Raw genomic sequence first — 576,716 nt, 5'->3', positions numbered from 1 at the left:
TACTCTCAGAGCAACTTGGACAACGGACAGTCATTTGCAATTACAAGTCAAATTTACTGCTAGAGACAAGCCAGCAGAAAATACCTTCTAAAGGAAAAACAAAATTGTGAAAAACATGTTTTTGTTCAGAAGACAGGGTGTCTAGATAAGAGTGCTCGGACAGGCAAGACTTCCATATGGTCCCCCCCCACCCCCTTGGGTCATTGGGGATGAGAGGAGGCGATGAGGCCCCTCATCTTACAGGGCAGAAGAATTGGAAGAGGAAGGGCCAGGGGCTGCAGAACAGCCCTAAAGGGAAGGGCTTGCTCTCCCTGCCATTGCTGAAGTGGAAGGTGATGGCAACTGCTACAGGGACGAGCTGCTCTTGCTGCAGTAAAACTGCTCCCCACCTTGCCACTCCTTCCATCCCTTCCCCATGCAGGCAGGAAGGGCTGCACAAGCCAAAAGAGCCGATCGTCATCTCCTCATCCCCAGCCAGACCTGGCAGGCAGCTGCAGGCTGATGAAGTAGGCAGCGGCCTGTTATTCCAAGGCCTGGAGCTGGCTCTGCTGTTTGCCTCTTGGAAAACAAGTGCAGACGCCTGGGTGTTAGCAATTAAAATGATGCAATACATGACGACTATCAGTCAGAAATAACCTAGCAATTGGACGCTTGCACGCTGTACTGCAGATAAGCCAGTGCTGATAATACTTGAACTTCTAAGTATCTCACCGAGATATTTGCCACAATGCCTATTTTGTTCTCTGCTCTTAAATCTGTATGTTGAGTTAGTCTTATCAGTGATCGCGGGAATCCTGTGTGGACAGAGGGGATTTGCCAAATCCAGGAATAATGCAACTTGTGTTTGAAGATGCATTTTGCTGGGGTTTTTTCATTAGTCTTGGAAGTTACACAATAATATTACAAACTGAGCCATCCCAAACAGCATGCTAAGGTAGACTAGAGGAACAGACACAACCTGGATAATCCCCTTCACAAGCTGTTTTAAGAACTTGTCTCTGCCACAAAGAATATTAGCACAACATTTAAACACCATTCAGGGTTCTGACAGAAGGCAAGAAGTTCAGTGGAACGCTCACCACAAGCTGGTTATGATAAACTGCAATGTGAGGCACTGATGGAGACGAGAGGTCGAGCAAGTACAGCACCTGGTTGAACAAGAGAGCCAGGTGCTCTCGCAGGTAGAGCCGCACTGCGTGACATGGGGTAGGCAGCTCTTCCTTGCAATACCAGGCATGTCTGCACAGCACAAGGTGGAGCCAAGCAGAGAAACATGACTCAATCTCTGCACAACTCATTCACAGCTATATCTTAGATCCTAAAAACAACAGTCATGTTAGCATGATGCTCCTGCCTGGGCATGGCTAATCAGCCTTCCAGAATATTGTGCAATGTAGCTGTTCCACTGCCTGTTCCACAAGAACTAGTCATACGAACAGATCTTTTCATTCCCTTATTCTGCCTTGTTGGTTTAGGTCTGAAACACCTTCAGAGAAGGTCCACTGGAGTGTTTAAGCATGCCAGCTCCAAATCTCAGGACTCTCAGCTGGATAAACCAAACTAAAAAGCAACAAGGACCCCCACAGCACTTGGAGCAGAAGAGGCTGAATGAAGGTTTCTCAGTCTGAATAAGGTTAAAATTACATAACCCAGAATTTACGAAAAAGTTGAAAATGATGCAATTGTAAAAAAGCATGAAAAACCTCAGATCTGCACACGAAAGGACAATTACGCATCAGAGAAGCGGGTGGCTGAAGAGCTTTCTATGTGTTATATAACAAGTGCTTGATTTCTGCTAGAGTAAACCACATGAAAATAGATATAAGTTCCCTCAGGTCATATTTACTAGTGTTCCCACTTCAAATAAAACACCCACAACAGGTATTTTTGGAAACAAGTTATCTGTACGTATTTGGTGTCCTACTACTACTCCACTCCACAAATCTTGGCAATACCTCCCAGTCAAACACAGTTACAGGTCTTACCCAGAAAAATTTTCCTCATGCACATAACTCATGCTTAGTAGTCACATGGATTTGAATGACATATTTATGTTAAGGTTTGCAAGAAAGGATCTTAAATGTCGTGATGAAGCAGTAAGTATTTTCATACCTAATTAAATTAATTTGGAAAGGTATGCTTATGGATAGGATTAGACTATTAATACAGCAGATTGGCAATGGAAGTATATCTTTTAATTATCAAGGAGCTTTTGGATAGGATTTAGTCACCGTAGAAATTCTGTACTTTGATATATCGCATGCTGTCAGGGTGGTTTTTGCTTTTTCTTTGCCTAGGTCAACTAACTACATACCATGCCTCTAGCAAAAAGTAGCCATTGAACTGATCACTCCTTAAATTTCAATTCCTAGTCACACTTAATAACTGTCTATCCCCAAATCCCTGTGAGGGACAGGAGAGTATCACAGTGATACAGAGCTCACATCAATTTCTATGACACTGACTTGGGTAGTGCTGGCATTAGAAGTGCTCCACTTTCAGATGGTGAGCCTACAAGCCCAGAGTAAAATTTAGGGAATATAAGATTAATTAAGAGAAATCTAGGGAACTGGGGCTCTGCTTCTTATTCAGTCACTTTTTCTTCTTTTTTTTTTTTTTTTTGCCTTTTCAATCTGACTTCAAACACAAGTATCTGATATTTTTAAAGATGCAGATAACAAAGAAACCAAGAAAGGGGCATTATTGCTAAATGCACTCAACACTTACGCTTCAGGTGTTTCCTCGAATTCTACAAAACAGATTTTGATTAATCTAGTCACATGCATGCACAACTTAAGTTCAGCTCTTTCCAAAAGGAAGTAAATGTAACACTACACAGCTTGCAGGAGGTCTTTAATGCATCTTATCAAGCCTGCTTATTAGGAAAAGTGAGTGATCCTTCCGTAGTCCTGAGCAGCGGACAACGCACTTTGGTAAGGAGAAAGTGGTGGCTTTGAACTGAATTTTGTCTCTATTGGTGTATAAGAAATCATATTTTAATTATTTAAAAATAACTATCAATTAAAGTAGAAACTACCAAATATCTTCTTCTAACATTGTAACAGTGATTTTGCTACAAAAAGGAACAGTGAGTCAAGTGTGTCCAGGGAGCACTGGACTGTCTTCAAACAAGTTTGTTGGCAGCTTAAAGGCTCCTGAACATTATGATGTTAATACAGCTGTATTAGCTTGTTCACATTAATAAACACGTGTGTGGGAAGGTTTAACTCTCTGCATGGCAAAGTGGTTCTGCCTCTTTGGTTTCCAATGGAACATTGTTTTAGGCTCAGTCCTGAAAGGAGATCAAAGTTGGTGAAAGCCTCAGAGTAGGCGTTCAGTGCCTGCTGGTGGGCTGTGCTTCCAGCTGCTACTGCAGAGAAGAGGCATCTTGCAAAGAATTGACACTGTATTTCATCGATGTCATTCATAATCCTTTTTAACAGATTGAAATTATGGGCTGTCTGGTTTTCAAACACAGCATCATCCAATTTGCATGGTCCAGGTCCTCTTCCGCAATGAATGATGGGCTCAGTAAGTGATATTTGCCAGTCCGTCATGCCATGCAGTGCAGCTAATATGCACTGAACCTTCAGAAAGGCAGTGTGGAATTAATTCTCAGAAGCAATCAACATTCATTTGACTCTTTTCCTATTTTACCTCTGCATCTCTGACTCCAGTGATTTCACATCAGGAGAAATAGGCCAACCCTTGAGCACTCTCAGCAAACATCAAAATGTGAACTGCTAGAAATCTATAGGGAGGCTGCCAAAAGCACCAAATGGCAGCCAGGAATTTAACTTTCACTGATGATCCATGATCCAGAAGTCAGCAAGCATGGGATAAATTTGCTGGCATTTTTATTTTTTAAAATCTCCCCCTGTGGCCACTTACATGTGTCTACAATTTTGCATTGTAAAACCAAATGCCATTCTAAAGTGTACGCCCATATAAAGGCACGCACTTGCACATGTTACACAGACTCACAACATAGATCAAATGACTGGTTTTGCCCTCTAGGACTCTCAAGCGCCTTCAGCTACTGAAATTAACCCTTGTCCTTCAGTGCACTCAAGCCTGTAGTTTTACAGTGCTCCACAGCATCTAAGACAACACGACTATTTGGGTTCCTTAAAATACTAAAGAAAGATACTTCAGAAAGTCCACTTCAGAATCCACATCATAACCATTCCTCATGACAATGTGAGTGTATCAGGAACACATGCAATACATAACAAAGACACCATCACAACTCGTCTGATGTTGACATCTGCCTGAAGGATCTGTGGATCCTATATTGTGCTGAAAGTGACATTTATATAGATAAATGTATGTCTTTAAAGTTTTGCTTGTTTGTACACACACAGGTAATACATGCACTGTACTCCCACATAAAGACTTCCCTGTGGAACCAAAATATTATGAATATAACTGCCATTTCAACGTCAGTGGAGTCAGTTGCTTCCCTGCGATATGGAATACACTGAGTCTAGTCCAAGGCATTGCCTGCAGCTGCCCTGAGCAGCAGGCTATTGCCCTGAGTACCTGCAGTACAGCCCCGATGCAGCCTGAGGTCTGGGAGTCACAAGGTGGTTGCCAGCCCATCCACAGGTAATTCCCCAAGCAGGTGGCAGGGGAGACAGGCAGTGTGCTCCTCTGTGCAATACAGATACTGACATTTCCCACAGAAGGTAGCTTTTTAAGTAATGTCTTAGAAATAATCAGTGCTTCATTTATATCATTTCAGAACACAGTTGAGCCTGAAAGCACCAGCTCCCCAGCTCCAAGGCTTCTGGCTCAGCAATGACTCCAAGTGCTGCTGGGTTCCCCCTGCCCCATCAGCCCCAGTGAACCGACAAGGAGGAAATCGAAGCCCTGGGAGCCATAAGACAGCAAGAAACCACAAAGCTTGGGAATCGTGGCTTCCACGCTTCCAGTTGTGTGGCACGCTGCCCAGAAGCCCTCAAAGCACCCATGGCATATGCCAGGTCTTCAGGGATCTCCGGAGGCATCCAGCATGTCAAGGCTATCCTAGAGCCACAGACCTCACAGCTCGCCAGGAGCCATGAAATCAGGCATGAAGCCTGTCAGAACCCATCCAATGTCTGCAGAAAGTCACTAAAGCTGATGCTTTTGCAAAATATTTTGGTATCAATGAATCTGCCTTTTCTGATGGAAAACTGTTTTGTCAGACAGTTCCCAGCTAGCTCCAGTCTGTAGATCCCTTAGGCATGTTAAAAATCAGTAGAGCTGCTACACTAATGTCCAAAGTTCTTGTATAAAATTATTTAGAGAATTATTTTAAACTTGTGCAAAAAAATCAGACTTCTATTGAAACATTCAGAAGACACAACTGCCCTGTAAATGAGGTGTTAGACTGGACCTGCATTTCATTCTCTACTTGGTGATCACATTCATGTGTTATCTGCAGCCCCACTTTGCTCTAACATTTTTCTTTTCTTTGTCCTGACTAGAAGTTCTTTGAGGCAGGGACCTTTTCCTGCTTTGTTCCTGACAAGCAGCTTGTGCAATCATGTAAGCAACAAGTTCATACCAGTAGCCACCCTGGCATTTTCTGTTTCAGAGGGTGGCCTCAGCAATATGTTTCCAGAGTGACTTTGTCCTTCAATACCAAGCAGCTGCAAGAAAATGACACTGCTTATAAACTTAAGAGTATTTAAGGTTCACACAGAAAATTCTCTCATGTAAAGTTCTGGGCTCTTTTAAGGTACATTTAGAACAGGAGTCAAGAGAGGGTGGTTTTATAAAATGAATTCCACCAATACAATATTTTACCCTGAAGTAAAATGTTGCTTATTAAACAGGAAATGGATGGTTTCCGGTTGTCACCATGCACTGTCATTGACTACATTTTGCATTTTTTCTACAAATGACACAGGCATTCAAGCAACATCAGGTAGGAAAACTCTCTCCTAAAATGTTTAAGTATGAGTGGGGAAGGTCATTATCCTTTTGTTCCAATGAAAGCCTTATAAAAGGTCTAAGCAATATTTTCTAAGCCCTGATTTTTCTATACAAAAAACATGTAATGCTTTAAGTAACAGGGTATTATTGCAAAGCTTACCTAGCAGGCCCAAGCTACATAAACTAGCTGTAAAGCTTTCAGTTTGTCTAAAGAGATAATTAAGCTGGATCAAGCATACTCAGGTGTTACAACTCAACAAAGGTGTTCAGCAATTATTCCTTTGAGAAAATAGGAACTCCACTAACACTTTTATCTCAAGTGATCCAACATGCAGTACCTATTGCAGCAATAATTAATTTGGCCCATGTTTTTAGAATTCTTAGAATTTTAGAATAGAATAATTACTTTTTTAGAATTTATTATTCTATTTTTAGAGTTTTAGAATAATTTGTCCTGCTTTATCTAAATTGCACACAACAAATGTTTGCCATGAACTCAAATCCATGTACATAATTACTGATCTTTTTTTTGTACGCAACTTATTCATGCATAGTACCTGAAATTTGACTTCTGTTTCCAACTTCCTGCTGAACTAAACTGGAATAGCATCATTTGTTATGCTAAAATATTCATAGTTCAAAAAGTGAGATTAGTATTTTATAGCCTCATTCACCTCCTTCAGACAATTACTTTATGGGCAGGAAGACTGAGCTAATAAAAGCAGACAGAGTTTGAAACATACTGCAGAGTCTGAGCTAAAACCCATTGAAATGAGTTGCAGAAAATTCATTTGACTCCCAGAATTTCAGGTGTGGACTCAGTAAATGACCTGGTAAAGATACTGATATATAACCATAGCTTCCTATTCTTTTTAAATTTCACGTTAGCAGCTGGATACAGTTTCCCGAGGTTTATTTCAATAAAAATCTTTTTCAATCCATTGGGACACAAAAGAGAACAGGGAATCTAATTGGCTCTGGCAGAACAGGATCCCAACAGTTTCAGGTACTCTGTGGCCTGAATTTAGCTGAAGTCTCCAGCAAGACCTGAATAGCCACATTCTTGCTGGCATCTGACAGAAACTTCTAGCTTGGCATACACCTACAAGTGTTGTTCCTTATTTTACAGTTCAGAATAGGCTCTATATTATTTACTGTAAAGAACTGACAACATACTAACCAGAACCTTTAAATTACATGCACGATGTGCTTTATCACAGGCAGCAAAAGCTGCTTCAGAGTTCATCCTAAATGACTGGCAATCGACATCTGCAGAAAGCTACCGTATTTATATTTTTTCCTCTTCCAACTTGATAATGAATTTTGTTTCTACTTTGCATTTCAACCCCTGATTTAAATATTTTTGAAAGATAAGCAGAACCCATATATTACACACAATGGTATTACACTACCTATATATTTAAGCACCAACCAGCTCCTGTCATTATAGCCTTAATATCAAAAGATTCATGACTTTAACCATGGTTAAACAGCTGACAAGCTGCCATCACTGCATATTGTACAGCTGACACAGTTTTCCTGAGTCCTTCCATTCCCCCACCTGTACTTTGTGGCTGCCTCTTGTCACACCCTCACTTGAGCTTGTACACCACCTGACACTGGGGGTTATGGTCAAGAACCACGGCTCTTTGTTACTTACTGCTAGACTACAAAAAAATTAAACGCATGATATCAGGTTGATGTACAAGCTTCTTTATATATTAAAGGATTTCTAGTTTGTTGCTATTTTCATTTTATGTTGGTTGGTAAAATTTTTGTCAACTGCGAAATCTTCTTAGGAAGCAACAGCTCAATGAAATGCTGAGTTGATTACTTGTTAGAAACCACAGAATCCCATTTGGTATGAAAAGAATACTTTTATGGATACAAATAAGAGGATCCTTCAAATCTTTGCCATAAAAAGAAACCTGGCCATATCCCGAGCTGTATCAAAACAATATTTGTAAAGTTGTAATAGTAATAGTGTAAGTAAACACTCCACTGATTCAAAATCATACTTTTCAAATACTTAAACTGACCAAGTATTCCAAAGAGTAAAACAAAACATGCAGCTACAACGCTATTTGAAAAACAAATAAAACTCCAATCATTGTAGGTAAAGCCAGTAAAAAATGCTGCTACCTGTGGTACCACATAATGAAAGGAAAAGATTATACTGTGTTAGGAGAATTAGGCTTCTTAATGATTCTAAAATCTATACAGCAGCATAGGTCACACAGAGCATTCTACTGAATTTAGTGACTGGAAAATTTGATCCCCCATTTAATTTGATTTAAAGCTCTGGAACTAAAGCATTTTTGTGTACAACTATTTCCAACCTTTTATTTTGATCAGTTTTCAGCACTTGTTTCAACAGTACCTACTCCACAATTTCAATTCAGTCACTGACTTGTAAAAAGAAGACATTTAATTAAAAATGCCAATATTAGAAGAGTACAAGAACAGTCCATTGAAAGTTACATTATTCGGGTCATTGGTGCCATTACAGATACTTTCCTGTTGTTATACAGGTTGCATGGAGCAACTTCATGCCTATACATGGAAAACACCAATCAGCCACTTCTACTCATCAATGAAATAGGAGCAGATGTTTTCAAAGCAGCAGAAAATACAAAGGTGCACATACAAATTGAGTTATCCTAGCCCTCTGAGATCTATTCCTGCACTGTACGGGTTTGTTTTCTGAGAATTTGACAGCTGTTATACTGGCCAATACACATTCACTGCTGCAGTGTCCTGGATCTGTTTTCCTGAGTGAGAATTTGACAGCTGTACAATTATTTCTAGTGCAGAACAAGGAAACGCACTGATTATTGCCTTCACCTTGCTTTATGAAATTCATTTGCAATACAATGCAACATAGCTGCTATCCTTCCACGGCAGCTACTTGCTGGAACTGAAATTTGGCAATGAACACACAGAAGAAGGTAGGCCTCAGGTTAACACAAAAAAAAAAAAAAAGAAAAGAAAAGAAAAGAAAAGAAAATCTTGTTAATTATCTGAAAGACTTGTTTTTTCCATCCAGGCAGAATGAGCTCAAGATGAGCTGCTTTTCTGGAAATGAGGCAGATGTGACCTCAGTCCAGTGGATTTCTCAGTGGTCTTAACGTCCAATTAATTTTCAGATTCCCAGCTCTTTACTGATAATGCCCCTCAGAGACTGTTTGACCAAGAAATGCCTCTTTCCTATTCCCCATAAATTGCTTTGCACCAATTCTTGGAACAACTACCAAAGTGTATCTCTCCTCCTTCCATCCATTCTCCTCCATTTTCTTAATTATTTAAAAAACAAAAAAAGGGGGGGGGGGGAGGAAGAGAGAAGATTTGTGTATTGTTTTGTTATTAGTTTTCTGTCCTTCGCAGTGACTACTCTATTCCTCCCTGCCAGCTCCTAAGAGCCTTCCTCTCACTCCAACTCAAGAGGAGCTGCATGTTGCAACTGGTGAAACTCTGGTGTGGTTACTGGCTGTGCCAAGGACTCTGGAGAGAAGAATAGAAGCTGAGACTGGCAGGAAGAAGGAAGTTGGATGATTTTCAAGAAGCTGACTACCATTTTATTCATAACAGAGAAGAATTGATTACAGAGTAATCACCAACTATGTGGCTTTTCCCAGGTCCAAAACGCCACACAAAAAATAGTACTGCATATTTGCATAGTGTTTCTAATCCATTGGTCTCATAACAAATACCATCACCCCTTCACTTACGAGGAAAAATCAAGTCACAGAAAGGTTAGATGACTTTCCCATGCAATAACAGAACGGCAGAGCCCTCACTAAGATCTTCTGGTCCCCAGTGTCACAGTGACTCCACAAGGTCCCTACAAGGCTCCTCTGCTCATGACAGCTCAGAACAAAAACCTCTGTAGCATAATCACAGTAGCACAAATCTCCAGCACAAGTTGAGTGTCTTAGCCATCACCCCACTTCTTGGTGGGACTGGCAGCCTTTCCTGATGGGCAGCCTGTAACATAGCACTGAAATGCACAAGCCAGCTCAGACACCGGCAACACAAATCGACAGTGAAGAAGGCAAAGCTGGCCAGGCTCCTCACTGCACCGGCTCCAGCACTCCAGCTGGGCTGCACCTCTTTAGTCTGAGATCTCCAGGGAACACACACCTAAGCAGTACACTGCTGGGGTGACACTGCTGCCCACATGTCAACCAACCAGTTTCAGGCCCATTCTGGTGAACACACTGGCTGTAATATGGAGGTTTCCTAGATATCCTGTCGGGAAAAGATAAGAAACTGCAAAAACCAAACAGATTTCCCAGCTCACCAGGGTGACTCTTTTCTAAAGGATTATTCAGGATCTGTCATCAATTTACTGCCTGCCTCTATCTGTCTTAAATTGTGCATGATTACTTTGTTTAGTTTTGCTGACATTTGTGTTTTGTTTAAGGGTCTCTTTGTGCAATCTTTTGTGTCTGCTTTAAATAAACACTCTTCCTGTGCTTGTAGCAGCATGCTCAGGTTCAGCAAGATGTCTATCACTTAATAACCAAATGAAAAGTTTAATCACCCAAAAGCTAGCTTTCAACCTGCAGTTAACAAAACAGAAAAGCTAAGGGTGTTCTATATGCATTTTTCTCTCTATTTCTTCTGTTATCACATTTGCTAGTCCAAGCAAGTTTGGTGTTGTGTATTTAGTCCTGTAAATATCAGCTTAGCATGTGGAAACAGGCAGCATTTATTCTTACTTTGCAGTCAGAATCAGTCCAATAAAGAAAAACAATTATTCATTGCAGTCCTTCAAAAAATAGTTGTTTTTTGTTACTAATCGCTGAGAATGCATGAAACAGAAAGAATATACACTAATGGCTCGTTGAGCACATCAACTGCAGAAAATTGGGCAAGCATATCTGAGCAAAACATGACATGGAAACCAAACAGGAAAAATACAAGTCATGCCAAGGTGTCATTTTTACAAAGTGACTTTTTTAAAAAACCAGAGAGACAAGTTAATGTCCCAATATGGGACAATAAAGCTATGTTAAAAACACTTGCCATTAACAGCCATCTGCTCTCTGCAATTTGGGGGTAATTTTTATGTACAGTTGACAGCTTTGCATCATCTTTCCTCCTTCATGAAGGATTGTCTCTGCCTCTAGTGTACAAAGCCTCTGAGAAGCAGGATCTGTCCATTACGTTGTGGCTTTCAATAAGCTTGTGCTTTTAATAAACATGTATCATTCTGCACTGCATTTCCAAACAGAAATCAAACGTAAGATTTGGAAAAAAAAAATATATATGCTAATAATATTCCAGTTCTCTCTAATAATATTCTGCTCATGTCAGCATTGCCTGTAAAAATCAAGAGGCAAAGTGTGCTCACTGCCCTTGACATATTGTGATGGTAAGAAAAATCAAGACTGCTTTCTCACTGTTCTCGGAGTACAAGGATAGATCTCTGCTTAAGCCTATCTTTCTTTATCAGAACGTCTCTGGTGTCCTTACACCTTTTCCTCCTGTTTGAACTTGTCTCTTCAGAATATTTAGTAAATACAATTCATGTTCACACATAAAGTAAAGCTACCTTCTTTTGTTTTGTTACGTGTTAGATGTCTTAAAATATACACTCACAACAAATGGCAGGGCCACACTTCCCTCATTTGCAATCCTTGCAAAGAACACTTATGCAAGAAAAGTGCAGAGAAAACTAAAATTCTATTAACATTCAAATCATACTCTGACTACCATTTCCATCTCTCAGATCTGATAGAATTTTAATATACATTAAGAATATGACCAGAAAAAAAGAAACTGGAGCATCTAATAGTGATTTGTCTATTGCCTTATAGTGCTTCCTTCAATACACGAGAGATGGTGGTCAGATTCTTCCACCAAATCCAGATCAACCCCATAACTGTACCCCACCAACCAACCACCCTTTAATACTAGGAACATTTATAGAGTATCTAACACTGGATTACACAAATCAGTCAAAACCTCTTTGCTACAGTTATGAGCTGTTGATGGAGCTACACTCAACTTGATCCTATTCTATGTTTCAAATATCCCAAAGTTAGGGGGTTGGTTTTCATGCACTGAACAAAAAAAAGGATAATTTTCACATTATCATTCAGGGTCAGGTTACAAACATCTTCAGCTACCAAAGACAAGCCTTGAGTATTGGTTCATCTGGACCTAGTGCCTTTTCTCTCAAAGAAAACACATCCGCTTAAATAAGTCCCTTGACTAGGAATTTAGACTTGTATGTACACACTCTAGGTCTACTTTTGAACTGAATTTTCTTTAGCTTGTAACGATCTACAAAATGGGATCCACATCATCATGCTGGTTTTGTTTCATGCCCTCGACTTCCTTACCCTTGGGTCTGATCCAAACCCAGAAGTATAACAATGGAAAGATGTGCAATTTTAATTTGAACTGGCTCCAGATCAGTACCAGGATCTAGTATTTTTCTTCTGTGTCATACCTGAACCGTGCTGCAGATGACTTAAGAGGAGGTTTCAGGAGATAATTCTCCATGCAGACTGGGACCCTGATGTTCAACAACTGTGAAGCAGACACAGTATTACTTGCTGTCATATATATAGCTTAACTACAGCACACACCTTAAAGCTGAACCTTTCTTCAGGTAGGTTTTTTGTTTCACTAAAAAAACAGTCATTCCTGTCGTACAATCCATCATACACTTTACCTCTGAATGGCATTGCAGAAGTACTGCAAATGCTTCTGAATTGTGACACCACCACTCCATAAGGTCCTCTTTATGAATATTTTACACTCCTAACTCCTTATTCTGCGTGCAAGAATCAGCCTTACCAAAATTCAGTCATTTCAGGTAAGCCCTTTTTCCCTTACCCCTTTGCTAATGGTTCTGCAGTAGCCGGTTTCATAGGGTGAGATTATCACCACGTCGCTGCCTCTCAGCATGACATTCTGCAGCTCCTAAACCACATCCATCATTTAGTCTCCATGCTGGATTTCCTTAGCTCCTGCACTGTACATGATCATAGGATTCCCAGCACCCCTGCACTCGCTCTGAAGACTGTCAATGTTTTCCTTGTGTGGCTGAGCCCCACATGAATTCCAGTTAACGGGACTGAGCACCATTACTGTAACTGCTCCATGCTCTCACATGGCAGGTATTGACTTATGCCATTTTCTGTTTAAGAATTGCAGGTGGTTTCAGCCCTGGTGCTTTCCCCCACCTGATCACTAGTATAACACTGGCCTCTGTCGGGCTGATCCCATAGCCGGCGCTCACCTCCTTACCAATGGGCTGAATGCTAGTTACCTTTGGCTCATCTGAATCTCATCTCTGTATTGTTGTGCTTGGGGTATCTACCACAGGTACTAAAGCATAAATAGCATAATTGATATTTCATTTTTTCCTGTTTCCTCCCCAACTCTGATTTTTTCAAATAGCTACTAAACTTACCTTAAGACCACCTTTCTCCATCTCGTTTCCCTGCCTATATTCTTTCCTAAATGTTATAGCTCACTTCTTATAGTTTTGTTTCCTTTGAAACATTTTCATTCAGAACAAAAGGAAATTGTGCTTTGCATGTCTCTAAGCACAGAATAAATAAGAATCATGTATGTGTTTCACATTAGACTGCTATGAATATTTATTTTGTCATCCATTCTAGCAATCCATGTATCTTACTTCCTTAGGTGTCTTATTAACTATCCACTAGCACTGAAGGACTCACTACTTTTCACTGATTAAAATTACGTATTGTGTTTTAGCGTACCATTCAGTTCCTGTCTCCCACTCAAATCAGAAACATCAGAAACTATTTTTTACCAGATTTGCAGCACCCGGAAAGTTTCAAATGTCTTTGCAAAGCCCAAGATGAGGAGTACAGCTGGTACAGGCAAACCATTTAGATTTTGCAAAAAGCTTATCAGCTAAGCTGTGATTCTACAGACTGAAACAGATCTGAAGTCCATTGAACCTAGACAGAATACCCTCTGCAGTTTCAGATAACTGGCTCCTATATGGCCCTTTTCTAAATATAATTATAAGTGTATGAATGACTGAATCATGTTAAAAACCTAACCTCAACCCACGTCTTCTCCCAGAATTAATCTCAGAGTTTACATGTCTATTTTTCCTGAGATTTTCTTACTGTTCTCATCAGCTTCTTCCTGTGGGGCCTGCAAACACGCTGCAGGAAAAAAGCTTGCCAGGATATAAGAGAAATCTCACGAGAAATTCTGTTGTTGGTTCATTTCCAGGAAAATTCTGCAGATTCAAGACATACAAGTAAATTTCTCCAAATTAGGGATACAAAACCTGTGATATCTCCAACAGCAACAGTGATCACTTCCTGAAAGTTGCTCTTAATAGTCTCATTTGTCAGACCCTGCTTGGATGTGAAAATGTCATTTCCAGTCTAAGCAGCACAGCTATAACCAAAACTTAATCTAAAATAATGAATTTGTTTTGAGTTCTACAGAGGGCTGCAGATAGCTCACTTGGAATTTAAAGAAAATTAGAGGAAGAAAAGCCTTTACTGTTCCTCCTTCCCTTATTTTCTTGGGCATAAGACTCAGGTGTTTGTGGGTGGAGCAGAAACTGGTTGTTCTGCTTGGGCCCAAGTCTGTGGTTCCATGAACTTTTCTTTAGCAACACCATTAACCTAATTAGCTGCTGTGCTAGGAAGAAGGCATGTCTCTTGACACTGTGTATGGGGATAAACAAGGGTCTCAGAAGAGCCACCACACTAAACAGGGAGCACTTCAGCATACTCAACCAGAAACTCCGTAGTACTGGCAAAAAGGAAATGGAGAGGACAGGAAGGCTGCTGAAATCCAGGAAACCTTTCCTCAGGACTGAAACTGAAGTTAAATATCTCTCTCTGTTTGTGATCCACAGATCAGAATGCCCTTGCAACACCAGAATGCCATCTTCCATCTCAACAAGACCTACCCAAAAAAAAGACCACCAACATTAAAACGGGTCACCACATAAAATCCTCAAGTAGGAACCACAACTCAAGTTTCCCTAATCCTAATACCAAGACACCATCTGTCCCCTCATGCTCTGTTACTTTGCCTGACAAATTACACCATTCACAGACATCCTTTTCTGGATCCAGCTGCATCAGGGGTGATGTTACTGCTCACAGCTGCCGTTACTGCCCTCCCCACTATCACCGCCTTGGTTCAGCTAATATTGCAGATTATACCTGAGACCAATCAGAAAAATACTCCCACGAACAGCTCTCTTACCCTGATCAAGAACTCTGCTAACTTCCTGAGTTCACAGACAGCACGCTCAGCAGAAAGCCCAGCACTCTCACTGCACACTACACGTGCTACAAACATCGGCCAAAGGAGGCTGCTCAGGGGAGGAATGGAGGAGATGGAGGAATTCTACCGTCTGCTCCTGATCACATTTGGATAAGTCTTGGGCAGTGGACTGCTCTGATTTGGAGCTTTCTAGATGTTTACAGTGCTCTTCAAGCAGCTCAGGAATGTCAGTACTAAAAACATATTCATGGAACTGAGGCAGCTCTAGGGCCAGATGGCAACTGCGCTGGATCAGGGTTTTTCTCTTTTTATTTAAATCCAACTTCAGGCACTGACACCTGTTATAAAATCTAGTTCCAAATCACACACCTTATCTGCTATACTTGGGTAAGGTGAGAGAAATGCTTCCTTGTTCAGTATTCTTAATCTATTTGCATAAAATACACGTTAAATAATTCAGGAGACTGATTTGTAAAAGATGAAGTCTTTACAAATAAGAAAGGCTAGACATAGAACTCATGGAAAACACTCCAGAGCCCCCTAGTTCTTCTGCTGTTGAGCCTCAAGTACTCTTTTTTAATTATTACTATGCAAGGAAGAAAGCGATTTTCTTTTCTGAGACAGGTACTAATCTTTCAGAACACATCCCTTGGACACATACACACCTCAGTACACCATTAGGCAAACAAACTCAAATTTTTCTGTCTATGAAATATTTTCCTTGCCTTTAGTTGGTGATTTTTGCCCAATTGCTAGCCCTAAGTGTAATCCATCATTTTACTTTCAGTGGTCATAACACAGCATTCCCACTCATAGTAAAATTAACATCGGACCTAATGTCCAGTGAAGCCACAAGAAAGAGATCCTCCAATTTCGGTGGGGTGGGGAACCAAGCAGATAGCAAAGTGCCATGCAACTATTTGCTGACTAAATCCTAGCAGTTTGAAATACACACAGTTTACTTCAGGGGTTAATTTTATACTGAATTATAGAAGGTTAAACCCTTGACACAATCAAAGAAAGGCAGCATATCCAGATCAACCAAATCACACAAAAGTTCTGATTTATGAACTATAAACTAGTGTGGCCAAAGAGTTTGCTGAATAAAGACAAAAATGCCAGCCTTTTACACTCTCTTTTAACTTCTTTAAAAAGAATTTTTGTTGTTTTATAGTGGGATAACTATTGAGTTCACCAGATCAGAGCACCATGTGAAGTTGCCGATCTAACCCTAACTACTGTAGCCCATGGTCACAAATAGTTTCAGCAACTGAAAGCAGTTTGTGTGTGATTGCCGGTGAGAAATTCATCACAGCGTCGCAGCCCTCCTGCTCTTGGGTGTCTGTTTGTAACCTGGATCTTTGCAAAGTGTAGTAATCACATTTCAACAATAAAACTTGTAGAGGTAATTTGATTTTACACTGCCAGCCAGCACTTCATTGCTAATACTTATGATGCATTATGTATTTGCCTGAGAACATTAGCACTCAGATAATTAACTCTTCTGCTGGGTGTCCGGTTTACGCTCTTCAGTGAAAACACACTGCTCCCACAGAGATATGCCTCGCATATAAGCAAATCTAATCCCTAAATCTCTTATGTGGTCAGTAAATTAAAATCTAGGTTGTAGCAGTTAAATTAATTCCCTTTTCCCTCTTTTTTTCTTCTTTTTTGGCACTTTCTAGTAAAACAGTTCATATACAATCATTCAATAGCTGGAAAGTAGGCTTGGCAGAAGGAGCCGAGGCTCAGCATGGCTCCAGTCAAGACAAATGGCTGAATTATTGTGACGTTAGTAAACAGGTAATTAGTTTTGCATGTCATTGTTCACTACCTCAAGCTCATTACCAAAGTCTTACAACACTCTCTTTAAAAATTCAGACCTGTTTGACCTGCTACCAGCTATAGTGCATTTCAAGCACTCATGGAGAAAGTGCAATCTTGTCAAACTGAAGACACCTGCTCCCAGCAGGAACACTACTTATGAACTGCCAAGTCTTTTGTTACAGTACCTTGAGATGCAATGATCTTTCCATCTGGAATAACCAGCATCATCTTGGCTGCAACCACTGTAAAGCAATCTTTGAATATTTATTATCATATGAAGTACATACAGGTATAAAAGCAGGATGTACACAAATGCAAAAGGAGAACACTACTCATGATAACTTTTGCTGTTTGCCACGCAAGCTTTTGAAATTAATTTTCTTCAGAAACTGGCTCCTGGCAACAACCTTATGTTCTTTTTTTCCTCTACCACCAGATCCATCAGAGTGAAGCTCACCCCTATGTATAACTTATTTCACAGGTGACAAAATTAACTTAACATATCTGCCCTTTCTGTTACTCTTGTGTTCAAATTTTGTCAACTCTTGCTGATCTAGGGGTGCATAATTCATGCTATGGATTAATCAAGCTCTGTCCTTGTCTCCCCCCCAAAGACCCTGCTGCAGCCCAGTGCCATACCCAGCGTGGCACACTGCTTTAGGCTCTACTTCGCCACTGCTGTTTAAAGCTGCCCCTACTCCTTTTTCACAAGCTTTGCAGAGGAGTGTATACTGAAATATTTCTCTTTGCTTAGATTTTTGCTTGATCTCATTTCTTCAGCTGTTCATTCTCCTGGGTAGTGGATTGTGTTCCTCAGTTTACCTCTAGATTAACAGCTGTGTTTAATCCATTTTGTTGCAAGAAAAGCACTAGCACTGGATAATTCTTCCCTTCTCATCTTTATTTTGTGAGGGTACAAGTGGTAATGTAAGCTAAATGCGTTTTAGTACTGTGGTCATTAAAAATCCAGTAAAAGCACAGTCTAGGGCTTGGGTGAAGGTATCATAGAATTTAGGTTTATTTCCAGCATTTTCTTTGCTTCAGCGCCTTCCACAAGGGCAATGAAAAGCCTGATCAGGAGCTTGGTGCTCCTCAGACTTCCAAAGGCAGCTTAATTCAACAACACATTCCTTGCTATCTTCTCTGCCCTTAAGAGACCTCAATGAGCAAAGTCCATTTTGCGGCACTTAATCATATATATGCAAATGTTGCATTTAGAATTTGGAGCCCACTGTAGGCCTATTTTTCTTGAGCTGTTATTTTAAAATGCGCTTTAAATCAATTTTGCAGTAAACATGGGGTATGTTTCAGTAACAACCATTTTTCTCCTGATTAGTAAATTACTGTTGTTTCCAATGTTTCATTCTAACTACTACTTGCTCAGAGTCACAGGAAAACAGAGCACTTAGTCAAGACAAACTTCCCTTTATTTCCATCTCAGCAAAGCACGGTCTAGATTACTTTTGGAAAAACAGTTTTCAGCTGACAAAGTGAAAAATGTTGCATAACGGCAAACTTATAACATGGTAAAAAACTTTTAATAGAAGGATTACCACTTTCTGTTGTAACTAGTTTAAAAATCCTTTAAGACTTTCTGCTAAGAACAGACAATTATATTTGCAGTATTTATGTAATTTCTATTGGCTGGCTGTGTAATAATTTATGAAAGTTGTGACAGCGCAGTGCTTTAATACAGATTAAACTATATTGAGAGAGGAAAATACAGCAAAATGCCAGTGTGCGACACAGAATACCAATCCCAGGATCATCTAGAATTTTAAAACAATTGTGTTTTCCCAGCCGTTGGACAATCTCTCTCAAGCACATATTTTTCTGTGTGGGTATGTATTACATCTATCTCTTTACATGATGTTATCTGTATTTCAGACCCCCATCATACAGGCTTAGGAAGACGCAAGCAAGTCATTCATATCATCCGCATCCAGAGACGACACATATCCTTAATGTTATAACATTGTGCATTCAGCATGGGCTATGTGTCTTAAAACTGTTTTCAGTGCTATTTGCATGCATTTCTATTTGTAAAGCTGGGCAATCATAATGCAAGTCTTAGAGAAAAATGAAGGTTTTAACTTTCTAGTTCATGGCAGAACTGTCCAAAACAACTTCAAACAGTCCATACAGAATGACTGTGATTGTATCAGGGTATTGCAGTGTGAAAGAAAGTGAGGTCTGATCTATTGGATAGCTAGATCACATCTCTTTTCAATGACACTGCTCTCTTCTACAAGCCTGATAGATACTGGAAATAGTTTTCTCATGGAGGATTTGTATTTAGGCCACTAATTGGAGGATAAGTTAGGTTTTACTTTGGTTTGAGGCTGTTTGGGGCTGGTCAAGAATTTTGGTGTCCAGATCAGTAAGCAGATCAGTGAATTGATCAGAAGCAAAACATAAATGCAGCTGATGACAAAGATTTTATATTTGTATACCTATGGGTGCACACAAAAATGTACACGCGAGCACATAAAACCTGTAGATTTGCCTTTTGCATTTGCAAAGTCCCCATTTTAATTAACATCAACTATAATCGTATGGTAAACTAGGCATAATAACAGTAATTAAGACCTTGGCCTCTTAAAACACATCAGACACACACACACAAAGGCAAAATCCAATTTGGAGAAATATACAGAGCATTCAAAGGTCGGTATTGAGATTCTATCTAGGATACCTAAATAAACAGGCGAATCAACCCTATTTAACAATGAAAGTGTTTCTCTTGAGATCTCAAGAGGATTTCCAATTATTCACAAATGGCTAACCGTGCACTCCATTCCCAGAATTATAAACGAGTCGCCAGAAAATAGCAAGTTTGACAAAATTGTCCAACAGCCCATTAACTGTACAACTGTGCTAAATAGCCAGAGACAAGTCTAAATCTGCCAGAACCAGTGTCTCTTGAGTCTGCCAAAGGGATAGATTTTTCAGCTGCAGAAATATCCATTTGCAGCTTGCTACCATCTGGACCTTGCAAACTAAGCATTGAAGTGACGGGCTGGCACGATCCAGCTCAGGAGTAGCCCTCTAGTTCTTAGGAAAATCTTTAGAGTTAAGGATAGTCACACTGAAAGGTAGTCAGGCTTGCTTGAGTGAGATAGATATTTGTATTCACAAAAAATTATTTTATTACCTGTAATCCTTCAAAGTCTATTTGGTACGTAATTCTGAAGATTAAATATACTGACAGTTTTAGCTGTTTTCTGTTAAACCTTCTAAGGCCCAACAACTGGGATTTTTCGTATGTACAGGCTTACAAATAAATTCACCTCACCTCATCAGATTTTAAGTTCATTCACCCAAATTACACAACACACAGATCCAAACAGATATCTGGAAAGAGGCCTGTGAAGTTAGACTGGGCACATGGGGAAGACCTGAACACAATGAACAAGGACAGGCCACAGCAGCAAACTTTTACTCAGGTTTCAAAAAACCCAGCACACCCATTGATGTTGTAACTCATGTAAAACTGATCAGGGTAGGTCTAGTCTGTAACATGTTTAGCTAGTAAACAAACTGAGAACATTTTTAAAAATAAAAATTTCAAAACCCCACTGAAGCTTTTCAAAAAAGCGTAACAAATTGGTCAAGTAGTCTCTACTTCTAAAAGTATTTTTTTTTCTACAAGTGAGGAAGGGAAAAAAACCCACCCCACAACCTTGATTTTTTCAAAGAAAATTTAATACTGCATGCTTTGAGTTAAAGCAGTATATGGGAGTGAAAAAAAGGGGACACAACGACTACAGCCTATATTAAGAAATATTACTATAAAGGAATTTTTACAAAAAAAAAAACATGTTATTGGATAATTTTAGCAATGCACTTGTTTGCTTACTACTATGAAGACAGGATTATGAGGCCATGCTTATCTCCTTTTCGTACTGGCTGAATACAAATACTTCTTTAGATCAGTGTTGCACCCTTCAAGCACAGAGTTCTCTGAAGCTTTTTTTTTTTTGTAATACCCCTAGAGAAAACTAACATACAGAATATTGTTTTGAGGTTATGTTGCAGCAACAGGACGCACTCCGACTTTTGAGTCTGCAAATTGTTTTTTGTTCATCTAATGTAAGATGATTCATAATCGATTATGGTTCTCATATCAAAGGCTGCTGGTTGTCTTCAAACCATCAGAGAAGGAGGCATTACCATCAGCAGCAGGCATGCTTAGGGTTCTTCTTTTAAGTCTTATGAAATAAACCTATTTCTACTTGCTATCTCCTGAAAAGGCAGAGTGTTCAGCCTCCTTTGAGGCTCATGTTTGACCCTGACACCAATGAAACAAGAAGAAAGTCTTCAGTTACACATGAAGTTTCTTCTCAAGCCATCAGAAAAGTCTTACATAGTCTCTCCAGAGTTGAATACTATCAAACAACTTTTATCTCTGCTCTGGAGGAGACATACATAAAAATGTAGGTCAGGCTTGCAAATTTAGGTTATTAGCTATAGGAATATCATCCCAGGTTTACTTCCTTGAGCACTACAGGTCTTAAGAATTGCCTTTAGAGTTCTGGAGATGTTTCTGCATTTGCACTCACTTATTTAAAAACTTGGACTATTGAGCATTCTTTAATCACCTAAGTTCATTAACCACTTCTCTGATGACGCCTTTCTAGCTCACTAACAAAATCTTAGATTCATAAAGTTTTCAGGAACCAAGTTCCAGATAAATCCACAGGACTTCAAACTTTTGGAAGTGGGCCAGGGCCTTAAGAAGGGCTAAGCACATCTACGCCAGATGATAGGCACTCACACAATGGCTAGTACATGTAGATTAATCCTTTTCCTGATTTTAAGAAGCACCTCTTTATTTATTGGCAAATGCTAAGCAGTGATTGAAAGGAACAGATACTGCCCTTTAGGGCCCTTTGGCCTTCCTCTACAGACATATTATCAATTTCTTTAATTATCACAGTGACAGAAAAACTTGGTGAAATATTTAAAAGGGGGAGGGAGAAAAACATGTGTTTATGTTCATTTAGGACCACTTGAAAACAGATTATTCTGAAGATGGAAAGAGAATCACTGGACATTTAAATTATTAATTTCAGTAAATCCATTAAATGGGAACCAGTGTAACATTTTGACTGATTCAGCACAACCAGCTTTCACTGATCAGCTTCTAAATTGCTATTTCTAAATTGCCACTTGCAGGAATTTTAGCATAGCACAGTATAGATCACTAGTCAGTCATGTGCTCCGTGTACCAGGCAGAGAACTAAGATACAAACAGTCTGGTGACAGCCTGGCTATGATAATTAGATAAAAATCATGCAAACGAACACAGAACTTCTATCATTTCCACCTCTGCAAGCAGCTCTGCTGTTTATAAAATATTAAACCCTGGACATTTATTTTAGATAGTTAAAACTTACAGCAAATCTTCTGACATACTGTTGAGCACTAATAGGTTTCTGTAGTTGAAAAACAGAAAGCATAATTTCTCAAGCTTCATTGTTTTGCTAGAAGATGAGAAAATTAGAAGCAATAGTCTGGTTAAAACTGCTCTTACCAGTGTCTTTATCAGAGCAACAAGGCAGGATAAAAAGCAGCTTTTGCTGGTTCAGATGAGCTGCATCAATTCTCTGCTGCAGAAAGCATAAAGAGTCAAAACCAAGCAGTTGCACAAGGTCAAAAGTAAAAGAAGCAACTTCTTAAAAACTAGTTAACATTTCTCCATGCTTGATTTTTTTTTTTTTTTGAGATGAAATATATTTGTAAAACATCTATTTTTATTTTTTTAAATGTAAGTGATATCAGACGTGTACTGCAATCTCAGTTCCGTCAAGCTGAGTAAGGTTAAAGAAGGGAGCACCTTCCAAAGACATTGCTGCTGTAAGTGTTCCACACAATCTGGTAAGCAGCACTTTTTTGTCAACGATGTAACAGTTTAAAATGCATGGGTTTTGTGATGTTATGCTGACAAACAGGCAGTTGTGATTCTTCTATATGAAAGATTATTTAACCTGCATCCCAGCAAATTGCTTGTCCCTGGAGTTGCAATTTTTCACACAAGCCATAAAGGCATTTCTGAGCCTTTAGGTTCAGACTCCAATTCACATGGTACATTGTGTGGGAAAAGAAGCTACACTTCCCAATTTCCTGCCAGGTCCCAGCTGACAATTACTTTCTGACTACATTCTCCCAGTATTTTGAGTTTAACATTGTGCTTTTCCATTTTGATTTCTATCACATGTTGTTTTGTTTCACTGTGTTCTGCCAAACAGTGCCCTAACTTGACATGTATATATGCTATATATGCTGCTATAATCTATATATAGTTTGTATATTGATTCCTGTAGTACTTTGAGATCCTTCAGATAGAAGGTTATCACAATATAAGGTTCCTTCATCTGTTTTAAGGTAACCTTTAAAAGAGACAGAGTTCAGTTCAGTCCAGATGTTTATCCAAACTGTTCTAAATCTCTGATGTCTGGAAATCCAGAAGAAACAGGTTTTTTGAGAGACTTTCAGTACCACTTAATACCAATTCAGACAAACTACCATATCATCCTGTCACTGTAATCACATGGGATGCTAATAACACCTACCATTTCTGTAGAACTTTATAAAGATGAATCACCACAACACAGTCCTTTGCAGTATTATCCCCATTTTATTATTGAGGAAACACGGTGTCTGATATTACGTTATGCCATTAAGTGACCTGCTCTTTCAATCTAAAAAGAATAGCAATGAAAGATGCAGAAACTATTACTGTAACTTTCCCAGCTTTTGTTTGGTGAAATGCTGTTTAAATATTTAGATCCCACAAATTCTTTTACCATCATAGCACATTGTTAAAAAAGCAGGCCACTGAATAATCCAAGTGACACTCCGATTTGACTCTGCTGTGACTTAGCAGCAATATTTCAGTTTATTGCAATTTTGATCATGGTAGAAAAATCAGCTGAATGCAAAATAAAGACACATGTCACTGTTCACTATTTTCTCATGCAACCTTGATTCTGCGATCCTATCAGTTAGATAAGATATCAACTTCTTGAAATCAGAACAATTCCCCAAAGAAAAATAACAATGTATGTATTCACTATGTATGTATCACAGACTGTAATATAGTCCATTATTTAATCTATGGAAATACTTCCTAGTTCCTGGTTTCCATGAAAGGTCAGTGATGTTGGAAAATTTTGGGGGTTGTTTTTGTTCTGGTAGGTTGTTTTGGGGGTTTTGTGTTCTTTGAAAAATCGCTGCCTTCATGACTAACACTAAAGAATCTTGGGGAAAGCATTGTTTGAAACATATTTTTGTATCTATCTCTATCAGAGAGAGAGTTTTGACCTAAACTCAAAAGATGCTGTGTTAACTTCACTAATCACAGAAGCCAGAAAGAAAAAACCAAAAAAGTGTTCAGCACCATCTTGGACTCACTTCCAACTGAACATTTATGTGTCATATAAACCTAAGTGTATACAACCCAAAAAAAAATTTCTACAGTAAAATAGGCTCTGCAGAATTAATTGAGTGCCAGTTTGGCCCTGCTTCATATTCAGCAGAGTCACCTAAGGAAAAACTGCTGAAGAAGAATCTGCCACAATTCCACTTCTGACTCCCAGGAGTCACAACCTGGGACTTATCCCAAAATATTTCAGTATTGGTTTCATGTTAACTACACTCTAAACTGTGAAAGACGCAAATGTTTCCCTATCAACAAAGCATGACTTCCTGTCAAGCACTGATGGAACCATCATGGTTCCATGATTATCATTGCTGAGTTGGGATTTTCTGGTGAAAAACTCTTCAGTCAAGACCATTATAACATTTTACCTCCTGCAAGAAAACAATTCACAAGAAATGGGTCTCCACACCTGCTCTGCCCTCTGCAGCAAATTGGGGAGGCACCAAAAGGGGCTTTCACTGTACCAGTTCTGTAGCCGAACAGAGAAAATAGTGTCATGTGTTATACACCTAAATGTAAGTGAAAAGGAATTGCACGTTCATCTGGATTTTATCAAGAAATCAATTCAGAATTCATTCACATGACAGTTGATCAATAACAATAACTAAATTACTGAACAGAGTATTGTATCACACTGTGTTCAAAACAAGCATTAAGTATAATTAGTAAAGAAACAAATAATATGAGATTTTCTACAAGATGCTTCTATTTCAAATATATCCACCACTTTTGTAGTAGCAACTCTGAGACCGAAACACAGCAAAAGCAGGGTAGCCTCAGCTTCATCAAAGGGTCTGGCCTATCCTCACATCTCAATAGTCATAGCAAGAATAGCTTTTTTCCCCTTTAATTTGAATTTGTGGAAGACGGGCCTTATCAAAATAGGGCTCTCCCACACTAAAAACTGTGATTTGTGTATTCTCTTTGTTTGTATGTGCAGATATATTGCTATGCATAATTAGCAAAGGAAGCCTAGGTGAATTCTAAACATCAAAAGAGAAGCAGAAGAGTCAAAGCTGGCAAGATGGGCAAGACACAACTTGATAGCTTCATTGGCAGGATTACATGGTACAGTGGTCTATGGCAGAAGAGAACTAGATTCCATCAAGGAGTCTGATCTAGTTGTTCCTACTTTACATCCCTGTGATAAAACACTGATGCTGAGAGTACAACAAATTACGGAAAGGGACTGAAAAGGGCTGCAAGCAGAAGAGTACAGGACACTTAAGTATTGTTCTCCCCAAACCCTTATTCTTTTCATCACCAAACAGTTGCATCTTTTGCTCTCTACTCAGCGTGTGTGATACAAAGGAACTAGACATGAACAGCAATGTTCAAATAACCACAGCTAATAACTATATTCATCCTTCAAGACTTATCTGCGTGCACACAGACTGCTGTTCCAGGAGGGTACTGGGAGCTTTGAAGAATCAAGATAGAGACATTGAAGATAAGCCTTGCAGATTCTGCAATTCTAGTAGACAAATAATGAAGGATTTTCCCTGTTAAAGATAACTAGGAATTAATCCATAGTAATGTTTGTTCCTGCTTTCTAGCCACAATCAGATCATGACAAACTGTAGCTAACCCTATGGAGTCCCACTGTTGGCGTCTTCACACAGTTACACAGTGAACAGATGCATCATTGCAATATTACTATAAGACCAAGAAGGAGACCAGGCTCTCCAGCTCCATTTTCGTTAGGGTGTCATTAAGGTGCCTAGAGGGGTTAGCTTTTGACAGCTGTACTAACATGACAGGAGGGAGTTTCATCTTGTCAAGCACTTCTACACTCACCTCACCACCAAACAGGAAAATGAGTACCTCTCAGTTTCTTTTCTGTACTGGAAAAGATACCAACAATCAGTCTATGTATGAGAAAAAAAATGCCTTGCAAACACAGAGCAAAGCAAATCCTCAAATGCTGCATATGGTATTGTGTTAACTTTGATGTCAATTCTTTGTGGCAGGACACATCCTCATGTGTAATGTACTTTCTAGGCACAACACTAAACCTGGCCAGGTGTATTATTTCAATTTCTAGAGAGGGCAGTTGGTACAGATGAGTCGGTGCTGTTAGCAGAGGAGACAGCAGCACTGACCCACACATTTCAATGGGGATGCGTGCACGTGTAGGATAATTCTGGTAATTCACATCAAAGTTACATGCACAAGAGGTGTGGAACTGGGCAGATGATGGTTATTGAACATGAAGACTACAGCAGAACATTTTCATAGTGTGTTTGAAGACATTAGAATAAGAGGCTTTAAATACATGAATGGTGAGAGAGCTCCTATTTTAATCACCCTCCCAAGGATTCTACAGTCTGTATCTGAAGCCAAATTTCAAATCTGTTACAGCCTAGGTGGAGTTGCATTAGATAAAAATGACTTCTATCCACAACTAGTGTTTTGTTGCATACTATTCAGCTTCCTAGCAGGCATAGTGCTTGAATTTTACGGGTTGAACCTGTGTCATTGTCACAAATGTACTGCCATTTCCTGATAGCATGAACAATGTATTTTGAATTTTGATCTTTCACACTATTATGAAGGAAGATGAGTTAGACATCCAAAATTGTGGCATTTCTTAGTTTCATCCAAGAGAAGATAAGCTGTAGAGGAGTATTATGGATCCTTTGCACAAGAAAAGGGTAGTGCTTTTGAGAAAAGATTTAGTATGTATGATACAATCCCTGATACAGGTATAGAGAACACACATGGGCCTCATTTTCCAATGCAACAGGCAAATCTAAAGATGCAGTCTGATACCATTGCTGAGATAAGCAGCAGTTACTGGACAGCAGCCAGGCAGATAAAGCTACAGTATTATCCGAAGCAATATTGGTAGTGTCCTTCTGGAACAGTGGCTTTACCTACCACCAGTAGAGAAACACAGTAGATTGAATACCTCTCTAGCTGCTTCATGCACTGGAAGGCTGCTTTAATTTTGTAGCTGTAAATCCTCCATGAAAAGGGAATCCCTGGGCAGAGAAAACCAATACAAGAGACATCAGACACCTGCTTCCATCTCTTCCTTGGCTGATTGGGCTTATTGTGAGTGGTTGTGTGAGCATCTTTCCATCCCCTCTGTCTCTGGCCATTGCCTACACTCGGTCCTCTTGCAGACTCTGATTTAAACACCCAGCGATGAGGCACAGCAGCAGTTGCACTGTGTCTTTGCTGGAAGATGATCCTTATGAGAGTGTGCCCCGATGGTACAAGTGTTATGGACTCTCCCCTGAGACAAGCTAGAGATCTGATTTGATGTTTTAATGAAAAAGCAGCCTAAGTTTAATAGTAGTTAATGTAGTTAGATTTAAAAAAAAAAAAAAGAGAAAGAAATCCTTGTTCCTCTCTCAGTATTTTCTAGAACTAATTATCTTACTATTCTGATTTCTCCCATTGTTTTGCTATTGCTCTGTTGGCTTTTTATCTTGCTGGAACAAATTTAAGACTCTTTTTATTTAATTGCTCTTATTAATACTCACATATTAATGCAACACATTAATTATTCAAGTTGATAACAATGTCTCTCTTCTAACAGTCTTAATTCAGAGAACGAAGATCCTAAGGAAATCAGAATTACATTCTTAAAAGTCGAAACATTACTTGATTTGTTTCCAGCTATTTTGGACCTTTTCAGGGTCCAACAACATTATATGTATTTGAAGAGGAGTAGAAATGATGCATAGTTTTCTCAATACCCATTAACTGCTCTTCCTTACCAAGTTGCCAGTATGGCATTTCAGGGACCCCTTCTCCAAGTCCCTGCTTCTATCTTCAAACAGACCTTAGACTTTGGAAGTCTGAGAACAGAGTGCATTAAAATACAAGGAGAAAAATTGACCCAGAACCAAAGGGAGAAGCCATGTCTAAAGCAAATGAAGAAAGAACAAGCCAGTCTGACAGAGGTGTCAAACAAGCCGTGCTTCACATTTACGTCGTAGAAAAGGAGAATGTTTGCCTTAAAAAGGGAGTGGGAGGATCTTGCTTTTAATTTTCAGTTTCCCAATCACACTGGAAACCCGGGAACGGGCCACCACATCCCATAGAACAGGAAGATGCTGCCACCTGCAGGTGTGAGTGCCAGGAAGGCACTAAATGACAACCGCTGGGTCCCCACTACGGGTAGAAAATAACGCCGCCGTCGGAAAGGCCAGAAACCCAAAGTTACATGGTACTTGCCACAGTGACACTTCATCCTATTTCTCAACCTTCTTTCATTATTGCTATTGTTCAGAGAGTAATACAGGCACATAAACCAGCACCTTCTACACAGAAAAAAATAAGAGGTCTTGCTCTGTAGCCTTTAGAGTGCAAGGATCCACTGCAGGAACTACAAGGCCTCTTTGAATACCCACAGCATGACACTTCCACTCCCATGATGCAAAGATTAAAGTAAGTTCTCCTTGTAAGTAAGCCCACGAATCCTGATCTAAGACCATCATGTCAATACTCAGAGAGGTCAAAATACCTCATATGGCTGCGCTTTTGGCTTGCAAGTTATGGAAATTTGCATTTTTAGCTTTATGATGCTTATTCTTAGTTCCATGGTGGGTTTATAAGTGTAGTTCTTTATAACAAGAGTTTAAGAAAGGGTAAACTGAGAAAATATTTTAGAAGAGGCTTGAAACAATACAAAAAAGCTTGGCAAGGTTGAGGAGGAAAGTAGTCCATTACCATGGTTTACACAGAATCAGGGGTTTGGCACATAGCTACCGTACTCAGGAAACACATTTGGAAGGACTCCATTTTACAGAGCTCTCAGTGAAATATGGAAAGTCTCACCTCTTGGGTCCAGATACTTTACAAGTTTATATTTCCATGGCCATGCAATACTAGTAGTAAATACAAAACCAAACAAAACAGGAAGTCTGAGGGGAAAAAAACAGCTCCTTTTATCAGAGCCTTTTTCTCTGAACTGTGTGTTTGACTTTTTTTTTTCAAATCAGAGTGCAAATACTATATTATGTTTATTCAATAATACTCCCATCAGCATGCCAACCAGCACAACTTTTTGACTAGGGACACAGCAAACCTACAATCTCTGCCAAACTTTACTCCCTTAAGGCATTAGGGGGTCTCTTGAAAGTAGCTGTGCTTTGAAATTTCCTGACTCCTGTGGGTTCTGTCTGATTAATTGATATTTTACATAACACTAGTGACCATCACCATAGTGAAAGAAAATAAAATAAGTAATCTACAAATGCAGAGGGCACCTTCTTCTTATATTGGCTGTTTCAAACAAACACAGACAAATTACTCCATTCTGTGTAAATAGTGATTGAACTAGGACAGCCACTGGAGCTTGGTCTGCTACAACAGCCGCATCTTGTGCTCCAAGCCTTCATTTTAAGGAGCAAACAAATCCAGACCTAGTCCTAGTTTCTATGGAGGCGGAGAGACTCCTAAGGTTGAATGAGACCTACCTGCAAAGGCAACCTAGCGCTCCAGAGACTAATGGCATTATCAGCACTCCTGCAGGGAGATGGACATGTGGAACAGCTTGTCTGCCTGCATGCTGAGCTGGGCAAGCAGAAGCCAGGTCTACTCCGAATCCTGCAGATGCTTAGAGCATCCTATAGATGCTCCCCATGGGTGCATCCCCAGGGCGGTCTGCACAAATGCCAGGACATCAGTTGTGCATCAGTTTGCAACATGCTCACCTTGTGTTTACTGGTTTCAGCTCACTACTGCAAAAGCTGAAGTAACATGCAATAAAACACATTTCTTGTCCCACACTTCAGGGTACTCCTCTGTACACTGCTTATAAAAATATCTGACACCAATAGACAACTGCCACCCACGTGCAGCACGCTAGGGATCACCATAGCTAAAAGCATGTCATGCACCAGCTTGAATAAAGCACTAAGGCTTGTTTCTAGTGGCTATAATAATTCATACCTTCTGTATCAGACACAGAAGACTACCTAAAATACATTCATGTAGCCAATGGGCTACACGTGCAAATTACACCTTGCTGGGCAAAGAGATTAAGCCTACAGGAGTTGCGGGTTTTTTATACTCATACACAACCTTTATCTCACTGCATTTATCACGATCCAGACAAATTCATCAGTGTTAATAATACACTAGCAAGGTGAGTATATACATTGTAGTAGAGGAAAAACAGACACTTTGCTGATTCTCATCAAATTAATTACTGATGGGTGAACCCTGGATTGAGTGAAGCTGCCAGTTATATTGGCATGAAGTCAAAGAAGAATCAGGCTTGATGCCTAGAAATGTAACACGTTAAATTTAAGATAACAAATTCTGCCTTTAAAAATTTAGTTCTCTTAATTTAAACTCACCTATACCGTGTTGGAACAAAACAGCAGCTTGCACATCAGCAATGCTAAAAACAGCTTACAGATTTGGGTAAGAAAATTCCTACTTGGATGCCATTTTCTTCATCTTGTCCAGCTGAGCAGAGCTGGAAAGCAGCTCTTCAAATGAAACGCAAGAAAGGGAATCAATTCATCTCAGCAAATATAAAAATACAACACTATTACATTGGTCAGATTTTCCCCCATATGCAACAAGCAATACATTCTATTTTCAATCTAGAGGATTTATTTCCAATTATGCAAGACAAAATGAAAAAACACAGGTCCTGATATTGCAAGCAGTTCTATGCAGACAGACCATTGTGTCTGCATGAGTCTCCTGCCAGAATTACAGTCAAAAAATCTGACAGAAAGAGTAAAACCAGCTTCGACTTATTCTCAGTCTGAGCTGGGATGCCTGGGAGAAGACCATCTCAAAATACATCCCTATAAATTCACCTAGGTTTAGATCTGCAGCATACAAAACAACCCCCCACAAAAACACAGCCCGTCCCCACTCCCCCAGAGAAAGAGATTTTCTTTTGCTCCCATTTCTACACACACCACATATTCAGACAGACATAAGAATTCATTGCTGGTCCAATTCATTGCTGTACATCACTGAGTGCTTTCATCATTTAAAACGAATTGTAGAAAGAAAACGTCCTTGTTTGTTTCTTATGGCACCTATTGTAGCCAGAAATCAATTCCTCTTGATCCCAGCAGCCAGTCAGTGTGTGATCTAAAGCTCCAAAGAGCTTAACCATTCTTGCTTTGTAAGTTCAGTGAGAGACACTAAAATATCAAAACTTCTTTATTCTGTCTATGATTTAGTACCATTTAACTCCATGGGACCATCTAAATGTTGTTATTGTACTAAAAGCTGGCATCAGCATTTTTCCATGTAGTGATGTCCCATCACCAAGAGCTTACCATTCATCCCCAACTGAGCAGCAAACTGGATGCTTGATCATGACTGTCCAAGATTCAGTCTCCCCCTTACAGTTTGGCAGCTTCTGAAGTACAAGGGAGACTGACGCTTAAAACAAAAACAGAAAACCTCCATTCATCCAAAATTTAGAAGTGCAGTTAGGAAATCTCAGCAGATAGTGAAGTTATTTTGAGAAGCAAAACCCAATCCAACCCTAAGCTTTATGGAAGTAAAAGGCCGCTGGAGTTGGGCGAGATCTACATGTAGAGACAGCCCTGGACTTCACAAGCACTGCAACAGCCCACAACACACACCAACGCACAGCATTAACCTCGCATCTGTGGGGAGATGCACAGATGCACACATGCCAAACTGGCCAAGCAGGAGCTAGCTCAGCTCTGAAAATTATCAAGATGCGTTCAGGGAGGCTGCACCAAAGCTGAACAGCAGCAGCTTAGAGCTACTGGTGGTTTCCTTGGACAATCTGCACAGATGCCAAAGAATCTGCTGCTGCTGCTGAAGAGTCAGGTCTTTAGTAACTAGAAAGCACGGGAAGCAATCTTGATTTAGATTGCTTCAATATTTAATCAGTACCAATTGGCCTTAAAAATCTCATAGACAAATAGCCAGAATCTGAAAGCTTTGGACTTTAAGCTCTGGATGCAACTTTGGGGGTGGAAGAAGTATTCCTACGTTATTTTTCTTCGTACTATCAGGTACTAAATTTGAGCATTCTTTGCCACTCACACGCAACACGTTTCTACTCATCCCTCTCCACTGTACCACTAGATCAAAGATGACTTATCGGAATTATCTGACAACTGTAATGAGGAATCTCTCTGTTCTGTATGTGCATTTTGCAATGTGGCTCCAAGTTGCAATAGATTTGGCCAAAATGCCCATGTCAGCTGATAAATGATTGAGTGGTTGGGGGAGAGGGAGTGGCATGAAGGAGGACACTACTGCTTTAATACTGGGGTGGTGTCTTGAGGCTTATATTATCCAAAAGAGCTTTCATTTTGGCAATATTAACAAAGTTAAAACACTACCTTGCCACATTTTTCAGTGGCCAGAACTAACAGAGCAATACAAAGCAGCTCTGCAGCAGTAAAAATGAAACTGTATTATTCACTTCATAGCTGTATCAGTAAAATGGGGTAAACCAGCCCCTAATCTGCCCTTGGGTAAAAGGCAGGGAAGTGATACTGAGAAATCTCCAGTTGGATCTAATAGGTCCCCAGGGGAAGTCATCTGAGTCTTATCTTTAACTCAGTTGAACCATAAAATGGGATGAAAGCAGACCTGAACAGAAGAGAGATGCTGTATCTAAGCTGCTTGTTACGAAATTCTGTTACAAAATTTCAATATCAATTTGCGTGTCAATATTTTACAAAATAAAAGGAGCTAGAATGAGGCAAAAAATGCAACTCAATTGGGATCAGAGAAAAACAGCTGCTAGAAATGAGGTATTCTTCTCTCATTCATTTTCACAGCCTAAACTTTGTTAAAGATTTTTTAAAAGTTTAAGACTTCAAAAATCAAGTTCAGGTATATCATTATCAATAGCTTTACACTGATTAAAATCCCACTAGTGCTAGGAAAGAAAAATAATTTTACACAACTTTCATAATCTCCTTGCATAAATCTGCTCAAGCGCTGGAGTTCAGAGTCTTGCTTATACGTGTGTCTCCTCAGGTACAATTTTCCTGTTGGGGATCCAGTGGCAGGTCGCATGGTCTAGTACTGTCCCAGGTGCTCTCCCATGCAGGTTAGATCTTGGATAGATCTTGCAGGTTAGATCTTGGCAGGTTAGATCAAGGATATGCTATGTTTTTTTTGATGAAAGCTCAACAGTGGCTGCCCGGCCCGCTGCCCTTACACCATCCACTAAGTGATCTTATTTTCAAATATGCTTAAATGATGCCAACTTTGCATAAAGAACTTAAATTAAGCAAGTTGTCTAGCCCGGAATTTTTAATAACATTACTTTAGAGCTCCAAAATAAGGACTTAAGTCTAGAAATGTATTTTAAAACACCCCCAACGGCATAGCATTTCAGAAGAACAAAACCTGAAAGTAGTACTCGAGACACTTACAGGAGAATACTCTTTCCCCAATTAACCCTTTGAGGCAATACCTGGTGATGCTTTAACGAAGACTACTACTTTGTTGACAAATTACCTATATATTGTACAAGCCACATTAAGTTTTTCACTTTTTGTTCACACTGTTGAAAAGAAAATCTCTTCTGATGCACACAAATGTGAAGCAGAAGAATAAGCTAGTACAAGCTCTGTCAATAAATACACACTTTGAGAAATGACTTCCTAGCTTATAGCAGATTTATAGTTCTTATCTCAAGTTTCCAAAGTTCATCTGAATCTCCAATACAGGGAATTTCAATGTATCAGTAAATCTTTTAAGCCATGAAGAAAACTCACTCAAAGAAGCAATGTCCCTTATCAGTGGAAGGAGTGATAAATCTGAAATAATATATAATTCATGATGACACATATCAAGACATTACACCAAACACTGACACAAGACCTATTTATGGCATTGCTTTGCTAAGTGTATTCTCTACAGAACCATCTTCTCTCTTATTCTGAACCAAACACCTGCTTTGAAAACGCACATCTCTTCAGAGCTGGGAAAAAAAGCAAATCTAATTCAGCAACCATTTCTCATGATAGAAAACTAGTGGCCCTCAGCCAGCAACATATAAAAGTAAATGAAAATTTAAGTGCAGATCAAAAAGAAATGTGACACAGTATGGCTACTTTAAAAAATTTATGACCTCAGACATGATGTTATCCATTGTCTAAAACATGCTAATAAGAACGTTAAACTGTCCTTGGCTGGGGAACAAAGTTTTAGTTTGGTTCCTTCACAACAGCTTCCTCAGTCTTCACGGCTTAATACATACGGGCTCTGAAGAAATTAAGAGTCTTCTCAAATCTTTCCAGTTTGGTCCAGGGAGTTAAGGGTCACAGATACCCTGTTCAGGAGGCATTTACATTGCCACCCTGAAATTCAGAACCTGGAAATACTCTGCAATTATTAACTAGAACTTGCAACACCCTTGGGAGCAAGGCAGACAAATTTGAGAAGTGACTAATTAAATTAAATTTAGTGACTACAGGTGACATGACTGGCATAACATATCACGTGAGTCAGTATCACAATCCTTGAATAGTAAAAATAGCTTTTGAATAGTTAAAATATCACTCAACAAAACTACCAGGGATAATGTAGAGTTTGAAAAAAACCATAGGTATATATTTGGAATAAAAAGAGAAACTATCTCCCTGCCAAAGCCATTACTGCAGTTCACCTTTGAATTAAAAATAAAGTAATAAAAAAACAAAATCTTTGCTCGCACAAATGTTTCCTGAAGAACCCTGCAGGATAGACACCATCTTCTCAAGACACAGAACAGGGAAGCATATATTCCCCTAATCCTCCCTGCACCATTAAACCTTGCCTCAGACATTAGCCAAACAACATACCTACAATGGCTGGCACATCAGAGTTAAACTAAAAAGAAACCAAAAGCTGGCACAGATATTGCACAGGAGTTCCACGCTATGTCACCAATGGTGGTTTTTCCTCTCATCTTTTTAGGCAAGTCATAAAAACAATATCATTTCAAATGTTAATATATTTGGTCTGAATAAAAAAATTATTCCAAGCCTGGCTGTGGTGCAGTCGAAGCAACACTGTGCTCTGAACCCACTAAATAGCAGCAGATGTGCTGCTTACAAAGCCTGATGAGACCAACCTGCGTAATACCAGGACATCAGAAGAACAGACAGGGCATTTACAGACTGGACAGGGCTACATTTTAATGAAATGGTTTCCAATATATTTTTTTAAAGGATGAAGAAAGTACCAGGATGGGTATAGGCTGATGGAACAAAGAAACAGACATGAAGACTAGAAAGTTTACAGAGAAGTCACACAAGGAGAAGAATAAAACCAATAATATATGTACTTGGGTAAACACCACAGTAGTTATATCGAAGTGGTGCAGCAGGAAGCGCTATAATGTCTACAAACAGGAGTGGAACAATAATTTTATCCATTCATACATTTTATATATACATACACACACACACATATATATACTTGTCCAGTTTAGTTAGGTTAATGGCTGATTGAATCTGACAATTATTTTCATCCCACCACAAAAAAAAAAAAAAAAAAAAAAGGATGATTCCCCAAAGACACGCTGCAAACACAGCAAGCAGTCCAGGAATTCAGCATGCCTTGTTCTACGTCAGAATGCCATTGTGAAGGTGAATTTTCACCATCTTCTTCCTGAAGGCATATGTAAAACAGTTTAATTCAGAAATCTGCATTCACTGGGCTGCTCTGATTGCCTTTTGCAGTGAGGAACCAAAAGCTCTGTGACATCCACTGTAGTCCAGCCCAGTTTCCCCTTAAGCTTAGTGAAAGCCTGGTCATTTCTGGCAGGCTCTTGTGAAACATCTCCTCTGACTAGCATGGGCCACATTGATTTTTTCCTATAATAAAAAAATAAATTAATAAAATTGACAATTCTTTGTCATCCTAATAGATCAACCTGCAGTTTTGGGGACACCCAGAGAAAAAACTCAGCACAAAGTTTTGGTCATGATATGAAACCCAAAATGTAATATATGCATGTCACTAACAGTAAGAAACACTGCACCTTGTTAGAGCACTGTAACCAAACAACCCCTTCCTCCTGTTTGATATTATAAAATGAAGCTAGACATGAAGGTGGATGTTCTGACATTCACAGACGTGTACTCAGGTTCAAGCCTCTGCTCCATCCAGAGATCAGGTGGCTGAGACTGAGGTGGAGGCACTGCTCAGACCATGCACTGAAGGCTTCTCACTCAAGTGTCACTACAGAAAGCTTTGAGAAGTCAAAGCAACCTTCCACCTGGGACCACCAGACCTTGGATCCCCAGTTTGTTACTCGCCTGCAGACAGTCTAGGTCTGGCAGTTTCAATCACCAGCTGCTTTCCTGCATTTAAATTCAGTATTAATTGGCATACCTAAACTAGAAACAGCTCTTAGGTGATCCAAACTTGGCCCTTAACCAGTGAAGTGATCCTGTTTTCCATCTTTATAATGGCCTTGCAAACAAATAGTAAAAACAGTCCATTAGTAAGTGTGCATCATTTAGATTCTGTGATAATGGAGGTTGTATAATAAAGCTAAGATAAGAAGAGGCTAAGACATATGGCAGCAATGAAACTGTCTACCTCATTCAGAAACAGAAAAATCTCTCAGCTAAGTATATTAGGTAAATCTCACTAAAACAAAAACATTTTCCAGTGCAATTTTAACAGCAGATTACAACTCACCCCATCTCATTCCATTCCCAGGTGTTCACAGTTTTAAACTGGCACAAAATGACCTGTATCTGTATAACCCATTCTACTTCTGTCCATGGACCATGAATAAAGGGAAACCTTAAACTGTAAAAACAAAAATCAGACCAGTAAAACTTGTGTAAACCAGCTTATAACCAACCTTGGAGGGGAAGGGAAGGAACCTGCCTGCATCTCCAGCTAATCTTAACGTGTCCCTGGAGAAATTCACCTTACCATCTTCTTCCTTAGTCAGATGAATAATAAAGGAAAATAACATTGCTCCTGAATAAAATGTATTCTGTATTCAAGCTGCTTTATAACATATTAGGAATTTAAAATATGAAACTATGCATCAGCATATTACAGAATAAAAGGAGCTAGAAAATGAGGAAGAAATATTCATCTGGCATCTATAGGAACAGAGGACCAAGTGACAGATGGAAAGAGGAATCAACTCCAAACACTGGATAACCTTGTCTGTCACTAGCCTCAGAATCACAACCTGCAATTAGAGGGTTCCGAACAGCAAAAAAAAAAAAATTGCACTAACAAATACAGCTTCATTGGCAGCAATAATTTCAAGACAAGGACAACATCTAATTTTAGTGATTCGGTTCTTCAGATGCATTATTCTATTCCTTCCCCCTTTTTTCTTACAGAATAAACAGAGTCCAGAGAATCACCCCATAAATTACTCTTGTTCTTGAGAGAAAAAATAGCAACTATTCTCTTGACTTCCAGCAACAGAGGACTGACTTCTTACATATGGGTGTGTGTAGTTTATTCAGTATGCATTCATGGATTGAAACTTTGGAGATCTTTATTTTATAAACCAGTTAAATAGCATAAAGAATGATTATTTAATGTCTTGCTTTTTAACACCACTTTCCTTTTTAGGTTATGATAACAAATTACCTTTCCAGAATGTCCAAAGAACACTGGGAAGTGCTGGGAAAGAAATTTCTGAGAGCTCTCATCACTATGTTTATGACTGAAAGATATGCTTTCATGCAAAGTGTCAGATAGGAACAGCTTGACGATAGGACACGTGAAGTGGTGTCCACCAGTGTTTTTAAAAAGCCAGGTAGGTTTCGTAAGACAATGACATTACCGAGTTTCAGACCAGATGTTTTAAGGACTTTGTCAAAAGATAGCATTCCCCGTCTCTTCTCTCACAAAAACAAAAAAACCCACATAAAAACCTCAGAATAATTTAGTTAAAATGAAAGAACATCACCACTGAAATCACTATGACAGATTTGAAATAAAATGCTCTAAACTAGCTTAATTTTCAGCAAACATTGTGCAGATGCTACATAGATGACACATTTCTTACACCATCATAAAAATGATAAAAGGCCCACAATGGAGATATTCAAACAAGCAATAACAAGAGATCACCTTCACTAAAGAGTAGGGGAGACTTTTCTTTTTTGGACAGTTATTTACATGCAAGAGAATGAACTAAGAACTAAACTGATATTAAATAGTTTTAAGTTTTGAGATAAGTACCACACTAAACAGTGCAAAGACATTCAAGCCATTTTCCTATAGCTTCACTAATGTGGGATGCTTCTCTTTTTCTTATTGACTTGCTTGTCCTTCTGATATAATAGAACCGCACTAATTCACGCTAACGACTGGGAGGCTGATCGGAAATTACCAGACCTTGCAAATTAGCAAGTAAGCAAACAAACGCTATTAAAAAGCCCAGTCAAGGGTATCACAGCACATCATTTACTTTGTTCATTTATTTTTCAAAAGTGTAATTTAGTCTTCTAACACTCCATGGCATACCAGTGAGAGCGGCGGGCAGAACAAGCACAAAAGCCCCCACCATCAATGTCTGTTTATTGGTTTTTGCAATCTTTTCTACTCAGCCTGTTTGAAGAGCTAAGGTTGAGGTCCTGGAGACATTCAGGAGAATAAAATCACGATGGCACTACTGCTGTGTGCTGGAATCTGCACATTAGTGGTGCAGCCACACTGAACGTCTGCAGACGAGTAAGGTGCCTTCCAGTCCACAAGCAGACATCATGTGCCCTGTTCAACCAACAGCAATCAGTATTTGCCACAAGCAATTAATTATCTGTCAAGAAGAAGTCACCACAAAGAGTTTAGACTAAACCATGTCAGTATAACTTATCTGTTGATTAATTCTGATGGTGACTAAGACTATAAAAAGATTAAAAGGCCATTTGCAGGTAGTCTGCCGCAGGATGAATGGGGTAGATTCACAGTATCAATGGCTAGCTGCATCTCTCTTTCTGATGGCAGCGTAACTGTAAAGGTAACTATGAATGCTCTTCTGCATGCAGTTATTAAAACTGCAGTGAATTGGAGCAATACAAACAAAGGGGGTTGTGAGACCTATCAAGTTTGCAGTTTGGCAATGCTGGAGACATTTTCACAGTATGCATTTTGCGTCAAGGATTTAATCTGTACATTTAATTCAGGTAGTTTTGTTCTTATTTCTCCTCCCAGCTCTCTGCTGGATTTTTTTATAGTAAGAAGCTATGACACATGGTACAATTTCCGGGTTGGTGTGTTTGTCAGCAAGATGGCTTGTACTGCTCAGCTCTGACTGCAGGCACATATATACTGGCAGTGGGCTAAAAATTTTAGCTGTGTTAAGGCACTGCCATACCACCTCAGGATAACAGGAAATCTTTTCGCCAGCTCTCCTGCAGATGGGATGAAGGAAGAAAGAGTGAGTTTTCCTCTCTTTTGGTAAACTTAATGGCTACAGTAGCCCTTTTAGACATCTATTCTACACCTGGACCCTGGAAACCAGGCTGGTATAGATCAGCCCAGCAAGCAGCAAAAAGATGCTTTGTGTTGAGAACCCCCGAATTGCAAGTTGACACCTGGCTCTTTAGAGGCACTTCCCTCAACTTCTGTTACAGAGCAAGGCTCAGCCTCTCCCCTGTCCTGCCTTTTGCAGCTAATCTGTTCCACAGCAAATTACTATTCTGTACACATCTTCTTTATGAAAGGGCCACATTAACCTTTCTGTTTTTCTCCACTTCCAGCACAGAGCACCTCACTTGAGGAATCCTACAGTGCACACCTTTCCTTTATATCTTTCTGTTCAGGGGCCCAGACCAAGACCCTGTCTGGTTTACAATTTCTTAGCCCCTCCTAGGCAGGTGAAGAGCTTTCTCATCTGTGTTCCAGCTTCAGGAAAGGGAGCAAAAATAACTGAAGCCAAACTTTACTTCATTCTTTGCTGTCTCCCTCATTTGTTTTTTGGGGTTTTTTTGCCTCATTGTATTCTCAACATGCATTTTTTCCTCTTTTGACCATTCCTCTCTTTTGACCTTCTCAGTGTAAAACAGGAGTTACTCTGCCATCTTAGAGCTTTCACAACACCCATGCAACTCAGCCTTGCCTGCCCTCTATAGTCCCTATCAGAACAGGCAACTCTCTCCTTTCAGTCAACTTCCTACAGTTTGACTCAATTTTTTAAGCTCAAGGGAGCTGCCAGGATGACTTGTGAGCCTCAGATCTCCTGGTCCTTCCTGACTCATGCTGCAATCCTCTACTAGTCTACTGCATAGATGCTAAATGTGCTTTAACATCTATTTTCAGAAAACAAATTTCTATGATAAGTGTTTCCTTTGTGTCTTCCTTTTCCTCGTCCTTAGTTACTCCACTGCCTTTGGAGCATGTAGCATTAAGGTTCAAATTAAAGCATTTTTAACGCTGATTTTCACCACCTCCAGAAAAAAAATAGCACCACAAAGCAAGTCAGTCTGGAATGTCCACAAAGCAAGTCAGTCTGGAATTTGTAGGACCTGGACTGAGATCCACAAAACAGTATTAGGCATTGCCACAGATGAATTAAATGGGGGGTAGAGGTTAATCCCTCCACCAACTCAATCCAGTAAACTACTCTAAAACTCCCTCTTTTCCAAACGGATAGCATGGCTAGAATGCAAATGGCCGATATGACACTAGAACTCCCAAGCAAAATTGCAACCCAGAAAGATTTTATTTATTTTCTCCTCTGGGTCCTAGTCTAAAGTAACTTTTCTGCTGGATCAGAGTGGGCTGTTTGTAGCTAGAAAAGCTCTTCTCTAATCTCATTATCCATGAAGTTTGATCACTTTTCCCCTACTCTGAAGTAACTTACACCAAAGCAGAATTGGACACATGCCAAGAAGTATAAAATATTAGTGTTACTTTGGATGAAAAGCTCTCCTGGTTCTGTCAAAGCCAGAACTTCAGCATCCTTCCTGAGAGATTCTGCAGCAGATCCTCACTGTTTATGTGCTTACAGATTTTTTTATTATTGTTTAAGATTAAAATAAAATTGTCCTGAATATGCTTTAAAATTCAGTTGTCTTTCTCCTCAAGACTCACAAAATAGCTGTTAAAAAGAAAAAAACAAAAAACAAAGGGCAAATCCTGTACCTTCTGTGCCCAAAGTCATCTGCCTTCAAAGCCATTGCAGTGTGAAGTCCCCCTCCCTCAGTATCTGGTGGTATATACTTAAAACAAGCTGCCACATGTTTCCTATGACATCTCTTTTACAAACACATTCCTATACAGTTGTCACTAAAGCCCTGCACACTTTCAAAATGAAACAGCCCTACACGATTCTGTCAGATAAAGTCTCTTGCTACGATCTTCCAACAGTTGTTTCCTGTAGGTTGAAAACATTCTGTCTCCCCTCTCCCAATTTTTTTGGCTTGCAATTCACTGTATTTTTACATCACCAGCAATACCACAAGGTACCAAAGCTGAACCCAACTCTCAGGGTGAAAACATTCTCTTGCTTATTTCTCTTGCTTATATTATAAAAGAAAAGCCAAGAGACATCCGCTTTTCCTGCACCTCTTCTACGACATCCAGTCACACTGCAGGGGCCCACGTGGGGAGCCGGCAGGAGGGGATCCCTAGCCCACATGACACTTCATTCTCTGCAACTTCAGGTGGATGTGAAACCTGGTTTTGGCGTTCCTTGAATTTTTAAACCTGCAAGCTTCTAGGCTTTCTTACTCCTCAGAAGCCCACCACATGTCAACAGATGAACAGTGTTTTCTTCTTAAAACACACCCAGGGACTCTACCTGGCAGCAAGGACTTTAGTAAAGAAATAGTATTGAGCTATACTTCCTATCTCCCCACAGCCCTCTGAACTACATTGTGGTTTTGTGCAGCTGTAAGGGGAAACGAGAACCTCCGGGAACTATGATAATATAAATTAATATCATCATCTATCTACTGTTCACAACATTTACAACTTCTTTTTTTTTTTTTTAAGTAAAATCCAAATAGGGATTCCACTTTATAAAGGGGAATTTAAATTATAACCAGCAGCTTATGAATTTTGTGATCAGTAGGTAATATGGCAGAGACACGCATTTCTGGAGAAAGTCCTAAAATTAGCATGGTTTGTCATTCTAATTTAATTGGGCCAGATCCTTGGCTGGTGTAACCTAATACAGCTATACTGACCTAAATTAGTCTGTGGAAATGGGCACAGCTTCAGTTATTCCAATGCCAGAAGGGGTCTATTATACATGTCTAAGTCAGTTCTTTTTTATGACACACGCCTGAGGAGGATACCTATTAATACCTTCATCAAGCCCAATAAAACATTCTTCTTATACTATCCTAGAGCCTGGCTTGCACATAAGGTGTACTAAAGTCTGGTAAAACAAAAGACTGATGCACTTTCCCAGTTTATACAGTGCACTGCTCGTGGTGTCAAGCACTCATATCATGGAAGGCAAAAGAGGCAGTGAAGGCTCCCAGCCCAATCCTCCCTTTTCTCTCATAACACTCCCTGTGCTATTCACACACCTTCTGCCAGCCAATTCTGAAGAGAGAAAACAGTAGTCCGCCACAAAAGGAGCCCCGAGTGAACGAACCGTGACTTCTTTTCACCCCGCGAGCTGCCCAGCAGCAGTGTAGCTGTTGTGCTATTGTCTAGATTGCTTCTTAGGGAACGCCTGTAATAGATATTCTTGTTTAGCCGTTTCTGCAAAGATCCCAGGCTTTGTTACACAGTTGGACTTGCTTTGAGGGCTGGCTGTTGATAGCCCCTTGGAAGAAGCTGTGCTGCAAAAGGAAGCTCAGGATGCACAGCATCTTCTAGCCCCTCAGCACTACAGCCAAGGCAGGACAATTGGGGTGCGGAGGGCACAATTTCGTTCAGCTCATACAGTAAATTGAGTCAGGTTTAAGGAGTAGGGTGGTTATTTTTGGAGCAGATGCTAGGATGATAGTGCAGGTCCCGCCTGTATGTTAAAGTCTGACCTATGGGTCTATCTTTGCAGCAGTATATTCATCCGACATGATAACAATACTGAAGTCAACCAGGGAAAGTTTTTTAAATATATATTGGATTCCTGGTATCCTTGAGGAAATTATTTTGACCTTATATTGCTGAAAGTTCTCCCACAGTTATACTGCCAGAGCTCCTTTGTGGCATACAAGTTTATTAAAAAAAATGCCTGTTGCAGATTTTCTGATCAGAACCTAGCAATGCAAGTCAGAGGCTTCTGTTCAGCTGATTCAGTGATAGCTCTCTTCAGTAGGGAGAAATTACTTTTGTGTAAGAAGCAATACCCAGCTTGTTTCAAACCTCAGCCTCTGGCAAATCTGTCATAGCAGGAGACATTCCCTGTTTCTTTGACAGATTGGCCTGCGGCTGAAAGTTAATCTAACATGTCAGAAAAAGTATACAGTAGGTAAAGAAAAAAGCCAAAGCTAACCCTCTCAGCATTTTACATCAGGGCATATTTGAAAGAAACACTCATTTATAGACAGTAAAAATATTGCTCTAAGTCTTCAAATTAAAAGAAAAAGAAGGCAAAAAGATATGCTAGCAATAAAAAATAAGCTTAAAGAATGAATGGACAGGAATCTGTAACCTATACCAGGGATAAAAAAAAAATACTACCACCAGCTAAGATCCAAGACTGCTCATTTTTGCTATTACAGATCAATTTTCTTTCTCCTTATCACTCAGAGTGCCAAATTAATAATTGGTTTCAACTATCATGATGCATAAAATTGTGAATTTTGGCTACTACAACAATCCAATGAAAAATTAAAAAAAAAAAAAATCACACTTGCCAATGCTATCAATATGTAATTTTGTTGTTGTCATTGTTCTGTATATCACTCCACTCAGCAGCACAAATTTGTTTCAGTTTCTCTATTCTTTCTTGCTGATAAGGTCCCTGAAGTTATATAAAGCATCATTCTTAGAAATGCACAAACACATAAACACACCGAAGCTTTTGCTTTAAACTGTACCCCAGATCTTAGGTAAAGTCAATAGGATTGCTGCTGACTAGCACTAGTCTTAGAAAGCCAAAGTGAGTCAGAACTACATTCTCTGTGGGAAATGTAATTTTATCGAAAGTCTAAACATTTTGCAAGAATAGTTCAATGGCTGAACTCCCTTGACAAGTATTGAAGCAAGAATTTTTTACGTTATTTTGTTCCAGTGATCTGATTTTCAGTTGTACCAAAACTGTAAGATCACATTTATGATTTTACATTAGCAAAATTAAAATACTGAATGTCCCAAAAATTACTTTCCGTTCAATGAAAAGCCTTAGAACTGGGGGGAGAGGGCCGGAGAGAGGAAGGGTCTGATACAGAATGAAAACACATTTAGCAGTGTGAGATTTTCCCAGGGGGTTGTATTTCCAGGCAGCCACATCCAGACCATTAAAACAGGATGAAATACTGCATGCTTATTGCTATTCTAAACATGTAAGGAAAATTTCATGAAAACTTCTTATGTTGCCAACTTGCTTAGGCAAAACAACACTCCTGATTCATCTGCAAAGCGTTTATATGAAATGGCTAAAACTGTGAGAAAGGAGTGTGATAATATTTAATGTCTGTATCATTTTATAACCTGAAAATAATACAAAGAATGAAGCAACTCACCAACCAATCTAAAAGTTGTGTAAGGCTCTGAATGCCCTTCCTCATTGTCACCTGAAGCATCATTTTCCGCTTTTCAGGTCTTTAAGTTCCTGTTCCAGTACCCTGACAGTTTTTCTCCTAATCCATTAATGCCAAAACAAGGGCAATTGTTAAAGCAAAGTGTGTTTTGTACCAGATGTCCCTTGACGTAGTTCGGTTATTTTTCATTCCCCTGTACGGTGCAATGGAAGGTCAGCCCATCCCTACAGCTCTGCTCCCTGCTGGACACTGCTGCATTTGCACAGCTGTGGACAAAGCACCGTTCACATGCGATTTTTTGTTCTCAGCACAAATCATTATGCTGAAACAACAGGAGCAGGAGACCTGGGCTGTATCTGGAAGGAGGCAGCAGAGCCAAGCCAGGAGATGAAGTAGCTGAGAAGGCAAAAGGCAGCAGGAATGCAGGGAACATCTAGAGGGGAAGGCACCACCTCAAGTCCCTCTACTGTTTTTTCCAACCATGCACCTCCTGGCTTGGTGGCACTTCAAGTCCCTCCTGACCAGCAGAGTGGCTGCCTGCCCCGCCACCTCTCCCTGCTCCTTAGTCCTAGGTGAAAGATAAAGTGGAAAATTATGAAAGTGAGTGAGACTAAAGCAAGAGCCACAGCAGAGTACTTTTGGCTCAGGCAAGCCTGGGAGGACACTCCAGACCCCCCAGAGACGGGGAATCAGACTAAGCTGGATGAGGAGCAACACTCAGGACAAGCGTGTAACATCCCTCTTCTGCAGGGCACCTTCTCTCGCAGGCAGTCCTATCAACCGCAGCACCCTCTGCCCTGCCACCTTCTCCTAGTGGCTCTGCAACAGTGGATCAACTGGGCACCTCCCACTGTGTTTACAAGTCTCAAATAAGGATTACAGTGGGGGCAAGGAGAAAAGAAAGTTAAAAATGTTTGAGAACCAGAGTCTTACTGGCTTCTACAATGACTAAATAAATCCTGAATTAAATGCTTTCCAAATACTGCTTAAGCACATCTTTTGTATCTCTGAGGATGACTTCATGAATGGCTGAAAGCACCCTGAAAACATAAAACACTAAGCATTTTTCTTTTTACAATGTATGTTTTGAAAAGTTGACCAGGCTCATATTAATCTAATAAATGGCAGCTTTCCAGCCTGTAGCTTCATAATGGGTATCTTGGCCTTTCGAGAGCCTTTTTTTTAATCCCGCAGAGAGTATGTATGTGCAATTGCATGTGAACTATCAGCCTCGGGAAGGAGGAGGTTCCACATCATGTTTTCTGCTAGCAAGCTGCTTCTCCTAATGAATGCACCAATCTTTATCCTTCCCATTACAATTTTTCAGGGGAGTATTTGTGACAGCAGGCATGAAGAATCACATCTGGTTTTGTGTGTATTTTCTTCCCCCAAAGTTTTGGGAGAAGCTACAACATGTAGAAAAAAAGGTGAGATTTCTTCTTCAGACAAAGAGAGAGAAATACAAGTATTAACAGTTACCCCTAACAGTCATGGAACAAGTTCCACTTGCATACCGTGTGAAACAACTTTCACAAGCTAAGTCCAACCTTCAAGAGACAAAATTTCACAGACTTTAGTAGTACAGAAAGTCGACTTCAGTTCCCCTTTTAGATGAGTTATCCTGTAGTGCACTTGTAGCACTGCACTGACATGATTTGAATGAGCCTATATCATAGAGATTAGGGATTTCTCAAACTTCATTTCATATGATTGCTCAAAATAATCACTAAATACTTCATTCATACTCCAAGCATGACAGTCAATAATTTTGACAGAGTCATCAGCAAGCAACAGGATCATATTATCAGCTAATTGTCACTGCCAAACTTCAGCATCACACAAGTGAAAATACAGGTGTTCATATGGAGAGGACCAGACACTTCACACTAGGCTGAAGTCTTTGCTGATCTGCACATGTATTCCTCACTGCAGTGTACTGTAATAATCTAGGTGGAAGCCACTGCAGGGACAAGCATGAAAGCTGTGTGAAGAACAGAGGTTTGGTTTCATGAAGAGTTTTGAGCTTTCAAACCTTCTGCTTTCTGCCAAATCCGAACCGAAAGTTATGAAACAGTTTCCCATAAAATTATTACAACTCAACCTAAATGTCTGTTTTTCACTTCAGTTATACGCTGTACATGCACAAAAAAGCTTTAAAATGAAAAGCTGCTTCCAATTTAGAAGGGGGAAAAAAAAGAGAGAGAGGAAAAAGAAACAGAGAAAATAATTTTCAATTCCCAAAAAGTGAATGGAAATGACATCACCAGCTTTTTTTCTAATTTTCTTCCAAATCAATGTCCCTAATCAACCTAATTTGGCAAGACATTTTGGTTCATGTGAAGCACTTACCCCAGGAAAACATGCTTCTGTCAGAGTTTTGGACTAGCTTTGGCAAGCCTACTACTCCCGAGAAAGAAGGGCTGATACGCTACTGCAATGAACACTGTGGCTGTTGGTTACTGGAGAGAAGAAACCACGTGAGCTACATAAACCCAAATGAGCAAAAAGAAATTAAAACAAAACCCTTCATCTAGGAGTTCAGTCCAGACATGATCGTTGGCGGTGCAGTCCTCCTGCTCCACAGGGAGCTTCCAACCACCGAATCAAAGGAAAAGAGAAGTTGTTGGCCAGGGAGCTACACAGTATTCATAAATGCTGTAACACGAGGGTGTCTCTTAAAGGAATAACCACTGAATGCACCCTCAAAACCCAGTATTTTTAAGCCCTAATGTTCTACTTAGGAATGGACTACAGCCCCTGGCACTTCACGAACAAGATGTCATCATTTTACACATCAGATATACAACAGGCAGAATCTAGTTACTATGTCCCACTTTCCCATGTGAGGCAAGGGGTCTAAAACAAACTTCACAAAGGTCCTTGTCCTTTCACTCAGAAATACCAGCTTTATAGAAACCGCTGCCAGCTACAAAAGCAAGTCAGATTGGCATCAACAGAAGAAAAAAATATTTCCCCTTAGGATACTGTTCCCAAACACTCCCAGCAAAAACCTTTTTCTTCTAAAGGCTTCCTCCCAGGATGAAGCAAGTCCAGAGCTTTGTCCCCTGTGGGCTGGCATTTACAGCAAGAGCAGAGGAGCTCATATGAGGAGTCCTTTGATTCCAGAAGAACAGTTGTAGTGCTGTCAGCACAGCACATGTGACTTTGCATGTGTCTGAGTAAGAAGGGAGCAACAGATGTGAAGAGGAGGTCACTGCAATAGGGAAAGGATCCTGTTTCTAGTCCGAATGCACAGAAGGTGTCACAGTGCAGCTTGCCCTCTGTCTCAACACTCCATGATTTTGGTTTCTAACATCACAGGCTAAATCAATTTCCCCCTTCTGGACCAGAGCTGGAAGAAAACCTTAAGTAAAATGTCTTTGTCATAAAGGATATTACTCCCCTGCAGTGCCAGATGGGTCCACAGACATGCAATTTATCCAATATCAGGAGGTGAATATGGGGTTAGCAAAACCGTTTTCTCACTACTCTCTTAAGCCTTTTTTGCTTTTACTATCCCAGGCTAAGGTTCATGATTTCAGGCTTTTCCTATATTGCAAGAATTAAAATCCTGAGCAAGTATATAGGACAGGAAGAGAGGAACAACACATGCTGAAGAATATTAACCTGAATCAGCTTTCAAAATTGAATCATTAAACAGAGCCCCACTGCAAACACTCTCAATCAAAAGTAAAGTATTAACGTACTTGTGAAGGGAACTCTATCAAATTATAACCACTTTAATTCTGAATAAGTAATTAACTAGATTTGCATGAGCTGAACAGTCCATAACTAACAGCAGGCAAGCTGGTGAGAGGGCATCCAGAGGAAGTGGGGGAGGCTTCTCTACACACAGGGAGGAAGACTTTGTTTAGGACACAGTATGGATCCACATGCAAGAGATCTGCACCACTCACACCCTGCCCAGAGGGACCTGTCGGCTTTAGGATCACAGCCATGCCTCTAGAGAGAGCAGAGCAGATGCCGACTGCAAAATGTCCCCTAAGACTCTGGTAGCCAGTGGCTTGGGCTGAAACAGGGAGTAGGCATCATTTCATCCAGGGATGGGGTTGGGGCAGAAATTAGGTGGGTTAAGCCAGCCAACATTACAGATTTGTGACCCAATCTTCAAGGCACACAAGCTGGCTGTAGTCTCCACTTCAGGCAATTTAGAAACAGAGAGGGAGTTTGCAGAACTTCGTGACAGTTAGGAACAAGCAATTTAAGACCAGATCTCTAATTAAGCGTGACCTCTTCCTTAGCTTCCTTCCTCTCTATTGATACAGTAGACAAATTCCTTTGCTGGAGTCTGTTTTGTCCAACTCAAGGGTTTATTATTTTCCAGAATTTGCAGAAGACAGAACACCCATACATAGGGAAGCGTGAAGTCTCAGCAGTATCAAAGAACCTGCGCTTTCATCTGCACACAGGAAGAAACTGCACTGAATACTTTGACGATATCAAGAACTGGAAAGAAAAAGAGGGAAGAGACTTTCCTTGGACTCCCACTACTGCAACAGGAATACGTCATCCATACTGCCCCTACCCTAGCTCACCTTTCTGGGTCCTGACAACAGAGTAGCTTAATACCTTTCCCAAGCAGGAAGGTAACAGTCTTTGTTGTCTAGATAGTCTAGAAAGTTAGGGGATAAAGTAAAACTATTCTTTGGTTTGAAAACTGCTATACCTAGGGAAATACCAGCAGAGATACTGTGGGAAGACACCACTGGATCAGGCTTAGATTCTGCCTACACCTGGAAGGTGTTTCTGCATGTCTAAGGAGCAGATGTGTTGCTGTTAGAGAAAACACACATCCTCTGCAGGTAAATAGCACTCATTTGAATAAGTTTCCTGCTCCTCATTGGCAGACAAAGTGCATTTACCACAGTTATATTTTCACTGTTTTCCTGCAATTTTGGAAGAGCAGTGAAGATTTAGTGCACATCCTGTTTAAGTCCCGTTGCTTGCAAGTAGTCAGAAGAACATCAGAAGTCTCCTAACTAACCCAGTCCAGCCATTACATGACACTAATTAAATGCAGGGCCACATGCTTCAGCCTTCCCTCCCCCATCACAAACAAATATACTGTTCACACACAATAATATGATAAAAGGGAAGGACAACAGAAAGGACATAGCTAGGAGCAAGCTACCCCAACTAAAGAATGACTTCTTTTGCCTACAGACCTCTTCCAAATTATCCTGGAAAGCTGGACAGATTAATTACCCTGGTAGACCACACACAGCCCATGGGTAAGCAGCCTTTGCCATGAAAAACTGACTTGAATTATGAAACTCCCTCTCTTGAAAGCATTGTCAAAGGTGCCAGGCTTGAAAAATAACGCTGCACAACCCTACCTTCATTCAGCTGCTATGTGTTGAGTTGTACTAGTTTAGGATGCAGCCTATTACACCACCTTCGCAGACTGCTGTTGGAGGGCGAGTGCAGAGCTGTAGGAGGGGAATTACAAAACTCACCAGATCCTAGCCTGCTGGCTGGATGAATTCCAGAATACGGAGTCTGTTTTAATCAGACACACATGTATGCATACTTCAAATCTTCCTGCCAGGTCCACTTTTCATGAATGAGTAAGGTATTTAAACCAGCAGGAATAATGCTTTCACAAGGTCCAGAAATGGGGGAATTCTTGTGAATCTCAAATCCTGCCAGGTAAGAGAAGCCAAGGGACCACACAATGCACACTGGATGGGGGCTGAGATTACTGAGATAACCCAACAAGCTCCTGGAGAGCCAGGATTTTGTCAGTCATGCACGTCAGTGTTCATTTCTGGAAGCATCCTTTGAATATCATACAGAAAGGACTATAATTTGACTGCAATGCAAAGTTGTGCTTTCTTTGGGTACCCAAAGTGCTAAATGACCTTGCAAGTATCCAAAGCAGCACAGCTGTCCTACCAGTGTCTCCCAGGTGCCTTACTGTGGTAGTGATCCTGTTTCTCTACAACCACACAGCCTATGGGCACCATCTGATTTGGTATGGGTTGGAGCTGCTTTAAGGTGGACCTCACTGTTCCAACCCTTTGTCCTTACACTATAGTTCACAGAACACCACATACACCCCTGTGTGAAAGACGTGGATGTGGATTAGTTTGATCTAAAAGTGAATTGTTCTAAGGTGCTGGACTGTGAGACGGAGTGGCTGCGTTCCCTTACAGCAGCTCTGCTGCAGGAAGGCAACTCTAGCAGAGGGACAGCAGCAAATCACTGTGGGGCAATGACATCTGAATTGCTGCAGCTGTTTGTTCAGCACACAGAAGCCACAGCAGTCAGCCTTGCGTCAGCAAACAGCAACGGGTTTGATGACTCAGCAGTGGGCACTTCAGGCCACAGAGGGAGGCTGAATCCAGCCACCCCAAGAAAGAGACGTATTAAAATCAGGGAAATTTAGGGTCCAAGAAGCAGCTTGGATGAGAGGAGGAGGTTTAGTCCAAGGCAATAACCTGCAAGTCTGCCATTAGTAAAAGGACTTAAACATCTTGGGAGGTTGCCTTCTTAGACATGGAAGAGGATTGCTGCAGGGGACATATGGACCACTTCCCATCATTATTTCATACCTTTCAGGAATGTTTTCCCCTCATGCATCTGAATTCATTTTCACAAAATACTTGACAGCTTAGCATAAGCTTGATATACTTAGTTTAGTTCTTGCTAATTACATAGCACCTCATCTATTGATTGTACACTAGTCAAATAAATCCAGAAAGAAGTTATCTTAGTAAGAAATTGTTTGCAACAAACCAATGAGTAAAATTTTAAATCAATGTTTGTAATACTTTTCTCACTGCTGGTGAAATTGCAGGCAGAAAGAAGGCTTGAAGGTGAGTGGAAGAAGGAACATCATAGACGAGAAAGGTAGTACTGGTCTTCTGGCTACCTACCATGACAATGTAGCAGGTGGTTCAGTGGAACAAATACAAACTTCCTAGGAAAAGGAAGTTTTGTTTTCTAAAGACAAAAACTTTTTCCCATGCTAGAAACATCCTGCAAGGAAGTCTTGCTTAATAAAACTGCAAATGCAGTGAAAGCCCGTACTGTCTTCCTGACAGGGCAATAAAAGTCTTAAGTCATCAAGGAGAGTCACCAGAAAATGGTCACCGCAGTGACTCTCAACTGTCAGGACTTGAGTTAAAATAGCCCCCTTCCATCTCAAAACTTGAGTCAAGGTTGACAAAACCTGAGCAAAAGAAATAAGAAAGGCAGATGCACATGCATAGAAAATGCACCTTAATATGACTGAGAAATACACAAAATACGGACCTGGCTGTGCAACATACAGCTTTAGAGTTCCTCACAAAGCTCTGAAGAGCTCAACCACCAACTTCTCTGCATCATATTGCAGGATTAAGGCCTATTTTAAAAATTTCTAAACCAAACAGCCTGTAGTATAATCTCAACCAGAACCAAGATGAAACCAAATTTAGGTTTGAATAGTACAAGTACTTTTTTAGGCAGAAAAAAAGGCAAGGCTTAGTTACTCATTCAGACATGAGATACATCACTACACATTAATGGGGGAATGAAGTGAAACATGATATATATCACCCCTGAGCTCTAGGATTGTAATCTCACAGTTAATACCTGAATCCACATTTGTTGTTTGAAACCACATCTAATTCCACACTGTCTGGAGGGGTTAAAGCCATCTGAGTTGGTTTCAGAAGTGGCCACCAGCAGTGAGAACAACCAGTTCCCTAAACTGCTTAGCCACTGATAGCTAATCTCACTTCCTGCCTTTTTCCCCCCTTCATTCTCTCAAATCTGGGCTTCAGAGGATGCAAATGAATCATTCAACAGGCTTCAGTACTGTTTTCTCCACATCACATTAAAATAGTGGTGTGTCAACAACTTAAAAGAAATGCTGTGCAACAGAAAAAGGATGTTTATGCTCTATTGCTACAAGACTTTCTGTCCAGCTCAGAATTAATTTCCAAATGTTAAAATATTTGATACAGCATTAGAGATTATTTGAGAAAAAGACAAAGACATTTACGAAACATTGCAGTTTCAGCTGGTGTTTTGAAACAAAATACAGTAAGTGCTTCTAAGTAAATTACCATGTGTTTATAGCACTTAGTATGTAGCATTTCAGAGGGACAATTTGAAACATGCAAGAAAAAACAGACCACCGTTTACATTGCTAGTTATTAAGCTCAATACCAAGTATGCATGGGTTTTCCATTTTTTAAAAAAAAAAAAAAAAACACCACACACCAAAACCACCACACACAACACAAAAGCTTTAGAGCTATTTTCTCCTGCTTGGATACTCAAATCTCCCTGACCACAGAGCAGTTCAGGATTTTTCAAACGCAGGTAAGACCTTGTAACAGAGTGAGACTGTTTCCTCAAACATACACAACTCCTATGCAGGTAATTAAGTGCACTGGTACCACTTTGGCCTTTTGTTCAACTTTACAAAAGAAGGAAACTTGTCCATATGTCTACTGTAAATATTACATAAGACACACATTCTGCAGGCAACAAAACCCAAACAAGATAATTCTGTAATATGCAACTCACCAAGGCTGCACACACTTTCAAAACAAGATTCTGAGAATACAATGTTTTTGATACCTTTAAATCTATCAACAGCTATTCAACTCTTACAGTTTATATTACAAGGGAAAAGAAATTTAAATAAAGCAAAAGAATTACTTACCAATACTACTGACTGCCTCTGCCTTAAAAATGAATTACATTTAGGACCCAGAAAGGGTATTAGGCAAGTTCAGGCACGTATCTGCTGCACTGGCCAACTGGGAATTAGCAACACATAGTCATCCACATCAAAAGCAGAATGTTTTTTTCTTTCCCAAAGGTAAAGCCCACCATTTAAACAAATTACAGTCACATTTTAGGTAACAGTACTGCTGCTGCTATTTCTGCCATGATTTTTAATCATTTCTCAGCCACTCACATCTATAAGGAATCCATAAGGTGATAGCAAGCAATGCTCTCCTGGACATGTAATTAACAAAGCCCTGGTCCATCTAAGTTACAAATTCAGATTGTACAGATAGAGTGTGTGAGAGAGAGGGAGGGAGGGTGAGAGAGAATGAATTATAAATGCATCTAATTTGGCTATAATACAAGCTGCACATGTGGACTGAGAAGAGTCCACGGCCCACAGTGTGTAAGCTGTCACCAAATTGCATTTTGCTAATAATTCATATCTGTAGCCAGCAAATTAAGCCAGCCAACGTGCCACCTACACAGGTAGCTGTGCTGACTGTGTTTAGCTATCAGTTAAACAGCTACAGCTTGTTTTGCTTAATATGGTTTCTCTTAAAATTTTGATAGCTGGCTGAATGCTCTAGTAGTTTGTAGCCAAATTATTGCAAGTTTCAATTTTCATCTTAAACCTTGCAGATAGGTATGTAATCATATTATGCTAATAAATAACCAGTGCTTTCAAAGTCAATAGAGGAAAGGGGTCACAAAATTGTACAAATCAAAGGTATAAAGAAAAGTCTTGAGCAGACACAAGTTCTGATTTATTTCACATCGATGCTCAACACTGTCGGTCAAGAAAATGCTGTTTTGCTTTCATTTCTGCCATTCATTTTGATATCCTGAGGTACTATTGTCACCAGCAGGAGGAGAACCATAGTTACTTTCTGAGAGCTCTTAAATTCCCCAAATGTCCTCACTGCTTATCTGGGTATGCAATGGCAGAGATATACCTGGAGCAAACAGAAGCCTCAGAAAACATCATCTGTTTTACGTGCACAACCTTACTGTCTGTTCAAACAAGCTAGTTACCTGAGAACAAAATATTTAAGAGTATCTGGCTGTGATTGTTTCTCTTTCAAACAGAATATTATGGTAGTAACTGTCATTTACACACATAGATAAATTGCTAGATCCACAATGACCTAGAAACTTAAGTATTTTATTAACAGAGTAGATTATGTCCCTTCAGAACTTGACACATCAGAGCATAGTTCTTTTTGCTGCAAATGCACAGGACCTATCACTTAGGTTAAAGGTGGATGTTCTCATAATGTCTGATATACGCATGTAGTATAAGATTCCATGCAACAGAGGATAGCAGTATTCCCACACTGGTCAGCTTATAAATCATATTATTGTCCAAACTCAAAAAAAAATGCTTTGCTATCTCTATTAATCCAATGTGGTTAAAAAGTCTGATTTTTTTACTACTTAGGTAAAAAAAAAGGAATAACTACAAATGTTCATAAGCACAGCTGCTGATTAATAACCACTCTGCTCGCACCTGAGATTTGTCTGCAGTTGGATATGGCTCCTAAACATCTGGATCTCTGTTGGCAGCTTTGAGATTAGGAACTAAAGGTCACTAGGATTTGGTTTGTAAAATTTTCTCTCATTAAATATTTTAGCTATATAGTATATCAAATTCAGTGCAGGAGAAGAAAACCGAAGTAAGGTACTTGAATGCACAAATCTGATAATCTTTTTTATTCACTATGTACATTTTATCTCTATAAAAATATAAATGTATAAGTGTGTGTATCTATATAGGTGTATCTATCATCAGCATTGGTATGGAACTGAGAACTTAATTTTTCCCTTAAAACTGTTAGCAGTAATTAAATATCATCTGCACGTTGCACTTGTATGCACTCCAGTAAAGAACGCAGAATGAGGCAGCATGCGAGAGCAGCAAGCTCTAGGGAGACAGGGTTACTCCACTAATAAATCCACCTGGACTTCAACAGATGCCATCTCCTGTCGAAGCTGTTAGAAAACACTTGATCATTGGCTCCTGTTTTGTTTGCCCTGTACAGCATAATCAAGAAAATGACTTCTCAAGTAACACTTAACTTTAGACGTTACAATTTTTTACCCCTACACAGAACATTGACACTGTCCTCATTTTAAAGGCCACGGATATGGGAGGGAATTGCTAAATTCATCCAGCTGGGCATTAGCAGAGCCAACTAACTATGCTCCTGGGTCCCATTCAGCAATGGTGCATTTGTTTATCACGTGGCTCTCTGTGCTTTGCATGGTCGCTGTCTCCAGATAGCTGTGAAGTATCCACCTGCACACACGTACAGACTCACACAGCATCTATCTGTGTAGCGGTTGTGTAACAAAACACACAAGGAAACAGTGGGGCGAGGTGCCGAAAGGCAAGGAGGAAACAGATCTGCTCAGGAATAAAAAAGATAATACACATGTCCCTGGAACAAACACCAAACAGCTACTACACAGTGCCACTTCAGAGACCCACTTCCCACCATTTATCTCACAAGTGAAGGCTGTGAATAGCATGAACCCTAGAAATCACAGTGGATGTAGAAAAGTCACAAAGAATAATATTAATTAGTTTTCGCCCCCCTCCAAGTCATCACAAATCTCCAATATAGAAAACTCCTCCCATCTTATGAAAGTCAAAGTACACTAATTATGGTTACAGAAACACTCACCATACACTGTTGTTTTACCTGTCATAAATCTCTGCTCCCACCACTGGATTCTAAAGACATGCTCGGCATGACTGCCCAACAAGATCTGGCTGAAGATCTTACCACGCTCATTCTGCATGAGTACCAGCTGAACAGAAATTGCAGCCACAGCACTCAGCCAAGCATGAGTCGTGCCATCACACTTGAGAGCTTGCTGCGTTGAAAAAGACAAGACTGAAATAACCTTGGGCCTTTAAGACCACAAATACTAATCACCAGCTGACACCAGCGAGTCCTGCTTTCTAGCAAAGTGCTTTCATTTTTGTACATGTCATCTCAATAATCATCACATTTTTAATTGCTTCATACATTGCAATGATGGTGCCCAGGACCCTTAACTTGAACTTGTAAATCACTGGTCTTGCTATGCAATAACATCATGAGGACACATTGGCTAAACACTACCCACAGTACACTTGTCAGACAGAAAAATCAGTTAAATTTTTTATATGAAGCAGGAACAAATTTATTGAGAAAAAAGGAAATTGTAGAACTTTATTGCTTCCGTAGTCATTTTCCGTTATCTGATTCTTTCCTGTTTGACTGCACACACAACTGCCTATAAACATCAATGGAAGTACATGACAACGACTTGGGGAAAGGGGGAAACAACCTTCACTAATCTTTCCAACAGCTCTTAATATATCGCTTTCTTCCCTTAGTTGTGAATAATCTGTGTGGGCATAAGTTATCTGAAACTAGCTGTAGCCTTTAAACTCTCAAAATATAAGCTGGTATGTATTTCCTTCTAGCAAAGGATACTACCTCATTTAATGAGTTTTCAGACCAACATACATTGATGCTAGCAAATATTACAAGGAGGGCAGATGACGCAGTCAGTGACATTAATGGGCATTAGGGAATTGTACAACATAAGGAAAGCACAAGTGCTCTATGATCAACAGTTTGCACCTAATCACAAACACCTGGATAACAGATTCTCTCAACCCTGGGAAAAAAGATCACCAAAAAAAAAAAAACCACCATCCAAACAAACCCAGCAAAGAACAGGGCAGCTGTTCTACATATGTACTAGGCTCAGCTTGATTTATCACAAGACACCAGAGGAAGGTGGCATCAAAAATCTGTAAAAACATAGCCAGAAATGGAAAAGGGTGGTTGGCCTGTGTTACACAGATGCACACGGTGTCATGCACTAGTTGTGCAAGATAAAAACATGCACAGGGCACTCTGAAAAAGCATGCAGGTCACAGATGATACACTAAGGGCATCCACATCACTGGGAAAATTATTCCCCAGTAGGTACCATTTCAGATTGATAACACAGCCAACTATAAATCTCTCTCAGAATTAGATCTATCTTTTACTTCTCAATTCCAATACAAATAAAAATTACACTGTTTTCTACCCCTATGACAGATATGGGTTTCACATGGGTCCAACGCTCTACAAGATGTGACAAAGTGGAAAATATCTGTATCACTTTACGAATATTTTACATAGCTCTGCTTGACCGTTTGAGACAGATAGCTTGCTGTAGGTAAGGGGTGTAGGAGGACTCTGGCAGGAAAGAAAAACTGTGACCTAGATAAGGAGCATCCCAACAAACATTCAAAGTACAACAGACAGGCTATTAGCTGTGAAGAAACAACCTGCCTGCAGCCAGCAGTTACATGGCTGCTTTTCAAAGCTAAAGGAAGAGATACAAGATAAATAAACAAACAAACATAACAAAACACTGGTCCGTTAAAGGAAGGGCTGAGCAAGGCCAACACACTGACACTTTCAGAGCATCCAGCAGCCAATCCAACCTGCAAGGGCTGGAGTCAGCTGGCATGCAAACACCACAAAGAAAGGTCAAAGATGCTGTACATGGAGAGAGGCCCTTCCTTTGGTTACTTTTTACTATTGGGTGAAGAAATAAATTGATGTTTTAGGCTTTGCATGGATAAATCACTTTGCTTACCCTACTGGGAACAACTGCTCTAGCAACAGATGGCAACGCACCTAGGCAGATGAGAAAGGTAGTCTTTGGTACAATGCGAGAGCATATTAGCATTACAGACAGCATCATAACAGAACATTAGCAACCAGGCTTGACACCCAGAAGCCGTCCAGCCATGCAGAGCAGAGCTCAGCCACAGCCAGCTAGTGTGAAATACTGCCCTCACGCGCACCAAGGCTGGACTGTGCAAGCCAGTCCAACCCACAGCATGTCCCATGAGCCGGTCAGGAACCAGACCATGGTTGTAGGCACCCAGTTGAGTCCTTGTAACTCTCTCTCCATACAAGCTGTCATAGAAAGGGGAGAACAACATTAATCTCATTTCTTACCCATTTCCAAGGAGGTACAAGAAGTGTACAGGTATCAACTGCTCTCTTCCCTACCTGCACCGTTCTACAATGAAAAACACTTTATGCAATGACCACTTGGCACAGAAGCAACATGATGACTGGATCAGTCAAACACATCCTAGAAACCTCTACAGTACTTCTCAATGCAGTGCAGATTGATGCTGCCCAGGACAGTCAAATGTTTAACCAGTTTTGTTTGTATGCAAGCTTGCATAACACAAATTTTATACAACGAAGTGTTCTTTTTCCAAAAAAAAAAATATATATGAAGTTCTATTGGAACGTGCTTCCTTGCCACGTACATCCCTTACCATGCTCTTTGCTGCTGGGCCCAGGGCCAGAATGGTTCTGTTTTCCAGATTCCAATCTTGTTTTTCTCTGGATAAATATCGGAGTGAGCAGATTGACAAAGGACAATGAAGTGAAACCCTCTTTAGGAGGAATGAAGGTCAAAGCGTTGCATGGCAGCAAGTTTTCTGCTCTGCCAGCAGTAGTAGAAACACTATGACATGTTCTGCATAGAAAATTATTGCAGTTTATATTCACATACTCACATTTGCAAACACTGTCCTAGTAATATGATGAACAACACATGCGGTTCCTCTCAATGAACTATGCTTTGAAAGTTCTCTTCTCTGAACAGCTGGAGGAATGCTGGTCTCCCAGTCCTCAGGCAGGCCATAAAACATAAGACTTACTGACAGCCTAAAAAAAGCTCTGTTGCAGTACTACACAACAGAGCCAGCTTCTTACAAGCCATTGCCAGCCCCATGTTGCAGGGAGATTTTTATGCTGTCAACTTAATAATGCAATAAAAGGCAGAGAAGAGCTTTAGTTATAAGTATCAAAATATAAAATTCTACCACAGATAGTGCTGGGAAGATAAAGTCTCTTCTCACAGACTAGAAGTGACAGCTTTGCATTAGAAAGAGGCAGTAGATATTCAAAAGCTCCAGGAAAACCTGTAGTAAAGGCACCAAGAATCAAAGTGCAGCTGCTCTTTTTACTGTTTAAATCATTATATATTAGCAACAAATCTTGTTGTTGGCCAACACTCAGAAATGGCATATGGCCAATAAAAGGTTCAGTGGAGTTTTCCATCTGTCACTGAAATCAGCTATGGCTCCAGCTCATACATAGTAAGTTTAGTGTCATAATTATTTGTGTACTAGACGTCAACCATTCAGTCTAACATAATCATTTGACTACGCAATTTACTAAATATACTGCCCAAGCAAAGCACTACATAACCACATAACTGAAATGCATGAAATGCATTTATAGTATATAACGCTAGCACTAACAAGAGGTAGGCATGCGAACAGAGGGTGCTGTCTTGCCACAATAGGTTATGCAAATAGAAACACACTTATATATTCTCTTGATATGTAACAAAGACAGTAAGAGGCAACCATGCTCTTATTAAAATCGAAGTCAAATACATGCAAGATAACACGTCAGTGAGTGGTCACCTCACCTTTTTTTTGTACCCCTGCTTGTTCATTACAAATACTAAGCATATGGATTTACTTTGCTGTCTTCACTGTCCTGCCAGCACAAGAAGGCTGACAGTCTAAGCTTTAAACTATTCTGTTTCACTATAGATTCAGGAAATACCTTAGTAAGAGCATTGTCTGAGGTTTTTAAAAATTCTTTCTACAGCGTTTTCCATTAGTTTTTAGCAACTATGGAAACTACAATGATCTTTTTCCTCCCTCACCCCACAGAACTGTGGTGCTATGAATCCTGCACTGATAGCTCTTTAGGGCTGTATTTAGATCTGGATTTTCCAGGCACCGGGATTTATATTTCAATCAGCCAGAGTCACAGTCTGCTTGGCCCCAGATTTGGGTGCAGGCACAAGCATATTTCTATTTTCTAGTTCAGTCACAAAAATGTGTAACATTCCCAAATACAGAACTTTAAGAAAGGGAGGGGGGGAAAGTGTTCTAAACTGTGCTGGAAGTCAAAAGCAAGAACATTTTTGTTTGTGCAAGTTTGCAACAGTACTCTTTCTCTTCCCTAAGCCTCACTGCTCCATAGCTGCTCCAAGAGAACTGCCAAAGTAGTTTAGAGCTACTGGATCCGACCTGTGGCTGGCTTTTAACGTTTAGAACCTGGGCAGCTGGGAGCGCGGTAAAGAGGGATGCAGGAATTCACTGAAACTTTTTATAATATTTAGTAATCCCTTTGTGGTTTGGTCAGAACTGGCACAACTTCACAGCAATAAGCTGATTTGCACAGAAATGGGCTCATGGCTCCAACAGATGATAGCAGTTCACAAGAACAATTTTTTGCTGCAAACAAAGTCCTATCTGTAGTGCTGTTTTGCTCATCAGAACAGGGAGGAGAGTAAAAACAGATTTTCTTTAAAGAAACAACGAAAAAACACCTCAAGTAATGACAGTAAGTTAAGTGCTCAACTCAGATCTTGATTAGCAGTGGATCCTTAGAGTACCCAACGCACTCACGGGAGGCTAGCAGACATAGCAGGACCTATTTCAGGGCAGCAGATGGAAAGCAGGTAGGATACCCTCAAGTATCCAAAGGTCAAACACCCACAGTTATGGAACTGGACTGGAGTCTATAACACATTCAAATTCTTGGACAGCAGATATCCCATTAAGCAGATCCAGTATTCAATATCTCAAGGACAACTAAATTGAGCATTTTTAAAGCCTGTTTAAATTTGCATAATTTTCTTTATTGCTTCTGTAAAATTTAACGAAATATTTAAACCAGAAATCATATGAAAAAATAATTTCCAAGCAGGGTTTTAAAAGCCTTGAGTCTTACATTGCCAACTGTTTGTCCTGTCTTGAAGGTTAGAGATTGTGCAAGATACCTTACCAAGAGCATCAACTCATTAGGCAGGAGATTAAATTACAAAAAAAGTTCAAGGAAGTCCTTCAGGAGGAGATAGCTTTAAACAATGCCAGAAAGCAACCAAAGAATACACAGTTCATGCTGTGATGACAGTGTCCCTCACCTTCAATTAGAGGGGTCTTCAAAACTAGGAACTGTTAAACTGAGTAGAAGAATCAGAGTGGGCATGCTCAATGGTCACTTCAAGAGAAAAGGGGGGAAAAAAAAGACCAGACACTTTATTTACATAAAACACACATAAACACACCACTCCCCCACAGAATCAAAATAAGCATAGTAGGGAATTAAAAAAAAAAAGTAGTAGTTTCCACTACCTAGAAAATGACCAGTTCTGGGTCAGCTGAATATTGCCAAATACTCTTCTACACTTCATTCATTAGCAGAATTCAGGTCAGTGTCTCCCTAAATTCCAAGGGAGCACAGACATACACATTCAACTCTTCTCTAGGAGACGCTGCTTACTCCTTCATGTTGACCAAAGGATTGTATTTGATCTCCCAAAGTTTTCACAGGAAAACACAAGAACCCACCTAAAGCCACCCCTTGATTCCAAGTGATTTTGCCTTGCCTTCAGTGGGCGTAAACACAGGAAAAGCACAATGAGAGGCTCCACACAGTCTTAGCCCAGCCCAGCCCAAGCTCTTCAAACACTAACAAATAAATCTTATTTCCAGCCAATGGACATTATGTAGTTGAGGAAAGCGTGGAGACAGTTCGCAAAGCTGAAGCTGTCACCACTGCTTCTCCTCAAATAGATGGGAAAATATGGTGAAAAAACCCTGTCCATTTAACTACAAATTTCTCAGTGTGGCAGATGAAATTCAGCAGCAACAGACTTGGGAAAGGAAAATACTAGCTTTACATTTATAATGACCTCTGAACCAGCTATTCCCGTTCAAGTTGAGAGTGCAGAGAGTCAGGGGTGGACATAACAGATTAGAGCCAAAGCATCTGAAAGCAGACCCACTGGATTCACCAGTTGTCATCAAGAGAGTGCCTATTCCATTTCTAGCTGACCTGCTTCCTTAGTTCCCCACCATTTTTTAATCCCTGCTGGTGGCTTCCAGCCTGTTAGCTGAGTCAGCTATTCATTCAGTCAAGGTCTAGCTGAGAAATCTTTGGCAATGGATGGGAATGTCTAAAAATTATCCAGGAAAAGGTAAGCCAGGAATAGTTTGTAAAAAGTGTTTATCAGTAAACCAGTCAGTACTGAAACAGCTTTCTTGGAAAGCAGGAACAGGACAGCAGCTGGAGACCTGGCTGCCATTTCGATCACCTGCTTACAAGAAGAATGGTCCATGGAAGAAGTTGTATAAACTTGCATATACTATGCATATCGTCTCCATGGTTGCTGATCATGTTTATTAGTGACAGCTGATAAGTTGATTAGTGACAACCACAACGAAATGATGCTTCTATTGGCCAGGGAACAGATGCATAAGCTAGAAGCTTTTAAAATGGATGAGAAAACTCTAAATCATAGTGAGTTCATGATATGTGAGAATATAAGAAATGAGTTTTAGTGACATAAGAATATAATAATTGTTCTATCCTGAGGGGAAGAAGTTTCAGCTCTACCACATCAGTTCCTCTGTCAGCACAACATGCTTCTTGAGAAAGATACAGTAATATCTATATATTCTGTGCTAGCAATTAAGACATCGATATGTTCATTTTTTAGGGTCTGATAAAAACTTAAATGTTGCCTTAGAACATTAACAATATTATGTGCCAGCATATACAGCAATGACAGAATTACTATTAAATGTGTGAGGTTTTAAATATTCTTCATTTCACAGTGGAGCTTTTTAAAGTTAGCATTGTGAAGGAATAATCAGTAGTAACTCACCAGCAGTTTATGCCAGCTCGGGAGAAGCTAAGTCCTCTGACAATACATAAACTGCATTTCTGGTGATGAGATATCTCATGAGGAAGCAGTGGGGGACTGCACCAAAGCTCTCTAAAGAGACACATTCTCAGAGTTTGCAGGAATTTTATGCTTCAGTCGTCTGCACTGCTCAGTTTGAGCAGTAATAGTTCTGTCATCTCCTCAACACAGAAACACAGAATTGATTTTGTTCCTTCATCCTCATGTAAAGCTTGCAGTGTTTCCAGAGGAAAGGCAGGCATCTGCACACATGTATAACTTGCACATTAGTCTGGATATAATTTACATGAACTATACCCAATGTATAAACTAGGAGAGCCAATTTCTCAAGAAGTTCCAGCTGAATTTCAGCCAGTTTTCATAAACTCCAGGTTCACAGAGCTGTCTATCGAGACCATCTTTTTGGCTTGCAGCTGCTCAGCTATGTTTTACCAGAAGTTTCTGCTCTTCAATTTGTTGCCTGCCCCCTCTTCATTGCAGAAGACACAACAGGCTTATGCTTCACTGCCTAGCCAGGCTGCCACAAAAGCCCCTGCTCCGGCTCCTGAGAAAACTGTTCTCCACTCCCCCCTTTTTCCCTCCTCAGCAAAAGCACAGCCAAAAAGCAACCAAGCTGGGTTTTTTTTCCCTACTGGCCTCGCCCCTTAGGCTGCACAGGGGTGAGGGGAGGAAGAGAGAATTTACAGGAGCGTATCACAACATGTACGAAGTAACAAAAGGTTAGCATCACAGATACTGCACCAAAACCTGAAGGTACTTTAAAACGCAAGGAGTCTCCTCTAGACTGATGCACAGTAACATAACTCAACATACTCGAGTAGTATTTTGCAACACACTGTCTTTCAGCAATCAATTTCTGAAACAGAGAAACATCCCCAAATCAACAACGCCTATTACATTGTAAATAACGTTAGTACATGCTGATGTTATCTGGTGAAACAACTTGGTAGCCTATAAGATAGAATTAAATGTGTCTCTTCTCTAGTATGTCAATAATAATTGTTTTTCTAATGCTTGTTCAGTTATAGGAATACATGAAAAGAAGCAATCGCATTGGAGAAAACATGATTTGATGTTGCTTATATACAGACACTTATGTACTGAGAGTTTGTTTTATCTCCTGAGATGTCACTGAGGTTACAGAACTTGCAGGCAATAATCATAAGAATAATATTATAATCATAAGAATAATAATTTCCATTTTATTTATGTAGAATGTAAATTCCTAAGTACTTGCAAACTCAAGGTCAGCTTAAAGTTGCCAGAGCAGCTAGACTGTTTCATTAGCAACACAATGAAAAACAACAGCAAAACTTTAACAAACCCAGCAGACTTGGTGAAACCTCAGAGGTTGTGACACACAGCCTTCAACACACATCTTGATCTCCAAAATGGTTCAAGAGAAGTACACCGAAAGGATGGCAGGCAGTGCATGAAGCCAAGCCTCAAGACAGCCAGAGTGAGAGCTAAAGTAAAAAAGTCATAGAAAACACAGACTTGAAAGGGTGGGAAAAACAAGCGTATACTCCAGTGTAAGTACAAGCACAAGTGTTTGTTGAAGTGTCTGTGTCAACAGGAAGAGGAAAGAAAACAAGTGGAAGCAAAAGTCACTGAGAGGGACCAGAACTCCTTGGTGCATGAAACTGGCAGGAAAAGACAAACTTAGAAATTGCAGGCAAGGAAGCAGTTTTCTGCTCTTTGGTTCTCCTTTGACCACAGAAACAAGACCGGGGGGGGGGGGGGGGGGGGCGCAACAAAAAAAACACACCCGCAAGCTTTTATCAAAGAAATGTGTGACTCACTCATTGCCCGTATCTATTCTCCCATATGTTTTGTGGTGTATTTACCTGCCCCACTGACATAACAAGTGTATTAGAAATAGGAGAGGTGGATGTGCATTTGGTCTATACACAAACTGCTGGAGGGATGGAACAGAGCAACCCCAAGTGATCGTGGTGCAATGTTACTATTATCCATAGGACTCCCCTCACAAACCTCAACATTTTGCTCCATTCTTTGGCCATCCTGAAAACACCTGGCTTACATGCTTGAAGCATGCTGGCTCTATTAGCAGACCATCCACAATTTTCTATCCTTTTTAGACTATGTGCAGCCTTCTGAGTTTCACAACCTTAAGGTGTTCTAAAGGCACTGGGTATATTGAGATACCAAATAAGAACTATACAAAGAAGCTTCGCTACAGCATTATTACTGACTAGCAACAGCCTTGCTCTCCTGGTATATATAGATGTATTTATACGTATGTGATATATATAGGTAATTCTAGCCTTTGCGGCAAGATTTTCTGATGTGATCAGTCTAGATAGCCAACCACCATCAGACGTTCAGTTTCGTGATACCACAAGCACTGACATTTATGATACATTCTAATTGTCTTAATAGGGACTTTTAACCAAAGGAAAGCAGTTAACATGGAGGAGCATTCAAATACTACTGGAGAAGTTCTTACTGACTTAAATCTTAAAAACATTTAGTCTGGGATATGTTTCATTTTCAGTTTGAGAGATTCCTTCGATGTCCTGAACAGATGATCAAACCACCCAGTGAGCAAGCTAAGACCATGACAACTACTGCAGAGCTTCACCAGAGGGACGGCCAATGAAGTGAGAGAGGTCTTTGGGCTTAAAGATGGGAGGCACAATTTTGTATGGTTGAATTACTGGGAAAATAGAAATCCCCAGGCACCAAAATGAACAGATTCAATCTTCTCCAACTAACAATAGTACACTCTCCTTTCAGCAGACATTCACTTGAGAACAAGCAAGCAAAAAATCCTGCCAAGGAGTTTCTAGCTTTTTTGACATTGTGGGTAGCCCTAAGTCAAGCTATGCCTTTGTCAGGCCACCATCCACACTATCACAGGGAGGGACTTTACTCCACAGCTTCCATGAAAAATGTTTCACAACTGCAATCACCACAGAAGAGAGCAGGCTCAAACAACTCCCCACCCTCACCTACCTCCCCTTGATGACGTAATCTGAATGCTTCCATGGTCTGCTTGCCAAAAATAACCTTGTCGCTCGCTCTTAGTGACTGAAATACAGCTGGAGGCAGCCAGAAGCACAACTGAAAAGCTGGAAGCTTCCTGCATTTAGCTCACAGATGCATTAACACTGAAGCCTAATTACAGACCACCTAAAAACATACACTGTTCACAGCTTCACAGCTTAGAGTCAACAAAATACATTCACCACACGTGCAAGGTCAGAACATGAAGGCCGAGAGTCCTAGGATAAATTTGATTCACACAGGCTTGGGCTGGCTACCACACGCCATTCCTTCACAGCTCAGCAGCTTTCCTGGTTGTCACCAGGGTTTGCAGTTGAGTTGTATCTTCCAGTGATCTTCAGAGGTATTCACAGCAAGAGCGTTTGGCTCTTGTGTACTTCAGGGAGCTAAGGGTCAGAAATCAAATCCTTCCCTTTGACATTGTTCTAAAGCCATGAATTAACCTATCACCCCGTTCTCAAGTCATGAGATTAGCTTGAAAATAATATTGTCATGTGTTTATTTGCCTCCAGCATTAGATGTTCAGATTCCCATTTTCAAGCTTTCTCTACAACTATTTATTTGAAAGAAAGAGAAAGCAAACTAGGATTCTTGTGTGGCTAATGTACATCAAGCTGATGCTTTAAGAAAAACAGCAGCCATCATGAGAGTTGGCAACTCTCAAATCGCTGGTTATGGAGGAAAGAATATTAAACAGCTATCATCAATCTATCTAGATCCAGGAAGTGAGCCATGAAACGCTGACAAAGGGGAATATCTGGTCTGACAATGATGGTATATTTATCTTTTAAATGAAGAATAATGGAGTTACACTGAAGAGACTCGTTTTAACTTTGCAACAGTAAAGTATCTATCTCATCACCGTAGGGTGATATCTGAGCACCTCAGGGTAAGAGAATTTATTCTACCAGCTCTTTTAGGGACCACCATTATACACAGATAGTTACTCTAGCCTCCAAAGAAGCCACGCAAGCAGCACAAACAGAAGAAAGGGAGTGTGGAAACCGACCTTCTTAACAGCACTAGCACAGCCTCCCGTCGCAGCAGTAGGCCAGGTAGTCAGCTCCCTTTTCATCCTCAGCTTCTTTTCTGCCAAATAGGGATGACACCAGATTATCACAAGAATGTTGGCGTTTGGTTGGTTTTTTTTTTTTTTTTTGGAGGATGAAAACATCTTCACTTATTTTGTTTCCCAGCACATTAGGCCTTGTGACTGGGAGCATAAAATGGTGTATAGATGCACAGACCATCACATGAGAAAAGCACAGCTGTGCACAGGGTCACGTACTGGGACAGGAGCCATGACACTAGGGTACATCTAACACCAAGCTGCACTCCTACCAGCCCTGGGGCTGTCCGAGCGCACTCATCCAACCCCCAACAGGGCTAATTTTCTGCAGACTTCTACCAAAAAAAAACCCACAAACAAACAAGCAAAAAAAACCACAAAAACAAAAACTACAGGGAAAGGATGACACAGGCACTGAACTGTGATTGAAACAGTAGGTCACAGCTTGAGTTAGAACAAAAATTGCAAGTACATTTATAATTAAGGAAGCCAGGGAAACTCAGCATTCCTGTATGGGTACATACCTATACCTAAGCTAGCTGCAGATCCCTTGCTAGGATCTCTACCTCCTTTTTCTTCCCCCAGCAAGACCGAAGCCCAGCCCCCACAAAGATATTCTTTTTGGTTGTTTTAAGCTAGTCATGGATTCATCATGCCATCTCCCTATCTTTTCTATTTGAGGACTGGATCCTACCAACAAGGACTCCCGCTCCCCCTAAGTTCCAATAAACTCACCTGCTTTTTTCCTCACTATCCGTGTCCTGTCTGCTGACATCATGAAGAAAGTACGAGAGCAAAACCACAAACAATACTAAGCAAATTCACTGCTTATAGAAAAACTCCTTGGACTTGTACAGAAGTACTGAAGTTTTACCCCACTCACAAGAAAATGAGTACCTGCTCTGTGGAGACACGAGAGCTGGTCCCAACGCACGTTTTCTCCCACCTGCCCCCTAAATCGCACACAGCTGGAGTCAGACCTCTAGACAGCCCAACCTCCTTTTGCTTTAAGGGGCAGCAAAACAACTCCCTGTCCTCAATTGAATGGGGCATTCAGATGTATAGTAGCCAATTCACACCAGAATATGATTACTGGGAAAGGAGCTACAGGTGCTGTAGTTTGATGCTACCTCACCCTTTAAGAGGTTTGTGCTTGAGCGGCCATAGGAGCCTTCTAGCACATCCCCGTGGGTGGCAGAGCATTAGTGTTAGCAACCTGACTAGCAAACAGCCACCCTTCTCTGTCCTTCAGAAGGTCTGAATATTTATTTATCTATTATTTTTACTACTAAGGAGAGTAGGGCTTTATCTTAACAGCAGCCAAAAAATGCAGCAGCACACGTTAAATCTGCACTATTAGTTGACCCACCTCAGCTTTGCAGAATGCTGTTTTAGACTGAAATAGGCCAGACCAGGCAGCCAGCCACGCTGAGGCCAAAATTCACTCTGGCTGTCAGTATTTTTGTGCTGGGTCAAGCATGCAGATACGTAGCGCGTGGTTCCTCATGCTGGGAGACTATGGGGTTTTTTTCTGTTTGTTGCTCTCTCCAGGGGTGTGCTTGGTAAGGAGGCCATGAGTGCAGCAACCTCACTCACAACTTCTCAGCAAACTAAGTGGGCTTCAGTAAAATCAAAGCTCTGGGCTTTGCTTCAGCTATGCATGGAGAGGGGGTGCCTGTGGAAAGGAATTAGAGCTTGAACACAGAACAAAACCAGAGTGTAGCGAAACCTCCAAATCCTGAAATCACATGACTGCGCTTTCCTAACTACACAGCAAGTATGTTGCTGTACCAGAGAATTCATTCCCATCAGAACGGCAGGCTCGTAAGTAATTTAAAGCAATAAAAAAGAGCATGCCATCAAAAAAATCTGAATTGAAACGAAGCAGCTGATATTAGAAAACCATGCTGAGGTTTTAAGAGTAGGCAAATGATAAGCTGTAAGGAAGAGAGGCAGTGGCAAGGAAGCTGCTTACCTTGATAACAAAACCCTTCTGTTGACCTATGTGAGGAAAGAGGCACCCGTAATTTAGACAGAAAAATTCATACTGTTTTACTCTGGTGGAAAGTGAGATACAGAAGAAAATCCTTAAATCTTTCAAGACCAGAATGATTTATTTTCTCCTGTAAAGCAGGAGAAGCAGCAGCTGCCATAAGTCTGCTGCAGTCTGCTTTTCAGAGAGCATGGAGAACTCATTTCTGAAAGTTGGTTGTAACCCCTAAAAATCTTGACCATTAAAATAATTCTTGCTCTGGCAAAAAGCATTCTGGGCCACAGAGGGGTCAGAAATAGGCAACAGCAATTGCTGCAGAATTTGTGGTTCCATAAAATTTTTCTCTGAGAGCCAGTGTTCATATTCTAATGGTGTCTGTATGATTCTGTTTGATTCAATCCAGAAGAAAAATACCCACATTTTCACCTTATCTCATCTCCTGTATCCTAGAGATCACGTCTTAGCCAAACACCATGGATGCAGGGAACAAGAAGAGTTTAGAGGGATTAGATGCAATGAGGCAAAAAAATATTTTCCAGTTTGCACTTCTATCTCACAAATGTAAGCATCAGCCCTGCACCTAACAAACGATTAGTAATAACACGGGCACCTCGAAGTCATTTGGCATAATGGGGTTTAAAATGGTTATGGAGACATGTCTGTAAGTGATTTGATGGAAACACAACTCTCTGAGAAACCAGTGACTGAGGAGGAGCGGGGGGAACGCCTTTATGAAGCCGTCTTGCTAAAAGACTCTATTTTACTATTTAATCCTCAATTATACACATGACTTCATTGTGGAAAGGTCACCAGACAAAGAAGTTCAGTGAACTGGGTCTGAGGGGAGGGATCGTGTGGTAGGTCTCAGCCTTGCTCTCGCCGAATCGTTCACCTAAATAGCACGAACATCTCCTGCCCCAGCGAAGGACGAGCCCGGTGCTCGCACAGCCCAGCGCGGGAATTTTGGTAGATCAGTGGGAATAAAGAGAAATTGTCACAGCAGAACGCAGATACAGGGGAGCAAGCTTACATTCACCTTCTACCTCTCCAAGCCCTCCCTCAGCATCTGGGTAACGCGGTCAGCAGCTTGCACCAAAAGCGCACTCGTGATGGCCAAAACCTTGTGTTCTCCCCACAAACACAACGCGGGAGACGGCGACAGCCGCGGCCGGCCCCTCGGACACGGTCCAGCCACGGGAGGAGGACACGGTCTCAGCCCCCGGGAGCCTGAGGTGAAAACTCCCCCCACGCTGCCGGCGGAGCTCAGCGCGGCGCTGGGCTGGCGGGCCCCCCGGGCGGGGGCGCGGAGCTGGCTCCCGCGGATCCCCCTGAGGGGAGCAGCAGGGCCCGCCGCGGGAGGGCGGCCGGTGCCCACGAGGCGGGGGCCCTCACGTGACCCTGCCGGCCCTAGCGCCGGCCGCCTCCCGCCCGCGCTCAGAGCCGCGCTGGGGCCGGCGAGATGCGGGCGGGCGCGGGCGCGCGGCGGCGGGCGGCGCGGACGGTGCTGCTGCTGCTGGCGCTGGCGGCCTGGCAGCCGCCGCCGCGGGGAGCGCGGGCCCAGCGCCTCGCCGCGGACGCAGGTAGGGAGCTGTCCCGCCGGGCGGCGGGGCCGGGGGGCCGGGGGGCCGCTCGCACGCCGTACAGCCCGTCCCGCGGGCGGCTCTGCCCCCGCACCCGCGGTCGGTCAGCTCCTCCGCGAGCTGTCTTACCCCCCCTCCCCAGGTGTGCAACGTTTTGGTGACATTGCCGCAGCTTTGTGGCTGTTGCTGCAGCTGTCCTTGTCCCTAAATGAAAAATAGATCTATTCGGAAGACAGAAATGCACTGAAGCCATCCTCCGTTTATAGTTCTAACCCACAGAACTCCTGCAACCTGAAAAATGGAAAGGTATTAGGATGTGTAACACCTTTGTACTCAATTTGCAGAAAACAGGACGGGTTGCGTCCTTTCTTCTTCATCGGAGTTTCCTGAAGGATTTTTTACACCGCAAGAGAGAAAGGATGGAGGAATCGTTATTTATTTCATAATTATACTTTACATGTTTTTGGCCGTGTCCATTGTGTGCGATGATTACTTCCTACCTTCTCTAGAGATCATCAGTGAATGTAAGTGAACATCCTGATCTTTTTCCTGTAAAACTAAGCAGCTTGGTGCAGAACTTTCTCTTTTTAAAAGCTTCAAAGTTGGAGTGCTCTGGAGACAAAACTAAAGAAAGTTCAGAGTCTCCGTGCCTAGTTAGACTTATCAATACAATATTTGATTTGATACAATGTATCAATATTATATTGAAAACATACTCTGATTACACTCTGCACAGGCATTCATTTAAAATTTGCTTTCCTTGTGCCTGGAGGAAAATCTTTGGGGTGAGCAGTAATATGCCCAGGTTACTAGTAAAAGAAAAAAAAATGAGGGGGAAGAACCAAACCAAGAAACCGAAACTCTCCCTATGTTAAAACATGGCAATTAAGTACCTTGTTCAAGTTTCTGTATTTCTCTCAAAGTAGTGAACAAGTATCAGAATGAGCTACTGTTTACATACTGAAGGTATGACACAGGAGGGAAAGGAATACCAGGGTTACAACTGTTCTATGAAATCTAATCAACCTGTAATAATTCCCCTGGCTTCAGCAGACCACTGAATTAAAGAGATGGTCTTGGCTGAGAGTTCAGCTTTTCATTGCCAAGAATTAAAAAAATGCCCTAGGGAAACTCATCCCTGAACACTGTAAAACATTCTCCAGACCAGAACGCTTACAGAAAATGTAAGCTTAAACATTGCTGCAGAGCTGGTATTTTTTTTATTGATGATAAATAAGCATTTGTCAGACTTCTTCCATAGTTAGCCATGTTCTTTAGTTAGAACATGTCCCTGTTCTTTGTGTGCAGGACTTGATCCACAGAGTGAGCTACATTTCATAAACAGTCAACTTGCCAGAACAAAAATCTCATTTCATTCAAGCAAGACCCACACTCTTACACTGTCCATAGAAAGTGAGAATTTGATTTTAAGATCGCAGGACTCGTTTGAATTTAACTAGTATTTCTGGTATGTGAAGACACAGTAGCATGGATTTCCCTGGAAGATAGACAGACTTGATGTGGGTCATGTAGCAATATCACACTAGAGTCCAAGGAATTTCCCCACAATTATTATCCATATGAAACAGAGTTAAAGCCACATACATATGCCTATTTTACATTTTAAGATCATGCTCAAATCTCTTTATTATCAGTACTTTTTTCTGGTATTTAAACTAATTTCTGTAATAAAGTTAGAAATAAATTAGCCCAATAAAGGAGGCTATGTTTTCAATACATTATTTTACCAATTTCAAATAAATGCATTAACTGTATGAAAGTAAGCAAAGTTCATTCTGTTAAACTGTAGTAGCTTCTAACATTATATACTAATGCAAGTAATGGGTACACACTACTGAAGTGTTTATTTTTTTAATAAATAATAGAGCAATTCTTTTGCTCTGTCCTCAGGCCTTGGCCTCTCTCAGGATGTTGCGGGAGCAACTTTTATGGCTGCTGGAAGCTCTGCTCCAGAGCTTGTCACTGCTTTTCTAGGTAAGAGACATATGTTTTGACTCTCAGAATCTAGAATTCTTTTCCTTGCATGACAAACTGAAACATACCAGAGAGTCATTTTCCTTATAGGAGTCTTCGTGACAAAGGGAGATATCGGCATCAGCACCATCCTTGGATCAGCAATTTATAATCTTCTCGGTATTTCTGCAGCTTGTGGGCTGTTTTCCAGCGTGGTATGTATCAACTTTGATAGTTCTGCTCCTAAAAGCCAAAGGTTATCCCTTCTGATTTGCCAACAAAAGCCAAGAGAGACTTACTATGACAACTGTCAAGTTTATTATTTAGTAGCAAAACCAGCATGTAATCAGTTTTAAGATACCTTGCTATGAAAGTTTTTAAAAACACTAACTTGTTAAATATCATACTTAAGTCGTTCCTAAGAATCTTAAATTTTTACATAATATAGAAACAACATATTGATGCAGCATTTACAGCACTTAGTGAAAGTATTACAGACAAGTTTAAGAAAAGTAAATGAATCTGTGATCTGCAGGTTTCAAGGCTATCCTGTTGGCCGCTGTTTAGAGACTGTCTGGCGTATACAATTAGTGTAGCAGCGGTCCTTGCGACGATATCCGACAACAGAGTTTACTGGTAAGAGCACAAGTAGTGTTGAATTCATGTTGACTGGAGATTAGTGAGACAGTGTTTTGACAAAAAAACACAAACAAAAAAACCCAAACCCTAAACTTCAAGTAGCCTGCACTGCCATCCACTAACAGAAATAAACATCCTGTTGGCTTTAAAAAATGTAGAAAGTCACAATGCTTGTAAAGATTACCTAAACATTCAAACCCTGCATATTTATAAAGTTTGATCTGCATAGGTTTGTCTGCACAGACTTCACAATTTCTATCATAACTGTTTTGGCATAGCAATTAGTCTTCAGAGTTTACTCCTTTTAAGCCTTTCTTTTGATAGCATCACTGTTGAAGACATTTGTCTGCCAGAAGCACATCACGAGCTTCCGATGTTTTAACTCTCTTCTGTCAACACTGAAACTCCTGTTGCCTCAACAAGTCAGTCGGGTCCAGCGCTAAGTCTCTGAAGTTTCTAACTCAAAACAGCACATACTATCCCACTCTTTAACCATCACATGAAGACTCAATTTTGCAAACATCAGTAAGATGTTCAATCAGTAAGATCCCCTGAAAAACATGCAGGTATACAATACACAAACAAGATTCTGCAGGGGAGGGGAATTAATCAAACTGCTGAAAGACATGGAGACACTCATGAACTTCCATGACACCGGCCATACAACTCCAAATACATGCTTTTGTGTGTTTTCCTTTTGCTACTCATGCAAATTTGGTTTTTTACACCAACCATTTTAAAGCGTTAAAAAGTTGGGGGGTTCTAGACTACATGTTATGTAAAATCTATTTTTCATTCTAGGTATGAAAGCGCATCCTTATTATTGATATACGGGTGTTATATTCTGGTACTATCTTTTGACATTAAAATCAACCAGTACTTCATGAAAAAATTCAGTCCCTGCTGTACGTGTTGTACAAAAGCTATGGAAGAGAATGCTGAGCAGCAGCCACTGGTTGGAGAGACGGAAGAGAGTGGACCTCTAATTCGTCAACAGTCAAGAACAGATAGCGGAATTTTTCAAGACGAGCTGGACTACTCTCAACTTTCAACAAGCTTGCATGGGCTTGATGAAATCTCTGAAGGTATAAGTATTACTACAGTTGTCTCTAGCACTCTGCATGCCTGTTTGCATCAGTTCTAATAAAGAGTAGATTGTGAGATATTATTAAGAATTTGTTCACAAAAGAACTCCAGCATAGTATTTAAGTAAATCATTATTCTTCCCTGGAATATAACATTAAGCAAAATCAAAGTGGTGGTATTTATATGAAGTTAGTTGCTAGAGGAATGCTAGGATAATTGCTCATTTGTGTTGTATTAGAACAGAAACTTCCACCAGTCTTTGCTGTGCACGTTTGAAACTTCCCAGCAACGCTGCTTGTAAAACGCAGTATCAGCTGAAAGACACACTGGTACTGTACTAATATATACTGTTTTCTTATGACAATGGCAGGTTCATAGCCCAAAATATGCATTATATCAGAAGCAAAGGAATAGCTATGATGTGGCCACAGATCATCAGTTTCCTCTTCAGTTGGGCAAAAAACAGCAGTTGGTACTTACTCTTGGTAAAGGTTTTGTGTAAACCTTTATAGAAAGGTTCATTTTTCATCCACCTTAGTTCTCTCCTAGTGACACAGTAATAAAGAACATTTGATTTCAGAGTTTTGTCCAGTATGATATAGGTACTGGGTAAGACTACAGCTAGAACTTGAGGAAGCGGGTTTTACCTTTTTTCAGTATTCTTACAAGTGGAGGCCAGCAATATGACTGTATACTATAGATTCAAACTTAATGCTACAATTTAAAATAGTTACTTTTTCTTCAACAGATCATCCAAGTGTCTTCACCATGCCTGAAGCAGATATGAAGAGAATTTTGTGGGTGTTATCCCTTCCTATTACTACACTACTCTATTTGACTATACCAGATTGCAGAAGACAGTTTTGGAGGAACTGGTTCATGGTGACATTTTTCATTTCAGCAGCATGGATTTCTGCAATAACTTACGTTCTTGTATGGATGATAACAATAGCAGGTAGGTACCTAAAGTGCCGCTATACAGAATCAACCAATCGAGAATCACTGAAAAAACAGTTTTCTCCCTGTGAAGACTTTACTCTTCCACAATTAGCAGTCAGTTTAGCAACACATACTTTGCTGTAAAAAAAAAACCAAACCCAAACAAAACCAACAAAAAACTTGTTAGACTGCTTAGTTTGCCACCTTCTTCCATCTAAATGAAAACCACTTAAGAGTTTAGCTGCTTCAGACTGCTTACCATCACATGAATGAGAATTTGTTTACATAGCTACAAAACCCAGCCTATATTTAAAAAGAGACAGTTTCATTAAACTGCTTCATGAAGTGAAACAATTAGATACACAGCAATAAACTTGTCAAGCTGAAGTATGACAAACATGGAATCCACCAAGACTGAAATTAAAGATTCAGGGTTCTGTAAAAGAGCCATTATTTCTATACCTATATTTTTCTTGAGCACTATAGTAAGAGATTTGGCATTAAATTAACTCCCAAATTTCTGTACTATTTTCTTTCAACTATAGCATCATGTGTTTATTAAACATTCTTGGGGTGTGTGTATGTATACCTTTTACAAATCTGCATCATAAAGTGAAGCAGTAAAAGAACTGCATTTAAGTGAAAGAAGAGGTATGAACTTGCGTGTAAAAATATTCTCTCAAAAATATCTTAAGGTATTAAAGGTCTCCTCATTTCACTGTTTCTCCAGTCAGCTTGAGAAAAATCCAGGTTTTAATTTTAAGAACAAGCAGAAAACAAATCTCTAAACAAGAAAGGTTACAAAGCTTACCATTTCCACATTATAGCTCACTAATCCTACTCAAATATTCTGCTAGTTCAGCATCCTAAACTTGTTTTCAAATTAAGTTTAATGAATAACTCCTTGTTCAGTGCAGAAAAAAACCTACACATTTGATAAACCTTTGAGAAATTACTAGTAGATCGCTAGATGTAACACCAGGTTCACTCCTTGGTCAAATAATTTTCCACTTGTATCTAAAGAGCAAGGGTTTACTGTCTGAACGCTAGAAGCCTTTGAAACAGGATTCAAATGAAAGTTATTGCTGTTCTACTAGACAAAGCACTAATTCATACGAAAGCAGGTACTGGAGATTCAAATAGTGTATTAGTGTTAGTCCACTTTGAAGAGTCATCACAAGCAGTATTGGGTTCTTTGGCCCGCTACTTCTAGGTCAAATATGTTCTATTTACACATTAAAATACTAAAAATTACACACACATTATATTCAAGTCTAGGTTCTTTCATGAAGGGTGACTCAAGGATTCTATCATTCCATAAACAGCCTATCAGAATGTCACAAAGGTATCATAGCTGGGGACTGAAGTTTGATGGTCAAGAAGAAACCTAACTTAGTACACCTTTGTGTTGCTAGCAAAGAAAATTTGAATACTTATAGCAAGATATTGCTACTGATACATAAAATTAACTAAAGGCTAGAAAAATAAGAACATTCTCTCTTTATGGTCAGTTGCCAGGAAAAAAAAACCCTACATATTAAATAGAAGATAAATCTATCTAATAAAAAGAAAAATTAGATTCACCTGAGTTTAGATTCTATCTTACAACCTTCAGAGGGCTAGAAACTACTGTTGGGTACATAAGGCTGGTTCATTCATATTTCACCTTGGTTTGCTTGGCATGAAGCATTATTTTCCAGCCTGGATGGTTTATAAAAGCTAATCTTGTTGGTCCCTCATCCCACAAATCTCTTACATTAGGAGTGATGGAAGAATAAATACCAGTACAAATTCTGCAACAGGTTCATGCTAGTTCCTCTGAACCAACAAATAGTTTCGAATATAAATTTACTGGGCTGATCTAGACTAAGCTGGTATGTACTACTAGGCAAGCATTGCTGACCTAGCTTAGCGTACTGCCTCTTATTTTAAGAAAACTGTTCTTCTTAGTGTCCAAATATTGCAAACAAGAATTCAGATTTCAACAAAAAAAATTAAGATACTTTTTAGTGAACAAAAAAGTTTAAGAAAAACTAATTACTTAATAGTTTGAATAGAGGTATCAAATACTTCAGCATATTGATGCCTGTGAATGGTACAACTGCTAAAACAGTTTTGACGATCTAAATCCCTGTATTTTAAGTGAGAAATTAATATACTTACAGGACATGTGGGGCTAAAAAAAAGCGTGAGGAAAAATAAGCTGATGTTTTAACAAAAATTTAAAACTTTTCTTAATTTAAACCGTATTTACCCAAAGAAACTCACACTTCTAAAGGATTACTTGCACTTAGAAGTCATATAAAAATTCCACATTTTGATTCTTCCAAATCCAACAAAAGAACTTTCTAATTGGAGTGAAATAGTAAAGCCATATAGTTGAGACAGTATTGTAGTAATGATCTTAATGACCCTCCTCCCCAAGAAAATTCATGTGCTTTTTTTCCTCCCCCTTTAAAGAGTGGGTGATTTTAAGAGTTATTGCTTCATGAGACTTTTGAGCACTAACGATGACATGCCCCAAACCATAGAAGACTATTATCTATTATATTTTCCAGAAACTGGGGGGAGGGGGAGGGGAAAGGGAGAGGAAGGAGAGTAAATTGTTCGATATTTAAACTTCTACTGTATCTGAAAGAAAAAATTCATAATTGGTATTAACTTGACCACTGGAGACATTCCACTCAGGTCTTTGAGAAACTTGTTAAGATGGTTACTATACTACAATTCCTTTTTTATTTGATTGAATAACAAGGACAGGATGATATTTCTTTGTTGTTGTTCTTGTTTTTAACTACGTCATGGTTCAGTCATTTCGTATTTAGTCAAGTTAGCTGACAGATTCCTTTAGAAATTACTGTATGATTACTAATCCTTTCTCCAGCAAACAAAGCCCAAAGCAATTTCTTTGGATGAAACTTAAACTAAAAACATACTTGCATTTTCTACCATTATTTATCAACTGCAGGTGAAACACTGGGAATTCCAGAGTCAGTAATGGGTCTCACATTACTAGCAGCAGGAACAAGTGTACCAGATACAGTTGCAAGTGTGCTGGTGGCTCAAAAAGGTAAAGATTTTAGTATTCAGGCTCATTCCAATGGATGTGTTTAAAAGGTACTATGAAAAAAAGAATTCTAGTCTACATTTCCAGAAATTCAAAGAGTAACTTCAAAATTTTCGCTCCAGATTCTAGAGCTTAAGTTTACTAATAATAAATAAATAGCTTACCTGAAGAAGCTGTGGCTCAGACATTTAAAAACTTCTGAGAGTATCTCAGAGAAGCGTTCTAGATTGGTTTGATTTGTTGTTGATCAAGTGTTACAGTTTTACTGCAAAACACAACTGTAGGTCTTGGTATTTTAAACATGACTGGATTTTATAATGGCCTGTTTAGCTTATTGTAAGTGCAACTGTGCAGATGCTGGTGATTTAGGGAGACTTTTTTTTATGTTTGTGGTACCCAAAACCATGTTCTGTAGAATCATGACTATGGTTCTTTCAATGAAAAGTCTTAAAAGGGTGCTCTGTGAGAAATGAGGGCTGACAGTCTGTTCCTCCAAAACAGTTTGGCAATTTCATACAATATAATTAAGCAGACTTATTTGTATTTCTTCTTTTACAGGAAATGGAGATATGGCTATGTCTAACATTGTAGGATCCAACGTATTTGATATGCTTTGTTTGGGAATACCCTGGTTTATAAAAACTGCCTTCATAAATACATCAGGACCCATAGAAGTGAACAGCAGTGGTTTGACATACACAGCCATTTCTCTTATCTGTTCTGTTGTTTTTATTCTTCTGGCAATTCACCTGAATGGCTGGAAAATAGATAAAAAATTGGGAGCAATTTCTCTTGTACTGTACTTAGTATTTACTACATTATCAATTTTATATGAACTTGGCATCATAGGGAACAATCCTACAAGGGTCTGTGGTGACTAGTTTTAATCAGCGATTATACTGATGAAAAAAATAAAAGCAGGAGAGAAAGATCAGTTTCTTCATTTAGTCAAAATAAAAAAAAAATTCAAAACTCCCATTGGGCTCTAAATCTTATTTACAGAACTAAGTCATGTCATTAAAGTAATATTAAGTAGAACGAAAACATCACAGCCTAATTGGAGCCCTTTCTTTTAGAGTCAAGAATTACAGTATGACTACAACGCACATATAAAACCAAAATTCTGAAAAAAAGACATCTAGTTTTTACATTACAATGTTGATACACACTGGGAGGGGGGGGAGAAATCAGAAAACACTAAACAAATCCCACTATGCAGTCTTGAGATTAACAGAGAAAATGGCTTATTTTATTAAAAACAGTATAACCATTCATTTAAACTGAATGACTAGAGACACTTGGCCTAATTTTCCAAAGGCGCTGAGCATCCAAAGCTTCCACGGTCTACAGGGACCTGCAGGTGCTCAGTGCCTCTAAAAAAACCAACAAAAATCAGGCAAATTGTCTTTAAAAACCAAACATAGTAAGATTCAGTTAACAAGTATCACAGTATATTAAACACTATACTGTTAAAGGCTGGTGGGATTTAAAAGTTCCTTTTTACAGCTTTTGTAAGCATACAATGTTACTAAAAATGACTTACTAGGATAAAGAAGCTAAACAGACATAGGAATGTTCCTGAACACACAGTTTTAAATTATGCATTGCGATCCAAGCGTACATCAATTTCTCTGCCACTGATTTTTATGCCGTTCATTATCCTACAGGCCTTTTCAGCAGATTCTGGTGAGTCAAATCTGACTGTTCCACAGCCCTTTGATTTTCCATTCTCCATTTTTATTTCTGCAAACATTACATGACCTGAATAAATAAGTTAAACAGCAGTTATTTCAAGTCTTCAGTGCACTAACAACTTAAGGAACTCATCAGAAGTGATGAAAATGCATTTTAAAATATAATTTAGGGGGACATATAAAATTAGCACTTCCAGACTGACAATACATTCACTCATTCAGGGAAGGTGACGCAGGTCAAAACAGCAGTGAAGAATCCAAATTAAGATCCATTGTTTCAAATCTTTCTTTCACACCAGCGTAAGATGAAGTATGCCTGTATTTGACCTCAAATTTGAAACAAAGTGCCCTATAAGCTAAGCGAAAGTTTTGTGTTTAATTTACTGACACTGCCAAAAGTGTGACTACTGACAGGCGTTAACTGAATTAATAGTCCAATCCAGTCTACCATGTTTATCACAGCAACATATCAAGCAACCACAACAATCAAGCAATTTTGTAAAGAAGCTGCAGGGCAAAATTAGAGCCTTTAAAACAGTAAAGTTACCAGGTTAGGAGTGGTGGAAAAGTAGCATGTACTATTCAATTCCTGCAGTGTTTTCTTGAGGTTGGACACCCAACTCATGAGGCAACATTTTTATGTAGATGTCTTGGTACCTCAGAGGATGTTCAATGCCTGGAGCTAATGAGTTTTTGCTTATAGTATGTTCTAGCACACCACTCCTGAGCCCCCAAATGCCACTAGGAACAAGAAACTTTTCCCTAACATATATAGCTTTTTATTTTTAAATATCACGTAATAGAAGACTGGCCTTTCACTGAAAGAAATTGAACATATGGAGACATGGTCTTTATATTTCCTTACGATACTGGCGTGAATACAATCTGTTGCTTATATTTGTGCTTACAATTCTTAAAAACAATTCAACATAATTACTACATCTGTTAGTTGCCAAAGAGATAAGGAGGAAAAAAAAAAAAAATCTGAACTATCTAAAAGTTGACCAGGCAGTTAAGACTTAAAAAAAAAGAGAGAACCTGTTTCACTCTATCCTCCAGCTACAAAAAAAAATGTGAACACCTGAAAATTTTTCATAGTTGAACTGTGAGTTCTAATCTATATCAAATCTGCAAATAGCTGTATGAAGACTGTCTTAGGTATCAGTAACATGTTTTAAATTATTTGTCTCTTCTGTCTCTCCAAAATAACAAAGGCCATCTGTAATTCAGTTAAAGCTTTCCATTCTGAACGTGCGTTTTCAAAACAAAACAATCATATATTTCTACACCCAAGCTGCATTTTTCATTCACTTCTGTGAAAAGACAACTTTTCTGAATTAGATAAAAAGAATTATTGGATACTTGTAGCAATCCTTTATCTTACATAAAAAGGGCCTTTATTTCTTAACATAAAGGGGAAGCATTACAGCCTGCAGATATGCTAATCAGGTTCATCTATTTGCATAAAAAACAATCTGCCACTTTGGCAAAATTGCTAATTCTGATTTGATGCAGCACCATTTCTGGAAGTAATGCATAACCTGGACAGGCCCAGGCCCCTGCATGCATTTGTCTCAAAATAAACGCTACATTATATACTCTGTGTTGACCAGAGGATACATAATACCTGCTTCAAAAAAGAAAAAGCTCAAAGAGTAATTTTATTAATGGAATGGGTTAAAGTTTATAGCAGATGAGCACTCAGAGCCAACATAGACCATACTGTACCTTGGTCTCATGTGTTATGTCATGCCTAAAAATTATTTATATAACTCAGGAAAAGTAGGGGAAGTAAGAAAGATTAGGCTAGCCAGACCCTTCTTCAGGATAAGGCAACAACCTTGTCTTCCTGTCCCTATCTAATGAACACCATATAAAACACGAAGTCGATGGAGCTGAGCAGGGATAAGATTCAAATACGTACCACATTGACTGAATTTTTCCTTTAGCTTCTGCCAGGTCAAGTCAAAAGGAAGCTAGAATAAAAAAGCATTATTAATAACAAAATATTATAAAGAGAAAAAGAGCATGTAATCAAACATGCACACAAAATAAACTCATGGCTTCTATGTATTCAAATGCTTACATTTCTCACAAATATCTGGTTGCCTTTAGAGCCTAATCTCTCTCTCATGCCACTTCCCATTGGGCCAGGCACAAATCCTCGATCGATATCGATGTTCCTGTCCAGGCCTCCACCCATCGCTGGTCCCATTCGATCAAAACCAGAACTCATCCGATCCATCCCCATACCCATTCCTGCAGCCATACTGTTCATACCACCCATTCCACCACCTACACAGAGAAAGAAAAGGATAAAATAAAAATCTCTTTTTAGTAACAAATGCACAAGTATTTTGTAAAAAAAAAAAAAAAACAAACTTCTGTGTCAGGAGAAAAATAACTTTAATAAAACTGCTGTAATACAAAACATAACTTCATATATGCACAGTGATTTATCTAGTAGCATGGCTCATATTTTAAGTCAAAGTATTAGAAGATACAAAGTGCCAGTTCTAAAATAAAAGTAAAAAACAAACTGCATCAAGCTAATAGTCACACCATCTAATGTAGTAAAATGTTGAACACAAGTAAAGAATTAAGATTTAAAGGCTGTCCAGCTTTTAATTAATAAAAATCTGATACCCTGTACCAAAGAGATCAAGTAAATAACTGTGACAATGTTAAGATACAGATAATTTGACCATACACTATTGTCTATTTTGCTTCCTGCATTCACATTCAGCTTTACTTAATGCAGCCACACTTAATGACACAATCTTCTAGAGAAAGCATATTTTGCAGAGAACAGATGTTACTGTAAGTATGGTGAAGAGCACGGACTTTCCTATGATACATGCAATGAAATATATTAATGTATATTATATAAAGAACTAAGGTCAATGGCATTCAAATATCCTATTATAGTCTTTCTGGATTCATAATTAAAAATTAATGTAAAGCAAAACTATCAAGATCATTCATGAGGGACCTTCTCTTTAAGCCTTATGCCTCTCAAGATTGCCACTAGCAAGATTTTAGTTTCTCATCTGCTCTAGCCTGAGGAACTCAGACATTTGCTCTAATACAAACTCAGTATTGGAGCTTTGCACAAAATTTAACTGAGTGACAAGGCTGATTCAAGGCTGATTTTTTATTTCAATGCTGAGAGATTACTGAAATTCAGCTTCATGAAGTTCACACAAATAACTCTGCCCATTTGTCTTTTTTCTGGAACACAGATTTACTTGAATCACTTCTCCCTCCAAACCAGAAGTTAAAACCATTTCAAAACTAAGATTAAGGAAAAGACTGTATTAGTAAGTTTTCCTCTGAACTTTTACCTCAACAAAACAGCTTTAAAGACTATTAGACTTGCAGACACATGCAACAGAATTCTACTTCTTCCAACACTGGCAAGACACTACACTACAACCAAATCCTCTGATACAATTACATGTACACCATATCATTACATTGCCCATGCATTTACATTCTATTGAAACAAGTTAACCTACTCATTCCAGATCTCACTGGGCCCATGCTAGGTGCTCCCATTCCTCCTGCAAAAACACCAATCATTGCACCACCTAAACAGAGAAAAATAATAAAGTGACATATACTGAAACCACCAGTTAGTGACAACAACAAAGCACACACTGATGAAGTGCACTGATCTCAATGTTACCTGGCAATTCTTTTCTACAGAACATTTTAATCTGTGCCTTTATTATTCAAAATAAATAGGAAACATCTAGTAAGTAACATTAGTTCCTCCTTCTCTATTACAGGATTTAAGCTACTCTGATCTCTTTCCAGTTTTTCTCCCCTCTGACAGTCTGCCAGCAGCACAAACATCTTAAAACTAAATGAGGCTTTTCCCACATTGGGAAGAACAGCCTCAAAACTGAAGGGTTCATCTTATTTGAACTTCATAGTACAGAAATGCCCTAGTTTCTCCCATTTTTAAGAAACCTATGCAAAAGCTAGGAGCAGCTCTCCCAATGTCTGTCTTTACTGCATATGAAGAGTGAATTGATGGAATTTGGTGGGGAAAAAGGGAGAAAGAAAGGGAATCAATACTTAATAAAAGCTATTTGGCAGAACCATGGAATCTCCAGAACGGTATCAGAGATTGATTCTAGAGTGGGGTAAAAATAATTCTTTTCATTGAAGTGCTAATATTCAGGAAAGTAATCCCAATGGAGCTTCTAGAATTGCAGAAACTCAGAAGAACTACATTCCTGTCACTGCAGAACAGAGTGGAATTGTCAGCTGCATTTTTCTTGCTTGATTTTCATACCTAAAACAAACAGCTCAGTTTTTACTTATGGCAAAATGGATCAATAACTGATGTCTTCAGGCTAGACACTATTGTTTTAATATCTAAAAAAGGTCACTGCCGAGTCTTCCATTAGATTCGTTTTCTCCACACAGTTCAAAAGAGCAACAATTGTGGGAAATATTTGTCTCCTCTCAGACAACATGCTGTCATAGCCATACCAAGACCTCAAAAAATATGGACTAGCCTGTTTAAAAAAAAAAAAAAACAACCACAACGATTTTCAACACCAGCAGAATTACTCCCAGTACTTCAGCCAACAGTTTGCATATGAGGAAGATCTTAATACTTATTCATTAGGCCGGAGAGGGTCTTGCAATGAAACACCAAGTCAAATTTTGAGATTGCTGTCAACATGATTGGTTTTTGTCCTTAAAAAGAATTGTGAAGAAAAAAAAAAATCCCCATTTTTCCAGAGCTAGAAAACTTTAGTTGTTTGTGAGTGCATCCCAGTTACACCCACTCTCTTTTAAAAGGGGAAAAAAAAAGTCTCCCCAACAGTCTAAGATGCACTTAAAAAAAAACAAAACAAAACAAACAAAAGCAACACACACAACCTGAAAGCTCAAATAATCCTAATAAGCAAGATTTCAGCTGTTTCTGACCTTAGAAACATCCTTTACCTGTACTTTTTCCCCCACTGGCTTTTCACCAATAAAAAATTATATGCTCGGAGATGCTCTGTGACACAACTTTTGATTTTTTGGATACTTCAAAATTTTGGCAATTTAAATGGCAACTCCAACAATTCTGCTGCAAATCAAATGTCCTCATTTTCACTAATTGATGCCATAGCCCAATCAAAGACTGTCTTAAGCTGCCCTCCTTGAAACCGGCAGGATACTAAAGCCAAATGCACTCACAGCATTTCCTTTTAAGATACCATTAACCTAAATATTGTAACAGGAGTACACTAGGGTTTTCCCTGACTAAACTAAATCTATTAACTATTATATTTGTAAATATTACTTAAGGATTAAGTTGGGAAACTCTTATCTTGGTTCTCAGAACAGTATTTAAATGGTAAGATTGCTGAGAGGTTGTAAGTTGAAGCTTGCTGGATCTACTGAATAAACGACTCCCACATCAGTTTCTCACAGTGGCATGTTCATGCATTTCAAAACCAATGTGTGTTACCAGAAGACTCGAAGTCTTGCATGAACATTTATAACTGAAGTGGCTTTGGATTTTCACTCAGGAAACAGATGTTTATCCTATGTTGCAAGTAGACAGAGTGAAAGCATACACTTGATTTCATTAATTCCAAGACATTAAGACTAACTCAACTGACAAGCTTATTATATTCTTATCACTTCTACAGAATTACCAGTGCTCAAAGACAAGCAAACAAAAGTTACCCTTTGTTATGACTTGCCCAAATTAAAAAAAAAAAGAAAGAAAAAAAAAATTCAACTTTAGGACCAGATGAACCTTATGCTCTTAGCAGCTCTTCTCTTTCACAGTGTGGAATTAAGGGAGGGGGAAAAGGAAGAAAAACAGGAAGGAGGGGAGAAGAAAACCTGTCTCCTATAATGCATTCATCCAGGTAACAGTATAGTAACAAAGTGCAAGAAGTCTCTACTGTTAAGCACTTCCAAGCCTCTTAACATAGAAAAGTATCTCATTTGAGGGAACCCAAAAGTAACAAAATGAACTCTGTCAATGAGACATCATCTATAAACAAAACAAAGCTGGCTCAGTTAGAGAAGAGGCCAATAAATCTCATTCTGAGCTGCTTGAGCCAAAAGGCAGGAAGAAAACAGAGGGCACCAAAATTCACCATTCCTATCCAATGCTACCTGATTTACAGTAAAAATAATTTTCCAGCATGCATTTGCAAAAGCAGGCTCCTGGAATTTACAAAGGCGGTACGTGGGCAGCTTATTCAGTATTCCCAGAAGCATATACTTTAATACCCAAAAGACTTAATACCTCACAAAGTTAATATTATGAAGCTAAATGCTTTCCTCAAATCACTGTTTTGTTTATATTTTACAGATGGGACAAAACCCCCACACTTTAACCTCTGTTCTAAAGTGATGGCTATCATGAACACTCAGGTTACATCCTTATAGTAATGACTGGGGGAGAAGGGACAGAGAAAGATGACCAAATGAAACCAGGTCTCTTCTTGATTTTTCTTCTAGTAAAACTCTTCCAACACTATGTTGCAATTTGCCACATGAAATTTAACAGTTACCATACCCATCCTTCCAAAAGAATCTCCAAAACCACGGTTCAATGCCATGTCACTACGACCAAAATCTCTGTCCATGTTTCCTCCCATTCCACCACGGAACATTTCTGTAGAGAACAAAGCAAAAAATCAGAAATATTCTGTTATATACGTCTAAGCTGATGTTCATACAACACTTGTTTCACAGCTGCTTGTTTAAATAGAAGTGTGTTCAATGCACAAGTCAGTGGCACCTATTAAATCTTTAACTCCCACACCAGTTCCCATGCCTCCGCTCATGCCACTGACTGTATTTCCTTTGAAATCATCTACATTACCCATCCCTAAAGGAAGGGCTTTTAATAAATAAATATTAGCAAACTAGTAAGTGTACAGGAACAGTGTTCACCTACCTCCCATTCGGTTGACTCCAAATCCTCCCATATTAGGCATTCCTTCCATTCCACGAAATCCAGCAAGTCCTGTAAAATAAGAAAGAGTGTTTTCTATATAATATTAAAAAAATACTTAATGTAAAGAACTTCACTGCACGTACCGCCTCCCATTCTATTCATTCCGCCAAATCCTGGACCATCTATTCCCATACCTTTAAACCAAAAAGACAAACACCACTTAGAAGACAGGTAAGATCCTAATGGATTTAAAAAACGCAAAGACAGTTAACATCTCAAAAGCACACTACACAAGGCTTGCTTTGTCAAGAGTATGTCACTCTTCCAAACACAGAAATGACAATTTTAAACTTAAAGCTCCGTAAAACTTAAAAATGAACACAGATTTACCTCCTGGACCCATGCTCCCCATTCCACCACCCATGCTCAATTGCGTTGCACTGATGGGCTGTCCACCTGGTCCAAGTCCCATACCAATGCCACCAAGACCACCTTGAAAACAAAAATAAGTATCACCAGAAGAAAGATCTTGTTCTGTATCATAAAGAGACCACAGTAAGCAAGACTGTGCTTGAGAGACCACTACTAAACTGTTCCAAAAGTCTGTATCAACATGTATTAAGTTCAAGGAGTAGAAAACAGTGTGTGCACTCACGAGGTAATTGTGAAGTTTTGCTGTCTGCAACACGGAAATCTTCATGAGGAACTGATTTGTCATCCTGATAAAAAACAAGGACGTTACGCTATGATCCTTTTGATGTTTTGGCAGAGACATATAAGGTAGAAAGAAATGTAAGCAACTTACCATTTTTACATGCATGGGTCTATCGAACAGGAATTGTCCATTGAACATAGCTGAAGAAATGCAAGTCAAGGAATCTAACTACAGAAGACAATTTAACTATTTCAGAAGAATCACTGTAAAAACTTATTTTATTTCTGCACCATTTTTAGGAGTCTTCTCTTTCCTTACATAATCTTTAGAATGACAATTCAAAGGCCAGAAAAGACTATACAAGCTGTTAGGTATATAAAAGTTAGTGGCACGCATGTCACATTCCCACATATTTTAAGCTTGTTCAACGTTATCAGGAACACCTTTTTAGACTCTAGCAGTAAACTCAGTTATCCGCATAGTATTACACTTTAGTCCCTATATACTAGCTACAAGGCAAATAAGCACCATTTGCAAACCTACACTATCAGAAGCCATTAAAGACTAATCCATATTTAATCAACTATTTTTCAAAACCAAGGATACATATTGCTTGAACAGCTTCAATTGCTTGTTCAAAGGTAACTGTTCCCATTCCTCGACTCTTGCCATCTTTATCTTCTTTGATGTCTGCACGCTTTACAGTTCCAGCAATGCTGAATACCTCCTTCAGTTTCTTCCAGCCAACTTTAAAGTCAAGCTTACACACAGAAATACATTAGTGATTTCAGTGCACATTTCTGTTCTACCGTTACATTTGGAAGAGATTTTCTGCACTGTTGTAACTCTCCAGCTTCACAAAATGCTTGATATATGTAAATAGCCAGGATTTTGTAATATACACACACTGCAACCAAGTCCCAAAACGTCAGCTAAAAGCAACAATTTATACTACGTATACGTATTTTACTTTAATTAACATACTAACATTGAGAAATGGATGGGATCTTGTCAAGAGCAGCTGTACTCCCACAAGTCCCCTTGCAGACAAAGTAGTCTTTTGTGCAAATAAAGAACTTAGGAAGTAAGCACCTCCAACAAATGTAACAGTTTAAGTTAGTCTAAAGTAACTAGCAAGATAAACTGAAGTGTATATTTAATTTAAAAGAAGAAATGCAATTGTAAATAGATAGCTAAAAGATGTATAAAATATTTTTTCAAATCAACAGATGACTGTGCAATAATTAAAAGTGCATGCCATCCTCAAGAGTTTAACATATCTTTCGTGTCCAAAATGTGAATACATATCCAGCATTTTTAGTTGAATATACTAATTGTGAACTAACATTTCCAATTTCCTCTTTATATTAAAACTGAATTATGCAGGAATATAAGATGTTTTACAAAGATCAAATATTACAGTTATAAAATACAGTTTTAAACTTACATTAGCAACAAAAATAGTGGATCCAAGCCTGCCTGCCTGCAAGTTACTGATAACCTCAGGAGGAATGTTTGGATTATTGAGAATAGAAGGTGGTAAATTCATTATTCCAGGTGCCACATCAGGTCCATGTCCTCCTGGAAACTGTCCTCCTACACGCTGTAATGCCCTACGAGCATGTTCACCTTCAGGATCCTGAAACATGGACAAAAATAAAGCCAACTTAATCATCAACAAGAGGACTGGCAACAAACAAAAAGGTACTATTTGAAATTCTACATAAACCCATCAAAATTATCAACTAATATCCTTGTCCATGTCAGAGGGATCAAGAACTGAATTAGCATGGAGACCTAATTCCCTCACCTCTAGAGGTGGGTCCTTTCAGATGAGGGTTGAGGCATATTGGCAAAGCACTTGTTGAGGAAGCGTGCACTGCCACTTCACATGTTGTACCTAGCCTATGGACAAGTAGAAAAGATTTCAATCTAAAGGACTGTCAGTCTAGTACCTTCTTCCAAGAACTGAATTAATTTAATTAGGTTTTTTTGTTATTTGTCAATACCATTAGTAAAGTTGTAACAGGACAAAGAGAACTGCATCAGACACCGTCATATACTACAACACTACAATAGAAACGTTGACATCAATTTCACTTTCCAGTCAGCACAAGTTCTCTACTTCCAGCTCCACTTCTGCACATAGGTAGTAGTCTGACACTCAACTCATTCTGTGTCATATTTTGAAGCAGGTAAGCAATGAAAACATAGAATCATTTAGGTTGGAAAAGACCTGATGACACTAAGGTAAGAATATGAAGTTAAAGATAAAGTTGTTTTAAAGAAAAACAGTATTAGATTGACTTTAGGACACACTTTTTGTCAGTTCACTTGGCATAGTATCAAGACCTTCTGCAAACGAACAGGCACTTTAGCCCATTAAGAAAATGTCATTAAACTGGAAATTACACAGCTAAGATGCTCAAAACACTGCATTGTCATCTCAGTAGTTATAGTATCTTCACTATTTCAAATTAAAAACAGCAGCAATAACCATACCTCTTTAATATTCAGGGGTCTTCCACTAAGATCATATTTGTTCATAGTTTCTAACGCTTTCTTAACAAATTCTTCATCTTTGAATTCAACCACACTTAGAGGAAACAAAACAAATAAAGTTTAAAATGTTAAAGTTAGCAGAATGTTTTGATAGTAGTGTGTTTCTACAGACATAGAAAAAGAAACTTACCCACAACCCTACATCCATGATGATTTGTCATATGTAAAGAGAAAAAAAAAAAAAAACACTCAGTCAGCACATATGATAGAGCATTTAAGATTCCAGTTAAAGATCCCAGCTCACTGTTAAATGACTATTCAAGTTATTTTCAGCTTCAAAATCCGTAATACATGCTCTTTACTGGTAGCCAAGCTGAATTTCTCCTGCTTTCTCAACATACATACCTTTCAAATGCAAGAGAATACATTATCTTTTATTCTCTTTGAGCCAAACCAGAATTGGAAAAATGCCACACAGATCCATGTAAGGATAATTGGGGAGAGGAGGGGGGGGAAAGGGTGGAAAGAAAAAAAACCCAAAAACATAACCAAAAACCAATCAAGACACTCATCGTGTCATTAAAAGCTGCCCACTGACTACAAAATTCAAATCTACCTACATCAAGAATACCAGTACGATGAACAAGGAGTCTGCATACCTCTTCAGTATACTAACATAATTGAGAAATTACTTTGTAGGAAAATAACCTTATTGACTGCACCAGGATCCTTCTAATAAAGCAAAGAGTTGAGGATTGCTTTAAGTAAAGCAAAGCTGACAGCATGTTTTAGTTTTTACAAGCATTAAAGAAAGTCATTTACAACAATTGATACAACCTCACTTAAGACTCAAACCTGCATTTCTCATGTTCTCACTGCAGGTTCGGAGCTACTATTGGCCAAACTTTTGACTATTTTTAAGAAGACAAAGGAGCTTTAACAATCTTCACTCTTAGTGCCTCATTGCTGGCACTCTGTTGGCTACCAACCATCTCCATCCATTTAGTTTTAAGAAAGCAAATACATTAATCCAGTGTTTAGAGTACCAACCCTGCAAAGCTGTCAAATCAGGCACTTCAAACAGTATATTCTTAGCTATCGTTTTATACTCATTGGCCTCAAGAAGAGAATACTACGCTAACATAATTTAAATAAAATCAGTGGTTTATTGAACGTCCTTTATATGAAACAGATTTGTACCAAAACAAAGATGTTGGCTAAAAAGAAGAATTAAGTAAATGCCATTTGTTAACAGTTACAGAAGTATTTTGTCCTTTACAGCCAGCTAGTCTGAGTTGCATGAGAGTGTCAGACTACTTCTAATACAAAATCCTCAAGGCTATCTTAATGAAAATCAGTGTAAAAATGAAACTTACTTTCCAATAACTGGTACAGGTATTATACAAAAATAAAACTGCTGAGGAACTTTTAAACCTCTAGCAGATTGTTGCCCACGGCACTTACCCTTGATTTTCCTTCAGCATCCTTAAACAGCTCCACGTATGTAACCTCACCAACTACATAAGACATACAAAGGGAAAATACCAAGAGACAATGCATTTAAACACCAGTATCTTTCTTTACTGTGCCCCTGTGCACAACTCTACAGAGAAGCACCTATTATTCACCAACAATCAAAACCAGACCAACGTACCTCCTGTCAATGGCTATATAATTTAGCTAATTTTCAGAAATATGCAGCAGCCACATTCTCAGAAGCTAAAAACAAACAACTATATTTAACCTAATTCATACCACAGATCATATTTTGGCCAGTATGATATAGTTGGTGAACAAATTCAGATATACACAATCCCTTAACCTAACAAATGAAACGTCAACGTTCACTGGGAAGTGTTACATTTATCATCCTACTCACAACACCTGTTTTAAGGTGACTTTCTACCTGAATGTCTTCAATCATAAGTTTGCCTTCAAAAATAACCAAATTTACACATCAAATATTTCACAGCAAGCCACTCACTTTCTAAAGTAGGAAGTTTCAGTAAATAAACCAATCAAATAGTCACGTCACCTTACAACAGATAAACCAGCAGTTACAGAAGGGGGGTTTGGGCATTTTTCACAGCCTAAAAGCCAAGTGTGCTTTGCATTACTTTTGAAGAATCAATTTTTTCAAGGAAAACACAGAACTAACTTTTTACAGAATTCATATATTAGCATTATTTTACCCCAAACTTAAAATAAAACGTTTGGGGTAGTAAGATTACTCTATCAGAACTGCAACAATAGTAACAAGCTTTTAATACAAATCTCCAGACAAACAGTCATGGCAGTAGTGACAATGCAGACAAAGTTAATTCCACAGCCAGATTCCACCAAAGAAATACAAAACAACTTTTGAAAGACGTCCTTTATTATTCATGTTAACACACTGAATGTGTTGCTTAAATACAATAGCCCTTAAAAAAAAAAATCTACAAAGACTACAACTAGACAAAACACAATCTCTTTAAGAAGTCATGAGGTCATGCATATACTCTCTACTGTCACACTAGAATGGCAGAAGATTGTAAGCACTTCATTTACCCATCCTACCCTGCAATGCAATTGTCTCAGATGAAAGAGGGGGAAGGGAGATAGATGTACCAAGTAAAGGCCAAAAAAAAAAAAAAAGTCGTCAAATCAAATCTGTGTGGCTCAAAGGACATATACATTGCATTTAAGTTCTACCCCTTTCTATGTGAAGTGTATTATAAGGAATAAGTTACCTTTCTCTCTCATCAGATCTTTAATAGCTTGCCATTTCATGTCATATGGGATGTTGCTAATAAAAACTCTATTACGATTAATAGTCTTCTTCTCTCCAGCACCTGCATTCTTGTCCTTTGAATAGGGGTGGAATCTATTCTTGTTTCCAAGAGAAGGGATTGCCTTTGGTTTTGCAACGTACTTCTCTTTCACAGGTGCCTTCTCTTCTTTTGCTGTCTCATCATTATCCCTACATCAAAAAAAAAACAAAAAACAACAAAGCCAAAAAAATTATTAGTCTTGTGCTGGATCATTAGACTATTATACCTCCTATATATATAGCTGTAAACCTCCTATGCTATTAGAAATCCCAGGATGTCAAACGCTGTTTTTCAAATTAGGAAAAATAAATTTGTGTTACCAGTCTAATTCCAAAACACATTGCTTTATCTAGAACAAAAAATAATGTTATAATAGATTTATTCACTACTGTAAGTAACGAAAGCACTTCTTGCTACTTTAGTTATGTTCCATTTCCATTATGTCTGTCAAGATTCAGCAAGACAGTACTATGAAACTACTACAAATATCAAAATACGACGACTTAGCTGAAAAATAAGCAACAGCATCCATGCTTTGGTACTTCAATAATTTTCACATCAGACTTGGCTAAGTTACACAATATTCACCACAGAAGTGAGAGTTGAAATGATCTAACTTATGGAACAGCTTGGTATACTTCATTCAATGTAACAGTAACATATAAAAATGAACTCTAATAGATTGTAAATCAAATTACATTTTATTTACCACATAAGTTATTTTTATTCACAACTTCTGCCAGGCTGCTTTTAGACAGAAATTAAAATTCAATTAACAACAACAAACGCTCTTTCACTTTCATTGCTCAACACTACTAGAATTTGAAAACTTGCTAAATGCATCAAAAAAACCGTGACCAGCAGGTCGAGGGAGGTGATTCTCCCCCTCTAATCCGTGCTTGTGAGACCACACCTGGAGTACTGCGTTCAGCTCTGGGGCCTGCAACCTAAGAAGGACATGGACCTGTTGGAGCAAGTCCAGAGGACGGCCATGAAGATGATCAGAGGGCTGGAGCACCTCTCCTATGAAGACAGGCTGAGAGAGTTGGGGTTGTTCAGCCTGGAGAAGAGAAGGCTCCGGGGAGACCTTATCGCAGCCTTCCAGTACCTGAAGGGAGCCTACAAGAAAGCTGGAAAGGGACTTTTTACAATGGCATGCAGTGATAGGACAAGGGGTAATGGCTTTAAACTGAAAGAGGTTACATTTAGATTAGATATAAGGAAGAAATTCTTTACTATGAGGGTGGTGAGGCCCTGGAACAGGTTGCCCAGAGAAGTTGTGGATGCCCCATCCCTGGATGGCCAGGCTGGATGGGGCTTTGAGCAACCTGGTCTAGTGGAAGGCGTCCCTGCCCATGGCAGGGGGGTTGGAACTAGGTGATCTTTAAGGTCCTTTCTAACACAAACCATTCTATGATTCTATGAAATAGGTACATTAAGACATGCTCTGCATCTAAGACTAATTAAGTCACCAGGTATTATCCACTAGAAACAACAAAATGGACCCTCGGTCTTTCAAAAATTTGGCAACAGCAGCTGCTCTCCTTTTAAAATATTTTACTTTTTAGATGAAAATGCAGGAAAATTTGCTTCCTCTCTTTTAAAGCAGCCCAAATCTCAACTTTGATAAAACTATACACTTTGAACAGAATTAGATAAAATATCCAAAACTCTTTAGCACTCTTGATAGTGTTACTATCACAAGGTGATTTAGCATGCTAACAGAGGCTCAAGGTGCCTGAAGTGTTACTTTAAAAAAGGTGAACCGCTGAACTGAAAGAATCCAGTGATAATGCCACACAAATGTGATCCACTAAACGGATGCTATTGCCAGGCTCAAATCCCACTGCAGTTAATGAGAAATTTAAAAAGTACTTTTACACTAACTCTTATTTTAAAAAGCCAGCATTAGACACTCGAGTTAGAACAATTACAAGGAAATGTCCTACAGGACTGTCAAAAGTGATTGATTGTGAACCCTCCTTCTTAAATTACATCACTATCTTTACAGTTTTTCCCACATTTCAGAAGGCTTAGTTTTTATATCATTTTGACACTTTGGAAGGTTTCTAGTGTAAAATTAGCCAAGACAGGCATTTCAGTTTTACAACTGCAACGTATGGCAAGATCACTGATTTTGATTAATTGAAATGAGTATTTTCAGCTCTCTGTATAGTTATTAACAAAACAGTGAGTAAGTGGCAGTCTTGCACTCAAGAGCACATGCAAGTCGCCTTTCATGAAGCTAAACCTATTATCTACTCCAGTTTGGGCACTTTTCAGGAAGGAATAAATTCAAATACATCCATATTTCTCCCATGACTTTTTCCCAAATTTTGAAGTACTCGTATGATATGAACTTCACAGTCCTCTTGTTTACAAGTGGATTAAAAGAGGATTAGCAACTGAGAAATGCGTGGACACTCCTCTGGGCTAAGTATTTGTACAATTTAAAACATTCAAAGTCAACAACACATTATCTGGTTCAAGCATCCTCCAGCTTCCCTCTGCATCATCGCTCCTCCACACCGTCCTGTCTGTTGTGGCAATATAATACTTGTGTGGCTGTGTAATGAACTGAAATGGGGGGAACAATACAGGGAACTGGAGGGAGCCAGAGGGAGAGGGGAGGGAAAGAGCAGAGTATCAGGTTTTCCAGTCAGATCAGTTCCTTCCAATGCAGTCCCATTTGCAAACGCAAAACTCCTGCCCAATGAGACCTCTAGTAAAATCTGAATTCGTCCTTAAGTTTGAGGATTAAAGCAATGGATTCTCTTTAGCCTTTTAAGCTCTTTCCTGCTTAAAGGATTATGAAACAGGCCCTGAGTGCTCAGGAAGAGCCAGGTCTCCAAATATGGAATCCACAGGCTCTACAAGACCTGGCTGTGCAAACCAGCAGAGAGCACAGAGGATATGAGTCTGGCATAAACTCTGAAATCTGGGAAACAAGAAGACGCTTCACTTAGTCTGGGGATCACAGTCAGTCTCCTGAAAATAGAGGATTAATTAAAAAGCAATCCTTCTTGCAGAACTCATCTGCCAAAACCAACGGGCCAGCGAACAAGATGGAGGCAGAGATCCTTCTGTTGATGTAGCTCTTACCCTCCTCCTTCTTCAATATTAAAAATAATTTCAGTCAAATAATACATTCAAAGCAATGTCGTGTTAGTCACTAGTAGATCTCAGAAAAGACAGTCTCAGAAACTATGAATTGACATTTTCTTGGGGGAAAAACAATAGTAATTTCTACTCTTTACCTTTTGTGTGAACTAATCATTTTATACATTTAATTACTATTTGTCTGCGAAATCACTAGCAGATTTCTAGGATTGAAAAAGAGATGTCTACATTAATTTCTTTTAAAGAAGCACATCCTCATTGATTAAAAAGACCAATTTTTCCTTTTGAAAAAATAATGCCTTTGAACTTCCATACAGTTTTGGAAACAAAAGATAAGGTTGCCATATATAAATACAGAACTAGAAGCGTAAAAAATAATAAGCACAAGATAAATAAACATGAAAGTCTTAAAAGCTGATTTTTTTTTTTTAAACAAACTTCTACTTCTCTGCTCACAAGTGTCTATACAAATAATAAGATCAGCAGAGACAGAAATTCAAGAAGTCCACAGCATGTGATTCTAAAGCTTATAGATCAGTTTAGCTTTGTTGCGCTGAACAGTTCCACGGCTCAATATAATAGACTTAGGGAAGTGTGCAAGTTGAGACCAGGATTCCTCTCCAATTTAATCTGAGTGCTAAGCAAACCTGGTTACTGAAATAATTTTTTTTTAAGTAGTACATTTCACCTGCACACTGACAGCTTAGTCCTTTGTACACAGGTTTTGGGGAAGACTGGAAATTGTATGCAAAAGAATAAGATTTGAAACTCTGTTTCCAAGAACTTTGCATTATTTTCAAATGTAAAGTTGCAATTTCTACCACACAGAATGACTGGGATTTTTCATTTGCTTGTGATTAGTTTTGGAGGGAAAAGAAGAAAATTGCTGACAGTAGGAGGGATACAGAGAAATTAAGTCATTATTTTAACAGTAGCAACCCCAAAAGGCAATAAAACGTTATATGCCTCAAAGTGCAAAAGGGTCACAATCCTCCTGTGAAAATTCAATCATAATTTGCGTAGTTTGGAAGCTGAGGGCCAGGCTCAGGAAAAAAAAATAAACTGCTGTTTTATGGTAATGTGAAATTTATAACTTGCCAACTATTTGAATTTCACCGGGAGTCAAGTAAAGGCACGAAGTATGCCTTTATTCCTCCAGCTTTATATTGAACTTGATCCCATGTGCATTTTTTAAACACAACAGTATCAGACCTGGGCTGCTTAGAACATGTCAAAACTTCACAGATCTCAACAGCTTTGATGTACTGCAACATACTCCTACGGTAGGTCTACTATAAATGTATTTTCCCTCCAAGATGTGAATGAGATTAAAAAAGATATTGAAATTCCAATGGTATGAGGCCAAAATCTAGTTCATGTAAAAAATGACGACCCTTGAAGCCTGGTATCAAGAACAACCAAACCCATAAAAGGTTATTCACGGTATCGTTCTAGACAGCTGGTACTTCTGGCTCCCTTACACTATGTTCCTTTTAGACCTGCTATATAAGGCACAGTTTACATATTCCATATACGATAATATCACTATTTACAAGAAAAGTTTGTGCATGTATGTGGGGTTTTTTGTTTGTTTTTTCAAAATCACTATAGGACTGTCTTACTATTCTCACATAAACAACGATTATTTCAAAGGCTTTACAAAACATACCACTACGGTAAGAAGTGGAAACGTAAACAAAACCAGAAGCGATCCAGAACACTTCTAGAAACGGATCCTGTGAGAACTGGCCTGACCAGGGCCCGTTACAGCAGCCCGGAGGCTGGCACCAGCCAGGCGGTTAGAGCTCAGCCCGCCGGTGCGGTTTCACACCGCCAACACCTGCGGCTCCCCGAGCAGACGCCCAGCCCCCAGCGACTGCGAGTTCACCAAGGAACTTCACCTCCCCCATACCCAGGCCACGGTCTCCTCCGTGCACCCTGCAGGAGCTTACCGGGGCGGGAGATGCCTCCCTCGCTACCCCACCGCCTCAGCCCCGGCCACCCCTCACCGCCCCCCGCCGGCGCACCCCGGGGGCTCCGCGTTCGGGCCGTGAAGCGCCGGAACGACTCCGTCCCCCAGCGGGGGAGGAGCCCGGCGGGGCGTGGGGGAGGAGGGGGCCGGCCGGCCGCCTTCCCCCCGCCGCGGCCTAGGCGGGCCCGCCGCACCCCCGCGCTTCCCTGGCCGCGCTGCCCCCCCTCCGCCCGCCCCGGCCCGGCCCCGCACACACATTTTGACGCCATTAGCGCTGCCCCCGCCGCTCTCGGTTGCTGCCGCTGTTGCTGCCGCTGTCACTGCCGCCGCGTCCTCATCCCGCGGCGGCTGTTGTGCCGGCTGTTGTTGCGGCGGCGGCGGCTGCTGCTGCTGCGGAGGCGGCTGGCTGGCGGCGGCGTCCTCGGCTGCGCGCTGCGGAGCGGCGGCCGCAGCCTCCGGCTTGTCGTTCTCCGCCATTTCGTGGCCGGGCCGCGGCCCCGCTACCACTGGGTTTGAAAAGGGCCCGGAGCGCCTCGGCCTCGCCGCGCCGGGCCGGCCAAGTCTCGCGAGAACGGGGCTTGCGGCCGGGGGGAGGGGACGCGCCAGGAGGCTTTACGGGTTGCCATGGCGACGCCGGTGGGCTGCCGGGCCCGCGGTTGCCATGGCCGCCCCGCAGCCGCGGCGGGCGCTTGCCGCGCAGGAGCGGCACAGCGCGGCCGCGTCCCGAGGGGTCCGCCGCTCTGGTGTGTGACCCAGCGGCCCCAGCTCCGGGTGGGCAGCCCCCGCCCGAGCGGTGACTAAACCTCAAGTGCTGCTGCCCACCTCTCACCGCCGGGCAGCTCTTCCCGAAGCTCGGGCCTACTCCCGAGTGTTTCGGAATTCCCACCCCAGACAGGCGATCTCCCTAAACGGCGCTACCTGCCATGTGCAAATTCCCTAATTTGAAACCAACCACCTCCTGCGGTGGCCAGTGAGCCCCGCCCAGAACAACTGCAGGCCAACTGAGCCCCAAGACAAGCCGCTGGCGGGGGCACTGGCACCTCACAAAAGCCAGTGGGCCTAGCATTGAAGGTATAACGCCATTTTCATAAGCTTAGGAATATCTGCAAAGCTGTAGGGTGTTAACAATAAATAAGCTATTGCACATTTCCAGCTTTTCACCTTTACATTTCTAATAATACTGTCCACCCCAGCAAATGGCTGCTTGACCCTTAATTTAATTGAGGAGCATCACACCTGTTGTTTGGGGACCACCTGCATTCCAAAGCAAGTCACCCCGGTCACTGCTTTCTCTCTACTTCAGGAAATAGACTGTAACTTATTCAGATTTTATGCTAAGAATACTCAATAAATTGAAGTCATGATCTTTTAAAACAAAATTTGCCTTGAATTTTTCCTACATTTATAGTCTCCTTGTTCCTTCAAAAATCAGTGTAGTCACAAGTAAAGTACTCCTCCTGCCTATAAGATGTTGTATGGTCTTCTTCCAAACATTTCAGTACTTCCAGCATTAAGAAGATCCTCACATTCATGAGGAAATGAAAGCTATATCCTGTGAACCTAAATCACCCCTTAACCTGTGCGGAGACAGCTCGCAGACCAAATATAGGGACAACTCTTATACCTAGCCTGCTTAGGGGTGTTGGGACACTCTTCCAGTATTGGCTAAAAAGCTATCAGCTTGCACCTAAATTCTCCTCCAACTGCAGATGTCTGATTATTTATAAACATATAAAGCTACTGGGCAGGTTAAGCTGCAAGTTCAATTAGAGTTAGAGCATTGGAAGTTTCTAGACGGACATTTGTTTTATTCTTAAATATAAATAACAATTAAATATGAATGGTTCTAATTCTGCTATAAAATTTCAAAATTACATAGGTCCATGCCACACACACACTACTAAACATTTTGCATTCTCTATCACTCATCCTGGAAGATGTTCATTTACTTAAAAGGTAGAATCCCTGACATACTCCTCTCAGCTTCCCTTGGCTTCCTCAATCCCAATTTCTCTCTCTCACTTGGGGGAAAAAACAGGTTTTAAGCAATATTTTTAAAAGAAAAAAAGAATTTCTATCATTTGGACAAAGTTTAATCGTTTCACTAACATGTACCAAAGTATTTTTAAAGGGGTCACCAAATGATACATCAACATCTATTATATAAGGAAAACCATGCCGTCCTCTGCAGTGAATTTAGATCAGTGGCTTCTGGTTGCTGACCCACAGGAATCCATGCACTTTTAAGAAAACCATAAATGAAGGTTAAGAAAAGCTGAGCAGTACAGAGGCTCCACTTCTCTATTGGAGTGTGTTTCTTGCAAGAGACAGTTAAGAATCACTGACCTGGACAAATGTGGGTTTTGGATAAGACTGTAATTCTGTTCACACATTAACTATAATTAGATAAATAACTTGGTATTTGCGATAATCATCATCACTGAAATAGTTAATGTTTACTTGAAATTGCTGTCATTACATTCTACAGCTCTCACTTCTACAGGATGAAAGGAAGTAATTCGCATGGTCAGGTTACTAAACCCTGTTACCAGACCTCTGTTCGGTTGGGCTTTGCACAGAGCATCTCAAGTGTTGGAATCCTATACTCCCTAACCCAGTATTATGGCACCAAGCAGCTGACGCTGAATTCCTATGGGCCCGTGGATGCTAGTAACAGGAAGGATTATTGACTTTCTTGAACACAGTTTGCCTACTTGTTTGGAATAATCTACTGGCTATTTCAACTGCTACCTTCTCAAGTTTGTATGTCTTTTTGGCCCATCAAGTTTTGTACCAGTAAAATTAGTTGTTGTTCAATGTGTTTTGTAATAAATACTGATAACTGTACAAACCATACAGTGATACACATCTATAAATGTAGAGGTGTTTTGTACTAGAGCTGCATAGGGGCATAGCTTAGCTTGAAGCCTGGAGGAGTGCTACTAGCTTTGCCCTGTCCCCCTTGCACCACAACTCCTATTTATAGCATTCTGTTTACCTCAGTTGCCTGTTTCAGGATTTTTATGGGAGTCTTGCCTCCTTTTCTAGAAGTCTCATACACAATCACTCAGTATTCCTGTCTTCAAAGAACAATAATAAAAATGGGAGAACAATGCCACAAAGAGCTGTTAGGGAGCTGAGAGGGGTGAATTGGGATTAAGAAGTGGGATTTCTTCGGTCTACAAAACTCTGTTGAAAAAAGTTTAAGTTTTTCCCAGCAAGATTTCTGCGTATAAAATGATTGAAATAAAAATTAAAAAATCTGCTTGGCATAGTAAGTGAAAAAAGGAAAAATACTATCTTTCCATGCTTGTATTTGTGCTGAGAAAGTCTCCTTTGCTACACACTACCAATCCCTCCTGAGAATATTTTAAAATTATCTTTTGATACACGGGCTTCCAACATCTCTTGGTTCATGTCCTTACAGGAGACAGATGTGGTCTCTGAGGAATGTTCCTGTTACAAGGGGATTCCTCATTTAGTACAAAACTGTTAAAAGTGTTCTTGATCTGCTGTCCTAACAAATTCTTCTCATTATCCCCTAATGTAAATAGTGTTTCTTAGTTATGGGTAGGGCGTATGGCATTATGGCTGTATATTCTTGGCAAGCAGAGAGTTGACAGCACTAATTTACACTGGGAGTTGAGGATAATGGAATATTATTAGTATTCTTGCATATATATGTAAATATAAGGAACTACTCTTGGAAGTCTCTTGTACAAGTAGTAGTTATGGAGTTAATTACAAGTGTTCTAAGTATCAGTATTCTTCCCAATACAGTAACTTTCTGGTAAATTCAAGTCTCAAGTCCTCACTGACAAAGAAGTCATTGATCTCAACTTGCTAATGACCAAATATATATCACCATCCCTTCAGAAAGGATCATTTTAATTGGCCTTTGGTTTATTTCAATACTGTTTTTAATTTTGTTTCCAGTTAAGTCATAATCAAAAGCAGTCCATCAACACTTTCATCAGGTGGCACTTGTGAAAAAGTTCTATCTTCCTGAAAGTCAGTTTGTATGGAACTTGAGAGAATGGGACTTCTGACCCTCATATATTTTAAATCCATTGACTTTTTTTTGTAAATTACTGTTTTCAGTCAGACATTGTTCTCACTGTATGATGCCTGCATGGTGAGTGTGTTGCACGTATTTTTTCTTGTTTTGTTTGCTATAGTACCTAAACGTGCGTGGCATTTTCTAGAGACTTTCCCTTCTCCGGAAAGCCCCGAGTACAGCTGGAGAAGGGTTGCTTTAACAACAAATTTGCTTTGTAAATCATTTGACTTTTGCAGCTCATTTAAAGATTCCTTTTTGCACAGCCACAGGTATTTCCAAACCAGTCTGCCTTGCCTTAGGCTGTACCCAACCTACACTTCTTTACTTTGTGCTAAAAAACATTAACCCTACTCTGCAACTGCCACTCTCTTTTACATAGCTATAATGGACCTAAAGTAAAGCAAATATTATCTTCCCAAATGCTTTCTTTGCAATTAAACATTATCTTTCCAGTCTGAGAAAAGTGTGGTTGGTTTTTTAACTTCGGAAAACAAAACATTTTACACCTCAAAAGGGCAAACTATCAAATGCAACAGCCTGTCTGCCGGCAGGCATCTTCCAGGCTCACTGCAGCAGAGCACAGCCATTTCGCAACTGGAGCCCACCTAGTGCACAGACCTTCACACCTGCAGCTGCGGTGCTGATTGCTTCTTCCATCGCTCCCATGTCCTTTCGACATCTTTCCAGTTTGTCTTCGCTGTCTTTCTTGTTCTCCCTCCCCCACCCCGATTAAGTCTTGAACAGCACTAACTGGTTCAGGCCCCCCTGCCCCCAGATAAAAGATTGTACAGATGCCTGCTACAGCAATGAAACTGCGTGTTGAGGCTTTTGTTCTGCATGTTGTATATTTATAATCAGAAAAACTGTGCAGCATCCTGTGCCCACAATGTGGGATCAGTCACACAGGAGACCTGCTCTACTTGATCTGCAGGGATCTAACCTCTTTTTCCCCCACTGAAGCCTTACATCTCCCTAATTCTCATCAAAATCTTTTTTTTCCCCAGTGTTATGCAACCCCTTGGCCACAGCTTAAGAGCCTAAAACTTAATCACATATTTTTTACCCCTAAAAGGCTGCATAACACCAGACTTGTGGTAGCACTTTTACTGGTCCTATATTGAAACAAATCACATTACCCGCTCCTCCCCCAAATCATTACTCTAGCTGCTGAAGTTACAGAAGGAAAAAACTGAGCAACCTGCTTGCATTTTGGTCCTTCCTTCCACAACACATATCCTTAATGACAGCCTGAGTGCCCCTAGCATACCCACCACCTCCCCTTTTCACAGTGAGGCAGTAAGCACCTACCTCCTGCAGGTCTAAAGAGAACCCATCCCGCCTAAGGCCTTAGAAGCCCTTTGCCCTCTCCCTGTTGGCCCAGGGCTTGCCCCAACCCTGAGGTGGAGGAGCTGGGGACACACCTGGGGACATTTGCCCTCCTCATAGACCAACTCTCCTGTCCCACTCACACCAGGTGGCACTGTTGGTTTTCACACTTCCACCGTGAAGTGGCGTGCACTCTTCCACCTTCCCCACCACTAACACTCGTGTGCTGGACTTAAAAGCTGTGATTTTCAACCTTCTTCGGTTCTGAATCCCTAAACTTCTCCTATCTGAAGACTGGGCCTATTCAGATATTTAACATGGAGAGACTGCTTTGTAGAACTTGGTTTTCTGCCTCATTCCTGGCAGTCACCAGAGGAGTACCCTGTGGACCCCCAGGACTGTAGACCACACGTTTAAGCCGCTAACCACTAACTGGTGAAGTTAGTATCTAGTAAAAGCATGGCCTTTGCACAAAAAGAGATTCAGATCTTTTAAGACTACAGAAAAAAAACATGGGAGAAGAGAGGTGTTTATCCTTTTTAAAATGTTAAATACCCTGAATTAAATTACATAAAATAATTCCCACTTGCAACTCTGATCAATACATAACTTAATATATAATCCTCCATCTTTCACTGTGCTCCTCTATTACTGCTTTTATCTCCCCCATATACTATTGCCTTCTGATGATGCATGTTCTCATAAACTTGCTTAGACTTGCTTAAATTTGCTTAGGAGGGGAGTTTCAACTTGATCTGTTTCTTCTGTGCACAATATTCTTCACTGGCTCTACCCTCATCAGCCCATTTTAAATTTCTAGCAACTAAAGGGAGAGTTAGTTTGTGAAGGAACACTCAAAGAGCTGTTTAAAGCTAAACTGAAAAGCAAGTTACAATGGAGTTAGTTATCCCTCAAAATAGTTACATTTTCTTGATACTTACACCACTCAAATGATCCTTAAACATCAGAAAGTATTAACCAGCTAATAGCTCTAAGAGTTCCCTATTGCCTTTTGGTCGTTGGCACCCACTTGGCTTTAAGTGTCTTACCCAACCTTAAATTGGGCCAGTTGAATTTGCAAGGTCAACGTACCAAATTACTAGATGATTATAAAATCTCTATTTCTGTTCAAGGGCTCTCCTTTGAGGACACACTTAACAATCCCTAAAATAAGGATCGAATCAATGGCAAATATGATTGGAGTCAGATGGAAGTAATAGTTATTGTTCCGTTGAATACAAAGAAGATGAAGCTTGATAAAGAAATGGAAAGTGAAGAGTAGTGAACACTCTATTTGTCCATGTATCCAAAATGGCCACACATACACTGCTATTCCATTTGCCTTGCCTTACAAAGAAATCACTGTTCCTGCGCAAGAGCAAAACTAGTGACTTTCAAGTGAAAAGGCAATGAAATACAGGAAAAGATTAAGTCATTCCATCACTTTCCCGTTTTAAAAATTTAACATCTTTAACAGAAACAGTGTTATTTGTCTGCTGACAACCAGTAGCTGAAGAAGGAGACTCATTCCCTGTTGCTGGCTGCCAGTTTCTTTTCCAGTTTCATTTCTATGAAAAGTGGATCTCCAACACATAAAACCAAAAGTAAAGTCTTTAAAATAGAACATGAGTCAGATTCCTAGAAATAATCACATGATTTCAGCAACCTCTGCCACGCCATAGTACAAGAGGGGCAATTATTTCACAGTTAAAAAAAAATAAATTCTTAATATTCACTCCTTCAAGAATAACGAGAGGAAAGGATAATATCCTATCTATAGGGAGGAAGACCCCACAGGCAAACCTTTTCCAGGAAAAATCGTAGTGAAAGAACCAGCACTGAGGCCCAAAATCTGACTGAAGAGGCAGGACGCACCCACTCAGAGGTTATATATTTCTAGTGTCAATATTGCCCCTCATTCCCAGCCAGAGCAGACATAGTGGCTGCTCCTAGGCTGCTCCTAAGGCCTACTTACAGTAAGGTTCTCCAAGTACAGCAATGCTCAACAACTATTGGAAAAGCCTGGATTTATGTCACTCTCCCAAAACACTTGTGCTAGGTTGGGGGGCACCATGAAATTCTGAGCCCTTGTGTGTTTGCTAATCCCAAACCATAGCTGTTTCCCTCTAGTGAAAGACCTTCATGGCGCCCCAAGTAAATCAGGGACAGGGCTAAAAAAGAAAACTAGAGCTCCTTAGGAACAGAAGAGGCTCCTTATATATATGTTCTGAAAGTACAATCTTATACTATTTAAAACAACCTATTTATAAAGCGTTCATGGATCTTTAAATATGAGAGGCACTTCAAATATTCCAATTTCAGCAACAGACATTGTTTACCACATGACTGACACTACAACATTAGAAGATCAAAGTAATAACCATTAGTGAGTGCATAGTTAACCATTTGTTTAACCATTAGTTCTACTAGCAGGAGAAAGCATTTTTTTGGGACTACCCACTGGTTAGAAGCCCACTGTAGACACAGCAGAAGAATCTGGTATTAAAATGGCAGGCAATGCAAAACCCTTTTCCCAGCTTGTATTAGGAAGAAAAAGGTTTAACCTATCCTAGTGTTATTGCATGTAGCAAGAAACGTGGAGTTTTAAAATTATTTTATACAGAACAAATTCTGCTAGTAGCTTTACAGTAGCCTTCAAAAATCTCATGATGCATGGCACTATGATACAGTCCTGTTCCACTGACCCACGTGCATCTCTGCAGGGGTGTATTCACCAGGATGGCACACAAATATGGAATCACTATCATTTAAAACAGATTTGCTCTTTATTAGTGCAATATATAGATCCAGCTTTGGGAAAAGAAATTCTCTTTCCTTATCCACCTTAAACACCTGCTGTTGGGGCAAACAGAAGCCTCTCTAATATACAACCAGCATCAGCTAAACATAGCTAACGGAAGGATATAAAGCGAGGTCTAGGCTTCCGCACCAAAAGTGGCTCCCAGCCGTGTGTGGCCACATGTTCTATGCTTTAATCGTTATCACCATGAAAGCTACTGGGAAGACCTGAGGCCGCACTGCAGGTGCAGCCCAAGAGGCTTTTAGCTCACCACGCAAAGCACCTCAGCATCAGTGTGTAAGACCCTGCTCGCTGATGGCACGGTGGCTGTTTCACGGCGAGCACAATGTCCCCGCTGCACCCAGCGCGGCTCTACAGGTCCTGCCCTGCGCCGCCGGCGGGGCTGCGCTGCTCGGCCACGGCGGCCCGCCGCCGGCCGGTACCGGGGCTCACGGGTCCCGCGGGAACCGCAGCCCGGTCCTCCGCCACTGCAGGGACCACCCAGCCTGTGAGGCCCCGTTAGCCGGCCCGAGCGGCGGGCGAGCGGAGAGGAGGGCCGCTCCCGCACGGCTCCACAGCGGCCCGGGGCCGGGCCCTTACCGATGCGCCGCACGTAGCGCTTTGCGGGAAGTTTCCACGCTCCTCAGTTTAATCCGTGCAAAGGGGGGTCAGAGAGGAGCGCGGCTGACTAGCGATGGAAGGGGGCGGGCGGGGAGGAGGAGGAGGCGGTAGCAGCAGTGGCCGTGTTTAATTTTTTAATTAGGGCGGTTTGAGCATCTCCCGGCGGGGCCGCATCGCTGGGCGGCGAGGGGAGCCCGGGCGAGCCGTCCCCGCCGCCCGGGACCTGTCCCCCGGGACTCGAGCCGTGCGAGCCGTCGGGGCTCCAGCCTGGGCTTCGGACAGCTGGCGAACCGGGCCCGGAAAGCTCCGCGCTCCGCCACCATGGGCAGCGCGGGTGCGGCGGCGAAGGGTTCGTAGCGCGGGCGGCGCGGCGGCCGGGGCGGGCGGGGGGGCGCGGCGGGCTGACACTGCGGCACCGCCCGGCCCGGCCCGGCCCGGCCCGGCCCACACCTCCCTGCGGGCGAGAGGCACCTCTGGGCGGAGGGGGGGGGGGGTCGGCAGGCCGAGGGGCAGAGGGAGGGTCAACGCGTAAATCTGCCCTCCCAGGGAAGCGGGGCCGGTGAAAGTGAAGGCTGTGCATGCAAGCGTACAGCAACAATTGCTTTGCAGGTGCTCGGTCTCTCGCAGCCTCCATCCCCGGGGAAGCAGGCAACACTCTTCCACGTTCACAAGTTAAGGATGATGCTAGTGAACGTTTTATTTTCGTGCCTCTCTATATTATCCAAATCTAGACCACATATGCATTCACAGCACAGGGGCTCTTGTCCAATGGAGCCTCCAGCCTTGTGTATTTACCAAGGATAAAATCTCATTTCTGCAATTCATAGCTTGTCTGAAGGCTGGAAATGTCACTGCCCGGCTGCTGCTTCTTTGCAGGGGAATGCCATTTACATGAAAAAGTGTTGCCTGCACCCTGAGTTACCGTGCTGCAAAAACACTGACGGTTTTTGTGGGGCTTCGCTATCCTTGCAGAACAGCTAGCCATGCCTTCATTTGCTGGGCATACGTGCCCTGGCCTTCCTACCTTACACCTCCCTGTATGTTGTCTTAGAAACCTTACCCTGAAGAGACAGTCTTCTCCCCAGCAATTTAGAGAATACAGGCATGCAATGTTCGCATGAGCATGACAGGTTGTCTGTGTGGTCACAGAGCTGTTTTTGCAGCATTTCTGGCCATGCGTTGTTACCTCAGATAGCTCAGACTCTTTGGAGAATTCCAAATTCATGCCGATTTCTATTTCATTAGGTCTTCTCCATTGCTAATCCTTTCACCCTACCACCTCCTATGACCAATTCCTGTAATAGCATTCCAGGAATACAGTTCAGTTTCCTTGACCAGATAGTTAAGTGCAAATGAGGTGCTTCTGAAACTCCCAGAGGATGCCTGTTTATGTCCTCAACCACACCAACACCTTTTCAAGTCAGGTTTGCTGTCACTTGCTAACACAAGCCTGGGACTGAAGCTATTTGAAGTACCTTCAGAATGACCAGATCCATGAACCAGCAGCTGGGTTGCAGGCATCCAAGGGGAGAACAGATGGCAACTGATTTAGTCCATTTTGTTACATGCTATCATTTACGCAGTGAGTTTTCAGGCACCTGAGGCTTAATCATGCCAAAAGAATGAATGCTCCCAGTGTGAGCAGACATTAAAGGTACTCATTTCCAGTACTGAACCATTAAAAAAAAAACCTCTAGGGGGTTCTGTGAGGGAAGGACTGAAACCCAAAATACAAGGAAGATTATTGAGGAAGTCTTTATTTAACACTGGCTACTTTCTTAATCTTCTCAGTATCTCTGAAAACATGAGGCTGAAGGCTAGGTCTGAAAAAAGTGACACCCAAACCACTAAAGAGCTGGGCCTGGGATCTTCAGTCCACACTAAACATTGGCAGAGTGGGGCGGGTGATACTGCTAGAACAAGAATTTAAACATCTTCCTTCCAACTGCCTCACAATACTTAGTGCCCATGGTGTTCCCCTTCACCTTCCATAGGTGCAGCCAGCACCCCTAGTTCATACCTCTGTTCTCCTTACCTGAGTGGTCTATGTGCTGAGCTATTGTCCTCATTCCGATTTTCTCTAGGACTCTGTTTCTTCTGGCCTCACAAGGGCCTCCAATGGCCTTTTATTTCACAGCAGGATGTTAAGGAGCCTTTCTTTATGCCAGTGTTTTCATACGGGCAATGAATCAAAGGATGAGTAGAGTCCTGACCTATAAAAAAAGTCAAGAGAGATCAGTCTGAGGCCAGCCCCTACAAAATGACTCTGCAGATTCAAACTGATATAATGCCTGCCCCCATCATACTGCCCTAAAGGTTATCTTCAAGGATTTTTGGATCCAGGCCATGTTAGTTACTATTCACAGTCTTCTGACTCACGACTTGACACATACACTGCAGCAAATGAGAGGATATCTGACTAACTGGGAGAGGACATCTAACCTGTATGCAGCACTAAAACGTGAAAACAATAAAAAGGCAGTCAAGGTCAGTCTTGGTACCACAGTTTTGGGGATACGTAATTAGAGCAAAATGTTCTGTGAACTTTAAGCCTTCAATTACAATTTCTGAAATTCAGGACAAGGAAGAGAAGAACACAAAGGTGCATATTAGAGTTTCCCAGGATCAATTCCCCCTCAAGCAAAATGCCACTGTTTTCTCATGCAGCTGTTTCAGCCAAACTCTTGCCAAATAAGACTAAGATATCCATTTCTTACCACTCCATGTTTCAGCGTCAGTCAAGCTTTGCACAGAGATCTGTCCCATAACATCTCCTGACAAGCACATAATGTACAAAAAAATCCCACTAATTCCAGTGTGTAACCTGCAAAATTAGTAAGACTGGAAGTCATATTCTTGGAATATGACTCTCTATGGTGAAGAAATGTTACCTCAAACACACTCATATTTCTCTGGGCTCAGTTCAAATGCAGGGTTCTCCATGGCCAGCCTATCCCTAAGATTTTTCTCCATGTCTTCCAAGATAGCAGTAAGGTTTTTTGGATCTGTCTTTCCCAGGTAGTGTCTACATTATCATTTTCCCATATAAGCCTTTAATTTAATTTTTATAACCCGGTGTCCTAGGACTTCTGGAAGGTAATTTTTTTTCTTGACTGGCTCTTGTTCAAATCAACTGATTTGTGACATAAATTTGTGATATTGAACTTTCTGTGATTTATTTTTTTCCTACATAAGGTCAAACTTAATGGAAAAATTGGAAGTATGCCCAATGAAAATCCGTACAGCAGGTGGGCTTTATCTGTGATATATTTTCAGAAAATAAATATTGATTGTTGTTGACATTACTTCTAATTCACATAGGCTATATCTGGATCTTTTCTCCAACTTAACAGGAATTAAAACAGCATGACCCAAAGAACAGAATATCATTCAAAGCAAGGAAGGATCTCACACAGCTCTATGGAATAAACAGACCGTTGGTTGTTATGCTCTGGCAAATGTGTAAAGACTGTAATAGAAAACCACATTATTTAATACCTACTATATTAAGGGTTATCGCAAAAAGACAGACTTGTGCCTTGCCCTTTTAATACTTGTTTTAAAATCTTCATTCTTTAGGATAATATTCAAAAATCCCACAGATTTTGATGTGAGAAAGGAGACACCAAACAAGATGAAAGTTCTGTCCATTTCTGTCTTCTCAGGAATACCAAATCTTATTTTTACTTTTTCTGTTGTTATTAATTGTAGGCTGACTCAGGATATGGCTAGTTTCAGCCATGACTGCAGTACAGAGTAGAGATACTGGAGCTCCCTTTAAACTGGCTAGCAGCACAGGTACCTGAAGCAGTGTAGCCATGGCAGCCCAGAGCTCCGAGTGGCCTAATTACTCTGCCAAGAAATAAATGGATACTGGGAATTCCCTGGGGGGAAAGACGGTTGAATTGTTAACAAAAAGAGTTTTCCCCTGAGGCATATTAGTTAAATAGGTGTTAACAATAGCCAAAAAACCTCAAGCTCCAACCTTAGAATAAAAATGCCTTTGTCCTTTGGCACTTCTGATGTCCCAGTCCTTCCAATTCTCCTGCTGTCTATAGAGAAAAAACGAAAGATGTGATTTCAATATCTGATGGAAAACCCAAAACAAAGCAAAACAATTCCCACCCCCAACTAAAATCTATACATAAGATCTCCTTAAAAAGAGAAAGATAAAAGTCTCTCCTGGCTGGAAACACACAGAGCTCTCCTGGTGGCAATGGTGAGATGGAGATGCTCAAGCATCCTGCCTCCATAGGACACACATCAGGGTCAGTCCCCTGAGCTCCATGAGGAGCATGTTCATACCTGGCGTTTACTATACCTGTAAAAATGGCAGAATATGTATGTATTTAATGGGGAAGACTTAACGAGAAGAAACAAAAGAGAGCAAGATTTAGGGGAAGGCAATTTAATTCTATTATCTCTTCTCCCACCAATCTCTCCTCATATACAAGAGTGGACATGTATAGAGGAAGGCGAAGGGGCAATTTTACCAATATGCTTACTTTCTTACAAGCTCAAAATGCACACAGCATTTTTCTGAAAATAGAGCCCAAGACTTCACTAAAATTGCACACACAATGCTATATTTTACAAGTTGGATCTATTTATTTAGATTTATAAGCTAAATTACATGAGCAAAATCCATGTTATTTGGCTGGAACTGCCTTTGAGGTCAATGCGAGTTTAACTAGTTTAAGGACTGCGATGTAAAGCCATTTCAGAAAACATACTGGTTTTTCCAGGTGGAGACCTTGGTGACTATTGCCTAATCAGAATCTGTAGGCTTGTGCCCAGTCTGACAAAACACGCTTTGCAGCAGCCATGTGCTGAAATTGCTCTGTTTTGAGGAAGTAGAAAGCCAGAAAACTGTGAGTTTGCTGTCTCATAACAGAGGCCAGTAAGTGGATAGTGTGTAGAGGCTAAAAGTTGCAATTTAATCACATTAATTTAAATGTGAAAAAACAACAGGACACTACTAAAATCCAAGCTGATTTTCATTTCCAAATGTTCATATGCTACAGCTCAGATATACACACCCCATTTAGACCTAACCAAGATTCTACTTTTCCATGCAGGCAAAGAAGCAATAGAGGTGAAAATCCCACAGAGTCACCAGAATGTGATGCCCAATGATGAACAGTAATTACTGCAGCAACAATTCAGCCAGCATGAGTGTCAACGAAATGTCTGCCTTCCCTCTGACTTTAGAGCAAAAAACTGGCTTTGCCTTTGTGGGGATTTTGTGTGTTTTCTTGGGACTTCTAATTATCAGATGCTTTAAAATCTTGCTAGACCCCTACAGTAGTATGCCTTCTTCTACGTGGGAAGATGAAGTTGAGGGGTTGGATAAAGGAACATTTGAATATGCTCTTGCATGAAAACTCACAGAATATCCTGCCTTAAATTTGATGTTGATTTCATTTTGGAAACCAACTGTTGTTACATTTGTTATACATACCTGCATTTTGGAGATATGTTGGTGGCATCCATTTTGTTAAATAAATATTTGTTGCAAACTCAAAAGGCACTTCATGTTGCTTTTATTTGAGGAACAGTGGAATGGCAGATAAGAAATGGTTAACAACAAAGAAATGCTACAATAAACAATTCACTACAAAGTTATCGTGGCCAAAAAGTATTTTAAGAATCAGATGATATCTGCCTTTTCAGAGAAGGATCTCATTTCTACTGTGTCTCATGATAGGCTGGAGAGAAAGGTGAAGGACAAAAGACAAGCTCTTGAATGGTGAATGCTTAAGTGGTAACTCCCTCCCCTCCTCATCTGCACAATTTTCTGAAGCTCAGAGACTGTGCTTGTATACTGAGAATACAAAAGTGGAGGAAAACAAATGGTTGTGGCTCAGAGGAGGTGCCTGCAAGAGGTGTGTGTCCATGTTGCTGAGATGAGAGTAACAAGGGTTGGTCCACGCACTACCAATAATAAGGAACTAACAGGAAAGCTAAAGATCACATCACTTGCTAACTCACCTCTCACCTTCCAAGAAGAGCAGGTGCTGTACAACTGACTGCGTTTATAAGGAAAGTGTATGTTGCTTCTCCTGTGTGAAACTTTATGTGGTCCTCTGCAAACTGTGCGCCGTTCTATTTGTTCCTGCTCACATCAGAGTATTTTTTTGAGAGGCCTCCCTTTTCCTACTCTACAGCAACAGAAAGTCAGAATTAGTGGAAGGGAAACAAACATCATTACAAACATTCAGCAATACAAAATATATTACCTGCTCAGAACCCCAGTCTGAACCAACACCACCACAGTTCCAGTCCACCAGTGCCTCCCATATCGTTAAATATTTTAGGTGAAAGAGAAAAGTAAATATTAGGTAACCAATCTTGCAGTCTAGCTGAGTTGGTCAGGCATGCCAATTTTTTACTCCACTTGGTTACAGAACATGATTCAGTTTAAACTGGAACTTAAACTGTCTGGTTAAAAGCTCCCAGCAGTAATTACACCAGCTGGGCAAAGCCAAAGCAGAGACAGTCATGCTGCATACCCATTTGTACCCAGCCCCCGAAAGGGACAGGGGTCCACAGCTGACTGGAGATCTCTATACTCTCCAGCCCTTCTCCACAGTTGGTTATTCTGTTTGTGCTCCTACAACTGTGCACAGTGTATGATCTGGACTGTCAAACTGAAGAATTGGTCTTAGGAGATCCTATCAGTGCAGAAGAACTAACAGCGAAAGCAGAGACTCAAATCTGGGTATTCAAGGTCACCCTCATATACACAGCTGGTTAGCAAGTGTGACAGTACTTGACAGAAATTCAATTCCATTTTTAAGAAGGTTGGCATCAGAATGTTAAGCACTGTCACTTTTGCTAAACAGCTCTGTTTGCAATGAGAAGCAAAGACAAGGAGATCAGTTACAGCAGTTGGTTTCTTTTGCATGTATTCTGAAAAATACATAATGTCCCTTTTGCCCTATATACTAGGCAGAGGCAGCCAGTGCAATAGCAGATCTCAAGTGGATTTGGAACATGAAATACGTTATTGTACAGGGAAGGACATGATTCTCCTCTCTGAAGAATATGAGAGGAACAGCCAACACTAATCTACACTGGTCACTTGAATTATAAAACATAAACAATTCTGTGAATGTAAGAGTTTTTAAACTGCTTCAGATTCTGCAAAAGAAAAAATGCCAGACCCTCAGAGATTCAGTATATTGCATTATCCTCATTAATTTAACCACAAAATCAAAGGCAGATATCAATACACTGATTCATGTGATCTGTTATTGCTGGATAGGATCATCCACTGCAGAGACCTGACACTGTCATTCTTTTTACGTACACCTAATCAGCACAGCTGAGCTCTGTGCCGTCAGGTTAGAGTGCTGAAGGTACTTAAGTTATCTGGGTTAAATATAGTTCAGTTATCTCTAAACTACACAGCAAACACAGCAAACATACCCAAAGAACCCAAATACTGTCTTACTACCTTTGTTCTTGACCCAATCTATTGCTGGAAACAATTACCAAATTCCCTTATGATTACAAATCTTCAACATTTCCTGCCCTTCTCTACACCCCTAAAAGACAAGGGAGTCGGCCTTCCCAGAAAGAAACACAGAACATAATTTTTCAAAGGTTTTCCTTAAATATACAGAGTAAAACTTTGAATGGCGTTAGGAGCAAATGGTTCAAAAATGCATGTAGGACAAGGGGACCCCCCAATGACTGATCCTGCTGACTTCATTGGAATCTCTTCTGCATAAAATGCGCTGAGCAGAAGCCTGAACTCTTGTTATCTCCGTCACTATAGATGCAGAACTGAAAAATAGAGAGATCATGATCCGTGCACAGAATCAGGCATAGCTGGGAGGGAAACGGAGATAACAAAAGTATTTTCAGGCCTCCTTAGAAATTTTGCAATACCATAAACCCAGTAATTGTAATGGATAGGTACATTTGCTGGTTAATAGTTAAAAAGCTAGAATGCTTCTCTAAATCACCATCTAGAAATGTTTTGAAGGAGAGGGATTGGATGGTCTATTCAGTATATTAAGCAGGAGAAAAATCTGGCCAATAAGGCAGCGTCTGTAATCCCTCAAAGAGAGGGGACACGCTACATGCATGAATAAAAGAGGCAGATTGTCCTTCCCTAAAAACACAGGATTGAATGGTAAGTTAAATTATCCTGAATAAGGTAAACTTGATTATTTATGTGTAATGCTAGAATACTAAACACAAAATTAATGGCAAATAACAGTTGAGAAACCTCTGGAAATACACCGTGAAAATCAAAGTATTATTTTCAAGAACAGCAGAAAGGTAAGAGACTTTTCTTTTCCTAGCAAAATAGTAATATTATGGAAATAAGACAGTGAAATTACAGAATCATTTTACTTGGTAGCAGAAGTCTCATTGTCATCAAAGAGTCAGGGTTTCATTCAGTCATGGAGATGGAAACAAACCTAGTTTCACTGACCTTAATGATAAAAGATTTGTTTTTGCTCCTTCATGCCTGAAGATGAAACACTTCCTTACAACTTTAAAAGGCTGAAGGAAGCAGAATACTGTCTATGATCAGAAATGTGTAGTAGTAATAATAATAATAATAATAATATTGATCATCCAAACCCCGTAGAAGTAAACTAAACTAAATAAATGTAACAAGTTGCTGTGAGGCTTACAAAACATTAAGCAGGAAAACCAACATAAATATGAGGGGGTTATAAAGGGGTATCATAGCAGAGAGGTGACAGCAGAATATTATCTATAGCTGATGGAAGCAGTGAGAAAATATGCTTTAGCTATATCTCATACTGAAGATGGAGGACATTTGATTATCAGCTCTTCAAATTCTAAATCTGATATGTGATTTTAGAGAAAATTTACATTGTCAAGGTATAAATATTGATGCGGTATTTTATCTTTCAGTGCCAAAGGGCCAAATGCATTTCACAAAATCACTGAGAAATTTAAACTGGAAAAAATCTCTGGAGGTCATCTAGTCCCATCTCTTGTGAAAGCACAAAACTTTAAAAAATGCATCTTATGGGCTTATTTACCCAGATTTTCAGTTCATATATTCCTTTATATAGGTATATTTTGTTTCTAAAACTTTCTGCTTTTATGTAGACTTGCAGAGTTTCAATGTCTAAACGCGGTCTGTTTTAGTCAGTTTGAACAGACCTGGACTCCTACTGAATTATACAGGTCTATACAATCATACTGCCTTATCTCTTTATGTTTCAAGACATATGGATTGCCATTGTTTCAATAGCTCATTTCAGGGCCATCTAGGCCATCCTGTAAGTTGCTGCAAACGTACTTAACCCACTAAAGGCCTTAAATATAAGTACCCCTTTTGCTCTTGGGGTTTTTGTTAGCTTGCTTTGTTTTTTTGAGGGGGTCTGTGTGGGAAAGTGGAGGTGGGAAGCAGATTTTACAGCTATCATATGTTCAACTCTCTATGGGCTGCCACTCGGAGGGACCTAGACAGGCTAGAGGAATGGGCCAACAGGAATCTCATGACATTCAACAATGACAAATGCAAATCCCGCACCTCGGACAGACTAAACCCCTGCACCGTACAGGCTGGGGCCTCACTGGCCGGGAGCAACCCTCCTGGAAGGGACCTGGTGAGCAGCAGGGTACAGAGGAGTCAGCACCATGCCCCGGGAGCAATGAAGGTGAACAGTGTCCTGGGCTGTGTTAACAGGACCATAGTCAGTAGATCAAGCAAAGTGATCATTCCCCTCTATTCAGCACTCATCAGACTGCACCTGGAACCCAGTTTCTAAGTTTGTCTACCTGTCCCCCCCACCTGCCTATGTTAGAAAGACGTTGATAAGCTTGTGTGTGTCTGATGGGGGGCCACCAAGACGGTCAGGGGCAGGAGCATTTGCCCTATAAGGAAACGGGACTTGTTTAACCAAAGAAGACAAGGCATTAAGGGAACCTAAGCAGCCCCCCAATACTTACGAGGAGGTTACTGACAAGGCAGAGCCATGCTCTTTACTGAGGTGCACAGCAGGAGAGTGAGAGATGATGGTCATAGAGTGACACATGGAAGGTTCCAACCGGATATACAGGAAAAAAAACACTATGAGAACAATTAAGTATTAGAATACACTGACAAGGTTGTGGAATCTGTCCTTGGAGGATGTCAAGACCTGACTGGTGAAAGCCCTAAGTAACCTGATTTACATTCAATGTTCCCTCTGCTTTGAGTGGGAGGTTGGACTAGATAAGCTCCGAAGGTCCCTTCCAAACTGCATGATTCCATGATTTGCTACAATTTCTTTCAAACCACCTTAAAGGGTGTTTTGAGTGTACAAATATAAAATTGAGTGTAAAATCCTATGAACTTTCCAATGCCTAGGATTATTGTTAATATTTCTCAATAATTACTACTTCACCATAGTCATTTATTTCCTCCATTATAATTTAGGAAACACAATGCTATTTTTGGATCTATTTCAGTTGTCCTTCATATTACATTAATGTTATTTACATAAAAAAATAACAATTTGCTATATCTTAATTGCCTGCTTATAAATTGTCTCCATCCTGGAACTACTGAAAACTTAAAGCCTAGCTTTTGTAGTTAATTTAAAAACATGTATTTGATTCAAGCTTTTCATGCAAATTTAATTCTAGACTATGAGAGAAATATACATGGTATCATAATACTTAAGCGGAACATAAACAGTAAATGGACTTCATGGAATCTTGTGTCATACATCCCTTGTACTGCCTACACTTTCACTGGCTTCAATTAAACGTTGCGTTATTAAAAGAATTACTATATTTGAAAATCAATTTTAGGTACTTAGGATCTGATCCAAAGCCCATTTTATATAGATGGTGTTGCGAATCCTCATTTAGAATCCTGCCGACTACACCAATTTGTGGCGAATGGGTGATTTAGATCGCTTAAAGAATCACTGTCAAAGGTATTAGCCAAAGTGGTTTTAATATGATGTTGTAAAAATGCAACTTAACAAAGTTCAGTGGGAAGGTTCACTCTGTTACTGTATGCCCAATCATTTGAACAATGATTCAAAACTACCAAGGCACAAATCAAAGTTACCATACTAGAAGGTTATGCACGGTATCGGTCGCTTACCAAAGATCTGCTGTTGGCAAAAGGTCTCTCTGCCTCGAGGAGCAACCTTGAGAGGCATCCCAGCTCAAGGGAAGATCACCGCCATGCAGCCAGGCTGCTTAGCTGGGAGAGCTCAAAGAAGGCTCACTTAGGCTGTCATATTTATGGGATAAAGTGGTTGGCTTGTAGTCAAATTACATGCAATGGAAAAGGCATGCATGAGACTCCTTGCACCCACAACTTACTTTGTTCCTTGATAAATGAGTCTTGGAAAAGCCACTCGCTATTCATGTGTAAATCGCATGATCGGTGTTCCAAGCTCATATGCATCGATGCTCACTGTGTCACTCTGCTCCTCCGTGGGTTTTCAGAGAACAGATTGAAACTAGAGGAGTTCTTGGCCTCTTTATGGCTTAGGCCTTTACTTCCTTGGGAGTCTGTACCAAGCTACCGCTAGTTTGGTCAAGGGGTTGAGCGCATCCGTCACAGATGGAAACATCCCCACAAACTCAGTCTTTGACTCAACTGTTTTTTGACTCAACAAGTCAGTCAGGATGACCGTCTCATGGATATTTGGTGAGGCAGGGGGAGAGGTATGGTGGAAAATTTATCTAACTGTGCAAGTTAATAGAAATGTTTTATTTATTTTTTTTATGGCAGAAACGCAGCGGACAACATTAGGAAGACTGCTTAGAGATTTCAAGAAAGATTTCTCAGAACTTTGTTACTCTAAGAGCAAAGATTTCATATGCAGCAGCACTAGGCCCTTTGCTGTAGCTGCAAGTAACTAGCTGCAGCCACAGAAGAGTAAACGGATCGGTGACCTACGTCGATAGCCTCCCTGAAGATGTCAATGAATAATTCGCCAAACGTATTCTTGGATCCAAATGCAAATCGGTTTCAAGTGAACATAATTAATGAAAGCCATGACAACAATGAAACGTCCCAAGAGGATGTGGGCTCTGACCCACCACATTATGAAGAAACATCTTTTACTGACGAAGCACATAACAGACTGAGAATCAGTTACAGACCAGGAAAAAGAGAATTATATGACAATTTCCTTCAAAATGGGGAGAAAACAGAAGCTAGTTTACATCCCTACGATACTCACACTAAAATGTATTATCTACAAACTTTTGGTCATAACACAGTGGACCCAGTTCCCAAAATTGATTATTATAGAAACACTGGCAGCGTCAGTGGGAATAAGCTCAGCAGACCAAGCTTATTAGAAATTCATGAACAACTGGCAAAGGTAAGTGGAAAGGAAAGATACAAATTTTCTCTATTCCATTTCCAGGCTGTTAATTCTGTTTATTAATATGAGGAAGTCCTTAAATTCATGGACCTCACCCAAGAGAAAAAGTACAAGTAATCACCTATCATATTTCCTTTGGTAGCTGCAGTATGTTTTCTGCCCGGCGCCCAACTCAAAGCAAAGATTTTTGTTAAAAGGTGATAGTAATGTACTTGATTAGCAAAAAAACATGCTTAATCTTGTCTAAAAGTATAAAACTACTGAATCTCTTCTGTTTCACTTAACAGTTAGAACGGCAGATGATGAATGTCAATTCACAATTTGACCAAGCTACACAATTCACACTTATTCTAAACTTGAATTTAACATCAATGCATAACTAAGTTCCACAGATTCCTCTGTTGTATTCATGCATATATATCAGTATTATAAAAAACGTTATATGCAATAAATGCAATTTCAACTAATCAGAAATCCAAAGCACTACCTGTTTATTGCTGTAACAAACCATTCAAACAGAACAAGGGTGCTGAGGTTGAAAGCGTTTGCTCAGAAGAGGGATACCAGACAACACTTTTCAGGTACTAATTCAGGTACTGATTCAGTGAACGAATTTAGGCCTTCATGCTCATTATACCAGTGAATTTGGAGAGAATTGGAAGAGCCTCTTGAATTACTACATAGAAAGCAGTTATGGAGGAATAATTTGGCTAAATTCCTCCTAATCTATCACATAGAAGATGTTTAGACTTTGCTCATGTAATAGCTGGGACTATATCCATGTAAAATACACTTAGGGGGAGAACTACTGAACAGGATACAACTGGCTAACCTGTTTCTCCTCTCCCCTTCCGAGTGGACCTACTTTTGGTTAACACAGTGTAGGAGTTTACTACTGATACATATGACCAGTGGCTTTCATGGAAATAACTTCCCCTTAGCAGACTCTTCCTGTTTGCTCTATTTTTTTTCCATACAGGCACTACAGTAAATGAATAATGAAATACCAAAACACGCCCTTTATCATGATAATCCTCACTTTTGTCACTGTCTATGGCTACTTGCCAGAAGAATATACATTAGTCAGGTATAATCTTTTGGAGTTTGCACATTCAAAACTTCCACAGGAAAGAATTTGAGAAGTTGGTAATATTAAGTCTCAAATACCAGATTTTCACTAACTTCTGTGTTACTGCCTCAGATAAGTAGATAGGTGAATTTTGCTGTCACCTATCTAGATATTTTAAGGCTTGATTTCCCTATATCGAAGAATCACTTCCATGTAAAATAAATAGCGTGGAAAGCTGTAATGAGAACTTCTGGGGACAGGAACAACTAGATTAAGCACTTTGAAACAGTTAAACTATTAAAAAACCTACTGCAAAACAGTAGAATAATATGATACTCTACTGCCTTTGGTAAAATTAGACTCTTCCCCCTTAAGCCACAATACCAAGTTCTCTGTAAAAAGCAGAGGAGAGACACAGGATACACCTACTTACAGAATTAAAATCAAACCTTTTTTGAGGTTCTTAATTGTGCACTTGTCAGGGCAGGGCTGGAAAGAAAGATATCACCTCTACAGTCAAACTCAGATTAAATGTGTCAATATGCAGCAAAAACCCCTATTCTTTTTCTATGTTGGGCAATAGTGATGTAAGAAATCTCCAGAGAAAACATGCTCTCATCACCATTCCACTCAGTTTTACATACTTCTGAGGTCTGAATAATTTGGACAAGCATCTGATTTTTGGATGCTGGTCCAGATCTTGTTCAAACTCCAGTTCTCTGGAGATTCACCTGTCCTAAGGAGGATTAATATAAAGTAGTGAAATCAAGCAAAAAAATAGCCATTAGGAAATTAGGACCTGATTCTTTAGGATTTTATTAGGACAGCTTCCTAGTTTTGGCCTGACTTATTTAAATTAAGGTCTCCACAGACCTGCATAGAATGGCTTACATAGAAAGGAGAAACAGGTTACCTGGGTCATCATTTATTTCCAAAAATGAATGCAAAGTGGATATGAAAAGGGAAGAATATGAATTTGGTATCCCTACTCATTTGCAAATGTGTAAGCTGCTACTCAAGGGACTAAACACATTTCCATGCCCAGAAGAAACTTCCTCTTAAAGAAATAATCTACTTTGATAGGGGCCAGAGAGGCGAAAAACAGTGTATTGGCTTTGAATGTAATGCTGAATGAACATGTACTCAACATTAGCATATTAAGGGATTTTCAGGTTTGACCATTACCAGAAAATTCAGGAGGTTTGCTGTTGCATCTCTCAACGGTTTGTTTATTTTAAACAAAATTAGATAAATTTGTTTAGGGTTTTTTAAGGCTTTAAAGAAGATTAAAAAGAAGGCAGATTCCATGCCAGAATAAAATGAAGGGAAAATTGCTTCACAGGTTGGGACTGTTAGGGAACAGAAAAGAGCATCACCTAGCTTGGTTGTTCCCAGAGTTTTTCTAGTATCCAGCTTACAGAAGGATAATCTTATGCCTCTCAAAATAGGAAGGTGAATATCAGAGGTAATGGGATTTTTGTTACACTGGCAACCCGCTGTGCCCTTATGTGATTTGTGGCCCTGGTCTGGGAGCCACTAACCACAGCACTGGAACAAATGACCCGCCATTAGCATGGCTGGAATCTATTCCTGGCTGTCCCATGGACTCACTTTGTGACCTTGGACAAATCACTTCGGTCTACAGAGCTTATTCTGAAGAATAAACAAACATGAGGTCACCAAATAGTAGATTAGTAGGGAAAGGAATTAAGACGGTATGAAAAGGCTGAGCTCCCATCAGGAGGCAAAAGCAGTATGTGCAGCTGGACGGGGTGCCTATCAACTGGCCCCAGCATGCAGCAGGCTCTCTAGCCACCGCTAAGGAAGGGATGAAATGCCACATTGAGTGTGTACGGGGGTTAGAGTAATAGCCCAAGATGCAGTTCTGAGAAGATGCTTTATTCCTTTTTACTTTAACACTAAAATCTAGGCTAACCACACCATACCCCAAGGCAATCCCACCCCCCTCGACCCCAGGTTTTTTGAAACTCAAATTGTTGAAGACAACTGTCCTGTCAAAAGCCTATTGCCAGATTCTGATAAGAACTGACATATGTTTGATTTCAGATTTCTAAACATCACATAAGCATTCCCAACGTGCTTTGATGCTGGCCTTAACATCAGAAGATAAATATTAATATTTAATACACTTTTTTAATATGTAATTTTTCAAATGTCAGAATGTAAGGCAGGCTGAAAGGAACTTCAAATATCTAGTTCCCACACTGCTGGAGTCAAATGTGTGTCATCTTTCAGCAAGACGTGTCAGTTTTTGCACACATTAAGCCACAAAACACCAATTAAATCCCTAAAAAATTGTCTAAATGCTATTTCACAGCTGATGGCTGGTGATAATTACTTGGGCTTAATATTTACCCTACATAAGAAATCATCTAACCTTTCTTCATCTTGGCTATTCTCCACACTTGTTACGGAGACTTGATGAGCTCATCATCTTTAGCCCCAGGAGAGATGAAGACTACACTGTTCTGAAACAAGGAAAGGAAAATGTTTTTTGTTGTTTTTGTTTTTGCTTTTAAAAGCAGTTAACTTTTTATTTTGGTAGCTTTTCAAAATGTTCTGTCACTTTTATTCCACATCCTTAATGCATGAATAGCACAGGTACAGCTGCTTGGTAAATAACCAATCATTCACTAAAGCACACCAATTTAAAATGCATTTATGGAAGCTTTAAGGCCATAATTTATGATAATGGCATAAAGAGCACAAATTAATTCAAAAGTACATAGGAAACAACTTGTTTCAAGTACAAAGACCAAACCCTTTTTTTTTTTTTCTCTTTGAAATTCTAACCAGCGTAGCAAAAAAACCCTCATATTATTCTGCTAATCTTCCTTAACTCACTTTACTGTATTTTGAGCAAACACAGCCATTATTTTAGGGTAAGAATTGTCAAAATTATCTAAGTAACTCAGGAGCTCAAAGTCACAGGCTTTCAATAGATCTTGTATTCCCATTTCACGTAGGGCCAAAGGGCCATAGGCACCAAGTTTAATCCATGTCGAAATGTATTATCCAGTCACTTATTTCTCATTTGTGAGCACAATCCTGGATTTACTGTGTCAAAGGCATTCTACAACCTTGCATCATAGTGGCTAGAGCCCTCATCCATGAGGGGGGAGTCCAAACATTAGCGTAAGTGTCATATACAGTTGGTCTTTATGTCTGTTTTGGTTTTGTTTGTTGGGTTTTTTCAAGTCCATGGACAAAATACAGAAACAGCCTTGAAGCTTAAGCAAGATGAAAAAACCTCATATGTTTCACAGAATCACAGATATTTTCCCTCCTTGACCTGTTTAATTAATCCAGAAATATCTTCACCCCTATCCAAACCCTAAAAGCATCTTGATTCCTCTCCAGAAGTGACACACGCTCCTGACTCTCTGCCAGGCTATGGCAAGGTACATGGTCCTTCCTGAAGGTCTTTGCAGAAGACCCAGACAATACCTGACAACAGTTAACCTAATGTCAACTCCTTGCAAAACCAGTCAAAACTTTGTAAAAAAAAAAAATTAAAAGAAACAAAGCAGCAATGACAACGAATATAAACCTCAGTACCGTGACTAATTCCTATTCAAGCCACAAGAAACATATCATGATACTAAATTGTCTCAAAGATTCTGGGGCAAAAGAGCTGAAGAGAGAAAATACAGATTTATATCTGTAACTGGATGTGAACAATCTAAAATTCTGGGCTATTTATTCTGGTTACACCACAAATATGGCAATTCCTAATCCTATCTACTATGGTTATACCAGAGGTGGCTAAACCACAGAAAGGATTATTCATTTACTGCATTATTTATTACATTTCACTAGCATTTCTTTGACTGTTTTCAAGAATATGTTACCTATTTGCTGCTGCACTTATGTTTGTACTTTATCCAACAGAAAACACCAGAGCTCATCACATAACTTTGCCATGCAGCACTCCGCTAGGTCTCTTTTCACTAGTGAGCAATTATCCCTGTTTCTACACCTAGCATTATTCATAAATTGTTGCAGCAGCATGTAGAGGCCAACCACGAGACCCTCATATTAGATGCTCTACTAACATATCAACACAACGTATATGTTGAATACAGTTTGCAATAAAAACAATTTAGTATCAGATAATAATTTACTCTGCTCAAACAATTCTTCCATTTTTCTCGCTGTTAGCAAGCCCACCTGCTGATGCCTGGTGTGAGCAGAATATTGCACACTACTCCAGAGACAGTAAAACCTGATCTTCTTTGGAATTCCTTTATTCCATGTCTCTCTTATGGAGCCAGGTGTCCTCTGCTTGGCACAAAAATGTATTTGTTTTCTCTGTGATCCTTCAGAACATAGCCGTGAGCACTGGCTCAGTCGAGAGAGTGGCTAATGGAGAAAGCACCGCTGGAGATGAGACAGCAGTCAGCAAGGAAGAAGAAAACAAAACAGGATTTGTCAAGTTTGGATGGGTGAAGGGTGTGCTGGTGAGAAACTTATCTGCATTTCTAAAAAAACTAAAAGAAAATAAATTTTAAGATTAGCTCTGCAACACTAAGGTCTTCTAAGAAGTAAGAGAGGGAGGTGGACTTGAGGGATGTTTGGGGTGCTTTTTAAAAGCCTGCAATGCACACTATCACCCCTGTGGTTGTTAACACTACTTTCAACTTTGCACTAATGCAGTATTTTTTGTTTAAAACCTAGGTAAGATGTATGCTTAATATTTGGGGTGTGATGCTTTTTATTCGACTTTCCTGGATTGTAGGTCAAGCAGGAATTGGTATGTATCTTATTTAATATCATTTTCAACAGTGAAGGGGATAAAGAGGATAAACTATACATGATCATGATTAATATATAATCTGAGATGTGCATTTGCATGTTGAACTAAATAATGTTTTCAAATGCTTGCCAGTGTAAAAGATGTTAATCCTCCAAACTATTGGAATTTTCCAGACTCGCAGCCAAATTACTGCTTAGAGGCATAGATCTGTTAACTACGCATATGATCATCACATTTGAATATTTCTAAGCTTTAGTGAAATTTGTATTTAGATCCTGTAACAGATGTAAACTTCATGACTCGGGCCAATTTCTAATATGTGCATACAAAGTTAACCTTTAAGAGTTCACACTTTGCTTATCTGTGAATCCCAAACCTTGTCATCTACATATTAAAAACAACGCTTCTTCACACTTCTCTGCAAAGATGAAAACAGAACTGGAAGGAGGTCTCATCTCATCAGGATTTTGTTATTTTTAACTATAGCACAGCACTAGATACTAGTGCACTATGAAACACTAAGTTTTAAAATCTCTGCTACAGCTTTCATATAAATTAACTACGTACACTTCACTGTGTGCTGTACCTTTGCTTCTTCATTGTGCAATTTAACTAATCCAAACCCCAGATCCCAGTCTGTGGGAGACTGGGCCCCGAGGCCTCCGTCCAGCATGTTGTTGAGTGTTCAATGAAACCAGTGAGAGAGGAAAGTGCTCACAACACTGCAAGAATCTCCAGCAACTAGAAGAGGAGCTCAGTAAGGTGCAACGTACCAGTAGTTGCTGTGTGGTACAACTTCCTTTTTAGAGCTGCGGCTCTGGGGAAGCACAGAAACGTGAACTGCGATGGCAGTGTCACTCTGTGTTACGTGATCATACAGTCCAGAATAACGGGGCCCTAATCTTTGGCTGGCACCCAGATGTCATAAAAACCAGCAATCCAAAGGGTGGATGGCAAGTATTCCAGTTTGGATTCTCACTGAATGGAAAACTTCAAGTAGTCATGAGCTGGAGTCCAAACTCTGGACTCAGGGCATCAGCTCTCCTGGTCTTGGATAAAACTCAGTGCTCAAATTTAGACTGAATATAAATACTATTCACTTCCTTGTTAATGGAAGTGAAATGAAACACTGAATCAAAACATCTCCAAAATTTTGCACGGTTGAAGTCTCGTTTCCAACAAAATACAGTAACTTCACAGAAGTTTCACTTGAGCAAAACTGAGCTTTTAAAAAAAGAGAAACAAATGAAATGCTTATTAAGAAAAAAATCCAGCCACAAACTTACAGAGACACAAACAGAAAAAAAACCCAAACAATAAAAGTTACAGAACTAAGGGGAAGAACTTTACCTACTTTTGCAGTGCTCCATGCATGGCTCTAGCACTGTGCCTGACAAAGGGGTGCTTGCTGATTTTATGATGCATACCAAATGAGAGCGTACAGCCCAGGGCACTCATAAGTATATGCCTTGCCATGAAAATTCTGCATCTTAATATTGCCAAGACTTTGCTCTGGGGTTTCATGCAAAATTAGTTTTTAAGGGCAGTTTAGTAACTTATTGAGATCATCAAGAAGTATTACTTTGTTTTGAGGTGTGAGAATAGCCATAGGCAAGAGTAATTCATTTTACAACAACTTACTTAGCCATATGCCTGGGTTTCAATCTAAACTTTAATCAGATTTAAACATTAATTTGCACCAACATCAGTTACAGCCTTTCTGCTTTCACATTTAATTTTACCATTTTAATTCATTGATAAGCAGACCCTCCTTTCTTATGGTTTATTGCCCTGCTGTTGCTTTTTAAAATTGCATGCCTTATGTAAGGAGGTTAGTTTTACTTCTGAAAATGAGACATCAAATTCCATTTGAATAATTTCTCAATGCATTTTCTGAATGTCTTATAAGCAATGAGCTTTAAGTCCCTAGCCAAGCTGCTTAAGGAGAACAGTGATGGAAGCTCATCATCACCAAGGCTCGGGGATTTCAGTGGGTACCGCTACTAACATGGAAATTAAATGAATCAGTTAAACCTCCATCTGGGCACCATTTATATCCCCATCATTAGAGGGCCAAAGAGAGAAAACCCAATTATTTCCATCTCCTGATAGGCTGTCTTGGGCAAAAGCTCTTACAGGGGAGAAAAATAATGTTCCAACAAGGTTCTCTGTTTATCATCAGCTGGGAAAAAAGGTACAGTATGGTCCTGACAAGATTCCAGGTCCAAAACTAGTCTGGTATTTCACCTAACATCTGGGGACTCTCTGAAGTCTGTATTTGTACCTATACATTGAATGGTTAGCCAAAGGCAGGGAAAAACACCAAGTTTATGTTAATTGAAAATCTGGCCCCGAATATTACAATTACATTACATTACATTCTGTTACAATGATGTTTTGGTTGAGTCACTTCATTTTATGCACTTTTCTTCTTAAATGTTCAATTTTTTTTTAAATTAACATTAAAGCCTTCCTAAGCAGATATTACTCATCAAATAAATATCTGACCCTATTTATCATATACATGTTAACAACATGAATTGTGAAATGCAATAGAAAATCCTGGAAAAATACTCCTTAGGATGCACGCACACTTACCAAATAATTTTAAAACTACTTTAAGAATAACGTGTCTAACATTCAATTTAAGAGTTAATAGCTGATTGAAAGTCATATTCAGCCACTTCTCAGGCACAAAATTTGCATGGTTTAACAATATCCTTCTATGTAATGGTAGCTGACCAAAAGGAATGACCATCTGGATTTTTTTTATACAGATCTGCATACAAAATAGGTGCATGACTAGTTATAGTAAGAGCTCAGAAATCAATAGGATAAACGTGATTTATTAGAGGCTCAAATCACTTTAAATACCCTACACAATGTTGTATATCATTTATATCTCACACATTACATTGCTTTATCTTAAAGGATTGTGATAACATGGCTATATATTTAAGCAGCAAAGAACATTCATTCAGGGATTAGATGTCTATAACCATCCAGTAGGAACTGAAGTCAGGAATCTGATCTGGAAGCCAGAAGGTAGAAATACAGCCGATAAATCAATACGTTTATAGTACTTCTAGCTGGATGTCAGTTGTAGGATCCAAGTTTCAATTTGGACGAGCCCTGGTCAATAAATATTGCTACAAGCAATGTATAATCTTCAGTTCCACACTGAAGACGTATGTACCTTACGGAAACAAGAGAGCTATTGCATAAGCGTTAGCAAGTTCAGATAAAACTAAGAACTGATTCCATGTTTGGCACCCAACTGTAATTGTTTCATTTTTTTTCCATTTTTTTCCCCTCCTCCTATAGATACAAATGGGAATAGAAGCAATAAAGTTGAGAGAAAAATGTAATATTATTTCTTCACTTGACTTGAAAGAAGAAAGTATTCTGGAACTACAGAGCCAAACTCTTCTTGGTAGTGCCAGAAAGTATAACAGAAGCAACGGCCACAATTGTAGCTTGGGAGGTCCAGTTTGTACACCAACTTTTTCACTGGGCAGGTAGTCTAGCCCTGGAACATATCCAAAGAGAGATCTTTGTCCATGGAGGTTTTCAAGACCCAGCTAGCCAAAGCCATCACTGATTTAATCCTGTGTTGGCAATAGTTCTGCTGTGACTGGGAGGCTGAGCTACAGACCTTCAGAAGTCACTTCCAACCAATGTTTCTATGATTCTAAACCATACTAGGCATCTCCTACTCATATAGTTTCTAGTTTCTAGCACAGTTTCACAAAGTTAACAGAAACCTGACCATATAGCCAAAGATTGGAAACACACTCAGACTTCAGAGTCTTACTCAAACTGAAACCCAGTTCACCTATCACTAATCACCTATCACTGATCTTCAGATGTTTGATTATTTCTGTTTAATTATACAATTTTGTGATATCAGCTAAAAAAAAAAAAAAGATTCTAAATGCTCTAAGATTACACATTACAGGTCACCTGTTAAAGTAAACAACATCTAAAAAGCAGTATTTCCATTTTCAAATGTTTGTTTTATGTTAGAGTAAAACTATTTTTTGCAGGGAAAGAGGGAGATGAGGAGAGAGTGGGGAAGCGCAGCACTTGATACCTTGGCAAGTAAGGATATAGAAGGCTCACTCTCAGGTCTTGTCTCTCTACCTGATAGACTCTTTGTCCTGGTGCACTATGAAACTATACAGTCAGTCTTCCTCTGATTCAATATTTAACTAACTGATGAAATATGGCAGCATTCTTACAAGAGCTCTGGTTAATGTATCGATCTCTTCACTGAAACAGCCAGGATGTATATTAAAGGCAGATATAAGCATCCATGCCAAGGGACAATTGTTTGCTCATTTCCTCCAGCCTTTGAACATCGTGAGAGCTTCTGGCTAGGGTACTCCTATCAGAAAGAATCACTGCTTGAAGACTGATGGGAGTAATTTACTACCATGACATGGACTCCTTGGAAATGTTCTGCAAACTGCAAGTGGTCAACAAACCATCTTTTCAGTTTATTGCTCTGATTCTGGCCTGAAAATTCAATTTAAAGAGAGAATGATTTGTAGGAATCATGGAACATGAGTAAAATATTTTATCTTCTTATTACTGACAGGTCTTGGAGTAATCATAATTCTTCTCGCCACGATGGTAACCTCAATTACTGGGTTGTCAACTTCTGCAATAGCAACTAATGGGTTTGTCCGTGGAGGTAAAAATCTTAGGGTTACTAATGCTTTCAAGCCCAAAAAGGTCTTTATGTATTATTTTCATATGAGGCAAACCAGAGGGACGATAAACCAAATGGTACATCTAAAGGAACTGGAAGGTAACAATTTTAGCCACCTCTAATCACAATTCATGGCTTGTTTGAGTTGTCACTTTTAATAAATCCCAGATTTCAGTTCAGTCTGTGAAGTACATTTCAGATGTTCCTGTCTAATGCTGAGCAACAGACGGCTTCTGGCTTTTCATGGAGTTCTTCTGTTACCTTTGAGCAGGTCTTTTTTATTCAGAGCATTCCAGATTGGACATCCTTGGACAAACTGAGCATGAGGCATCTCTTCCTCTCATTTTAAAGACTGACGCAGACCAGCGGATATCTTCAATTTAATACCTTCTTTATAAAACTCCTTACATTTCAGCCACTCCTTGGAAGATGAGTAAATTTTTTTGCTGGAAAAGTGCATGTCAGGTATTTTATGAAACATAGTTTTAGTGCATTTCAGAGCCTTAAAGTTGTAACTGGTCTGCTGTAACCTCTGTGGAAAATGGAAAAGTTCTTACTACGTCATTTAAGCAGAACAGGTATTTGAATATACTTGAATATACTTTCTTTTTCGGATCTTTCAGGTCTTGGAATCATAGTTATTGGTCTGAGTGTAGTAGTAACAACATTAACAGGTGTCTCCATGTCTGCCATTTGCACTAATGGAGTAGTAAGAGGAGGTAAGTGAATATGATCTCATGAAAAATACAAAAATCTGCAGATTTGGATCAGAAAAAAAAATATGGAATTGAGATAACTGTGTTATAAGCAAAGCAATAATAAATAAATATATTTGGAGTGATCCCTCTCAATGGATCAACAGTAAATTAAAGTGTATATAATCTTAAACGCTTCCTGACAATAAATATTAAATGCCAGTGAGATGAGATGAAATAATTAACTGACAAAGTAATATGTTCCATTTATGGTGATATGCAATAAAGATTAAAGATTCACTGTAGCACTATGCAGGGGTTTTAACAATGTACCACAGAATATGATCTTTCATGCTAACATTAGGATAGATCCTAGTAAGTTAGAGCCTGGAAGTGAGGTTCTCTCTGCTCTGTGTTACTATATTATGTATCCTGAAAAATTATTTGAAGGTCCAGTTTTGCATGCTAATATGCACTAAAAAGATTTCTGCAATAGAAAGGCATACAGAAAAGTCTGAAGGCAGAACAAGTACAAAGGACATTCCTTTTTTTATCAGTGTCCTCTATTAATATAGGGCAAATATCGATTATGTTTGTTAGGCCTAAAAGCAGAGATTCCTGCAGTATTATTTATGTGAGAAAAATGAGCAAAACCTGAGCATTTAGTTGTGCTGAAATAACAATCATTTCTGTCTGCAGGGGGAGCATACTATCTTATCTCAAGAAGTCTAGGCCCAGAGTTTGGTGGATCTATAGGACTTATCTTTGCTTTTGCGAACGCAGTGGCAGTTGCTATGTATGTAGTTGGATTTGCAGAAACAGTTGTAGAACTTCTTAAGGTAAATGTAGATGTTTCATATATATGATTAAATTGTTTTCGATTTTTTTGCTTTGTGGGGGGTGTATTTTGGTTTGGGGTTTGTTTGGTTTATATAATGCATTTGTTTAAGTGGTGATACTTCTTACCTGAGGCTTGAGGGACATCTTTAGCTGGGAAGAAGCTGGTCTGTCTAAATATGCCATAGAGTACTTCTCCATTATTTCTACCTTATGAATATATTTCATACTTTTCTCAACAAGAATCTCAAAATCAGAAAAGGAACAGACATCTAATTAGACAGCCAAATAACCCCAACTACAAAGAGCCAGCTGGAACATGAAATACAAACGCTTGGTCTCACAAATCTCTGAAACTTTGACAGCTGATCCCACCAGCTGGGCAGAGAAAGACTGGTTCTAATAACATTTCTTACTGCTTTCAGGAAAGCGATACACTGATGGTAGATGAGTCCAATGACATCAGAATAATAGGTACCATAACTGTTGTATGTCTTCTCGGCATCTCTGTTGCTGGCATGGAATGGGAAGCAAAGGTAAACCTTTAAAAGAACATAAAAGCAAGCAGTGTATTAGACTACTGTACAGCATTTGTGTGTGAGGAATGCTATACAACAGGTGGAATTTTCAAAAGCGCTCAGTTTCAGTTTACGCATGATCTTTCTAAAAGCAATAGCAGTTTAATCATTACATTCAGTGAAAGCACAATTACTCCATGCTCTTCCTTGAACATACGTTTAAAAGGGAAGAGGAAGTTTGTGTTCTGCAGACAGCTTGATTATATTGATTTTCATAATTCCTGGCATCATTTAGAGCCTTGGGTAAGTGCCCCTTTTGCCCTTATTTTTGATGCAGCTCAACAGAATAAACAGTAGTAAAAACAATATATGATTTTATCACTGTACTCTCTCAAGCCCTACTCAGCAGAAGAGCTCTATTTGCTATCCATCTAAAGATTTCTGCTATTCCCTCACCTGTAAAAAAAAGTTCAAAATGGAAATTCAAATACAAATACTTTAAAAGGTGGAATACAGCTATCGAAATCAGGTCCAGAATAGCACCCTTATTTTTACATTCTGCTGTGATGGAGACTAGAACTACTTGTAAAAGAGATCAGAAAAACAATTAGATATTATAACCACTGAAGTGACAACCCACTGCAACTAACCAAATTTTATAACAATGTAAAAATGTCCTATACTTGATATTAATGCATTCACTGTTTCATCTTGCCTTTTCTTGTAAAGAAACTAACATAAAATTAAATTATAACTATATATTTCATAACCCCCTTAGTAAAAACTATCTGCTGTTCTCATTAGCCAATTCAGCTATCTTGATTCCTGGTATTTTCAAAAACTACAGAAATTAGTAATCTGTCATAGGGAACACATACAAGTAACTTGCTATATAGCCATCTCCACAGTCAATGCAAATTAAAATCATCAGGAAAATCTTTTTGTTTCTGTTAATAGGCTCAAGTTATTCTTCTATTTGTTCTCCTTATTGCCATTGCAAACTTCTTTATTGGGACAGTCATTCCTACCAATAATGAAAAGAAGGCAAGAGGCTTTTTTAATTACCAAGGCAAGTAACCTTGCTATCTATCATAAAATAATAGTTTGCATTCTTTTTGGCTTCATACTGAGTTAAGGATTCCACTGAAAAAGGTCACAAGATCAGGATCTTCTGCCCGAGTTTAAGTAAGCTTGCAAACGAAGGGAATTTATTTCATCTTTAATTTTGAGTCTGTCTCTCTGCTGCTGAAGCTGACAGCACAGTTAGCTGCAGCTTGAGTCATTTATACATCAGCAGAGCACAGACAAACTTTTACACAGAGCTATGTGCAAGTGCTGTAGTGACACTCCTGTCACTTCAATATGGATCTATAGCTCTGAGATGCAGACAAGCACATCCTACTGGGGACCAGACTAAGGAAATCAAATTCACTTTGCTTATGATATGAGACAGATTCAAACCCAGTCGTCCAGATGTGAAAGACTAGCTTATTCACCTCCTTCATTAAGTAACTTTGGAATCAAAACCTGGTGGTATGTTTCATTTTCACCTATATTTGCAGCATCAATATTTGCAGAAAACTTTGGACCAGATTTCAGAAGTGGAGAGGGATTTTTCTCGGTGTTTGCCATTTTTTTCCCAGCTGCCACTGGCATTCTTGCAGGAGCCAATATCTCAGGAGATCTGAAAGTACGTATTTCATTAACTTCATAATACTAGCTGTAGGCTGAAAAAAGAACAAGAAAACAAATTATGAATCAACACTGTATTCAGTTTTAAATCATGACTTATTTTGGGAAGCAAAACGCTCACTTTTAAGTACCTGCTTTATTATTTGAAAACATCAGTTCACATTTTCTCTCATAATGCATTATGGCTATTTACACAAATTACTGCATTCAGATTTGGGTTGCTATATCATTTAAAAGCATGTTTCAATAACCTGTAATAATATAGCATTAATGGTCCATTAGCAGTAGATGACATACGAGAAATTACATGTGTATCTCTTGGCAGTCGTCTTTTGCAAAATCTCCTAAAACATCATCCCAAAAAGCATACCTGTAAAGCTCATGTTTGTACTCACAAGAATCAGTGGAGACCGGCTTTTTCTGTTCAGGGTCATAGCAAGGGCAGGGCAAACAGAGCATTTAATGAAAGCAAATATATCCCAATCCCATGTCACTACTGCTCCTCAAAGGAAAAGCTGCAGGTTTGCAGCTGTGACAAAAGAAAGGAGTCTGAAGAGAAAGGGAAGGGAGGTCCAAGAGTGCCCAATTGTCTTGCTGTGGCCATTCTGTCAGGTCCTCACTCTCCTCTTGCAGTATAGCAGTTGTACAAGATGATATTTCCAGTGCCTAAACATACTGGTAAATTAGAGACAGGAATTTAGTTTTAACTTTGAGTGCCCTCTAGTTTCCATGACTTTGCACAGTGTATTTAATGCAAAGAGTGTTTAAAGCTAAACATAAAGATGAAGTAATTCAAAGCTCAGCAAAGCATTTGCTAAAACATCTCTAGTAAATGTGGAGCAATGCAATACTTGTTAACCCCAGCATGTCAAATGAAGTTATTTGGCTTTATCATATAGACCCATTGTTTTGTATACCTTAAGGATTCAACCAAAGGTCTGTCCTGTATTGCCACAGTAGTCACACAAGTTCACCAAATCCTACCAACCCTGACAGGCAGTTCTGTTTCCCTTCCTCACACTGAGTTGCATGCCTCATCTCCTTTGTTTTCAGAGGACTGCTTTTAAAGCCAAGCACAGAGAGAAATATGCAGAAATTGAGCCACTAATAGCATCTATGAGATTCCATTTTTAATTAAAAAAACAAAAATCATTGTACTTCTGTCCACTGAGACTGAATCAGCCTCACACAATCTCCATCCTTTTATCAAACAAAAATAATTCTTTTGCCATATATGGTGCTCTCTATACACGGCAAGCTCCCAAAGCAGCAGCACTTCTTTCATAAGCTCTTTGAAAGAGTCTGAGCAGACCAAGGGAAGCGGTTCTCCCGTTGGCTCTCTGTGGTTGTTTCAGTCTGGCAATAAGTGGATTTCTATAACCAAGTCCTCCAGGCTGCAGATTCCCCACTGAGCATGTTTAGATGCATTAGGCAGGTCTAATTAAATTAACCAGCCTCTCCAGAAATCTAAAAGACAAGCTAAGAAGTATTTAAAAAGTGTAAAACTGATCACTCAAACTTTCTTTCAAATTTGTTGCAAACACCTATGTACATGCTTCTGTAGCTGCTACACACTCAAGTATTGCCCTAGTCAAAAGCCCACTTACAGAAACAGCTAGTCTTCCTAGTGACTTCAGTGGGTTTTGGAGCAGGCCCTAAAGTGCTAACATCATATTAAATGTGTGCTTAATTATTGATAAAATTTAAAAGTTGTAAAGCTTTAAGAAGCTTTAATGCTAAGATTTAAGGTTCCAGTGTTTAAGATTGCAGCATGAGACTCCACAAAAACAGCGACCTAAGACATGCACATCAGAACTGTATAAATTAAAGTTACCATGATTTGAGGGCAAAAGGTCTTATGCAGCTGAAGTGACTTTGCAATTCTTTTTCAGTTCAATAAATCCTTACCCCATTTAAAAATTATATTATTAACACAGTTAAGTCATTCATCCGTGTTTCACATGACACTCCAAATTTGTATTTTGGTTTTTTTTACCCATGCAATGAGCATAGTTATAAAAGTACAAAGGTCTGTGGCTTAAAAGGTATTCCACACATCTTTGACTTAAAAAACCTCGCTAAACCAACTTAGTAAGGTAATTCATAAAGAGTGCTTCCTAGTATAAACAAACACACACTACATTGTAAGATTAGCTAGTCTTAAAATCCCTTTTAAAATTACAATATATAATGCAGATCTTTGGACTCTTACAGTTGCATGATCAAAGCCAATATTGTTGTGAGCCAGTCTGTAAGCATTATAACCCAGCCTTATTAAATTATCTAAATTAAAAGTCAAAACAGTGAGAGGAAGTAGCTTGTTGTCAAGACACAACTAACAATTAATAGTTGCTAATCACAAAAGTACTATATTATGTACAGGGTGACTATTTGCATCTATCTTACCGATTAACCAAAAATGGTCCAGTCTTGTCATCCACAGGAGTTTGATGGTTAGTTTAGTAACCGTTTACCCATTATACCATTAAACATAAAAATAAAGCCCATTGCAATGTAAAGAGAGTTTGGAGCTCCCAGCAATGCAGAGCTCAGGACTCTCCTGCTGCCATAAACGTGACTTCTGCTTCTGCAGAATGTCCTTCACTATGTCCAGGATAGGAGCACTGCACCACAGGACTGCTTCACTATCTACCTGCTGAGACAGGAAATGTTGGTGCAGGTCTAAGTGATAAAAATCTACCATCTAAGGGTATTTTCATGCCACAGTGTGGCAGGACTCCCTAGCATGCAAATGCAACAGAGTGCAGCCCACAAACTCACAGTGTTTTTTCGGTCACTGCTTTGTTTTAAGGATCCACAAAGTGCGATACCCAAAGGAACAATGCTGGCCATTGTGATTACAACAATTGCTTACATTGCCGTTGCAATATGTGCAGGTAAGTACAGAACCTCTGCTTCATGTCTTAATTTATACAGTTAAAAAAGTTTGAAAGTCTGGTATGCAAATGAATTATTAACCTCACTGCTTTTTCATCCTGTAGATTTATTACGTAGAGAGATAGTTGGTTTGATTTTACTGTATGTAAAAACAGTGGGGAAAAAAAGCAGCAATCAGCAGAAACAAAAGTCCCTGTTTGGCAGCTGGATTTTCGTATAACTTGTATGGTTACTTTTGCATTTGATTCAGTGACAAAGACCATTAGCATATAGTATCCATGAGCATAGTAAAGATTAAAGGAATCTCTGATCAATCTGCTGATCATTTGTTCCTCATTCACATTAAAATTTCACATGGCTTCTACTTGCTCTCACTAGTCTTACTGAACACTCATGAGTAACAGGGTAACACACACATTTTGTGCGTTATATGTGAAAGACAGAAATCAATTGCCTGTCTTAAAGACGATGCACTACGTGACTAGGTTGCTCTACAATATCAGAATGTGAGGTAACAAAATGGACACAAGAGTAAAAAGGAGACTGTACTGAAGCCATGAACTGTGTTGGAGGAACATGCAATTAAATTCTCGTTACAAGTGTACAATAAATCCCTATACAAGAAAAAGATTTTTCTTTTTCTGTTTTAATAGTATGGTAAGAAAGAGCGTTGTAAATGACACTCTTCCTTATGAGCAAATACCTCAATACTGCACGAAAGCCCTGCAGGGTACTCCCTTTTCTGAGAGATGAATCTCAAGTCTTCTTGACTTTTGTGGTTCTTGTACTTTATGCAAAAGGCAGAATACTTGAGTCAAGCTGCTGCTCAGGTTATTGCATTATTTGGATCTAAATTTCCCCTGCAATTAAAGTTGAAATAGTCATTCTTCACTTTCTATTATAAACCTGTGTTAATGCATTGTTCTGTTCTCACAAGCAATAGCTGTATTTCAACTTCAGACCTGTCTACTTTTCAGTGCAATACTTTTTTTCTTCCTTTCTGTTTGCATATTGGTTTGCTAAATAGATAATGGTTACTTTGGGACTCTCAATAACAATGCTTTTGATATATTTGAAGATACCATATAAACTTACATTTTGGCCGTAAAGATGTTGAGATCAGCACTCTAAGTTAACTCCATATGTTTCTTCCCACTTCTGGTGGCAAACAAAAAAAGACCGCATAAATATTAATAAAAACAAAAAGAATATAGATAATTTCTCCTGTTTAAAGTTTTTCTCACCGTGTTGGTATCAGTAGGGCTATGACAATTTGAACAGCTGAGGATCTGGGTCTCTAAAGCAATATTGTGTCCTTGTTAAACAAAAAAAAAAATGTATGCCTCAACCTAAGACTGTCACTGACCTGTTTCCTTTGAATACTGGCAGTTGTGAAAGTGGTCACAGGCAGACAATGTATTTCTTAGTTAGTTAATTTATTGTTGATCTCTGTCTGGTTCTCTACTCTCAGAAATACGCTAATCCTCATTAGTCAACTAGCTGATTATTTTAAAAGTCACAGAAGTAAATATTTGCTTACAGACAACATGAGAAACGAAGCCACAATACAGGGAAGTAATCTCTGCCCAACATGAAACATTGCTCTTTGGGATGAGACTAAGGCAGCAGTTGTACAAAATGTGTGCAGACCAAGAGTCAAAGTGTGGCAAAAACATACTTCCGATGTCACAAGGAAGGAAAATAATAATATATCGTTGTTTCCACAGCCTCCTGTGTTGTACGAGATGCTACTGGGAACATGAATGATACAGTTGTACCTGGAATGAGCTGCAATGGATCTTCTGCCTGCAGCCTCGGCTACGATTTTTCCAGATGTGCAAGTCAGCCATGTGGTTATGGGCTGATGAATAATTTTCAGGTTTTAATGAGATAATATGTATAATCATAAGCAATACATCAATACATAAGTACAAACATGCAAAATATTTTTTGCTGACAACTAACTGCAACAGGACATCCACTTTTATCTAAAAAAGTAAAAAACTATAGGAATAATCAAAGGGAAAAGTCCCCTGCATTCCACATTACCTTCATACTGCCCAACACTAGCCTTCCCAGCACTCTGGTAAGGTCTTTATCTCCCCTTTCAACAAGTACCATGCAGCAGTACATGCTGTAACATCTTCAAACTCAAAATCTAGACTTAACAGAGACCTCAGGAACTCCTGTCAGATGAGCAACTGCTCTTTACACACGGATATGATTCTACCTCAGGGGTGCTGCGGTCACTGTTGAGGGTTTGTGCCATGGTACAAAAAACGGACTTCTGTCTTCTTAAAAAAAAGTATCCAAAAATAGTCGAGTGAAAAATCAAGTGAGAAGTAAGCGGCCTTTCTCCAAGGCCAGCGAGAGACTGTCTGCCATTTTTACTCTTCAAAATAAAGCTCAGGCTTTGCATCAAAGCAAAGCAGTTCTTCTGCAGCCTGACAACCACGGCTCCCGTATGGCTGTTCAGCCCCTGTGCTTCACGGCCCGCGAGAGGAGCTCACCACCCACCTGCACTTGCTTTTCAACTAGCCATTTGTAGCTTTTAAAGTCACTTGCTTTCTTCCCAGCTGGCTCCGCTAAATGACAGGGCTAGGTAACCACCTTAAAAGGGATATGCTATCCCTGTCACAGACTACTTTTCCTTCCTTTCTTGATCATTTGCCATCCTCACTCCCACCTCAGTTCAGCTGCCCAGACCCAGGGCAACCCTTAAAATCAGTGACCTCCCTACAGCCATAAAGAGAGTTTCACTTCTTGCATTTATCTTTGCCAGACTAAAGTCAGAAAGAAGTATGTCTTCATCTGACAAGTCTCCAGGATTAACTGGTTTCTTTCCTGGAGTACTTCCTACACCCCAAAAAGCATCTGGCAAGCACATCTGTCCACTTAATCTTTTAGCTTCCTTGCCTGGTGCTTCTCAACAACCCTTTTGCTTCAGCGGTCGCAGAGGCCAGTGCAGCCCCTCTGGGAGGGCTGAGGGAGGCCTGCCGGTGACCACCATTACTGTTCGCAGCACTGCTGTTATGCCAGCACAATCAGGCATTTTCTCTCTTTTTTTAGCCATATTAAATAATTAAGAAAAAAAATCCAAACCAAACCAAAGAAAGTGCCTCCAACTACATTTTGTACTTTGGTGCTTTTTCCTGCTGTTTCCGTTTTCCCTTCTTGCTACAAGCTGGCTATTTACCCATCAAGTAGAGGCTGTTACTTATAGCAACCAGTTAGTAAAGGTGAGAAGATCTCTCAGAGTACTCGTCTGCCTCAGCAGACAGCTGCATACTTGTATAAAAATCTGGCTATCCCTCCATTGCTTTCTACTAAAACAGGAAAAATAGTATTTCCCTACTTCACAGTTGGTTTGTAGTATATTGAATTTAGGACAAAGCAGACACACGTAGAAACAGAGTACTTAAATGGGTCTGTGATCAAAAAGTGTATCCAAATGCAAGCCTGACTATTCTTTTTTCCTTCTTTTTTCCTAAAGGTGATGAGCATGGTGTCTGGCTTTGGTCCTCTCATCACAGCTGGCATATTTTCTGCTACTCTGTCATCAGCTCTGGCATCTCTTGTCAGCGCACCCAAAGTTTTCCAGGTAAAATTAAACTATCCATTTCCTTATACTCTATTTTACTTCAAAGACATACAATTTAGTTGAACTCTATGTGACAAATATGATATATACTTAAACAACACTGACACATGCGGGAGGAAGAGGCAGGGAAAACAGTATGTAGAATGTTTTTCAACAGAATAGGCAGGTCTTGTCACCCTCATACAGGGGTGGGCATTTAGGATCATAGTATTCCTTTGGCCAGAGCTCAGTTTTGCTGCAGGAGCGGGGGATACACATGTGCTTGTAATAGATAGCTTCAAGGCTACTTTCAGGACCACTTCTATCTCCTTACAGAAAGCTACCCTGTAAGCACAGGAGTGCCAGGAATATGCACAGGAGCCCTCAGGACCGTAAGATTCACCTGAGCTGGCAGGTGTGCTCAAACAGGCTGTCCAGAAGCTGTCTGGGCAGCAGCAATGTGGACAGAATGGGAACAGAGAGCATGGGACAGAAAGATAAACTGTACAACTTACACCAAGCCACCAATTTGTGCTTCAGCTTCCGCCAACTTAGACTCTATTTAGCTATTCAGTTAATCGTTTTTTAAAGCACTGAATAAGTATTAAATGCCTGTGATTCTGTTTTCCCGCTATATAATATTATAGTAGGATATCGGCTTATCACCTTATTTGAATTTTTATGTGCCATAGCAGTAGCTGTATTTGAAGTACTAAGATAGATTTAATTTTTGTTTAGCAAAAGCCTAGCGAGCTGTCATTCACAGACAGTGAACCACTTCTGATGTAAGAAAGCACTGCTTAACAGAATTAAGTTCTGATTTGTCTACCAGGCTCTTTGCAAGGACAACATCTACAAAGGGCTCCACTTCTTTGCCAAAGGATATGGAAAAAACAACGAGCCTATCAGGGGATACGTTCTCACTTTCGTGATTGCTATGGCATTCATTTTGATTGGTTTGTATATCGTTACACAACTGCTATAATCTCATGCTTTGAAATTATATAAACTGATATTTTAATAGAAAAATTTCCAGTCAGGTAAGCTCTGACGTAAGCCCAAGCACACTCAAAGCCCTGGTAGCAATTCCATTGTTCTTAAAGAAGGCAAAAAGAAACCAACAGGGACTCTAGTAACATCTCAGTGCCACCATAACCTCATTTTCAAAGATGCGGAGTAGGTGCAATTCCTGTTCTCTCCACTAGAAGAGGGCAGTGCTTAAAACTATATCAAATAATGCAAAGTCACCAACTTTGAAAATGGTTTTCCAGTTTATATTGCACATAGCTCTGAGGTAGTTCTGAGATAATTAGGAAGCCTACTCTGCCAAGCCTTCCCTACAGTCAGCTCCAAAGCAAACCCCAGTTTGTCAGCATTGGTGGTAGAAAATCCCAGCTACCATATTTAGAGGTGTGGGGATTTTTAAATTAGTTTTTCCAAGATTTGAAATTCAAACTGTGTGACACTAAGTAAATGGGAAGTTTAGTAGAGACAATTCAGATTGCCATTTAAAAAGCAAAACAATAAGTTTTAACGATAAGTCTTTTCGAAACACATCTGTCCTCTCAATTATGTATTTAAAATTCTGAAATTTACACCAGATCTACATCATTAAGAGCCAGTCTGTAGAATCACAGTAACCTTGCATAGCACATAACATTATTAAAATCAGCATCAGCAGACACTACTTAATATGAATGAAGGTATATCAAGGTGGCCTTAAATTAGTACCACAGGAAAATACCCAAGCTCTCCCTAGATGACAAATTCAGACAGTGTCCAGATTTAATGCATCGTCAGGAAAAAGCTCTCCAACAGTCTAGGGAACTGGTGGCTATGTCATACTTGTGTGTGTCTTACAGCTGAACTGAATACCATTGCTCCCATCATCTCCAATTTCTTCCTGGCTTCGTACGCTTTGATTAATTTCTCCTGCTTTCATGCCTCATACGCAAAATCTCCAGGTGAGTGTGCATTCGCCAGTGATTTAAGTGTGGGCTTCATAGCCTGATCTCTGCAAGTTTTTGACTGTATGTCAGAGAAAGCTGCAGAGAAACCTGTAAAATACCTAAGCTATGTGATCTGAGGTTTTACTGCTCTCATTGAATATGATGACATTTTATTTATCTCCAAAAGATAAAAATAATGGCTCTAGTCCTTACATTCCCTACAGTTGTACAGGATGAAAAAGACTTTGGTGGATCCCACTGGAGCAGAAAAGCTCCTCCTCAGCATGTTTTTTTCCCCTCACTATCACACAAAATGGGTGGATAAAAACCTATGCCAACTCTAGCCACATAAAGTAAGCAAGGTATAGTGGGGAGCCACTATGCTCTTCTCCAAATCTACAGTGAAATTTACAGGAAAGTTCCTAAGAACAGGAATTGCGCTAGAAGTGATACTGCCTGGAAGGGAACATGTAGAACAAGAACAGGTCCACCAAACGGCATCAGCACAGCTCTGCAGTGGCTAGTAGCAGAATTGTAGGGTGAAGCGCAATGAGGTCCTGTTCAAGGGTAACTTGAGAGCCCCTCTCTCCATTTGTGCAGCAAAGGAACACACTGGCTTTCAGGCTTGTGTATTACCACAGCAGAATAATTCTCATGATTTTCATGAATGAAGGGGTGACACCTTAAGGACTAAAGTCAATCAGGCGAGCAACACTGTTTTTGGCACACAGGAAAGACAATTTCCTGCCGCTGTGAATCAATTATTCAATTATTCAAGGAGCGAGGAATACGTTTTTGATTTCCACTGTGAAGAAACTGCAGTAGTGACACAAACGCCTACATCAACTTCCTTCCTATAGATCTGCATGATGCCGTTTGTTCAGAGGGCAGAAAAGAGGAGCACTTCTGCTAATTACCTGCACAGCTGAACAAATGCAGCTCTGCTCTACACGGCCTTGGAGCTGAGTAAAAATTACCTCTATAGACTTCATATGCGTGCATCTGACTCTACTCTGCCACTAATTAACATTTCAGACAAAACTGCAGCCATTTTTCTTTTCTCATTTCCTCCAGTTAATTTCTGCCAATTCACAGTGAAAGACTATAATAATTGCAAGGCTGCAGGACAGCAAATTTCTTCACAGCAGGACCTTCCCATTCCCTCATTACAAAAATGATCCAAGATAGCATTGCTTAGCCTCTCCTTGTATCTTCCGTGTTTTTTCCTCTCTCTAAAGAGTCTGCTCTGTAGAACACCTGGCAGAGACCTGCAAACCGTGGAGGCTCACTGCTTGCCTCATCATTTTAATTGCTAGCAGGGGATGGATTTAGTACTGCAGCTGAAGAGCAGCAGGAATAATATCTTTTTAAAGTCAATTACAAATTATTTTATTTTTCTTCAGTGAGGCCAGGCAATTTCCAAGTTTAAGACAGGTGCACTTACAGTATTGGGGTAAACTCTCCTCTCAGCAAGTGTTTAGCTCCCATTAATAAGTTCTATGTATAGGCATCAAAAGGACACAGTAGCCAATTACCTGGAATTACAGGAAAATCTATTTTCAGTTCTGAACTAGGGAGCTTTAATTTAGCAAAAATGCATATAAACAGAATGGCTACTCAAAGCCAGGCTGGACAAAGCAGTAGGAAAGGGTTTGTAGTAAAAGGCTTGTAAGACCCAGTACTCTACACGTATAGAAATCTACATCAGCCAACACCTGAAAGTATCTGTTGATACTCATGATGCCTGAGAACTTGCACATATCACTCCCACCCCTTCTGACAGAGCCTGAAACAAATTGCACGTGGGTTTGTATGTGCAAAATCAGTGGATGACCATTTGATCAATATATTTTATGCTTTTCCCATTTCCTCAATTCTCTTTAAACAGGTTGGAGGCCTGCCTTCAGATACTATAACATGTGGGTGTCACTTTTTGGAGCCCTGTTGTGCTGTGGTGTCATGTTTGTCATCAACTGGTGGGCAGCTCTCATCACTTATGCCATTGAGCTCTTTCTATATATTTATGTAACATATAAGAAACCAGGTAAGGCCACAAAACACTATTATTTTGTGTATATGTTATGCAGCCAGACTGGATTTTACAGGAATTAATTCCACTTACAGAATTAGACATTACTTTTTCTCTGATACCTTTCCTTAGAGGGAAGTCTGGAGCATCCCATTAAATCCCACTTCATATAATATAGATTAAGATGACAGTCTGGTAAATTTTTGCCTGTTTAACAGTACTTGAAGTACTTCAAGTATGGTTCAGGGCTTTGTGTAAAGATTCCGGCACACCAGTTTATTCCCACCATGTCTTTACTACATTTGGGCTTTTACTTGAGTATCACTCACAAATTTTTTTCCATCCACACACAAAGCCTTACCTGAATTCTGCTGTGCTTTTAGCTGACTCATCTGGGGTCCTCACTCAAAATGTAAACATGCTGCCCATTATAGAACAAAAATGCAGGCTGAATTACTCATGAACTGATCATCCTCCAGCACCTCCCTACAATTCTTCAGTAAATCAAGAAAGATGGGCACACTTTACTGCTGGAAAAAACTGTTTAGTAGCTCAGCAAATCACAGGAGCTGTCCTCAGAAATTTGCGCGCTAATACAATACAGCACCAGTATGAGACTGCACAGTCTGGTTATTCACATCCAGGACAAAACTAAGCCAGGTCCAGATCTCATTGCTAACCACCTGAATTACTTCTGCAGTAGAAAAAAGAAATACAAATAATAGAGGCAAGTTTCCCAGCAGAAGATGTGCTTTCATTGCAGCTAGCTTGGGATAGCAACACCTGGTCTGAGCCTGTGTTATTCTTTTCTGTCTATATTGCTGCACTGTTGTGTGTCCTCCCTATCTGTGCTCTCATACCATACTGGGATGGTCTGTGGTTCTCTTCCTGTAGATATCATCAGCTGCAGGAGAACGCATCAGTCACAAGACAGTTGTCAAAAGCGTTTGAAGATTTCTACCCTTTCCTAGTATATTGCCAGTGTCCTTGCTGCAAAGTAGCAGCTTAAAGCTTAGTTCAATTCACTGAAGACACTGTACAAAAGCTATCTATCTCCTGCTCTCTAAGAGCACTTACATACCAGCAACTGAAGGGTTCAGAAAAGACTAATATTCCTTAGAAAAGACGACCTCTACAAAAATCTCCACTTAGTTGCCCTAAGTGTTAGCTTTGTATCTTGGCATAACAGGACTTGATCTGCATTCATGTAGATCTCAAAGTGTGGAAAGCTGTTTCTTATCTGTCTCCATCCACCAAATAGCTGCACAATAATGAGATAAGATGTATATGCCAAAATTGGTTTTGGAGAACAATTTTTGACCTATATAGTAGGAGAGAGATAATTGGAGCTAGCAATGTTCCTTCCTAATGGTTTAAGTTGAACTTCCTTAAATTCAAAATTCCAAATGCATGACTCAGGACTGTCCATTTTATACATGGGAAAAGGATATGAAGTTAATGGAACAGAGAAGAAAACCGTTTTTAAGCAGAGGAAGAACATTGCCTACAATTTTTATATAAAGGATGAGAAAATTTATTTGCATGTTTGTTTTTGCATCACACAAGCAAAACCTATTCTATTATGAAGCACAAAGAATGATAGCTCTGTATTGATGAAGCATGAGAGAATATACCCTGCTTTGGCTCATAGATAACATGATTGCTGACCTTTGCAATGGAACACAGGGAAAAGCCCATGGTTTAATATGCATTATTTATCTTTATTATATGCAGAAGTAAATTGGGGCTCTTCTACACAGGCTCTTTACTATGTTAATGCCTTAGACAGCGCTCTGGCATTAACTACAGTGGAGGACCATGTGAAAAACTTCAGGTAAGATTTCCAGTGAACTGTAGAACGGCTTATTCTGAATGAGTACATCACCCAATTAAATACAACCTCTTTTCTCCTCCTAACAGACCCCAATGCATAGCATTAACAGGAGCTCCTATGATCAGGCCTGCTCTGCTAGACATCACGCATACTTTCACAAAGAACAACGGGCTGTGCATCTGTTGTGAAGTGTACACGGTAAGGTCAACTCATATAAATCTGAAAATTCAGCACCAGTGGGTGCTGCAGATCTCCATTACACATTCCACTCTCACTCAGCACACAATGTTCCCATTGGTGTTGACGGGCGTCTGTGCGGACCATGACAGAGATTCGCACTGAGAATGAATTTTGTCATAAGTCTTGACAAGAAAGTTATCGGCTGATACAGAGCTTGCTGGTAAATGCCTCATTGAGATGCATTTCAGAGTTTGTAGTAGACAGACTAAAAAATGGTTTGAAAAAATAAAGAATTACAAGGAAAGATTTTTTTTTTTAAAATGGACACAGCAAGGCAAACAAACAAACCAAACCCCCAAAAAACCCCAACACCACAAAAAACTTGAAGGATTATAGTGCAAGAGTCAAATTACCTAGATTCTATTTTCAGCTTTGTCACTGATTTGCAGTGTTGGGGTTTGGCAAGTAATTCAGATCTCTTTGCAGTGGTTTCTCCAAAACTGTAACAATGCTAATTTTGAGGATAAACATGCTCTTCTGAGATCTAAAGAGAGGAGCAAAGTAAATTTCTAGTTATAAATACACAGGAAATTATGTATCTTAAAGGATGAAGATCTAGTCTCTCATTAGGACAGAGCAAAAATAGATGGGTTTGTAGCGTAGAGGAGAAAATGTATTTTAAATATTACAATGACCTTTTAATTTTGAGGGGGGGGGGGGGGGGGAACAGCTCATGGCACCAAATGGGGCTGCAGAATCTTAATTAATAGAGTCAGTCCAGGAAAAATAATGTATTCCTCTACAGGAGTGCAAGAATAATTCATTTGATGCTGCCACACTGCAGAAAGGGAGTACAGAAGATCTACATATGATTCTTCCCAAATCAAATGAATCTATAAAGAGAGAATGATCCTAATTCTTCTCTACTGCAATTATTGTTGGCTTTCCCACTGCGTTCAGTAAGCATAGAATCAATCCCAACAAGATCCTGAGACTATGCAGCTTCCTAAAGTTGAGTTTCAGCAAGTTTTCTGAATTCTTAGGCATGTTTCTCTAATATTAGTACTTTCTATGGAGAACTGACATTTCATTCCTGTCTATACAAAAAACTACGTGTATTTTGCTAGTATAAGCATTTCCATTGTTTTTAAAAATTATTTCTTCAGCAACTTAAGCTAAATTTAATTTGGTTGGTAATAGAAGTGTGACACAATGAACCTTTGTGATTTGCAAAATTGTGGTAAAAAGTGGATGATAAAATTCCTAGCGACCATGCTGAAGGGCAGCCTACAATACATATCATAACAAATACAGCAAGACTATTTAGCCATAAATGTAACACCCAGCATATTTTGCCTCAAAAGCTGACATGCTGCTGGCTATGCGTAAAGTTTTGAGACACCATGCCTGGCAGAACATCTTCCATTCCTTTTTCCCCAAAGGGCAGCATGAAACTTTCCAGGAACATGGTGATAGATAGTTCAGAGATAGGTAAAATAAATATGGCAACTGAACATAAAGATGATTTAAAAGTTATTTGTCCTTGAGGTGGCGGCTGCATGTTGGCTTGAACAGTCTGAGTTTCTAGTAAAAAGGGCTATTCTGCTTTTACTCCCTGCCTTCATGCAAAACATTTTTGTGAGGTTAGTCTTCATTCAGTCTGCAAATTCACTGGACTCCTTGTACAATTGCACAAACATTAACCCTGATACAAAGGAGGAGTAGGGAAGGACACAGATAGGCTGTCATCTGATAGAAGGGTGGGCCTGTCCCCTTGGCCAGCAGAAACATATTGTGCAAGCCAGTTGTGAAACTATCCTCAGGTACTCTCCTTAGAGAGACTGGGAGGAAGGGTAAGACTTTTTTTTCTCTCCTCTCCTTACCCACAAGGGAACTTCAACCTTATTGTTCAACTTATTATTCCCAGCTCTTCACACTACTCTTCCAACAGCCAGGATCAAGCTCTTCTTAAGTTACACCTATTAAATCCAAACTCCAGTAAATTTACTATCACCAAAGAATGTAGCATGATCGTATTAAAGGAAGATCTCATGGACTCTCCCATCCTTTCCCTTGTACTTCCCAAACAGCCATAAGGAGTTCGGAAACATACATGAGGGACAACACCTGAGCAAGCATCAACCCAGCCTACTTTTGATCAGGTCAAAGCTCATAATTCTAATGAAAAAGACACAGATAAAATCATGACATATGAAATCTGCCAGGTCATTTCACAGCTTCTTTCTCAATGCTATTTTCTGGTTTTTAGATGCAACTAGCTGTAAAGTTTATTTTGGAGGCCTTGCCTCCTTTTTTAGCAGCCAATGCCAATTCACTGAAAGTAAATGTATTGCTGTTATTTCTATGTCTATATAAATGCATAGTACATTCCATTTTCTTCCAGGAAGGCAAAAAAAAAAAGTTTCAGTAAGGCTGAAAAGTTTTGAAAGAAGGACTCTTCGGGTTTACATTCAAAATCACCTTTTGGAAATTGATTTTGAATTCAGTGATCCTTCCCATACATTTCATTCTGGAGAGAATTTCTTTCAGTTTGGGTTTTACACTGTTGAATGGGAAATAAATTTTGAGCTTACAGTATTTGCTATGGACAAAAAAAAAAATCTACCTCTCCCTCAGCTCTATTTTAACCAGTTTCCCAGCTTAGCAGAAGAAGCTACCATATACTAACTTACTTTAAATGCGGAAGATTTGAATATGAGTTTTGAAATACAATCTCCTGAGCATGAGTTTACCAACCCTTCCTAGTTTTATATTATAGGTAACTTCTACTGATTTCTCTAGTTATCTGTGCCATTGGAACCAAAATTGCAACTTGTTAGCATCCTCAAAAACATTAGAAATTTTTAAAAGCGCAAAGGCATGAGTTCTGCAAAAAATGAAACTCTGCAGCAAACTAAAGTTCAAAACTATCTGTTTATAACAAACCAAACTGGTACCACATCCTGAGTTAGGCACACAGAAATACTGACTGGATTCCAAGCGCTTCCAAGCCAGCTCCATCTTTCTGGCACATCTAATTACTGCTTCTGTCTCTGATGTTGCTGGACACACTCCCACAGTTTACAATTCTGCTCTTCTATTCTGCCTTGGAAAGCAAAGACTACCTGTCCAGCCCAAAAACATAAAACCAGTATCTGAGACTCTCGAGTGTCCCTCTCAGAGTTTCACCTTCGCTGCAGAAGTTCCGGACTACTGATTCAGCTTCCTAAAAACAACGTGAAAGGGAATAAACAAAGCCTAGCAAACCTTAAACTCAAACTTAAGAGCACAGATTTTTTAAATCAATTAAATTCCAGATACATGCTTCCCAAACTTATCTCAACCTTTCTAAAGGCCATGCTTGCAGACTTGATGCCTTCCCCGGGCCTAATCCTTTGGGGACCCACTGGCAGCCCATTCTCTGCTGCCAAGTCAGCGTATCATGTCTTTGACTTGGATAAGCACGTGGATTTTGTCTCATTAAATTACCAGCTGACCACTGGAAGAACCTGGTGACAAAGGCATTTGCACCTTTAATTGTATGGCAACAACCCCTTTCTCTTACTATTAGTAGACAGGAGCTTAACCATGTATATTTAGATCTGCTGAGACTTGTTTATGTAGTCAAGTCAGGGAGGGTCTTTATTCACTCTGAGATGCTTCATCATACCTGAGATATGTTTCTAAGATGTTACAATCCATAGTAGTCCTTCTTTCTGTCAGAATCACTATATCTAAGTAGCATTAACAGCCTCAGCCCTCTCGAGCAGAATGTGAATTATGTTAGCAGCACAGTTCTTTTCAAAGGGCTGAATCTCTGTGGACCCTTTTTGGAAATGTATTTTTCTGACTCTCTCAATTCGCTCCCACAGCAGACTAGGTAACTCCTTCAAAATCACTGTGTGATGTATAATACAAAGCCTTCTTAATAATATTTTATTGTACTATGCAGGGACCACGCAAGCTGTGTGTTAAGGAGATGAACAGTGGCATGGCAAAAAAGCAGGCCTGGCTCACAAAGAACAAAAGAAAAGCCTTTTATGCAGCAGTGGCAGCTGACAGCTTCAGAGATGGAGTCAAAAGTCTACTTCAGGTAAGCTTTTTTTTACAGAACATATAGAAGAGTGTTACATCAAAGCATCCCTTTATGTAAAGCATTACTGTTTACTTGTTAAGAATTCCTATGTATATATGGATAACATTATAAACAGAAAGGGCATTCTGGGGGTACATGTATTTATATTACAGATTACTTCATAAAGAGATCTAGTTCTGGGCTATGGAATTATGAGACAAGACAGACTGATTCTCTCATAAATGAACAAGACACTACTATAAAAAAGGAGAGGCATCTACAGGGCAACATTTGAATGTCCCTGCAGCCAACACTTGATACACTTCAAATCAATTCTATTGTTTGGTATTATGCAGCATATTAAATATCTGAGAATATTTTTGCATTCATTGAAAACTGAAAGTGTGTAATATACATTTTCTGCAAACAGAGAGAAGGTCATCTAAATAAAAGAGTCTGCAATATTTTTCTATTACTCTAAGAATACAGCAGATCATTTCCAACAGTCCATTTAAAATGGCCTTAATGAAGGCACAAAGGCATTGTTTTCATATTTCCCATCTCCCTCTCTCTCTCACATATACGAATATTTAAACGTACAGGTCCTGAGGCAGAATGTAGAGAAAATTCCTGTCCTTTGCACAAAATACGCTGCTGAAAAGACATCAGTGCAAACTGAGACAGTAAGGAATTTACTAAAATACTCTGGGTAACAGTCATCCACTGGTAGCCTACCAGTGCTCTTTGTACACTTGCTGAATGGACAGTACAATTGAGCAAGATGAAATATTATTAATAAAGATCCCTTTGCTCTATCAAAGCCTCACAAGAACACCTCATTGTCTCAGTAGCAGATACTTCTGATGTTTCTGAAAACTGTTACAGTCTGATGATCTCTTCCTTTCCATTACTACTTAAACACTATTGCCAAAGTCAACTATTGGACCACAAATAATTCCCTTCCAGCAAACAGAAGGATAACCATATCATCATTACTGTAACCTAAGGACATCTGCATTGCTTTGCCAACCAATTATTCATGTCAATGTAAGTAGTGCAGATGTATCAGTGCTACTCAAAAAACCCATCAAGGTTCCAACAGTTTTTATCTATTTCCTTTTTGCTAGTAGTAAAAATTGGCAAGTGTAACAGCTTAACGAGCTGGTGTATTTGTTGGTCTCCTCCTGAATGCTCCCAGACATTGAATATTTAGATTTCTATAAAAATTAGGTTAGCTGAATCTGACAACTGAGGTTGTCAGATTAGGTTAGCTACTGACAACCCTTACTTGTTCAGGTTTTAACATCCAGGCTCAGTTTTGCAGGCAATCTAGTATCTTGACAAACGATTTGTTCTTCCTGTCTGTAAACTGTAATTTTATCTATAAAGCATGCTCAGCTAATTTTGGATAATCTTTTGGAAAGAATGCAGCAAACAGAACAGCAACAGTTTCTAAGTTCACAGCAAAAAAAATATTCTTAAGAGGATATGCCTTCTCTGCACATCTGAAGTGTTTTAAGAGACTTCAGACCCAGTTCATCTATTGAGTATTCCAAATCTGATAAAAGCTTTATGCTATTATGTTAGAATGAGCATACAAACAGTGCTTGAACTCTCTCTTGATTCCAAGTTATTGAACCATTTTAATGAGAGCTTGTCAGAAGAAATGCAAATGAATGCTAATTTAACAAAACTACATTTCTGTAATCTAAAATCATTTATAGTTGGAATGATTTAGAGCTAATCTTTCTGCTTTCTGCATGGGTATGAGCATGAAGGACATTCACGAAATGCAATCTAGTTGTAAGTGTCTCCAGAACATTACTTCAGTTACCTTTTGCCATTACTTTTCATTTACAGTAAAAGCATATGTGTGTACTTTCTCAAGCAGTGTTTTAATATTATTAGGCCTCAGGCTTGGGTAGAATGAAACCAAATACCTTGGTGATTGGATTTAAGAAGGACTGGAGAAATGCCACTGCCACGCAAGTTGAAAACTATGTGGGCGTTATACAGTAAGTCACACTTCAGCATCTCCTTTTTTACTCCTCTTAGACTAGATTAATATAGCATTTCCATACAGAATTTGATGTGTAGAAACGATGTAAGAAAACACCTACAAATCTGGGTTCACACATGCTAGCTCTGTAACAGAAGTTTCTGCCCATTGAAAAAGGCTCCTTGGCTTCACACACCTAGCAAGATCTGCTTAGCAAACATCTGGCACTGTCAGAGCTGATGTGGCTTGACAATGCTACATAAAGAAGCTGCACTGCTGTCAGCAGTGCTTTTGCAGAACTGTATTTTCCCATTTTTAGTGGGCAGGGGCTCAGAGAAAAACAACCCTAATGTACATACTTAGGGAATAAGAGAACATCATGGAATTCTTCTTTTAAGCCTAGGAGACAGAGGAAAAGCCTTGCTTCAAATCTCATGTGTGCCTAAGGCTCAGCAGCTCTGTGGTTTGGGATTTAGCCAGGCAAGGGTAATTTAGAAACAGGCTTCTCAGATTCTTGCTCAAAATTCATTTGTAAAGCTGAAGCGAGTTAAAGAACAACAAAACCCACCTGAGCTTTGTTGTTTCCTCAGAGAAGGGAGAAAAAAATTACCCAATGGCAACCTAGTTCCTAAAAAGTGTTGTCAGAAAGACCCATTTCAGAAATAGCCTATCTGTCCCTTTTTTAAAATGAGGGAAGAAATTTTATAGTACTTCACTTAATCTTAAGCAATTCCTTCTGCAATTTTACCTAGAGCAGCCTAGTACATGGCAGTAACACCTCCCCGTGAGCACTAACACTTTTACTGATCTGGACAAAGTAGCTTTCCTCATTGACATAAATGATGTGAAAGGATATTTCTTCTTTTTTTCTTTCTTTTCAGTGATGCCTTTGATTTTGAGCTTGGCATGATTATCGTCAGAATTAGCCAAGGATTTGATATATCTCAGGTCCTCCAGGTTCAAGGTATGTGGTGACTCAATAGCTGAATATCTATGCTGGTTACATGCTCAGCACAAGAAGGAATCTGACCAATACTCTTAGAGTCACCTTTCTGCTTTCTAGAATAGTCAGTCTGCTTCCTAGACTAGTTCCTATGCCCGTAACTTCTACAGTTCCTCCTTGCTTCTGCAGTTTCAATCCTGCCCGAAATCCTTGCTGAAGCATTGGCAGCGACAGAAGGAGGCCAAGCCTCACACATTAAGGGGCTGTGCACACCAGAGAACTCAACTCCCAAAGCACTTCCAGCACAGGCACAGACCAAAGCAGTAAAATCATGCTGTGCCACAGCAACCAGTCACTCTGCGGCATGCTTCCTTCCTGCTCTTGGCACATCTTCCTCCTTCTGCCTACCTGAGATCTCTGGGACTGGCAGGATCTGGGACTTTTGCTACCACCTCTGCGGAACGCTGGGGCCCAGAAAGTTCCCACCCATGTAGAAATCTGGAACCCACAGGAAACATCAGTTCTCTTTTTCACCTTTTTGTTCTTCGGTTAGTGGTGCATATCTCAAGGGGAAAGGGAAAACCTTCCACCATACCACAACCGCTCAGGGAGACATGCCATCTGGGTGGAAAAGGTAGAGGGAGTCAGAGCGTGCAGGCAGCTGACCTAAAGGGCTTCCAAGAGCCACATACAATGGTGGCCGTTGTTTTTCCTTTTCATGTTTAGGACACAGAGGTCTCACTGGTTCCTCAGGTACCCTGGGGAGGGAATGACTCCATATAAAAACCCCATCAGAAAAATTCTCTAGGTTTTCAGTACGATAATTTTCCCAATTCTCATAAGTTTGTCCACTTGAGCAGACAGATGCAGCCTAAACCTGGACATTACTCCTAGTGTCCCTTGTCCTCCCCAAGAGAGAAGTCTTTTGTGTTATAAATGAATTAGATAAAAATCTATACACAAGGAACATAGGCAGGCATAAAAAGACTGGCGACTCTTTGCTGCCGCCTGCTGTAAACCTGCTCCAGCTTCTCCCCAGCTTCCCAGAGACACAGACTGCGCTCAGGACTGGTGGGGAGAACACCCAGAAAGGACATAAGTACCTTAGCTAATTAAAACCCAAATTAACTCCCCATTAAAGAGGACGGATTCTAGGATGAGGCAACCCTCAAAAACAAATCATGTCTCAGAATTAAAAGGTGCCAGAGACTCCCTTAAGAAACAAGGGTAGATGAATATTCACCAGCAGTTTGATGTGCATGGAGAGCTACAGGGCAAAACTACGGGGACTTAAGAAAAAATTCCAAACTAATCATGCTTTTTTCTCCCCCTTGTTGATACCTCAAAGAGATCTGCCCGTCTCTTTGCTCGCTGTAAGTCAGAAACTGACTGCTCAGAAGATAGAGTCATTAGAACACTAGTGAAATTACAGCAGATACCGACTTTGCATTCTTACAAACTAGCAAGTGTTCTCCAAGTGTTAAGACACAAGGAATCAGGAAGAATTAAGAAGACAGGGGAGGGAAAAAAGGAAAGCCCTCAAATATGCAGAAATATTCTGAAGCAGATACAAAGTCTGTGTAGCGGAGGAAAAAAAAGAGATCATTGTATTCTATTATCCTTGCTACAGCATTCTGTTTAATAGAGAAACTGACATTTTAGTTTTGAGTAACCATTGAGTCACTATCATCATGTCTAATAATCAGAAGAACATGGCTGTCATGGATTCTAAAGTAAAAGTAATTATATTCTTTTCTGTTGGCAACTGAGAGTGCCAACAGAGCTAATAATGTCTAGCTAGCGAGGGTTTGCGTTTTTTTTAAAACACAATGTCTTAATTGAATTTACCTCACTCTTAGTCCATGTATTACTCAAATAGAAGTTTTCCTTACGAAAAAAGCTTTCTGCAGGCAAATGCCTGTATCATATTAATTAGGGCCTCACCATAATATATTCCACAATAACACGTGGTACCTTTTTCTCAGCAAAAGTCTAATATTGCTAAGATTAAATTGTTCTTTTACAATACTGAATTTACAGAATTGGCTAGCTAAATCTTACATCTTTGCAGCAAATGCTGAAAAAATGAAAACATTAAAAATATTTCAGAATAGAAACCGATCGCATATTCAGGATCTTTACATATTTCTGAGAATCTCAAAGTCCAAAGCCATGTGACCTTGTTCTTAGAATAGGGACCCAAGGGCTAGAACTCAATACATCAGTTTTTCCACTTTAGGAAAACAGCTTTCCTAATGTGTTTTCAAATTCTTGGGGAAAGAAACCAACCAAACAAATCCACAAACACAACTCAATAAATAGTATCTCATGTAACTATAAAATACAGTAATAGTAATTTGATCTGGAAGAGGAAATCTGAGAGCAGCTCCGTAGCACTTCAGTACACACCACTGCTGTAGATGTGGGCACCCTAAGTTAGGGCTTCCAGAGATGAATTCAGCTTCCTCCTCCCTATTGGTTTGTAAGGAAAAAGCATTTTAAGAGTTTTTCCTCCCAGCAACTTTACATTGTGTACAAAGTACCACAACAGAAATTACTTCACCGCCATTATTTCAGGAAGTGATTTAATTTAAAATAGAAAGTGATGTGTTACCAGTTCCCTTTCTTTTCCCAATATACAGAGGAATTAGAGAAGCTGGAACAAGAAAGATTGGCACTGGAAGCTACCATTAAAGAAAATGATTTTGAAGAAGGAAAAAGTGGCATCTGTGGATTCTTCAGAAAAGCCAGCACACTCAATATCTCAAAACATGAAACAAAAAAGGGTAAGTTTGAAAATGACAACTTCTCCCCTACCCTTCAATGCATCACATTTTCACCAATATGCAGACTGGACTTTGACTCCAAGGCCAAAACTCCTGAGCCACACAGAAGCCCGTGGAACAGGACCTACCCTGTCCAAACCTGCCTTGGTGGCCACAGCCTTGTAATGCAGAACAGAGTGAGCATCCTCTGCGGGCAGGACATGCTACCTCGTACAAAGCAACCATTTCCCCCCTCTCCCCAGTTGCTAGATGAGCTTCCCAACCCAGCTTACGATGAATTCTATTTGTCAAAAATAGCACATGGTTGTTAAAGTTTGAGGAATACAGAACAAGTTGGTTTTTAGTTTGTTGGTTTTTTTAATAGGGTGTTTTCCGTTTTTAAACAGAGGCCTTTTCTTCTCCTCTTTAAAGAAAACAGGAACATACGCACAATATTCAGGGAACAAGCAATCTCGCTTTACTCAACACACACACACACACACCCAGTACCCAACTGAAAGACAGGTAAAAATAGCACTACTGCTGTATATTCTAAGCATAATTTCATAAAAATGCACAAACGAAGGTGGTAAAAGTACTGAGAGTACCTATAGAGCATGCTGTCAAATAACTAATTAGCACATAACTTAAACGTATAGGTGATGAAATTAAATTACATTTCAGATATAGTAAAATGATACAGAAATACTGACAGAATTAAAGGTCTCATTTCACAATTGCTAGGCTGTAATGATAATGACCCACCTGAAGCCATGCTTGTACGCAGTCAAGGATTTTCAGACTTTTCACCTGCAGAGACTATTACATCTGGCTGTGCATGCAACTCCCACAGGTATCAAGAAGATCTACAGACTGAAAATATAAAATGTCATTATTCTTTACTTGGCAGACTTCAGTTCATTTTGCAGGCTTCAGTAGAATATATTTTTATAACAAATACCACAAGAATGTGCACCCCTGTTTCAACTACCCTTTTCGATTTAGTTCAGAAAGGCATAAAGGAAATACATATTACTCACTTTGGCTCTATATATGAGATAGATTATGTTAATAAATATCCCTGCCTCTCCGTTTTGCTTATACATTCATCCTCCCCAGAGTTGTTGCATCTTCCAGCATAGACGCTAGAACCGTAGACGAAACCCAATAACTGCTTTAGAACTATCCTGTCCACACTCTAGAAATACAAGAAAACCAAACAAAGCATTTTCAGAACCTAGCAGATCAGAGTAAAACCTCTAAAGAAGCCTGTCTGCTCCATTTAAAATACTGCTCTGACACAGTTTCTTTGAAATCATTGAACGAGAAGCAGTAATAAAGCCACAGGCTTCAAAAGATGGGATGAGAGGAGATACTGTTAGTATAGGCAAGACTGTACCTTTTAAAGCCAGCCAAGCAAACAGCAAGATTCAAAGTTTATTTTCAATTAACAATGACCCTCTCAAGCATTGGGAAGTTGCCATATATGCTTGTTTTCTGCCTTCCAGTCTTAGCTTTACCTGTGCTCTCGCTGTACCCTGTTAGCTCTCTTTGCCCACCATTACTGTGCATTTCAGGGAGCTCTGTATTTTACAACAGGCAGCCGAGCTTGTAAATGTTGCAAAATGATGCCATTTACTTCTAAAATTTGTCAAGTATTTCCCAATTGTTTTTTAAGGCCCCAGTGAATTTTAGGTTAACTAAAGAGATCTAGAGAACAAATAATCAGATAACCCTTTTCAAGATGTTATAATCTAGTGACAAAGATTACACAAGCTTTGGTTCCTGTGCATATTGGTATATTAAAAGTCCACAGCATCTGCGCTGTAAATTTTTTTCAGATTTAAAGTACAGAAATTATGTCAGAAAGTTCATTTTCTTCAAGCTTTCTCTCCACTTGGCTCCCTAAAGCTACTCGTTGCCTCACTTGTCAGAAATCCTTCCACGTTTTTTCTTTCTCATTACAGAGAGCACCATTAACACAATACAGTCAATGCATGTGGGTGAATTCAATCAGAAGCTGCTAGAAGCCAGCACTCAATTTAAAAAGAAGCAAGGAAAAGGTACAATTGACATTTGGTGGCTGTTCGATGATGGAGGTAAGGAATTCAAGTAAGAACTGCAGGGAGAGAGATTTCTGTGTTACCAAATATAAAAACAGACTTGGGAACTTGTACAAAACTCTTTTCTTTTAAGATTACGTAGTCAATTTTCTGTCTGGCTTAAATGTTTTAAGATTAACTTAGGTCCAACACTGCCGAAGTGAAGGATGGAATTTTTACCACACAATGCACTAATTTGATCTTCTTGCAATTTTGTATGTTCTTCCAGGTCTAACAATCCTAATTCCTTACATTCTAACTATCAGGAAGAAGTGGAAAAATTGCAAATTAAGGATCTTCACTGGAGGAAAAGTCAATAGGCTTGAAGAAGAAAAACTAGTGTAAATATAACTATATTTTTCTCACTGTTTAAAGAGTTTGAATTGATGCTGAATATAATGCATATACAGCAGGAAGCTGGGAATTTCTCAGCACAACCGGCTTGTTGTACTGTGGGCAGCATGAAAAAAAATTATGTACTTGATAGAAAGGTGTTGAGCTTATGGCATAGCCCTCAAGGCTCAGTGTAAATGGTGATTACCACAGGAAACTCACATCCAGAAATTTTTCCCATTAATAGCTCATATTCCCTTCTCTAAGAAGAGCAGTCTGCACTCTGTAATGAGAATATAATTTGTTTTATGGGATTTACATGAGACTGTCCAGTTAACAGTAACTGAAATTGCACATGAAGCTTCTCATATGCAAATACCGTAGACAGATAGCTCACATAAATGTGATTACCCATAAAATGGTAAAATGTAAAGAAGTTAAAAAGCAAGTTAAGCAACTTTAAGACCAAGTTGATTTGACTTAGTTTTTTTAAAAAAAGTCTAGATTTCATAATCATAATTGACCTTCAAGCAAATGAAAGGTACTAATATAAACTTATTTTCATATCACTGTACATAGGACCTTTCCTTCTAAAGCACTTTATACACTAGAGGCACAGCCAATTCACCACCGGTGGAAGCAGACCAATTTGGGATGGAAGTCAGTAGCTGCGTCACAAAAAGCAGCAGCACCATGTAGCGAGTTAAAAACAACATATCCAACCAAAACTCCAGTGGAAAACAAGCAAGATGGATGCGAGGACAGAAGTTAGAATTTAGCCAGCATCACTAGGGTTATGACACAGTGCTACTCTGCTGCGGTTCTGTCAGTTGTAAGGATTACATACTTCTGTAGAAGAGATTCACAAGTGTTTCTACAAACTATTATCACTGGGTAAAAAAAGCCTTACAGCTGTTTAAGGACCTGCAGGGAAGCATTCTCTGCTCCCTGTCCAGAGTCTGCCCAAAGCTCCTGGATCTAGGCACTCAAGTCACCAAATTTTGTTTAGACAAGTAGGAGGTTTTGACATCAAATGGGATTTGTCAAAACATGACAGGTCCTCACAGAGGCAGTTCTGGCACCTGTATACACTGCTTGTCCTACAAAAGCTAGAGTGAACAGCATAACAATGACTTAGTTTGTCTCCAAGAAAACAATATGCGTATGTATTTCTACCTAAACACTAGCTTTCTTCAACAGCATATTCTACTCATTACACACAGAAGCCTTCAAAGAGACAAATCCGGAGGCCAGGTGGCTATTCCATTCCCTAGGTAGATCTAATATAACAACATCCAAGAACAATTGCAGCTATTGTATTTCCAATTCAGAAATTAAATTTATCTGGACTTTTGCTAACATGTAATTCCCAAAATATTAAAACCTTTCCACAGAAGTTGAGACTTTGCTCTTTTTGGTGTTCAGAAAAAGGATTGCCCTAAGGGACATCAAGATTTATATAAGCAGTAGGTTCTTATATAAAAAAAGAACAAGCAAATTCTCAGGTCATAAGCAAATATATATTTCTATCATGGTTTGCTCTTAGGAATTTTCTGACCTTTTCAAGTTCCAAAGCTTACATACAACAACAACAACAAAAAAAAAAAAAAGGGGGGGGGGCGGCGCGTGGTGGGGTGGATGGAGAGGAAAAAAAATACGATACAAGTTCCCAACCATGCTTCAGCCAAAGGCAAAACTGACCTAACTAAACCTCTCTAACCTCAGCACAAACACATACAAAGCTATAAACTATTCCTCCTGCCAACTGGGGCAGAAAAGCAAAGTATTTTCTTTTAAAATTTGTAAAGACAACACGTGAGTAGATCAATATGAATTCATAAAAGATAAAGATCCTTTAAGTATTGTAGATCAACCTTCTGGACCAAATTTTCACCAACACATACACTACCAGTGTTGTACATACTCCATGCATAGAATTCAGATAATAATAGAATAACAGAAGCCTTCTCTAAGTATTGGAGAATTCTGTCCTACTGTTTTCTGAATATTTTTCCTTTATAATTCAAGTCTTTGCAAATACTTAAAGTACCATTTTTTTCCCAAAATGTAAACACCCTTCCCTCTGTCTGCTATTCATTTCCATTTTTTGTGATTTTCATCGATCATCAGTTAAATGAATTATACTACAGCAATCACATCAATCCAGTTCTGTAATTGGAAACTGAAACACTAAAGCATTTAAAGTAATTTGTCACATAGTTAAAGATAATGAGACAACTGTGTTTGATATCTTAACTCATTTATGCGTGCTCTTTGATGCAAGGCACTCAGAAATACAGTGATAAAATGTTCTTTCTTTTATTTTCAGGATGGCTTCACTTCTAAGCAAATTCAGAATAAAATTTGCTGATATTAATATCATTTGTGATATCAATATAAAGCCCAACAAAGAGAGGTAAGAAACATTACCAAAATCCATTATTTAGCAGCAGGCCTTTATCAGGAGCTTGTTTCTTTTATGTTGAACATCAAAAAAAACCAAAACACACTACAAAGAATAACACTGTCACTTTATTGCAATCATTTTCCAAGTACCTAGGAGCAGGAAAAAGAAAAGAACCTTTCAACAATCATAGCTCAAAGGGTCAAAACTATAGGCAGCCTTTTTCTTTATGTTGTAATTATAAGACTTAATTTTAATAAAGACTAATTAGACACCATACTTATAAGCCACTAAATTTAACAGGCATTTTATGATGGCAATAGACTTCACTTCATCATATTATTCAGTCAGTCACAGTTCTCTTGTAAACTCACCATCTCTGCCAACTCAGCCTTCTGGGTCTTACCACGAATTCATAAACTTAACATTTTTCTGGCCAAACATAAGCATACTTCTCCTTTCCCATGAGGACAATATTATAATACTCCCCTATCACTCAAATACAATGAAGGTTCAATGTTTTTAAAAATCAACTTATCTACAGAATTAATGCTCTTAGGCAGAGGTTAGGAAGTTGGTAAAATAATGCTCAAGAAACTCCACCTCCAACTGTATTAGCTAAGAAAAAAAAATTCTTCAAGTCTTTGCTTTTCATCTCTCTATAGAAGTCACCTATTTCTTCTGCTTTATGTAGACAAAAGTATATAGCAGGTTGCTCAGGGAATAACTGAATCCTAACTCAATTCATAATACTGCTTTTGGTCTTAAAGACCCTCTGAAAATGTTCTCACCTTGCTATGCTCTCTTCCATCCCATCCCTTACTCCCCTCTTGATAGGTCCATAGCTATTTCATAGTCAAAGGGCTCCTCTTCTCCACCTAAAGCCTTTCCTCTGAGTTCAAGGTTAGAATCTTAATCCTTCTGTGTCCTATTTCTACACACACACATAACTTTGCAAAAACAATATTAGATTCACCAGTGTTTCTACAGTGCATTGGAGATTTTGACTTAGGAAATGCAATTAAAGAATATAAAGATTTTATTACTAGATATCTAAAGTCACTTATTAGTGCCCCCTTGATCTCTCAGTCAATTTTTTTTAATTATATAAAGAACTGTGCAGAATACTTCTCTCTTTTCCAGTACTATGCAGCAATTTTACATAAATAAAAGCTATCAAAAAGAATTTGTGTCTGGTGTTAACATAAAATTCAAACACATTTGCTGCATCAGCACTATCTGAACAGAACAAGTGAATATTGTGCCAGACACTTGCTAGACCACTGTATCTCCCTCCCAGCTGGCATCCCATTTATTTCACTAATAATAAGAGGATTATCACTATTTTACATACTGAAACAGACACTAAGGATGTTGACAAACTCTCTGGCAACTTAGCAACAGCAACATTAAATGCTGCATGTCACAGCCTTTAACCCATCTCTTGACTTCCTGGCCATATAGTAAAGTTCAGCCTGTGCCCAGCCTCCCGTTTCAGCTCACAGTGAGGCCTGTCAGCAGAAAGTGCTCACAGAAACACACTTACATTATTATAAAAGAAACTCCCTGAGGTCTCAGTGGGATGATAGAAACTTTCAACAAAGGGGCAAGCAGGGAAGTACAGAAGGATGATAAGCTTCTCCAGATGATGACAGTCAAAAGCTTCAAGAAACAAATTGAAATTTAGAGGGAAAATCTGTGGAAAAGTTGGGAAATGAACACAAATCTGAGCCCCCATATAGCAAAAAACCTACAGCATTTCCTTCAGCCCCTTGCTACAGGAGATTCGTATTACCTGTTTCTCCATTTCATTAAAACTGTAACAGTAAAACTGTTATCAGTCAGGTGATTGCTCCAGTTAATGCTAAAACAATAATAAAAGCTCAGTATTTATGAGAAGACCCATATTCATTGTTAACATTAGTAACCAATATACTGCAGTTTGGAGTTACTGTAGAACTCATTTCAGTATTTTTGCTACAACCGGGAAAACGCAGAAAATTATCTGCAACTATAAACAGGCCAAATGCAGTGTTTAATTATCCTCAAACAACTTTTTAATTATCCTCAAACAACCCCGACGTATTGAAGTGACACAGATACAACTTGGGGCACAATGTAGCAGATAATAGTTAAAGATTTTGCATGTTTTTCAGCTACAATTATAGGCAGTGGGGCCTGCCATACACAGTGTCTGTGAAATAAGTTAGGGAGTTCATATCCTGCAGCAAGGCCTCCTTTGTAATTCCTGTTTCAGCTGGAAATTCTTTGAAGAGATGATTGAGCCATATCGCCTCCATGAAAGCTGCAAAGATATAACAACTGCTGAGAAATTAAAGCGAGAGACTCCATGGAAAATTACAGATGCAGAGCTGGAAGCATTCAAGGAGAAGGTAAAGCTTTGCCTACCTTTTTACATCTGTACCTTTTCTTACACTCCATATGTTTGAAGCGATTAGTAAGAAAATGTGAAATACCAGATATGGAATTAGAAACATGACATGTACAAACCTGTATTTGATATTTACAAATTGGATTTATATTGTAAACTCTGCAGAGGTGTGTTATGATTGCATTATTCACCACTCTGTTAAGACCTTGGCATGTTTACACAGTATTTTCCAGGCTGACGAGAAGCTCTGCCCACATCAGAGCCAGCCAGATGAAAACCACCTCTGAACCAGAAGCCACACAGTACTGCACCGAGCCTGAGTTATAAGATCTGCTGAGAGGTTTATTAAATGGCTTCACTGTTTTGGAGCTTGAACCTCTTAAAGAGTGCCGTTCCAAACATTCACCACTTTGGGAAATTTAGAACTGAATCCAGACTTTACAACTGGCTCTAGGAATTTTTCCAAAGGCAAGATTTAACATGGATTCTTACCTCAATGGCAGAGTGAAGACTAAACCTGCCTACAATGCAGGAGCTCTCCCACAGTTCTGAGGCACTCTAAGGCTGACGTTGGCTGACACTGGGTGAATTAGAGCCTGGGCTGCTCTTTGATTTTGTTGGAACATAACTTTTTAGTAATGAACCACCAGGCTTCATCAGGCCACTGCCGAAAGGATACTGCAAACTCTTCCACCCTTAAGAGACAAGTTCTCCTGTAACTCATAAAGAATTAATCTAGCAATTTTATTTATGGTTCCTGTTGGATTAACCCACGTGCACTGAGAGTTTAGTTATCTCCGCTTTATGGTGCTGGTAACTTCCTCAGCAGAGCAAGGATTGTGAGTCTGAGCTCAGAGCCGCTAGAGGTCACAGCCTGACATACTAACATAAGCTGAAATCAATGGTGATTTAAGATAACACACTATACTTCCGACTGCAGCAGCTGGGAAGCAGAATGACTGCTCACTGTATTACCCTTTTCATAGATTTGATAACCAGCATAAAGTTATGGTAGTCAGCTGTGGGCAGAAAACTTTTGAAGTACTCTCAGCATAAATCATCAAAACTTGGTAGTTAGAGCCCTTAGAAGATCTCAGTATAAAAGACAATGGGAATATAAGCCCAGATATACACAATTCTGTGCAAAACCCGTGAGGATACAACACGAAAAACAATATATGATTAAGCTTGGTCTTGTCTGGGTCACTAACTAAAGAACCAGGAAAAATCCCCACAGGTTGAAAGCAGTCAGCAATATGAAAATGCCAAATCTCTCTATAAAATAAGAACAGCAACAAAAACTTTAGCTTACACACCTGGAAAGACATGCCCTTTATCTTCAGAAGTAAGGCAGTTCTGGGAATTTTATGGAGGACATTAAAACACATTTAAAATTCAAGAGAGAAAAACCTGGCAGCACAGATAAAGGGTGATGTTATAGGATGATTCTCATGAGATAACAACTGGCTAAATTATGAGGATTCTTACTTATATAACATATGTAAGAGAACAGCAAAATGTCTGTAGAGAAGGAAAATTTAATGGAGAAAAAACAGCTTTTTACCTTCTCCAGGGAAAGGGAGAATAATTTATAAGACCAGTTAAGATACATCCATCTCCCATGCTGCAATCTCCCTGTACACAAACCTGCCCTGGTCTCTTGTTCCCTATGACTTGTGTTAAATTATAAAAACTTTGAGGGCCTGAGCCTGACCATAAAGTAATCTTGGCTGAATCTCAAAGTAACAGCCATTTATATAATTTGTAAAAGTCTATACAAATACACAATATATAAAGCAGCTAAGTCTTACTCCAGACTCCTGATCTTTTGTTTAAGAGGTGAACTTCTGGCAAGGTGCTCATTTACGCACTGACGTTCAGCCCTACCAGCACGGCAGCTGGACACTTACAAAATAGATGACTTAATACCTTAACCGCCATCAAACAATAGCACAAAAAAGTCTCTGCACAGTTCCCAAACAGCTATACTCCATAGCCACAGAAATACTTAAAAGCTATGTCTGAGCCAGCTCTATAATATCAATCCTCAGGAAATTTTACACAGTGAACAACTCTGGCCCCCAGGTACCTATACTAATCAAGAAGCATGGCTTAGCCTCATATTTTGCCATCTCTATGGCTTTCAATGCTGCCAAAGCAACAGCAGAAAATATTGTGGGCAATGGGTAGTGTAGAAGTCCATAAGGCACCAGAACTGAGGATCACTGACCTAACTGATTTTTTTCTTTTCCCCGTTTTGTTTTAATCAGAGTTACCGCCAAGTTCGTCTGAATGAACTCTTACAAGAGCATTCGAGGGCAGCCAACCTCATTGTCCTGTGAGTGCAAGATTTTGGTTCTAACTTAGAGAGTAATCTAATGTGTAAAGGGATTCTGAACTAGAGCAACAGAAACACTTGTGTTAATTCATTAAGGGCAAAAATAATCTTTTAAGTAGCTTTTGAAGGACTTGCATCTGGACTGATGGTTCTCTGGGACTACACTGAATATGAATCTTTCCTAGTTGTTCTTCATAGCTTAAAACAAAGCTCTACTCATGAAAATGTGTCAAAAATGTAACCTTCACATCCAAATCTACATGTTGAGTGTTACACCTGCTTACTCACCTGCAGAAAATACACATTTTCCTTTCTTTTCCCCCAACTATTAACAATTCAAAGTTGTTAATGGTTTGCACACAATAAATGGAGTTGCTAGCCACGACCTACTTGAAACTGAATAAGGATGATGCAACTGCATGAAGAAAAAGAGGCCACCAATAAAATTAACAACAACAAAAAAAGCGCCCTTTTCAGAATCAATTTTTAGTTAGAGTAGATAAACCTCTTTAGCTCTATTAATTCAGTCTCCAAAAAAGGCTTGATCAGGTAATGTTTACCATAAATTGACCCATACTTTAAAACTCCCGTCTCACAGTAATTACAGATCAGAAAATGAGCTGCTGGACTGTAAAACTGTGCCATGTACTGTATTTTACCCTTTTTAAAAATCATATTATGTGTGGGTTTTATGATCCCAAAAATGCTTCTTTATCAGTTTAAGGTTACAATCACAAGCAGTCCATGTCAAGTACAACTAGCCATGTTAATGGCAATAACCAGGTGAGCAAGAGTTTGCAAGATTAAAGCCTAATGGTAGCTTTTGCTTTGTAAGATTAAAACAATCATATAGGCTAATTACAAACATTCAGAGTTGTATATGAAGAGCTGATGTTTTCTAGTGAGATCCATGTTATCAGGGCTACCCCCTGCCTTCATAATGTTAATTTTATTTTTCTCTCTGTCTAAACAGGAGCCTTCCAGTGGCAAGAAAAGGAGTAGTGTCCGATTATCTGTATATGGCTTGGCTAGAAATTCTCTCCAAGAACCTTCCTCCAATCTTAATGGTCAGGGGCAACCACAAAAATGTACTGACTTTCTATTCTTAGAAAAAAATCAGTGCCTAGAATATCCCTTGCTTGATTTCAACACTTACATTTTTAATGGCAGTGATTTATTAAAAACACACATCTAACACAGATGTAAAACTTAACTAGTTGACAGAAAAATCTTCAAAAATCCACAGCAACACAGTGAAGAATTAGACAAAAAAAATGTAAATTGTCCCTGCTGGTGTTACATTCCAGTACAGGCAAAAGAAGGAAAATCTACATCTCTCTCTCTCTCTCTCTCTCACACGAGACAGCAAATATTTTGAACACACAAAGAAGAATTTCCACTAATTTTATAAGGTATTAAAAATTCTTTTGATATTTATCCTAGAAAGCCAAAATTAACCACTGCAATACAAAAAGCATTAAATCTATAAATAAATATTTCTTTCAAATTGCACTGCCATAGCTGCTAGTAGACACAGAGGAGCATTACAATCAAATGCACCAACTTGGCAGAGAGAAAAAAACCTGTGTCTATCAGGTATCTATGGTATCTATCAGGTCAAAGTCATAAACTGATACAATGCAAGTAGAATACCTGTGATGCTGTTTAATTATAATATTGCCAAATTAAGACCTATACCTACAGCAGTTGCTTTTACCTAAATTGTTCTGCTAATTTATATTAATTCAAATTCTTCTAATTAACTGACAAACAAAAAAGTTACATATATAAAAATACGGACTCTATATGACAAGACTTGATAATGAATTTTCAAGTTCTGACATGGAATGGAATGTATGATTACAATAATTAAATGTGGTAAGTAAATTTCACACAGAAATTAGTGAAATACTAAATATTCTGACAATTTTTGCTATGAATGTTACGGGTTAATACAATCTGACATTATACTTTGGGATAATTGGTACAGTGATTTATGTGATTAGAACACAAAATAAACTCCATTAGCTGAGTTGAATGCCTTATTTTTTGATTTATATAAAATATTTCTCTTATTTTTAGACTTTCTAAATAATATTCATTATACACTAACTTGAAATAAAGGAAATCCATTAAGTTGTGTAATTTTTCTATTTTCTATTCTGCAACTTACAGTACTTTTTCATTTCAGCTGTCAATAAAAGCAGCTTCTCTTTTTAATGGGGAAAGCTATGTCCTATGTGTAAGCATTATTTAAATTAAAGACCATTAAGGAGCGCAGCTAATTTCATTACTGTAGTCCTGCAACTCCTTTGCAGAGATCAACTGAAATCTAAGTCCCAGGAAAGCCAGGGGACCCTGAATTTCACTAAATGTTTATTTCAAAGCAGGCCTCAGATTCCATCTTTGCTTGAATTATTAGAATTTAACTTGAGGAGGATCTAGCACTCCATCTCCAAAAATGACAAATATTTGATATTCGTATTTTTCCAAGTTCAACAGCAGCAATTCAGCAGAGCATGGTAATGCAGCCCAATAATCCATGTTTTATTTTCTCCACCTATTAAAGACAGGATATGAAATACTGATATTTTCTCATAATGTTCATCCTTCGCTCCTTCTTACACATTTACAACCAGACTGAAGGATCATTTTGCAGTTTAACTGCATGACACAGATATATGAGTTTCCTAGATATACTAGGCTTCCTGCACAGCTCTGAGCAAACCAAACCTCACATTCTGCCCCTGCAAAACAGAGAGATTACTCTCATCCTTTGCGGTGATACAGGAGCTTGTTACATGCTGTCAGGTCCTTCCACCTTTGCAGAATTGCAATGGCCACCACCATTTCCACCTCACTTCAGGCACCAAACAGGTATAATCTGCATGCGGTACCCAGACAGTCAATGGAAAGAAAAAGAGCTTTTAAGGAGGCTCCACTTAAGCCCTCTGTAAGTGTGTTACTTATCACAATCTATGGAAGGACCTGTGGGAATTACACACCTGCATTAAGCCCTTCAATTAGGTACATGAGTGAGGATTGTTTCCTAAATATTCCCAAGTACTGTAATTCTCAATCTAAAGGGAACATGATCCAAACTGATTTACGGGACCAAAGCAGATCCAAAAAGAGAAAGAGCACAATATGAACCAGCAATGGCACTTTCAATACTATTCACACCTCTCTCACAAACACATCGCTGATGGCATTGCAACAATGAATCCCAAGAGGTATGTTTCTAAATGAACAGCCATCAAAAACTAAGTACTAACACACGCGCATCACTATAAAACTCCTTGCTTAGACAACAGTGATTAATTAGAAGATGTATCCACACAACGTTATGGGATTTATAACAAGCAGCACAAACTCTAGACGCAACAGTGCTTAACTACCTGTTATTTCCACAAATTCACAAGTAATTTCAACACAGCAGTTTCCTAGGAGCTTGTATTTCTTGTTCCTCACCATGATTTCTGAAGTGTGTGTACGACCACAATTTGGAGAGCATACTAATTATGGACTCTTAAATAGCAACTTTGATTGCAAAATTTTGTTAGTCCACCTACCTCTTTTCCCACTCTGTAACAGACACTTCCTCTTTTACATACATTATGCATAAAACAACTGCTGAATTTTAATCACCATGTTAGTAACTGAATTCTAATTACAAGTTTGACATCTCTAGAAAAAACATGGCTCTAAAGCTGTCTAGCACATTTTGAGCTTATATCACACTACCAACTCTGCAGGTTTATGTCATCTAGGGTTGATTTGATCAGCCACGACAAAAGCAAGCATAGATAAGGTGACCAGGGACATTAAAGTGTGAAAATACCGTTGCTATGAAGCAAGAATAAAGAATATTTTGAGTTTTCTTCAAAAGTCTAGGCATCCTGCACAGCTAAGCTTGTGCCTAAGGGTCTGTTAAAATGATCCACTACCGCTTCTCTCATCAGTGAATTTTACCTTTCTTTCCTAATGTTAGTGGACCTCCAACAGGTATCACAGAAGGCATTTCATCACAATTCAGAGAATTCATTTTCCTTAAATCTTTTTACAACCACTGGCAAGTTGCCCATCTTGATCACACACCCCTAGGGCATAGTGCTTAGGAACGGTGATAGGTATCCCCATCTAGCGCTCCAGAACAGCATTCTCCAACATGCCTTTCACTAGATTTTCAGTCCCCAACAGAGATGAATTGGGGGGGGGCGTTATTTGTTAATTTTATTTTTAAATCAGCAACCCAATAGTGCAAGTAGAAAAGCTACCTAACCAAAAAGGCATCACATTCTGAAGAAACAGCTGCAACTGCTCAAGCCACATTGTGCAAAAAGCATGCCGCTATCATACTTCACACGCAAAGGAGGTCTCCACTTAATCATCCACATAATAAGAAAGTACGAAGCTCCAGCCACTTGCATAGTAAATTTCACCAGTCTTAAACCTCTGCAATTTTCATTACATCTTTGAAAGGTCCTACCAAAAGCCTTCCCGGCTAGGCAAAATATGACAGGCTGCCCTTCATTCTCAGAAAACCTGGACATTCCTTATCTTTTCCTTCTTTCTCTACAATTCCATGTGGTATTTCAAGATCATCCTTAAGGCAAAAGCAGTTTCAGCAACTGAATAGTAGTTTACAAGTAACAGACATGGCAACAGGTAACATGAATTACCACTGAAGTTGTAGATACAGAGCAAACAGCTACAGAGTTTTAGCTATTACTGACTCATTTAACTCCCCATACCTGTTTATCACCTCCCCTCTGGCACAGGTCCCTGACTTATCAGCAAAGCTGGGAGAACAGAATTTGAGTAACCCTCAGCCTCTTCAACTTGAAGTTCAGTGGTCTTCCTCAAGCTACTGCCTCTGGTCTTTTGACTGTCATTAGACTTCAGTGAAGTGACTGAGGATCACTCCAAGGTCCTGCTCTCTCTCCCCTGCTACCTGATTGCCACTTTTGTCAGAGTGGCAATAAACCCTTAAAGTGCTGCAGCTGTTTGCCAAATGAGTGACTCAGCCCTCAAGTTACAGATGAGGAAAATCAAGGGTTTGTAACAGTACGGTTCAGCATACATCAGATCACTGTTTAAACATTCTGGTACCTGGTTGGCATGGCCCGTTGGCAGGTATGTAGCCCATCGAAACTGCGTGGCCAGCGCTGCTGAGGTAACACCTCACACTGGCTTTGATTCTGCTAGGAAAAAATGGAAAACGTAGCTATGCCAGTGCAACAACAAACAAATATAGCAAATTTAAGCTCACATTCTCCACAAATAACAAGAGCAATAACCCACAGTCACGCCATTGCTGGAATTTCATCAGAGGAAATTCAGTTTCAAACAAAATAAAGCACTAAGGTTGTTCTGGAACAGAGTAAAAAGCAATGGCAAAATTCCACAGCCCACACTGTACAGCAAAACACACGATCAAAAATAGAGCTTAATTATGAATAAGCACCCTCACAGCAGCCTTTTAAATTACAAACCTTAATCACTGTGAGAGAGACAGCTGTTCCAAGTGAGACTGGGATGGGGAATCTCTCTTTTAAAGCCACAATTTTCTTCTTAAATAAATGCTCATTCTAACACCAAAACTTCAGTGGGGAGAATTTTACAGGTTATTATCCCTGAAAGAAGTTCTGTTTCTTTCTGTGTACAACAAAGCAGCCTCCACTCTCAATCTAGATAAAAGGCAGATAATTTCAGTTTATCTCACTGTTGTTTGGAAAATCGGGAGGAAATGCCCAATGGAAAGCAGCACTAATCAGCAATCAAGAATGCAGGAATGTTGACCAAGTGACTACCTACAGAGCAAACAGCACATTCCCAGGACCAAGGCAAACTTGCCCAGACTTTAAGCATAGGGTTTTTTTCCTTGTAAAGATCTGGGAAAAAAAATGTCACTCGGTTGACACCTTTCTCCTTGATAATATGTTTGGATGAGTCCTCCTATCTATTATTCATGGACTTTCAGGCTACCCAGACGTGGTGTAGAACCCAGCCTGCCTCACCAAGCCAGGTCATTCATAAAATTAGTCCTTTTCCACACTATGGTGCAGGATGCAGTGGTAACCTCTATAAAGCTCTGCTTGTATAAGTAACTATTTATTATTAGATATTAATTTGATACAACTTAAATTCTTACAAACTTCCATTTGTGGATGGCTTATATCAGAAGTCATTAAATATTCTAAGTAGCTTTTTCACATAGGTCTATGATACATACACATTCTCATTCAAACAGTGCATACTATTAAGACTGAAAGTGCTGAACAGCAATAAAAGAAACCCCAAATTGGGACATCCTTCAAAATATTTTTCACAATTGGACTGCAATGTGTAGCAATGGTTCCACTGCCATCTGGCTGCATGTAAAAAATGCAACATAGCAAGGAGACAATCACATACACTTTGATCTTTAAAAAAAAAAGGCACAAAGAACGGTTGTTTGACAAAATTTAGACTAGCAACTCATTTTGCACAGAGAAAAATACATCCATCAGAGTGGTCAAGCACCTGCTTTGCAACCGTGAATCCAACGGGTACTCGTCAGCCCACAGGAATCCAACGGGTACTCGTCAGCCCACAGCACAGAGAACTACGGGGGAATTTAGGGAAGTCTTTCACAGAGGAGATGGCAAAAGAGGGCAGTCAGTATCAAAATCAAAGATGGTGAAATCACAAAGCCATTCTGCTCCGACTGAGACAGAAGAACAAGGTAGGTGGAGCATTGATAGGTTCTCCTATCTACAGACAAGGAGGGGAAGCAGTTGTTTTTCTTTCATAGAGCAAATGCTTGTCATTGCCCGACAAATTCTGAAGGAGGATGCAGGATACTCGCAGCAGGACAGTGCGCCACGCGTATTAACGGCCCCTGCCCGCCGTGCGACTCGGACACACGGCGGGGGCGGCCCCCCGGAGGAGCTGTACCCCCCCGAGCTCCCCACTGCGCGGCGCCCCCGCGCTGTTGCCCCGGCTCCCCGGCGCAGCCCGGTGACAAGGCCCGCGCTCCCCTCGCTGGGCCCCGGCTCCGCCCGCCGCCGGCCGTGCAGCCGCAATCGCGTCCCCCGGCAACGCTGCGCGCCCCGCGGGGTCCGGCCGCCGCTCCGCGGCGCCGCCACCGCCGTGTCCCGCGGTGCCGGGCCGCTGGCGGAGGGGCCGCGCCGCGCCGCATGGCAGGTAGAGCCGGGTAGGGGGAGAAGGGGGCGCCGCCGCCCTCCGCCTGCGCCCTACGAGCCCGTTACCGCCGGGCGGCGGCAGGGAGCGCCGGGCGGCTTGACAGCGGCACGCTCCCCACACGGCGACGGCGTTATGCTGGCCCGGTGCCTCGGGCGGCTCCTGCACCCCCACGGGCGCAGTAAGGCGGAGGCGGGGGGGTTGGAGGGAGCGTACACTGCCCGGCCGCACTGCGGCCCTGCTCTGCCGCGGGCCCTATCCCTCGGGGGCCGCCGGGAACCAGCGCCGTGAGGGCCCGGGGAGCTGGGCGCCGAGGAGCCGTGCAAGGCCATTCTCGGTGGCGGGGGGAGGGGGGCGAGGGGTCACCGCGCAGAGAGCGATGGGGCGGTTCCCCCTCTGTTTCCGCCTTCCGGCCGTGCCGGTTTTCGCGGGCTTTTCACTCTTCCCTCACAGCAGGTCTCTCTTGCCTTCTCGTCCCCGCTCAGCGATGCCCTCCTCCGAGGCCGTTTTGCAGCCATCCCCCAGCAAGAGGCAGAAGGGCGCGGTGCGCGGGGAGCCCACCGCACGGCTCCGCTTCACTAAGCTGTCCGAGAACGCCTCCGCGCCCTCCAGGGGCTCTGCTCGGGCTGCGGGCTACGATCTATACAGGTGAGGGTACCCCACCCAGGAGAGGAGGCCACGCCACGCCCCGGCCCGTTTCCTTTCAGGGAGAGGCGCTGCCGCCCCGCTCGGCGAGGCCCTTGGCTCCGACGGCTGAGAGGGCCCTCGTGAAGCAGGTCCTCTTGCTGAGCAGAGCCCCCCGGAGAGGCTCGCCAGCCCTGCAGGAGAGGAGGCCAGAGCTGGCCTGTTCGTTAGCTCCTTTGCTGCTCCATCCCTCTGCCTTCAGTTCCAGAGATTGCGGTCCAGTCATGCTGCAGGACTGATTTCATCAGGTAGCGATGCAGCCATCGGCCAAAAGTCTGGCTTGACACATCAGCCTGAGTTGCTGTTGGCACCAGCATTGGCTAGTGCCTTCCTATTGAAACAAAAAAACGGTAGTGCACGTGGGCCCTCCTTGCCAGCGTTTATGCTTTTCTGCTTTCCTCTTGGCTGTTGGGTGCTGCCTGCGAAAGGAAGTTGTGGCAGTTTGATAATGCTTCTAGCTGGAAACCATGTGGGTTGCTGTGCAGACCTAGGTTTTGGGTTGCTTGAACTGATGATAACCATTGTTCAAAAGTTTTCACTATCAAACCTGTTCAGGAATATCTGCAGCTAGGCTTGTGGTTGTTTGCGTAGTGCTTCTGTGATCAAATACAATCACTAGTTATATCTGAACTCCACTCCAACCTCTTCTAGCTTCCCTTTTTTAGTATCACTTAGAATAATCAGCCTGTCTTTTTCTTCCTTCACCTATCTGACTTCCTTCCTGAAGCTTTGTTTCACCACACTTGACACTTTTCCTTTGTATTCCTTCTGTCTTGTTCCAGTGGTGCACTGTACACCTGGAAAAAATCCATTTCGTAAAAAAATCTTTCAGTGCTTCCCAGTGTTTAAAAATTAGTTCTTCATCAAGGCCAAGATGTGCTTGCCTTAAACAAGTAGAACAGTCTCACCGTTCTGTTGTCACCACTGCCTTTCATTAAGCCTCCAGTTGGGTAGCTTCAGAAAGTTCTTAAAATCTTTCTGGTTTGCAGTTCCCAACAGAATCATGTGAATTGTGAACTTCTGACCTGCTCAGAAAAAAACATTGTTGCCTAAAATTTAACTTAATAGGTATTATTTTTGTTTACAACTAGTTCATCTGCTGTAGAAAGCTTAATCAGAAGAGTGTATTATCCTTAAAGTTTCTGCTTTTGCACAAAAATTGCACAACCCCATTCACCTAATGGTTAAACTTGTATTTTTTGTCTGTCTTACCAGTTAAAAACATTTAAAACTAGCAATCTTAAAACTATGCTGTTCAAATGACACTACCGAAATCTTAAGCTAGCACCATCAAAATGGGAATATCGTGTGTTTTAGGATCTGCATTAGACTTTGCAAATCTGTAAATATTTCTTGTATAAATTACATGGTATAAATTCCCAGCAAGAATAATTCTGGTAATTTTGTACCTTAAGTTATAGAGAAGAAAATTTTCAAAATATTCTATATAAACCAGTGTTTCTTTCTTTAATGTAGTGCCTATGACTGTGCGATACCTCCCATGGAAAAGGCTGTAGTGAAAACAGACATTCAAATTGCACTTCCTTCTGGATGCTATGGTCGAGTAGGTAAGTAAATAGGCTATAAAAAGGCTGCAGAGTCATTGTAGAACAGGTTTGACGCCATCTTCACATTTAGATTCTGCCTAAAGCTTTCAGAATTAGTCTACACAAAAAAGAGGTGTCACGTGGCTGTGTGATTTATTAAGCCTTGTAATAGACGTTTCTTGCTAAATACATTTGAGGTTTGGTGTATGTCAAATGACAAAAAGATGATTAGCAAAAATTTTCATAATCTACATACATCTTTATAGGCTATGCAATAGTTTATTGTTTCTCTGCAGTTTCAGAATTCAAATCACAAAGACCAATAGGTAATGGACATACAGAAAATACACCCGTGGATATTTAAAAATTAACCCTGAAGTAAGAGTATTAGTGTAGTAGAATTTGACTACTTTTTGTGACAGAATACTTGAGAAAACCTGTATAAGATATTTTGTTAGGTTTTGCACATTCTTTTTCTGAATTATGTATAAATTCTTGAAGTAAAAAAAGCAATAGCCACTCTAGTGGAAGAGTGTGATCAGAGTTTGCCTTTCATCTAAAAGGAGAATGCGTGTGCATTTCTCTTATCCCAGACAAAGAAAATTTTGGAGAGAGTAACATTTTAGCACCTCATCAAAGTAGGTTAAGGTAAGTAAAAAAAAAAACTCTGCACATCATTTAATTTATGTGCATATAATATTTCTTAGTAAATTGCTTGTCAAATATTGTTTTCCATTGTAACTTGAACGGATTGACTTAATAATCTTTTGAGATTCCAAACCGGTGGTAGTTGCCAAAAATAAACCAAGATTAGATAGTTATTGTCTGCTCCAGCCGCCTTCCTTGGAGAAACCTACTCTGCAATTGGTGGTCTAAACAAAGATATGCTTATATCGCTTAAAGATTGCAATTTTATTGTAGCCCGTAGCAGCTGTTATTTTGTTTAATATATACATTAACACTTACAGTAGTTCCTGTAAAATCATGTTTATTTTAGAAAGACTGTGGAAACAGTTCTTGCTGCCACGACTCTGTGCAAACCTATAAATATTGTGTAAGAATTTTAAAAGAAATAAATTATTATACTTACGAAAAAATTCTTGTTTTCTAGCACCGCGTTCTGGTTTAGCTGCAAAGCACTTCATAGATGTTGGTGGTAAGATTTTTGTTCTTTTTACTAAGGACTTTGTAAATCTTGATTGCAGAAGTGCCTTAATTTCACATTGTAATATGTGCAAATAAATAATGCTAGCTTCATTGGTAGTCTGGCAAAGGGAGATAACTGGGTAATACCTCAGAAAGCCAGTGCATCATAATTATTTTAAAACCTGCTGAATTATAAAAATATTACTGATTTTTTAAAAAAATAACCATATTGTACTTTTGTAGTCAATGCCTGGCATAGAAGTTATTTTTTGGTTTAGGCTTTAAGATTACTTTTTGCATTCAGCTTTCTCCATTTTGACTAAACATGCATGATTCTTTTCAGCCTAGTGTAAGATCTGAATGGATTAATAACATACAGATACTCTTTTACACAGAGAATATATAGTAATGATATTCAAAAGGAATGACAGAAGGCACTGGAATACACCATTACTGTGGGTAGAATTGATTATTAGGATAAAGAGAGCTTTAGTTTACTCATACTGATGAAAACGTAACAAATTATGTAAAGCAAATTAAATTTAAAAACTCGTAACTTTGTACATTAATTGACTTAAAAATTGAAAGTCTTTTGAAACAGAAATAAAACAAATCCTGCTTTCTACAAGTCTTTAGTGTTGGGTTTTTTTGTTCAGTACTAGCAACAGTTTTCTTCTGAACAACAGGGTGGTTTTTTAAAATATTTTGAGCTTTTCTTTAATCTTGATTAGAAATTCAGATATCTCTTCAAAAACAATTATAATAATAGTCATGTCTATAATCAGAAGCCTTCATGAAAGCCTCACTGTCCTTTTGCCATATCCCTGTAAGTGCAACATGAAGTAAATGATGTTGAAAGTTCAATTCCAGTTTTGCAGCGGGGCTGAACAGAGCACAGGCAGATTCTCTAAGTGTTGTATTATAAAATGGCATCTACATTGCACAGAAGTTCTCACCGCTAAGATTGTTGTAGAGTTACTCTGAGCAGAGCTGTAACCACAGCAACTTAGCTAGCACTGAATGTGTATTACGTTGTTCTCATTGTACAAGAATACAGTTCCAAGTTAATGAAAATGTTTTCTGCCTCCTAAAACCCTAAGCAATTGTTTTTTCTGGCAATAGATTGTAGTAAAAGAACCAAAACCTACATTTCTGATGTAATGACATAAAGAAGATACATCTAATGGGTTTCTTCAAAAGTGCTGGGTGGCGAGAGAGCACTTTTTTTGCAAACACATTATAATTTGAGTCATAATGGAAGTTGACAAGAAAAGTGTGCTGAAAAGTTGAGGCCTTTTCCTCTTCACTAGGTTTTTGGGGGTTTTTTTTGTTGGTTTGTTGTTTGGTTTCCCCTTCTACCCCCCAGTGTTAAACAAGAGAGACTACTTAGAACAGTGGTACTTTACTTGCTTATAGGCTTGGCTCTTGTGGTGAGGAAGGGTGACTCTAGGCATCCTTCACTTTCTGATGCCAACCCAGCCAAAAAGCAAAGCAATTCCCAGTATAATTTAGAGCTGCTGCAGAACTACTTTATTCTTTCTGCTTTATGGCATATTAAAGTCTGGCTGTGCCTGTGATACAGTTCTAATACCAGAGGTTAAAGGGGAGCATCTGTGCCAGCTTTGTGTCATTCAGGCTTTGTCTTAAATAAGAATTGATTATTGCATGTCTGTTACACTAAGATTTTTTAAGTGTTGCTGGGTAACATACAAAAGAGCCCTAAGATGGGAATCAAAGATTCTCTACAACCCTATGACTTTCTGTAGTATACATGGTCTACTATAGTGTGGTTCTTTAAAGCAACACTTTAAAACAATGTTTTTGTTTATATGAAAAAATACGTATACTCTGTAACAGTCTTTTCAATCTGAAAGTTAAACTAGGAAATACCAGAATGCAATCAGAAGTGCTTAGCAGGATGACCTATGTTCAGATTTTAAAAAAGCTGACAGTTGACAAACCATGAGTAAGAAACTATTACTGACAATTAGTAGAGGACGTCTTATTTTTAAAAATAAAAAAAAAACTTAAAAAAAATTTTTTACATAACTAATTTGTCCTTCAGAAGTACTTTTGTCACAATGAGGGCATTATCCATTCAAGTAAAAATACATTGCCAGAAGTCCTAAGGATCAGGGAGACAAATCAGGATCATGCAGGAATATGTTCAGAATTCACATCTGCTAGGTGTGGATGCTTTCCCAACAAGTGACATGCCAAACTTCTGACAGAGTAAGACAGAATGTCAGACTGCCAATTCCAATGCATGATTTTTCCAAAAATCACTTAGATGAATTCCACCCAATACACATAATTTAGAAAAGTGCCTTAGTACTCAGCACTGTATATAATTATTGCAACTTGCTGTTCCAGAATAACAGAATGACAAGGATGTTAACGTGTTTTGCCAGTACGCCCAGTTACGTAGAGTGAGTTTGTGACCCTTTACAGAAGGAAAACTGATCAGGTCTTCCTGGATCATATTTTCCTGTATCTTCCAAGGATCATATATTCTTTGATACAAATAGTGTAGTTTGAACTCAAAATCCACACAGCGGTCAATGGAGGTATAATACGTTTAAAGAGAAAATGATTAGTAGGGAATTCATTTCACAAAATCTTTACCCAGCTGTGCCTTTAATGGAATTTGAAGTTATCCTGGCTTTGACAGTGTTTCAGTCATTCAGCACAGCATTAGACTAATTGTTTTGGCCACGCAACATTTTTAAATGTTATTTTCTTAATACATAACTTTAACTCTAATTGTAAGTTCTGTTTGTATCGGGTTTCAAGGAAGAAGCCTGCTCTTCCTCTCTGCATCCTCTGGAAAGCTTCATCCTCAAAAGCATGCAGGAAGTGCAATTCTTGCCTGCTAGAAAATACATCTGTACAATCTGTAGAACCATTACAAGGTGTTTACTTTACAGCTAAGCTTAGAAAATAAGTGTTTTAGTGAGAGGTTTTTTTCCCCTCTAGTGAGTAATAGAGTGATTAAAGTTTTCAGTGTTGCTGACTTCAGTTCAGCCACAGAAATATTCATCAGTCTTTTCCATCTTTAGTTATCAGACAGTTTTCAAATCCTAGAGAGCCAGTCTCTAGCAGTAGTTGAATAGGTGGTCAAAAAAAATTTGATATCTGTTCATTGAAGTATCTGTTTAGATGACAGCCTTTTCAACAAATAGTTGTAAAATAAATTTCAGTGTCTATATATAAAGCTGAGATTATGCTAATGCCATTGCTTAAAGGTCAGGGAAGCCATCTGACTAGATTCATTGTAAATCAGTATAGATCCATTATAACACTCCTTTTCAGCAAAAAAAAGGTTTGGGGTTTAAAAAGGGGTAGAAGTACTAATGTGCCATTAAGGTCCAGTTGCTCCAATACAAACTAAGTTATAGATTTTTTTTTTTTTAATCTCTCCCACAAAATAGCAGCAACATCTGGTAGATCAAAAAGCTTCATTAGCGGTTAAGCACTACCCAATACATCAAGTACAATTTTTGTCATTATGTAGAAATAAACTTGTTTTCTGTCAGAGATATGAAAGACGAAAAGTTAATTTAGAATGACTTTGAGTAGCCCCAGTTGTTCTGTTCTATAAACTTTCTTCAGATAATTCCAGCAAAAATGTGACATGCAAGAGTTTCTTGCATGTATAAATCTAACCATACTACTTTAATTGGTACATTTTATACATATAAAAGCATAATCTCCATTTAAATAGAATTAGTAATCTGTAATAATCAGTTTTGAGTATTGCGTTATATCAGAGCAGAATACTCTATTATAACAGAAATAAAACTAGCCCTCGTTATGTTAAATTAGCAAATTCCATTATCAATCTCCTATGCATAGCAATATCTATCCCAGCATATGGTCTAGAAAAATGTTGTCTTAGCTGTACAGAAACACTTGAGAATGGTTTGTCAAATTAAGACTTTATCCAAAGAGCTAATGATCTTTTTATATGCATTTATGTACATATGTACATAATTTTATGTGCCAAGTATGAATTCTGGCTTTCAGCTCTCCAGCTGATTGACTCATGTGAACAAATACACCAAATTAATGGGCAACTGACTGCAGAACTTGAGTGATGCTTAAAGTTATTTGTGCTGCCATTACAAGTTTGTTGAATCTTTCTTTGTGATGCATCTATGTAGCATGGACTCAGTGTGCACTATTGTAGAAAACAAAGAAATTATTTGCATAGCACTCTTTAGCTAATGCTTTGTGTCAGCCCTGGTTTAGCAATTATGTAAGGGCTCTAGATCATCTGGTATTCTAAAAAGGAGGAAGGAATAGTACTTTGCTAGAAGCAAGAAGGCAAAATTTTCATGTTACTGTTTTATAGTTCAGCCTTTTTTGCTTATACAGTTGACACGTGTGCATAGGATTTGATTTTTAATATTTTAAGTATTGAATTGCATCATTGAACTGTGGTAGAAACTGTGCAAGAAAGCTCTGTGATCACCAATAAGTGATGTACCGTGATTCTCAATTTAACTGATGCATAGTTGACTTTCTGAAAGCTGGTCTAATCTAAACCAAATAAACAGTACAGGGCCTGTGCATGTAGCTTCGGTACATCAAGCTCTCTGAATCAACTGAACTGAATGCTACATTCAAGAATTTTTTTTTAATAATTTTTTTTATTCTGGAAAACATTCATGCACAGCAACCCCTATGTTTTGTTCACTGTTACTTTTGACAGTGCTCTGTAATTAGGGTCCCTTTAAGCAATTGCATGCAGTTAAATACCAGTGAGTCAACTTGAGAACTGCATGTTTTTCTGAATTTTCAGAATTCAGGGGATACTCCCAGTGTTACTAGCACCTTAATTAGGAAGCTGTTCAGAAATGTGATTGGATTAACCCATAGCATTATAAGGGAGAGAGAGCTGTATAAATACCTTTTTCACACTAAAACTAGTGCAGAGATTGTACAGTAACTATGGGCCATACGTACTGCAATATTTTCACACAGCTGAACAAACTAAGGAAAAAACCCTCAGTTTTCTATTCTTAAGTGTGTGTGTTGTGGTTCAACATTAAAACTTCAAGATATAGTCATACTACAATTTCCTCTGGTGTTTATAATCTCTAAAGGTAGTACTTTGTATGTATGAGTCTGGAAATGTCTTGGAATTACGTGTAATTTTAGTATTTGAATTATTTCTGCAAGTAGACTTCAAAACACATACTTTGGTCCATGAGGAAGCCCAAACTCCAGTTTTCCTACTGGAAATATGCTTCGTGTATCTGAGAGAAAAAACCCAGAGAAGCAGAATATGATTATTTTAATGTGTATTGGTAGATAATCTCCTGAACTATGTATTAATGCAGTTATATAAAATATAAGAGCAAGCTTTTTTTACAGTATTTACACTTGAATGTAGCTGAATGACAATCAATTCCTTAAAGCTTTAGTTCTGTTACCCCGCCTAAGATACGGGATTTGGATCTGTGCAAATCCATAGCTCTCAAATAAAATGTTAGAGTTAAGAACAGATTTCTGCTTGACACTCAAAGAGCTGAAGTTAGCAGAACAAATGGAGCCTGAATTTGGTACAGCTGTCTTGATTTCAGATAGGGTATTACAACTAAAATTAGTAGTACAGTGGTAAAACACTTCTTGGTATGTGATGGTGTTTTTCAGTTCTTTTTGCAAGATTGATTAGCATTTTCATATATTTCAGTATTATCATATATATTGTTTAATTGTGCATGAGTAGTATAAAAGGATGTCAATATGAGATACTGCAGTCATCTACTAATCTAAACCTTATCTAATCTACTTGTCTAATATACTGACCATTTATTAACTGGATAGCCCTCTTAATTCTTTCTTATGACAGCTGGTGTTATTGATGAGGATTACAGGGGAAATGTTGGTGTGGTACTCTTCAACTTTGGCAAGGAGACTTTTGAAGGTAAGTGTTAAGCTTGGCAGAGCCTGTTTTCAGCCATCTGACTGGAAATGAGAAACTAATTTTTCGTTAGAAGTCCATGAAGAGTTAGAATTAGCTGAGAACATTTTTCTTCTTACAATTAACAAAAACATGGAAGCTTAACAATGTCCTCTCAAGGAAATACAAAAAGATTCCACTCCTAGCAAATTAGGCAGCATGAAAAAAAAAAACCAAAACACCACACCACAAAAACCCCCAAAAAACACACAACTACCACCACAAAACCAAAACAAAAACAACCCCCTGCTTAGCTAAGCTTTAGATTCATAAGCTGTACTGAAGCGCAACTTTGTATTAAGTTTCTCGCTCTGCAAAAAAAGAAAAAAAAAAAGATTTAGCTGAGCAGTATTTGAGATAAAAACTTCTCCAGGATCCTGGGAAACATGAGTAATAAAGATACGATTTTCCCTTAATCACGCTGTCTCTCTGCAAACAGCCAGTTTTAAGCCTCAGGGCCCCTTACAATAGTGCCAATACTTTTGCAGCCTTTTCTGCAACTTCACAGCACAAGCTTCTTATGGAAGTTCTGTGAACCAGACTGGGTAATCAGAAATTTTGGTTTTCTTTTATCAGTTTGGGTTTTTCCCCCCCCAAGAAATCAGTTCCTAGGTCTAGTTCACAAAAGGAGACACATTATACATACAGCTGTCTCTCCATCTCTGCAGGATTTATGCGTAATGACACTTAAGATGCCACAACATGGCAGCAGGAATGAGGGGAGATGCCTTGAGCTGGTACTGCTGCTGAAACTTCACCTTAAAAGGACTAAGCACAAGTTTACCTCAGCCTGTATTTTTCTGGGCCTATTAACATCTGCTTAACTAAGTTTCAAATAAGTGTTTACACTTCAATACATTCTGATACTTTTGAAAGGGAATTGTCTAAACTTTGTATTGATTATTCACTTTTTTTGAAGGAACTAATAATATTTTAACTTCATTGCAGTTAAAAAAGGGGATAGGATTGCCCAGCTCATCTGTGAACGCATTTGCTATCCTGAGCTAGAAGAAGTTCAAGTAAGTTGCCAAAAGAAAATATTTCTGCTATTTTCAATAATTAATAGTTTAAGATAGTTGTATATAAACTGAAATTTATGATATAGATAAATACTTTGCTTTAAAACTACTTTCAGTGTTAAAACTGCATAGTAGCATTGCTACCTGAATAAAAATCTTGATGCTTTGCATGCATTTACATGGATTTTTTTTTGGTAGTTTTCAGAATAAACAGGTACTTGAGAAACACTTCAGTCTATACTGGAAACTGTTGTCTCACAATGTGGGATTTGTTTAAACTTGTACAAAAAGTATTCTAAAATGTTCCAAAATTTTTTTGGTTTAGTTTCTCAATTATAGCTATTGTTACGAATAAATGTACCTTCGTCTATGATAGACAATATCTGTTGTATAGAAACAAAAGGCAAGTTAAGACACTAATCCAACTTACCATAATCGATGTCTTTCAGGCTCTAGATGATACAGAACGTGGAGAAGGTGGCTTTGGTTCTACCGGAAAGAACTGAAAATGATTTGAATATGCTTTCTGTATATTTTTTTTTTTATTATGCTATTTTCATTTGAATTAGAAGTGGGATTTTGGAGTACATAAAAAAAAAATTCAAGTTTTATTCAGACTTCTCTGTATCAGTCCTCCCGTCTATTTTTACAGGCAGTCTGCATTATAGGGAAGTGTGCATGACTGACTTGATTAGTTGATGGATTATTTTTTCTTCTTAGATGTTCAGTCCTCAGTAATAAGAACTCACTGTTTATGTGCTGATTATACTCTAATAAATTTAAAAATAACTTAATGATTTGATTTTGGTTTACTCACCTAAACTAAAATGGCTGATTGTTCCCTTGCCAGTTTGTGTTGATCTTCTGAAAGCTATCTTCCATTTAGCTCAGTATTTCATGCTGAGAGCCTATTTCATACAGAACCAGTGATAATACAGGTATCGGTATGACTTCCCACTCTGACCCCTGAATGAGAATAAGGCAAAGATATTTAATACTGCATTTTCTACAACCTGTCAAAATACTTGTGTTTCTGTTCAAAGCTAAAATTCTGTCTTTGATCCATAACTGATCCTCAGCTGATCCTCAAACAGCCAATTTTTCAGCTCTCTATTAAAAGAGCAGGCAATACAGTGTTTGAGCTAAATAACACAACTCATCTGAAAATAACTTTTATGTAGTAAATAAATGCTACGAAACATGCTATTGAAATATTTGTTGACGAATTCATTAATAAGTTACTGTATGGAAGAAAGATTCTGAATTATTGAAGCAGTGCACAAATTGGTTTTTTTCAGTTCTGTTTTGACCAGTTAACATGGAACTCTTTTGGAATCTGTCCCGAACCTAATTGTCCTTAAGTGTGAGAATCTCTTAAATGACTCAAAAGCTTTCAGGTGAAAGAATATACACACAAGAGAAGGGACAAAAAGGAAAGAATCTTGAGTATTTTGCTACTTTACAGAAAAGAATTAGAAAAGGCTGTGAGACTCTCAAACATGTTTTTGGTTTTTGCTGCAGCTGTCTTTTTTTAGATTTTCTTAGCTGAAAGGTCACAGGGATGAAATACTGTGTGTTAAGTAGTGTTTCAGCAGTGGAAAGGTAGGCCCTTTTGTAGACTAAGATGTTCATAGCATTCTTTTCCTTGGTAGTCTCAGATCATAACAACCCTGTTAGTATTAGTTTCATGTCCTTGTCTAGGACTAGCCGTTTCCAGTGAAGTAGGCCCAAAATATTGCACATTTTATACGTTTTACCCCCTCCCTTCCCCGGGGAGCTGGAAAATAAAGTGTAATATGACAGCATTCAGACTCCTTCAACCATAGGATAGTCATTACCTTGACTTGGCAGTGCTGAAACAGTAAGTACATTCATCTTTGACTAGGGTAGAAGTCTTTCCCTCCATGTGCATTATATGCTTATCAGTCCTTTTTTTTCCCCCCCCTATACTCTTATTACAACACTGTACTTATATCTGTATACCCAGACCTTCATAAGCAGGCTTACTGTGCCAAAGCCTATTGTAAGCAAGAAGCACATCATACCAATGAAGTTTTAAATGAATTGGAAAAGCTGATCTTGACACTGTTTCTTCTGTTCTATAACCTGCCAAAAAGGAACTTCACTTACAAAAGGCTATTTAAAGGTCTTAAAATAACTATGATCCTTTTGTGTAAAGCTGTTTCCTCTTGCTGGACTGTAAGTTGAGAGCAAGTTTTGCTGCTCCTCTTTTCTTTCCTCCCCACCCCCCAAAGCAAGAAACCAGCAACGGATACACTGATGCAAGTCCTTTTTAAAAGATACTACAAGATGATCTGGCTTGGAACAGCAATCTACAAGGAAAAAGTTTAAGTTTTATCGATACTTATAATTTGTTGTACCTGTTGGAAGCTGATCTAATTTCCATTTTTGAAAGTAATACTAATACTCCAGATCATGAGATAAGAAAGAATAGTATTTGCTAGAAAAAGCACTAATCTCAGAAGCTCTCTCAGACAGACGAGGAAGAAACATAAATCTACAGATCCATGCCTGCTCTAAGTTGTCAACATACAGACTGTTATCTAAGTGTCATTACCAAAAAGGGTTCACTTATTTTGAAAATTGGTATGATTGAGTTCCTTTTCATTGTTTCTCAATACTTATCTAGAGAAGCATGTAATGAGTTTAAGATTACTGCAAGGCTCTTCCCAGTAGGACTTTGGAAAAGCCTGTCTATCCGAAACAACGGAAGTGTTTTCAAGCTTTCAAGCTCATCTCTACACTGAACTCCTCCCTGTGCATCAAACCATTGCATTAGGGTAACAAATCCTGGTAATTCCTTTTATAGTGTTGGGGTTTTGCTTCAATATGAGTAGCAATCTATAGAAGACAAATACTTCTAACCAGGCCACAAGAGTTACATACCAACGTATTGCAAGTTCTTGAGTTGATACTTGCTACTGCAGACCAGGGCCTGTACTGAAACTTTGTTTAAAAATTTTTATATTAGCAAAAGGAAGAGAGGACTGGGAAACCTGTTGATCTTGCTCATTATCTGAGATCTGTCCTTCTGCCTAAATTAACTAGTTGTAAATTATTTTTGTAATTCAATGAAAAACTGCCTGTGTCATTGACTGAACAACATGCTTGAGCAGGTAACCTCATGAGAAGCTAGACACCAACATGCATAGCTCTTACTTCTATCTAGACAGATTCGTGTCTCCAGAACCTGTCACTGAGGTGTGATGCCCAGGGCTCACTATAGGTATGAAACTGAAGAGATGTAAAGCTCCAAAGCAAGTCCAAAGTATATTGCTATTTGCAAAAAAATGAAATAAAAACTACTAAATAAAAAAATTAAATAAAAATTATGATGTTGGGCTGCTCTCCATTATCACCGAACAGGTTAAGACAAAGCTATTTAAGTTTAAACTGTCAACTACTGTTGTAGAAGGGACATATTATCTCCAAGAGGCGTTACCTAAAGCTTGGGGAATGATCTTGTGGAATGTCCTCTGTGTAAATGGAATGTGGAGCTTTTATAATGGAAAATAATTTGTTGGGAATTCTCATCTATAGCAGAAAATGGCTTTTTCCTGCAGGGAAAGGAAAAGGCCATTACTAACTAACAATCTGCCTCCTTTCTTTCAGAAATGGATTTGACTTGTTACAAATAGAGAGAGAGAAATTCTGGCCTTCATCCCCAGGTGAACTTGGAGGAGAATGCTAACTTTTGAACTCAGATGCTTGGCTCCAGATTCACCCTGATGGTTTGGGTTCTATTTTGAGATATGAAATGGTTCTATTTTCTAACTTGGACTGACATACATATTACAACTTGTATTTCCTTACCAAGGCAGAAGCTGATAAGCTGATGAGGGTCTTGAAGGAACAGGTGATCACTAGCCAATTCCTACCATTTGAACTCTCCACTTACAGACAAAAATCTTAGAAGAAAAATTATGGTAATGATACCATTGATCTTTACTCCTTTTCTTGGTTCCCCAAAGTATTAACCTGGTCTTTAGTGGTTGTGAATTTAAGCACTGCTTCCTCAGTTCAGCTCCAGTTATATTACTCTGTGACATGATAAGAATTTTTTGGAGCTATGTAACGTTTTTCAGTAGAGCAGCCACTAGATGGCACTTAAAGTTTGCTTTCTTTTCCACTTCTTTTCCAGCGGTATTTTTCAAAGATCTGTTCATCTATAATTAAGAGTTGATGACTCCCATTGGGACTATGTTGGCGGAAAGCAAGATGCAGCAATATTTGAGTGAAAGCAGGCAAAAGTATAACCATTAAAGGGGGAACAATGACTATAATTTAAATAAGATTTGGGTGGTTGCAGTGTTTGCATAATCCCTCCTGGCATGCAAGAGCAGTAGAGAAGCCTGTGGCTTTGCTCTCCTGCTGTGTTTCAACAAAAATGGAAAATTGTAATGAACAGCAACATTTTTCCTATCTTTCATATTCACTCTCTTCTTAGTCCCCCTTCCTCCATTCCTTTAAGTGGAATGCAGTCTACTTAAGGATTGCATTGTAATGAAAGTAGTGTATAGCTTGGTAAACTGCATTGGATTCTTCAAATCAGATGCCTCTTGATGCAAGTTCAGGACATAAATTAAAAACTTACTTAATACACGTTAACCCAGTAGAGGCAGGTGACATATAGTAACCTGAATTATGCGAACTTTTATTAAGATTCCCTGGTTTCTCTGTTGGTTGCTACTCCTGCAATAACGCAGTCTGGTGCTCTTGTATTTGTCTCCCCCCCCCCCAAATTTTTTTTTTTTTTAAAATAACTATCATTGTATTTTGGCTTAAAGATGGTTAAATAAGTTTCGGTATTAAGTAAACTTCTATGACCCTGCCTATTTCCTGTCCTGTCAAACCTTTCCTTGTAAGAATAACAGTGTCCTTTTATTTGGTGGAGTGTAGCATGATGTTTTTGGCAGGCCCAACATTTTTGACTTGCATAAATTTGTGACCTCGAGTGCAAGAAAAGTGAATGCTTGCTTCAGTGCCTCATGGTTTCTGCCTAAAAAGAAAAGTGTCCACATCGCTAACCATTATAATTTCTGAAGGAAAATTATCAGCACACTTATTCCACCTGATTGCACATGACTGCACTTCCAAAGAAAAGAATCAGAAATAAAAATAAGTATTTTGCACCTAGTTATGTAAGGTAGCAGAAGTCTGAAAACACAGGGCAGACTGTACTGCCTTACTGGTTTCTAGAATTGGCACACAGGGCACTTCCCTCGCTAACAGCTCTTTGGCAATCTCCACCTCAGTAAGGATGCGATTCTGCAAAGTGTAAATTTGGGTCTGCTGCTGGGCAAAGAATGTCATTGCATGGTTAAAGGTTGCAGGATCAGGTCTGAAGTGAATTAACGTAATTATTTTCCTAAACTTTCCCTCCATTAACTGTGTGGTTATTTCGCTCTTTACCACTGAAGTGATGCTTTTCCCCGACTCTGTTAGAACACAGCAAGAAAACCTTCTACCCTGCCAAGTCTGAAAACCTGACAGATTCATTTTATAATTTGAAAGCCCTCATACAGAAAGTAACTGCTGTATTTTAATATGTAAAATATGCTTAAAGAAACATATGTGAGCTGTATATGCACACTTAGTTGTTTCCTCTCAGACTTTGATGTTTTTTTCATTATGTCACAAAAATGTAATATTAATCATTGGCTTTTTAGGAAACATTTGTATAGTAAATTCTGTAACAGAAATAAGAGGTTTGTGTCAATTAATATTGCTTGTAGCCTTAACATTTAAAGCGGATATCCTTGAACTGAAGAAAGTTATCTTTTGACTACTATTGATTACAGCAAAGGAATTTGTTAGGTTTTGTTTTGTAAAAGGAGAAAGCAAAAACAAACAGTCATGACGGTAGTATCTTTGGCCAGATTCTTTTAACATGAGTATTTTGTGGTTTATGGATTCCTAGTCCGAAAGGTTGTCTCCAAGTGTCCAAGACAAAATAACTGTGTGTCCTAGTTGGAAGAAAGCTTCCCCTTTCCATTGCAGCTGAGCTGATTGTGCCATGTCTAGCAAGCGTGGCAGCGTGTAGCATCCAGCGCTGCCCGGCTAACACACCTCCGTCCTGACCACGACCTTCCTGCCTGCCCTAGCTTGCGTGCTGGTCACTGCCAAATTACAGGTACCCTTCCTTAGGGTGCAGGACAGCATCAAGGAATCCCACTTGTCAGGTTTTCACAGAAGCAAACACAAACCACCAGTCTCACTTTCCTACTCTTCGACGTAGAAGTTACTGCTGGCAGTGAGCCAAACTGTCAGCATTACAGGTAATTCAAGCCATTTAAATTCTGCAAGGATCATTTTTTTTGCCTATCCTATCCTATGACAGTGTATCATAGCAGTACATCGGCTGGCAGCAGTCAAAGAAAAGGAGGAGGTCTTTTGTTAGGGGAGTCCAGTTCTTACCTTTCTTCTCAACTTGCATTGAGGCATAAGCAGTGTGAGAAAACTGAAAAAGGAGTTGTGTCAATGCCAGGAAATCATGGATCCAGCAACAGAGAACTCATTGCCCTCCCTGGACGTGACGAGAAGGAGACAGCTGAGTCAGAAAGGACTGAGAGCTCCCACTTCATCATCTTGGTGAGGTTTTTTGGGGGTTGGGGTGGGTTGTTTTGTTTGGTTTTGAGGGGTTTGTTGGTTGGTTGGGTTTTTTTTTTTTTATTAATCATATCAATTAAACTAATAAAAGTTTTCCAGAAAGAACTGGAAAACCTCACTGCCTGGAAGACTGCTACCAAATGAAAAGCCAAACTGCTGCTCCAGGGAGGCATTTTTGTCAGACCATCATTCCTCGCCCAAGTGCGGCGCTGTACATCTTCTTATCAGTTTCTAGCTAAGAGAGGCTTTAAGAGCGGCTTTAAAGAGGGCTTCATGTTTCTGGAAGCATGACATATGACCCATCCCAGGTCACCTGCACAGAGCCTCTGGACCGCTGTTCATAACTTTCCCAAATGCCAGCTGAGTAAGACTGACTAATAGTCAAAACAGGCAAGCTTTCATCGTTGTATCTTGAGCCGACTGGAAATCTGCTGTGTGGGAGAAGTAGCCTCTGTTTGCATTTACTTTTTATTTGAACGGCCTTCGAGATGCTTAGCATTTATGGGACAGCCTAGTCTGAGCAGAAAAACACAGCTCAGGCACTTCTGAGTAGCTTGGTTCTTACAAGAGGATTCTGGATTTTTCAGTCCTGTCTGCTCCTGGGCACTTGCTTGCCCGCAGGACCTGCTTATTTATTTTTACATCATTATTTTCTGCTAATAAAGTTGATTTTAAACCTATGAGAACCTACATTAATAACAATAATAACAAATTGGACTCCACCTCTGTCCCCCTACTCCTGAAGTTTGCTATTCAAATGTTCAGAACATGTGTTGAAGGCATGGCTATGTATATATTAAAGCATGCAAATGATCACCGATGCCAGGATTGCATACAAGCTAAACGAAAGATTATTACTCATTTGCAATTATTCCAAGAAATTTTGAGTAGCTGCCAAAATAATAGAACAGCTGGATGAGGAGAGGGACAGGGTCTGTTCAAGCTGGCACTCAGGCTAAAGAAATTCATGCACAGCCACAGCCATGGTTGTCTGGAAGAGTCAGCTTTATCCCAGCGTTGGGCTGGTGTGCAACAACATGCACTGATAACGCAGCGTGCCAGCAACATCTGCCCAGCAAATGGGTTACTCCTCCAGCTTCCATTCTAGTTGAGCTGTTGGAGAACACAGAGTGCCTCTGGAGCCACAGACCAGCAAAAGCAATGCAACATTGGAACCAGGGCTGTCTGGCTGTGGTAGGGTTGTTAATCATGACACTGCCTTGTTGGTATTAACCCAGGTTAGGAATGATACTGGGGTTTATTACAAATACTGTGACTGTGCAAACAGAGTAGATGTGGAGAAAGTGAAGGCTTAACTCCTATTTTAGGATCCCTTAGGGTCTCCCTGGATAGCACCTTTTCCTCCTCATGCCTTTGCTCATTGACCTTTACCTTCTGGTTTGCCAAACTTCCATTTTCCAGGTGTGCCATGAGCTAGCAGGCAATGGTAGGAGTGTTCAAATAGAGAGCTGAAAGATTCATGTGAAACTTGCTCACTTCTAGTGAACAGTAGAGAAATAATTTAAGCTCTTTTTAACTGGTGCAAAGGAAAAAGTGCTTACAAATTAGGAATTAGAATCAAAATTCGACCTAAGAGCAAAACTCCTGGTTTAGTACGCTAAAGCATATGCCAATCGTCCAGGGAAAACCCTTTCTGTTACAACTCCATCATAAGCCTGTTCAGTTGCCTCTTCTACTGCTGCCCTATGAGAAAGTACATGACATAGTCTCACTGGCCTGTGCATGTTCCTAAAGTCTGGTGCTGTTGCTGGCAAAGCTTTATTATATTCTTACATTACACAGAGCACTGTGCAAATGCTAAACAAAGGAAAATTACATCCAACTGCTAACAAAGACATGTTGGGTATTCAGATTTCCCCCCTTTCCCCATAGCCAAAGTGGCAGTCAGACAAAGGCTTCTTCTGAATCCTTGCTCATTTTGTGAAGCACAACTCAAACAATCACAAAATGGTACTAATCATGGCCTTCCATAGCTCTACAACTAATATTTTTAAAGTCATCTCGCATGCTAAATAGAATTTTCAGTGGCTGAGAACTGTGAAACCAATACAGTCCTCATCAGAATGCTAAGGGTACTGGCATTGCTTTAAAACTATCTCCATAGTCAGCTTCAGCAGCTTATATGCACATAGATCTTCAACAGAAGTCAGAGGATTGCATGTTTTAATAGCTATGGAAGCATCTTAGTCCCTCTGAAAAAAATAATTGGATTCATGTTTGTTAATGCCTAATACCCAAGGTCAAAAAGCACATTCATATACTTGGCCAGAAGCATTTCCTTGCAAGAGATCAAGATGTCCGAAAGTTTTGATTGATCAACAGTAGGTGCCCAAGGGACGTGAATGAAAACATTTGGAAGTCTTAAATCAATAGCTGTCACAAGTCCTCTATCTATAAATATAGTTGTTTTTAGTAAACATCTGTTGAGTGTTTTTAATTCACCTAAAGAAAATATGTTGGAATTAATTTTTATGGGTTTCTGGGACATCAGATCACTAATTGCCAAAGAACTTTGGCACTATTAAAAGGAGTGAGAGTCAGACAGAACACTTCAAACACTAGTTAGGGCAAATTCTGAACGTTTGCCGAGTGAAATGCAATTGTTCAGGGTTTGTGCACTACTTACTATTCAAAGATGACAAAATCTGTCTAAGGAGTAATTACTGAAAGAGACAGCTGTGGGGTGGGACCCACTGTTGGCCTCATATGATCTGTATACAAGAAGTGATTAATATAGAATTACATCTGAGATACGGTATAGTCATAAGACTCAGGGTCCTTCTCTCAGCGTTCCTTTTCTCCACCAAAATGAAACTTAGAATGCTTCTGTTATTTCACAGACTCAAAGTTATTCCTAAGGGCGAGAACTAGTCAGCTATGTCGTAGTCTCCCCAGGGAAGCTGTGGAAACCCCTTTGGCTTGATACAGACAAAGAAGGGAAAGAGCACACCACAGAGAACAATCCTGCATTGGCTGATGGGTTGAGTAGATGACCTAACAGGTCTTTTCCATCTATAATTTTATTCTGTGGCTTTGAGGCTGAAGGCCCTGTTGACATCCACAGTGCTGTTGCTTTCCTGGAAGCTTTAATAAAGATCTGGTTTGGAACTCAGAATAACTAACACCACTGAGCAAATAGCTCCAGTACGGGGTGACAGGCAACAAGAACGCCAATGGGAACATGCCCCATCATGCTAGTTGGGTTTATTCCGGTCCTTAACACCAGGATTCCCTGAAACACTTGCATCAATATATAGTAACTGCAATAGATGTCAGCATGCTGCTTGCTTCAATGCAGAAGAAATACAGTGCATAACCACTTATTGTGCTGTTTACCCAAGATATTGTTTGGATTTATAAGCTCCCATGTCTGGCCTGGCCTGAAGCCTTTAGTTCATTAGGAGATGCAGGAATTCATCTAGAAATCCTCGGTCAGCCACAACCATGTCAGTATTTCTTCTCTATTCTTCCCCTAGTCTGTTACTATCAGAAGCCTACTTCCTCTTCACTACAGCACATCCTTATGTCAAGATTGGTTCAAGCTCACAAGAGCCACTTTGTCACATTTATTCTTCAGTCAAAAGATCAGACTTTCTACTTTACCCTGTTGCCGCTGGAGTTACTCCTGGGGCAAACACAATTACAGTTATACCCTCGAAGTACAGCAGGGAGATTCGCAATCTCTCTTGTCACCCAAAACGTGGGCAAAGTGACAAGGCTGATCTCCATGTGAGATACACCAGTAGCCTCTAGGGCAGAACCACTCTGTGGACAGTTTCTGTTGGTCCATAGAGCAGCGCTCCTCAGCTAGCAGTCAAGTTTCCAACAGTTTGCAAAGTCTAAAGATATTTTGCCAATACAGTAACTAAATGAAACATGGTAGAATGTAACCTACGGCAACCCAGATCTGAATCTGGAAATCTAGCCTGCGGAGGCATGGTGGTACCAGAGGAATATTCCGACTCAGCTGGAGCAACTTCTCAGATCTAAAAGAAACTTTGCCCAATGGGAACTCACAGCAGGTCACGGCTCTGTTTCTCATGAGGTTGGCTACATCTGTTCCCTTTTACGCAAGAGAAACACTTCATTAGGGCCCTACGTAACCTTCTGTTGGGCAATACCGGGCACTCCTGGTTTCATCAAATGATGAATCAGTGGGTCCCATTATTGCTTCATACCTCATACAGTAAAGTTTTGGGTGGGTTCTTGGACAAGAATCTTGGCTCTGAAAGACGTATTTGATACGATAGCCTTGGACACAGCCATACAATAATTCAAACACTTCTTACAAAGTATATGTGTTTACTTACATCAATGAGCATAAAATTAAAGCCATCTCTTCTGCTATTGTATAAAATAAAAAAAACCCAACACCATTATATCTCTTGGAATTCAGGGGGACCCCCCCACACAAACGCACCCCGCTATGTGGCTTAGGAGAGTATCTTGGATTCCAGACCTTTCCATCTGCAGAACAGCCCTGCGGAGAAACCTTCCCCGGAGCTGAGAGCTGGCTGCAGGGAGTCCGCGGAGATTTAGTGGATCAAGCTGCACAGGTAGGCGAGACAGAACACAAGCTGGCACTTAGTTACAAATAAGTTGCTATTGTTAAAAGCCATGTTGGTATCTTTTTGAATGTTTCTTGTGACTTCAGCAGATTGCTTGGCTCTATCACAATCCAGTTTTCTTTTTAACTTCCAGAGTAAATTTGAAGTCTGAATGCGTTAGAAAGCATGACGAAGCTCTAGGCCGATATGTATGTACCGAAGGTAGCTGCGGTTTTCAAAAATACAGTGGGAGACTGACTGCTGAAATCAGTGGCATTCAGACTGGAATTTAACAACAAAACTATTTTTAGAGTGAATGGAGAGAAATATTTTGAGTCTTAGGCCCTCAGATGTCATCCCTCTCCTTCCTTCCATCTGGACTGAGATGGGGGTGTTGGGCTAAGGTTCTGGTAGTTACCCTTAATCCAGCGGTAGACCAAATCCAGCACAAGGACTAAGACTTGCTTCTGCCACAAGTCAGGATTAGTTTCTTTCACTGATTATCCCACAACAATGAAATAATCTTTTCCAGGGTCCTGTAAAACTTCTAAGCATGGAGTTGAAGGTACAGACGGGACATTTGCTCAGCCCAAATCCACTCTCAGACTTACCATGTCTAACCTAAAACAGTCACGGGTAAAACAGGCAGTTGAACAGGCGTCAGCTGAAAGCCTGTTTAACCAATCAGTCTCTCACTACAGAGAAAAGCTCTTGGTGGAGAGAGAGTCCTGTTTGTTCCCATTCTTACCTTAACGTAACGGTGCTGCTATATTTTGTCCTCCAGAAAGCACAGAGGCTGTGGCATTGCAGCTTTTGCTTTCCGCGAAGTGCCTCGCGCAGACGACACACCCCAGCGGCGCTGGGCCTGAGCTTGGGAACATCAGCCTGTTCCAAAACCCAGAGTTCCCACATAACTACATAATTCGCTGCTATCGAGTTACCGGGCTAGCCACAAATTGACTAATGCAATACTCACTGAGGATCAGGAGGTTGGAGCATGAGTGTTTAATTTCCAGGGGAGGGTGATTTGTCCTTTAGTATCACAAACACTTCAATTACCAACACACAAATAAGTACTAAATCCCCATCTGGCATCCACGCACGGTACAAAACGAAAAGGGAATCTGCAACCTTTAACTTGCGGCGATGTACCCAGACATTAGGGCCCCCTGAAATCTGCCGGTGAAGCTCGTGCCCCTGGTGCTCCCCCAGCTGGGGGGAACTGGCCAAGGGCAGGGAGCAGCCGGGCCGCGGCACTGCGGAGCGTTGCTTGCCTTACTGGGACTGAGGAGCATCAGTCGCAGGTTGGATATCGCTCCCGCCGCTTGATGTTTTCAGCCCATAAACCAAACAGCAGCAGCGATCAAGAGCAACTCCTCCCCCCGCCACGCCTCACTGATAAAATGAAGCTTTTCCTGAGAAATCATTTCAGTCTTGGAAAACCGGATTAGTCTTTTTCTAAGCTAGAAGGGTCTTTTGAATTGCTCCTTGAACTTAGGCTTTGCATCATTCATTGCTTATTTCTGACAGTCTTTTAGCAACCAAACTGGTTCACAACCTGCAAAGAGAGACTTTGCTCCAGCTGTAACAACAGCTGAGACTAGAAGAAAACAGGACCTACTTACACCTTCTTCGGTAGCTCAAAATCCTGAACACCCTGATGACAGTTTCTTCACCAGACCAGCTCAACAATACTACAGATCCTCGGAAAGCAGGGGAATGAGCACAGGCTGTAATTATTGGCTGCAGATGTTTACACCAGCCAGTCTCCTGCTAACTACCTTTAATTGCCAGTGTCCTCCAGCCCAGGAGAGCCACATAAACAGTTGCAGCTGTTAACAGCCATTTCTTGCTTAGGCAATTTCCCAAGGTTATATAAAGGGTTTTTTTGTACCAAGCAGGAAAGGTTTGTGCTACAAAATTTTAGAAACAACCCTTAGGTTTCACGCTGAATATACCAGGCAGATGACTGCAAAATAAAAGACAGTCTGAATTCTTTGATTGGAAACTTGCAGGGAGAGTTCATTGGAAGCCTGCCCACCCTCTGCTAGGGCTGCTAAGCTCCTCTGTAACAATCTGCTTTCCGAAAGAGGTTTCTAAATGTTAAACCATAAAATCAAAGCTAGGAAGTTATTTTTCAGTAGATGGTCCTTCTCTGGGTATTGCAATACCAGCAATCTTTCTTAGTATTTGATTTGCATAGTAATCAGTGAAGAATTCAGTCCTAGCACTGTTATATCTCTAGCTAGCTGTTGTATTCACTACATTATTTTATCTTATTCATCCGAAAATGGTTATCATACTTCCATCTAGAATGACTTTATTCAGTCTACAAGTACAACTCATCTTAGTGGCAACTGTAAAAAATGAATTAATTTTGGAAGAGGTAATCTTTTAACACCACTGGACTGCCACTCTGTGGGACAAAGAGAACTTTGTTGCTCGAGATGAGTAAATAAACACATGCAGCTTCCCAAATCAGGCAGAGATGATAGGACCACAAGGGTAGCATGTACTTCCTACAGACTTCATAGAACATGTTTCTTTCTATTTAACCCCTCAACTCTCTCCCACTTTGCAATTACCTCCAGACTTCCGAGCTACCAGCAAGGTCTGATTCACAGAGCTGCTCAAACAGAGCTCAGTTACTTGAGCTCCTCGAGCTCCAAGTGCCGTAAGCACAGCTCACCCTTTCCCGCCCGTGTATGTGGCATCCCTAGGTGTAACTGTTTTCTGGTTCATGGCCTGAAGATCAGGTGAGACTAAAAAGTCAAATCAGGTCCCAGAGCAGATTGCAGACACTGGTCCTGCCAGTTCTGCAAAGGAGAAGCAGCAGAAGTTTGGTGCTTATACTAGACCATGCGGTACTGAGAGTTAATAGATTATATTTCTATCCTTCCTGAAAAGAAATTTGTCTTTATGCCAGCTGCTTTTTCTGACCTGAAGGGACCAGGTACTATGGAAAAGGATGAAGGAGTTCACGTGCTCGGCGAGGTGGCATACTTTTGGGCACCATTTCACTCCCTAGAGCAACGATTCTGATGCCATGTAACGTCAGGAAGCAATCTGTGAAATGACTGTAAAGAGCAGAAAGAAACGGTGCATTCAAAGGAGCAAAAGGGAACATAAAAATAATGGACTGATTTTCAGAGTCCAATCTGATATGTGTTTGGCTCTAAGTAAAAACCTCTGTGGTATCACAGCACAAGGTGGTTGAAGGACTCTTTTTTTTTTTTTCTTTTTAAAGAGACATTTACAGCACTTCAGGTTAAAAAAAAAAAGTAAGAAACACTTTCCTAATTAGCTTCTATAATGAGAGGGAGAAGTGGAAAGGAACCCCTCGTACAGCGTTGACTGAAGCTGGGTCAGGTGCTGTACAGCTGAACTTTTCCATGGTGACTGCAAGCCGTGAGCTAACTTCAATACTCACAGTTGCTTTCTCTGAACCTAAATGTCTTCCAGTAAGAAGTGCAAAGCCACCGGTCAGCTTCAGCCAGGCTGAACCATGCGGTAAACCCCGAGCAGCTGCTGAGCTCCTGTGTGCCCTTCAGGGAGCAGGGGGTGGGGAGAGGCTGGGTCAGCTGCACCCAAATGGAAGGATCCGGCGTGAGCTTCGCCTGTCTTCGACTGCGGCAAACGGGAGGGAGCCGCTGCCGATGCTCTGTCCGTGCCTTGACTGAACCTTGGCTCTTCCTAGACATCAAAAAGTGCAAGCCATGCCTTTAGGGTGCCAGACTGCTCTTATTTCAGATTTGAACTCGCTCCCCGATATCAGTGTTGAAAGAGCTCTGTATCAGAAATCCCACAGCGCAGTTTAGGGATGAGCTCGCCTGCGATCGGCAGGAGGGCGACTCTGAAGTAGCTGTCAAAGAAAAACAGTTGCTTGAATCCAAGAATGGAGGAGACTTATTGGTCAGCTTAGCAAATGGTTAGGTATGGGAGAGCTGGCAAAACAAGAAGAAACGGGTGAAATAGCTGTTAAATAACGGCAATTAACTTCCTTAGCTCTGTTTTCTGGAACAAGATGCTGATCTTACTTGTTCATTTACTCAGGTAGATGGGAAAATATTGTCACCGGGGGTCATATGTGCTGGGGTGATGGGAAAGTGTATGAGCAGGAAGCAATTAAATTGTTGTAAAAGAGCTGGACAGAATATGACATAATGTGCCAGAGCCAGCTAATGAACCTGCCTGAATTTATAGGTGGATAAACCATGTTAAGTTATGGGTCATTTGAGTTCTCAAGTGACAGGTCAGATCTGTGGAGCGGCAAGCATAGCATCATTATTGAAATAAGTGCTGGCAAGTATTATGAATCTGCCCTTATGTTTAATAACATTTAATTTTATAAGCGGTTCTGGATGATATCAAGTAGCTGTTCAGTCAATTAAATGCACACAGAGAAGTGACAGTGGAGGCTGGATTACTGGCACAGGGTCAAGGCACTCCTGGGCGGGTGGGACATCTCTCCATCTGTAGAAATTTTTATTTGTTTGTTACTTATGCTGTGGCCCTCTGAATGCTCAGGGCAAAGCTCCACTGACTATGAAGTTCTGCTTCTGTGCCAGAGGTTCTCCGCCAGCCACTTCAGCTGCACGACGCCTACCTCACACCCAGGCCTGTGGCACTGCCCAGGTGACATTCGCAGCACATCTGCCCGAGCAGGACCCAGGCGCAGCGGAGGGAGCACCGGGGCCCTTCGCTCTCTGCTCCCCGTTCCACCCAGCTGGGGGTGGCTGGGCTGGGCATGGGTGAGGTCCCAGGGGCACTCTGAGGATTCGGGGTAAAATCTTGTTCCAGTGAAATCAATGGGAGATTTGCCATGGACTTTGGTGGGGCCAGACTTCATTCATAAAGCGTTGACTGTTATAATAGATTTCCCAGCCCCGCAGGCAGCCATGCAGCAGTGTAATAGATCGAGCACTCTTGCTTCTAGAAATGAGTCCCCTGGCTCAGCCGAGGTCTGCAGAGAGCAGCTTCCCTGCGCCAAGCCCTTTATGCGGGACACCCACCGCCCGGTACGCCACGGCAAGCCTGGGGCCGAGCGGGGCCGACTTCTGCCTCCGCCGCGGGAGGACAGGCTCGTGCTGGATGCTGTCCTGCACTGGGAAGAGCCGAAAGCCCCGGGGAGGTGTGGCCCGGGTGGTTCTGCATGGCAGCGAGCTGGTCCCTCGAGCAATAGCAGCAAGGGCGGACTTTCCCGGCTCGCACCACGGCCAAGCTGGCCCTCAGCAGCCTCGGCACCGAGACGGCACAAGCCACCCTCTGCGCCAGCGTCGGTGCAAGCGAAGGGATGAAGTCTGGCCCGTTACAGGGAAGGGAAGCTGCCGCAGCGGCCAGCGCTGACCCTGTGCTACAGCGGCGGAGAGGGCTGTGGTCGGAGTGCCGCCTGCCATGTGTACTGCGCTGGCGGAATGTTCACTTTATTTAAAAAGGAAAAAAGAAGGAGAGAGAGGGAATCCTGCTCCATTGTCTGACTGAAAGTGGAAAAGGGCTGAACTAATTCAAACCAAACTCAGAACAGAAACTCCTCCCAGGCAGAGACATTTTTCTGTCAAGTTTCAGCCCTGGGAGAATTTTTACAGCTGAGCAATAAACTCTTGAAACAGAGGTTAAGGGCCCCGCTAGCTCCAGGCTTCTAATACAAGGAGCAGCACCGAGCAACGGGCACTCTTTAATCTGCGGGAATGTGTCAGGCTGACGGGAAGCTGGAGGTACTGGGGGAAGGAGGGGGTTAATCACCACAGTTGCCCAACAAACATTTCCTAATATTGTCACTTTTTACCCACAAGTTACAATTTCTCTGTTACTATAGAGGCAAGATGTTGATACTGGATTCATTTTCTGGGTTTTATTCCTTTTTGTCATTTTTCCCATGAACTAATAAGCCACAGTGGATTTGAAAGTATGAGCAAATGTGAACACTATACAAAGCACTTTTATGTTCTATTGACATTTTCTTCCCACCCTAATAATTTAGAGCTGTTAACATAAAAAAAAAATTAAGATGATCATACTTCCCATCACTTTCATTTCCCAAGTTCATGAAGGAAGAATCATGAGTAATTTCCCATAGTTATTGTTTGCAGCACAACACATGGTCTCAATTACTGGGATAAGAAACAGAGAGAGGGTATTGGTGAGGATAAATGATTTATCTGTGCATTTCTTTCAAAATTCATTTTCCATGCCATAGTTTATATTACTCTGATCAACCATCATCTTTCTTATTTCACTTTATAAACATAATCCAACTATTCTGAGCAGGACCTTGGGTCACAAGAGATCAGTTTGCTGACATATTTTTGGAGCAGAGAAGCATACCCAGAGTGACCCTCCACCAAACCTACTTACCGCTAAAGGTAGCTACCCCAGAAGGGCAGGTCTGGACAAATCCAGACTAACGGGACACAAAATAACTGTTGGCTTTCACTTTTGTTCTCATTTCCAAGGAAAGAAAAAGGGGCAACAACTAGTATCAGGACCCACGCCCACATAGAACACAATTCACTGCATTAATAGGCATTTTCTTGCTGGCAGGTGGAGGAACTTCACTCGCCTTTACACTACTGTTGCCTTGAAAATGCCATTTCTGCATTAATGTAATGACTGGCTGCAGGCCCGCAGCTGAGCTCCCTGCCGTGAGCTCTGGCTCCGGAGCAGATGTACGAAAGCCTCGTGGTGCGTTGCTCCTTCTGCACGAGCAGCAGACAAGGACCATCGACGTGTGACTGTGCTGAACCAGCGTGTGCGATAAAGCAGCAGCTTTAGCATGGATCGCAGCAGCTTTAGCATGGATCGCAGCAGCTGTAGCATGGATCGCGGCAGCTCGGACTGGCAGAGTAACGAGTTATTATTTCAGGACGTTGCTGTTGCAGTAGGTTTGCAGAGCGTGCTGCTGCCTGGCGGGGCCGGGCTGGTGGCACTGCTGGGGCTTGCAGCAAAAGGAGTTTGGTCACTTGCAGACTTTGCAGCGCTGGGGGGTTCAGCTGACATCAAAGCCAGCATTTATTGCCCTTTCGCCCTGCCTTCCCATCCGGTGCTCAAAGCACAATGTTCCGCTGCTTCTCCTGTAGGACCTGCTCCTGGTTAGAGACCTTGCAGGACATGAGGTATTTAATGCGTAGGGGGCTGGTGGAGAGGTCCCACTGCATAAATCTTTTAATTCTCTACTTTTTAAATGAATTCTAGGCTGGTCTGTGGGGAACTCAAGACTGTGCTGTTTGTTAGCACAAATGAGCCCAACACAAATACGTGGTCTTTTGCACCACAGAGTTGTGCAACTGCTGCCAGACTTGGCCTCAACCTGGGCCTGGCAGTCACGCTGGGACCCACAATTTCCTCCCATGGTTTTATCTGTGCTGTCACTGTGGAGCAGAAAACACTCTTGTGTCAGCATATTTTGGGATATAGGAGCGCCTAGTAGCATATGTATGGGTGACAACATGATCTTTAATAAATTCAGTCTCCTAAATGACATAATCAGATTACGGCGCAAGCGCATAATGGGCACGTTCACATAGGGCTGGCTGAGTTGAGGAGTGAACTTTTGAAATACAGTTCTGCTTCCTGGTACGCAGCATCTTGTCTTTGCTCTGAGAACATGTGTAGCAGATAGTTTTCAGCCTTTTTTTTCCCTTTCCTTTCATTGCTGGGTCTGCTTTCAGCATGCTTTCATGCTTTCATCCTGTTACGTGATTTAAAAATAAAGACCAAGTCTCCTCGGGACCTCCGCCCGTCCCTCACCCAAGCTTTGCCATGCCGGTGAGGGATGCAGCTCTCATGGCCCAAGTCTCCACTTGGAATTCTCCAGCTCTGGCCTCGTGCTGTATCGCACCACAGTTGTACCCCAAGAGTAGAAACCATTGCTGGTCTAACACGTGGCAGCATCTCGCCTCTGTGATGCTTTGATGCAAGAGCTCTACTAACAGACAGAGGATCTCGGAGCTTTACATCCTTTGTTGCAGCTACTTCTCCCCAGTGCTGCGAGGATATTGAGATCTTGAAAAAGTACTGGGACATCTTTTACAGGAGCGGATTTGAAAACTGGAAGCAAAAAACTGATAGCGAAAGGCTTTCAGTGAAGGGGATTTATGCTTTTGGCAAGTACAATTTAAACACATGGAATGGGAAATCCGTTAAATTCTTTCTTACTTGGTTATCCCTTTTTTGAATTCAGTAAATGAGAAATTGTCTTTAAGGACTTATTAATCTACACTCAATACTTGCTAAGGTCACATAATGATCTGGTCCTGACAGTCCTTGGGGTTTTTTCTGCTTGGTTCATTTGGTAACTTCCTACCAGGCAAAGTCCCGTGGACTTACAGTCCTGCTTACGGTGCTGGTTGGCTCAGCTGGTGGGGAAGGCTTTGCACTGAGGCTGGTAGCCTTGTGGAGCTGGCTACCGCGAGGGCAGATGGCTGTTGATTCACGTCAAAAAGTCTTTCGAGCAGCCGCCCTGCAGAGCCAGCGCTGCCGAGTCGCTCATTCCCCCTCTCCTCTCTCCCAGTTTCCTGTTGTTTCAGCTTTGCGCTGACGTGAATGCAGACTGACAGTGCGGTTCCCTTCGTATTCCTCGTCTGCTCTGCGCTGGCACCTTCCTCCTCTCTTCCTGCCCGTCCCTCCTATCACGTGTTTCTCAAAGCAGCAGCGACTTGTGCTATCACCTTCTTCTCTGGACTCAGCACTTATATTCCCAGTTCAAGTGTTCATATTTTGCCTGACAGCTGAAGCCAGCTCCTGCTCAAATATTTTCCATCTACAGTTTATGTTTGGCGCAAAAAGAATCTCATGATCAAGGGATGTAATGATGATATATATTCTTTTATTTAAAAAGACAAGTTTATGTCTGGAGATCCCTTTAAAGTGCCTGAATGAATCTAAAGAAATCTGCATGAAAGTGTTTTCAGCACTTTTCCATTTTTATGGCATCTGTGCCGTGGCAGAGCTGGCAGCACTGGCAAGCCGAGACCCGTAACCTGTCGGGCACCTCGGGGCTGGAGAACTGGCACCACAGCGCTCTGAATCTCAGCAATTCAGGGAGAAAGTCCATTTCCCCCCGTGTGCTTGGATGTGAGCCAGGTTTAAATACAATACGAGGACGAGGACCATGGGCCTTGTTCCCCTGTGTCGGTTCCTTAGCTGAAGTTACCCTTCAAAATGCAAACACGCAGTATGGACTGGATCGTTGTTGCGTAAGCCAAACCTAATGCACTCCAGGCTTGGAAACTGCACATGTAACTTCAAATTAAGAGTTTGGGGAAAGCTTAATTATTTGGAGGATTTACTGGGGCAGCACAAGGCATGTCAGACTGCCGGCTGGACAGGCACGGCGTCACCTGCGGTGGGGGAACACACCCCGCTGCTGGTGCAGCATCACAGGCGTGTGCTCAGTGCAGCGCAGGCTTTGGGCTCCCACCCTGAGAACCAATTTCTGCGTGGTTTGGTCTTGGGACTCACCTCTTTGCTCTTGTTGTTTTGTTTTTACGGTCAAAATTCAAAATCAAAGTGAAACTCAGCCAAAATGCCAAGATTTACTGGTTACAGGCGGAAACCAAGCGAAGAATCCATGGTTTGTATGGTTTAAACCTAAAATCATAAATCATCTCTTATTCACCTAAAATTTGTTCCAAATTTACTCAAAACTTGGCCCAGATTTGCCTGAAACTTGGCCCAGGATTGCTTGAAACTGAGCCCAGCTTCAGAGAGAGGTTCATGAACCTCAACAAACCTGGCCTGAGCCTTGAGTTTGTAATGAAACCCAAAACCAGGGGAGTTTCACCTGGTTTGGGTTTGGTTACAGACATTTCTCACGGCTCTAGTATTTATGATGATTACAATAACAACACAATTACTCAGATCTGCGAGCATACACACAACATTGCAAAGTGAAAAAGTCCAGGCAGCTTTCCTACCTGTCCGAGCTTACCGGCTGAATAATGTGCTGCACTACAGCCACAGTCAACCTTGGTCCCACACGGGCTGCTTAAAAAAAAATAATTTCTCCTGGGTTGTCACAGACAAAAAAAAAAAAAAATCACCCTGAAGGACCTCGCATAGGAATGATAGGAATAAAGACTCAACCTCCAAAGAAAACTAAGCAGTAGCCCTGTTTTCCTGGCTGGTTCATCCAGCAGCCTCAGAGACGAGCCGGGGAAGCTGGCAGAGCCCAGGTCCTGTTCACCAGCAGCGTCACTTTTGATTACCTCCACGCAGCCTGCTGACCTGGATACCTACCCAAGATCTTTCTTCCAGCAGAAAACTACCAGGCATTGTTGCTTTTTTTTTTTTTTTTTTTTTAACTGGTGCTGCTGCAGTGGCAGCATCCTGTGTGGGGGACCTCCGGGGACGGCCACCCCCGGGGGTGCGTGCTGGAGCCATGCCCCCGGCTTCCTGAAGAGTGTGGGGAGCAGCCGGGGTTCCGCCAGGCTCTGTCTGGGGCACGTTTTAGTGCAAAGGGGCAGTTCCCACGGCTTCGTGCCTGCCGGGGCTGTCATGGCTGATGAGCCCATGTGGATCCTTGTCCTCCTCTCCAGGGACGCCTCAGTACTTCAGGGCTGCTCCTGGCAGAACGGCCATCGCCTATGGGCTCTCCCAAACCAAAACATCTGGTTCTCGGTTCCTGCCCTGTAAAACAAGGATGACAAACACATCCCAACCTCACAAGGGTGTAGGGAGGCTCAACACGCATGTCAGAGAGGCGCTTAACGTCTTACAGCCCTGGGAGCCATAGAGAAGCTCATAAACAAACAAACCCACAGATGTGAGAGCCGAGCCGGGGCGAGGGCTGGCCCTGCGCTGCCACCGCGTGCGAGGCAAGGGTCCAGCCCAAGAGAGGGAAGGAGGAAAAGCCCTTCCTGGGTACTTAGCAAAGACGTAGCACAGTGTGACTTTAGCCTGGAAGCACTGAGATATAGTTACCTGTCTAGACTCTTCAGAAAAAAACCACATACATGTTTACGTACACATATGAGCACGTGTCTAAGCAGGTTGAGGACTCAGCTGTATGCTAACAAGCAGCAACAGCACATGCTGGACTGGCCGGCACCAACACGGGGCTGCAGCCCAGCTTTGCCAGCACATTCCCGCTGCCATCGCCGCACCGTGCGGGGGCATGGTAGAAACAGAAAGGAGAGCCTGAAACACAAAAACAAATTTTGGTGACCTCTGTGGCCTCAAGGTTCCTCTGCTGAACTCAATGGGAAGCTCATAACTGAGGAGTTGGCTTGGGCGCGATATTCCTCAAAAGCATTTGTTACGAGGGTGTGAAATATTTGGCAAGTTTTAAGGACAGCAGAAGTAGATCGTTGGAATTTGTCAGAGCTGAAGTCATCAGCATCTTCAAGGTTTTTGCTGCACGGGCAGATGGTCTCATCTTCGGGCGAACCAAAGCACACAGCCCACTCCAGAGGGACCAGGCGTTGCCCTCAAAGTCCCTCCGGGGCCACCTTGGCAAAGCGCACACTGAATGCAGCGGCACCACGGAATCCTGCTGCTGGCCACCTCCACCTTCCCGGCACCAGCAGTGCCTCTGCCTGCTCTGAAAGCAGCGGTGGTGCGTCCCCCTCTGCGGAGACGGCTGCTGGCCGCTGCCACGCCTGGGTGGGGACCTGCAAGTGACAGCCCAGGGGGAGCACAAGGCACCAGGGCATCTAGTGAAGCACAAGCCAATGCTGGGACATTTTGGGCCACTGGATGACTGCAGCATTCTCCCCCTCCTCTGTTCTTTCCCTCTTGCTACTACCGCAACCTCTGCAATCATTTGCATTTTCATTAGTGTAAATGATGGCATATTTTGCCCCAAATTACAGCTGTCTGCTCACCCTGTTGTAAGTTTTCACAGCATCCAGAACCAGCGTGATCCCGCAGGTTAAGGTGATGCCCCAGGCCCGCACTGCCGATGCGCAGTTTGCACGCAGAGCCCCCCTGTAACCGCAGGAGCTCGCACCGGGGCTGCACGGGTTTCTGCAGGCATCCAACATGCTCAAGCCACAGGCAACAACTAGAAGCTCTGGGACTTTCTGAACACAAGAGATTTAGCCCAGCGTTATTGTGCCAAGATTGTGGTAATAGGAGGACTTACTCTGGGCGAGTACTCGGGTAGGACACTGTCAACCTGGATTTGCTGGATTAACCTGCTGTACATCTTGGCCTTTCGCTGCTGGCCACTCCTGCAAGCATGAAGCCAACCAAAGCAGAAAAGCTTAAAGACTTACTCCTGGGAGAGGGTGAAGTAGGCAAGATCCTGGGCCCAGACGTCCCGGCTTTGGGAAGCTGGTCTGTCCCATTAGCTCCTGTCCTACCTGGCGCGGGGCAGCTGGGGGCACTGGGAGGGATCGGCAGCTCCTGCAGCTCCACAGGCAGCCCTGGCCTCGTCAGCTGCTGAGCCCTGGCTTCCCCTCTGTAACTCAAAATACGGGACTTTTCTGTCACAGCAGTGCAGTTGGAAGAACAGAAGCTGTCTCCTCCTCGTCTGGTGCCTACTCAGAAAGTAGCAGCACTGCAGTGCAACGTAAGCTGTTAACCTTGCTCATTTTGGCAGAAGCCACCAGATCCGCAAGAGTACTGTGAGGCTTTAGTGGTTCAAGTACAGCATCAGTTTAAAGGGGGAATCCTAAAAATTCCTTCACAGCAAATGTCAATTTTTAAAAGCTGTGAGAAGGCTTTTGCAATGCCAGCGCCACCACCCCAGCTTGGCCTAGAGCAGTGGGTTTGACGCAGCTGCCCCGTACCGCGCTTACCTGTCGTGGTGCTGCCGGCAGAGACCGGCGGTGCCCGAACTCGGTCCCAGGAAGGCGTAGGCAGCGGTTAGGCAACAGCCATGGCGTCTTGCTCTCCAAACGGTTCAGGCCTGTCTGTGCTGGGAAGTCTTGACCAGATTAGCTCTTCCAAAGCACAAAGCTGAACTTGAATCACAGCGTAGAATATTTATCTTAGAGAAAACCTAAGTGTGAGCCTTTGGGACCTGCCGTAAGAAAGCAAACACTTCGGGTCCTTTGAAAGTCAGCTTAAAAGGGAGACTGTGGAAACAGTCATGTGCTGCCAAAATACACGTCAGCGGGCCAGTTTACAAGATACTGTTACAACACACAACAAGAGAATGATTCGATATGAACAGTAACAAGCCATCTTTGTTAAACTCTGTTAACCAAAACCTGTATTTATTATCCATGCATGCATCTATGCCGAGTCATGCACAATCGCAATGGAGGGAAGCCACACTGTTATTTCAAATAATTAAAGATTTCACCATTTCCTTAAATTTGAAAAATACCCTTTAATTGCAAAAGGATACACATTCAGAAAGACCTCTACTTTAGTGTGTCTAGTGCTTAGAGTCATTCTGGGATCCCGCCGTCCAATCGAATACAGGAAGTTATTTTAAATCACACTGTAGGTTACAAACCACTTTTTAATTGCAGGTCTCACGCAATGTTATTATGCAACCTTTGTGCTTCACTGAGACTCTAAGGAAACTGCAGAAATTCAAACAAATGTAAATAATTGTACACATACAGCAACTAAAACTGACAGGCAAAAATGACATACCAGTTAAAGGGCACTGCTGCAAAGAGACAGATTAATAATTGCACAAGAAAATGGATTTTAATGTGCAGATCAGTACAGCAAGACTGGGCTTTCCATTTTTAAATCACTAGAAGAGATGCTGTCAAGATTTCTTGTGTCTGCAGCACAACAAAGGTGATTTGCAGAACTGTGCAGGCAACACTGGGGGTGCTGGAAAACAATCAAGGAACCTTTGGCATGATAAGGTGTCATACAGCAGTTTCAATGCTAAACCAACTCTACTGGACAGGGTCCTGACAGCTCTTTCTGAAATTATTCTTCTCAGTTCCTCTCAGTGTTTTAAGGGCTGGAGAGAAAATACCCAAACCGTACACTTAACTATAAACCATATGATCTTGCACGCTGCCACTGGCCTTAAAAATCACTCCCAACCTGCTGAAATAAGAGTTCCATTTACAACTGTAAAGCTCTGATTATATTTCGCCATAGTTACGCAACATGTGGAAAAAATACACTGTTCAACATTTTGGCACACTAATAAATAAAATCCAGACATGGTCTATTAAAAATATCAAAGTAACCCCGTGCACAAGCTCCTTTTAATATAGTTATATTTGTTATGCAGAAGAAATCAAAGAGAGCTGAAATCTAATTACAGAAAATAATACAATTTGGAGTGAATTATTACAGTACATTTCCCTTCCAAAGCTATTATAGCTCAATATATGTTCCTCTATCAACTACAGCGCTGTCCAATCAGCAGTTTCAGCGACACCGCTTGCTTCATTTTTTCTTCCAGATTTTATAGCATCACACCTCAGTACAAAGTTCTGCTGCTGCTGCTAAAAGATACACCATGGCACTTGCGTATACAAGAACACCCACATCACCAAATAATTCATTTGATATTAAAATCCAGCCAAAACTTGTGATGGCTTTTGGTATTGGGTTATCCCTTCATTATCAGTCTTAGATTATTTGACAATAGCTGTTGAAGTGGGGGTAAAAGAATGGAATATCTTAAGTCAAGGCAGTTTTAGCAAACAGGACTTTTCAAATTAATTAAATCTGTTTTCGGTATAATGATTTAACATCCATTTCTGCATGTTTTGGCTACCAAAGTTACTTATTGACAGGATTACTCAGGTCAAGTCATTGGAAATGTTCTAACGTGCTTTCTGGAGCCACACAATAATTTGACAGAGGTCCACTGCTGTTTAGGTTTGTGAAGGTTTCTGTACTTCTTCCGTTCTTCCTTTGCATGAAGAATGAACAAATGGCAGCAGCACACCTTCAAGAAGAAATCACCTGCGCACACAGATATACAACCAACCCTATCGACAATGCCTGAAACGTAAGAATGCAGTTTATCACACTTTTAGCAAGAACACAAAGCCACAGAATAAACTAAAAAAAAAACTGTTTTATTGTGACATTTATGACATTGAACCCTTGTTGATATGAATGACTATGGGTACTCTTGACATGTTACATAATGTCATGGTGTAGGATGGCACTGATTGTCATCTGACTTTTGAGAATGTTTAATGGTCCCTACTGACCTCAGTGCATTTTGGCAAGTCACAGAAACTTTATCATCAGGTTTGTGTATACAGTTAAAGTAGTTGGTCTTATAAGCACCATTACAAACCCTCACATTAAGGGTATTATTAATCTAGTTTACAAATGCTTCATTGATAAAAATAGCATGATTACAGTATACACACACTTAATTTACATGTAATGTATTATAGGCATAACTGAGATAAACTACTGAGCTAACTTTGGTTGATTGAAGTATTTAGACTGAATAATGGCAATTTTGGCTTCTAAGTTGTGTAAATATTACAGTGCATTTATAAATCTAGGTTGAAAATTTACTAGCACCAAATGGATATCATAAATGGCTGACCTAGTAAGTTGTAGTTGGAGAAGCGAAGTTTAAGAATTACAAAAATAGAGCTGTCCATCAGTTGAAAGCACATTCTTGTACCTCTGCTGAAATGATGATGTGTCTCAGCATCAGTGGCCAACTTCCAATGATAAAAGTCCCAGTTTTCAAGATTCAACATATCAAGGTAGCTCAGCTACACTTAAAAGCCTGAGAAAGTGGTTGTTTTGAGCTAGGGTATTCATCCTGTACCTTGTTTATGTAATAATATAATAGTGCTCGTTCATACAAATGTACTCATGTAAGATTGTACCTGTGATATGGAGAATCTGATTGGGAGGAATATTCAGTCCTACCTATCTATCTTTGGTTTAATTATTTGGTCTTTGGTTGATGAATTAATGAAGCAATATCTGAATTTTCATTTTCAGGTTATCTCCCAGCTCACCACTGAGGTAGTCTTTGTCATGTTTCTCTTCAAGCTGGTTAAGTTCCTTCTTTTTATAGAGTGGAATACTACTGATTTGTAATGAATAGTTTCCAGGCACTGGCTTCTTCTTTGTGAAATGAAGGTAACTTATCCCGTCCTTCTTATTGATTCTAAAGAAACCGTCTTCATTTCCGGAGTCAATTAAATATCGGTTATGGTTTGTCAGTGTTGTGAGGGCAGGAAGCAGTTCCAGGATGCGATCTTTGTTACTGAGATCCGAGATGTTGATGGAGAAGACTGCTGCTTTCTCAATATCCCAGCTGGCGAGACTGATTGGCGGCTCCAGCGCTTGCTGATCCTGCACAAGAACAAACGATGTTAGTTGGCTTTGTCAGAGCGCGTTTCACATGCACCTATGTGTATGTATTTCTTACCCAGCTTATTCATTATTAATTAAATAATTTCTAAAAGGAGGTTCTGTAATACCAGCTGTCAAATCCACTATTATGGGCTTAGGACTTGTCAGGATGAAGTATGGTCTTTGTCACTGTCCCTGCGTGGGTAACGGGAGCCTGAGACAGGGACTGAAAGTTTTTGCATCGGGTCCCGCTGCCTGACAAACAAAGCCTCTCCGTGCTCGGAGTCCATGACCAGCCTCCTTACAAAGAGAGCGGCAAAGGCAGACTCCTGCTCTTATCAGGGGAACCACAAGCTAATGTGAACAACAATGTGAAGAAGAGAGCAGAGTCTGTGGGGGAGGCACGTCATTTGGGTGGCAGTTTTCTGCTTTGCAAAATTCGCTTTGTTTAGGTGTGGAGCCGGGATGGCCCATGGGTGCAGCGGGGTGCTGGAAAAGCAGCATCACCCCTCACCTCCAAGTGATGGTAAGTGGGCTCCCCGAGTCCCCTGTGCATGAGTTGCGCTGCAGCGGCAGAATGATAACATTTCAGACAGGACATCAGCTGTAACGTTTTCATTTGGAAAGCAAGGGAAGCTCTACGTCACCTCTGAGACAAATCCAGCACTAATCACAGAAACACACTGGAGAAACACAGTTTGTGACCCCACTCTGCCCAAAATCAAATGTCCACACTCTCCTGGGCAAAAGCACTCTCCTGTCTTCCCGTATTAGCAGAGCGCCACACACTAAGCACCTTTTACAAGACTGTTCAGTGTCTCTTGGTTATATTTAGAATGCAACACGCACATTTGCATACCCAGACACATACTTTCAGCTGAATGACAAATACCTGCACACTCTAGAGACCTGCCGTGACCTGCTGCTTCCCTGGCCAGGTCAGGGCAGATCCCTTCACCTGTAACATCACTGTCATCTTAGACTGGATGAAGTAGTGAGAAGTCAAATGACTGTGGACTTGGTGACACTTCTCCTACAAGCTGTTTACAGTTTGCTGAAGTCTGTATATAATTAATGTGAACAATAAGGTTTAAATCCAATTGACTTGTGCTGGACATTGGATTGGATGACCAGACTGGACAACTCTCGCTTTGTATTACAAGAAGTTGAAATAAGCCCATGTGGGACTCCCTAGGTAATGCAAGGAGTTTGAATTTTGCGCAAGAGGAACTACAATAACATCACAAATTACAAGAGCATGCTTCTATCAGGACTTCTGCACTGATACTGGGACCTGTGGTGCTGGAAGCCCAGCTGAAGAACAAACAATTACAACCACCTTCCATCCCCTTGTGTCTTACTGTTGAGAACAATTCAGAACAAACCCCAGCAGGGGGTATTTGGTGAAGGATTTACTTTAAAGCTTTTTTGAGAAACGTTTGCTAAGAACTAAAGGAAAATACCTCCCCCAAGGATGAGTGAAAAGAGGTGCCTATGCTCTGCAGAAAGACAAAACTTGTCGCACAGCAGACTAGTTTTCATGTAAATGTAAGTGCTGAAACCACTGATTAATATTTGGTTAATAAAAAAAAGCCAATGACAACAGCTAGGAAGGAGTGGAGTTTTGTGAGCATCGCAATAGATAAGCATTTCACTGACACAATTACCCCACTCAGAGGCAAATGGAAACCTGCCTCTGTCCCCAGCAACTTCCTAGCAATGACAAATGAAGCTCTGCCTCCTGTTCTGCTGACTGGGCCAGTGGTGAGCACTGTGAGCGGCCTCGCTGGCAGCCTCGGCTCCAGGACAGCAACCTGGGTGACTAACTGCAAAGGTCTGGACAAGCCCCAGGAAGGGCTGCAGCCCTGGACTCCCTCCAGGTGAGGTGTTCGTGTCCAGAGCTCTGTGTTTGCTTTGGAGAGGGCTCCAGCCCCAGACACACAACATGGCGCTGCCTGGCAGGGTCCACATCCATCCCAACCAATGTGTCTTGCCCTTCTGGCGGCAAGGTCACACAAACGTTTTACATACCTGCCATCCTCTGACATCAAGAGCCTGCTTTGCTGGTGAGTGGACTGCTCTCTAGGCAGCTGGATGGGCATTTATTTTAGTGTTTGATGCGACATAGGTATTAGGTATGCAGGGGCTTCAGAGGATGACCTCTGCCTAATGACAGCGAACAACTTCAGAAAGCCCCCACACAGACTGCTTGACATCCAACACCAGCTCTTTGGTCTACTTTGTTTGGGGTGTGGGATTTTTCCTGTGGGATTGTGTCTTGGCACACCTCCTTCTCAGACTGGCTTTCACAAGACAACCGCAAACCCTTTCCCCCAAAAAGAGTCAATTACCTCTGCTTCATTTGCAGTTTCATTAGTGCTTCTGCGCTTCCTTCCTCTCTTGGGATAGCCATTGATTTTACATTCATAACAAGCTTCTGGAGAGAGGGAGTTGTCATCTACTTCTCCACTGAGTGAAAGCTCTTGTCCTTGACCTTTGCCTAACCCCACTCCAGAAACACAGTGTCTGAGGAAGAAAGAAATTCAAAATTAATTCCAATGAGACATAGATCTTATCAAAAGCTGAATTTGGGGGACTGTGAATACAAATAATAAGGCAATTATGTTGCACTCATTTCCTAGGAAAAATTTCTGCTGAAGTCAACAGGCAAAATTCTCACTGAATCACAAAGCAGCTACCTCCGATTTCAAGAACGTGGCTCCATGAGGCTTTGCCTAAGAGAGACCTGCCTATATTTAACAGTTTTTAAAAACACAAGGCTTAAGCTCTGAGAAGTTGTTAGTAATTTCTGCCATCCAACCTGGAACACATAAAATAAGACCAATTTTCAGAAACTGCTGAGAAATCTGAAAAGTGAGGTCTTTCATGATGTATCCCAAAGCTTTTAGTCACTTTAAAATTTAAGCCACAATCTTGCTGCTTTTCATTTGAGTTGCTTGGTCCTACATGATGCACAGCCCTAACACTCCCACTGGGGCAAGTGAAAATTGTTTTTCCTGATAAAGCAGACATTTATTCAAAAAATGATTACTTTGGAACACAGAAGAATATGGAACATACAAGAACATTAGAGCATACAGAATTGTTATTCCAACCAGTGGGTGAAGCCACTTTTATAACATCATTTGTCTTTGGAGCTGGCAGGGGGTGTTATTATTTATTTTTTTTTTAAAGGAGACAAGTGATACACCACAAATCACAGTGAGGGGTGTAAGCTCCCAAGTGACAAGCTCAGAGAACTTGGCTAGCTGCAGGGTATGCAGGAGAGGTGCAAGCAGTAGCTTAAAAGAGATGATTGAACCTGGTAGCCCTGACCAAATTTCATTAAGCATTAAAACCACATTGCTCCCTTCCCTTGGTTACTTTTCCCCTCCCTCATCTCCAAAATCAGCAGGTGCATCCAACTCTTGAGCACCTCCACAATCCTATCCCTCTTCCACTGGTGACAATCCCCCTGGTTCTGCTGCTCCACACTACAGAGAAGGGAGCGGATTATGTCCCCTTTATGTCTGTTAGTTTAAAATGAGAATCCCTTACCCTTGTCCTATTCTGAAGTAACCAGGTGGACATCCACAGACATAGCCACCTTCAGTATTTGAACAACCATAACTGCATGGGGCTTGTGCAGAACCGCATTCATTGATATCTTGGCAACCTCCACTAAACTGTTCATACTGAAATCCGGTAGGGCACATACATTTATAGCTTCCCAAAGTATTGTGGCAAGATGCTCCTCCACAAATGTGTGCACTGAGACATTCATTTTCATCTGGAAAAGAAGCAGAACATACCACATTAACTTTTACTCTCAGGTCTAGTTCAGCCTACCCCTTCAGAAGGGTCGTGCCTGACTGTTGCTAAACATGCTGCCACATCAGACGGACAGAAACGGAGAACAGGGCTTGGCCCCACCCTTGGCTAGGGCAGCAGTCACTAGGAGATGAGTACAACCATACAACAGAGCAACATTTGGGCTACTCTACAGAAGATGTTTCATGCCATGTCAGCTCATGCTCTGGAGAGCAGAAAAGCAGAGGAGGCAACTTTTTTTTTTGTTCCAGAAACAACTGAGAAGAATAAGACTTCGTACAGCCAACAATCTGGTCCAGTAATCCCATGTTCATGATGCTATTCAACATTAAAGGAAAAATAGTAAGGAATCAAGCTCTGACACCTTTTCCAGGCACTGAAAATCCCTCCCTACACATTCACATTTAAATAGGAGGTACAGGTAAGGTACAGGAACAAGTAGTAAAGTAAAAATAAAAGCAGCTGTAGATACAAAAGACTGCCACACTCTGAGCCAGCCCTTTTCCAAACTTCCCAAGTGCAGCACTGTAGGAGTTCGAGGTCAGTTCAGGCTTGTTTACTGTAAATAGTTTTTTAACTGATTTTTAAATGTAGCTGGTCTGAATTTTTTTGTCTGATGTGGCAAATTGCTTTGAAACGTTCTGAATGCTATTGTTCCCCATTTTCTGTGATAAAGCAACTGCACATGCACATTGCGTGTGTGTGCACGTGCATAAGAAATGCCATTTGAACACTGTATAGATGAAATGTAAAGCACAGGGCAGCATCTCTGACCTAAGCATCCAGGTTACAGGAGAATAAGTACTAGTTCAGAACATTATTGTCTTTTTCCAAACAATGTGGCTGTTTGTTCTTTGTTTAAAAGCAATGCCTTTGCTTCTTGCAGTCTGATTTATGGCACGGTGCACTACAGAATTGCCTGGGCAGGGGATGCAGTCACACACAGCACAAGACAAGGGAGGAACCAAAGCATTCTTCAGTGATTATCTAAATATGCAGTAACATCAAAAGTCCTGAACACTTCATTAAATAAGCTAAAAAAGACACAAACTGTTTGCAGAGTTGGGATTGCCAAGGAATATGAAGGAATTGTCACAGAAAAACCTACTACATGAATTCTTCCCCTGTGGTACACCCAGGAGATCTAGATAAATATCTTAAGCATATACAGTTACAGACGTTACAATGTGAACAAGGTATTAAAACCTGAGGCTGACTTCTATTGTCATCAAGGCCTGTAGGAGTTTTGCCATTAACTTAGAGCAATGTTTCAATATTTGTCATACCTAACAGCAATTATATCAACATCATAAATGCACATTTGGACCACAGAAAGTTACTGCACCAAGAGGAGATACGCTCACTTCGCCTCACTCCACAGAAGCAAGGGTGTGGACACTAGTGAGGTTAGTTTCCTTATTTTAGGTGATTGTTGGAAATAAAAATATGAAGAAAAGTGAAAAAACCAGTTACGGGACCCTCGGACTCTGCGCGAGGCATGCTGTCAGGCACCAGTCTTGCTCTCCTGTGCTCTGCAACATGCAGCTCTGTCATGCCCAGCTTCAGCAGGAAGATGCCATGAGGACAGAGGAAACCAAAGCCTCCTTCCCTGCAGTTTTGGGTTGCTGCCTGGACTGCCCCATGTCCAAGAAGGTGGAAGTGCTAGCTGAGTCTTTCCCCAGTTGTGGCTCTCAGTGTAATTTTGCGTAGTGAAGTTTCTGGTGATCAGTATTTGTGGTGCCAAGGTTGAAGCCTTTCTTTCAGTAGGGGAAATACCAGTGCTTGTGCATTTTGAAACTGATATTCCCTGTATAAAATCTAAACAGTAGTCAATGGGCTCAAAAGCTGGAATAACAGTGTACATCTGGTTTGGAAATACACTTAGTTAAATGCTATCACCCAGGAAGACTTGGAAACAGCCAAGATGTTTTGCAAAACTGAGAGCTGCACTTTTTCAGATTCCACAATGTCCTCCAGCAGCCAGACATGGCAGTGCTGTTTTTTTATTTTACCCTCCTGCAGATTAAAATCTAATTTAACCCTAAGCTCTGCTAGTTTAATTAATATTCAAAACCACCAGAAGTTTGTACTCCCTCCTTGTTCTCTTGTATGTTACAGGCGTAGAGTACTGGAGCACAAGCAAACGTCACAGCAAGGACTGCATAAAATGTCAGGAGGTTTGGTAAGCATAATTAAAAGCAGAGACCACCCTAGAGCACCACAGTGATAACAACCAAAGGCATTTTTATGTTTCTGAAAGCAAAGAAAGCCAAACAAAGAGTTATGAAGCCCTTTATTCTCAAAGAGGTCATCAAACATCTCCGGGTATCCACACAAGACTAGCTTGTATGAAGCCCATTAAACGTGACTAAAAACGCACATTATTGTCACTAGAGGAAAAAAGATTCATGTTCCTCTTGTCTGAATATGCTACGTGCTACACTGCTGAAATGTACAGAGACTTTTCCCATGACTTCTGCAGAGGACCCACTTCTGTCTGCTCAAGTCCTATGCAGCACCAGTGCTCTGCACACGCAGCCCCATCTACAAGGGCTCAGGGACTTGGGGTAGAACCAAAGTTTAGATAGGGAAGAAATAAGCATTTTAATTCACCAGTGTATTTAATTCTTAACATAAATAAAGAGCACTAGCATTTGTTATTTACAACCAAAATTGTCCTGTAAGCACTTGTTATAAACTGTATCCCAAAGCTGCAAGAAAACATCTTTAGACAGATAGCAGCAGCTTTGCTCGAATATGACAAGTGGTTAACTCTGTACAGAGAAAAGGCTTAAACACAGCAGCCGCCTTGTAGGTGTTGTAAGAATGATAAAAGCACAGATCAAGCAAGATTTTAATAGAGTTTTAGATGCTTTGGGCCAGAAGTTTCATTTTACAATTTAACAATCCAAACTTGTGGTTCTAAGTCTGCCAGGTTCAACCCACCATCAGCTCTCAGACAAGGACCTGTGTCTGAGCAGAGACTGTTGCATGGCTGAGTAAGACTTCCTTTGTTCAGACCACAAAATACATGAGTAACTCAAGTTCCCTCCAAGTCAATACAACTTCTAGCACTCTGAAGGATAATTTTGTGCTTAAACACTTGTTGAACCAGGACACAGGCTGCTGGGTGCTTCTTGTCCACTTTGCCTTTCACAGGAGCGCACATTTGTAATGAAACTCCGCTGAACTTACTAAATTACAATCAGAAGAAGAAAATACGGCAAACTGCACCATTGCGCTTCACTTCTTGCTGCTAACAAAGGTAACGTGCATTTTAATGTATGAATTTAAAAAAGAGTGACTTGCCAACACATTGGTTCCATTGGTAATGCTGGAGATATCCCTGTGGACAGCTACACCTGTATCCTCCAATTATATTTTGGCAGCCATGCTGACACCGGTGGTTTCCATCACATTCATCAACATCTAAAAAAGTGAGATACACTCTGAGTTTTGGGAGAGAAGCTCAAATTATGCTATATTTGAAAAGTATGTTACAAATAATCATATATATTCATTTATCATATATAGAGAGGGATATTTCAGGATCTTCCAAAAACCTGACCAGTGCTGGGAGACCACTTTGGGGTTTTCAGGTTGGGATTTCTGACTCCACAGCAAGTAACTTGGAGCTGAAAACCACTGAAAGCTCAAATTCAGTCACAATTTTCAGGGTTTTTGCATTCTGCTATGGAGCAGAGAGCAGAAAGCCATTTGTATATGGGACCCCCAAGGCTTTCCTAAGGCTCCCAGCTCCACAGCAGACAGTACCTTGCCTTTACCCAAGCATCCAACCCAGGAATCCCAGGACATCTCGTTTCAAAGCAGACCAAACTCTACCCCAGGAGAAGGCTCTAGAGGCTCTAGGGACCCAGAGGAAAAAAGTCTGCAGCCCTTGAACTCTCTCTTTAGCAGGTCACCTTGGAGATGCAAGGCTTCCTGTCCTTGGTGAGTCCCTCAGAAATCCATGCAGGATTCAACAGAATTTTGCTGAACTTACGATGCTTAAACTAAAACATTCCAGGCTAAACTGAATTCTCCTCAGAAAATATCTGTCCAGCTCTTTAGCATCCTGCAATATATTTATTCAGGCCCATGGACAGAAATACTGCCCTTTTGCTAAACTTCTATACCCCACACCCCTTCAATCTACACATGCTTACTCCATAGGTTTTGGTACATACTCCATAGGTCCCTGCTTGGATGACAGTACGGCTGAGGGAAGATGAAGGAAAGCAAGAGGAGGCCAGGTCAAATGTGCTGTGTGTTGTACCTACCTTCACAGCTAAGCCCAGTTTGATCGAGTGAGAAGCCACGTTGACACTCACAAACAAAACTTCCTGGTGTATTCTGGCAAATGCCCTTCGCCCCACATAAATTGATTTCAGTAGCACACTCATTATTATCTGAAGGAAACCAAAACCTGAATGTTACTTTTTATTCCTTGTTGTGAAGATGATCATTTAGCAATGCCGACAATGAACAACTCGTGACGAGAGGTAAAGCAACATCAGTAATGTAGCTGTTGTACTCCCCTCTCCATTTTTTTACTTTGCACTACAGAAGGAGAGCTTACATTACCTTCTTTTCATTTGAAAAGATGACAAGAGCTATGGGGAGGGAAACACTCCTTTTCTTCACCAAGAATATGGAGTTTGATGTTCTAGTCTTCAAACACCCCCAAATTCACACCAATACCACAGGATTATCAGACTGCCACAATCAGGATCCAACTTGCAGAGCAGAAAGCGTGTTTTGCAGGAAGCAGTTTTGTTGAACATTTCCACAGACATAATGGGTATGTGTTTAAAGGACAACTGCAGAAATGTATGTTTCATGCTTATTGTTTAAAGAAGCCTTGACACGATCTCTAATGCAGGTCCTACAAGAACTGAACTACAAGAACAGAAATATAACTGGTTTTTTGCTCAAAGGGTAAGAAAGGGTAAGGCAAGAATTACAAATTGGTGTTTTTACTGCCTGATTCTTGCAAGTGCAAAATTCAAAGACGAGATTATGAAAACAAGGGAAGGTAGGAGGGAGGGCCTCTTTGCATCTTCTGCTCTGATGGGACTGGGATCAGAACCTGGCCTATGTTTCCATTTGGTTTCTCAGGAAGCCGATTTCACCTCCTTGCTACTTTGCTTCTGGAATAAGAGTCAGTAATAAATCCCAGATCTGTGTCTACATTCCCACGGCACTTACCAATGCAGGCTGTATGGTGCTGAGTGAATCCGGGAGGACATTTACAAGTGAAACCCCCAATAGTGTTGACACAAAGGAACTGGCAGTTGTGCTGCTTTGTTGCACATTCATCAAGATCTAAAAAAACCAAGAAAACATCTTTCACTTATGTTCCCTGTGGAGGATCTGACAGTTCGGCTGGACTTGGAGAGAAGTGATTGCAAATAAATAATGTATCAAATAAAGCCTTTTGAATCTATGTCTCACTTTCCATGCTGGCTTCCAGTTCCTCTCACATGAAGCCCCACATGTAATGAATGGGACTTTGGAGCTACACTAGTGTCCACACTGCAGACATCACTCTCATCTGCCGGAGAGATGCTGTTACATAATAAATGTTTGCTCTCACTGCAGTCAATAAACAGGAAGTCACCATCTTCGTGAGAAGCAGTGGCCAACTGCAAAACAGTATTTCACTGAAGCATGCTATTACTCCAAAAGAAATATTTAAATGCTAATGACGAAGTACAATGTCATTTCCCATGCCAGGTTTAGAATTGCTGCTCTAACTTGTGCGGTTTCAGTCAGATCTTTGCTACCAAAATACATAAATAAATGAAATTATAATGAACATTTCAAAATCTCTCCTGCACTGCTGTTCCTTATTCAGCATGCTGCAGAGGTGGTAGGTTAAAACTCTGTTGATGCTGGACAATGCACTGCAAACCCTGTTCATCTTGGCATCCATTAAGATACATTTATCACTGAAAAACACAACTTAAACAAAAATGCTTACCAAAATAAGACCAGTTATATATACTATTGGTTACGAAGTCTTTTAAGATCAGCTGCCATCAGCCTGCAAAAATTCCTGTGGATCTACTGTTCATCCAGATTATCAAAGAACTAACTGAAACACCAGCTCCATCCTGCACAGGCCACTTACACTGTCTTTAACAGAAATACTCACATGAATCAAGGAGACAGATTTACATCATTTAAATGTCCTTGGATTGGTATTTGCCTGTGAAACACAGTGTTTCTGCAGTAAATTCTTTTGTTGATTTTTACCTTTGCAGCTTCTCCCATCTTCTTGCAGGATGTACCCTTTCGGACACGAACACTGGAAGCTCCCCTCTGTGTTTTTGCAGATGAAATTGCAGGGTTTTGGGGACTCATTACATTCATTCAGATCTAGAAGCAGCAAAACCAGATACCTCAGTGCTGACAACCAAGATTTGTGATAATGTTTTTCAAAATGCTCAGGAGATATCAGAAGGAAATCAAAATCCCCAAAGCATTCTAACAAATGACATTTTCTTTTCCCATTTTTCAAAATGTTTGTATTTCCTTCTTCCAGTCATCGCTTAGTAAAGTAATAAATTTCATATACATACAACATAATGAAAAACCTACCTATGCAAAGAGTGCCAGTTATATCTGTAGTATAGCCAAGGTTGCAATGACAACGATAAGATCCCCTCTCATTGATGCACTCCCCATTACGGCAGACATCATGAATAACCTTGCACTCATCAATATCTGCAATTAAATAAGGGTTAGTTCACAATGCAACAAGAACTGATTTTATACAGCTTCAATAGATTCTTGTGACCTGACATGAAAAAAATCCACACTGTACATAAAATAAAAAAATTACATAAAATAATGAAATATTGTACAGATTAAAGAGAGAAACAGTAAGTGGAAAAATATGGAACGGAGCCTTAATCTAACTTTCAAATGCAACAAACAAGCATTAAGTGGAAGCAAACAACCAGAGCTGATCATACATTAGCCTCCATAAACCAAACATCACTTTGCTTTCATGTACACAAATAGCTCTTAATCTGTACCTACAACACATTCAAACGAGAGTGCAAATTCCCATTCGAGTGCATGTCAGTCAACCACCATGCAAAATAACTATCTGCCAAGTTGGGGTGGATGCCTTTGGCTATGCACCCTCCTCCCAAAGGACTATACTCTCTCAACACGAAAATTTTCAGAAAATTTCAACCGATACCCAGAATATTTAGGACCTCATAGCGTTCAAATATGCAAAAAGAAAAGAGTTTATAATTTATCACTGAATTTGACATTGTGTAAGAGGACCTTTAATAGAAGTCAGTACCTGCTCCATTAGACATGTATCCTCGGCCATGAGGGCAAAGCTTCTTGAAGGCCACGGTGCCTGGGAAGGGGCAGACCTCACAGTTTTGCCCCCAGCCTCGGCCACCATCACAGCAGCATTCAGACTTGGTGACAGAGTTCCTGTTGCTTGATCCGATTTGACACATACTTTGTAAGACTTCAGTGAAGCAGTAACCCTCCCTGTTGTCTGGAAGACAAATTATGCATCACAGAGAATCCTAATGGTGACGACCTCCAGAGGGTCATGAGATATAAGGAATTTAGTCAGAAATATAAAAGAAAGGGCATACTTCACCCTGGGACTGTGGAACTGAGAGTGAAAGACTACCAGCAGTAAGAAAGAGAGCACAACATCTAAGGGAAACAAAGATGACAGGAGATTTAGCAAAAGGTGGAAGACAAGTTAAATTATGCTTATAAAAACACACATTTCTGTTTGAACCCAGAGAAAAAAGACTGGCTGAGATCAGGACCAAAGAAAAGGCCGAGTAATTCCTGTCTGACTGAAACCACTGAACAGTCAGTTTTCATAGCAAGTCAACCCAACTGGACTGACTGAAGCAGGCATACGGTTAGCATGGGAAGAATGAACTTGCAGGAAGGCACCTACTTAAAAAGGCCCCTTCCCAAAGGCATGTAAATTCAAGAGTATGTTTACTCACTATACATTTCTAAGTTTAAGCTAAACTACAGTTTCTGCTACCAAAGTTATAGTTCATTAGGGTGTTAATGACTTACCAAGGCATTCGTTCTGGGTGTCACTGACAGTGAATCCCTCGTTGCATTCACATCTGTAACTTCCCACTGTGTTTACACAACGGCCATTCTCGCAGAGCCCAGGTTTGGTCTGACATTCATTCTCATCTGTGTTTTTGAAATGATATCACAAAAATCAAGTCCATTAAGTGCATTAATGCGGGTTAGAGAAGTTTGCATGGAGTTCTTAAGCTGTGCATTCTGCCTGGTTAAACTTGCTTTTTTTTTTAAAAAAAAAAATAAAAAGTCACTCATATTCAATTTTCAGAGGAAAGATGACCATCTAGCTCACAACATTACATATTTCGTTACTATGTTTTCTCTGCAATATATTCCTCACTGGTTTTCAAAATTTTTCATAGTTAGAGCTGCACTTCTGAATGCCATCCAAAGTTTTAAAACAATTCAGATCTACTCTCATTCATGCTAACAGAGATAAACAAGCTTACAGCAATGGGCCCAATTCTCTGCTTTCTTCACTCAGAGCAATTCATCAGCAGTAGTACAAACTGATTGTAAGGACAGGCACATCCAGATTTTCTACTTGCTGCCGACATGTGTGCACACCTGAACAGTGAAGCAAAGTGCGTATAGCACAGGTAGATCCATTACACAGGTAGTTGTGTAATTCTTCCTCTGAGTTCCTTAACACTTCGTGAAATCCAAAATTTTCAGCTCTGCTGAGGAACTGTGTGTTTCAAGAGCTTCAACACTTCAGTGTCACTTACCTATACAGCCTTCCCCATCTGGTCTGCGCTGATAACCTGGTCCACAGATACACATATAGGTGCCAATTAGGTTTTTGCACTCCATCTGTTTTGAGTCACAGTCGTGAATTCCTTCTTCACACTCATTCTGATCTAAAACACAAGGTTTAGACTTCATTATATAGAGAGACGATCCTGGAAATTTACAGTAGTAAATTCTGACTTTGGAATTTCAATTGTAATCAAACTCTACACATAATTTTATTGTGCTAAACTAACCATAAGATATACTAGCCTAGAGCAAATTGATTTCTCCCAAATGCCCATTTTCAGGGCAAGACAAAACTGTATCATCTGATATGACCTCACTTTATGCAGATGTATAAGTTTATGGGCAGGGCAGACTTAATATAATCAATTGCATAATGCAAACCATAGAATTTAATCCCAAATTCTTTCTGACTCAGTTACTTCCTGGGATTAAAACTCTGGCCCAACAAGTGCAGTGAGTCAGAGGCCTACCCCTGCAGGAACTTGAAATCATTATCTCATAACTGCAAGAGTCTGGTAGGAGCTTTACCTCTGCACATTCTCCGGTCCTCTCGCAGAACGTATCCCGTGGGGCATTTGCATTCATAGGATCCAAAAGTGTTCACGCAGCGGAAAGCGCAGAGTAGAGGGTTCTGAATGCACTCGTTGACATCTGGATTTGGAGCGACAAAGACCATGGGGGAAGTGAAACATGCTTTTGTAAAACTCAGCAGACTTGACTGTATAGGTTTTAGGTACGGGCGATACCACAGATCCCAGTTTACTGAGGGCCAAATTTTAATAGTTGGGGACCCATGGTTATACTCATTATGGATTTCTGTGTAGGAGCAGGCACCAGATGTGCCAGGATGTTTGCACAGCTACCTGAAGTTTCAATATCTTCAACGGCAAGCAGCCAATGGAAGTAATTTCCAGATCCATGCTGCCAAAATACTGTCTGAGTTAAAACTGTATCTTTTCCACATCTAGGCTCAGTTTTTATGACTGGTTATTTTTAAATTTTAGATGCACTAATTCAGTTGCTTCGTACACTGAATTCCATAAAACAATATCCTTACTAGAAACATTATTTTGAAGTGCATTTACATAGGCTCTGGGCTACTTGAGTAATTACTGCTATATAATGATGTTTATGCACTCTGCTAACTCCTCCTCTGCAATTTGAGCTTTCACCCAAATTCCACAGGGAAGTGAATGAAGCTCTAACTGTATATAAAACTAATGCAAGCTGATGCAAAAATAGAAGCATTCTTTTGTATGGGCTTGCAAACAAACAGATTGTGGCAGATAATTTAAGAACAGCTGTGTCAGGTCAGAAGAAAGTGTTAGAATGTCCTAGGACATTCTCCTCTCTCTGGTTGTAACAGGAGGAGAAGAGTATTAAAAAAACCCATACCATGTATGCAGAGATCTTTCCCCTGATACAGCCTCTCAGTTTAAGGACTTCCACAGCCAAAAGCCACAACCAAACTATCAAGCTTAATTTCCACTGATGGATTCCCACATAAATTTGTACAATCTCTTTCTGGGTCAATTTATACTTGTGGCCTCACTAATGTTCTGCAGCGAAGAGTTCCACAACTTAAGTAAGTACTATGCATATAAAAATGTTTGCTTTGGTTTGTCTAACATGTTCCCTCTATTTTTGGCACCTTTACCACTTATGACTTTATAAATTTGAATCATGTATCTCCTCAAACACATTTTCCACACTGAAAAATTCTCGTCTAATTAATTTTCTACATGTCCCCTCTATAATTCTGATCTTCCTTACTCTTCCCTTCTTTGTGCATTTTCAAATGTTTATTTTTGAAATGAGAGACCAAAACATGAGAAATATTCAACATAGGGGTACCATGGTAATTGTCTAGTACTGTATTTATATCTTCTGTTTTGTTCCCTAACAAACCCAAGCAGCCCATTTTATATTTTCATCATCCACAGTGACTCTCTTCACTCAAGGGTTGTCTAGGAGGTAAGCAAAAACCATACACACAATAAACAGCATTTCTGGGGACTGTTCTAGAGAGACTGTACCCCAACATACTCCTCTCTGGGCAGTCCCTTAGCAGATACTCCCTGAAGGCCTGTTCACCCAGTCTCCAGCTAGAAAAAGGTACCACAGTTCAAGGTGGATAGAGGAAGGAGGAACTTATTTTTCTGTTTGAGATAAAGATGCGTTGTTCTAAATGTCCATATTTGTCTTTTTAAGCTGCTTTACTCTCCTCAATTGTTTCCGAAATCAGGAAACTGTTTCAGCACACAACTACAATGACAGTGCTTAACACATGGGAGTCTCACCTTCACAGGTCATCATCGGTCCAGGCTCAAATCCCTCAACGCAGGTGCATTCAAAACCTCCCACTACATTCCTGCAAGTTCCATTTCCACACGGGTTTCCAACAGCGCATTCATCAGTATCTGCAAGCAGTTAAATCAAAGCAAGAATACACGGTTATACTCAACCAAAAAGCTATAAAATCTACATTGTTGATGTACAACCAAAAAATACAAAAATACAAAATCCAGGAACTCACTTAAGTTATTGAATTAAGAGTCACAGAGTCCTAGCATAATTTGAGTTCGCTACAGGTTATCTGGACCAAACACTCAGCCAGAGCAGGACCAGCTTGGAGCAGACTGCTCCCGCCCTGCCCTGGCAGGTTTTAAGCACCAGTGGGGATGGAGACTCCACATTAGAATAATATAACCCCACTACTCCTTAATGCCATACTTAGCAATTCAGGAATATGAATGGAATATGAAGCAGCTATACTTACCCACACATTGAGCTCCTTGCAGGATGTAACCATATGGACATTCACAGCGGAAAGATCCATCTGTGTTGATACACTGCCCAAATTTACAGTTATCTGGATCAAGGCACTCATCCACATCTTAACCAGAAATACAAATAACACAGTAAGTGCAATTGACTTCATGTGCTTTTAGACTTCTCTCAAAGAACAAGCGTTCTGGCGAGAAATATTCCTGGGATCACAAAAAAATACTAATATTTGAATTTTGATATATTAGGACAAGGGCACAGAATTTGTCTTGCAGGCCAGCTTTCAGAATGCAGAAAAGAAACTGATTCTAAATGTCAGATTAAAAACCTCTCCAACTGGGGCTACAGGGAGAGGAGGAGATATGAAAAGCAGTAGTCATCCAGCGCTCCTTAAATGAAAACTTTTGCCAATAAGGCTGAAGTGCTGTTTGTCTTGGGAGAGAACAGAATGTACTGAAGGGATCTGGGAAACTGCAGTTTGCACTTCTGGAGGATTAAAACCATTTACTGTAAACAGGCTACATATATTGTATAAGAAAAGACAGGTATGCTATGTGATCCATTCTCTAGATCCTACATAAGTTTCCTAGCAAGTCTGCTCAGCATAAATTAAAAAGCCAAATATGCTACTCTAAAAGAAGTTTAATTTCTGATATGACATATTCAAGCTTGAATTTAAAATTGGTATAAATAATTGAAAAAAAAATGTATAGAAGTTTCCACAATTCATGGCTTTTGGAAATAGTTGCAGAGGTGTTATTCTCAATTGAAAGGGAGAATGGGTTATGGGTAGAAGATGGCATACTGATGCAACAGCAGCATCGTGCAGTTCAGGCACTTACCCAGTCTCGCGTCACCAGGTCCAACAAGGATGCCAATTCCAAACGGACAAATCTGTCTGAACGCCTCTGTAAAAAAAAAAAAAACAACACCAAATAACAAAAAACCCCCCAAAACAAACCATATGTTTAATTCTATCTTGGTGATCAGCGTTACCCACGAGCTACACAAGTAACCACTGATACCAATTCATCCTCCTCATGTTCAGATCCAGAAATATAATATGAAAATGTATAAATTTATAATTTAATCTTATATTCATGTAAATACTGTATGCTCGCTTATATTTCATCTGATCTCTTGTATGTATATATGGAAAATCCTGTGAATAATTAGCATTACTTAACTTCCTTTAATGAGCAAACTAATGCAATATTTCCATTTTAAAAGTATCAATACTAGTGACTGCATTCTTTTCTGTCGTAAGAAGACACAATTTAACCTGTAGTCACCAGTTAGTAGCTCCTTAAAGCATGTCAATCTTTAGTTCTAGAGTAAGTAATAATTTTATTACAGGTAGGCTGAGAGTAAAATTTCTGGGTTCAGTTAGAGTGAAGTAATCTCTCAGTTTCCACATCCACAATGTTTTCTGTGTGGTTTTTGAAGATTTAAAGATGATGTAAGTCTTTTGAGAACAAGTTATTCTCTATTTTTTATTGCAGAAAGCGTGTACTTCCTTACCTGTGCAAATCACCTGGTATATTCTTGGCATTAGAATAAACAAGAAATCATAAATTTTCACTCTGGTGGACCAAAATGCAATGAGGATGCATGTAATCATAAAGGCCCTTCAGCTTGAGAAACTCCTCTAGCTTTGGGTCTGACACACACACAAAAAATACAAGTCTGGCAACTGAAACTAACCTTCCACCTCTCCCCTCTAAACTGTTTCTTGAGCAGATGGATGGACACAGGACTGTAATTCAAACCATCTCAAGATGCTGCTGAGCATGTTCTCTACTAACCACGCTCAGAACATCACAGAACCCTTGACAAGATTTCACCTTTTCTTTTGCAAATTCAGTAGGCTGCAAAGAGGTTTACAGTGCAGCAGTACAATACAATCATAGCCGTAACAAATATCACGCTTTCTTTAGTTGAAATACATTAGCTGATCTTTGCTGAGGTTGAACAAAATAGAACTAAATGTAGATGCACACCTGCACTGAAAGCAACAAAGTGTCTGGCACACTGCTAGGCTCTGAGTGGGAAACTCAGCCCTGGGCAGCTGGGCAGCACAAAACCTACCTGCTCAAGCCTTCAGAAGGAGACTCGGGTGGCACATGTTGCTTGAGCTTACCAGCCTGCATTCAGATAGCAGACGATGGAGAACATGCGTGAGATGACAACCGAGTATTTTTTTTTAAAAAAAGAAACAATTCCACTGCCCATGACATGCCAAGACATACATTTCCCAGACTCAGATATCTTAAAGCTATTTCTTCTTTAAAAGATGAGAAAAATGGCCTTGATATCATCCTTTGAGAACAGTTTGGACTGTGAAAAATATATGTGCTGACACTTCAAGGAAATGCTGTGATGTATACCATGCTCTTCCAACTGACTTTCGTTTGAATGCTCCGGGGCAATGGAATGAAACATGCACAGGCAATAAGCCTAGGAGGAATATTGCAACTGGCACATCTGATTCTCTTTTCTTCCCTTGGCTTTTGCGAGGATTGTCTGCAAAACATCTACATGACTTATTAATGAAATGAACTGTATTAATGTATTGCTGAAACCAGTAATGCTGTTAACCACATTTGTCAGCATGAATTAGTTTGTTCAGCAAATTGCACCATGATGGTACAAAGGCCTGTTGACTTGCTTGATGCCTAGTTACTCAGTCTTACAAAGGATACTAACAAAGGAAAGTGTTTCTTTAGCAACAGTCCAGGGAGGCTTTCCCTCATCAAGGCCTGTGTTTTGTCATTCCCTGCTAGTTTTGCAAGTCATTTATATTGATAAGATTGCAAATTTAGATTTTTTTACTAACAAAATGTAGTCACAAAATGTAACAGGGTGATTCAGATGGATCTAACTTGACTGTTGTTTTTTTTTTTTTAAATTACATTTCATATTTATGGTGCCCCTTCTTATACTTATTTACAATTAGATGAATTCCATTCGCGTCTTGCAGGTACTTCCACTCAGAGCCTATCAAGGACCTACTACTTTCTGCTTTCAGTATGTGACACCTCCAGAGCAACTACTCAGCACCTAATCATACTAACAAACCTATAAGCAAAAAAGGAATATGCTTGAGACGGGACTATGCAAGGAATATGTTTTTTGAGACTGCAATGGCATCTACTTTACAGAGAGCAATGACAGTTGTTAGGGTTAAACACTTCTGGAAAATTATTTTTCCTAATTCCTTCTTATAAGAATCCCAATCTTCTTTCAGTTCTGAGAGGTTATCGTGACCGTAAGGTAACCTACTCAATACGCACCATCTGCTTCCTCTGGGCAGAGTTCACAGGGATCTCCCCATCCCTGTCCCTTCAAGGCGCAGCAACACTCTTGTTTGGAGTGGTTTCGGGACTTCGGCACAGAACATTTTCCATCTTCAAATTTGGTAAAGCAGTAACTTACTCTCAGATCTGCATAGAGAAGAACTTGTTATGAGCAGTTAGGGTTACTTTGGCACAGTTTTCACTTAGAGGTGTTAACTGCAAAATTACAGGGGGCCCCCCAACAAAATACCCAACTTCCATCTGAGTGTATCAAGAAGGACTATTATTGTCTCTGACTAGGGAAGACCTGAAGAGGGAGGGGAGCTCCCTACCGCAGTAAAGGAAAGCTATAGGATAGAGTGTCCTACTTCAGTCATGGAAAAGGAGGGGTTTCTCTCTTTTGTCCATCAGAGATGGAAGGGCTGTACTCCCCTCTAATCCTCACTCCCCTTTGTAAATATTGGCTTAATTTATTTATATTCCATTACTACTACGAATCACTTGAGTCAAGTGATTTTAATCAACTTGCAATGATAATACTGTGTAGTGTTAAAATGAGAGGCAATTTTCAATAGCGCTTTCCTTCCTCATTCTTCCCTGAGGTACACACAAACAAAGAAAACGGGCCCAGTGGCACTACATTTTACTCCCTTAAGCTGGGTAACCAGGATGCTGGAGCAGAGCTGAGATCATAGACCACAAGCATCCAGCAGGCAGAGAGCTGGCAGCTCCCTGCGTTGGCAGGGGGACAGCAACAGGGCAGTTGTGGAAGCAGCTGCTCATCCAGTTTTCCGGCTGCAGCATCAATCCTGGGCAATGTCCAGATTTTACAAGAGTCCTAGGTAATGGGAAGTTTTAAACAAAACTTTGTTTGGCCTGAGATACTTGAAAACAAAACGGTCTTCTTCAGGGGATGGGGAGAAGCACACTTAAAGTTCATACACACAAGTGTGCATTTTCCTCTGACATTATGTGTGAAACAGTGGTCTGTTTTTATAAAGGAGAAGATTAGGTTGCAATTTTTTTAATGATTTTGTTTCTTGGGGTTTTTTGTGATTTTTTTTCCTTACCTGAAGAGAATAATACTCTCAGGCTGAAGAAATCTCATTTATATAAGCTACAAAAGCACAGCTAAAACAGCCGTGCTGCCTTCTTGAAGTTGAGTGAAGTAACTGCCAAACTGCATGGTGGTTTGGAGACTTGGATGAATGTTTACTGCAGGTTGGATTCATTTTTACCAAAACCACAGTTTCATTTAGCCCACTGTGAAGTGAAGAACTCACTATGGTGTCAACAAGCATCACCGTTCTGTGCCAAGCATAACTACAGAGGTCCTTATAAAGGTCTTACTCATCAGTGGTTCCCACTGTGCACACTGTGTATAGGACATGTAATGATGTATCTATTTAATAATTTCCAAAGTCTTTAAAATAACTCACTCCCTAATTTGCTGTGCTTGTTCTTTATCCACAAAATAAACTAACCTGTGGCTTTTCATTACTAGATGTTCAGCTTTTAGCATCTGATCTCTGTCTTAGTGCCCACATTTAGGCTCTGAACAGTGTACGCCGTAATCTAGAGGCCAAAAGACGCTTCAGACTTTTCTAAGCAAATAGGTACTTATTGTCTGTAGAACACTGTTTGCAAATTTTTTCCATCAATCTTTTTTCCACCCACACATCTGTGGAGAGGAATAGCATATAACAAGTATTATGGAGAAATTGATAAGTGCTAAGAACAGCCTTATTCCTGGAAATGCTGCCTTTAGCAGTGCATTGCAGTAGTCTCCTGCCTGTGTTCGTGTTCCATCTCCGTATCAGACATGTCACAGTCTATACAGAGTCCAGGTAGCCTCAACATTTCTTCCAGGGGTGCAAGAAAGGGCTGCAGGGCAACATAATTTCCTCACTTAACCTGGTGCATTTAACATTATCTTCGCCCCTTTTATTGCAATGTTCTCTTTAATGACAAACAGATGTTAGGGCAAGACAGAACCTGGCCCCAACTACAGAATTATCATGTTTTCCTTGTGAAAAAACACTGTTTGAGTCCAGAGTCTCCTCATTATATTAGAAACAGGCAGCTAATAAGGCTCTTATAAAGCAGCAAACAAATTTGGAAATGCCAGAAAATAGGAATGAACTTACCTTGGCATCGCCTTCCTGTGGAAGACAACACAAAGCCTTCTGGACACAGACATTTGAAACTGCCTGGAGTGTTGCTGCATGTGCCCAGGGCACAAATTTCTGGTTGTTCCACACACTCATCAATGTCTGCAAGAAAAGTAATTAAAGAGATGAGAAATAAAAATGTCTACACTGGCAGCTGTACTACAATAAAATGTAACCTTACTTCATCACTGATATCTAACAGATTTGAAAAACAAAAAGGTCAAACAAAAAGGAACAGACAGAAAAAGGACCAAGAAATCCAGGTGCAAAATCTAGGATTAGTTTTCAAATCCTCATGCAGTGGGCAAACCTCAGCAATGTACCATCAACCAAACAGCCTGGGATTAGACTTTTCTTGGGATCAGATCAGGTAGTTCTGGTTCAAACAAAAGTTGGTGAAACTTTTTCAGGGGAGTGAGCGACTTACTAGTGGCTACAGTTCAGAACTGTACACTGTCACAAAAGACATTGCTCATGTTTAGACGCAGAGGAGAGTGGTAACAACTGTGAGTAGCTAGGAAACGGGATAGAAGAAGGATTGTTTTATACACACCTTCACATTTGTCATTCTGCAGGACGTATCCAGGAGGACAGATACATCTGAACGATCCATCCAAATTCTGACATGTGCCTGGTGAGCATTTTCCAGGCTCCAGTGCACACTCATTGACATCTAAAAGAAAAGAAAGACAATTTATTTGAGATAATTGCTGTTATCTCAATAAATCTGTGGCTGATGCTGCTTTAATTTTGATTCCATCAAATTGATGGTGGTGGAACCTCCCAGGAGCAAGAGAAGAGCCCTCTTCTCATCCTCTTGTCATTGTTTTCTTCTGGTAGGTACAATGATGACAGTGTGATAGTTCTCTCTGACCTCTTCTACTGTTTTACTAAGAGTATCTCCTCAAGGTTTGCTGTGCTTTTTTCTACTCTAAAAAAAAGAAAAAAAAAAAAAAAGCACTCACCAACACAAGTCCTTCCATCCAGAGCCACCTCATAGCCATCATTGCAAAGACATTGGAAGGACCCGATCGTGTTCACACACTGACCATTCCTGCAGAGCATTCCATTTCCACTTGCACATTCGTCCACATCTAAAAAAAAAAACATTGAAAGATATATAACAAACACCTGCAGCAAGTGAAATTGGGTAGGTGAGATTTCTGTTTCCACTATATCGGCACAGTAACTGATAATACATAAATAATCCCCTGTTTCAAAAGCAAGTGAGGGGAAAATACCAATGTTGGTCTATGTCGTAAAATTGTCAAAGCAAGAGCAAAAAAAGGAATGGCATATATCACATACAAACATTTCAGTGGCTATAGAAAAGTGCGGAGTGCATAATCAAAGAGGCCTTTTCAGACTGAAGAAATCAGTTTTTGTCTTTAATCATGCAGACCATGCAAGGTGTGATCCTAACTCAATAGAGACTATGGTACAAATGACACCTCCGTTAGAAGAAGAAAGTCTTAGAAACACATAACTGGGCTCAATACTCCTTACCTATGCAGTCATTGTTGTGTGAGAGGATGAACCCCAAATTGCAGCGGCAGTTGAAAGAGCCAATGGTGTTTCTGCAGGTTCCATTGCCGCAGGCGTCTCTCTCACACTCGTTAATATCTACAAAGGAGAAAAAAAAAGCAGCAAGAATTTTAATCACTGATGGGGAAAGGAAAGCCTGTAGCTATCCCACAGGCAAAAGAAATAATCGACTGCCAACAGAGTGAATAGAAGGGAAAAAGATTGTTTTATCTCCCAAAAAGAAGATTTTACACAGGTTTATACACTTGATATTAATATCTACAAAAATAATCAAGGGTCCAGCAATCATTTATCTTACTGTGGCTCCTATCTCACCCTTCCCAAAGGAGTTCTAAGCTATCTTTAATCACAAGCGTTGTGAAATCTCCTCATCTTGTGCAGACAACAGACACTACACTAACAGCTGTGAACAGGTTAAACACAGAATTTTCTTCTTTATGAAGATGACTCTGTTTCTGAAAAGCGCACTTTTCTGGCAAGAAATCTCTTCACTTACTCTGTTAACAGGTAGACTGTACACAATTGCTGCATGGCAATATTAATCTATTCTTGCCTAAAGGAATAAATGAGACAAAATGCTTCAGAAAATTCTAAGAATAGAACATTTTCCTGAAAAATGAAAGCATTAGCAATTCATTAGATAGGATATGTATTTTTAAAGGTTCATTCCACTGTAATGAGATGTTCTTATTCATTATCAGCTTCCTAATTGCCAGCTATGGTGTTTTTGCACCTTTGCGTGGTGGTAAATGGCTCACAATCTCAGTGCTTGTAATGCAACTCCTTATGAGGAGAGGATAGACTTAATAACTATCTTAATGGAAGCCTAAGTACAGCTTAATTTGATATACTTGCCTATACACATTGTTCTGTCATCATTGGTCTTGAATCCATTGTGACAAATGCAGTAGAAACTTCCAACAGTGTCAATACACTGCCCGTGACTGCAGATATTGGGAATTTCTTGACATTCATTCCGATCTGAAAATAAAGAGGCACAGTGGAAGTTAAGGCCTCTAAACTACAGGGCTGGAAAGATGCATTAGCAGCAACCATGATAGTTGGAATCCAGTGCACGGCCCTAATTCAGAATAGTATTTTTAATTTATTAATGATAAAAGCATTACCAAGTAAATATCAGAAAACGGGCTATTTGCTTGCAAATTACCTTTTCCAACGTTTGTGGAGCTGAAAAAAATTTAAGGTAAAAATTATATCTACCAAACACAAATTCTTGCTGGAGGGAAAGCATATCGCCACAGCTTTGAAAAGCAGAATTAATGACATGAAATTGTACGGGGAGATTTCTGAGTGCTCTACATTGACTATGCAGCAGATATGAAAGCCACATATAAATCACAGTTTGTATCCTTCTCATGAAAGCAACTACTTGCTTTTAGCTACGTTTGATTAGAGCACAAATTGCTTGATTAACTCACAGAAATCATACAAAACAGAAAGGGAGATGAATCCCACACTTTTTTTCACTAAGCTTACAGAGGGAAAAAATGCACTGTAGATTTATCTACTCATTGTGCAGAGATAAAATGGGTACAGGTATACATGTGTTGTAACATCCACGTCTCATGCAATGTGATGATCCTGTAAACGGCACAAAGCTCAAACAGCAAGAAGTTACCTCTTCACCAACAAGAGCTGGTCTGATTCAATATGCTTCCTGGCATTTTGTCTGCTGCAGCTCCAAAATATGAGAGCTGAGGTGCTGCCATAAGCTTGTATTAGAATTGATTAGATTTTAGTGTTCAGTAATTTTCTTTTACATGCTTTTACAAGCAAAGCAGATGCAGTTTCTTACCAAACCATCCCCAGTTCATTGCAAAATCAAGAGTCAAGAGTCAAGCTGTTCCTAATTGCAAAGAACTTCATGTACTAAATCTTCTCTACACTCTACTCAGCACACAGACAATCCCAACAGCCAGCGTTCCCAGGATTACTGTACATCAGCTGGGGCCATTAGTAACTTTGGATGGGTGTTCACTGAGGACCAACGCTAACTAGAGTCTAAAGGAGGCAGAAAGGAAACCAATGCTGGACAACATGCTGCCTTAAGAACTCCTAATCTTCTCAGCTCAGGAGAGTAGAGACGAAAGAAAAACTGTGACTCTCTTTGGTGCTCTGTGGGCAAATGAACCATGAATTAAAGTCCCAGGGAAAGTCACTTCTTTTGGGGTAAACAGAGAACATTGTAACTTTTTAAAAAATTGGGAGGCAGAATCGTCTTAAGTGCCAAAAATGAGTTTATATGAAAAATTATTTATTATATCACAATAGATAGCATCAGAAGAATGCTATTTTGATAGTAAGATAAATGCGGTACTCCTCATAGTACTAGTGGCTGTGATACATCAGTTTTGATTCAATAGCATATAAACTACTGGATGTGATTATTTTCCATGCAGTAGCATGACTGATCCAATACTGCAAGGTGCTTCACACTCTTTGCTCTCGGCAGAGCGGTGGGGAATTTCCTTCCTTTGCTGGATCAAGTACTTTATCAACCACTTTTATTTTGATTCTAATTGTGTAACTTTATTTTCACTAAATATAAAATAAGAGCAAAATACAGGGAAGTATTACTGTTTGTGCCAAATCATGTTGTGTATTGTAACCCATATCAGAATCTTCCCTGGCTTTTCCTGTACTGGTGTAACGAACCCATAACAACAACAATTACATTAGGAACATATTCAATATTTACATGTACCACTGTATAGCTTAACAAAACAAAGTTTTGGTTCTCATAGTAGTGTTTTGGTTGCCCCTACACCCTTTTCCCTTAAGGGTCACATGAAACAATGAAAAACTGCACTACAGGGAAAAGTACACTTCCTAAAGCTCAAGAACTCAGAAGCAAATACCCAAGGAAAATGTTACCACTTTCCATTGTAACTATTATTTTATTCAGAAATGTATATAATATTTACAGCTGCTTGGCTCACAGCAGTCTCTGAAATGCCTGCAATTCTTCAAGAAATCAAGATAACATGAATGCCTCTCTGGACTACAATATTAGAAGACAGAGCAAATACATTAGAGAACTGCAGTTCCAGTCAGTGAGTATTTAAAAATAATGTTCAGGGGCCTGTTTAAATTCACAGAAAAGTTAGGAAGTTTAACAATAAGCTTTTTAAGTTAGTTATTGCATATGGCCTAGCAGATAAGCCCACCTTATCAGCAGAGATCCCAGAAAGCAGCGATTTGTTTGTAAAAATACAAGTGGCAAATAAATTGTTAAAACACATCTAGCAAATTATAATGAAAATCAAAGAATTTATGCAGAGGAAGGTCTCTGTCAGGACCGCAACTGAACTTTTAGTGTCAGAAAATAGTTAGTTAAAAGGTAGTGAATCAATTGGTCTTTCCTCCCTAGACATGACATGGGCTAAAGAAAAATGTCTGTGGTTGGTAGGATAAAGTGGAAGACAAACACCTGCTCAGGTGATTAACTTTCATTTATGCCTCTGTGGGATGGGCCCATTAGTCTTCTGGGAACTACCAGAATGTTTATGCGATGCCCTAAAAGGCTTTAAGAGGAGGGTTCTTGGAGCCCAGATCATCTCCTGGTATACCATCTTTCTGAAGAAGAGATATGCTTTTTTAGACTTCTTTTAAAATCTACTACTTTTTGCAGACTCTCACACAAACAAGCCACAAGTACTCACCAGTGCAGCGGCCAGTTGATGTGAACCTGTAGCCAGGTTTACAATCACAACGGTAGCTACCAGCTGTGTTGACACATTCTGCATTTTGCTGACACACTGGTCCATTTTGGCATTCATCAATATCTGTCAATACAAAAAAGGAATTTGATTGATATGGTAAGCTGGTACTAGAAAAACATCAAAACCACTTTGATTTTAGTATAAAGAGTATTTACCTTACCCAAATATAGGAATTTCTTTCTAATTCTGAAAAAATAAATATGTTGATGAAAGTAATTAGGTGTCTCCATGATACCTACCACATTGAGGTATCTCCCTGAAGTGATCCCAAACCCACATGCTCTATTTGTAAAAATAATTCCTATTTAGAGAATTTATATAATGGTTTTCTGAAGGTGTTGGAGGGTGCATGAAAGGCCTGTTGCAACACTTCACTTGGGTGGATTTCAGTCCTAAGACTGCGATCAGAATAAGTAAGCTGCTATGTCTGCATAGATCTCCACTGGAGACTATGAGGATCTCCCTTGATCATAACACAGCATCAAGATCCCTCTTGGATATTAGTAGCTTTCAATGTAAACACCACCACAAAATTTTAGGCAAAAAATTTTGACCAATTTTCCTTACTTTAGCTGCTGCAAAAAGAGAACTTTATTTCCCTAGAAATGTAACTGTGTTTCAGTTAGAAGCAGCATACAAAAGACGCTCTCAATGCCTTGCTTGCAGCACCCGTGTTGTCAGCAGTCATAACCCTCATCAGAGAATGACAGCAACTCACACTGCTGTCTTCAGTTTCTCCATTAAACTGACTAATACAATGTTAGGAAATGTCTAAATTGGAAAAGAATTATCATGTGTTATATTATTTACAGAAATCTTTGTTCCATTAGAAAAAAATATCTTGGAATTAAAAAAAAAATGTGCTCATGATCTGACTCAAGACTACTCTTTTCTTGGCTTTACTGTCAAATGTGAAAAACAATGTTTCTTCCCATGACTGCTGACTCATGCTCCTTCAAGGCCTTAGATGTCTGATGGAAAATCTGGTATTTTCTGTGCAAAAGAATGCAAAATGTCTTAATTAACATAGACTTATTACACTGATACCAATATTTTCCCCTCATTAAGGATGACTTGCAAGTATATCAGATTTGCCAGTGTCTGAATTGCCAGCTGGTGAAATCCCATTTCTCTGAATGAGATCAGCGCCCTACCTTCGCAGATCAGTAGCTTGTCGTTGTAGAAGAAACCCACAGGACACTCGCATCGGAAGCTGCCAACCATGTTTATACAGATCCCATTTTCACACACTCCAGGAATTTCTCTGCATTCATCAATATCTGCAAGAAGAAATTTTTTTAAATACTTGTAAACAGCACTTCATGAATTCTGCTACAGAAAGCATTTATCCTTAAGAGAATTATCAAACATCTAACGTGAGCATCAGAATGTTCCCAGCTGCAACAGACAGTGAGTCACTCCAAACTGTGGAAATGTAGATATTTCCTATTTCCTCAGGTTCTGACTCTTCACTGTAGCCAAGATATATCCTGCCACATAGGAATGCAGAGGGTAGAACACGTCCTTCCTCATGTCTCCCACCCACAGCCCTGATGAACCCTCTCATCTTTCTGAGTGTTGCAGTGGAGTTATTGGAAAGAGCCAAACAGAGAATGTAACTCTCTTTGGTTTAATACAGGAGAGCATGACCAAAGGCAAACACTTGTCTGAATTAGTTTTGCACTGTTTTATCCTTGTTAACCTGAAAAGACTTTCATGTTTTTATGTAACAGTTTGAAAGTGCCAATGCCAGGTAACATCTGGCTGCCAACATGCTATTAACTAGATTGATTAAGCCGGGCAGCCAGGGTTTGCAAATGTTCTATATACACCTGGGTTGAGTAACCGATTTTGGTAGGAAAAAACCCAGCTGCTATTACAATTATATGTGTCTAGCCTATAGGATCCTTAAGTTACACATCTTTAATATTCTGACAACATGAAAGAGTTCAGAGATTCCCCCAAAGCCACAAGGAATATGGTGGGAAATTATCATTGAAACGTTGAGTTTCCATCAGATAATGTATTTTTTTATTTTGCTGCTCGATCAAACTCTTTATATCCTATATTAGATTCTGTAATTTTGAGTCCTCTGATTATATAAGGGATGAGTAAGATAATAAATACTGTACATTTCTGTAACTTCTTTAAAAATTACATTCCCCACTTTACTAGAAATATTTCCATCTAACTAGCTGAACACTGCATCACAACAATAGCTTAATGCTAAAGCACCTGATTACTGCCTATATGCTGCCTCTGTTTGTTAGAGGGCACATTATCTGCTTCTTATTTGCATTTTTGTGTGAATAAAAACAAAAGGGAGAACCACTAGGGATTTACTCAACTCCTTGTCTTAGAATTCCTCATTCTCTCCCTCTTTTTGTTTTGCAATTTGTTACTCACGATTCAAATGTTACACACAATAACATATGTGAGAAATATTCCAGCTGAGCAGAAAAAAAGGATTTTTGTGTCAAACCAATACACAGGGGGACTGATGTGAAATGTCAGATTAAATCTCTGCTTTAGTCTGAAAGAAAGAATCCTAATTTCTTTCAGACCAAATGCTGGTTGGCCTTACTCCCAGACCTCTTATTCTCGGTATCTGTGCCCTGCTCATGTAAGCCTGATTACAGTTTCTTTGGAGCTTTATGTTGCCTTGATTACAAGCAGCAATTATCATTGCTGCCAGCTAGGAGGAGCTAGGCAGAAAGTTTGCAGGCTCAGACTTAAACGGAGGGTTGAACTCCATTACAATGTTTAGTTGTTATTCCTCTCATGAAAAAAATAATTGGGAAAACAAACCTCCCCTCTTCCCTGGGCAGAGGTAGCATGGAATTTAGTTCAAAACAGAAATTACAACTCACCAACTGGTAATCCTGTATAAATGTCAATGAAGAAGCCAGGCCTTTGACTTCCACAGAGTGTGGAGAATTCATCTGCAACAGGAAAACAAAGCAGCGATTATAGTATTTGGAGTTAATCAACAGTCAAAAATTCATTACACCCTTTGCCCAAGAAAATTCTTCTTCTACTTCTTTCAGTACCTGCAGGGCACACAGAGGTATGCAGACTCTTCCCCGAGGCTCATGATGTGGTGCGCTTAGTATGCGCTTGGGTTCTCATTCAAAGGCCGTTGCAATTAGCAAATAAAAAGATGTAGGGGGCTTGGTATCACATGCTGATTTTGCTTTGCATATGCTGTGCATTACAGTCCAGATCTGATTTTTAAAAACCTGAACTGTAAGTTGGAAGTTATTCAAATAAGCATCCAGGAAGTTTGTTCTTTAAGCAAACCACCTCGAACCAGAGTGGGATGTCCTGGGCTCAACTCTGCAGAGTCTTACCCAGTGTGGAAGAGTCCTGTATGCCCGTACAGTTAGCCCAGAAACTTCTACATCTTACATTTAGCTGCTTGACACAGATCATTCTCAGAGGAGACCAAGATACCTCTTTAAACCCACGGCTACCACAAATGCCCTTTGTGGCAATCAGCAGTCGAGGCACAGCACAGCAGACACCATATTTGTTGGAGCAATGCCAATAAAACCTTGGTCAGTGCCTCAACACTGGATCAACAAGACAGATTAACCAATATAAAGCATGAAGTCTCACAGACAGGGAAACTGTCACAAAGGAGGCATGGCCCAGCAGCGTGCACACAAAGCACTGCACGTATGCCTTCATTGTGACTAGGACTGATCACCTCCAGGACAAAAAAGTAATTAATCCCTTCATTTAGATGAATGAAGACACACAAGGGCAGACAAAGACATAGCATCTCTAACAATGTTACACCCACTAATAGTAAATATGATGTTACCAAGGCTTTCCAATAGCTTTGCAATGCAAAAACGTACCGGTGCTTGGGATAGGACACTGTTCACAAGGTTTGTTCCACGCACGTCCAATGTTGTAGGAACAGCAGCACATTTTCTTGGTCATATTAAAGAGCAGCTCACCATCACAGGTTTGATTGTCAGCATAGTAATTTCTGTAACACAGACTTCTTCTCATATCTGTGAAAATGAAGAAAAACCCAGGCCAATGCATTAGCAACTCTTATGGAAGATGATGTACCTGAAGGGTTTAGGAGATACCTCCTTCAAATAATGTACTTTTTAAACCCCTGTCAAGTAGATGCTGCAGCACTGCAGAATACAGAACAGCTTGTCCCTAGAAGATTACTCTAAAAATATGAAAAAGTGTTTGCAATACAAATATTCAAGAGCAACCAACACGGCTGTAACACTGATCAGACTCATCAAAGGATTTAATATTGGCCTTTTGCCCAACACTGAAAAAACATCAGTTTGTTTATGGTTCCCCTTAAGAACTGTACACAGCTTGTGACTTCATTCTGTGAAGTCTAGTAATTTTAGTAGTGTTTCACATGTAGAAGCTTTTAAAGCTGAAGTGAAACTTGGAAGGGATGAACATAGAAAATATCAAATTAAAGGAGATGTTCTGATGAGATACAGAAAGATCTGTATTAAAAGTGATCTGCCTTGCTTTATTTAATAAAATTAATGAAAGAAGCTTTATATTTCATTCAGTTAATTCTTGTATAATTAAATTCAGAGAAATAGTTCTGATTTGTGCCCGGTAAAGCCCTAGCCCAAAGCACTAAGATAAAGCTTTAAAAAAAAAAAAAAAACCAATCCGTACCCATGCAGTTGTTTCCTCCATTGACTTGCATGTAATCAGGAGGACAGATGCAGGTGTAGTTCCCAACAGTATTGTAGCATGTGCCAGGTCCACATATGCCAGGTGTATCACACTCATTCACATCTAGAAGAGAACAAAAAGGCAGTGAGTGGCCAAAGAAGCTTTCTCAATTGTGCTTCTGAGAATGAAAATGTCTCAGGAACACCTCAGGTAGGAAGGTACTGGTGGAGAAGAGCTGAAAGGGCTCTGAGTGAGGTCACGGTGGAGTGAAGCCCACACAGAGAAGGAAGTGGCGGCACAGGTGGCCATGGAAAGCCTGGCTGTGATGCGAAGATGGGAACTCTGATATGTCTAGGCAGCTCAGAGACAGCAATTTGTTTTTTGCACCTATTGCACAAAAATAGTATTTGAGGATCTCATCCATTCTGGATTCCCAGGTCTGGACAAGAGCCAAAGATGTTCCCTGTGGAGTGCCCAACTCAGTAAGTAATGATGCTAAAACAGACTGATTGGATGGTTCAGGTCTGTTTGACTGGGGAAAGTGAGCAACTTTCCCAACACAAGATGTCATGTTTACTTCATCAAGAGACTTTAACATTTGTTTAAAAAACCCTGTCCTGGTTTCAGCTGGGATAGAGCTAATTTTTTTCCTAGTAGTTGGTATAGCGCTGTGTTTTGGATTTAGTATGAGAAGAATGTTGATAACACACTGATGTTTTAGTTGTTGCTAAGTAGTGTTTACATAGTCAAGGACTTTTCAGCTTCCCATGCTTTGCTAGGTGCACAAGAAGCTGGGAGGGAGCACAGCCAGGACAGCTGACCCAACTGGCCAATGGGGTATTCCACACCATATGACGTCATGCTCAGCATACAAAGCTGGGGGAAGAAGAAGGAAGGGGGGAATGTTCGGAGTGATGGCGTTTGTCTTCCCAAGTAACCGTTACACGTGATGGAGCCCTGCTTTCCTGGAGATGGCTGAACACCTGCCTGCCGATGGGAAGCAGTGAATGAATTCCTTGTTCTGCTTTGCTTGCGTGCGCGGCTTTTGCTTTACCTATTAAACTGCCTTTATCTCAACCCACGAGTTTTCTCACTTTTACTCTTCTGATTCTTTCCCCCATCCCACCGGGGGGGAGTGAGCGAGCGGCTGTGTGGTGCTTAGTTGCCAGCTGGGGTTAAACCACAACAAACCCCAACCAAATCCAAACACAACATCTCCCCCAAAACATTGCAGTTTCTAAAAGTTCAAACGTATTTCACTAGCCTTACCATTTTAAACTATCTTTGACACACCACTGAGGAAAAACATAGAGGTAGATTTCCTCTTTAACATTTGTTGAGCTACATAAGCACAATATGGATGAAGCACTTTGGTTCAGCCTTAATTTAGGACCTGAATCTTTTGCATTTCTGCAGTGTTTGGCACATCATGGGCACTGTATTAACATTATTAACAGATTGGAAGGCTGAAGACAGCCTGGGCAATGGGAAATTTAAGGACTTGATGAGTTGCTTAAAGTTTCGTATCCAATACAACCTGACAGTTTATGTAATGTGATGAACATGTACTACTGACTGTTCTAGGGGAAGGAAAATGTTTTGCAGTGCAACCAATATCTTCAACTGGATATTGAGATCAGCAGGAGAGAAATAAGCAGTGGAAAAAAGGCATGGACACACTGTAAACAGCCAGCAGACTTGTGGGGCAAGTTTGCTCTTTTTCTGACTGTTTATTCATTATCCATTACCAAACAGCTATTTTTTATAGCTGGTAGTAAATTATGTTTTACATAAAGAAAAATTGTTGGGTTTTCTGGTTTTGATGAAAATCTGATCATTTTAAACAAAAATTCGCATATATTTCAACGTGGCCAAGAAGGAATTTTTCTCTCTCAATGCAAGACTTCAACTTCTTCCAATTTTCCCACCCTTAAGCTTTACACTGCTTGATCTGGTTATGTTCCTTTTCAAGGACAGATTAATTCTTCCACATATTGATCTGTCATCATTTTCTAAGAATAAAAGCAGAAGACTAGTTAAATGAAGGCTACGTACCATCACACACTCGAGTCTCTTCATTCAAATAGTACCCTGATGGACACTGACACTGGAAGCTACCAAATGTATTAATACATTTTCCTCCTTGGCAAAGTCCAGGCAGTTCTTGACATTCATCAATATCTGTTCAAACAAAACCACAAACATTTCATTCATGCTTTTCCATGAAAAACAACACTCACTGAAGAGTTTCATAATTTTAGATGTGTAAATATAGAAAAATGTAAACATTACCCTCTAATATAACTGTAATAGGATTTGGTCGGAATCCTTCCCCTCCAGGGCAAAGAACCTTATACTCAGCTGAAAACAAAATAGATTTATGAACTTACAATAGTAGAAACATTTTCAGCACAATTATTTTTGAAAATTAATCAGATTATTACAGGTAATTTAAATGTAAAGTAACAAAGTAACCATATATAAACATTAGGTTTTACTCTGTAACATCAACCGCTATTCCATTTCATAATGTAGTTTTTTGTGTAATATCAAACTTGCTCAGAAGTGATAATAATATTCTGACTAAATAATCTTTTTGAAAGACTAGTAAACTTTTTGGTTAAGACCGGTGGAAACCTGTCCCCTGCATGTACACAATAAATGTTTACACCGGTATTTGAGTTACCTGGCTGAATTAGGAAAAAAACCAACAAACACATTGTATTGTTGTGTTTAACCCAGGAAAGCTAACTTACTTGTGTTCACAAGTGGGCAATGTTCACAGGGAACTCCCCAAGCTTTGCCCAGGGAGCAGCAACAGGAGGCCTTGGAAACACCCACTCCGATCTCATTGCTGCAGAAGGTGCCACCATTATCTCCACGAGTTTTAATGTCCAGGTAACAGTTGCCAGATCGTGTATCTACACAGAATGCACATAACAACACACACGTCTTAAGAGAGAGGAAAACACAACACATCATCTCAGGATGAGGGATACCTTCAGATGGCTCTCATTTCTTGTAGGTGTGCTGATCTTCGCTGGGATAGAGTTACTTGTGTTCGTAGTAGCTAGTATGGGGCTATGTTTTGGATTTGTGCTGAAAACAGTGTTGATAATATAGAGATGTTTTTGTTATTGCTGAGAAGTGTCTACACAGAGTCAAGGCCTTTTCTGCTTCTCTTGCTCTACTGACTGAGAAGGCTGGAGATACACAAGAAGCTGGGAGGGGGCACAGCCAGGACAGCTGACCCAAACTGGCCAATGGGATATTCCATACCATATGATGTCATGCTCAGTATATAAACTAGGGGAAAGCTGGTCGGCAGGCTGCTGCTCAGAGACTGGCTGGGCATGGGTCGGTTGGTGGTGAGCAATTGTTTTTCATTTGCATCACTTGTCTTTCTTGGGTTTTATTTCTCTTTTTGTTATCTTCCTTTTCATTTATTATTTTTATTATTATTATTGTTATTATTATATTTTATTTCAATTATTAAACTTTTCTTGTCTCAACTCTTACGATTCTCTCCCCCATCCCACTGTGGGGGGAATGAGCAAGCGGCTGTGTGGTGTTTAGCTGCCTGCCAGGTTAAACCACAACAGCAGGACAGCCACCGAAAGTAACTTGTTTTGTCGAGGAGGGCCCAGCTTTTCCCACTTAGATAGGATGGTGGTGCCCCATCTCTTGGCTTTGCTGGACTTCTCACAAAGTAGGAAGTTTATTCAGCATGACCAAGGGCAGTTCAGCCAGGCCTTTTCTTATTTTGATTCACATTTTCACCCGCATTTATACGTCCTTCCAGTTCCAGAAACCCACTGTTTTCTCCTCTTCTTGAGGTTAACAAGCATGAAAGCATCTACTAAACATTAGGAATTTCAAATACATTTGAATTTGAGGAGCATCCCTACGCCCTCTTAAACAAACAAAAGCCAAAAAAAAAAATCAGAGGATTACTAAGCAGTTGGAGCCTAATAGAAGAGTATTTCCAACAGTCATGAAGCTGCACCTAGCCAAGCTGCACTCAATGCTCCAAAAGCATGGGTGGCTTTATGCTGCAATTTCATTCGCCTGCCATCTTGGGGCCAGCTGGATGTTGGTTTAAGCTTGTTGAAATTTAAAATTGTCTCATGCCTGCTGTAAATTGTGGACAGCTGTAACAAGCCCCAAGGGGTTGGTTCTGGCAGCGGGCACTGCTGGCATGCTACATCACTCTGGACATATTCCCGCTGCACTATTACAACTTCTAAGCCAGGGGCAGCGGGGTGGGAGTTGGAGAGCCTGTCCCAGCCCTTCTCCATGACCTGGGACTTTATTCCTAAGCAGTTAGCATTGCAGCCCCTCTGTGCAACTTCACTTGTAAATAACATAAGAAGTGGTCCCTTACCAACGCATCCAACTCGGGTGGGATTCAGCTCAAAATCAGGAGGGCACTCACAGGTGTAACTACCAGCAGTATTGACACACGTGCCACTAATGCAGGTTGTGGGATCTGCACATTCATTAACATCTGCAAGAAAAACCAGCATGTAGTAAGAAAATACTCAGGACAGTGTAAACCATTGATATATCAGATGTCATATGCTGACCACCACAAATCCATTAGCTATGAGATACTGATCTTTAGAAAGCTCTAAAAAATACATACACATTTTAGAAGAACAGTAGTCTGAGATGAATTCATCATTTCATGGGGGAAAACAAAAATTCACATAAAGTACTAAAAAAATACTTAAGGGAAAAAATACATGACAAGGTCATAGCTTACCATCCAGTACTGTGAATGGAAACTACAAGGCACAACACATCTCCACCTGGGAGGTGTGGACAGACAGAGGGGTTATCTCTGCTCTGTTTTTCCCCTTCTTCTCTTAAGCCAATGGGATATCAGAGGTTGATAAAGAAGGGGAAACAGAAGCGTAGAAAAGGCGAGAAGGAGAATCCTGTGTTATACAGCAGGGAAAGTCTATATTTTCCTATATCCAGTCTGATTTGTATAGCTTTTTAAAAGAATTTCCTAAGGAGCTGACCACGACAGAAAATTAAAAAGCATGTTGTTCAAAATTATCTTTACCTGTGCAGTTACCACCACTTCTGTCCAACTCGTAGCCCACTTCACACTCGCATCGGAAAAGTCCAGGGAGGTTATGACAAGTACCGTAGACACAGATGTTAGGAAGTGAACACTCATCAATATCTGATAGAGAAACAGGAGGGGAAAAATATGAGGGTTCCTTACCTTTTTTGGATACAGACAGAGAACTGCAAAAAGGTTCAGAAAACATGGATCTGGAAGTAAATTGCTTCTGCACACCGTGTAAGACCAGAAAAAATAACATGCAAAATTTATGTTTGGAGCCTAAGGAACCTAATCCATAACATTTTTTTGGGGCAAAAGGCTCTTTCCAGTGTCTCTGGAAGCCATGCCAGAAACAATCTGAGCTTATTAGTGTGCTAATCTGACAAGTAGCAAAATTAAACATGGCAGGAGATATGCTTTAAAAAATGAAGTTTATTCTAAAGCAGCAGTCATCTGCAAAAAGCTGGACATCAGCAAAGGAAAAGCTTGTGCCCAAAGGTGAACTTGATGCTCATCTTCAGGTTTCTGCATTTGACAGATCTCAAGTTTGGCAAGCAGAGCTCACTTTTGTGCCTTTTGTCCAAATCATTGCATCTGATTCAGTATGTACTGAATGCCGTATGCACTGAACAAAGAACAACTAATTTGATACAATAAAAAAGTGTGTGTTTACAAAGGACCTTAAAATACTGCATTTAGTGGACACATCTGAGACATCAAGGAACGTCTGTTTTAGCAACAGGAGCTAGGCCCTATATAAGCTATTTAAAGTTAGCTAAAAGGTTTGAAAGTAAATTGTTTCATGAAACATTATGAAACCTAATATTGTTCTAGTTTACACAAAAATTCCCTCTCATAAATTATTTCTCTTGGTAGATTACTAAAAAAAAATACACAGAATGCTTTTCAGGGGAAAAAAGTCCTATTTATAGCGATGTACTTATGAACTCCATCAAATACCAGTTACTATGAGTTATTACTATGTCAGATCATATGGCTGCTTCTTTTTGACTGACTTAACTGATCAGTGTTATATCAACTGAGGATTTAAAATGTTACAATCAAATACATGACCTTAATCATGTTGGTAACATGCTTATTATTTGATTTTTGTGAATCTTTGCATATGCAAAGCTCTTATGAATGAGTTGTAAACAGTTAACTGATAACTCACTTTCAAAACTGAACAAATACTCATGGGATGTTTTTTTTTTTTGGTGGTTGTATAAACTTTCTGCAAGCTTCAAACTCTGATTCTGCACCTCACAGAAACCCTCAAAGCATGTTCACTGTATTAGCTATCAAATCAGTGTTTTTCAGCCTCACATACACCAAGGCAAAGTAACAACTTTTTCTGTTTAACTGTTATGAACAAAATGAAGAACTTGGTACAAATGATCAAGACGAAATAGCAGCTGACAGTGCCATTTGGATCACCAAACAGACCCACAAATAACATGTCGTAAGATAGGCTCCAAAAAGCTGTTCTTTATATATACAATAGGGAGATGAACACCTAGAGGTCCACAATAAATGTATAAACTGAAAAAAAACAACTACTATTGACAATTTTCATGCAGTTCTCAATACAACCACAACTGCAACCAATTGTAAAATTTTTCAAACATAAAATATTATTAAGGCAGAATTTGTTGAGTGTTGTTTAAAGCTTACAGAGAATTACCTTCACATGCTTTCCCATCTGGACTTGGCAAAAATCCCATATCACATTCACAGCGATATCCTCCAGGCGCATTGAGGCACTGCCCATTTTCACAGAGATTCAAGTTTTCTGAGCATTCATCGAGGTCTGTAAAAGGAAGAGAAATTGCAGGGTTACAGTAAATGTGGTTTTCTCACCATTTGTTTCAGCTGAAGCATGCAGTGTTGCAAGGATTTTAACTATCCTATTAGCTCTGAACACTTGCAGAAGAAAATGCAATCTAGTTATGTGCAGAGGCTATTACATGTAACAGCTTGGTATATTTCCGACATGTTGAAAATACAACTTCTAATCAAAAGGATAATCAGAGAGAGGCACAGATTCCTAAAGTAGCTAAAGTTAATAATTGGAGGCAGTACACAGGGTCAAATTTAGACTCAGAATGAGCACGTGAATTTTATTACAGTTATTGTTTCTATTACAGCAAAGCCTAGAGGCAGCAATTGAAAAAAGAGGTTTACTGTGCAATGAGCAAACATATGGTAACAGGCGATCTATTACCAAACATACAAAACACTGACAAAAAGTGGCACTGAGGTGGAAGTAACCTGATCAAAATTAAACTGCAGGTTAACAGCTGATGAGAAAAACAGCCTTGCTCCTGGACTACGCTGCCCTTCAGATAGATTGTGGCCCTTACTCTCTAGCTGAAATTTTATACATCACAAAAACACCCTACTTGTTGCAACAAGAGTCTGGTTGGCAGTGTGAGCTTGTAAAAGTCCATGGCTGACAAATCAAAGGTAGTACCTACCAGGATGAATGCTGCATGCTTTGGCAGAGGGCTTACAGAACATTTGCATGCCCTAGTTTGAGTCCCAGCCACCTCTTGAATTCATGAACAATAAAGTATCCAAATTTAAAAAAAAAAAAAAAGTTCTACTGAATGCAGAAACTCCATAAGCACTCCGTTTGAAAGATGCAGTTTATAGACTCCTGGAAATCATCATATGGGAAATTAACAAAAAGCACTGGGTTAGGAAGGCCACTAAGGAAGCTGAATCAGATTCAAGAGAAATTATACGAAGAGAATTAAACAGAATGCCAGGGTCCATTTATAATTTGGAATGATTCAAATTCAGTCTTAAACCTGCTGAGCCAGATTCTCAGATGCCATAAAAACCTGCTGTAGTTGATAAAGTGCTGCTGATTTGCACCAGCTGAAAACCTGGCCCACTAGTTTTCTATCTTTATTCCAAACAGGGTCACCCTCCATGTAGCATCACCAGATACACTAATATACTTAGTATAATAGCAAGGCTCCTGATGACTAAGCTTACATGAGCTAATCTGTTCTTCAAAGCATAAGACTGAAGTGTGGGTGGGAAACTCTCTCTAGCAATGTTTTATAATCACATTTACAATTTATAAAAATGAGGTTTCAGAAGCAGCTACTTCCATCATTCTGTATGTCAGCACTGCATCCCGACACCATCTCTCAGGATGATGCAGTAAAGAGGGCAGACAGCACACACTCACTTGTAGAAAGAACAAATATTTTTTAGGCAATTTTATGAAGTAATTTTAATGCATGTACCCTATTATTTAAATATTCAGGTGGGTAGCCAATGGACTGGCTTACTAACTACCCAAATTATACGATTGTTTTAATAATTTTGCCACGCACTCCAACTAACAAGAAAAGCTCCATAAAAACTTGCATTTTATCAAGGGAAAAAAGTGGCTGCTTTAGACTAGGTATAATACACAGTATTTCTTTCAAGTTATGGTGACTTAGGTGAAGTAGGAGACAATGGAAGATGACATATTAGAGAATAATTTCAAATGTTTAAAAGCTATTTTTGTGTATAGGATCGTAGACTAACTTAGGTTGCAAGGGACCACTGGAGGTCATCCAATGCTTTCCTAAGAAAGCTCACCTGTACAAGTGAAGCCATCCCCAGTATAACCTTCTTTACACAGGCAGCGGTAAGAGCCCATTGTATTCTTGCAGTCAGCATGTGGGCTGCACATGTGGGTTCCATTGGAGCACTCATCCAGATCTTTAAAATAATAAAAAAGGGAAAAAAAAAAAAGAAAAGAAAAAAGCAACATTAGTTAAAAAAAACACACCATGAATACAAACTTTAAATAGCATATGGCACAGGAGCTCTACTTTAAATAATGCTCCATAATAAAACCCACACATATGTGGGGTCATCTGACTGGAAAACCAGGCACAGCTTATTTGCAGCCCAACAAAGAAATCTGACAAGGTAACTGAATGAGGAAACTGCAGGGCACTCTTAAAACTAAAACCTGTATCTTGTTTTCATGGGGAGCACCAGACCTCTCACTGCCTCCCAGCAGCTGCCCTCAAGGACACAGCGCCTCTCCCCATGGTCTAGTCTGTTTTCACCATCCCACCAGCCAAACATGAGATAATGCTGATTTCACAGTTACCATGGCGGAGAATTTGTCCTCCAGCAGATCATATCAAATCGATCTAACAAGCTTGATAACCATTTGTCTTCTCAATTTGTAGGTGTGGTATTGTTTTTTTCAGAATTGCTAGGACCCAGTTTTGGTCTAACCTTATAAATAAATACAAATGCATATGACCCTCACCTGTGCACTTGATACCATTTCCAATCCAGCCAGGGCTGCAGCTACATTTGAAACTTCCTGCTGTGTTTGTACATATGGCGTGTCTATCACAGTTATGGGCTCCAATTTCACACTCATTGATATCTGTAAAAACACAGAGATGTTTGAAGAGCTCATGGACCAAATTTTCTCATATCCAGATAACTGATACCGGAATTTCTCAAGAAAGATAATGTGAACATGAAAGCAAGCCTGCGTTTCTTTATAACATGACATTTAAAAATGAAGCAGAAGAGAAATAAAATCACAACAAAGAAAAGCAAAGAAGCATGTAGCATATTTCAAACATGTGCTGCCCTACTATCTATTTTTCTGATAGGCATATAAAGCACTACTTCTGCAGTTCACTCCAAAGCCTGGTAACTTTTATATTGAAGGAGGAAAACAGTAACTCAGGTTTTCCTTCTTTTTCTAACTGGTGCACTCAGAAAGAATGTGAGGCCACAGCCTTTGGGAAGAAGAGGACTAGCATCCATAAAGATTACCACTGCAGGTATTCAGCGTCCCGGGATGTATGTTTGTCAAGCAGCTTTGCAGTAGGTTGTGGGTCAAATTTGATGACTAAGAGCTGGTGTGAAGACCTGTGCTCCCTGACAATAGAGAGATACCACTACAATGTACTGGCTTGCATCTTGACCATACCTTAACATGACTGAGGGAAAGAAGACAGCTTTCCCATCTGCTCATCCTGGAGTCCGCAGAGAGGTACTCGGGTGGCTCTACGTTGCATGGTTTGCTAAAAGGTCTTAGAGGCAACTCTGCTGCCCAGGGACTCCTGGAATGCAGCACTCCCACAGCCCCCACCGTATCTGCAAGGATGCGATGAACACCAGCTGGGCACCACCTGCAAACTCCTCCTAGGAGTTATCCCTAGGCAGTTAACGAAGCCAGGTTCTGCTTTGCCAGAGACTGTGTGGAAGGTGGAGGATGGGCTGTACCACTGTATTTAATGTGACAGCTGATGGACACAAAGCCCATCAGGTGTGCAGTTTATTAAGAATTCAGGAAACCTAGCACAGTGGAAAAAAGTCAGCATCCTTGGAGACACCAGGCAGCAACTCATCCAATCTTCAACATATGCATTCGTGCCAGCAGATTCTATTTCAGTACTTGCCGTTTTCACCTTATGTTCATTCTTGGGCATTCTCTGGCAATGTCAAAATGTATATAGAGAAAAAAACAAACTAAACTCCATTCTTCCATGTCACAAAACAATATTAATGCCCCATATAAGTACTTGAAGAATGTATAAACTCAAAGGCAAAGTTTTCAGAAATTACTACTGGTAACTAAAACAAAACTGGCAGGAATTTTCTTACACATCTGAGCTATGGATTTTACAGTGTTTTCTGTAACCAAGCTCTCTCTAACTGTGCTTTACTTCCATGCAGGATGGAAATTACCTAGAATTCACACCAAACTACTTAATATTTATATCAATTTTTTCAGCCCTCCTAGGTGCCTTTGCTGTTGCAGTAAGCCAAATCTGTACATTAGCTGATGGAAAGGGAAAACAAGCTCACAAACTCTGCATGATTCCACACGCAAAAACCCAGCTCAGACCCCTCTTGAGAAGATGATTAAGAAAAGGCATCAGCCATCAACCATGTAAACAGCCTTTGGGGTTCTCAGCCCCAAAACCACAGACTTCAGTTTCCCTATCATTGTACCTAAAAGCATTTAGCTCTTTAAAGAGGGCAAGAGAGTGGAGCCATTGGGGAAAGTGTCCAGGTACCATCTTAACCATTTCCTTTGCAACACTTTCTTAGTTTTTTCTGCCCACCCTTCTTTAGACAAAAGGCTCTGTGTCCTTTCTCTATGCCCTGTACACAATTTTTCTTTTCACAAAGGCTACACGTGACTCTGAGAAGCGGACAACATATGTCTGTCACTCTACAATTAAATACTCAAGTCCAGAAATTACCCAAACCCACTGTTGGTTTGGGGTTTTTTTTGTTTGGTTGGTTTTGTGTTTGGTTTTTTGTTGTGGTTTTTTTCTTTGTTCGTTTTTTTTTGTTTGGGTTTTTTTTTTAAAGTCTGTATAGTGGAATTGCATCCAACCTTACTTTTCTGGGTTTCTTTCTAAATGAGGCATTGCTCTGAATCAAAACCCCACATACGAGTATTCCCATAATCTGAATGCTGAAGCCTAGATATAGATCTAAATCTGGCAGCTGGAATCTACTATTAATGAATGCTGACTGCACCAACAAACCTGAAACATGCAAATGGACACTTACTTTTTAAAACTTAAAAAAAGGGTCAGGAGCAGATAATGTCAGAGCATATTTGCCTTTAGCATGTGCAGAAAGATGCATATCAAAAGATCATATGAAGATAGCATCACCCTAAACAGGAAACTAGTGTCTGTCAGAAATCTTAAGGGTGGTCAGAAAAAAAAACCTCATTTTGGCTTGGACTGAAGGGAAAGACTAGAAGGAATTTTGAGAGGTCAGCTACAGTATACATTGACATAAAAAAGCTGAGGCAAACACTCTATATTTTAACCTTTACATGATTTTAAAACCCAAACTGCTAAACATTAAGATTGCACTGTATTTGATTATTTGATGCTTTGAAACATACAAACAATCACATGCTTCCTTATACCCTGCAGAGCACAACAAAACAACACAAAAACCATCATTAGTGGAGAGATTTCTGCCAAGAATTTTTTTAAACCACCAGCAAACACAAACAGAAACTTGCATGCAACAGCTACACTGCAATAAAGTCATGCTCAGGCTCAAATTTAAGGCAATCTAAAACAAATTTTCAACCCTACATAAAGTGACTGCGGACTCCACCTTATCCCACTTCGCACTGACCCGCTAACACTTTGCACCTGAGAGCCCCCATTAACATCTCTCAGTGGAACAGCAGCACCATGACACTGGTGCCCTTGCACTGGACACTTGTTCTGCCGTCACAGACAGACACCGACAGTGTGCCATTTGACACACACACACTAAAAAGCTTGGAATCTTCTGTGGGATGAAAGCTGCGAGCACAAATCTATATCCAAACACAGGTATTTATAATGCCATCTATGTTCTCAGAGATCATCCACTGAAATGCCATTCCACTTGCTTTGAACAAAATCCTGAAATCCTTTTCAGCTTTTTTCCGGGGGTGGGGGGCGGAAATCAATAGATTTCAATGCTTTTTGCTGGGGTAAAGATCAAATAGGGAATGCAAAACATATTTTCTAATACCATTTCTAATACTTTTACAGGGACATTGCAGGGCTTATTTCATTGATGCATGGAAAGGTTTTCAGATACTTGAATGAAAGCTGATTGAGGCATATAAAATACCATCACTGGCTTCAACCCAGATTTTAATTATTTGCAAAGCTATCTGCATTTAACTCAGATGTTGTTTTGCTAAAATCCCTATTCTCTCCTTTCATTGCACAGCTGAGTTATAAGCTTAAATTTATTGCATTGCAATTATTTCCAAGGCAAAAGAGATCTCAGACCAAACACGGTCCTGTGTAAACGGGGCAGTGAAATCAATGGAATTTATGCCTGCTTATACTGGAGCTTAATATGGATTTATGTTGCCATAAGTATTGAATTATGGCTTCACAGAACGAAACAAAAAGGAGAAGTTGAGCTCTGTAGGGGAAAAATTAACTCAACATAAATATCTTTAATAAGAGTAAGAGTCCAGATTGTGCTGTCTGCATGGCAGTACAAACAGTACTACACTCTTCAAATACTCGAACTATTTTTGTATAATTGTTTGAAGAGAAAGGCATTACTCAGTCTGAGTGAAGGTATCATGACCCAAAGAGCACACAGGAGGGCAAGACTCAAGTCAGGGTTTCACACAATGATGGCCTATTCCCATTGACTTCAGGGGGATTTTCACTAAAGAGTAAAGGAGTGAGTCACTGATTTATATCAACCTTCTCCTTCTGCCTCCAGTATGAGGCTGTGACAAGCCAAGGAAAATAAAGACATTCCAATCCAAGACTGACACTGCATCCTCAGCCGGTCCCATTGTGCCCCAGTCCTGCTGCACACATGTTCTCAGCTTTGTAATTGCACAACTCCCATTAATACTAAGGGAGTTGTCTGCCTACAACAGATGAGAATACGCATGATAAATAATATGCACATCTGACATCATAACAATCCCAAGCACTCTGGGGAAAAAAAAGCTGTCAGTCACCCTATTTTGTTGGCTCCTTCAGTTCTCTTCTATGGACAAATATTTTTTCTCTCAAGCCTTTGGCAATTAATAAAGCATCTCTCCCATTAATCACAGAGGCACAAATTTTTAGGGCTGTGGATGTGCAGCAAAAATACACATCATATATACCTGTCACGTTGGCAGTATGCTTGCAAACGTGGCAACCAGAGGAAAGAAACAGCTAGCCAGTATCTGCACAGCGCATTTCTACGCAGTCTGGAAGTAGATCATTGAACTCAGCCAGAGAGGAGCACGGGGATAAGTCACTGTATTCTCACCCATACTCTGGAAACACCCAAGTCATTCCTCCACGTTTGAACAGAATGAGAGTGAACATTAACCCACAAAAATTCACACATTCATCACAGGGCATGAAATCCGCAAGATACTCTGTGTACCATTTACGGTTTCTGTTAAGTTTCATTGGGGCTTCAATAGTCTATAAGGATTCTTAGCAAAGAGTGAATTTAATTCAGTCTTGACCTATAAATCAGTACTGTTTGTCAGGAATTATGCAAATCCCTTAAGTATTTTCTGACTTTTAAATTTTTTTTGGCGCTCTCTGCATATCTGTGCATTTTATCGCACTGACGTTTCACTGGTGTTTCAAGCCTGGGCCCGATTCCCACAGGGCCAGTCGTCTGGTGGAAGTCACAAGGCATTTCCTCCTCCTGGGTCGCTGCCCATGTAATCAGGTTGGTAAAAGGGAAGACTTTTCAGAGGGAGAAGACTGTGAATTTCAACTTAGGGCTCACACAAGTAGAAAAACATATGGAAAAATTCCCCTATTCTGATCTCTATACCTGTAAAATTGTTTTCTCTTTTGGAATCACTCTTGGATTTTATTCAGCATACTGCACGGTAAGCACCTCTTGGAGTTTCACATGGGGCAGTTCACTTCTTGCCTGCCATCCATCCTTACATCATCAGCCTGGGGCGCAGCATGTTATTGCTGGACAGACGCCTACTCACAATACGCTCCTTCTGTAATACCCCCATTTGGCGGGCGGCATCTTAATATTATTATCTTCTGGTATTTGGCCTGACACAGCCAGCTCCCAGATTCATAAGGGGAAATGTACTTGTTTCACTGATACCAGAAGTCTCTTGTGCCATCAAGACTGAAACACAATGTATTATTAATGGCCAGAAGCCAAAGGCAGGGGAGAGAGGCAAGCACATTGTACAAGTCACAAAACGTTATGGACCTATTTCTGAGGGCAAATGACAGGGCTCACCTCTTCCTTTCACCATATCAGGCGTCCTTCTCTTTATAACCATGTTATTGTCAGCCATGCAAGTATGCAGCGTGCACTCACTCCTCCTTTATCCACTACCACCATCATTACTGGATGACAGCAAGTGATGTTCAAGACTAGACTCTCTAACCTCACACCCCACACCAAGGCTGCAGCTGAACATCCTCCACCAGCCTTTCCCCAAACGGCACCAGCATGGCCCTTGCAGAGTCAGAGCCTGGTCTCAGCCCTTCAACTCCCTGAGCCTGCTGTGGAGAAATCCAGCTGACTTTTAAAGCACATTTATTTTTGATCTGATGGCCATCTTGGGCAACTTCTGCCCCCAAGTTCACCTCATTCAGTTTGACTTTGTGAAGAGCGCCCTAAGCCTGTGCAGGCACAGCTCCACCAGGAGCAAACAGGAGGTCTGCGCACGCAGCCGTAACTGGCAAGGATGGATGGGAGAGAGTCAGAGAAGAATTTGTTCCTCTGTGAAAACATCAGAGCAAGTAAATCTAAGGCCCTACATCAACAGTGAAATATTGCAAATTTACAGGCAATACTCCAGAGTGGTGATGAATCACAAAATACAAATGCAAGTGCCAATACAGGATTTCATCTCTGCACAAGTACATGTATACTTTATTGACAGAAAAAGCAGACACAAGATATTTGTCATAAAGCTGGGCAATCTGGAACTGGGATAGGGGAAAACTTTGCAATCTTCTCACTAGTGGCTACGTACCATTGCCTGCCTAGAAAAATCTAAAATGAACTGCTCTAAGTCAGTCTTGCCACAATTTGCCTTGTGAATGGAAATTAAACCATTCGTAGCACTTTGCCTAGGAAAGCTGCATCTACAATTTATATTTTTGCATAATTTTTTAAAAATTATATTTTTGTTACTAAACACTGTCCACATTCTTACTGAGAACCAAGGAGGAGGGGAACTAACATCTGTGTGGGATGGGAATGTAAGTCAGTGGGTGGATTCTGAATACTGTTAAATGATTGGGGAAAAAAACATGTTTATTTGTTAAAATGGAAACAATCAGTAATGACAAGGGAGCTGAAATATTTAGACAAAACTGTAATGGAACCCAGAGGACGTTATTTAGTTGTTCTCATGAAACAGAGAACCTCCCATTCAAAGCGTTGTACACATTTTTGTAATTTTTTTCCACGGGAGTTCCTAAAAACTGTGGATGCTTTTGATCTGTCTGTAAGACAAAAATTGAATCCTGGGGTCAAGGTGCTGTTGGCAATGTCCCTCAGAAGTCTTGAAGGATGCTCTCATGGTCTGCAGTACTTGAGCCTGGGAACTTCAGCTCTGCTCTAATACTGTGTAAACATGAGGTGGGGAACTCAAAGGTCTCCAGCAGAAAATCAGAGTTTTAAAAACCAGAATGTGAGAATCTGCACACTGTAGTCACAATGGGACCTCTATCCACAGTTTCTTCAGCATGAAACCAACTTAGAAAGTTCCTGCTCTGCTTCCTCCCTTTTCTTATTTAAAACCAAAAGATTTTGATGATCTATTTTGAGTATGATCCCTTATCAGCTATATCGGCATAACTGATATTTCACCTTTTTGTCTTAGACCACTGGCCTCTTTCAAATTACTGAGCCCCTCTACAGCATCTATTGTAATTAAGGTGTCCTGGTGGTTTTCCTGGGGAGTACCATCCTCCCTGGGACACCGGCAGATAGCCAAAAGCAGCAGAGGATGGGCTGAGGGAAAGATAAAGACGTGTGAGGCTGTGGGAAGAGCCCACATGGCAGACAGCGTCCATCCAGAGGGCTGGGCTTGGCTGGGACCAGAAGGGAGGGATTTCCCTGCCTCTCCGTTAACAAAAAAATATTGCTTGGGACATTGCCACTACCCTGCGTCACATGCTGCCAAAATGGTGGCTATTTCCAGGCACTTCCCCAGAAGCCATACCTCAGATTCCTCCCCTGCCTCCACGACCTTTCCCTGTCTTTTGCCTTCTACTAGTTGCTTCACCCTCCCTGACTGCTCCTGACCATCACTCATTACGCTGGGAGTGATAGCTGCGCCATGTGTAACTGATCAGCACGGGGGTTTTCAGGTCTAGCGTACTGAAGGTCTTCATATAATTTAGCACAGAAACAAAGAACATTGAAATGTTGGTCTACAGGGTACAATTAGGGATTTCTTGGATTTAGATCAGTTCATATGTAAGTCAAAGGCAGCTGTTACTAATGCACAACTATTCGTCCACAGTCCAATATGCAAAGTACAACTCCAGCTCTCAGATTTTTCTATGAAAGCTGTAAAAAACCAGCTTCGTATATTTGGGGCACTTACAGAAGTACATTATTAACTCTGTAGAATAAGGGCAGACTAAGAATAAAAGTTTGTCTGAAAGACGTTGCCAGAAATGTGTTTACCGTAAGTCTACATTAAAAATTATATTAAACATATGTTTGCATTCATATTTGGGCAAAGTCTAAGACTCTCAACACCTTGGCTTGAGACACCAGCACTAGGATTATTAATATCATGCCCTTGGAGCCTGTATTTGAATCTCATTTCTGTTTGCTGGCAATACATGAAATAATGTAAATTCTGATTTTGCTGATATAATGTAGTTGAGTAGCTGTATTGTTGCCACTTTTAAAAAACTGAAAATATATTTTAGCACATATTTCAAGCCATCTGTGTTTGCCAAAACAACGCTTAGAACAGATACCTGTTATTTGCATGCATAGTATATAATTAACTAATCCAAATGCACTGAGGTCCTCAGGAGTCTGTCAAGTTACAGGCAATGGCATTTTCTGTTCTCTTAGACCAACAGCAATGCACTAACAAGCCCACGTTTGTTCCCAGTGGACATTTTGTCATTCATTTCAGCAGATGCAGCATGTGCTACTGAAGTTCAGCAGAACACAAGCTCAGCAAATATGGATAAGAGATACAATATTTAGCATAAATAAGTGAAAAGAAATACAGTAAGAGGAGGTTTTGAACACTAGAGAAAAGGGCATGCAGACTCACTAGTTTAACTAAAAGTTAATAATTAAACATTAAAACATACCTGTGCAACCAGTTGTGCCTTTCTTGCCTGAATATCCCATATCACAATGACAGATAAATGAGCCTTTTGTATTCTCACAGGTTCCACTCAGACAGATGTTTGGATGCAGATCACACTCATTAACATCTAAAAAAACCATGAATTAAGATTTATTAAATAAAATTCTGAGAAAGTAACTGGCAAAATCTCTTGCAATATGATGTTTTGGTACAAAAATGGGCTACTTATGCAAAGAGAAAACTGCTTAGGTTAGTTATTCCTTACCTAGAGTACATTTCAAGATCTAGTTTAACACTGCTGTATTACCACATCTGCATTAACATACCTTTAATTCCAGCTTTCCTTAAAAATAGAGACTGATATTCAGCATGTTATCCAAAGAATGACTATCTCTATTTATTGATGCTTTCTATCTATATGTACGGATGTGTATATACATTTATATGTATATAAATGCATATATTACCTAGTTTTGTACAAACACTTCTCCTCAAATACACTCCAGATTTTTAATTTAAATGTGAAAAATTCGTTTTGGAGATACACTGTTTCATTACTTTGTTCTACTAAGGTACAGCACTTACACATAGTTTTGTCTTAGAGACAAGTTTAAATCAGCACTGGTGATTTACCTTGCTAGAAATTTTCCACGGCATCATCCACGAGCACTTCCTTTCTGCAAGCACTCTCATCTGAGCTGCATAAAAACCTCACTGGAAGAGGACCCAAAGATACAATGCTATAGATCATCATGTTTGCATCCCAGTCTACAGGGCTATACAAAGATTACATCTGCATTTGATAAACATAGCTTGTGCAATGGGGCTGGTCCTATGGTCAGGTGGCCAAAATTAGGGCATAAGAGCAATACTCTTTAAATATTATTGTCTGCCTACTTGGAAATAGTGCCTTAATAAATATTTTTTCCCTAGTTAATGCAGATTGGAAAATATGTACTTTGACTTACCTATGCAAGTCTTCATGTCTTCAGATGCCATGAATCCATCATAGCAAAGACATCTGTATTCTCCTGGGATGTTTGTACACTGGCCTCCGTCACAGATGTTAGGATTGTCTTCACACTCATCAATATCTACAGGGAAAAATCAGATTAAAATATGCTACCTTTATGCAATGCAACTAGCCATAATCATGGCAAGCAAACATTTTAATGCTCTGATAAACGTGATGAAGATTGAATCCTTGCAAATAACTGAACGGTACATCGCAAAATTTTCCTGATGAGTAAGCTCCTCATCTCCAGCTAAAGTCAGCGGCAAACATTCCCCTCTGACTCCAATGGAAACAGGAACCAACTTTGCAGGTAAAAAAAGTCATCAACAGAAGAAAAAAATACAGAACCTTTGTCACACCACATGGCCACATACAACTGGAGATTCTTGGATACAATCCATCATTGTTGAAGTCAAAGGAAGCTCTGAAGTCAAATTCAGTGACAAAAATATCGGACTTTACAGAGCTTAAAAAAGTCATCATACATGCAGAATACCTCTACAGGTCTCAAGGGTGGCAACAAACTGGAAACACAGAGTTGAACTTGTGATGGGAATAATTACAGTACATACATTTAGTTCACTAAGAGATTTTATGGGTTTTTTTAGCATTTCAGCTGACTGGCCAGGCCAGCCATATAGTTACATCCTCTAGCATGTAAGTTGTTTTCTCAATTCATGAAATTGGCCATCACTGATTGGGGCCAAGCTGCAGAAGCAGACACTTTATTATGTTAATGCAGCCGTGCTAAGGTCTGGAATCTTTCAGAGTCCCTGGGGTTGTATTACTGTTCCTTGTAAAAATCCCTAGAATCTCCCTGTGTCAGCACCAACATAGACCAGCGAGAGCAAAAATCAGAAACCCTGCCTAGTGATAAAATGCGAAAAAAATCAGCACAAAAAGGACAAGATTCAGGAACCCCCTCCAAGAGAAAGGGTGTAACTCATTATCAGACCAGTCTATTGTGGATTGCAGTAATTATGCAGCTGCAGAAAATGAACTCACTTTAACTTAAAATATTACATTCATTATTCTTCTGTATTTCTAGCAGCTAACGCTTGTGTGGATACACAACTTCTGCAAGGAAGAAGGCTGACCAGTCCCTGTTCATCTTAACAAGCAAATAATGTTGCCACGGACATTAGCCTGGAAATATTAATTTGGAATGGAATTTGAATTAACATGCAAAATTAAGCTCTAGAAATGGGGATAATAATGACAGAAAGAATAAACTTTATTTACTAACCTGTCACTGTACTGATTTCACAGTTGGGGGAAAATCAGCTGACAAAGAACCTGTTGTTTCTCCTAATTGAGCTGATTATTTATGCATAACCTCACCAATTCAAACCTGACCTACTACTGAACTGAACAGCATTCTTACCAGCTCAATTATAAAGAAATATATTCCATAATGGCTTCCAGCTTTGTATGATGTTAAAGACAGAAGACATGTTCACACAGAAAGCAAACTGAAAATGTAAAATAGGTGTTTCACATACTCGGGTCACAGTGCTACTATATATTGTACCATGCACAAACATCTAACACAGTAAAGCCAGATATTCAGTGCAATGAGTAGAAAATGTCATAAAATACATTTTTTCTTATTTTTCACTCAGTTTGGGCAGAGGCAAAATTTCAGCATGAGGATTTTTAATATTCACCAGATGTTTATATATGTAATTAACATATCTTCAAGAGAATGTGGCAGCATTTTTAGATACTAAAAGGGTGGTGAAGGTGACCCCTCACATCTCTGGATATTTTCTTAGGTAGAGTTTGACTTGACTTCCAAAAGTGTTTGGTGTTTCTGCTATTTAAACCTTTTTATCTGTTGGCTATTGCATTCAAGTCTTTCTTAGAAGAGACTATGAAAATGAATAGCTAATAGCTATTACTGGCTGACCTATGAATGAAATTCTATTTTTCAGAGTCAGGGCTGGATATAAATATGCAAAAATTCACAGCTAAGATCAGATGCTTTTTTATTTCTCACCCAGGTAAGATCTGACCACAAACTTTTATGGACATGTTTATGGTCAAGTTAGTTAATGTGTGGAACAAAAACACTGAGAATCCATCCCCTCCCCACAGTAAAGGCAATTGCTTCCTCCCTTTTTAATTTTGAGAAGGGAAAGATGATCGTTTTCTATGTTGAAGTTTTTAGTTTAATACACAGGAAGGTGCTGTAAATGATCAGCTCTGGTTTTGGGTTTAGAGATGTCTTTGAGTGGCTAAGGGCAAGCAGGAGTAAAGCACAGAACTTCTAGCCAGTAAGACTTGAGATCCCCAAGACTGTCCAAGTACACACTTGGGTCATTTGGTCCCCAGTCAAGCCGAGAAGATGAAAACAGAAAAGCAGCTCAGAGAACCCTGCTGCCCACCTCCTCCTCCCTTCCCTCTCATGTCCCTCTAATCCCATCACTTGGGTTTAGATTTTGGCTGAGGCAAAATTTTGATCAACTGGTTTTATTTTTGCTTTGAAAAAGTGCCCCAAACACCAACGTTTGGGCAAGTTTTTGTACAAACTTGCCTCTTCTAGAAACTTGACCTAAAGCAAACTATTTCTAATCTAAATATTCTAGGTTTTGAAATACTTAACTTCAGGGTCAGTCAAATTTGCCCTGTTTTTCTAATTGATTTCTTTCTTTGAACAAGGGTCCCATCCTTGCTAAAGACTGGCTACTTTACATCTTTCTGACAGTGTAAGCTACAATGGCGGGGGCAAACTACATTTAACTATGCTTTAAGGCTCTTTTATCCTTTCGAACGGTAGCGAGTGGTCTCAGGGTAATTGAGATCCTGGTCAGAGGTCTATAAATATTTACAAATTCTAAATGTGAGCTCTCTCTATTAATTCAGTATAGAAAACTCTGCATTTGTTCAACCATAAAGGTAATTCTATTCCAAGGGATTAACCCTGTTATATTTCTCATGCTCTTCAAGGAGCTCTTGGATGGAATTGGCAAATAACTGGCAAATATTCACATGCCTCAGCGGGCCAGTGGTTGTGCAGCAAGAAGAGAAGTGTAGAATTATCTTTCCAGTAACCTATGTGGAAATCACTGAGTACAATTCACTTACTGGGATTTATGACTCCCAGACTCCCAAAGGAGAACACCCAGCCGTTACAGAGCTCTGAAAATTTTCTCACAAACCCTGTTTAGAGTGTAAGAGAGCTGTTTCCTAAGAAAGATTCATACTATCCAGATTTCAGTTTGTCTGAAAGTCATTCAGTTTTGAAGTAATGCAGCATACTTGCATTTGACTAAACAAAGAATTAAAAATAGGAATTTTCTTGCTTGCTTAAGAGCACACTACCACAGAACAGGGCAATCAGCTCCTTTTCTAGCATTTCTGTCTATTCTCTCTCCAATATAACCACACAGTACACATGCAGAGCATTTTGGTTTATGTTTATGATGATTCTTTCCATTGACTTCAACACATTTTGGATTTGGATCTAATATAATACCTTAAGGGAGACAATTTATCTCCTACTGAAAAAATTACAGCTTTTTGTTACCAAACTCAGAATCAACTTGTACACTTTCTGAAATTATGAAGAATCAATTCCCTTCAAAGCAATTCAGTCTGCAGTTGTCCAATTCTGATGCTTTGGATATGTTTACTTTAGAAAAAGAACTTCACTTTCTGTGCATTAATTACTTTTTTTTTTTTACAGTATATTTATTACAATAGCTTTAATCTTAAAAAGAAGGTCCGTTTTTAAACTATTGAAATAAACACTTTCAGCGGAAGAGTTCCCAAAATCTCTCTTACCAGTGCATGTCCTGTGGTCTGGCATGAGTGCAAAGCCTTGTTTACAGCTACATTCATAGCTGCCCTCCGAGTTTGTACAGAAGTTCTCACAGCCACCATTCATTATACTGCATTCATCAATATCTAAAAAGTAGAAAAGTACAGTTAAAACACACAACATCTTTTACTTTAAAGCACATTTCAAGGACACACTTTGAGTCAGCTTTCCAGAACAGCATCAAACCAGAATCTACACTTGACATTTGCACACTCCTTGAACATTCAAGTGTTTGCAAATATAGGCATTGGGATGGATGTCAGGCAAACCAGGGAGGGAAAGAGATGATATTATCTGACTGCATATACAAATACCTCTGCAGTTCTCTTTCTACATATAAAAAGACCACTGTTGGGTTACCACAGTATCATGAAGGCAACAAAGTTTTTGTAAGGATCAAGGGAAAAATTATCTACTAGGTAGAATTAAAGCCAGTGGATTTTTCATGCATTTTCATGGCACAATAAAATGTATGCACATAAAAGAGTGCACGATATATGATTTAAGCTAAATGTCTTTTACAAAACGTGGCTTTAAGGAAACAGTTACTGGACAGGCCCTATATTTGAGACAATTGCAGATCAAATTAGGAAAAATTCAGTTGAACCACATGATTCTAACTCCATGGTCTGTCAGGAATGCTGATTTTTAATAAAATATAGAACTCAGGATTTAACAAGGTATTCCTTCTTAATGACCAAATTCTGAAGTCTTAGGCCATTTAAAATAGTATGCTATTTTATGCATCATGATTGATTCACTAGAGAAAATAAGCTATTACACAGTTAATTGTAGTGCTGCCATAATTTCATTCATCCCTTGCAAGTAATGGATGTGCACATTTTGGTTTTTCTGCATACTATTTTGACAGACTGTACTAGATTTTTGAATCACAGTTAAGAACGTCTTCATACAACTACTAAAGACGAAACAATTATTTGTGTTTTATTTTCCCTATTCACTAGCGATCCCATGTAGATTTTGTCCTTACCAACACAGTATAACTTGTCAGGTGTGGACTGATATCCAGGGTTGCACGCACACTGATACTTTCCAATCAGGTTGACACAATGTCCGTTTCGGCACAGGCTGGTGCTTAGGTCGCATTCATTAATGTCTGTTGCAAAAGAAAGAGAAGAATGCATTTTGGGTCTGAATGAAAGTGATACTACAGCAAACATTGTAAATGCACCTGCAGCACAAGAGCGGTATAAAAAGCTGTGCACAAAATTGATTTTGCCTGCATGTCTCACCTATACATGCAGAGATATTTGGTGATATCTGATGGCCTGGAGGACAATCGCACCGAAAGCTTCCCTCTGTGTTGATGCAGGTGCCGCCTCGGCAGAGAAGGGGATTGCGCTGACACTCATCGATGTCTGTGGGGAAAAGAGAAGGCACATCACTGCAGCGGCCAGCACTGCCACAGCAGCAGCCCATCCCTCCCCATAGTCTGGTACCCATCACAGCACCATCTGCCTATATCGGCTCTGGAGCCTTTCCTACAGCTAGTCGTCCCTCACACCACAGTGCAGTTAAAAAAAAAAAAACACAATAAATTCAAAAAAGGCTTTTCTAAGTATTAACATACTCTAACTTCAAAGTTCAGGATGGTGTCCCACTTCACAAAATGGGGATTGTGGGGATAAATTTAACATCCTAAAATCCTGACCCTTGCTCATTTATGCATTGGCATCCTGCAGAAGCAGTGAATTCACATTTGGGGTGGAAATCAAGTTAAAGTGAGCTTTAATAAGACTCAGAAAATGACAGGGACCGAAACCCAGGTGCAACCAAACCTTCAAAAAAGTTAAAAAAACCCAAAACCAACCAAACAAAAAAAACCCCCATGCATAGCATACTAGCACATAGCATACTATTGCACATCTATGGTCTATAAAAAACATACCCATGCAGTTTTTCATCATCATAAATCCACTTTCATAGCCTTCAAAACATTCACATTCAAAGTCTCCGGGTGTATTGACACAGATGCCTTGGCCACAAAGATCAGGAGAGATGCGGCATTCATCAATATCTGTAACACAAAACACATTCACAGTATTTTCAAGGAGTTCAGTTTTTCCTTTTCAAATCAAAGTTATGAGAGATACATCCATGCAATTTACCTGTGCAATTCCTCTCTTCAGAATCAAGGGCAAATCCACTGTCACATCTACACTTAAAACTGCCGATGGTATTTCTACATTTTCCATGGGTACAAAGACTGGGGACCATTTTACATTCATTGATGTCTAAATATGAAACAGTAAGGACATATGATGTTATCACTTCATACAAAAACAGTGCACAAAAGAGCAATGCCGACTTCAGAGCTCATCCTTTCTCATGATAATGACCTCTCCTTTTGGGAAAATTGTAGACCACACTACATAAAAACTGACCGATTTCCACCTAACCAACAATGTAGACACTCTACACTGGAACTGCCAAGAACACTGCCTGCCATAAAATGGTATTAAGTCTCCCCTTTGTCCCTTTGTCCTGCAGGATCTGATCTGCAGCTCCCTGAAGTCAGCAGTAAGATTTCAGTGGACAGCGGATCAAACCTATAAAGCCAAAGGGAGTTTCCAAAAGAACCACTCTTGTCTTCTGGTTTCTGAGAAAAAAATGTGACTTCCATGAGTCACAGAAAACATAACGAGCATAAATAAAAGCACATGTCACTTTTCTTTATGGATAATTAATGGCTCAGTAACTGTAAAACTAAGGCTGAAACTTACAACAGCAATTGTCATTCATATACATTTTCCCCTCCTTTCAGACTTCAGAATGTTTAGGTTTGGGGTAACTGGCTTTATTTATAAACATCCATTTGTGCTTCTGACATTGTCCAGCTTAACCCCACTGGTAACCCTAGAAAGACGGCTTTCAGCACATGACGCTAGGGTGTCACTGTGAGATTCCAATTTAATGCTGGAAATTTACCAACAACAGTCATAACAAGACTCGGTTTACAGTAAATCAAATTCTGCTGACTTGAGCTATCATTCTGGAAACATTTTTCAGTACTTCTCCAAGTAGCTCCACAAGAAATTCCCAAAATTATTCACCTTCCCTTGCTTGCTCCACAGTAGAATTAAAGTTATTGCACCCTGCGCAGGTAAGAAGGATTACTCTTTCAATACATCCAAAGCTGACTGCTCAGTTTGTTCCAGTTCTTGTACTATGTGGAGCCAGGTTTTCAAAGCTATTCCATCAGCCAGAAGTGCCATTAGATGCAACACAGGAGGCAAAGTCAGGCACAATTTAACCTCTCTAGTAGAGACACAAATTTAGTGGTTTGAGGATGCAGTATTATATGGTATTTAATGGTCTGTGACACAAACTAAATTATCTTGTGTTTTATTCTGGCCTTTATTTCCATGAAATCTAATTGGATTTTCAAATGTGCCTTAAGGTGAGTGAAGTGCCTGACTGTCACTGAAATCTTCAAACCCACAGGAATTGTCCAAAGCAAGACTAAAAGGAAAAGCCAGCAGGATTTGCTGGCAATGAACCACAAACGGATCACATACCTTTAGAGAAAGGTTTCCCAGTTATCTCGATCTTTGTAGAGAACCCAGGTCCTCTGGGACAAAGAGCTTCAAATTCAGGTGATCCCTTCAGAGGACACTCCTCGCACTCAAAGCCCCAAGCTGCCCCCACTGAACAGCAGCAAGCATCCATTCGGTGTCGGCCTGGTATTTGTGAGGTGCATTGCTCATCTTCATGCTGCAGGTAGCAACTCTCCAAGCGAATGTCTGTTGGGCAATTGAACAATATGTTGAGAGAGAAAGAGAAAATTTAGTTCACTGCAGAGGAATCCTTTTCCAGAATCCCTTCACAGGACAGTTTGCTCCATGTTTTTGTGGACTCAGAGGAGTGTACCAAGCACACTGCGTAATTTCTAATAGCAAAATATTAAAGCTAAACTCAGAAATTAAGAGTTGAAGTAAGTTTAAAGCACCGTTCTGAAAAATGGTGCTCAACACTTGAAGTAAATTTTGGATGAGAAGAGGATTTTTAAGCATTCCAGCTTACCATACCTATATAAGGCCTTTTAATTACTACAAGCTATGCCTTCTTCTGAGACAAATCTTAGGCATTTACGGTCATAAAGGGACAAAGGTGCTTTGGATGGACAGCACACAAAACTTTGGTATTCTGTTGCACCCTCCATTAAGGTATACAGTGTGGCTAGGAACACCACATCCCTCCTCAGACACCTGAGTCCCGGCCCACAGTGGTGCCCCCCCCAACTCTTCCAACCTTGGTGATTTCAGTGGGGCTGCAGATGAAGAGTGCTAAGAGCACAGATGATCTGTAGGGATTTGTCAGACGAACACTCTGGAACTAAATCAATGCTATTCACCAGCTAGCAGATGGTGATGGGCTTTAGCTACTACCATTGGAATCTGTTCATATTCCAGTTGAACTAAGTTCATATCCCTAATTAATTCCATTTGAAAATTACTTATGTGGACAAAACCAATTTTCCTTACTTGTAAGAAACCATGCAGCACAAACATTGCTCACCACATAGATTTGCTCTTCCCTCGTAGACCTGTAAATGGAATTAATACCTACCAAGACATGTTCGTCCAGAAGCATCTAAAGTCATTCCACTGGGGCACTGGCAAACAAATGATCCCAAGGTATTGACACACTGCCCGTTTGTACAGACTCCAGGAAACACCTCACATTCATTTACATCTATTTCCAAACAAAATGTGAATAAAAGTAATCACTAGCATGCTAAACATGAACAAATCAGAAAAAATATGAACATTCTAATGTTTGGGGTTTAGGATAAAATACAAAACCACAGCAGTTTACATGGCCTGACAAAATTCAAAATATTTAGGATTTCTTATGCAAATCAGCCAGAACTAATTAATTACAGAAAACTGCTGATGATTAGAAGTAATACATATTGCTATTTGCCATTCCTACATATAGTGAAATCAAACTCAAAAGTAACAAAAAAAGGCAGAGGCATTTAAAAATTATATCAATTTTCATACTCACTGTGGGCCAGATTTTTGAAGCAAATGGGCAAAGAAAGACAAAGGTAAGTGCATAATGAGATTATGCATTATTCCAATGAGATTAAGTTATGCTGTATTTTTTTAATGTTTTATTTTTTAATTTTTTGTATTTTTAATGTTTCTGTCTTATCAGGAACACATCTGCATGTCTGGAAACTATAACACCCTTTGAAACCTGGCCCTATGATCTTGTCAGCAATTAGTAACTTTATATAGATTAAAATAAAACTCCTTATGACTGCACACAGAGTTTAATTTCATTAAGTAAAGATTATATTTCTATATTTAAGTGGCAAATTTAGCAGTTTTGGGTAAGGATAATTTGATTAACTGTGTTAGCTTGGCCTGAGCATAAATAAATGTTTAGTAATCTAAGCGTGGGGTCCTCCCACCAGTGTCCTTTGTGAAAAGCACATGCTTCACAACTGCCTTTAGGAAAAAAGCCTCCAGCATTAAAGACGGCCTAAGATGAAGCATGACAATTTTTAAGACAGGAGAGGATAAGAACAAGAAATGAGAAAAGAATGACTGATAATCTATAGCTGAACACTTATGTATGGAGTGGAGAGAAGTGGGTAGGTTGGACTCGCTAGGCCTCCGACAAAACTGGTGCAAACAGATTCTGCCGCTCTCAAACTGCACGGAGCAGGGTGGACATCAGTGGCCTCTGCCCTTGCACAGATATTATAAATAAAAGGCCCATATTGACTGGAAAGCAGGAAGTAAAGCCAGTGGACTATTAGAAACCACTGAAACACAGTTCACGGCCTGTGAGCTATATTCCAGCTGACAACTCCAGGGCTCACCCGTAAACTAGAGGAAGACTGCCAGTTTAGTTTGCTTATTTCCTTGCACAAGGTCCATTACTCATTTTACAGGGGCTGTGTATGGGAGAACTGAGTATCACCTTTTGGGAACTAAACTTACTCCCTTGTCCTGTCTCTCACTTGCCAGTAAATTTCCTAGAGATCTTCCCCTGTCTTGAAAAATGCTTACATTGGTTGAAACCCAAATACGGCTTCAGTATGTTAAAAGCAGGGGAAACTACTCTGAAAAATCTGGGGCTATCTAGGTCCCACTGAAATGAGAAAGATTAAAGCATGCAATAGATGTAATCCGAAGTGCTGGTAAAGGAAATGCTGAAAACAGTTATGTCTACATCTTGGAAGGTTAAACTTTCCATCCCAGCAGTGTTGAAAATGTTCTAAGACTTTCCTTGTGAAGAGAGATAGGTGGGGCCACTTCCCCCCCCCACCCCTTTTCTTTCAATTACACACTCCAGAAAGTGTTGCTGAGGTCAGATAAGTTATGTACAGTGGGTCTGCAGCACAGACGTGCCAAGGTATTCAGTCATCATTTGGAAAGCAAAGAATATGTGTGAGGGTGTTCCTCTTTTTTTTTTTTGTTTTATTTTATTTTTTGTTAAGAGAAAAAACAATGTTTCTTTATGGAAGCTACATATGGGAGTAATTTTTAAAAAATATTTTAACTGCAGTGTCATGTCAGATGTTGTCAGTCAGGATGACCCACAGCAGTTTGAGACTCTCTGAGCTTCTGCATATTATGGAAATATGCAGTACTTTGCCAGGGGTTCAAATCAATTCAAATGAAGATGAAATAGGGTGGGACCTTCAATTCTCACAGAATAGTATAGAGTCATCTCATACCAAGCAAAAAGCTACACATTTAAAAAATCTTCAACCTTTTCTTTAACCAAATTTTAAATGTGTCCTGATGCCTTTTTTTTTTTTTTTAATAAGACTTTGAAACTATGCTTTGGAACGTATCTGATTTCATATAATGTCGCATGGAAGAAAGCCAAAGTTAAGGAAAAAAAAAAAAAAAACCAAAAAAAACCTTTCACGTGAAATATATTCTTTAAACATTCTTTTTCTAAAGCACAGTAATGGCTTGTCATACCACTGTATCAATAATGCCATGTTTTATAACATATATAAGATGCATACTTTGCCCTAATTGGTTACTCAGTTAACAGTATTTGAAGACAGAGAACCATCTCCTTATACTGGTAGACACACTATTTGCAAGTGTGTACCGTGAGATAAACTGTGAGTATGCAGGAATGTTAAACAAACTGAAGCCAAATTCATCCCTGACATAACTCTAATGAAGTCAATGGAACTACACGAGGTAAGAATTTGGCATAGTGTTCCTCTATGCTAAATTAACCACTTAAATCAAAACACTGGCATTTTTTCATTCAAGCTCTGATTTATGTTAAGGCAACAATAAATACCTTCACACAACGTTCCTCTTATTCTTGAATATCCCTTTTGACATATTGGGTCTGTAAAACAAACAAAAGTGAACTTTTAGAACGCTACAGTCCAAAACTCACCATTAACTTAGTGTGCAAAACTGATCATGTGAAATATTATCTAGAGTTCATTGCTATGAGAAGCCTGAGTGCTTAGACAGTATCTCAGTATTTTCTGAAATAATAAAGAGATAAGATGGGGCAACTACATAAACTACTCTAAACTATAGAGTGTCAGCCATTATCCTCTTTTGCTTCCCATGTGTCTTAGCTAGCTAACCCAAAAGCGGTTATATGATTCCTGCTTCATTCAAATCAATTAATTCATTTAACTTGATCACAGCACATTACAGCCCTATTTACCATGGATGGATGAGGATGAATTCTGCTAAGATACACAGGATAAATTTAACTAAAGATTTGAGCAAACTAGCAGCTTTCAGCATATATAAATAACAACCCACACCACACACATTTCTGCATTCACCAGCTCATCCTGGGTTCCCAGCTCATCCCACAGTTCGGTCTAATTATTAAGTGAATATGCAGAGACCTCAACCCATTTCTTGATCAACCGTATGATTCTCTAGGTCATCAGTTAATCTACAGAGTATAATAACAAAGGCTACTCCCTCTCCTCCCTCCATTACCACACCAAAGATCCATTTGTTGCAAACATTTTCTTGGGAGCTCTGGGGAACATGCATCTATTGCTACATCATTAGGAACTCTAGATCACCAATTATGACAAACCATGCTAAAATAATGCTGCAAGTTACAGACTGTAGGTGTGGTCCCTTCCCTTCAGAATTTAAACTTGTAAAATGTTTACTATAAAATCCAAAGTTAGAACCTTCTATAGCTACATGCTACCTCTCAAATATTAAGACTTCTCTTTTTCACACAGAATAAGGAATGAGCGCTTGATAAGAGAACAAGTAAAGTTATTTGTCTAGCCCATGCCCAAACTTCTATGACAATAATCTGGACCAACCTCAGAATAGGAAAAATCCTAGATTCCTGAGGAAAATGAACAGCGTTACCTCGTTCACATGGTGTACACGGGCTTCCCCAAGCAGCACCTAGTGAGGAACAACACTGGGACTTCAGAGTTGCTCCGTTGATATTTATTTCACATCTTCCATCCACTATGTTCTGCCAACAGGTACCCTTAACGGTTTCTGTTTGGAAAAAACCCCAATGTATTGTCATGCAGATTGTTTAGCATTTTACATTAATATATTTGCAAACACACTTGAATTTAACCATGAAAGAGAATCATCCTTTCATTATAAATTACCACATCAGATCTGAATTTATTTTAAAAGCTCTTAATTTATCCTTCTCCATGCTGGACTATAGCCTGAAATCACCCCAGCACAGAGCCCTTGCAAATCCTAGTTTATGCTTATTGATCTTAACGGGGAATATCTCAACACCATTCAAGCCCTGAGTCACTGTATTTGTTATGACTCAGATTAGAGGCACATGCAGAAGAACAGGGTAGATATTAACCCTTTTTAGATCTTCCATTAATCTCTTAGATCCCCCAGTCTGATATCTGATCTTCCCATATAGGGAGTGGCAGGAGATAGCTAAGGATCAGACAGAGCTATAGTTCCACAGTTTTCCTCACTGATTAGGCAACAGCTATAAATTATTGTCCCTCCAGAACAGGTGAGGGAAGAAATTATGAGTCCACAGAGTATCTGCGTCACAGCATTGTCCATGGCTGCTCTTGAGCTGGTCTGGACTGTATACAACTTACTCATGCTCCATCTCAAATAGAAAACTGGCCTTTCCAGAGAGCAGATCTTAACGAGAACTTGTCCACCCCTCTTGCAGGAGGAATTAAGTGGGTGAGCATAGACCTGAAGAAGTAGTCTTTGCATTTCTCTATTTGTTACAAAAAAATTGCATCTCTCTTTCAAATTTGACATGGAAGCACACCATGCTCCCAAGTGCTAGTCACACTTTATGTACCCACAGGTGAAAACAAACACTTTCTTAACATTGTTTCTGCAACGTTTTCCACTAAATTTATCTACACAAGTTATTTTTAAATATTTTCTAAAGTTGGTGTACAGCGTTTGTATGTTACTGGACATTTTCAACCAGCCAACATAAAATCTTCAGAAGGATAAATACCTATGCAGATGGTTCTGGTTGTATCCAAAGTACTTTCAGGAGAACATTCACAAGCAAAAGAGCCTGGTGTGTTTTTGCATACCCCATTAACGCAGGGGTTAGATTCGCACTCATCGATATCTAGAAGAGAAACACACTGCCGTTAGTGCCAGGAAGTGTTAACAAAAATACATACGGCCTTTTTCAGCTTAGGGAAAAATGGAAGAAACTTTCCTCATGACCAGTTTTCCTGATATTCTGTTTTTCTGTTACGAAACTCTTCACAATAGACTAATGATGCATGTGTCCTAAAGACATATTAACACGTTAGAACATTAAAACATTGAACTTGGAAGCAGCATCTCATTTTTCAGTGATATCGAGCTATTGCCTTGCTTTGTGGTGATGGACTGTGTTGTTTAAATGATCTGATACCCATCCTGTCTGTGGCTCAAAAAGGGTTCAAACTAGGAGCCGTCTGGCTCTGTCCTCCACACAAGATAAAAGATTTGTAAAACTTAGTTCTTCTAAAGTTTTTCTCACCCTTGGCACAGTGTGAGACTGACTACCTGTGGGTAGTAGTAGTCAGTAAGCAGAATGCTAGTACAGACCTAATACAGGCTATTCCATGAGGTTATCTAATGCTTTCATTTTGGCTTTGTCTCTCCTCATTCCCCTACTTCCCCATATAATTTCTTTATGGTCTTTTTAGTTCTACACATTATATCCTCATTAAGGTTCAAAGTATTTCTGGCACAATCTGAGAACAATCCAAATGAGTAAAACTAGGATGAAATGGAGTTTTACCAATTACCTTCACATGTCTTTAGGTCAGGAGTGTATATAAATCCTTTTGGACAGGTGCAGGTGAAACTTCCAGGGGTGTTTCTGCATTGCCCATTGTCACAAAGCAGCATGTTCAGTGCACATTCATCAATGTCTACAATGAAAATCAAGAACTTTTTAAGAAAGAAAACATTTCTGGAATAGAAGCCAGGACAGAATTTCCCTCCCAACAGCCACATTTCATTAGATTTTGTGTATGTGGAGAGAAGGAGACAAAGGGGACAGAGGGAGAGACTACTCACACACATGACTTGCACTGTTTTTCAAAGACACTAAAAACATTTCTAGATTTTTTTAGTAGACAACAGGCTTGGAATTATTTCAAATGGAAATGACCATTCCAAATAAACTAACACTAAAGATCCCACTTACTGCACCTTCCTTCTTCATGAAAACTATCTTTAAAATAATGGAAACAATAATAGTTATATGAATTCAAACCACACAAATATTACCTAGAGAAAAATTAACATTTTAATTTTGTTTTTTAAATAGGGAAAAATTAAAAAAAAAACCACCCTTCTCTGTATATTTTTGTTGACTTTTTCCTGGGCTTTCTTCCTTAGCAGGCTGCTTTGCTTTTATAAGAGCTCGTACTTCCTTTCTACACATATTCATAATACATGACAGCCATACCATGGTTCAAAATAAAGCTAGGACTCACACCTTCATCTTGCCTATATTGTGGAAGAGGTCTATGCAGTCTCCGATTCCCTGCACAGCAGCCCCCACAATCATGAAAGAAATGAGGAGAGGATAGGTTTGGAAAGGTTTGCTGATCATCCTGGTCTTTAAATCACCATTTTTTCCAAGCTGGCTCTGAACTGTCCTAGATGTTATGCTTAACAGGGCCAATGTAAGTCTACACTTGCTTCAGAGGTGAAAAATTTAAATAAAAATGCTAGTGCTAAATTTCAAGAGCCCTTAGGAAATCTTTGGAAGAGTTGTGGTCATTAGAGAGAAGTTGCAAGAAGGTGGCAATGGGCCATGAATGGCAGGTGAAGACCAGGAGAGACCCAGAGAGCAGACAGGAACAATTGGCTAAGTCAGAGAGGCCTCAGAAAGTGTTGAGAGAAGTTGGGAAGACTCAGAGGGTCAGTGCAGCAGCTGGGAACAGCAAAAGTGCTAGGAAAAGCAGCGAGATTTGCAAAATAAAACAGACCGTGTGGGAAGCTTCACAGGAGTTCAGAAAAATTGAGAGAGGGCCAGGTGGAACATTATGGAAGAATGGGAAACAGCTGTGATGGAGCATGGATGTGGGCTGCAACGGGGTGGGCTGGGGAGCAGCTGGAAAACTCACAGATGGATGGGGAGAAGGGATGCCATAAGCTACAGGCAGACACTGAAATGGGACATGGATAATTAAAGCCAAAGAAGCAAATGGGAAAATGGGATGAATTACAGTGTGACTTTTATCAAAGATAGATCAACTCTTTTTTTTTAAAAAATAAGATAGTGGATAGTTTAGACGGGGATAACACAGATGACTTAAGCTATTTAGGTTTAAGTAGAGAATACAGAATCCAAATAAAATTATTATGTAAGCTGGAGATAACAGGAAGGAATTGAAGAACTTTAAGGTGGTTCCAGAGCTGGCTGAAGGAGAGATTACAGTAGGGTATATTAAAAAGGGGAGTAATCATGATGGAGAGAGGATATTAGCAATGCCTTTCAGGGATCAGGCTTGGGACTGGCCTTATAAAATATTCATTGCAATGTAGAAATAAAAAATGAATGGGATCAAAAACTGTGGAAAACACTAAGCTGGAACAAAAGGATTTGTATTACCAATACAGAGAATCATGCAAGACTCAATTAATCTTGACAGTGTGAATAAGAGAAATAAGATGAAATATAATCACCAACGTTCAAAACCTTGCAATTAGGGACCAATAACAATAACATGCTATAAACCAGAACTCATCAGTTGAAGGCTATCAAGAAGACAAAACTCTGGATGTAACTCCCAATTAGAGGTTGACTTTGATCCCAAAGTATAACATGTATTTGAGAACAGACTAACGCACTCTAGAATCAGTTTAGGCAGGATGTTCCTAGAGGCAATGGAGAATTGCTGGCACCACTATACAAGGCACTGGTCAGACCTCATCAGGACACTGTATACTGGTCAGATCAGTTGTGTTCAAGAGAAGGCTGCAGCCTCTGCTTTTATGAAAAGACTGAAAGTGTGGATTTAGATAGTTTAGCCAACAGAGTTTCAGAAAGGATGTGATGATTCTTTACAAATACTTTGGGGATAAACGCTGACATGGTGCTAAGTCAAAGGATAATATTAGTACAACATCAACTGGTAATAAAATGGCCACAAAAAATTTAAACAGGAAACCAGAAGAAATTTCTAATCAGTTGTGCAAAGGAGATCTGGAACAATGCACCAATGCATTGTTCCAGAAGAAGAAAAGAATCTAAAAGGCTTTAAGTCATGGGCTTTCGATGGGACCCTGTGATGGAACATGAGAATTGCCAGAATTAAAATTCGTAACAGGAGTCTACAGGCATCTGATGGTTATTTTTACATCCCAGATAGCATGAGAAGAGACCGGACAGCTACTTATTTGAATTCTTTTTATCCCATGCCACAGTGCTTCCACTGGTCACCTCTAAGGAGCAAGAACTTATTTCACTTCTGTGATGAAAAATTTGGCTTTAGATTTTTTTCACTTGTACAGCACAGGAAGTCAGCCCTAGCTAGAGACACCGAGCCATCAGATTTTGCTGGTGCTTCCAATGACAATGAATTTTCCTGTGTCTGGCCAGTACACTTAACACAGTTAAACCAATAGCCCTGTCTTAAAGTTGAAAGGGAATTTTCCCCAAAGTCAGAGTTGGGAGAAACCATGTAAGCCTTCTGTAGCATATGGGATCCTTATCTTCTTATGATCAGTTGGGAGTTTTACTTAAATCCCCTGCTCTTGGAGGCACCTAGCACACTGGTGATCCTAGATCCCTCCTGTGGTGCACTGTAATTGCAGGATCTGGGTTCTTTTGATTTTGAGAAACATTGGTACTGCAGAGTGCATGTTCAGTGGACTTAACTGAACTGGATGTTTATTGCCTGGTTGCCAGTGATTTGAGTCACTAATGGCAATGGTCCTTTACAGTCCCACAATGGAGGATTTTATAAGCATTGTAAAGCACTGAAATTAAAATAAGAATTCAGCAGAAACTTCCAGAAATGTCAGAAGAGCAGCTAGTGGATCTGATGAAACACTGATAAAAAAGGTGAAGGAGGATAAAAACAAGTATTAAACTTCAAAATGAAAAATGGGACATTTCATACCAATGCAGTTTTTCCCAGTTGAATCCACTTCATATCCAGGATTACAAATACATTTGTATGTTCCGTGCAGATTCTCACACCTTCCATTTGGACAGAGATCGGTATCCAGTAAGCACTCATTAATATCTACATAAAGGTAAAAAGACAAAATGAAAAAAAAGAGAGTCAGTTGTTGAGGGGGTTAATTCTCCAAACTAGAAAAAGATATCTTTTCAATATCACTAACATTGGCTGCTCCACATTTATAATCATGTAGTTCTGTTTAGGGAATTTACACCTAAATATTCACACTTGAGAAAAAAAGCATCCCTTTCACACTGACTTAAGACCATTTCTAGCCTACAGATATTGCAACTGTAGATAAGAACTGGGATATTAAACTGAGGTCTTACATTTAGAGATGCACATATATTAATACCCCCCTGTACCTCCTGATTCATAGCATTTCCAGATGGCATCACTCTCCAAAGCATGAACATCCCTCCTTTCTGAATGCTTTTCCCTCTACTGCCAGCAAATCTACTAGTGAGCACTGGCTGACTTAGAGTTTGCAGTTTCACAGTTCGATGACTACAAAGCTTTTATTGTAATCATTTGCTCCTTCTCTGTAATTAACCTAACTGTCAGCCTGGCCTTTTTGGCAGATGAAAACATGTGAGGAAGCTCAACGTTCAACATGGCTTTATTTTTCAGGATGATTTCAATTGTGCAAATATGACTTATATATATGATTTCTAAGTCATATAGGTAATAACACTTCTCACAAATTTGCCATTATTTTATAACAGCACTCACATACATTCCATGGCATAAAACAGAGAGGGTGCACTGGTGAAATGGCATGCTCCACTCATTTCATCCTAAATTATTCTAGTGTGTTGCAAACAGCCATTTGAATAAGCCTTCCTCCCATTCTTTCCTGCCATCATTGCCACCAGCATGTCTAACAAATCAAGGATATCAGAACTGCTATAGTTTGAATTACATTAGGTGATCTTACCGTTTCCTCCTGCAGTCATGCCAGTTCCACTGCTGCATAGAGCCTGATACTCAGCTGGAAAAGTATTAAAATATTTATTGGAATATTCTTCCTTAGCTTATTGCTTTTAGCATCATCATTTACAATATGCCAATTAATTATTCGAATGAAATAACATGCCTTTCAATTATTCTAAAAACATTAATAGCCTCACAGTGTTCTGAACCTGTGAAACATTTTAGCAGATTCAGGGTCTGCATCTGCTCATGAAGATGGATGAGTAAAAACGTCACATGGTGAACTGAGGCATTTAGGAATAGACATAAACCTCATGCTGGCCCTCCTACACAAATGAACCATAACATATTTACAGCAAGGCTCTCCAGAACTCCTATGTCCAAGCCCTTGCTCAAGGTGCACATTCAAAGTGACCAGGAAAGTTTTCCTATAAATCTAGCCCGTATTTAACTTAATTTAGCAGGAGTGTCTCCAGGAGTTGATAGAAGATCAAGGATCTCTTATCCTTAAAAAAAAAAATTAAAATATGTATCAAAGTATCTCAAATATCTCAATTACCACTGGGTTCAAGTTCTTCTTTTGAGTTCAGAACAATTAACAGAATAAACTGGCACCCAGATCAGCATTAATTATTGCCATATAGGTCAGCATTTTCCAATATGTTTGCACTTTAGTAACAGCCCAAATAATTACACTGCTAAAATTAATAAATATTGAAAATATTTATGGAATTAGCTGTCTTTCTTTAAGGAAAATCACATGCAAAACATCTCCCAATATTATCATAACCAGCAGATTAATATGTACCCTGCTTGAATCAAATAATCACTGCCACTGTATGTGAAAGCAGACCTGCTCTGGACATGCATCAGCAAAACTTTTAGTCTAGAACGGCAGGAACTTCTGCAAAGAGCTTCTGAGGAGCACAGAGGGACAAATGTCTTCCTTTCAGGAATTTTTTTCAGTCTCTCTGATACAATGCTCCTTTCTAAAAAATCTTCTCCTTCCCTCCCCCACTCAAAGCCCAAAGAAATGCACACTTCACCCTACAGGAGATGGCATTTTTTAACAATTGAAGAGGTGGGAAAGATAACACAGGAGAAATAGCTTCCACATATGTAAATGTTCTGCTAACGTAATTCAAATATAAAAACAGAAGTCAACGATACAGAGTCCAACATTTACAAAAAATTTCAACTCTACTGTACAATAAGAAGAGCCCACTGATATCAGCAGAGGCTGCTGGAAAGGCTCCTTCCTATTCTGGTAACATTTCCTTGGTGTTTTGCTATTCTAAACAACACAGCATGTTATAAAATGGTGGTCAGCAAGTTCCTGATGAAAAGCCCACATGAGCTCAACCAGCCTAATTTGTTCCAAATGGTTTTGTCTCCCTAATGCTTTTCATAAAGCTATCAGTTAAAACTAAGATTTAAAAAATAAATCTAAAATCATTTTTGCCTAAAAAGCAGATACCATGTTAGTATGAGATGCTTTTGAACTCCTGATTGAATGGCATATTTTGTTTATATGCAACAATAAATTCGCTGAGTGAAAAGAATCACTCAACAAAGTTGGGCTTCAAACTAGCTCCCTGCAGTTAGTCACCTCCATGAAACCAGGGTCTCTTTATTTAATGGCTTCACAACAAGGACTCTTCTTGGAAGAAGTGCTTTCCTAAAAGCAGATTCTGCCCATGAGAATGATTAGGATTGCTTTCTTGCCAGAGAGAAGTTATGTTCCAGACAACTTCCCTTGGTGGGGATTTCAGTGAGAGACTCAAGCATTCTCAACCAACTTAGCTGGACGTTTGTTTTTGCATTGACTATCCAAAGGCTACTTAATGTATAAACAATTTCACATCACTTGAAGGATACAGAATTCAGGCAGCAAACATCTGACTGACAGGTGTACATAAGGATTTGAATATATGAATTCCTCAAGATGTTTCTGTCAATAACTTGAGATGAAAATTCTATTTTTTGTTATCCACATTTATCCAAATAGAGTTCATTGTTTGAAAATCTGTTTTAATGTGTGTAACAACTCTGGACCCAGATATTGGCATTTACTGTTGCCTCAAAAATTTCTCTCCTGTACTCTTCCAACATGCAAAATAGCAGATTGCCCTATATATATATATGTGTGTATGTATGTATGTATGTATATGTATACACACACACAACAATTTAACCCTCCTGATTTAGGGTGCAATTTTAATGCAAAACTGTATTTTACTTTTCTAAAAATAATTTATCAACAGAAAGCTTAGATTAGAATATGTACCAGTAAATATGCCGTACCTGAATTTTGCGCTGGGCAGGGTTGACAAGGCTCCCCAAAGGCATAGTCAGTGCTGGCACAACAGCACTCCGACTTTGTAACTGCACCAGTTAACGGTCTCACGCATTGTCCTCTCTTGTAGCCACCATAGCATGTGCTTCGCATATGTGTATCTGAGGAGAGAAATCTCTCTTAATCCTGCCATAGCCAACTATACTGCCATAAATTACAACAAGTATTAAATCTAGCTCGGGTGTCATAAACACTGTAAAATAGCTGTCAAAACAAAACATCTTTCACCATTTCCCTATGCTTTTCACCCACCTATATCCTCACTCTACTCAGGACAGGAAATTCTTCTTCCTCATGCTCCTAAGAGTTCAGACACACAAACTAGTTACTGCATTTAATGACTTAACATGCATTAGTGAACTACTAGGGGAACAACCAATACTTAACCTTGACCTAGCAAGAAGCCATGGGGAAAAGGGACAAGGTCTCTGCCATGTTACAGGGACATTACTCACTTGTAACTTGACAGGCCCAGTGGCAGGATCTCAGAGCTAGAACCAAGCGTATCTCAAAACTTCCAAAAAAACTCAGTACTGTTTACTTTATTCTCAGAGTTAGAGGACTGATTTGATTTTAACAAGAAGTATTTTCTCTCCCCCTCCCAACTTGTTAGTTGTCTCTGATTCATCAAGGCTAAAATCACCCCTGGTGCAACACCCTGGATTAAGCCCACTAAGGCCACACTAAAGCTTTTGTTTTCATTTTATACCTGAAAAAAAGGCAGAATGAGAGAAAAACTTGCATCAGGAAGAGATCACAAAATATGCTGCTGTTAAAAAAAAAAAAAAATCTTTCTTTGCTTGCAAAAAACAAAGAAAAAGTCAGTAATGATATTCCAGTGATCAGATTTAAAATGTTTATCTTTTCAGGTCCAGGGGTGACATTTCTCACTTTTTAAGAACTGGCCCATAATGGCTGTCAGACATATTAGAATTTTAAAAATCAAACACCTCAAACGTCTTTCACTTGTAGAGAAACAGGCAGAAGTGGAAAAATTGATATGTCCCACTTTAAAAACAGGTGAAAGAGTAATTAAATCTTTAAGCTTAGTGACAAATGAAGAATTTTACATTGACAGAAATGGGGCAAATTCTCACCTACTCAAAACTGATACAGCACTACTCACCTCCAACAGCACTATGCTGTATAGTCTACTTGGCCTTGTGATTTGGCCCACACATTTTTTCTCTTTAAATGCAAAGGAAAAGAAAAAAGAGCAAAATGGCTATTACAGCAAATATCCCTGAGCTGTTAGCATCCACTATAACTACCACCCACTAATCCATGAAAAAATGGTACATTCTACGTTCAAACTTGATCTGTCCACCAGTCTAGCATTAATGCCTTGACATTGGTTAATTGTGACTCGCCACACTTTAAGCTTGTCTTACCGACACACACGCGTCCGTCCAGTCCTACTGCAAGGCCAGGGAAGCATTCACATCTGAAAGAGCCATCAGTGTTCACACAGCGCCCGTTCATGCATATTCCAGCTGTCTCACACTCATCTATGTCTGTTGGAGAACAGAATGAGCTTTATTAGAAATTAAATTACATAGTGTTCAATGCCTGGCTGAAACATGCATTTGTGCAGCTTATTTTCAATGTATCCTATAGAAAAATATCAAGTGTAAATAGAAACTAGTTCAAGTAAAGTTCTATTAAGAATAACAATTAATTCAAGTTGTGAAATGGAAGAAGAAAATGCAAAATTCAGGAGAAATAAACAGAACAAAATAATTTCACTCTCCTTGGAGAGTGAAAAGGGACTACATTTTCCTAACTTGTTCCCAAGAGGTATGTATTCTGGTTTAAGGGTCATTCAGGCAAAAATATAATCAGAGGAAGGAGGAAACTGTGAATGCTAAGACAAAGGACTTCTGTAGTGTGTAACAGGGCATTCCTTTTCTGTGTTAACAGTTTATGCTGTAAGAAATCAGTCCAGATAGCAAATTGAATCTTTCACCCCCTCTACGAGGTGCCTTCACAGGGCCACCAAATAATTCCCCTTCCTCCTGCTGCGGGTTCAGTTTTTGGAAGTACTGAATGTGGAATCTGAATGTCCACAGTTAGACCCTGCCCGCACGAAGTGTGCCTCTGGTGATCTGCATGACAATTGGGTTTTCCTATCAGATGCTCATTACAGCCCATTTTATAAACTTTCAATGCACTCCAGCCTTGAAAGGAATTTGTTAATGATTTCAGCCCTGAGCAACTGCCGAGCACAAGCTACCATCTTTGCCCAACAACAGTACATTGAACAATAGGGCCCTTAGCAATGAAATAGAAGAATGAAGCCTTATAATATTAGACTATCACAAAGGGATGTCAAATTAGTAAAAAATTATATAGGTTGCGTATCCTGTTAATAATAAGATCATTCTCTAAACACAGAGAGCATGTCATTATTTTATAAGTGATAAAGAAAAGGAGTGTTTAAAATATTGTTTGGAAGTATGTATAACCTTTATAAAATAATCACTTCATAACAACTCTCCATAATATATACAAGAGACAGTGTGTGTGACAATTTCCTTTTTTCTGACCTTAAAAGGGCAAATTGAGAGTGAAACACCTCTGTGTTTTACTTCGTTTGTGTTGTTTGGCATAAAACACAGCTTGTATGATCCAAGATTCCTTTTTCAAACTGCATTTTAAAGTAGAAGTTATATTTAAGTACATTCATTTCTACTTCATCCTGCAATCTTTTTTTCTGTTTCAGACAAATCTTCAATGCTTTTCCCACTTTAAATTTAGTCCTTACTCAGTGTAAGTAAAAACAGAGTTGGATCTTCAAAATGTGCCCACACTATTTAACAGTGTAGACAGTTAGACAATAGTGAACTCCTTTGACAGATACAAGTTCTCCTTAAAAAAACAAAAACAAAAACAAAAAAGAATTAACTTTCCTTTTTTAAGGTTACTTAAAGGAAAGTAACCTTAAAACTTAAGTAACCTTAAGGAAACAGAAAGGCAAAGTTACTTTTTTTCCTTTTCCTGTAGTTAATTTTTAAAAGAGCTTTTGTAAGCTAATAGAAGGTGAAATGTACGATCTATTTTATTTTGCACTCATTTACAAATGTGTTGAAAATACTGTTATAGATGTTTTATAGAAAGGTAAAGTGGGTCACTTTGAAAAGCTGAAAACCTGGTTCCAGTAAATACGGGGCAAAAAACCTCTGCTTTTACCAGGGCTGAGATTCCACCCAATAAATTAACTGCACGTGCAGGCATGAAGTCCAAATTTCTAACCTTGACAAGGCTCCGCTGTCTTCTGTGGCAAAAGTCGCCATTTGGACAACTTCAAAAATACTGACTTTTTCTGACTTTTGCCAAAATACCTCAACCTGGTTCTGGAAAACCACCTAATGGACTCATTCTCCATGTCCAATGAGTTTTTACCTTTTTTGCTTAGCTTGCTCAGTAGTGCCAGATGGGTACACTAAGTCCTCTAATTTTAATCAGGAAAAATTTACTCAGACTACTAAACTGCCACTTTCAGTTGCCTTGCAATAGCTTTCAATTTGGGGAATTCCTGTTTGGTCTAAAGATGAAACAATGTATGGAACAAATCATGCTTTAAACCTGTGCCTGCCTGATGTAAGTATTTCTGAAAAATTATCAGCAAATCATCAGCAAAAGAAGTTAATGGTGAATAAGTTTAGTATGTCTTGTATTACAGGGAATACACAAGACTATGGTGTAACATTCTTTTTTGGCATATTACTTCATAAAGCCTGAGTGGAATTTTTTACCAGACAGCCAAGCATATGCCCTGTACTTATACTTAAATTCCAGTTTTATGGAACTGTGTCATTTACAGTATCCCCAACTTTGGGTTAGAAATTCTTCGTAGTTCAAAATTCAGCTTAGAGTGCATCAAATGAGATGTTTATAGGAGCAATGTGTTGCACACTGCAATTCTTATGTTCCTTTGTTGATCCCCTAAAGAGTTTGGCAAAAACACACGTTCAATTCCATATCAAAATTGCTCAGGCAGGTAGCCAATTTGCTGCAGAAATGTCAGTTTGTGCACAGACGCATTCCCAATATGCATGAGTACTCACTGCATGTGCAAGCATGAGCTTAGAGTTTAAGCCTGTGTAAGATCTCAATGCATTCACTTCACAAATTCAGCATATGCAGTGTGAACAACGAGTGTTTCAAAGGCTAACCGTTCTGTAGGACAGAAGTCATTTACTCTGTTCGTGGTGTGTACAGAAAGCACCCAATAAGGATAAACATTAAAATGTACAGGAAAAGACATTGTTAAAGATCAATCTTGTAAACTTTTGCTAACGTGACTAGAGACATTTACCAGAGAGTTGTGCTGTCTCTAGCCACTACATTCCTGGGAATTATTTCATGATACTTTGGGCAAGTGGAAAAGAGACAAATATGAAGTTGGGAAAAAGTGTAATTTGGGTGTCAAGGTCTCAAAATCTGGTTTGATTTTGACCCAATAGCAATTTTAACACATAATGAATGTTTGCATGCTCATTCATAGAGAACAAGGCTTACTGTAAGTGTTGAAAAGCAGTGGGAGAAATCCTTCATTTTACTATGAAATCTGTTCCAACTTCCAGTAGGAATCAGTTGAGTTGCCTGCAATTTTGGATAATTTTCAAACATTCTCCCTTTGATGCACAGGAGTAACATTTCTCTAGGGCCAGAAACCCCTTTTTGGCTGTATCCATACTCCTGTTTAGCCAGGAGGCATGTAACAGAGGCTGTGAAGTTGAGTATCATTGGTTTTTAAGTAGTCTGAAGCAATTTACATACCATCGTCTTGGATGGCATTTCAGTGCACAGACTGATGTAGAAAAAAAGAAAAAATACCAAAAGATGCTCAAGGCAAAAATCAAGACGAGCATTTGGGCTGAGCTTGCATCAGTGAGTCACATCCCTGCTAATGACACAGAGAGCAGCCAGTGGTCTTTGGGAACACGACTGGCTGATGTGCCAAGGCCTGATGGGCATCGAGTTCTTCCCTGCCAAGTCTGAAACCAAGTCTCGCTGCCGTCCCACACACAGACCAGCTGGAAAATAAGCTTTGGCAAAGCACGGACATACACCTACCGCTTGGAAAACAGGTAAGAACAGAAATAAAGCTGATTGCTCTAAGTGCGTGAAGGCTGCAGCCAACACAGCCAGTAGCTTTAAGCTCAGGAGACACTTGTATGGATCTGCACATTTGTTCATTTGAGAAACTAAAGAACAATTCATTCTCCCAATCAAAACAATTGTATTACAAAGCAAGAATGGGGTTGCCTCTCATTAGAAACACATGACTCCCCCACTGAAGGCTGGGTAGCTCTGTCCTGCGTAGCTGGTGCAAAAGTTATCAAAAGCAAGAGAAGTTCCTGATGTTTTACTGGATTTATTGGCCTGGTTTGGATCTAAAGTCTAAGTCTAGACACCATGCAATTCAGATCTAAGACTGGTACAGTGTTCAAGAAGCAACAGGATCCAAATTAATTAACCTTTCATGTCAGTAACTCTCAAAACCAAATTATTTATTCAAACATTTACTTTTGTTATTGGTCCACAAGAAGATGCTGCTGAGTAATCCAGTGTGACATTTTTTAAAATTTGCCAAAGTGTAAGCAAGCACTTTTTCTGCCTGATTCCAAGAGTTAAAAGATTTTAAATTATTCAAAAGAAAAACCATAAGTAACTTGGCCCAGTACTTGTTTATTCCTTATTCCGACTTCTGCTTTGTGCCTATAAAACTTGTTGAAACATGAAGATTTATACACACAAAACTTCCAGTTCCTGACGGGACTGAACGGAAACTCTGATGACATAACTAGCAACCAGAACGCTGCAGTGTCTCCCACAGGGGGTACTGCTGAGCTAGCGCAGCAAATGGAAAAGACAATCTTGCTGTGGTGCTCATGTCTGCATCTCAGTCACACGGGGTGCTGGGCACTCCTCAGAGATGCTGCATTGACTAGGAACACCCAGGCAGGAATGGGAGAAAAACCCAAAGAAGGCAATGAGCCAGGATGTTTGGGTGGCCAAAGGCAGAAAACTTTAAAAGGCTAAACACAAAAAGTGAGATATACTGGAGCCAAACTGCAGAAGATCTCATAGACAAAAAAACCTGGAGTTTAACTAGGTCAGATCACACAGTCCTTGATCAAAGTATATTTCCCAGTGGCTGATTAGGGCGGTTGCTCAACACTGTGGAGAAGACCGAGTACTGTCTTGCACAATGACAAATCATTCTAGCTGAATAAGAAAGCATATCTGACGAGAATGCTGCCCAGTATTTCTTGTCCCCAAGGATTACTGTAAGGAAATAAGGCGATTCTTCAAGCTACCAGAGGGATATGACTCACAAACTTTGGGAACCCGTTATTTATTGTGCTCACCTCTGCAATAACGCCCATCAGATGCTAACTGGAACCCTGGTTTACAAATGCATTTAAAACTGCCATCTTCATTGATGCACATCCCATTGAGGCACATATTCCTTATGCTGCATTCATCCATATCTGAAAATGTACATAATAGACATAATGCTCATAGTGTTTAAGTAAAAGAACTCTTACTAGTTATATCCAAAAGATAAACCTTAATTTCTTTATTAGTTGTCAGAGGTATATGATAATGAGAAACATACGATGAGACATACTGCACTGTCCTAGAGGATGTGTTAAAGCAATGATTTCATTTTTTCATAATGAATCATTAACATATAAAGGTATGCATCCAAAAAGAGCAAAGAGAATGAAAAACAGATGAGAAACCGGACAGCTTAAGAACTGCCAGTTGGTAAAAACCCTAAAAAAGTGAGAAAGGTATGTAATTGAAGAAGGCTTGCAATCTTGATGTAAATAGAAGCTAAGTTAGAAGCAGTCTCCCATTTGGAATAGTAAACACAATTTTATGTTACTAAGAACACTTGAGAGGGGAGGAGTGAGCATTTGTGTTTGGAGTGAAAACTTTTGTAACCTCCATTGGATGAATCTGAGATTTATGATGTGAGAGACTTCCCAGCACTGTGCTCAAGCATGCATTCTATGGGCACTTTCATCATCAACTTCCATTTAAAATAAAATCTACCCCTTCCCTGGATTCAGCATGACAGGTCACATAGTAAGGTACTCGCTAACCATAGCTTCATACTAGCATTATTCATCCTCTGACCTAATGGCATAGCATGAAGGATTCAAGTAGGAAAAGATGGAGGTCCCAGACACTGTTATTCTGAACCCTGCACAGTTACTCACACCAAAAAAAAACCCCAAGGAAAAAAAAAAAAGGCAAGTACAGAGACTTCTGATTTGAGTAAGCTTTTATATCATCTTAGTCTTTATTTCATCCTGGCACAAATGAAATCAGTTTTGGATGTTACATCCAAAAAAAATCAACACTATTTACCAGTTTCATCCAAAGGACTATACACAGTTACATTAAGGTATGGCACAATGCCAATGGTCTTTACTGATTAGTGTGTGTGCACATGTATTCCTAAGAACAAAACTCAATGCATTACAATGCCAGAGATGAAACTGTTTCATAAGTGGATGCAACAGACATTCTGGCAACATATGCAATGGAATTAAAAATGTTTTACCAGACTGCCAATGTCCTGGTTCTTATTACTATTAGCACATGGTATTTGGTGGGAAAGGAAGAAATCAGAATCGAGTTTTTCCCCAAAATATATTCATTTCCAAATATATTTAGTCAATATAGTTCCATAATAAGATATTTTAAAAGCAGCTTATAGTGCTAAACTGTATCTAAAAAAGAGTCAGGAAAAACAGAGTCTTAAAATGTCTGTCTCTACCAAGGATTAACAGAATCACTACTAGCACATAAAATCACTGGATCATAATGACATTACAATATATTCGGAATCGTGCTATTTTCCTTAATATTGCAGCTGTCTTGGACAGAAATTACACTTCTAGACATGGTGTGTTTTCTTTTTACTTACAGGCTAAGTCAGACAAAAATAATTTATGATTTTAAAAAAAAAATCGTGTATCTATCCCAACCAGGAATTTTGGCATTAAGTCTTTGAGCTGAATCACTGAGATAATATTCTGCCAAAAATGTTTCTAAGAACAGTGCTTGAAATTCCTTTAACGTATGAATAGATCATTGGGAACCCTCCCAAGGACCTTGGGAAGCATGATAAAGAACATTCCTCTTTTTCCCCCTTTACTAAAGGTCTGGGAGGTAGGAACACATCAATTATGTTTACAAATTTTTCTTAAAACAGTTTTTATGGGTCAGACCAGACTGCATCTACATAAAACACATTGCTAGTCACCCAGCAAGATCCCATAAAGCATGCTGTTAAACACACAGTAAAATCAGGCAGCATGTGACTCGTGCTCCGTTTTAAAATGTACCACTCCCATCAAAGAAACTGCATTTTGCGATAGTGGTATGTGCTATTTCTCCTGTTGGACAGACATCCCGTTGAGAATTGCCAAGCCAAGGCTCCAGAACTGGCTGCAAAAGACAGTTTACTTGCCCTCCCAGATACAGCAAAAGGTATTTAGAAATTTGATTCCTTGCTCCTTCCCTTCCCCCCCAACAGAGGTCCTTTTCTTTTTCATTGACATGAATAACTCTTGCAAGTGTAATTACTGATACAGAGTAACTTCAGAGAAGTCTTACCTTCACAGTTTTTCCCATCAGCTGCCACCTGAAAGCCAGCATTACACACACAGTGAAAACTGCCGTCTGTATTTATGCATCGTCCATTATTACAGATACGACCATTCTGTAAACATTCGTCAATGTCTGAAAGCCAACCAAAAAGAAAAATAACATTTGGGGGTTTTTCTTTTTTATATTCAAGAGGAATGTTTCCCATTTCCGCTTCCCCTAGGTTTTTAACCCTACATGGACACAATATTCACCTGAAAAATGATTTCTTTTGATTTCCATAACTGAACATTATGGGGGTGGAAAAATGTTCATCTTGAAATTTCAAGTTGCTGTGAAAGAATTTCAGTGAACATTACCCTGCAGCTTGCTAAAACAAGAATCAGATCCTTTCAATTGTTTTTTTTTTTTGCATTTTTGTTCATCTTGAAAATATTTTTACTGAAGTTTAACTTAACAATAGCTAACTACTGAAGGAAAGATGGGGGAAGCTTGTCTTTGCTGCTGCTTTGTAAGATAACAGGAAAGTTCAAGACTTTCCCACCTCAGAAGATATTTCTCCTGCTTATTTTATATTTGAAACATCAGCTCCTCATTTCCCTCTCTCTGCAGGAGGTGCTTGGCAAGTGCTTTGGAGGACCTGAATAGTGATATCACACAAGGCTGGCAGCTCTCCCTCTCCTCCAAACGAGGGGAGAGGAGATGCTGAGACAGACTGTCTAGACATTTTTCAGATTGCTCAGTGTTCTCCATCAAGGCCTGGACCATCTCCCAGAGATTCCTGCACACAGGGGACTCCGCTCACAGAGATCTCAACCAGCCCATGCAGACCTATCTATCGTGCAACCATGCTGTCTTCCCAAATATCCTGGGTGTGCCCTTCCCCAGGCCCTCTCCGCAGAAGTGCATTGCTGTGCTTGAGGAAGGAGCGGAGCACAGGGCATCCTCCCAAATGCCCCTGCTCTCTAGACACCTATCTGAGAGTGAACTGATGCCTCTCGAAATCGTGAACCTGTGTTTGCCTTCTTAGCACCACGATAGTGCTGGGAAGCTGCTAAGAAATCCCTGAAAATAACTGTTTTGCAAGCAAGCAAGCAGGCCAGCAGAGGCAAGAGCTGCTCAAGTGCCAGCTCACTGCAGTGGCAGCTTGCAGCCCTCTTGACTTCCAGCAAAAGTGCACAGGCTCAACTGATAAACGAGCATCATCAATCAGCAATGCATAAAAGCGAGTTTTCTCTCCGCTCAGCCCCTTTCCCCTCACTTCTGTGGCACTCAGTTGCACATGAGCCTGGCTGCAGCTACTCCACCAGCTTTCTTCCTTAGGACAGGCAGAAATGCTACAGCATCTCAAGATTTTTCTGGCCTTTTAGTTCATTAGGATTTGTACTTTTATGCATCTGATGCCATCTAAATCATGGTGCAGAAAATTAACACAAAATCTCGTTGTTCCTTTCACACACACAGGTGACTGGGGCCCCACCACTAGTTTCTGTTACATTTCTAATTTTCACATTATGAAACATCATTGTGGATTTTTTTTTCCCCTCTCAGAGAAACTTGCAAAAATCAAAGCTCCCCTCCCACTGAAATGTCCGTAATTGCTGCCACCTCCATGTAAGTTCTGACCTCCTCCTCTCAGAAATGTCAGGTAAGCACTTAGCTATTAAAGCTTTGACTCCCATACATTCATAGCTAATCATCATAAAATTTCCCTTTTTTCTGAGGTCCATTTTACATCCTCTCTTCTGCAATTGAAAAGCATTTTTTGTTCTGATCGCTAATCATAATGTGAAAACCTTATTCATCTATGTTTCCAATTAACATACTCATTCAGCCAAACTCCTATTAGAATTATACGGGATCCTAGTAACAGCTGAATCAGTAGCTTGCAATACAGACTGCAATGTTTAATCAGTCACCTATCAGACTCATCATGCAGAAGAAAACCCTCCCCTGGCAAGGAATAAACACCTGGTCATTATGGAAACTTCATTTTTCAAGAATGGACATAAGGAAAACATTTGCAAAAGCGTATCAGCACAGACACATTCATGTATGCAAAAAATAAAACCTCAACATACAAAGTAGTCATGCGAAGTAATTTTACAGCAAATGCTGATTTTGGCAGGCACCAGTGCTATATGCATATTTAGCCAAATGCACCCCACTAGCCTTTTTCTTTTCCCTAAACTGGTCCTAAAAATTCCTTCAGAAAACAAAGATTCTGCACATCATAGCATTTTCTGAACTGCCTATCAAGCAAGCACAGTTCCCATAGACTGCAAAGGAACTGCTAAGTGACCACACTTTAATGCCATTAAGCTACTGGGCTTCTGACAACCATGTGTTTGTGTAATGAATCAGTCAAATTAAAAGCGTGTGACAAAAATGACTCATGAGTAAATTCATCACCGCTGAGACTCCACTTCAGCACTCCTTCACCACTAGTCAGCTGAACTGATGCTTCTGCAACATGGCTGTTTGGCAGCAATTAGGTCAAATAATCCCAGCAACATGCAGCAGTGGTGCTGGCTCTGCCTGTCCTCCTGGATTGAAGTAAGTTTCTGTACCACAAATACCTTTCTGATTCACAAAGGGAAGGAAAAAAAAAATCACACACTAATACAGTTAGCTTTCTTCTGGTTTTTTAGAAACTCTCTGCTTCAGAATGAGCGCACGCTCAAGGAACCCTCTTCTTAGCGCAGAAAGCAAAATATGAAGACAAGCTGGGACTCTGAGCATTCTAACATCCTGTTTCATTTAGATGCTTCATTTCTTATGGAATATCAAAGTAGTCATTCATTCTCCTGCCAGAAGTCTCTCATTATGACTCAACTATAAAGGACTGCAGCCACCTTTACAGTCAAATTCCCACCCCAGGACAGTTTGGGAGCCACAGAACCCTGAGAGAGGGCTGACCCCTGAGGAGCTGCACGTTCTCCACTCCCGTAGGAAGACAGGATGAAGATCATCAGGACTATTGTTGAGCCTGGTCTTCAAAACACCAATAATGGGGATTCTACAGCTTCCCCAACCAGACTTTCCCAGTGCTTCAGTACTTTTCCATACTTTATTTAAGTTTTCATTGCTCTAATTTATGTTGATTTCTTTCTCTGACAGTGGGCAGGGACAACACATGGGCACAGTACTCTTACATTTACCCACTGGAAGACTTATCTTTCCCCCCACCTCTCTTAGTCTTTTAGCAGTCTTTTATAGGTAAAGGGTTGCCCCAAAGAAGGGATGTTTAATTGTCCTTGAGATCCTCAAGAAGCAAAAGAAAAAAATGTCGCAATAATGAAAGAGAGGGAGGGAAAGAGAGGGAGGGAAAGAGAGGGAGGGAAAGAGAGGGAGGGAAAGAGAGGGAGGGAAAGAGAGGGAGGGAAAGAGAGGGAGGGAAAGAGAGGGAGGGAAAGAGAGGGAGGGAAAGAGAGGGAGGGAAAGATGTGTCTTCCACTTCAAAGCCACAAATGGTGCCAAAATACTTTTAGCACAAGACAAAATGTCTTTCTTCATAACCCAGTCTGTGAACAGCCAGCTCAGGCAGGTTAATCATTTTTACTGCCATATCTGATTTTTTTTTTTTTTTTTTCAAAAAAACCTTATATTTAACACATCTGTTAAATTTTGCTTAAAAGCTATTTTCCCTCCTGGTATGTATACAATACTACAGATATGGCTGTAAAACCATAACTTACCTCGGCACTCTGTTCTAGTTGGTGTGCTCTGATATCCTATACGACACTGGCATATGTAGGATCCCTGGGTGTTCACACAGTCTCCACTGATGCATGGATTCTTCTCACATTCATCAACATCTGCAAAATACAGACAATATATTTTTATTAAGACATTTGTTGAAAGGTATTCGAGTCTGTAGGGGTATTTTATTGTTTTGTAGTTGGAGAAATAGTGTGCTTCAATCTGAAAGGAAAGGGGACACTACTAAATTCCCAGTAAAAGGATCCCATGTTCTAAGCTAAGCAGGAGCTGGGAAAAAGGAGTACTTAACAAGACAAGGTATTGCATGTGTGAGAGGTAGAAGCCTTAATCCCACATCTCCACATTCCCAGCCCCACTGGAGACACAGATTTTGACAGAAGCAAAATCTTGCATGTAAGAGACAGCTAATTCTTGCTCCTATCATCAAGCTCTGGCTGAGTTCCAAAACTAAAGGGCTCAAGAGCCCAACAAGATACTCCTGATGAGCTGAAAGAGGACTTGTAAATCTTACTAAGCCAGAGATCATGACTACTGTGGGGTTTTTTTTAAGCAATAGGTCATTTGCATACTCAAAGAGCTGGTAGCCTTTTAAAGAGGTCATTTTCAATCACTAATAAACACACTATAGTCACAGGTTAGTAAAATAAGAAATCCTTACTTCTGTATAATTTTGTGGCAAGTTACAAGATTTGTTAAATACTGTCTTAAAGGCAAACCTGCTGTAAAAATAAGTTTGCAGTTGAAAGCAATTAGTTCTGTTTGGTTTTCTTTTTTCCTTCTTTTTTTTTGAAGGGGGGGTTGTTTTATTTGAGAACTCAAGAGTTATTACATTATGTGGAAAACAATTTTTTTTTCTTTAAAACGAAATTCCCCTCTCTGATTTGCAGCAGAAAACCACATACCAATGCATTCCCCTCTAACATCCAGTTGGAATCCTTTGTTGCACTCGCAGCGGTAGCTCCCAGGAGTGGGAATACAGCGCCCATTAAGACAGAGATGTCGGAACAGTTGGCAATAGTCAGTGAAGTTCACCGGCAAGATCACTGAAATAACAGAGTTGGAAAAGTATTTTAATAGGTCATCATAATAATTTTTGGTAATCCACAACTTGTGCAGCATTTTCCATTAAAAGTCAACAATTACCTTGCATCACAATGTGAATTACATAGCAAAATCAGCATTGGGAGAGAGAAAATGGCACTTTGACTCCTAGAGATTTGTCTGAAAACAGCTAGCAACCACTGATTTTTTCATTGTGGCAATCCTGTTTGCCTCTTTTGCAGGGCAAAAGAGGACCGAGTCTGCTCATATCTAGCGGTCAAGTGGGTACGTGGCACTGTAGGGACTCTATTAAAAGCCTACAGTAGCAAAGAGCAGGCAGATTGGTTCAGTTATCTCCCTTTTCATAGACAGCAGAGGGAGAGGAAGGCAGGGATAACCCTGGAAGGTATGCCTATATGGTCTTTGGCAGGCAGACACGAGCTGGCTCTGTCTGTGCTCCCAGCTGACCAAGAAGCTGTGCGGCTACGTCAGTGCAGTGTCAGGCCTGAGTTAACATACTTTGCCTCTTAGGCTTATTAGCTCAGCTTGGTGCTGAACCAAGACTAAATAGTTTCAGCTGGTGCCAGTGCAAGCAGAGCCTGCTTGCATCTGCACAGAGCATGGGCAAAATGAGCTTGTGTTTACTTGCAAAAGAGTATGTGGCTATGCCAAATGATTTCAGGTGGCACAGCCTACCGCAGACTATATGGGCATGTAGTAAATTTCCTGAGGAAGGGACAGAATAAGGAATGTATTGGTATTCTGCTCTGGCTTCCTCCTTGCTCTAAAGAAACCTAACCTATCCACGTGTATCACTGACAAAGTTCTTTCTTCGCATTGGGTCAGCCTCAGTGTCCAGCAGACTATTTATCGGTACATTTACTACCTGGCCAAGCAAGAGTGAGGAAAACAACCTGAAAGAAGCTTGCTTTCTCCCATCCAAGCTCTTTAATGTAAGTAACTATCACAACCTAGTCAAAGAGCTATTCATGTTCCTCAATGTTGACATGCAGCAAAGCTCACAATAGCCTTAAAACAACAGTAATGTAACTACTACAATACACAGGCCTTAGCACAGACAGCGAGGATGTAATTTTTGAATCCTGTCTTAACAGGGAAAACACTACCAACGAGGTACACTTGCTGTAAGTTACATGGTAACCAGGCTATTATCAGAAGGATATCCAGAGACTGTATGTCCACCTAAAGAAAGCAAAAGATACCAACAACTGAAGGGATCACATTGTTCCTGAGAAACACATGTTTTTAAAGAAGCTAAATGCAAATGGTGCAGGGAAAGGTTATTATTTCTTTCTTACCATGAGGTGGTGGAGCGCGAGATGGATAGACAATTTCTGGTTGTTGAGGAGGGTAAACGCCAGGAAGGAGTGGTGGAGGGATCACGTCAGGACGGCCTGGAGGAATGTCAGGTCTTGCTGGCAGCAGAGCAGCTACTGTGCACAATTTGCGATACTCATCTGAAACATGAAAACATGAATGCTGTTTTAGACTCTTGTAGCCTTTCCATTTAATCCAACTCTCCTCCTTTTCGCAGTGTTTCAGATTAGCAATAACAAACCTTAAATAATCTGGAAAATTTGAGCCTATATGTTTTCTTCATAGTAACAAGCTTTGTTCTGTGAATTGAGTCATTAATCCATAGGAGGATATCAATACTACTTGTCAGAACACTGCTAGAAAAAAGATAACATAACTGACATTCTGGATATGAAATTGAACAGTGAGGCAGGGACCTGATCTTAATCTACTTAGTCTTCTTTCAGGCAAAATCTTTGATGAACTCAGTGGGAAGTTTACCTAAAGGAGGACTTTTGGACTTGATCCCCAGTTAATTTAATACAAAGCTTGCCACAGAGTTAGAAAAATACTGAACAGGGAAAAAAGTCCCGTTTCAACTGGATTTCTTAAAAGTTAACCTCCTAAAACAAAGAAATATAAATATAAGCAATGAGGCAAAACCAATTAGAGAACGAATACACTAACACTATTTCCCTGTGAAAATGAAGTTTGCCAATAAAAGCAGAAACCAAATGAGGTGCAGTCTAAGGAGCATGGTCAAAGCGAAACCGAGTCAGATCCACACCGAGTTCAATCTTCCCCAGACGATGGGAAAATGATCTATTTTGCTGTAAGCACAGTCTATGCTGAGTGTTATGCATTCTCCTATTGTTTATCTCTATTAGTGGCATCTGCCCTACTGCCCCACTTTTCCTCCTGCCTCCGACTCTTTGTCTTTGGGAAGTGTGGGTTTGGAACTTGCGATCCAAGGAATGCATGCAGAGTATCACAATTAAAGACCACATTTCCAGCTGACCTAATTCATGTCCACAATTTGTGTGTACACAAGTAACTATTTGTGCAGCCGGTATCTTTGAACTTCAAAATTTTAAAGTTTATGGTGCAACAGGTGAGAGGAATTATATAATGAAAACAAAATGCTACAGAGATGCATGAATTCCTGAAACAATATAAAAAATGAGAACTGAAAAATAAATTCAGTGTTGGGAGAACTAAGCTGGATATTTCAGCCTTCAACACTTTCATCTCACTTCTATTTCCACCTGTAAAACACATTAGAAGCTCTTCCTGAATCACAGAGGATTTGTTAAATAAACATGGTAGCCTAAAGTTCTGCTTTTCCCGATTATGATCTTTGCATTTATTTTAATGCTGTTAGGTGATCAGTTTGTTTCATGTGTCACTGCATTTCTCTCTATTGTTCCTTAGAGTGATTTTAATCTTTAAATCATTCCCAAGAAGATTTTATTGTATTATTTATTGTATTTTGTTTATTTGTTTTTTTCGTAGCTTTCTATTTTGCCTATTCACATTAAGCTGAATCTACTCTCAATCAATGGTCTACCTGTGACAAAACAGAGACATTCAGAAGAAACAACGTCTATGTATGCACATACACAAATCCCAATATGCAAATGTTTGCTAACTATGGTGGTTTTAATAGTCAATTCTCTACAACCCACTGATCAGTCTTTGTGAAAGAAATAATACTGTATTTCTTTTTTACTCTAGATTGGTAATACCCAATTATCCAAAGCCAATCCACCAGGAGCCTAGGCCTTCCCTGGAAAGAGAAGTCATGGCCTTGGGGCTGCCCATCGGTTGAATGGAATTAGCACACATGAAGGGACTGCTGACGTGAGAATTGAACACACACACGGCTGCATGCCTGAGATACCACTTTTAAAGTATTTATAGCGTCAATGGTAAACCCTGTCATTCCACATAAACAATTATTGCTGTGTTAGGCAAAGAAATACAGTGCAAGCCTTTTTTATTGCAACTTTAATCTCCATGTATAATTTCCAGCAATAAACAGCCTATTTTATAGTAACATCTGGGTCTGCTGCCCACATTGAAAATGCAACCACTTGGTTACATTATGCATCTAGTGGTCCACTTTATATTGCAGTAAATTTCCATTTCAGAGTTAGAGAAACTTTGGGCCACTGACAGCTCTAAATTCCTCATCTTGCTTTCTCGGGATACATTAAGGAATAACTGAACTTGATTAAATAATGACAGCAATACCTTACATACATGTAAGGCCTTTCAAAGAATTTTAAAGTATTTTTAGAAAGAGTAATTTATAGTCTCAATTTATATACCAAGTCAGGGAAAAAAAAAAAAAAAGAAAAAAAAAGTGGCATGTAACCAATGATCTGGAAGACCTTGCATGGATTTATGAGTGAAGGAAGTCCTGGGTTCTAGGTCCTTCCCCACCACGTCTCAGTCTGCGGCCTTGGCCAAATTACCTCACTTTTCCACCCAGTTTATTCACCAGTTAAATATGAATAATTAGAAAGTATGTAAAGAAAACAGGGACTGTGTTAAGATTGAAAGCTTTCTCCTTGTCTTCCTATTTCAGATGAGCATCAATAGATTACACTATTTTGTTAGCATTATTCTAGTCAGTCTTGGACATTTAACATGTTTAAATATTATTAATGAGATAGTGACAGAATTAGGAAGAGTCTTCCAAGAGTTCTGATCATAGATCTCTGCTCCAGTATTACGCAGTTTCACTCAAAGGATTAAAAATAAGAATAATAAACACTCCCATACATGACCTCTGACAATTTCTTCGGAGTTACACTCTATAGTGTTACAATCCCCATTCCTCCCTAAACTCTACACTTCCCTTGAGCTCCTCCCATCAACCCTTAAGCTTCTTGTATTCTTTTTTTCTAAAGCATTTCATTAGGTCTCCAGTCCTAAACAATCTAAAACCCACTTTCTTCCACTCCATCACACTTACTTTCACAATCTGCTCGCCATCTTCTCTAAATTCAAATCTCACATTATCTGGGGATCTCAATACACAGGGAGGTGATAAAGTACAGCATATTTTGGTAGCAGACAGAAATCATGCTCTGTGTCAAACTTCAGGAAATAAATGGCATCTCAGAAAGCTAGACATAAGAGGAAGGAAATCCCAGTTTTCCAATGCGAATGAAACTGTAGAGGGAATAGGGATCTATTAGAAGGCTCTGTAGGAAGTAACTTGAGCCTGAAGAGGATGTTGAAAACAAAATCTGAATCAGGTAAGGTCGGATACAAAACATTAATTAGCAACAGATAAAATCCTTTGTTTATGTCTGCTTGCCCTAGCCTCCTGGGGGTCCTGAGCAACGTGCCATAGGAGGTTCTGCTTTGAGCAGGGGGGTTGGACTATACGATCTCCCAAGGTGCCCTCCAGCCTCAACCATTCTGTGTGGTTCTTTAATGAAAACATTAGTGATAAAAGAAAATCACTGCCTAATGCAGTGTTCAACTATGCTCAGAAGAATACAGGTGAATTCATACCAGTGGATCTGATTGGGCACATCTCGGGAGCGGTGGCTGCCCCAGAAGACCAGCATCGGCCGCTGTCACAGCAACACTGCATTTTGGACAAAGGCTGGGGGAGCTGGTTGCCGCAGCGCCCATTGGCCAGAGAAGAGAAGCAGTATCCAGGACGCACATCTACCGAGAGAAAGAAGTGGATATGTAATCATCAGTCCAGTGAGGAATGTGACTTTCACAAAAGGGAAAGGTCCCATTTTTCTTGGTTGATTACATTATCGATGACACAGCACTTGCAACATTACAACAACCAGAAAACAAAAGGCAGAAAACCAGAAAAATCTAGATAATATTTGGGCTGCTTTGGATTCAGGTGTAACACCTCCTGTGAGAAAGCTGAAGTGAAATATGGAACAGCAATGAATTAATGGAGGCAAAAATAGAATAGAAATGTGTATTCAGTATATAATAAAATACTTTGGGGGCTTCTGTACCCCCAAAGAAAAATTGCAGTGTTGTCTCTATTAAAGATAGTACCAGATCAATTCTGTTTAAGCTTTGATTTGAAAGCCGCTGATGTACAATAAACGCACAGCATTGCAGCTCTCAAAGCATTAATTCATTTTTCATTAGTCACGGCTTCCCCAGCTGAAGTATGTAGTGATTTGACAAGATATAGGCTTGCAGGCAAGAAAGAGCAACACAGCTTTAACCAGTGCCATCACATTGTTTATGGGGATGTGCTGGCTTCCTGTCTGAGAAGGGCAAGCACGTGCTGTACAAAGAACGTCCTGTACCCAGATACACTCAGCTCTAACAACATTGCACAGAGATCCCCCAGCTTAGAGAAGGGAAAGAAAATGTGGATGGGAGCAAAATTAATAAAAAAAAAAAATCTTGTGATACAATTTGAAGCTCTGAGCAATTGTTTCACAATATGTCACATCATGTCAAACTCAATATAAGCTGTGGTGCGATTTGATGCTGCATGATAAACCAGACCAAGTTTGTTTCTAAAATATATGAACATTTGCTATCAAAATGTAGAGCAAAAAGTTGCAGATATAACCTTGCAACAGCAGGCACCATTCCCTAAAGAAACAGTATCTATCTCATTTATCCACGGCATGGTGGATTCATCTGTCTAGTAATTGTGCTTTCCAGAGTTTACTAGCTATTCTAACGGATGTAAAAAAAAGAAGGGAAGTTTCTTATTATTTTGAGGAAACTGATATATACTGATATGTTGGGAGAGTCTGTGATGGTTCTGTCTTTTATTAGCTGGAACCCTGAACACGGATATTATTGGCAGTACAGCTAAAAGAGTCAGTTGGCCTTTGCCTCCAAACTTTAGTTAGTTCACTCGTATAATCACATAATGGAAATCTGAAATGGACTAAAAAAAAAAAAAAAATCTACTCAGTTCAATTACTGGTCCTCCATTTTCTTCTGGTACCCAACTGAACTGCCAAACACATACACTCCTTAATCTACTATTTTAAAAGTCAAATAAAGCTCTGATGCAAACTGTTCCTCACTGCATCTGTTATAATTTTGGTCTTCATATGGAGTGGAGAGATATTCAGATGCTTGGTGTGATGGTGGCGTGGATGATAAGGAAGTCAGTCCTCTAACAGACCCTATTATCATCCTCTGTAATTCATCCTTCTCTGTTTTGGTCAGTACCAAGTTTTGAAACATTTAAAAGTAGTGATGGCCAGAAGTGGAAAAAGCATCTACATGGGATCTGTGGAACCACACAATGTGCCATAAAAAGGTAAACACACAGCAAACATCTTTGCCTACCTACAGGTGTAAAAGCTTATCCAAAAGCCACATAATTTTCAGAAAAAGACAGTAAGTTTTCTGAGAAAAATGCCAAATCTTTCCATATTCCTAATCAGAAGTGATTCTTTCTTTCCTCTTTCATTTTCTGTTCCAAATGGTAAAACACACAAATAAGGAAACAACTTTTTTACTGTTTCAGCTTTTCATATTTTAGTATTTTTCACTTTAAAAATACAGTATTTTGAAAAGGCAAAAAATCACCATGAAAATAGCTTTCAAGAAAAATGTGCCTCTTCAAAAAAAAGAAAAAAAAGAAAAAAAAAGAAAAAGGCATCAAAAAGTAACACTGACCAAACAAATTTATGCCAGCTGGAAGTATGGGCTGGCAGCTTTCTTCATAGCACTCTTCATGTACTTGGGTTGAGATGTCCTGCTCTTGTTTCTGCTCTTCAGCTCTAGGAGATATTATCTTTGCTTTGTCTATTCTAATTTTTAAGGTTTGTAATAATGGAACTCCCGGTTCCTCCTTTGGATGTTTGGCTCCAGTGCTGCTCAGTTTGAGACCCATAAGGGATAAATTTCTCAGAAGCACTTCCTCATCTCTAACAGAATAGACACGTTCAGCTAACACTTTTCACTTAAGACAGGCATGTTGTAATTAAATCAAGATTACATGTTTTGCCCAGCTCGAATACAGATTTGGGCTCTGTCCTTGTTACTATGGCAAGTATGCAGTCTGCATATTAGACATGAATCCAAAATATCTGCAGATAATTAATAGTGCTTCCCATTTAGCACGTTTTGCCTTGGACACAAAGCCAAATTTTTAATGATGGCTGGCATATTACTTAACACAGCCTGTCATCATTTAAATACCCAATTCTTTAGCTGAACTATTTCAGCCCACAAATACAGTGGGTAAAAAAGACTGGAAAACTGCAGGAATATAACATGGGTGTGAATGTTGGGCAGTCCTGACTGAGCAATGACTATAAAAAGTAAAAACCAAATGGAAGTTGTGCACCTCTAGAAATTTTTTGTTACAGAAAGGTGAATCTCCTTCATAAATATTAAGTATAAGCAGCAATCAGTGATTTCATGATCCATAGTCATTTAGGAGCTATTAATCTGAAGCAATAAAAGCAGCTCCAACTGGCATTTTACATGTACAGTATGGATCCAATCTACCAAAATGCTGTTCTTGATAATGGAAGAAATATCGTCCATTTCTCACAATCTGCAGAAATAGAATGGCAGCATTCAAAATTAATCATAACCCAGGCTACTTCCAGAACTTTTGGGGAAGTTATTATCATTTGGTACTTTTGGTCTGTGAAGTTATTTTTTTTCAACTTTTTCCCAAATGATTTTCTACCAAAGGTACTAAACACAGGGTGCTCTCTTGAACCCCAGTGCTGGCACTGTGTATAAGCCTTTAAATAAACAAGCCAAAACTGAGGAAATAAACCTTTCATTTAATACTCAAATGACAATAATTGCTCAAAATTCAGCACTGGCAGTGAAAAAAGAAATTACTGCATAAAAATGAGAAAAAAAAAAATTTGAATACTTGACCTGCCTCAGAGCAGGCTGTAAGCTTTCCAGAAGCAATAAGTGCTAACACTACTTTTTCATGGCTTTGGCACTGCAGTGGCAGTGATTCAATTCACACAGTCCTTTGGTTCCTGGTCTGGCCTTTGGAAGACAGGTTCTGCTCTGCCCCAGTGAAAGCCTGAAAGAACAGCACTGCCAAATCATCAACATCATGAAAGCAGATACAAATGTCCCACACCCAGCTTATCATATTACTTCCTTTAATGAAAATTATCTGCATTAAGGTCATAACACTTGGAATGAGGAAAAAAAAGCTGTTTGGGGTGATTACCTTCTTTCTCAAGTATATTTGCTTTTCTAAATGACTACTGAATATAACATGGACTAAATCAAAGACAAACATGAGAGCAAGAATATCAAGGAGATGTGTTAAGCAAGTTCTGCCTATCTTAAGGCAACAAATATGGCATAACAGAAAAACTGTAGTAAGAAAAATAAAAGGGAAGGTCACAACAAAGAGGGAAAGAGGAAACGCATCCTGCAAATGGAAAACTCATTTCAGAATACATATAGAGGCACATGATGTACTTCTATATAAAAGAAGGATTTCAAGATCACGAGTTGAAATACGTTTCTGGTACACTGTTACCCATTTTAGATATTCATGAATGTCCATGACACCTACTGTCTTATTATTTACAGGATTCTACTCACCTACGCACTTTAAGCCATCAGGAGCTGTATAAAACCCTGGAGGACACTTGCAGAAGTAACTGCTAACTGTGTTTGAACACTCTCCTCCATCACAGATTCCAGGAATGGTGCTGCATTCATCAATATCTTCAAGGCAAAAAGAGAAGCAGGGGAAGGTTAGCTAAATTAGCTCTGGCACAAGAACAGGTATTTTATAATTAGTATTAATGATCAAATTCAGTGTGGTCTGAGACCTCTCCTAACTTATGTACTAGAGGCATAATCAGCAGTTTTGAATCAGGATCTTTTGCTAGGCATCTTATAAACACAAGTGAAACAGAACCTAAGAAAATATTGTATCTGTAAATTGCAAAAAGCCAGAGAGTTTGTTTTACTGCTTAATAATGATGGATGAAAATCTTAAACTGCAGAGGGGATTTACTAACTGCAAGTAAACCACAACCCCTCCAGTTTGAATTCTGCACACTAGAATTAAGAAAACTGTCATGGGACCTGTAATGACCATAGCAATTAGGAGCTTAACCGTTATGTCTCAGGGTATCTCCAGCAGCACAGCGTCTCCTGGCACCATACTGAGGCAATAGGTCAATACTGACTCAAAGGAAGCAAAGCACCTACTTAATTGCCCATCCTTCTTACTGCACCTGGGTTTTTCTTGGAAACCCCCCATATAAAAGCATTGAGCAGATAGGCACTGTTTAACTAATACAATCTGACAGGATTATAGCACAAAGCAGGATGACTGCAGGCAACAAAAATTACCTTTCCTGGCTTTCTCCACTAAGTCAGTGTTCTGAACTTTCAACAGATTTCTAGACAGTAACTGAAATATCTACTCACAGAAGTCAGGCAATGTCCATAATTCCCCTTAGATTTTGTCAGCGATTTTAAAATAAAAGTCCAGATCATTACTTTCTTCACTAATGAATCTCAATCCACAGACTAAATCATCATCATAGATCCTATGCAGAAAAATTTTCAAAGTCTGCAGAAAAAAACCTAACAAATACCTTCTTATACCTGATCATAGCTGCATACGTAAACAGAGGGAACTTGTAAGGGTTTCTTCCACAGCTAGAAGTTTATGTTATCTACAGTCATGTGAATAACAACCTACGACAGCCCCAGTTGCTCCTTGATTACCATCAGTAGCCCGCCTGTGATGTGTAGTTACTTTCCCCCTGGTTTCCAGTGACTGTCTTAACAATGCAGCTGTATCTACTTAGCACTGCCCTCATCTTCTAGGAACCTGGAGACCAGCTGAGCTTAATAACAGCTCACTTTTTTTCCATGGTACCTACAAGAAGAATCAGCAAAGCAGAGCAGAAAGGGAGGTTATTCTCTAGCGTGATCAATGAAAACTGCCTGTCACAGCCATCTACAATCACCCAGTTGCTCTCCCGACAGGGAGAATCCAGCCAGAAATAATGGCATCACAGGACTCTATCCAACCTCTCCTCCAGAGATCTACAAACAGATAGACACATGGCTGTAATAATGATTTCACCAACCACAAAAATTTCTGAGATGAAATACTGCAACACCACCCAACACGCCAAGGCAAGGAGTGAATAATATCATAGTCATTAAAAACGATTGGAGGAATTTAAATGGAACGCCTAAATTGGAATTTGGCCCCAACAGATGGGGGAACACCCACAGTCCCACAGGACCGTTAATGAGCGTTTTAGCAAGTAGAGAGGATCTCTGTTGTACCTCTCCTGTGAAGACGGTAATACAAAAATTCAGTAATATAAAAAATTATCAATTCCTCTTCCCCTAGGTAAAGCATTGGATGCTCCGATACCTTTGTGGGCCCTTGCCTTTGCAGGAAAGGAGTGGAGGGGCTGGGTGGCATACAGACAGCCTTGCAGGCTGACCCATCCTAAGCGGTGCAGGGCCTCGGGCCCCCTGTGCACACATTCCTCCCCAGCATCTTGCTAGCTGTCGTGATGTGGGTCGCATTCCTCGCTTGGGTGTGTGAGAGGGGTGTGACTTTTTGTTCAGTGCTACTTCGAGGGTGTTGCCAAAGCCCCAAGTCCGAGTGCCCTGGGAGCACTGCTAAGAGACTTCTGGCTTCTGCTCCAGGATTATACTCCACAGGAGTCCCAAAAGTCTCAGTGACAAAAAATGTGGAAATTGAATTTTGGTCTGAATAAAGCCCTTAATTAACAGAGAAAAATGCAGTCGTAAATGGATCAGATTCAAGCATTTTCTGACTCAAATTCACCAACGTTTATTTTAAAGTCAGTGTTGCCACTGTTTATATAGAGTCCGACCTTTTTAAAAGCAAAATCATCACTCTTTATTTTAGGGTTGAGCCTAACCCAAACAGTATTTCACTATTTATATTAGTGTTGACATTCATATAAGCAACATTGTCATTGTTAAGTATGTGAGTTTTAGAAAGGTAAGTATACTCGATGTACTCGCAGACATAAATGTCACTCCAGGAAAAATTACTCCCCCCCAAATAAAAGTATTTACCTCAGCATTAATGCAACTGGAAGAGTAATGGTTATATGAAGCAGTAAAATAATGTAATACTTAAAATAGTTTTCCACCAACTATGCTAATAAAGAGAATTTCGGCCAATGCACCTCATTTCCCATCTTGTTGCATTGTCTCACTGTACCAGATCATTTCTGTCATTAATTTAATGGGGACCCACTGAAAAAACAGTGCTGGTAATTCAGCAGGTAGCTCCCAGTTCTACTACATCAGTGCTCAAGGACACACTACAGCTGCTAGAAGTCCTACTTGCTGGATAGGAAGTTAAACCAAGCACATGATCAGATGTTAACTATTATATATTAGAATTAATTACAGTTAATTACTATACCTTGTCTTATATTGAAGATTTCAACTTAAAACTCAAAGAAATAATTTAAAAAAGCAGAATGGATATTCTGTTGTTACACGACTGTGCTCTTAATAGGATAGGAATCACTACCCTATTTCATGCTGCTGGTATAAGGGTGCTACTTTTAATTCTTTGAATTTTATTAATACCTACACAGCTTTAACTAAAATTGCTTGGTACATGCAATATGAAGATGTACTGAAAGTAAGTCTCTGTCTGCTGAGGTTCAAAAATTTATAGGTATGGAATTGAAGAAAGAAAACTTCATCCTATCTTTGCAGCCAGGTGATCACTCCAAAGGGATTTCACACGATGGGGCAGAAAAGTTGTGGCAGGATTTGTGAATGCACCAAACTATCCCAGGTTCTTGGGTGCAGTCCCTCAACTATTACCAAGCGCAGGCTCTGAAGGTGGTGTTTGTTTGGGTTTTTTGTTCTTTGTTTGGGCTTTTTCGTTTGTTTTTTTTTTTTACATGATCAGCAATCGAAAAATACCATAGAAATGTTTATACAATGCAGCCTATGCAAGCCTACAGTTTCAGTTTTTCAAATACTAATACTTAACAAGGCTCACGTTCAGTCTTCCCTATTCACCATGTTCTTAGTACTTCATCCACAGAAGGAAAAATTTGCAATGTTGTTCTACCCTAAAGGTGGGTTACTTTCTGCCAAAACCATTGCAGTCATTATGAAAAGCAAGCTGTGTACAAACTCTTCTAAAATTGCTTTCCCTAACCTGCAATTAAATTATAAAGTTTTGCTTGAAATAGGGATTTTTCTTTTGAAAGAGTAAGTCATAATGCTTCCAAAGTGACTAAAAAATTGTGAGTGCTTCCTTAAAGGTACCTGATGCAAGAAAGGGTGGTGGATGCACACCTTACTCTTACAGTCACACACCTTTATGATATTGAAAGTTGACACTTGTGGTGGTGTATTCCTTTCCCCCCCTTTTTCCAGGGTCATTCTTTGACCTCAGGAACTCCTGATAAACTTTGGCCCTCTTGTAATGAGTTGGGCAGTGAAGGGTCCCTCAACTGTTCCCAGAACTCTTGCATGGCCAAAGTGAGGAACAGCACTGGCCGTACCAGAACTTTCGTTACCTAACCCAGGTGGGGGACAAAGTTAGGGATAATCCGTCATTCCCTGACACCCCTATCTGAGTTGTAACCGGAGTGGAATGGCACCATTGTTGTTGAAATCCTGGGAATTGTCACGGATGACTAAAGCCAATCATCTGACGAACCTATAAACAGTGATCCTTTGAGCAATCCTGGACTGCAGCAGGCTGCACCCAGAATCTCCCTCTGAGTGGGACGCCTCTCAGAGGTCGTAAACTTCGAGTCTGTGAGATTCGGAGGACCGACAGGACCTGGGCTGAAACACTCCTTGGCCGAGACACTCCTCGGGGCTCAACCCTTCGCCCGTTGAGAAATGCCAAGGCATTTAACGTGAGTATTTCACGAGACTCGAGGGGAATTTTTAACAGGTATACCTTTACAAATTTATCTAGCTTTAGGCCTTTATAAATTTATTTAGCTTTGGGCCCTTACACGTGAATTGATCTAGACCTTTTTGTGTGTGTGTGTGTTTGTGCGTATTGATTTAGATAATCAATAATAAGCATAATCTGTAATCAAGTAAAATTGCTGCTAAACACATATAACCCCTTAGGCATAAACCGTTGTCCAAGTCTGAGACTAGGGGTAGATCCAGCCGCACCTAGACTCCTTTCTAAGAAGGAGTTTAAAGAGCAAGGGGGTCTACTCTGAACCTCATGACTCAATGGAAGGGTCTCCCTTACCCTTTTATCATCAATCTCTGCATAAATCATTCCAACATAATTCTGACACGATTTTCCCTGTGTACACTTGATCCATGTAATAAGTAATAGAGTGAACCTTGCCATTGAATTCTGTTAAGTCACGCTTTTATAAATTTCTATTAAAATCACTTTTGCTGATACCTTTGCCAGTGGTTCTTTAAGTGGCTTCAAAACCACTCATTCGTGACAGCACTCCAAAATCACTAACCACTTATGAAACTTGTCTGCTCAAATTAACTTAATTTTTGTCTAATGACTGAAAGGAGAATCAGTTGTAAAAGTTTAAACATTATCTGGACTTCACTGTAAAGAAGATGAATCAAAACTCTGCAATTGACACATTTTAGTACTACGTTCCTTATGTATCCAAAATTCTCTTAAAGCAAAGGAGACATCTATGCCAGATTATTTTATTATAGAGAGAAAAAATACTATCAAATCACAGTTAAAAACTAGCAAGATTCCATCATCACGCACTACAAATTTCCACACTAATATCTAGCACCTGCTGTACTTCCAAAATAGGATGACCAATAAGGAAAGATAAAATGTTTGTCCTTCCTTAACATCTGCAACTGTAAAGATGAGTTTAGAGCATAGTCCTGCAGTCTTCACTCAGCAATGTCAAACTCCCATTAATGTTAAATACAGTTTACCTGAGTAGGTGGGAATGTGTTGAACCTTCCAGTCATATACACTTTTTGGTTAAAAGATCCACACAGAGACATGTGCCTCAAGCATTTCTGAAGCAACATATTGGTTAAAAAGTATTTTTAGTTTTAATGTTTAATTTGTTTCAGATGTACCTTTAAGTCTGTAAAATGTTATGTGCATAAAAGGCTGGAAAAAGCTGCAGGGCCAATATTTAAGATTCTCTGGTTTAGAAGGAGAAAGGACCATTATTCCTATTTGTTGTGAAGAATGCTATTTGCATATTCAGGGCAAAAGAGACTGGAAAGTTTGTTACAAACTTCTAAACAAAGTTGGCCCCATGAAGAAGACTTTCCCTCCTTTACTTTCAAAAGAAAGTTCTAAAAGTTCTTACCGTCGCATTTTTGTGTCACTTCATTAAATTTGTGTCCAGCTGGGCATTTGCACTCAAAAGATCCAACAGTATTAATGCAATTTCCCCCTTGACAGATCCCAGGGATGGCTTGGCATTCATCCACATCTATCATATAAAAAAGGAAGAAACACTCACTTTTAATTAATTTCTCAAGAACAGCCATAACAATTTGTCTACACAGAAATTAAAGTAAATATGCCTAAATCCATTCTTCACCCATCATAATATTATGATACTTGCTTGTGAAGACAGACACTAATTTTGTAATTACTCTATGCAAAGTATGATTAAGTATAGTACTCTAAATATTTTCTGCAAGAAATCACATGGTTATTATTGTTACAGACATTAAACGTCTAACTGCTATTGCTTTGTTTTTCCAAAACATCTGGGGAATGGTGTGCAGAGAACACAGCCTGCCAAAACCCAGGTTCCTTTAAAGTATCTAAAGCTGGGCACCCAAAATCACGTGCCCCTTTGAAAATCTTGGCAACTCCATACAGTGCATAGCCCACCAGCACAGAGATGCAGGAGCCGCGGAGGAGCAGCGTGCACTGTGCATGGAGAGGCATGGGGAACTGCAGTCATTATTGATGGAAATGATTAACTCGTCACTCCAGTAAGATCAGCACCAATGACTTTAAGCTGTGGTTAGGATTTGACTCAAGAAGTTTCATAGCCATAATTAATGTCTGAGGAGGAGTTATTAATGACCTGCTTAGACATTCATAATTTTGGAAGGGTTTTTTTTCCCCTTTATTTCTCTCTCTTTGCTTTTAATTTTTTCACTCAAGAAAATGAAACAAAGAAGATGATATCACAGGCTAGGTAGGAAGCTCAAAACAAACACTTTCAAGAGGCCCCAGTTTTTGGCCTCATAGCTATTTTAGCACAACAACATGTGTGTCGTCACTTAGCTGCAAGAGTGTTGCTATGGCTTAGTAACAGCTAGAGAAAAGAGACTAAAGGAGGAGGAGAGGCACTGCAACAGGAGACAGCGGAGGCCTGGCTCACTGTCCCCAGGGGCTGTCCTGTGTCTGCTGCTCCCCATCCTTCAGGAGCAAACAGAGCACTCCCCACTCTCCAACCCAAATGCCTGTGCTTCCCCCATCTCCCCAAGGAGTACCAGCTGCTGCTGGTAAAACCCGATTTCTTGAATTCTGGGGCTTCACGCTAGGATCGGTTTCAATGCAGGGACACAAGCTGAAGGAGATGACGCCTTCAAATCTCCCTCTCTAAGTCCCAGAGAGCCAGCTGTGATGTGTCTCGTAGTCTGAAAAGCAAAGTATTATGTCTGTACAAAAGGCCAAGAGGCAATTTCCCTGAGAGCCACAAGTGGGAAGTCTCAGGAACGCCAAGGGGCATATCTGTACCACATCGCAGAGCGTTACGTAAAGTCCCGGGGCCGACTGCACCAGGCCGGGGGCGCAGCAGCAGAGCCGAGCAGTGCTGTGCCTGAGCTAACCGCTGTGCCGGGCGGCACGCAGAACTGGCACAGCCGCAGCACCCTCCACACAGCCACATTGCTGCAGAGACTTGAGCTACAGCGATATGCGGTGCTTTAACAACAGTAATCAGTCAGACTTGATGGCACTGTACTGATTTTAAAAAAAAAAAATATTAAAAAAATAGAAGTCACGCTCCTGAGTCACGATGTCTGTTTCAAAATCCCACCTTTTGGCTTTCATTTTCCTCCTTTGTATCTTTAAAAACCTCAGCTGTGATATTAATTTAACTTTCGGCCAGACAGACAAAGTCAAACTGTAGGCAGCGATATTCTATTTACTTTTTTAAATAAACTTGCCCTCCCCTCCGTTTTATTTTTTCTGACTTCTCCACACAATAATAACGGTTCCTTTTTCTCTCCAGAGAACCTGGATTTTATTTAACCTGCTTTCCTTTATTTAGATTGAATATGGATGTGAAATCCCTGAAATGTCTTCAGTCTGAATGGATGTTATCTGGTTTCAAAAGGACTGGATTTAGTACAATTGCATGAAAAATAAAGCTAATATGTGGTTCCATAGCAGATCTGTTGAAATTATGAACACATTACAAGAGAAGGGAAAACTGGAAAGTACAAGTCAAACATACAGGGCCAAAACTGTGTTGGCACCGCATACAGATTAGCATAAATGTAGCTGCATGCTAAGAAATGTGCAGCAAGCAGAAGTAGCCTTATTCCGAACTGCACAAACCCATTGGAGAGGTCACTGCAGCTTTTCCGTGACAAAACAAGAGGCATATAACTAGGTGTGGCATGAGTTCAGGGGTGTGGGCCCCATATTTATGCACATAAGATTTCAGAAGTGTCCAGAACCTCGATTCACAGATTTCTGCACAATTTAGTTCTGACCTTTACAGTGAGAGGGGGGAACAGAATGGCTGAGGTCAAAATACGTGCACATTATGCAGCACACACAAACATGCCCAACTGGAAGTTCACCATGCCTGTCTGCAGGCACCAACCAGGACTTGGCCTGTGACAGAGGATATCTACATTTTTTAATGCAATGGAATGCCTTGAAGTCCTTTATAGGAATTTCATGATTAAATAAAATTACTCGTAGATTTCTAATCTTTATCTCCCCTATTTTCAAAAATATTGTAACTTATTAGAAAATGTTAGACAGATTGAAATAAACTAGCCCCAAAGATACGGTCCTGGGAATTCATAATCCACATCAGTTTAATACATAGCTGCCCCTGTTAACTTTCTCCTGTTTCCTGCCAGACATCCAGACAATAAAAGAATTTATACAGCTGGAAGTATTAGAATAAAAGCCAAAAGCAGTGTAAGGACTTTCTATGGCAAGGCATGCTCTGAAAGAAGTAAGCAACATCTGGGTGGATTTTACGATTTGAAACAAATGCAAATGCATTTCTAAAATTGTATTAAAATATATAATAGGGCATTTCAAATGGCACGACATGCACTTTTCTCCAGGTCGAAGCAGTGTACCTCAAGAGACAAGACATTCAAGAGGAATCCAAATTCAACAAATTTTAGCTAAAAAATCCCACACCAGATAAATGGAACAGTATTGCCACAGATTGATTTTTGCATGTTTTGAGTGCTTTTTGAAACAGAATAGATTCCTCCAGCGAATGATTGAGTGGTACACTCAGAAAAACACCATTACAGAACCAAGGGAAAGGGCTGCTGGCAGCAAGAAATTCATTAAGATGCTGGCTGCTCTCACATGACCTAAGTTACTAACGTACTCACTTGAACATCAGGCATTCACTGAATCATGAAGTAATGCATCTGACAATGTTTTTCCATTCTTCACACATATAGCTGAGAATGGCTTAGGACAGGTTATTCACAGCAGTGTAACTCAATTAAGATTAATCCAGTAACAATTTCAGCAGCTTTTGGGGAAGCTTTGCTGCTAACTTACCTTGACAGGCCCCAGTTCGAATGTTTGGAATGAAGCCTCGGCGGCAGGGATGCGGCTGGGCCGGACACATTTCACAGGGGTGGCCCCATGCTCTCCCAACTGTTGCACAGCAGAGGGTTTTTGTGCAGACTATTCCACTGAGCTGTCCCTGGCACATCTGGTTGGTTATCAAAGTGAAGCAAGGGCCGGTCCTGTAATCTGTGCCAAAGACAGGAAACCTAATCAGCATCACAATAAAAATATACAACAAAACTCATAATAAGCAAAGCAACAGCACATCTAGGCAAGTCTTCTGCACATAACTTGCCTACCAGCCCAACAATTCTACTTAGCAGTGTTCTGCAGAGGATTTTTCTCAAGTTTTCTTCTCATTCAAATCCACTGAAAATAAGCAGTTCTAAAAATACATTGTGACTATTTTACCAAGAGTATTATACACTTAAGATTCTGCAGGTCCCCTTTGCTGCTTGGTTTAATCTCTAGTAATACTCTTTGGGAGGTCTCTTCATTAGTTTGTTTTAAATATTCAGTGCATTAATTAAAATAATACTGATAAAAGAGTTAGGGTATGTTTATTTCCACAAGTGTTGTTCTCAAATGAGTCTCAAGGGAAGAGAATACAGATTGCAGGAAGTTTTCTGAGGACAGTTTTCACTGTTATTCAGGCATACGCTGTACCAGATATGTGGGTAGGCTTTGCCTACAGCTGAATGGAGGGCATGTGGAACACATCTGCTTTGATTTGTTTATGGTAGGACAGGCCACTTGGCCAACAGACAGAATTAAACTAAGATGTTAATAAAATACTAGTAGGCTTTATTTTGTTCCATTCTCCAAGGGCAACAACCAAACAGTGGTACTGCCAACTCCTGCTGTCTCCTGTACATCCGGGGTGCGCACTCCAGTTAATTCTTCACAAGCGACCCTAAAATGTTTTTCTGTTATGGTGCACCAGGACAGAGTGCAGCATCCTGTAAGCATAGCCACCAAATTATGAACCTGATGTTTGTCTGAACTGAAATAGTTACCAGGTGCCTCAGCCAAGGTCACTAAGTAATCCACACTGCCTTATGGTCATGATATTATAAATTCCTCCAATTTTCATGCCACTTCCAGACTTTGTTAACAATAATGTTTCCCCTAAACCACTGATAAATAGTGTTAAATAGGGCAGAAGTAAGAACGGATGCCTTTCCCATCTGCCCCATCTCCCCACACCAGGTGCAACTTGAAACCCATCATTTAACTAATCTTTATTCCATCCATAGGGATGCTATGTCCATATACTATAATTCTGCTGATTAATCAAGCCGCTCCTTGATAGAATAAATAGAATGGCTTACGGAAGTCCTGTAAGCTATAAATAGTGCTATATTGTTACTATTCATCAATTAAAAATGATCTTCTCACAAAGGAAATCAAGTTAGTTTGAAGACCTATTTCTGATAAACTTGTACTAAATGACACTAAATACCATTTACTCTTCATTAACTATGTATTACATCCTATAATTGCTATTGTATCTTTTGCCTGTTTAACAGACCTATAATCACCCAGATCATCTCTTCTCCTTTTAAAATATTGGAACAATAATAATTTTCTTCCAGACTCTGGAAATTTGTCCTGTATTTCCAGATTTATGGCGAATTAACCTGCATGATATAAGAACCCTTTAGCTAGCTCTTTTCAGTCTCCTTGGTGCTGGACTAGCTGTATAAAAATATGTAAATGCAAGTACTGTTATTTAATGTCATCCTTAAATGCTATCAGACTGCAAATATAAAATTTCTGTCCTATCCCCTCCAAACAGTACAGCTACATTTACTGAACACTTCTCCCTCCTCTTCCCTAGCAATTCTGTGAGCCTCATCATGGAATGATCAGAATCTCCGATAACATCTCGCTTACTCTTGGTTACTTAATTCCTTTTCATCATCTTAACTTTTTTTGGCTTGGTATTTCTCATTGTGTCCCTTCACTTCCCATATTAATTTTCTACACTACAGCTTCTATCAAGTTCTTTTCCCATTTTTAAGCATTTTTGTAATTGCCTTCATTTTCCTCATTAGACAGGCTTGTTTTGCTTTTGTCTTACAAACTTACATTGCCTTCTTTCTCATTTCTCATTGTAGAAATGCAGCTTTGGAAGCATGTAGTACAAAACCAAACATTACCAGCTTTATCTTATTCCTTCAGCACACAAATGAATACAAATAAGTCATGGTCAGTTAAACCTATCAATCAAAAAATTTTAGTTCCAAGATTGATTCTTCATTCTTGAACAAAGTGAGGTCTAAGAGACTTACTGTATGCAAAACTCCCAATATTAGAACTCCTAATATTAAAACAATAGATGACAATTTCTTTAGAAACACCACAGTTTTGTGTCAGCAACAGGAAATATCCAATGTACCTCCTCAGAATGAATTCTCTCATTGTAGATTGTCCCTGTGCGTTTATATATAGACAGTTTAAAAAGGAGTCATTTTGTTCCCTGTCACAGCCTGAAGCATACGTCAGACAGTAGTGAATAACCCATCTTGTATTTTATGGTAGAATATGAATGGATCAGCATTTACGATTGTTTGCTTTCAAGCTATAAATGACTTAGCAGTGGCTAATATGACTTAGAAATATGGTGAACCCGATGAAGTTAACTTTATAATCATGCAAATCTTTCCACAAGGTTTCAGTAACAAGAAGTAGGTCAAATACGCACTCAAAACCAAGCAAATCCAGCTCCTATTTGTTATTATCCAAGTTCATAACATTTTAGTATGGAGAATTATAGACTTTATTTTCCCCTAATCCTTTGCCTTGATAAATTTTATTCTTAGTACTCAGTTTTCTGCTGAGTACAGCTTTCCTTCTATTTTCTCAAACACAATTTCACCTTTACACAAGTAAGATTTTCTTTTGCGTTCTTCATGGAAAATTCTAAAGGTCAGAAAATGCATAGAAAAAGATCATTTGGATATACACACCAACCTATGGCCACCAAGAACACACTTCAAGTCCATTTTTCTTATACAGAGGCTTAATAAAAAGAGCTCTAAAATTAATGCATTCTTAATAGTGAGTTTAATATTTTTTGACACGTTACAAGGTGAAGGCCTACGAGAAGGAAAAGGAAATGGGATTCCACTAACACGATGGCAAAAAGAAAAGAGAATGTAAAGAGATTTCCTTGAGTTACACCATTTTCCTTGAAGTTGTTTGGTTTTATGAATTATGCTGATTTCAGAAGACGCAGTAAACCCTAAGGTCTATGCTACAAGGCACTGACTTGGGATATTTAGCTTAAAACCCCAATCTTTATTTTGTAACAACGTATACGTTCGTGTCATTTGTGATTACACAAACTACTTCAATGAGTAAAGCTCAAACACAAGGTTCCAAGTGATCAGTCAGGAGCTGAAAAGAGAGCAAGGGGAAAAATATAGCCAGAAAAGCTATTGCACAATTTGCTTGGGTTTTTTTTCCAGAGGTAATTTCATTTTAACTAAAGAATGTTGAGACTTGAAATTATTTTAGTAAAATTATTTTTTAAACATATGCAACTGATAATTCAAATGTTTTAAGTCACTTCTAATGCAAATTTCAGCACGTGCAAGCAGCCTTCAGTAAGGCATTAGTCACGGTTATCTAACAACTTTATCTGCTTCTTCACATACTTCTTAAGCTATTTTGATAAGGAATAATTCCACAGGGAGCCTCAGACAACTGAGAAGATAGCAGAAACTGTAAAACCACATTAAGTTCATATACCATCAAAAGAGCAAGAGGGCAATAGAATGAGGCTGGTTTACACCATGCAAGAATCCAGCTTATTAAGTCTGCAGGAAAGAATCAAGCTGCATTTTGATCTAGAGCTCGTTCCTGTTTCAGCCACAATCATCAAATAATTTTAGTTATCTTCTCAAAAGATCCTTTATGTTCCTAAAAGCACCAGAGAGGCTGCTGAAATATGTAGTACTGGCAGGCTTTGATCAAAACGAAGCACAGCAATAAATAACGATAATTGTTCCAAGTAATGCTGGACAGCACCAAAGAGACTCTGAGCACCAATGCAAGACTTTCGACACTAGATACACATCTTAAGCCCTCAGTTCACGTTAACCTCTGTTTGTTTTCAAGCACAATACAGTTTTTAATGTAAAAATACAGTTTAAAAATTTTTTTAACTAATGGAACCCAGATTAAACAATTATGCTAGAGCAAGGATGCTGGATGAAATTCTGGTCACTCTTTCTTCCAAGATTTATTCCTTATAAATCTTCTATAAAGAGTTCTTGATGTTTCAAATTAACAGCCTGATTTTGCAAACTGATAACCACCTGTTAGGGAGGTTGACAGACTCCTTCACCCTTGCTAAAATAAATGGAAACTGAATGGGTGCAAAGGTCAAAGGATGGGACCCTAGCAAGCCAGCATTTATCTTACCATGATCAAGATCTCACTACTGAAAACAGGAAAATGCCATCTCTTGCCATCATAAAGAAATGGATAATGATAAAATGAGCGCTGCTTTTCCAGGTCTCAGCACACAGCACTCCCAGCTCACACAGTACCTTGTGCTGCGCACTGGCTGAGCAGCAAACCCGGAACATTGCTTGGAGGGAGGAAGTATTCCTCCTAGCTGTTAGCACTTCACATGGGTAAATTCTGCATGAACCCCCAAATCCAGCCAAGACTGCTGTGTAACTGAAACCACCCTCGGCAACGCAAATGGGCAACTTTCCCTTTCTTTAGTACGGGGGAAAAGGGAAGGAGAGGAATATTCTGTTATCATACAAAGAATGAAAGAAAGGTCAGAAAGGGCTCTAAGGCAAGTGAAGTGTCTTAAAGCTGATCTTTATTACAACTTACTTTCCTGCCTAGCAGCATTTTTGTTTCTGCTGTTTGGTGGGTTGGTTGCTTGTTTTTTTTTTACCAGCTGGGGATAAAAGAGGAACATTGCAGAAGGCAGAAACACAGTCTCGTCTCTGCAAAGCCTACTCAGCGCTGCTCACGTGTGACCCACTGCAGTTGACGGCCCGTGCCACTGCTTGGCCAGCCATCAGAAAAGAGAATCGCACCAGCTGTACCTGAGAATGCTCTTTTGGAAACTGATCGCACACCGCCAAAGAATAACGCTAGCTAAAAGGTTGGTGGTCTCCGTTTCAAGTAGCAGAATCCTTTTAACATGGTTCACGACTTCAGGCAAATTTCAACTATTTTTTCTCAAGCATCCAAAATGTGTATTTCTAATGGAAAACAAAAAGAATTTTATAGCAATTCTGTTTTTCAATGGCATTCTTAAAGTACACACAGGAATTTTAAATGGTGAGGGAACCAGTAACTATGGAGTTACAAGCAGAAAAAAATACTGGGTAATTAAAATGCAGCACTCTGCAGTCGGGTGCAGGAACAGTATGAGAAATCGAGCTTCCATCCTTCCCTGGCCTGGCATGGTAGGTGCTGAGAATGCTATATATAAGAAAAGATACCACACCTCTGTTATAGAGGGGGAAAATTTGCCTTAAGCACAACTTTTAGATTAGAAAAAGTAGGATTAGGATTAGAAAAACAGATGATGGGATTTCCAAAGGAGTTTCCAAAGATGTCCAGTGGCTGGATATTTATATATGGGAAAAATTAATGGGGGAGAAGGGAACTCCGAATGTATCAACTCAAATGTCACCAATAAGAATGATATGAGAATGACATGAGAATGACACCAAGCAAATTATGTTTTTGGAACAGAGATAAAAACAGTGTTTTAAAAAAATTAGCTTTCACTGAGCCATGAATGAAGAATCTTAAATGAGTCCTAAAAATTCGCACATATAATCATATTTAGCCAAGCTGATTCAAGTGTGCTTGCACAAACAAAACTCCTATCAATTTTCCTGAGTTTAAAAATCAGGAATGGAAGAAATGTATATCAGATATTCTGATCTAAAATCTGAAATAAATGGTGATACAATGGCAGCATGGATATGATAAGAAACTCCAACTCTTAAAATTTTAGTTCTTTGAGAAAGCCATGTTTCTTGACAGGATTGGAAACCATACGATACCTCTCACTGTACAAACAACTATACTGTTAATGGAAAAAACACAGTTTCCATCACTGTATGTTTCACTGTACTTCAATCATTTTACTCTCTTAAGAGAGGGTAGCAATTCATTTAAAGATGATGGAGAAAACCATGTGCCTCATTTCAGGAGGCAGGATCTGCTGTGCCCGAAATGAGAATTTTTGCAGTAAAATTCCAAGAATTACAGAGGGTGTCAGAACTGACAAAAGAGCACACCATGACCAAGCTGACTAGCAGTGAGCATCACTATAGCACAGAGAGTTACAGAACACAAAGTTTTAGCATGTCAGGCTCAATTTCCAAATGTCCTTCAAAGTGATTCTAGGTATTTTCAGACATACTAAAATCTCCTGGTAAGGGCAGAGAGAACAAACAGAATGCTTTACACACATACCCCTCCCAAAAGATTAATGCAAACCTGTGTGTGTCACTGTACCAGAGAAACAGGGAAGGGCAATGCACTCGTAACTCCATTTTCATTTGCAAAATGTCCCTTTCAGTTGCTTGTAGGCGATCATGAAATCATGTTTTGCATACAGGACTTTGTGGCTTTTAAGTGCTGGTCAGAAAAGTGAATGACCATGCTCAGGAACCCATGGGATAACTATTATTTAGCTCCGTCTTTCCTAATAGGGGACATGTTGCACATCTCGCTTCACAGACTGAATGAAGACCAGACACGCAACACAACATTCCCATGTTAGCTCAATGCACCGACTTCCAACCATTTAAAAAGTCAGACACAATAATTCTCCGTCCACAGGTGACACTGAAATGCCAGTTGATAAATGCATCCAATCACAACACTCTCTTTTCCCCACGGGCCATTTCCTTAAATAATTACTCACTGTTAAGCACTCCCTGTCCTCTCCTCCCCCCAGCCAGACACCATTACTCACCCCAGTCAGATCCCAATGTGTCATCATTGGAAAGTACGTGGCAAAGATATCAGAGGGTGTTCAGAAGGAAAGAAAACAAAACTTTCTAAATATTTTAAAACTTATTTCCTACGATGTCTAACACTTCTTACCAATGAGGTTTAGTAGGTTTAGCTGTGGTATGTGAAGAAATTATCACCATGCCACTGCTGTCTGCTCCCTTCCAGTGCCAGAGATGGCTTCACATATTAACAAGACCCTTTCCCAGCTGCTTCGGCACACAGTACAGCACAGAGCTCAAACTGCTGAGATCTAACACTGGCTACTGCTAAGATGTCACTGGAACTGGGGACTTGCAGTGCAACCGCTCAGGCACTGTTTCTGGCAGGGGTATAAATCCGGCAGCAGAAATGTCTCAAAATACCACAGCTGTGCTGCGGACAGATCACAGCTCCAAGTTGCCTCTCGTTATTTTAACAAGAGTAAAAAACATCCATTGAAGCGTATCTAACACTTGCAATAAATAACTTCCACTGGTATCATAACTCTTCATTCTATATTAGTCAGCTACAAAAGTTAGTTACTGCCTCATATATTCCAGCCCCAGGAATATTATCCTCTAATTCATGATTCTGATAAACCCATTTCTGCATGTCTTCCTCACCTTTGCTTGTTGCAAATTGTTCTCATATATTGACGTGCTGGCACACTTCAGCCTAAATTTATTTTCCATTCCGTAAGCTGCTTCACAAATCCATTTCTGCACAGATGATCTGTTTAACATGTCCATCTAGCAAATATTATCTAATCTTCCTAGGATACTGGTTAAAGAACAGGACTTCTAAATAACAGCTTACTAACCATGTGAGACTAACATTATCAGTTGCATTTGATGTACAGAACAATTCAGGCTGACCATTTTCAAAAGTATTTTGGCAATCCATTTTCAAGAACAAATATACAACTATTTTCATGCCAATTTTGTTCTTGCAACTGACCCAGTTCTCGAAGTCTTTAACTGAAAAGTAATAACATTACAGTAATAAAATAAAAAAATAATGTTCAAAAATTATTATAGAATTGGAGTGATTTGTTGCACACATTTTAATCCAACACGCAGACTAAGCATTTCACCAAAATCAAGGCTTTAGCTCTGTTGTTCCAAATTATGTGCGGCAGCAGTCCAAATACAGAAAATTGTTACCACATTTTATTCTTTTCCATGATGAAGAAAACAGTAAGCAATGCAGCTAAATGCAGAATAACTTCTCATTTCTGAATAATCAGTTACCTGACAAACTCTAACCCACCCTACTTTGCTGTATAAGCTACAAAGGAACATTTCTTTGCAGATTTTAATTTTTCCAATTTCTTTCACAGGCTAGCAACAATGAAGTAAAATTCTGAGTTGATTTCCATCTCTCTTTTTGCAAAAAAGTAACTAACTTTGGTGACATATTTATTGTCAAGACCAGATGATTATTAAGGAGAATGGATTCAACTGAAGAACTCTGGAAGTTTCACTTAAAAAGAACAAGTTGGCTGAAGTTTATTACTACTTCTTAAAAAGAGTTCTTAAGAAGTGCCACGTTATAGAAACTCTCTTAACATACCACAAAGTATTAACTATTAAATAGCAAGGTAAAGACAAAGCTAGTAGACGAGCTCTGTATATTTCTTCTCTTTGGCTCCAGAAGACACTGACTATAAAATAACTGAGACTATCCAAAAGTTGTGCAAACTGTGTAAGAAAAATAGATCCTAACGACTTACAGTATATTAAATAGACCAACATCCAAAGAAAGGGAAAATGCTTTCAGACAATGCAACACACAGGATTTAAAGAAATAGTGCTCACACTTAAAAAGGAGAGGGAGTGGTACAATACATTAGAAATAACCTTTTTTTTCTAAAATATAAATGTTCCTCTGCAGTGTCATGAAACACAATACAACTGCAGAAACTGGAATGAAACTCAGTCCAGAACTGAAAACGGGTTATAAATAAAAAGGGGAGGTGAGAGGGAGGAAGCGAGCCAATTTCACTGCTCAAGCTAAGTGAAATACAGTGAGTAAACATACAGCAGGAATGGTGAGAAGTCGACTTGCTTTCAGTGTGGATCACTTAAAGGGAAGGCAGGAAATCTAATAATGATGTTTTGGGTATTGGTAAGTATATATTATCATAATGACATACGGACAAATAACTTTTGTGGTCCTAACAGAATGCAGAACTTCTAAAGTCCTGGCAGCTATTTAACAAGGTAATTAGAGCAATCAACAATTTCTTCTTACTCCTTTATAACAGCTGCCAGGAATCATCTGGCTTGTCCTAAGCAAGCTCCCTCTTTGCCATAACCCAAAAGGACCAGCACTCCTGAGAAATTATGGCGGTGGAAAACTACCGAACGAAAGCAAGGGGTACAGGTTGTATTCCTGTGAAGACTCTTCTCCACATGGCAGACAGTTCCCTGACCAAACTTCTTCAGCCAGGCACTTGCCCAGGTTCTTGTATTCTCAATACTTCTCATATACATGTATTTTTAGTGATATGATTTTAGCGATGACAGATTTGATGTGAAGTAAATACTGAAATGTTTTTTTACTAGCCTAAAGACTTTGGAATAACTAATACTGTTCTTTTTGAGTAAGGTTGTAACACAGTTTTATGTTGTAAATAGCCAGCTAAAAAGACACAAAAAAATATCTGAAAAACAATGACAACATACAGAATTCCGATTTTCACAGAAATATTTTAACAATTATTTAATTTCGTGACTGCACAATAACCCCTCAAAAAATCTCAGAAAGTGTTACAAATTTAAGTCAATAATGTACAAAAATTGCTTCAGACACTAATATCTCATCTCCAACTCTATGGTGAAACACATCAACTACTTAACTGAAATACCACACAACCCTCTGTGTTACAGGATCAGATTCCTTCCTCAGTGAAACTGTGGCATCACTCTGTGTGTACACCAGTGTAATCATGACCAGAATCTGGCTCATTTTGCATAACCACATATATGGGATTTGCATTAAGACTGTGGTCCAAAAATAAACACAGTAATAACGTGCACTACTTAACTCTGAGTAAGTCTGATGGTCTCTCTGTTGAAATGTTACAGAATACATGCCATAATTCTGGAATTATCTCATGTATTCAATACCTACTGCTAGAAGTAGGAAACATCTCTTTCCAAGAAGGCAAATGATCTAACCCTTGACTCACAAGTGTTTTCAGCTAAGCAAGTATAATTTTATTAAATATATATATTATACCCACCAATATAAAGTACATGAGATGCTAACACTCGTGTGTTTCATTACTCTTAATTTTTTGTACAATTCTGGAGATGTTACTGTGGACCCTACCTCTCAGTTATTATTCTTCTGGTCGTCTTTGGATTTTACAGGTTTTCAGCAAGTCTAGGGTTCTCTCTTCTCTAATACGTTCTTACAATATTTACTAAAGCATTAAATTGCTCTGTTGGTAACTGTGAATGATCTTCAGAAAATCTAAGAGCTAAAATGAGCTTCCTTTTTTTGAGGGGGATGCAATCATTATTTATACGCATTTTACTCTCAAAAACAGTGATGGAAAATACACTCACAGTGCTTCTAGACTTCTATATTTATTGGAAAGAGCCAATGAACATCAGATATATTGGTATTTAATTTTAAAAAGTAAACTCATATTATTTCTTTAAGGTCTACTGTCATTCCTGCCTTCATTGACCACTTGGTTGAAGAATACGTCTCTTTGCTTAGCACTAACAAGTGGATGTCCCCCAAAGTCAATGAATGACTGGCCTCAAGTGACTGAGGACTTTCTGCATCCATCATATCTTTAATCCAAGGATTATAGAAACTGTTTATGACAATTGTCAATTAAATAGTCTTTGTTAAAACCACACCAAAATCCTGATTTTCCCAAGCAGTGAGAGAGTACAGAACTAATTATAATTAAGTATCTTAAAACAGGGGGGAAAAAAAAGATATGAATCCACAGATAATTATTAAACTTAGGGTCAACTTCTCTTCTTACCTGCATGCTGCAGGCAAGAAGAGCAAAAAGGTCTTTACTGACTTTCCTGTTAGCGATGTAATGAAGAGCACATCTTATTTTAGTTTTTAACTTAAGATATTGGTAGAGAACAATTGCAAGTCTTTCTAAAAGATTTGGAATTACCATGAATACTCTAGGCAAACATGGGAAACTTTTTTACTCAAAATGCAAGCAACTCCACATTCTTAGCATACTGTTTAATGTTTCTTAACTTTTAAATAGCATCTGTGCTGACACCTTTGGCCTTTTCTTATTTGTCACACTTGCTGTGTATACATTATTTTAGTGTAACAGGTATTGCAGATCTATTTTTACCTCAGCACTGGAAACTGGCATCTCTTCTACTTGTTGATGGGAATGTCAGGTCCTAAGATTTCATTTGCCTCTACACATGGGGCAAATAATTAAAACTTGGGAAACAGTCACCAGCCTGAGTGCCTTGAACATGAACATTCAAGCTCTGAGACTGAAATCCTAACAGATTTCTGTTTCCTCCCTATTAGATAGGTGTAGGTACCCAGACATGGACATCCAGCATGAAGTCCAGGTCCCAGTTACAAGTAAAGGATTAGATGCTTGACTTTGAGAGAACAACAATTCAGTGGGGGAATCCCGTTGGCCTGTGACTGTGCATGCACACACCCACGCGTAGAAAACAGCCAGCGCTGGGGGGTGAGGGGAAGACAGAGATCCACCCAGCTTCAGAGGCCTCTTTCCAAAAGCTGGGCCATACTGGCTCAACCAAAAGTGACACACTCCAATTGTATTTTACCAGTTATGTGCTCATGGGGAATAGCATCAGAATCTTGGAAACGGTAGTTTGTACTGAACGGTCCATTACACTGATTGCCGTACAGTTTTGGATGATTTCTCACTACTTATTTTAGAGATTCCGGGTTGAAAAACAAGGTTTCTCTCACCTCCGTGCCACATAAATCCCAGTGGTCCTTCAAAACTGATATTTTTATTTTTTGCCATGACAATCACTGAAATATATCTGTGTAAATCCACAGAACATCTGAAATTAATGGTTTCAATTACAGGAGTTCATAAAAGTGGTGCTCCAGAACATACATCGGTGAGAACCAGGTAAGTAATTTTTATTTGGGGGATGTGGGAGAAAGGAATCAGGGGTTCAGCAAATGAGCCAGGTGTCTGTGAATAGCTAACTAGGGCACCGAGGGGAAAGAACAGCTCTGGCCTGTTCTTTGTATACTTCAACACAGTAATGCTGATTTCATACCAAAATGGGAGATCCCAGTTGAAGGAGGATGAGGGATATACATGCATATATATCTGCACATACTTGCACTTTTTCTTTTTCCTCTTCCATATGGGGTACAGAAGATTAAAGCAGAAGTTTTGTTACACTCTGGCTATACAGAGATTCTCCAAAAGATAAGTAAATGCTCAACGTAATAGGAATCACTCAGACTTCGGTCAGCAAACTGCAAGCCTCACTAACTCCCAACACAGGAGTACTTAACCTTTGAGTTACATGGGTGCGTTACCCTGTCATGCGACCCGAGCCTCCCGTTCTCAGTTTACACCGCATTGTGTAACACGCTACATGGCCTGGCATAGCTACACATCACTGCTAATGCATCATGATGTATGAGTAGTACCAGAACCTAAAACATATGAAAATTAGAGAGCCACAGAACACGGAAGTCCTTTAAATACATTTTCTATTCTTAAAAATCATTAAAATGCCTTGAAATTTAGTATTTATAGATTTAACTATGCTATTTATAGATAAAATAATAATTTATGTAAAATTTACAAAGCCCTTACAGGCTTTGCTTCTGTTTACAGATAAAAGTATCCGCAGAAACTGCTGTTGATCCAGATGCCTGTCTAATACATAATACTTCACCCTTACAAAATGCTGTGTATAAAAGGATGGAAACTGCTTTTTGGCCTACTTTCTACACTGACATACTGAAGAGGAGGGATAGTCTTGCGGCTGAGACACTTGGCTGGGACTGAGATGACCTGGGTTCAGTTTCAGACTCCGCTACAGACTCCCTGTACGTCCTTACACAAGTGACTTAATCTCCCTGTATATAAGCTCCCCATGTAACATGGGGCTGCCAATCTTCTGGATGCTGTTGGGGTTTTTTCCTCTTCAGACTACACAGCCTTTAGGACACAGACTTGTGTGTTTTGTGAATGATAAAGGGAGCCTCAAGCTGAGTTCAGGCCTTTTGACATTACTGTAATAAAATGAGAAAAGATCCTTCATGTAACATTTTTTGTGTTAAGACCCTTCAAGGTTTTTTCATGTTTTTGGGGGGTTTTGGGGTTTTTTTTTATGTTCAATTAATTTCCAGTAAAAGACCAGAGGAATTAGCTCCTGAGATTTTCTGTGCTGGGCAAGTGCAACAGCAGTAGAACACATTCCACAGAGGAACTCATGCACAATCAATTAGGTCGTCTAATTAATTTTCCAACTCAATAGATGCTATGAACTATTTTTTTTTGCAGAAATATATCTATACTGGATACACATGTGTAAAAGCAATCCAAAAACTTTTAAAATCTTAGAAGAGAAGAACAGATAATATTCAGTGGAAGGGCATGGGCTGCTACACGGGAACAATGCCCTCTCACGTGGGATTCATATTTCTGTCATGAAAGGAGAAAACACATACGGGGGGGATGAGAGCATTTTGCAGTTGACAAGGTTATGTAGTTACCATTAGGGACTAACTTGTTAATCAGTATTTAGAGTGATTTATGATATTAGGTATCCCATAATTAGGGAGAATGAAAACATTGGTCATGTGGAGAGAAAGAGCAAAAGAAGCACTTAGAAAATAGGCTTGAACCAAACAGGAATAAAAAGGATAGATATTTACAGGGTTTTTAACCACAGATGACATGAGGTACGCTATAGCATCTAACAACAGAGATCTGTTTCTCCAGTCCTAACTCAGACAAAACTTCAATTAGCATCAGCAGGAACTGTGTCTGAATAAGGACTCTGGAACAAAAATTGAAATAAGCAGGAGAAGAATGGTCACAGAGTTTTATGCCTTCTCTCACAGGGTCTTCAGCAGCAAATTTTCAACTGCCATGAACTTTCCCTGCACTTCCTTTCCCATCATTGTGATCACCCAGAAGTACTTATTCCACACTAACATAATGAAGTGTTTGTGAGACTATAGTTATAATTGCGATGTCTGGATTAAAGCAGTGAGTTGTGACATTTCTAAGAGTCCTAAGGGAGATGACAGTGAGTTGTGGAGAATACACAGATACTTGATAATCCACAATTATGGGAAAGATGACACAGAAGCACAACAAAGCACTTCAGTTGGGATTTTATCACAGGCATTTCTATGTAAGCAGACTAGATTTATAAAAGAACTTATGAAAATGCCTATAGGAAATAAAAAGTGATAAACATAACTGTTTCTCCAACCTAGAACACTAATCGGTGTTCTGTTAGTAATTACTTCAAATAATGTGGTTGCTAGATCAGATGAACAGGCAAGAGTGAGACAGCAAGCTCTGGAAAAGAGCTGCCTGTAGGTAGGGGAAAGCCAGAGCAGAAAGCCTTCAGGGAACAAGTGTGAAGGAAACAAGGATACAAAGAAGCAAAACAGCAAAAGAGCAGAGGGAAGAAAAACAGGAAGGCAGCAAAGACGGGATGGATCAAAGCAAATCTAACAAATGAGTGGGAGGCACAGAGACATGGAGAGATAAACAGTGGGAGCCAGCAGACACCATGTGGGAGAAGGGGAGAAAAGGAAGGGGAAGGGAAGGAAAAGGCCGGCCAGCCCCAGAGCTTCGCCAGCCAACCAGGAGAGGGAGGTTTGCCAGGACAGGCCGGCCAACTAACTAGTTAAAAAGGAGGTCCAGAGAGCCAACTCATAGAGAGCAGCCAGCCAGGCAAAGCCATCCAGGAGAGGAATCCGCATATCACGTGCGTGGGAATAGTCCCAGCTCCACCCGGGAGCTGGGTGACCTGGCGCAAGCACCACGCCTTGCCGCTGGGGGAAGGGCAATAGCAGCGCTCACCTTCATGCTCCGAGAAGCAAAAAGATGCCCGAGAATGTCCCAGCAATGTGATGAGCATCCGCTGACACAGTAGACCACAGTATCCCACCTGGCTATGCACTCTGAAATATTATCCACTAGCTAGCACTGGGTGACCAAATATGAATAAACAATGATTACACAAATTGCAGATATTAACCATGCATTTTCCCAAAAGACATTTTCCTCCCATCTGTAGAGTTGACTTCCATATTCTTGTTCTACTTTGATATTTTCAAGCTGATAAGGTACAAACTGTGTACCCCGATATTATTTGTATAGTTCAATGTCATAATCCTAAATCAGGAAAAACAAACACGAGGCCAGTGATAAATGAGGATATGAGATAAAAAAGGCGTTACAAGCCACATGAAGAATGGCCTAATCCACCGACAACATACTGCTTATCTGTTAAATTAGGCAGCTCCTATCTATCCATCTCAAAGAAATAAAATTAACTGTATTGAATAAGGAAAAAATTTTAAAACCATAGTGAATGGATTTCTAATAGATAGTCAATACTTGTGCTGTCTTCTGAAATATTTTTTACACCAAAAGAACAACAATTGACTAATTGAGTGGAGCAGAATAAACCACGGCAAGGCCTAATTGTGTTCCCATCTTTAGATTTAAAATTCATCTTTCAAAAAAGGAAAATAAATGAGCAGTAACAGATATAGATTTAAATTATTTCTTAGAAGAACAAACTCCATTTCACAGTCATCAGTTAAGCGCATCCTGTTCATTTTTATCTCCCCAACAAGTCTTCCTGCTGTAACTCAGCATCATACGAAGCAGGTAGCGAGGTCAAGAGGTGGTCCTCTCAAGAAATCAGGACTCACAGAAAGAACAGAAGTGAGGTAATCCAGGTGTGAGCAATGTCTCAATGCTTACCTTACCCTTCTGGATATAGGATCTGATCCACACCACAGAAACCCTTGAGTATCTTTTTCCGTTTAACTTCACTGGGCTTTGAATGAAGTATTAAGCCGTTAGGAAGCTAGTAATCCAATTCAACTCCCCTAGCCCCTTCAAGCCAAAAGCAGATTCACAGCTGAGACAGAGGATACTTTAGATATTAAAAGTCGAGTTCTGCTTGGGACGGAGTGCAAGAGAATGGTACATGACAGGCAGCACCTTGGGGTTCCCACAACTGGTAAGAGGAGAGAGAGGAAGGGAACCAGGAGGGAGCTCCCATCTACTGTGGGGAGCAGCAAAGAGTTAAGAGGGGTAAGCGTATACAGTACGGCATGATGCAGTTTAAAGTTCCTCTGTGGGAACTCTGGCATCTGTCTAAGCTGCAAGGTTTAGCAATTACAGTGCCAATTTAAACTTGTACTTAAAAACATAGGAAATATTTTCTTTTAATTTTTAATAAAATGGGAACATTTAGGAATCTAGGTGGTCACCAATACACATGTGCATCACTCCCAGCAATGTTAATGGAACAACAGACTGTTCTGAGTGGTGTCTGAAGTTTCAGCTGCTTGTAAACCAGCACTGTGGGAAAACTTTTAGGTGGCTTAAAAAAAATTCCCATAAAACAGTAGAAAGCTCATAATTTAAGACACTTCAGTGGAAGAGAAAACTTCCTCCCGATTATCAGAGGTATTTTGTACCATATCCAAAAAGTAAGTAAGATTTCTCCCAGAAATAATGTCTTTTATCCACATCATTCTTGTCAGGAAAGTGCCTGAACGTCTATTTTAATAATTAAGCTTCAGGTTTCAACTACACTTGTGATAAATAACATTCACATTAGAAAAATGTTTTTAAAGCATCAAATAGTTTAGTCTTATAAAATAAAATAAGCTTGCAGTGGTTAAACTGCCCTTACAGATTAATTTCTTATTAGTGTGTGAATATACTATAAGCCTAAATTATAAAGACAATGTAAGTTAGCCCACACATTTGAAATAAGATAACCACGGAATTGGAACTCTTGCCTGGCAACATGCTGATCTCTTTCTTTTCCCCATTTCATTTAATTAGGAACTTGAAATTGGATCAGCAACTTTTAAACAGCTAATTAAAAGTTGTGTTCACGAAAAGTGATTTTGCTTATTTTTCACGTAAGTATCAGGCTGCCCCTCTGCAGGGCAGCAAGCCTGCTGCCTGCAACCTCATTCTGCTTCAAAAGAAGTATAGAGAGTCACTGGCATCCTGGGTACTCCATCTGCACCTCTGCATCAATACCACACCGCTGCAAATCACACACAATACTGACTACTTAAAAAAAACCAAACCCAAACCAAATAAAAGCAAAACAACAACAACAAAAAAACCCAACCAAAAAATCACCACAAAGACATCATCTCATGGAAAAAGGAAGGCCCAAAACCCTTTCACATCTGCTCAAATTTGAGTATAACCTAAATCCAACGAAAATGAATGCAAAGATCTCGTTTGGATTTAAAAGGGCTACTTAGACTTCATCAGAGGCTACTGGAGGACACATATACAAACTTCTCTCTGTGGTAACCAATGTACATTAACACACCTGCATTCAAGAAACACTTTAGAAATGAGAATATCACATGAGAGATTGTGCATGCAGCACATAAGCCCAAAAGAAAAAGCACACTACCTTATGAAACTAAAGAGGTTGTATGTATTTTGTTTGCTATTTACTCTACTAGAATATTTCTTATTCATCATCCTGAATTCCATATTTTCTATACCCTACAGCCACAGATAACAGGGTCTTCTTTGCTAAAATACATTCATATTTGTGGCTTTTGCCTTTGAGCACTTCTTTTGTCCAAAACTAGTGATTGATAGTACTGTGTGGTAACTCAGCACAGAGCTAACTGCTTTCTCAATAACCTTGCACACCTTCTCGAAACCTGGCTGACAAAATCTGATCATGTCAACTCTGACTCCCCATTCAAAGCCCGCCCAAGTCTTTGGGCGTCCCTTTCTTTGACGTGAGTAGGTTTTGGATCACTTCGATAGTTACTGAGAAGTTTCATCCAGGCTTCACTTCTCTGAACAATATAAGACTTCTACTGCTGAGTTTAAAATACTGCCCAAATATTTGAATATACAACTGATACGCGCACGCGCGTGTATGCGTATGTGAAATGCACGTATAATCTACCCTCTGGACATAGCAAAATGAAGAGTTGTAGAATAGATGTAAGCCATTCCCTGCAGGGTTTTGGCAGTAGTTTACAGTAAGTGGCAAATCATTACTGCTTTTGATGTTTATTGTAATATTAGCCATCTTGAACTCTTTTGGTATTTCCTTGGATGCAACAGGCAGTTGCCTAGAAATTTCATTTGTGGTATTTAATGCAGAGTCACTGCATAATATTTTATAAGATTACCCAAGTGTTTACGAACAAGGAATAGAAGTTGCATGCGCATATGCACAAAATGCATCTAATTTGTTTAAATTATTTCAGACAGTAAAAAACACAATTCTCATATCAATAATTCCTTCAGCAGACAAACATGAAGAACAGTGGCAGTCTCTCAGTAGTGGGAGATGTCAATAAGAGCTCCTGTAGCTGCACTCCAGTCAATTACAATTAAAGTGTCAAAACTATCTCAAGTCTTCTGAGTAAGTCTCTCCACTATTATATTGAATTCAAAGGAAGTGTTACAATTTAGTTCAAACAGGACCAGGATACCACTCCTGGTATGTTTTGGGGACAGTTGAATCATTGTAACAGCAGCAAGACTTTGCATCAGAGTAACAAAGAAATTCCTCTCAGCTTGAGGCTGAAGCAGACATCAACAACATAGGCTGAAGGAAGTTGTTATTTCTATTCAAAATTCTAAACAGCTGTTTTCAAGGCAGATTAAAAGATTTTTCAATGTTTGGATTCAACTCAAGAGCTTTATCTAATGCATATTTTGTATTTGAGTATTTGTTGAATTAGAAATTTAATAGAGCAGCTGAGTATTTTAAAATCTTTTGGAAGATGTGAAAAAGGGATGTGAACTCTAGCACACCCTGTAAAACATAAATTTCTTACCAAAAGAATATGTTATTCATGTGCTCTGTACATTAGGTCAATTATTACTCACTTTTTTTGGAGAACAACCAAGTGCCTCCACCCTTTATAACAGAGCACCGTAATCAACTGTAGTAAGAATAGCAGAATTATTCTAATCCACATTGGTGGCTCAGGCCCTAGCTCAAGAAGGCTTGAACAGTAAGAGACTAAGAGGGATTTGTCACAGTCTTTACTTTTTTTTTGTTTTAAGAGGGGAAGAAATTAATGTTTCCTTGTACACCTTTGTAAATAATTTCAATTTCACATAAATAGGGAAAAAAAATATTAAAAGGAACACTTTAAATTGGCCCTCCAATTTAAACACTTCTGTTATTTAATGACAAATTCCATAAACATTCTGATACCAATACTTCTTCCACTGCACGTCTTTCATTTCCGCTAACCCAATTTAACCTCTCATCTTCCTTGCAGTCAGCAGCTGTACAAAGCATTTTTTTTGTACTGATATCAGCAAGTGACTGAAGTGCTAGTGCTAGATTTAAAATGCCTTCTAAAAACACAACTTTTTGTTTTGAATTTGGAACTGAGTTTGATACAACTTGTACTGTTAGTTTAATATAGTATCACCTTTCATGGAGCCATATCTTGTTGGGTTCCTGCTGGGACCTGAGAGCTGAAATAGCACAAGGTTTAATGCATGGCACTTCATTTTGCCCAGCCTGGGTCAGGCCAAGAGAAGCATTTCGAATTATTTAGATAACCATACAGATTAAATACCCAGCAAGATAGCTTGCTAAGTCATTCATCATTTGCCATTCCTGGGCTGTGCTTGTGTCTGGCAATGTTTTTACTAGAAGAGCCATTCAGATGAATGGAATGCACATCTCCACTGGGCTTCCCCTGCCCAAGCAGCAGTCTAAACTTAACCTGCCTTCAATGCTCTCTTCCTGAGATGTGTGAAAACTATTTAGCAAGATCCCCTCTGCCATCTTCTTCTCGCCTATCTTCCCCCCTCACCTGCTTCTCTTGCTTTTTCCTTTATGAGCCCCTGTAAGTCTACCCAATTCCACTGTATTGAAACATTACCCTCTCCTTATTTCAATCCCTCAAAAAGCTCACAGATTGTCCTCTTATTACTCCTTTACTCTTCACCTCAAGAATCAAGTAACTGAAATAATTCACACTGTGTGGTGCAATTCAATTCCAGACATAATATCTGCATCATTAAATTATATCTTATCTTAAAGGTTATTGGTGCCCAAGTAATCTACCATCGACTCTCCTTTCACAGCTATGTATCATTTACCTCTTCTTTAAGTGCCCATTTCAATGGTAGATCTTTTTGCCTTTAAAGCCTGCAGCCTGGAAGTAATTTTTGACCCTGTGGTTTCTTTTGAAGCCTGTATTAATCCGACTGTAAAGCTGTCATACTACCATTTTAAGAATCTCTCCAAGTTACCACCCATACTGTCCCACCGGGACATGGAGATTCTCATAAAGGCTTTCATCATATCCCAGCATGACAATTATAATTCATTGCTCGCTGGTTTTACTATTACCTCTTATAAACATTTCAAGCTCAAGTAGTATTCTGTCACTGTACTGCTCAACTGAACTAAGACGTCTGGACATATTATTCCAGCACAGAGACTAGTCCAATGGCCTTGAAGAAGCAGTTAAAGCTGTCTCACTTTAAGATCCATCTTAATTGCACTTTGAAGAAAGTGCACAGCATGCTCTTTCCACTGTATGTTTACTGTTTCGTTTCTTGCTGTAGTTCTCAGAAACTTAAGCAGACATAGGAGCTTTTGAGATCCTAAAATCTCCCATCACTGAGGGACCCATTTTCCTCCTAAATCAGGTGAAATTATCAGTCGAGTACCTAATGGGTCTCCCCATCTTTTTGTTTTAAGTGACAAGCAGGTAAGTACAGCCAGTGTCAAGTGCAAATAGGAAAATTCCCCTGACAGTGGGTCTGCAGTTACTAGGGTTACTAGGAGTTAAAACCATTCCCTATCCCGCACCCCATGAACCACTGTAATTTTGTCAGCTTATTTTATATTTTTAATCTAACTCTTCCATTTTTAGAGTTTTATTAGGCAAGCACACTAGAAATTATCAGCATAACATGTGCTTTCATTTCACAGCACTCAATCAATTGCTGCCACAGGACAAACACCCTCTGGATAGTAGAACACACAAATAAGAAAAAACGCGAAACATCCAGGACTACAAATGCTTTGACAATGTTAGCACTGGATCTTCCTTAAATGGCTAGCAGGTCTGAATGACACAGTTGGAGGTGTTACAAATCACAGACTAACATACATTTTAACACATTTTCCAGAAGGTGGCTGGACACAGTCCTGGGCAACCTGCTCTAGCTGATCCTGTTTGAGCAGGGGGGTTGGACTAGATGATCTCAAGAGGTCCCTTCCACCTTAAGCAATTCTGTAAGCTGAAACACGGTTAGAAATTACCCGCTCTCCCCTGTAATTCTTATGGCTCTATTTTTAAAAAAAGGTAAATACATTCTTTGCTAGGTAGGAGTCACTCCACTAAATAGTAGATGTGCCTTTTAGCGCACTGCCTGTTTTTGCTGGAGATAAACTGATTTCAGCCCTGCTGAAAACTCATCTATGAATAGATTCAGTCGAGCCATTGTAAGCAGTACGGCCAATGTAAAAGGACTTACGGCAAAAACTGATGGCTTAATCTTGAGACCAAAGAGCACTAAGACATTGCTGTGTATACAGAAACAAAAAAGAAAATGGTAAGTCTAATAAAATACCACTGAATTTATTACCACTGCTGCAGTGCCAGCAAGGACCCTTCTGCTTCGGCACAGCAGAGCAGGGCTTTGTTCCATGCTGTGTGTAGTGGTGCAGGATGAATGCATCAGCCACCAGCCACCACTTGCCCCAGCAGGCAAGAACTGCGAGCATACAGGTTTCTGCTAAGCTCCTGTTTCCCTATGACTGTCAGCACCTCTGTGTTGGAAGAAGAAGCATTAGAAGATCACAGCAGACCATTCGTCCCAAGGAGTAAGGATGAAATGGGGACAGACTGAAACTCCTGGCAATCGCTGGGCAAACTTTGCAAAAAAATGTAAATGATGAAGACAGGGCCATTATAAGACGTGACCAAAATCATTTGGTAAGCCAGACTTTCTTGAGTTAAATGCTTCCTAAAAACAGAGTCACATGCTAAGTTAAACATTCAGGATCAAGGAAAACAGTGCAGAGGTCACCCCTTCAGAATGGGACCTGTAAGCTGAATTACACCACCATGGAAAGAAATTAAGGCTATGGCACAGCAGACTGCAGTTATGTTAACCTACCTGTACTACTTCAGCCTGGGTAATACCCGCAACAGACACATAGTAAATGTGTAAGATCACAACCAAAAATCAGATGCTTACAAGATTTTACATTTCTGTTGTTAAAATATAAAACTGTATGTGTATATATGTGTGTACATACACACACACACGTGCACTTTTAATAACTTTCATGCTTTTTTTTAATTACTTATCCCTAGCCTTTACATATCTGCCTACAGAGAAATATTGAATCTTTACATTGGTTTCTTTACATATGGAAATTCTGCCTTTTTCCAAAAGGAGTTTTTTCTGGATAAGGAGTGCAAAGGTAGGCTCTATTTTACAGCAGAGCGGAATTTGGAGACTGATCTTTCTCTTAGGACTCCTTTCTTTTCAGACCTTATTTAGGCCTCTTTTCTTTTCCTACAGTGTTTCTCTAGAGTGCCAAACCGTACAAGCTGTCACTGAAAAAAAAAATATAAAAACCACTCAGTCATTATTCGTGAACTTCTCAAGGCCAATTGGAAGCGTGAATGTGACTGTCCTTACAGCTACTCTTAGGTAGTTATTTCCTATAACTTTTTGCAACTTTTATGCTGAGATAGGATATGAGATATTTTTCTAAATGTAACAGTTTACTTTAAAAAGCTTTGATTTTTACAGAGATTTCATCAGCTCTGTTACAAATATGTTGCAAGGCAACTTACATGTGACAAAACAGTTGCACTGACCATTTTGAGCACCTCTGCCTAAGATGCATTTTCATTAGCATTTTGCAGCTGACCGACATAAAAGAGTTGTTTTACTTGGAAATGCCTTTGTCAGTTTATCATTGCTTTAGGTATGATCCATGATGTTTTAAAAGAGGTTCTCCTTTATTAGAACCGACCATCATGGAAGTTTTAGATCACTTCAAAAAACAAACACACACACACAAAAACATGAAGTCCGTAACACAAACTTGACTGAGGTATCACACATACTGGTATTTCATTTTTCCTGTTGCAACTGCAACAAAAATTTTCAGCTTAGCAGCTCAATAAGAAAAAAAGGTATGAATGGAAAATATTGATATAAAATTTCAGGGTGATTCACAAGGAAAACATTTGTTTTCACTGTAACAAATGAAAGGATTTCAGGTAGCTGTGCTTTCTTATATCAAAATATATTGCAGCCCAGAGAGGAAGGCAAATTTTTCTCCATAAGCGGCTAAGTGGGCACTGTTAGATAAGTTCTCAGCTGCATTTACTCATTCCCTGTATCATATTCAACTCTAGGAGTCACCATTTTGAAAGTACCTTTTCTATGGAAACTCCATGAGAAATTAGTTGTGCCCAGCTATTTTATGTTCTCCAAGTTTTGTAGTGACCTAGGAATTGGGAGATAGCTGAAATTAAAAAAATGGGCATGTTACAATGATACTAAGAGAGCAAGAACAGCTTGAAGACACTCATTCAGAAGGCCTCAAATGCAACACCTGCTGCAATGACAACCAAAATGAATAAAAGCTGACTCAATCTTTCCGCACACACGAAAAAATCTGACTTTCGTGATACAACACATCAGACAAATTCTTCCCAGTTCTCCCTGGAGCTCCACAGAGCACAGATCTGGCAGTGCAGGCCATTCAGGGAAGTTGTATCTTTCAACTGCCTGCACTGTGTATATAAAAGTCATATCTGTATTAATGTTAACGTCCCATAACCAAACAAACATAGACATCTCTTTGTGTATATAACTTCAACAAAACCTCTTGATGAAAGCACAGGCCTCCACTCTTCATTTCTTAAGACACTACAAGGCAGATAGCAAGTACCATGCATGAGCAAAGCCAGCGCAAGGTTCAGCTCCTGTCTGCAATGAAAGCAGAACCGAATTTATTGCATAGCAAACACGTGGCACGGGCCTCCAGCACACCTGGAGGCAGGCGTCAGGTTCAACAACAAAGCTGTCTGCGGTACCAGAAGAACAATCTCAGCGATTCTCATGTGAGTCCCTTCAATGTCCTACATGCAAGAATCAAATCTTACAGATTAGAACAACACAGCTATTTCATTCCAATGTTTGTATTATAATTTATACCAGAAAATGGGCTCCTCAATTTGTGATTAAATTTGTATGCATCTCCACTGCTATAACTAAAATAAAATCAAAACAAAACGAAGTCCAAATAATACCTTACTGCACATCTAAAGGTCAGTGCCCTTAGCAGCCAATCAAGAAGGCATGGAAATAGAGAAAGGGCTGCCAAATAGTTGAATAAAAACTTTGGATTTGGATTTGTTTGACTTAAATCAAAACTCAATTTGGAACAAAATGTAAATGTTCAGCTTCATGAACAAAAGTTGGAGCCCTCACATCTCACAAGAGACCTAAGCCCATATGTACTGAATCATTTATGGATCTCGATTAAGCTTTAAGCATATATCTGAAGAAACATTTTAAAACTTGCTATGTGATATTTTGAGATGCACAAAGTATAGAGCAAGTGACATAGGACTGGTTTATTGGGTGTATTTGCAAGGAGCAGAACAATGGACAAAAGCCTTCATATACACAAGATCCTAAAAATGCTTTTTGGCATTAAATAACAGACTGAGCTTAGTACTGAGTTCTGATCCAGAGATCTATTGATTGTATTGCTAAGTATTATAAATGACGTTAAATCACACATAGTTATTCTGCAGAGGCAGACTTCTCCACCATTAAGCTGCAGCTTCAATTTTAAAAATTAAAAAACTCCTCATCCATTTATCTCAACCTCTTTTATAGAAAAGATAATCCAAGACACTGATGCTGAATTTTTGTTTGAAAACTGAAAGACATCAAGGGTGGCAACATGTATTAATATTATTTTAAAGGCAGTAAAGCGTCACTCTGTGACTGAATATATTTATCTTCAGCCTGAGGCCATTTTTCATTTTTCAGGGGGAAAATGGTGTGCAAGGATCCTTATTCCAGGCCTTCAAGCTTAGCCATCCTTTAGTTTGCTGCTGTGACACTGTACATGCATTCATGTTACGGGGCTGCAGAAACTACATGTCTATGTCAACAGATGTGTTTCTTGGAAGACAGCTACAGAAATCAAGTTTATTCAAATGTTTGCCAGCTACCATATGCTGCAATACTACTTTAAATGCAACATAAGGCTTTGGGAACATACTTTTACTGCTATCTACACTTTGTTATTTACTTTCCATTTAGACTAAATACCAGAGACGGGGCACACTAAGGGGTGCAGTGTCCTCTTCGTGAAAACATTCTACCCGTTGTAATATTTAGAAAGAAAAAAATACACACAGCACTACACTACTCTCGACCAATTTCAGCGGCTGCACTTTCATAGAGAAGCTCTGGGAAAGATATTTTTACATATGGCATTAATTCTGGGAACTTTTAATAATGGCCAAATATAATTAAAAATTATGCAAAAATTCCTGCCATGAAGAGAGCAGTACAGAAACGACTCTGTTTGAAGAAAAAGCAATCATCTGCTCATATTCTGAGTCCAGAAAAAAACAAAACACACGTGGTACTTTTTTAATATTTGAACTACATCAGGCCCAATTCTGCTCCTATGTGAAGCGAGTGGCAAAACTCCAAAATGCAGCAGGATTGAGCCCCTGATGTTGTCACAAGCATTCAAATAAACAAACAGGGCTGTAACACATTCTAAGCTTCCACTGTGTTCCTCTAAATGGATCCAGACAGAAAAAGAAAAGCGCATTTCATTGCATTTTTGTAATACAAGGATAACAACAATGTACAATTTTATATTATATAGAATTCACCCTCTTAAAGTATAATCATCCAACTGTCCAAAGAGAAACAGATTCAAAGAGTCAAGAAAGCTTTTTCAAATTCAAATGCATGAATTTGGAGGACATAGTTCTACCAAATCTGATAGGGATGTCTGATCTTGCTAAGCTTCTAACATCACTTTTTTCCTCTGGACTTCCGTAAAGTGCATGACATCATAGGGATGTTTTCATACGACCCAAACCTGGGCATCTCACATAGTCAGCTAAATCCCCTAGGCTCTTTTACAGACAATAAAAACAGCTGTCACCGTTCTGAATCATCCTCAGGGGAGCATAAGGTAAGTCTCTGCTCTCAGTCTCTTCAGCAACTCTAAAAGGAACGGCAGAATCTGTAACTCACTCAAGTTATTCAGCATTAAAAGTCGAATGGCGTAAAGATGGCATCCAGTTTTTAACCAGTTGAAGAAATTTTGCTTTGCTTGCATCTCCATTTTCTGTTACCTGTGATTTCTTTTCATTAACAATATGACTAAATGATATGCTAAAAGCTGAGTACACCTCTCAGATCTTAACTGACTCTGAAAGCTTGGGCCAAAATCCGGCAAGGCCCTTAAGCACTTGCGTAATTTTAAGCATATTGGCATCTCAGGTTTGAATTTAAATGCATGTCAAAGCCCATCACTGGATTGCAGCCAGAGAACTCAGCACCTTCCAGAAGGAATCCTTGAAGTTCACATTTTAACTGAGCCAATATCCATGAAATATTTTCCTTTCTGGACTATGTATTTTAAATGTACCTTAAACTGCTGTAAGAAGTATTTCCAACTCCACTACACTTTTACTGGTTAGCTTATGTCAAGTTCACCTTTTTGATGAACATTATCCCACAGAAAAGCCAGGTCTGTTGTACTTACGATACACCTGCATATACTTGACAGTACGCCCAGGAGGCTCCGCCGCTCTGGAAAGGTGCCAAACACCGTACACAACAGCTTAGGAGCTAATGATGCATGTGTACCACTTTCGACCATGCTACAGTTATCAATCCAGCTCCGATGAAGCGTATCTCACCAGTGACATGGTACACACTCCCAGAATATGAAGAGGAACTCCACTGATAATAATGAATCTAAAAATCCCTTTTGCTCATGTTTATAGTGTTTTATACCATCATTAACACTTCTAAGACACACAAAAAGCAATTTGTGTGCCAAAACTGTCCAAGGCCAGCTGCTACCCTCTCAAAGAATGACTGAATAAATATATAAAAGTACTCATGCCACAAATCTGATGGAGTTTGCTGCACTGTGAAAGCAGCAGGTCTTTCACCAGATAAAGCCCTTTCACTGTGCATGTATTTGAAGCTACTGACCTACACAGAAGTCTTGTAGATCTTCATTAACAATCATATGGTCAGCATTTACTGAGGTAATACCAATCAGGCTAATTTGTATTACAAATATGGACCAAATGTATGGAAAAACTACTTAAAACAGTAGACACAGAACTACACAACTTGCCTCTGGATGTAAGAAACTGGCTCTAACTTTGCTACAACCACCTGCAACATTTTAATTGTTTTCCATATCAGATTATTGGAATAACCCCCATGAATCTGGTTGCCTCAACATTGTTTTATTCAAGACAGTTCTAAGCTACGACATGTGCAGCAAAGGCTGGAATATTCTTTGGTCTGTGACATACGTGCCACAAACACTCTGTGACTGTTACTATTAGTTGATGCTTGTAGAGAAAAGCACTGCGTGATGCGCAGCAGTAAATTACTTACATCACTGTTAGCTTGTGGCATGGCATAACCCAGAAGTCAAACCACAGCCAAACAGATGGAGAATGTGCATGCCACAAAACCGTATCACTTCACATTGCATTTATATCCAGAAATGGTGTTTTCAAAACAATCTGCCTCTCCCGCTTCCCCCAGAAATGGCATAGTTTAAGAGACTACTTCTCTTGAGTAATTGCTCTTTTTTTCCCCCCTCCACACATAGACATGCTTTGGGTTTGTTTTGTTCTCCCCCCTCCTTTTTTTTTCTTTCTAATAAAGACACAGTTTTACTCCACAAGGCATGAATCTTGTCAATTTACTGGATAACATCCATCCACATATACATCAGAAGTCCACCAGGGAATGTCACAAATCCACATAACTTTCCAAAGCTAGATTCAAAATATGGACCTCTTACTTAGCTGACAGATGTGTAAAATCATATGCAGCCAGACAACTCCCTAATGACCACACAGGTGCATGTGCTGAACAATCAAGTTATTCTAAGACCAACATTAGCTTATACTTGAAAAGTTATCTTCAGAAAAAGTTTTTCTGATGGCATAATGCAATTCTGGGACCAAAACCCACCACACCCTTTTTAGAGGAGGGGAACATATTAGCTCAGCTAGGTAGAGAGGCTGCAGGAAACCTCTGTGAAAGAAGCCAAATTTCAGAGGTTTTCTAGGAAGATAGGACTATCATTTGGCCTCAACGCTGCAGTGAGCATTAGCCAGAAATACTACAGCTCATTAATGTCTATTCTCTCTTTTATTGATAACTATAGAATCAAACACATGTTCTAAGTAAAAACTGCCTGTGGACAAGGCATATAAGTCACAGATTTCCACCTCAATTGTGCCCAGTAACATGCATGCGATTTCATGACCAGGTGACTTGGCTCAAATGGCTCTGTGTCACCAGTTTCTCACTCCACCCGGCACAAGGCAGGAGCCCTGAGGGACAGGACTGAAGCTGTTAGCTTCAGCCTTGGAACTTGCCCTAATGAGGTGGAGTCAAACTGGTCCCAGATCAGGCAACATAAAAGCACCATGGAACAGTCTTCTTCTGAACTTGCACTTTACACCTCCTCATGGACTGAAGGTCCTCAAACCCTTCACCCACGGAGAACAAGCAGTCATTGCTTGAAATTCAAAGCCTTTGCAGTAACATTCAGTACATTCTTTACCTACAAAGCCTTACGATTTTAACCTAATTTTCCATTCCTCTTACTCCTCTCCAGCAGTGAGATCCCAAGATTCAGAACAGAGCTACTTTTCAATCTTCAGAAAAACTTTACCATCAGTTTGAATTACTTTTACAACATTTGAGTGGACAACTGGCAAGACTTTACAGAGTGCCAACACAACAATTTTATCTGCTGTAGGGAGTGCAGGAAATACCTGCTTCATCTTACCGTCTGCTCTAGCACAGAACGAAAAGCTTTGGTCCCCCAAGATTTGTTGCTCTGCATCACCCACCTATGCTGCCCATATAAAAAAGCCAACCATTACTCCAGGTGCAGCACCGACAGCAGTGATCATCTGACACGCTCACTGACGGAAATTTCACGTGCTAAGCACATCCCCTACATGCAAGCCCAAAATCAGGTTATTAATGTCTATTCTGTCCCAGCTTCATGGGATATGTAACGCAACCTATTGTGTGAGTATTATGCATGAATTTCCAGCTAAACAGATCAATCGATAGCTCTAATAAATGAAAATGTTTTATTTTTAATATTACAAAATTCAACAGAAGGATTATACCTAAACATTGTTCACTATATCTCTCTCAAATGAACTATTAAATTGGTTTAATAACCCTGAAAAAAATCCTTATACCAGATAAGATAGTTGGTATAGCTGTTTTCATCTGGAAACAGCTGTGATTATCACTATGGATACGCAAATAAAAAGCTAAAATTGATAACAATAAATCTGTACAAAATGGAAAGAAGAATTGAATAAACTCTGCCAAAACAAAACATGCCAAAGACAGAGGCAAGATGCTGCTTATCATTGGCAAGCAAATGTAACAGAGATACAAAGAGCTTTTCTGATGACTTAGAAACTGAAGTTTGAGTAAAAACACTTATCAATATTTCTTATTTGCCACCTCTTTCATTGGAGTGTTTTCATAGCAAAAAAGTAAACAAAAGAAAGGCCTTAATCAGTTGCATGTGTGTTTCATCCTGGCCTCTATCCTTATGAAGCTCACATATTGCTAAAAATGCTACTTAAAATTTATTTTCAGTCTTGAGACTAACAAAAACAACTCCAATCAATTCAACTATAGACTAGAATAGGCAATGGCTTGACAACCCTTACTGTTAAGAGTAAATAAATGGGGATTTTTGCCCCAGGAAAAGAAAACGACACTTGGTAAACCTACCGTGAACTGAAAAACTAACCATTAAAATCATACCAATCAATGCTTGTAATATAAAAAAATCAAAAAAGAAGATAAGATTGAATATTTGTTTTTAAATCAATGCTAAAGTTTTCTTTCTCACTAAAAATGCCATTTAGGAAAGTTGTTACCATTTTAATTTGTGTTATTCCATAACGAATATCTTCACAATTTTCCTAGACTGGAGTTTTCCTTTCCGTAAAGCTTCCTTACATTGCATTCTACAAGAACGTTAATTCTATTTTACCTTATTCATAGACAGCAATAAAATATTACTATTTAAATATTTGATTTCATATTACTATTTAAGTATTCTTAAGTTACTATTAAGCAAGTTGGAACATCAATTTTTTTCCACAGTTTTAAGGCACATACCTCTTTCACACTGGGGTCCAGTAAAGCCATATGTGCAAGCACATCGGTTCGGAGCCACACACCTCCCTCCATTTAGACATCCATTTTCACAGACAGCTGTATCAGAGGGAAGGCAAAAGTAATCTTTATTGCGCTATTTCCAGAAAGACATGAAGGTAAGTACTTGACCAGCTCAGGTAAACTGGTAAAAATGGTAAACATAACAGGACAGGATACTTTATTTTCCAGAATCTACTTATGATCTTTTCCTACTTCCTGGCCTCATTAGTATCATGAATTCATCTTTTCAAGGGAGCATAATATAAATACAGTAACAATCACAGCTTTTCTGATCTCTCAAAGCCTTTCTCTTTGGGATGGCTAGACAATTCCGTAACTTCAAAATAACATCTCTTTCAAACTTTCAACAAAGAAACACTGAAATAGTAGAGATTGCAGATAGAAGGTGCAGAAGAAAATTTCATTTCTAGAGCTTCAAAATTTTTTCCCTATTCAGAAGCAAATTTTAAAATGTATTTGTTCCTTTACCATAATAGAAAAACAATCCACTATTAAAAGGCTGTTTGCTGATGTTCAATAATTCATGCTATCAACTAGGATAGCAAAATGTAATCAATAGCTATTTTGACTAAGTTAATCCAAAATACTCTTCCCCTGAACGATGCTGTCACTAGATTCAGAACCCAATTTTCCTCATAATAAACTTCAAAAGCAGTTGCTCTCAAAAATAATCAGTAAATATAACATTCACATGAAAAAAGGGCTTTTAAATACAATTTGATGCTCATGGAATAATGTTATTCTTTGTTCCGTTTCACATTCACTTCAGCAGAAAGAAGGTTTCCATTTATCCTCTTTTATCCACTTGATATTTCACAGAGAAGGCAGAAATACAGTTCTTAATCCTTTCACCATGTGATCCTCTTCCAGATTATTAGGGTAAATTCCTGGTCCCACTGAAGTTCATGTAAAGTGTGCCGTTGATTTTGACAGAGCACAAAAGGTTTTCATTAAATGAGCTAAACACATTTTCTTTGTCAGACCAATAGTTCACTAGATAGCAACATGACAGCCTTGGTTAAAGGCAGTGTCTACATCCTTATTTGAGTTTCTTCACAGCATTCCAGCCAAGAAGAACAAGAGACCACCAGAGTCATTTTGGGAGAGATTTCAAGCAGCGGATCCAGGAATGCTGTTGGCTCAGGATTGATTGAGGAAATCAAAAATATGCCGATCAACATTAATGAGAAAGCATCAAAATGAGCAAAATTCCTAAAGCATACTAGCTAAGTCTGAAGCAAACCCCTGAAATTAAAACAAGGCTTTGTATTAAAAAGCTTAATTTTGTCTATAAGATGAAAACTGAATCCCACGTAAATTCTAAATGTATGGCCTGTTGCTCTAAGTGGAAAGCCCTGGAGGTTAATGGGAATTTTATGGTAGTGTGAGAACTACAGGATCAAGTTATATCCAATTATTATGAATTCACATGATGTTTATTTTAATAGTCCTGATCAGAAAGCATTCACTCGGCATTCATTACAAAGTCATGTGTTTTCCTGTAAAATTCCACCGTACCTGATCAAAAACAAGCTCAACAGCAGTTGAAATTTAGTGCTAAAGGGTGCCCAATCCACACATCCCAGAATTACTTAACTATACACAGTATCTACATGAATAAAAGTGTACTTACGCTGTCCACAGTGTGTTCCTGTATATCCCTTCTGACAGAGGCAATGGTCATCACTGCAGCTACCTCCATTCATGCACCGGATGTTACAGTGTTGTACTTGAAAGGAAAAAAGATTTTCCTCAGTTAAATCAAGCCACAGAATTTGTCTCCTAGTTTCTCATCTCTCCAATGATGAGAAAAGGCCATCAATAGTGAAAAGTACTAAACTTCTGGCAGATACCACCAAGAAGAAAGCACGTCTTATCATCTGGGCAATGGGGGAACGAAGTATTAAAGGGAAGCATATAAAGAAGCTCCTGAAGACAGCCCGATTCTGCCAACACATGCAATACCAGAAGCTGACCTGCCCAGGTAGGACTTCTTGCATGAAAAGGAAAAATAACAGACCGATTTCTTTCTGTATGCCATCTGTGGGCTCACCCCGTCTCCAGGTAAAGTTGCTGCTGGCTGCTAGGCTTGGGGGCTGCGGAGCTCACAGACAGCATTTCCCCAGAGCCAACAACCTTCCCCTGCAAGGAGCAGAGGCAGGGCAGCAGCAGCACGCTCTCCTCAGCCGCAGCCCCACCATTTATAATGATTAACATGCAGCTTAAGTCCCATGCCAGTAAAGCATAAAAGTCTGTGCTGCATTTTTCTAGTAGTAAGGACAAAGATATTTTTTAACTAGAGGTTAGGAACAACTTAAAGTGTGTCAGGCTCTTCATCAGCCATAGAAAAGCGGGCAAGCCTCCCCACAAAGTGAAGTCCTCCTTACAAGTCCCGCTGTCCGACACAGCTGTGAACTGGGGCAGGCACTCCAGTAAACAGCTGGGAAATGGTTTCCCTCTTAACAGGAACCACATGGAAGGCTCCTCCCCAGACAGGATTATGGTCAGATCAGCATTTCAGTAGATTGTGATGGAGCACTGGATACCTACACCACGCTGTCTGAAATGCTCAGGACTGAGAAATAGAAATCGCATGTCCCGTCAGAGCCTGTTGCTGACAGGTGCCATGCCAACCACGGAATTTTTCCTGTTGCAGAAAGCCCTTAAGCATCATTTGGCTTTTTACAGTTCAGAAGTATGTGAATGGAATTTTATTTTTATTTTCAAGTAGAAATAATAATTTTAACTGTACTGCCTTCTATAGCAACAGGAATCCACAGAACAGAAGTTAAACATGCAATTGGAGAAAGGATTTAAAACAATTTAGCATTTAAAACACTGGTACTCTTAATTCTTCAATTATAAAAGTAAAAACTGTATCTTAGGTTTCTTATGTGTCTAATAGTTATGATACATCTTTGTTCTACTTTGGATGTACTTCAGTACTTCAGGCAAGAAAAATGTACTAACATTCCTCACCAAAAAGTAAAATTGTCTGCAAATACAGAGTGAATATCTGGTGAAGATTTTTGGACAATGTCCTAAGTAGGTCAGAAAAAGGTGTATAGTGCTTTAAAATGTGTAGTTCAACTTAGCTTTATACAATCTTAGAAAAACAGAGGGGATTACAAAAAGCATAGGAAATGATATCATCTGTCAAGCAGGGAAGGAACTTAAAAACCACAAACTGATTTCAATTAGAGCAAGCTATGCCAAGAGCTAATTTCCATTCCCACATGAAGACCAAAGCCATTTAAATAGTTAGAACTACATTTGAGATAAAAAGGTTAACAGTAGCTTATATGATGATTTTCATATTATTTGTTCAAGTAAAAGTAAAGTATATTTCCCCATTTTGGGATAAGGAGTGGTTTTACACATAACACACACACAGAGTTTCCGTAATTTGTCTTACTGCTTCTTAAAGGAACTTTTCCAAGGTAAAATATTTCTTCCTCCTTTTTAACCTAAAATCATTATGGGAGACTGCTGGGACACCCAGTCATCTTTATTAAAATGAGTCATTCAAATCAGTGAGCTTTTTTCCTTATAACCATGCAAGAAAATCAGTGACATACAGTCAGTAAACTAATTATTTATTTTCTGCCCTCTTTTGAGGGAATGTTGAAAATAGTATTTCCAAAATCATACAGACTATTCTGAAATATTACCCTTCCAAAAGTTTATAGAAACACATGCGAAGGCTGTCTGGAGCTCAGATGATGATTTTAAGATTGCATTTTTGAAAAGTAGTGTATTAATGCAGGTCCAGAGTCTCTTTTCTCAGCTGTATCAACAATTTCATTAATGTCAGCGGAGATATTCCAGTAAATGAAATAACCTGTTCCAAGGTATCACACTGACAGAGACTCAAGAAAAAAGCACAGGAATTACCATAAGGCTAAATCAACGCATATAGTTTTGCCTTATCTCGGCATGCACAGGAAATGTTAACAACATTAATAAATTATTGTTTTTAATCAACTATTGTTCTCTTTCGGGTCCAATTTGTGAACAGCCTGCACTGGAAACTTCTGAAGTCAAAACAGGAGTAACTGCAGGAACATAGCTTTATAAACCTGCAAAAGAGCCAGCCAGACCAAATGCATCCACACACGCTTTGTGTGTGGGCAGCGTTTGCATTGTTTATCACAGTGAAACGACAAGCTGCATGCTTAGGCATAACAGTTCCTGACTTTCTTAATAAATTCTCAGAAAAACTGAGCAAAGACTTCATCACACCAAGAGCACTATCACACCACAACCGCTCATGAAACGTTCGGGAGCTCACCGAGCAGCCGAAAGGTAACGCGCATACTATCTACCCTGCGATCCCAAACTAAAAAACGTGAGGTGTGAGGCTCTGCGATCCCCTGCTGGGAAAGCCAGCAGAGCCGCTCGCCCCGCACCCCAGGCCGAGGGCACTCTGCGGGGCGCCTGGCGGGCACCGGGAGGAGAGGCCGCCTCTCGTCTCGCTGTGCCACTGCCGAGGAAACGCTCCCAACCCCGGCCGTGCATGACGCAGGGCTTTGCCTGCCAGGAGCTGTAAACATGGAATGACGGTCTCATCGCATCCCAGATGCTCAGCGTGCTTTCTCCGTCGAGTGACTGACTCAGGAGAGAGATGGCAGCTGGCTCCGGGATGGGACACGGGCCTGCAGCCCTGCACAGGGCGCTCAGAAAACCCGCAGCAGCCTTGAAAACTCCGGAAACATTTAAAATTCAAGATCTTTTACCACCTCTGACAGCAGCAGAATACAAGGGAAGGGGCTGAGCTCCAGGTTTTACTGCCGTTGAACGGACATCTCCCACACCACCCCGAGGAGTGGGATCCCGGGGCACGAAGCCCAGGGCCCAGGCTCCAGCTCCCCCCCGCAGCACGTGGTCTCCGAGGAAGACCTCAGCCCTCGGCTGCTGCCCCTGAAGCTGCTCGCAGGGGGAGTGGAGCAGGCCCCATTTTGCACTCAGGCGGCGTAACCAGCCTGCCGGGGGGGCACGGACACTTGTTCCCTCCAGCTGCCGCCCCCAGCACCCGCCACAGCTCTCACTGCCTCTGCCATGGCTCCCTTCCTTCACAGACAGCCGGATCAGCAAATGCCTTCCCTGTTTAGGCCAGCCCAAGCCATTCTGAGTAAAACAGGTTGGAAGCAAAACCAGTGGCTGAGCCCAGAGACGCACCTGACCCATAACCCTGGGGGCAGCGGGGGGGTGCCTAATGCTGAAGGAGAGGCCCTCCTCCTCCTCACTCGCCCCCCCGCTCCCACAGGGGCAGAGCAGCAACTCCAACACCACGGCAGGATCGCAGGATATGTCTGCAGCACAACCAGGGGCACGGCTGCAGCACAAACAGGCCGAAGCAGCCGTGGCCCGGGTGGTTTGGGAGGTAGCAGCGGAGCAGCCACCACAGAGCGGGCGCAGGTGTAGGACATCCCCCCACACCTGCACCTGCAACGTCAGAGCCACCCACACACCAGAGCCTCCACACGCGGCAATCTTATCTCCAAGCCTACTGTAAGCATACCCAAAAATTCACTAATTACACAGAAATAACCACTACTTAGCCAGCCAGTTCATTGATGTCACGAAAATCCCTGCTGAGAAAACCACCAGTTGATCTTTTCAGCCACGAATCAGATTCCTAAAGCTGACTCGTAACCAGAAAAGTCCCAACAACTGACCTGTGTAAGAATCAAACTTGAAGGCTTTGTTTTGCTTTCCAGTCCACATGCTTTCCAATCTGCATTAATTATTTGATTCCGGCAGACAACCAGTCTATAAGAGCCACCATGAATTCAGTTTCTGCCTATGGTTGTACATGCTATAAAACCTATGCCCACTACTGATTCCTTAAGTACTAAAGATACACGTAGCTTAAAATACCCAAAAGATGACTCACACATCTCATATATCATTTAATCCTGAGAAATCATGGTATTTTCACTCATATTTGTTATTTGTGTTTTGAATGTGACAAACTTGTATCATCTACTTTTGATTTTTTTTATTATTTTAATAAGTTTTTTCTTATTTTTAAAATATATTATTAAAATAAGGTTTCACGAATGCATATTCTGACAAAATATTAACTGTTACCAATGGGAGTTGACAAGTAACCCTTTGGTGTCAAACAGTATTTTTTATGTTTATGTTTACTTTGTTTCCGAATAGCAGATCTAAGTCACTGTGGTCTATTGTATAAATACGCATTCATGGATTCTGTCTACAGTGCCAACAAAGCAAATGACTTACAGAAAGTGTATGTTCTATAAGTCCTAATGAGGTGCTGGGTCATAAACATTATTACACAAGAGTGCACAGAGGTAGTAGAGTCTTTTCTCTCTAGAACAAGTCAAGACACTTTTGCTTTCAGAATTGGTTTGTTTTAATAAATAAAGGTGATGTGACCACACACACAAAATGTATCTTACATTATTGCACCGATTAAACAAGGTATAAACAATATCTTTCTCAAGCCAACTGCTAAGTCTATTTGTAAAGTGTTAATACTTATACCGTATACAGAAAAGCAACATTTAAAAATGGGCAAACTTATGTAGCAATGTAAGGAAAATACCATCAGCACTGATTAAAGCTTATGATTAGTAGAACATTCATAGCTAGGAGAAGTAATTGTCAACAACCAAAACAGCTACGTCATATAGGATTTAGAAGCTGCTTGATTAAAAACTGTAGTAGAGTCCTTCTGCACCAATTTATCTGTGCAACTCCAATGAAGGCTAAAACTATGGAGATCAATGGTAGAACATTTCAGAAAAAGAACCACAGGAAGAACTGTAACTTTACTCATACTCTATTTTTCTTTTAAGTCTTGACTCATAAAATACTTCAGTGTGGCCTAAGAAAAAAATGAGGTAATACTACGGCCCACTTGTTCCTGCCTTTTACAAAGGTGCCAAAACATGTAACAGATGTAGGGATATATCTCTCCTTCTGTACCCTGAAGGGGACTTGGGAGAAGGTTATACTTTCCTTTACTGGCTCACAGGATTAAGGTATATGCACCTGGTAAAACAGTAGCTGCAAACCGAGGCAGGAATGCAACACCACACACATTTGTGCAGCATTTTGCACCCTTCCTCCTTCCAGTACTCGGGGAGCTCCATAGCTCCATACCCTCCTCACGCTGGCCTCTCCGTAACAGACATCACAGGAGCCTGAGAAAGGGGTTGAACTACAAAGAACAATATTTACCATTTTAGTACATGCCATTCCATTACATTCCACAGTTGTTATTGTTTTTCCACTGTTATTGCATGAAAAGGATGCTAAAGCCACAAGCTGAAGTGGTCAGTTACGTGGGAAAAACTCTTGTCAACTAGGAAAGCAAAAAAATGGCAAGGTAAAAAATACAGGGGCAAAGCAGACCACACACTGAGTCTGAAAAGATATTCAGAATTAAAAGGATGACCATTTTGCATAATACTACAGACGTCAGCTGGGCGCATCCCCCACTGACTTCATTAATATGTTGTTCAGATAGTTATGGGCATTTGTGGGAACCAGTTTCCCCCAAAATTCTTCCCAGAAACGTCACACTTTATATAAAAATCAAAATTTTCTACATTTTAAGAGAGAAGCACCATACTCAAATGAGAATACAGTAGAGATTACAGCTGGCATCTCAGATATGAACTGAGATACTATCCCAAGCAAAATTCTACTTCATATCAGATACTCTAGCCATGATTAGCCACTGAGCTATCTGGTTCATTGAATGAATTTAATTTTACTTTTTTTTTCCTGGATCTGGGGAACCTTCCTTGAAAACCTGAAATCCAAACATTTCTAGGAGAAGTCATCTCTCTGAAAAGTTTCATTTCCAAAGCATCTGTTTTTTTCTGATGAAAAGCTATTCTACTTAAAAACCTTGACTAGTTCTGTACCTCTAACACCTACAGAAGTATCACCTGAATAAGGTCAGCAATTAGATTCAGAAGATATGTACTGAGCCTGGCAAGGAAATGCTATAATACTTGTAGGCCTATAAAATACAGCATAGTGTCTAGCTTAGTAACCCCCAAAATGAGAGCAGAATTACAAAGCAAGTCAAATTCAGCCAACTGTCAACAGTCATCTCTCTATCATTACAATCTTTGTGCTGTATGTGCATGTATGCGTGTCTAGCATTGAACAGAGATAAGGCATCTTCCAGAAAGCAAGGAAGACTGGAATTAGTGTTACAAACTAGCAAATGAATACAGCTTCCAATAAAACTAATTTGGTTTTAATTTGGCAAAAAAGAGTGTCGCCAATAGCTAGTCTCTGAGTCATTCTTCAGTTTCATCATAGAAGGCTACACTTTCTTTCCTGTGGTAAAAGTACATTTCAGAGCTTACTTGTCTTAAATATTGAACCACTGAACTATCTTACATACCTTAGTAGCTTCACAGACTCAAAAGAGCAATATCAAAGACACAGAAGAAATACTTACTTGATTTTGAACCACAGGAGGGGGCTATCTGACCATTTGGGCATGTGCACATGTTTGGTCTAGAGCAAAATCCATCCCCACAGGAATGTCTGCAGATTGCTATAAAGAAAACATAAATGCCTTTAAAATATGTTTCAAAAACCCCAAACACATAAAAAACACATGATAGAAAATATGCATTCAGTACCATAACATAAATACCTACAAACTCGTTAAATTGCATACAACAGATTCCAAAACAGTTCCTCCTGTTCATCTGCATCTCTATAGGGGACAGCTAAAATCTAGACCTTCACAATCTGTTACGAAAAGGCCTGGGAACATGCCACAGGCCACACCAGATACAGGGAGATTTCCTTGGAGAAGTGAAACTGTGGTCCATTTTACCAGACTACTCCTGGAGGAAGGATGGCACTGAGGCAGCATTACAATGCTCCCTTTATTTCTGCAGACACACATAAGCGTAATAATTCCCATCTGACAGCACATTGCCTCAGTATCTCTGGAGAGGGTCTTATCAGCCTTAGGCAAAGAGCCTTTAAAAATTATTTCTAGTACGTTGTACCATTACAAACGAATATGCACACAGCGCTATGATGTATGTATGCATATATTTATATCCCTACATATATATTTCAGGGATACAGTCCAAACAAGCAGAGAAAATGTACTTGCTGGCCTGATGCTGTTGCCTCCTTCCATTTACTTAAATAGATTAACGTATTCCACAGCTTCTCGCTCCTGAGAGTCCACACACCCCTTGGATCCCTTTACCGCAGACTTAAACAGAACATGTGGATGAGATTAATCCTTTGTTAAATACTGGTATCGCATCACTGTATTGTAGCCCACAAAACTTTGTATATTAGCTTAATATATTTAAAATGGTAAAGAAATGATGTACAGCTGCTATTGAAACCGTATAGAAACACATTTCAGTTCTGGTATACAATTAAAAATACCCTGACATAGAGAGACAAAGATAAACCTCAGTCATAACACATTACTGGATTAACTTACGGACTATGCATTGGTTTCCACCAGGTAAAGTTTTCCATCCAGGGCAACAGTAAGCATTGTAACGTGATCCACACACATTTGGTCTGGAAAAAAAGGGACGAATTCTTATTTTTACTCAGAAATAAGTTTTAAAAGTAGAGGCATAAAAATGGAAAAAGTAAATCACTGCAATATACATTTCAATAATTAAATCTAGAAGTGTTGTATGTTTTTAGCAGAGCTGTATGCCTCTGGTTGTTGGGTTTTTTAGGTAACGTACACTTTTACAAATTGAAGATTACGTTATAAACACGAAATGAAATCAGTAACATCTGAACAACAGGAAGAGAATGGGCAAACCTTGTCTCATATCACCCCATATCTGGAAAAGTAGCATACAGGGTTTTTGAGCAAAACTTCCATTTAAATACAAAATGGATCACACCCGTCATCATTAGTGAACACAGAGGAAATCTAGTGCTCTTTGAATGACAATTTTTAAGCTTCATGTTGCTTTCTCTTCTTTATTCTAAAGCACTATTACTGTTCCCTGTTTTGTCCATGAGCAAAACTGTGTATGTATGTATGAGTGGAACATGCCAACCATGACATTAGCTAAATAAATGAGCCAAAATATGTAAATGCTTCATTAGCAAAAATGACTTACTATCAAAAAAATCAAGGATGTGGGTGCATGTAGAGAGATAGGATCCTGTTGAATGAATATGAAGGGTCTACTGCCTACTGCGCTTCTTAAATGATGGATCCATAGGAATTTTTCTTTCCAACCCATTCCTCTCATCCGTATTTACCCTTTCAAATAACTATATCACTAGAGTTTACAATGAAAGCTGACAGGACATGGCACCATTCCTATCGTGATTTTATTGGTAAAAATAGAAAAGTTGAAACGGTTCTATGCTCCTCACAGATAATAAAGCTTTTTTTTTTTAATCTAACTTGTCCTATTTATTTAATGCATCTATCCATGCAAGTAAAGCTAGTAAGAATAGCTTCAAAAATGGGAAAATTTGCCTTCTTTTGATGTATGTTTAATAATCTTACCAGAGGAAAATTTTACAACCTCTATTAATATTGTGAGCAATTACTCAATAGATTAATGCAACTAAAGCTAGCTACAAACTAGTACTTCCTAGAAACTGCTTTATTAAAATACTGTATACAGATTAGAGACAGATTTAAAGTGTTTATTGTTTTAGGAAGGGTTTTCTATTATTATTTTGTCCTTGGTCTTTCAAAAAGTTTTTCATCTCTAGTATTGCAATGTCTAAGTAAACAACAGTTACCTCATATGGAGAGGCAACTTAAGACAAATAATCTAGATATATACAAACATTTATTTATGCACATTTTCTAACTAACAAGACTTTTATACTGTATTTATTTAGGGATCTGCATTGTTAATGCAATTTCAAGTATTCTGATTACACCAACTTCGGTGTAATCAGACACTTAGTCTTTTCATTAAGTGCTTGGCCAGAAACTACTTAAGTCAAAGCAAACACTACCATTACCTTCTACTGGTTCTGGATAATTACAAAGTGATAACCGAGGTGAAAGTGACCAACACAATTGGACTTGTTGCAGGGCCCTTTTCCCTTCCTGCAACTAGTGTTACAGAGTCAAAGTCTTATTCATATAATTCCAATGTATTCAGTTTTAGTAATGTCAGCTACTTCCCCGCAGGGCTATAACCATGTAACTTTCCTAGAGTTCCCTGTTCATCAATGCCAAATGTTGCTCCACGATCATCTGCCAAGTAAGACTGGCAAGCAGACAAGTGAGATTGCTTTTCACCTTCTCCAGTCAGAAGAAATAATGGAACTTATTAAGCCAGACAGAATGGGTTTGTTGCTACCTGTTACAACCTACAGGCACAAACTACCCATTTCCGATCTGGGTTGGTAAGAATCTATAAACGGCTGACCATAAAGTGATCTTTAGGTACTCTGTCAAATTTCAGTCTCGGCGAGTACACGGCTTTGGGGACCATCTGGTCCAAGTTAAGAGTCAGGAGCAGATTTCTGTGCCATGGGGAAACCCGATTTTTAAAATCTGTTTCCAAAATGGGGCTCTGGAAAACGTAGATGCGCCAGCAACCATGAAGTCAGAGACCCTGGGAGCCCTGAGGCTGTCCACAGGGTAGGCTAAGCCATACACCCAAGAAGCTCCAACTCGGATGCAGTGTGCTTAGCTTTAAAAAAAAAAAAAAAGTCATCAAACTGTACTTCCATGGAACAGTTTGAGTCTGACAAGTGCATTTTCCAGTGGAACACTTTTTCGTCAGAAAGCTGCTGTCTAGCTTATAAAAGAAACCTATATTAAAGTCTGAACGCTACTTGTTTGAGAGGGAGGGAGTGTTCTTTACTTGTGCCTATTTGTAAAATGTCTTTAAAAAGAGTTAATTTTGAAAGCTAAATTCATTGATATTTATGAGGTGATCAGACACTGCAGCAATAAATCCCCAGAAGTAAATAAATAAAGTAAAATCACGGAAACCATCAATCAAATTGTAAAGGCTCTATCGCGGTACTTACTTTAAACAGTTACCCACTGTTGTGTTTAATAGAGCATATTTTCCTGCTGATATTATAGGCTATGAATACTAAAGAAGCATTTTATATTCTTATAAAACTGTTTTCCTGAACAGCACTACAAACAGAGTTCAGTTATAAAACCTGATTTGTGATGGTAAAATAAGCAAAAATGCATCTATACAGCCCAAGCCACCTGTGGTGCACCCAGCACCTTCCTCTCGCTCCAAAGCCCAGAGGAGGGAGAGAGCATCTCAGGAACAAAGCTGTTCCCACTGCAATTTAAAAAAGACAAGTCTCTCACTTTATTCTAGAGTCACTTATGAACTTGTAAAGTATAAAAGGATTTCTGTAATGGTATGGTGCTGAGAGGCAGTATGACTGATGCCCAGAGTTCCATCAAAGATGTTCAAAATAAACAAGAAATTACGTCTTTGATTAATGATATGCAAGTACAAATTCAGTAGCAAAATGAGTTGAATAATTATCAAAAGACATTAGTCATCAACTAGAAAAGCCTCAGATTAGCAGAGAGAAAAAAGTTCATCTGGAAATTCTGATAACTAACCCTTGAGAGCGACAGGTCTGGCTGACAGCATCTGCGCGCACCAAACTAGAGGATGATCTTCTTCAGGAAAAAACGCAGAGAACCTCCACCCCCATTACGAAGTCAAGCTTTGTTTGTCTTTTCCACCCGCGTGGGGATGGAGCCCAGGCAGGACTGTGGCATCAGCTCCTTCCGATGGACACACGTGGTCCCGTCCCAGCTCAGCGCTGTGCTACCCCCGGGCTGTGGCTGCAGCACAGCCTCTGCCTGTCACGCATTCTCAAATAAATGGTCTCCTTCCTCCACGGGGCAACGCTGACATCGCCTCACGGAAAGGACCAACGGGGTCCATCCCTCCCTTGCTACTCCTGCTCCCAATGCCCTGTCTCAGCAAGGACAAATGGCTGCCTGGCTCGCCCGAATTGCACGCGATTACCCAGCAACTGGGGGCAGATTTGCGGAGCAGGCACACAAATGTAAAATGATGGGAAGCAAATCATGCTAAGCTTGGCAGTGCCTTCTTATCAGATATAACCAGGCAGCGAGGGTAAGTGACAGCCAGAGAAGTGAAGGAGGTGTTCAAAAGCCCTGTGTGAAGCCGGCAGCGGGGAACACCACCCAGCCCAGGAACGGCGGTGGCACCTCCAGCATTGTGGCTGTCCTCTCCAGGGCCCTGGCAGAGGCACAGTCGGAGCCCCGTGCTGCAGCCTGCCCGGGGGGTGTGCTAATTCTGTACATCCCCGCTCTGCCCTGCCTGTGACCCCTCGAGGAAATTACAGCCCTCTCCCGAAGAAAGCGTTGCCCATCTGCAGCTCCCACGGGAGGAAGAGTTTCTGGCATCGCTGTGAGCAAGGCTTCAGGCGGAAATTTTGTCAGCAGCACTGCCATGCACCGGCCAACGCTGGCGTAACCCAGCCTGAATCAAACCGAAAGCATGGGTCTCAAATAAATTAGACAGAGAGACCAGACAGAGTGGGCAGAGAGCGGCTGAGAGAGTAAGAGAGACAGCGGATCACCAGTTACAGCTGAGCTGAGATGCAGATACTGCAAAGGGTTTATAATCGCTCCCTCAACTCACTTTTCCTCTCCCTAGGAAAACACACAGGGATTCTTCCTTGCAAGAAAATGTTTAATGAAGGACTTCTATTAACTATTTGGCTGCAGTGGCTAGCATATGTTTAACATAATGTAGGGACCCAATTTTCTGGCAGAAGAGATACAGTTTAAAGCAACATCATCAGCCAACACTTATTTTTAGAGAAGCCTTTGCCTATTTTTCTTCTTACATGGGTAACACTGGTACCTGCTAAAACTGTACTTAGAATTATTTGCTGATTGTTTCCACATAGAATTGGAGTGGTGCTTCCATGCTTGCACTAAGAGTTAAAAAGAATGACAAACTGCACCTGAAAAAATGGTAGGTTGGTCTTAAAAATGTGGTTGTCTAAGTCTGAATATAACCAGCGCACTAAGAAATAGGAGCTAAGGCTCCAGAATGTGAAGAGGAATAGCTTTTACTAGTCGTTTTCCACAGACACATGATCAGATCTATACCTTTTGCTGTAAAACAGCTTTATGTACCTTCCTAAACTTCTCAGCATCTCAGAGTAAATACTAAAAGCACAGACTGGCCCAGCTCTGCTGACTCCACTGGAGCCCTACACAGCTTTCCCACTGAATCAAGAATTTCCACCCTTAGAGATACTCCAAACCTTAGTGGACATGGCCACGAGCAACTCGATTTAAGTTCACCCTGCTCTGAGCAGGGCTTGGACCACATGGTCTTCCGAGGTCCCTCCCTACCGAAACGACAGACGCCAGGTACTCGGTGCACAAAAGCACCTCCTTTTGCTGCACTGGCGCCTACCCCCTCCTCCAAGGAGCAGCCAGCAAAGCAGGACCGGGAAGGGAAGGTCCGGTTCCCAATGGGACGCAGCAGCTCACAGCCACAGCACGTGGCGGGCAGCCCTCCCAAGGCACTGCAACCCCGACACATACCTCTCTGCATATGAGAGCCCGGTGAAGAAGCCTGGTTGTCCTTCGACCTCACCACTTCCAGTGAGCACACCTCACTTTCCAGTGAGAAACTTAACTATGTGGATGGGATAGAGCAAAAAAACACAGACACAGGTCTGCATTTAACATGCATAAGCCCCATTTCCAGGTACCCCAAATACTTTAAACAGGGACTCCTTCTCTGTTGTTTAGCTCTCTTGTTGTTTAGAAAACGGGATGTTTTTAGTCACTGTGCCCTTTTTCATCATTCAGTGAAGATTAAGAGGACTCTTGAAGCTATTTATTTCAATCGTATAAAATGAAAATCTAGGAAACAATGCTAGACTCTGAAAGCAAACACAAAATTTAGCTTCTATTATCCTATAAAGGATAAGCATGCATTTTTAAGCAAAATATATTTTTTACATACAAAGGATTGCATCTGATGTACTCATTTTTACCATGCAATAAGTCAGCCTGGATGTCTGTGCCATGCAGAGAGCCTAATATGATAACTATTTCTCACTCTGACAGTAAGGATACCGCTGTCCCAGAATCCTGGCTCAGTTCAACTAAAAAAATAACATGCTGAGCAGCTCTACGGGTATCTTTGGCTCTGGCCTATGTGCAAGTCAAGAGTTCAAACTGACATGCAAGTTTCCTGCAGCAACACTGAACACTTTTCTAACCCTAACTTCCACCACACTGTGAAAGCTAAATACAGCAATCCAACAGCAGCATTTGACATTAAGTGAATTCTTCCGCACTTGCTCTGAAAATCTGACCGTGTTTTTTGCTGGGACAGACTCATCTAACCTGACAGCCAGGCATTGTTCTCATTCATAGCCAGGGACAGACGCGTTTCTGGCACGTATTCCCTCATCGTTCCACTTGAGAATGTCAATGGGTCCAGTTCGACACCCCATCTACATGTCTACATAAGACACGTAAAGTACAAGTATGCCACCACAAAAATCTACCTGCTGGGCCAGACAAGCATGGCTGGTAAACAGGAGGGATCCAGCGGTACTTTCCAAACAAAAAACAAAAAACAAACAAACAAAAAAAGGTGAGTGCATTCAGGGGACAAGAAATCATAGCCTTTCTACCCTGGCAGCACTAAAAAGCATCCCACGGGAAACAGATGTAACTTAGCTCTCCAGACGTCTCTTCCAATGGGGGAACAAGGAGAGACCAGTTTACACGTCCTGCACCACTTCCCACACTCACCGTGTACCTGCTAATGGCTATCGATGGAGGCAGACCTCCAACAATCTCCCAAGAGCAAGCACACAGGCAGGCTCAGGACCTCCACCAGCCCTTGCTGTGCACTGGGATGAGCAGCAGCGCAAGGGCTGGCACGGGGCACACTGGCCAGCCAAGCCCCACGGCTAGCCAGCCCTTGTCGAGGCTTCCCCAGAGGCTGCGGGATGAGCTGGTGCTACCCACCGTCCCCACCCTGGAGCAATGCAAGCATTTAGGAGTCTCATAAACCTGACACTTTATCAACACTTGTCAGTGAACACCCTTAGGTGCTAAGCAATGCCATCAACTTGTGTTTTAAAGTGCTCTCCCTTAGGCTACTGGAAGGTTTATTTTAGGTAAGAAAGATAGCAGCATTTCTCCTCCTCCCTTCACAACACACTGTATCCTACCCTCTGCCTCTCTCCCTGCCGGGATAGCGATACTGTCTTCTGAAAAGGCCAGTTACCTGCATGTCTGCCATAAGGCAACAGGAAAACCCTGTTGATATGGATCCCACCGTTTTAGTTCACCTTGTCCCTAGCAGCCGGTAATTTACTCTGTATACAGGGAAGAGAAAAAGATGAAAAATCAGAGGGAAAAACAAAGAAGGAGAAAAGAGACAGGGAAAAAATGTTCCTGAAAGGAAACAAATTTTAGTTTGAAACCTCAGCTGAACATCACTGGATATTCTGATGTCCTCCAGCAAAACATAAGAGAGAGCGAAGCTTGAAAAAGAGGATGAAAATGATTAAGACTGTAGACAAAAGAACTGCGGCTTTCATTTGGTATTTCTGAGGCTTTAATGGTCATGAATCATTTCATAAAATGAGAAGTAGAAAGGAAAACAACAGATTCTCCAGAAAGTCAACATTCAAAATATTCTTCCAGATAAAAGCTAGAACTCCTTCATACTTCAGTGAAGATCTATAAGCAAAACCAGAAGGCACAGGTTTTAATTTAACAGGCTACATTTTCCCTCCCAATGTACCTTCCAAAGAAGAGCCCAACTTTACTGAACTGTCACAAAAAAAGCAATTGAATCTTCTCGTGCCCCTATCTGCACACCAACCTTAGCATGAATGAGGCTGTTCAGTAGGTCTGAAATCCTTAAAAAAAAAAAAAAACAAAAACAAAAAACAACTGAAGTTGGAAAGTCAGAATGGATGAGAAAACAACCAAAGGAGACATCCACAATACAAGGGCAAAGAGCTACAAATATATTTTCCAGCACAGTGCGATGGTTAATCAGAAACACTCCAGGCCACAATTGTTCCATTCTACAAAAATATTTACTGAGTCTGGGGAGTAAGACCATAGTGACACACATGCATCTATACCCTCTTCATCTTTAGGGTTCAGCAGGGAGATGAAGAAGAGGAATGAGATGGAAAGTGATCTTATTGTAAAGCGAAAAAGCTTATGATTAATTTCTTACTATTTCCATATGTACACATTCAAAGACCCCTAGCTCCTAAAGTCTTGTTTAAGTAGAGATGGCCTCCTATTAGCCAATGTCTACTACACTTCTACCAAGAGGATGTATTCCTGGTGATCCATGTGGCTAAATAGTTTGGGTCTTGCATTTTGGGTAGTACTATTCTAATAACCACAGGCTGCTGAGTCCACGAACATATTTAAAGTGACCCTTGTCAAAACTTGTACTGAAGTTCATATATAAAACATTCATGTTTGCAGGACGGAAGATCAATGACAATGAAAAAGACTGTCCTAACTGAGCAGCACTGCTGAACAACACACCACGGGAAAGGAAAATAAGCATACAGGAAAACAGAAGCTGCAATTTTATTCAATAAGGATCACTGTAAATGAAGCTGACAGATGGACTGTCCCTGCCAAACCCTAACCCAGTGATCCTCCCATTGCTCCCAAATAAACTGAGAGCAGCCCTATGCTTACTTCAAGTCTGCATCCTCAAACCCAGTAGAGCCCCAAAGGTTCTGGCATAGCAGTGTGAAGTTGCCCATAGAGTAGCTTCTCCAGTTAACAAGGCAAACATACCCAGATCAGGCTGAATCTGGTGAACAACTTGTGGGACCACCACTAAACACAAAATGTATCTTGTGCTGGCTAACAACAGGGGAGAAGTCTACTTTCATAAACCTTAAGTGGGCTCTTGATTGATGGAAGTGCAGCTGTGGTTAGCATCCCAGCCACGTGCCGGAGGCTTCTTCTGCCTCCTCCGAACAATTCTCTCTGGAAACCCGCACTGCAACCTGCAAATTATTGTACCCTGCCACAACCAGACGCACTCTCTGCAGGTGCTGCTCTTCCCCCCAACCCTTCATGCCTCCAGTTTCTAAAGACTGAACACCACCCGTCCCCCCTCAATAAAAGTTCAACTAAACACCAACAACCTGAGATCAGAAAGTCTCCAGAAAGACAACGCCGCACAAAAGATTAGACAATTCCATCACAAATCCACAGAACAAAATGATTACCTGGAACACAAGGAAAGAAACAAAGCGCAGTCCATGACATCTCTTGTTTTCTGAGTAAGAGCTGTAGCATGAATCTGTTTCTAACCTGCCAAGCAATTAAGTTGTAGCCACAATCAGCCTTACACAGGACCCCTCGGGATGGAGGACAGGAAGGTACCTTCCTGTGATGGGACACGAAGTGGCAAACCCAATGTGAAATTCTCCACTCGCGCTGTACACGAAGTACAAACCCATCACGGGCCAGCTGTGACCCGTCCTGCAGCATCTGGCTCAGCCTGATAGAGCTAAGAGCTATGCAGACCAAAATAAATAAATAAATAAATAAATAATTTTTAAAAAAATAAATAAAAGAGGGGAAGAAAGGAAAAGAATTACATCCAAACCTGCCCTCCTGATCTTCAACCTGTCACCTTGGCAAAGTGGTGCTTGGTGACAGGAATCCTGCTTCATCTGAGTGCCCCGAGCCAATTTTACATTATTTCCAAAACAATTGTGTTTCATAGAGTACATCAAGAATGCTGCTATACTGTTTATTGTAGCCTTTTTTCCCTGTTTGCTCTATTTGTGACTTACTATCATCAAATGGGAAAAAAGTATTTCTCGCATGTATTTTGGGGTGGGTTCTGATTCAAACTTCAACCAACAGACACGTGGCACCTCAAAACCATTTGTGTCCAGCTACAATATAATATGGAAAAGATCACAGAGGGGAAGACTGGCTAAGTGGTTGGTAACAGAATCACATGTGCTCAAGACACTCACAGTGAAAGGGAGACTACAACAGTACCTACCAAAAGTTTTAACCATAGGACGGTTTTTCACTGGCATGCCCAAAATTAATCGAGTCCTAATTCTGCACTACGAACTACGCAGGCCCAGAAGTCTATCCCCATAAATCATAAACCAGAATTGGGATTAAGGCCATGCCTTTTAAAGAGATGGTGTCCAAATGACAGGATTTGGAAATCTACGTGGTGAGTACAAGGTCTATGTAGGCCTAAAGATTATTTACTTTTTAGTGTTTTTCTTCAGGCTGAAGAACGACATGGAACTATAACAAGAATGCTAGCATGGGAGCACTGCATTGCTACTGGCTCTGGATAAAGCAATACAGTGCAGACTATTGTCAGACAGCTTTCATTAAATGCATTTAAAAATTTCCATACAGTATTTAATCTAGTATTTTCCAAAATGTAATTAAAACCTATTGTGGCAGCCAGGGTAAGACATCTATATGATGAGAATTGAAAATAATGTGTTATCCTCTCTTTAAATATTACCCCTTCAGCAAGTGTTAGTAACAGCTATTGCCAGCCACGGGATAGATTCTGTGCTGGCTTCTTGCTTGGTTCTGTCTGCTTTGCCTACTCCTCATCCATACATCCTGCTCCCCAGAGAAAGTCACACCTACATCAAATTGCATCATACAGTCCTACTGAAAGAAAGGAAACACGTACATGAGACACAGTGCCAAGATCTATGAACTCATTTCACTCTAGAACTAGATTTCCAAGGATAATGCAGTAACAAAAAAAATAGTATCACAACCACCGGCAAATAAATTCAGAGAGGTACAGAATCTTAACACTACGCGTAGTTGCCAAGGACTTCAGTTTTTACATTAGGATGCACCGGCATAAAAGTCCTTCATCCTCCATATAGGCTTTACCCCGTAAGGACTGGAAGGAGGTGGCCATGCCGCCTGGAAGCCGGGTAAGTGCTCCAGCACATCAGGTATTACAGCACCTTGTATGTATTTCTAATTAAGATGTTTATTCCCAAGTATTCAGGCTGCCTCCTGCTCACAGAGTGACACTGACAAGGTGTGGCACCAGCAGCTGGCCAGAGGTGTGCAGGCCAAAAGCGGTAAGAAAAATGTTTGAGGTTTTTCAGTATAAACCAATATTTACCGGTACGGAAAGTCTGCTTTTCTTCAGCAGGCTTTTAGTGGTAAATATTGGTTTAAAACGAAAACCAGAAGCCTTAATTATAGAGTTGAATACTGGAATTATGTTATAGATTTATAAGATTTATTTTATTCCAGGGAGCAGTGATGCATAAAAAGGATCAAATCCAACCGAGTTTACTCAAATAAGCATATCAGTAAACCTGTGGACTTCGTTTGGGATGACCAGAAGAAATTGGTCCAAAAAAACTCAATCCCCTGTTGAACAGCTTTAATCCAAGAGTTTTATGAATCGTTTTGGAGCCAAGTATTCTGTTCTGCAATATTCACTATCATTTTAACTTAATAAAAACAAAGAAATTACATCATTCTTTTACAAATGCATTTAATTAGTGTCTTAATTAGAGCCATGTCACAGTTCAGCTATTTTGAAGAAATTTTAGTTCTTTTAAAATTTCTGCTGAGCTATTTGTTAGGCAAATAATTGCATTCTTTGGCCATTATACCGAGAAGAGACTGATAAACATGATAAACATTGCTTAAAATATTACTAAGAAGTGACTGATCCTCATTAGAGTTTGAGGTCTTTGTCTAGCATCATCAGAAAATGGGAAATCCTAATTAATTCTAAGATCTTTAAGCACAATACTTCTTGTATTCAGTCAAGTACCAATCAAATCACCAGTAAATTATTTTTTACTTTATATTCAAGTGATTGAAACATATATAAATGGTTGACTGCAAATATATATTGTTTAGAAAGAACTTCCCATTCATGGCCAGTTTTCTAGGTTTTATTTTTTCAGAAGTTGACACTACATTCTTAGGTGTTCAAGGGGTAGCAGGATAATGGCTTGATGCTTTATAATTCAATACATTAACATTTGTGTTAAAGTTTTGGGGATCCAGAGGAAAAAAGTGTCTCAGTAACAGCTTATTATTTTAACTTGCTGAATCACAATGGATTCCAGCAACATTTCCATGAATGGAGAATCTAGTTATATTCTGAAATAATTGCTGCCTGTATTCTGATTGCTGTCTGATCACTTAGAGGCAGGAGCACATACACACACAGTGCCTTAGAGCAAACATAGGTGGTATTACAAGGACTTCATTGCTAATGCCTTTGTGGCTGGACCAATTCAAACTACATGAGCAGCAAGCTTCAAGTCTTAAAATGAGTACAGAAGAGGCATTTCCACATAATTTATAATCATTAAAGTTAAAATGTACTTCTAGAATCATGTTATATGTTCGGACAGCTCACTGGCATAAACAATGAGGCAAAAGGTCACAAGGACGAAAGCAAACATCTCCTGCAATCAACAGCTTGCAGTAAAAAATGTTAAGTGGGAAAAATCACGAGAATTGAAACAGATCTTAGGCTTCCTCATTTTAACATACAAGACCAGTGTTCACACAGGGACTAACCTCAATGCTTTTAAACGCTAAAAGACTTTCAACAGTCATTATAATCAAACACACAAAAAGTCTAAATGTAAAGGGTTTTCTCTAAAAATGTATCCCCATGCTCCTACAATCAGAGCAAGAGTTCATTGCAGAAAGAAAAAAAAAGTCTTAGTCAACTACAATAACATGAAAATAAAGTTTCCCAGCATCTGTTATGACTTGTATTACAACTCTCAGATTCCCAAATGTATTTGTACTGATGAACAAGTTAAAAAAATAGTATGTCTTCTTGTAAAATCATATTTTTAGTGTTTTAGTCCTTCAATAAGAATGAATTCTCCTTGTCTAATGTATATACAGTTCCTGTACATTCAAAATATGTTTTCCATCTGGTTTTCCAAAGAATTAGTTCCAACCTTGTCTGTTAAAATGACAATTCTTTTTATTCATATTGTACAGTACAGTACCACACCTAAGGAAGGGCTCACAATTTCTGAACTGGAAACATCCAGCAGGGTTCACCCAACAATGATAAAGATGACTGTGTGTTAACAATCTCCTCCAAGCAATTTGGGAACTCTACACTCAGCCTCAAATGAGAGTTACAGGAAAAGGTCTAACAAGCAACCCAGCTAGTAATTTGTGTTGTCTTTACTGCATCTCAGATCATCTGGCAAATTATTACATTCTTGTTAAGAACCTGCTTCCCAAGAGCACTCATTCAGATCTGGAATATTCCAAATAATTGAGCAAGACATAAAATACCTAAAATTGATATCACCATTGTCTTTAGATTTGCATATTACTAAGTAGATATGTAACTCATAGGTAACACACAATAAAAGAAAGAATCATTGCGAAGTAGGTAATAAATTGAAGGCTCAGTTAAACGTAAGAATCAACTCATAAGACTAAATACTTACCCTAGCCCATTTTGGATTCCAAAAATAATTAACAATTGAAATGTCATCTCTTGATGCACTATTATTGCTGTCTAAGCAGCACTGTTTTAGAGCAACAGTTACATTCATCAAACAAATTTCATCCTTAGCTTAACATGCCTCTAACTCCCACCAAGTCAGCACATGTGCTAGATGGCATACTGTCCCACTGATCAGAAAATGGTGTTTGTCAGTTTGATATTATCTGAGAGTTCTATAATGAGAAAGTTTATTAAAACATCCTGAAGAGTAAAGGCTCTTTCTGATAAATACTTTTCCTTATCATCTTTTACTGCTTGCAGTTAGTCCTACAAACTTTGCTGTATGTCCTCCTCACCTCCTAGAATAGTTTTTGTCACAGGAAGGATCTACTCCGTCCAACTACTTCTCTTGTGACAAGGTATAAGGAAAAGAAATAAGGGTCTGACCCTACAAAATCAGATCCTTGAAAAACAATACTGACAGCTTGCATCCATTTTTGCAGCATGGGGACCTGAAAACATAAACCTTTTCCAATCAGGCAAGCGTTAAAAAAAAACAAGATTGCAAATCTGAATATAAATAAAAAGTACTATACAAGTATGAGGAAGTCAGCAAGAAATTAAAGCATATTCATCAAGGCCTCTAAAAATAAAGCTGTAATAGCTCCTTTCTGAGGAAATCAGGAAAAGAAAGAAAATATCTTGCATCCAAAGCATAACTATTTCCATATAATTTTTGCTACATTTGCCCTCTGCCTGATGAGTGAAAAATCTGGCTATGGGCTGAAAAGGTGCATTGCAACACCTGAAAAAGGAAACCTTTTTTCTTCCAATATTGCAGGCTTTTCACCTTTACAGAGAACTAAATTTTCAACTGCACACACACAATGCCTTTCAGCTGACTTTACAATTATTTTTGCATTGGAAAGGTGTTCCATTAAATTTGCAAAACAGTTTGCCTGACACAGATTTACCCTTTAAAAAAACCCACTCTGCTAAGCAGGTACCACAATGTTTCATAATGATTTTAAACTCTTGTATGCTTGGGCTCACTCATACTAGTACTAGATAGCTCTGATACCAAAAAACGGTCCTACTCTTCCCCCCTGCCATCCCCAGGTCACAAGGAACACCAGATAAGCAAAGACAGTCCGCTTGAGCACAGGAGAAGATGCAAAAGGTTTAAGGTGGAGATGAGAGAGGACAGCTAATGGAAAGGGCATGCTGTGGTCTCCGGGCCTCATCGCTTCATGCAAAGCAGAAGTACGGGACGCGGGAGGAATGCACAAGCCCGCAGCCTGCCTGTATCTATGTCTTCCCAGAAGCCAAATTAGCAACCTCCGCGCTGCAGCGGCTCATCCTCACCAAGTATCACCCGCCCAAAAGCGACGCAAGGCTGCAGCACGCAGGGGACCCAGCACCCTGCCCCGCGGGCTGCCGGGGGGGACCCCGGCGGGCGGCGGGGCTCCGCGCCCTGTGCCCCGGCGCTACCTCGGGATGCTGCGGACGGTGTCCGGCTCCCCCGGCCCAACCTGCCCCTCCGCAGGGGCAGACCCGAGGGGGCGTCGGGGAGCTCTCCCACCCCCGCCGGCTCCCCCCGCAAATGGATACGGATGCGCACACACACGTACGCAGACAGACCTACGCCCGCTCCCCGCACCGCGCCGCGGCACCCCGGGAGGGGCCGGCCCCGCACCTACCCTTTGAGTGCGTCGTGCCCGCCGCCGCCCTGCCCTCGCCTCTTGGCCCGGCTGGCCCGGCTCTCCTTGGCGCTCACCCCCTCGGCGTGCCCGGCGGCGGCGGCGCCCGCCTGGGACGCCCACAGCACGGCAACTCCCAGGGCGATCCCCAGCAGCCGCCCCCGCCACATCGCGTCCCCCGAGCCCCCGGGCTGCGAGCGGCCGCCGCCTCCTCTCCGCCGCCGAAGTCCGCCGGTCCCCGCCGCCCTGTCTCCGACCAGCCTCTCCAAGGCGAGCTGCGACGGGAGAAGAGAGGAGGAAGGGGGGTTAGGGACCGAGGAAAAAGCGGGCGCGGCCGCCCCGCGCCCCCCGCCGCCTGCCCCGGCGCCGTCGGCCCCCGGCCAGCCCGGCGCTCGCCCGCCCGCGGGAGGCGGCGGCCGCGGGGGATGGCGAGGGGCTGCCCGGAGCCGCGCGGACTCTACCTTCCCTCCAACAGCATCCGCGGGGGCTCCCGCTCCCGCCGCGGACAGCCCGCGGCCGCCGCTCCCGGAGCCGCTCCGAGGCTGGAAGCGTCTCCCCGGCAGGAACCCTCCCCGGCTCCCCGAGCCGGGCACCGCGGCGAGCCGCGGCAGCTGGAGCACGGTGCCCGGCCGGGGCGCGCCGCGGGCAAGGAGCCCCGCGCCCAGCCCGCCCGCCCCGGGAGAAGCCCGCTGCGAGGGGCGCGCACCCGCTGGAGCCGCCGCCGCCGCCGCCGCCGGCTGCCGTTCCCGCTGCTGTTCCAGCTGCGGCCGCTGCACCCACCGCTGCTCCAGCTGCGAATCCAGCTGCCCCCTCCCTCCCTCCCTCCCTCTCCTTTTTCCCCTCCTCTCTCCCCCCCCTCCTCTTCAAGTATCGCCCGCGCAACACTTTCTCGCGAGAGAGAGGTGAATAAAAATGTCCCCCCACCCCCGAACCGCCACCCCGAGGGCGCTCGGCGGTGCCGGGGCGGCTACCGCGGCGGGGGGCCCCTGGCCAGCCCCGCGGCGGGTCACCTGCGGCAAGCTGCCGGCCCGGGGCTGGGGGGATGCTCTGCCCCGAGAGGCTCCCCAGGAGCCGCGGGAAGCAGGCGGTCCTGCCCGGGAGGACGGGGCTCTGCCGCCCTCCCCGGCGGCGGGGGAAGCCGCGGCCAGGCAGCGCTGCCTGCTCAGGTTACCCCGCGGGTCCCCGGCTTACACGGAGGCAGAAGCATTAGCGTCTGGGCTAGTCTTAATGCTGAGCAGCAGAGTAAGTGCGTACACAGGACTGGGGGGGAACTGAAGGAGGTGGACGCCTATGCCTCCGGCTAAAGAGATATGTATGTCCTAGAGGTGCAGCATTTTGCATCTATGTAGTGGCTAAAAAAAAAACATAATTATATCTGTTTCCCTTATAAGGAAAAACAGCAACGACGTTGGCTTTACCTTAGAGGCTGCTGCAGAATGAATAATGCACTTTCTAGCAAGTAGCACGGCACCGACGCACGGAGCTCTTCTGTACCTACTCCTAAATCTCTACAGCCAGCTCCAGAACAAATGCATGCCTCGTCCTTACCGAAAAAAACCCTGCAGTTTTTGATTATGCTATTGGGTTGATTTAGAAATCCCGAAGAAGAGCAAACCACTACCACCCCTTGAAAGGTAGAAAGTTTTAATAGTGAAATAATTCGGGATGGGGAAAGGAGAGTTAATAGTCAGACTTCAAGCCCAGATTATAGACTCCAGTCAAGTAGCTCTGTACTGGGATTATCCCATTTCAACACACAGAAAAAATGCAAAACCAAAAAAAGCAAACCTAGTAGACTGAAAGTAAATTATATTTATGCATTCTGCTGCTCCTCACTTATAAATATTTTGGCAGAAATGTTGGATTTCCTAATTTGCAGGTATTTTCATTTTTTGTAGTTTCCGGCAGGTGCTGATGGTGAATGGTTGTGTATTATTGAATTGTTGCAAAAGCTCAGCTGCACAATTTTATAAGCAAGCAGCTGACCACCCACCACAGCAGCTGCCAAACCGCCCTGCGCAAAGATAAATGCATCCTAACACAGTATTAGGAAAAAAGGAAGTACCATGTAAGATTTCCTAGTACCAATCTCTGTTTACAGCTGAAATGTAATGGTGACGCAAATATGATAGATGATCTTTGAAATATATAGTTTGAATTGGTTTATAGTAGTTTGTATAATATGTATATAAATATGCATTATCCTTCTAAATCTACATAGAAATCTTTAGTACAGGAAGTGCTGCATTTGCGTGTGTTCACCACAACAACAGCATTCTAATCACTTCGGCTGATTTTTATCAGCAAGAAAAGTGGTGGATTCTGCAAGTTACAAAACAGTCATTTGATTTTGACCATTCCAATGTCACTGTTTAACATGAAAACTTTCAGACAGACACTTAATATACAGGTAAAATGTAGAGGTGCAGTGAAATACTATGAGGTATTGGCACAAGAAAGAAGTAATGGCATTCAGAGTACGGCTCTTCAGTGTGTGTGAACAAGGCCCAAGATAGTAGCAACCCAAACCTTGTACTACTGTTTTGTAACTTGTACAAAATGAATCAAGGGAATTAACTTTAGTTCTGCATGGAGAGTATTACTGATTTGCAGTTTGCACCATAGAAGTAGAAATTAGGGGTTTCGATAAGTGCGAAATGTTGATTTTCCTGCTACAATCCAGATGGATAAATAGGAATTTGATTTTTCAAAGTTTTTCTTGTTTGTCTGCCACAGAAGCAAAGATAACATTTTTTTTTTTATGCCTATGCTGGTTGAAGAGACGATATAGCATTGTGTAAAGGATTTTGTATTTCTTTTGCAGTGGCAATTTAAAATTTGCTCAAAAAAGAAAAGAGACCAGGATAAAGGTGGTAGTAACTGTCCCTGCTGTTAAGAAATCCAGGACATGCAGTACATGGATACACAATTCTCTTCCTTCACTCTCATCTACGTGTACAGCAAAATCTAAACATTTATTTAGTGAATATAGAAGGTAAATATGTTTAAACCAAACCACTGCAAAAAATGTTGTCAGATATTTGCTAATTATGTTTATAATGCAAACATAGAATTTACCAGTAAACAAAAGTGAGTTATGAAAGGAATTCTGGGTTACTATTTACTCAAACATTCTTTCGGTTTCAACATTTTCTGTTTCAATCGCTTCAATTTTCTGGATGAGCTACGAGAAAAATATCTAGTCTGTGTCACAGGTTAATGGGATGATTTTCTCGTATCTTCTAGGACATTTTGTGATGTATTATTTGGTATCTTGCATGGTTGCAGAAATGTGGATTACACTATATGAAGTAATGTTACATGATATGTGGGCTGTCCGTTAATTAATCTAGTAAAATATGTACCACATCATCAACTTCTGGTGTGTCATTTTAAAGAATATGCTTATATATTAGAAGTACTTAAATTGTTGACAACTTTAAAATAGTGCCCACCTGGGTTCTCAAACCACTAGAAAAATATACTATCACAAGCAAAAGACTTGGAACAACTTCTGCTCCCTGCTGCTGAACAGAGCTACTAATAAGGGTCATCCACACACTTTCCCACAGCCACTTGAGCCTTTGCAAACATTTGGACTCTGAAGAACATCTAGACAAACAGATTCCTATATGGCCTCCACAACACTTGTCATCCACTCAGAAGTTTCACTCAAGAAAAAAAAGAAAACAGAGAAGCAATTCTGATGATCCAGTTGATCACCGTCTTCCATGACAAACAAAAAGATGAACTCCTAGATTAACCACGATCCAGAAGGTCAGTGATATTTTAGCTCCTTGATCAAACCCTGGAATCAAACCCAGAAATAAAAGACACCAAGAGCAAAGCATACAACATCATTGTTACATGCACAGTGGAATTTGCCGTAACATCTAAGCAACTATTTTTCCACAATGCTGATTCTTCCAGATGATTTTGAGGATCTTACAGCTGTATCTTGGAGGATGTAGATGGCATGGATTGTGGTGGCAGGGCCCAAAATCAGGGGAGGGTAGTTATAGGTAGGTTGATTAGATCAGGGAGTGATAGAGAAGACACAGACTACCTGTTGCAGTTAGATATCAGCTTGGAAGCGATGATCCTAAATATTTACATAACTACACTGCACACATGCTTTAAATCAAGTCCAGTACATTCCTCTAGTAAAAGATGTGCTCCTAGCTAGCCATGCCTTAGTGCACCTTCCTGTGCTTATCAATAGCATGTACATAAAGCATTTTATACAGTGGCTAAATTATTAAAATTTAACTGATTGTCAGAGAAATACCTGTTTGTCCTGCTATTTGATTTTCATAAGAACATTGACCTGAAGATCTCAGTGCTGACAATCTTTGTGTTCAGCAGCAGTGATGCGAAGTACTGGTCTCCCTCCTTCTCAGCCTTTACCAAGCCGGTGGTCTTCATCTTACGCAAATGTTCCTTCCTCCCCTCCTGTAGGATGCTTATCAGAATTTTCATATTTTAGACAAATTGTTTTGAATTGTTGCAAACCAAAAAAAAAAAAATCTTACGACTGGAAGTACTGTGATAGAGTTGTGAGTTCATTTCCTTTAAGTTTTTTTATTTCAATTTATATGAACTTTTGCAATAATTGTATTTTTTGATCTGTAAATTTACTCCAAACCAAGTGAGCAAAAATAAGTATGCCCGTCTTACATATTTCTTTATTAAGAAAGCCTTGATTATGCCAATGAAAACAAATAGTGTGGGAAAGTTTTGGTGTGTGTATTTTTTTTTTTTTTAAGTACATTACAAGCACAAACAGTAATTACATCCAGACAACCAATTAACTGGTTTACATCTAAAAAAAAAAAAAAAAAAAAAAATCAGGTAACTCAAAATAAAACAAACTATCACCCATTTTTCTTAATGCTGTTTGGTCAGATAAGCTGTGATAACTAGCTATGAAATCCATTAGCAATAGCTTTTGGGGGACAAATTCACTTAAGACTTTTACTTCATTTTTACAAACGGTTTTATTCAAAGTTTTCATCTGTCAGCTGAGTTTATAATGATAGAGGAGGAAATCCAAACTACATTAGCATATCATTCCATAATTTGTGATACTGTGCAATGTGTTGGGGTAATACTTCTGTAATATAATAAGAATTAAAAGAAGGTCTCTCTTGGCTCAGACGCTAGGGGCCTATGTGCTTCTGGGGAAATTCGAGTATTTTATCTCAGTCGTGTCCTAGATGACCATAAACCTATTACATTTTATACAGATTCAGAACATGTCTCTCCTATTTATGCTTGTATGGAATAGTTTTAGCACAGAATTTATGTTGTTTTAAACAAAACAATGCCTTTAATTTACAAGAACAAGGTGAATTTTGATATCGCCCCACGAAAAATTGTAGAAGTCAAACAATTGGATTTGTCCTTACTAAGATCTGAATGAAACTGATGTTCTTACTCCTCTAAAACACCTGGATTCTTCAGTATCAGTGACAAAGGAAACTCAAGAGATGTCCTAATTCAGACACCCCCTTCTCGGTACTATTTTTAGGAAAGTTCTGTACCACATTCATAGCTATTTTCTTTTCTAAAACTAGGTCTCATTTTAAATCCATCCTTACCTAGCAAGAGTGAAACTGTTATACTACATCTCCATTTACTAAAGACACATGAGATTATGTTAGCAGAGTCATTCACGGGGGTCCTGAAGAAAAGATAACTAAAGCAGAAGAAATCCTATGACTGCTATTCTGTCCTCCAGGAAGGGGAAGCACAACCTATTTTTATAAGACTAGTGTTGAATAGAAATACAACTAAAATATGGTGGAATGGATTTTATTTTATTTTTTAAATCCCAGTCTAATACAATAGATACATCATTGACATATCTAATTCCATGCGTACAGCTAGAAAACCTGAAGTTTAACAATAGCAACTGTTTCTTTGATTTAAAAAGAAAAATTTTAATCCAGCCTTAGTGCAAGAAAAGGAAATATATATACTACTACTTTCTGTCAGCTATAACTCTGTCAAATTTAATGGGAACTTCGCCAAAGTAACAGTTGCGAGCTGAGCTTCCTCAATCTTATATTTGTCCCAGATAACCTCTTAAATCCCACCTGTAAGCTCAGAAGCAAAGTGAAACAAATTCTATGGCTTAGCATGAAATGCCAACTGCTGGGTGAATTTTCAGGCTAAGACATTGAGCAAAACGGATATAGCTTTTTATTAGAATTAATACATTCCAAGTGGGTGGAAATCAGTAACTAGGAGCCTCTTCTTGTAGCTCTCATTTATGCAGAACTCCCTACTGACTCGAACAAAGACAGCTGAATCAGGCCCTACATTCCTTCAAACATTGTGTCAGCAAGGGATTGGGTGTCTCTGCCTCTGGTTTCCATCCCAGTATTCCTCTAGCTATGAGATGTCTCGGTTGATAGGGAGTTGCCCCATGATGCAGTTGAAATAATAAAATAGGTAATAAGAGACCAGGGATTAGGCTCTGAACCCACCACATTCCATTTGCAAGGCCCTTCCTTTGAGAAATAACACTATGAGAGCATTGCATACGGCTCTCATAGAATCAGTGATGAATTTCGGTTGGAAGGGACTTGGGGAGGTCATTTGGTCCAGTCCCCTGCTCAGGGCAGGACCAACCTAAGAGCAGGCCCTATACAGCTGGGTTCTGAATATCTCCAAGGATGGACACTCCACTTTTCTGGAGTAACATACTCCGTTGTTTTACAGCCCTCATTGTGACTAATTTTTCTTAACACTTAGTAAGAATTTCCCTTGTTAGAATTTGTGCCCGTGCCTCTCATCCTACCACTGCTGACCACCCAGAAGAGTCAGGCTCTATCTCCTCTACACCCTGAAGACAGCAGTAAGATCTCCTTAACCTTTGCTGCTTAAGTTTGAATGAACCCTCTCCTCAGAGAGCGTGGCTTTAGCCCCTAACCATCTTGGTGGCCCTCTGCCAGGCTCGCTCCAGGTGTCAATGTTTTTTGGGTTTAGGGGTGGTGGGTTTTTTTTTTTTTGGTTTGGTTTGGGTTTTTTTTGTACCAGGGTGCCCAGAGCTGGATCCAGTACCGCAGATGCAGTTTCTCAAGTACCAAAGGAGGGGAAGAATCCCTTCCCTCCGCTGCTGGACACCCTCCCACCAACACAGCCCCATCTGCAGCTGGCCGCTCCCGCTGCGGGGGTGCACTGCTGGCTCGGGTCTGACAGGGACGAGTCTCCAGCCCCTGAACGGTTCGGTACAGCTCTGATCGGTACTTTCCTTTATTCCGTAACCTTCCAAAGGCTGACTTCATTTCCTCAGGTTTTCTAGATACCAGTAAATTAAGTGAGACTCATCTAGATTTCTTACTGGGTATAAAATCATTTGGGGATTCCACCCACCCCCATCTGTTGAAAGTATTAAAATTTACTTACTGAGAATCGCTGGGGGGTGGTTTTATCAGGTTCAAAAGTTTCAGCAGCCAGTCTTCAGTGCCTCAAAATGCCCATCAGATGCAAGGTCTTTTATACACCACACTGGACAGAACATGAGCCATTTGATAATGCACAAGTCTTTAACATATTGCATCTTGCACTTTCAGAATTGTTACTTGGGTATATTCAGCCCACAGAAGTCAATAGGAAACTTCCTATTAACTTTAAGGTTATTTTGTTTCATTATTAGCCCCTTCTCATTTATGTATTGGCTCAACTCGCAGCAAGCTGATTGTGACTTAAAACAAATAGCTATAAAGCATATAAATAATGCAAATAATCAGGTTGCCTTTCTTCATAAGGAAACAGGAAATAATAATTGCAGTTAATTCAAAAATATATTCATTTTACAAGTAACCAAGTGAAGTTAAGGAAGCTATTTGAGTAGGAAGTTGCAATAGATACCAAATACTGTGGCTCAAAGTGGGAATGAGAAGGGACAGGAAGAAAGCTCTGTATGTTTTGGGGAGGTTCTGTTTTTGTTTTTGTTTTTTGTTCTTTTTTTGTTTTGTTATGTTTTTTTAAACCCTTTTTTCCTTCCCTACAAGGAGAATTAAGATATAGGGATAATTTAAAATTTATTACTCAGAACACTTGAAATGTGAGTTACTTTTACCAGTGTTTCTCGTACAAGTTATTCAGACTACAATTTAAATGAGGGAAGCAATTCTAACATTAAAAAAAAAAATCTTTAAAGCTTTTTTTTAAAAAAAAAAAAACTGCCTCTGAAACATCCCTAATGGTTTGCAAATTATCAACACCAGATCCACCCAAAATTGCTATTACTGTGGTGAATGGGGTGGAGTTCAGAAGAGATTGATCTGCTACACTTTGTTTTTAAGGGGACAGGTTTTGACACTTTACAAATTTTAAATGAAAATGTTGAAAACTGTTTTTAGCTTTGTGAACTCCTTTCAATACCAAAAAAAATACCACATAACTTCAGACGAATAAGAACAAAGGTCGAACAGGCACACAGTCAGCAGAGGAAATGTCATCTGACACCCATAAGGGAGAGCCAAGGAAAAATACTCATGGGCAGGAGATGCTTGGGAAAAAGGACATTTATATCTATCTATCTATAGATATATGGATATATAGTAAGGCTGACTTTTCCCACTCCTGTTCGTCAGTAAAAGGAAGGAAGTCTAATTTTATGGATGAAACAGTGGGTGATGTAAATAAGGAGATTCATGCTGCCTTTTCAAGATAAAGAAATCTTTCAGAGGCTCCAGTCTGGACGCATTTTATGATAAACTATTGAGAAAACAGAGTTTCTCTGCACTGCAATGATCCAGAGAAACTTCCTTTGGCACTACAAGCCTAGTCCAAAGCCTGAGATAATTTTTTTCCCCTCCGCTTATTTCAGTGGACTTCAGAGCATGCCCTGACTTCAGCGTGGTGAACGCTATTCCATCAGCTAAGCTACGCTAGAGCAGTGAAGTTTCTGAAAACAGCATATTACGTGGATTCTGATGCATTATGGAGAACTGGAAACAATTCCTTCCGTACAATTGGCTACAAAGTCTTTCCTCCTTTTCAAAATATGCAATCCTCTGCATTCTTTGGTCCATACACAAGGATCTTTACCTTCCTGTCTGAGGTTTTTGTCACAAACAGTAAAACAGCAACAAGTCTGTGCAGTCTTGCTGACTAAATATTCAGTCCTGCACAGTGAAAATACAGAGAAATCTTGGCAGTGTTGTCTAAAACAAGAAATCAATGCTTTTTGAATTTACTCCAACTTGTAAAAAAGAAGTCTTTAAAATTCACATATGTATCATGCTCTAATACACATGTTCAACAGTGACAAATTCAGAGCTAAATGCATTATAAAAACAACTGCACCTTTATATCAGTTCAGTGGATCACTGATATGCATGTGCTGACAGTGGTCATTCCCCATGGAATCCTGGAAAAAGCTGCTTTTTCTAGGGCTTCTCAGCATTCAAAATCTTATTAGCCTTTTCAGTGGGTTTTTTGGAGTTTTCTTCTGCCTCTCCCCATCCCCCTCCCCAGTATCATAAACTGCATTTTAAGGGTAAGTTGACTTAAGCAACCCTGGTAGCTACTTACCCTGCTTTGATGGGTTTGTTTCCACCTGTCCATCCTCTTCCCGTGGTCAAAAACTGTATAATACCATTTGCAAGGGGGGAAAAAAAGAAAGGAACAATTAAAATTAAATATTTTAAAGAAAATATTAGCATTTATGCCACTGGCTAAACCCCATAATATGGTAAAGGTTAGCCCTGTGCTTAATCAAATCCCATCCTGGAGAAGAGAACTCTTCTAACACATTTGGAACGAAATTCTGTGTTCTGGTAACTGTGATTGAAGGACTGGAATAGAAAGAAAATCTGAGGAATTTCTTCCACTCATGCAGAATGCAGGTGGGATTTAGCCCAGGAAGATGCTGGGAAGTACAACAGTGTGTTAATCTGCAAATCCCAGCTATAAACCTATTGCGTCTGCACTGTTCAACCCCACTGCTGAGCTATCAGCAGACAGCCTTCTTTCAAGAAAACGCTGTCTGACAGCTGCCAGGTGTAGAAGTTGCTGTTCTTCAGATGATCAGCAAAATATGTTCCACCGTTGCCAGCACTTCTGCAAGAAAGCATTCCGCAGACAGTGTGGTGATTTAATTTATAAGGTTGTTCATATTCCAGAAGCTCTCAGAAACCCCAAGTGAGACTGTGGCCCTGTTGCACTGTACTAACAGCACAGAAAGAATGCTCCGGACAATTCGCCGTTGCCATTCGACACCAGCTCTAGCCGTAGCCGTGCTGGAAAGGCACTGACAGCGAGGCAGAAATAGATGCAGTAAGCAGTCCATATCTAGGATGATTCCAGAACTTCATTTACCATAACCAGTTCTTACAGCTGTTGGATATGACCACTTGCATAGTCATCTTTAAGACCCGTTTTCCTTGTCAACAGTCTCATTCTTCTGAAACTACAGGGATGAGAATAATTATTCTGAAAAATAATTTCTGAAAAAGGGATGAGAATAATTATAAGGGGGAGAGGGGGGGAGGGTGTCTTATCAGTCATATCATTGCTTCTGGTAGTAACAACAGTGAGCTTCCTAATAGATATGAAGAGCTGACATCTAGCGATGTTTTAAAGTACCATGTCACGTACAGCAATCCGCAGGAGCTGCTTGACACGATCATATATTTCTTCCTCCTCTTTTACTGTTGCTACTGTGAGCTGAAGTAACGGCAGTAGATTCTTCCCCACGATTGTTTCCTCCCCATCCTCCCCATCTAAGTTTAAGAACAGCTCAATATATACTTCAAGGAGAGGAAGTATGCTGACCTAAAAGGCAGAAGCTGAAGGAATAAGGTATAAGCTGTTGGGGGCTGGACAGCAGCTTATGGTCCAACCAGCCTCAACCATTATGTGATTCTGTGAATCTGGTAGGAACTCATTCACTAAATCTAAGCGGGCCCAAAGTAAAAGGAACCTGCCTTACCTCACACGTACCCGGCAGGTGTGTTCTTAGCCCAGATGAAACCTCACGGAACTATTAGACATTTGTGAAGGTGACTGAGCACCAAACAGGCTGTGCCATAGAGGTTGTGGAGACTCCATCCCTGGAAATATTCAAAACCCTGGGCAACTGGCTTTTAGGTGGCTTGAGCAGGGGGGATTGGACCAGAGGACCTCCAGAGCTCCTTGCCAACCTCAAACACTCTGTGATTCTGTGCTCCGACAAGTAGGGTTACAGGGATCATGAGCTTCATACTGGGATCTATTCAATCACTTCCTCTCTGATACTTCTACTGGGGCAGTGTTTCAATAGATTTTCTCTGTTTTGGAGACGCAGAATCATTGAGTCTGAATCTGTACTGGCAAAGTTCTCCGTTCTCCTAAGCACAAGAGCCCAGAAGTCCTACTTTGACTCACATGTTAAGCTGCAGAGCTCTTAAATAACCACATCTGCTTTTTGGAGGAATGCACTGGAGCACATGCATGCCTGAAATTGTAAGGTTATGGGACTACTACACAGATTTGATGCAGAGGGCTAACAAATTGAACCTGCAGAGAAGAATAACAGCAATGCCACCAAAGGAGGCAGGGAAACTTGTTTCAGCTATAAAGCCCCAGTGCTCGCATTGCAGTGCTGGAGTGGCGGAGCTGGGACGGGCCCGTCTGCAGAATTGCTGGGTGTCAGGCAGGACGCCCCAGGCAGCGGCGGGTCCGTCCCTCCCCACTGCCATGCCCTCGAGGGGCAGCGCCTGCCAGCTCCTTTGGGTAAAGAAACTTCTGCACCAGCTGCCGGCTTGTGTGCTTTTTACAGCTGTACAGATAACGTTATTTCAACATTACGTATCTTACCTGCTTCCTACACGTGTACATGTGAATGATTTCGATGTAGTTGACTGTTGGCACTGCTGTTCGAGAGGAGAGCTAAGAACAAGTTAAACTCCCTGGCTGATGAATTGGTCACAACTTCCCCCAGGGACTGCTCAGACATCCGCAATGATAAATAGAGTCAAAGCCTCTGCTGGCTCAGCTCATGTTTATTAGAACTATCTGCTAATGACCTAAAGGGAGCAATCTTGAGAAACGTAGGAAATAGTTTCCCCAGCTATTGGTTATTATAATATGCCTCGCTGACAGAGGCAAAGAATCTCTTGTAAGAGCACTGCAGGAAGACAGGAGTTACGTTTTATGAAGGATTTTACTTTTCACATTTGGTTTCCTTCCAGCTTGGAAGGAAACTGAGATACTTAAGTTTTCCACAAAAGAAAAATCATGCAGAAAAAGGGCCGGGTTTGGATCTCCTAAACTGTTTCATTTCAATTTTGACTTTTTAGAGTTGCAAAAGTTTACAAACGAAGACTTATTTTAAAACAAAAGGTTCCACTCAAATAGTGTTAAAATGTTTTGATTCTTGGAACGTTTCCATTTTTCTTCCATAACTAAGTATGAAGACAAACACAATTTTTTGAAGTATTTTAAGAGAACTGTATTTTTAAATGGAAAATTGTCAATGTTTTCTTTATTGACTCTATACCCCTCTTATTCCCCTTTTCTTTTCTTCCAAATATTAGTCCAAGGCATTCTAGAAGAAAATGGAAAAGTTATGAGTAGGTAGTTTGAAAAGAGCAGCTAGCTTCTGAAAAGTGAATCCTCTATCTACATTTTTCTTCATATACTCTCTCTGAGCAGAAAAAAGGAGACAAACATCTTATGAGGTACCCTATGTTCTCCGAGAACACTGTATTAGCAAGTAATTTCAAAACCTTTAAAATACAGACTCCAGGAAGAAAAATAAAATTTAGCCAAGAACTTACCCATTAACTATTGCTAAATTAAGCCTGTGCTGCACACCTGTATAGTGTTGATTACAACATCAGTAACTTGAGCAAAGAACCAGGGGATTACTGGAAAAGTCGAAGTTTCCATTCTGATCGTGTAGGTTCTCATCTGTTTTCCAGCTAGTGGAAGCCACATCCTACACAAAATGGCCAACTGGCAAGCTTAAAGGAGGAACCCAGTCATTCGACAGTCTCCATATGTCCCACAACTTGCACAGGCCCAAACAGCGTTAGACACGCACCAAAACTGGCATGTCCCGCAGAACAAACATATAGCAGCACTGCAGATGTGACTGGGTTCTGCTGATGTTTCTACAGCCTTGGCTGCAGTTTGAGTCACCGTGACACTAACACCCCTTGTGAACAGGTTTGAGGGCACAGAAAATAAGTGTTTAGTACACAGCTTTAAGATTTTTCTGTATGTACTGATTTTAAAGCTGTGGGCGCAGTTTGGCCTTTAATTAAAGTCAACATGTAAAGAACAGATCCGTTTAGAGTTGCATTGGCAAGAATCCCAGTCACTGAACTGGTTTCTCTATAGAAAGAGAAGATGAGCAGAAGGAAGGAGAAGTTACCAGCAGACTTCTGGTTTTTACAGAATATTAACACCATCCTTAAATCTATTGTGATGAAAAGCGTTATATAAAAGTACGTATGGTATAAGACCACTAGAGGGGAGTAAAGTAACTTAAAAGTGAACGTTTCCTCTACTTGGTTTTGCTGTACAAACTGCGTTTGCACATGTTAATTAACAGCTATGGTAAAACAACAGTATTAAAGAATTGCATTTGCTTAACATTCTAAGCAAAGTTGATTAGATAATTACAGTATTTCTGTACCATTGTCCCCTCTCACTAGGCTGCAGGCTGACAGGGAACATTCGTCATCTGGATGAAGCCAGAACACCAGGGATGGCATTTGGCCAGAACATTTGGCAATAGACATGAATTTCTTTACTTGTATTCAGATTTACAAAGAAGCAACGCTACATGATGGAAACAGACTCATTTTATCAAGTGTGAAAAAGGCACTGGGCTTAAAAGCTTGCTTGGTAGGTAAGCATGTACAAGAGGCAGGAAAACAAGAACCTTGGTTCTCACATCGATCACTGCCCAAGTCCACACAACAGTGAAATATTTACCCAAGCAACAAGAACAGAGAGAGAAGCATGATTAATTTGGAAGTGTGAAGTACTCTGCATCAGAATGCTGGGTGAAATCTCGCTACAGCTGCAAGTAATGTGCTCCTGTATCACTGCCAGGTTACCATCGTCTCCATTGTAACCCATCTACACTGTGGGAGACAAGACTGCGCAGTGAAGCTGCACAAAAGAGCAAACGTTTAAAATAAATTTCAATGGGAAATCTTAGCAACTCCCACAGAACAAAGGGAAACATGAGAACAGAGTTCCAACAGCAGAAGAATGGCTTTGACAGCAAATTTTAAGGATGAATGACTGAAATATATATATTGACTGTGTATCTCAGTACTTCTGGGAAGTATACCCAGCTTGAGATTTTATGGGAAAAGGGACACTATACAGTAGTAAGCAGATCTCCAAACTTCAGTGGAAAGTACCAACTACAAAGTAAAATAAGAGGTAAGAGGGTACCAAGATATGAAATTCCAAAGGTGTTAAGGAAAGCCTGGGAATGCAAGCAAGCCAGAGCTCTCCTTAGTTGCATATCCACGTGTGACACTTAGAGAAGTTGGATTAATCATAGCAGTCTTGAAAGGCTTTCGCAATCACAGATAGGGTGTTTTGCGAAGATTGTAGTAATTTTGCAGAAGAACAGACAACCAGTTGAACCAGTCTGAAAACTATCAAGCATGGTAGGACCAAGACTGTTGGGTCTAATTTTTTTCCATTTACCATTTGCTGTCCTTTGGACTATTTCCACATTTGCATGCAACAACAGACCTATGCATCTTAAAAGCTGACTTATGCAAAAAAAGATTGAAAGAAGTGGTGTTACTTAAGTGAAGGAAAACTGAGGATGAAAATAGTAGCTTTTAAGCATGACATAAAAGAAATCCATATTCCATGTCCTTGGTACATTGGAGAAGCACTAACGAGCTTAAACAGCAGCAAAAGAGTTCAGGTAAGACACAAAGGGAATGGGGAGGCAGCCTTCCAGCAGTAAGGATAATACTGGAAAGGATTTGTCTGGGCAGTTGTAGAGCCTCTGTTATGAGAGATCTTTCAGAACATCTTGGACAAACATCCATTAGGACCAACATCAGCACAGGTGATTGTGCCTTGTAGCAGGAAAACGGACTGCATGACCTTTTCAGAAAGGTAAAGGTGGAGATGATTTGTGATGTTATGTAAATCGTAACTCATTAATATCACATAATATGATGAATCGGATAACACAAGAAAAAATGGTATCTGTCACTCTGAAGAAATACATAAAGATGAATCAATTTCCCACCAGCAAAGGCTGAACAAGAGGATGGGGGGAGCCACACACACCTCTTAAAACAACATTAAGCTCAAACAAAGGGGGGGGGGGGGAAGAGCCCATGCAAAGCCAAAGGGAAAGAGAATTCAAGATTAAAATTAGGGGGGGGAAGAGAGGCTAAGTGCAAAGCCAGAGAAAAGAAAACTGACCAATATAAAGACAAAAGGAATTTAAAAAAAGTACAAGGCGATAAACCAGACTAGAAGAGGACAAATCAAAGTAGTGTAAAAGCACAGTAAAGCCTTCTTTCAAGGAGAAAGAAAAGGTAATTTAGTGGTTAAAGTACTAGCTTAGGATTTAAAAGACCTGGTTTTAATTCCCTGCTCAGGCTTCCTAGCTTTCTGAACAAGCTACCTAACCTCTCACGGCCTCAGTTCCTACTCATATAGCTATTCTCGTGCACAGCACCTTGCTGTGATAGGAGACAAGGTTTCAGATGTGCATATATGTCTACTAAAAATAAAGAGTGTGGGAATTTAAATCTGGTTTATGCAAGACCTATTCTTAATTTTTTTCATTAATAGCTACAGGAGTTGCTCATTCCAGCTGAAAGAGGCCACTGAAGAGAGAAGCTAAAACACTAGAATCAGAGACCAGTAATTAATGTATTAATTACTCAAAATATTAATTACTCAAAACATGCATTAGACAAATCCTGTGCATTTCTGTTCTGTACATCAGAATATATATACACACATATATGTACACATATATACATGTATGTATATATGTGTATATATCTACACACACAAGCACCTTATGCACAATTAACTATATAAAAGATGTTTAAGATGTACATAACATGTAAATTTTAATTACCATTTAAACATAGTATGGAAAAGTCATCTGGCAAATAGCTTCTGTCATATCGATATTTTAGTATGAAATAGTGACACATTTTTACAAAGAGGTTGTTCTAAGAAGGAATGTACAGACATACTATACCCGAAAGATAAATCAGCTAAAGAAAATATAAAAAACAAAAATACAGCAAGGAAAAGAGTACCGCTGCATTCCGCTACTTTGGGGGTGGGGTATGGTTAAACAAAGTTTAAGCTGAATAGTGCCGAACTGCATCATCACTAGAATAAAATTAGATCTGGCTCCTATAGCATAAATGCAGTATTAAAACAAGGAAGCATCTGAATCAAAAAGACGTAACAGCAGGTAATGAACTCTTGAATAAAACAGCGAAGTTCTTTCAGCAGTATAACCTAGTGGGTGAAAAGAACCGGCAAACTTATTTTAAGAGGTTCATTTAGTGGCTCTGTTACAATCTCGGCTCAACTGTGCAAGTCCAACCACGTGTTACACCACCACAGCCCCCTTTCCGACCGGTGTCAGTTGTCCCATTTCAGGAGTTGCCACCCCCCATGCTCGCCTGTTCCTGCTTCATTCTTTCCGACTGACGTTAGAAGAAGGAGGGCTGAGGAATGCTTTGGACTAGGAGTTGTTGATTCTTGGGCTAAATATCTCCTCAAAGTTTACTCACCAGGGAATGATTGCTGCTCTTTGGGTATGGATCTTCCCTCCAGGCCTCTGCAGTTGATTCTCATTAAGGAAAACTTAAAATCCCCTCAGCAGCTCTGGAGCTCTCTGGAGTTGTCAGTGCAACAAGACACACAATGAACATCAGGTGAGCAAGGATTTAACTGAATCGCTACCTACATCCACGTTCTGGCTTGCATTGCGGTTTTGGTCACTGAAGTTGCCCAGTACTGTGATGTGATACGGTATGGCTGAAACAGCAACCGAATCTAGTTGGGCACCTGAAGTCCACATTTAAATATTCTCCCTTTTACTAGCTGGGATCGGAAAGATTTTTTTCCCCCTCCCTCTTTCCCCCATCTGCGTAACATCTTCCAGCTCCATGAGAGGAAGGACGCCCACAGGAGAACCTTTTCTCGTGTCAGCCTACAGAGCCTGCTGAAGAAAACTCCCCTGGTTTCCTCCCTGCCGCTGGGATCTGCTGCACCCTCGGCTTTCTCCAGAGCAGTCAGTAATGCGGAAGGTCCCTTCTCATCAGTGTGGGACCCCAGCTTCTAAATTAAATATGTAAAAATCATCAGCCGTGCAAAGCTTTAGCAGGACCAGGATCATCACGTACTTCATTCTGCACTGAAACCACTGAGCTTTTAAACACAGGAAATTTTTTAAAAGCTACAGAGAAATGACAGTAAGAGTTATGCATCCAAACAACATTGAACAAGGCAACAGAAATAAAATGAAATATACTGTAAAAAATGCCATTTTTAGAGAATTTTAAAAGCAGTTTGCACACTGAGCGTGGTGTTTTGGGGAGCAACTACAGAGAAGCTCTTGAACCCACCTCAGACGAAGGATTACTTGGAAGGTATGTCTGGTCCACACCAGTGAGATGATGGGCGCTCAGCGGCTCGCTCTGAATGGCCAGGGGTGTCCTGCAGGACAGCTGCATGTTTACTTTTGCAGATGCGGGCTTTCTTCATCTGGGGAAGGTTTCTAGACTAGCCCAAGGAATGAATCATCTGATGTATTGGTTTAAACACTTGTACAAGTACCTCTCACGCAGGAATAATGTGCTTCTTTTTTACCTTGTGCAATTTGGGAAAATGTTTAAGCTAACCAAAAAAAGCTACTCATCATTGGGGGGAAAAAAAAAAAAGCCTCCTCGTGGGGCTTAGAGGACAACTAGTAAAAACTTTCCCCTGCAGACAAGGCCACAGCTATTTCCTCAGCTAAGAGCTCGGAATTTGGCCCTTGAACTTAACCACTGCCCATGTTTGTTTAGGCAGAAGCGGTCTCTCATGGCCTCAGTTTGCTCCCACTGACGATGACAAACTCCACCTTCACTAAAGAGGAAGTGGGGTTGGATTTATGGGCAACATTAAAGGCCACCAAGAAATTCAGAAGTCTCTCATTAGATCGCCCGAGAGTCTCGAGTCACAAACCAGTCCTGCGTACCAAAAGCTGTAATGCATTCTGCCTTGCCAGTTGGCCTGAAATATAAACAGGCAGGACGTTTTTGTAAAGGAAGTTAAACACATTTTTCTTCAGAAGATTTCTGTTGAATCTTGTACTATTTTCCTCTTAAAACTGAAAAGATTCTCAGACTAGACTGTGTTGTTCAACTCCGAAAGACCAAATGAGCATCCTTACAGCAGTTAAACGTTACATATGAGAGGCATATACATCATCTTTGAGAGATTAGATAGTCTTTTTTCTTCTTCTAATATCACAGAAAAATAGCAAGCAAAACCTTTTTGGTTACATCTTCCATATTACCGTTGATGTGAACTGCTGGCCCATAACCATACTATTAATTGCAACAAGTATCATTTAATCACACCCCCCTGTGTAAGCAAGCAGCAAAACGCCTCTTTTCCTCACAGTATCACTAGAAATGAAATGCCATCCTAAAGAAAGCAAAAAGTCTAGAAAAAGAGATACATTTCATAACTCTCTTCAAATCGTGAGCAGGCTTTTCGAATAGAAGCTTTTTAAGCATCAGGAAGAACATTACTACACCTTCAGTTTACATTGATAACCTATGCTATTTAAGGAACAACCGCAAAACGTGTTTATTCTAATTTATACTTTTCTTCTGCCCAGTACGAGCTATTTTTTGCTGTACCAAAGGGAATAATACTTGAAATGTGATTGTTTTAATAATTTAATGAAAAAATGCAAGTATTTTTGCTTTTATTATGGGGACGCACACAGAGGCTTACAGGGGGTCCTTCAAAATGGAAAAGTCAATTAAAATACTTACTTCAAACAAATCCTAAAACATCTCTCATTGAGCTCTGAAGGAATTTTCATAACCATTTAAAGATTACCACAAATTACAGTAGCTTTGTTTTAGATAAACACTGCACTGCAAGCTAAACTTAATATAAAAATAGATTCTATTTAATGAATTTGTATATAATACACTATAAACAATTATGAAAGTGTTATTACAAAGGTAAACAAAAGTCTGCATTAATATTTCAAGTAACTTTATAGAATTTCTTCACGTAACATTCAAATTGTAACATTGATCATGAAATGGACACAGTAGATGAGGTTTTGCCCAGTCCTCACACTTTTATTTAAATATCAAATATCTTTTTTTCCTTCAAACGAGGAATTGCTGGTATCTGTTCAAGTTAGAAAGTGGGCTAGCAAAACCACTATCTTGCTGAAGAGACTGGGGATCCCACATCATTTTTTTCCAAGCATTTGTTGCAGCATTTTCCTACATTTGAATCTGGCGATACATTGAGTTGTGTGACAGCAGAATCTGATTTGTCAGAGTTGAGGAATGAAGTATACTCTGGGTTTGTTGTCAGGTGGCCTCTACTGTAAACTTTAGTGCTGCTTTTTGTGCTGAGAATCTTGCCATTGCCATTAGAACTGTCTCTCCAAGAAGTAACAACATTTTCACCTGCAGGGGAAAATGATCTGATGTGAGGAAACTCTTCACAGCATGCAGTCTGTGCTTGCACTTTAGTACTGGCTTTTTGTTCAGGATACAAGAGAGGCCTATCGCTACGATCCAGATGCAGGCTTCCATTCACAGAACTCCATTCACTGCAACTTCCTTCCTCGCTTTCTGGAGTTTCTTGAAAAACCTGAGTTCTTTTAGATTTAGTTTTCCATTTTCCACATGACTGGATACATTTATCCTCTTTCGAGACCGTTCTTTCATTCTTGCTCTTAAGCATATGATGAGTTGGCCCAGAGATGTTATGGCCGTTTGTAAAGCTGGGTGCATGCATATCTTCTGATGTTACTTGAAAAGCAGATGGAAGAGCATTCTGATGTGCTATATCACTAGCAGCACACAAGAGGCCTTTGTTCACATTTATGATGGGGCCATATTTTTCTCTTCTTCCACCTTCATTTGAATAAAACTCTGACAGAGCATCTCTTGAAGCACCATCCAGATTTTTAGAATTATTCCCGTTCTGAATATTTGAAGTCACTGTTTCATGAAGCATATGTTGAGTTTCAGTCTGCATTGCATCAAACTGCTGTCTCAAGTCATGTGGTACATGTTTCTGAACAACTTTATCATTGGCTTTTTCAGTAATGCTTTCACCACATGATTTGCTTTCCAGATGGTTTGACCTAGTCTGAAGCGTGCGATCTCTTTTTGAATACTCAGCTCCAGGTGGTAGATCAGAATTTAATAGCAGAGCTAGGAGAGGAGGGAAGGAAATATATTAATTGAAGAAAATGTTAATGCTGGAAGAAAAACTAGGTTCTTTTGTTTGTTTGTTTTTTTCATAAATAACTGTAAGCATTGTCAAAATAAGCAGCTTACATTTACATTGCCATTAGCAAGCTTATAAATAAATGGTACTTCACTTTCCATCTGCATCTTCATTACTACATGCATTAAATCAACATGATCAAGACAAGAACAACTATAGAATCCAACACACCTGAGCGGGTAGATTTGCTTTGGGGAACGTGTCGAAGAGGTGTTTCAAGTCCTTTAGCCATTGTAGCAAGCTTACTGGCAGCATTCATTATTTTCTTTTCAGCCCTGCCAAGAATTGCAGAACATGCAAAAAAAAAATTAAAGTTTAAGGGTAATTCCTTTTCAACTCTGCATTTTACGTCAAGGTAATGTTAGCAAGAGTCGAAGAATACTGAAAAGACAGTATGCCAGACTGCTCAGCAGTGACCCCACTCCAGTCTGAGCAGACTGGTAAGACTTAAGGTCAGGCACTGTTTGCTCCAAAGTGGACAAACACCAGACTAACACACCTCTTTCAAAACCAACACTAATTTCCAAACATACTTGAACTTACCCTTCATGTTTCCCATTATCAGTAAGAAGTTGTTGAAGGCACGTCAAATAGTACTTGCGCATTTTCCGTGCTGTTTCTTGGCGCTCTCTTAAAACCTCCGCTTTAATCATTTCAGCGGCTCGCGCCTTACTTTCACGGATATAACAAAGCATATCACCTACAAACACACTTCATTAGTACCAGTTTTTGCCCAGAGGGGGAAAAAAGCCAACACCACAAACTGGGATTGTCTAGCAGACCTGAAGCAAGTCAGTAAGGGCCTGGGTTTACCTGCCAACATTCCACCCAAATCCTTGTGCCTTCCACTCTTGTGTTGCCTGCTGGATAAAAGCCACTGAAGACCAGAGCAGGTCGGTATGAAGCATCAGACAGGAATTCAGTTGTCCAATTCTGCATCTTCAGCAGCAATAGAAAACACTAGGCACAGGGATTTGGGAGGAATGTTGGCAGGTAAAATGCGGGTCTAGGAATTCTTTGATTGCATTTGGGGACCTGCTGCACTACATTTAACCCTCTCTCCTCAGCCAGAAGGTTGCTGATTAAGCCAGAAGGCAGGATACAGCACAAGAGAAAAGCAGATTCTCCCTCAGGAAAAGTTGCAGAGTAGGTGGATTGTTTGCTGGAGAAACAAGATCGGCTCTCAAAATAGACTTTACCACTTTAAAAGACATAATACAGTGCAACAAAGCAAGGATGGCATAACAAGGCTTCACTCATCACAATTAATCTTGTCTAAGACTATGGTGACAATTCCATTTCTCACATTCACTCTAGTAAGAAGGAAAAATTTACTTCTCATGTGATTTGGCTGTCAGATTCCTGTGCAAGTTGGCTGAAGGAGGAGGAAGTGACAAAGTAAATTATTTTGCTCTCCTAACTTTTTAGTTAAGACTTTAGTACTTACACTTAATCTTGCTCACAGCTTTAATGTACTGAGCACGCATTTCTTCCAGCCCTTTCACAGAGTCACAGGATGTACAAGGTTTTGAGACGCCTCCCTTTGACAGTGACCTGAAATGCACATAAGTCACACTGCACAAGAAAAGCAGCTTATACCTTACAAAAGAAATTGGCTTGTTTAAATTTTTTAAATACCTTGGTGGTGTTCCCAGGTCTTTTAGTTTAGTCTTCATCTCAGAGTTTTCTGCAATTAGAGCTTCTAGAACCTTCTCATTTTCTATCAAAAAAAAAAAAAAGATGAACCATAATTCACTGCACTTCTCTAAATTCAAGTTGAGTTCAACAGAAGTTATTACATAAAGTGCTGTCTCTGGTATAAGAGCTCAATGTCACAAAGCATCATCAGCAAACGTACAGCTGTTGCAGTAACAAGCACACAGGAATCGACCACAATACACTTCAGTGAAGCCTGAATATAAAAGTCCAGTCATCTCATACAGTAATGAAATAAGCTTAAAGCCTTCATGTGCCATTACTAACACTATGCTGGAGGCAAAACTTCAGAGATACCAGGTGTACATGTAGAGAAAGGAAGGGAAAAAAAAAAACAAAAACAAAAAAAAAACAAACAAAAATGAGAGTTGTTTTGACAAACATTGGAAAAGAATTATTACTTTGTGGGTTAGCAGTTGTGCCTTCTTTGGGGTGAAGAGATAAAAGATAAAACTTGGTTGTTATTGGTTTTTTGGTTTTGGCGTTTTTTTAATAACCAAAAGCCAGCATTACAGAGAAAGAACTTCCATGCTGAACTCTGCTCGCTCAACGCTACTAGGAAGCATATAAATATCATAATGAGCCACTACAGAGAATGAGAAGACAGTGGAGCTGAAAAAGCCCAAAGTGTAGGACTTCAAGCTGATACTGAAGACTGTTGATCATGGCATACAGACAGTCCACCTGTGGATCACGTCCTGAAAGTTAAAGAATCTTAAAACCTATTTATTAGCTATGTAATCTAATCTAAGCAAATGATTATTTTAAAAAAGGGTATAGGTATTTACCATAACCTGAAGACTTGATGGATAAACTTGGATAGACCCATAAAGATTAACAGTTGATTACTAGCTTTGCTATTTTAGGAAAGAAAACCAACATGAAGTGAACACCTACACTCAATGCTGGAGATACCTTCACCGCATCCAGCCATAGAAGCTCTCACATGAACCACGGCCTAAGGAAAACAAAGACTGTCACCACCCAATGGAGGGCATGTCTTATTAAAGACAAATCTTCCTTCTGCAGGAATCAAGGCTTTCATGGGTAGAACATAAGGGCCTAAGCCCAGGGAGAGACACAGACAAGTTTGGCTTTCTTCCTTCTCTAGGATGACACACAGAAAAGCAAAAAGCAAGCAGCCATCCTGGAATACAGAGCGAAGCAATTCATGGCTTTCAGAGATCCTCATTTGTGGTCCAAATCTCATTTTGAGCAGTTGAGAGTTGTATCTATGATGACAGCAGTAGCCTTTGTTTTCATTAACAGACCTCCTATTGTCCTTCAATCTTTCCTCCAGTCCCCAAGGAAGTTTACGTGCTATATGGTTGATAACAAAAGAGCACAGAAATAATGTTACGCAAATCTGTGCAACTTACCCACCTGGCCTTGCTCACACATCTGCAAGCTGGCAAAAACCTTTCCCTTATAAACCTACAGCATTTTACTCATCCTCACTCAGCACAAAATTTATCAGAGCAGGCAACTAAGACTTTTCATTAAAAAAAAAAAGAAAAAAAAAAAGAGTGGCAAAACCCCCTACACACACCACACACAAACCACAGCCTTTGGCAAGTCAGTCACTTGGTACAACCTACTACCTCGCATCTGCTCTCTCCAAGCTGACCATTTGCCAGACCTGCTTACAGTGGCCACAGTGACCTTTCACTGAGGCATGCTCAAACAATTCTACAGAGTTACTGACCCTCAGGATGCAGTTTGAGACCTCTCCTGAACCAGGACCTTCAGCAAGTCCAATTCCTGCCATTCTCCAAGGAGAGCCTAAAAAAAAAAATGCCCTGAACCCTATTGTGTACAGCTTCAACTGATTAAAACACTGCAGGGAGAATGATCCTCTTATTCAATCACCAACATGTTTTCCTTCAGAGAAAACATCATTCTCTTTGTTCTGCTCCTTAAAACGAAGGCCTCTACTGACTTCAATACAGCTGAATAAGGGGATAGAGTTCCTCAGATACCAACTGAATGGGAACTGTGCTCCATACGGTACATCATGCTCAAGTAGGAAAGAAAAAGTTCTTGAGCACAGGAACAAAGCAGAGCATGCATTCCTCCTACAAATCCTCTCAGAAATAAATCTAGACAGAAGGAATTCTTGTTGCTATCAGAGACAGATGAATCAATATGACTTCCTCTGAGTGAAAAGCCTACATGCAAGGCACAACCCATAGAGGGAGACACAACCGCAGGAGTAGTTACAGGTATGGCAAAGGGGTTTGATACACCAAAGACTTTTCATCCTCGTTAGCCCAGATTTTACTATGGCCAGAGACTTCTACCAAGTTAGATAAAGTAATAAAGAATGGAGTCTATTATCCTGAAAGGACGACAGATGATGCAACAGCATCCACAATAAATGCAGGTATCGATATCAAGTCAGATAATATTGCAATTGACTAAACTGATGGCCAAGTCTCAGGGAGGTTTTACCACCAGGCACTACTAGTCTGTCCACAGAAGGCGATACGGGTATTGAGAATGCCAGAAAAAAGATGCTGGACAGCAAAGAAGGAAATCACAACAAAACAACACTACCCCACAGCCAGGGGGGTGCGTATTAAACAAGACTATTGGATAACACCTCTACTGAATCAGAAGCAGTCTCCTACAAAGGAGGAATCTCAAGCAAGTTTGCACCATCTTTTTCCATCAGAAATAGCTTCAGAAAAGCCTTATTTCCATACTACAGGCAGAAGCCTTCCTTTCAGGGACTCTTCCAAAAACAGAGTGGATATTTCATATCCATCACTGGTAGAGACAGTTCTCACATAGGAAAGTAAGATTTAAGAACTAGAGACCTTTTCTCAGTCATCTGTCCTGTATTTCTCATTTCAAAGTGACACAAAGGAAAGAACATCTTGATTTAAAAGGCAAAGAGACTAAATAAAGCCTACTTAAAACCTACTTTAAGGTTTACAAAAGAAAGAAAGAAAGAAAACAAACAGAACTACAGCTTCAAGCTATTAACTGCAGGAAGGTACAAGAAAACTGTGGTCAGTAGCTTACTACTTCTGGTGCCAAGAGGAACCAAGTGGCCCATTTGGGGCCACTCTGCTCTTTATACTCCCACCATGGTAGTGTAAGTATGTGCACAGTAGTAGTACAGCCCCAAAGGAGACGGCTAAAGACCTCCCTGGCTTGTATACTTTTACAAGTATATATGTGTATGTGTACACGCATGCATTATCTGTATAACACTCAGAGACAACAGGATGCACATGTACACGTATTCAAAGAACATCTGCCACGTGTTCAGTTTTCCTCTATTCTTTTCCTGATACGCACAAAGGAGTACTGAAGTGATAAGTAATGTTTAAAGCCAAAAGGGTGGGGGGCGTTTCTTGGGTGGGTGGGGAGAGGAAGGTTGGTTTGTGGGTTTTTTTTTGTTGTCGGGGGTTTGTTTGGTTTTTTAAGTATGCACACACACCCATTACATCCACTGAAAACTAAATGATGCAACAGATGAGACATCATGCAGCCAGCAAGGCAGAGCCATTCAAAGTTTTCTTTAGGTGACTAACAATCCTAACCCTGGACTTGCTCTGACTTAGCTTCATGTTCCCTCACAGCAAGCTGAAGATGTTTGCAGGCTATCTCCAGCTCTCTTTTCAAGTCCTGGCACATAGTCTCTCTTTTTTCAAGCTCCTGGCAGCAGTGTTCACAGCAAAAATCTTCCCGAGACCCAAGGTTCCTTTTTGCACATTTCTGACCTGCAACAGTCATTGCTAAGAGTTATACACCAACCATGGGACCAAAAAAAGAATCAAGCCCCACCTTACTATTTCTAGTGCTCTACTTAGTCTTTCTCTTGCTAGGAAAGCATATAACACATTAGTCTAATTAAAATAATCACAAAAGGCTGGAACCCTGTTATAGAAGGTGTAGCAGCATCTATCAAGTCCTTGAGCCCTCACAGCCTCAATGCACTCCCATCAGTGATGATCTGAGTCTTCAGTCAGCGATACGAGACTTGTAGGTTGAATTTAAAAAAAACGAACAAACAAACAAAAAAAACACAACCAAAAAAACCCCACGAAACCAACACAACAGCCAAGTAGGGTCTTCTGGAGTCAGCTGAGGGAGACTCTCCCAGCTGGGAAGCCTCACATGCGGATGAGTCTAGTTAACAAATACACAAAGACTGGGCTACTTCCAGGACAGCAATGGCTGCTCTCTATAGCCAGGACAGGGAGCTCTAGAGACCGAAGAGCTGCACTGCTTGTATTGTTTTGTGTTAATAGATGGTTTGTTATTTTGGTGTTGAAGGAATTCAAGCCACACTATAGGCATAAAGCCAAAGACTCTCCTGGGTTTTCTTGCTTTATGTTTTTCGGTTGCGTAAGAACTCAAACTAAACAAAAAGCCCCAGAGAGATTTCTGTGCCTCCCATGAAGTTTTTCCCCAGCTACACTGTCTCCAGCTTTGCCATAGTACATGTGACAGCTTTGGGAAGCGCTACAATGCTAAAGTATATACTGGGGGCAGGAGGCGGGGCAGGAGGGAAGGAAGGAAAAAAAAAAAAGAAACACCACCCCAGGGATTCGCATTTTTTGAACTACATTCTTGATCAAAAGAATCAAAAAACACTACCATGCCAGGTGAAGTATAATCCTTGACAGAACAATATTTTTTACATGAATACAGAATTCCTTGTCTTGTCTAATGTCAAGAGCAAGTAGTACAAATCAATCTTCAAAGCTCTGATTTAGTATTACTTATTTACAAGACATGGTTTAGACCATACCCTGCTCTTCACGGTTAACACTGGCTTGCTTATGAGCTGTTATACACCAGAGGTATTAGTGTTCATGTCCACAACCCCCAAAGAGTATTTACAACTGCAGCAGATATGGCAGCTATTTCTTTACTCCTGAAGAATGGTTTTAAAAAAGCAGAAAGCTACTAGCACTTAATAAAATTAAACCTCAAAGCCTAGCATTAAATCAGTGTTGTGGTTTAACCCCAGCCGGCAACTAAGCCCCACACAGCCGCTCGCTCATTCCCCCCAATGGGATGGGGGAGAGAATCAGAAGGGTAAAAGTGAGAAAACTCATGGGTTGAGATAAAGACAGTTCATTAAGTAAAGCAAAAGCTGCACACAAAAGCAAAGCAAAACAAGGAATTCATTCACTCCTTCCCATCGGCAGGCAGGTGTCAGCCATCTCCAGGACAGCAGGGCTCCATCACGCCTAACGGTTACTTGGGAAGACAAACGCCATCACTCTACGTCCCCCCCTTCCTTCTTCTCCCCCCAGCTTTATATGCTGAGCATGACGTCATACGGTATGGAATGTCCCTTTGGTCAGCTGGGGTCAGCTGTCCCAGCCGTGTCCCCTCCCAACTTCTTGTGCACCCCCAGCCCACTTGCTGGTGGGGTGGGGTGAGGAGCAGAAAAGGCCTTGACCCCGTGTAAGCCCTGCTCAGCAGTAACTAAAACATCCCTGTGTTATCAACACTGTTTCCAGCACAAATCCCAAACATAGCCCCATACTAGCTGCTATGAAGAAAATTAACTCTATTCCAGCCAAAACCAACACAATCAGTAAGCTGGAGACCAGTACCATTTATTGCACAGTTTGTGACTTCAACATAGTACAAGCTAATGCAACATTAAACAACCTTACAGTCAGAAGAACTGGATCTTCTCTCACCCAAATATTCACTAATTAACTAACTTTGCATGAGAGTAATTAATAAGACATTGACTATTAAAGACTGCTACTAACAAGCTTAATTTGATGATACACAATTTGCCAGATTAAAACCCAACGCAATACCTTTGTCTGTTCCAGTTTCCTGCAAGGGTGGCTGTCTTTTTAGCCTCCTTTGTGCTTCTGCTTGGTGTCCAACATTGTACACGGGAAGTCTTGCCATGTCCCCAGTTTCTCCTTCACCACATTGCAGGCAAGTGTATGCTTCTTTATTTACATTACTCAGTAGCTCTTCACATTTCTGCAATTGAAAAACACTTTCTGAAAACCCAACACATCGCAAAACAAACAAGCAAAAAGTGTTCCACACTATCTTAAAGTAGATAAGTAGTATGTTGTGGATAAAGACATGCAACCCTGGCCACCAAGTAGCTTTAGTAATTGTAATGCAGGTGCTTTAAACCTGCAATAGAACTACAGATTGCAGCTCAAATCAGGAGGAAAATGCGTATTCTAGCACATAAAGTTTTACTTAGCATAATTCACTGCAACAGCAGTACCTGGCTGTCTTGAGTTTTATTTTGGAAACGTCAGTAGCCCTTAACACTGGAGAACTATACAGTGTCTTTGAATAGTTGAAGCAAACTTGTCTTTTAAAAGGCATATCCAGCAGAAAAGGGGGTTGGACCTATTTAGAGTTTCTGCATAAATATGGGTAGTAAAGGGACAGGAAAGTCATCTAGAAAAACGTAACTCCTGTGTTTATTGCTACTATGGTAGCATAAGAGAAGACATTACTAAGAAATTACAAAGACTTCACTGGATAAGGCAGTTCAAGCCAACCAACGTTTTGAAGTTCAAAGGCATATTAAAAACAGTTTACCAAGAGACATTCACCTCTCTTACAGAAGATGCATCAGGCATAGGAAAAACACTTCTAATTCTCTTTACCATCGTGAAAATAACTCACGAGAAGAAAACTTTAAAGGACCACTTTCTGAACAGAAACATGTTACTACTAAAAAACTGGGTAATATTGTAATGAGAAATCACTTCATACTCATTTCCCCCTTTTCTTGAGAAACAAGACAGTTTCCTTCTCTGTCCTATTCTTGGATAATTCCCCAGCTGCTAAATGCTGGGTGGCAATGGCATTTCCGGTGGGATGCTCCCCATAATCAAAAACTTACTACAAGCATAAGTATTGCAAAAAGAGGAATCTGCCAAAACAACAGAAACAGAAGCTTTTGGACAGAATTCTCTTTAGCCCCAAACTCCTCTAGAAGAGGGTAGGATGTCTTTCCTCATTTGGGCAGGCACATTGAAAAGGATTTCCTAGAGCCACAATAAAGTTAAGCAAGACTATTATTCCCGAGATGGATCAGTGTGTCAGTTATTCAATTCTAGTACAGATAATTTGCAAAAAGAATTTACTGTTTTCATCTTTATTTGTATCAGGAGGGGGAAAAAAAAAGAGTAACGTAGTGATCTGATAGTAATTGTGGATCATTACAAACTGCTAAATTTCTCAAAAAAGAAAGGAAAAAAAAAAAGCAGCTATGCAAAAATCTAAGATGGGCCTTAACGACAGAACCCACCTAAGAGGTCACAAGGAGCCTTCAACAGGCTCCTAAACTTAAGATGGTGGATTCATTTCCTTAAATTTATGAATCTTGGCATTAAAGAGTGACACTCCTAACCTGGCTTTCTCATCTTTAAAGACTGAAGGTGTCAAAGCTACACCCACCCTTCCCCTTTTCACTTACTAATGGCAGCCCTCTTTTACAGTTTTAAAGGACTGTTGTTATCGATGAACTCAAATGTTGGATTCTCCGATTCTCAGGATTACATGGATATTTTATATTGGGAGAAAACAAGTACGAGTCTGACTTCTCAAATCACTTTTCTGGTTGGCAGTTATAATTTACAGAAACATTACCTCTTTCCATTCTCTCTCTTTCTTTTCCAGAATTGTGTAAACTGTGGTTCTGTAGGCCTTTTGTAAGCAAGCCTTCAGTTTGTCTTTGCATTGATGGCTTAATTGAACATGAGCATCAAAACACTTATCCTTCCAAGGATGTTTAGTATGTGTGCACTTGACTAGCTCTTCATGGATTTCACTCAACAAGTATTCAAGCTCAACCAGAGTCTTCTCCTCATACCGATTAATTTCATCCTGCAGTCTCTTTGTTTCTTGAGCCTCCCATTCTCGCTGCTTTTGGTCTAGTAACATCTTTATTTCTGCCTCTTTCTGCATAGAGAGATCATTCTTCTGCTTTGCAAGATCCTCCTTTGCTGTTGCAAGTACCTCTTTAATTCTGTTTCTATGATCATCTAAGAATGATCGGTAGTCTCTCTCATTTTGTTCTTGTATCTGCAGGATTTCTTCTTGCTTTTCTTTGTTCCACTGAGCACGGGCTTTTGCTAGTTCTGCTTTGATAGCTGCAGGGATTTCTTCTTTCTTTAGCTCCAATTCCTTCTTGAGAGAAGTTACCTTTTCTTCAAGTTCTTTCATTCTTGGTCCAGTTTTATCTGTATTTTCATATTCTTTCTTCCATTTCTCTTCAGCAGCTGAGAGAACTAGGGCTAACTGGTGAATATATAACATGGTCATTATACATATACACATACCTTTATATATACACATAAAATATAACCCTGAGTCATTATCAATCTATTGGAGATGATTTTCAAATTACTTAATAAAAATATAATCCTATATAGGCAAAAAATGGTTCAGAACCAGAGTACACTAGAAACATCTTTCCTTAATGATTCCCTGCCTATGTCTGCATTCATTCCTCAGTAATATACGGGATTTGGAAGACTGAACTGTTTATTAATACACATATACAAGTATTTTGGGCTACCTGCTTTGCTGCAGTCTCTTTGTGTTCTTTTTCCCATTTTTCTTGTTCTATCTTTAGATTTACTTTGTACTCTTTGAGGTCTGTTAATTCTTGCAGCCACCTGGCACGAGCTTGGGTTAAAGCTGCACCTACCTGTAGGCAGATAAAAAACCTAATTCAGTCACCACCACTGAATGCATTTTATTATTACTTTCATGTAGCAGTGAAAGAACAGACTTCAGTTTGGATTGCCCATGTTTACAGAAATTAAAAGAATCAGACCAGCAGCATCTGATGCATTTCTTGATGCAAAAATTATACCAAAATGACGAATATTAAATTTATTCTTCTTAACAAAATGATATAAACTCTAAGTCAGTTTTGCTCAGTTCTGTTCAAAATTCCTGCAAAACTTTTCCAACTGTGTGAAAAATTAACAGCTAGAAAAAACAAGCTACATGCTACAGCTTCTTCAGAACTTTTTTTTTTTTTAAATATATTTCTAATATAGTAAATATCAACTACTAAGCAGAAAGTTAGTGGAAGAGAACTCTTTTTAGTGACTTAGTTGCACATGGCAGTTTCACAGGCTCCAGGCAAACAGAACAATTATTTGTTACCTGGCTGGCAAGATTTTTATGGTATTTATTTTCCAGTTCTACTTCAAATTCTTTCAAGGCCTCTTCAGAGGCCATATTTTCTTTCTGGATCTGCAGCCTCTGGTCTTCAACAATCCCTTCTAACTCTTCAGTTGAAGCTTCATCCACAACTGTTACTCGGTCAGTTTGGCTGCTGCAGTCATTACATTCAACTACAGTTCTTCTCGTTTCTTCCAGCCTACTTTGCCATTCTCTTTCTATTTTTGCAAAGACTTGTTCTTTATTCTAAGGAAAAAAATATTTTTAAAGAAAATCTCCCCTCAGTGTCCAAATAACTAGAATTTCACTGGTATTTACAAACAAAACTCTGTTTACACCAATAATCTTCCCTAACAGGAGAAGAGCAAAACCATGCTCAGAGTGCAGAGAGTTCGGTAAAGAATGAGTTGGTTTTTCTTCCTTATCACAGCTTTCTTCTATGGGATAGGAATCACAAAGGACTTTTATATGATAATTGAATGAGACAATAGAAAGCATAACCACTCACCCAGGGATCAGGGTGGAAAAGTCCAGCATATTACCAGCTGTGACACTCAGGACATTCTGCATGTTACTTTAAAAGGTCTAATTTTTTTCCAAAATCTTAAGCATGTGTAATACCTACTGACTTCTTCAGAGGGTCCTAAAACGACAGGTCCTTAAAAGCCACTTCAAATGGCAGAATAACAGTGCATAAGTCTATCTACATACAAGTTCTCTTTCAGAAAATAAACAAACCAACAACAAAAAAAATTGAACCCCCCTGGTCTAAGCTCCACACCTCTTTTTCTTCCTTCTCCCAGTGAACTTTGGCTAATGCAACTTCCTCTTCAACCTGCTGTTCTTTTTCTTCCAGCCACTGCCTCTTTGCTGCTATCATAGAACTGCTGTGTTTCTCTTCAAGCTCAGTCCTTAGAAGGTTAAGAGAGTCTTCTTTTTCTTTTAGTAGCTGTTTCTTGAGCTAGGGGGAAAAAAAAAAAAATCAAAATTAAAGTATTCTCCAAGGCATAGAGAACTGCTCTGGTAAAAAGTGATGAGAGTGCATGAGACACATGATTAACTCTCTAGAGCCTGTGCACTGATTTTACTGATGACACCTGGACAAGAGATTCAACTCTCAAAAGAAGCTGCTTTAAGGCATGATATCAGAGGTTATTATAGGCTATTGCTCTAAAATAAGTTTTCTTATCAAGCATCTTTATTCCCAGCATACTTTGAGCTGCACCTCTTTACTGTACTTGCTTAGCAAGACAGTTGACCTACTTCAGTCATGTCACACTGATATCTTAAGAAAAGCAAAGTTTTTAATCAATATAGCAGTCTGAATTCATTATTACTTAAAAAAAATCACAGTATTTTCAGATCAGTTTTATATAGAGAGAAGAAAACTTGTATTGTCAGTCAGGTTCTTGGAAAATGTCTCATGCATTTAAAACCTCACACTGCTGACTGAACAATCCTCAAGAGTCAAAATTATGAAAGCTGACTACATGAAAATGAATAGCTATTGGAAAGCATTACTTATACAGTATTTTAAACCCCAGGACACATCAGCAGGTTAATTTAACAAACAATAGGTCACGTGTATTAATTTTCTGATATAGCTGCATTGCAAGTACCTTCCCCAAACAATTACAAAGTTAAATACATCTACGGATATTACATTTTAAGAACAGTCTGAAATTACATGGTTTATAGGTATTTCCATTAGTACCTTCTCTTCCTTCTGCTGCTGCTCTTGCTCAAATTTCTGCCTTAAAGTAGCTTCCAAGGTGTCTTTCTCTCCACAGACTCCGATGTAACATTCCTTCACTGCAGTCATCTCTCTGTTCAGCTCCTCTATGTTAGCCCTTCACAGAACAGATTATTTATTCTCAGTTGGTCTTTACACTCACAGGACAGCAAGTCTGTATTAAAAAAGTGTAACTAGCACTGAGGACCAGATAGGAAGTGTGAAAATTTCAGTAAGAGTGGAAAAAATGGTAAGTCTTACCTTAACTGCGAGATTGTCTCTTCGTATGTTTGAATAAGCTGCTGTTTTTCTGTAATATACCTCTCCATCAGGTCTTTCTCAAAATGTGCTTTTGTATCCTCATGATGTTGCTGATAAGTTCTTTCCCACCTACGATTTCAAGAAAGGAAAAAAAAAACCCTAGGTTTTTTCCCCTTTTAAACAGGGTTCAACTTTTCCTTAAGTAAGAAACTAGCTTTCTAATGTTGACCTCTCCTTGTACCAGATAGCTGGTACAAGGTTATACATGCAGGCTAAAAGTTCACAAATGGAACGAAACAGAGTTAACAGACTTACCTGTCAATGGCTTCTTGTTTATCCTGATCAAAATCCTGAACCATCTTTCTCATCTGACAACAGAGATCTTGATTTACGCTTTTCAGTTTTTCCTCATTTTCCTTCAGTTCTTCAATAGTCAAAGTATGGTTCTGGACAAACAAGGATCAAGTAATAGGTGGGTTGTAAAGAACCTTTTCTAATTGCAGATTTTAGCATAGGGGTTTTTTGTGATTTTTTTTTTTTTGTAGGGATAAGCAGCATCTCTGTCTCACCTCAACTTCTTGCAGCAAAGTTTCATTAGCCTTTCTCAGTCTCTGAACTTCTTCCTTAAGATTATCAGAAACCGAAGGACTGGCCACCAAAGTATCATTCAGATTTGTGACAGGCTAAAAATAAACAAAATTAAGATGACATCTTAAGAAGATATACATGATCTAGAAGTTGATTCTTTAAAAAAAGTTAAAGCTGTCAAAAATTTTACTTAGAAAAAATAAAAAAAACAATGGAAATTATTGCAGTGCACGATACAACAGTATCAGTTATTCTAGATGAATTCTTCAAACTCATAGCATCATTTAAAGCAGCACACACTCAACGTTGTGTTTGCAAGCAGAATGACTACTATCATCCAACAGAGAGCACACTTCTCAAGCATATTATATTCCTATCCCACATCCAGGTCACAATATATATATTACAAGAGCAGATGTTACAAGTCTGATCAATTTATAGAGGGAAGTTATTAATGGGGTGAAGAGAGAAGCAATATCAAAGAGATTCCTTGTTGATCAAATTACATAGTGAAGGCCCTCTGAAGACAATCTGTTTAATGTTCCGTTTGTATAACCTAATGATACTATCAGCTTTCTCAGAGAAATTACAAGGTTTTTTTGGCTAAAAAAAAAAAAAAAACTTTCTCCAATGAAATTTAGTTCTGAAAAAAGCAGAGTGGCCATTAAGTGAGGCTGCACCTCGAATACTGTGTTCAGTTTTCAGCCCCTCACTACAAGAAGGACATTGAGGTGCTGGGGCGTGTCCAGAGAAGGGCAACAAAACTGGTGAATCTGGAGCACAAGTCTTATGAGGAGTGGCTGAGGGAACTGGGACTGGAGAAGTCTGGAGAAGAGGAGGCTGAGGGGAGACCTCATCGTGCTCTACAACTACCTGAAAGGAGGTTGTAGCGAGGTGGGTGTTGGTCTCTTCTCCCAAGTAACTAGCAATAGGACGAGAGGAAATGGCCTCAAGTTGCGCCAAGGGAGGTTTAGATTGGACATTAGGAGAAATTTCTTTACTGAAAGAGTGGTCAGGCCTTGGAACAGGCTGCCCAGGGAAGTGGTAGAGTCACCATCCCTGGAAGTATTTCCCTGGAAGTGTAGATGAGGCGCTTAGGGACATGGTTTAGTGGGCATGGTGGTGTTGGGTTGACGGTTGGACTCAATGATCTTAGAGGTCTTTTCCAACCTTAATGATTCCATGATTCTAAGTGCTATCAAGCAAGCAAGCCATCACATCAGAACTCACCTAATAAAGCATGTGCTGCCCAAGTTCTGCTATTCAGTTTGTTTCTTTTTCACCAAAGATACAAAATAAGGTATCATCCAAATGACAATACTTTCCGTAAGATCAAAGACCGATTTACTTAGTTGCTATGAATACTCAGCTGTGAGTAGATTCTTTGGTCCATTTTCGTAAGAAGTTTAAATGTTGGTTTGGTTCACTAAAATCCAGTGCATCTTTATGTTTAAAAAAGTGTAAAAGAACAAACCTCTGACTCTTTCGATGCTTTTTCTGCTTTCAGCAACTGCTTGTATTCCTCTAATGTCTTCTGGCAATCTTTAAGATTATTTTGTAATTGAGTAATCTGGTTTCTCTTCATTTTATTACTGTTTAACAAACGTTCCAGCTCAGCTTTTAATTCTACAATAATTTCATCTTTAGAGAGCTCTTTATCCATGTCTCTGTTCTGTATTGCACTATTAGGGAAGACATAACCAGTTCAGTATTTAAAAGACAAAAACCATTTATCTGAAAGGTAGTGGTAGCAAAGAGAAGAGCAACTAATGCTACCAGAAATACAGATGTCTAAGAGGTAATAGTAAAAAGAATGAGAGAATATGAATACAAAAGCCATATGCTTTTTCATCAAGTTGCAATTAACGTACAGAAAACTTGTTCATTCAGCTGTTTCCCCAAAAGATTCATTCTCACATGATGTGAGAACAACTCAATTGGTTGTTTTAAAAGACAGCTTTAGCATCAAGTAACTATGTGGAAACTTTGAGCAAAAAGGTATCCATCCATATAATCCATACAATCCAAGGAACAGCAATATAGTCCCTATAAAATCTGAAGATTTATTAGGCAGCAATTAGGCATCCAATTTATGGTATTAGTCCAGTTTCCTGTTCCCAGATTACCTGGCAATACAAGCAGTATTCCAAATATCTACCGAAAAAAAAAAAATGTTGATCCAGTAAGATCATCTTTTACACATCACTTGTATAATTTCTTGAGGATTTTAGATTTTTCTTTCAACAAGAATCATTCAATACCTGCAGAACCTTGGTTTCTTCCTGCTGATTTCTTTAATTCCCAAATCTACATAGGAATCACCCAGGTTTGTATGCAGCTCTCCACCTGCATCATTCAAAAATACTCCAAGCTTGGCAGCAGATTCATATAAAGCTATTTCTTCCTTCAGTTCCATTAATTCTTCCTTCAAAGAAGAGACAGAAAAAAGTTACACTGAGTAGAGAAACTCCAAGCAAACACATCAAGCCCATGATAACTCTTCCAAAGAAAACAAATACACAGAGCTATTCTTTCTAAGTATAGTTGTATTTAGTTGTATTTACTTGAATCATTTAGCATTAGTTTTATTTATTTATACTATCATTTTTGATACCTCTAGCAAAGCATATGTTAAAACTACAAATTAGGGAATATTTTCTCTTGCTCAGTATATTCTACTGTTCTTATTACAGTTCATATATGAAGTTAAGTATTATTTCTTTTGCTCTTACTTCTTCTTACCTGCTGCCCCTGTATAGTAAATGAATGAAAACAGAAAAGTACATAGCTGGAAAAACAGCTTATTACTCTAGTACTTATTAGGATTCATAATTTCCAAGATGATAGATTTAAGTCAAATATGTGAACTGAATTGGAAACACAGACTTCCACTCATATTTTAGAGGACTCTAGCATTCCCTTTTGCTGGCAAAAGGTAAATTTCAGAACATAATATCTCCAACTATCCCTATAGCCTAATTAAGTTACAAGATTCACAGCACAGAGAATTTACACTCTTCTTTTTCCATAAGGAGGTTAGATAGATGGATGATATCAGATTTGTGCCAATACATATGCCCCACTGTGTTTTAATTTAAAAAAAAAAAAAAAGTCCAACATGCAACACTGGGAGATGAAGTAGAGGGTAGTCCTTTACTGAAAGGAGATGTGCTTGTTTCCCCAACAAATAAAAAGAGTTTCAACTACCAACCTCTTAGCTATAATGCCCACCCTCCAAAAATCAAAACAGTAAAATATTTAGTAAAATTAATTAACCTGCAAAGCCTTGTTCATGTTATTGCTTATCATGTGCGCAGACTGAGCTTGTTGCAATTGAAACCGTAACTGATTTGTTTCCTGCATCGAGCCTATTGCAGGATAGAAAAGGGAGAGAAAGAGCAAGTCATAAATATGCAAAAAAGACTATGCAATCTGAAAAAAGATCACTGTTAAAAACAGCAATGTTGATTCTCGTAATAGGCATTACTCTGTTTCTACTTCCTTGAGCTCACCAATAGAAAATATAAACAAGGAATTGAGCAGGTGAAGGTTACTACAGGTCTCCAATTTAAACTGCAGTTTGTTTTAAAGTTTGAGAACTACAGTGGCTTTATTTTTTTCAGAATTTTTAATAGTAGCTTTAAAATAAATACCATGAGGAGCAAGATGTGCCAAATGTTTGCTTTACTTGTAGCTCACCAGAAGCAAAAAATGACATTGTGTGATTGTGCCAGAAGTTCAGCAGGAACAGGACCACCTTGGAAAACATGCCACCTTCCCCTCTTCCCCAGGGAAAAATTTAGTTTTATCAGTTTGCCAATTTATTACTGCTTTAAGGCATTTGATGAATATAGACAGAAAAATCATGGCATTTCTTCCATTGGCAGTTGCACTCTTTTTAAATATCCTATCACGTTTATAACCACTTATTCACTACATAATATCAATACAATAAGGTTTTTCTCCTTCTCTATCCTGACATTTAGGCTCCCTCTAGAAAGATTTTTCTTCTAGACTACCACAGTTCTTAAACAGAACATGCTCTTAAATTAGGATCCAGGAAAACAGACATTTCGTTTAGTTAAGATGTTTGGATTCTACGAAAAGACATACGTTACTATTAAAAGACTTCAGTGTGTAAAGGTAGGCACAAGCCAAATACACAAAGAGCAGAATATTTCACGTGCTATTCCTACTGAGAGGAGTTTCCAAGAACCAGCCTCCAGTCACAAAAACAATTATTTTCTTGTTGAGATTTTAATTTAGAATGGCAAATCAAGTCAAATGCCTAACATAAAAATAAGCAGCTTGCTCCCAAAGGCCGTTATTTAGTCCAAAACTAAGTTTACACATATACAGTACAAAATACATATAAAAATAGTTCAATTGCTGTTGTTTGGGTTTTTGGTGGGTTTTTTTGGTTTGTTTTTTTTTGGTTTTTTCTGGAATTTTTTTTTTGTGGGGGAGGGGTTTATTTTATTTTTATTGCTTTTTTTACACTTCAGTCTAGACTTAACTAAGCTTCATTTAAGTCTGACTAACGCACTGCATAGGAAATGGTCTAGTACACATTTAGCTTGATGTTGATTCCATTTCAATAGGAACATAGATGTGCAATTTCATACTTTAAAAAACTGGAGCCATTTCTGCAAGGAAAGGTGAAGTATGAGTAAAAGGCTGACCTGTTTGCAGTAAATTTGCACATTGCTTTTGGCTTTCTTCTAGGCTTCTTGTCAGTCGATTTATTATTTCAGTTTTTTCGCATTTGGTTTCTTCCAGCATTTTTTCAAGTTGCTTAACATGATCTCCTAGATTTTTGCAAAGCTCTTTCTAGGAAGAGATTATTTTTACTCATGTTACAAACATCTAGCCATCTAGGACAGTTTCAGATACAGAAAGAGTCAATATATACAAGACACGGGAGAAAAAGAATCAGTCGGATACCTAAAGGGGCAGAGGCCAGCTAAATCAACCAGAGATCAAATGCTGTCCTTGGCTGACAAGTCATCTCTTACAGCATCAAAGTTAAGTTTTCACTAGTAGACGGTAAGTATACTCTTATATAAACATAAGTGGATGTGAACTATTTCGTACTTCCTAGAGCAGTTAGTTTTCAGCATGTCAGATTATCCCCTCTAATTAATCACATATAGTTAGTCTACTGCAGAAAAATCAAGTCTTCACATTATTTATATTAAGCCTGAGCTTAACTCCATTTAGTTTATTTTAACTGAGCTTAAGCCAAGCTAGCACGTTCCAATGCTTTGTAAAAGAGGAACTGTAGGTTTTTCACATGATATACAAAGTAGACCTTCATATGGCATTGCTTATAGTTACCTACACAGACCTGGGAGGCACAATACCTTGTCTTTACACCTTTTGACTTTTCTATCAAAAACAGGAGATCTCTCTCTAAATACCCCAAACATACTACCATAAAAAACTTTTTTTGCAGCAGAGACAAAGCTGCGTAAGTTTTCTTGTCGCACTAATAGACAGAAATTTAGGAGTGCATGCTTGTTTACAAGCAAGTGCTAGTTACCTTTTTAAACATACAACCCATTTTTTTTTATGCATACTTATGTTGAGACAAGAATTACAGACCTAGGATTAAAGAAATTTAATTATATTTTCTTTATGTGAAAGAAGAGGATAATTTATTAAGGCCTGCTTAGACTACATTGCTTGAACATTTCTAATAGCGTAAAGGACTTATTACATGTCAGCTAGAATAATTTTAATAAGCTCTATAACCGCATGACACAATCCATATCAAACTCCATCTTAAAGCCAGCCTTCCCCCCTCCCTCTCCTTTTAAATCTGTACTTCTAAAATGAAGTGACTATTCAGTGGTTAGGAGTCCTTGATCATTTTGAGACTAAAGCTTGGCAATAGACTCTTTAATAAACAGTTTTTCTTGCAGCAAAAATATCACATAATTTCTCAATTAGTTCTTTTCTTTCCCAGATTTATTTGCCAGTATTCTTTCAAAAAGAGATTGTGCACACAATGAAAGCTCAGGAGAGAAACTAAGACAATGAATTCTTGCCTCCTCTGCATCTGCTATGTACAAACACAAAATTTGAGCTCACAATTGCCTGGAGATGTTTATAAAAACATACCACATAGGCTTCATAATATTGAGACTTATGTAGAATTTCCTTTCCATTTGCTTAGCAGCTTCCAGAAGGAGTTATTAGAATTATAGGTCAAGAAGTGCAGTTTAGAAAACATGGGGAGCTCTACAGCCTCTCCAGTACAGTATTTAGCATCTTAAAATAATTTCTTACCTGCTCTCGGAGTGCAGATTTTGTAGTATCAAGTTTCTGCTCTAATGATAATATTTGCTTTTCATACTTCTGTTTGAGTGCTGAAATAATGGCCTCGTGTTGTTCTCTGGCTCGCTGAAGGGCATCTGATCGCTGAAGTTCTAACAGCTGCTTCTGCATGCTCTCCATGGCAACCTCTGCCACTTTGGATTGCTTCACTATCTGTAGGAACAGTATTAGAGTAGCTCTCAGTTACGTATATTTTACTTCTGCTCCAATATTCTGTATGTCAGTTCAATTTTTTTTTGTGCAAGAGTTGCTGAAAGTCCTCAGATAATGCCTAGATTTTAATACAAACTATTTTCCACCAATGCATCCTATTCATTCATCATATATTCAGCTTCTGCAATGATCATGAACAGTGTTTCAAGAGACTAGCATTTATGTTTAATGTAAACGCACCACAAATATAACTGTAGATATCTTCCACAATAAACAGTTTAAGAATATTTATAGTACCTGCTCCTCATTGGTAGTGAGAGTCTGAATTCGAGTTTCAAGGGCCTTTATTTGACCTTCAAGATGCACTTCCCGTTCCTTTCCATTCTGATAGAGTTTTTGAGACTCATGAAGACTAACAGCCAAACCATCCTTTTCATCTTAAGAGAGAGACATAATAATCGTGTGAGAAACATGGCCAGCCACCCAACAATTTCATGGAACGTGACTGTTCAGTACCCCTGCTCTACGGAACCTTCGCTATGAGCCCTCTGTCTCATACTGTGGGCAACAAGCAGAAGACAGAACAAAAACATTCAGTCAGTCTCCATCCAGTAACCACTTTCTCCCTCGGATAGCTGGAAGCACTCTGATATATTGCACCTTCAGAACCCTAGTGGAAACAAGCCCCATTCTGTCAGCACTAGGAACTAGCATGATCCCTTACACCATTTAAAGGGAAAAACAAAATAATTCCCCTGGAGGAACAGCCAAGACACAGCAAAATGGTTGACAGATGAAGTTTTCTCTCTCCTTTGCTCCTTTTGCCTTCTAAAAATTATATTCTTAATTCTTTAAGCTCACGACTCTTTTTTATCTGTTCCTATAAGAAAAGGGAGACCAAGACAACCACCAGCCTCCACTACAGCTTTGATCATTTTGGAAGAACTACTCTCTATGTACAATCCAAGAAATGGCTTGCTAAACCAGACAGCACAAAAAAAAAAAAAGTTTTTTCATAGATGTAAACTTCTCCTATTGGTGGGCGGTGGGTTTTTTTTGTTTGTTAGTTTTGGGGGTTTTTGGGGGGGGGGGTTGGTTTTGGTGGGGTTTTTTGTTTTTGTTTTTTTTTTACTTTTAACACACTACTTGGGCAAACTTCTCACTTTTCTGTCATTTTTAACGCCTGGCACATGGGGACCCTGGAATACAATGGTGGTCTTGAGAATGCAGTAAAAGTTAAGACAGTTATGCAGTCAGGCACTAATGCAGATAATTTTCTTTAAAACAAAAGGGGGGGAGGGTTAGGTCCACATAATCCCAAATCAAGTTTATAAATATGCTCAATACCTGCACAGACACTACCTAAATCAGAATAAAAAAGTTGCTAGATATGAATAAAATCTAAGAATTCGAGATCCATACAAAAACATTTTACCTTTGACCATTGAAAGCTGGTGATTCAAATACCTAATCTGCTGTGCACTCTTTTCTAGCTTTTCATTAAGTTCTTCCAGTTGTCTTTCTCTTGCTTTATTTAGAACTTGAAGTTGAAGAATCTGCATATTTTCTGAAGAATCTGCCAAATTTCAAATAGCATACAGACAAGTCAGCACAGTCAACTAACCAAGAAAGTAATGATCACGAGTAATTCCTGCCCCAAGATACTTCTTTCATACAGTGTCATATTCACTGTTGGTTCACAAAATCACATCATTTTTTAATCCATGTTTGATTCACAGCACCTGAGTTGCTCTGGTAGCAATGGCTGAAGAATTGTAGGAACTACCAATGCAATTCAAACCTAACAGCAAGCCCAGATAAAGGTTTACGTGCTGTGAATTCACACACAGTCTTGTGGCAACTATAGATTTTCAAGATGTCCAGCAAGCAAAGGAGTTCTGTCATTTGAGATGTACCTAACAGAAAAACCCAATGTGGCATCAAGCAAAGTATGTTTCCTAAGGTACAGGAAGTCATTATTTTCCAATATTATAGACAATACAAAGCGCCAGCAAGACTTGAGATCAAGCCATCAGAAATAATTTTGTTCACAGTCTCGCCAGTCAAAACTACATTTTGAATAGCGTGAAACTCAAATACCCTGATCAAAAAAAACTTGATTTCTAGGTAAAGTGGAAAAAACAAAACCAAAAACAAAATGAGGGCTATCCCAATGTAATCTTAGAGGAAAATAAAAGATCACATACATCAACATACTTTTAGTTGTCCCCTTACCAAAAATCTACTGAAACCAACAGGTTTTCTGTTGCTGATTTCCAGTGGACTTTTCACACAAGCTTATTTCAAGTCTAAACAGCAAACACTTACTTTCACCATTGCCCAAGAATTCATGTTGCAAATCTTCAAACACTTCATTTCTTCTGGTTCCTTCTTGGATTACTGGAATTTTTTGATGAATGCCATTTTGGTATGGTTTATAAGTCACTTTGTAAGATTCTGGCGATTGGCCACTGACAATGTCAGATGTAACAAATTGCTGTTGTGACAATATATACATAAGAGGAAATAAATTAAAACTACAACTGTAGTCTTACTTGATGAAAATATTTTTCATTTTACAGGTTGACATTAAGAAGAGCTGTAGTAGCTCTTCATTTTTAGGCTCCAATCTAGCACACCATTTAAGTGTGGTAGAAATTTCATGAAAGCTTCCACTTTAGGAGAGCAGTAAACTGTCAACTTCAACAGAGTAAGCACACACTTAATCACATTCATTCTACCTCATGGAATTCTACCTAACAAACAAGAGCGAAAAAAAAAAAATCATAACATGCACATATGAAAATCCAATTATTTAACAGTTCATTGTTTTAACAGGCAAAATAGGCTACAGAAGCCTCCCATCACTGTTTAAACTGATAACAAGGGACTGAAAGCATTTAGAAATATTACTACCAATAGTTAAAGACTTGTGAAAATTTTCCAAAAGAGACAGAAAAATGCATCAGCTTCTGAAATACCGTAAGATGTTCCTTTGGAGCATCTGGAAAATTTATTATTTTACTTTGCTGACTGTTAAATTCTGGTTTATGGCCATTTGTATATGGTCTGAAGTTTTCAGGAAGATGATACAAGTTGTTCTGTTGGTAGCAACTTGGAGCATTAAACCCATCTCTACCAAGATACACATCATCAGGATCCTCTTGACCGTTCTGGCCACAGTAGTCGTCTTTAACATCATATAAATGTTCCTTCTCTTCATCGTTATGTAGGCCATTCCAATTCTTTCCATGTTTTTCAACATGATCATTTTGCTGGTCACACAAGAATTGTTCAGGGTACAGATTTTGTCCTTGTTCATAACCCTATGAATGGATAAGGGGTTTAGAATTGCTCTCTCAAAATGCAGATTTGCCCCTACCTCCCCTTTTTCTGGGGTTACCAGCCCTCAAGTTAGAAATTCTTGAAATGAATAGCGGAACATGTCACCTACATGAAAAGTATTTCTCTAATGAATTTAAATAATATTTAGCATGTTATTATGAAAAAGCAGTTCCTACTAATTACATCACTGCTCATACAAGCTTACATTTTGAGGATCACTGATCAATGGATGATCGTTCCATCTTCCATCATGCTTCCCAGGCTCATGTGATCTAGAGAAAGACAAGCAGCTTAACTATGTATTTATAAACTTCAGGAAAAAAAAAAAACCAAACCAAAACAAACCATCTCTTCATTAAATTAAGTGGCATCTAGTTTATTTCTCATGGAACACAAATCATACTGCAAACTGCACTACAGCTCCCCTTTTACTTGGCTTGCTTTTACACACCTCATCAGCTGAGATTTTGCTCTATTCTCAAAAGCACAACATAAATAATAAAAAATGGTGCAAAATGCCTTACTGCTCCTCAGTCTCATGAATGCTACAGTCCGAATAGCTGGAGAGCTGGTCTCCACTGTCCTCCAGCATATCGTGGGGAAGGTCTGTCAATAGTTGTTGCAACTGAAACAGAACAAACAACATTCATTATATGCTTTTCAAAAGAATGCATACAAGTTCAGTCCAAACCGACAGGCGAAATAGGCCACTTGCACAAAATCCTGTTTTTCTTCCTCCATTGAAAAGTTCACAACATTGGAATTCACAGAGAGACTTAGACCTATAGCTGTAATAGGCTAGAGTACCAACCTAATGATTTTTCTGGCAAACTCTTAAGAAAAGAGCTCACCAAGAAGAGGTAAGGGAAATGCCACGAAATAGATGTGTCCCAGGACAGACTACTTTTGAAGAAAGATTTGCAAACTAATCATGCCAAGGTTTCTCCTCCCTAAACCCCAGGCAAGAGAGGTACTGGACATTCAAAACATGCTCTTTCTGAGGAGTCTGGATTGAAAACCAGATAAGAACTTCCCAGCCAATGTTACTAGATGCAAGAAGTCATCGCTGCAACGATTAGTGACCTGCTCATGCATTCAGATGCAGTCACCAAGCAACTGGACATGAACAGAGAAAAATACCACCACTTCTAATTCAGGAAATGGATAGTTGTGCCACAAAAAAAACCCAACCCACAACCAAAACACTCCTGAACTTACATGTTGTAATGATTCCCATGTAGAATGTACCTCTTCTTCCAATTTTCAGAGAGGCTTTGATATGGGGCCACATATTGGCCGCCTTCTAGATCTGAGCTATGGACTCTCTTTTTCTTATTAGGTGACTTGAGAACTACACAATATATTCAGAATTATTACACGCAGTTTCTGAACCCTAACCCTGCTTTTCTCCAAACTCTCAAAGCATGCATTAATAAGAGCAGAAACATTAGCTGCCCCATGCTAAATACCTTACTAGCTTTTCTTTGTTAAAAAAACAAACAAACAAACAAACAAACCCAAAACCTCCACAAAACCAGAATTATCATCTACAAAAAGCTTATCTTAAAGATATAATGTTTTCTCAGATGCTATTTTAGATGCTGTCTAAGACCCAAGGTTAGTTGAGAAGTTAAGGACAACTTTTCCATATGTCTACAGAACAACAGAGCACCAAAAGTTTGTTCCTAGAAATTCACCAGTGGCATGAAGAAGTTTCCCTATCACTAGAGCACTCTCTAGATTTATTATATCTCAAGGAAGCAGGAAAGGAAAGGTGCATCATTCACTGAAGATCCCCTTTCCTTTGCCCTACTTGCAACCAAGGACATACTCAAGCACCATAGGTTTCACTGCTCTTGCACTTTGGAAACTTAAAAGTCAAGAGAAAGCAGCGCATAGACAGTTCACGAAACATCATCATCAGAGTTCATATTTAAACTGAGCTCAGCCTACCAGATTAGCTGGCACAGGACTCCAGCTGCGGGTAAGGGTTCCCCAATTCTTAAGTTAGTGTTAAAGTACTCTTCTACCATGTTGATCTCCCCAGTTTTCAAGAAAAAAAACACATGATTTGCTGTGGCAGAAAAACTAATGCAGAAAGTCTTAGATTACGTCTTGACCAGGGAACACAGCAGAGACTGTGTTTTAGCCTCCTAGCAGGCTAAAAGTCACATCCCACTGAAATATCTACAACATGTAGAGTTTTGTGAATCCCTCCTTGCCCCAGTTCAAACGTACATGACCTACAAGGATTATCACTAACTTATTCCAAAGAAGCTGCTTTGTTTGTGTCCACTGCCTCTTGTCCTGTCACGGGGCACCAGTAAAAAGAGCCTGGCTCCATTGTCTTTACATCCTCCTTTCAGGTGTTTATACACATTTACGTGATTCCCCCTGAGCCTTCTCTTCCTCAGGTTAACAGTCCCAGCTCTCCCAGCCTCTCCTTATAGAAAGGATGTTCCCCTCAGCACTCTCTCGCTCATTCACTGTAATAAGCTTACAATTATTTCACTACTTGTTCTCCTGCACAAACACAACATTCTTTACCTGGGTGGAAAGTTTTGGAACAGACATTAAGATTCCCTACAGTGTTTGCAATAGCATCTTTCCAAGTTGAACAGCTATTGTTCTACCACAGATTTTTGTAAGCATTTGTGTCTACATTACCTATGGTCTAGACTGTGATCCCTGAAGTATATATTGGGGAGGTTACCCGACATGAACATGATTTACCACCCTGTAAGAAACCATTATCCATATTCATATTAAACACATATTTTGCCAATTCTCTTTACGAAACAAAAAGAACAGAAACATCCAAAGTATTTCAACTCCAAAAAACCCCCAAAACATTTGAATATATTTTTGTAGAGATTAAAGTATGTAATTTATAATCAGAATTTTAAAATTCTGATTATAATTATTCCTCATTCTTTTCTAAGCTAACCAAATTTTCAAGTGAAAGAGAGCTGTTGCTTTCTAAGTATTTTTAATAAGTGAAAAAGCTGTCAAGAAATACAAAATGTAGGCGATACCAGCCTTTCGCATTTGATCTACCGCATAGGCAAGGAGTAACAGTCTTCCAGCCACTACATATGACATTGCAAAGCTCTTAAGATGCAACATCTCATTCTCTCTTTACTTTTTATGCCACTCTTGCAAAGCACAGTCTGCACTCTGTTTTGTTCTTACCAAAGACAGCATAAAACTTTTTTTTTAAAAACACTTAAAAGAGAAAAATGGGAAGAAGCTAGATACACAAGCCTTCAGATTAAATAATTTGTTCTTTTTCACCTCTTGTTCTCTTGCATAATCCTCTTGGTCATAGTCTTCATCTTCATGTTGAGTTTGTAGAGCTCCACTATCAAAATCAAGGGACATTGTTTTCTAATAATGTTTTTGAGTATCCAGCAAAACCTATCACAAGACAGAAAAACATCACACATGAGTAAAAGCGTGTGTGGGAACCAAAAAGTACCACCCTCGCTTCCTGAATTAAGTAGCCAAATACACACAAAAATACATTTTTTGAAACATTGCACATTATCTATATCATTCACTTGAGCTTTTGTTTCTCAGTATATCCAATGCTACTTGGTTCTAAGAAGTTAGCATTTAAAACAGATTATTTGGGCTTTTCATATGCTGACGTTATGAAATTATTGAAGTTCACTTACAACCAGACATTATTTTCTTCAAGTTCTAACACTGTATGTTATACATACGCTGTGATACATGTTGACAGTAATGCCCACTTTTAAGTCTTGCTTCATTTATTTCTAGAGAATAACTATATTTTGTACTAAACACTGAAAGTATGCTGCTGCTTGGATAATAGCTCTGATAGGAAAAATAGGAAAAGTATCATGAAAATAGCAAAAGTATTGTGTCACTTCCAGATTTAACTGCTGAATGAAGAGACTCAGACTCCCAAGGGCTTGTCTACACTGAGCACCGAGTTCGCAGTAAGCTACAGTGCGTGGCCCACATTTGGCTGCAAGATAAGTTACTCCCTGACGACGAGATACTCCCGACAGGCAGTTATGAACTAGAAATGACTGACCAAGATTTTACAGAAGGGCACACTCTTTGAGCATGCAGGTGTAGCACATGCTGAAGTCTTCACTCAGTATAAAGTAAGCTTTACAAGAGCATTACCCCCAAGTTAAAAGACATAATGTGTCATTTACTTCATTATGTTTAAAGGACCTGCTTGCCCACTGATATCCAAGGGAACTCTCTAATACAGTTAGGGGGAATCCTAACAACGCAAGTGCCTGTCTCTGTGCACCCCCTAACATACCAGATTCCACAGCGTGACCGTCTGTAACACCTTTCACGGAGCGATGCTGAAGCAGCTCAGCCATCTTCCCCCCAAACCCGCATCCGCTGCAAAGGACCACCCGCCCTCTCCTCCTTCCTTAAAGCCCTTCCCAGCCCCAGAGCTGAGGCAACCGGACGAACGGACACAGCCCCGTTTCACCGGCTCAGGCCTGTAAGAGCCGCCATCAGTCACGGCGAGCCGGGCCACGGAGGGGCAGACCGGGGACCGCGCGCCGCCACAGGGCCGCGGGGCGAGCTCGCCAGCCGCCGCCTCAGCCCCCTCCCGGCGGCGGCGCGGGGCGGGCACCTGGCGGGGATGATCGCTGCCGTTATTCACAGAGCGGCCGGGAAAGCACCGCCCGCCGGGGCCTCCTTGGCCGGCTTCGCCCCGGCCTCTGCGGGGCAGGAGGAAGAGGAGGAGGCAGAGCGCGGTCCCGAGGAGGCAGAGCGCGGACTCACCTGAGCCGCCGGGCCCCGCGGCCGCCCACCTCCCTCGGGCACAACAAAGGCGCGCCCGCCGCTCTTCCGCATGACAACCGAACCTGCGCCCGCCGCCTGACTGACAGCCGCGGGCGCCAACCGGCGGCCGCAGCATCGCCTCGCTGCGCAGGAAGGAAGGGGGGAGGGCGGGACGCGCTCGCCCCGCCCCAGTCGTGCTCGGCTGCGCTGCAAACCCGCCTCCGCTGACTGTTCGAAAGCAGGCGCGCATGGCAGCGGGAACAAGACTGGCTAGCTGATTGGCTAAGCGGCCGACCAATGGCTGTGGCCATTTTGCGGAGGGGCGGGGTCTTCTCGTGACGTTGCAAGTGTACGCGCAGGCCGGGCAACGGGAGGCGCCATCTCGCAGAGAGACGTGGCGGTTGCCTGGCAACGCGCGACGGAGTTGTGGCAGAGAGGCCCTCGTGAGCTCATAGCCCGACGGGATGACGTCATGTGACAGCGTCATGATGAAAGCTGACAGGATGGCACGAGCATATCTCATTTTAGAGCAGCTGCGTGGCTAGGGGGTGATTGTCACAGTTACTGCCCCTCTCCTCTCACGGGAGCCGCCCCTGAGGGAGCCACCTGCAGCCTGTCCCCTCGTCCTCACGTGCTGACCGAGCGGTGACGGCGCAGGGTGCCTGAGGCCCCGGGCTGAGCTGCACACGGGGAAACCCTTCGGGGGACTCAGCGGTTGCCCGGTGAAGCCCCACGGAAGCACAGGAGCAGCCAGGCCAGACACAGGTGGCCTTCCCAGGAGGCCTTCCTCAGGGTGCCTGGAGCCGCTCTGCTTTGAGGGCTTAATCTGTTTAAACAATGAAAAGTTTCTCTGAGCAAACAAACTTCTTCCACAGAATTGCTTGTAGCAACCATTCAAAAAAACCAAAAAACAGAAAGGTTTTCCGAACAATGAGTATTTGTTCAGAGATGAGGAAGATATGTAATAGCTCCATCTGGTGACACTTGACCCTCAGCAGGAATAATGCTGCCTGTCTGCCCTAGCAGCAGAAAATGGAATCTCTGGTAGGAGAGAGGCGTTTGGGTCATTTGTTACAACATTTTTATTGATGGAAGCAAACAGACAGGTGTGTTAATGTGTTTCAGTGATATTTATAGGAGCTTTGAAAAAGAACAAACATGCTCTGCCTTGTAAATGTGACATTATAGGCAAAATTAGCTATTTTTCCCAGCTATTTTTCTAGTAACCATTAGAACAGAGATTAACCAATTCTCCTCAGCATGAAATGATTTTTTAAAAAAAAAGTCTAAATGTGCCTGACAGTTCATATTAACTTTCTCAAGAACAGTATTTTGGAAAACTTTCCAAAATTCAGATAACTTTTTTTTTTTTTTTTAGCATAGTTACTTCTAAGACTTCTAAGACTTCTGAGACATCAGAAGATGGAGACATCATCTCCTGTGTGGAGATGATAGTGTACTTTACATGAGATGGCTGGTCCACAGAGGCTAAAAGCAGCATTAATAACTAAGTGAAAGCACATAAATGTTAGAAACCAGAAACTGAGTTCCTGGTTCCGGCTCCAGAAGAATGGATGTAATTTATTGTAGGAAAATGTCTGTAATGCATGGATGTGTTGCATCTGAATTGTATCTGTAATTAGTTGGATTCTTTGCTTTCTCTCACATCAAGAGATTTTGAGATACTTGTTTATTGCACTAGCACCCAATTATCTCCCTTTTCTTCCCTTTTTCCTTCACAGTTTTGCTTCAGACACGTACAAAAGATGCAGCACCACCAAAACAAATATTCTGTTTAAGTTAGTGATATTCAAAGAGGGAGACTTAGACCGTGTCATACTGTGATCCAAACATCACACACTGACTCTGGATGTTTTTATGCATTGGTGAAGTGAAAATTGGTGAAGTGAAAAAAGTCCCCAATTCAGTATCTTGACTGGCAAAGTCATACAACTTTGATCTCATACTATCACAACTCCAAACACTATTATTCTAGTCCTGAGTAACTTTGATTTGTACTAAAAATAGAGATGGAGTTCTGCACATTTGCCTTCTATGACCTGTCATAAAACTCAGCTTTGATGCAAAAATCAAAACCGCCCTATGCAGGTCTTACACGCCACAGAAGTAGCTATATTTGTTTCATTATTCACTCAATGAAGTCATGTCAAGCACATTATGAAGTTTGGTAAGATGTCAGAATAGAAAGGATACTATGCAGGGGTTTAATATTCCAGTTACAGTTTCTTGCTAACTATCTTTGCAGTGGCACAAAGCTTGAGCATGAACTCTTGCTGGGGGCCTTCTTCACAGGTGAAAACCTTGCATAGGATAGAACGGGCATAAGCTTGAACTTCTAGTCTGAAGGCTTGAGGTATCAACAATGCCAGGCTATTAGCAAGGCAATCAACTATTAATGTTTTAAAGCTTCTCGCTGCTTCAGTATATGTAATTGAGTATTTTAATCATGTTATTATCAAGGAAGGAAATGTATTTTATGCCTATTAGCTAAGGATAAGAATAAAGATGGTTTTTAGTCAGCTCTAAGTGTGGCTCTTTACATCATATTTTCCCCTCTGAGAAAGCTTATGTCTTCAATAATTTTATGTGTATATGGCCCCTCTTGTTTTCTAGAGAAAAGACCTCTTACTATAGTGTCCCATTTAACATGAACACAGGCAAAAGAACAGAATGTATATTTTATAGTCAAGTCTTCCAGCAATTGCTGAACTCCACAACAATTGTCTGCTTATGGAACTGAACCGGTGGGCTGGGAGACAGAGGGAATGTCCCTGCTCATGCCAGATGACATTGCTTATCTTAAAGGGACAACTTTCTCAGGCCATCACCCGGACTACCAGTTCATTCCCCAAATCCCCCCCGCCTCTCTTCAGTTACTTATTAAATCACTGTTTCTTCAACAGGAAGCCCAGGAAATCACTGTTCACTCTGAATATAGGATTGTTTGTATTTAGAGTATTTATTGTGGCAAAAGAATTCACAGGTTTCCTTTAAAAGACTTTTTTCCATGTATAAGAAAAAATGGACTCTATGTGAAGAAAGGGAAAACCATATCTTGTTTTGGAAAGAACACTGAATAAGGGCACATGCAAAGTTCAAGGAGCTTTTTAAATAGTTTTCTCTCAAAATGTATCATTAGTTTTGTTCAGCTGCTCTAGTTTGTAAACAACTATGTAATCAATGAAAATATATTTAGCCTACCTTTAAAAAGAGATGTCTCCAGTATTAATTGGTAATAATAGTAAAATCATATGCAAGACAAAAATATTAAGATCTAGCATGCTTATCCTTTAACAAGTTCTATTCCAAAATTATATTACATATATTAATTTCAACTTTGTAAATGTTGCATAATCTCAAATCTTTGAGTAGTCAGACAGTGATAAAAAATGACTAAGAAACCAGACAACCTTTCTGTATTGTGAATGCTATTCATTTCAAACGTTACTTGCTAGTAAAGTGCTGTTACAAGCAAAATGAAATTGTTAGTGTCTATCGAAAGCAGATGACATTTTAGTAATATTCAAATTGTATTTGTTTTGGCAAATAGTTAAAAGCTTAGACATGTTTGTTTAACCACCCAAAGCTAATTCAGTATAAATAATATTGGTTTCCAATAGTTCTATGCTAAAAGGCACATACTAATGTTCCAGCAGTTCGTTCAAGTGAGCTTTTGCATGTAGAGGTTTAATTGTGCTTTTAAATAGTTACTGATTCAGTATGACCTTGAAAGTGACATTTGTGCATGTCTAAAATACCTTTTCAGAAATGAATCTCACACTCTGAAGGTGTAATTTCCTTAAGATTAAGATTATATATATCTATATAACTATGCTTGTTGATCTCTATAGATCTACATAGATATACACATATACATATATTCATACATACACACACAAAAGGGTATCTTCTGGAACAGCAGCAGAAAGTGCAGTCTATAGTTTTTTGAATTGTCTTCATAATAGAAAGTTGTTGGTACAGTTTTCAGGTATGAACTGTCTTGGGGTTTGTGAGATCCAAGGGATTATTTGTGATATTGCATGTGTCCCACATTACTCTCTTTCCTCACAGGCTGCTTCAAGCTCACTTCACTTCCAGAAGAGATGATTGGCAAATTATTTTCCATGTGATACTGAATAAGATGACCCACACTATCAAATATATGGTCTTTGGTTCTCACCTAATGAAAGAAGCAAAAGGATATACTTATGGTTAGATTGTGCTCATAACTGGTTGGACATGAGCCTAGCGCATCAAAGTCAAAAGGCATTTAAGCCACTGAACTCACTGGCGCAGGATCATTAGGCTGTAGACAGCAATTCAGACCTATCCTTTGACCTACTATTAGCTGATGTGAAAAGCAGAGGCCCAAGTTAAAGAGACTGGATGTAGAACTGGGCTGATTCTGCTATGAATGAAATAACCATTTTTTTTTCTCCACAGAAGAGAGATATTTTTCGCTAAATCCCACTGAGGATTACTTTTCTGATTTACTCTCTCCTCTGAGAGATGTTACTCAAGAGTGGCCCTGTAGCCCTGAGCAGAAGCAAGTAGAATGGAAGCGACAACAAACCAGCTCTACCTTTTCTGTATCCAGAAGTGTGTTACTAATCAAATTCATTATTTAACTTAGGGTTATTTTTCTAGCAACACAATAACGATTCAAAGGATGTATTAAGTGTATACACTAATTATCAGCACCTGGACTGACAACAATATTTAAGTACCTCACTTCTATTTCCATAGTCCTTCAGTGCTTGTAAGTTCTTGAATCGAACTTTTAAACCTACTGAAATCACTGACTAAATTTAAATTAACCTGGATGGAATCAGATCAGTTCCACCTCCTGGAATGCACCCATGCATTTTGACTGAAATATCTGAGCAGCCCTGAAATTTCAGTGTATGAAATGTTCCTACCTTGCCCTCAGGATCCACCAAGAGCAGATGCTTTGCTTGCCCTCCCTGAAGTCCACTGAGGACATACTGACCAGGTGACGTTGTGCTCTCTCGCACCAGAAAATCCCCATCGTTCACCAAGAGGCTCTCTGCTGCTTTCCTGTTTAACTTGCCATGGTAACAATCTTCATTCTTTAGCTGTTGCTTTATTTGGGGCAGAACACAGAGACCAGCTGTGTTGCTTGTGGCACTCTGCTGAACAGCTTCCGGTAACTCTAAAATTAAATGAAAGGGAATGTATTGGACACTTCACCTAGAACTTCATCCTAAAAGGATGCGAGACTATTTTTTATAGCTTTTAAAAAATTCAAATGATTCAGTCTTGAAGCTGTGGCCAAACCAACCTTACAGACTGAAATAATATGCACACATGAATGCTCACAGCCCTCCAGTGCATTAGGTAAAATTATCACACCATCTCCTCCCATACCTTAGATGGGAAAGCCTTGGGTCGCTAGGCAACAGGGATTGGAAACAGGAATTTTTCTGATGCTCTACTGCTTTGGGTTTTTATTTCTTTGGTTGTATTAAAAAGTCAAATCTTCCCTGTAAAATCAAGATTTTTGTTGGTTTTTTAGCCACTTTTTATTTTTAAAAGAGCTAGTTTTTCCTTCTTCCTTAACAAGCTCTGAAAAGATTGTCACAGATCATTGGGAGAGTCATGTTGAGTGGCTCCAGCTATGTGCAGGAATGTAAGACAACGTGGCCAGCGTAGCCAGAAGGGAAGGATTACAGAATGATGCATCTGCTGTGAAAAAATGAACAATTGCTGAATGTACTAACAAAACTGGGTGGTTTGGGATATAGCCAGTCAGACTGCAAATGATTCACAGGCAGGATTTTTCTAAGGAAAATAAGAGGATACCACTTCTTCAATGGAATTGTGCAACATAAGGCTCCTCAGGATATAGCCAGTTCCTTTTAGAGCATAATACAGCCCCGGGTTGGAAATGTCTCAATGGTCATAGATTTCCTTTACTGTAGTTCTGTCCAGTCCTTTGCCCACTTTATTCTGCGGAGCCAACTCTGACAGAGAAAACACTCAGTGGGAAACCGTAAAAGGCAAAGCTAATAAATAAAGTATTTTCAATAATGAGGACAATCAGTAGCAACTATATAGTCATTTAATGGATATCCACCACTTTGAGTCTGTAAATCAAGACTTAATTTGACATGCGTTTAATAGATACTACTGATCAAACAGTTTGATTTAGGAATTATTGGATAAGATTCAATGGTTACTTATGGAAGAATTGAGAAAAGGTGGTCATAACGATCCCACTGTGACCTAGCATGCTACTGCCTGTGAAACAAAGGCATCTGAAGCCACTTCCACCTTAGAGTGGTTAAGATCTTGAGCATACAGCAGAATCCTCTTCCTTGAGGTATGGTGCAGTCCCAAGCATTCATATCATCTTAAATGATATCATGCTTATTATTACCTGTGGAACACTATTTATTGTCATCAATCAACTACAGAAGATGAACGGTTACTCTGCTTGCTTACCGTCACTACTTCTACTCTTTAATCCTCTTTGTCTCGAATTTAACAAGCAAAAAAAACCAACCAGGAAGGATTTCTTCCCCCTGTCTTTTCTACATTTCTTATGGGGAAACCAAAATCTTTCTCCATGTACACGGATGACAAGACCCCCTCTTTTCAAAGGTTAAAAAGATATGGTATTGCAATGGGAACCTACTGGCCTGACGCAGTGGGCTCCCATGGATCTGTGTTGTTGCTGTACCGCGGGCTGTACAGACTGCGGACTGCAGGGTCTGTGTGTTGATGTAACAGGGATCATCAAAAAGATCTGTTTTGTAGGCAGGCTTCAATAATGTTGCCTCTTTTTTTGTCTTCTGTACTCTTTCACCACAATTACCTGCAATTAGTATATAGTATGCACAGATTTCCTTCTTTTTTTTTTTTTTTAAAAAACTCAAGTTAATATAACTGTAAAAGCTGAAATAGGAACATTGTTGTTTTTATACATCCAACTAAAGTCATTCAGAAGAAAAAGAAAAATTGGCTGAGGAACTCGTTTTTCCTTATGACTAGAAGGCACAAGGAACACTATCCAAAATGAGTTAGAATGAAGTTTTCAAAAATGTTCCGCACTGGTTCAGTTCTGCTTCAATCAATGTCAGCAGTAAACCCCCCACTGATTGAAAAGAAATTAATACATACAACTCTACAGAGACACAAGCCATATACGTTGTTTGTTGCAAAACCCTTTCCTTCCCCTCTGCACCACAAAAAAAGCTTGTGGGAAGCCGAACAATTCTCTCCCTTGCTATTCTGGTGGAGCAGGGAAGATGGAGGAGGTTGGTGCTTTGTGGCTCTGCCTGGAGAGCCAAAGCCACATCTGTCAGGTTAGGATCCAAGCCTAGGAAGAGGCTAACGGAATATCCCCTGCAGGGCATGAAAATAATAGCACTTCAGCTAGCCAAATAGCATGCATATTTTTGCTCTTTAGCAAACGTTTTATTCATAGATCTATTCATTCATTCTTTTATTTGTTCATCCGCTCTTTGTAGAAACCATTTGATTCTCCTTTCCTTAAATCAGAAATAACACAAGAAACTATCCCCTGCAGACAGGGTAATGGATCGCTTCAGACGGTGCAGGTGGGAATTCAAAAAGGACCTCGCTGTGCAGTGAAAGAGATGAGTTGAGGAAATGTGCCCAGGGCTTCAGCTGTGGCAAGGGAAGTCCAGAAAGGGATGGAGGCTGGTGATCTCCTGGGGCCCCAGAGAGCAGGTTTTGCTAAAGGCAGATTGATCTCGGGCACAAAGCCACCCAAGGCAGGGGAAGGGCACGGTCACACTGAGAAGCCAGAGGTGCTGGAACCAAAGGCACAGTCTCCATTGGAACAACCACCTGACGCTGATAGTTTGGGTCTCATCAAGCATTTGTAGGGGGAAGGGGTATTTTCAGAGACTGACAAGCAACAGAATATCTTCCTTTTTCAAAGGGTATGAAAGGGAATAAAACAAAGAGTGTGAAAGAGAATAAACCCACAAAGAGCTACTGTACAGTATCAGGACAAGTAAAACAAGTGAGTCTGCCAGCAGACATGAAGATACGTTAGTGGCCTTTAGAAAAGCTGTAAGGCTTTTTTGTCTGCCCTTCATCTAGGGAACTAGAAATGACCCACTAAGCAGAACACTTTTCACCATTGTATCGAAAGCTAAGGGGCAGCTCTTCCAGGCAGTCTGCCTTGGTTAATTCTGCATATGCATGAGAAGAAAAACAGAGTACATACCCACAGTTTTGTTTTCTTCTGGGCAATTTTCATATATATTGATGAACGTCGGGCTGCCTGTCTGTAGAAAAATTGTAAAAACAGTCACGTAAAGCAGTCCCTTAGAAACCTCAGGTAACTTTAAAACATCCATGCACCAGTTAATTGGCATACAGGTAACTAAACGTATCTTCTTCACCAAAAAATTCCTATCTCCTCAAATAATATTTCATGCTGATACTCTTCTTTCTACAAGGAGTCATGTCTGGACATACTCCAACCTCACAGAGACCGTTAACTGCCCAGTTATGTATCTAAGGTTTAGTAGATACAGTATAACTCCTAGGTAATAAAGTTCAGATTTTCTTACAAACGTTCTTTGCAATAAAAACAAGGAGAAATAACTACAGACATCATGACTTGAAAGTGAAATGGTCACCAAGTTGTCTGAGCAGCACTAGAAGGTCATCAGAACTGAAAGGAAAAACAAAAAGTAACACCCCGTGGAAAAAAGGCATTTGCATTTACATGCTGCAGGGTAACTCCTTGCAACAACTCTGGCGAGCTTCAAATGCACGCTCAGGACATAGTCAAACACCTTTTCAGAGAACTGTTGGGGAAGAGGAGACCACCAGGCCCACAGCCGAGATGTGGAGCGTGGCTGAGGTTAACAAAGTGAAAAGCGGATGGAGCAGCCGCGCAGCACGCAGAGGAACCTGGGAGCAGTTGCCACCAGACACAAATAACACTTGGGAGCAGCAACTTTTTAGACAGCACCAACTGGATTCCAGCAGGCACGTCTGAGTGCGCTCCCTCTAAGCAAGCGGCGGTGCCTGCTTCCCTGCTTCCGTTCCCGGGGGAATGCCGGTGTGCCCAAGAACCCGCACAGCAGGCTTTGAAGTCTGTGCAGCCAGTCTGAACTCGGCTGGTTTTACTCCCTGACTGATGGGTTTTTATTCCCCACTATCCCAGGCAAGAGCCACAGATGTACGCATCTTTTGCTGCTGTGGCTGATTTAACAGAGCCTCTTGAAACACTCTAAGGGTAATTAATGTTGTATATACATTGCAATCAGTTAATGTTGTATGTATAGGTTGTAAAGCATAATGGACAGGATGAAATATTTATCAGAACCCAGAATCAGGAGCCAGGAGGTCCCAGATTTTGCAGATGTTCTCTCAGACAAGCCATTTAAATCTGTATTTATTTCCTTCTCACAGCTAACAAGTGAACAAGGGAATATTACTTGGTCTCCTAAAAGTACTCTAAGGACAAACCAGTTAATATTCAGAAAGTGCTTTGGGATTCAATTATGTACTAAGCATCATTAAATCTAGCCTAAAAAACCCTTTCCCAGGATAATCAGGACCTGGTTCTGATGTTAATGCCATGCTTTACACCACAGTAACACTTTATTATTCATTCCCATAATAGGCAGCGAATAGTTATCCCAGAAGATGATGTACTTACCAAGCAATACTGCTTTTTGCCCTGTATAAGACAGTTAGCCCTTTGGTCTGTTTGCGCTTTCATCCGCATGTCTAACACTCCGCCGGTGGGAGGCTCTTTCCCTGGAATTTCGTTGTAATATTCATGATCTTCCCTCTCCTGTGAATTCCCAGCTGATCCATTAGCATTTGCTGCCTCGCTGAAAAAATATGGGGGGGAAAAAAAAAGCAACTGATGTAATCAACTGCTTTCTAGTGTAGGCAAACGTCCCCAGTGTTTGCGCATCGCACAGTACACAGATTAGCCATATGGAGGCTGTAAAGGGCTTTGGGCCTGAACATTCAGAGCTGTTTATTTTTGCAGTTACTTCTTCCTGAATTAAAAATGGAGTCATCGCAGTTTGGGGTGCAGGGAGGTACAGTCATTTTCTTAGCACCAGGCAGCCCAGATCCCTTTTCTTTGCCTTGAAAATAAGAGCCACCTACTGAAACTTTAAGAGTGCCAATGCGTCATTTTTTAAGGTGTCCAAAATGTAGGCCATAAAACTAATTCCTCTGGCTTCTTGTCTCAACTGTATAAATCTAGGGATTGCTGTGCTGGGGGACTTACAAGAGAAAATTAAAACCTCATGGCATTTAGTTAGACAAGCCTGCAACTGTTTTAGCAAATCAAATATTGCTATCAAAAAAAAAAAAAGTAGTTTTCCTGAGTGGAATGTACCCTGATTTTAATAACCATAATCAATATAACTGTTCTGTTTCAGCTTGAAGAAAACACTGAATGACTTGAAGGAGAGCGCCCAGTGTTTTTCTGGAGCTAAACCAGAATGACGGTAGTTTAAATGTCCAGCTGATACACTGCAAAACAACGAGGTGCTTCCTGTACTGTCTCCGGTCCCGAAATAAAAAGCTCATCTCAAATCTTACTTCTCTGTTTAACAAGAATATAATTGGATAAAAGGCCTCGAGCAGGAAAGAGATAAAGTTCAAGTAGTTGATTATGTGATATGCAGTGCAAGTATTTGATTATGTGATTCACGGTAGTTTGGAAGTGGGTGACTCATTCACATAGCAATATCCGACTTCTCTGCCCTAGGACCCTTCTCCGAGGCTGGCTGCGGGTTAGGCTCAAGGAGGGAATCTAATTAGCCTCTTCCATCTCTCCTTGCTCTGATGTACTTGTGGCATAACCTAGCAGAGTTTCGTAGGAAAGGCTCTTCCTCTGGTTATTGTCCCCAGGGAAAACAGACCGGTATTAGCAGTGGAATGGCAAGAACCACTTCATACAATGAAATAAATATAAACCGGAGCTGGGGCTGCTGTTAGGTAATAAAACCAGTTCTGTTGCATCGCGCCAGGCACTGTACCAGTGACACCGCCTGCACAGCCACTCCTGGTGCTCAGGATGCAGTTAAGTGGCATTACAGCTTTACCTACTCATGGGAGGTAGCAAGTGATCAAATTTGGTGTTATGGTAAAGAAAAGACTGAGAAAAATAGGCATGGTTAACCTGTGAGGAGAGCCATAAATTAGAGCAAGAATTGTATCCCCAGTGCAATGGAAAAAGGGTAGTTGAAATGGAGAATTGTGGTCTAAAAATTAATCTAGGCCCTATACTTTGAGCAACATCCTGTTCTGCAGGATGGGAGCAGAACAGCAGAAAGGTGAATTACACTTGGTTTTTTCTCCACCACACACTTTCCACAACTGCAGCGAGCTTCAGCTTGGCACGGGTCAGGGCTGAGCTCAGTGTGTGTGTGTGTGTGTGCATTTATAGAGCAGAACTTACTTGGGCAGAGTAATTTGAACATTTGTTCAACTAACTTGCATCATTTAAGATAAGGCTGTTTTAGCTAAGGAACAATATGGCTGAATTCTGTGCTGTTATGCACCTGTACAAATGTCACTGAAATCAATGGAGTTTACTGGAATAAGCTAATTTTAGTCTATTATACTCTGTACATACAGCGTATACTACAATTAGCATATGTCCGGAAGCATATCCAAAGCATCTTATTTATGGATCACTCTGGAATATATTGTTTTCCTGAAAAGTACTGGAGAAGAAAACTGCCAGTTAAATGACTGAGAATATGCTGACCTTTCATTAGACGTAACCAGGCTGGATGGGTTCTTCAGGTACTGTTTGAACCGGAGCTCAAAAGCCTGCCCTATGGTGTTTATCACCTCCTGCGCCATCCCGTTGGGGCATTCCAGTATGTGGCATGCTGCAAAGAGACATCTTACTTTAATTAAGTAAATGCACTTTATACTAGAAAATAGAGACACAAGCTATATTGCTTGCAGCAGAAAAGCTAGGCATGAAACTATGCATCTAGATAGCTTTAGGACGTTATACAGACTGAGATTTTTGATGTGTTAAGGAAATTGCTCTAGGTATTTTTCAATCATAGTATTAACTTATACCTCAATAAAAGAAACTCTGCATTTATGCTTTCTGCATGGAGTGCTCCTGTATCTCCTTTTCTCTCCCTGCCTGACAGTAAGCAGAAGCAGCGGAGAGAACCAGCCCTGCCAGTGCTCAGTTTTCATATGAAACAGCAGGAAAACACAAGTGTGGGTGGCTCCGGCAGCCTGGGGCAGGGCTCCCTCGGGCCAAGACCACGCTCCTGCCACCAGTCCTTGCTCTCATGCACAACCTCAGGAAAGTCACTCCAGCAGTGAGTGCCGAGTGCCCAGGACAGCCCTCCCCTCTGCAGAGCCACCATGAGATAGCACTCAGGGATGGCGCTGGGCCAGCCGCCAGCCCTGCCTGCAGGCTGCCAGGGTGCAGGAGTTCTGCACATCCCAGCATCAATACTGGGACTTACTGTTGAACTTGCAGGGTGCCCTCAGTTAGTCAAAAAAGCAATGCAGGTGATATGCAGGTGATGGAGCTACAGAGAGGCAGCAGGCCAGACTGTTAAGGCTGCAGCCCAGCTTCTACAGATTTTCATCCTGATTTTCTGAGCCATCCATGGCACCCTTAGAGCGAGCTCTCCTGCGAGCTGCCACTCTACCAACTTTATAGCCATTGGCAGTGTTGCTCTGAGAACCGTCTGGCATGAAAGAAGCAGCCAAGGGCCAGTCTTTCTTCTGTTGCAAGCAAATAATTAGAGCAATGCAAAAGGGATTTTGCAAATCCCCTGGCTCAGCCTCCAGAGGGAAGAAGGTCTCACACACCTGAGTATATACCCCACTCTGCCTTCCAGCAACATACCCAGGAGCCTGGGTTAGATGAGGAGGCTCATTCACTACCTTTCCCCTCATCTGGAAGTTGTCCCAGAGCAGGGCAGCCGCCCACCTTTCCAGGCTATGCCCTTCCTCCCCAGGCGAGGCCGGCTTGGGAAGGCTTCCATCCCTGCATGGAGCCAGCAGCTAGTACAGCTTTAGTCTGACCTGCAGACTCTCACTTCATTGCACAAAGAATATGACATTTAAAGCCACGACCTGCATACCATCACCCATATCCATACAGGAAATTCAGAAATTGTACGGAATATTGAGCTCTTCAGTAGCTTTCTTATTTTAAAACTCAAATAATTCCTTGGTACAGATAAAGCAATCATATAAACATGTATAACAATCTGAAAATTGTTTCCATACCTCTCTGATTAACAGGATCTTTTGCTACATATGCAACGTAGTCTGTTGTATCCTATAGGAAAGAAGACGACAAGTGACTTTAAAATTCTCATTATGAACAAACCTACCACCATAACAAAGCAGCTGAGTATAGAGAGAGATACTTTTAGCTTTAAAAAGCCTGCTTCTTTCAGGGAAAACAACCAGAGGTGCTAGCAAAGTGGGCTAAGGGAAAGATCAGCGACGCGCTGGTAGCTATCGACATAGTAATCGTGCTGGAACCTTTTTCTTGTAATAATGCACTAGATGGTTTGGCATTCTTTCGGTCTTCAATAAACTGTGTTTTCAATGCCAAACTGTGCAACAGGAATAGAAACACAACTGGTGCCTCATCAGCAGGCAATGCTGCTCTCTTCCGCTGCTCCCACGGAGCTCGCAGCCTCCCCTGCGTAACGCATTAGAGCTGCGTGACTGCCAGTCCCAGCTATTAGCTGGGACAGTCCTTATCAATATCAGCAGAAGATAAAATAGTGCTAATATACTGCAAAGGACAAGTTAGAATATTCCCAACTTGTAGCATGAAGACTGAGTTTTGAAGGCATCTTAGAGAAAAGTTGATCTTTAAAATATCACAGAACACAAATATCACAGAACACAATCTGATCTCAATTGCTGCTGCCTGATTTTAGTCCGGCTATGATCAGGTTAAATTACTCTGGACCTCAAGGCTGCTGCTGAGATCAGACAACCTCAGTATAATCAGTTGTCTGTTTCAGATTCTCGTTCCAGCCAACATTGAAATAATCCTCACTTTTTCTAGTGAAACTGAAAAGGGAACTGGAATAGAAAAATTAACATTTCTAGTCATACTAGAAAAGCAAAGAGTCGCTTGATAATTCAGTGTTATAGTAAAAATGGTGAGGTAATGAATAACATTCTTTTAATTATTAAAGATGCATTTTGTTATTTTGGATCTTTAAGGCGGGATGGGGAAAATGCAATTCGCAGCTTAAAGGCATGGCTCTCTTGAGGGAAGATGCAATCAGCTGGCAGGAAACAAGGCTCCCATTTGCAATATGCACAAGAACAATCATTTAATAATTCACAATGAATGACACGAGAGGCAGGTCTTAGGGCCAGCAGAACTTGTCCTAGACAATTTTTTTAAAATCTCCAAAGTTAATATCATTAAAACAAAGCAAGCTAAATGTTTCTTATGCATTTAGTGAACTCAATTTCCTTTTCCTTTCAGGTTTTTCTTAAAGTTCATAAATATTTTAGGATACACTTTTAAAATAAATTAGATCTAGAGAGCAACTAGAAACTAAAGTAACTGGAGCAGCACCTTCCATTTTTATATATTTGTAATGTTTAAGTACATGCATGGATGACTTTGCTTTAAAATAAAGCCAGAATAGGCTTTATTCTCGGGCAGAACATTGCTATTCCTTAACAGTGGAGAGCAACACTGAACTGCGTTTAGACCCTGAATATGGGGGCAGGTGGATAGACACGTCCTGTGGAAACCATCTCCCATTTTAACTGTAAAGGAAATTTTGGAAGAATTACCTGAACAAGCCACCAAAATTGCCCCTTATGTGAAGGGCCACTAGATTTATAGTTACAACCGCTGAGCAAGACGTCCATTTTACTTATTCTCCCAGTAAGAAAAGTGTCACCAGCTGCACCACCAAGCCCATTTCCTGCAGCACATCTGTGTGCAAGCACATCTCTTGGTGGTCCTGCCATCAAGCACTGACCAAACCCAGCCCCGTGTAGCCTGTGAGATCTGATGGGATCACTGTACAAGACCCATGCAGTATAATAATATTAAAAAAAAAACCCTAAAAAAGGTAAACACATCCTGGAGAATTACCCATCCAACCCGCTGAGCAGAGATCTGAAAATATATCCCTGAATTTTCAAAACTGGAAATGTTACATAAAGACAAACTAGACAGCCAGCATCTAGCACATGGTGCAAACTTCAAAAACAAGTCAGCTTGAGGACATATTTAAATGGTTTAACTATCAAGAAAACTGGAATTTGGAAATGAAGCTTTGTGATGCTCAGCACAACAGCGCGCCAGCTCTTGGAGTTGCTTGGAAATCCACATCAAGAAAGGTCTGCAAAGCCCAGGGACTGTATCGTACAGCGTGGTGTACTAGGACAGAGGAGGCACCTAGAGCTGAAATTTGGACTTCTTCGACTCTCAGAATGCCTTGATCATTAAACGGGATCTTTAAGAATGTAGTACTTTGGCACCAGCCCCCTGCAGTACCTCCCTCCTGGGTGCAGGACCAACAGCGCAGAGCCCACACGCGCGCTCCCTCCCCACCTCCCAGCCCAGCTCCAGAAAGCTCCTGTTCGCAGGCAGCGTGGGCAGCGCCGCTCCGCGCCGAGCAGAGCAGCTGGGCTCCTACATCACCCGCACAGCCCTCCAGAGGAGATCCCTCCAGAGGAGATCCCTCAGCCACACAGGAACAGTTCCCAGCTATTTCCCCTTGCCCGCTCTGAAATCCAAAGAGGCAGATCTGTCATTTTCCAGTCAAAGCCGGATCTGGCTTCCACCCCAGTGTTATCAAGAGCATGACCCAGGGCCTTCTGTTTTCCCTGTTTCATAACACAAGAACAGGAAGACATTTAACAAAATTGAAGGGCAGAAAATTCAAAACTGATTAAAAAAAAAAATGCTGTTTTCATAACACAGGGAGTGTGAGGTTCATAACGCTGGCAGGGCTGGGCTTGCTTAGATTCGAAGAGGGAACAGGGCATGTTTATGGATGACAAATTCCCTGCTGACAATCATTGCAATAAAGAGTTTGGAAGAGGACAGAAACCCTCTTGCATGACAACATCAGTGAGTTCATGACTATGATACTAGGAGAAAAACCCGTATCTGCAGGAAAAAGAAGGTTATGTCATGTCTGTCTTACAGGAGCTCTGCTTGACTCAAAATTTATCTGAAATTTAGAGGTGCTGGTGCTGACTGCTTTTGTGACAGGTATTGGATGACAGGGACCAGAGGACTGATGCAATCCCTATGTTCTTGTGTTCTTATTTTTAGGTCCCCAAGTCTGGGGGCTTTTGAGTGAACTAAGGCTCACTGATGGAGAATGGGAAAGGTAACTATACAGATCTATCAGAGATCACTGACTGTCTGTTCCAAGGCTCCTTTCCATTCTCAGTCCCTCAGTTTTCTTGTATTACTGGTCATGATCCAGAATTGCGGTGTACTCTGTTAGTGCTTGTGGATAGGAAAGGATGAAGCAAAGTATTTGCAGGTACTTTTATTCTCATAATAATTTCATTATACCTGCGGAAGTGTATCTTATAAATCAATACTTACTGGGTCACCTCCAGAAGCAAATGAGATGGACTGCATGTGATGGTTGGCAATAATCTGAAAAGCATGACAAACTGGTTAAACGTGCTCATGTGCCACACATTTAGAAAACAACAGAGCATCTATCTTCATAGAGCAAGCAATTAAGTTCATGACAACCCAATCCATTAATACATACACATATCATTTGTGAAGGAAGGAGCTAACAATAGGAGTATTTTTGAGACTACCCATTCATGTTTAGTAATGTCTAGATCCCTGATTCATCTTCCTTAAAGGGTTTTCAGAATGAATTCAACCACCAACTTCTAACCTGGCCAGTATGAAGCTAAATTAAACTTTGAAAGGGAAATAACTAGAGACACTGGATGCATTTACAAAGTCTTGAGAAATTAATTCATTCTAATTTATTTAAATGCATGGCGTATACAGTGGTAGCATTTTTATGAACAGGCCCCACCGATACTCTGATCATATTCTCTCTCACCACTAGCATTGAACTGTTACCTGGTAAAGATTTCACTAGCCAAATGAAGCATCAACTTTTCGTGGTTTCAAACACTACCTCATCTCTGGAGACAAACTGTTCTTTATTGTAAAATCAACTGCAATAGATTATGCAGGTGGGAACAGAATGAAACGTGGTGGCGGCGCAAGAATAGAATAGGATTTTCCGTTTGCAAAGGTCTAGTAATGGAAGACCTCGAAAGACTTTCAAGACAGTGCCCTGCACGCCCCTGTGTGCAGTCACAGGGCACATCAGTGCTTTTGGAAGCAGATCTGTCCGGCTGGCTTTTGGTCCTGTTACAAACAGGAACAGGTTAAAAGGGCCACACTTCAGCTGCCAGCCCCGAGCTTCACCCAGTGTGGGAAGCCCTTTGCTGCTGTACCTGAAAGGAAGGGAAACCTGGTGCCATAGACCCTTCCCAGCACAGGGCTCCACCGGGCAGGAGACCTCTGTGCTCTGGTGAAACCCCAAGAGCTGCCTGACACTCGCCATGGCATCAGCTCAGTGCAAAGATTCCTCAGAGCCAGTGAGCCAAAACTACCTCCCTGATGTTCCCTGCTCCAGCCTGGAGCGAAACCCGCTGCTGGCCCCAGGCGAGATCATGCTGGGAGCTGAAGCCAACAGCTGATGGAGCAATTAGGTGGGCAGCACAAAGCTCCTCATCACATCTGCCAAGAAGGGAGCACACCCCAGTTCCAGGGCAGATCCAGGCTCTCGGGAACACGTCTCGATGGAGCCCAGAGACTTTGCATAGCATAACTGATTATGCACATATATTTCCCAGCTGTAAAATAGCTTTGAACGACACCAAAGCCAAGCTCTGACTCATTATTTATATCAATTTTTTCCCCCTAAGACTTGTCAGAAACTCCAGTCAGGACTAGTGCCTTGTTTATTACGCACTGTACAGGCAGAGACACACAGAGAGAAACAGTTTGCCAAGTGCTTAAAGATCCCTCCCCATGGAAGACACCATCATAAACAAGAAGGGCATGCGCTGCATGTCCAATTCCTCCAAAATGCTCTCAGTTTTAAATTCAGAGGCATCATGTAATTCAGCTTTATCAGGCATGCACAAGAAGACTAAAGGCTGTTGCTTTCCCTCTGAAGCACTCAGCCTTTCTTTCGGAAGCCACGAAAGGAGGAGAATACAGTGGCATGGAGAAAAGGACACTGATTTATAGATGTCCTACCTGCTGCGTGTCCACATTAATCAAAGTGAGGCTGCTTGTTGAAATGGTCAGTTTTATATTCACACCAGAAAACTGAAGGTTACTTTTGCCAAGCACAGAAGACAGAAACTTCACTGGAGGCTTTGAACAAAGAAACAAAAGAACGAGACTGTCAGCTGAGTCTATCAGGGGCAGAAACATATCAAAGCTAAGTAGCTTTTACGGTATCTTATTGAGAATTTCAATGGAGCAAGGATAATGGCTTGATCAAATGCAAATAGATCTTCTAAGAAATATCAGCTTTTAATACAATACTTACAGGCATGGGTTTTATGTCAATAATGGGAAAAAAAGTTTTAAAGCAAAATCCCAGTGAGCTAAATGTTATAGCTGGCTCAGTAATTCAGAACGTGTAATTTTTGTGCTGAACTCTGCTTCGTTTCCTAGGGATGAAGCATTTCTGAGTAAATCAAGAAATTCTTTCATGTATTCATTTTTCAGGAGCATGTTCATTCCTCCCTCCTTACAGAAGGGAATCAGTAACTTCCACCGGGGACAACCCAGCAGCAGCCACTGACGTTGCCCCTCACTGCATCCCAGTTATTAAATAAATGATGGGCCTATTAAACACTGCCATTATAGTTGTGTTTAATTTTTATATATAAATAACAATCAGGTAATCCTCCAGTGAATGAGCTCCCTTTTGCTATCAAAAAGGCCTCCTCCACTTTACCAGCCAGAACCTAAAACTTGTAAAGCACTGAGCACTGGTAGGAGCGGGAAACGTGGGCAAAGCATTAATCCTGAAGAAAATAAGGTATGGCATGGCCTCGGCCCCAAACCGAGCAGGCTAAACACCCTGCTACAAGCGCTCCTTCATGTTATACCAAGTTCAGATGGATTAACATGCACTAACTCGAGCATGGACTGAAGCCTGTTAGGGAATCACGTATCCAGCTTACCAAAAGCAGATACAGAAAATAAGTCGTTCAGCTAAAACAGTATTTACCTTCCGCTTTTTTATAGCTCCATTTGTACCTGATACAGCTTCACACAGTCGGCTTATTGCTTCCCTGCAAATAGAAAAATACAGCACAAACTGTTGGATCATTTCACATGCATCACCTGTAACAGGGCCAGCAACCCTGCGATTTATTGTTATCATCCCACTTAGAAACACTTAAATCTTCTGGAAGGTCTTTCACAGTTGTTTTTCTTTCTTCTTTCCTCCCACTGTTAAAAAAAAAAACCTATTTAACAAAATACAATGATTCAGCAGCCTGGTTTGGCTTGATTCTTCTTCTTCATAAAACACATCAGTTTCACCTAATGAAAATTTGTTTTTTTAAAAAAAAATCAATGAACCACAAGAAACTCAAACAACCTAATGCCTTCAAACCCTTTTTCTCAGTACGGCTGACAGGCCTCTTGCTTGGCAGGGAGGAATCCCTCCCTGCCTTAATCCTTCTTATTTAGAGCAGCAGGGGCGTGCTGAGCGAGCCCAGCTGGGGCCCTGACTGCCCTTCTGGTGTTTGGGGTTTCTCTTTTGTTTTTTTTTTTAAAGGAGGGGGGGAAGGAGGTGTAATCAGCTTCTCCAGTTCTTTTTCAAATCTGAGGTCTTTCCATCTCTGGCAGGTTATGTCCCAAACTAGACGCCCTTTCCCAGCCAATGGCTATTCTCTACAGGCGCCTCTCAGTTAGGGGAGCAGAAGGGTAAGGCACAAAGTGCTCACAGTGTTTATTGGTCTATATCACAGACAGCTAAATTACACATTTAATATAACATAGTGGCACACTGCGCCTATTTTCCACACTTGACCACAGAAAATTCTGATACACGCTCCGGCAGCTGACTGGTTTGGACATACGGTGGAGCACTCGACTGCCCTGATCGAGGTTAGCACAGCAGCTGGGAAAAGCCCTCTTGCCGGCAGTCGCAGGCTTTGCCCTGACTGATACTTACCGTTTGGAAGTCGACGGAAAGATGGTGACTTACTGGGCTGGGATGTGCTTAGCAAGTTCCCTTGCTTGGACATGCCGCTGTGACCCGCAGCCCCCGGCCCCTCCAGCTCCCCGGCCCCTGCCGCGGGGCTGCCGTCCCCCGTTACCCCCTCAGGCGTCCGTTCCCGTATCGGGGGATTTCATTTTGAGGCTGTAGCCTCAGTCTTTCTCTCACGGCTGAATCCAGACGTGGGCTTTCAAGGGTTGGGATTTCGTTTTGTTCTTAATGGAAAGGGAATCAGTTTGTTTAATTATTTGTTTATGTTATTGGATTATTATCCAAAGAGCTAAATAGGAAACGAGCTAGTTAGGAAAGTTTGTTTTCAGATTCTGGCGCGTGCAACAGAGGAACACACCACTGGGCTTCATTTCCTGAGAAAGTTTTGCTTCAGAAAGGCTAAAAAATATCAGGGGAGCACACAACAGCGAGATGCTCCAGCCAGACGTGTCCCACGAAGGAGAGGTGCCCTGGTGAGGAGCGTGGTTCCCCCAGGACCCTGCGTCGTGCCCGGGGAGCGGATCAGACCGCAAGTAAAGCCAGCACAGCGCCGGTGAACCACAGCATCGCTGCTGCCTCCTGCTCAGCGCCCCACGGACGTCGCTACACCGATGGGCTATGTGCTTAAAGCACTGAAGATCAGTGATGCTACATCGAGTATTCCTGTCAGAGAACATCCTAAGAAATTCAACCTGGAGACTGTCAAATGAATGGAGACCTCACCCATGGCAAAATAATAAAAACGTAATTAATATGTTCTGAGTGAAAACAGCAGGGAAGAAAAGGAGCCTTGTCGTGGGCTACACAAGATGGGTCAGAAACACCGCCTTTTAAACACTGCCTTTTTTTAGCCTTTTAAAGCAAAGCACTTCCCCCTGCACAGCTGAAAATATGCTTTTGAAGCGAATTCCTGATACCTTTCTTGTTTAGCTCCTCTTTTATTTAGGTGTTACCAGTAGAAAGGCCAAAACTAAAAAAAAAAAAAAAAAGGGAAAGGCATCCTGCAGGATGATCTTGCAGATTCCAATAATCAGCTTGGAAAATGAGAGCTCATCTTCTCATTCAATATTAAAGGAAATTAAAATCAGAGCCAAGACATTAAGGCTACCTGGAGCCTTCAAGTCTAGCTCTACCTAGAAAGAAAAACAGATACAGAACAAATTGGAAAAACAGGGAAGTCATCTATTTTGGTGACAAATGAGTTCTCGCACACTTCAGGCAGCCCATGTGGAATAAGGAGTCGTAGGCAACACTGCCAGCAATGGACCTCGTTCTTCTACAAGCCGGTGTGGTCACTGCCCACTTCACCACGCTCTGAAGCACTTGTCCAGCAAACAGGAACCAAAAAGTAGGCAAATCATTTCTACTCAATAGTTTCTATTACCTCTCTTTGGTAGGGGAAATCATCTTCTCACAGACATTTCTCACTGCGTATCTCTGGGTGGTTTTCCAGATAATCTAACAAACCTTCTCTAATGTTGTTTCAAAGATGTGGAAAGCAGCGGTTTGGTAACACCTTGCTGCTACAACCAAGCACTTCTAACCTTCGGTCATTTCCACGGGGCAAGTGGCCCTGAACTAGAAACTGCACTGTACACTAGGAAGGAAAGAAACTCTGGATACGTCCACAATAACCTGAAATAGGATTTACTGTATCTGTGTTTTCTTCCTGGAAATCTGCTATTAATTCATTCTTACAGCCATTCATTTTCAATCCCTTGCTTGGGCAAGTCTCTGCTTTTAGATTTGCCGGGTGGCATATATCTGTGCATAGGTCGCACAGTTAATCGGCTTGTTCCTGGATGAATGTGCAACCTTATGGGTTCTGGCATTTGCTTGTCCGTTTGATATCTTCCAAATCTGAGGCAGTAGCAGAAAATGTGGCCTAGTTATTCCAGTCATGTTTTTCTTTCTCTCCTCCTTGTCATTCATCCCAAAGCAAAACACTTTGAGGTTTTTTTTGTTTTTCTTTTAAATCACCCTGAATGAGATAACTCCACTTGCGTACTCTGCAGCAGCTCTTGACCCGGGGAGCCACAGAATGAAATCAGGAGAGCTGTCAGGAATTTAAATTGTTCTTGTAGTTTCAGGCAAAGAAAATCTTGCTCCTCGACTCCTCGGGCATCTTCTGCCATTTGAAGTGGAATCAGTGTCGGTCCTGCAGTGCCCACACGATTACACAAACTGGTCCTTGTTTCACTGACACAATTTTCACTTTCCGTAGTGAATGGAAGAGATTTGGGTCAGCTCTTTTCGCCACCCTCAAAAATATTACTCTGAAGCACTTTGGTCCCCTGGGCTGTCTCCAACAGCAGACCTACTGCAGAGGCAGAGGTCCCGCTCCTGGCCCCAGCAGATGCCCACCCATGGCAGGGGGAGTTTCCCAGGGGTTATTCTGCTGGGCACCAGCTCAGTGAGCATCAAGGCTGGCACAGTTTTCTCCGGGGGCACCTCTGTGGGATCCAGGAGGTGGGATGGGGAAGCAGGACCATTCCTCTTCAACTGGGACACCGAGGCTCCTGAGCACACTGCTATAGGCAGCTCCCCACTTTCTGGGCTGGGACGCACTGAACTGGGACAGTTGCACAACCCCTCTGCGGCCGAGTGCTGCGGGAGCTGGCGGCACAGGGAATTTCTGGTTGCTCCCCAAAAAGCCTGGTGCAGCCCCCCAGCCCCACAGGACGCTGCTCCCTCTGCCCGCTGGGCTAGCAGCCAGCCACCCAGCTGGGCTGCGGCCACTTGGCAAGCTCTGGGGCAGGAGGGAGTGGCAAGGACAGACCCATTTCTGGCATCCATAAGTGTTTAGATCAGCTCAGCTGTACAGTCTGCAGGTTTTCTCTGGGTCTGCACCTCTGGAGCGGAACCCGCGGCAGACGCTCCTCCCCGCTCCTCCCAGAGCGTGCGGGAGAGCGCCGCGCGGGCAGTAACAGTGAGCCGCTTTGTTTATTGTTCCCCCAAATGAGAGTAAAAGATGAGAGATGGGCTGATGTAAGCGAGTAAGCATGCTGTTGAAGATTTGCTTTTAAGCATCTAGGGCTCTGCCTACACTATCTAACAGAAAGGGATTGTGCGTCTCAACAAAGTTGAAATTAATCTTCCAAACAAAGTCAGCCTTCTTCCACCAGCCCTCCCCAGCAGCACGCTTCAGACGCCCTTCGCCCTTCGCTGCCTGACCATTTTCAAGTTTGCAAGTTAATGCCCCGATCCGAGATACAGAATCCCTTTTCCCATAAATGCCCAAATATTAATGACTAATAATAAGCTTGATTTAACAGAAGTGGGAGACCTGTAAGAGAAAAGAGCCGAAGGGCTGGGCAAGGGAAGTGCCTGTCAGGGTCCAGCAAAGGCAGGACCCGCCACAGCACAAGGGCGACAGCCCGAACACGTCTTGTACTGAGAACGGCACGCACAGCACGTTTATGGGTGACCATTCAAAAAAATACAAAGCCTCTCAAGCAGAGGAACCTGTTACCCTTATTGTTATTTCTTGGTGTTACTCTTGTCATCTACGTGGAGTCTGGGATCACAGATTTCTGCAAAATGGGAGGGATGTCCTAAGAGCGTGTGAGTTGGGTCACAGGCGGGCAGAGAGCTGGAAAACCGCTGCAGCGAAATCTGCCAACCTCCTCGCCGCAGGCTGCCGAGGGCCAAGGGTGGAGAGCACCTCAGAGCCTGGCCCTTCCCTTGCTACGCTGCGGTCATTCAGCCCAACGGCCATACGACATCTCTGCACCCCACGGTCATTCACAGTGCGGGAGAGGCCACTTTCTGCCTCCCCCAACCCCGTGCCTGGTAAGTGACTGAAAATGCAAGTCCAGCAAGAAACTAGAAAATAAATCCTCCACGCTCATCTCTTTTGACTCCTCACGGCACTTTGGCAAACACGAGTTTGTTGATCTTGCCAACATTCATGTGAGGTAGGTAAAGAATACCTTTAATTTTAGAGATCAGGAGACTAAGAATGCAAATACACATAAAGCAAGGCAGGGAGCAGACATAATTAGAGACCCTTTCTACATCACTTTAAAACAGAAGATGCCTCTTTGTTTAGTGAAATGCCATCAGAGTAAAAATATTTTTTACCCCCAGTAGAAATAACAGAGATGATTAAAATGGGATCATTTCCAATAACTCCTTGGTTGGTGCATTGTGCATGCCAACTATAAACTTACTCCGCCGGGAAAACAATAGGGGAATAATCAATGTTATCTTCGCTCCAGTCAGCTTGTAATCGATCAAACTTTGAAGTTTGCATGCATGAGCTCAGCACTTTAGCATTCGGTTTGCAAACAGTTTAAATTTTGAATTTCTCATGCACAAAAGAGCCCGTTAAGGTCAGCAGTGGCATTTTTTTTAGGTGATGCAAATATTTCCATTGTTAAGTTTTCACATAGCTCTGGTTAACAAAACCTTACTATTTAGGCCAAATTTAAGTTGGCAAGCTCTTGTCACACAGTAATTCATATTCATTATTTTCGAGACAAACCATCCCAAGCTCCGTTTTGTAAGCGTGGCAGCATACACACTCCGTGTCTCACACATGGGAGCTAACCTCGCTCTGTGGCCGAGGCTGTTGAAGAATACAGTGGCTTGGTCTGAACGTGCCAGGCTGATTGCTTTGGGCTAAGTGTACTACATGGCTCTTTTTGATCGGTAAACAGCTAGGCTGAGGGGAACTGGATTAGCGCATGCTTATGTTGATTGCAAATGTCAACAACCACCGATTTTGAATATAAAACAAATCGGGAAGCTTTCGAGTGCGGTATACAGGCATTTAAGGACTCAAGTTTTTCAGATTCTTCCTTTTAGCTGATAAGTCTGGGAGCCAATAGGTAGAAACGTAACACTTATCTCTTTATGTTCCTTTCCTTTCTCCAGGATTTCTTTGAATCAAACACTTGAGGAAGCAAAAGAGCATCTGCAAATCATCCGCCAGCAGGAAGGAAGAGCTGGGCAGGCGCAGGAAGCCTCAACCACACTCCTGGCATCCTCAGCATGAACCATGCCAGAAAAATAGCTGAGAGGAGGAGGGAACATGTCTAAGGCCGGGCCAAAATACTCTGCACCCACCCACCCCTCCAAAAAGCCTTTGGAGGTGCTGGGATGCCGGGTGGCCGCTGGGGCCACCCTGCGGAGCACTAGCCCTGGCTGCCTGACCGCGAGTGCAGCCCAGCAGCATGCAGCGCTCTGAGCTGCAGAGAGGGTGCTTATTTTGAAAACTCAAACACTCCTGCACTGACAGACTTAGAAGAATAAAGGTAAAAATAAAACTGGGCTTTTCTGTTCCTGACAGGACATTTCAATAACCCCGCAGGTGCGTATGTTAGTAATCTACACCCAGCGACGGGCAGCAATCTGCAACAGAAGTTGCAAGCTTTTCGAAAGACCACAAAATATTTCACATTTAAACCACATTCAGTTGTATCTGAGAGCGAAATACCCATCTTTTTCTGATTTGCAGCTTGAAAGTTTAGGCCTGCAGTACGGTTGGAAATGGCTGTATTTCAACATGTTTTCCTTGCGACTCCGCTTCCAGCTGAGCCTGGCCTTGGTGCAGATGGGGCCACGCAATGTCACCCGTCTGATAAAAATTCATGAGATGACCTTGCTAGATTGAGCGACCGATGGCGTTTTCTGGGTCAGGTGTGAAGCGGCGTGGCAGAGAGCCCTGCGAGCATCCAGGCTCTCCGCCTGGATCCATCTCTCTCTCCGCCTGGGCCACCCGCAGCCGCGGCAGCACCAGCAGATTTCCCCTGTCCCGGGTGAGCGGTGCAGGCAGCGCGGAGCCCGCGCGTGGCCTGGCTGCCGCCCGCACCCAGCGAGCCGGGGGCGTCTGTACCGTGCCGCGACTGCAGGGGGAGGCTCTCTGCAGCCAGAACAAGAACTGGGAGAGAAATTAGGTCTGTGGCTGAAACAATTCATTTTCCAATGCAAATAGCCTATTGTAATGACCAAATAATTCAAATCATCGCTTGGGAAAAACAAAAAAACCCATGCAAACTCCTGTTCAAAATTGTCTCAGAGCTTGGCATGCACCCTTGGCTTTATACAGAAATTGGCGCTCGGGCTTTTCATTCTTGGGCTGAATTTCACTTGATACCGCCTACCTGGTGACTTGCGTTCGCGTGCCAAAGTCCAGGGACCTCATTGACTGCAGCACTTCAATACAGCCCATGTACTAGGGAAAACAGAGACAGAGGGAAAAGAGGACTTTGTTAATACCTAGCACACAGGTAAGAGGAGGATCACAGAAGGAAGCAAATGTGATTTCAGTCCACTAAGTATATGCAGAACCACAGTCTAAATGGAAAATCAAATCAGCCAAAGCTGCTTCCTAAATAGATCTTGTTTTACTGAAAAGTGTAGAGAAGAGCAATAGAGATACCAGTGGCTTCAACAACATAGCACAAAAAAAAGGTAAAGCGCCCTGGGGACACAAAATCCAATCATTCCTTTTTCCCAATTCTGCTTATTCTCATTGTTGAGCCTGTGGCACTGAGCTGGGAGGAAGACACGAACATTGAGGGAAATTCCCTGGGAGCAGAGGGGCTCTGGAAGCCTCACAGGACCGATGCACACAAAGCCTCCGTGCAGAAGAGCTGAACATCCCTTCAGAGCAGCGGGAAGCATTACTAGGCATGAGGAAAACCACTGGCTCCATGCTGCTGCACGTCTGATGACAAATAACCTTTGCAGAAGATGAAGGAGGCAGAGTTGCAATTCCAGCTCATAGCAACATCTCTTAAAAGCCTGCACTACAAACTGACCTGCTTTAAATTAGAGGCTGACTCCCACACTTCTGTTGTATGGGGCAGAGCTGGGGGCTTTTTCTATACTCATTTGGGATTTGCATAGGACTAATTTTCAGAAACATCAAGAATGTGATGGTGTGTCAGCCCATAGACTCCTTTGATGTTATGTACAAACCTATGGAACATTTTCATCTCAATGAAGTGTGCTAGACTAAGTCTATCCACTGAGTTTACCTCTCCCAAAACATATCTTACTAATTCTTTCAGCATTTCTATTGATATCCATCTCTCTGCTGTTGAAGCACTCTGACATCTCCATTTCACAAGGTTGGCATAGGTCTGAGTCTCTCAGTTTGCATCCCCTCTTCCACAACGAATTCTCCTGGAGGGAAAAGGGCTTTCGGGAGCATCCTGCAGTGCCCACACAGTGCCCGTGGGCTGCAGCGACAGCCTGCTTGCGCAGACCTCTCCTGCAGAAAGCCTCTGGGATACAGCACACAGGAAATCCCAGGCAGGGACATGCATGCTCTGTCCTCTTGTTCTGAATGGAGGGAGGAAGCACTTTCTGTCCAGAGAAAGGTACTGTATTTACCTCCTCTGCTTCACTTCGCCTGTGAATCGATTTTTCTGCTGGGCCATTCAGAGGGGGTTGGATTTAGGTATCTGATTCAGCTCTGGAGACTTTCAGAAATGAATGTGTGTGTTAAAAAGAGAACGTCTGTGTGCAGTCAAGCAGGGATTCCACAACAATTGTATTATCCCTATTTTGGTTTCTTTCCAGATAGCAATGTAACCCTTGGGAGAACTCCAGAATTAGGTCAGAGCCCTGGAAGGCCATCAATAAGAATCTGAAGGGTTAGCAGAACTGCTTCCCTAATGAACATTTAATGACTTTATAAAGGACTCTGAGAGCTATCTTACTTGTTAAAGATATTCCTGCTTAACGGGAACAAAGCAAACGTGGAAAATATGTCTAGAGCCTCAGCTTGTAGCACAGCAGAGACCTCTGATCCTACAGTATAAGGTCAAGCATCCTGTGAGCTGGTTGGCTTCTCTATCTTTGGAAAAAAAAAAGATTTAGAGGAGTAGGTGAGTCATATGCTGATAAGTGAGTCCCCACTGCATCCTGAACAGATGCGTGGGAAGCTACTCTAAGCAAAGATGAAAAATCAATATTAGGTTTTTGCATAAGTGACCCTGAGTGAAGCTGAACTTATCAATGATTCACAAAAGGTCTTTTTTTTTTTCTTTAAAAGCCTATGTAGGGAAGTGCATTAACATGGCACCTCACTGCATCCCTCATTTATTTTAGCTGCCGTTGGTTATCTAAACCAGCACAGTTAGTAATGGCTGAACCTCCACATCCCAGTAGGAGGGTACAGAGAACCAGCAGAGCCCTGGGCAGGGGGACGCCGCGGGACTGGGGCAGAGGAAGTCGGGGTCACAGAGCTGGGGAGAAGCCATGGAGCACATAAAGGACAACGGGATACCAGAAGCCTATTCAAGAAAACAAAAGACACTCTCCGAGGAAGAAAAAATAATTAACAAATAAACAAGGAAAAGATTAACCCCTCCATGGCTGAGTCTGACGAGCAGCACGACCAGTGTACGAGAGAAAGGGGAAGGCAGGAGACAAGGGCATCGCCTGTCTCGGAGACTTCTCCTGTGCCTGGACTCCAGCGCAGGTGGTGCCCCTGCTCCCCGTCCTGTGTACTCCAAACAGCAGCTCCCACAAAAAGCTAGCGGGCTCGTCCAGGGATGCAGGGTCGCAGCCAGCTCACGCTTTCCTGCTGCAGGGAGGGTTAAGCTGAAGCATCGGCAGGGCAGCAGCCGCGGGTGCCCTCCCGCAGCGCCCCGGGAGAGGCAGCCGCAGCCGCGCACAGCCCTCGCCCCAGCCCAAGCCATCCGCCAGCTGCTTTTGTAACATGGCGATAGCGATACCGAGGGTTCAAAGGTGGTGTCCAAGGAAGGGGGTTCATCTTCCGTGGCCCCACAAAGAGGAGGATGGCTTGGCTTCACTGAGCTGCTGGGGGAAGCTGGGCACAGGCACAAGGGTGCTGTAACCAGCCCAGGGCAACAAGCACAGATATAACTGCAGAATTCAGCTACCTCTAGAAAAATAAAATGCCAACAGTGAAACAAGCCGAGCCCTAAAGACTTGACATCGCCAATGAAAGCGGATGCTGAACCCACTGATCTGTCAGCAGCAGGATGGAGAGCTCTTGCCAGGATGAGCAACAGCTCTCGGGAGGGAGAGCAGAGGAGAGGAGAGGAGAGACTCACTGGCCCCTGGGGAAAGGGAATGGCTCCTCTAATGGCGACGTGCACAACTGTCCCCCCATCTCCCTGCAAAGGGCCAGGGAGAGCATCGGCACCGGGGGCTCCTTCACCTCTCGGTGTTTGAACCCGGAGGCTGATCTGGGGCTGGCTGCTGTTTCCCCGCGCCACCGGGATGGCGGGGAGGTGGCGGGGAGAGAGGGCCGGTTACTGAAGATGCACACATCTTTTCACATCTATTTACAAGAGCTGATGGAGAGTGACTGCAAACAGGGTGAGGGACTGTGTGGGAGGAGCTGTGAGGGCACGAGGCAGGGCCCGCTTGAATAAGCTTTTCAGGCACCCTCTAATCCAGACCCACGTCTCATTTCATTCCCTGCCATAACACAGTTAGTGGCTCCAGCTCCAGCTGTGATTCACCCGCAGGAATGATACAGGGAGCAGCGCACAGAGCTCCTAATTAAACAATACAGCTGCAGCCTTGCAATTTTACCTCTTAGTTAACAGGCATTAATTCATGCGTAATGCCAAGAGCAGCTCCTACAGACCCCACGGCCGACTAACAAAGAATCCAGGCGAGAGGAGTTGCTCGCAGAGGCAGTCAGGTAACACGCTGCCGCTAAACAGCGTCTGTCAAACATATGTGAGACTAGGTTCAAATTCCCTGAAAACATAACACAGCCGCCTGGGCAGAAACCCGCAGCAGTGCTGTGTGCACGTGAGCATGGTGGGGAGCTGACTCCCATGCAAGCATTTCTTTTCCCAGCACCGCTTTAACAAAGCGCTTTTGAAGTGGGGGGAAAACCATTTCCGACCTTCCCACCACCCTCTTTCCTTGTGGGCAAGGGCTGCCCGGGGTGGGTGCTGCCCCGGGGTCCGCGGCTCTCTGCCATGCAGGGCAGGCGGCTGCAGAGCCGCGGGCGAGTTTCGCTTTGATTTGCTTGAATAACTCACCTCTAGCTTTGATGGGTCTGGCGGGAAGGGAGGCTGGGCAGAGGCGAGCAGCAGGCGCCAGCACATGGCAGGATGATGGCACTGGAGTTATAAGGAGGGAGGCCTCTGCCTTTCACACCAAGGAAAAATGACTTTTGCCTGTGACAGCCGCGGTGCTGCCCTCCCTGTGGCTGGCTGCCGGGCTCGGGGACAGCTCTCACGTGTTGCAACACCTGATTTGAGATCCTCCCGCTTTCACCCTGTCAGGAAGGTCACTGGCCTCCCCCCACGGACAACGCCAGGAGCCAGCCAGGGACGTGGGGAAGGAGCAATGCTCTGCAGTTTTGGCGGGGAAGTTTTCTCACCCCTTCCTTAGATGCTACCTGTGGTGGCTTTGGGCCTGAAAAGCCAGTTGTCCACTGGAAAGCAGAGGCTGCCACAGCTACCCTGGCAGCGGCACTGCGTTCCTGTCAGCTCACAGGTTGCACCACGCTGCCGACCAGCCGGTCAGCTCGGCTGCTCACCCTGCCACACACAGCAGCATTTTACCGGGCTGGAGTCGGTGCTATGTAACGCCATTAGCAGCCATCAGTCAGGCTGCTAATGAAGAGCTTTGGCCCAGGTTTGCACCCCTGCAGGAGATTCGACTGGCTCGTTCCTCAGCCTGAATCACACTGGCTTCCTCCAGCCAACACCAACCCCTTCCAGAGCCGAAAGCGAAGCCGGCAGCGCCTGCTCTCCCATCCCTCCCAAGGGGAGCCGAGAAGCGAAGGCAGCCCACGGCGGCAGCCATGCTCCACCGCAGGCATGGGTACCCCCGGGCACCTGCGAGAGAGCACAAAACCCAGGCAGAACGGGCTGGAAAATAGACTGGACAGCTTCATGGAAGAAAAAAAGCCCATTAAAGACCATTAAGCACTGAAAAAAAACCACTAGTGGTTTTTCAGCGCTAGCCTAAGCCCCTGCACTATGCTCTGGGGATGGCAAGTGCCAGAGGACCTCGCCTCATGTGCTTGCCCTGCTCTCATCTTTCTCCCGGTAGCAGCAGTGGTGCGGACAGACAGAAAGGCCTGTGGTCTGTCCCATTCTTGCTGCCCACGCAGCACGGCCCCTTCCCTAGGGGGCAGCGAGCTGTGGCTTTTTGTGATGAAGAACAGCTTTTGCTAAATAGAAATTTTCCTGGGAAAGTCTGACCCTTTCATTCATGCATTTTCAATTTTTAAATAGATTTTGAGAAAAACACAGGGAAAAGTTTGTAAATATACAGACACATACACACATTTTCCTTTCCTTTTTAGTTTTATGCTGAAAAAGCATGTTCTGCAGCGCTGTACTGAGGCCGGGGCTCCAAGAATTGATTCGAAACTGCCCTGTCCCGTGCTCCCGGCTGCGACAAAGCAAATGGCCTAAAAACGTGCGGGTTTCTGTTAAGAAGCAATTACCCAGAGAAGCGCGTGGGCCTTGGAGCGGTGCCGGCTGTGGAGAGGCACAGCCCCGTGGACTGAGGCGTGCACCGGTGGGTGCTGCGGGGCTGCCACACACCCCGTCCCCCCGAGCCCAGCGGAGCAAGCGCCATGCCAGCACCCTACAGCCCCGAGCCCCCGCTCGTGATTCACAGCTGCCGCTCTGAAGCCATGAATCACCAGAGCCCATCTCCTTCCTGCAAGAGCCCCGGCTGTACACACGCCTGTAGTTATTTATTTACAACAGGCGATGCAGGGTGCCGAGGCCAGAGCAGCCCTCCGAGTGCAGTGTCGGGGTGCTGCACACCAGGGAAGTGGCTGCAGCTGAAACACCTCAATTATTTCCCTGCCCTGAGCATGGGAGAGGTGCTGGTGGCTTCTGGGGAACGGCAAAGGGCTGCCCTGAGCCCCCCTGCCGCACAGAGAGAGGAAGCAGGATCCCCAGGCTGACCTGTCCCACCCTCCATGGACAAAAGCAGGACGGTGCAGGGGACAGGTGCCCACGTGCATTCTTTCACATACTTCACATCGTTCTGAACTCCTACACTAGCAGTAGTCAAGCTCCTTTCACTCTAGAGACTAGCAACTGAATAAATATATATATATGCACCAAACTGCTAGCAGCGGATCAACCTATATATTGGTAAAACTCCAATATATCCATCCTTTATGACAAAGGATGCTACAAATAACCTGCACCATATTATTTCACTATAACATTATTATACTTCAAAATATCTGGCAATAGCATTTCCCTTCCATATTTTAGTTAAATAGCACATTTGTTTACTAATCTGAACATCACCTCTCAAAGACTCATGCATTATTGATTTAAGCTCAGCCACAGAGCCTTACTCCATGTTAGGTCCATAACACCATTCTGCTGGTTCTCACTGGTCTCAGAGGGGCCACTGGTGTGGGATAGTGCTGAGAGCCGGGTCTCATCCTCCTGCTCAGGAGCAGCCACGTCCCTGGCACTCCCCCACGAGCAAGAGCAAGGACAGCAAGAGCCTCTTGGAATATTCCTCAGGCTCGTCACAGCCGTAACGAACACCAGTGGGAGACACGAGTGCCACAGCCGCTATGGGCACGGTATACAGACAACCTCGGCTCCAGATGGGCCGGTTGTGGGAAGGCTCGTAATGGGTAGAACGTGAACAAGGACAAGGTAAATATCCATCTTGTAAATCCTGCAGCAAACTGCGTACAAAGTACATTCTGAAAGATAACAGTGTGGGAATCAGAGCCGTCTGGGCTTCTATTAAAATATGAGTATTTGGGCTCTTTGTTATTTGCACGAGCATCTCGGGAGCACAGGTGCTGTTACGGGTCTCGGCTTCCTTGCCGGAGCCCAGGTGACACATGGCTGCGACGCAGGTGCCCTGCCACCACCAGCCATGCACAGCCGCAGCTGCCTCCCAGGGAGACGTGATGAGTCCCAGCGTTGCCCCTTCTTAAACCAACCCCAGAAAGACGATTTCTGCCTCCCTCCAGGCCGTAGGGGACAGCTTCTGCCCTGAGGCATTTCATTACTTCACCATATTATTGCCTTTCTAAAATAACTGCAGATCCTCTCCACGTAAGTAGCAAATCCTCTTCAGACTCCAATTAAGCTTTTAAGGCCCAAGACCTCTGGCAGCAGCAGTCCGTGAAACGTAGACCTGACTTTCCTCCTCAAATGGTCCCTGGGGAGATCCCAGCAATCCCGTACCCTAACAGGGCGCCAGAAGCTGCATGGGGACAGCGGGTGTCTCCGAGCGCCACAGGAGGGAGGGCGAGGGCCAGGGCAAGGGGGTAAGGATTGGGGTAAGGATTGGGGTAAGGATTGGGGTAAGGATTGGGAGCAGCTCCCACAGATGCTCAGCCCCCTCAGCCTCCCGGCCCCGCTTTGCCTCCGGGTGAGACCATCCCACCGCACCGCGCTCCCTCCGCACTGCAGCCCTGCGCCCCGGCTGCTTCCCAGCCCCTCTGAGGCTTCATCGCCAGCTCCAGAGAAGTCCCGTGGTCCCTGGGGAAATGAGCTCCTTGCCCATGCTCTGATGCTGAGGCCCCAAAACCCCCAGGCTGCTTATTTACCAACTTGCTTGTTATTGAAGGGGCTGGTTGAAAAAACCACCGAGTTTGGCCAGGACACATTTTGGCGCACGTCAGCAATGCTCTTGCAGCTCTCCTGGGGCTGGCTCCTGCAAGCCCACAGCCATGGGAGCAACAGCAGTGGGATGATGCAGAAAAGATGCAGGGAAACAACATTTCCCCATTGTGTTGGGAATCTCCCCTTCAGAGAGATTCCCCATGAAACGTCCCGACTTCCAGAAAGACCGGCAGAGAACCATACAACAAAGAGCAGCAGGAGGGGACGAGCCCGTCCCCGCTTCACACGACCTTCCGGTCAAGTCCTTCTCTTTTTTTGCTCTTTCCTCTGCCTTTCTCGCTCCTGTGCTCCCTGGCAGGTGACACCTCGGTGCCTCTGGTCTCGGCTCTGGACCACAACACAAACCCGGGAAATTCCCCCTGTGCTTCATCGTCTCCTCCCCGTGCCGGAAACTGAATTCTTTAAATGTGCCTCTGGCATTAGCATTTCAGTATTTGAATCTCTATAGGTACCTCAAAGCCTTAATCACGAGCTCTGCTGTATCGGGTGCTGCTCAAACCGCAGCACACGAGGCAGATCCTGCGCAGCAGGCGCTAGGCACTGCGACGCCATCCATCAGCGCGGGTCTTTCTGCGGGCTGGCCAAAAGCGTAGGACCTGGAGCTGCAGCGGCCCTTGCACTGTCACTGTAAGTCACACCCTACGTGCTCATTCATCTATTTTAGCAGCTTGCTGGTGTCAAAACCTCAACTGCTCACGTTAGTACTAGAATTTAAAGAAAAGTAAACATAAAGGGACACATATCAGTGCGATGAGATAGCGCATCCCCTCCCTCCACCTGCTGTACCCCAGGTGAACGTCCCGGGGCCTCCTGCAGCTCCGCTCACAGCAGCTGGTGCCGTGCTGCGACACCATCGCCTTTCAGCCAACGTCCCACCAAACCAGCTGTGCCACTGCTGCTGGACGCCAGGCAGGCGTCTCATTCCTGCTTGGGGAAAGGTGAACACGGCTATTCCCCCATCCTGCTCTTCTCCTCCTGCTGCAGTTGGAAAGGGATTGATTGATTTTTCTTGGCCTTGCACCTTTCTTTAGACTTTTCTGTTTGCGAAACATCACACAGGAGACACAAATTTTGCAAGGCTTATGGCTTTTTTACTCTTTCTGAGAGCTTACACTCTCTCTCTCTCTCTCTCTCTCTCAGTGCCCTGCCTGCAGCCCCCCAGGAGGAATAGATGCTGGTTAATAACCCCCTGCGGTCCCCCTTGCATGTCAGGGACAGGCACGAGGGCTGCAAGAGCTGCAGGAGCCCTTGGCCAGCCCAGCCATTACATGAGTATTTCTGAAGCAGGTTTAGACTGCTTTCTCTGCCATTTCCCTGTGGTCTGCACTGGCTCTCTCCCTGCAAGCAGCGGGCAGATTTTGCCCGGGAGTGCTTTTGACAGATGAAGCGTAAGCACTAAAATGTGCAGGGTCAGAGGTTCAGAGCATAGAGAAGGAAGCAACAGCTAGCAAATGGCGAGGTCTGGCCACAGAAATATAAAGTCCAGAGAGGAAAAGAAAATTAGAAAACTCCCAGGTGTGGCAGGGGTGGAGGGAGCAAAAGCACTGAGCCCAGGGAGGCATGGTTTCCTCTCGGCCGCTGACTGCCAATACCCACCAACCCCAGTCCACAACATGAAAAATACCCAGAAAGGCTGTTTCAGGGTGTTTTCTGAAGAAATAGGCAGGGTTTTCTGTACAACATCATTACCAAGAAATTCGGACACAGCCCTATAGCATCAAAGGAGGAGGGCGGCTTTTGCATTCCTGCCACTCACCTCCCAGGTAGGAGGCACAGGGGAGAGGTGCTCTGGGCAGCAGCAGCGGTCCCAGCAGCTCTCCCACGCCCTCCGTGACAAACATGTCAGCAGCATGGGCCAGCGTGCACCTAGTGCCTGGGAACTGCTCTGCGAGGCCCTTTTTGTGGGCCTCCTTCTCCCTCCAACATGCATTTCAGGCCAGAGCAAGCCCTGTTTGAATTGCAGCTCAGCTGCACTTCTCAGAGTCTAAAGATAGCCTTTTGGAAATGGATGTTGTGTTACCTCTGGGAGCGGCTGTGGTCCTTTTAACTCCCTCAGTTTGACACCACAGCCCTACGTACATCAGGAGACAGGAAATACACGGGAGAAGTCAGTGGTTTGGGGCACTGGCTCCAGGAGTGGGAACACAGAGGTCACCCTGCAGCCACCTGCACGGTTTGCTTGTCAGAGAATAGAAACCCTGTGAGAAGTACTCACCCGCACGCAGTAGGTTGTCCCCGGCTCCCCCACATTTTCACTGCTCTGCGTGAGGCTCCTGTCCTGCCTGCCTGCAGGAGCGGCCTCCTCAGCTCCCCGCACGGCACAGTCGCCCGCCGGCTTTGGGGCTAGGGCCAGCTTGTCCAGGTTGGGCTGTGGATAAGAGGCCGAGAGGCAGCTGATCTCAGGCGAGGTTGGGCTGCTCGGGATGGTAACACACTCCGTGAGTTTAATTCTTGGCACCTCTTTCATTCCCAGGCAGAAGCTTTTCAGCCCCGGCAGATTTGACGGGTTGGCAAGTTTAATGTTGGCCATCCGGGGGATCAGCGTGCACAGGGTGGTGCAGGTGTCCTGTGGCCCCAAGGAGACATCTTCCGTCAGTAAATTAGGTGTTGAAGAATGGGAAGAGGAGGAAGAACCTTTGATGTTTAAAGACGTATTTTGCGTACCCTCATCTAGGGATGTTATCGAATCATTCCTGAATCGGCTGTACTTAGCCCTGTGCAGCATTCCTGGATGTCTGAATAACCCTACATACAGGACGTGTCCACCGAGGCTCTGCTGGCTGCGTTCTCTCATAGCCTTGGCAGTTCTGTAACTGGATACTCTTGCATAAATTGGCTCTTGTAGATAAATTATATGGAAATCAAGCAAGTCAAACAATTTTAAGAACAGAAACCTATTGGATATTTTTGCCGACACCTTCTCGAGTGGTTTATTTTCCTCAATGGACGAGGCTTAAAACTGCATGGACATCTGGAATTTCGTAAGCAGTAATAAAAGCAGCATACAGGAAAGCACATCAGTGGTACAGCAGCTTAAGCTGAAGCGCCGCTATCCAAACCTGCCTTCATTCCTGCCTCAAGCCAGGCACTAAATCTCGCCTAGCTCTGAAGACTCACGGTTGTAGCATCGTTAACCGCGGAGTCCCGGCTGCAGCGAAAGCTCAGGCATATTCCACACAAAGCAGGGCAAGAGAGCTACAAGCTCAAACACGTTTTCAGACCGGCATGAACCCCGTAAGGTGCCCAGCCCTCTGCATTTCCATCGTCGGCTGCCCCGAAGGAGAAGAGCATCCCTGCGCTGCAACGCTCCTGCCCCGCGGTCAGGCACAAACCCAGTATTTTAAGAAAAATACTGAACAGCGCCGGCAGGTCTCGGCGTCAGTCTCGCTAATTCTTGCTGGAAAGTCCTTCAGCACCATCACCCAGAAACAAATGAATATTCCTGCGCCTCGGGCGCCGTTTCCCGCAGAGCCGCGGGGCAGCAGCTCCGCAGCGCCCGAGCCGCCCCCGCCGCGCCGGGCCCCGCCGCAGCCCCGGCTGCCGCTGCCGCCGCCGCCGCCGCCGCCGCTTTATGAATGAAGTTTTTGTGAATGAGGCTCGGCGCGTGCAGGCGGGCAGCGCCGTGAATGGCGCTCGGCGGGCGGCCGCGGCCCGGCGGCCCCCGGGGTGCGCCTCGCAGCCAATCGCCGCCCGCCGCCGGCTCACGCGCCCTCAGCGCGCGGGGAGCGGGGCGGGGGGGGAAGAGGGGGCGCGGGGGCGGGCGGGCCCCTCCGGGCGGTGCCCGAAGTCCGCCGGACGCCCCTTTCCGCGGCAGGGCCCGGCCCGGCCCTTCCTCCCCCGCCGGCGGCGGCACAGGCAGAGCCCGGGGCTGGCGTTCAGCCGGAGCCGGGGCTGCGATGCCCCCGGGCTGCCGCCCGGCACCCAGGGAAGGACAGGCTTGTCCCAGCGGCCTCCCTGCCGCTCCGCTCCAGCCACCGGCCCCGGTGGGGAAAGCCCGACTCCCCCGTTGCAGGTGCCTCCGGCAGTGAAAGAAGCGAGCCGGGTTTCTTTTACTCACTGAAAATAGCTGGGCCCTCAGCACGAGTTACCTCGGCTCCGTGCGGGGTTTCGACGCCTGAGGCAGCGTGGTGGGAAGAGAAACGCAGCCCACGGGGTCGGGCCAGAAGGGGAAAACCAGCACAGCGGCCTCGGTTCCCCCCGTTAGCTGAGGTCTTGTCTCTCGCTAGGTTTTCAATATTGAGTTCACCTTCCTCATGCTCACAGTGACACTGGCCTCATTCTCTCCTCGCGTTTAGCTCTGTGGATCAGCTGCTGGCGGATGAGGAGAGGCCATGCTGCCCACTGCCCTGCCTGTCACAGGAGGAGAAAATCATGGCAGAGAGCTGGGGAGACAGAGCGAGCTCAACACAGCCATTGCATTTTTTTTCTCTTGTATGAAAGCTGGTATTAATTCTAAAAGAAGCAATAGTTGCTACAATAAAGCAGGAAAAACCTCGTCCAGACTCTGCTAGTGAAACATGGCCCAAAGAGGAAGCGGCTGCTTTTGAACCCTTTTTGGGGAGCATGGCTGAGACTGCTCACAAAATCAAACCCAAAGGCAAAACCTGGACCAGCCGCAAGTTACAAGGAGTGACTAAATTCTCATGAGCTTTAATGACGGCTTTGAGCACAAAAGGATAGAAAATGTTCAGAAGTGATTAGCAGCACTATTGATTGCACATAAAGCACAGAAACTCTCCTCGCTGGCAAGGAGGAGGGACTGGAGGGGGGTGTGAGCTGTGCTTACTGTAGAGGGGACAACGAGGACTGGTGTTCAGGGAGGTGCTGATGCCCCAGGCCCCTGTCTTGGGGGACCTCCCAGATTTCTCTTTTTACTGCCACGAAAAACATGCAGCCAGAGGAACTGAATTCCCTCTTCCTGCGAGATCAGGTTACCATCCTTCCCACCTTTTCTTTGAGCACACAGCGAGGGTCTTCCTGCCCTACAGCAGCCCCTCGGCGTAGATGATGGCATCGGGAAAGGGTGGCTTGGTGACCAGGACGCTCCCCCACGCCTTGGCTCAGCTAGAGACTAGTTCATGGCCATGGGCTGCCTCTGGCCCGTGCTGGTCCTCATCCCCTGAGCCCTGTCACCAGCTGATCCAGGGGGTTTTAAACCAATTTCCCCAGGAGGCAATCTGAGCCTTCCTTACCTGGGTGAGTGAGAAAAGGGGCAGGCGGGGGCCTTGCTGGCCCTGCAGGAGATGCAATCCCCACTGTGTCCTACTGCAGCTAATAGCCTGGAGGTAAAAAGGGGTAAAAGGACTGGCTTTAAACCCGTGTGGTGAAAGGGGACATTTTTAAGAAGAAGGTACTGCAAAAGAAGGTACTGCAAAAGCCTGTCCTTCACTAATCACCCAAAAGCTGTTTCTTGAGCCCTGCATGGCAGCAGCACTTGCTGCCCCATGGCCAAAGCATCATCGCCCTTCCCGGGTGCTGGGTGTGGGCTTGGAGGGGCTTCCCCAGAGAGGCGAGGGAGGCCGATAAATTAACCGGCACTTCTTGGCTCACAGGCACCAGTGAGTGCTATTACAGTGTGGGAGGTGAAGAATAGCTGGTGTTTTATAGCAAGTTCCAGAGAAAAATGCAATTGTGACAAGCTCTGTTTTCAGCAGAGATCAAGAAATACAAGTTCGAGAGCAGAACCCAGCAAAGAGCAGCATTGTCCAAGGAATAGTAGCCATTGTGGGGAGGGGGAGGAGGGAAAAAGAAAAATGCCGTGCCTTTGTAAATTAAAAAGCTTTTTTTCTCAAGGCTAAAAACAAGATTTCTGTTGAAGATACTGGGAAATCAGCCTCTAACCAGCACAGAGAACAAAGCTCCTTTAAGCACTGGCGAAACTGGCCTTGTATGCAGCCTAAAAGAAGCCTGTGTTTCTTGATTATGGCTCAAGTTCCCAGTTGCCTGCAGTGCTCAGGGCCCAGGGAGCTGCCCCAGCTCGCTGCCCACCCGCCCGCCACTGCCCTGCTCAGCCCAGGGAAGACACAGGAAAAGGGCATTTTGCCCCTTGTGTGGCTGCTGGCATGTGATGGTGCATGCTGCCAAAGGTCTGTGCCGTGCGTGTTTTCTCAGGGTACGTGGGGATGCCCTTCTGGTGCACAGTTGTGAACTGAAACCTCCCTCGGTCACTGCATTACCAGCCCCATCACACCCAAGCCCTCCATCACACCCTGTTTACGGCCCCAAACAGTCTCAGCCTCAAATATGCTGCATGAAAAACTGATGTGAGCAGCCCCCCAGTCAGGTATTGTCGCAGGGGACTGGAGCTTTGGCAGGTGTAAACACGTTGACGGGGCAGCACCATTACATAGGAGCAGGAGCAAGCAGTTAACCAGCTACAGCCACCTCTAGCACCCCTCTAAAAGAGCTGCAGAGAAGGAGGTGAGCGAGCAGCAGCCACATCTCCAGAGTCACCGCGGGGAGCCTTTGCATCAGGAAGGAGCAGTGCCAGCCTGGAGCCCCCAGGCACCCTTGGGAGCGACACCATTTCAGATTTGGGGCTGTGGGATCACAGCTCTAGCAGGCTGTGAGTTAACGCTGCCATGCCACCCTCCCCGTGCAGCGTGGGGGCCAGGGAAGGCAGATGCCGGGACACATGCACGTGGTGCTTGCTGGCAACAGGAGAGCTCCAGGCGAATTGGGGCCCAATTTAGAAGACAGCAGCCAGCTCAGCAGTCTCACACCGGGAATGCGTGTGGGCAGCGTGGGGAGTGAAGCTGTCACCCGCCCGCAGAGCGCACCCGAAATGCAGTTGCACTCTCGCAGGAGCCCAGAGGAAGCTGTTACGTGCTTTCTGCAACCAGCATGACAGAGCTCAGTGTTCCTCTTAGAACACAGAGTAAACGGGGGATTTTTTTTTCCTGTATAAATAGCAACAGCAGAGTTAATTCATGCTAAGGTGCACTGAGCTGATACGCCTTCCTTCCTCATTGACATGCCTGGCTGACACTGGTAGAAATCAGCAAAGTGTTACAGAACAGCAGGAAAACCCCATAACCAGCAATGTGGTGGCAGGTACCTTTGGGAAGCCCTGGAGCATGCTGGTTTGCACTAGTGTAAGTCCTGCACAGCCACTGTTTCATTTCAATGGAAATTTATTTTCCCACATACTGAATTGCTGTCACTGTTTTATCTCCTATGGATACCTTTTCCTTGTTCTGAATGAGTTAAAACCAGGCATATTTGGCAACCGCAGCCCACCTCCTACTTTCCAGGAGAGTTGGGGGGGGTTTTGCAGGGGCTGAAGGCGCAGAGCTGAGAGCTAATGGGTTTGAGGAAGGACAGAGGCATGGCTGCCACGTCCCTGGATACAAAATGGATACAAAAGTCAGAGATTAGACTATCACTGCTTTTCTCCTATTCTAGCTCTGAAGGATCCAACAGCAATAATCCCAGAAAACAGTCCTAGGGTGACTTATAGACAAGTTGCAATTTTCCTTCTCCGGCAGCATGCTGTGTTTTGCTCAGCCCAGTTTAACCATTCACAGCAACGTCACTTTGTCCAAAACCGCAGCTACAAGACAGCAGAACGGCACTGGGATCAGACAGCACGAGGGCTGCTCTGCCCAGGCGAAGGGCAAACCCTTGCAGCTGAGCGGGCGAGTGGAAGGACCCAGCACAGCCTAGGACAGGGCTCAGCTTCGCGCCCTTCCTTTTCACTTCCTCTTTGCCTGGCAACACCGCCACCTCCTCCTTCAAACGCTGCTGGGCTTTGCCTTTTCCACCAGCACAGCCCCATAGCACAGGGGCAGAGCTGGAGACTCCTGTGCAAGGGTCTGAAATTCAGAGCCCGTAGGTTGCTCAACAGCCAGCACAAAGCCAGTCCTTGCAGTCACCAAAGATAAACCCCACGTGCCCCAGGCTATAGACAGCACCTATGAGGAGCTGAGAGCTGAATACCAGGGGAGAGCGCAGCGTGGGGGACCTCTGCCACAGCTGTCCCTTCTGCGAGGGGGATGATGCCAACCTCTGCAGGCTCGACAAGGACGTACCGAACACATCAGAGCTAGTCAGAGCTGCTGCAAGCCATCAGAAAACATAATGCCCGAATTACTGCTTTCTGAAAGGAGATCTGCATCCTAAGAGCCCAAAGATATGTTCAGTAGCACTTGCTGGCCTGCCTCAGCACTGCTTGCAAGGAGGCCAAGCGGTCATGAGAAAACCCAGCATCATCCGATGTCTGTTGTCCCACAAAGCGCTGAAAGCAACAACAGATTAAGCATCTAGTGCCCGGCTCCGGCTTGGAGCGCAGTCGCACAGCAGGAGGGATACAAAGACAAATTTCAGCTTAAAGTAGCCTAAAGCTTCATCTCTGCAGAGCTGCCCACCACATGAATCAAGTTTCAGCAACCGCACCACAAAACTACAGTCAGCTTGAAAGGAAGCTGGAAGCTGTCCTGCTTCAGTGGCATCACAGGGCTTGGTACCCATGCGGTAGCACGAACATCCTTTCCTGCAATTTAGCTTAAAGCTGTATTTTTGTAGGGCAGTCCACTAGCACATATTTGCAAAGAATAAATCCTGCAATACAGTTGAACTTCTCCCAGTGGCTCCTCAGCTGCGCAGAGGAGATCCAAGGAAACTGAAGGACGCACCCTCACTCGGCATCTCCCGCTTCCATCCTTAGATGGTTGCGTTTAACTCGGCTGTAGTAAATCAGAAAGGAAACCATGGCATTGGGGCATTTCTGACTGCTTTATTTTTGTTAATTTGCTCTCTTCCTCTACAATCAGCATTCTTCCATAAGGAAGGCTTTGCAAGAGCTTCTTCTAGTTCTTGCTACCCACAGCTTTTTTTGCCAAACACCTTCACTTTCCAGTGCTCACCTACTCCTCAAGACAGTCGATGGCAGAAGGGGCACTTACCTTCTCAGCTGCAGCTGGAAAATCCCTGAGAGTTTGAAACAATACTCTGAGGCAGAATCCATCTGAAAATGCACGCTTGCCTTGCTTGAAATGCGCTATAAAGTTTAATGCTCTAAATAACTTATGTTTAGGTTTTTTTCCCAAAAGATGCCACCCAACAGGAGAACTTTTACTGCAACTTTTTTGGAAAATGTACAAAACCCCCACAGGTTAAGAGTGCCGATGCTTATTGTTGCTTTATAATTGTGCAAGAAATGAGTAGTCTACTATATAGGCATGAAGGCTTATAGAAACACAAAGCTGTTTTAAATTCAGTGTGGACACACGTTAGCTTTCCCTATAAATACAAACCGAACCGCTGCCTGTGTGAGTGGTGCTACCGCAGCCTCCAGAGTCTCCAGGGGAGCGCGAGCAGACAGAGCTGCCACACAGATAACTGGGAAACGCAGATTTCCTCCGTGCCCCCTCTCCCCTTTCCCTTTATGCAAGAGCAAATCTGTTATCAGTGTTACATGACTACTAAATTCCTCTTTACTCATTAAAGTACTATCCTTGGAAGACAACACTGTGAGAGATAGCTGGGCGTTTTAGATAGCGTCCAGATGGACACCCACACACATCCGCCTCGCGAGAGAGCGCTCACCTAGCGTCAGTGGAAAACTGTAATTTAACAGCTACGAGTGCACCAGGGGCCTGTACCTGTTGTCAAAAAGTACCTTCAGCTTAGGTTTCCCCTGTTTGCTAACTCATAAAAGACCCCAAAAAGGTAAACAGCCTTCAGCTGCATCATCTCCTTTAGGGTTTGTTGTGGGTTTTTTTTGTTTGCTTGCATTTTTTAAGCAGTATTGAACACAAACATTAAAAAAAACCCACTCTTAACTTTCATACACAGTGATCCTAAAAACCTGAAAGCAAATCCAAGGAGCAATTTTTGTTCCATAAATAGTGCAATTTGACTGACTGGGGTCTTTCTGTACCTTACGGACATGCAGGTTCATAAACTCCCAGCCCTGTCAGTATAAACCCGGCATCTGAGAGCTAAGGCTGCTGTCGGGGCGCAGGCAGTGCTAGTGCTGCTTGCAGGAACTTCAGTGCAGCAATGGCAGGAGCAATTTTTTTCTTGTGGTTCTTCCTCTGTGTGTGCAGCAATGCAAAATGCCAAGTGCCACCTACGGCGTTATTTAAAAAATTCTCAACAGAGGCAAGGAACTTCCTCAAGGAAACTACAAACTGGTTAGTGTTTTTTAAATGGTGAAGAAATGGAGAGGATAATTCAGTTTGTAAGGCTTTGGGGTAATTAATTTTCTTGTCAATCCCATAGCACACAGTGCCACCTACTTTTTTGTACTTACCCAAATTTGTATCAGGTTGAGAAAATGCAGGCAAAACCTAGATGTGAGGAGCAACTTTGACGGCAAGTGATAGCACCCACAAAGTAAGGTTTATAACAGAAGCACTTTCAACAGAAGACAACTGCAATAGCAGAATTGAAACATGAAGTTCAGGCACATAAATAGAAAATTCAAAATTACAGGATGAAGCTGTATCCTTTTTGAATTGCTACAAATATTCTCACACGTGGGAGTTGCAAAACCAGTTAATGACACTGTTAGTAGAACCACGGAAGTGTGAGCAGTTCCCAGTGAGTCACTGGAGAACAGGGGACAACATGCTGAGAATTTTGTGTTGTTTTCCAAAGGTGACTTCATGCACCAGTATAACAACAAAGGCAAGTCAACTTAAATTCTCATAGTTAGCAGCATGCAAGAAACTGTAGTTTTTGGAGGTGCCTGTGGTTATTCTCATTTGCTCGTAAGTAAATGTTATTTCCAACTCAATATTCTGGACCTAGTTCAGTCCCACGGACTAAGAAGAATGGTAGGTTTTTCTATAGGATATTTTTCTGGTCATCATTGATATGGTGCGTGACAACAGGGACCTGGACTCCATAATGTGAAAAATCCTCAGCTAATTGTTTTTCTCTTCAGCCTCTCTGCCAGTGACCATTCAGTCTAGGTGACTGGAGGAGCTCAGCTCCCTGCGCTGGCTGTGACCCCTGAGCTGGGGCCCAGGGTACCCCCAGCCAGAGGCAAGGGGCCACCACATGGCTTCTCCACCCTGTGGCCAAGTATGGTGTAACACAGACCTTTTCCATCTCCCGTAGTGCCAGGGAAGCATTTGCAAACAAACTCAGCATAAAGTAGTTGTGAACAAACATATGACTGTAATAAAGCCGTAAATTTCTACAATCATTTTTATTAGTTATGGAAGAATCCCCACTAGTATTTACATAGTGCAAAAAGCTGTTATTACTCCAAAAAGTACGGTAGACAGAACAATTATCCTTCATACAGCAAAAAAGAAATGGAACAAACCCCTTCATATTGTATTTCATAATGATTTTTCTACTGCTTTAACCTAAATATTACTATAAACTTTAAGACATTAAAGATTAAACAGCTTTCCTTATTAGAATCTATTTAAAAGTAAAATATATGAACTATTTATGAACATTTAGAAGGTGGGCTGTGCCAACTGGGTTTCTACTTTCAGCATTACCATTCATTGGCGAGGAAGTTTCGGGTTAGACATTCTCACATTTCTTTGTGTGTGGCAGGGTGGGTAGAAAACCCACATTACTTGTTTCCATAGCTTGCTTCTGCTGGGTTTTGTTTCGTTAACAAATCGTCATGTCTAATTTTTAAATGGCTAACATTGAAATCAACTCAATAGTTTCATTAGTTGGCACAACTTCACAGGAAATACTTAATGACAGTTTCAGCAAACAGCAGCTTTTCAAACAATAATACTTTTTTACATACATATTTAAAGTAACATTATTAAAATTTAAGCTTGTGTTAAAGAACTGGACAGAATCACATTGTGTAAGCTCCCACCCACCCAAATGAGCATAGAGACACCTTTCATCTTTACCATAAGAACACCAACAAGTGCATTACTGAACATTTTCTATAATGAATTTTTAAAACACAGGTCAATACCCTCTGTCACTGTTCAGTTCCAATCTTACAACTACCCGCACACAACTTAAGCAGATAAACAGGCCACTGATTTAAGCCAGTGGAACTAATGCTCTTAAGCGTGTGTTAGCAGGATCAGGTCCTTAATCTTACTCAGACATTGTTACTTGGTCCAACTAAGGACAAAAGTTCTTCAGCATTTTTCCCTTTTACATATTTGTAATCCATGTTTTATTATTATTTTGACAGAGATACTTAAAGCATTTACATAAATAGGTTGTATACATAGCCACCTATATCAGTTTTAAAGATCCCTACCCCTACCACAGATACATTATTTTTGATTTTACCAGATAAATTAAGTGGTGAAATCGTTTCTATAAAGAACGTCTTAAGAAAAAGTAGATTTGTTTTCTGAATAATCATTTTCACAACAAAAATATCTATACAGCTATAACTACAGAAACATCTTTTCTTGGGGACAGTAACAACTTGTATAATAAACTGCATACTTTTATACCACAATAGAAATTCAGCTACTTTTTAAAAAAAATCATGGTATTGTAAAACATTTGTACGCTTTCTTTTTAAATTCTGGTGATAATAGAACCAAAATTACCACAGTGAGATATTCTCCTCAAGTGCTTCAAGTGGCAAGGAACTTCCCTAATTTTAGATGCAAATGGATCACTCCCAAAGGAATTGCAATTTCATTCTCACAGTTATTGCTTATTCCCGGTTTATCAAGAAGCAGGCGCTAAAACCAGTTTCCTTTACTCAGTTTCAGTTTGCTCCTCTAAGGAGGATCTGCCACATTTTAAGAAGAGACTAGTTCCTTATTTGCTGGCAAATTAAGAGATATTAGTAGTACTATATCACCTTCAAGAACTCTATTAAACCTGTAGCAAAATTGCAGTTAAATAATGGGCTGAATATTACAAGACTTCTTTGATATAAATGTCAGAAAATTTTAAAATGACAGTCCAAGTTCAGAAAAGACATATAAAAAGATGCGCCTTTGATGTTAATACTTCAAGATCAAAAGTTATTTGAATCACTGGCACTGAAAAAGCAAGAGCAAAAGTTACAAACACCTTGTTTTTTGATGTTCTGGTGAAGTTTTGCCCTCAGTGTATACACTGATCTCAGCCAGCGTTGAGACATGTGCTTACACATCCAAGGGCAAGTTTTGCTTGTCAGCAGTTCAAACACCTATCATTTCCTAAAGCAAAAACTCTTTCAAAACATACAGACGGTAGAAATCTGCCATACGTACAGAAAAGGTTTAACATTCAGGAGGCATCATTCCTTAGTCTTTGTTTTCCTATAAAATGCCTGTTCTAACATCTAGGAAGATTACATTAAGGAACTAAGAACGTGACAGAACAGCCAGTTGTCCTAGCAGCTCTCTATACTGCTTATCTACATAGCATTTGCTATGCCTATACCTATCAAAGCATTATTTACATAATACACACAGTTTCTATTATTCTCATTAGCATCCAAAAAACCCAGGGGTTTCTAAACCTGGAGTCTTATTTTCCCAGTGCAACTTAAAATGCCAGCATTACTGGTACTATAAGCGTTGGTCCCATATGAATAAGTGTGGACTAAATACCTAACTAAGCTATCCATCTCTTGTTTTTCAGCCTACCCAGAGGATTTTTATGCATTTTGATACGAGTGATCAACAAAAATGAAGTGGAATTAAAAGAAACATACATTTGCTATGAAAGTGTTATTTACGTGAGTTACTTTTCGGCTACTCTTGTAGTGAAGCTCCTGCTGCTGGCAGTTTCAGTACATCCCTTGCCAATATAAGACAGAGATGGAAAACAGACTCCTTACATGCAAGGTTTAGACACACACTCCATCTTCAATCTGAAATGAATTCATCATCAGTTAATGGATTTCACTTCAATATTCAGAACAAAACATGGAACAATTCTCTAGCAACATGTATGTTTCAGGGAGGGCATATTTTCGGTTTTTTACCTCTGAACCACTGAAATACCTCCCCATTCTACAGGGCACTTCCTCCTTTCCTGGAATAACTACTTCCTTTTCTACTCCAGAGGTCAACTCCTAAAGCTGCTACAACTGTGAGAACAGACAAAAAGAGGTCACATTTTGAGTAAGAATTGTTAAGATACATTCTGAACTCAACATGAGGGTGGCCAGGATCAAAGCATGCAGATGAACATGTAGATACATTGAGCCACCATATCATTCACACTTGCTGTTAAAGGATTATTCTTGCTTTTTGCAGTGTTATGTAGATTACAATATGCAAAACAGCATTCCTGAGGTAAGTGACAGGAGAAAGAGGAAGTCATCAGTTTACTAAAAGCCCTGGATAGGGATTGTGGTTAATGATTCACTTAGTGTGGTCTGGCAGACAGCAACTGTGGAGAGCATGGGGAGTTTTTGTTTTCTTTCTGTTTTTTTTATGCAATATCTCCACCTTGTAAAAAAACTCCAAACATTAATTCTATCCCTCTGTTTTAAAGTTTTTCTGGAATCAAAGTTGTTATAGCTTATTGTAACCATCTCAACTATCAGCAGCTTTCTAACGATGCATTCACCAAGACCAACTAAAAAGCTGCATCTCTCTTAGCATAAGAATCACGCATAGATTTGTCTACTATTTACTTTTCATTAAGACTGCAAATGGGGTTTTCTAGCTTTTCTTTAGAGAGAACCAAAATTTTACTTTATTTCTAGGTAGAACTAGAAAATCACGGCCAAATACACTGACGTGCCTGGCATAACACCATAACACCAATGTAAAGTGATGGTAATTTGTCAGTCTTAATGTAGGTTATCTGTTTGAAAATGAGCTAAACAGTCACATCTTAAAAGATTTTTGCTTAAAACTGGTCAGTTACAAGATGTTTCCTTTTACAAGAGATAAAATGAATACTTACTGACAAATTTTCCACACAGTTTCTATTCTGGGAAATAGATACTGATAAAAAGCGAAGCTAGTTTTTAAATCAAACATGTAAGAGACAGCTACAAAAATATTGTTGTGAATTAAATACACATATTAAATGTTTAACAGTGCAAAATGTTGAGATGAAGCATACGAAATAATGGCTGCAACCTTTACAACAGTTAGTTCTAATACAATTTCTAAAAAGTTCCTGAGTTCTTGCTTATATTTACGGCATATAGAGGGAATCTGTGTGTTCTTTATTCAAAGAACTGCAGATGGTGGGTTTATGTTGAGCGTTACTTGCGTGCTTATCATTTGTCCATTCCTCACCATTAGTGACTGGATCAGCCTGCTCAGAAGTCTCTATTTCTTCCTCTTCACTTTGTTCTGCATTGTCGTCTTCAGCACCACTAAGGGTCTTCCCAAGCTGAAGAGTCTCCATAGTTCTCTGGGTCTCTGAAACCCAAGATTCAATTCTGCTATTAAGCTGAACCTCTACTGAAATTGGTTCATGGGCATAATCCTCATCATCATCTTCGTCCTCCTCCTCCTCCTCCTCTTCTAGCATTCCTGGTACAAGAGTACTGGTGGTACTGGTCATGGAGGAATTCAAAAGATCTCGGCAGCTGCCATCCAGCGATCCTGTTTCTGTACTCTGCTGTGAGGCCCATTCCAGATTGTCATCTGGTTTCACCTCATCTTTGTCACCTGGTGTGGATTTTCCATGATTTGTTGCTGAGGTAGTGCCAGTTGTAGCCAGAGGTGGCTGTTTATTAAGAGTGGCTTTTTCAATTTGACCATTACCAGCTTTTTCCGGTACCGCAGTCTTACATGAGGATTCTCTCTCATTTTCAGAGGTTTCTAACCCATCAGATGTTTCCACCATATTCCTCCAGTTTGTTTCTACAAGTTTCAAAAGAAGTTTAAGTAGGAAACATTAATTCTTTCTATATAAAAATATTGCTCCTGAACATCCCAGAATTGTTTAAATAGCCATAGGAGCTAATAATTTTAGTATTATTCTATGCTTGCTAGAAAAAGGGGGAAGAAGGGAGAGACAACAGAGAGAGCTTGTGAATAACTTTGGCTTTTTACAGTATCCTAAACCAGACATTACAAAGTTGAAAGTTTGTGCACTTAGTTTCCCATGTAAACTGTGGAAGCACCAAATGTAACAGTGAGTGTAGCCAAAGAGGTTACTCTCAAGTGTGAATTAAAAGCAGAAAATCACCAGAGTGTTAAGTCATCTGTTTAAAGATTTTTTCGAAAAACATTTGAGACGCCACAGAAGAATTAACTAAAAACAAGACAGTATTCTTTTTAATTCACCGTAAGGCTAAAAAAGAGAAGTCTTTTGACTTCAAACAAGCATTCTCCCTTTTACCCCCTCTGTCATCTGGGCTTAAGCAACCACATAAATAAAATGGCCTTTTACTCACACTAGAATCATTCATTGCCATCTCAAGTTTCAAAATTTAAGCTACATGTCCTATCTTCAGAGACCTCAATAATTTAGTTCCTACCCTCTGTCATTAGTTATTCCTCAATCATACAATCAATTCTGTGTTTGGTACGAGTTCTATACCAGTTCAATAAAACTGGGAGAAGCCACCTCCACTGATACGAGTTAGGTAACACTTCTGAGGATTAGAAATTTAAATTATTTTCAATATAGTTTGGGGAAAAAAAGGACTTACAAAACTACCTGAAGACTAACCAATTTTCTCTTATCCCTGAAAATTGTAGAATACTGTAAATTATGAAGAAATATTGTATTTTTAGCTACATTTTGCAATAAGCAGCATTTGGAAAATTCCAGTTTCTAGTTACAAAAGAAAGTTTTAACACACTTACCATATTCTTTCTCATTCACTTCAGATATGGGTTCAGAAATAACACTACAGAATGAGATAGCACTTGCTGCAGAGGGGTTACGAGAATGACCCATATGATGGGGTGCCTTCTTGACATTCTTCAAGGCTTCTTCTGCCTGTTCCTGTTCCATTGCAGCAACCATATCTCTGTATGCTTTTCTGGCCTCTTCAGTCAGTGATACCAGCTTATTAAATAGGTCCTAAGTATGAAGGCAGTTTTTATAATCAGTAGTTCTTACTAATAATTTTCACTTTAAATTACTCCTTTTAGTCAAAGGTATATCGCATAGTGAGCCTTAAGCTTATTAACACCAAATACCTTTACTGCAACTAAAAACAAGTTCTTCTCTGTATTAAATAAAAATAAAAACACCACTCCATGTTTACGCAGCTTTGAGGAGATGTACTTAAAGATAGTTTTTCTTACAATCTTAAGCCTTCTAGAGAATTTCAGATGGCATTTAGGTCTACTTGAAAGCTACAGAAATGTTGCGACCAAAGTGTTTCAACATAGTCTCTCAGTTCTGCAAATACTGAATTTCAAAGAAAAACACATCCTAACATAGATCAGGTCAGGGCCATTATCAAATGCATACTAGTTAGATGTGCTCTCCATGCCAAATCAATTCTTAACTACAAGGAATATAATTATTTACTCCAGCCATTTATGCGAATGGAATTACTTACCTCAGCACCTGAGTAGTTGAAGATACCCACTACACTAACAGGAACCAGCTTGTTCACACAACGGCCAAGAGCTTTACGGCCAAGAGCAAAGACAAAAGGAATTTCTTGTTCCCGTGCCATAGCTATTACGTTATATAGAGCTTCATCTAGTCCACCTTGAAGAAAGTAATTTTAAATAGATATCTAGTCAGTTAAAGTCATAGTATGGCACGATACAACTCTCTACCCCACTTTAACTCTAATTGCTCAGTAAAACTTCAATACACACAATCACCAGCTACTACATCCTACAGGATAACAAGCTATACATTTCAAGTATAGTGAATGAGTATAGATCAAGGCGATATTCTGTAGTCTCTATTAGTCCTGTACACAAATTAAGTCAGAATTTTTCACAGCTCTCTTCTTGTGCAGAGCTTTGCTCTTCTCATATCTCAGGAAGCCTCTGTTTACATTTCTGGTTGTAGCAAAACGTGTTGCTTGGTTAACTAACCAATTCACATTCCTCTTAAGGGATCCTCCTTAAGAGCAGCCAGAGCTCAGGACTCCAGGTGTATCAAAGACTGAATGGAATAAAATTGAAGTCTATTGTATGTGTTATAATATCTATTTTTCTTTAAGCTATTCACCCCTTGTGAACAAGTTTCTTCCAAAATAGAATAGAAGAGAATGAATGTGGAGTGGCAATTACACAATTGATTCTGGAAGTGTTATGTCATGCATAGGAACTAAAAAATGCTTCTAACCTTGCTAATCAGCACTTCTAATCAGCACAAGAAAACTGTAAACAGTTAAGCGCACCACTGTTTTTATCATTTATACCTTTTGACTGGATTTTTTCACAGTTGGGAGATATAATTACACACTTGATCTTGTTCAGTTTCATATGCTTAGTAACCTCACGCAACCCCATAACAAGTCTTCTCCTTGCTTTAGCTCTCATGGGATCCTTTTGATAAATCCGTTCCTGGAAGCTGACAAGCTCTTGCAATAAGAGAGTCACACACTCATCTATTTCTTTACTTAGAACTTGGTTACAGTATCTGTCAATTCAAAAAACAAAGTATTAGCATAGCACATAATCAATACTGTTTCACTGAGCCTTTTACCAGATAAAAATAATTTTACTTCCTCAGAACAGTTATTAAACTGTTATTAAACTTATTAAAAGGATTTAGAAATCAGACTGTATACTGTAAGTTAAAAATACATTCTGAAAACATTTCTATTTCCAGTAACATCCCTTACCCTCAAGAAGTCGGTCAAAAAGAACATTAAAAAATACAAAGAAATACTCCAATAGGTGCCACAAGCAACTATTCTTTTCCTTAATTTGGTACTCTATAAAAGATACATTAATAAAAAAGCAGTAATGTATTAAGAGTGACTATTACAGTATTTTCAGCATTCATAAGTATTCCTTCCTTTGCCATCCAAAGTGTATGTAGCCCTCCTTTAAAAAAAAAAAACATTATTTTTTAGAGAATACTTCCACCTAGCTTATCTGTTGCAGCAACCAAAGACAGTCCAAAGTGCGTGTGTGTGTATATATATTGTGTGTATACACACACACAGAACAATCCATCTATGGCAAAAAAAAAAAAAAGAAAATACTTGCAGAAACTTCTATTGATGAAAGGGTAGCTTAAGTCCGTTAAGCTCCTCCTAAGTCTACTAAATCTATCCACACTTAAAAGACGAGTGTGGGCTGAAGTGCAAGCCTTGAATTTATATTAATAATGCAAAACTCTTACTCTCTGAATCTCTTGCTGTGAATTTTGGTTATTGCAGAAGATGCCATTGGACTGCCTATTCCAGAACTAGCAGGTGAACCCTGTGACACTGGGGTCATGCAGTACGGAGAATTCTGACTTGCTGGCGAAAGTGAAGTATCACTAGGCATACTCAGTCCAGTTTCTGAAAGACAATTTTGAAACATTATAAAACGCAGAGACATTTTCACATAAAAGAAACAGCATCACACTTCTTATGTATCACTCCCTTGCTTTTTCCAAATTACATTCTGAAAACACTAAAGAGTGTTCTTCCCTGGAGAGGTAGTTGAGAGGGGGGAAAACAAAACAAGCACATACCCAACACTCAGCACGGGTTGGGTCATAAGCAATATTTGAATATTCAATAAAAAAATATCCAAAGCTTAGTTTGGGAAATGGATAGAACAGAAGTGAAAACCTGCTTAAATGATACTTCTTCCAATAATTCTTTACTATTTTTTTATACACATAAAATATTTAACTAACTAACTTATTCCTAGAACATTTAAGATTTTCACACTTATGTTCAGTCAGGTGAAGTCAGACAGGTGATTCAGAAGAAAAGTTCTGAAGCAGTACATCTGGAATCTTGATAGACACCTCCTCCCCGCACCCCCAAACACGTCAAACACATTGAAAATTCTTTGGAGTTCCCCAGTTGCTCAGAGTTGTTGCTGCAAATCGACAGGCCAGACATTGCAGTCAATTGACAAGAGCATTCAAACTGGAAAACCTTATTTACAGTTTGCAACTTCTATATCTGGAAAACTTTCAGTATGCTCATCATTAAAAAGCATTGTGATCAACATCGCATGGTCAACAACAGGTCACATTTTGTCTGCTTATCAAAAATGCTATCAACTCTGACATGTGTTGGGAACAATCACTCAAGAGCAATGAATTAAAAGGCTGTATAGAGATTATGTACTCAGAACCCATACTGCCTGAGCCTTCCACAACTGAGGGACAGACAAGACATTTTAGAAGAGGGTTCCAATTTCTAGTATTTAATAATGTTAAAAGAAGTTAAAAGATAACATCAATAAATTATGTTGCATAAAAAGAGAAAGACAAAATATTAAAATAAGCAGATTAGTACAATTTGGGAGGAGGGAAGGGGGACTAGAGAGAGACCAACCTTCTTGAGAGGCCAGCTCCTGAGACTGATCAGCAGTCAAGTTTATATGAACCTCTTTCTGTTCATCAGATCCCAAAAGGTTATGGTCAGCTGATAAACGGCCTTTCTTCTCTTCTCTCTCTTTCAAAATAATCTAGGACAAAAACAACAGCTATCAGCATCTGAAAATTATAGAGATACCTGTAAAGAAAAATGTCCATTTGACTGAACATAACACAAAAATAAAGTTAACCAAGTTGTTTTGAACCTTCCTACTCATGGCAGGATGGAAAACCCTGAAGTCATTTCAGTTTCCTCTTTCATCACAAACAGTATTTCATTCCGGCATTTTACAGATGGTATACTCCATACTCCCATACTTCTATGTAAAAAAATATTTAAACTGTTGAAAGCACTAAGTACTTTCACAGCTTCTTTCTGATACATAACACTCATTCATTAATAACTCCTCATCCCCACCCCTGTAAAAAACACCTTATGCAAGAATACTAGTCACCTTTGTGAAGCACCACAATAGATAGAATCCTTTCTATAAAAGAAAGTGCAAAGGTAAGTAGCCATAGATATATTGGTATTACTATGATAAATAATAACAACAACATAAAGGCACTGACAACAGAGAGCTTAGAAAACTTTTCTGAACAGGTAGCTATGAATTTCTCTAACTTAAGTAGATGATAGATAAGTCAGAAAAAAAGATTGCTGGGGACGGGGTGGGGGGGAAGGCAACTTAGCCAAAGCCAACCTTTGTACAAACACAGCTTCACCGGATTCTAACTGCCTGTACCATAAAGTGATCTTGACAAGAAATGTGGTGCATGAGTACAGGTGACTTTCACACTTTTTTTTTTTAAAAGGCTTTCACACTTCCTTTTTTAGGGCTAGTTTTTTTTGTATTTTACCTTCTGATTTCCACACATACTGTATTCTCTGTGTACACACCTACTTTATGTGTGCATGTGTATAGATCTATACAAGCAATTATTTCTAAATTTACTCAATTAAAAATTGTGGTTTTACTTCAAGTTCTATACCTATCTCTACAAAAAAAAAAAGAGTAAGAAAACTACATTGCACTACAAACTAGGATCCAACAACGTGAAAAAAACTATGCAAGTTTTCCCATAAGTCCTAGTGCTTATAGTTAAAAAAATCCTTGCAAAAGATAGATTTGTATCACCTTCAACTAATTATAGGGTATAAAAGTTGTATTACATGCCTAGATCCAAGGATCTAGGACATCAGGACATCAGTGTAACAGGAACTAGAGGCAGACGCTCATGACTCGCTTGCCTTATGCTCATGGTCACTAGTCCTCAAGTAAGAAAATATCAGTTTTTATTTTTGAAGTATGAGTGTGGATCAAGACACTCCAGGGTTGACATGTTTACCTTTTTAAGCGCTGTAGGGCGTTTCAGTTTCGCAATCTCTCTTTCCTTTCCTCTTTTCACTTTTGGGGCAGTTGAATCCAATGGATTAAGGCAACCCATAGATGGCTGTCCCTTTGTTAAGGACTTTCTGTTGGCAGATTCTTTGGTATGAAAGGGAGCAGCACTGCCAACTAAATACAAGAAAGATATTAGTTTCACCAAAAGACATGTCAGCTTTATTTCAATGCTGTTTTCAGAATTTCCACTGATGAATTCTCAAAGTACATTTTCCTTCCTTGGAAAAAAGCAGCTCATAATGACAGGAAAATTACATCATCAGATATTGTCGCTTCCAGATGGTTTTAAGCTTTCTTCAACTTAGCCTCATGTTTTAGGAAGCTATTGATTCCAGGAAAGGAATTACTTTAATACTGGTAAGGGATCTTTCTCAAATAACTTTATTAGTAAGATGATAATAGAAAGCTAAGTTGCAAATATTTATCCAAACATTGGTTTTTAGTTGTCAAAGACTTGATTAGTTGACAGGACAAAACAGATGAGAGTGTGCAGCATGTAGTTAAGTATATCTTCTGCAAGAAAAGAACAAAACAAATGCAGTCTCCAATGGAAATGCCAACTGTTCTTTGCTGAGCTTTGTTTGATATAACCTTGCCAACTTGAATTAATGTTTGAACACAGCTGAAACTCAAAGCAGGTAAATGAAGCAACACACAAGAAGGAAAATGGTAACTATGTGCATAACGATGGACTCTAGGCTACATATTACTGCTCAGAACAAAATTCATAGGTTATAATAGATAACCACAAAAATGTCAATTCTGTATTCTGCAGCAAGCATTAAAAAAAGCTAATTTAATGTTAAACGTTGATAAAGAAATAGAGAACAAAAAAGCGTAATTAAGCCATTGCACACATTCATGATGAAACTATAACTTAATATTCTGTGCATGTCTCGTCTTCCTTATTTTCAAAAAGATACAATAGAACTTCAGGAAGGTACAGAGAAAGCGATAATGGATTATCGGAAAAGCCATGCTTCCACAATGGGATAACTAAATAGACTAGGACTCTTCAGACTAGAAAAGAGATGACAGACCTCTAAGAATCATATAGGAGGAGAGGCAGGAATGATTGCTCAGTCTCTTTGTAATACAAAGGCTATGAAAACTAACAAAATGATGAGTGGGGCACCCCCCCCCCCCCCCCAACTCCCCACACCAAAAAACACAGTAGAAGGAAGAGTTCTCCACACAACATGTAGTAAGGTTAGAATTCACTGCCATTGGACCTTATGGCCAATAAAAGCATGTGATAGAAGTGAGGGATAGTTTAAGGAAAAACATTTGGTTTGAGAAAGCCCTGGGTCAGAAGGCCCTGAACTATAATCAGTAGAAGTGCGAAGAATATCCTGGAGAGGTATCCCTCTGTATCACAGTCACAGGTATCCTCTCTAAGCTGCTTTCAAGTAGAATTCTGTAATATCTGTAGTAGATGTTTGGTTTGACCTAATACAGTTCTTTTCACATACTCGTTTCAGCACTGAATTACTCAAGACATGAATCCTGAGTTTTGAATAGTAGGTCTTTTCATTTATGCTGAGTTCTACATGGACTTTCACCATTGCATACTGCAGCTCAGAGGAAGTTAGCACAGGTGAATTTTTCGAGAAATGCATCAAGAAAGTTTTCCCAGGTCGTTATTATGTTTATATTCAAAAACTAAAACTCAACAGGAAAAAAAGGATATTTAAGATGCTCAGATCAATCACATTTATATTGTCACAAAATGCATTTAGCAATAGTCAAGCAGATTAGAAATACCTGTGTATGAGAGGGGCCTGGTGTTGGTGATCTGACGAGCTTTCATTGCTTGCTGCTGCTTTTCAAGAGCTGCTAACATATCACCCAAATCTAACTGAACAGGGGTCTTGCTCTTCTTTCCAGCCGCTTTTGATAAAGCCTCCTATAACATGAACATCACATGCTGATACATACAAATAGTGCCTGCAAAACATTCTTTACAAAGAGATTCTTGCTATTATAGAATGAAGAGGAGAACAGCTAACTGATACTCCTCTTTACCAACTACTGGGGGGGGGGGCGGGCAGAGCTACACACTTGAAGTTTTTTCTGTTCCATGCTTATTTCCGAATACTCTTGAGCTGTTGCAAGTGCTGCTGCCAAGGCCTTCTTCTTCTGACTTTTTGCACGCTTTGGTACAGAGGTTGTAATGGGAATTGGAGTTTGGACTATATTGATTGGAGAATTCTCTGGTAAGTCATCCAACTAGGATTTTAAACAAAACACAAAAAACACAATTAAAGACCTTTCTCTCAAGACCATAGGAAATGCGGCACTACAGAAACCAAATGAACCATTGCTTCGGTCAGGAGTATGACATCCCAATTAAGAACAGCTAGATGACACAGTAAGTTAATAAACCAAGAAACTTCTGTATATTTCATATTTGTATGGGAAAACTATTATATTTATCTCCAATTATGCCTTCAGAAGGCTTTCCAGTCTGATTACTAAATAAGGGAGTGTTTCCTCCACCCCTGAAGATTCATGTAGGACTTTATTTTCCTGGAAAGCGGCCAAATAGATTTAGTCTGTACATACAGTTCTGCAACAAAATATTTAAGTAGATCAGGTATCAAAAGAGCATCTTTCCAACAACTGTTTCTACAGCCTTAAAGCAGATAATTTAGCTTATTTTCATTTCAGTTGGGAGTTGGACTTGATCCTTATGGGTACCTTCCAACTTGGGATATTCTATATTTCTAATTGTCTATCATATGTATCTTACAGTTTCACTTGTTAACGGTCTCATTAGCACACAAAAATCCAGCAGTCTTTTTTTAAGATGGGTTCCCTGCACCACTTATTTTAATTGTCATTTCTTTAGCATCCAAAACCGGTAATGCAAATATCTAAGAACATCACAATTACCACATTATAAGTATTGTAGCAGAGATTCATAAAAAAATTACACAAATTAAGTAGTCTCAAAACGAGTTCACTTAAAAATGCTTTGCAAAACAAAATAATTACTTACTACTTTGGGTGAAATCTTCTGCTGGATGTTACTACTTTTGCTGCTGCCATTGTCACTATTCAGCTCTGGAAATTCATCTTCATCCTAAACAATACACAAATTAAGAATGAAGAGAATGGAACCAAAAGTCACATGAAAAGCATCAACTGACATGGCTGAAGATAGAAGAATTAATTAAATCCTGAAGTCTCACATAAGCTAGAAGGGCTTAAAAGTGACACAAATAGAAAATGATGAAAAATTAATAAAGCATTTTCTTTTTCAAAAAAAGAACAATTTATTAATTTTTTATACTGAAGAAATTCAGTTACAATTAGGAGGGAAGGGGGATAAACCAGAGAACACAGTAATTTTTATCCACAAGTGAACAGAAAAAGTTACTTGAAAGTTGCTTATCTGTCAGTCACAGATAGTTCTAAATTCTTACACTTTCCACAACAACCAAATACGAGTCTTTGTATGTACACAATGAAAGCACCACATAATTAAATTAGTGCACTACATTGTACACCTCTTGGAGTCAGATGTGTTGCAACTTCTCCCTGTTGAGAACATCGCTTATTTCACACACAACTTGCATCACTATAATGCAGAAACAGTTTTCATACAACACTACCTCAAAATATAGAGGTTCAGGACTCTGCTCTGTTCTACTTGACTGGCTTGTAGTTAGAGGTTTTTCATGTCGTTTCTGCAAATTCTGCCTTCTTTCTGAAGACGTGCTGTGGTCTCTGCATCTGAAACCGGACTGAAAATAATGAACATCATTGGCATTTTGCAATTTTAATTTTTCAAGATGTCTGCGCACACATGTAATTCTTACTCATTGCTAATTAGCAACTAAGAAGGTACAGTTTTTACAGAATTAGATTTAATAAGCTGTGGGGTTTTTTGTGGAGGTTTTTTGGTTGTTTTTTGGGGTTGTTTTTTTTTTTTTAAACCTGCACAAACATATTCTACAGATAGTATCAGATTATTCCCTGGCTCCCCCTCAAGCCAAACACAGTATCTCTATCCATTCATCTCTAAATTTCTAATTTAAAAAACTTAGGGTCCTTTTGGCCAAACACAAAGAAAACCCACAAGAGTTGCTGGTGACTCTATATAACTCACACATGAATCCTGAGGAACTGTCTGTAACCATAATCCATCAAAAGAACTTTCTCCCATGACATAATTATTCTGCATGCAATTATTCCCTTTTCAACATGTGTTTTATGACAATGCACAGGCACAGAGTTCTCTAAGGACCAGAGACCTTCTGTGCACTGGTATAAACATTCTTCTGTTTATTACATGAAAGGTTGGTGGAAACCCATGTGCAAGACTGGTTGGCTGAAAGCAAAGCATGATTTGAATCTGAAATTCTGGATCTCTCATACTAACGTATTTGTCAAGAAAATTTCCTACAGACCTGGTACAAATTCAATTTCAAAGGAAGATAGTTTCTAGGACAATTCTGCCTTGAGGTACAGTGAATTTGGCTGCGGAAACCTCATTTAAAACTTTGTGCCAGCTTTGCTTTTAAATATCTAAAATAACTGCCAGATTTAGAGTCTAAACTGCAACTGGATGAAAGGAAATCTGGTTCTTCCTACTCTCCCAATGCCATAAACCACAAATAGTGGCTTCTAAAAGCCTCCGATTTGACAGGTTATAGAAAGATTCAGAACTGCTACACTGCCAGATATGAGCATCAACGAGCTTCTTTATATAATAAACCCACATATACCAAATGGGAAGATTCAAGACAAATTAACAATTCCACCTAAAAAACTAATCAGGGCAAGCTAGATCACATATATCTGTGCATACAGGCATGTCTATGATAAAACCCCCACTTAAAACTAAACTATTCTCGTCTGCAATAACTGAATTCGAGCAAAACCTATGTTTAATAGCAAAGGCAGATGTTTCAGCCTTCTCTTTGTCCCCCTCTGCACCCCCCGCCCTCCCCCCAATAAAATTAAGACTATCAAAACTAGGAAGGCCACCTTCTCCTCACATACTAATTACAGAAATCCTGTCCCACTTGAAGGAAGATTCACAGAAACATACTTCAAGTTTTAGCATAAAACAATTTTAATTCATTTATTAATAATAAAAATGCTAAATAATATGGTACGCTAATATAACTTTAAAAAACAAAGTTTCAAAGACAACAGGAGTGAGAACACAGGATTCTAGTTCACCACCACATCAGAATCTTTCTTTACAAAGTTTGAGATTTTTTTTTTTTTTCCTTCTGAAGTGTGAATGGGTCAAAAAGTAAACTAACTTTTCTACACCCACACTGTCTTCATTTCACAAGTTACTTTATATATGTGATGTTCCTCCTAGGTAGATACAGATAAAGAACAGGCTATAGGCAGAAGATTGCCAAGTACATGGAATTACATATGCATATATGATGCAATGCTAGCTCAAGAAACGTAGAAAGTACAAACATGCAACTGGACTTTTAGGTTGAGTTTCTACACCCTTCATTCACTGTTTTCATTAACTATTCAACAGAATACTTAAATTTAGAACCATTAACAACATACCTGTGAACTACTTCTTTGCTCAGCTTGTCTTCCACCTCTAGAAAATGTCTGGGTTTTTTCGATCCAAGGTTTTTTTTGAGTTGCCTGGGAATTTACATTAGTCCAATTTATACCAGCTGAAAGAGAAGTGTCATCTATGAAAAAATGAATTAACAAGACAGAATGCGTCATAATGATACACATGTCACTAGAGCCAGGAACATAATTTTGATACAAATGAAGTTCTCTGAGAAAGCTACTTCTGTAGCTATTTCTAGAAGTTAGCAGAATTGCGTTTATGGAAGAGTCAGATGACAAGACATTCAAATTGCCAACAATTGATCATCAGGAAGCAGTCAAAGGAAATCTCAGGTTCACATCCATAACAATTTTAGTCCAGTCATAAATAATAGCCACTAGCATTACCCACCACTACCAGACTAATCAAAATATTTGTTCATGTTACAATACTTCTTTAAAGCTTCTAAAAAAGTATCAGTACTTCTCAAATAAAGGATGAGAACTCTTTGTCTCTATTACTACCCAGGTACGAACTGGAGTCCAACAGCATAAGGAAGCTTGAGAATAAAATACAACAGAAGCACAGCTTTGTCTGAATGCTTCCATTGGAGTCTCTGGCTTTTTTAATCCTTTAAAGGCAGGCAGCTGTTGATAAATCATTAGTGATAACTACTTATATACTTGTTCATTCAACAAGTAACAGGGGTCTTGGTGGAGGTGGTGGAAATCACAGTAAAGACATATCTTCAGAAGTATCTGATCAGTTAGAGTAGCATGCTGGAAGTAGATCGAGAGATGGTTCCTAGCAAAATGTAAAGCAAAAACACAAAAGCGACCCAGCCAAATTTTAAACAGCTCACCAGCTAAGACAATGCTTACTTGTATTTACTGACGGTTCTACAACCTGAAAGGAAAAAACAGACTTCTTAGTAATTTTTATTAGTCTGTAGGATACAAATATAGTTAAGTTATTCAGTTATGTTTACATACATTCATTGCACAAGATTCTGTATTTCTTGAAGTCATGGCTGCAGCCTGGTTATTGCCATGCTTAGGACTACAATAGCCACTGTCACTGTCAATGTCTGCTTCACTTGCGCCCTGTTCACTAGAGGACTCTGCAGCAGGGTGAGAAGCTCTTCTGCGCCTGCCTTTTGATTTCCAAAGCATTGTAGAGGCGCTCTCAGAAAGTGACTTATTAGCTATATCTGAAGGGAAGTCTGCAAGACACAAAAATATAATTACTTGTGCAGGAATTGTTAAAAGACATGAAAAACCTACACATCATAAAAACAAATGGAAAACGGCGAAGTCTTTACACACAACAACAATTTCCTTTTAATAAAATTAAAAACAGCACTGAATTTAAAAAAATTATGTCTAGGTCCAACAATTAATAATAATCAACTCCTTCAGAAGAGTCTGTTTTTGACAGTGGCAAAGTCCACATTCTTTTAGGAAAGAGAGCAACTGACATGTAGTTCTAGTTATTTCGTACACTCAGAACACAACAAAGAAATAGTACCTGTTTGCTGTGATGCATCAACCAACAAAACAATCTTTGATCTGTTCTCAGGACCTGATGAACAAGTCTCCTTTTGAGTGGCGACATTTTTCACTGGAGGACGTTTATTTTTTATGTGCGTCTGTAACTGCTGTTGCTGTTTTAAAAGATTAGCCACACATACACGTAAGTCATATGATTTGACTTCACAGTTGTAATCAAACAAAGCAAAAAAGTTCTAAACGCTCTCTAGAGAAGCCACATGTTTAAAGACAAGAGATTAAGGGAAATATTCATTAAAATATTTGATTTATTAACCTCTTTGCAGTATTTTCTGCATGAACTGTTCATTATGATGTGGAAGTATCAAAAAAAAAAAAAGGTAAAGAAAGAATGGATATACTTCCTTTGTTCTCTAATGAAGTAATTCTAAGCTCTGACCAAACCAGCAGAGAGGCAGTGGAAGGGAGTTTCCCATGTTACACTTGCAGGCTTTATAAACTCACCAAGTATTTTACCACAAAATGTCTCAGTAGACAGAGTTTTGCTACTCTCTGATTAACACCTTTTCTGCCCACCTTTCCCTCCATTGATACTACTGACATACCTGTTCTTGCTCAAATGAGATGCATGCTTCCTGTGCAAAGATATTTTCTTTATACAGTTCTAATTATCCTACTAAAAAACAGACTTACTTTTTGTATGACTGGTCCCCTATTACTGCTTCTGCTCCGCTGACTGGATAATGGAAAGACCTGGCCCGATGGGTTGGGACGCTCAGTGCATTCCGTAGTAACTGTATTTACAGCATTTGCTGTTTGAAAGGGTGCAGAATAGGGGGTAGGGAAAGGATGATAGAAACCCATAACCTGAGCACATGGTGCTGGCATCAGCTGATAATATGTATATTCTGTAGAAACAGGTGGTTGCGCAGATATTATAGGATAAGCAAGGTATGGTCCTGCAGGATTTGGGTTGGGTTGCTGCCATCTGATGTCATTGTTGTATAATGGAAACTGTCTGTAAAAGTCAAAAGACAGCACAACTGCTTAGTAAGTTTTTCCCTTTCAAGGAAATTCGCACCTCTATCACCCCCTTAAAAAAACCCACCAAACAACCAAATAACCACAACCCATTTGTTTCATGAGTTCCTAGCTTTTAATAACTGAACTTCTTAGAGATGCCAAATAAATGATTCACAAGCTCAAATTACATTCAAGTGCCAAATAAATATCTTTGCTGATCTTGGCATTTGTATAAACTTATTAAATTTCTAATATTTAACTTAGAAATAAAATGTAGGCATTTTCCTTTGACAAGTACTTCGGACCCACTACAATTTCATTGTTTCAGAAAACTCATATAACCTAAGTAAATACCTAACTTACACAAGATAAACTAGCAGACCCATGGAAGAGTGACATTCATTAGCTAACTCAGGGCCAAGTACTTCAGTATATTAAGTTGCTAACTCACCCTTGTTCAAAATTCCTATGAAAATGCAGGCCTTAAGAAGCATACATAAAACCAGGCATTTACAAACTTACTACTGAAACCAAGTGTGGAGACTTCTTCCTGTGTTTATTTGTGATACAGCATACTACAAAAAGACCCCCTTGGAAACTATGAACCCAATTCTCTTTCTCATCAAACCCCCAAGAGACCAGAAGACCATCTACACAGAAAATGCAGAGGCCCGAATATTAGAGAAAGAGAATAGGAAAAGTAAAGATTCAGATTAATTTTACAGATCTGCAGCAGGCAGTTGCTAAAGGATTATTTTTATTCTTACCTATTCAAGTGCAGCAGCACTAAAGTGCCATCCTAAGCAAACATTGGGTACATTTTTCAAAACCAAACAGGAATAATTATTTATGCCGTCAATACAAAATAATCAACATTGAAGTTGTGCATTCAGTGAACAACACACTTGGGCTAGAATAAAGAGTTCCTAAACTCAATGTATTATAACTAGTTATGCAAACAAAAGTGGACACAGCTACACTCAATAGAAGTGTCAGCTGCATACTGCGTCATCATGGCAATCCAAGTTGGACACCTGGAGCCTTGCTTCAGCATCAAAGATTTAGACACAGACCTCTTGACTGCCCTGGAAGATGCAAGAGAGCAGCAGATGACTTTGTGAGGGATTTGTACCAGACCTCTGTAGCCAAGGAAAGAGAAGTGGCAAAGAATATGAATAGAGAAAAGCAGAGAGAAGGAAATAAGTGAAAAAAGACTGGGGACAGAGAAACTTCATCCTCACTCATGAAGGGTCAGAAGATTAAATATGGTGAACAAAATGAATATACAGCCAACAGTCACTGACTGCTCCCAAGTCTACCAGAAGTTTCAACTCATTTAAAAATAGATCATCTTCCATGAAGACCACAACCACATATTACCTATTGGATTGGTTTTCCTGTACAAACGGATAGCAAGTGATCAGGTAACTAGGGATAGGAGTTGGTTCCATGCCATTAATTCCTCCACTGTCATTAGGAAGCGCCATTGGGATCATTAGTGTTTCCGGACCCTTCTTCTGAGGAATAAACGGTTCTACTTCAGCTGACAGCTTGACATTCTTAAAGAGAAAAGAAACAATGTCTTAATTAAATACAATCACAAATTGTTTGGGAACTCATAGATTCATAAAGTTGTATGGCATTTATCACAAATAGCAGCCAAATGCATGACAAGACTACAGCATTTCTGCAGTAAACTTAAAGAGATGGAAAACAGTTTGCTAGTGCTTGTTACATCCTTCCAAACAACACAGGCTGTAATACAGATCGCCAACATTTAGCATTTGTATTAACCTTTACATTTTCAAAGTGCAATACAAACACTAATTAATTTAAAAGCAACTGAAGTTCAGATCTTGCAGAGGATACACTAGTCTGAGCACAGAAAGAAACAGAGTTAGCACTTTAGGTAGAGCACAGTTGTGTAGGCTTTCATAAGTGAAACCAACATATGGAAGATGTAGTAATGCCTGGTCTGCTCTACAAAATTGATCATGTTCCTAGGCAATTATAAAAAAGATTTTTCAGCAGTAAACCTATGGTTTACTAAAATAGATGGTGTATCACAGAACCACCCCCCCCACATTCCATCAGCAAAATTTTAACATATTTTAAAGTGTTAAGAATATGATTAAATTTTGCCATGAAGAAGGAATTAAAGACTGCTTAGAAATAAGTTTTAAGCTGTGCTTTCAAAGCAAAATCTCCCCCGATCCTGAAGGTATCCTCAATAGTTTATAAGGCATTTTTACCCTTCTGGTCTTGTACAGATTAGATGGATCTTATACCTAAACAATGAAAAATGCTCTATTCATTGAGACTACTACAGATCCAAAGTACCCTTACATTCCGTATTCCATTATAAGTTACATTCAGCTGCAAAGCATCTTTTTGTACAAAGATTTCAGCTTAATTATACCTGTCTCACATTAGTAGCTCATAGAATACCAATTTCTAAGAAGATTCTCTCTAAAGCAGGCAAGGACTCCAGAAACTTTTCCTTCCATTTATTTAAGAAACAATTCCAGAGTCAATGCATAACCTTTACGAGTACATGCTCTTATTTTACTAAAAGGAGAGTCTGAACATTTGATGAGCTGAGGACAGTCTTCCATCCTTGCCGCTACCTGTACAACATCTACATGAGCAGAATCAAACAATGGGAGCTCTGAAAATATCATGGCAAGTAGTCCCATGCCTACCACATGCTTCTCAGTCCATGCCCTTGCTCTGTGTCAAACCCACAATCCATCCAGAGACATTTCAGCCTTACTGTCCAATATTTGAATCTACAAACATATGAAAAAAGCATAAATAAATAAAATAAAAATAAAACATGGGATCAGATCCCATATTTGTTTAGCAGCATGGGGGTGGAGGAGTTGGGAGGGGTAAGTCCCATAGTGTTTTGAAAATACAGTTGTCCCAGTCAGTAAGAAAAGCTACTTTTACTTGATGAATAGGTGCTTTAATGTATCAGACTAAACTAGAAAAATTCCTAGCTCAAATATTAGTTTCAGCAACAGTGAGGTCAAGACCCACTCATGCAGGGTATTGGATCTTTGTTTAGTTAGTCTGACATACTTACATACAAGAAAGTTTAATTACTGAGCAAAAGGTAGAATCATCATCAAGTAAATTACTAAGGCCATGAGTTACACTGTAATTCACCAGGCAAGTTGAAAACCAACTGGTATTTAAGTACTTTGCTGTCATGTACTCTTAGAAAAGCAGAGAAAAAAGTTGAGATTGTAAAAGCTCCCTAACTTTCACGTAAGTATTATATTCGCTATTAAATCATCATACCAGTGACTGATGCAACATATTTTTATAATATAGAAGTATTTTCAATACGTATTATTTATAATTGTAACACTAGAATTCTCAGCCAATTTCAAAAATTAAGCCAGAAATGTTGCTCAGTGCATTCTTTTCAACTCCGAATTGACACCCAAACTAAGTAATTGCGAAGGCAGTCATTCTGTAACAGCTATTCGGATGACTTGTACAAGCGGAATCAAATTTTTCCTACAAAAAGTGTTATTATAGACAAAGTGTCTGCCTCTGTTTTTATTTTTATCCTTCCATTACCAAATTTGCTAGTTCATACTTCTTTCATGAGATTTTATGCAGCATTAGCTGCAGTATTAGCTCAAATTTCACCATTAGCCATTTCCTGTAAACATCAGTTCACCAAATAATTTCTATTTAAACATCACTCACTTTTTCCAAATACTGTGCACCGCACTAAGAATGAACTTTATAAACACAGGAGGAAGTTTTCTAAGTGAAACATTGTTTAGGATAGGAGACTATTGTCTGCAGGATGTCTGCAAGTATTAACTTGAGATCAAAGTTACATCGTTAACAACTTTGATGGTAGGACATTCTGCAAACCACAGTGACCAAGGCCAAAGCTTGTTCGTAATTGAACTGAGAATTCAAAAAAAGATGCAAAATGGGGAAAAAAGCAAAAACCGTGAAGTATAGTGTCCATGATTATTTTTAACCCTTTCTTGAGAAGCTTCTCTGTCTTTGGACTTGTCAAAGTGTGCTGGGAAAGCAGAAGTGTCCCTTCAAATGAGTTTCTGCTTTGATATGCTTATTTAGTAAGAACATCAGTTATTTACAGATAAAATTGTAGCATAAGAGACCTGAAGTTTTAGCAGCAATCAAAAAAGGAAAACAAAACATCTAAAAAGAAAAAATAAAAGGATCAAAGTGGAACTAGAGTGGCAGGGGGAAAGAAGTATGTCTTGGGAAGTGACAAGATAGACTACCCCTGTCAAAAAAAGTGGTTATTAATGACTGTTCTGAAAATGCTTATGGCTATAAGCCCCAATACAGAAGTATCACTACCTGCTGCGCAACAAGATCTGCATTACAGTGGAACAAACATCTTAATATTATTTAAATGCATTTCTTGATCATTAGGCAGTAGGCAAACATTCCCTCCTTCTACGTTAACTCTTTTTCAATTCCTTAAGTTACATTCAGAGGAAAAGCTGTGGCGCAGTTGCAGCAGCAGCACCGAACTTGTCCAACACAAATCAAACACCCTGCTCTACCCAGGGCTTCCTCTCTGACCTCAGGCACATCCCTCAGCTGCCGGGTGACTCACTCACCTACCGACTGCAAAACTCCAAGGCATTCTTCTCAGCACACAGCACCATGGGGATAAACACTTTTCATTAAAAAAAATAAATTGTGAAGTGCTTATGTACAGTGATCATGTAATAAATGACCAACAGAAATAGAACAGAAATACCAACACTCAAATCCCTCCCTGAAAACTAAGATGCTATTTCAAGATTGCCAGGCAAGAATATTTGCGTAAGAATAGATTCAGTTGTGGGCTGGCCTACAAAACTAGACGGCATAAACATTAAAGGAACACACCAGGGCTGTCTCATCCGTGGAAAATTCAACAGTACAACTAGGATGAGTGCTTTACAAATATGGTATTCTTAATGAAGCACTGAAAACTTTCGAACAACTATTCCTAATCCACTGGTCACTATCTCCCAACAACATGTCAAGTGAACTTTAGCCAAGATACTAATTATAAACCACTAGCTCGGAAAACAGTCAAAACATTTTATTTGTGATTCAGGTTGGGACACGATTCCCTATTTTAAAGGTCTTTCCTGTCTGGCTGTCTGCTCTTTCCCTGTATTATTTTGGGAGATTGATTGATTCCTTAATGGCTTGCAGAACGGTCTCATTATAGTGATTTTTGTGATATTGTATTATATCATCATTCATTATTAGTATTATGAGAGAACAGTCTTTCACATCAAGTATTAAAAAAAGGAGATATAACTGATCAAAGCAGGAGCCAAATGATTCCCACCAGCAAGGCTGCCATAACAAAGTATTTCTTGTCAATTTGCAAAGATAATCCCCCACCTTACTTTTCCATCCAAGTATTTTGGACAAAATTTGATTCATTGAAATCTTTCCAGTAAAAACAGGATTATACATCTTTTAGGTTGTGTTGTGTTTTTTTTTCTTTAATTTATTATTTTATTTTAATTTATTAAAAAAAAACCACAACACCACCACACAACACTTATCATGTAATTTGACAAGTTTAGGAAAATCTCATTTGAATTATTCTGCTTGATTTTGCTAGGCTCAAACAACTCAGAGATGCCCAAACTAGAAGGACAACTTTAATATCTCCTTTCCTCTTGCCCAGTCTCTTATACAGGTAATGATTAACTATTGCTATGACAGAGCAATTGGCTGATATATTTAATTACTATCTTCTGTACAGCTCATAACATATTTAGCTTACTTATAGTGGTAAAATAAAGATACAGCATATCCTGTAATTATAAACACATATGGATGTATTCAAAAGTTAATTTCTTTTTTCGCCTACAGAAACTTTGATAATGTCTGTTATTTAAAGGAATCAAAACCGCATTTCAGAAATCTTTTACATGCATTATACCTTAAACACTGTTTTCTTGTGCAATTTAATCTGTACCTACAGGTTGGTTTGGTTTGTGGAGGATTTTTTTAACGCTTCCAAGAAACTTGTTTCAGCAAAAAGAAGAATTTAGGGTAAACCTCCATTTCTAAATTTTGCATTTTGTTCTGTATACATACACACACACACACATATATGCATGCTAACTCACCAGAATAGCAACTGAAAACTTAAAAACCTTAATACAGGTGTTTCAAAATCATTCTGCAAGCAGAATACAAGCAATCCTCAGCACAACTGATATATTTCATTAGACAACAAAGCCCCATTTCCACTTCAGGGTAGAAAACAGAAAGACAGCTCAAGTTACCAACTAAACAATATTAACTTCAACATATTGCTTCCTTATAGTATTTCACCAGTCTGTCTAAAATACTTAGAAGTTCCTTTTTACATAGGATGTGTCTTCAGATGAGGACACTAAACTTTAATAAACTTAAACCAAAAAGGGGAAACAATTGTACTAAATCAGGTCAGACTGCTAACCAAACCAAAATATAAACAGAATTAGCTCTCCAATGTGATTATCCAGACATTTCAGTACATTTCACAGATGGCTAGTAGTTTCATCTGACACATGAGGGAAACGAAATAGTAATGCTAAGTAATTTACCCAAAGTTATCTAAGCAGATTTTTTTAGGACTATGGTTTTCTTGACTAGGAGGAAGGGTTGGTGAAGATAGAGAGCAAAGTAACTCCTCTTTTTAATAAATGGGATTTTAGGTCTCCTGGCTCCTCTCTGTTTCTGTCAGAACAACAGAAATAATATTCCCTTAATAGTGTAAGAAGAGAAAGTGAAACAAAAAGCAAAAGAAAAGAATAATCAATTTAGTAGTAAGTAAAGGTGCTGCTAATTTCTCATTGCACTGGACAAGCAAAAAATATCTCCAACTGAGACTTATTTCTTTTAACAGGTTGTCTCTGTGCTTCTTTGGCCAGATACAGAATAATAATGCCAAATAAAACAGCTTGTTGTTGTCGGTTTTGGTTTTTTAAATACCATGTTGACATGCTTGAGACTCAGTGGAAAATGCAACCAATGACAACTGAAGTAAACTCCAGAATAAGAGACAAGATCCTTTTTTAAATAGCATTTTGTTTCAGAAGCAAATAGTAAGTGCATAAATCAAAGTGCATGCAAAATATGTATGAATGCCAATTCCTCAAAGATTTCATCCACACACTACAAATGGAGTGACAAGTGCCACTGGTTTGTAACCACAAGCAAACAAAAGGAATTAGACAAGAAAGATTTGTCAAACGCTAAAGAATTTGGGAAGGTTCCTACACTTTTCCTAATCCTTACAACAGAGCACTTACTAATTTATGCTTTAATTGCTCTCACAGTATTGAGATTTATTCTAGCACACATCCACTAAAAAATTAGCACTTTGCCACTGACATCAGCAAATGCAGGGTCAGACCCTAAATAGTTAATACAAAGTAATATATGGTTTTGATCAGGCAATCAGAAGGCAAACATTGCAAATATTGCAAGACCAAACTTAATTTTATTTTGGATTTCAACTTTTTCATGTTTATTCAACCTTTCACATCACAAAGCTAAACAAAGCTCTATTGAAATTGATCTTTGATAACCAAACTCAATTCTAAATATAAATTCAAGTTATGCTGAAACATCAGATTTTCAATCAGTTGCCTATTAATGGAAGCACCCCCCTTCAAAAGAAACCAAGATTTATACAGAAGTTTCTTTTGTAGATATCCCTAGTTTCAACTTACAAAATGTTTTGCAGTAGCTCATTACATATTTCAGCCCAACAATTACAACTCTTTCAAGACAGCATATATACTGAAGCGACCCTTTGTTTCCTATATAAAAGCTACTGTAGTCACTAACAGCTGCAAAGACAGAAGATGACACAAGCAGGAACAGACTGGTAAACTTTGTCCTATAGTTATAGCACTGTATGTTTAATCTTAGAAAAGTTTTTGTTCATTGTAGCTTAATGTCATTCAGCATTTTCCATTAAATAGGATCTCTGTCAGCTTGCCCTCTTAGAAGAGAACACTTGGATATCAATCTTACCATTTACAGGGTGAGAAAATAGACACAGATGCCACATTTCAGAGGGCTATAATAAAATCAGCTGTTTTACTGTCTCAAAGTCTGGAAGCAAGAAGTGTCATCACAAATGCGAGATAAAAACATAGCTCAAAATTTTTTTTATTTTAAGAAAAACAATTCTACTTCTGAATTTTGGATTTCGTAATTTAAAAGTCATTTTAGTAGTAAGACAGGTCACATTTAATCTATTTTAAAAGAAACTTTACAAATATGGAAGTCATTGTTTCTATAATTAGTTCCTTCTAAGTGGCAGATACTTCAGGAATGGTAAATATGCAGTCCAACTGGAAACACCAGCAACAGGCCATTTAACAAAGCACAAAATTTAATCCTCCCTATTTAGATTAAACATAGTAATTTCAATTCAACACTTAAAGCAAATACACTATGAAGTTAGCCTTTCCCTTTTCCCTCAGCTCATAATAAGGGAACCATGCATAATTCTCTTCCCTTTCCACAGAAGAAAGTACCATGCTTGGAATGTAATAAAGCTAAGTATTGAAGTTTTTATGTATATGTAGAAAATGAGCAAGTGGCACACCATGACAACTTGGCATGTTTAAACTCAAAACCAGAATATTCCAGAAAAAAGGGGAGGGAAAAAAAAAATTAGTATTTGCAGTTACAAAGCTTGTTCAAAGAAAGCACTTAACAGTACATACAAACTTCTAAACTCACACTATCAATGTGAAACAGTAACATTTGAGTGCTTTGTAGCCTATGTACTAAAAGTATTAATACAAACCATTCATGTAAATCAGCTTCCTCACTTCCACAAACTAGTCAATGATAAATAAATTTGTGATCAAAAAGTTAAGATGTTCATATATCATAATAATAACATTTAATTTCACTGGAGAACATATTCTATAATAAGATAATAGAAAACTCTCACAAAACCCAAATTCTTCTGCACTTTCAAGATTCAAGAGAAAGTAACATATAGCACAGGAAAACAGACCTTTTCCAGTTTGCCTCAGTTGAAAATTCTGCCATGGGTAAGAAACACTGAAGAAAACTGGATAAGAGCACAAAACATTGATCTAGATCTACTTCTGTGGCAAGCATGTTATCAAGCCAACTGCTGAACGGTCAAGAATAATAGAGGCAAGCAGAACAGGCTGTCTTTAAGCAATACTAACACAAAACACAGGTCACTGATTTTGCAACTTCACCTGATTTCTCAACTGCATTAATGGAACCAAATGTCTTAATCATAGGGCAAGACAAATGTATAACACTGAGAAAAATCAAAGCACAGCAGTACCTTTGAGACGGGAGGTTGTTTCTCTTTAGTTTTCTACCGCAATCAGCTCCAACAGAAAGAGTGCCAGAAGTCATGTGCTGAGTTTTATCTCTCATAGGAAAATAACCTACACTTAACTGCTGAAATCCATACACTTTTTAATGGGAACAGTTTCGTTTCTGGCATAGACAGAAGTAAACTTCCACACTCACTACAAAAATCACAACACATCCTATCATAAAATAATTGTTTTTGAACAGCTATATTATGTTTCCTTCTATGTCAGCTGCCAAAATATCACTGAGCATATTATAACAAGCAAAGTCATACCAGAATTTAGGTAACAGAAACCTGAAGGGCAATCTACAAGTGACATCTTTTTGTCATTTAGGTGTCAAAAAGTTGTTGGTGCATGACATCTCATACTGATTTACTGAGCCAACACCACAAAACTCTGTTCAAATACATTCCCCATCAAAAGCATTTGCAATCCCCCTTTACTCTTGAAATACTATACTTAAACATAGTACGATATTCCTACTCCCTCATATTCTAATTCCACAGTAGTTATCCCTGTCAGCATGTACAGTTATCATACTCTGACTGAGAGAGTATTCTGAGGGAAAGGAGAGAAGAGGTTAAGTACTGTTAACACACATCTGCATGCTTTAATATTCATTTATCAAATGCCATGCAATACAGGTGCAGAAAGGAGCCCGAATCAAAGGAAAGATGGAACGGCACCCAAAACTGATGCAACCTTACCAAACACTTACACTGGTAAAGGAGATTACATTCAATTCTTACAGCACAAAAGGTTCAAACCCAAAGCATTGAGGGATCTCCTAATCAAGATGCTACTGTATAATGAGAAGACAAAAGCAACAAGATAGATGAATCATTTTAGAAACTCATCAGGTATTAATTATTTGTCTGCCTAGAAGCCTTACTAGTGGCTAAGGAACCAACAGGACTAGATATGCTGCAAACAGAATAAACAAGAACATGGTTCCTGCTTCAAAGAGCTTAACTGCATCTCTAAGTTGAAATATTGCACTTAGTTAAGATAATCACACACAGACAGAGTCAACACTTTACACTGTGAATAAGACAATGATTCTCAGTTTTCATGACCTATTTCCAACAAATAAAAAGAGAATGGTTCGATAGGGGCATATGTGCAAACCTCTGCTAACGAAGAGCTCAAGCAACAAGGAATAAATATGTCACAAGTGTACTGCAGTACTAATTACAGATGAACAAAAGGGGGGGAAAAAACCCACACCAGAAACCAAGATTTTAAAGCAAAAAGTACAACAGATTAGACTAATGTAAATTTTATAGACTAAGATCAGTTTTTCTACATGAAGGCAAATAAGAAAGCATTTGAAATCATTACCACACCAGAAAGCCTAGTAAGACATAGTGGGAGCCATACCGTAATAAGATACACTGTTCGCTAACTTCCTTGGACATACGTACAAAATGAAAAGCAACATATCTTTACAGAGTGCATTATTACTCAGTATTTACTTTGCTACAGGAACTCGTGTTATTTTATTAATTAACCCTACTATTAGAACCCCTGGAGATGCCGAAGCTGAAAACTACAAAAAAAGCAATAATTCATGAATTTTCAACACATTCTGCAGAAACGGAAGTTTAAAAGTAAGATCAGGTTGTTATGGATGGTAACATTCATTTCAGATATATCTTTTAGAACACCATCATCATCCTGATGATGAAACATTTTATTGCATATATGTAACAAATCATATGAACTCTTAAGTCCCAGCTTAAGCTTCTTCATACCTACAGTTTGAAGGGTCTTAAGAATAAAGCAAACTGATTACCTTGACAAAGCCAAGTTAAACTTTGAAGGAAAAAAGCGACTTGTAGAATTAGTGAGCTATACCCAACTCTTTCCCACTCAGCTAACCAGCTATGTCCTAACACTGAAAACTTCAACCTGAACCCGACATTTACAGTATTCCAACAAGAGTGACACGTCTCTCACGTTGCAAAGTTCTCAAGAAGCCTGTAAAACTCTCTTCCAGCGACCAGGCAGGTTTAAATTAAATGTCACTAACTGCAATTACTCCCTAAGCTTGAAACAAAGCCTGAAGGAACAGGAGGGAGAAGGCCAAAACGGAGCTTTACATCCCTTTGCGCACACCCAGGGCAGACGCTCACGGCTCCCCAGTTCACCCAGACAGACCAAGCCCAGGCTCTGCGGGGCTGGGGACGGCCACGGCCTGACGCCTCTCGCAGGAGGCCAGCGCCCAGCCTCCCACCCGGGAGAGGGGACGGCGGCCGCCTTACCAACCCGGCAAACACACGCCGAGCTCCCGCTTCCAGCCTTGAAAACGCCCCGAACGAAGCCTCCTTGGGGCCTTTCTTCGGCGGGGGAGTACGACAGACCCCCCTCACGACCGGTCCCCGTCCCCCCCGCGAGCCACCGCCGGCCTCGGCAGGCCGCGGGCCGCGCCCTGCCCCTCCGCTCGGCGGCCCGGGGCCGCTGCCTGACGGGACGGGCCTGACATAGAGCCGGGCCGCCGCCCCGGCGCTCCACTCCTCTCCCTGCCCGGCCGCTCGCCCCCCTCCCTCACCGCGGCGCCGGGGCGTCGCAGCCCCCTCCCGCCGCAGCTGTTTACGGTCTCCTCAGCGCCAAGCCCACCCCCCGCACCTTGTCGGCTTTGTCCATGGCTCCAGCTGGGCTGGGCGGCGGCTCTAATAAGGACGGCGGAGAGTCCGGGCCGCCTCCTCCATGGCGCTCGCTTCCCCTGCCGGGCTCCCGCACACACCCAGAGCGGCGCTGGCCCCGCTCGCAGCTATCACGGAAACCGAGCCCGGCTACGCCACGGCCAGGGGCGGGGCGGGGAGGGGGGACGGCGGCGGGGCGAGGGCGGCGGGGAGGGATCATCTGGGACGGAAGCCGGGCGGGCCCAAGACGCGCGGAACGCCTTCGCCCAAGCGGCGGCGGGCGCGCTCATCCTCCCTCCCGCCGGTGGCGGTTGTGGCGGGCGTGGCGGGCGTCCCCTTCCCGGTGGCTCGGCGGGCCGTGTTCTGGGCACCCGCAAACGAGCGAGGCTGTGACTTAACCGTTAAGGAAATCGTCAAAAACCAGTGGGGAGCGGGGCCGTTTTGTTCCTCTGCCCGAGGCCGTCGCGTACGCGGCGCTCCTGCCTGTGGCGTGTGAGGGCGGCAGGTGCGGCGGGGGCCCGGTCTCCTCAGAGGCGGCGTGGGGGGAGTCTCGGGCCGACGATGTCCTTGAAATTATCTGGAACATGGAAGAAAAAAAAAAAAATCCGTGATTTATTTAGAGGCAGAAACCTGAAAGTGTCACACGAGCGCCTCGAGCGCAGGGCCGGGCTGTGAGGCGGGCCGGGGGCCCGGCCCCGCCGCGGCCTGGCGCTGCCGCCCGCCCTTGCGGCCCCCGGGCAGCCCCGCAGCTGGAGCCCGTCAGCCGGTGCGCGTGGCGGCCAGGCGCTGCCATCGCAGGAGGGACATTTTAAAAGACGGGTTTTGGCACAGCTTGTGTGACGTTTCTTTTATTTATTTTGTTGCCCTGGGTTTAACTCGTGTATAATTATCGTGAGTAATGCCAGCAAAGTCCATGAGACTGTGAAGGGCAGGAAAGCGTACGAGCCGGTGCTGCGTAACAACGCGCGTTCAGTATGTAATGTTCCTACATTTCCTTAAGGCAATATGTCTGTTGCCTTGGGTTTAATGGAAATCAGGCATGATTTATTTACAACTTGGTTGATAATGTTTTATCAACATTCCTAAATCACGGCAAGGGAAAAAAAAAAAGAAGTAGAACTAGACTAAGTACCTTTGTAAAAGAAAGATGCAAAGGATATTCTGGAGCAGATTCTTGAGCACTTCCAGGTAAAATACATTTATAAAATGTATTGATAGAAGAAGCAGGTTTCTGCTTGATAGAGATTCTTGTGAGGAATAAATGGCCAAGTTAAGGGAAAAAGTAAGCCTATGCCTGAGTTTGACAAAACTACCAAAAATATCTCTACAGAGCTATCTTGCTAGAGCTTCCTAGATTTAACCTTTATTTTATAATTATTTAATCTTTCCAGATTTATGTTCGTTATGCCATGTAACAATTTGTTCTTCTTTATAAAAATTTTATTTCTTGGATTAATGCACATAATCCCTTTGTATTTTCTTAAAAGTTGCTCTTCACCATTAAAACTTCATATGTAACGTATGGTATTAGGAAGATGGCTATTACATTGCACATAAGATCTCATCTTGCAGACAGATGACATGAACAAAGAACTTGTGCAGACTGGCACTGCCTTCTGTGCTATTCCATCCACATCAGCAGGATCACCATCTAAGTGTACCTTTTGCCTAGATCTCTGCAACATTATTTACATTCTGTGACTTACGTTTTCATGGGGTTGCAGGCAACAAAATCATAGGTCCCACAGATCATATGGGAAAGGAAGAGGGTGAAGTTGTAATCCCAATTAAATTTAACTATAGGATTTCTGCTAACTTCAGTGAGGACAGTGTTTTACTACAAATGAAGAGAACAGGAAGGCTGCTGCAGCATCCTAATTGATACAGAAACCTCATCTTCACTGGAGAAGCTGCAGCAGTTGTACACTTCATGTGCACTTCTGTATCCCAGCACTTTTCTTGATGAGATCAAATGGTCAGCAGAACTAACACAAGTGTTAACCTTAGGAAGCCATTTCAAGGTAGTAACACAGATTAATTTGAGGTTATGATGTTATGTTCCCAGGGGCTTTTACACAATGACATTGGTTATTTCAACACAAGAAGTCATGAAAGTAAAATTGGGGATTAAGGTGGTTATATCAAGAGCTTTCAGCTGATGCAATGGAACAGCATTTCATCAGTCATTGATGAATTGAAATACAAGATGTAAATCTACAGATAAATAATTTTGAAATATAAAATAAGCCACCTAAACTTAATCTCCGTAAATCAAACAACAAATCTCTACCGAGTGAAATGTATTTTATTCCCCATGGTTGAATGTGTTATGCTTATTTGTGCAAAATTAGGTTGACTTATTTAAAACCTAGTCACTTTTCATCTCCCAAGTAATGTGGGAGAACTTGCCTGACTGGACAGAAAACAGAAAACAGTGAAAAAATCCCACTGAAACAACTAGAACAATTGTCTTCTTGTATTAGTACACCAGCATTTTAGTGTGGAATGCAGCTTAATTTGTCCAAATTAGTGCTGACCACGGAATATATATTATGACATTTGCTTAAGATAGTTGCTGTATTTTTAAAAAATAATGACTCATTATGGCAAGACTGTTCATTATGAAATCCTTCTTTTGTTCCCAAGATACATACCAACAGAAAGGTCACACTTGAAAGGGCTGTTATGCATACTTAAACAACAATAACAAGAAGTTCTAAGATCTAAATTGGGCAGTGATTAAATAGACATCAGATCTAAATAAATCTATACAATACACATAATACAGAAAGTCATGCCGGGTGACCTGAGTGGCCACTCGGGTGAAAAGAACTCGAGTCTCCCATAAAATTTAACTCTGTATTGCCACCAAAAAGAAAAACATACCAAAGCACTCGGAACCAGTTATGTTAGATCTTCTATCCACAGCTATTACAACTATGCCAGGGTCTCTGGTTACATCATTGTCATCTTGATCGAGTGTTGTGTAAGAGAACTCAACAGTGTTACAGTCCTTAAGGAAGCCATAAAAAAAATTTTTAAAACCTTGTTCAATTTAAACACACTGGTAATTGCAGTAGCTGGTTTTGAATATTTAGTCCTAAGGGTCCAGTTCTCAAATCTGGCAGTTTGTAAACAATTATTGCTACTTTTTATTGCAACATGGAGTAAATAAGTGAGTAGTTTGGAAGCAAAAATGATGCTTGAACCTAGTGGGTGCTGACTGCAATTTTGCTAACAAGTTGTTGGGTTTATTGCTACATCTGCTGGATAGTGGAGATATCCTTCCTGAATACAATGGAGGACACCAACCAAAAGAAGAAGATCTAGGTCGATACAAAAATAAAAACTGGAGTCTAAACCAAAATATCTCAGCAGTACGGAAAGGCACTTGGTAATGACTGTATTCAGAATTAAAATCACAGGATTACAAGCAAATCTAACAGAATATGTGTGGCCAGTCACGCTCTCTACTTACATACGCTCCATTTACATCTAGTGGGTAAAAAGTCCTACAAAACATGTAAGGATGTGATTAAGCACGTCTCACTGAAATCAAGGCAGCTTCTTATATTGCAAGCTGAACATACGTATGAGCTTAATCGCACTGGCATGGAAGTATGAAATAAGGGTTGCTCAGTAATACCCCCTGCCACCTCCGAGGTCGAAGCAGGCTGAGACTGAGCTCCATGGCAGCACCGCCTGAGCGTGGACCACAACAGCACTGGTGGGTTTGGAAACTGCCGCAGTGAGCAAATGGAAGAGGCAGCAGGAACGAGGCCGACTCCAGAATGACAGTTTTACTAGACTGGGACTAAAATCTTCAGCATAATTATAGGAAAAGACAAGTACAGAAAGCAGAGTATATCTTGGCAAATAAACACTTGTACCTGATGTGGGGAGATACAACATGTAGCATCCTGCATGGGCAGCTAAGGGCAGACACTACAGGGAACAGACTGCAACCAAAGTGGGAAGGTGAGCTGGGAACTAGTCCACAAAACCGAGAATCACGATTCTGATTGCAACATGCGATTACTACCTGGCAGCAGCCAGAGTGAGCCCAGCACTCCCACTGAGAGCAGCTGCAAAGAGGCAGTAGAGCCAACCAGGACAGATCCTGCCTTGCAACAATTTGTAGTATGGCCAGGAAGGGATTAGCCTTTACTCTTGCTGTAATGCTTGCAGTTACTACATCTAAAATTTAGTGCTAAATGTGCAATTATTGTAACAACGCAGATGCAGTTTGCAATCTAGCTTTCCACAGATTTAGAAGCATTTGAAGCGGCGATAATCCTTTCTGTCAATATCTTCATTAACACTTAACTATGACTCGCTGTAATGTAGTATTTTACCTAGTTCTCTAATCTGGTTCTAAAACATATTTTTAGCACTTTGAAAATAATAAAGTAACAACTAAACTTTTATTTTTAAATTCAGTATTAACACCTATATATGGAAATTTAGTTCAAATAACTGCTGTATTTTCGAGAAAGCAAGGGGTACTGTCCAGAGTGATGTCACTTTACTCTTAATCCATACATACACAGTTCCTGCTCAAGTAAATTAATTCACCACCTCTCAAAAAAAAGTAAATGTGAAAATACCATCTCCAAATACAGACATAATGTTTTACAGCCGACAACTTCTGAGTAATTAAAAAAAATCACAGTGTTTATTTACAGACTACAATTCAAATACCTTCATTATATTATTCTGCCAGGTGCATTTCAGCTGCCTTGCCTTTTTTCTGTTTTCTTTTTTTTTTTTGTTCAATGTATTTCTAAGCCTATTTAAAATGAAAGGAAAATGAAATCCTCACTACATCATGGTTTCAGATCCAATCCATTAGAGAAGGATTTTGAGATAAGAATGCATTCCTCCAAAGTATGTTTGATAAATAATAAAAAAAAAAAAAATCTAAAATGCATGCAGACATAGCACCCACATCCTCCCAGATTTCATTTGCATGATATTCAGTTTTAATGCATAAGCTGCCAGCAACTTAAAAGAGACATTTGTATATACACAGCTTAATCACTATTGTAATCTTACATAAGATTACAACAGCCATTAAAATGTTCTTTTGCAAATAGTGTTATTGGTAGTAGCTAAGGTGCTGGTTTGTCTTGTACCAACAGCAACAAAAGGTGTATAAAAACATCCAAAAAGTAGTGAAAAGAGTGGCTCTGACAATTAATGACAATTGCAGAAATTTAATGATTGGAACCTAGATTGGAGAATGCAGTGCGGCTGCTTAGCACTTCTTGAACAACCTGCAGTGCAATAATGTTATTTGAAAAAAAACATCATTCACCCTCTTCCTTCAACTGCTTGTTCACATTTCCTGAGGAGGTAGAAATGACACCAGAGTCAGATCTACCAGGGACTAAGTGGACTATAGCAACTATTACCAACTGCTGCTGCAGTTGTACGACAACACAGCTCCTCCATATTTCCCTGCAGACAATTCTCATCTTCCAGGTTAAGAATTATAAGAACGCAGAAAAGGGGTAGAATCCCTTAGGGATTATATAAATCTTCATTACGTGCCTAGAGCACAGATGCTAAGGCACTGTACGCATGAGTATGAACTAAAGTATGCCAAAACACGCTACAATTTATTAGAGGTAGACTGACACTTTTTCAGTCTAAAAACACATTGCTAGCCCTCACTATTCAAACTAATAGTCCTTCACTAGTTGGACTAGTCCTATTACAATTAGTCCTTCACAACAAAAAGGTACAACTAGGGGAGTAGCTGGATAGGACAAGATTTACTGCAGCATTCCCATTTCCTTGAAAAATCCAAACTCGGGATGGGAAAGGTCACATCAGTTGTAACAGACAAAGTCAAGACGAATTTTTTTTTTTTTTTTTAAGCCATACTAAGTTTATACACAGTTCTTTTTTCGCTCCTTTAGAAGAGAGTAGTTGTTCCTTCCCACAGCAAGGGTGGTGGGAAATGGCAGAGAAAGGAAACATGCTGAAATAGCTGTCCCCTGTCCCCATGGGAAGAAGAACCTTGCAAGACTGGCTATCCAAATTACAGTCTCTGGATCTGTAGATAAGGGTCCCAACTACTCTGCAGTATTATCAAGTTCAATTTCACATCACCAGATCTTAGTGGAATTTTCAAAGTAAAAACTATGTTTTACATCACAGCACTGTAAGGAAACAAAATACGAACAAGGTGCATTAGTAAATGTTACCTACAGATTTTATGAAGGAAAAAACTTTGCCTTTGCTTAAAAACTAAGTTCAATTTATATTCCTATTTTAATATTATTTTAAGTAAGTGGATAAATTAGAAACACCTATTGGTACAAATACGCATCAGTGAAGGAGAAGTGCTCACCCAAGGTTCAGCATCATGCTACTCATGCAACAAATTAAGTTTTACTGGGTAAACACTAAGAAAAAAAAATCACTTGCTTTGACAACTGCAGAGCAAAATAATTTTCTAAGGGACGTAACTATCCTTCAGATGAAAGTTAATTTTACGCTATTTAATTATATACTGTTACCAATTTAAATCCTGCCCTAGAACATTTTGTTTACCACGCTGTCTCGCACATATGTGATGGACATGTGCCATTTATTAGGCTTTTTCATTATTTTTAGGGTGGTGTTAATTGCTCTACATACATATTTTTCCTGCTACTATAACAATGACTGTGCGTGGCACTGCTTTGTGCACCATTACACCATACCCTCAGGTTTAAAATGGAGTACTTGCAGTTATGGAAGAAGTGACCCTACAAAATTTCTTCTTCAACATTTCTGAGACCTGCAAGGGAATTTTTCTGTCAGCTCCAGACAAGCTGCTACAGGAAGAAAAGTTGCTGTGGTCAACACTGCAGCTCTATACTTTAAATGGATCTGATGATCCCAAAATCTTAGGACATGAAAGGCATGTGCCAACTACGTGGTAGGACTTCAGGACTTGAATAGCAGCTCTGAAGGACTACAATACAATCAAACATTTGGGACAGAACAGATTCCATTATTGCTGAGGTCACCGTACTCGGTCCCCACTCTATACAGACAGTGTCTTTTTACATACACTGAATTTGGTCAAAAAGACCACAGATTAGGCAAAGAGAGATAACAATCAGGATCTGCATTTCTATTCCCAGGATACTGGTTGGCAAACCTGTATTCTTGAAGGACCAAAATAAAAAACGAGCATATTCCTGAGAAATGATAAATACCCACCAACATCAACTAGACAGGACTGATAATAGTTTGGTATCTTGCAAGATGAAAGTCAGTTAACAAGACTGCTAAATATCAGCTTTTAAACTCTTCAGAATTTACGTTTAACTATTGGGGGGGGGGAGGAGGGGGAGAGAAAAATCAACAGCACACATACCAAGGTTTAGACTTAAAATGTCCATATTGTCCTTCATAAGTGAGGTGAGGATGAAGCAATACCTATTTTCTTTTAAAAATAACAGAAGTAAAAATCAAGTATAATGAAAGCACATCAAGAAACAAACTGTACAATTTCTGAACTGCACTGTTTATTTTGCTGCTTGAAACCTAAGTGACAGTATGCCACTATAATTATGGGGTTTCTTCTAAACCTTTACTACACTGCAGGTACAGAAATATACGGACACATTTTTGGAGAATTGACATTTTGCAAAATGCAGCAAACATTTCAATTTATACATGAGAAAAGGAAGTGTTCAAAAGGGTATGCATTTCAAGTTATTGCAGGTTATTTCTGTGAGAGAATTTCTGCAGGTAAAACATGTTTAAATTTAACCAACAGTAACGTGTCAGTGTATTTAAAATCATGACAAAAATCTTCTCTCTGGTCATTAATTGCCCTTTGACAAATTACTAGGATGTTGTATGTTTAGGGCAAGATGTCAATACAGCATAAATCCCGTGGCATTTTGGTTTTCTTCTGGAGATTAAAGCTGTTTTTTTCTTGGGATAAATGCAGCAGCAAAACACAAACCAGCTGATCAAAAAAGCACTTCTGCCATAACTCCAATAATTTCAGGGCACACCAACCGACAGTAGTTTTGCCATTCCCAGTTCTTTTAAGGTTTACATCACTGCACTGTTGCCTTAAGTACGTTTGTAAAAGCTTGTTTTCTGTTAGGCCAACTTGCTGACTACAGCCTGGTTGAGAGAATTTAGTTGGTTGGTCCATTTATCTAACGCAGTATACCGTGCACCACCTCTCTTCTGATGATCCAGTTCTAGGAGCTGGTTGACTTGATCAATTCGGCCATGTATAGTGCTAGAAGTAAATAAATAAATAAATATAAATCGCTAATGCACATGGAAATAGGAGCTAACAATAAATCAGAGGTAAAATAAGAGGTCGTCTTATACAAGAGAGACACAAAGTCCATTTCAGAATTCAGCACTTTTATAATACATTGTCCTGGGTAGTACTGCCTATTTAGTTGTCATCATGACTGGAAATCAAATGAACTAATTCATTGGGCAATGCATATTTTATCTGCCTAGCTATGACTCACATATAAAGTCTGAAGCAATATGAGGTAAACATTTCTCGGAAGTCAAGGAATCATGAAAAAATGGAGATTTATGTAAAAAGAAATTAAAATATAAACTCATGTATGGATTATATTTTCCTAGCAGATATAACAAGTTACCCCGCAAAAAAAGATTTTACAAATTTTAGTTACGTTTTTCCCGTCAAGGAAAGCAGACTACTAATTTGTTGACTTGAAAATGTACTCGAAAATATACATGGGTATAAGCAGCGATTACTAAGAATAATAATTTTCATAATTTCATAATAATTCAAGTAATTAATTACGTAATTAAAAATTAAAATAAAAACATGGCACTCAATCCCTCTGTATAATTTTCTTGGCTCACGTCTTAAAATATATACTTTACTGCTCATAAGCCACGCAAATCCAAACAAAGTCGGTATCATTAGCTTTCGGTTCTAGAACCAACCAGTATTGTCACAATGCACAAAAATATTTTGTTGCTTCTCGTATACTTTGATTATTTTAAAGTAATCAAAGATCATTAATCAAGAATAAATTACATACTTATCCAATATGCACTGCACAAGCAAGCTTTCCACATCAGCTACATCTATGTTTAACTCCTAAAAGAAAAAGAAAACTCATTATGCTGCTACTCTGTTTTGCAACATTAAACCCTTCCAACCTTTATTTTCATATACAGAATTTGATTTCATTTTTGTTTCTTACTGCTCAAAAGTATCAATTCAATAATGATTTATCAAGCAAAAGAACTCCACCCAAAGTATGTATGGCCAATGGTCAAGAGATCAGTAACCTCTCAGAAAAGGCTGAAGAGGTTAAATCAAAATTTTTGGAAGCGCCAGAAATGACATCCTTTGCCGATTTTCTGAAAAAAAAAAAAACAAACCAAACCACCACCACAAAAAAAACCAGGAAATAAAATAAGACAATAATTATCAGAAAAGAATGAGTCTGTACTCAAAACCATTTAGAGGGCTAATTGCATGTTCTGGCTCAAGCCAGAAGGCTAGCTTAAAAAAAAGGCATACAGAGTTCTAAAGAGAATTTAAACATAAAAAATAGGCACTCTAATACTGCATTATATATTTTGGAATGCTGTGAATTTTTGCAAGGAAAAAAATCACAGACTCGCAGGAGATGGAAATAGTCACCTATTGTCATTGTTTTTTGATTTTGTTCTTTCCAGATTAGGGAATGAAATCAATGATTCTAGCATAATAGTTGGTTTGTTCTATTACCACAGTTCTGTAACTTGTACAACACAGACATTTGAAGATATCCTTTGAACAAAAGGAATTAAAATTTGGATTTTTATGTTCATAAAATTTATGCTCATAATTACATTTTGAATTATACAAATTTGACTTTTTGTATTTCTCTTCAGAAAAGTGCTTTTCTACACCATGTAGAATATGGTAATTGAATATTTTAGAAGTATATCATAGTACGTATCATAAAAAACATTGGGACGACACTTGAAATTTACATTTTCGCAGTGCAAAGCTGCCAGCAGTGCATCAGTACTACTCTATGGTTTAGATTATATTCTAGATGTTCTATTTCTGGAAGCACTGTATTTATTTAAGAACTTTTATTCACAATTAATCATTTACGTAAGCAAATGCAAGGCTCCACTGACACATACCTTAGAAATAAAAGGAATATGTATTCTTGTGTAAGGCTTAATTAATTTTATAAGCACTTGTGTTCTGATGTTTCGCAAAAGCTCTGTAAGAGAAGAAAAAACAAATATTGTAAAAACAATAGTACTGAAATAAAGATGCAATACAGCGCCATATAGGAAGAAATCCTAAATACCATGATCTTTTAAGATAGTAATTCAGTGAGGTAAGGAAGCACAGCAAAATAAAGGGACCCTCTTTTTCCAGGGATCCAAGCAATATGTAACTCTGAAGATGGACAGATAGAGTTGAAAACTGTTTAAACACGGAGCAATGTATTCCCTGGTAAAAATTCAAATTATACAAACTAACTGGATAAATCATACAGATTATTGCATGGTATATCTGCCCCTCTAACCTATGGCTAGAATGCTTGCCTTGTACAAAAGTGAAAAAAGGTATTCTTAAGGCTCTGGAACTTAAGTCTGTGTGCATTTACCTTCATGGGGAATATTCACATTTTAAGTTAAAAGATCAGGGCCTAATGGTATAATTATGATGAGGAACTGAAGAAGAAATATGAAACAGCGTCTGCATGAAGCGGCTGGTTTTGCTTAGGTAAGATAGTGCAGCCATTGTTTTAGAAGTTTTTACATTAATAAAGAAATTTTGGATAAAATGAAAGCATAAATTACAATTGTAAATTAACAGAAAAAGAGCTAGATCCATTTTTACCTAACTAGTTACACAAGGACTGTTTATATAATGAAAAATAATACTGAAGACCAGATTATGTATCTCAATAAAACTAAGGAGATTAAAACAATGAGGCAAGGTATGTAAACATTATAACCACGAACACACATTCTGTATCACTACAGAGTGAAAAAGGTAAGAATGTCTTTTTTCCCCCTGGCTATCACTAGCAGACTATTCTCATAGAAGGGGTGAAACTCAAATTCTCTTCAATCCTTTGATTCAACTGTCCTCCTCCTCTTGCTTGCCAGTTCTGTCATACTTTCTTCCTTAAGCATCCATCTCTCTAATCTTACAGTCTCCCTACAAGACTTTGAAGCTTACCAGTAGTCGACATGTAACAGCAGTAGAGGGGTTATATTTAGTTTCCCCTGCTGTTTGCCATGTTCTCTTTTACAAACAAGAAGTGGAAGAAACGAGGCCTCTGGATTTAACTCTTTTCTTTCATATAACTACCCAGCTAAATGATCTTGCAATGCCACAATAAGCCCTACTCTTGATGAAAACAGTAGTTATCTGAAAAACTGGACACTATATTCAAGTGAAGAGACTTTCAAATTCTCAGATATGTGACAAATGCAGGGGGTAACTTTATTTTGTAATGTTAATGGAACGGAAGGGCACGTGTTAGTGTGTTCCCCTGTTTTATTAAGTATAGGTACTATAAATCCAAACATTGTTTTCAACGTATACATTAGAATTATGTATCTTGTTGCATATTTTATTACTACACATTTATTAATGCAACCTTCATTACACTGTCTACATATTTTGTCTTTAATCTGAAGCGGAAAATTAACTTTAAAAACTAGCAAACATCTAAACACAAACAACCTTTACAAGTAAGGGTTGCCCTCATTTAATCCTTCCAATGGAAAAAAAAACACCACTCAAAATATTTAGTGCCTAACACCACCGTAGATATTATCTTAGAATATCCACTCTTGCTAGAACTTTCTCCATCATTCTACATGCCTGGATGCATGTTGGCCTTGACCAACTTCTAAAGAACTGGGAAACAGTAAAGGAATCGTCCACAAGTAATTACAAAGAACTCTCATTCTGCCAAGAAGAAAAATAACCGGGGGGCGAGGGGGAAGCAACTTGCCACATAGTGAAAAGAAAAAGGATTAAAACAGCCTGCAAAAATACCTTCAATGTGCTCCCTTATGAAGGGATCGTCCATGATGTTGCTGTGATTTGTTTTCAGAATCTTCTCAAATTCAGTGATGTCGTTATTCTGATAGGCACTTCAGAAAAAACAAGAGACTGAATTATTATTTTTAAAAGTTAAACAGACTCATAAGACTGTGTTCTACATCTTCTAAAAAAACCTGTATTAAGTGTTGGTGGCAAATAATTATATTCAGAACCTTTATAAGGAAAAACTATTTCAAGATGAGATGCAACAGAAATGACTTTTCTCCTATTTCAATTGTAGTATCATTTACAAAAGTTTAGTATGAACATTTAGTTATTCCACAAGCACACTCTAGTTTCAGAACTTTTGTACTTTAAGAAGTTATTATTTAAAAAAGCATAGACCCTAAAAATAGCCAATTTTGAAAAGTATCATTGAATTTTGGCGTCATGAAGCCATACTTTATGGAACAAATAAGAGCTAGAAAGAGTCTAGAGGGCTGTTGCTGTTTCTAGAATGTCCGTCTTAAGCTGAATTCTAAAAATACTGGAAGAAATCCTGACTTCCAGGATTAACCATTGGTACTTCTGGCATAATATTACTTTTCAGATTTTTATTTATAGCTTATTTTTAGTATATGTATTGTTTAACTAGTCAATCTTGTTATCTGAGAAAGGATTACAAAAAGAAAGTGGTTTTAGACACCTATTGTTCAGTAGTGGCACCACAGCATCATTTAAAGGTAAGAGCTGTAACCACTGAAACAAGACCTTTTTCTTGAAATTTAATGTTTTTACAATTCAAATCTATCATCTTTTCTTACAAGAACAGTCTGCTGTAATAGGGACTATCTAATAACTAATCAAACTTACAGAGTAATTTAGTTATATTAAGCTACAGGGTATCAATATTTAACCTGAAAGACATAGTGTTCAATACATGCTTTCAACTTCTGTTTAATACTAACATCAAACATTTTAAAAACAACATCTATTTTTCCTTCATAGTCTCTGTACATTTTCAAATTCTTTTTAAACTGGTCAAAAAAAAGTCATACTTAATATTATCGGTAAAATGGGCAAGAAAAAGACCTGTTAAATATAAGGTGGAACTTAAGGAGTTTATAAATGGAGTTATATGAGTGGAATGGACTGTATCATATCAAAACACTAAATTTTACTTCATAATTAAAAGGAATTTCAGTTAAGTATATTTTATTGTTTATTCCAGAAGTGTCTCTTTACCATATGTAAAACATTCAAGTTCCCAATGTAGAGTATAAGAAGAATTAAAAACACAATTGTAATCTTTGGAATTGATTTTATCTTCTGCGTATTTCTTATCTACACTATTATTGCATTATTAATTTTAAAGAAGCAGTTATACTCAAATGTCAAGATAAAAGATATAAATTAGGAATATGAATAAAATCAGATTGGATAAGGCCATATGGAGTTCCTTCTGCCTCAAATTCACATGAAATTATGACAGTGAAGTGGAAAAGACATGTCTAAAGTGGAATTACTGGAAATAGTCCCTTAATAAACTGCCAAATTATTTATTCGTCATTATGTCAATAATGGATGAACATCCTCACTTTCAGAAATAATTTGTATGCATACAATGGTATAGCATCATAGCAGTATCTGAGCAAGATTTGTTCCAACATGAGATCAACTGTGTATTTCAAAATCTGACCAGGCATTACTTCCTACATAATGAAAAAGTGGGAAAAGTTTTCCTACGCATAATTAATTTTTTTTAGTTGATAAAGCAAAGGCAGGATAGAGTGGATGGAATAGGTTAGCTTCAAAGCACAGTATACAAAAACCACCTCAGTTCAATTTCTTTTGCCTGATGATCTTAATACACTGAAAGTTCTCAGATCACAGTTGCCTCTAAGAGGTAATGAAGCCTTCTTTTGATTTTCACATATTTTTGAAGGATAGGGAAGATCGCTTGAGAGTTCAGTTTCGTATTCCTAAATTATGAAACTCCTTTAGTAATCATGACATATCCATGCATCCAATTATTCTATTGGCTTTAGGATGAGATGTCAATCAGATCATTTTCTCATATATAATCAGCCAAACCCTAAAGACCAGTTGCAGTACAAGGTGGGACAACTTTATTTAAGGGAATGAGGTTTTTGCCACTGCATAAGAAATTCAGCATAGTAGAAGATAACAGCATGTTTCTGTACCCCTACCTGGTATAGTATAGATACTTTGGTATGTCATAGTAAATAAAAGTTTCTTAAGAAAAACAAACAGTCTACAAACATTTGCCCAATATTTATGAAATAACTGTGTTAGCTGTGCAGAGAAAAGCCATCTCTAAAAATATTCCATTTCTGGTTTGGACACTACATCTTGTTATTTTTTGTTCTCTTCTCCAGAAAAATTAAAATCTTACCTTACTAAATTCGTCATTGCTAGAATCTCTGGATCATTTTTGTATGGTTTAGCCTACACAGAACAGAAAGCACAATATGCACGTTTAGATTTTAAGTATCTTTTTCCATTTTTGTCTTTTGGGTAATTTCCCTATCAATTCAGAAAAGGGGGGAAAAAGGAAAAAAAAAATAAAAATACCTCCTGAGAGTCAAATGGATTTATTCCAGATTTCATAAGCATGTTTGCCAAGACCAAGTATTTTAAGCAAGTGGTTCTTCTGGGGCTCCCTGATTCATCATAATTCTTGAATGCTTCAAAAAAATCAGTATGTGCCTTTTCAAACTCTCCTTCTCTTAAGTGCATTTTGCCTCCACATTCTGAAACAAAAACACAGATGAAGAGAAAAGGAACACTGCGTGCTTGTTGCTGACTACAATAATTGTACTCAGAAGTTCCACGCGATTTCTAAATAGATTACTGAAATTTTCAGGAGTCTTTTCATTCTCTGAAATCGCTAGGGAAAAAAGCGTTAGGGCCTTCATGTACAGCACTGCCATTTGAATAAATCCATTCCAAAGAAGAAGAAACAAAACCCAACCCATACCATAAATCTAAAAGAACATTAATCTTCACAGCCAATAATTATTTTAACCTCATGCTAAAATACTGTAAAAACTGAAATGGAATTTATCTCCATTTCAAAGGCAACAGATTTCATGTATTTATGAACTCTTCCCTATCTGTTGAGCAAAACCACACAGAAAAATTGAGAAATACTCTATATTCCCTTTTATTTCTGAAGTACCCACTGCTGCCTGATTGTCTGTGCAAGTGCCTACACCAGGGGAACACGGAAGGCACAACAGTATTCTGGAAAAAGTTTTTTCAAGACACATGGCATGTTTTCACTATAATTCATCATTATGGATAATAAATAATATTTTCAGACACTTCTTAAAGCCCTTCAGTTCCTGATGAATATTAGTGAGGTCAAGCACAAATTTACAAAAGGGGATTGCAGAAATAGCAGCCCTTTCTGCTAGCAGTCCTTTCAAGCCTTTGTTTTTATCCTTTGCAAATGCCTTTGCATTTATCCTTTGTTGCCTGCCCTGGTGTCAAACAGCTCAAGTCTTCCTCTTGTTCTTCAGCTGCTTCTCTCTACACTATATGTAGCCAGCCGTCCTGCCCTTCTGACCAGTGCTTCTGGTACTTAGGCACCAGAACAGCAGAGCTGAACTCCTACAGGAGGCAAACGTTAAACGATGAGACTGTAGCCACTGCATTTGTAGTCCTTCATTCCATACAGTTTGTCTGCCTCTGAATCTACAGGATCCTCTGTCTTTATAGTTGGAACTGGAAAAAACATTAATTATCAGATTTTCATAAAACTAATCTAAGCAACAGACGTTAAACGAAAAATTCAAGATTAACTTGCCTCTGATAACTCCCATGATCAGTGGATGAGGAATGGCTGACTTGATGTGCAATGACTGTTCATATAGTGCTTTAAGTTTTTTGTTATTTTTCTGTGCTGTATACATTTGAATTTCCAAAGCATAGATTTCCAATAGTTGAGTACCCTTTTTTAGATCATCTTCCCCATCATCAGTCTAGGATAGATTAAGTAATAAATACTGTGAAATTTTAAGAGAACAGTGATTTCAGTTTTATACTAGTAAAAAACTGATTACCAAATACTCTCAGTAATTTCCTGTCAGAAATAAGGATATTCCTAAAACTTTAAAATTTTGATGTAACTATTAACACAAAACATAATGCTCAAAGAACTTATCACAGGCCAAGTTTTGAAGCCCTTTATTAAAAAAGACAGTATTTTTGTTTAATTAAATGTTTTCCTCAGAACTTTGCCCTTTATTCTTTTCCACTTTCCTTAAACCACACTCTCAGTATATAAATGCAATGACTGACACGCTTACTTTTTTTTATTTTTTTATATATATATAAAATACACACGACTCTTCTGCTGCCTATAGCAGAACCATTTCCCAGATATTTGTAACCCATTTTCCATGCTGGAGGAAGAAAAGGGGACACAAACAAGCACAGTAGGCTGCATGGCTAATTTTTTTTTCCCTTTCCAAATGGGAGAGTAACAACTGTACTTTCAGTTTTGAGTAAAGCTCATTGGAATCTTCACTATATTTTAAAATAAATGTCTTTGCATTATAGATTATTCATATGTGCTTCTCATCCTTGCACCTGAATAAAAGGAAACTTAATCAGCAGTTATGAATAATTTTTTTAAAATCATCTGTAAGCAAGGAATAAAACACTTATCGTTTTTTGTTCATGTTATCAAACAGATAACAAATTAAAGCAAGCACAGTATTTCTTCCCTCTGTACTAAAGCTCAGCAACATGCCTCAAAGGCGAACAACAGATATAAAAAAAAAAAATCAATGTTGTTTACTAAGCTACAGTGATTTAGAATATAAAGGTACCTGGCACGATTGATGCAGCTGACGCAAAATCTTTTGCAACTTTCCATATTCTTCTCGTTCTAAATATAATTTGCCAAGCTGTAATGAAAAAAAAAGTTGAAGTACTAGGGTCTATTAAGATTTCACAATTATCACTTATAAGAGTTAGCTGAAGGTGTCACAAACAAAAGCAAAAAACAGTAAGTTATATATTTTACCTTTGTGTTTGTCTTAAACCACAATCTATCATTCTTAGCATCTTTCAGAGCTTCAAGTGTTGTTTCATAGAATTCCTGAAGCAAATCCATCTGACATAAAAAATCAGAATTCTATAATTGTAAACAGCAAATTTGTACCTGTTAATAAAGTCAATCTGAACAAACTAAAAGTGCATGCTTGAACTTCAAAATAAGAAAGGTATCTGCATCTTATTGAACGTCTGCTTTTAAATTGTAAGGAGGTTCTAAAGTAACAAAACTAAGTATACTTGCTTTTCTTATATGAAATAGATATAATTAAAAAGTATTCACATGTTAAGATTTGCAACCATCTATCATGCTAGCGAAAAATGAAAGCCACATTATACAAGCCCATCTTACATAACCAAGTAATAAAATTCTTATGTTGTGTAACAAAAGACAAACACAGGCAACATTGCTCCTACTTAGAAGAAGAAAAAGAAAAACAATTTACATATCAAAAAGAAAATACGATTTACAAAGAGAGAGAAATGGTCAAAGGAAAAGATGCTTTCTCTTTTCTATACTACCAATGCTGCGTGAAAGAAAGCTCTTGAGCACATCAAACCGTTTCTTTGCATAAAACCCAAAAATAAAATATCCAAAATGGAAATCAAAGTGCTGAGTGTGACCTTTAACAAAGGTTCTGCAGAGAATGCATTACTATTGTTTATGGCCATTGTTCTTTTGGTGATAACAGATCTGTGGCTACGCATCAAGTTAAGATTCCAGATTGTCCCTCCAGGTCTGGCTCCAACTGCGTTTAGACCAAACACACTGATCTCTGCCAACAAGGTATAGTCTAAGACAATCCTTTAGACCTTAAGAGTAAACCATCATTCAACTAGTAAACTTTCATCTATGAGTGGCAGGACAGAAAGGATTGTGATAATGACAGAGGAGTCATCACTAAAGACCAGTGATCCTCCATATGCAGTTGCTACTTCCAGGTAGTCAGTTAGGGAGCTTTCTACTCTTTGTAAAGCTTCTACAACAACACAAAAGAAAAGGAGCTGGGCCGTGTATCTATGAACATGTATGTAGCTTGCGCAGTACAGAGTTAAACAAAGACAGGCAGTGTTTAATACGAACACTTCATTGCAAAGTTTTTCAAAGGTTCCCCTCTCCCCTCAGAGTAAAAAAAGTATTGTTTAATTACAAATTATATTTGAGAAGGCACTTATAGTGTGTAGCTACTATGCTAAAAAAAAAAAAAGTAAATATTTACTTATTAAAAAAAGACAAATTTATGAAAAACTATGTGGGAAATATATTTTTACATACGACAACAAATTAATAATGCAAATGTTCTCTATTAAGATCAAAAAACCCAAAACCAACAGACTACCGTACACAAAAAAGTCCATAGTTAAAAACGCGAAAAGGAAAACCATGAAGATGAAATAACTGATGATCTAACCTGCTTGGAAGTAGAGATATAATCAAGAATAGAATTGATGGATTTTTCAGAGTAATTCCTTGTAACTGCGCTCCGTATGTAGGTCAATAGCTGTTTATATCTGTTCATCATTTCAGGGAAGTTAGTCTAAAAGAAAAACAAAATTACGTTATAATTTTTGTTTTAATGATTAAAAATTGAGTTATATCTTCCAAATACACATGCAGAAAAGAAAGCATAACAGAAAGACTACGCAGTAGTGGTTGCTATCAGGAACTTTTACATCACCACTTTATTCATAAGCAGCAGAATCAGGAATAACTTCAGCAAGACTGCATGGAATAGATATTGTACACATATATAGAAACGTTACCGGTTTCAATGGTATGATACCTCATAGCAAGGGCTGAGCCTCAAACTTTCAGAGATTATCCGCTGACTACAGCAGCTATTTTGCATCCATTTTGCCTTTGACTTGCAACCACCACATAATTTCCCTGCCAGTCTGTAGTAGCCATTGAAGGCCGCAAAAGACAAGTTCTGGCAGATTTAGTTGTCATAGCCATAAATTAGAATAATAACTTAAGATCACTGGATCAAATACATATTCATGCCATTTACTCTCAAGTGATAGCTGTAATTCCTACCAATTTAAAGTTTATTTTAATCATCTGTTTCAGAGCTTTGAATCCCCATTCTCCTTTTTCACCTTCGAGCTCCAAAACCTGAAATAGAAGAATTTTTAAAACTATATTTATAAAAGCTTTATTCAAACTTAAATTGATTTCCATCTTGTTTAAAATGTACATGTCCCATACATGCCTGCTCCCCCCTACTTTGTTCCTTGTAAGTAATGTTTCATTCTGCCCTGTTCTTCAATTTTACCCTTCCCTGGTATTATTGAGAAAGTTAGTGAGGGGGTATGTATCTTACTAGTTTTCACAACTTAGCGGATGTAGGGAGAGTGGATTGTTATTTATAGATTTTGTTGTTGTCTAACACCAAACACTACACTTTAATGCCACTCCATAAATACATATACACAAAAAAGTTGTAACACCCCCTGCAAAACTGACTCAACCCACCCCTTGATGAAATTAGTCAAAAATTTACACTTCTGAATTACTATAGTTTCTTCACATATCGGAAAGGCTTCTAGGCTTTAATGTGACATACTTAAGGGAATGTTTTGTAAGTAAAAATTTTAGACAGTTTTTTTTAAGTCACGTATATAATACTGTTATAAATAAGTCAAGAGATGCAAAAATCTATTTTTTCTTTCAAAAGTTACATCTAACATATTGCTTTCTGGTGGCAGTGTGCAAACATTAAAAATTTAAAACTGCCATGAAGGAAAGAAAATCTGTGTCACTTAGTATTTATATACTTAAAGCTTTGGAATCAGGTAGCAAACCAAATATAATACATTACGTAAGACATTGGGGAAAATGCCATTTCATTTTAAAAAACAAATGGATCTGGCTTCTATAGTTGACACATGAAAACACATGTACGAGTGTTTAATTAACTTTGTAAATCCTGAAGATTAAAAACTCAGTTCTGCGATAAAATAGGACTATTCCATGTCCTATTTATGCTCTCTAAAAATGATCCTGAAAGGCAGTCAGCCACGAGTCTAAGTTGTCCAACTTAGCACATTAGTAAGTTAAAATACAAACATTACTGTTAAAATTCCAGAAAATAACTCAAATGGTAAGCAAATATTTTAAAATGTGAATTAATATAAAAATAAGAGATAGAATATAAAGAATATAGAATATAAAGACCTTCTGAAAACTGCTTAATGCCGCTTTGGGATCATCTTCCTTCAAAGCTTTGGAATTGTAGTATTGATTTTCCAGATCCACATTTGGTTCAGAATTGCTGTCCTCAGAATATTCCTACATTTTAAGGAAAAAAGAAATAAACAAATAAAAATCAGAGAAAAAAAAGAATGGTCCAGAACATCTAATATTCTGCTGAAAATGGATAAAATGTAATAAGACATATTGCTTAAACTGACATGGAATGCTTGTATATTAACAGAAAATCTTCAGTTTTAGAGCATGTAACAGGTATGGACTCTTATGATGATTTCAATCTCTCTCCCATTACTAGGCCATCCTCACCTAGGTGACTAGGACACCTGCCTGTCAACAGATTTCTTTCTGGACTAATGAACCCACAGCACTACTAACTTTGCCTTTCTGACAAGTACAGACTGTATTATTAAAATGCTGACAATTTTGGTCTAATAGCATGTCACTTCTGTATGGGGGAGAGAACATGCTGGCCACTAGTCTTTTAAAAGGCGCTCTATTATATAACCGCTGCTACCCACAGAAAAGATTCTGGCTGAGCTGCCACACAAGTAATGATTCAGCAATGGAGGCTATAAAATGCTTCCATGAATCTCTCTCTAATCTGCCTTTTTATGCCATAACGATTCATACTTGCCTAAGGAAATTAAAAAAAAGAATCATGATGCTAACACCAGCTGCTTCTGCGCTGAGAAGCAGGAGATGATTGAGAAAATGCTAAAGATACTGCCAAAAAGGGTGGGGTGGGGCATAGGCACAATAATTTAATCAAATAATTACCCATCATGTACACTAGCGCCAAACAAATTGAAGAATTTACTTCTACCAATTATTACTTCATTTAAAAAAAAAAAAAGTACTCTGAGGTTTTTTCTGATGAAAAAAACCAAAGTATTTTATCTTCTTTTGCTGAAGGACAATGTTGCATGTCTGAACTACAAAACACAAAAAAACTGAAATAATAAATTCATTTGGAATTATTACACAAGTCAAAAATATTTCACACCTTTGCATTTTCAAGCCAACTTCTCTCAACAGAGTGCTTAGCTATTAGGAGATGAACCATTTAACAGAATCTGTTTAAATCTCAAAGTTACTGTCATCAGAGTAGCCTTCCCTTGTAACAATATAAACAATGCATAGTCAGGTGCCCTTCTTTTGCTGTACTTCTTTATCAGGCACATTTATTCTTTTGTTCATTCATATATTGCTAATATTAATGGACTCCTTCAAAACCATGGAAAAGAATGAAAAAAAGATGAGGCAAAAGAGAAGTTTTAAATTGGCTCTCTCTTCCCTACAGTGCAAGCAAATTTTTCAAAGTTTCAGTTTTCTGAAGTTCTAATGGAAAAATTAATTATGGAAGCTCACAGTTGGCCCAAATTTTATTAAACATGGTCCTTGAGACATTTATCCTTCAACCTGCTGTTTCTGTTTGCAACATGTAGGCAAGTTGCTCAGGTATATATTTATTTATACTCACATGAAGCATAGTATTTAGTGAGAATCAATTAACTTAAAAGCCTAGTGAATTCCACAAGCCTGTTTGCTGAATTCCCAGAGAACTATAAAACTTAGTCATGAAAACTGCAAAGAAAACAGGAAGCAAGTGTCTTATTTCACTGGGCAGACTTTCATTTTGGTTAGCTTGTTTTTGTAAATTCTTTACCCTATTGATCCAACATTGATGGAAGAGCTACAAGAACATGCACATGATGTCAACAGCTGTAAGCGTATCAGGCACCTTATGAAGACACAGGCTGCCAAAGCTTAAACATAGCATTTAAGATATGTGTAATCAGCTGATGTCTTGTTTATACGACACTTGAACAATGGGGAATATTTTTGGCAGAAGTATCTGTTTGTAAAGATAAAAGGAAAGCAAACTAAATTAATTCCTTTTAGGAAGCAATGTGCTCCGTTAGCCTAAAGCCAGAAACATCTGCATTTTCATCTTAACTCTGGCAGTGATTCTGGATGGGGACTCATGCAGGAAGCCTTTTTTCAGATAATTTTTCTCAATGCTACTTAAATATCCCATAAAGCTATTTTCATAATAATATTAATACATAATAAAGAATAAGTGTTAAGTCTAGAGATCATTTTTGTCTAATGGAATCGCTTTGAAATGCATCAAAGGTAGTGTTTTATGTTCTCTCTCTATTTTTCCTTCACTTGATGCCTATTTGCCTCACATCGAAATTAGGATGTTGATATGGACTCAAAGCTCTAAGGGAGATAGGGCTTTCCAACTTTCAAAAAATGCAATGTAAGGTGCTTACTTTAAAAGACATATTTAGACCTAATGGCTGTGAAGAAAACTTTAAAACCATGAACTAAGTATGAGATGATGCCATGAATCCGTAAACAATCCAAAACCATAAAAGACCAGCCATGTAGATACTGCATCTTAATTTAAGCAGTGCTGATCAATTCAGAAGGACCAGCACTCTATCTTCTTTTGATGCAGAGATGGCTTAGTGCAGTATGATATGAATGTGAGAACATTTGGCTTTTGCCAAAAGCAAAAGGAAAGAAAGAGGAAAGAAAAAGTGTGAAGCTGTCTCCTCAAAGTTCAAACTAAAAACAGAAAAGTTCTTTTAACAATAAATTCAGATACCAAACACCTAACCTTTCCTCACCCTCATTTTTAACACCCCTGCTTCCTGCCTGAACAACTTCCCCAACTCAACCCTTTTAGGTAGAAAGTTTGTTGAATCAAACAATGTAGTACCAAAATAAAAGTGCACAAAAATTAGGCAGTGTATCAGGTTTACAGTAAGGATTTCTACGTAACTCTAAAAATGTCTTCTATATCATCTAGACCTAATATTCTGCATAGTGAAGAACACCCTTAATTATAACTTCAAGATATAAAAGGCACCTGTGTGATATACTTTAGCTCCAGCTGACGTAAAAAAAGTATCAGGCATGAGAACTTTTTTTACTAAGATCTTGGTGATATTTTTTAAGTGGCCATCAACCAGTATAAATGAAAACAACGGAAGTCTGAGTACGCAGAACTGATCTTTGAAAACCATTTAGTTCTCCCTTCCTGAGAGGATCAAACAAGTGGGTTTTTTTAATTACTCATGAAATTATAAAGCCCCGATACAGCTTTAAAAAAAATGTAGTTAAAAAAAGTTAAGACATTATTTAAGCATTGCTGCCTGGAAAATCTGCATGTTCTAAATGTAGTCAGTTATAAACGATCCAATCCCATCACATCACTTTTTGGGGGAAGAAAAATTACTACACTAGCTCAACTGTAATGGAGATAAAACCTCTGATGTAGCTTACTGTGCCTGGGACATAGTTCTTTCAAATAATTTCAATACAAGTTAAATTAGTACCAAGGAATCAATTTAATTTACAAGTCCTTATTATATTATGTATTAAGTTTTCAGAAAATTTGTTTCATCTAGTAAACAGCTTTAAAACATTAAGCCTCATCTTCTAAAACGAACACACACAGAAGACAATTCACCCCAGTTAGCTTTAATCATCCTTTCTAGGGCATGGATCCATTTGCAGTTTCTCCAGCAGCAAAGGCAGGTTAAGAGCATCCAGCACTCCCCAACCCTCTCTGTTCATTTCTGGTCCTAGCATCCCCTTCCCCCTTCACTGCATCGATTAAACATTGTATGCTGTTTGAGTCCTTGATGATGGCTGATCCTGCATGGGTTGAGAGAGCAGGCCCGCCAATGCTTACACAGAGACAATCCTGAGGCTGGTGAGCTACGGCAGAAGAGCAGGTGACCAGGGAGGGTAAGAAAACCAGCCGTGGTTTCAGAAGACTGTAGCAGGAGCCTTAGCCAATGCGGTCTCGAGAGTTTGCATAGAGCTCTTGAAGCATGGCACCTCTCCTCACAGACAGAATAAGGCAGGTGAACTTTGAGACCGTAACACTGTATCAGTGACATTTAACGTCAGATTTGTGATATTCTAGCAGATTGGAGTGGCACATTAACCTGGTAAAGTTAAACATGTACAAAACCAAAGATACAAATATTTTGTGAAAACTACCATTGTTTAATTACTAATTTTCTTGTCTCCTCTCTTGCCTAAAGCACTTCCCTAACTTCTACATCGAAAGTGGAATCATAATCTAAACTTTTGCTTCTCTGTATATCATTCACTAGCTGTATAGAAACCAAACTCCTACTCTGCAAACCTTTTTTTTTAAAAAAAAAAAAAGGGAAAGTAGCTATACAGAGGGTAACTTTCCAGACAAAAGACACAATAAGAGTTCTATTTCTGTAGAAATTTATCCTTCAAGGACATTGTTAACAATACTTATTACTGTCAATTTTCAATTGCTGGTAATTTTACCAAATTTCAACCATTGGGCTGACTCAAACCATTCTTTTTTTATGAAGTGCAATTGTTTCTGAGAATAAGTCTGGTACAAATTTGATTTTACTTCAGCTAACTTTGTTTCATAACCATGGCATTTAGGAGGTCTGCTAATTTCAGGATTTGGAGTGAAGACCTGATATTTTGCAAGAGCACTAGTGATGTGGGGTTGGGGGGGGGGGTTTGTTTGTTTGTTTTTTAAAGAACAACAAAAAAATGCCCAAATGAGTCCAACTGAAAAAAAAAGAAAAGAAAATAACGCCTCAATATATTAATATATTAGCTTGCCAGCTAAATTTCTTGAACATTTCATATACAATGAACATGCACTATTTTCACATAGTTCATATGCACTGGCCCCAAAAGTGGCCAACGAACACCATCCCCACGCTACGTACAACTTTCTTTGCATTTGCTCTTCCTGGACCATTGGCCCCCAGGCACCAGGACAAAAAGCAAATAACAGTTTCTGTGTGCATTTGCTACTGGTATCCAGGCACATGAATATAAAGAAAGCAATCAGACTGGAATGCAAAAGAGTAAGGAGGAAAAGAACAGAGACAAACAGTGAGAGTAAAAACAAGAGTGTGATTTGCGTAAGAAGTCTGCAACCACTCAACCATGCATTGGGAGTCCTGGTTTTCTTTTCCACATTCCAGGTCTCTGCTTTTCTGCTCCTACTCGCTAACTCTGCAAGTCATCTAGTGTCTGCTGGCTCACACCGGGCTGACACCAGGAATAAGTCGTCTGTGAAGCCAGAGATTTGCAATAGGGTCAGTACAGTTCCATGGAAAGACAGTGCTCTGCCTTTGTTTTATTTTTTTTAAGCAGAAGTTGGAAGATGCACAGAAGTGAGACAGGAGACTGCAGAAAGAAAAAAATGGTATTATGACATTTAAAGAGTACCAAAAAGAAGTCCCTTTTCTTTCTGCCTCTATCACACAGCTCTCCTACAGTTATGGGCATCCTTTTCTAAAAGTCCAGTTTTTAGTATAAATTAGATCTAATTTACTTCTGTTTAACACCCAACTGCATATCAAATCTTGGGGAGGTCTGTTCTGAACAGAGTACTAAATAACTCTCTCTCTCTCAAAAAAAACCCCACTTGTCAATGTTCAGACGGAAAGAATTTACTGACTAATTATTCTCATGCTTTTTGCCTCAATACTTCCTTCTGAGACATTATGGTAATGAGCAAAATAAGCCCTAAATATATTAATTCTGTGTTTAAATATGAGTATGAAGAGAATGCATAAAAAAAAGTATCAGGACACACACTGAATCCATATAAAATATGAAACAGTAATTAATTCAGAGAACAGTATATCCATGTCCTCTGTGAAGCTCACTGATCTTTTTTTTTAAATCACATACTAATGTAATTAAACATAACAAAGAAGCAGAAGAGGGTAAAGTAGATCTGCTTGATTTGGTATTTCCCTAGTTCTAAATGCTTGGTTTTGCAGCACTATCACTTTCTTGGTTGCAATATATATGTATTTTTTAAAATGATGGCAATACTGAAACATAAAGAGGTGGGAAGAGGTGTCAATACCTGCAAGAAATTTCAACTGTATCTATTAAAAATGCATCGATATAAGCTAGGAAAATTTCCCTGTCTACTGATGAGATTGCTTATCAAGTTCGGTAACATATAGAAATTCCTTTTGAAATGGAGTATATTTCTTCCTGTTGGAAAGAAAGAGCAAACCAATTCACACGTATTAAGCTGCCTTTTTGATAGCTTAAAATAAAAGGACTGCCTATTTCCTAATATCAACACAGCCTGAAAAGGGAAATCCTCAGTAATCTGGAGGTATGCTCCCCATACTTGAGCCACCCAATCCTCGTGAACCTGTAGCCATCTCACTGGGGTGCAAACTGCTGGCTGCTCATTGGAACTGTATACAGCTCTTCTACTGACATCACTGAAATAATACAACTCCATAACATTTGTCTATCCTTCCCCTAGATTAATTTTAAAGTTGAATTTCAGAACAAAATAAGATTTCTCCTTAAGAACACCATAGACAAATCCCTTATTTATTTAAAACAAAACAAAAAAAATTAAGTAGATGTATTACAACAACCATCAATGTGTTGTCATTGTGCGTGGAAGAATCAATTTCTGGAGAAAGGCTGAATTTAGTTTCAAAGTCAATTCTAAACATAGCTTTTTGTCTGAGACTGAAAACAAAAATGGAATTTACAATGGTCCTTCCCTCTTTCTCCTTATCCACCCTCAAGCCGAAACTAGTAAAAAGAACCTGGACTGAAATCATATAAGCAATAACAGCATAACAGCACCAAACTAGAAATTAAAATTGAGTGGTTTTCATAATGACCAGTAAACATTATTCTGTTCATTGAAGCATGAAGTGGAATAATCCATGTTATAATCAAGGCTGTCACCGCACATTATGAGCAAATTGTGAATTGAGGTCCATCCACCCACAACTATAAATGAAATTTTTTTCCTGATATCGAGACCTCCAACAGATAAAGTTAACTTCTACAGGAGCGACTGAGGTCATTTACATGTAAAACCTTGACTTTTAACCCAATGAAAAACTAAGCAGAAACAGTCAACTATGAGCTATAAAGTGTGTAGTCTTCAGTTGTTTAACAGTGTAGTAATTACTCTAATTATACAAAAATCCACGATCAAGCTGGGAAAGAGCTGGGCCTTCAGAATACCTGTTCACATTTCAGTTCAATTGCGAAACATGCATCCTTAAGGAAATGTAACTGACTGGTTCTACATAATCAGCAGGTCAAGAGCACATTTAAAGAGGAACAGCCATAATCACTTCTAATAAAAGCTGACAAAATGAAAACTTTTTTGGGAGTCTTCTTTTCACTACTATTTTTATGCTAGTAGCTATCCTGGGAGACCTGAATCTAGTTTCACCATACTGTATTTTGAGAAAATAGCTATTTCTTCTTTCATTAACTGTTTCTCTAATTTCTGTCTCTCCTCCTATTCCTTAAAAAAATATTCACCAACACTCACATGTGCTCTTTTATTTTTAATTCTGTACTTATCTAAGTATTTTGTCTTGTACCCATTTTTTTGTTTCAAACCCTTCTGCAGCAGCTTTTACACTGAACTTGAGAACCATGCATTCCCTTGTAGTCTTCTCTTAATTTAACTAGATTTATATCAACATGAAAGGAAGAAATCAGGCCCTGTCTTCAGGGCCCTTAACTATTTTCCAAAACAATTTTGCAGAACTCTGCAATTACAGTCTCAAGTACATTTGAAAACAACATCCAGTCACAGTTTGTTAGTCCAAGAATGCTGAAACTAGTCTAGTTGGAATACCTTTATTCTTAAATTCTGGGGATTTTCTTCCATCAGTTATAAATCCAAATTAAATTTTAAAAATTTGTTTTATTTAAAGATGTAGCTTAAGTATTATTTGATGCTTCATATGGGAGTTACATACTGAAAATAAAAAATTAACATGCTCTTAATTATTACAAGCAGTATTTTTAAATTTTTGAAAGGTCTAGGCTAGTGGTAATTAATGAGGATGAAAACGTTCCAGGAAAAGTAACTACAGTCAGGGGCTGAAATTTGCCACAAGCAAGAAGTTTCAGGAAGGTTTTTCCAATGAGGAATAAAGTACTTCAGGAAAAAGAAACACAGGAAAAAGAAAAGGCGTTAGACCAGCAATTATTCTTGGTGAAAACTGACATAATGCATCGTGAGCTTAGAGCTGCACTCTTACTCAAATTTATATGTAGACAGCTGCATTTAAAGATTGAAAAATGTAATTCCAATGTCCAGTTCTCATGTTATGGATATTCAACATGAATTCTGCTGTGTTTAGTATTCCTTTGATTGTATCACATGGAAAAACAAACATAGTGTTTTAAATCAGGACACAGATTTCAGTGTTAACGAAAGTGAGTGGAAATTGCTTTTGGAACTAACTGGATCAACAAAATATTTTTAATAGTCTCAGTATATTTCCTTCAGAAAACCTGTCCCTAAAAGTTCATGTGTTCATTCATGGACTTAAGTGGAAAACTAACAGTTTTTGGAATACTGACACAAGCAGCTCTTCAGGTTAAGATGACAACACATGTCAAACAAGCACTCCTATGCGAATTTAAAAAACTCAAAACCAAGACCAGATGCTTTTATTCTATATCCAGTGTCATCCAGCCATTCTGAGCAGCTCATAACAAAAACTGCCCAGAAACTATTTCAAATAAAATCAGACAAGTCTTTTAAGTGACTTCATAAGTAGCTATGATTATCAAATAATGCATTAGAAAGCAAGTCTTCCAGAAGCAAGTGTCTGGGGTTTTTCAGTGAAACTGCAGTACTGTAAATACAGGTTTAGCTGAAATGAATGAAATACAGACTGTCAAGCCTCAACCATACACAGCTTTTTTAAAAAATGTCTCTGTTCTAAAAACCTATGAAGCTCAGAAAAGCAAAAAACCAACCAACCCACCCTCAAGCTCCAATATAAGATAATGGCAACAGAATTACAACTAATCAGACAGCACAGAAGACATATTTTGTTTCAAATATGACAGCTATTTAGTTTACTAACCTCCCCCAAGATGGTCATTGTAAAAGACTCATTTTCAATAACTTAAAGGAGATTCGTTACATCAAAACAATCCCATTATACTACCAATTTTCCCCCAATAAATTGGTCTGCTGCTGACTGCAAGCAGCATTTTTTTAACTGTAAAAGCTTAGAACAAAACCTGATGTCAAAATGTGAAGAGCCTCAAACCCTGCAATTTAAAAAAAAAACCAAAACAAAACAAAAAACCAAACCAACAAACAAAAAAGGGCAAAAAGCTCACTAAGACTAGAAAGGCAAAAAGTTAAAAATCAGTACACCCTTGGCATGTTGCATCAGAAGCCGGCTGTGTGGCCATTTCTCCTCACTCCCCTTTCTCTTCCCCCCACTTTTTCCTCAGTTTGACGCTCACTCAAGCCCACGAACGACATCTACCCCCCAGGACCTCTCGCAGCCGCGGGTGTGGAGGAGGGCAGACAACTTTATGACTCTACTTCGTGCCCGACACTTCGGCCAGAGGAGGGAGGGAGGCAGCGCGCCGGAGCTCTCCCCTCACCCTGAGCCCTGTGGAAGACAAACGGGGGCCCAGGCTCGCTGGGCCCGAGGGGGCCAGCCCGGGGCCTAGCTAACTTCCCGCGGCCGAAGTTGGCCTGTTTTTCCGCGGAGAGGTGGCGGGGCGCCCGGCGGGGCCTGCTCCGAAAGCAGCACCCGCCCCTGGCAGCTGCTGCCCGCTGCCACCACCCCTCCTCCCGGGAGGTAAACTCATCCTGTCAGTGCTCCCTCACGGGGCAGCACCCGGCGGGGCTGCTGCGGCGGCGGCTGGCGGCCGCGCCGCACCAGCAGCGGCACCGGCCGAGGCGGCACCGCTCCCGCGAGGCCCGCTCGCCGCACCGCGCCGCTGACCCCCCGCACCTCCCCGCGTCCTACCAGGTCGTAGTCCTCTTCATCATCGCACATGAAATCATCCTCCATGTCAGACATCTTGGCCGGAGGACGGGCGGGGGGAGGGGAAGGGGGCCGGGAGAGGGAGGAGGCAGCGGGGACAGCCCCTTCTCCCACAACCCCGCGCGGCGCTGCCCAATGTGGCTCCGCTCCGCCCGGAACACGCTGCCGCCCGCTCCCTCCCGCCCCCGGCCCGGCGCACACGGAGCCCAATCCGCGCTGCACCGCCGCCGGCTTCCTCTCCCTGCTAGCAACCGGCCCCTAGCAACCGCGGCCCGCGGGCGGGGCCCGCCGCCCTGGCGGCCTGTGGCGGGGTGCTGCGCCACCGCCTCGCCCCCTGACGCCGGAGGGGCCTCCCCGGCGGCGCCGCGCCTCGGCGGGGCGCCGGGCCACGGCTTAGCCGCCGCCCGCGCGGGCCGGAGCCCGGGGCGCGCCGTGGTGGCGCCGGGGCGGGTCGCCGCGCATCCGGGTGTGAGCGCTGCGAGCCCGGCTCCCGTGCCGGGGCTGTGAGTCTTGTGACTGTGCGTCTCCGGACGGGAAATTCAAAAAGCCCGGCCGCTCGCTGGTACTGGCAACGTCGCTTGGTCCTTAGCGCAGCTCATTTGCCTCACTCGGTGCTGCTCAACGCTTTACGTGTGCTGCGTTTACCATAAGCAAGTAATGCCGTAGCAGCAGTTTTAAAAGGCCTAAACTAAAAACAGGGGCCTTGCAAAGCACTGGCTTTCTAAAGATTTTTACACACTAATGTCTGCTGCCGCCTCCCGCTGAGTGAGGCAAAAACCCTGGGCAGACAAGCTCTGCCTCTCCACAATCTCCTCAAGGCCTGCGGTTCTCACAGACTCCTAGACGCATTTGCAGTATTTCCAGATTTTTCTTCTGTTGGTCATTTTGTATTGTTACAGTTTCTGATAGTCTTTTTTTTTCCTATGGCTACTGCTAAGTCTTTTAAAAACACCATTTCTAATCTGCCAAACGTACTAATCAGGAGGAAAAAAGTTTTACCTCAGAAAGACACGTAAATCCACAACAAAAACTCAATGTTACTATGCTTTTCTCAGTCCAAGCACTTAAAAGCTTCATGAGTTGAATATTAGGGGCTTTAAGATGTACAGCAAAATAGACAATAACAATGAGCAAGTGAGCTTGTAAACGCATTTGAAAAGCTCAGTTCCTCAAAGTAACTGCAGTTCTTAATTTTGAGGGGTACACAGGAGCTGCGAGGCTGCTTGTTTGAGGGAAGCTGGTAGAACCACACACCAGAAAAAAAACACAGGGAAAAAAATAACGCTCTAGGGGAAAGCATGGCCAATTTATGTAGCGTTTTCATTACACGGGCATCTTGCCGGAGAACAGGCACCGGCCTAACGCGGCGCTGAGGGGGACGCCAACCCCACAGGCCCGCGAGGCGCCTGCCGGGGCAGCCCGCACCCGGCCGCGCGCACCGACCCAGGGGCAGTTTTTAAAGTTTCTCTGTTGCCAGCTAAATTCTGACAGGAATGAAGGAAAAAAACATTTCCTTCACGAGTCGCAGCAGCTTTTCTGTCATGTTCGGACTGTGGTGGGTGGGGAACTGCGGGGTGGCGGTGTGCCTGCACGACGGGCCCGGGCGTCGCCTCAGCGGTGCCTCGCCGCCGGGGCCGGGGCGGGGAGGAGGCCGGGCTGCCAGCTCCGCCGCCCGGAAGGACGGTGTCTGCCTGTCCCGTGACCGCGGTCCAGCCAGAGCCGCCGCACCGCGCCGCTGCCCGCCTCAGCCAGGGGCCGGCGGGGGGAGCCACCATGGCGGCGGAGGTCCCCGGCACCCTCCCGGTCCAGCTGGTGGAGCAGCCCAGGTGGGTGGGTCGCTCCCCTCGGCCTCGCCCCCGGCCCCGCAGCGGGAGGCCACGTCCGCAGCCTGGAGGCGGAAGCCCGCCGCCGTTTATGCAGGAGCAGGCGGGCGGCCTGCAGGTGGTCAGGGGAGGTGGGAGGACACGGGGGACGGTCTGTCTCCATCCCCTCAGCCTGAGGTGTGAGAGGGTTTTGACTTGTGACGTTTTGAGTCGTCTCAACACAAATAACATGACACTTGCATTTGGCGTGGCCCCGGGAGCACGCTTGCCGCAGCCACATTGGCCTGGGCATACTTCGATTTCCCCGCCGGCGAGCGGGCCTAGGCTCAGAGGGGCCTGCGGTCTCCCCATCCCGCTGCCGCAGGGCTGCGGGCCAGTCACCGGCCCCTCCTGCCCCGTCCCCACTAAACAACTCCCTGCAGGACAGACGTCCCTGCTGCCTCTCCTACAGTCCCATTGTGACGGGAGGGGGAATAATTCAGTCATCTTTCCTCCTAACATTTTTTCTTTTTTTCAGAATTTTGGGTATACTGATTATCCTCTCGTCCTTTTGGCTATAAAAGAAATGCCAGTGCAATTCCCTGGAACAGCATAGGCCTGGCTCTGTGTTGGTATGCCTGCAGCACGTGCCAACGCATGCTCTTTCCCCATGGAGTTGCACTCGGTGTGTGGAAGTAGAATGCACAAACAGTTCAAACGAACCTTTTTACCTGTTAGCACTGGAGAAGGGTCATTTTTTTAAACTTTTGTTACTTGCGTATGACTGCACTGTGTTTCAGTGTAAGTCAAGTGGAAAGGACGAGTCCAGCATTTCCAGACTTGGATGTGTGAAGTTGTGAGGGATGCCTTTGCTTAACACTTCTGACAATCATCTTTGATGTAGGTGCTTACAATGCAGCATGCGTGTTGCAACATTAAGGCCTAAGCCTGTAAATAGCCTTTCATCAGGCCTGCTTGTAAAACCCACATTAAAAAAAAAGATCAATCAGCACTTAGATAAACATGCCCCCATGACTGCTCTGTTTGTTCTTAGTCTCTTGGTACCAACACCACTATAAAAATATCTGTGAAACAAAGAGGCATTCTAAATACTGACACAGAAAAGAATAAAGTTAACACCTAGAATTCTGCCAACAGATTCCCCCATGGACTATAATATTAATGTGATCTAGAAAAGGGATTGTACAATGAAATGGTAGAAATTGCTTCTGCTAATTGGAAGAGTGATAAACTACTCAAGACTAGGGGAGATTATAAGAAGGGGAAATTATATAGAGGGACCTAATACAGCTTTGCTATTGGGCACCAAGATGGAAAAGTATTGAAAGATCTGTTTAAAAAGTCACAACAAATAGTAGTTTGTAGCTTTCCATCTAAAGAAATCTTGCAAAACATTTGAATATATGTAGTTGGACAGTAACACAGCTTTTACAAAGAAGTACAAACTAAATAATTGACTGTGAAATTTTGTAACATCTGTTTCTCATTGCTGTCTTCTTTACTTACGCTTTGCATTAACTAGGCTTCCAGTTCTAGTTTTAGACTAAATGTAGAAACCTTAGCTGGGTTACTGTTACTGGATTTTTGTTAGTAGGCTAAAAACCAAAAAAAAAAAAATTTAATTGGCTACATGCTTTAAAGCCAACAGGGTATGCCAGTGAAATATTGTAAGTCCCATTTTAAAGGTTATTTTCTTGTATTCTTACTGCCTTTTCATCATTTTAGTCTGTGTCGTGGTTTAACCCCAGCCGGCAACTAAGCCCCACACAGCCGCTCGCTTACTCCCCCCTGGTGGGATGGGGGAGAGAATCAGAAGAGTAAAAGTGGGAAAACTCGTGAGTTGAGATAAAGACAGTTTAATAGGTAAAGCAAAAGCCGCGCATGCAAGCAAAGCAGAACAAAGAATTCATTCACCACTTCCCATCGGCAGGCAGGTGTTCAGCCATCTCCAGGAAAGCAGGGCGTAACGGTTACTTGGGAAGACACACGGCATCACTCCGAACATCCCCCCCTTTCTTCTTCTTCTTCCAGCTTTATATGCTGAGCATGACGTCATACGGTATGGAATATCCCTTTGGTCAGTTGGGGTCAGCTGTCCCAGCCGTGTCCCCTCCCAGCTTCTTGTGCACCCCCAGCCCACTCGCTGGTGGGGTGGGGTGAGGAGCAGAAAAGGCCTTGACCCTGTGTAAGCCCTGCTCAGCAGGAACTAAAACATCCCTGTGTTATCAACACTGTTTCCAGCACAAATCCAAAACATAGCCCCATACTAGCTGCTATGAAGAAAATTAACTCTATCCCAGCCCAAACCAGCACAGTCTGTTGCTTACATTAGTGAAAGTTAACGGGTTTGTGTGCAACCTAAATTGCTTTAAGGTAGTTTTGAAGTGAATCACTATCAAATTTCTTATGCTTCACTAAGATAATAGCTTTGTTTACCCACTGTTCCTGCATGACATGCTAAAGCATCCCAACTTTGCAAACACAGGGCGGAAGCTAGATACCTTTACAGTCTTAGGAAATAGAGCAATATGCCACATTTTATTTTGTGTTGGAACTTTTAGTGGCACATTTAGCACCTCCAAATGGAAAACCTGGATAACTTTCTGGCAACTGTTTCTGTAAACCTGTAGAGTAAATAGTGTCTAAGTAAGTCACAGGGATAATCTGAGGTTTGGAATTTTAGTTCTCTGTATATGCATTTGTACAGAAACAGGGTAGTGTCTAATATGGAAATTGATAAAAGTCAAAACTTAGAAGAAAATGCATTTGCTCAGGCCTGGTGCGGTCAGATCTGACTTTGAAGGGAGTGCCTCTGTGTGTATGTGAGAAATCCCAGTGCCACAAACGAGCCATTGGTCCACATGGCCAGATTCTTCCTCAATGGCAAAGAGTTCTACAGAGCTGTGGCATAGGAGAGGTAGGTGGAGGCCATGATATGTTGTTACTCCAGGCAACTGCCTTCCCTGCTTCTGTCTAGAGCCAACCTAGACAGGGGACTTAAATAAAATAAGGCCCCTTCTATACTTTTCAGGTAAACATATACATTTCTTATTAATTAGAATATTCTAAATAGAGTCTTCTCTGTCACAGTCAATGTTATCTGAAGAGCAAAAATAAGCAGCTTAATGTCACTCCTGATGTAACAGAGAAAACTCCGTGTACTTCAGAAAGCTGAATCAAATTTACTTCAAGAAACATTGAAAATTCCTGCCTTCTATGCAAATATAGTCCTTCTAAATGTTTCGAACCTGCCTTTCAGATTGCAGAAGCTGAAGGAGATGTTTATATCAAAATTTGGATCAGTTCCCAAGTTTTATGTTCGTGCACCAGGGCGAGTCAACTTAATAGGTAAAAGAGAAAAGATAATCTTCTGTTATTTTATTTTATCTGCCATCATGGAAGCCTAGTAGTTTAAAACACAGAATCAAAATAATGTTGGTCTTAATTTTACTTTTTTCAGAGAAGTTGCTTGTGATAATGGAAAAAAACTACCTTTTACTACATCTCGTTATAAACAACTGCACACTCAAATATCAGTTTTGGAAGAAACATTTTTTATAGACCGAAGTGATGGTTTTGAAAATTGGAATAACTTGCCAGCTTATGGTTGGATACTGTTTTTTTGAAAGGCTTTGGAAATCTAATCTAAAGTAGTTGATGAACAGTGCATCCACAAATTAAATTAGTATATTTTTTTCTCTTCTGATATAATTTAAGTTACCAAATATAACCAGCCAGACAGCATACATATGATAAAGCATGAAATGATTCTACCATCATCTCCTCTTCTTTACTCTTCCATAGAGGTGTGTTCACAGAACTTAGAACAGTTGGTTGTGATTCACTGACAGACTGGAGAGACACAATTATTTTGTATTTAGGACTTACTTCTATTTCTGTGGCAGCCTTATTTTTGAGATTTCTCTATCCATGTTAGGATTGTGCTCTCCCTAGAGCTCAATTTCTTGTATATTCATAAAGTAATCCTACGCATTTGAAGACATTGTAAGTAAAAGGATCCTGCAAAACAAAGCTTTAAAAATTAATTAGTCCATTGTGCAATTTATGATAATTTTTATCTCGGTGTTGTGTGAACATATCATATAGATTAAATAGACAGCATATGCTAACTGGGAATTATTCCCAAGAGAGAGGATGTTTACTACATACATTTTCTATTTGAATGTTACTTTATGTGTTGTATGTAACTGTATTAATGATTTAAATATAATTATTATCTTCTTGGAAAAAGGTCCAGAAATTTTATGAAAAAAAAAAAGAAAAAACAACATATCCACCACAAGCCTTATCTAGTGGCTAATGAATCACCCACATGAGCAGAGGAAATCACATAATGGGGAGTCATGTGGTGCCTTTATCTCTTCCAGTCATCAGTTAAATGTGATTGATTTGATTTAATTTTTTGTACTGTCACAACAGTGTACAAATAATGGGGCCATTCTCATTGCTGGACAATAATCTACATAGTGTTTTTTAAATTTTTATAAGTCAATGTTAAAACATGGCTTATAAATGGCCATGGCCATGGCCATTTTAACATGGCCATGTTAAAATGAAGATGTATAAACAGATGCAATAGATAAAATCACTAAAGAAAGAATAAAATTTTTGTGCAGTAATATGAAATGGAGGAAATGCACCCCAAACTTTAAATAATAAGAGTTGAGACTATACTCAGAAATTGTCTTGTACAGTAAACAACACTGAATCCCTGTAGAAGCCCTGTTACTGCTATTCTAGAAAATTATTTCAAAATATTTTAATTGTCTGTTTCTTTGGTAGGAGAACATATAGACTACTGTGGTTATGCTGTGCTCCCTATGGCTATAGAACAAGATATACTGATTGCAGTAGAACCTGTAAAAACTCAAGTTGTGCAACTGGCAAATACCAATTCTTTGTACTTGTAAGTAATTACTTTGTTTATTCACTAATTTTTATGAACCTCTTTATGCAATTGCAATACAGGTTAACTTTTCAAAGATCTGACAAACTTCCATTGCAATATAGAGTTTAATTGTGTAAAATGAATGATATAACCAGATGGAATCCCATTGATTCTATGTGCATGTTAGTTTAGAGCAATAGGTTCGCTGCTTCTGTCTCCCACCTGTTTGTTCAGATTTCTCTTGTGAGGCCTCTGATTTTTCAATCTTTCTAAAAGTGTAATCCTGTCTTCCCTTCATTTAGCTCATCTTTCTTGATGTAATCCCCATAATTGGCAGCAGTTCAGTTTCTCCTGGAGAAGGAGTGAAATGTTTTGTAATCAATTACTGCGTATGTAAGCTAACACTCCCCTGCTCTGGAGAACCTGGGGCTGTATTTTCACAACACAATGGCTTTAGCAACAGTTCTGGCTCAAAGAATCTGTATTCCCTCTCCTCCACTTCCTCCACAGCTGCTTGTTCACAGAATCATAGACTAATTTAGGTTGGAAGGGACCTTTGGAGATCCCTTGTAACCATCTTGATGGCCTTCTGCTGGACTGCCTGCAGTTGGCCAATGTCTTTGTTGCATTGGGAAACCCCAAAACTGGACACAGTATTCCAGCTATGGTCTCACAAGTGCCGAACATAGGGAAATCCTGCCATTCTTTTCAGCTTCAGCCACATTTTTCTGCCTCCTTCCTTGTAACAGACTGATATTTGTGTGGTTGCATGGCAGTTCGGATCAGGTCACTCATCCACATGAACCTTCGTGGGCATTTTGCAAAAATCACAATCAGCACAAGCTTAGTTTAAGCCATTTTATTAAGCCATTGGTTTAAGGCAATGGTAAATTACTCCCTGACAGCACAATGTATGGCAGCACAGGGACAGGAACATATCGCCAAAAGTGGGAACTATTTAAGTACATATTCCTGCTTAAAGCTCAGTTTGTTATAAAAACATGTTCTGAGCTGCTGCCTGTGACTAAGGCAGTTAAAAGGAATTTTTACTTCTATTGTAAGTATAAATACTCAAATATTTTTCACTCACTTTGTGGAGTATGTTTTCACATTGTATGTTTCACATTGGGCTGAATTAAGTGTTTGCAACCACCAAAAGGCGATGGCTTGCTTCTTTTACCCCTAGTCTCCCTGTCCCTGCTTCTAACATTGATCCATCCTCTGCGTTTTACCAGGTGTAGTACTTGGCTGATCTTAAGGTAAAGTGCACTATTCACCCATTTTTTGCCTGGTTAATTTTCTATCAGTTGCCATGCACTTAGCACTAAAGCTGACGCGGGGTAGACAGTGGGAACATGTAGTGGTGAGCAGGGGGAAAGGAAATGGAAGATGTGAGTGGGACCTTTCCCTTTCTTTAATAGCAACCTACAACAGGGCTTAAGCTGTATTGCACAACCATTCTGCAAAAGGCAATAGTTCCAGAATTATAATAGCTTTGATTAGGAAAAGTTGTTATAATGGATACTAAATAAAGCAGTAACCAAAAGGTAAACATTTTTACTTGGTCTTTAAGCTTTGTCACATTACATCGCAATTGAAATGGCCTTCTCCTAAGGTACATACAGTTCCTACCAAATGTAGAATTACAGCCTTTGAATTCAAATTGCATACACAATCACTATATTTTTATATCTGCCCTGGTTTCCGTTTGAAATCATATGTTTTAAACCATAAACCAAGAAGAGGTCTCAGAATACAGCATTAAGCATCTCTGTTTTGTTGAGACACTGTTGCTTAAAAACAAAACTAAAACAGGCCCATAATTTCATAACAAAGAAATATTTTTCAACACTTTGAATGTTACACCACATAACAAAACTGTTGACAGTATATCTTTTTTTCTCAGCCTGTTACACTGGTAGATTTATGCCTGTGGTGAATGCATATATATAGGCCTTTGGCGAACAAGGACTAACCATAAGCCTCTGTAGAATCACTGTTTCCTATTTCATTCTTGTTTTGTGAACTGGTAAAATGTGTAACAGTTCTGTAGCCCTCTTCCACCCTGATAGTTCATGTTAACTTTTAGGAAAAACAGTACAGAGAACAGGTTGCGAGAAAAAACAGCTATGTGTTTTTCATCATAAATCATCCCAACTGATCAGTGCCCTTTATGTTATTTGGGCTAAAACGAGATTCAAAGGTTACAGTCTTTTGAAGTTCCCGATACCTCCCCTTCACATAACATCTTTGTAATTGAGAAGTGCGTGTACAGAGAATATCTGACATGATACTTCTCAAAATGCCTTCAGAAATACCAGAGGATGATAATTATCAGTCGGTTTCCATCTCGTGGCAAAACCTGAAAATCTTTTTTTAAAAAAAACAGATTTTTTTTACAGAGGACTCAAACAGATAAACTAACAGATTGACAAGACAATGAGGTTCTGTGAGAAAGAGCCAAATTGGTCTCCCAAAAATAAGGATTAAAGCAGTAAAAAACACCTCAGCCACGTGTTTTTTTTTCACAGTACTCAAAAAACTCACCTCTTCTAATTATACAGAAGAATTGGAATGCTTATATCTAGCTTTGGAGGAGGGGCAAGCTTTCCCAAGAATCCTTTAAAACAGAAAGGTTGGAGCAGACAATATCAGAGTATTTTTTACTTTATGGGTATGTTTTTCCCAATTCTTTATTTTATTTTATTATAAAGTTCTTATATCAAACTGCCTACCTTCCAGTAGGAGGACTGAAGGCAAGACTGAAGATTTACTGATTTAAGATAAAACTTGGGCATTTAGGAGTTGGTTTTTATAACAAATTGAATGTGATACCAAAAAAATAGACTTAAGGATTCTGGGGATCTCGACAGTCCCACATTTTGTGTTTGTATGAATTATGTCCATATGAAACCTGCCAAAATCAAAACCAATTTTTCTTTAATTTTCTATGCGAGAAGATTGCAGAAATGAGCAACATGCATTTTAAGAAGTCATTATTTTAATTTATATTGAAAACCAGCAAATACAATCATAGAATATGTCTTCTTGTTCATTGAAGTTTTACTTTGTCTGATTGTATAAAAAGAATTACGAAGAGAAAATATTTTAGAACTCTTTTTTGAGGGAAAGAGGACTTCAAATTTGCTTTCTTTAATCACTTTTGAACATTGATTTCCATCAACCTTGCTTTTTTGCAATAATAATTTAGGATTATAGTAGAAAACAAGCATAAGCAAACACAGGATTTTTTTAATCTTCATGACTTTTGACAAGTATTTTCTATTTTACAAGTACTTCTGGGTTTTTTTATTATATTCAAAAACCATGAGCAAAATGATGTTGTTCTATTCTCTGGGAGATTGTTCTAAATATACATGAATCTCAAATTGGAAGAATTTACAGCTATTCTCAAACTTTCCTTGTATTGTATTCTCAATACTCCCTTTCAGATCTTTTGTGTTACTCTACAAACCCCAATAATTTCTGACACTAACTTTGTACAATTCTTTGATGCTGCATTGTTGATGAAGTCCTGTAAGTGGCACTATTTTAAACAGTTCAGATTAAAAGACAGCAACTTACATGTTAAACTAAACACCAATGTCTGATATTTCTCCACTGCATTGAATGTTGAAATTGAATGTGTAACTGACAAAATGGTAATTCTAAGTTGATACTTAAAGTTTAAGATCTGTCATGTAACATTGAGCTAGGAATAGGTTGTAGACTGGTAATACAAGCGGAGTAGCTCACTACAGCATAGCTAGCATTAGACCATATGAAGAGGAGGCAGGATTGTGGGTCCATTTTTACACTGGTTGTCGAGTTTGGGGATTGCATAACACAAAAATTGCAGCCTTTAATTGCACTAGAATAAAGTGAAGTTTTCAGCTTTCATTTGAAGACAATTATATCATTGTAAAGATGCTTTATATTAGTATAACTGTTTCTCCATAGGTTATAGAGTACTTCACCGATAAAAACATCTTCACACTGGTATTCATTACAGGTATTAACTAGTGGTACTATTTTGGATAAAAATAAAACCAGCACATCACTAACCTACGCAGTTTACAGATACAGACTGGGACTAGCGTAAGAACGAAAAATTCCATCCTCTTAGGAGTTGCAGAGTGTCCCCTGCTGTATAATTTCTTGAAAGTGTTATTATTCCCATTAAACAAATATTTCCAGGGAATTCAGCTGCCTCTGTTCACATTGTTTGGCAGACCTTGCCTTGTAAAGCACAACTTAGCCTGCAACTTTTGAATATATTTTGTTAGCTTTTCTTGACATTCTCAGTGCCTTTCCTCTTTCTGTGTTGGGCATCTGCTGTAATGACATCAGGTAGATATAGTTATTGGGTGTTCAACAGTATAGACTTCTAAACAATTTGCACTTCTTGGTGACTAACGCGTGTTCCTCTGAGGCCTCTGCACATCGCTCCATGCCCATTTTGACAGCATCTATCTGTAGCATTAGTTTCTTTAGGAACATTCAGCTTACCATTTTTATTATTTTGAAATGAAGATGGAGTAGGAAAACCATTATCAGAATTGTGCTGGGGGAAAGAGATAAACTATTTTAAACTAAATTATTTTAATTATATCTTGTAACATACATAATACAATTTTGCAGCATTAGGCCTGTTTTAGTGAAGTGTCACTCAGAGCAAAGGTAATGAGGATGAATTCCTGAGCAGGGATTACCAGAAAGCCTAAAGTGTATTTTTCTCTATTCTAGGTTTGATAGATACAATTATTTAGATTTTCACTTCTCTAAGAGATCAAGAGAACATACACACATGTGATGGAAGGCATGCTGCCTTAATGAAGGATGCCAAAGGCAGTTTGATTTCTGAATTTACTTAATAAATTCTATAACTTAAGCAAGAATTCTTATGCTTCCATCTAAAATATCCTTATAGAGTTCATTAATAAAGAAGATCTGTACAAAAAACCCCGAAAAACATTGCACTGAAAAAAACTAACATCGAAATGTTTTTGTTCATCAGCAGATGGCAGTAACAAGCCACGTTTTTTCAAACTAAATTTACTGACAAGTTAAAGCCTCAAGGTTTTTCTGTTTTTGCAGGGATTTCAGTACTAGTGTTAATAACATTCAGATTAACAAAACCAAACCTCAGTGGCATAACTACTTCCTGTGTGGACTGAAGGGTATTCAGGTAAGCCAGTTCCATTTAATTTATGAAATTAATGTAGAAGTAAAATACGACAAGCGTATCTATTCACCTTCAAAATACTTCCCTGCATTCTGTAGCTTTTCTTGACATACAGTTAGGTATCTTTATGTTAAAATTTGAAGAGGAGATATAAGTGGGTTTGTTTTAAAATATTTGCAGAGCACTGTTTTCCTTTATATTATATAAATTACAATAGCAAATAATTACTTATTTAGTAAAGTCATGATCAAACTCATTATCAAGATGACATTTCTGTATTTTGAAGTTAAAAAAGAGTGCTTTCCAATGGCATTATCTAATTAAAATTTGCTTTTAAAAAGGTTTGGAGGCTTGTCTGTCAGGACCCAAAGATCATATTTTAGTCCTTTCCTTCCTAAGGAAAGATTTTAAAAAGCATTAATTTCCATTAATGTTGGAAACCTACAACTTGTGCACAACAACTGAGTGAAGCTGATTCATGCAGTAGGCAAAAGAAAACATAAAAAGTAAGTAAACAGCATACAGAATAAATATTCCAGTAAGAACCATTACTTATGCAGATTTTCAGCATGTGGAATTTGAATGGGATTTTCAAAATTTCCTGAGTTAAGAGTGCAGCTATGCAGGAAACGGCACACTTATGGTAAAGGCAGGAACACTGAACAAACAGACATTTTCCTGTCTGCTCATTTGAGCTTTATCTTCTCCTTTGTGAGCTAGCCTGTCTCCAGACTGACTTGAAGCCTGAACTGCTTGTGAAACCAAGTGCTGATCGTCAGTGTTGTCCTGGGAGGCAGCCTGAACTCACAACTGAGGCCTCCTATAAACCTCATCTGCTGTTTGCAGGTGATTCATGGCCCTTTGAGGAAGAACCATGGTGACTTCTCAGCTCGATGTCAATCCACTGATATTTCTGGAAGGGCAGATGGGATAAACAGTGATGGCTAGGTCAGGAACAGGTCACCACAGCCAGCCCAAATTATGGGTAAATGTGCTTCTTAAAGCACATGAAGCTTGCCTCAGGATAGGCCACCTAGGTCACCCCACAGGACGATCCAATAGATAAGGACTGCAGACAGCCAACAAAGCCTGCCTCAAACCTGCCACTGGAGTCTTCAAAGTACAATATTTGGAACAATCAGTGGCACAAATTGCTTTATTACAATCCACAGTTCCTAATCAGATCCCTGCCCCTATGTTTAGACCCCAATAAATTACTTATGTTTGCAGTAACATGAGTATTTTCAATTTTGTATTGCTCAGTATCACAGGCATTTAAATTGCATTGACTGTAGAGATATGGATTAGGTTTCTTTACAACATATCCTTTCTTATATTAAGGCTAGCATGACTTTATTTATTTTGCAGTCTGCTACTGAGATTTGTTTCCTGAGGACAGGCTTTCATACTTGAAGGTTAATTTGCAAAGCAGGTTTGCAGACTCTAGCACTGGCAGAAAATAAGCATAAATGTTACAGACTTAAGAAACTCTGAAATACAAGTACTCAGAGGGTCCAGCGGGATAATCTGTTTATATTAAGTTGAACATGCTATCCTTTTGGGACAGAACTATTGCAGAACTTGGCAAAGTCCATTTTCATTTTTGAAACTGAAGTACGTTTTCTATTTAAACATTGCGTGATAAGTTTGCAAGCCTGATTCACATTCAAGACAATCCAGAAACTGTGGATCGGTTTCTGGTTACTCAAGCATTTTCTGTTTTTGAACAAGCCTGTCTAGGGTTCTTCATGAAGGGTCATGGGCAGCAGTAGTATTTCAGGTATGAATTCCCTTACATTTGTAGAAAGGGAAATTTAAAATAATTTGAAGTGATGGTAGAAGACATTAAAGGAGGCTCTTGGTGTTTGCTGATATCTACCATTGGTATTTGGTTGAAGTTGTTTCAGGGAAAGTAGTAGAAATCTTTTGAAGGTGGGCATTTCTTTATGGAAACACTGCAATTTTTTCTGATTATTGACATTGTAAAATAGTTTATTGACACATAAATCTGTATCAGAATGTAGCTAGTCATATATCCCCGTATACATTCAATGATTTTTTAATAAGTACTGCATGTTTATTTCAAACTAACGACAGAAAGAAATTTGTATTAAAGTGATTATAAATAAAAAGACAAAGCAACTAAAGAGTATAATTAAAAGAATATGTGTGCAAGGATTTATGACTTTTGGATTAAATGTATTATCTGTGATATCTGTCATATATGTAAAAATATTTTAAACTTTATTCTAAAAATAGCATGACAGAGACCATCACCACTGGTAGGTGTATCTTTGTGCCTCCTAAAGCATAGTGTCCTTCAAGTACCATTGTGGTTTTCTCAGTGTCAGTCCTGTGGGTGCTTCAGGAGATGTGGCTTTGAATACATGGCTACTAGTTCCCCATCAGTGTGATGCTAATACCACATGCCAGCATTAGAAGTGAAGCATAAAGTGGACCTTAAGCTCTTCAGGATGCCTGAAGTGAGGAGCTGTGGAGAAAAGGACAAAAGTAGGGTATAAAATTATTGGTAACCTCTGGTACTGTCACCACAGCAGCTCAGAGCAGAGCCAGTTGCTGCAAAACCCACCCACGAAGCTTGGTAAATTCTTGGGCGTTTAGCCCATACTGAATTCTGCTTGGGGTACAGTTCTGTCAGCTCATATATGTTTGTGCACAGGAATTGCAGACATACCTTTGGCTGAAGCCCTACCATTGGCTTTGCTCTTAAGGAATAGAATGAAAATTTTGCTTTATTTTGGAGATACCAGAAGCAGGTCCTTGGTTCCAGCAACTCAGCAGAAAGATTCTCTTTCTAAGTATCAGATAATTGCAAGCCTGAGCCTGTCTGTACTTGAAACTGAGATTGTTTATTTTTTCATTGTTAGGAACATTTTGGTCTTAATAACCCAACTGGAATGAATTGTCTGCTAGATGGAACCATCCCTCCAAGTTCTGGGCTCTCTAGCTCCAGTGCTTTGGTGTGCTGTGCAGGACTCGTGACACTAAGAGCTAATGGAAAAACCCTCTCTAAGGTAATTTACTGTAAAACACGAGAGTGTCAGCAGTAAAATTCTACTTAAAATTAAATATTGTTAATGCCTGTAAACATTAAAAACACGATACAATTGTTTTTGCAAAGAGTTGTTGGATATAAACTTAAGATATTGCACAATTGAGCAAACATCTTTGGCCAAATTTTGGCAGGATTTGAATTTGGCAAGAAAACAGGCTTACATTAAAGCTGAAAAAAGGAGCATTATTGTAAGCCTGTATTTTGGCCAACCATCAGGTCCATGCCTGGACCAGATGTGCTATCTGCAGGCCAGGACTGAGGATGTATCTGCTGAAGCATGTGGACCACACCCCCGAGGCCTTTACCCTCTCCCTGAATGACTTTTCATGGCTTTAACAGCAGAGCATCTGTTGGAGGGCTGTGGAATAATTTCTTGATAAATTATATAATCAGCACAAAGTAGAGGTAAAATTCTTCCATCTGACTCTCCTTATTCTCTTCACAGTTTTTTTGGAATGAACATATTTACAATCCAAAATGTATTCCTCACTTTTTTAAACAAACATTAGTCTAAAACCAAACCCCAAGTATGTGACCTGTTAGCAGTACAACTGTTAGTAGAATTTGGCTCATGTAATACAAATTTCTGGAGGACTCATGGTCCTTGAAGGTGCCATATGGGAATGAAGTTCTCTCCAGTAAAAATGTCTGGTTAAGTGAAACTAGGATCTTAAATTAGAACATTGTCAGGAACAGAAAAGAACAGATCTAAATGTGACTGTTATGCATATTTGTGTCTATTGTCTACGGCAGACATTCCCAAATTGTGGTACAAAGCCAACTTAAAGTGGTACATGATGATGGCAGCTGTTAACTGTGCTTGTATACAAGCACTTATCTGAGCCATGAGGTAAACAGATCCACACAGGAGGTTTTTGCTGATCATTTGTGACTTGCTTCTCTGTGTAGCTGCAGCTGCAGCAATCGGCTCAGCAGCAAGTGCTCCATCCCACATTGCACAGCTCACAGTGCTTGCTTCAGGAAGGTACCAAGCAGGGTTAAGGCAGCAAGAAGCAGGATTGGTGAGGCAGGGTAGCTTTTTTATGTAGGAGGATGTGGCTACAGTCACTGTCACCCTGCTTTGTGTTGGTGCGAAGTGTGGTCAAAAGGTAAGTAAGGGATCGGACACTTAACAGAGGCTCTAGTTTGTGAGGTGAGACATGTAGTGCAATGGTAGATGAAAACGTGGAATTGAGGATCCCACTTTGATGAATGAGACTTTGCAGTAAGTGGGCTGGAGGTGACAGACGTGCTTTTTTATCCTATGTACCTGGCCTGGCAAGAAGCTTCTGGTTTTGCATAGATGGTCTTATCACAGGTCAGCACCATCTCTGATGGTGGTAACCAAACGAGCTAAGCTTGGGAACTACTGATCAAAATCACTGGAGTGCATGTGTTCAGAAATTGGTATCTGCAAAATCCATAAAACTGACAGAGGTCAGAAAGCCCAAATTTTACTAGGTAGTAGAAATCTGTATCTGGAAAACCAGAAGCCAGGTTTTCATTACTCCAAGAAATGCTGCACAGCTTTCTTCGGAGAATAAATGATACAGCGTGTAGCTGGATTTGAATTTACACATGGCTTGGGAGTACCGGCCGGCATTATGCCAGACCTGTTCTAAAGAAAGGTGCAAAACTCCTTTTGGCATTTCCATAGAAACTTGTGGAGGAACAGAAGGAAGACAGAGACTCCACTGAATGTCTTTCCTTCTCTTCATGTGTCCTGTTCAATCAACCCAAAATCTCTTCTGCTTGCTGGTTGGAAAACGTGCTGAAAGTTAATCTTGTGTCTCAAATATAGTTGGATGAACACAGGAGACACAATTGCACATTTTTGTCAGGAAATCCTGCTGTCTGCAGCCAAATATTTTGCACTTGTGATGAAAAATGAGCAATTAATGTACAGATGAGAATTCTCAATAGCCAACGTCGGAGCACAGTTAAGAACATATCCAAGGTTTTGTGTGCTTGCATAGACCAAGACACCTGGTTGTGGTGGTTAAGACAGAGGATGACAGCTCTGAAGACTGATTATTTTTGTCCAGGCTCTAAGTTTCCCCAAATCCTACAGGACAGTAAAAACAAGTTCAGTGTTCCTGGCTAATTTATGATTTAGCATTAGAGACCTCTTATATCTCGCTAAATCCAGATTCTCTGTTGCACTGAATTTATGCTTAGCTGCGCAGAACTGCCTTGTATAAGACAGAGCTAGTCTGAATATAAATTAGAGCAATCTAGGCATGTGAGCCCTCAGAAGTATAAAACGTGCTCTGGCCACTTCTTTCCAGCTCCTAATGCATCCTGTGCTGGTGTCAAATGGTATCTGTGCAGGATCCAGTAATGCTGGCTGTGTATCAGCTGGGAGCTCCCCCATGGCAGGGGAATTCTTAGCTGACCAGAAATAGGGGCTTTCCAGATCCTTTCTACTAGAAAGCAAACCAGGACCTTGCATTTTTAGGGCTCTGGATATTTATGTGTTTGTTTATTTTTAAGGAAGAAATATCGCTTTACCGTTCCCCTCCATCTTTTCTTTTTCAGATGCTTAAGAGTTGAGAAAGTTGTAAATGGTGGTATTTATAAGTAACAATATTTGGTCATGGTGGTAATTTTACGAGAAAAGATTGACTTTTTGCCCCTCATTAGTCTGATGGACTTTGCAAAATCTTAATATGATGGTCTGTAGCAGCAGGACATAGAAGCTTTTGGCTTTGGAATCAAATTTGGCTGAATTGTAGGGCTTCTGTAGCCAAAGTTATGAAAAATTGACCTTTTACTGAATGGAACATTTATCTGTTTTGTTTCTGTTAAACTATTTTTATGAGAATATTTGAATTATATGCTCTTTTTCCTGATAAATATAAGTTTAAAATAGTAGCTGTAGAGTAAAAGTCATTGAAATTTGGAGCTTTTATGAGATAACACTTCCAGTGTGAATGAGATTAAAAGCCAAAAAAAAAACAAGAAAAATATTGTAAAAGCATGGCTAGAATTTCATGGTGGCTTACTTTAAAAATAGCACTTTTTTGACGAAAAAAAATATGCTCTCACTAATTATTGTGTGTAGCAGTCTGCAATAGGACATTGTTTCAGTGTGCATACAATTTTTTTTTTAAAAACCCATCACACACATACACAATAGTTTAGGGAAAATACCAGTCCAAGACAATTCAGCCAGATGTGCAGTGCTAACCAGTTGCAGCAGTGCAATAGCATTCAAATAACAAGATGGAAAATTTAGAATGCGATCTTTAAAAAGAATCCATTTTTCTCCTCCAAACAGGATACCAGTCTAAGACTATGTTGGCATCACTCAAAGAACAGCAATGCTCAGTATTAGCTTTTGATTTTGAAGTGATTTTTATTTTACTGTTACAAAATCAATCTTTTGTACAACTTTTCATCAGGAGAAGATACTTTTTGTAAAGGAAATAGAATAATGCTCTAAATTGTCCCAGCTTTGTGTTTCATGGTAGGAATTAATGAGTACAGAAAATCATTTAGTACTTTTGAATAACTAGATTTACTTGAAAGATGTGATGATAGTGTTGCTGTCCAAATGTTAAATCTTGTGGTACTAAGTTCTGTCCAGGCACCCTAACATTTTTTCTGTTGCTCAAGGCTGGGCAGCTGTGCACATACTTATTGGGAAAAATAGATCAAAAGAGAATACGGTTTATTTAATTTAATGTGAAATGTTGAGCATAGGAAGTTCAATTATATTTGGCTCTACGTAGACTGAGAAAAATCTAAGTCAGACAGAATGATAAATAGAGGACCTAAATTCAATCTGTAATGGCACAGTGTCCATTGGCTTCAATTTTCTCAAACTATGGCTCAGGTGAATTTGAGTGTGGGATTTTCAAAATGCTCAACATTGTCCTGTATTTAAACAGTTACAATACCTGGTAATGTCATTGATTTCAGTGGGAGAACAGATAGGCCAACTGAAATCCTTTCTACTTTGTTTCTGAAGCCTGTATATAATAAGGGCTTTAATTGAATGCTTTACCACTTCCTAATAATTTTTCTGATGTGCAGTAGGGTTTTAATATTTAGCTATTTGGCAAGAAAATCTGTGAATATTCATACTCATAGTGTGACTTTGAAATTAATAACATGTGCTCATAATACTGGTTAGGATTATTTTATAATATTGCTGCATCAAAAATGTTTGGTAGATGCACGCTCAGGTTATTTATATGAGAAACCAAATTGCTTACACAAAAAATGGTACATAGATATTGTATTTTAAAGTACTGTTAATATTGAGAGATGTTGAAGTTCCTTTCTCCCTGTGGAATTAAAAACCAGGGTTCTTTAACTTGTTACGTTTGACTATGTGTGTTTGTAATCAAGGGGAAACAGAGTACTTTGGAGCAGTGGTAATCAAAGGCCGTAATCTCTCATCAACCAAATTGATAACCTTCTATTTGAGCATGTTAGAGGGCAGACGAAGTCAAGCTAAGATTGCTGTGCTTATGAGGACATCCAGATACTATCTGACAAATATTTTCCCATTTTGGAAAAAAGTAAGCATAATTACCTTGCAAAACATATATGAAGTTTAGCTAATTGGGATTTTGTATGCAAACTGGAAGCAGATGGTAACTTTGAGCAATCTATTCCTAGTCGAGACCGGATATTAAAAATAAGGTGGTAAAAATAACCTCAAAATTTGGGCATCATTTTAGACCTTAACGAATGAAACATAGTGCCTTATATTTCAGAAGTTATTTTTGTACGTATATATACGTACGTATAAAACATGCACAGATTGAAAAAAAATCAACATCTAACTAGACTTTAAGTATGCCTTAAATGATGGAAAATGTTTTCTTCTTACTGTAAAATATTCATGTTTATCTAGAAATGTTTCTTCTCCGTTTTCAGTCCTGTGTGCTGTGAACCAAACCCTGTAGAATTTCACAGAAAATCTACACTAAATTTGCCGTAGAATGACCAACATTATTTGTTGTGAAGGGAAGCAGCAGATTGAGTCTGACTTTTCAGATTAAACTGGCCAAAATGTTAATGAATGTGCATTGGGAAATCATTACTGTATTGCTGTAGAGAGAGTAAACGTATACATAGGACTTTTGGCTCAGTAGATATTTAAATACTCCAGTTACTTAAATTTGCATGCTGAAGAGACTTTTGGAGCACTGAAAATGACAGTCTAAAAATAACTCATATTAACAAATGTATTTTCTTCATGGAGCTTCCCTTCATGAACAATAATATTTAAAACAGGAAGAAAATTGTTTTTTGATTTTAAAGATTAGCTATCACTACTCCTGCATTGTTATATATAGAAAATTTAGCACGTTTAACTTTGGCCAAAATGAACTTACATAAAGCCACTGAGGCAGATGTAATTTAATACTATCATTTTATAGAGAAGGTTGCTTTATTTTGGCTGCTGTCATTCTGGATTTGTATATATCAAGTTTCTGGGTAATGTAGCGTGAGTTGTTCCAAAAAAATACTAAGCAACACTAATTCTGTTTTACTAACAAATATTTGCCTGTCTCCGACTCGCTAATTGTCTTACTCTTTTAAGGGGTTTAATCTTACACAAGTTTACTTCTTTAAAGGTATGTGAGATTGAAAGGGATTGATCACTGGTATGGAACATATTGACAGTGACAGTTATATAGGGACAAATTCTGTCACAGTTTACATACTGTCCAGACCCATTGCATGAGTGAAAATCAGAGCAGTTGGCCCTTGGCCTCTTTGTGAGCAAGGGGACTATTAAAGGTGAAACTCCCTTATCTGTTCTCACTGAGATAATTCTTTAGGTTTCTATTTTTAGGAAATTTTTTATAAGCAAGTGATCATCTGTTCACTTTCATTATTCCTCAGATGCCTAAATACCTTTGTACATTTAGGCCTTCATGTTCATTATCAATAACATCAAACTGAGAGAAATTAAAATAAATGATGGGGCAACAGAGAATCAAATGAGGTATTATTGGGCGGTACACAATTTATCATGCCGCTGAAGTATCGGAGTATATATGGCCAAATCTAATACAATGTTGGATTGTGCCTGGAAACAGTCAGAAAAATAGTCTTTTATCAGTTCTTCAACATTTTTGAAAGACCAAAAATACTCAGTTGAAAATCAAAACCTGAATTTTAGGCGTTTCATATTGAAAAGTAAACAAGCAGAGAAAAATACATACTAGTGGAAAGTATCATTTTACTGAAAACCCACTTTTTTCATTAAAAATCCAAAACAAGGTAACATGATGCAGAGCTATTGATGAGTTCTTATTACAAGAAATCTCTCCATCTAGACTAACTACGCACAAGGCAACTAAAAATAAAAAATCATAACCCGTCTTTGTCAGACTAAATTATATCTCCACTAATATGATTTCCCAGATTAGACTTTCTGCATGCTGGATAGGAAATCTTGTAGCTCAAAGATAAAACAGTTTTAAGTGGTAGTAATTTCTTTCTTTGTAACCCAAGATTGACTTGCTCCTTATCAGGGAGAACCTTAAATTGTTTCAAACAAAAAGCAGAGGTAGTTAATAGAGCTCTTAGATCAAAGGCTAGCCTAGGTCTGCACATGGAGGCCAGTTGCCTGGCAAACAAACTGGTAAGCACTGCCTCTTGCAAAAGGATACATTCTGAGCAGACTTTAGAATTAAGCTTCTGAAAAGGAACAACCTGAAAAAAATACATTTTATACATTGTTAGTTTTATATTTTTCCAAATGCTCTGACTAAAGTTGTCTGAAACCTGAGTTCAGTTTTGAAATCCTTGAGAGACAGCAGCTTCCTTAAATAGATTATTACTTCACATAAATTTCTTAATGCTTAATTGCTTATTAGGCAAGTGAGTGGATTGTATGCACTGAGATTCTACTCCTAATGATGTTGCTTTTTATTGTTTTAATTATGGATATTCTCCTTTAATACGTTGTAACTTTTTTTGTTGAATAAACAACAAAAATGTTAAACTTAATATATCATGTGTAACTCACTGATACTAAACATCTCCCAGGGAAGCACAGCCAACCTGGCATGTGTACTTGCCAACAGATATAAAAGCACTGTTTGCGTTTGTATGTATCATATTGGGTCTGGCATTCAAGAGCTGCAGTATTTAGTGTTTCTTGACAGATCTCCAGGGAGACTTCAAGGTTTAACTCACCTACCAGCTACTACTACTGTCATGTTTTGCTCATCCCTCTCCCGTGTTCAGAGGCTGAACAGACCAATTGTACAAAATAGCTCAGGGTATTGCTAGACTAACCTTAGATATTTAAGTTTCCATTCCAGCTTCCCTGCTTACTATCGCTTATCTTTACAGACCTCACTACAGTCAGCAAAAGGGAACAGTTTGCTTCAGCCATGCCACTCCAAAGCAGGTTTAAAGAAAGGGTCTTTGCAGGGGACTGGCTGACGTGGTCACATTATCTCTCCTGTTGACAATGGTGTCAGGACGGTAACCTCAGTGAAAGAGGTGGAATAGTAGTGCTGAACTGGTTGAGGTTACATTACCGTATGTCTATGTCAACACTAATTAACACACATTTTATGTGGCTCATTTGCCACATAAAAATAGTAAAAGATACAGTGACATTTTCTCTAAGGTAGTCTAAGAAAAGCTTTAAGTCTCCCTCTCTCCTTTCTTACCAAATAAGATAAACTGGAAAGGATTCAGGGAAAAACCACATGGATGATCAAAGGTACAGAATGACCTCCATAAAAGTAAGCTAGGACTCTTTGGAAAAAGGCATTTGAAGGAGGAAGTGATAGAGGTCCATAAAGTGATGAATGTAACTGATGGAGTGGATAGGAATCAATTGTTCATTGCCCCTCACATTGTAAGAGCCAGAAGGTATTAAATGAAGCTAGTCAGGTGCATGTTAATAATCAACAAAAGGACCATGGTTCTTCACCTGACAAGTTGTAGAAGTCCTTGTTACTGGGTGTTCTACATGTTAAAATTTTGAATGAGTTAAAAGGGAGTCTGGACAAGTTCATATATAAGAAATCCATTGTTGGTAACTTAAGTGTGCAGAATTCACATTCAGCTCAGGAAGCTCTTTATCAAAAATAACTTTCTAGGGAAATATCATCTATACTTGGCCTTTGATCCATACTAAGAGCCCACTTTCAAGTACAAGATACAGAACTAGAAGTGGCATTGGTTTGACCCACAAAGGCTGCTTTTATGTTAATATATTCTATATTTTTATTCTGACCCAAGTCTTTTAATTTTAGTTAGCTGACAACTCCTTACTTATTCATGGGCATTATAAGCACTTCCCTTCTTGGCTAGGACTTTTTTTTTGGGGGGGGGGGGGGGAAGATGGGGGTGGGATCAAAGGAAACATCTCCTGATGTTTGAGCTTTACTTTTTTAATTACTACATTAAATATATCATTTTGCTTGTTTAGTAGTGTAGATGACAGCTTAGGACTTACTGTCCGCCTGATAGTTATTATTCACAAATGATGACCTTGTCCAGCCAGTCCTGTTGGAACAACTTCCTGGAACAATAATACAGAAATTCAGAGGGCAGTAGCATATGTGGATCACAGAACAGTTGGGATAAGGAAATTTTTGATTCATCTGATTAAGTAATTTTTTTCTAGAGTCATAATTTTACTGTTCAGATCCATTTTTACTTTGATTTTAGTATTTTTTTGTTCCACTTTTCATTACCATCATCTTAAAGAGATTTTAAACCCACCCTGCAAAGGTTTCCCTGAGACCATATTCTTTGGAGAAATAAGCCGCAATACTGGAAATAGGAAGATTTTTGAATTCTCATTTCAGCTTTGTGACTGATTCACATGACTTTGAACAAATCATGTAAATATCTGTGCTGTCTCTAAATTGAAGATAACAGCAGCCTTATAGGAATGCTTTTAAAGTAAAGTATGTAAAATTCTACGAAGACTTAAATTATGATTTATTAGTGTTTTTGAAATACTGCTTTAGGAATGGAAAAACCATGCTAATGAGTCTTGGGTGCGTAGAACTAGTTATGTTTTGTGGTTAGCTCCAAGTGATCCCTCGTATGGATCAGAATACATGGGATGGAAGTGTAGTCTATGTGCAGATGGGGTTTATTCTTTCTGCCTGTTTCTCATGGTGCTTCATGAAGAGCAAATGTCTGCTTTCACCTACCTCTACAAGAATGCCTGTTTAGGACTCCTGCGGAACTCAATAGGGGCAACATTGTTTATTTTACATGCATAGCAGTTGTATTTTGAGCCCTACCGAGGAGTGGCTGGCCCCCTCTGACTTACCTGCCCGGCAGGTGATGCTGTGGTGTAGCCTGGGGTGCGGTCCCCCTACATGTGGCTATGAGAATGCTCTGAGTTACTTCTCTGCAGAAACTGCAGTGCAGCCAGGAGCAAAAAGGTGATGCATGCCTAGGTGTTGTTCAGACAGACATTTGAGATGTTGCCAAATTGTGCAGTGAAATCTGGGATCTGAGGAGCTCTGTATTTTTACAAGTGAGACATACACTACAGAGAGATATAAATAACAGATGATTCAAACAGTCCCTGCCCCAAAGAACTTCTGAGTGTTGCAAGTGGAATGGAAACAAGGCATTGCTCTGAGATAGGCAAAAGTTATTTCCTTTTATTACATGGATCTAGCAATTTTTTCCTTAGAGGTATTTTCTGTGGAAGACTAAAGTCAGAGAACTTTTGTAGCAAAATGTGTTTTTTTCAGTTTTTAGTAATGAAGTCACACGTTTATAGCATTATCATCTAAGAATCCCAAGTAGCAATTACTAATTACAAAGAGGGGGAAGATACTCCTCATTTTATTGAGGAAATGGAGCCATGATGCATTAAAGGGACTTTCTCTGAATCACAAGAAACTAAGTGTGGAGCTAGAAATTGAGCCCAGACCTCCTGACGTTCAGTTCACTGTTTCAGTCATATGACCATCCTTTTCCAAGTATCAAATATGTACACAAGGCTCTCCAGTTTAGTCTTCACATTAGTTTCTAATGCTACAATTCAGTTTCTCTGAACTTTGCCCTTTAACTCGTTTTAGCAAAAAGGCAAACATTTGCCCATTTGTCTCAATAGTAAGTAGAAACTGCTTTCTATACAGATGACGATTTCCTCTCCATTCACATGCTTCTCATCCTAGTATTAGAAGGCCAGCCTGTGTCAGCAAGGGCCTGTTTAAATTAGAAACCAAATAATGTTTCAGGGATGCCTTGGGCTGTCTTGTGGAGAGGGTTCTTCTCAACCCTTGCCAGTTACTACTTGGTGGTCCTGCCAATCCTTGCTGAGTTTCAAAACAAAAGTTGCTCAAGCTCAAACAGTGCTGTTAGCCCAGCATACGCAGCTGGACAGCTGGTGAGCTGGGACGAAGCAAGGCCCAGTGCTTAACCAGGCACAATTCACCAGACCATGTAAAGGGACAGGGGAGTGGCACTGTCCTAATTGTTAACATTCCTCCTCTGCAAGACTTCTCCTGATATTTATTTAATAAGCCCAGGCTCATAAAGTCTAAACGATTTAAGCAATCAAGTGGTAGCTGATGTGTATGTGGAGATGACATGCAGCCAGACTAAGTGAAGGGTGAAATGCTTAATTTCTGACTTTGCAAAGCTTTATCTGGCAATTGCAGATGAAATAATACCTCAGGCGGCTGTGCCTAAGAGTGGAATATAACATTGCGAGTACCTCAGGAGCTGTACTTCAGGCCAGGTTTGCACAGCCACACTTCCTATTTAAGTGTGCATGATCAGTGTGCTGGTGTAGTCTTTTCAGCCAGTGTGGAGAAGTTTCTGTTGCTGCCAGTGAGTAATATCCACGAACTCCAGTCTGATGTCTCCTGCCAGTGGCTACAAAAATCAGGGATGTAGTATTGCTCTGTTCTCAGAGGGGCAAAAGGCAGGTTCAGCAGAACTGGCTGAAACATGCCAGCATTTCCACATCCCAGCAACAGATGTTTGTAAATAGGCGTGCCTTCACATGTAAGGAGTGAGCACCTGGAGACTGCTGTGTGTGGAGGTTTGTTCTTTCTTTTCTGTGGAGCTGTTGCTGAGTATTTTAGCATTCAATGGGGAAAAAAAGCATCATTACATTCATTAGCATTTCATTCAGAATTATTTCCAACCTGTAGTGGAGCAGGGACACATGGTGACTGGATGTTAACCTTTCATTGATGGGATGATGAGGTCTAAAGTTCAAACTGGAAAGGAGATTGCTTGGAGTGGACGTGGGACAAGGGAGGAAAAATGAATTTTGATGAACCTGATCTTTGGCAAAAGTCAGGCATGGGAGATGGCTTTTGTTAAAAAGAAAGAACACCAAAATGTGTGATGTTCATATACTTTCTCAAGAAGAATAAAAGCAGCATTATCTCTATTTCAGCTCATCTTTAAAATACACAAAGGAAAGGCAGTGCAGAAAAGGGGAGTAGTTTTGCTGATTGTACTTTCTATGTTCTCTCATTAATGGTCTTTTTCTTGTAAGTGGTCATTTACCATGTTTGATTCAAAGAGATCCAGTCTGCATAGGTTTAGAGCATCTTTGTTAATGTTCTTTTGATAACTTCTGCTTATCAGCCTAAGGCTTATTGGCCATAACTGCATTGTCAGCTGAGTAAATTGGTGGTTAGTGCATTTGCAAACAATTCAGCCTGATTACATTGATCTAAGCACCAATTTTACAACTTCGTCTGTGGTGCCATTACAGAAATTGAGTGAGCAAACAGGCAGGCACCCTGCACATACCTCTTTCTTAGGATGGTGATTTACCACCTCTATCTGCTGCCTTTTACAGCTGTGTGCTGGCTAATGTCCCTGCTTTGCTGGTGAGCTTGTTTCAGTCCTGATGCTACATCGTTAGTGTGGAATCTGAATCTGACTTTGCCACCAGACTGAAAAACGGACTGCAGCTTTTCTAAAGTTCTTTTCCCATCTTCCCTTCCCAAGCAGTTACCTTGTGCTTAGAAAAACAAACTGATAGGGGTCGTAATATGGGGACACGGATGCTTTCCTTTTGACCTACTTCCTTTTGACTAGTGTATGCTCTTCGACCATTCTTCAGGGCTTCTCTCATGTTTTGTTTTGACTTGGCCTGATGGCTGAAAGCTTTATTGTAAATTAGTATTTTTGACAGTTATGACAGTGATATTCCACCATCCCATAGTATCCTCTGACCTGCAGGTATCAGAATGCACAAAGATATGCTTAAAACGTCACAAAAGAATGCAAATCACATATAGTTACAAATTAGTTCAGATAAACAATGTAAGCAGAGCGCAGTATCTCAAGGAGAAATGACAAGCACCACTGATTAGAGTCTTTACAGTGAGAAGGGGTTTCTGAGTTAGGTTCAATGCATAATTTCTGATTATGGACTCAGTGCATTAAAATAGTATGAAGTAACAACTTGCCATTTTTCTGTAAGCTACCAAGATGCATATATAGGTGGATTCAACTAGTAAATCAACAAAACATTGGCTATTGGGATGGAGGAGTGTGAACTGAATGAGGAAGGTGGGAGGAGGACAGCTACAAGAGTTAAGCGTCTAAACAAGGATACCCTGAAAAGCATCTGGCTATGGTTGGTCCAGTGGAGGCTGAATAATTGATTCTATTTTGCTTCAGAACAAAAGGGAAATGGGGCCACATGGCATCCTGGTTGATACCAGCTTACACTACTTGGTGTGTGAGAGACAATGGTTTCAGAGCTCTATCATTATCTCCTTTGTTTTCTCACTAGTTCATATGTAAGCAGTATAAAAGCATCACAGAATCATAGAATAGTTTGGGTTGAAGGGACCTTTAAAGGTCATCTAGTCCAACTAAGATGGGACATGGGCAGGGACAGGGCAGGGATGGGCAGGGACATCTTCAACTAAATCAGGTTGCTCAGGGCCCTGTCCTACCTGACTTTGAATGTTTCCAAGGATGGGGCATCTACAACCTCTCTGGGCAACCTGTTGCAATGTGTCATCACCCTCGTCATAAAAAATTTCTTCCTTATATCTAGTCTGAATGTCATCTTTAACCTTGGCTGAAGGTTCACATGTTAATGTTTTTTTCAGGTGGAACTTGCAGAGATTTGCACAAAGAGCGAACGTTATATTGGCACAGAAGGTGGAGGAATGGACCAGTCGATCTCTTTTCTGGCAGAAGAAGGAACTGTATGTGGATCTTTGTAATCAAAACTAACAATGTAATATTAATTTATGTAAACAAACAAATATCTTCATATGTATCTAGCAGTAAGACAAGAAACTGGAATACCTTAGTAAGCAGTATAAGCACTATTGGTATGCAAATGAAACAGGAATTATATGTATAAAATTGTGTACAATCGAGTATGACAAGTTTGAAGGAATAAGGTGATGAAAATGGTAAGAAGGAGGAAAGAAAAGATGTGGGGAAAGATGTACTCTAGAAGAGCACCAGGTTGCACGCTATTTGGCTAATTCATCGCTGAACTTAGAATGTGTCGCATATAATGAAATGTGAATGGTCGGTATGCCTTGTATTCAGTGCAAATGGGATAATTATTACAAAAATGCTTTCTTGAAACTTCTTATAACCAAACAGTTCTAGGAAGTTTTGCCAGGTCCAGTTACAAAGACAATGGGGATTTTTTTCCCAGTTTTGCTAATTCCAGACAATTCTGTGGCTGGATTCTGATGTAGAAGGCGTTTAGCTGTCTTAAACGTGGTGACAGAAGGTGGACTAGCAATGATATACAGGACCTGCTGAGTTATGCATGAGTGCTTGCAGTGGAATTTACAGTGGAGTTCATCTACTGTCCCAGAAGGTGCACAGGACTGCGAATATTCAAGCCTAAAACCTGTCAAAATACTTTTATTGAAATTAGTGTAGTGTTTCATGACAACCTTTACTTTGCTTATAACTGTGATACTCTATCTCTACAGCTTTTGTTCCTTAATGCCATATCTTGGATAAGCTTATCAGAAAATAAGCTATTTCCTAGAATTACACGAAACGTTTAATTCCATCATGAGACACATGTATTTTCAATTTCACATCACCTGTACCTACCCTACACTTTCCCTTCACACTTACACTGTTAGTAGTAAACACACAGCTACATGAATGCTGAAGAAAGCAGCATATTTTCCTGGCATACACACAGATTATCATATAAGTGGAGGCTTTTCTGACATATAGAGATGGTGATCAAAAAGGCAAAGAAAATGTTAGAAAAGACTAGAAAAGAAATTGTGAACAAACCAGAAAATATCCTTGCTTCAGTGTACTTGCAGCTGAATGCAGTTCTGGCCGCCCATCTCAAAAAAAAATACTAGAAATTACAGTAAAGGACACTGAGGTTGATCAAAGCTATTTTTTTATATGAGCATTGACTGAATAATTTAAAACTTTTTAGCTTGGAAAACAAGAATCTTTGAGGGTGATATTTTGAAGCTCTGTAAAACCCCTGAATGAGTAAGAGAAGGTAAATTGAGAATTCAATGTTTTTCATAACCGAAGAACTAATAGAAACACAATGACATTAGCAAGCAGCTTGTTAAAAACAAACAAGGAAGTTTGGGGTTTGTTTTTTTCCAAAACATTCATTGTTAAATTGAGAAATACCGTACATTGTGGAAGGCAAAAGTTTAAAAAGGGTTCAAAAAAAACCTTCTTGGAGACACTGATAGAGTATTAGCCTATTTGTAGCTATTAAACATAATAGTCTGTTGTGTCTCCCAGTGTAAGTATAACCACTGTAATCTTTACTTATGGAAAGCTGGAAAAATACACCCGCAAAAAAGATTGCTTTGTATATGTCCTATGTTTATATTCCCTCTAAATATCCATTTATGGCTACTGTCAGAAACAGGACACTGGACCAGCTTAGTGGTACATTCTGGTCTAATGTAGCAGTTCTTAAAGGGTATATTTAAATGTAAGCAAGCTCGTCTGTCTTGATAGTAATTTTGTGACGTGGTCCAGAATCTCAATGGCAGGGAGTAACACACATGCTGTACATAATGTACAAGCAGATTTGTCATTGTTTATTTAGCACTCTAGCTGCTCAAGGAACTCTCTGGGGGTGAACAATGCCAAAACCAGTAAGACATCCCTGCTTGCAGAGTTACAGTCTATTCTAAGAAGCCAAAGCAGGGCACATGATTTACAACTTATCCCAGTGAAAAACCAGATGTGAATTTAATCTCTTGATTACATTACATCCTGAATTATTTAATTAATGGATGCCTAGCTTATTCCATGAAAAGGTCACAAAATGTCGGGAACATCTTATGCAGCCTGTGTAAGGCATCTGTGAGGCAAGACAGTCTCTTATGTCAGAAGCAAGGAGACAGTAACTACATTTTTTATATATAGTTTTATTTCATTTCTCTCTTTGATTGTCCATATGTAACATGATCACTGTCTCCAGTCAGTCCTAAGGTTTTGGTACTATTCTGTACCTCAGTGAACTAATCTTGGTTTAGTGGAAAATCAGAAAACTGAGGGGGGGATGGACATCGGTGAAGGGGAAGGGAATGTGAAGCCCCTTGTTTCTAGTGGCACGCACATTAGCTTCAGCCAGGCCTGGTACTTTTCTGTAGATCAAAGAAAAACTGTTGTCTTAAACAGGCAAGAAAAATAGGTTGGGTGGGGTTCTGTGAAATGCAGAAAAAACCCAAAGACTTAATGGAAACATTTTAAAATCCAGCTACAAGGGAAAAGTTTGAAATGTATGTGTAACTTGGCCAATGAGGTTAAACCTCTTTTCTCACTGTTTCATGTCAGTTTTCTTTCCTTAACTGTCCCTGGAATTTTCAAGAGAAAAAACATGCAAATTTGCATTTGATTTATAGAACTAAGTGCACTGTTAGCTAGTAGTAAATTAAAACTAACCATTCATTTTTCTTTCAATAGGCCAAGTTGATAGAGTTCAGTCCTCTGAGGGCAACTGATGTTAGACTTCCAAGTGGAGCAGCGTTTGTTATTGCTAACAGTTGTGTTGAAATGAATAAAGCAGCAACTTCTCATTACAATATTAGGGTAATGGAGTGTCGTCTGGCTACAAAGGTAACGTATGGCTTATGTCAAACTCTAATGAAACCTTCATCTAAATATGTGCTTTTTTCCACTTCTGACCAATCGTGTCTTTAACACCTGGCTAGGTGCTACTTTAAGTAGCATTTTTCTTTCCAGAACCAGACACCTCCATCTCTGCAAAAACAGAACTCCTGCTGAGTTTAATGGAAGTGCAAGGACTGTGCCCTTATATAGAAGATTATGTGATTTAGTTCTATTCAGTTTATTTTGTATTATATTTCAATGGAGGAAATAAATCTATTTTTCAGCAAAAAATATTCTCAGTTAATAAGATAGACTGTTTCTAGTTAAAGCTGAATAATGAAAAATAATGGAAAGCAACCAGTGTGGTCACATGTTTATATGTATATATGGCAATAGATGTGTATTTTCTAGGATTTAGAGAACATCAAAGCTACTAGTTGGAGGCCTGGAAGTAATATTGGAAATGCTGAATAGCAGCATGTATGTCAGTGTGAAGTTTAAAAACAGGCTTGAATCAAAACCCAACATTTAGGTTGCGCTGCCAGTTTACAGCTTGCAATTATCTCTAAAATGTATGGAATTTGAACATGAAAACACCCAAGTTCCAATTTAATTCTGGATTTTGTAGACCATGCGTTTAGGAATATGTAGATCTAGGGCTTGATTTGAGTTTGTTATAGGAATACAGTGGATTTTTCTTTGATTAGATTAAGTGAGGAGTAAGCATAAAGATTCACTGCAGTTATACTCAGCATAGTTTGCTGTGTGAAAGAATTTGGGTCACAAAGTCTAGATGAAAGTTTTAAAAACTGCAGTGTGGAACTCCTTTCCACAAAATATTTGGCCAAAATCTGAGCAATACTGAAAAGTACATTGAGCACCTGTTGGCATCATAATTCTATGAAAAATTACCGTAGTTAATGCTTAAAAAAAAAAAAGAAGAGAGTTGAAGAGATGATCAGATACTGACAAAATGTAATATAAAATAATGCATTGAGATATTTTTCAAGGAGGGAAGCTAAACTTCAGATGACTTTTAAAATGGGCTTTAAACTCAAGTATAAAGAACATAGCTGCATTTTAGGTGTACATAAGATATGGTAAAAGTAAGAGCACCAGTGACCATAGTTAAAGCTATTGTCACTGAAGTTAATAAAAAGATTCTTATGCCATTAAGAAAATCAAGATAAGGACCTCTCTGTGTGTTGGTTCTGGTATAACTGATAAACCTCTAATTTAGGATAGTTAGTTGACTAAGTATGTATTTTGGGAAGAGCTTCTTCTGGAAATTGTTTTTGCATAAGAAAAAGGGAGCCTTCACAGATGATCTATTCTAAAAGGCAAACTATGAGTGCATTAAGTTGTAAGACCTTTTGAAGTATTGTTCCATATACCAGATTTTGTGAATTGAATCACAGTTTTCTAAATTGCTTTAAATTATTGGTCCTGTGCAGTAAACTGAAAAGGTGGTAAGGAAAGATGATTTTTTTTTACATACCGGTTAGCTGTGATACAATCTCTAAAAAGGTACCTTTAGCAGATGCTTGATTTTAAGGAGACTAACAACATACACCTGTCTATTTTTAAACATATGCTACCCAGATGGAAAGTTGCACACACTATAAAAATACGTTGAGCCAGGAAAAGACTGTCTTTAGGAACAGGTCACAGTAGGGTGAAGGAGGGCAGGTATGTAAGTGGAAGCAGGGAATTCTTTTAAGCATCATTAAGCTAATGGAACTATGAAATAACATGCTGGGCCTCGCAAAAATGCTTTAAAAGAAATTCTCATTGGTAAGTGCCTTAGGATAGGCTTTTTTTACCCCCTTTCTGCTTTAGGTCATTCTAGAATTTAATTCTGTTTGCAGAAACCTCCATGTAAGTAAAGATGCTAACATAACATATCCCTGCTGGCATTAGTGTAGAACATTTTGATGTCAGTCTGTCCTACAGCAAGTGAGCTCTTGATCATCCTCACAAAAATTATTTTTCTCAGGTTCTGTTCCTTTCCTTCCCCTCCTGGACAGTCATTCTTTTGCTTGTTATTTTTTTTCTTTCGCTATTCTTCTTGTAGTCTCTGAGTGCTTTCCTGTACTCCATTAAACAGTATGTTTAAAGACATTTATGTTCTGCAGAACACTCGCAATTCCAAAGGAAATTAACTTGTACTTTATACTTCAGAAAAGTTGCACAGTAGGTGCTGCAGGATGAATATGAGCATTAGTGAATGCTGTGCTCTCCCCTGCTTCACCGTGTGTGGTTCACTTCACTGCCAGCTATAGGTGCCAAGAATGTCTGCAACTGGAATGCCATATAGTTAATCAACTAACGTGTGTTAAATGTGGAAAAATGCTCAGATGACATTATAGAAATGTAAAGTATAAGAAAGTGATGTTGCTATATGAGGGCTAAGTATTCCTGTACTTACTCATAGTCAGACTTTCTTTTATTTATATTTGTCCCATCATTTACTGAGTACGTTTTCCTCCCAGTTACTTACAGTTCTCCAGCGTGCCTGTGTTGAACAACAAAGGACAATAAAGCCTACAGATGCTATATTCTGGCAGTTAAGAGCCAGCTGGATGATGTCCACATCTTTAATCCATCTAGTCAGAGACCATCAAGAAAATAACCAACTGTGGGATCAGTATTGGGATTACTTTTGTACATTTAATAGATGGGATTTTTTCCCATTTCTATTCTGTGTCCATTACAATTTGAGCTGCTGCAGCTAGATTATTTTCAAAAACCATTTCTGTTTGCCCATAACATTTTTCCCAGTGCTGTTAGAATTGAAACTTCGCTATAAGCAGCATAGACCTTTCCAACAAAGCCCTGCCCACTGGCCTGACGGGGTCAGTTTCCATGTGGAACATTTGACCTGTAAAACCCCAGCGTAGTTAGGTCATCTAAAAGACGGCATCTCCCTTGAAGTATAGAAATGGGAACAGATGTGACAATACACGACATATTTCTACGGGGATTATTTATTAAAAAAGGAAATAGAAAAATTTTTGTGGCCTTATAGAACATTAGTTTTTGTAAATTCTTAGTTCTGTTTAACTTCTGGTAATAAAGTCTAGGGGATCCTGAACATTAGTGTTAAAAGTATGAGTTAAAAAATTCAAACGAAGCAATAATTGTTATTGTAACTTATCAATAAGTAAGCTAAAATACAATCACATATGGTCTATGGAGTTCTAGGTACTCAAAGTCTTTGAAAAGCAGGCCAGAAGTGACTTAATCAGTTTTTTACAAGAAAATTTTCTCACCCCAATTTCTGCATTAGCCACTAGACACTGCTGCTTCTTTCTCTACCACTGAACAAAACTGTGTTTTAGATGGCGACAGAGTCATATGATCTGGATTTTGATTGGATTTTGTTTGTTCTGCTCTACTAAGCCTCACATAAATCTTAGCAAGTCACTAGATGGCACCAAAAGTAGTTAATTTTTATATACGGTAATAAAGCAAAACTGGAAAAGCCCCTGCAAAAGCACTGTTGGAGGATAGCAGGAGGGTGAGAATCTATAGCAGATAGCTGGGCAGCAGATCTTCTGCTTAAATTTCGTGCTGTAACTTTGCACAAAGCAAAGCAAATACTTTTCACAGATGTGTATGTAAATCCCATGATTTTTTTAAGCCAGGAAGTTAAATGGCTTTGCTGAATTGAGACATAAATGATTTCAAACCAATCTCACTCAAAACCAGTGTTTATTGAAAAGAATAACAAAACATACTGGGTGAAATCTTGGCCCTGTTGATGAGAAGTTTTAATGCTGATAGGAATAGGAAAAGGATTTCACTCCCTGGTCTTGCTGCATTGGTTTAAACTCTCTGCAAACGTACAGCCTGATCTGGCATACTTGGAAGCTTTAATCTCAACTTAAATGGTGCAGAATTGGAGGTATGTCATGTGCTTATGAATACAGTAGAATGACATTGGCATGTACCTGCTAATCTTACTCTGTAGTAATCTGTTGAAATTAAGGGTGGTATGTCAGTAGGATCCCGCAATGATCATTTAGTATTCTTCTGTAATTAGTAACATTAAAAATATTCCACCTTATGAAAAAAGCTGCTTTACTCAACCATTTTCATTAGGCACACGAGAGCATCAACACATGTAGCAACCTTCCAGAGAAAAGCCTCTCTGACATATTTCCTTTTAGGATTCTGGTCGTTGAAGTAACTATTGTCAAGTGCCAAAATATCACAAAGATACACAAAGCATGATATCATTGTCTGGAGTGGGAAAAACAGATATATCTGTAAGTAATTAACGTCATAGCAATCATGTAGGAACGGAGCAGATTCTGACTAACACATTGTAACCTTCCCGTAAGACTCAAAACTTCCTTTAAATTGGATATTAAAAGAATGTACTTAAAATTTACTTTAAACATTAGAGATTGAGAAAGGTTACAGTTAATTCTCCGGCACAAATCCTATATCTACTTTCATATTTTTAAGGCTATTACGAGAAAGGGTTTTAATGACAACCTCAAATGTTCGTCAGAAAACTCCAGGAGCGTATTGGAAAGGTCAAACAGTTTTAAATGTGAGAGGAAATTTTAACAGTACAGAAACAGACTTCTTAGGGATTATAGTGTTACAATATCATAGCATTTGTATAAGCAATTGTCTGAATGTGATTGTAAAAGGTTAGTAAGTGCTTGAAGTAACAACATCCATGGAAAAGGATAAATCACTGATTTGATACCAAACAAATAATGCCAGTAGGGCTTTTACAGACAATATCTGATCTGGGGGAAGAATATCTGTCATTCACAGACCTTTCATAGACAAATATAATGATTATCTGCTGTGTACTGATAGAAAGTACATTCTGATGGTTCCCAATTAAGAAGTGAAAGGAGCAAATGGGTCTTAAAGGTGCTTATGGACAATTAAATAGTTTTCAACAGGAAGGCTTTTTTTTTTAATTTTAGCTTCTCTCAAAGTCAAAAGGCTTGGACTGGAAAAAAATGTTGAGACTCCATGATGTGCAAACCAAGCTAGGAGTTAGCCTAGAGGAAATGCTGACCATTGTCGAGGAGGTATTACATCCTGAGCCTTACAGCACAGAGGAAATTTGTAAATGCCTGGGAATTAGCCTGGAGGAGCTCCGCTCTCAGATCCTTAGTCAAAACACGCAAGATGGTAAGCATATACGAAATGGTGTTTTTTAGTGTACAATGTTTGTATTATATAAAAGTTTATGTATTAATAAGTAGTGCAAGTGGAAGTCTTGCCAGAATACTTCCCCAGAATCTTGGAGGGCAAGTGAGAGAACTGATACCACGATTTTTATTCTAACTTTTAACTTAAAATAGAGCAAAACTTGGATTTTGATTGAACTGTTTCTAACATGTAGAAGTAGCAGATCACTTACTATTTTAGATTAACCTGTGCTGTTTTAGAGTAATCTCTAAATAACCCAGCTTTTATTCTAGGGAAAAGTCTAAACTAGGCTTCCTTTTTAGGCAATAGCTCTTACAAACCCAAGCATTTTGTATGGTTACAGCATCATTACAATGAATCCTGTTTGGTCTCCCTTAACTGGTATTAAAGACCAGCATAGATGGAGCTTGTGTTTCTGTTTTTGAATTGATAAATACCTGATCACTTCATAAAACATGCCCTGGGCAGCAAGTCATCTAGGTCTCTCCTGAGAAAGAAGTTTCTGTCACTATCAGTATTTTTCTTTTCTTTTAGGAAAATGTTGGTGGAGGTGAACAATATACTGTTTAAAGTATTGCCTATGTATTATTGCTTGTGATTATACCATGTAGTCATGAGCATTGGCACACATGGAGTGGATCCTGGATGCATATAGTAGGGTTGCTAATAATACTGAATAATAGAGCATTTATGAAATAATTTGCATTCATAACAGGTTTCCAATTGAGATCAAAATCTTTCTTTAAAAACCTAAAATAATCCTTACTTCCTTGTTTCTGTTCTATGGCCTTAATACTTCTACTGTTTTGTAGGTGAATTGTATCCTTGCCAGTCCTTCCCAAGACTGCTTTCAGGGACATACATATTTGATGTATATAAATCACTAACGTATAATGTATACACTGATGCTTATATTTAAATAATCTGTATATCTGGAATGATTGTAAGCTTTATATATTGACCAAGGACCAGGTCCTGAATCTAGAACCTGTTTTGCACACCAGTGCTATCAGAGAGTATGAAACAATCTTGTTGTCTAATTACACTGCCAGAGGGTACCAGCATGGAATATGATACCTCAATCTTTATCTCCATAGAAAGAGTTATGATAACTCTGTGCTGTATGTACATGAGAAATATACTGTACCATGTACCTGCACTCTGCAGCATTTTCATGGAAAACTACAAGGTTGTAAATCTTTTACTCTGTCCCCTTACTCTCGCCTTCATGAAGAAATACAAGACTATTAACTTACAGATGTTTATATTCCTTATACCTGGTTTATAAAACGAAATTCTACAGTTCTGTAGAACTGAATTGTTTATACAGGTTATTTTGATTTTTTTCAAAAACCAAAGTCTGGATAAAAAATTTAAACATGAAAGCTGTAGAAGAAACTCAAAGGAAATTTTATACCGCGGCTCTGAATAGCATTTGCAGATGTTTGCTGAACAGAATCTCTTAAACTTGCATGACCATGATTTCATTTGATAAGGCCAATTAAAATGGCTTATGCTGAAAGCCTCTTTGCATGTACAATATAAAATCAAATAACAGATTTTTGTAAAACTATATGCAAAGAAGAAACAGGACAGACAGAGAAAGAAGGAATCTAAATCCACTGTTTGTTTTTGTTACACACTAAACAACTTACATTTTATGTTGGCTTTGGAAAACCAGAGGCTGTTTGACAAAAATATTTTTCTTTTTTCCCCTCTACTTTCCCACTGTATTTTAAATGACAATGCCTGGCTTCTTTGTGTGAGAGAAAACATACTGACAAATAAGTAATCTCTGCAGAGAGTTTCAGAACGTTGTTGAACTTTTTTATTCAACATGAAGAAGGAACCATAACATTTAGGGTATCTTTCTTCCTTTGTACACATTTTATCAATTTTTCTGATGAAATAATGTTAAGGGTAAATTATTTGCATGAGAATTACTATTCAGATCATTTACTGGATTCTGAGTTTTCTCTGTGGCTGAATATAAATTGTCAGTAGTTTCAATTTGTTGTAGTATTCAAAGGCCAGTGATAGTTACAAATAATGTTTTGTACTGGCATTGTATCTCGCGTTTAAGGATCTGAAAGTGCTATGTAAATGTTATTTTAGTCTTAAGTCTAGCTTCCCCTCCTGTACGCCTCCAGTGATGGTACTGTATACTTATATAAAATTTTGTAAGTGTATAAGGCTGATCAGATAAAAACTCCACATCCGCAAGAAAAACGGTACAGACAGGCATTGGGCAAGTCCCAGGCCAGGTCTGGAAGCACACAGCAACTTTGCATCCCTTTTATAGGCAGGTACTCAAGGATTTCTGCAGTTCCCCACTTGTTCCCCAGGTTTGGAGAAGTACAGATGGTGCATAAAGCCTCTCTAAACTTCTTGCAGTTGTGCCTTGGCCAACTCAAAATCCTGAGTTTAAATCCCCCTTGCAAATGTTTACACATGGATTGCACTTGCGGCTTCTGAACATCTCTAGAAAAAATAATATTTATTACTTTCTAAGGTGCACTATGCCATAATTTTGGCTTGGACTTGAGTGCTTCACCACAGTGTGTGGTGATTGTGGGACATTAAGTATTTATAAGCTTTACCACAAAAGGATATTCTCCTGCAAAACACTGTATTCCTTTAACCATGAAATGTTTTTTTCCTTCTTAAATGAGGTATTTTTAACCCCATTTTTCCTTTTCTTGTATAAAATTGTAATCTAATTTTGACATTTAAACGTGGGAATGAAATCGCCATGGGAGGAGCAGGCATCCCTTTGCTGTGTGGATTTGGCTGTTTAACTGCCCTCTTCTTTGCCCCCTGGAAAGGGAATTCTAAACCTGTGCTGTAGCTTCAGTGAGTGGTGCTTGAATAGCCTTTCATTCCCGCTGCCAAGTAATTTGTATTAACGGTGATCTCAGTGCAAGAACAGTTTCAACTTTATTTGCACAGACAGGCGTACGTGAAGGTGGACTCTCAGATGTTCTGTCAGGCTGCTCTGGGATATATAAAGCTTTGTTGTGTGCATTAGTAGAGTGCCCTTGTCTTGCAAGAACAGAAGTTACCTCCAAACTGGTAGACCTAAGAGCTCTTCCTAGCTTGAGGGTCCAGGTGCCTACTCCAGCCTCAACCTGATCCACATCATGGAGAAATTTGGGAACGTATCATCCCCTTCCACAAAAGCATGGTTTACTTGGGATGGCACCCCAGAGAGGTGGCTGCTCCAGGCAGATCCTCTACAGCTACCTGGAGGGTGCAGGCCTTTGGGGTGTGCCACAGGTTAGGCACAGGCACTGAATGGTCTAGGTTAGTTGCAAAAGCCTTGTTAAAGCTTGCATTCCTCTGGAGGAGAAATCACTTTAAACCAGTGGTTATCATAATCTCGAAGCAGGTGTCTGCTAAATGGGTCACTGAATCCAGCAGTGACTCGTCCCCTGGTTTGTTTTCAGAAAGCCAGATTGCAAACGGTTACTTGAGCAGTCTCAGTAGAGTAACTGTTCCCCACTTTGAGTAGGGGGTTCACAATCTGGCTCAAATTAAAGCCATCTGGCAGCATTTTCTTATATACATTATGAGCCAGAAACCTTCACCCTCATCATGTTCAATCAGCAGGATGCCTAACAGAGAAGGGTACTATTCCACATGAGTAATGGTGGTAGAAACCGTCCCCTACATGATTTTGCGTCGGTGAGTTTTTCCTGTTGTAAATTTCTAACAGTCCCATCAGCCATGTGTAGCTCATTAATCTACAGTGAAACGTATCTTAAGAAGCTGCCAAAGCAACTAGAAAAAAAATATATAGCCTAAAGAGGTTGGTCATTAGCTAAAGGTCAGATAGAATTGTACAGGAAGCCTCTAAAGAAAGGAATCTGCTGAACTGGAAGTTGTAACAAATAATATGAGTTGCTGAAAAGCCAGAGTGTTTAATTATAAAAAAAAAAATCCCTGTAAATGGAGTGGACAGGTTTGCACAGTTTTTGTAAAGCTAAAATTAAAAATATGACCATGCAGTTGAAAACCCACAGTAAACTTCTCTGCTATATTTAATTAACCCACAGTTGTTTGGGACTAATAGCCCAGGATTTTTGTTTGGTTTTAAGAGATTTTATATGGATTTTGGACAAACTTTCATTAATGCTAGTCTGCTGTGTCTTAAAAACTTGGAAGGTTCTTGCTGCAGTGCGAGCTGTTAGTGCACTGGAAAATGTCACCATTTCTTTCAAGGGCATTTGGTGGTTTGTAAGTGAATGACATGGATGACATTACAGAAATCCTCGCAGAGGAGCAAAGCTAGGGTGCAAAGAATCCACGAAGGGTCAGCAAGAGTTGCTGACATTCTCTGAAAAATGCATAAGGACTGGTAATACAAAGCAGTTAACAGTGGAGGAGATTCCTTGTAGAAGATTCACTGTGTCCTCTTTGAAACTTCAGAAGCACAGTTAGTGAGGCTATGGGTGACCTGGAAGGTGGATTAGCTGTGTTAAAAACTTAGTGACACAATGTCACTAAGAGCAGACTGGGGTATAGGATTCGTTGTCCTCCTTAAAGTTTTCTTTGGTCTCATTTTGACTTTTCAGGTTTACTTTAATTTCTTCTGATCTGTATCTGTTTCAATCCATAAAAAGGTATCGCTCACCCGCACTTGAGTCCACAAGAAACTTTTTCTGTGTGCAGCTGATACCATACAAAATAAATCACAATCTGCATACTGTCTTTTCAGAAAGGGACAAAAGAGACACTGAGATTCTGATTATGCGAGTGTGTCTAAGTCTAAAAGCAAACAGTTCATTCCTCCATGGCAGTGAGCTATGCAGAACGTGGCAGAGAGGGAGTGTGTAGTGATTTTCAAAGAACAGTTTTTGAGAGCGTGGTTCTGGTCAGAGAGTCGATCCTTGGCTGATACAAATCTCCATCAGTCTGAATGGCGCTACATCGCTTTAAACAAGCGGAGCACTTGAACTGGATATTGCACAGATCCCCTTATGGAAGAAGCATTACTTTAGACATGCCCTAGGCAATTGCTCTTACGTCAGCATGGCAGCCAGCTATTTTCATTGCACCAGAGGTTTTAGGTTCCTCTCTAGTCACCAGAGAAAAGGGTACCACAGCGCAATCCGGGTCTTGGGTGGGTTAAACAGTTCCCTAACCTGCCTTTTCACTGACAGAAGGTGGAGCTGAGGGTACCTGTACCCCTAATTTGGCAATAAATTTAAGCGGGAGAAACCAGGCCATTATAGCTTACTGGATTAGGAAAGTATATTTACATTTTCAGTCAGATTAAGTACCTAATTTCCATACACTATAATAGATTTAAGGATTCACATGCTTTTAAGAATCTGGCATTAGTTCCCTAAACCCTGCTTTTTTGCTCTCCTTTGAGCACCACAGAGGGCAAGACCATATAACCCAATCCAACACTGGAAGGTTTACTTTGAGAGCTTCAGTTTTTCCTCTTTCAGAGTACTCCAGCCCTACCTCAGATATAAACTAATCAGTTGTGCGCACACTTTGGTTTTGTTTCTTTTAACCATGACAGAGTATGGCTTAGGAAAGCAGTCCTTTTTAATTGTAAAAAATGTGGCTGCATGAAGCATGCAGATTCTGATCAGTTCCTGCACTATTCTAAAATCACAGCCTCCATAACTCTTTGGTGTGTCCTATTAATTCAGATTTTATTTATGTGGAGCTAACATACAGGCTGTGGTATAGCAAGGAGATTCCAATATAGATGTAATTTTTGGAAATATCATGTGTGCTCTGCTATCTTTTATTACGTGGTTAGCTGGACTACCCATCCAAACAGAAGAGATACAAGAGGGTTTCTCTATTACCAGAGGCATTTGGTGTTGAAAGCCGAAAATATGTGAATCATTTCATTATTTTAGAATAGGACTTAGAGTGCAGAGATGTTTGCTGTCCTGAAGATAATTTTACCTGAACAGTACACTGCCAGAGAGGAAAGGCAAACTACAAAAAAAATTTAAACCCAAACGTAATTTTCTGAAATAAAATGCTGCCCATAACCAACCAATAGCTAATGTAACGATACCAACCTTTAACCGATACTAATTCGGTAAGTGTCTACAAAGGAGTCTGAAAATAACGTACAGCCGCTCTTCCTCACTTGAGAACTGCCTGAAAGGATTGCTTTTGCATCGAGAGAAAGCCAGTGTCAAGGTAGCAAATTCTCCCCTACACTGCGTGACTCTCCTGGGAGCGAATGCTGTCAAGGACACAGCTCAGATCTTGTGGCTGGCAGCCAGTAGCCGGAGCACCCATTCTGGTTGCCAATTCATAACATGACGAGCACAACACAACCCCAGAGATTTTTAAGGTAATCTGGCCAGTAGAGCATTGCTCTACCAAAGGGTGGTCTCCGAATCAATCACAGCCTTTGGCAAGTCTGTTGCCTTACAATTGAAACCAGACATGTTTTCAGTTCATTCTTTGGGTTACTACTGTTCAATGGTGATTTACAAGAGAGTGTGAGCTATGGCAATCTCTCACGCAACTTTAGATATTCCCTAAACGAATGCACATTTAGAAATCTCCTTGCTCTAAAACAATGGCTTATAAGAAAAGAATATTTAAAGAGAAACCATCCTTAAAAATAGGCCAAGCTGTCTTTCTTCAACATTCAAAAATACTGAAGCGTCGCTCTGCAAAACACAGTGCAAGTAACTCCAGCAGCAACAACAATCCAGTGGGGTAAAACACACCTCTGAATGGGAAACCAAAATATGTTCATGTTTGACACTCTCAAGATGATGTTTGGTGGTGGTGGGGCACTCAATTTTCTCATTTCTGTCCTAGTTTGAAATGCATTCAGAAGGCCTGTTTAAAAGACAGCAACACAGCATTTCTCAGTAGCACGCTGTATTGAATTACAAAATAAATATCACCAGAAGCAATATCACCAGTAGCAGAACACTGCTATGTTCAATGTTTCTCTGTCATTTCAGACTACTTGTGTCACTCTCAGCACTGTATTTGCAGCATTTACAGTTGTGATTTACACTTACTGTGGAGAAATAAAAAGGGATTATACAGATGCTGATGAAGTTTTAGTCTGTAAGGGTTGCAATCTGGAGTATACATAGGAGAGACTTAATACTGGACACAGTTTTATTTCCAGTCTTTCAAGGAAGATTTCTACATATACTTGCAAATGTAGATTGCTGGAATCATCAGAAGTGGTTCCAGAACTTGGCTGTCTTCATGGAACAGCCAAGTGGGAACTCCATGTGTCTGGGTCAGATAGCGAGTTCTGTTTTGAATACAGGGCTTGTCTCTCTTCTCCTTTTACCTCTATTTGAGTGTTTCATCAGCCATTTTAGAAAGCAAGAGAGACCAGAAGCTGAGATGAGGAGAGAGACCTTGCTCTAAAGGAGAATTTACGTGTAGAAAAAAAATGAGGAATGTTCTGAGGTGCTCTAACAAGAGTGTGCTTGAGTTGTGATGAAATGAGGAAACATACTGCAGTAGGTGCTCCACATAGAGAATAAAGTCCACTTATCTAGTATTTACCACCCAAACAGCTCAAGTAAACCAGTTTAATCATAAATTATGTCATGCATGCTTCTGGAGAACAATACTTCCTCAATATCAGCCATGACATTAAAGCAAACAGAAGTATATTGGTAGAGAAGAACAATGAACTACAACACAAGGTTGGGAAAGGCAGATCAATTCTCGGATATTAGTTGCAAACCAAACCCTCCTGTACATAGGAGTAGCTTGAGGAGCCTTTAACCACAGCCATCCCTTTCCTTTTTATGCCCCACTTGTTCAGGCTTGGTGGACATCTCTACCCCAATGGCCACGCAGGTTTGGGCACCCCCCAAACCCTTCCCAGAGGAACTGCTTTGTTGTAGAAAAATTTTAGCCAAAATCCTTGCACTAGCCTTTGATCTTAGTAGGTCAATACTAAGCAGTACCTTTCTGGGCTTGACATCTCTTCACATCCACACAGGCAGCACCGACGCTCTGGCTGGTAACGCACACCAAAAATAAACCCTGAAAACCAAACTGAAAGCACCTGTGCTTTTCACTGTACCTTTAATCTGCTATTATTTACAGGCAGGGTGATCCTGCATCATTGAGAAAATATTTGAGAGGGCTTCCTTACCTATGCACCAGGAAATATGGATAATAGCATTTTTGTTTTTTTTTTTTTTAAAAAAAAGTTTTTTGGTGGTTGTTTTTTTCAAGGTCCATCCACACAGTTACATAATTGATAGAGCTTTGGCCTGGAGCAGTCACACACAACGCCCTGGGCCAGCAGGTGCTGGCTGACGGCCGCCCGCAGGGCACTGGGTACCTTTCTGGTGTTCTTAGTTTTGCCAGTATTGGAAGACCCAAAAGCTTTAGATTAATGCCCTAATGCATGTCACTGCTGACTCTTGAACTTGTGGCTTGCCTCTGCAAAGTAAAAGGAGAGACTGCGTCTGTTCAGTGAGACAGCAAAGAACCACAGCACGTGCATGAAGTTATCAACATGAAAAAAAAGGTGTACATTGTATTTTGATGAACTCTAAATACTATTTTTATTAGGGCTTTTAAAGAAGATGTAGGTGAGCTTTTCCAGAAGACTTTTAGCCTAGAGAGTTCTAATATAAAATATTAATAACTAAAAAAATATAATTCTGCTATGTTTTTGTATGTTCCTTTTGTAGTGAATATTAATGGATAACTGTAGTACTTAATATTTTCATTTTGTTTAGTTTCCACCTTTAAGTTATACCAGCGTGCAAAGCATGTGTATAGTGAAGCTGCCAGAGTGCTGGAATTTAAGAAGATATGCAACGAAGCACCTGCCAATGCAATCCAGCTGCTGGGAGAATTAATGAACCAGAGCTATATCAGCTGCAGGGAAATGTATGAATGCAGCTGTCCTGAACTGGATCGGCTGGTAGACATCTGCCTGTAAGTTTTGACCACAAGGAAGAGTAATCGCCTGTTGAGAATATTGTTTGAATTGATGAGAAAATATGACATCGTTGGCTATTGCAATTTTAAAATGAAAGTATTCTTGTCTCTTATTACAAAATTAATCTCCTGCAGGGACATTACATGGTCAATTGTTTCCCTACTGACATCTGTGTAATACTTTCAGATGAAAGCTGCAGTTTATGGCTTTATTACAGACTTTGCTTTTGGACTGACTCATCATCACAAGTGTTACGTTAGACTGTTGGCTATTCTTTTTTTAAGTTGTAGAAGAAGTCATAACTGGTTTTCTTAAAACATCATCTTAGTTGTTCTATTTGCATTCTGATACTTTTTGTATATTTCTTAACCATTTCAGAACTGCCGCCATGGGAATTCCAGGGCATAAGCAAGCTGTTCTACATTCTTAGGTTGCGTTGAAATCATAATGGTATATGGTGAAATACTATTGCATTTTTTTCAGTTGAAAAAAAAAGTGTTGTCTAGGGTATCAGATAGGTTGGACAGTATTTCACCATACTGTGAAAAGTATTCCAAAAGAGGAGTGTGTTAACTGTTATAATGGCTAACACTCTGCTTCTGCTCTCTGCATTGTATGTGTGAGTTTTCCCCACATTATTCAGTCTCCATCGCTGCCCCAGCCTCATTCTTTCAGCTGGGTTCCCTAACTCGGTTTGGCCGCGATAAAACAAGCCCTCTCAACTCCAAAACACATTCCCCGAGTGTCATTTTGTCCTTTCTCTTCTCCCTCTATTCCTCCCCAGTTTCATATCCTCTAGCCAGAATAAACCAAGTTTGAGAAATGGCATGAAGTGAGCTGTGGCATGTAGCAGGCTGTTCTTTTCATAACTCTGCTACAATGGATGATGAGATCTGGTATAGCCGTGTGTTAATACAGAAAGTAAAAATGAATACTTAGCACTGACATTCTACGTAGTATTTCATCCATACCACAGGACCAGCATGAAAGGATGTATACACTTCAGTCCCTCTTCATTTCCATTTTTCTGTTATGTTTAATCATAGGACAGACATCTTATGCTAGCTTTGATCTAAATTCAGTGCCTATAGAAGGCATTCAGTGATTGGTGATCATTTTAACAGTGGCTTGGGGGAATAAACAGCCGCCCACCTGAGCTTTCCCACCACTACTCCTTCCCTGCCTCTGCCCCAGCCACCTTCTCCCAGCTGCTTCCCTCATTCACTTCATCGTGGCTCCTGGTGATGCCACCTTCATACTTTTGCTCATCTGTTACGGCTCCTAGTTCTCCTTGGAGAAGGGTGTGCTTAGTTTGGGAAACTCTGCCCTAAGCCAGAGTGTCACTGCCCTGCCAGAAGGGAAATGTAGGGTGCCATAAGTGTTTGCAGGCCTGAGGTCAAGAAATGTTATTTCACTGTCTTTTAGAAGCAAATACTCTATTACAGTATCCTCTTTCTGTATCTTTCAGTCTTGAAGAAAACAGAAACTGTTTCAATTTGAAGCTAAACAAAATGTATACCTTACCACCTAAAAATGAAAGTTACAAAAATATTTCTTTACCAGCAACTGGCTTTTTTTTTTTTTTTTTTAACTAAGAAGTTAGTCTGGCTTATAATGAAAATATGAATTTTACAAAGATGCAATTTGCCATATGCCTTCTTACTTCAATACTCATGCAGATTTTGTAAGTTGTAATACCCATTTACTAGGTTTGTAAATTGATAGAGTATGATACAGATGATTATTTAGGTTAGTCTGATTTCTTTCGCAGACAAGATCAAATGGCCTCTGAGCCAGAAAACTACAAACTTAAAAACTGAACAGGAGACTTCTGGACATTCACAGATTATTTTGCATATGGGATACACATGCTGTTTTGTGATAAAACACAGAGAAGCCCTGATAGCCATTGGAGAGTCTGATAGTAATTTAGCAATACAATTTTTGTTCCTTCTCTTGGGAGCCAATCCAGTACGTAATTCACAGGCTATGTTCAGTTTATTGTATCACGTAATGATCGCATAATAGAATAAGCTACGACAGTCACTCAGTTAGCGAGGCAATTCCACCACGGTTGTCCCAGCTACCCAAAGGGAACTGCTGATCTGTGTGTGAGAAGGGAGAACTGTCTCCAGAGTCAGCTGAAGACAAAAACCATGCTCTACTGAATGATCAAAAATCTTGGGGTACAAAGTCTTGATCCAGTGCAAGGTATCAGCACTGCCTGTTCTCTGACACCACTGACAGAGGAGAAGCCTTAAATGTAACATCTGCATTATTTTTAGGTACAGTAACTACCCAGTGTTGATGCCTCAGTCAATAGCATCTGGTGACTGAACTTTGCAAAAGTGACTAGCCATTTTAAGCGTCTTCTCTTAGGGAATCCAGCTTGAATCACACTGATAGGGCCTGTTCTCAGAAATGCCGGGAGAAAACCATCCTGTTTCAAGTAGGTATAAATTGATAAGATCTGCGCTACAGCATGGAGTTACCTGTGCTACATTTAAATAAGCTAGCATGGATGCTAGCAACAGTCTATGGCAGCACGAAGCTCAGCATGGGGATGGAAATTCTCTGTTTCTCATTTATGCTGAGCTCTGGGCTTTCACAGCTAGACAGCTGCTGCTCTCTGAGCTAGCTTGGGTATCGTGACACTGACTTGCAGGCGGTAGCACAGACACAGCCACAGAACCCAAAAGGAAAGGAGTACGCAGTTAGGGTTTTACTAAATTAAATTAAAATTAATTGGAGCATTTCAGTTCCAGGGACCAAAATATAAATAGTGAAGGAAAAAAGTGATGTGTGTGCCCATGTTACATCAGATTTCTAACTTACCAGCAGAGGAGCCCACAGCTAATATGATGAGCATAGCTAAGCACCACAGCGGAGTGTCATTCGTGTGAAACAATTTCTAATTGGTATATTAAAATTGTTTAATCTAGGGTTTTTTATTACATTCATTGCACAGAAACAAGTAAATTATTTGTTCATTATTCTTTACAGTCTTGTCCCATCAAGAATATTTCCTAAGAAATAGATCTTTCTTCTTTAGAAGTTTGATATTCTTTAATGTTTTTCTGATTCTGTGATTAGATTTCTAAAAGCATATAGCTATTCTAGATGACTGCAGTTTAAGCCAGCATCTAATTTTTGGAAACTATTGGAAAAAATGTCTTAGCTTTTCTCAAGTTGTACATTAAAAAACTAAGGGACATAAAATCACTAGTCACTCTAGGAAAACTTGGCTGATGTGATTATAGAAATGGCCAGGAACTACATAAATTACATTCTTTACTTACAATGATATACAGCTGCCCTGTAACTTTAAAAAGCCTTTCCAAAAATGCATTCCACAGAATTGCCTGAGTCTACTGCTGCTCTCTCCTTACAAGGTTTAAACTGTGAAGAATAATCTGCATATCCAGATGTTTTCTGTTTTGCCTAGATCTTTATGTTTTACTGTACAACCTCTGCCAAGAAAGAAAGGGATCCATACTTGCTGTGGTTTGTAGTGCTGAAAACTGTAACCACTAGTTGGTCAGTTGTTTTTTTTTCTTTTTGCAAAGACAGAAGACTTGTACTTTCTCCAACCTATCTCGTGATGTTAATAGCTGTTTTACCTGTTAGTCTTTTAAAGTAAGTAACACAGAAGATTTACTAAACAATTAAGGAACAAAAAATTGGATCTGAGCTCCTGAATTCTTTAGGTACTTTTGAAAATCTCTCAGAATCCTTGAGTGTTGCAAATAACTTTCTTTCATTCCCTTACTCTCCACCTTTTAGTGGTATAAATCCTGATAATTTTTGTATTACCAGCCATGCCCTTACAGCTGAAGATAGCTGAATCCTCTCTAATCACTTTTAAAAGATACAGTTTTTACATTATATCCAGCTGCATTATGGTAGCTGAGACATCTCTGCATTTTATTAAGACTTATCACTGATGATTTTCTTAAAGCTGCAAAGCCTGGAGTCACGGCACAATTTGAAAATTCCACAAAACAAACAAAAAAACCACCTACAAAAAGAAGTTTGCAGCTCTTTCAGAGCCAGAAAGGCTTAAAGATGCTATTCAAATGCACACTAAGCTGCAAAAGAGAATAAGTATAAAACCCACCCCCCCATTTATATATTTAAATCTCATCATGTTAACTCCATGCTTTCTGAATAGCTGGTTCATAATTTTGAGTATTTGCAATTAACAATATTGCTCTGATTTTTTCACCTCTTACAGCACAGTTATTTTTAAAATGAGGTACTGCAATGTCTTACCTATCACTTCCATTTTTATTCTTCTTTCCATTGCTGCAGTACTCATGTTTTTACTCCCATTTACACACACACAGCCTTGCTCATAAGACAATTCTTGTTTTATCTAGTGAATACTGGAACAAGATTTATAAACTCTTCAAGAAGCAAAGGCCAGAACCAGGGCCTGGGAGCTGAGTGCCCCCAACACTGGACTACAGATAGGTTCTCTTTCTTACGTGCTCCGTCTCTCCCTCTATTGCTTGTCCCCATGGCTGCAGCGTAGCCCGGGCGGTGTGTAGGGTACTTTCCCACACTTTAAATCCACGTCACCCACTGTGTAGGTGAGCACTCCATCCACGAGATTATTGTCTGCTCATTCTCCTCTTTGTAAATGCGTGATTTAGATGCCAGTGCACAAGAAGAGACTGTCTGGCTATGAATCCCACTTTACCAGAGGAGTCTAGCTTAAGACTGAACCGATTAAGACTCAAAAAAGACAGTTTCAGACCTGTTCCAAAGTTAACTTTCTTGTGTTTGACCTAGATACCTCCCACACACTGATCTCCAGCGGAATTAGGTGCTCACTTCTGAATTCCTGTAACATCGGGTACCTAGTTTTCAGGTATTACAGCACTGCCCATCAAAATGCCAAGTTCCTCAGCATTAAGCCCAAAGTGTCTAATCATATCACCACATTTGAAACTGTTAGCCACAGTATTTTGAAACACAGTGACTTCAACACTGAAACAGGCATATTTTCTGTCTACATTATGCTTTATTTCAACTAAGTATTTTAAAATGACTCAGTAAAAATGAGGCATGAGCATGACCACAGAGAATTATGAAATCAATAAAAGGTTCAGAACAATTCTGAAGGGATTTCAGTTGCCTACCAAAATAAAAGCCAGACACCATCTGAAATACAAAGTTCTGACTGAGGTAACAGACCAAATGAGTAGAGACAGTTGATTTAGCAGACTTTGAAAAGTGGATTGGGCCTTATGAAGTCGATGGGAATTTCCTTATTGATTGCAATTGAGACTGGATTGGATCCTGCTCTTTTTAGGAGGTTGCTCCATGGACCAGAAATGACAAAAATTGCATCAGAGAATGAGTGACTTACAGGAATAATAATAATAATAATAAGTAAAATAGAACACCAACAGGAAATAAAGAATGAACATAAAATCGAGTCAATATGAAGGGTGGCACCACACAGACACACTGAAGAAAGTGTTTCTGTTCAAGAAAAGATGTAAGCATGTTTAGAATCAAACACATATGTAAGTACTTGCTTGAAATATGACCTAAACCTCTACTAACCCAGCAGTATACCAGATTCATTTAACATAAAATGCACATATGAAAAATTACCACAGCCTACTCGGAATGAGCTGTCATTTTCCAATATGTTATTCACATGATGCCATCTCTCCCTCAGACACATTCTAGGACTGGTGTATCTCTCCATGCATGGGTATTGGAAACATATCAAAAGTATTTGTTTGCAAATCAGATTGGATCTCTCATGAGAATAAGATTTCAAATGAGTTTTCTAAATCATCCTGTGCTGACTAGGTTAGAAGAGTCCCAAACAAATTTATTACATCGTCTTTTCCTACTTTTTCTGAATCTAAGTAAAGATCAGGAACACAGGTAAGCAAACTAATCAAAATAATTCTACTAAATTCTAATGAGATGGCGTCTGAGTCTTGCAGAGTAATGGCATGGGATTTGCTGTAGGACATTTCTAGCAGGCCAGTATCTTGAGGCTGGGAATGGTTTGTATTTTGGATGTCATTTATTTGTCATTGTTCTTTCTATTCACCCTGCTTATTAAGAGCATTTTCTTCTTTTGGGATTAAATTCTTACTTTACCTCTACTGCTGTAGATCTGTTAAGTTCATGAGGTTCCTCTAACGGGAGATACCTAACGCTGTCCATTCAGCATGAATGGATGTTTGAGTGCAATGACTCTGTATGACTTTTTAAGAGTTTCTGAACTCCCCTTTTTTGACTGGCATGCTCAGCAGTCTGCAGAAGCCTGTGAATCTTCAGCATGTTTTAGATCTGTCCTGGAAGAATAGAGCTATTTGTCTTTGCCACATTAGAAAATGGCTTGCATGCCTACATCCTGTGCAATTAGTTTATGAACCCTCTTTTGTTATTTTTGTCATGTATTTCTGTTTTCACTTCTGATGTCTTATGAATGTTGCTAACACAATTCCTTTCTTCCCCTGCTTTCTTCATCTCAGCTGTGCTGTGATCCTTAAAACAGCTGATGCTGAAGCATTATAAAAGAGGGTGGCTTTTGGAATTGACAGAAATTACTATATTGCAGTTTAAAGCATCAGCATTTTTTTGGGTCCAAAATGGTAACTGCAAATTGCTGTAACATCACATACAACCAAGTGAACTTCAGAAAAATCAGATGACATAGATGTGTTTTGAGTAAAGTATTCACTAGTTTTCTATAGGAATTTTATATACGACAAATTACCCCTTTTTGGTTTATTTTACATGATTTTTTTTCTGTTATTTTGTTTTAGGCAATTTGGGGCTATCGGGTCACGTCTGACTGGAGCTGGATGGGGTGGCTGCACTGTGTCAATGGTGCCTACTGACAAACTGAATACTTTCCTAAAAAATGTAAAAAAAGCTTATTACCAAACCAATGTCCAAAGGTTAGCACTGGAGAATAATAGTCTGTTTGCTACCAAACCTGGAAGAGGAGCTTTGGTTTTTGTTGAGGCCTAAAGAACGTAAAAATTTTAAAGAAACTATGTAGGGCATTTAGAACTGGCAGTACTTCCCACGCCACAGTAAATGAATGCCTTTTCTGGTTTTTATTGTAATGAGCGGTTGCTATTATCAAAATATATTTCTGAAGAAGCAATCAAAAGAAAACTCTTTGATTATAAAAATCTTTTTTTTTCATACTAAAAATATCTTTCAGTGTAAACTTTGATTTACAAAACCTATATTGACAAGGAAAACTGAAATTGTAATAAAGATGATGCTTTGTTACAGTGGATCTCTCTTCTTTTCCATTTACTGTCAGAAAAGTAAGACCAGGTGGAGCAATGAGCTATTCCATTGTAGGGCAGGAGCCTCGCAGTGTCTGCAGGGCTGTTCAGTGGTTATTCTCTTTGGGTGCTGGATATTCATTCGTTTAGAGTGTCCTGTAGAAATGGAAGATTAAACGGAAGCATTCAAAAAATTGGAAGGAACTTGCTAAACATCAGAAGTTTTATATTCTCCTCAAACAGGATTATTACTGTGGTAATTAATGATAATATTGGAGGAGCACCTGCAGGCCAAGTAAAACATTAGGAATACATTATGTTAAGCAGGAAAACTTTCCTTCTAGCTATGTTTCTTGTGTATCCTTGTGCAAGGCTGACTTGTGAAAGTTTCAACAAAAATGAATGCTGTCTGTGAGCTGTACAATATGACAACATACTCCCCTAAGTGAATGAATAAATAATGAAGCGAAGTTTGGCTTTGAGTTATCCAAACACCAGATTATAATTGTTGAATCCTAGCTGTGCTTCTACAAGGTAGAGCATTTGCATTTTTAGGCAAATCTATTACAAAGCATTAAATATAATCCATTGACCATGTAAAAAAGCAATTAAAATCTAGAAGGAATAATTAAGGAGATAATTCACTCAATTGTACTAAGCAAAAGTAAATAGATGAGACCAAGAATAAATGTCATTGACCTGTTGTTGACAAACTCCTGTCTTGCTCCCACTGTACACTCCTGACAATCTCAAGGTTGTAACTGCAATTGGAAGTACAGCATCCACAATTCATAACCCATCTCCTCAGCAGGAGAAAGGATTGTGATTGCAGAGGGTGACTGTACATCAAGATACCCCAAAGATGTCCTAACCCTGCCTCCACATGGAAAACTCGGTTCCTGTGCCCTCTCCCTCACAGCACACAAACTTCCACTTCTCTCATATCTACAATGAAAACTCAAGAGGAGCTTTGCTAGTGTCATAACCCTTGCAGCCATAAAAGACGTAGCAAGATTTGTCCCTGTGCACATTTTTGTGATGCTAAACACAAGTTAACTTCCGTAAGTCTGCATCAAATTAGAGATCTCCAAGAAGAGATCCTCTGTACATTACCCGTGCTAATTCAGGCCAAAAACAAATTCTTAGAGGCTACTAATTCTGTGAGAGGACTCTGCTGAATTTGAACACAGCAGATGAACAACAGCCAATGCAAACTGCCAGATCTTTTCAGGAACCTCAGAGGGGACATATAATGGTAATATTATCACTAGAGAAGATTTCTGTTTTCTGACTACCAGGAAAAGTGGAACAGAGAGTGCTGTAGACCAAGCAAATCAAGTACTCACGAGAGGAAAAGGATGGGGTCTGGGCATGGTGGGGAGATGAAGAGACAGGATTTGGAGGGAGGACAGGTAAAAGGATGCATTTGAGAAGGGGAAAGCAAGGGATAAGGGAGACAGTTAAGAACAAGAGGCAAAATTATAGAAAGGTTTAATCTCAAAACATTCACTTTTACTATCTAGGGAAATTTAATATCTTGTGACCTATTTGTAATGTACAGCATATTTGCTAAACCTGTAAACATAGCACTCCAAAAATCAAACAACCGTAAGTAAATATCTTCAAGAATCTCCAAGATAACCTTAGAGATTTTAAAGAAATAATGCCATGGCTTTGTTACCAACTGCCTTATTATATTTAATAAATATAATCCTCAGTTTAATTCAGCAAGTTCCTGTTTATTATCCTGTCATAAAAATGGAGTACAACGTATTTCATTAATATATTTGCATTGAACTTTAGTTCAGCTGGATGCATGGAAGCACTAATCAGTGTATGAGCAGAATAAAGATACATTAGGTTTTTTTTTTTTTTCTTCTTAAGTTGAGCATGACACACAAAGTCATGGAATCTTCCCAAAAACATGCAGGCTGCAGTACATTTCAGAATTTTTCTGTCAATGAATCTTACAAATGATATTCTCGTAAACAAAGAAAATAGAAACCT

At 40.1% G+C, this 576,716-nt stretch overlaps 11 protein-coding genes and 1 long non-coding RNA gene across 28 annotated transcripts; 5 read left to right on the top strand and 7 right to left on the bottom strand.

The window, feature by feature from the left end:
• The first annotated feature begins 71,626 nt into the window (after positions 1–71,626).
• On the top strand, positions 71,627–79,828 carry SLC24A5 (solute carrier family 24 member 5). The gene is made up of 8 exons (XM_075160051.1): positions 71,627–71,766; positions 73,154–73,237; positions 73,328–73,431; positions 73,752–73,852; positions 74,657–74,940; positions 75,690–75,896; positions 78,849–78,950; positions 79,506–79,828. The coding sequence occupies exons 1-8, from the start codon at positions 71,700–71,702 to the stop codon at positions 79,826–79,828; spliced, it is 1,272 nt and encodes a 423-aa protein (XP_075016152.1). The 5' UTR covers positions 71,627–71,699.
• MYEF2 (myelin expression factor 2) lies at positions 77,454–99,193 on the bottom strand. Of its 2 annotated transcripts, XM_075160052.1 has the most exons (17): positions 98,891–99,192; positions 93,462–93,691; positions 92,194–92,246; positions 90,920–90,927; positions 90,730–90,823; positions 89,675–89,866; positions 88,834–88,987; positions 88,378–88,427; positions 88,228–88,291; positions 87,963–88,064; positions 87,716–87,766; positions 87,573–87,641; positions 87,189–87,287; positions 84,160–84,231; positions 82,728–82,936; positions 82,566–82,617; positions 77,454–80,708 (listed from the first exon to the last, which is right to left on the bottom strand). In XM_075160052.1, the coding sequence occupies exons 1-17, from the start codon at positions 99,109–99,111 to the stop codon at positions 80,545–80,547; spliced, it is 1,884 nt and encodes a 627-aa protein (XP_075016153.1). In that variant the 5' UTR covers positions 99,112–99,192; the 3' UTR covers positions 77,454–80,544. The 2 variants fall into 2 exon arrangements, with proteins under 2 accessions (XP_075016153.1, XP_075016154.1); XM_075160053.1 differs by lacking the exon at positions 84,160–84,231 and having other exon boundaries at positions 98,891–99,193.
• Positions 99,194–112,573: 13,380 nt separating this feature from the next.
• Positions 112,574–112,822, top strand: CTXN2 (cortexin 2). Its single transcript, XM_075159517.1, has one exon. It carries the CDS (start codon positions 112,574–112,576, stop codon positions 112,820–112,822), a length of 249 nt encoding a protein of 82 aa, XP_075015618.1.
• A 6,540-nt stretch (positions 112,823–119,362) lies between these two features.
• On the top strand, positions 119,363–167,008 carry SLC12A1 (solute carrier family 12 member 1). Of its 2 annotated transcripts, none has more exons than XM_075160049.1 (26): positions 119,363–119,773; positions 125,192–125,326; positions 125,544–125,619; positions 130,960–131,055; positions 131,731–131,870; positions 132,294–132,404; positions 133,344–133,455; positions 133,949–134,076; positions 136,891–136,975; positions 138,704–138,855; positions 140,470–140,577; positions 141,389–141,512; positions 142,419–142,520; positions 144,394–144,549; positions 146,269–146,368; positions 146,455–146,566; positions 150,501–150,641; positions 152,532–152,638; positions 153,504–153,586; positions 156,208–156,351; positions 158,298–158,429; positions 158,662–158,773; positions 161,095–161,181; positions 163,427–163,562; positions 165,832–165,899; positions 166,873–167,008. In XM_075160049.1, the coding sequence occupies exons 1-26, from the start codon at positions 119,363–119,365 to the stop codon at positions 167,006–167,008; spliced, it is 3,294 nt and encodes a 1,097-aa protein (XP_075016150.1). The 2 variants fall into 2 exon arrangements, with proteins under 2 accessions (XP_075016150.1, XP_075016149.1); XM_075160048.1 differs by lacking the exon at positions 130,960–131,055 and adding an exon at positions 130,223–130,318.
• Positions 167,009–172,504: 5,496 nt separating this feature from the next.
• DUT (deoxyuridine triphosphatase) lies at positions 172,505–184,242 on the top strand. Of its 4 annotated transcripts, none has more exons than XM_075160045.1 (7): positions 172,505–172,626; positions 173,570–173,732; positions 175,245–175,336; positions 176,427–176,471; positions 182,319–182,393; positions 183,378–183,448; positions 183,898–184,242. In XM_075160045.1, the coding sequence occupies exons 1-7, from the start codon at positions 172,578–172,580 to the stop codon at positions 183,952–183,954; spliced, it is 552 nt and encodes a 183-aa protein (XP_075016146.1). In that variant the 5' UTR covers positions 172,505–172,577; the 3' UTR covers positions 183,955–184,242. The 4 variants fall into 4 exon arrangements, with proteins under 4 accessions (XP_075016146.1, XP_075016147.1, XP_075016148.1 ...); XM_075160046.1 differs by lacking the exon at positions 172,505–172,626 and adding an exon at positions 172,878–173,087; XM_075160047.1 differs by lacking the exon at positions 172,505–172,626 and adding an exon at positions 173,069–173,265.
• Positions 184,243–209,576: 25,334 nt separating this feature from the next.
• FBN1 (fibrillin 1) lies at positions 209,577–368,000 on the bottom strand. Its single transcript, XM_075160043.1, has 65 exons — positions 367,831–368,000; positions 353,113–353,195; positions 352,093–352,191; positions 345,274–345,369; positions 343,581–343,676; positions 312,884–313,081; positions 309,459–309,584; positions 303,730–303,855; positions 299,695–299,853; positions 296,169–296,327; positions 294,711–294,851; positions 293,784–293,903; positions 290,095–290,220; positions 287,829–287,951; positions 282,843–282,965; positions 281,400–281,552; positions 279,100–279,153; positions 278,100–278,225; positions 274,767–274,892; positions 273,974–274,093; positions 272,869–273,006; positions 271,805–271,855; positions 269,087–269,212; positions 268,036–268,260; positions 266,626–266,751; positions 266,406–266,534; positions 265,750–265,875; positions 265,488–265,613; positions 264,460–264,582; positions 260,627–260,752; positions 259,660–259,785; positions 251,121–251,243; positions 250,433–250,555; positions 248,514–248,639; positions 246,824–246,946; positions 246,137–246,259; positions 244,509–244,673; positions 244,045–244,113; positions 243,808–243,933; positions 241,753–241,875; positions 240,945–241,103; positions 239,952–240,023; positions 238,236–238,361; positions 237,022–237,144; positions 234,194–234,319; positions 233,300–233,416; positions 232,759–232,887; positions 232,347–232,466; positions 231,770–231,895; positions 229,620–229,769; positions 227,169–227,234; positions 226,319–226,435; positions 225,840–225,959; positions 224,068–224,190; positions 223,509–223,640; positions 222,763–222,888; positions 222,005–222,211; positions 221,287–221,412; positions 220,942–221,064; positions 219,892–220,008; positions 218,964–219,092; positions 217,993–218,112; positions 214,411–214,642; positions 213,204–213,378; positions 209,577–210,852 (listed from the first exon to the last, which is right to left on the bottom strand). The coding sequence occupies exons 1-65, from the start codon at positions 367,998–368,000 to the stop codon at positions 210,463–210,465; spliced, it is 8,598 nt and encodes a 2,865-aa protein (XP_075016144.1). The 3' UTR covers positions 209,577–210,462.
• Positions 368,001–372,124: 4,124 nt separating this feature from the next.
• Positions 372,125–385,689, bottom strand: LOC142086452 (uncharacterized). The gene is made up of 5 exons (XR_012675127.1): positions 385,425–385,689; positions 384,588–384,691; positions 377,380–377,432; positions 375,244–375,345; positions 372,125–372,292 (listed from the first exon to the last, which is right to left on the bottom strand). It is a non-coding gene; the product is annotated as an uncharacterized LOC142086452 (long non-coding RNA).
• A 1,053-nt stretch (positions 385,690–386,742) lies between these two features.
• Positions 386,743–416,500, bottom strand: CEP152 (centrosomal protein 152). 4 transcript variants are annotated; one of them, XM_075160038.1, is made up of 27 exons: positions 416,411–416,500; positions 414,923–415,045; positions 412,153–412,253; positions 411,834–411,900; positions 411,265–411,609; positions 410,612–410,780; positions 409,719–409,859; positions 408,581–408,720; positions 408,083–408,283; positions 406,474–406,621; positions 405,068–405,159; positions 404,053–404,216; positions 403,266–403,473; positions 401,773–401,886; positions 401,519–401,649; positions 401,204–401,332; positions 400,925–401,060; positions 399,992–400,171; positions 399,193–399,456; positions 398,594–398,725; positions 397,663–398,313; positions 395,850–396,024; positions 389,974–390,055; positions 389,783–389,889; positions 388,879–389,035; positions 388,507–388,610; positions 386,743–388,259 (listed from the first exon to the last, which is right to left on the bottom strand). In XM_075160038.1, exons 2-27 carry the CDS (start codon positions 415,007–415,009, stop codon positions 387,250–387,252), a joined length of 5,235 nt encoding a protein of 1,744 aa, XP_075016139.1. In that variant the 5' UTR covers positions 415,010–415,045; positions 416,411–416,500; the 3' UTR covers positions 386,743–387,249. The 4 variants fall into 4 exon arrangements, with proteins under 4 accessions (XP_075016139.1, XP_075016140.1, XP_075016141.1 ...); XM_075160039.1 differs by lacking the exon at positions 398,594–398,725 and having other exon boundaries at positions 386,750–388,259; XM_075160040.1 differs by lacking the exon at positions 399,193–399,456 and having other exon boundaries at positions 386,750–388,259.
• Positions 416,501–419,371: 2,871 nt separating this feature from the next.
• On the bottom strand, positions 419,372–453,060 carry SHC4 (SHC adaptor protein 4). The gene is made up of 12 exons (XM_075159516.1): positions 452,482–453,060; positions 442,797–442,867; positions 435,700–435,763; positions 434,712–434,831; positions 433,014–433,067; positions 429,686–429,737; positions 428,181–428,307; positions 426,102–426,279; positions 424,653–424,713; positions 423,090–423,269; positions 421,351–421,604; positions 419,372–420,611 (listed from the first exon to the last, which is right to left on the bottom strand). The coding sequence occupies exons 1-12, from the start codon at positions 453,058–453,060 to the stop codon at positions 420,456–420,458; spliced, it is 1,896 nt and encodes a 631-aa protein (XP_075015617.1). The 3' UTR covers positions 419,372–420,455.
• An 8,345-nt stretch (positions 453,061–461,405) lies between these two features.
• SECISBP2L (SECIS binding protein 2 like) lies at positions 461,406–492,357 on the bottom strand. 2 transcript variants are annotated; one of them, XM_075160036.1, is made up of 18 exons: positions 492,106–492,357; positions 481,466–481,644; positions 479,756–480,080; positions 479,082–479,217; positions 478,547–478,776; positions 478,436–478,460; positions 477,557–477,690; positions 475,627–475,758; positions 475,011–475,094; positions 474,071–474,238; positions 473,774–473,915; positions 471,954–472,123; positions 470,563–470,695; positions 469,404–469,566; positions 468,472–468,692; positions 467,650–467,804; positions 466,943–467,162; positions 461,406–465,991 (listed from the first exon to the last, which is right to left on the bottom strand). In XM_075160036.1, the coding sequence occupies exons 1-18, from the start codon at positions 492,340–492,342 to the stop codon at positions 465,315–465,317; spliced, it is 3,531 nt and encodes a 1,176-aa protein (XP_075016137.1). In that variant the 5' UTR covers positions 492,343–492,357; the 3' UTR covers positions 461,406–465,314. The 2 variants fall into 2 exon arrangements, with proteins under 2 accessions (XP_075016137.1, XP_075016138.1); XM_075160037.1 differs by having other exon boundaries at positions 477,557–477,672.
• A 7,269-nt stretch (positions 492,358–499,626) lies between these two features.
• On the bottom strand, positions 499,627–522,548 carry COPS2 (COP9 signalosome subunit 2). Of its 6 annotated transcripts, none has more exons than XM_075160035.1 (13): positions 522,283–522,548; positions 512,417–512,530; positions 511,277–511,354; positions 510,651–510,776; positions 509,210–509,320; positions 509,013–509,090; positions 507,986–508,160; positions 506,749–506,927; positions 506,570–506,622; positions 504,166–504,263; positions 502,281–502,363; positions 501,176–501,234; positions 499,627–500,382 (listed from the first exon to the last, which is right to left on the bottom strand). In XM_075160035.1, exons 1-13 carry the CDS (start codon positions 522,334–522,336, stop codon positions 500,238–500,240), a joined length of 1,353 nt encoding a protein of 450 aa, XP_075016136.1. In that variant the 5' UTR covers positions 522,337–522,548; the 3' UTR covers positions 499,627–500,237. The 6 variants fall into 6 exon arrangements, with proteins under 6 accessions (XP_075016136.1, XP_075016130.1, XP_075016134.1 ...); XM_075160029.1 differs by having other exon boundaries at positions 509,210–509,299; positions 522,283–522,528; XM_075160033.1 differs by lacking the exon at positions 509,210–509,320 and having other exon boundaries at positions 522,283–522,528.
• A 1,433-nt stretch (positions 522,549–523,981) lies between these two features.
• Positions 523,982–574,717, top strand: GALK2 (galactokinase 2). 3 transcript variants are annotated; one of them, XM_075160028.1, is made up of 10 exons: positions 523,982–524,126; positions 527,383–527,471; positions 528,927–529,050; positions 534,130–534,220; positions 537,106–537,252; positions 550,349–550,447; positions 553,176–553,328; positions 558,275–558,485; positions 567,227–567,428; positions 574,233–574,717. In XM_075160028.1, the coding sequence occupies exons 1-10, from the start codon at positions 524,074–524,076 to the stop codon at positions 574,438–574,440; spliced, it is 1,377 nt and encodes a 458-aa protein (XP_075016129.1). In that variant the 5' UTR covers positions 523,982–524,073; the 3' UTR covers positions 574,441–574,717. The 3 variants fall into 3 exon arrangements, with proteins under 3 accessions (XP_075016129.1, XP_075016128.1, XP_075016127.1); XM_075160026.1 differs by lacking the exon at positions 523,982–524,126 and adding an exon at positions 524,641–524,787; XM_075160027.1 differs by lacking the exon at positions 527,383–527,471 and having other exon boundaries at positions 523,990–524,126.
• Positions 574,718–576,716: the final 1,999 nt, after the last annotated feature.

The sequence above is a fragment of the Calonectris borealis genome, chromosome 11, assembly GCF_964195595.1.
Source record: "Calonectris borealis chromosome 11, bCalBor7.hap1.2, whole genome shotgun sequence".
NCBI classification, from domain to species: Eukaryota; Metazoa; Chordata; class Aves; order Procellariiformes; family Procellariidae; genus Calonectris; species Calonectris borealis.
This window is presented reverse-complemented; position numbering and strand designations above follow the sequence as displayed.

Excerpts from the sequence above, each read along its gene's own strand:
- CTXN2 (XM_075159517.1), top strand. The coding sequence starts at position 112,574 with ATGATGAACAGTAATTACTGCAGCAACAATTCAGCCAGCATGAGTGTC.
- SLC12A1 (XM_075160049.1), top strand. The coding sequence starts at position 119,363 with ATGTCAATGAATAATTCGCCAAACGTATTCTTGGATCCAAATGCAAAT. Across the intron at positions 156,352-158,297 it reads AAAACATGAAACAAAAAAGG|AGAGCACCATTAACACAATA; the intron begins GTAAGTTTGAAA and ends TTCTCATTACAG. Across the intron at positions 161,182-163,426 it reads ATAAAGCCCAACAAAGAGAG|CTGGAAATTCTTTGAAGAGA; the intron begins GTAAGAAACATT and ends TTCCTGTTTCAG.
- COPS2 (XM_075160035.1), bottom strand. The coding sequence starts at position 522,336 with ATGTCTGACATGGAGGATGATTTCATGTGCGATGATGAAGAGGACTAC. Across the intron at positions 506,623-506,748 it reads ATCCATTTGACTCTCAGGAG|GCTAAACCATACAAAAATGA; the intron begins GTATTTTTATTT and ends TGTTCTGTGTAG. Across the intron at positions 504,264-506,569 it reads GCAATGACGAATTTAGTAAG|TGCCTATCAGAATAACGACA; the intron begins GTAAGATTTTAA and ends TTTTTTCTGAAG.
- SHC4 (XM_075159516.1), bottom strand. The coding sequence starts at position 453,060 with ATGAGAGAACGCAGCCAGCAGAGCCTCGGTGGACACGTCCTGTATGTA. Across the intron at positions 428,308-429,685 it reads AGATCCTGTTAATCAGAGAG|CATGCCACATACTGGAATGC; the intron begins GTATGGAAACAA and ends GTCTCTTTGCAG. Across the intron at positions 423,270-424,652 it reads AGAAGAAAACAAAACTGTGG|GTAATTGTGGTGAAAGAGTA; the intron begins GTATGTACTCTG and ends TACTAATTGCAG.
- DUT (XM_075160044.1), top strand. The coding sequence starts at position 173,464 with ATGGGGCGGTTCCCCCTCTGTTTCCGCCTTCCGGCCGTGCCGGTTTTC. Across the intron at positions 173,733-175,244 it reads GCGGGCTACGATCTATACAG|TGCCTATGACTGTGCGATAC; the intron begins GTGAGGGTACCC and ends TCTTTAATGTAG. Across the intron at positions 175,337-176,426 it reads TGGATGCTATGGTCGAGTAG|CACCGCGTTCTGGTTTAGCT; the intron begins GTAAGTAAATAG and ends CTTGTTTTCTAG.
- CEP152 (XM_075160038.1), bottom strand. The coding sequence starts at position 415,009 with ATGTCCCTTGATTTTGATAGTGGAGCTCTACAAACTCAACATGAAGAT. Across the intron at positions 403,474-404,052 it reads AAGAAACCAAGGTTCTGCAG|TGCAATACAGAACAGAGACA; the intron begins GTATTGAATGAT and ends CTTCCCTAATAG. Across the intron at positions 401,333-401,518 it reads AAACAAGAAGCCATTGACAG|GTGGGAAAGAACTTATCAGC; the intron begins GTAAGTCTGTTA and ends TTGAAATCGTAG.
- FBN1 (XM_075160043.1), bottom strand. The coding sequence starts at position 368,000 with ATGTGGCGGGGGCGGCTGCTGGGGATCGCCCTGGGAGTTGCCGTGCTG. Across the intron at positions 353,196-367,830 it reads GGGCACGACGCACTCAAAGG|ACCAAATGTGTGTGGATCAC; the intron begins GTAGGTGCGGGG and ends CTTTTTTTCCAG. Across the intron at positions 238,362-239,951 it reads TTATACAGGATTACCAGTTG|ATATTGATGAATGCAGAGAA; the intron begins GTGAGTTGTAAT and ends TTCTTCTTGCAG.
- SECISBP2L (XM_075160036.1), bottom strand. The coding sequence starts at position 492,342 with ATGATCCCTCCCCGCCGCCCTCGCCCCGCCGCCGTCCCCCCTCCCCGC. Across the intron at positions 475,759-477,556 it reads AGCAAAGAAGTAGTTCACAG|TCCGGTTTCAGATGCAGAGA; the intron begins GTATGTTGTTAA and ends CATTATTTTCAG. Across the intron at positions 467,805-468,471 it reads TGAAAAAATCCAGTCAAAAG|GTGGACTAGATGAAGCTCTA; the intron begins GTATAAATGATA and ends ACTTTCTTCAAG.
- GALK2 (XM_075160028.1), top strand. The coding sequence starts at position 524,074 with ATGGCGGCGGAGGTCCCCGGCACCCTCCCGGTCCAGCTGGTGGAGCAG. Across the intron at positions 527,472-528,926 it reads AGGGCGAGTCAACTTAATAG|GAGAACATATAGACTACTGT; the intron begins GTAAAAGAGAAA and ends TTTCTTTGGTAG. Across the intron at positions 529,051-534,129 it reads AATACCAATTCTTTGTACTT|GGATTTCAGTACTAGTGTTA; the intron begins GTAAGTAATTAC and ends CTGTTTTTGCAG.
- SLC24A5 (XM_075160051.1), top strand. The coding sequence starts at position 71,700 with ATGTTTTTGGCCGTGTCCATTGTGTGCGATGATTACTTCCTACCTTCT. Across the intron at positions 73,238-73,327 it reads GCTTGTCACTGCTTTTCTAG|GAGTCTTCGTGACAAAGGGA; the intron begins GTAAGAGACATA and ends TTTTCCTTATAG. Across the intron at positions 74,941-75,689 it reads GCTTGATGAAATCTCTGAAG|ATCATCCAAGTGTCTTCACC; the intron begins GTATAAGTATTA and ends TTTCTTCAACAG.
- MYEF2 (XM_075160052.1), bottom strand. The coding sequence starts at position 99,111 with ATGGCGGAGAACGACAAGCCGGAGGCTGCGGCCGCCGCTCCGCAGCGC. Across the intron at positions 89,867-90,729 it reads GACCCCTGAATATTAAAGAG|GATCCTGAAGGTGAACATGC; the intron begins GTATGGTTATTG and ends TCCATGTTTCAG. Across the intron at positions 82,937-84,159 it reads CCCAGTGAGATCTGGAATGA|GTGGTGGAATGGGTGGTATG; the intron begins GTAGGTTAACTT and ends TTCTCTGTGTAG.